The following is a 434627-nucleotide window of genomic DNA, read 5'->3' on the forward strand; positions in this document are numbered from 1 at the left end:
TTGCTCCAGTGGTCTGTCTGGAGATGTGGAAACGTGACTGGGTCACTCCTGGACCAAAATGTCATGCTGGTGAAGAAAATTGAAGGATCATGAATATTGGCTAGTAACATCTCTTCCACATCAAGCACACACTGGATCCCAGCTGCAAAACAAATACTGTGCATGCGTGAGACACACAGAAAGCTCCTGACAGTACTTACTGCTCTGGCCTGAGACGACTCGCGTCCCATGTTTTCTTCTTCTCCCCTGACTGCATGTTCCAGAAATTTACTGCAGCAGGCTCGCCGCCACTCTCGCACACAGAGATGGGTTGTGTTACTTTGTCGCTTAGCAACCATTTGGCAACAGTAGCCCTGCTGTGCTAAACTGGGGCTGGTTATAATTTCACAATTTGACATGTGACTTTGTGTTTGTCTGTAAGCTTATACAGTCTGGGTTTGTACAGGTGTTAATTATGTCAAATTATTCAGCATGTGCTGAGCTTGATGTATTCCAGATGAAAGCGTTTATCAGCATTGACATAATTACAAGTAATGACATCGGTTTAAAAATGTTGAATGCTGCTCAGTTATATGTTGTCAAATGTAATCAATTTCCTTTATATCAGACATTTTAGTCCATATGATAAAGATTAAAAAAAGAAATTCAAAAAGGAAGCTTAACAAAAAACATGAGAAGATCCTTGCATGTCAAACTATAGTTTATATCTAATAATTATCTGAGTGTTGGAAGTTAAATGCAACTTATTGTGCTTGACGGCACTAAATGTTCATTCCTAAATCATTAATCAGCGGTTCCATTCATTAAATACAATGCATGCATACAACTGTACAATTGTAATAATATCTGTGTTTGTGGTCATAACAGATGCTGTTGGGCGTCAATATTTTCTTAATGATGTTGTAGTCTTCCATTAATATAATTGTAGTGTGTAATTACCTCTGAATGTGAGAAATCAGGTCTCAATTTCATGATTTTTGTTTTGTGACCTCATGTTCATTATTAACTAGTACATAAAGACTGAACAAATAACTAAAATAATGCTATTCACAGCGCCTTTCAGTAAGAAATATATCTTTTATTCATTTATTACAGAAATAGACAATTAAAGACTTTGAGATACAGTAGCAGAGTATGAATTTAGCAGGATGACAGAATAATAAAAGAGGCAGAGAATTACAAAATAGGAAAAACAATCAGCATACGCTCCTCAGTCACAGTGTTATACATCCTAATCTATAGGAAAATGATCTGCAAAACAATATTTTAGAAGCCATTCTACCGGTTTACGGTGGTAGGTTTATTCTGAAAAAAGTCTCAATTTTCAAGAACAGGCCAGCTTGAATAATGCATCCATAAACATCCATTTCTGGATTTAAAGTGCTGAAAGCGAATCTTGGTTAAAACTGGTGATAACAAAGTAAGATGTTTTTTGAGGGGAGTAAATTCGATCATCTCAGGCATTTCCAATAAGAATATCACCAACATAAAGCTATCTTAACATCCTTCCTAATGTGACTATGTACTTTTTATCTTGTGTCTTTCATAAATTGTGATATTTGGGGCAAATGATCAATTATATCCACGTCGGAAACATTCTTGTAAGTTCCTTCTCATGCAAATGATCGAATAGGATTTTTTGGAAGGACTGAACTAATAACAGAACCTGTCAATGTGGCAGAATACAGTAGAGTCACATAATCAGACAGGCATCAAAAACTTGTATTCTCCAAATCTCTAGTGGTCTTCCAGGAATAAACATTGAAATGCTTCAATAACATTTTAGAGGACAAACAATATTATTTAATTGAAGATGATGTCATCTCATTATAGAAATCACCTCTTTACTTCTGCTGAGGAAGACATTTGCCAATGACCAAGTATAAAAGGCAGCAGATGAAACTCCTTGCTGGAAATGTAAGATCTCTGGGGAAGTCTTTGTAACAGCTGCTCTCTCACCCGAGAAGTAACTCCACATTTTATCTTATATTTTAAAGATTATTTGCCTTCTAATAGTGTGAAATACAATATTGTTGTCCATAAGTGCTGGTATCCATCCAGTTTCATGCCTCATTCCTCCTGGCCTTGGATCCTCTCCAGCAGATGCTGCTCTACTCGCTGGTTCATGCGACGAAGATCCTTCAACGCACTGGGATGATCTTCCAGCTCTTCATGGAGACACCGTGCTATTTCCAACCTCCTGTAGTCCTCAGGTCGTACCAGACGGCGGATAACCTGAAGAGCACGATCCTTGAGGCTGTAAACTGTAGAGAACAAGGAGAACAAGTGTTGAGAAAATGTTAAGCAGAGACTGCTTTCCTAATATAGCATTTAGGGCTGCACAATTAATTTAAATATTAGCAAAATTGTAACATGGCTAAGTGCAATAACCAAGCAGCTGCAATTTTCTTTCAAGGTAAAATGTGTAGTGCTGCAGAGATATCCTGGCCCACAAATGTTGTTCTCATGTTTGTTTGGTACAGACCCTAACAGATGTCACACCCAATGAAAATGGTAATGCAAAAATTATCATTCCCACTAATTGTGAATTAAACATAGCAATATCTGTATCTGTCAAAATAATTGCAATAAGATTTTTTTTTCCATATCGTGCAGGCCTGATAGCCTTTAACTTAATTTAAAAACAAACAAACAAACAAATTCATACAGGGGGAAATATCAGTTGCAAGCACACTAGAGGAAATCAAGTGCTCATGCAGACAGATGTCTTGCAACTTAAATCAGGATTTGTGTTTGTTTTCAATCACCACAAAACGCATCAACTGAATGGCACACTCTGGTTTACCATACACATTGCTCTGTCTGTTGGCTGTCTGTCAATCAATTTTTGATAATTTTTGAAAATCGCCCCAGAGGCACTTTCAGAGAAAACCTTTCGCAGTACGATATATGAATTATCTGTCCAACCCTTGTGTGTTTCTGGAAAATATCTCTCTCACTATCTCTTTTTATTAGTCATTTTGTGATGCTTTTCACTTATGTTTTATTGGCATGTGTCTCAGTAACAGAGATGTCAAAACCCTTCTTAATAAAGCCCACACTAAAATGTCTGTCAGCCTTTAAAAAAACACAAATAAGATTTATTCTTGAACTTACAAACAGCCTTAGTTTGCTCAGATGCGGTCTACATTGATATGGTCTCATCACACAGTGCATCATATATGTACCCTTGTTAGAGTATCTCTGAGTAGTACTGAATTACAGATGATGGATGTAGCTGGTATTTAAAGGCATTCGGCTAACCTTACCTGGTAAAGTGATAGTGGCAGATGTGGCATTTTCACCCTCTGCTGGTTTAGGAAGAAACAGTTCTTTGCCGTTCACCCTCAGCGGCTCATCGGTCTCTGCTTCTCTGAACATCCATGGGTGACCTTGGGAAACCATACAGAAAACATTATGAGAGTGTGAGTATTACACAGTGATAACAAATAGCAAATCAAAGCATCAAGACTTGACTAAATGTCTCAGGTCACACTTTTCGCTGGTTGGTACAATAACATGAATTGGTGACCAACTTTGAAGTTTCACAATGTTTTTGTCTGATGTGCTACGAGACTGCTGTCACGTCAAGTCTGAGCAGCAGCTCCTCTGTCGTCTCCTCTGAGTGGGAAACCTTTCAATGTCCACTTATAAAGAGCTGCAAAATATTATGGAGATAAAACAACGAGGACTATAAACATTTGGTGTGCTGTTTTTAGCAAACACCAACATAAATGGGGACATGAACTGATCCTAGATGACTTCTTTTTATGGGACACGTAACCCAAATCTGCGCAGAAGTAGTTTATGATATCAGAAAAGTTCTCTCACCGATGAAGGTGTAAATCAGCCGTCCCGTCCCTGGCTGTAGGTCGTCAAATGCCTGCGGTTCCCCTCGGAAGTCTATCCATAGTGGTCGCAGGACGCGAGGAGTGCGGTTACAAAACACCACCTTCACGGGTATCCGACTGTTCAGGGAGCGGACCAGGGGAAGAGACTGCTCTCCCTCTTGAGGCATTGGTTGTTTATTAGCGAACACGAAATTGCCAGCGCAGTTGTTTTAGCCGTTTAGCTAATGCAAGCTAGCAGCTAGCTGGTGAGCTATCCATGTATGTTGACAGCGGCCGACACACGGAGATCGTCTAATCAATATGTGTATCACTCAATAGATCTAAGTATATTAGACTGCGATTAGATTGTCAGGTTTTTTCCACAAACAACTATTTCAGTCACACTACAGCAGGTAGACGGTCTGTTGTTGCTTCTTCTCGATCTGTTTTGTGTTTACACTCCCTCTTCCGGTTGAGAAGTCCTGGGACGTCAAACTATTCTGCACTGTGATTGGTCGAGAGGCACGATGACGTCACGATCCCACAGAAGTGTTCTGGACGTGTTTGAGTCTGGATGCACTGGATATGACAGACATCTGTTCTTGTTGCTGGAGCTGGCCACTTAATATGAAACATTACATGTTTTCTATATCCGAATAACAAAAAAGCTGTTAAAACATACCTTTGTAAGCTGTACAAGATAATTATTTAAATCCTTTTTTATCCTTCAGGTGATATATATAAGATAATGTTTACCTTGTGTTTACCTGCGTTTGGCTGTTTGAATAAAGTTGATCCAAAAGGTGGGAATCCCTTGCAAGTATTTAATTAATTTTGACTGGCTGGATGACAGTGACAGTTTTCAGGTTTAGACTATATTTAAAGCCACATCACGTAGAAATTGGAGGTTTTAGAGTGTAACACCACTGTCGTAAATACAAATCGCAGGTCTGTAACAATTTGTCAGGCGCTTACTACTAACAAAACTCATTACATCATAACCATGTTATGTGTTGAAAACGTGTACCTTGATGTAAACATGTATGTAATGTGATCCTGCCCTCTCACTGAAGTTACATAGTGCAGATACAAGTGATAGCTGAGACAGAGACACCATTCATTACAGGACACTGAACCATCAACATGATTCTGAAGCTGATATTTTAAAATTAAAAAGTGACATAATGTTGCTATAATTCAAATAAATCTGAATCTGATTCTTTTTCACCACTGCCAATCAACATATTAAACGCAATTACGCATAAAATACTCTATTGTCATATTAAGCAACACTAATTAAGTTTATGATGAATGTCAAACTAAACGTGCATTAGCTTAAAAACAATCCTCTCGTCGTCTATTTATTAACTGTTCTGGAGCTTTCAGTCATATCACCTGTAGTCTGGTCTTTATTATTTTCACCTGTAGAATAGTAATAATAATAATAATAATAATAATAATAATAATAATAATATCTATTCGCTCGGTAATCACTGAATGAATCCAGGCTCCACCCAGTTTCTTCCTCATATATAAAACAAAGGGCCACAGCTGGAGAGACTTTCTCCAGTAAGAGCACCCTCCTGTCTGGAGATTATTCCCACAAAAAGTTGAGCTTCAACTCACCTTGAGGTAGGAAACGATATCTGTCACGCAATTCCTGACTGGCATCACTGTTTTATTAGCTGTTTTCTATAGGGTCCTTTTGGCAAATGCAACCTTTGTTTAGTTTTAATGTTGTTGTTGGGAAAATGTCAAGTTTCAGTAGCCTATGACCTGACTATGTACTCGTATTCCCCAACAGCCTGTTGTCGGCCGCTTGTAAAGTCTGAACTCCCTCACAATGAACGGCAGTGACCTTGTGGATGCGGAGGACGTGCCGAGAGATGAGATTCTGGCCAAGGTGGAGATCGCGCTGCTCAGTGTCATCTTCGTCAGCGCCGCCATCCTCAACACCGCCCTGCTGCTCGTCCTCTGGAGACAGCGCAAACAGATGTCCAGGATGCGCGTCTTCGTCTTCCACCTGTGCCTGGCGGATCTGGTGGTGGCTTTTTTCCAGGTGTGTCCGCAGCTCATGTGGGACATCACGGACAGATTCGTCGGACCGGACCTGGTGTGCCGTCTGGTGAAGTACCTGCAAGTCCTCGGCATGTTTTCATCGACATACATGATCGTGGTGATGACAGTTGACCGATACCAAGCTGTCTGCAACCCGATGGTCAAGTTCCAGCGGGCGCGCACAAGACTGAACATCCCGGTGTGCGTGGCGTGGGGGATCTCTCTGCTGGGCAGCCTGCCGCAGGTTTTTATCTTCTCACAGGTCGAGGTGGAGCCCGGTGTGTTTGACTGCTGGGCTAACTTCATCCAGCCGTGGGGGCTCCAGACATACATAACCTGGACCACGCTGGTCATTTTTGTTCTACCTGTTATTACAGTTGTTGTTTGTCAAGTGCGCATCTGTCGAGCCATCCAGATCAACCTGTACCAAAAGATTCAACAGCAGGGCAGCGTGAGTCTCCCTCTTCCATCCAGAGCCACCGGTGTGGCCGGCATGTCCAAGGCCAGGGTGAAGACGCTGAAGATGACGGTGGTTATAGTTCTGGCTTATATCATCTGCTGGGCTCCCTTCTTCACAGTCCAGCTGTGGTCCGCATGGGACACACATGCGCCAAAAGAAAGTAAGTCATTCAGTGTTTGTGGCTGGTGGTCAGTTTTATGTGTCTTTACGCGCTGCCCGAGCACGGTGCTTTTACGCACAGCATATTAAAAGGTGGTTTAAGGCAACTTCTTTGCAATCATATGACGCTTTGCACTGTCATTCCAGCTGCCACTTTCACCATCCTGATGTTGCTGGCAAGTCTGAACAGCTGCGCGAATCCCTGCATTTACCTTTTGTTCAGCGGGCAGTTTCCCAAGAGGCTGGTGACGTTCCTGTGCCAGCGGCGGTCCGACGGGAAGGATTCAATGCACGACGAGGCGACGCTGGTCAGCGCCTTGTACATGAGCTTCAGAAATGTCTCTGAGTCCAAGTGAGGGCGACGCGTTATTATCTGGAAACGGAAAACACCTGAGGTCGGTGCGCCTCGAGAAGCTGCCTCTCAGCTCTCTGCACTTCAACGACTGTTTCTTCTGAACAGGAGATATGGAGACAAGATGTACTGGATCTATCTGTGTGTCTGACATATGGAAAGATGTCATAGAGGCATTCAACAGAAGCAAACCTGAAATGGGTGGCCATGAGTGGGAGCTGGGCTCCAGGTGTTGTTGGGAAGCAAAGACACCAGTAAAGACTCTGTATACAACTGGTGTTCATCATGTCATCACATTGTTACGACTGTGACGGTTTCATTGTAAAAAAAATAAATAGATTGTAAAAGAAGCTGGAACACTTCAGACTGACTGACAAGAATTCAAGTTTATTGTTATTTTGTGTAATTTTGAACAACATACTTCTGTATGAACTTACACCACAGTCCTTTGACTCCTTTGAGTTGAGCTCAGAGGTGATAACATGTACTGTATCTTTAGCTCTGTTTTCCAAAGAGAAAGTTACCACAAAGAGTGAAAGTATAAGAACAAGAGTGAATACAAACACTGCAACAAGTGTCTGCTGCCTCCAAGAAAGCTGCTGTAACATTACTGCATTTAAATATTGTGAAATGTGATCTCTGTGGTGAAATATGTGTTAAAAGCACACGCTGAGTGACTGTATTCATCATTTCTTCTTGTTCAGGCTGTGACCGAAGAAGGGTGGAATAAAGTCATATTCTCACAACTGCTTTGCTTTTTCTTGTGAGTAAGTAGCTCTGAAAATCCACTAATCAAGAGCATAATTAGGATTATTTATATTTAAAGACTACCAGGTTAATGTTCACCACCCATTTAGATTAATTCTCATGTAAACAAGGATCACATGTCTACATTATAAATGCATTTTACCATTTGCAGTACAGCTGACAGATTGCAACGACAAGATATGAGCCAGACTCAGACCTGGCGTATGTCATACATGGTATGTGCATGGTGTGGAGGTCGACAAAGGGACTCAGGATGAAGGATTTTCACACTGAAGGAGCAGCATGCCAAATGCTGACGCACCCTGAAAAATATTACACATGTACACGGGACACCTACAGGGAAGGATGCATGAACACATACATTTCATTTCAGCTACACCCAGGTGAGTACAAGTCAGGACAAAAGGGTTTATATCAAGGTAAATGATTCCAGATGTAAATTGGTCATTGGTTATACTTTCCTTGTGCCATTGATTTTGGATAATTAGGAAATACATCATTGTACCAGGCCGGCTGCAGGTCATTCCTGGCTGTTACATGTGTGATTCTGGGGAATATGTGAGGCAGGTGAAGCCAACAGAGCAGTCACTATGGAAACCTTATTGTCAGCGTCGCTATGGCAGCTACATCAGTCTCAGTTTTGTCTGTGAATGTTATTTTGGCTCAATGCTTTGACTTTCAGACCAAAAGAGTATTTTTTGTGTGTTTGTTGGGGTTGTCACCTGTGTATGCCACCTGCTTAAGGATTTGTTTCCTATCAGAAATTTGCAATATAATTATTATCAATCAGATGCCAAATAATTAGCAGCATACTGGAATATGTTGTTCAGATATAGTTGAGGATTTCTTGTGGCATTCACTGGAAGTTTTTGCATCTTCTCCCTGGTGAAGAATCCTTTTGGTTCTCTCTCTAAAGACACATCAGAGCTTTGGTTTCTTTTAGAGAGGTAAAGATTGGGAAACGGGAAACTGAGTTGCTCAAGGACACTTCAGCAGAGGTTTGCCAATACAAGATGTTGAACCGATATCCTGCTGTTGGAAAGCAAGCCACTAACAAACTGCCTGCATTTGTTTCTCTGCCTACATCATTGTTAATCTGTCTGTTGTTGCAGTAAGGGGTTGCTGAAGCGACTGTAGCCAGAAGAGGAGCAAGAGTCGTATTGTAAATAAAGACGTCAAGGAAGCCTCTTTAACACCTTTGCCAGGGGACAAGATGAAAAATAGCCTTTTGGTTGATATACCAAAATATTTTGACTCGTCAACAGCTGTAATTTATAATATTTATGATGGCTGAATTCCATTTAGGCCAGCCAGGGCCCTTTTATTGTGCATGCTCACTCACTGACATGGCTAACTGGGACACTTAATGGAAGGGATCCATCGTTATATTTATTGCTCATATCTGTGCTTTTCTTGCTTTGACAAGTCAAAATGTCTTTCATGAAAAGGTTTTCTGGCATTTCCACTCAAACATCACCATGTGTTTTCATTAATTTGTGCTGTCCCTTCCTAAATACATGAACCAAACTAAATATGTTCCACTCTAGCGAAGCCTTAAGTGTAAGTAAAGTTTTGTACACTCTATATCCACTGAGAGCAGCACCATTCCTGATGATTTGAGTGATATGACATTGTTGGACATGAACCCCACAGGCGGTATATAGTTTAAAGGGTAACTCCGTCAACTTTACACATTACAGTGTGTTTACAGGTCTTGGTGAGCTCTACTGCATATGTGAAAAAGGAGAATTAAGTCTTTTGTGGTTCCAGAGGAAGTTGCATGTAATCTGATAAATTGCCTCCAGTGATGTCACTCAGTTGCTAAGTTGCATTGTGGGTAATGTAGGTGCCAGGTTTTGAAAAACCGTCAACTTGTCTAGCATCGCACTCATATTGCAGAATCAGACTTAACGCCTTTTTTATTCCTTGTTTCCTCTTCCTTCTGAAAATGAAAGTAGTGCCTACATTACCCACAATGCAACTTAGCTACCTCAACTTATCACTGGAGGCAATTTACCAGATTACATCACCACAAACAGCTTTATACTACTTTGTGTGAACACACTTTAATGTGTAAAATTGGTGAGTTTCTCTTTAATATAAGGAAGACCTCTGAATATAATGCAGCCCAGTACAACACCACAACTGAAAACAATGAAATCATAAAAGTTGTATTGGGTTAGACTATTGATGATATTTATCAGATTCCCCATGAAGATCGATAATGTCAGTCTGAGTTTAAAATAGCTCAATCTAATCAAGGCCCTTAATGAAGGATAACAATTCAGCCTCGTCTTCAATTATCTCCAATTACACTAAACCCCACCCTCATTACATAAACACATGGCTGAATAATGTTACTACATGTTCATGGTATGACAGCCCCTGGGTCAACTTCTAATGTAAAGAATTATTTTTCACTTTTTTCCCCCTGAAAGCAAACGCTTAATACACATTTGTGATTCCTGGAGTAAAACTTGTTAAAACAGCTGCAGGATCTAAGTGTCTGAAATGGTATTCATTGTATTACATTATATTATCTTTAGACATGTTTAGTTGTGGTTACATAAGCCCAGATAATTGTATCAACTCGGCATCAGGCATTATTTACAGCATACACCCCAGCTGTAATTAAGAATAATGAACACAACATGTTCTTGCATAATTTAAATACATGCATGCTCACATGGGTGTGTACATACAGCAACATCTTACATCTCACATAAATGATCATATTATAGTCTAGACAAAACATGCAGTATACGGTGGTGACAAAAAAAATTCCTCTAAAAGGTCCACTTACTCACTTGTTCGGGACATTATGACCACGCAATTCTAGTTTTATTTTATGTCATATTGCTATATTATACTGTTTTTTGTGTTATTTATATACTATGTTGTATATATTCTATTAAATGTTTTATTGCTGTACGAAATACCATGGCATACTATATCATTATCCCAAACTATGTATAACATTATTTACCATATTATATATTACTATACCATGATGTTACATTGACCTGCTATGTATTTAATATTATACTACTACATCTTTATATTAATAGAGAAAAAAATAGGTTCCATTAATTAATCATATATCATGATATGGTGTTTGCTGTTTACACTTGTTGACTTTGCTGCTATTAATCACGTCCATGTCACTTTATCTGTCCTTTGAATAGGTTCTTTTCATATTTTCTTCTTATTTACCTCATTCAATTAATTTGCCTTCTATACTTATCTTTACTTATTTCTCTCATTGTGCTTCTGCAACAACCGTATTTGTTCGCTGTAGAAAAATAAAGGTTCATCTTATCTTAAAAATTGCTCAATAATGCAATTTTGGTTGAAGCCTTGATCAAAATAATAGACGGATACCTTTCAACATGGAATAGTTCAATCAAGCACCATTTTGACAGAGCCTGTACCACAAACAACAGCACCAACACATTAAAACACAGATTCATAAAGCAACAAACTTTATTGAGAGAAGCGAAGGGGAACGGCGGCAACAACACAAGTCAACAGTTTTTTAAGATATCGAGTTGAAGTGGTGAGAACTGAGAAGTCACGTTGCACCTCCCAAACCTCGTCAACATCATCAGTAAAGATGCTCCTCTCTGGGGGTCCTACAAGTGGTTGACAGGGCTCCTCTCCCACTCATAGACACTCATTATTCTCTGTGCCTGCAGACAGATGATCCCTGTCCACGTGTATCTGCATTAATAAACTCCTTTCATGCAGACACATGAAAGCACAAACACAATGAAGGCGCATGTTGATTTTGTCTGAAAATACATTCTGAGAATACATCATACAGCCTTTTACCTGCTGATTAGAGCTCAGTTCAGCACTCCACGTCTCTGGCTTTGAACACACACACAAAGTTGGCTCACTCATGTCACTTTAAGGACCACTACATAAGTTTGAGACGTGCCCAAAAAGTCAAAGACAGACAGACAGACAGAGACACACAGAGACACACACACACACACACACACACACACACACACGTGTCTGAACAATCAAACTGAGACTGGGACATCCACGTGTTTATTTTACTCTGTGGTACACTGAATCTCATGGAAAAACCAACAAAGACCCTCTTTGGACTCAAGCCATTGATTTCTTCAGTCAAGCATCCATTTTATTGTTGGGAGGGTGAATGAAAGTATGACAGCCTGGTGAACACTGAATCACTGATATGACAGAGAATATTATCACAAGGGCTTTTAGATTTCACATGTTGTTCTCATGGTGAAAGCCTCTCCTCAATAAAGTAAAATGATATGATGCTAGAGAATGATAGGTAAAAGACTTAAAATGTGAATTTAAAAAAAATCCAGACACATTTCAGAGGAAACTCACATTTTCTGATTTTTCCAAAGCATGGACTGTATAAAAGACTGATGTAGTCACCGTGACGTCATAGGTTTCTGAGGAGCCATTACGAAGCTCAGTGTGGTAGTTTTGGCCATCGCCATCTTAGCAGCGCACAGCAAAATCCAAAAGCGGAAAAAGATGTGGCGTGGGCCAAATGATGCCTGGTTCCTGACAGCTAGCTTGTTCGCTAGTGGCTAGCTAACACTCAAAGTGGACACGCCCTTATGCATAACTTTATACCTTGATAAAAACGAGTGCGTTACATAAAGATTCATCCTATAACAGAGATCAAAAGCTTTTTTTTTTTTTTGTACCTGGCTGTAAACAGGTTTATGCCTGCAAGGTTTGTAGAGGTTTCTACAACAAAAAGCTGTATAAAGCCTTCTAGAAATATCCTAAAGTGATTTCACTCGAGTCAGTGTTTGGGGCTGAAGACTGCAAGAGTGTTGTTCAGATAAAAAAGGAGCTTAACAGACCTCTGTAGCACACTCATCATCTCTGCTTGAGGCTAGCAGCTCGAGGATAGATTCGCCGCCACCAGCATAACACACCTGCATCTCCGACTGAACTGGCAGTGGTGAAGTTGCATCGTGGGTAATACGAGCCATGTTTTGACATAGAAGTTGAATGCGTGGAAGAGAAAAGAAGATATTTTTGGTTCTGCTGCATCTATTTTTGTTCACTGGTGTTACAGAAGTGCATTAAGCGGAGTATCTTCGAAGGGACAACAAGAATATGAGAAAAATGAAAAGATGAATTCAACACTAACATTGCATTAAACCACAAAGTCAAGTAATTTTCTCAGGCTGAATTGTGCACCGATATGACAGCTTGCTTTGGCCATGAGAATAACATGTAAGAATTTTTCATTTGAAAGGCATGGCCCTTTCAAGAGTAGTGATGGCATTTAGGGAACTACGCTAATTTGCTTACATGCCAAAGATTGTGTGGAATGATTAAGATCAAGACTCCCACATCTGTATGGTAATGATATTACATCCAGCAGCCGGTTAGCTTAGCTTAGCATAAAGACAGGAAACAATATGATACACAGCTAGCCTGGCAAAAAAAAAACAAACAAAGAAGCATATTTCCCAAAATGCCAAGCTACTCCTTTAAGACATTATCAAAAACATTTGAAGAGACAGTTCACCCAACTAGACGAGAGGCTCATGCTCACTACAGCTATAATGTTAGCTAGCTTTCGTTAGCTAGCTTCTCGTCCATGAGTAGATGGTACAGTTGGTGGGTGTAGTTCAGCAGTAAGAAAACAGTTCCTTAATTTAACTGCTCACAACAAGGTCTGTGGATTATTTTTGAGTAATAGGGTCATGATTTCTGGGAAGAATGATTGATTGATTTTATGGTGAACTGTCCCTTTAATTACGCAGATCAGCATCATCACAATCTGGACAGTTTCTTTTTGCAGTCAAATACTTTGCTTCCTGATGAAAGGATTATTTCTAAACAACTCTTTGTGACATGAAGAGATATGAGAAATATCTGAGTCAGATTCACCAGTTATATTTAACAACAGATGCTATAACTGCCTCTTATTCACATTTACATTTATACAAACATGAGCCAGCACCTTGCAACAAAATCGCAAGAAGTAAAATCCTGAAAACTGCATGACTACAAATCAAAGAGAGTCCTAAAAAACTTCAACAAATAAATCTAAATCTCACCATCAATTTTCCATTTACAATCTGTCATTCACACTCGTGGATCACTGACTCATTAACCATAGCGAAAGACACTGAGCTGAGGGCGTAGGCACACCATTTTCTACACAACATGAACAAACTTAAAGAGGAGTAAATGCCCCTCTCGCTTTTGAGTTAATTAGCTTTGACCTTGAAAAAAACAACAGTCTAATTTCCACTTGTGCAACCAGAGATAACGCTTGTTTCCTGAAGCGTATCATCTGATTGGACAATGAGAAGGCGTTGATTACAAAACAGACAACGATTATATCGAGTATATTACACCTTATCGTTATTGTCGCCACAGCTTTTTGTTTATTACATAAAAAAACTGTAGTGATAATAAATAGCACAATGTCTCCACGCATGGATGAAAATGTTAAATTACTTTCCCATCTTCCTGCATACAAAAATACATCCAATTTAATTCCAGGATTCAAAATATCCCCTATAGTGACAGATCTACATGAGTGCACTGTCATTGAAACAGTTTCCTCCACTGAAACGCACGAAGGCTCTGAACGCTATGTGAATTGATATTAACTGGTTGGTTTCACAACAGATTAAATATTAACAGCTTGCTGACGATGTCTCTATCTCCACTGCATGCAGCCACACCCTCCATCATACAGAGGAAAAGAGCTGAAGTACGATTACACGTTAAGCTTTTGTGTTTGTGTGTTCACAGCTACCAAGAAATCAGCAGGACAAGGGTGCAGATCGGGGCGCTGCATGCTAGGATGTTACCTCATGTCAATCTGTTCAACCTATGTTTCTCTATTTCTCTCTCACTTTATCGCGATGCACCTCTCTCTGCTGCCTCCGCACTCCATTTTGTTGTAATTTGCTCTTAGAGTGCCATTCTAGGGCCGAGTGACCTTTTCCACTAATGTGATGGATTTGCTGCCAGGGGTGACAGGTGGTGTGTGATGCATTGACTCGCAGCCAGAGAGTGCCTACAGATCCAGGCTCGGGAGGCTCGCAGGGTTGTTTTTTTTTTTTCTTTAATTGGGGGGAAATGATGGTCCAACGTCACAGGCAGAAGAGACGAGAGCCCCCTCTCGCCTCCTCCCCCTCGCCCTGGGGGATACGGGGGAGCATAGCTGAACGTGTCAGACCCCAGAAACGAGGTGGAGACAAGTCCTTCTTGGTGGCTGTGAACTTCCAACCCATGTGAGACCCACAGGTTCGGCACTGAGCGATCGTCCAGGCGTACCTGAGAGCAAAAGAAGAGGACAACAGTCTCTCCTTCAGACGTGTTTATAGAAAAAAAAATGTTTTAAAAAATAATTTGTAAATTATACAAGTTCTGCCCTCCAAAAAATCACTTTGATAAAAATCTTAAAATGACATCTTCTCCTTCCTCTTCACTGACGATTGCAGAATCTATGAAAATTCAAATACTGTCCATTTCAAAAGTTTAACTAATGAAACTTAAGGCACACATGTGTAAGTTGCATATTGGGCCATGATTGGCTTCCAAACTAGTTGTGATGTCTGAAGCTGAGATGTAAGTTGAGCAGCAGATGAATGTAAAAAAAAGCTTATAGAGTCAAACTCTGCACATGGAGCTCAAACATTAATGTCGAGTAACAATATCCAAAACACATGTTTGAGTGGACTGGACTTCAAAGGGATAAAACACTTAACAATCTATCTTTTGAGTATCAAATGTGGTCTAAACAGTTTATAGCTTGATCCTAATGGATCCACAGCAGTTACAGTTAACTCAAAGGCAAGTCAGCGTTACAGCAAAAAAAAAAAAAAAAAGGCATCAACAGTTACACAGAAATGTCTCAACCATTTCAGAACGACGTGGAAAAAGTCTGTTTTAGTAATATTGTAGAAATAACTTTGAGTGTTTGAGACATATTGAAGAAACAAGTCCACAGAGGAGGAGTGGATTAGTCTGTAGGAACAATTTGACAAGTTTCTACAGGACATTTCGCTGTGATCCTGGTCCACCATTGCGACTGCTGTGAAATCAAAGGGCTATTTTAAAACCTACAGCTCGAATGCTTTGGTCTGACATTCAAAGAAACAAAAATCCATCACCAAAAGCCACATGAGAACACTTATTGGTTAGATGTGTCTGGAGCAGAAGTGAGAATGTAAACACAGGGAGAAGGTCATATCTGCCCAAATATTGAGAAGGCAACTTACTTTGTCGCTAATCCAGGACAGATCTCAGCTCATTCTCTGGCTAGCTGCCGTTAATTTCACTCATCTGCATCCCAGTATGCAAATGAACCACCTGGCTACTGGAGCTGTGGCGCTCAAACTTGTTGGGTCAGATCAAAGTCGCAAATGGCTCCAGAATATGTTGGAGGCCACTTCCTCAAAAAGGGGCTTGCCGTGGTTGTTTTGGCGCACAACCGAGTATGAATCGTACCAAGAGCGAAAACGAGCCACAGTCCAATACAAGCAGATTGACAGAGGTTCAAAAACACCCTAAGCAAACGTGAGGTGCTGTCCTCCGTGAAGGAGCAGGCTTCAAACTTTTCAGAGCTTCCTTTACAAGCCTGGAAGATTTATTACTTAAAACATTTTCAGTTAAGTATTCCTTAAAAACATGTCATTCAAATGTCAATATTAAAGCTGCAATGATTAGTTAATTGATCGGTGAACTGAAAAAAAAAAAATCTGCAGCTATTTTGAGTAATTTCAGTCATATTTTAAGCAAAAATGTTTCCTTGTCATGTATTATAGTACACAAGGAGTCTTTGGGTTTTGGACTGTCGGTTGGACAAAAGCAGCAATTCAAAGACGACACATTTGACTCTAGGAAATTGTGATGAGCATTGATTACAATTTTGTGACATTTTATCGACTTATGTTTATCTCAAAAGATGCAATTATGTAAGCACTGAAAGGCGCGGTGAGGGGTCTGAGTAAGTGCTGCATTATTCAATAGCCATAGGGAGGAGTGCAGGATAAAAGCTATAGCATAATTACCCTGGAAACCAGCTGTGCAGTGTGGATGGCCTGCCGACCAGGTTGAGGTTGTTGGCTTTGTAGACAGTCAGAGTTTCGTGGACGTAGCCGTGAGGGTTGACGTATGCAGCCATGGGGCCGTACAGGGACAGGCTGCAGGGAGAGAAGAGGCAGGTGGAACGTGTCATCAGCAGTGATTATGACATTAATAAACAGTTCAGCCAACAAAACATGACAATGGTTCTTTGAAAGAGACTAAAACAGGATGATTAGAGATGCCATCGCAGGCATAACGGAGCCAAACTGCCTAAATTGAACATTTAAATTCTGCAGCCTCACCTGAACCCAGCTGTAAGTCGTGACAACTAACTCATATTGTGCAACAAGTGTCACTGCTGTGTGTCAAGATGGATTTATGTATTAAAAAAGGGTATAATGTAAACTAAGTGTAAACTTTGATAACAGTTCAGTCATGAGCAATCTGCAGTGAAATCTTGAAGTAAAAAATGGTTTAAATCATCCAAACAACTTTTCATCAACGGCTTGAAACAAGTCCAGTGCTCTCTGCATATGTCAACCATGGAAATACAAAACAGAGCGTACAAAGCAAACAACAAACAACAATTTGCTGTACTCCTTCTGGGTGGATCACACAACTTAAGATGCATTAGCTACACACACAGTTTTGTTCGTCAAAGTAAGTGTGCTTTAAAAGTTTGCGTCACATTAAATCACATAATCACATGTTCCCTCAGATTATCTGGACGTCCTCAGATAAATCTGTTAATGCACTTTTTCCTATAATGTACGACGAGTCTGGACAGTTTCGTTGGTGTTAGGAGACTTGTTTGTCACTCTTGGATGAACACATTAACCATCACACATCACTGACTGTTTGAAAATTACCTACATAACAGTGTGTGACTGTGTGTGTCAGTGTGTGCACTGTCAGTGTGGAGCTGCAGAGCCAGGCCACTTATGTTCGTGATGTAACACCAGACTGTTTGAAACTTGCAGACAGACAGTCGAATCAGCATTGACTTTGACGTGTTCATAATGACAGTGATTACTGTGACTGAGGAAAATACTATAAGCGATTATAAATAAGAGCGGTTTTGTTCCTGGCAGAATACCACCATCAGACCGTTTTAATGTATTTTTTATTTTTTGCACCTTTAAACAAAAAGACACTGCAAAAACATACAAACATACAAATGAAACAAAATGACATGCAAAACCAGTTCTCACCTGAAGATCTCATTCTTTGTGGTTATTTCTGTGTCCTGGCACTGCTTACAGCACAGTGATGTGCACTGAAGAGGAGGAGGAGGAGGAGGAGGAGAGGAAATACATTGTTAAAAAGGATGTATACATGTCATATGTTCTCAATGAAAAGTGTTCTCCTTGAGGCTCATTCAGGATCCTATAATAATCCACCCTGTTTCCATCCTTCCATGCATCAAGTTCAGGTCTTCAGTGAGCAGTGAGACTCATTAAGGAGGGTTATTATGTTCAATCACACACGAGGACAAAGGAAGATAACAGGCAGGCACATTTAAGAAGCACTTTACTTTTCCTGTGACAGCTGCAGTTTCTGGTGACGCAACAGTAGTCCTGCACGCTAAAAGCTTTTGGGTTTGTGTGCGTGTGTTTTCAGCTTATTGTCTGACATCAGGTTAGAGCGACACTGGCCTTACTCCTCCATGAATATCTGTGACTTCTGTCATTTTAACATTCAAATGTGAATGAGGACAACCCTAACCCTTCATTTCAAATGTTCCTACTTTATATGTTATAGGGCTATACAAACGTGTCAGTCCATGTCAGAGTTCTCCCTTGCAGCAGTTCATTTTTTAAATACGGGCAAATGTAATATTTACACTTCTGCAGTGAGGTAAGCTGGGAAGACAGAGGACAGACCTCTTTGCTCTGTTTATATTATAATGTGGATGTTAGTGGAGAGGTGAGGCAGGCAAGATGAAGTTAGGCCTGCTTAAACACTCTACAACATTCAGTCCATATACTGCGCAGTCAGTGGATATAGTATAAGCATCTGACTGCTATAGAAAGTTAGTCTAAATATCCATTATCAGGAATGATAGATGTCTTGTTATTAAATATACCAAAAATACACAGATAAAATGTGACAAACAGCGAATGTATGCAGCGTGTTTACTACATATCTATTAAAGTTCATTGTCACCAGCGATTAAATCAAACTATCTTTACTCACACTAAATGATTTCTAAACACTTCTGACTGTGAAGGCCAAGTCTGGATTTTATCACACCATGAGGGAAATGGTGGCACTGACAGCAGGGACAAAGTGGGCCGGTAAGAGGAGGGTTAGTGGCGGCCATTCCTTACCCGGTCCATGATGTCCAGCTCACAGCGGAGTCTCTGGATGGCACTGCCGATCTTCAGCAGCTGGAGCCTCAGAGCGTCGTCTATGGGCAGACAGGCCGCCACTCTGTAGGAGAAGTCTGACAGAAACCAGACAGAAGGGAAAGAAAGCGATGAAAGGAAGGAAGGAAAGAAAGTACAAAGAACAGACAAACGTACGTGCGCATGGGTGTACGCGTCTGCAATCCATCTGTAATACACTGAACAGAGGCTGACCTACGGCATTTGTAGGCAGAGAGTCATCCTTCAGATTCTCGTCCCATTCATGGAGCTGTTTCTTCACTCTGTTCATGAGCGACTCCTGTGAGGTGTAACGCAGAAAAGAGACAGGTTGGTTTACATTTGCTCCAATGTGATGTTTATGTAAGGGGCAAATTCCAAGTACAGAGCTGTAGTACTCACAGAGTCGTAGAGTGCATAGACCCAGGGCGGCCACGGTGTCAGACTGGCACAGTGAAACTTCCTCTGTGATGAACAACAGATGCACCATTAATGAATTAAATCTACATGTAATGATGACTGTAGTTGTAGTACCCCAACAGCCACAGAGTTTCTCTTCCCTTCTCTCATTACTATTACTGACTGACAACATGGCCAAAAGTATGTAGACATCCAAAAGTTACACTCATACATGACAATGCACCAAGTTCCATTGTAAAAAGGGTCTTTTCCCAAGTCACAGAGACTCATTGATTCATTTCTAAATAGCATATCTGATGTTGTACTGTGTCTGGACATTTGAGCAATTTCAAATTTCCATTTCCCTTTGATGAACAATAAAGTTTTCCTGATTCTGTTTTCGTTCGCACAAGATGTTGCATGCAAGTGTTTGTGTGTCAGACCTGTTGGTAGTTATTCCACCAGCACTGGGCTTGCTTGCAGCTCTGAGTCGGGGGTTTGGAGGAGGCGTGCACGTGGAGCCTGGAGAGCGGTGTTAGCTGCACGGCGGAGAGGGGATCTGGAAGGATTCTTTCTGGGAGGATCTGTACTTTGGCTTGTCTGATCCTGAGGACAGAAATAACAGGAGACAATGACAGAGGTCGTGGAACAAAAGACAGGTGGGTAGGAAAATGTGAAGCAGATGAATAGCAGATTAAATAAATGGTGTGCTAGCTGAATGTCATAAGGTGTATGACAGGATGTTTGTAAGTCTGTGATGATCATTAAAAGGTGCTGTCTGTACATTTTCTCTGTCAGCAATAAGATATATTCCTTTAACATCTCAACAGAGACGAACTCGGTGACCTTCCTGCGTCACAAACAAACATTCACATCAAAACCATTTAAGCAATAACAAACGTAAATTTTACAGCTGTAACATCAGAGCATACACCAAAAATGGTATTACAGTTCAGTCCTGCCAAAAGACGATATTAAATGTTTAATTTCAATCAATCAATTATGCACAAACTGTTAACATAACGTGATGGCAGTGGCACTAGATTTGTAAGTGTTTGTTTCCGTGGCATGTTCAGTGACCCAAACTACCAGCTTGAAAATTCAGAAAATGTAAATATCACCTCAGATGGCACAACGGTGGATCCCATCTAAGTGAGTGATAACTTCAATTCTATGCTTTCTGGGTCATCTGCAGTACAACAAGAGGTCAACAGGATTATGGTAACCAATTTATGTGCATTATACAACACCAACTACAGAGGGAGGGACATGTGTCTTTATGAAGAGTCAGTTTTATGGACAGTAAACCTCCATGATTTCCTGAACGGTGGAGGATGTACGTAGATATGATCTGTAGAATGACCGCCACAGTTAAATAGGCAGCTTTTCTCCATAAATGCTTCCGCTGTTTATTGTTACCTAAAACAAGAAAAGGCACAAAGACTGGGCTATTTTAAATCATTGATTAACCTGCTGATTTTTTTCAAGATTAAGCAACAAGTTGTTTGGTCAATTAATGTCAATGTCCATCCCAGTTTATTAAAGTCCAAGGTGATGTCTTGAAATGTCTTGTTTTGTCTAGAGTTGTTTAAATGCTGATGCCAGTATCAGAAATGCCTCCGATACAGCCTGAAATGCTGGAATCGCTATCAGCGAGTACACGAGTCTATTCACCGATCAGATACCACATAATTTATTTATTAGAAACGGGACCCTGCTGCTTCCCAGGAACGCCCTGTACACCTGCTTTTTACTGCACAAGTCCTCATGTTTCCATTTACTGCAAGCCAGTTGTTTAACTTCAAGCACGTTCATAACAAAGCATCCATACAGTTATCTTCACCTACTGTTATTGGCCGAGACACAAAGTTCAGGTATTTGAATTGTTGCCGGAAAAAATTAACTGAATCGGAACATTTGTCATTCCAAGCTCGGGATAGACAGATTATCCATCTGGACGATTATCTGGGACGATATTCAGTATTTTTATGTTTTTCAGTATGAGCGTTTTTTGTGTCAGGTTGCCAATAAAATAAATTGATTTAAAAATGCACTTTGGCTCTGATGCAGTGTTCTCTCTGTGGTCTCACTCAATGTCCCGCTTACAACACTAACTGATTGGTTACACGTCACATGTAATAACCAATCAACACTGAATAATCTGAATCTGCACAGTAACTAATAACTCAAGCTTTCAAATAAATGTAGAGTCGTGGAAGTATACAGGAGCAGAAAACAGAAATACTCAATTAAAATGCATCAAAATTGCACTAGAGTTCAGTATTTGTATCGCTGAAACCAATTTTAACAGTAAGATTTTTATTTTTTACTGCAAATGTGTATCGCTTCCAAACATCGCTATCGGTCTCCTTGATTATTAATAATCTGTTGGTCGATTCCTTAAACTCAAAACTATTCAGTTTAATATGATATCAAACAAAGAAACGCAGGGGGAATCCTCATATTTAAGAGACTGAAAACAGCATTTTCTGCCATTTGTTAATAACATCCATAAGTCGACTAAGTGTTGCGGCTCTAGTGGTGATTAAAAGAAGAACGTAATCCTCTCAAGAATGAAACTAGAACACAGCCTTAACGAACTCTTTAAAGAACAAGTCATAACCAATAAAATCCTTTATAAAAAGTTTACAGTAGCAGCTCCTCTCCACAAACACAATTAATGGAGGCTGACTGACGTTTTCAGGTGACTTCTTGAATATTACAGTGACTAGAGATAGACTGCCATCTAGCTGTGAACTATGGGAGCACATATAAAACCCCACCCAGAGCATATTGTATAATCAGCCGCAATAAATGACTGGTCAAAAACTGATACGTGATGGGATGTTGTCTCCTTTGAGTAAATAGGCATCACATTACATATGTATGTAAAGAAGTGAGGCTTCAAAGTTTGATTAATTGTTTATGACAACTGAGAGCATCTGATGAAGTCTAAGATTTTCATTTTTTTCATGCTTCAGTAAAGAGCTAGGAAAATACAAATGAACGTAGAGGCTGATCTGCAGTCCTCGTCTAAAGTGCTGCTGGTTTTTTTATCCTATCAGGTGGTTACTAACAGATACTGTTTGAATTAGTCTTTGGCAAGATGATTACAATGAAAATATTGCAGGGCTCTGATTCCTGCAGACAACCACTAACTTACTCCAAGTGAGAACCACAGCACAATGTTTATGCCATTATTATTCCTAGAGTGCAGCTCCCGCTCAAACGTGTGGATGCATTTAGCTGTAACCTTTGGTTTAATGGTTTATGGGGCAATTCAACTCACCCGTCTGCTTGAGTTCTTATCTCATGGACCTTGAATCTCTGCCTCCCCACAGCTTTCACTTTGACAGTCTCAATGCCATATTCCTGCTCCTCTCTGTATGCGTATATCTCAGCTGTTGTCCCAAACTCTGCCTCCGGCTCTCCTGCATCACTGCGGGGACAGATATCAAACAAAACCAGTCAATTAAACTCCACAAATAATACATTATGTTCGAGCCATTTAGGATTTTCTATACTGTTTGTGGGACAAGACACAAGGATAAAAATAGAAGCAGAAGAGGCACAGAAATCCTGACATTTAATTTTTAAATGGGTCAAGCTCCAAAAATAGTTAATCCTGCATTTCCCATAATGCAACTTGATATAATCTTCTTATTAAACATTTTTTTTATATTATATATAGTAGTTTTTTACTGTTCCTATATTTGCCCTTGTATTTTGATTGTATTTGTACTTGAATGTACCCGCTGCTATGATAACTTTATTAATCCCCGAAGGGAAATTAGGTTATCTATCTATCTATTAAAAGACTGTTAATGCCCAGATCTCTAAATCTTTCTGTCATAAATTGGATATCACTGAGCTAAAGCTAAGATAAGCATCATAATATCATCAGGGTTATATTCTCAGACTCAAGAGTCACAGGAAACATTAAAAATAGTTGTTTTAGGCTAAAATTGTACTCCATGTGTGGAGTGCCCTTTTAACTGAGATGCAGAACCAAAGAGATGCCTTCTCCATGTATGAGCTCTGTCCAGTCTGCGGTGATTACCTGTGGATACAGAGTCATTTCTTACCTGTGTGCGAGCACAGCAAAGGTGCGGTCTCTCTGGATGACGCTCCTCATCATGCTGACCTCCTGCGGCCTGAACAGCTGCAGAGGCAGCGTCTGACCGGGCACCAGCATCACAGCCGTGTGTGGCAGCACAGGGATGGTCTGGCAGCTGTCGTCATCGTGGACCGTACGGCCATGAAACTCCTCCATGTCTGAACCCAGGTACTGTCAGTACAGGGGTCAGAGTCACAACAAGACCAGAAGAGCTGCAGGACACTGAGCATGCAGCTCTCTGACAACACTGGGAAGGTGAAGCTGTATGGTAGAAAACATGCACAGAGACATAATGTGAAGGAAGAAAGTTGTGGCATTACTCACAGCGTGTGATGTGGGCAGACTGGGGTCAAAGGTGATGACGTTGGGCTTCTCTGCGTCCTCACTGTCTCGGTCCTCCGTCTCCATGTCATCTTCCTCCTCCTCTTCCTCATTGTCTGTCATGGCACATCAAGCATTAAGGCACACAGTGAGGATAGTTAGCGCTTTTGGACACTCCTAATCAAACTACAGCTGCAACTTCATCATCTCAATAAGTTAGTAAGATGGTAAAGGTAAAAAAAAATTAAAGGAAAGTGAAAGCAGAGGTTGAGAAAATGTCCCAGTCAGGATGTGATCTCTGACAGTGGCCTGTTGTGAAGAAATGTTAGCTAGCTGTTAGCAGGGTGAAGAGAGAAACGCTGCTCTGGTGAAACAGCGAGCAGTGATTCAGTAGATTTAACTGTTACCTGGTAAAAGCTGTAGCTGGTTCCCCATGTTGTCGTTAATGTTGTCTTCACCTCCACCCCTCTCGTCAGCCATATCCTTGTGTTTACAATACTAACTCTTCTTCGACGGCGTCTTCACTGTGCAGCAGCAGCGCGGATCCCGAGCGCCCCCTGGCGACGACTCACGACTAGAAGTGAGTTCATAATAATCCTAAAGAGATGTCTCGGGTCCCCATTACTTTTTCTCTCATGCCCCACTTTAAGGGCCCCAATGTTTAGATTGTGTAATTTAAAACATATCCATAATATCTGAGCATGTTAAGTATAAGTTGTATGACAAAGTCACTGACACACCTGTTGGATTGTGGATCCTTTTGCTTTAAATTATTATTACTGTCAATAAAACTGCACCTTATGTTCCACTTACCTTTACTCCTCAATACCTCAGCATTTTATTTTATTTACCTCAGTATTTTATTTTATAACTACTTAAGCATTTTACTGTATATAGTACTTTGTTGTTTTTTGTATATAGTACTTTATTGTTTATTATTGTTTCTATATTTGCCCTTGTATTTTGATTGATTTGTACTTGAATGTACCCGCTGCTATGATAACCTAATTTCCCCCAGGGATTAATAAAGCTATCTATCTATCTATCTATCTATCTATCTATCTATCATAAGGTAATCAAAGGTGGAAAATATCTGAGTACATTTACTTACGTAAATACACAGATTCTCCTTCTTTTCCAAAAACCTGGTGCATATTGATGCATCAGTATTAACAATCTAAAAATATATTACAACATAGCAGTCAAATGGACCGTTTTATTGCAGAAGCAGTACGTTTACTGGGTAAATACATTTTTCTAATATAATTTTGTATGTAGTTAAACTCGTGTGATTGTGAATGCAGGGCTTTTATTTTTACATAAATGTATTGGTTCCACTTCTTTATAAGACATACCGTCAGTAACAGCTGCATGCTGTTGGTGTCCACCAGTGCTGGTGCTAAAATAGAATGTGCCCTAATTTACTCAGACAAGGTTAAAGCAGAAGTTTAAATTTGGTTTGGACTCCATAAATTGACATACTATTGATTTGAATTAATCACAAGGCACGGCAGGTTTGTTTGTATGGTATTTACAACAAAATTATTATTACAACAAAATGAGCAGTGCTGTTGCAAGTTAGCATGAAAATTCAATCAGCTGAAATAATTGCTTCATAGCTTAATTGGAAAATTAAGCAATGTAAACTGGAATTGACAAATGATGGTCAAGTTTAAGAAAACCTTCTGCTTCTACAACCAAAATTGAACATGTCCTTGTTTGAGCTTGAATGTGCTCGCTTTTGCCTCTTGATGACAAATTGTGGCCTTACACACATTCATGTTGGGAGTTGATGTTGATCTTTTCTCCACATACAGAGATGAGGTTTTGCTACTCTTTGGGGAATATGCTTAAACATCATCTTTGTGCCAGTGCACAAGATGAATCTGCTGTCAAAAAGTAGGGAAGCTGAAGTTCCTATGTCCCCTGAACAGCTTGTTAGGACTTGGTTATCCTGAGCAGATTTTACAGTATGTGCTTGTGACCTGCAATATCACATTACATGTTTGTCTCAGGTTAATAGTTTAACAATGTGCTGTCCAATTATGTGGTGTTGCCATCAGACAACTGAGTGATGAACTTGTTTTTCCCCTGGATGGTCATTTGAGGAGGAAAACAAGCCGTTTTGTCTCACTTTAAATTTTTCCATGTACTTATAATAGTGGGGATATCATCTTCCCTTTAGATCTAGTCTGATTTTGGGAGCAGGAGTCATAAATATTTGGCTGCAAATACACTAAGTGCAGAGTAATTTTATGCATCCATTTTATATAGAGTTCATAACTGGTTCTTACTCCTGTGCAGATTAAAACATTGCTGACACTCACAAATCCAGAGCTAAAGATATACAAAATTGAGTCAATAAAAAATAAAAAAACACCCACAGATTAATACTGCGTAATAAGTTGATAAATGTAATCAAGAGGCTCAAACTTGTGGTAAACTTTAACAGTGTTCATTTATTGTTCAATACACCATGTGACAGTTGTTGTGAACGTATGTTATATGGTCCATGAACGAAGCAGCTGTAGCTCTGATGTTGAGAGATCTGTCCAGCGTTGTTGCCATCATCCAATGAGACATTCACAGTTGGATCCATGAGATGTGCAGTCATCTGAACTCAGGTTTTGAGGCCTTTATCGCACTGATTGAGGCTCCACAATCCACTTCAGCCACCTGCAGTCATCTGGAGAAGCGCCGACGGGATCACAGCTGGCGTGGATGAGGGCTTACTTTGACCTCTGCCTCATCTTTCTCCTTTTACGCTTCAGCCTGTTCAAAAAAAAAAAAAAAAAAGTTAGGAAAACAGGATTTTTCTGCCCAATGTTCATTTATTAGGAAAGTGATGACTGAACCCTGAAATCATCCACTTTTAGTCGCTTGTTTCACATGTGGTATAGTTTTGCCTAGAGAGCACTCAACCTGCCTTTTCACTCACAGTTCAAGACTCTCTTCACATTTGACCTCCCAACTTGTCACCTTTAAATGTTACTATAATTTGGAGTTAGGACACTAGAGTTTGTCGTTATGCAGTCAAGCTGCGAGAACACACCACAAGCAACTGTAGTTTTGACAGATTCTCCTCAAGTGACTGTTTCATTTCACAGCCATGTTGGGAAAAAGTGAAGTGCTTTTCAAAATCATTCCATTCATAATACTGTAACTGGTGTTCACAAGATACTATTCAAATATTTAGCACATGGTACCTTAAGATGCAAAGGCCACATGGATATTTGAGAAATGGGGTCCTGTCCTGCCTACAGAACTAAGACTATTAACCAATTAAAAAAAACAAATTCCAAACTCTTAAAAATGGCATCAAAACCAAACATCTCTAGAATGCAGACACATGTTTAATGTACATAATGCTGCCGATACTGGCTATAAAACATGAATGCAACGTTTCAGTAAAACTGCCCTTATTGATTGTGGCAGAGATTTCAGTATGCAGAAAGATCAAGTGTGCTCAACCATGTTGCTGTACAGACTGTTTCTTTTGACCATGTATCAAAATCCTCAGATAGTATCTGACCGCTAGTATTTTGTACAGAGGAAAGTGGATTATTGTTGCTTACCTGCGCATACGCTTCTTCCTCCACTAGAAAAACAAGAGAGATTTATGAGTGTACAGTGACTGCAGTTCAGTATGCCATGTGTGCCCTCCCATTTATTGATCAAGTGACAGACCACATGCATATTATGGAGCAGAAATACTAGTAGGATATCACATTTAAAGCTACACTGGCATTGAAAACATCACTTATGTTGGTAACTACCAGAAGAGGGCTTTCTACCAAATCAGCCCGACTACCTTAGTTAGCAGGTTTCCCATTGCTAACATTAGCATGCACCAAAGCGGGCCTTATGCACCACTAGCATTTATACTACTCGTATACCTGATTTTGTTAATTTTGAATTTGCATTGTTAAAATTACTTGATAAACAGAAGACAGAAAAAACATTTTAAACCAACACGCATGTGAAGCAGCACAGGAGGCGTTGTTCAGATGTTAGCTAGCAGCATTGACCAGAACAGGAAGAGGATGTAAAACACTGAAATACTGACACTGGCTGATTAACTTACCTTGGCTCTCATCGTGTGGGGAAGAGTCTGTGAAAAAGGAAACAAATAAAATTATTAGTGACTGCGGATGATTTGTAAATCTTAAAGATTAGTTTGGATTCAGTTAGCAGAGAAGCGATGTTGCGTACCCCAAAGCGAGAAGAGCAACGAAAGAGGATGTGACGAAGAAAGAGGGCGCTACTTATACCCGCGTTTACGTCATTTTTAAGCGCCAACTGCGTTTGCTTAACTCACTGGGAATTGTAGTCTAAATGGTCAAATCTGTCTCAGTTTAATGTGATATCTACTTTTCCAACACGATATAACCTTCTAAGACTTGTAAGAATATATGAGTTGGTATAATGTCGGTCTGACTCACGCCAACAACATAAAAACGTGATATACCTCGAATGAATATGAATATAAACATGACAATAACTTGACTTGACTGAAGTATAGCCTACATTTAAGATTAAAACCAGATAAATTGGATAAAATAATATCTAGGATAATAACATTTCATTTTCATTAACATTATCTATGTATAACACTGTGACTGATGAGCGTATGCTTTTGTTTTTCCTATTTTATAATTCTCTGCCTCTTTTGTTATTCTGTCATCTGCTAAATTCATACTCTGCTACTGTATTTCAAAGTCTTTAATTGTCTATTTGTGTAATAAATAAATAAAAGATATATTTCTTACTGAAAGGTGCTGTGGATAGCATTATTTTAGTTATTTGTTCAGTCTTTATGTACTAGTTAATAATAAACATGAGGTCACAAAACAAAAATCATGAAATTGAGACCTGATTTCTCACATTCAGAGGTGATTACACACTACAATTATATTAATGGAAGACTACAACATCATAAGGAAAATATTGCCCCCCCCACAGCATCTGTTATGACCACAAACACAGATATTATTACAGTTGTACAGTTGTATGCATGCATTGTATTTAATGAATGGAATCGCTGATTAATGATTTAGGAATGAACATTAAGTGCTGTCAAGCGCAATAAGTTGCATTTAACTTCCAACACTCAGATAATTATTAGATATAAACTATAGTTTGACATGCAAGGATCTTCTCATGTTTTTTGTTAAGCTTCCTTTTTGAATTTCTTTTTTTAATCTTTATCATATGGACTAAAATGTCTGATATAAAGGAAATTGATTACATTTGACAACATATAACTGAGCAGCATTCAACATTTTTAAACCGATGTCATTACTTGTAATTATGTCAATGCGGATAAACAGTTTCATCTGGAATACATCAAGCTCAGCACACGCTGAATAGCTTGACATAATTAACACCTGTACAAACCCAGACTGTATAAGCTTACAGACAAACACAAAGTCACATGTCAAATTATAACCAGCCCCAGTTTAGTACAGCAGGGCTACTGTTGCCAAATGGTTGCTAAGCGACAAAGTAACACAACCCATCTCTGTGTGCGAGAGTGGCGGTGAGCCTGCTGCAGTAAATTTCTGGAACATGCAGTCAGGGGAGAAGAAGAAAACATGGGACGCGAGTCGTCTCAGGCCAGAGCAGTAAGTACTGTCAGGAGCTTTCTGTGTGTCTCACGCATGCACAGTATTTGTTTTGCAGCTGGGATCCAGTGTGTGCTTGATGTGGAAGAGATGTTACTAGCTAATATTCATGATCCTTCAATTTTCTTCACCAGCATGACATTTTGGTCCAGAAGTGACCCAGTCACGTTTCCACATCTCCAGACAGACCACTGGAGCAAAATGAAAACAATGGTGAAATGAAATCAAACAAAACCTTCTTCTGCTAACACAAATGATACAGAAACTAATGTGGCTTTATTGATTAATAACAAAACATAAACTAGTATTACTTTGATTTCTTGTGATACTAAACACAGTTAATCCCACCTAGGTTCCAGTTTATCTTGCATCACTTCCAGCAGTCTTGTTGAAGGACAGAGGTTTGTGGAAACAGTAAAATTGGGTTTTGTGCATACGTTACAACGGAAATGTGTCTCTAATTTGCCTTTATTACATGCTCCAGTATATGCATCACATGAAGGAAGGTTACCTCCTCTGACTCGGGATGAAACTGCAGTTAATGATCTCTTCATGGTGCACAGTAGGTCCAACAACAACAACAGGAGTTTTTTAACATGTCTTCATTTATTTCTGTCCTATATGTTTTACTAACCTGCTTTTCTTTAGGCGTACATCAACACACACCAAAAAGCTCACCTCAAAACATGCTCCAGTACAGGAATGTGTTCAATGACCGTGCCAGGAGAGGTTTCTGCTACTGGCTCCTTGAAAAGAAAGGCCCCACATGTAAGTAGTGATTAATGCTCTGACTGCAGCAAAATGTCACCTACACAACCAGCTTGGTGTAACATTCACACTCACATGTGGCTGAAAGGAGAGAGATCCATATTCTGAATGTCTTTCATTACTGCTCAGCCTATAAAGTTTTCAACACAACCCCACTGATACTCCATCCTGATGCTGATACTGACATAACTGAGTAAAACATTCACAAATCAATGTATATTGGCCCATACACACACATTTTTTCCACTCATCCCTCAAATGTGATTATAAAAACACTTGTGGGGGCTGGATAGTTTACACTTTAACAATAAACTTGGCCATTTTTAAAATGACAACTTCACTGGCAAAGCAATCAGACATTGGTCGGGCTCTAGTTTTCAAGCTTACATTCGACTGACTTTGGTACATTGTTGTGGGCAGCAGCTCAGACCTCCTGGCCTGTATGCATATGGTTTTATGTTGGTATATGATGAAGTAGATTGAGTGATTGGGGTCAGGATCAAAATCTGCTCAACCTGTTTATCTGAACAGATGATCAACATCTTCTGTAGTTAAAATGAATGAGTGCAAACACATCTTAATGTCTATCACAAGCAGCATTTTTAAGGACAACAACTGTATGTGTCTTTTAGACTAATCAATGTTACTTCACATTATGATTGGTTTCCACAATGGTCAGAAGACTGATGCATCTTCATTCCCTCCTTACAGGTAAAGGATACAGCTTTGGTGCCTACAAGACCTCTCTGGGATTACCAAAAGTCTAAAAGAAAAAAAGGATCCCCCGCCTCTGAAAGCATTTTATTTTATTCAGAGTATTTCTATGTTACCTGAGTGTGTCAACACTAGACTTGTAGTCAAGACCGCCTAAACCGAGACCAAGACAAGACCAAAACCAAGACCAAGACAGACCGAGTCAAGACCAAGACTAGTTCAGCTCAAGACCGAGACCGAGACCAAGACCAAAAAAAACCAACTATTTTTTTTGCCATTTTGCATGAGTTGTAGAACATAAGCACCATACTGGGTTCAGCTGCTTAGTATAAATGTGAGATTGTATTATTTCAACTACAGGCAAAATAATACAGAGACAGTGCATGTCTTGTGTGTGAACTCACTATAAATGTTTTCATCAATTGGCTGAAATCAAATATGTGTAGCAATTGCATGACCGCTATTTCTACACTATTTGAGGATTATTATTATTATTATTATCATTATTGCCTCCTCCTCCATGGATCCGTGACCGAGCTTTAGAGGGGGGGGGGGCGTGAGAGGACACCAACACCGTCTGTGTCACAAAATGCATGTGATTGGGTGATTGGTACCACTTGAAGGAGGTGTATAATAATATATATATATATATATATATATGTATATATAAACTGTGCCTGCCTGGATATAGGCATTATCCTAGACATTGCGAGGCCGAGAGACCCGAGACCAAAGACTGTCAAAGTCTAGTCAACACACTGAGGTTGTCAAGACAAACAACTTTCAGTACCTGAAGAGTGATTTTGCTGCTCAGTGTAAATGCTGTTACAGTATTAAACTTGGGATTAAAAACAATGTGGTGAACTCAATGATATGCATCAGATAATGAGTAAAATAAGTTATCATCCCTCGTATTGGACCTGAGGCTATTTATCCCACTAGATAAGTTATTCAGTGTATCCATCTTCAATAAAACACACAAACTCGTGGAGTTTGTGCGGTAGCTTGTCAGAGCTCACTCCCGCTTGGCTCCCACACTACTTCAGCCCGGTGTGTTGGACCCTTGCAGGAAGCCATCAATATTGGTCACACACGGACACACTGATGGAAACCAGCCGCCACACTGAGCCAGAATTCGGCGTGGGTCACCTCACCTTCGTGGCCCCAACTCGCTACACAATGAAACAGAACTCCAGAGCTATTTAAAGGCCTCCAGCGGACACTCGTCTCACTGATGGTGCCAAATTATTGTCATTGTTTTGCTAAATATTATGCCTGACACACTCTCCCAACAAAAACTGACTCGCCAGGCAGTTTTCACATTTGAAATGGCTTTACTTTTCAAATGATTGGCCTCCGTTTGGCCGAGATATAGCCTTGAAAGAATTGTCACAACCAATCCGGTGAATGCGCATCTTTTAAATTCAAAGTTTCATCTCGTTTACTCTTAAGCTCTGAATCTTCTTGACTTTATTTATGTCATTTTATCTCAAAAACACAACATGTCGTGATGATGATGTTTATTCATATCAATATAAATATTATCAGCCCATCAATCACTTATGTTCTGATTGGTGAGGCAGACTTTCACTTTTTAAAATCCTGGTTAGTAACTACAGTCTAAAAAAAATCAATTTCTGGTGATTCAACACATGCAATGGATTAGGGGTCAATCAATATGTTTGTGTGTGTGTGTGTGTGTGTGTGTGTGTGTGTGTGTGTGTGCATGTGTGTGCGCGCGCGCGCGCGCGTGCGTGTGTGTGTCTTGACTTGTATATTTCCATTTTCTGGTACTTTATCCTTCTACTCCACTGCATTTGGAGGCAAATATTGTTCTTTTCAATCACTACATTAATGTATTAACTTTGGTTACCAGTTACTTTTCGGATAACATGCTGAGTCAGAGCCAAATGAGTGCATGTTTCAATTAACGTATTTAATCGACAGTCAGACTTAAAAAAAAAAAAAAAACAACTGATTCCAGTAGTTAGAAAAATGCTGAATATGGCGTCTGACAATCGGCCAGGCCGATAATCGATAGTATACAGTATGTGCATACATGTACAGATACGTAGTATCATTTGCTTTTACTTGCAGTAGGCTACTTTTGATTCTTAAGTACATTTAATATCACATACTTTAGGACTTTTTCTCAAGTATTATTCATATAGATGACTTTCACTTTAACCAAAGTCATGTAGGAGTTTTGGATACTCTGTGTTTAAAACAGAACTTTTGTTCCGACCTACAATCAGCGGAGCCTTTCTACAATGTCAGCACGGACAAGCTCCATATGCCCTGTACAGCTTGTGCTTGGAGATGAACTGGTCCCTGTCTGGACTCGAACGCGCAACGTGCGGATCTACTGGCTTTGCGTATGCGCGCAAGTAGAAGTGAAATTGCCAGCTACTTTAACCCCTCGGCTATCGCAGATGACGCCCGCGTATTTCTGAAAAATCGGATAATATGTGGTGTGCCGTTGGTTTCTGTGTATCCATCGTCCGGCCACAGCGACGGACTTCATGATCAGCACAATACCAACAATATAGCGGTCTGATGAGCGTATCCATGTGCTCTCTAACACTGACTGAACTTCACTGTTTTCCTCCTGGTCAGCTTCAGAGTATTCATTGTACCGCACAGACAAGTTTCACTACCTGAAGAGTGATTTTGCCGCTCAGTGTAAATGTTGTTACAATATTCAACTTGGGACTAAAATGAACGTGGTGAACTCAATGATATGCTGAAGATAATGAGTAAAATAACTGATCATCCCTCGTATTGGACCTGAGGCTATTTATCCCACTAGATAAGTTATTCAGTGTATCCATCTTCAATAAAACACACAAACTCGTGGAGTTTGTGCGGTAGCTTGTCAGAGCTCACTCCCGCTTGGCTCCCACACTACTTCAGCCCGGTGTGTTGGACCCTTGCAGGGAGCCATCAATATTGGTCACACACGGACACACTGATGGAAACCAGCCGCCACACTGAGCCAGAATTCGGCGTGGGTCACCTCACCTTCGTGGCTCCAACTCGCTACACAATGATACAGAACTCCAGGGCTATTTAAAGGCCTCCAGCGGACACTCGTCTCACTGATGGTGCCAAATTATTGTCATTGTTTTGCTAAATATTATGCCTGACACACTCTCCCAACAAAAACTGACTCGCCAGGCAGTTTTCACATTTGAAATGGCTTTACTTTTCAAATGATTGGCCTCCGTTTGGCCGAGATATAGCCTTGAAAGAATTGTCACAACCAATCCGGTGAATGCGCATCTTTTAAATTCAAAGTTTCATCTCGTCTACTCTTAAGCTCTGAATCTTCTTGACTTTATTTATGTCATTATATGTCAAAAACACAACATGTGGTGATGATGATGTTTATTCATATTAATATGAATATTATCAGCCTATCAATCACTTATGTTCTGATTGGTGATGCGGACTTTAAGCTAAATGAAAGTCATTGAAACACTGTCTGTTTTAAGTGCGCAGGTGCGGACATTTACACAGCCGTGTGCGTTAGACTTTGGTGCCCCCTAGTGATAGCATCAAGAACACAATGAAGATGTTCATACAGGTAAAGGATACAGCTCTGGTGCCTACAGGAGCTCTGTGGGATTAGCAACAGTCTGAGAAAAAGCGTTACTGTTAAGGATCCCCCGCCTCTGAAAGCATTTGATTTCATGCAGAGTATTTCTATGTTACCTGAGTGTGTCAACACACTGAGGCTGTCAACACAAACAACTTTCAGTACCAGAAGAGTGATTTTGCTGTTCAGTGTAAATGCTGTTAATTTAAAGTATTAATCTTGTGACTAAAAAAATGTGGTGATCTCAATGATATGCTTAACCCTCCTGTGGTGTTCGGGTCAAATCTGACCGATTTACAACTTCATAATACCATAAAAATTTTATTTTTCCTCTGATTGCCTCAAGGCCTTATGATATCCTACACACTAGGCATTTTAACATATACAATTGTTGATCACCACTTTCATTGAATTTTGAGTGGTCTAATCAGCTTTGTAACACCTGTGGTGTTCCCGTCAAAAATGACCGGCACAGGAAATGAAAGGATTAATACTAGATTATGTTCATCCAATAGATGGAAAACATCCCCATGCACACCCACACAGACACACACACTCTCACACACACAGAGAGAGAGAGAGAGAGAGAGAGAGAGATGACTATTCATGTTGATTTTCTGATGTTCTGTGAATTTGGTCTCTGTTTTGATTATTATTATAATTTTCAGTGTCTATTATTTGGATATTCACTGCAGTTATTCATGTTCACCACTAGTTGGATACATTATTTACAGCATTTAAAGGTGTTAAATACAATTTGGTGATGATTATGTTTGAATGATGTTTTTTGTGTTAATCTAAGAGCAGTTAAACCAGACCGGTCAAATTTGACCGGGAACACCAAAGTAAGGGGGGAGAAACGAACATAATACAAGGGTTAAGATAATGAGTAAAGTAACTTATCTACTCTCATCCCTCTTTGACTTGAGTCTCTTCATCCCACTAGATAAGTTATTCAGTGTATCCATCTTCAATAAAACACACAAACTCGTGGAGTTTGTGCGGTAGCTTGTCAGAGCTCACTCCCGCTTGGCTCCCACACTACTTCAGCCCGGTGTGTTGGACCCGTGCAGGGAGCCATCAATATTGGTCACACACGGACACACTGATGGAAACCAGCCGCCACACTGAGCCAGAATTCGGCGTGGGTCACCTCACCTTCGTGGCTCCAACTCGCTACACAATGATACAGAACTCCAGGGCTATTTAAAGGCCTCCAGCGGACACTCGTCTCACTGATGGTGCCAAATTATTGTCATTCTTTTGCTAAATATTATGCCTGACACACTCTCCCAACAAAAACTCACTCGCCAGGCAGTTTTCACCTTTGAAATGGCTTTACTTTTCAAATGATTGGCCTCCGTTTGGCCGAGATATAGCCTTGAAAGAATTGTCACAACCAATCCGGTGAATGCGCATCTTTTAAATTCAAAGTTTCATCTCGTTTACTCTTAAGCTCTGAATCTTCTTGACTTTATTTATGTCATTTTATCTCAAAAACACAACATGTGGTGATGATGATGTTTATTCATATTAATATGAATATTATCAGCCTATCAATCACTAATGTTACCTGTTACCTGAGTGTGTCAACACACTGAGGCTGTCAACACAAACAACTTTCAGTACCTGAAGAGTGATTTTGTGGCTCAGTTTAAATGCTGTTAATTTAAAGTTTTAATCTTGTGACTAAAAAAATGTGGTGAACTGAATAATATGCTGAAGAAATGAGTAAAATAAGTTATCTACCTACAGTATGCTAAATAAAAAGGCAAACTGTATGAAGGTTTGATGTGGAGCTGTTACACTATCTGACCCTCCCTTCTGAGCAAGAAGGACTTGTTGGTATTGTTTTTTCCACAGGGAATGATGAGCATTGTTTCAAGTTGATTTGTAGATTATAAGAACATTTGAATGTAATGAGTACACCTTGTTTTAATGACTGTTCAGCATTAGATACACAGCCTTACGTCCGTCCTGCTATTGAAGTGTAAATTGCGCATAGTTTCTTGTGTAGTTACAGACTTCCTTTGAGTCTGTAAATCATATTTGATGTTCCTACAGGAACCTTGTATGATCTAGTAATCAGTCCAACAGCCACCGCACCACTAGTTACTCAAATCTCGTTGGATAATGAACTCGAACAATCTCACCTTAAGGTCCATTTAGATATACATTAGCTTATCTGGAGCTTTGTCCAAGATGTGCACAGAATGTGCATGAGGATCATGTCACATGGTCAAAAGCTCCAGTACAGTTTCTAAATTGACCTTGAGAAGCCTTAACCCTCTTATTGATCATAGAATTAGATTACTTAGCAGAACCTGAACCTAAAATGGATTTAAGCACAAAACCATCCTTTAATGAAGTGTTACAACAATATCTATCACGATCTGGTAAAGCCTCTGGAAAAATCAATCAAATTACCAGGCAAGATGACGGGTCTTGTTAAAAGCAGCAAATTAAATTCCCACAAAATAAAATTACTTCATTACATTAATTCAAAAGCTATGCCTCAAAATATCTCGTTGCCATAAAGAAGTTCTGGTCATTGATTTCCAATTTCTACCACCAGACTGACCATTTGGCCAGTGGACACCAAAGTTATTTGCACACCGTTTCCCACAATGGGCTAATCCCCCAACAGATAGAGAGCGTAACCTCTGATGGTCGATAAATGTATCCCTCAATCTGGCCAATCCTACTGATGCTGCATCTCCTTTAGCACCTTTGACTCCACCACAGTATCTGAACTTTAAATCTCAAAGTTTGAGTCATGATATTGCACTGAAAACATTTCCAATAATGAACTTGGATAAAAACCATCACAGAAAACGGACCGAAATGTATGAAAATGTTTTATTTCATTGGATGTAAAGTTTCATTGCCCACTGATGGAGCTACAAAGCAGGATTCCTCTTTTCTCAACACTGTCCCAGACCTCCAGATGAAACTCCTTACTGGTCCAACTACAGTGAAGAAGCCCATAAAACCTTCTCAAAGTTTTACCAGCTTCAGTTTTCATGCTTCACAAGACTAATGACATAGTAAAGCAAGTTACAGGTGTCGCTAATAGAAAAGTTTTCAAAATTGGAACATGTGTAATTAGCTTCTTTTCATAAAATTCAAAGGGAATGGCAGTAAATGTGGCAGTATTGTTCCCTAAAGGTCAAGCTGATCGCAACTGTGGTTTTTATGAGTGTGATGTATCTTCTGCTCAGGTTATTGCTTTAAAAAAATCTAGTGTGGTTGTGTCACTGTAGCCAAAAATGTGGTCAGATCTTGATGATCGAAGCGTAAACCTTCACTACGTCAACTCTGGTGCAAATACCATCTATTGCATTACAATTCCTGGCGTTTACCATCAATTGTGTTACATTTATTAGTCGGTCATTTTAATGAGCGCCACAAATTTGTAATTTAACCCTTTACCGCATGATGAAGTAAGAAATTAATGTTTTTAATGAAATGTTCTTAAAGGTCTCAGTTGTTTGATAATGCACTGGAGGATTTAACTGCGCGTCCCTGCTGATTCTCTCACACACAGAAGTGCTCGTAAACGTTACAATAAAATATCTGGATATTTCTCTTAACAGTTAATTTGCAGACATATAAACAAGTTTAGGTAACTTTGTTGGCTAAAGGAAACGTGACAGTTCAGTCGAACCATCTCAACGTATACCGAGATCAAAAGTATCATCCAGTGATCTTTCATCTGCAGCTGCATGTCAAAAATATAGACTGATCCACTTACATGATACCACTGCAAGCTTCCGCTGTAATTAAAGAACATTAAGTTGCAAATAATAAGAACTGAATTCTCAAACTAAAAAAAACAAAACGGCACCAGTTTGGCAACAAGTCTTTCCAAATGTTCTTTGTTTCCTCCTCAAGTTAGGGAAGAAAAAGCAACACTCATCCCATGGAACATTAAATTAATGCAGTAAAGGGTTAAAGCATCCTTGTTGGATCATTAAATATTCATTTAATTCCAAAGTTCTTCTCAATTCATCAGTTTAATCTGTGAAATCAGCTCTTATTAGGTGTTTAATGGGCAGAGAGTTTCGGGGAATTCGTCATGTTTTCTCTTGCGTCTCTTTGGGGTCTTGCATGTGTGAAAAGGCAGTATTTATTTATTTATTTATTTATTTATTTATTCTGCGGCTTCCGTTTCCTCAGTTGGCTGACCAGTGGCATTTTCTGCTGTCTTTGAGGCCTGTAAGATGTGAAAAGGAGAAGTACATAAGGATTACCAAATATGTCTTCTCTGTGACATAAAAGACAGGGAGGTGAGTGGTAGGAGCGTGACAGGTCAAAATCTAGTGTCAATGATATACACACACAATAATTTACCTTCTTTTTCTTTTTCTTCTGTGTTTTACGGCTTGCAGAGCTCTGTAGTAAAGTCTGGGGAAGAGAAGAAGAGTTTCAGTGCAAAGTGATTAAGGTGTTTGATACAGCCAGTTTCTCTATGATGAATGGGCTCTATGTAACTAATGTGAATCTTCACCTTTAGCTCTGGATCCTGAACTTCATGCTCTGACTTGTAGAGTTCTGGATCAAAAGGTCCGTTGGTGATTCTGTGAGGCCCGTTGGCCATCAGCAGCACTGTGAACTTAAACTGAGCTACAAACTCTCCTGAGAAGAAAAAGACAGAAAGGAGGGTGGTGGTAAATAAATAAGTAAAAGTGGCTAAAAAGACAAAAACATTACAAAAGGGAGAGCTAAACACTCACCCTCTTTCTCGTGCAGCACACTGAAGGGCTGTAGCAATTCATGCTTGGCACACTCCACCACACCGAGACGGGCTTTGGCCTCATCCTCGAACGCCCTGTTGACAGAGATGGATGGTGGTATGAAGTAAATGCTTCGGCCAAAGTATATTTATACTAAACCTGCTGTCATCAATTTTAAATGTCAGCATGTGCTGGATTATGTATTTTAATGGCTACATGTGTAGGGGTGTCATGATTTCGATTCTACGTCAAAATTTTATTGAAATAAGTCATCAATTTCAATCACTGAAATTAGAAGCAGGATTCTCCGAGTATTTTTTTACCCTCCACCTACTACTTGTGCGCATCCGAGGAAAGAAAATAAAAAGCAACAATTCAAAGGGGGCACAGCTATCTTATTGGTAACCTGCAGCTGCACCTCCAGACACACATCTTGTGTGCATGAAGACAATCAAATGACTGGTATCAGACAGCGTCAGGAGATGTTTGGTTTATGTTAATTTGTTTGGGAAGAGTTTACTTGGGACAGATTTGGGAGACCAAACTTTGTAACAAACTGAATTTCTATGTTCTGTTGTGTTTTGTTGAATTTATTTTTGGTAAATATTATGTGAACTCGCCTTAACCTTACCTGAAGAAACCACCAGGATAAGGTCAAGCTGTTGTTGTAAAATATACCTCCCTTTTTAAATAAGAAATGTAAAATGATGTTGGGGCAAAGAAACAATGATCTATTGATGTTTACAAACCCAGCGATATTCTATCGATGGCCGTCATTGCTGAACAGAAACATGTTTCAAATCCTGTCGTGACACCCCTAGTAATGTGTAGTGTTCATACCTAAGAGTAAAGGGCATGGCGTCAAAGCGTCGCTCCACCTCGCTGAAGAACGTACGGGAAGTTTTCATCTTCAAGCCGTACTGCTTACTGGGGTCCCTCTTGTAAATGGTGGTCCTCAGACCTCCATCTCTGGCCTAATTGGAAATGTCAGAGGGCAAAACCAAGTAAAATCAATCAATCCAAGTGTTTATTATCTACAGCTGAAGCACACAGTCAGCAGCTATGGGTAATGAAAAAAAGTTGAGACAAGATAGGACACTGACCTTCCCTTCGCCGGTGCTAACCAGGACGTCCACAGCATAGACTTCATGTACCTCGAACTCTGCCTTCTCATGGTCCTTCCTGTAAATGAATGTCAGCAGCGAGTGAAAAAGATGAGCGACACATTTTGAACTCAGTTCATTATAAGAAGTCAATAAAGCCACTCCAGAGAGTTGCAGCCCATCAGTTCATCGGGGTAATCCACAGATCTAACTGTAAATAGTTTTAAGATCTCAAGTATTCCACTCAAGACAATTTACTGTTTTTATCCCACGACCTGGTAATACATGCTAGCATTCTCAACCATTTACTGTGTATATATGGACACAAAATTAGAGAGACTCCAGTTTAACTGAAGTCTTTGTGAAACACCCACAGAAGGCTTTAGTTTTTCTTCCCTTCCTCCCTAAGTGTACCTTTGCTGGTCTGTCGGGTTCTGAATGATGGTCTTCTCTCCGTCTATGACATGCTGCTTTAGCTGATGAGACAGCATACCTTTGAAACACAGAGACAGGCATATTATTAACAGTAAAGAGGAGCACTTACATGAAAACATTGACTTGGATGTTATGAATCCTTAATAGACACCGTCTTCCTGTTAAATTAAGAATTTTGAAGAGATTGAAAAAGGACATTTAAGGACATCCAAATGTGAACACTCATGGTTGCCCTGGATGCCTTTTTCATAACACGGCACACTGAGAGGCACAACCTTTCAATGAGACACTCACCTTCGATTGGTGAGCATTTGAACGACTGAGCAATCTTGTTCCAGGCTTCTGTCACTTGAGTGTTCTGAGAGAAAGAAAAACGCCTTACTTTTACAAGCATTAACTAACTCATAAAGAATATAAAGAAAAAAACATGAACAGCTGAAATGCAATGTAAATACAGTTGTTGATTTTGGCATGTATGGCTAATAATGTGATCTTATTTTAATTTATTTTTTTACATGCTGGTTGCAGAGCAGAGGGACGAGAAGCACAGACTATTGGAGGATGTCCAGTGAATTATCGAAGAGATTATTATGACTGACATGAAGAAGCCTGAGAAAGTTGTTACACATACCTGATTACCAGGTTTAACAAGGCGAAGAGCTGCTTCTGCACACAGATGAGCCGCTTTGATGACATCAGCTTTCCGGCCTGTGATGGGGTTCTCCTGCAGAAACAAGACGCAGTGAGAAGAGGACTTACAAGTGTGCCTGTGTGAGAGGACGCAAAACTGGGACTAAAGTAGTGTTTGAAGAAATGCCCTCACCTTACTGGCTCCAACCGCAAAGCTGTGAGCAACATTGGCAATGAAGCCGTCAACATGAACCCCTAGATCTCTACACAAAACAAGAGGAAAAGAAGAGATGAGACTATGAAATAACAATGAAACAAATTAAACTAATCACGGGTCAAATTTATTGCAAGTTTAACTGCTTCCTGTCAAGATTACTAATGTTGAAATAGGAACCTATCAATCAAATCAAGTTAGGAAGGACAAAATGTCAACTATGCTCTACTTTGGAAGATGAGACGAACAAAGACTAAACAATAATCAATAAGGTCAGACAAAAATAAAAACAATTTAATCTGTTATGGCGATTAAATGGAAGACATAGTCCAAGGTGAATTTCTTTTGGCTGTACATCAGCTGGAATACAGTGAAGGACTTATTGTGAATTCTAGGGAGCAGCACTTTAGACTGTTAATAAATCGAACAGACATGCATAGCCAGAAGGTTTGGCTGGGAGTGTGTGAAAACTGGGAAACATACAAACCTTGTGCAAGTGCAACCACATCACCATGAGCGAAAACAAACATTGCAGTTCCACACAAAGCACAAAACATTACAGAGGACGAAGACACACGTGGCAACACAACAACTAAGATGAGCTGCCTCTTTCAAAGTACATTACATTAACAAAAATGTGATGAATTGGATTTAGTTGACGGATGACCACCAGAGCTTAAATCCAACGTATCACTTTGAAAATAGCAAAACCCCCTGTTCAAAAAATGTCCAACCTTACTTGTCGTTTGCCACACAGGACAGACATGAAGACAAAACCTCACTGATGAAGCAGACAGTCAACAGCAAAGAGAAAACCCTCACATACAAGCCAAGATATCACATGGAAAGAAGGGAGGACAACACACTGGGAGACTCAAGACACACACGAGGGGAGAACAGAGGGTGACATTATTGCAGAGCGTGGTGCCTACATTTTGACCAGATCCCCATCTTTAAGTGTGTAGTCAGGGTCACTCTTCAGGGGAGAGAAGTGGCAAACACAGTTATTGACTGAGACGCTGGTGGGAAAGGCAATGCCTAGAAGAGGGAAAAGAGAACCACCAAGTCTTCATTTGGAAATCATCGACAATTTTAGCAAGAACACTACACTCTCAAACTCTGCCACCGTAATACTCATTTAAACATCCCTGCTGCTATTAAAGCTAATCATGGATGTGTGGACTCAAACACACTACCAACATGACGGCATCTGCGCTCTTCTTGATGAATCCACCACAGTTCACCCAAACAGCAAGAGCCTAGCTAGCATCATCTTTGCCTCACCTTTCTTCATCTCCTTTTCCTTCTTGAAGACCTTTCCAGTCTCAGCCATGATGTAGGCATCCCCCGTCTCGCAGAGGCTCAGCACTGACACACCGGGCTTGGCAGTTTCCACGACCAGCCGCAGCGCCTCTGGAAGAGACAAACAGCCAATGATTAAGAGAAGCAGAAGCGGCACAAGTTAGAGCAGGTAGACGCACGTATGTAGTTTTGATACAGTTGATACAATGTCATTTAGGTGCACAAGCACATAATTTAGGTGCACCCAACAACTTAACAAATTATGTGAATTGTTGGTCCATTTAAATCACAGCAGACACACCTTTAACATATCAGGAGATAATTTTACAAATCAAGAGATTTACAATATTAGATTATTTTGGTATTAATATTATGATATAAGCTGATTTTACAAGTATTTAACTTGCTGGATTTGCCTAAAACACATATCATGGTCAGTTTTTTTTATTTAATTTAAACATTTTTTATCTAGTTCCTAAATTTGTCTTGAACACGTACTTTATTTTTCTATCAAACTACTTTATTCTATCATACAGATATTGTGGCAAAAAAGAGCCCGTGATAGAGGATATTATCAATATTCCCCACTCTTAGTGTCTAACAGATCATCTGTCATATACAGTTCAATCTTTCCGTATGACAAATAACCCAGGAATGAGTGACATGCAAGCTGTGGTCATCATATTATTCCTGGAGCAGACATATCATGTTACATGTCAATTAAAAATATAACTGAATATCAAAAGTTGAGGATAAACTAACACAAACTTGGCGATATGAGTCAGAGAATCGTGAACATGTAACTACCGTTACAGTGGCTTCCTATCTGTGGCTGCCTGCTTATCTTTCAGCTGTAAACGTCTGCTTAGCGTGTTTAGCTAGCCGACTGTCCAGGGCAACAGGCTGAGCCGTGTTAGCTGGCCAGTTAGCATCCCATGTTAGTTAAACGGACAGCGCTCTCTCCCTCAGGAAAGGCTAACGTCAACGTTATGGGCATCAGTGGCAGAGGAGCTAGCATTAGCTTAAACTGGACCAGCTGCACCTGCTAGCTTGCTAGCCACTTAGGATAGCATATGTATGCCTCGCATGTAAACCACATGGCTGCTGCTGCTGTGGGGAAGACTGGCTGCACGACGGGCCGACAACAGCAGGTCATCTCCTCCACTCCACAGCGGCCACTCGTTTAGATGTACTCACGGTTAGCGATGTCACCACCCATCTTGTACTTGGTGACAACCAGATCCTCGGCTATGGTCTGCTCCTGCTCATCGTCCGACATCTTGGCAGTGGAGTTTCAGTCGCTAGTCGGCCCTGCTGCAGCGACAGTTCCCCGCGGCTCGGCTCGGCTCGGCTCTGCTCTGACCGTTTTTGCTAAGCGCCGGCCTCTTGCCGCTCCCCCAAGCCCCTCCCACTCCACCGTGACGCTAATGACGTCACAGAGACCCCAACCCCGCCAAAATGCAGCCAGTGCAACAAACATGTGAGTGGATGTTTGACAGTTTCCATTTTGTGCTAAAGGACAGGCTCACATTGTTTCACAAGTCTGTCTAAAATCAACATTTTCACACATTATTTCCATTATAGTGGTCATTAAAGGAACAGTCTCCCCAAAAAGGAAAGCCATTATCTTCTCACCCCCATCTCGATGGAAAGCCGGGTGAAGTTTTGTAGTCCACTCAACATTTCTGGAGCTTCACAACAACTGAAGTAAATGGGGATTTGGGGACAAAAGCTTACATTGTGAAATGGCGCCTTTTGAGATTCACAACCGATTATGAAAGTCTAGAGCTGCATGATTACATTATTTTATCCTCATTTAAAGGATAACTACCGTTTTTTACAACCTGGACCTTATTTCTAGCAAAATATATGATCATTTACTCACCCAGATAACTTTGGTGTCATTTGGCGTCGTTCGGACGAAATTAGATCCAGTGTAGCGCCGCTATATCCATATAATGCGAGTGACGGGGCATCGACACACAGCCTCTATAACGCATTATCTGCCACGAAACTAGTTCATTTCACCAATATTTTGTTACGATATGCTAGTGCTATTCCCCTCTGAGTCCCGACTCGTCTATTGTCAACATCCGGGGTCTGTAGGTTGACCTACTACCTCTGACCTGGAAGATGTCGTCTCTGAGCTGCGCGCGCACCCGCGACAGCCGGCTTGTTTACCTGTAGCTGCTACTGCTAGTTTATAGTTGATAACAGACGAGCCCGGACTCAGAGGGGAATAGCACTAGCGTATCATGACAAAATATTGGTGAAATGAACTAGTTTCATGGCAGATAATGCGTTATATAGAGGCTGTGTGTCGATGCCCCGTCACTCGCATTATATGGATATATCGGCGCTACACCGGATCTAATTTCGTCCGAACGAAAAATGATCATATATTTTGCTAGAAATAAGGTCCAGGTTGTAAAAAACGGTAGTTATCCTTTAAGTTAGCCGGGTGCTAAACCTGAAGTTAGCCGGCTCAATCTGCATAGTGCACTGTACAACATGGAAGATCCGGGTATTTTCATACCCAGGAAGTCGAGCTGTTTTGGCTTCAAACACGGTGTCCAGATTTAATGTAACGTCCTGAAGACACAGCCTTGCAAACGTTCAGATTTTTTTTTGTCAACTTGCTGTAGTAAACATTCAGAATTAACTTTCTCAACTGAAGAAAATAACTTACATTTCACACTAAACACACACACACACACACACACACACATAAACAGCTGGTGCTTCAAAATCATTATTCAAAATATTTTTATTCAGTAGAAAATGTATATCATGTCATCATTAAAAGAGTTCTCAAAATCCAAATATTTGTTCTCAAAAGCAAGTTTTGTTCATTTCAAAATGTAAACAGAAAAATATATAGCTTGGTATCTGTTCATTTCTGTTAGTGTTAGTTTCAACACTCAGTGCTATTATTTCTGGAAATGCCCCGAATAACTCTCCAATATACCGAACATAATGTCAGCCTGTAACAGACAACAAAAGCTGTGAGAAAGTCACACATATTCCTTTTGAAGTTGTGTCATAGGCTACATTATAAACCTGGTTCATGGTTGCATTTCCTGTTCTGGGTCCTTCATGAATGTGTCTCAGAGGTGAGTTCATGAGATTTAAAATGTTCTTCATGTAGGCACTGCTTTTGGCTTCAGGAACATCCTGCTGTGCCAGTAGGCTGGATTGTCAAAAGATTTGTCACCAGCTGCAGGTTCACCGACCCCGACTCCAGCTCGCACTTTTACGTATGGTTCAAAGCCAGATCGATGTGCCTCTGAGCCCCCTGCTGCTCCTTCAACTCCCCTCTGCATGTTCTGGTACACCACTGCATCTCCAGGACGCAGGGTAGCAAAGCAGTCCATGTCCTCATACTCATACGCTTCGCCTTCGTCCCCTTCCTGTATCTTCATCTCCTTCCTGTCTTGAAGAGCTTGTCGCAGCTTCGGTTGTCTGTTTGTGTAATGATAGTTACTGTCCTCCACATACTCATCCTCCTCTTCCTCCTCATCCTCCACCTTCCTTGCTGATGTCAGAGGAGGAGAAGGAGGTTCATGTGCTGGAGGACTCTCATCTTTTTCATTACCCCTGATGTCCATGTATTCATACTGGACTTTGTTAGATCCCTGCTGCTCTGAATCCGAGTTGTGATTGCTCCTTGTGTGACCTCCCCTGACCTCCACAGACGGTGTGGTGTCACCGGAGCATGCCGTCGCTTGTGACGACACGGAGGAGGTGCGCTTCTTGTTCGGCTTCCGCCAGTGGCTGTTATGTCTGGGCGAGACAGGTGTTACACATGTCTGCTTGTTCATGTACTCATATTCTTCATCATCTGGGTCGTCCAACACGCCTGAAGAATGAGACTTGCGCATTCTGCCGTGAGTGGCTCGAGATGTGGGCAGAAGGGTATCTGAAAAAAAAAAGAAAAACTGATAAGGTGAGGTTTGCGTTGCCTGATGAAGATGTAATCTTAAAATTGTTGGCCACGTAAATTGAAATTATGATTTCAATAGACAACAAATATCCTATCACCTTTCTCTGGGCTGTCTCCAGGAAGCACGTATCCATTCTGGTCCTCTTCCTCTATCTCTGGTGATGGAGTCTCCGGTGGCCCACCAGACAAACTGTCCCTCTGCGACATGTAAGCGCTGTCCTCCCGATTACGTCGTCTTTTCAAGCTCCCAGCCAGAGAAAAGTCCTCGCTCATCTCCAGCTCCACGGCCGTGCCGCAGCCCTCCGAGCTCTCAGACACGGTGCGGGCTGAGTTTAGTCGAGAGCGGGACTGCCACATGGCCTGCACAAGACAACACGACCAGACCTGTATTAGTAACATGACAAGAGGGGGAATGTGCAGTAGGATGATGCTGGTGTTTTAGCTACCTGTCCTAGGTTGTCGACACCTGGGGTCATAGGCAGGTATCCAGCCACGTTTGGAGAAAGAACCACCTTTACAATTAAAGAAAGAAGTGAGATTTAGATCCAGGAGGTGACAGAAAAGGCCTTTCCAGGTATAAAATTGACAGAAAGTAGTGTTTCTTACTCTGTGAGTGTCTATTTTTGAGAGGCGACTGAGGCTCCTGGACTGAGACAGGTAGTGGGGGGCTGGAGTGATGCCATCTACCATGTCCTCCTCCTGGACCACCATGTCCATGTCTACGTCATCGAGGTCATCTGCACTCTTCTGGGCAAGTTCATCTGGACCTGTGTCCTGTTGGCTGCAGTCCGCCTGGTAGACAAAAGTGAGACATAGATTAACATATTGCATGTATGCTTTAACTCTACAATACAAAAGTCTCTGTCTTCAGTGGAAAGTAAGTGCTGCACAAAATGGGTGGCTACTGATGAAAAGCCTTTCTTACTTTGATCACCAGGTAGCGAGGCGGGTCTCTGGCCATTCTGGTAAATTCATTCGCCAGCTCTTTGAATGTTGGACGGACATTCTCGTCAATCATCCAGCCTAAAAATTCAAAACAACAGCCACGGTTAGCCAGTTCAACTGAATTGTTGAAACTAATGCTCAATAAGGAGAATCTGAAACTAACATGTACTTAAATATAAACATAACTACGAGTATACAGACATGCTAGCAGCTCTGTGAGGCCGCACAACATCACCACGCTAACGTCCTGAAGCTAGGGTAGGTCATTTTATTGAATTTATCGTTATGATTTTAGAAAATGTCCTCACATCCTTACAGCAAATCAAATCCTGTGACAATGAAAGAAAGCATCTGGTGTCTGTTCTGCCTGAATGAAATTACTGGACTGCCTGCCTGTCTACCTACGTACCTGCCTACCTGTGTGCATCGTTCAACTTTCAAAATCTGATTACTCTTACTGCCTTCTCCAACTTTACCAACCCCAGCTTTGTTTAGGGTGTTAGCATGCTAACATTTGCATATTGGCTCTAAAGTAAGTATTGGACACATTTAACGGCAATGCGTCTAATAGTTGTCATGATATTTCATACAAGTCAAAAATGTCACCCTCAAGGTGGCGCTAGAGGGTAAGTCAGGGGATCAAAGTCAGTAGGATTCATTATCTGAGCATTATAAATGTCTGTACAAAAGTTCATCACAATCCATTCGATGGTTGTTGAGATATTTCAGTCCGGTGGACAGACCAGCTGACACCAACATTGGCTTCCCTTCGCAACATGCTAGCACGGCTAAAAAGCATATATTTGTAATACTGCTGCTATGTTGTAGTTCTGACCAGATGTGAAAAAAGGATAGAAGACAGGCACTCACATTTGACCATGACCATATAGACATCAATAGTGCAAATTTGAGGCTGGGACAGACGCTCGCCCTTTTCCAGCAGATCAGGAACTTCCTGTGGACGCATCGAAGTGTACGGCTCTGCCCCGTAGGACATCATCTCCCATACTGTCACACCTAAATGAAGGTGAGTAGGTTAGTATGGCATGAAACAGCACCTCCACTACAGTTTTCATAAACACTCGATGTGAACCAAACCAGGACTTAAGACTCACCATAACTCCAGACATCGCTCTGATGTGTGTATCTGCGAAACAAGATGCTTTCTAAGGCCATCCACTTGATTGGTGCCTAAATACATAAACAGAAAATGTCTCAAAACTGGAGCACCTTCTCACAGTGTGCACAATAAATTCATGTCAAAAGCATTCTTGATGAACTTTGATCATTTTATTGAGTGTCCATGTGTCTATCGTATCTTTTCTGCCAGGTTACGGACCTTGACCTCATTGTAAAAGTATTTCTTGTCATCAGGGTAAAGCAGGTCTGCAATGCCGTAGTCTGAGATCTGAGCGGTGTAGTTATTCTTCAGGAGAACATTTCTGGCGGCCAGGTTCCTGTGGACCACCCTGTGCTCCTCCAGGTAATACATACCCTGATGAGAAAAGACAACAATGCTTTTAAGTGCTTTTACTATCCGTGGAATAGACCAAATCCTTTGTGAATGTATAAAAATATAGCCTACAAATGCACAAAAAAAAAAAAAAGGATGGTCCTTTACCTTTGCGATTTGGACACACCAGTTGAGCAGTCTCTGCGGACTGAGTTTGTTCTTGCAGTTCTTGACGTGCTCCAGCAGGCAGCCCTGACTGCTGAGCTGGGTGACGAGCTGCAGGCTGTCTCCGGGACAGATACCCAGGATCCTGACAACGTTTATGTGGTCCAAGCTTCCCATCGTCATCATGTGCTGCAGAGAACATTTAGGTTTGATCATTGAGGATTCAAAAAGAAAGAATAGTCCAACAAATGTCTATCATTTGAGGTACAAATATCCACATCTTGTTGGCTTGACAGTTGGCTCTGGAGAGTTTGAGGATTGCTTCATCATTGGTTCAACTGTTGTCAGCTTGGATTCACAGAAGTTAAAATGGATTCAGATGACAACCAGAGTGAGGAGCAAGAGCAAACACTGAAAATGCCCCTATACAAAGATCATGTGATCTGGTTTCAAACTATGCGCTCAAACCCAAACCACAGTGGTTTCGGCCTGACAGCTTCCTATGAACGACTACTGGCAGCTACAGGTGCTGTTTATTTGTTGCGACAAGTGAGAGAAGCAACTGAAATGTTGGTTCCTAAAGAGGCTGGCGTAGATAGATGTAGATGTAGAAGTAAAGTAGATGCTATAGCATCAGTTACATCAGAAAAGAACAATATTTCTTCATTGACAGAAAAGCAAAATACAGCAGTGAAGGCTTTTCACAGTGGAAAAGATGATTTATCAACCGAGTTTGATCAACGAACCAGCTATATATACGAATCGTATTGGTTAAAGTTAGCCCCTGATAGACGGTAATGGACCGATGATTCATCCAATCACATGCCGTGCCAGGTTAGCTTCAACAAGGATGCTACGGTGTGACAGGAAATTTGGGTATTTTTGATATGTTGTGAGGAAAATGAGTACTTGAAACATACTTGACATGCAGATCCACAGGAGTGATTATAGAGTTATTTTTAGATAAGCTTTGACATGTACATTTTGCAACTTCTGTGAATCCAAGATGACTCTGCAAAGAAGCAAACTAACAACCTTTCACAGCCACTTTCCAAGTGTACCATCATTGAGTATTTGTTGCACAAAAGTCCCATTTTCTTACATCTGTCAGCTCATTGAAGGTCTGCCGTCCACTGCGATCCTGAATCACCTTTATGGCCACGGGAAGCTTCACTGTATCGCCCTCAGGAATCCAAATGCCCTGAGAGGTAAGAAATAGAGACAGATTTATAATTTGCTAAATGCATGAATATCAAATGTGCAAGAGGAGGATTGTATAGACAGTCACTCCTACCTTATGGACAGATCCAAACACTCCATTACCCAGCGGCTTGATCTTACGCAGCTCTGTTGGCTTCAAGATCCGAACATGGACTTTAGTGCCTTTTTCTCCAGGATCCATAGGCTCAAAGCTCTGTGGGCACATAGATCATATGTCAAAACAAACTTAACTGAAGCACAACAGCATTATTAAAGACGTCAGACTCTCACTGACCTCTCCGCTCTCCATGTATCTCCTCATAGCTCGCTTGCGACGAATTGCGAGACCTCGGCGGTAGAGAATTGTCAGCACAAAAATAGAGAACGAAGCAAAGAGAAGGGCGATCACTCCCAGGACGATGGCTGTGGTCGCTTGGCTAATGGCAGATGAGAGGGGAGAAGAGATGTAACATTGTCAGTACTTGATACTAAAGCAAAATCTAAACTATTTAAAATATGCCAGATTGAGAGGAGCTACTTACCCAGAAATGTAGCGAGACGACCCAACGCAGTCACGAATTCCTGGACCATAGCACCTTAAAAAACGCAGACAGGAGGTTCATTTGATATAAACACAAACATAAATGTGAATACACACAGGGAGCTCTAATCATTCCTTACCCTTGGGTACAGTTGATATGGCACGGTTCACAGCTGCCATGCTTGTTGGGGTATTTAAAGATGACTTCCTCCCCTCCCATCAGACCCTCGGGACACGATGGGACGCAGTGTGGACCATCCTGCAGGCTGGCGCATGCTACACACTCATCTGCTCCCTTTAAAGGAGGAGGGACGCACAAACGCAAAGGAGACAGCACTTTACAAAGAAAGAAAAAGTTCAACACGGAGAATAATTACATCTACTGGAGTACCATTAGGGGGCAGCAGCACACCCAAAAAGGAAATCATACCGGGCCTTTGCAGGTCTCCTTCCCCGCCTGGACCTTACACTCAGAGTGGCACGGCATACACTCCCCTGCTTGAGTAGCAAACTCCCGCCTCTCCCTGCATTCAAGGCGAAAAGTTATTCACTTTCAACTTCTTTGAAAAGACTGCAGATAAGATTCAAACACTCAGCAAACATTACACACATTAAGGCAAACACTGATTAATTTTATTTGTATGATTAGTTGTTTTTTAAAGACTGACCCGGTTAAGAACATGCAGTCTGGCACGCAAGTTCCTCCCCTGCTGTATTTCTTACAGGACACACACTGGTTTGGCCCCGGACCCCAGCAGCCATCAGAGGAGCACAGGGGGTCGCACACGTGACCATCGTTAACTACAGACAACAACAAAACAAAAATTATGACACCATCTTCACACTGACAAGGAGCTGGTTAGAAATGATCCACCGTCACTCACCACACTGGCTTCTCGGTCTGTTGTCTTTGACGTCGATGTGTTTCTGGCGTCGCTGCGGACGGGAGCTGCTGCTCAAGATACGAGTCCAGTTGACAGTGTCGTGGTAGCAGAGCTTCTTGTTTCCTGTGATGTAGACGCCGCCGTCGTTTATTTTCCGCAGCGAGCGCAACCCCAGTGAGGTCAACGAGGGGATCTTCATCACCAGAAGAGAGTAGCCCCTGAAATAGCAGGCGGTCAATAAATGTGTGAGAAAGTGACAGTTGTCAATATTGTGATGTGATGACAGCACAGACGGAAGCAACGAAGGCTTGATAATCACAATTTTATGAGAACTTTGAAAACCATCTTTTTTATGTTTGAATTCCTTTAAGGGTAATTTCAGGTTTTGCATTTTCAAATTTCAAATATTCATTTTCAGATCTATAAATTCAATTGTAAAGTTTAGTCATCTGAACTTCTATTGGATCACATCAATGTCAGAACATGAATGGATCGATTTTATTCAGGCTGGATTATCATTGGTTGTTCAGGTTTGAATTTTAGGGTCTGAATTTCACCAATCCCATTGGAGATTTACTTGATTTACTTTTTTTTTTTTAGACTTTTTCAGACTAAAAGGAACACAAACCACATAAACATGTAACTTGTTTATAGATCAACTATTTAAATTACACAGTATAAACTCTGCTGTAATCAAAATTCAAATTTCAACATGATGTCATTAGTCACTGGTGATTACATTTCACAACCAGCAAATAAGTTTCTAATAGGACTGAAATCTTTACGGCCTTTCTTTGCTTCCATAAAATACAACCACATTCTTAGTTTCCAACATAATGCAGCCAAACACTTAAACACAACAAATCAACGTATTTAAAATCAATTTACATCAGCATGCAAGAAAACCAGTGATCTCATTAAAGATTTGTGCCCACCACCAGCTCAATCACACAATCCCAGTACTGAATATGCCCTGTAAGACTAACAATCTAAACCAAGAACAAGGATTTAAGCTGTTGTAGATGAAGGGCAGATGCATGCGGCCATGTGAAACATTTACTGTACCTTCTAGAGCTCACTCCTCTAAACGGGGTAAAACATAGATATAACAAGGGAAGAAAGAGATACAAGATACAAAAAGACAATCAGATCATGTCTGCAGCACACTGAAAGATACAACAACATGATAGTAACGTGACCTTTGTCAACTCGAGAAAGGAAAACAGTCTTAGAACAAAGGAGGGGAAACAACAACAACTCACTTGTAAAGAGTTCTGCCCTGAATTGTTTGAAGGTTGGAGAAGACTGACAGGTCGGACATGTTTCTAGGCCAGGACTGGATACTGAGGATGTCTGAAATGGGACACATTGTGTTTCAGAGGGTTTAACCAGATTGTAAACACCTGTGACGTGACATTAAAAACAAACACACACACACGCACCTGTAATCTCCCTCACAGTGTTGAAGATTTTGAGTTTCTCTGGATCGAGGGCTGGTACACCGTTGTACTCATCACTTCGAAGAGAGAAGGAAGAGGAACAAAATTAACAACTGTAGCTAAAAAGATGGAAGTACTTATTAACTCATTACAGGTCTCCATGGTGCAACTATTGTGGTCACACATGTACCCAAAAATCTGTCAAGTTCCTGGTATGTAGCAGTTTATTCTTATAATAACTGAGGTTGTCGACATTTCTTGTGCTGTGATTTAAATGAAAAACACATGTATCCTATTTGCACCTTTATTCCTATTTACAATCATTTGCATAATGTGTTAAGAAAATTAATTAAAATGGATTATTGGGTGTACTAGCACCAGTGCAACCAGTGTAAACAGTTAGTCTGGATTCCTGCTTAACTATTAAACCATTGAAAGAGTCTCTTGTTCACCCTTTGATCCCGGTCACCAGGAAGTGCAGACTGCCCTGGATCGTAGTGCAGTTTATGAAACTGTCGATGTTTCGAGCATCAACAGTCTGTCTGGTTGGGCTTCCTGTGCCGTGGCAAGCTGGATGGAAGATGAAGAAGAGGAGGAAGAAAAGGTTCAGGACAAATGAAGTCACTTAAACCACATTACTTTAATACATTTTAAAGGGAAACACTATACTTTTTACTCCAGTACATGTATTCAAAAGCTATAGTTACTTTTCAGATAAAGATTTTTAATATAAAACAAATGATCAACAAATAAATTCTGATCTTTTTCAAAGATTAAACTACCCGACAGTACAGCATGGAGCAGCATGAAGGATTTTTAAACCATAAAGTTAGCTTAGCCTGAGTTAGAGTTAGCATCTGTTGAATTTTCCTCAGTACCTTTTGGACAGAGGCCTCCGCAGGGTTCACATCTTTTCACTCCGTTTTTCTCCACCTCCATTTTATCAGATGGGCAGTTGCTCACACATGAGCTTCCATCAACCACAAAGTTTGCTGAGGAAAGAAACAAATAAGTGATTTTAACAACGCTAAACTGAAACTATGCATGCGCAGGTTAAGATACAAGTATCATTTTACAGCAGTTTAGCCACTGGAACATCAGGAGAAGGTTTGCATGACGTTTACAAATGTAAAAACTGCAGCTGTCTAAAAACAAAAGGTACAAAGCAGCGTGTGTGGGGACTCACTGGGGCACTGGGCCACACAGATGGAGCCATACTGGTACTTGGCATTGGGGTTGGGCTCCAGTTTGAATGTGTGCTTGTTGTAGATGAGGGTCTGAGGACACAGAGGCACGCAAGAGCCCGAGTTGTTGAAGTTCCTGCACGCCTGTAAAACATCATGTACAGCACAGTCAGTAACACAGCTGACAGATGTGTTTTGTCAGTTTGTATATTTGTGTCTATGACAGACATTTATCATGAGTGCAGGTGTTACTAATAAAAATTAACAATGGCTGTATTGTATTCAGATTTTGACAGTGTGGCAGTGTGGCAGTGTGGCGCAACACCAGCAAAAAACTGAAGCAACTAAAGGGAATTCAGCCAAAGTTAACTTTATTATTTCCACTTGTGTTTTTCCTTATGGGACATGTCAAAATGTCTCTTGTGATAAAAGGCCCTTTGAAGCTGCAGACTCACAAAGCAGTTTGTATCCAGAGGTCCAGTGCAGCCTCCAGCACACTCAATGTGGCAACACTCGCTCGGGCTTCGACCAAAGCACCGGCCGTTACACTGAGGGGCGCACACGGTCTTTGTCACTGAAAGAGAGACGGAGAGTGTGTTTGTTCATTTTAATTGGTACCACTTCATAGTTGTGTTTTCTTCCCTCCATGCCCTTTTCAGCTAAAAATGACACCGTGGTTATCTGTTATAAGAATGCATTTTTATTTTCAAGGACCAAACAATTCAAATAAGATTACTATAAATTATGTGACAAACATCAAATAAAATGAATATACAGGCATCAGGGGGAAAAAAACATTATTTTATGCTATGTTGCAGTGTGGGTTTGTAGATAAATGCTAACCCAAAAAAAAAAAAACCCACACTTGTAATAATGAGTTAAATGCATGCTTTTTGTTTTGTTTTGTTTCTTAGTTTTTTTTTTGTTCTTGACAGTAAATATTTCTGACTTCCTTGTGCCTGAAAAACGCACATGCCAAAAAGCCTGTTATCTTACTGTGACAGCGTCATATTTAAAGGGGTTTTAATATGGTGATTTCAGTGTTTGATTCTTATTTCTTCTGTTTTGATGTTTGAAAGTTTAAAGGGACAGTTCACTCCAAAATAAAACACATATTTATTTTACTTGTAGAGCTATTTCTCCACCTAGATTGTTCAACTGCAGAGTTTTTGAGATATCATATCAGCTCTCAACTAGATGGCACCTGGCTTGTGGTGCTCAAAGCACTACAAGTACATTCGAAGAAGAAGTAATGTCTTGTTCCAGAAATCATGACTTTTTCATACAAGAACTATAGTTCCTATAAGGATACAACCACCTTCCAGGTAACCACTTAGTCAGAGACTTTAATGATAAAATGCATGGGAAAATAAAGGGATGTTGATGTCACTCACATATCTGGCACAAGTCATTTCCTGGACCCCAACATGGGACGTCTCCGCAGGCTTCGTTGCAGGGCTCTAAAATAACATTTTATCATCAGTAGATGTATTTTAACATCTTAAAGCAAATTTAAGCAGACATTAAAGGTGAACAGGATTTTAAAAAAAGCTAGTTGATATCATCATTAGACTTTTGTTTTATAGTGGACTACTTACATGTAGTCAATTGTTTGTAGTATTTCAAGTTTTCTGATATTTTACGGTGAAATATGCAAATGAGGCATTAACTATTAAATATGCACTCATTTTCATACATTTTCAGAACAGACATCTGGACTCAAATAAACACCTGAATGTGTAACATGGACCTTTTCTTTCCACTCGTCTGAAAGAAGACATGAAATGGAAGAAAAATGACCCCAAATCTCAAGTGTCCCCTCTTTAAAGTAGAAAGTAATCGATGCTCATATGTGTAATAACCATCTTTTCCACTCACTTTCAGGCCCATTGCCCTCGATCATAATATCAGCTGATGCATCCTTCACAATGTCCAGCCAGTTCACCTGCTGGGCGTAGCTCAGGTACTTATTCTGGATGATCTTGACTCCTCCCTCCAGTATCTCTGTGGGCGGCACACAATCATTTAAACATGGAATGACAACTAGCAAAGCGAGTACGAGCAAGCCCCGTGACTCATCCCATTGAATTCTGCCATTCGCTGTTTACTACAGCACATACAACCTCAGTGTAATGTGCTGCGGCTCATGTTACACTGGCAGTTGAGCGGTTGAGCACATGAGACATTCCAGGGACTTCACATCACAGCGCCTACACACACCGCTGCCTTCTGACGACCGGTGCGCTGAAGGTGTGGCTGCACTGTGTGGGCGTGGGAGCTCCAACAGTAACCAAGTGTCACATCCAGCCTGACCTTATCCGCTCCACTCCAGCCTCCCACACTTAAACACACTAACTGAGTGACTTCCTGCGTACCTGTAAGGTGTGTCAGGCCCAGTTCTTGGAGGCCATGCTGCCCATCCTTCTGGTAGTTGACCATCACAGCCAAAGCGTAGCGGCCCTCGTACAGTGTGGTGCCTCTGATGACGCGCAGGTGGTCAAGAGGAAGGCGACTGAACTCGTTGACGGCGAACAGGATGTAGCCCGTCACCTCTCTGATGGACTGCAGGGTTGCAAAAATATGAGAAAGAGACGTTAAAGAAAAGGAAGTAAGATAAAGTGTAGCAGTAAAAAGTTTCCCTCTGAAGGACATTTCTACTGGCCATTTATGTGCAAACCTCATGTCCTATTAATCTAATTCAAAGACTATTTCAATTAAAGGTAAAGTCAGTAGGATTTGTTCGAGCTGTCCATAAACACAGCAGAAAGATAGCTGATTGTTGAGTCCTTTGGGAGTCGTTCCAACTTTGGTGTGTTCATGTTGCATCAAGTTGGACAAACGATGATGATGTTTTGCATTTTATTGCTCAGAGCGTTTAACCAACACAATGACTGATGTTTCTGGTATTTAAGTGACAGGAAAAAGCAAAGGAAATGGATAATTAGGCCATGAAATATATTTCACAAATATGCATGTCACCATCAACCCAATGTTTACTTTCGTCCGCCATATTTCAGTGTTTATGATGTCAATTCGCCAATTTGGTGCCAAAGTTTTCAATTTTCCCAATCAGAAATAAGTCTCTCTGATTATTCCAACAACATATGAACGCACTTTCAATCCCAGGACGTCAAACATGACATTTTGGGTTGGTAAAGCATCGATAATTCTCCTAAAATGCAATGAAACTAAAGTAACGAGCCTGTTCTGAAAATGTAAGGAGTAGAAAGTACAGATATTTGTGTTAAAATGTAGGGAGTAAAAGTAAAAAATTCTCAGAAAAAAAACACACTCAAGTAAAGTACAGATACCTGAAAAATTACAGTACAGTTACAAATACAGTAACGAAGTATTTGTACTGTGTATTTGCCACCTGAAGAAAACACACGTACTTTCTGCTTTTGTTAGCCGTAGTGATTGTTATCAGAGTCACAACTTGGCAGCAGAGGTTTGTTTGCTTGTGTTGTGAGTCACTAGGACTGGAGTGCAATGATTGAATTGGAAGGGGACAAAAATGAGCTCATTGTGAATATCAGACACACACATCATTCGCTATAGACCGTGATAAACAGTGTGTTTTGTGACTGGCATCAGGTTTATTCATGTCCTTGTCTGGACAGGTTACCACGCTGTTCTTCCCAGTGACACATACTGTGAAAGGAGTACTGTATCTGTGTTTCCAACCTCACCTGTAGGAAGGAGAAGTCTCTGGTGTGCTCCATCATGGTAATCTCAAGGTTGCCCATCACGATCTCACAGCCGGTGTACATGTCCTTCATCAGGTTGTACTGGATCTCTGAGTTTCCCGTCGTGCTCAGAACGTTCTGGGTGCCAGAACAAATGACCACTGGAAAAGTGAAGAATGAATTCTTGTTAATGAGTGTCTATAATGTCAATATGTTAAGATTAAATACAGGAGTGTATTGATGTGTATCAGTCCGCAGCTGAAAACAGTCCCCAACATATACTCTACTTATTCCCGTTTGAGTATGTCATAATCATAATAACAGCAGAAAAGAGAGGACTAAAGGCTGTAGAAGTTTTTAGGCAGAGGAGATGGCAGAGGTGGTGACAAAAAACTTTTATGGATATGAACGAAACCAGGTTACAAGATGACAAGTACTAGAGCTGCTGCGCTGGCAAATTTTCATGGGAGCTTTAGTTTCCTTTGTGCTCACAAAGTAATTGCTGTTCACAGGTTTCAATTTCTAATTGCAGCTGCTGTTGGGGAGATGGGCTGATTTGTCTTATACGGACAGTAAATCTTGGGGACAAGCTTTGTTTTTCCAGAAAAATACTAATGAAAGAAATGCTGAATAAGAGCTTGCACTGAGTTACAGAAGCTAGTGGAACAGAGGCTCTGCTAGACGTGATATCATGACTTCTACTCTCTTTGTGATTAAAGATTTAGTTCCTCAGTACAAAGCACTGGCCTTGTGGCTGAATACTGCAGACAGCTGGGGAAGTTGGGATTTGTATTCATTAAGAACAGTATAGAATAACAGGGACAGTTTCACTGTTTTATGTGTCACAAGTCAGTCATCATTAGTATATTAGTACTGGGTATAGTACCACAAAAGTCAAAAAGAAAAACATACACTAATGTTCACAACACAAGTTAAACTATGCTCATTCTATTAAATCATTCATGCAGAAACAGCGTAAGCCCTAATAAAGACTGTGTTATGCCACTTACTACAACCCACTGTGTTTCAATTGCACAATATCAATGAAGGTACTGTAACAGTGTGAAACAAGCTGAGGATTGTGTACAGGACATGTCCCTCTCTGAGACAAACATACGAGGCCTTGTTTATGGTGTGTGGGAGTTCAGCCATTCAGCGTCATTTGAAGGCTGCTTTGCTATTCAAATGTCAGACAGGAGAGAAGCAGCAGAGACAAAGTGACAGACAGAGAGGACAGAAAATGAAACACGACTGTTTGAAACAATGTAAGCGAGGAATCAATACAAAAATAAAAACACACGCTTATGTAATGTACACAATGTCACATACACATCACATACTTCTGATAAAGAATTGGTTTTACCAGTTTGGTATCTGCATCCATCTTTTGGGATATATTGAAAACGCAACTGTGAATTCTGTCTGTAGTGACCATAGCATTGAAAATCAACAGCATCATATAGTATGTCTCCAGATAATCCACAGAAAACTGTTTTCATCAGGGACTATTTCTTCTTTAATAATTAGGGCTCTGTATCTAGTTAGACGTGTGGCTACTGATTTTTTTAGATGTAATTTCCAATCCTTTCTGCAGGGCTTAGATGGCACTAGAGATAAAGGTGAAACTGTTTTGAGTTATTTGAGTGACTCAAACATCATGCCCAAGCATCATCATGACCCAGTCAACTCTGATTATTTACAATTGTGTTGACTTTGTTGCATTTGTATCTGAAGAATGTGTGTTAAACCACGCTCACACACAAACACATTCCATCCACGTAGAACAACAGGATCAACAAGGGCATAAAAAGGCTAATGATTATTAACCTCACAGGCACAGAAGTCCAAGTGTGTGTGTGTGCGTGCATGTGTGTATGTGTGAAAGACAACGTCCTCCGTCAATAAAGTCCCGATAAGAGTCACTTTATTGTGTTTCTGAGAACACCGGGTTCACAAGTACTGGCTCTGTCCCAAACACACATTTAATGGGTCAGTTAAAATCACAAAAACACATACCTCTCCTCTGTACGGTGTCTAACCATGCAGATAGATCCGGTTTTATCTGAGGATTTTTTTTATTTCAGGTTTGGAAAGTCCTGCCGCCAACGCGATGCAACAGAGGTGAATGGAATTTTGTTTACGCTACTCAAGGCTTTCTTTCCAGAAATAATGTGTCACTTCGAGCAGCGACGTCTGTGGATTATCAAGAACATGGTTTCTGGGAAGACGCGTTGCTTTTGATTTCTATTAATGTCTTGTTTTCAAATCGTTGAGCACAACAAACAATTCACTTACAAGGGTTACTGGAGAGGAAGCAGGATGCTCAGATGATCTAATATCTCAAAATCTGGACACATACTGACGTCAGCAGGGTTATCTGGACCTGAAGAGGCTAAATATTTTAAACAGAAACCCTGTGTTTCAAACTTGGGGCATGGAGTTTGAAAGATGAAGAGAAGAGGAAAAAAAGCCTGCTAGATATCCTCATTTAATCAGGACAAAAGCTGAAGTAGTGTGGGTTATGGGCCACGCTATTCCCTTTAATACATTATTTAGTGGTGGTTTTGTAAGTTTTTTTCACCACTTTGTTGTCATTATCTGTTCCTTTCAGCAATAAAAGTTATCCTACACCGTCAGAAAATACAATCTTAAAATAACGAGGCTGATATGAACATTTTTTTCTCTGCCTTGCTCCTCATTTTTACTGTCTTTATGGTAAAACATAAATGCAGCATATCAAAAGACTCTGCTGAGCTACATTATGATAAGTGAAGGATTCAGTGTTTTCAGGGCTTGACGCATACAGACACTCAAAGTTGGACCTCAGCCTCTGCTGTATCGATGTTGACCGTAACTTTTTATCTGTTCCTTGCAAACCCATCAACTTTATAGGAGTGTAATCACTGGATGTGACACAGCTCTGCAACTATGCATGCTGTAGGGTGGTTATATCTATATATTACTCTGCGTCAGGGTTATCAAATTAATTTTGTGTGACTAAGTCTCAATCAGATTGTTTCCAGAAACTTTTGCTCATTAAAAGCCATTCAGTTGACGTGATGTCGGTTTATGAGCTGCTCAAGGGTGAAGCTCTTTATCAACCCCACCTTAGTCAAGCCCTCAGAGCAGCTCGCTGCTATCAGTGGATGACTTGAGCTGTTGACTCTGTAACGTTGGATAGGCCTGTTGGGAAATACTCCTGAAGCGTCTGTGCACGTATGCTCAGGAACCTTCCATACGCTGCAGTACAGTATGCATACAGTACAAGCACAGCCCACGCTAGAAGAGGGCGAACCGGTGTGTTCACATGCAGCACAGTGTGTGAGAAAATGGTATGTCGGCCATACACACAATGTACAAGCTGCAGCTGAAAAATCTCAACAGGCTGAGTGGGTTTTCTCTGTCAAAGGAGGACTTTCAGTGTCGGCAGATGGATGATGGAGAGAAAAGGAATGGGGTGGAGGGTTTAGAGTCAACACACACACACGCACACACACACAAACACAAACACAATAGCCGTATTTTGTGAGAGTGCAAAACAAGTGTCGCAGTGCATCAAGATGTGTCTGCACTGACACAAACACTGCAGTATGTCCACTTATTCTATTACAAACTATCATATACTGCACATGAACTCAACGCAAAATGGTGTCATTGTCCTCGGCACTACATTGTAACCCAACACATGACGATAACATAACACGGATCAGGTTCAGCTGTTATTTTCATTCGTCTGTTACCAGGGTTTCAATACGGGAAAAGAAGAGAGGGAGAGAAAGAAAAGAAAGGAGGGAGGAGGAGATAAACAAGCTCAATAAAGCGGTTGAGACTATGACTGAGGTAAACAGAAACTTGGCACAGGATGGAAAGAGATTACTGCATACCTGGCAGGTGAGCGCGCACTGGCACAGGTGCGCATGCACAAACACAAAGATAGACACCTGAGCACTTGAACTATTTCATTTTGTGGTGCATTCACTGGCTCACAGCCACAGGTCGTGCACAAGTTGATTAGAAGATTGTTTTCTGCCAGTGTGCAGGACTGCTCCCTCAAACTGAACAGACTGAGCGTTGCTTTATATCACACATTGGCAACAGGAGCGACGACATAATTGCTTTTTGACTCATCTGTTATTTTGGATGTCACACCTGCAAACGTACAGAAGCAATTCAAAGAGGCAACACCTGATGTTGTTGTTGACATGAAAAGATCTGAAATCATTAAATTGGTAAATTTAAGGACATCATAAGAAATGTGAAGGAGGCATGTTGTTGTTTTTCTTGATGCCACTGTGTTTGGACACCTGTTCTCCTGATTTACTGTAGATTTTTGTATCTTGTTTTGTATGTTACATTTTATTATGTTGAGCTTTGTACAGCTGCACCTTGGCCACGTCTCTCTTGTACTGGGACCTCCTGACAAAATAAAGGTGAAATGAAAAAAATAAATAAAAATGCATTATTTTGTTGTGATGATGTTTGTGGAATAAAAACTCACGTTTTTTCTCTTGGCACACCAACTGCATTTGAAATTGAAAGTGCTATAAGTTGGAAATACCTGTGGTGTTTATTTGCAGTGTGGGGCATGTTGTGCTTCATGCACATATTATAAAATGTGAAAAGCATTTTCTCTTCATAATCAAACCTGTGCTACTTGCAGAAAAGTGCAGCGATAATCTAAAATGACACTTTGCTCTAAGGTTTGGCATAAAAAGACATTTGTTCTATTATAACTGAACAGTTAACTTCATTTATCACAGCCGATATGTTCATAAACACGTTAACATACAGGTTCACATTTCTACATCAACATAACAACAGCAACCTCTTTCATGGCTGCCTGGTTACTGCACAACAAGATCCTGTTCATCAGCTGGCTGATGAGTGAAAACGCTGCTTTGATATCAAAATATGCTTTTGAAATTCCTGAAAATGTCTTGCTTGCCTCTAGTTTGCATCAACGCTCGTCTCTTCAGAATAAAGACTCTACCTCTAGTGAAACATGACGAACACAGCAGGTTATTGTGCTTTGTTACCTGAGCATCAGCTGCCTGAAGATTGATGAGCTCATGTTCACATTGTTTTTCTCAAACTCAGAGCGCCACCTGATTCACCTGCCGCCAGGTGACAGCAACTAGACCTCCAGTCCAAAGTTCAGAGTCTCTCTGAGATTCAAATCACAACACTTCTCTCAAAGGTGGAGAGTAACTAAGTATATTTACTCAAGTGCTGGACTCAAGTACAAGTTTGAGGTTGTTCTTGAGGATGCTGCTTTATACCTCTAATCCACTATATTTCAAGGAAGTATTGACTTTTTTCACTTCACTACATCTCGAGTCACAACTCCTCAACTGAAACAATCCTTCGATCAATCGATCAGTTCGTCAACAGGAAATTAATCGGCAACTTTTTTGATCATCTGTCACTTTTAAAGCAAAAACTACAAAACATTACCAAGTTACAGCTTCTCACTTGTCTTATTTGACAGTAAACTTAATATATTTGAGTTTCAGCTTGAGCTCTGGGTGTTTTTTCAACTGTTTTATGACATTTCAAAGACCAAACAATGAATCTATTAGTCTGGAAAACAACTGGTAGATAACTGCATAATAAAATTAATAATTATTTGATGCTAGTTACTATAAAATCATAAATTTTTTCATACAAAACATGATCCGTTTCTAAAAATGTGATCGATGGTGTGATTAAACTACCCAGTAGGATAGAAAGCAGGTCAATTTGGCTTCACTTTAACCAGCTCCAACATTAAAATACTAATTACATGTAAACACATCAATTATAATCCTTTAATATAGCATGTAATGACACTGGTAGGGGAGTTAGTATTATCTTCTGCTAATACTTGTGTACTTTCATTATGTAAACCAGGATTTCTGCTTGCATTAGAGTATTTTAATATGTAATATTACTACTTTCATTCAACTACTATTTGAGAATACTTCCCCCACCACTGACTGTACAGACAAACTCGTATCAGAGGTAAAGTTTTGTCCATTGTAAAGCAGTCGTGGTTGTCAGTCAACAGGCGGTGAAAGGTTGGGCTCCTCTGTCGCAAAACCTTGAAACAATTGAGTCAAGCATGATAAAGCGCACAGAGTCGTGGGAGAGGTGCAGGTGACTCACTGCAAACAAGTTTTACGTGTGCGGAACAGGTTCTGGTGTCTGTGTTTGAGAGGCAGGACAGGTGTTTTCTGCATCAGGCTGTAGTACGCGGCTCTAATCCAGGTGTTAGCGGGGATTACTCAAAACTAGGGCCGACTGCACATGTCGATGAGTGTTGTGGGGAACAGAGAAGTTGATCGTGTGTGTGTGTGTGTGTGTGTGTGTGTGTGAGCTCACCTTCTTGTGTCTGCGCGCTGCAGAGCTGGAGAGCCCACGGCAGCAGGACGCACAGCACCTGCTGCACCCTCCTCATTAAAGCGACCATGCTCGCTCAAATGCCCAATTTCCCCGGTGACGTCTCAAACAAACACGGTGATCATATTCAGAAGAAGAAAGTGTGTCCTCTGCTCGTCACAAGTCGTCCTCGGTCGCTTCAGTCCGGGAGAGACCATTTAGAAGCAGGAGCGTTTCAGTTAATCCAGATCGTTTCTTATTCCGTCCCTTCGCTTTCCTCCCAGATGAGGAACTAGTCGTGGAAACCTGTTTGTGTTTTTTCTCTGTTTGGCATTTAACTGAGCCGCAACTTCCCAAGCCGCCCGCTCCGGTCTGTGTGAGAGGAATCACTACGGCTCAGTGATTGGAGCGCATCGCGCAGCCAATCAGAGCCCGGAGCGCCTGTTCCTCCGGCACTGATTTATCTGGGAGGGACCTGCCTGCAGCCAGACGACGACACAGAGCACCTGGTGGCTTATATGCAAAGTCTAGAAACCTCGAAAACACCTTGAAAGATGCATTAGCGCACAAAGATGATTTGCGCCATGAAAAACATGGATGGATGCATTCAGGGACACAGCAGTGTCCTCTTTTATCAAAGTCATCATCTTCAGAAAGGTTTTTCACTTGTTAGGTTTATGATCCATACCCCCATGTGTCAAACACAAATATGGATCATTATTTGAGTGCAGTGACAGAATGTAACTAAGTATATTTAGTACTGGACTTATAAATGAGAGGTATTCTTAGGAGTATTTCCATTATCTGCTACTTTTACTCCACTACATTATTTGATAACTCCAACCTACGTAATCTAATTGTTTGCTCCATAAAATGTCAAGAAATTGTGAAAAATATCAATCACAATTTCCGAGAGCCCAAAGTGACGTCCTCAAAATGCTTTTTTAATCATAAATGGCACAGAAAAGCAGCACATCATTACATTTAAGTAGCTGGAATTGTTGAGAATGACTGAAATTATCAAGAAATGATCAAAACCTTCACTGTAGCTGCTAAACTAAAAGTGCACACCTCTTGTTGAGTGAGTGCACAAATCACTGCTTTTCAAATTCTCAGATCTCAGAGCTCCAAAGAGTTGGATTATGCTGGACAAGCTGTTTATGTTTTTAGTTTTCGGTCCCCATCTACTTCTGTTGTTTAGCAGAATGCTGCAACACTGTTTTGTTGTGAAGCTCCAGAAATGTTTTGTGGACTACAAAACTTCACTATCGGTATGGGGGTGATAAAGACTGAATTTTCATGTTAGCTAAACTTGTCCTTTAAAGAGTAACATTTTGATCATTGAGGGCTAAAGACAACAAACGCTTGGTGTCACTTCATTTAAAGTTGAGATCTGGAGGGAAAGAAATAATAACTTTCAATATTGTTCAAAAGTGACAAAAGTACAGGGAGAATATTCTCATGTAAGCAAAGATAGAAAAAGAAAAACTGCAGGTTGCTGTGTGCACAGTGCAGTCCTGTCAAAATTGTGCTTAAAGCAGCAGTTCTCTGAACAGCCACCAGTCACTGAGTCCATTTACACAACAGAGCTTTCACAATAACAAGTCCAGAACCCGTTGACTTTATTTGAAAGTCTGACGGTCGAGACAGATGGAGACATGAAACAAAGGTCCTCAGTCACAAACTGGGACATTGTCATGACGTGGTATCTTGTGGATGATCTGAAACAGACATTTCTTATCAGGTGCACCTGTGTGATTGTTGTTTACTTCATGTGAATAAAGTAAGCGAGAGATAATCGGCTGCCTGACACACGAGTGTGACGCATCCAACCATTGTTCTCTAAAGCAACACGCTGCAGGAGTGGAAGTTTCCTCCTTATCTGGTATCTGTCTTATATTAATTAACATCAGAGTACGTGTCACTGTGACATTGATCAATCATTCACGTTAATATCTGATCTTGACACACTTCAGGTCTCCTCAGGCAGTTTTGTTCAGTTCTTATCAGCGTACTTTGCCTGAAGGGACCTGCGATGGACCTAAGCTTTCAGTGTGCCTGTTCAGGAAGTGGTCATTAGGAAACCTTTTCTCTCCATCATGGTTTCTTGATGTTTAAGTAACTTTATCATTACAGTCAGAGCAGGTGAGTCACTTCCTCTTTCCCCCCTCATAAAACTGAAAACGTGTCCTTTCATCAAAGAATGAAGGATTTTTACTCCCCTGAAGAAAAAAATCACATCCTGTCTAACTGTATCAATTAAAACCAACAATAAATAACCCTAAAACAAATCTGTTCCCATCCTCCTTCACTTCACTCACTCAGGGACATTATTGTTGTCGTACCAATCGGGCTTTGACCCCTCCACTCCTTTATGCTGCTGGCCTGGAAATGTAAGATTATTTTATTGCAGCATCATTCTGTTGCTTCATGATTTTACTGCTGCACTTAGGACTCGTGTGTACGAGCTGTGCATAACAGCATCAGCCAATTGTCTGACATGCCTGTTGAAGCCAAAGGTTTTCTTCAGACTAATATCTGGTTTGGTTAGAAAACCTTATCTGCTGTCATTTTCTCGGCTTGTCGCTTCAGCTTCATGCAAACATCGTCTGCCTTGAAGAGTGGCCGAGCCAGCTCAACTGCTCTGTGGAAACTGGCTCTGCCTGCACCTCCAGTCTGTCTGTCACATAAACACAAAAACACATGAACACAAACAAGCAAGTGTGTTGTTTGTCTATCTGGACAGGTTTAATTACATGGAGTTATACATCCGACTGTCTCCAGGTCACCAGAAAGTCAAATTCCTCTTCTCCAGAGTCATTTGTGATCTAAGAGGGCTGTTCAAAACAAATGGTTAATATTTCACCACCACCAGGAAGTGATTCTTAAAAGTATTGCTTGTCTTTCTGTCCTCTCAGAAAACAACCTGCTAGAGAACAGAAGACGTTCAGGGAAACATAGAAAGATTGTTACATCACACACTCCAATACACGTAATGAAATAAACTGCTCAATAATTATGTTTGAAGAAAAGTAAAGTATAACTAAAACCCATAGTTGCCCTTCTACGGCTGATACTGATACTCTGAAAGCTACAAAATGATAGAGTTAGCCATAACCATGATTTTGGAAAACTTTCTTGAAACTACAGCTTGATTTCTCAAAACTCTCTTGCAAAATGAAACACTGCACTCAAAAAGCAACTTCTCTCTTGTCAAAACTGATTATTTCCACCAAAACATCAGAGCATCATTTAAACACTGGTGTGACAGATTAAAATCACTTCTATCAAAATACATTTGGCTTCATGAGGCTGTGCCACATATTCAACTGTATAAAATGGTTTGAAATTTGAAACATAACATTCAGGGTTATTTCTATATACCGTATATATATTTCTGTCCCAAAAAAGGTTGCAGTACATGCAGTTTAAAGGCTGTTACAATACAGTGAATAAATCATATCAATATTGCATTGACTCATTGTATCAGGGTAGGATCAAGTGCACATATGTCTGTCCAATAAGCACAAGTTGGGCAACACTCACAATGCAGCTGCTAAAAGTCAGACTGTAAAGTTACGCTACAGTTGATACGTCAACTTTATTAGAGTTCGAACCAAAGTCTGACAGATTTCATTAGAAATATTGGATTGCCTTCCTCTTCCTCCTCCTCCCCTCGTTGTCTCTGGTTTCCATGTCACTCCATTTGTTCACCTGAAGCAGAACAGGAGTCGGCAGTCACATAACAGTATGTCCAACAGTTTCTCCTGATGTTGCATATAAAGCTGTTTTCCGAGATTATTCTCCTCACCAACAGAAATAAATATTGCTTCTTTTCATTCATGTATTTTCAACAACACATTGACTCTGAAAATGCTGGTATTTGCCTTCTAACCTTTGAGTTTTGCAGACATCAGCTTTACTTCATTGTTCCTGCACATGTAAAGATAAGAACTTCAAATTTTTCATTCAAATAGATGTATCAGTTTTAAGGACAGAACTGCTGTCCTTAAACTGCTGGTCAAGATCAACCAGTGAATATTTTACAGTCAAACATAAGAAATGTGCCATTTTCTGAAGCAGACTTCAGAGACATCATCAGTTCAAAATCATGTTTATAATGCAGCAGTGCTCACAAAATATGGAAAACTTATGAAGCATCAAGCTTATAAAACAATCTTTATATGTTGTTGAGCTGTTTTAAGAGGGTCTCGGATCTACAGGACCCCAAATATAACAAGTAGGATTAATCCACAAAGGTAAGTAGACACAGATCTTCATACTTAAAGATCTCATCGCTAAAGGCTGCCCTCTTCTGGTAGACACTTGTCACAGCAGGATCTTCTGTCCTGCTTCAGTCACTCGTCACTTGTAAATATGAAGTCCATCAGTAACACTCACTCTCAGCTGATGAGACGGGTCATACAGAAAATGGGTTTATTTGTAATACAGCAGGATTTTGTTTGTCGTCTTACATCACATACAGATGTCTCCTTGCACTCAGCATTGAAACATGGTCGTCACCGTTTTTAAATCTACATGTGTAACTATAACGGTACAGAATGAATCATCAGAAGTATTTTTATTATCTTTTTGTTCGCACATAATTATCATTGTTTCACAGACACAGTCTACATCGAAGTTTCTTTACACCCCAAAGAAAACCAAACAGAAATCTACCACCAAATATGAATCAAGTATACTGGCAAAGACAAAACAAAAGAAAAGGACAAAACCTTTGCCTAATCATCCTGAACTGTGGTGCAAAACCCGCCTATTGAGGGCATAGAGAAATAAATCTGTAAATCATTCTTTATAGATAAATATATGTGAGCTAAAATCAGAAACAAACGAGCTGAGAGGAAATCAATTTGAAGTCAGCACTGAATATAAGGCCACGAAACCCAAATGATCAAACTCATGATTTAACACACGATAGAGTCGGAGTATGGACAATGCATTCGTAACTTGGTGGAAGTGGATTTACAGTATGTTGCACTGTCACTGGTTTATGGCACAATTAACTCCTCTTATTGACAGAAGTCTGTGGATTCTGCTGGTATCAGTGGCGACGCTGTAACTCGTCTGCTGTTCACAAGTGAATGAATTGATCTGCTCACCCTGCTTTCTTTCCCATAATTACGCCGACACATCACTGAAATAAAGGAATATATGCGTGTGTCAAATAAATATCATTACAGCCATATATAGATTCATCAACAATATTCACATTCAGTAACACAACAACAGAATCATCCCCCCCGGATATGCACGTCTGAGACGAAGCGAGAGCAACCTGACGCAGTTTGAGTACTCACATGGAGGCAGACATGAAGCAGCATCTCTGCAGGTCATTCACCTATTTTACCACTTACACATCAAAAAGACCATAAAGCTGACTATGCTGTATTTAGTACGTGTTGACAACTACTTGCAGAAATCGGTCAGATTTCTGCGTCCTACTGTAAACAGCATCAGAACACGATGAGAGCAGTTAGAGAAAAAAAAACCCACAAACAGCGTCAACATCCATGCAGCTCAGAGGATGGAGAGAGTATGCAACAATGTCAGCATGCAGTTCAGGCAGTCGAGGACGTGTCGAGCGTTTTAAAATATTTAAAAAGGGCGGCTTTGACGCTCCGGGTCGCCACACAGGGAGTAGAAACACGCCACAGATATCAAAAGATTTCCAAAATGAGGCAGTAAAGAGGACGTGTGACAGAGGAAGCTCCAGTCCTGCTGTCTTTTATGTTGTTGAGTTGTTCACGATTAATACTGACTAGGCTGCTCGCACAGACACATACAGCACAGCACATGTAGGTACACACTTTATCTGAGTATCAGAGTGCCTCAGCATTGCTCACAAATTAAGAAGGGAGAACAAACCATTAATTGTTAAGCTGTGATTGTTCTCAAAAAATGGCTCTGTTACCCCCATAGGAAAGGAAAAGGAAAACAAACAAACAAACAAACAGGGAGTGCAACTGACACAGAACAGTTCTTCGCATGGACGACATACATCAACAAAAAAGTCACATTTGACTCATTGCTGACTGGGTGGAGTCACACATGACTTGGTACAGCACCTAGAGACTAACATACAGTACATTGCACCTAAGGACAAGAGGTGGACACAGGAAAAGCAAGTGTCTGCTGTGATTGCTTACGGTTAGTGTGCATTCTTGTGTGTGTGCGTGTGTGAGAGAGAGGTTAAATATGAAGTATGTGAGAATCTGTTTTCAATAAGCGTTGAGAACCTCAACAGAAAGCCTAAAAATCAACCCCCCCAACCCCATGATTTTGCTTTTCACTTATCAATCAAAACCCTTGATCCTAACACGCACCCACATTCCCCAAAAACAAATAATAACTTGGACGGTTGTGGTCGCTGGCTGCTTTTTCCAGTTTCCTTCTTATTTCTTGTTCTTGAGTTGATTGGCCAGCCAATCAAGACCCTCATAGAGGCCGTCGCCGCTGGTGGCGCAGGTGGCCTGGATGTACCAGTTACGGTGACGCAGGGAGTGTAAGCCCAGCTTGTCTGTGATCTCAGCAGCATTCATGGCGTTTGGTAAGTCCTGCGAACGGAGAGACAGAGAGTTCAGTGAGGAGACAGCAGGTCAAGGAATGGGGTACAAACACACATGGGTGAATAAAGGCATAATGAGCATTTTACTTACTTGACATTTTACTTTTCTAAAGGCCAGACAGCTGATGTCTTCGTCGTATTTGATCGTAAATTAAATTTCTCTGGATTTTTAGATTTTTTTACCTTGGTCTTGTCGTTTTATGACATTTTAATGCGGAATTGTTACATAGTATATCTTGAATTGATAATGAAAATAATAGTTGCAGCCTTAGTAATGTGCAGTTTTACAGAGGAAACTTAAATGGTGAATTTTAAAGAGTAGCTACACCTAGTAGCTGGTTAGCTTAGCTTAGCTTAGCTTAGCATAAAGACTGTTATCAGGAGGAAACTGCTAGCCCGGCTCCGTCCAAAAGTCACAAAATTTGAGGGACAGATATTAAAGTGGTATCAATCTTCTCATCTAACTCTCATTATGAAAAACAAATTAGCATGTTGTAATTTATAATAATATTTATAATAATAAATCATATAATGAAAGGCTGTACGCTGAAAGCTACATTTCTACATACGGTTTAGGAGTGTGCTATAGTCGCTACATTTTATTTAACTGGTTTTAACATTTAGCTCCTTATTTTGTTATCATCTAAACATTGTCAGCTCTACAGAAGATTCAGAGGCAACACTTTTGATAACTGATTAGCAGCCAAGACAGCGTTGGCTGGTAATGTTTTCACTTTCTGAGTCTGTGTGTGTCATCCTCACAAAATGTGATCCTGGAGACACCTTTTGTAGCAGGAACTACCAAAGAAGCGATTTTGAGTGTTTTGCCAGGTGTTATATGTCTGTCGTCTATTCCTGTGGACAGATATTTGTCAGCCTGATAGCATCCCAAGATACAGTCACGAATCTTTACAGGTGTGCAGATGAGATTAAAAAAAAGAAAGTGAGGGCCCTGAACTACGGAGGGAGGAAGTAGGAATGGAGTCACTGTCGCCCCACTTTTACGCCCCTTGCCCTCATTTGTTTTAAGTTAAAGATCCCTGTAACCGAGTTCCAATCGTTTTTGTCCATCTACTGCAGCTGGTTTTGTTTCCTGTCTGTCTGTGGACATCGTCTGAGATTTTTGTCGGCGCAATAGCGTCACAACCATGCAAAATACAGTCAGGAAACTTTACAGGTGCGTGAGTTTGAAGACAGACATAGTCTGAGCAAGATGGCGAGGAGTAGGGCCACGCATCCATAGTTAATTGCTTCAAGATGGCTGAAAAATTCTCAGGTTGAGTCTTCTCTAGTGTGAGGATTTCTCTATTTTATATAAATGTAAAGAACTTCAATATGTCCCCTTGGATTCTTGGAAACTGTAAAGGATGTTTTTCACTGCCTTCTGTAAAATTATGGTAATAATAATAGTCGCAGCTGCAGACAGAATGGCTCTACTGTCAGACTCAGACTACTGTATGTTACGTAGTTATAAAGGTGTTAATGAGGAAGGAGGAATTTCTGAGGTTTGGTATGATTTCTTTCATAACACTGGTGTGATTTGACCCAGATTATTGCATGTGTTTATCTTTTTTGGTGTCGTTGTCATGGTTTCTGTATTCTTGTTCCCTATTCAGCTGAGCCACTGTTCCTTTCAATTTCTCTTCCTCCTTTTCCACCTGCCTTTCCTCTTTTTCTCTTTTTATATCATAAACCCGTCAGCCATGAATTCTAAGGGATGTTGTTTATTTTTTCTTGATCCAAAACAGTTCAGCTCAGGCTTCCTTCTCTTTCTCTGCAGCGTCAAATTGTAAATGTAAATGAAACTACAATGAAAATGCAGTAAATGATTAACATGTATATGCAGAAATGTTATGGTTTCTTACCTGCTTGTTGGCAAACACAAGGAGGACCGCATCTCTCAGTTCGTCCTCAGCCAGCATCCTCATCAGCTCCTCTCGTGCTTCGTTCACGCGCTCTCTGTCATTACTGTCCACCACAAAGATTAGACCTGAAACAGTGAGAGGAATGAACTAAATACATTACATTTCAGAAGAAGAAAAGAGGCAAGTGTTACCCTTTGATTAGCTCTGCTCACCCTGTGTGTTTTGAAAGTAGTGTCTCCAGAGAGGGCGGATCTTGTCCTGCCCACCCACGTCCCACACAGTGAAGCTGATGTTCTTGTACTCCACCGTCTCAACGTTAAACCCTGAAAACAAGAGCAAGATGTAAAGCAAACACAGCAGGCATGACAGTACTTTACAACTTATGCTCTTTCGACTGTGCACATACCAATGGTTGGGATTGTGGTGACTATTTCCCCCAGTTTGAGCTTGTAGAGGATTGTTGTTTTTCCTGCAGCGTCGAGCCCCACCATCAAGATCCTCATCTCTTTCTTCCCTATGAGGCTCTTCAGCAAATTCCCGAAAATGTTCCCCATGGTTTAAATGGAGTCGTTAAACTTCAGCGTGTGGCTACAATCCTGATTTTGGATGGCTTTCTGTGAAGATTTTTAATCGTCCAGCAGGGATAGATTTGAAGGAGGGCTGAAAGGAAACAGAACAAATAACCATTTACTAACACGTTGTGCGTTGCTATAACACAAGGTAAACATCAAATGAAAGTTGCTGGTCTGAATTATTAATGTTGAAATAAACTAAACTCTGTAAGAACTTGGTCAAATAATGAAGAGAACGCTCCAGCTCACCTTTCTAAAAAAAGAAAAAACTACACTAACACTACTAAATGCACACCCCGAGACAGGTGCAAGCTATGCTAATGGCCCACAGTCATCGTCACAGAGAGGGTGAAGGAGATGGATGTCAGTGCCATGACTCCAGGCTGCAGCACAATCTGTTCAGACCCTTCTCGCTGTTTTTTTTTTCTCCTTCAAATGTTAGCCTTCAACAACGCCAAGCCCTCGGAGCACATGCAAAATGTCCTACATTACCGGGCATGGCTTAAAACACATTAAACTGAAATCCACCATAAAAGCCAGATGGCCTCAAACAGGGACAGAAGAACATGTTACCTGTGCAGTCTATATGGAAACAACTATCCTAAATATTGTAAGAGGCCAGAAATGTTTAAAGAGGAGGATAGGAGTGAAATACAATACTCTCTTAAACTATCTAATCTCAAAGGTCCCACTTACTAGCCCTCTGAGCTTTCTACCACTCAATACTATGACATCACTAACTTCATTATCCATTTAATTTCCCTTAATTTATTCATTTCATTTTCATCATTTGAAGTGCTGAACAGGTTGGAGATCACTCAGAGGTCTGGGACCAGGCTAGCATCCTGTAGTCCGTATAACAAATGTGTGTAGAAATGCACCTGCAAATAACACAATGTCCTCCAATGATGTCTTCTAAATGTACAAACACATCTTGGACATTGTGCTATATCGGGTTTATGCCAAGGGAAATGCCATAGTGACTGCACATGCTCTGAATTGTAAGGATGTATATTAACTGTATTGTAATGTGTCAAAGAGACAAGGTGGTTCAGTTTATACTATACATGTAAATCCTTAAACTGAGAGTGCATTTGACTTAATCGTCCTACAGCAGTGAGGGGTTCAGATAAGTACCAGCCTCACTAAAGTGGAAACAAGATAAAACACAGATACATGAAGTCTTCAGCAGGTGGACGTGGGGCTAACAGCAGCCCTGTCCATGGTGCTGAAGAGGATCACCACTCTGACACCAGCTCACATCCTCTCACAGATGGGTTCACACGTTTAAAATGTGACCTCTTAAGATGGTGATTAATGCGGGAGCAGGGCCACGATATTCCGGCCTGATCATGTAAATCCAGCTCCGGGTGACTCAGGCTGCGTTAGCCAGGATGCTACGGTCGGTAGGTAACGTAACGGCTATCCTGCCGTTATTAGCCGTGAACATCGGCCCCGCATTTATCTCCGCTGAAACTAGAGCTTCGCACTTATTTTCCGCCTTCAGCTCTTAAAATGTCAGCATCATCTGATGTATTATTATCCCATTTATCAGTCGAGTGTGGCTTTTCATCGCTGGGGCGATGAGGCGTAACGGTAGCTAGCGTATCTGCCGTGCCGATCCACCCCATTCATCCATCCGCTCCTCACCTCAGCGGGCGTCCGGCTGCCAGCGAGCCGGCCGCCGCCGCTTCAGCACGGGCAACACTGAGTTCACACTACCGCCACAGGACGGCCAGCAAACACTATATTATTTCACCAACTGCCTGGACCTACGTGTGTATTAAGGATGGTATTGCCAGTATCCTCACTTACCTTTGCTGAGTAGACCTCTACTAAATGTCTCACGGTATTTTCCGGGGGACAACGCAGCAGTACACGAGATCTCGCGAGAATAGAGGAAAAGAGGAGCAGAATTTGGTGGAAAAGGTTTGTGTGTAGATTTATGAACGATTTGGATCATTGTAAGACCTTATCTGACTTAGAAAAGCACAATATTTATACATATTGTATATCAAACAGTGTCGTAGTACAATAGACTCACACAGGTGAGTGACTTGGGTCTCCCTGTTGGCCCATGATTTAAATTAATGTCTGTGTCTGTCCATGCAAAACTCAAATACTACCCCTGACATTTATTCTGCATATTAGTTATGGACACATCTGTATAGAAGTATCACGTTTTGGGGATTAGGATGTGTTAACAGCTGTCTTTTGTTTTTGTATGTTTTTTTCCCCCTTTGCCTTTGGAGTGTGCACATACCCATGGTTCATCAACACATTTCACTCATTTTGGCAACTTTTCCCCCTCCTTCCTACATTTGATATAAAAATTGTACAGCAATATATGGAAAATTATATGTCAGTTTTAGACTCTCTTTTGAAAATTACATCTTAACAGACAAAATGAATCAAATACTCAATTAAAACAACTAACAATATATATATACAATATAATATAACAACTTACAATATAATATATACAATATAACGAGCTCAAGGGCATAGATAAGGTTCAGTAGTTTTCTTGTGGTTTTCTTTTTCATGCACAGTGGTTTGTAATGTAATGACAGAGCTCACTCACACAAAACACCAATAAGGGATGTGTCTTAATACATTTGCAATTTTTCTATCAAAATAAAAAATATCATAAAATGAAAATAATAATATTTTTTAGAGTTCTTATCCTCCATTTTGATTCAAAAAGTAAGAGTTAGAGAAGAGATCTTTGGGTGAAAAGAAAATATTCCCACTGTAAGTCTTAATTATGAGAATTTAGTTGACTCATTATCTCATAATTTCATAATTATATATCTAGTTACATACATATATATGTATATATATACATATATATATATTATCATGGCTAATTAAAAAAAATATCTTTAACTGGCAGAAATGGGCTTCCATATATTCCATAGTTTGCTGCAGATGTGTCATAGCAGAAAAACTGCAGGTGGAGCTAATGGTATAAGGGCTGCATTACATTTAGGTTGACCGGTTAGGTATGGTGCATGCTGGATTATTGACATTGCTCACTTGGACACATCATTAATGGTATACAGTTACACCTCTGTTTTTCCTGATGTGACCAGTCAATATGTCTGCTCTGAAAAGCATGTAGTGGAGCACATTATGTTTTCAAATACCAGACACCAAATGTCGGACAGTGTCACCACAGTCCCTCATTAAAACACTGTAAACCAGCTCAGGAGGTTTTTGATTTGTTGCATGTTAATTAGCATCAAGTTCAGCAATGATGTGTTAACTAGAAACGACAAGACTAAGAATTTTGAAGTTGCAATTAATTAAATGGCTACTGAGCGTGACATCCTGTTATATAAAGTTCCTGTTGTATGTGTGAAGATTTTGGGAAATGGTGAATTGGTCGTCAGTATTGCATAAGACCTTGTGCAATATTTTCATCCGCAGACAGGGAACAAAGAAAAGTTTCTAAAGTAAACGGATGCATATGATCAGTATAAAACATTGTGCATTTCTAATATCACTCATAAAGACAGATCGAATTACACTGACATGTTTTTAACAGTTATTACCACAGAAAATCTACCCACTGCTAGCCTTTGTGAGTGTAAAAGCATTGTGATGCAGCAGTTGAAGGTGGCATGGGGCCAAATCATTAAGATTGAATACTGTGGTTTACCAAAACATACCCTTGTATCTACTTCTGTGATCTGAGGGAGGAAGCAGGTTTTATCTTTGGTTTGCACACAAAGATGAGTCACTCAATTCTATTTCAGTGCTGCTCTGTGACAGTGTTTTAATGTACCGTTCTTGATCGTACATCTTTTTTAATACAGGCAGGGAATCTGTACTTCCTGTATTTTTTCAGACATTTAAGTTTTATATTGACCAAACATATTCATTGCTTTGCCCACTCATATATTTATCATTGAGCGACCTTAGTTTGTTTTAGTTAGCGCCACCTAACAAAGCTCTGACTCTTCTACATGAAAAACTATCCTTTGTCTAATACGTGAGCATTTGGCAATAATACTGCAATCTGTGCTAGTGATACTTTCATAATATTCCGCTGGCAATGAACACAAATGACTTGGGACAGTTGGTGATTTGGTTCCAGTTTTGCAGGTCATCTTTGCAGTAAAGTAAGAGGAAGTGGTGGGAGTCATTTGTGGATGACAACAGCAAAGTTGACGAGGAGAAAAGAGCTGAGTGCTCGGGCAAAACTACCTTTTTCCCTCTATGCATGGCCCTATAGAGGGTCATGCATAGAGGGCACTGCATCATGTTTTTTCCACTGGAAAGATGCCATAGAGGGCCCTGCATCATGTTTCCTTCACTGGAAAGGCTTAATAGAGGGCACTGCATCATGTTTTCTCCATTGGAAATGCTTCAGAGAGGGCACTGCATCATGTTTTCTTCACTGGAAAGGCTTCATAGAGGGCCCTGCATCATGTTTTCTTCACTGGAAAGGCTTCAGAGAGGGCACTGCATCATATTTTCTTCACTGGAAGTGCTTCAGAGAGGGCACTGCATCATGTTTTCTTCACTGGAAAGATGCCATAGAGGGCACTGCATCATGTTTTCTTCACTGGAAAGATGCCATAGAGGGCCCTGCATCGTGTTTTCTTCACTGGAAATGCTTCAGAGAGGGCACTGAATCATGTTTTCTTCACTGGAAAGGCTTCATAGAGGGCACTGCATCATGTTTTCTTCACTGGAAATGCTTCAAAGAGGGCACTACATCATGTTTTCTCCACTGGAAAGGCTTCAGAGAGGGCACTGCATCATGTTTTCTTCACTGGAAAGGCTTCACAGAGGGCACTACATCATGTTTTCTCCACTGGAAAGGCTTCAGAGAGGGCACTGCATCATGTTTTCTTCACTGGAAAGGCTTCATAGAGGGCCCTGCATCATGTTTTCTTCACTGGAAAGGCTTCACAGAGGGCACTACATCATGTTTTCTCCACTGGAAAGGCTTCAGAGAGGGCACTGCATCATGTTTTCTTCACTGGAAAGGCTTCAAAGAGGGCACTACATCATGTTTTCTCCACTGGAAAGGCTTCATAGAGGGCCCTGCATCATGTTTTCTCCACTGGAAAGGCTTCATAGAGGGCCCTGCATCATGTTTTCTCCACTGGAAAGGCTTCATAGAGGGCCCTGCATCATGTTTTCTTCACTGGAAATGCTTCAAAGAGGGCACTACATCATGTTTTCTCCACTGGAAAGGCTTCATAGAGGGCCCTGCATCATGTTTTCTTCACTGGAAAGGCTTCAAAGAGGGCACTACATCATGTTTTCTCCACTGGAAAGGCTTCAGAGAGGGCACTGCATCATGTTTTCTTCACTGGAAAGGCTTCAAAGAGGGCACTACATCATGTTTTCTTCACTGGAAAGGTTTCATAGAGGGCCCTGCATCATGTTTTCTCCACTGGAAAGGCTTCATAGAGGGCCCTGCATCATGTTTATTCCACTGGAAAGGCTTCACAGAGGGCCCTGCATCATGTTTTATCAAGGGCATGCAAGAGGACACTTTTTCAGGTTTTTTTTAAATTTTCCTTTTCCTCTGCCTGAGTTCATTAGTGATAACAACTATGCTTCATACCTGACATTTTATGACCCTGTTAAAGAGTCGGTAAGGGTTTCTGCATGACAAGATCGCTGACAGTGATCATACGTCACACTGAAGATAAAAATAAGTGATGAATGTGAGTCATAGGTGGAGAAAATCTGTGGTTTTGAGAGATCCCCTATTTTCACGTAACAAAATAAATGTAAAAGAATCATGTAGAATATGTTGTTGAACATACAATTAATCAACTTTGTATGTGACAGCACAATTTACACTTTATCAGCTATTCTTGTGAAGGTTTTCATTTACGTTTAAGATTTGACTTTAATTGGTTGATAAATTATGAACATCCAGATCCCCTGGATGATTTAAATGCCCCAAAACATGTTTTAATCATATTCTTACTCTGAGCAATGTTCATTTGGGAAAAATCGATGTCATGCGTTACACCAGAGTATAGCAACACTTGAATCCGCATCAAATGACAGCTGTGGTTGTTTGCTTGCTGCCTGACCACCGTCAATCAAATTGGATAAAATCACACCAGCACAGTCCTGATGAAGCCGATCAGCTGAGTGTTAAACTCTTGATAAATGACAATTAATTATGTTTTTTTTTATATAATAGTCAATGTAACAGAGAAATACTTTTTTAAACATCAAATAAATGTAATTGAGTTAAAAGTAGCCTCCAAAATGTTGTGAAGTGGAAGCACACACTAGCAGAAAATGGAAATACTCAAGTAAAGTTCAAGTAGATCAAAATAGATATCAATAATAAAATACAGTACTTGAGTGAATGCACTCAGTTACATTCCGTTACTTGATATATTAGCAAAACACTTACAGGGACTATTTTTCTGCAGCATGAGTACTTTTGCGTTGATACTTGAAATACATTTTGCTGATATACTATAAACATCTACATAGGGAAGGTTTTGACTGCAGGACTTTTACTTTTGGAGAATTGTCACATTGCATTATTAGTATCTTTACTTAAATAAAGAATCTGAATACTTTTTCCCAGTGAAGTGAACTTGTGTAGTATAATCAGCAAAATGTATTTAAAGTATCAAAGTAAAAGTACTCATTCTGCAGAAAAATATACCCTATCAGTGTTTACTATTATATCAAGTGATGGAATGCAATTGACTATATTTACTCAAGTACCACACTTTTGAAGTACTTGTATTATTACCATTTTCTGCTACTTTATACTTCCACTCCATTACATTTATTTATAACTTTTTAAAAATATACTTAATTGTAAGGATGCAAGATCTTACATCATTTACTTTAAATTAGATATGATGCTGTTCATATTTATAGCATTCTTTTGACTCATGGGCCTTGTATACAGTATACATTTAAATATATGTAAAGGTTAATTTTACTTGCACTTTTTATACTTACATACATTTATTTCCACAAAACTATTTATGATACTTAAAAGGGGCCCTATGTAGTTCTGGAGAAGAAATTCAAAATCAAAATTTTAATATTTACATTATTAATGAGGTAATGATACAAACTCAGAAATATTTATTTTACCATAACTGAATAAACAAGCTGTTCTCAGTGGAAAATAAGGTCCAGAAAACTGTTTAAAGCTAGAAGCATGGCAGGGTCCGCCACATATAAACAAAGTGAAACAGTATGAAATTGTGTTGCTCTTTAAGGCCAGTTTGTTTATTCAGTCATATTTCGAAGATCTTTTTTCTTCTGATTAAAATTTCTTTCCCAAACCTACATAGTGCACCTTTAATATCAGACGTTTGAAGACTGTGACTCAAACTTAATAGTAGCACAAATAATATTTTAACAATATCTTTACTCGAGTAGGACTTTTGGGTACTTCTTCCACCACTGGCAGTCTTTACCAGTGGCTTGGTGAGGGACCAGCAGTGACGTGGCGCCTGTGCAGCGGGCTCTAACAGGAGATGTCTGCTCGTCACAGCCTCCTCCATGTTCATGTCCACGGTCTCCTCCATGGAGCAGCGGCAGAGCCGGGCGGAGGCTGCGCAGCACCGCCCCCCAGCGCCTCTGCAGGGAGCCGCTTCCGCCTGTCGGCCGCGGCAGCCTGATGGGATGCTGGCGGAATGTTTGAGGCGGGCTCTTCAGGGAGACCCAGGTGTCGGGACAACGTCCACGGGCCGCTAGTCCTTATCGCCACAGTATTATAACACATCAGCATTAGTCGGTGCCGAGCCATTTTGGACACAAGTGGTCGACGCTGTGCAGCTCGGCCCTCTCTCTCCCCTCTGCGCGCAGCAGAAGATACACGGAAGTTGCTGGATGGCAGCTTTTTCCCACAAGTTCACAATGAAGACCAGCGTTTTTCTGCTGCTGCTCTCAGCAGCTTTCACCTGCGGACTCGCACAGGGAGAGGACCCTGCAGCGGAGGAGCTGCAGGTGGAGACCTTGGTGAGTGAGACACTCGGTTAAAACACCGCCATACAGCTGTGACACGGCAGCTGTGCCACAATAACAGCCTCCGGAAAAATAATGCAACACAGCCTAACAGTTCACTCTCCTGTCCCGAAGGTGAGACCAGAAACTTGCTCTGTACTTTCCAGAATGGGAGACACGCTGAAAATCCACTACACGGTAAGAAAACAGCTTCACTGTCTGCTCTGTGCTGAAACAGTCCCGTGTGTGCATTGTATAATGGTTTATATAGAGACGGGTCCAGCTGATGACGAACGCAGTTGTTGTCTATGTGGCACCGTCTGCACGAACCATGTGGACAATCACACACTGACTGAATATGGATCACACACAGCTGCTGGAAAGGGCTTTGTGGTTGAACATGAGGCAGATTGTGGTTTAGTGTCGGTCACTGAGGTGTATTTGGGGTTTTTATCTCGTGTGTGAGAAGATCGCCTCTGCTTTTACTACGGACTGATGGGGCGGTGCAACACGTCAGCAATAACAGCTGTGGGTTTCAGCTCCACTGTGTGGAGTAGTGCTGCAGCCTCGTGGTCTCCACTCATCACACTTGTGGAATAAATAAAAAAAAAAACATGCCCTTTTTTTTCCATCAGATGTTTGTGAAAAAGCTGAATTTGGCAAAGGGGAAAACAAAGACACCTTTCCCTGACTTTCTTCCTACTTTTCTCTCTTTTTACAAACAAATAAAATAATACATGTGGAGAAAAAAGCACAAAAAAAGATTATGAACAACATTGACTTATAAAGATATAGACCTAACTAGAGCCTGACCATGTTGAGACCTTGTTTGGGTGGATGATACATCAGCCGCTATAAGCACATATTTTTTGGAGTGATCTCTCAAATGTTGTTACCACACACTTGTTACAAAGATATGTAATGTAATATTTTGCATCAGTGAATTGAAACTATAAACTTGGATTTAAAAAGAAAATTGGTTTCATGATCAGGTACACTTACAGTTTCAAGTTTTACATAGCATTAGGTCAAGTACAGGAATAAATAACTGAAACAGCAACAAAAAATAGAGAGAGGAAATATAGATGTTAATAAAGTTATTCAGTGTTCTTGAACACAAAACAAAAAGGAAACAGAAAGAAGAAGAACAGCAACAACAACAGAGATAAAAAGGATTACAAACATAGACTTTGGCTCATGGTTACACATGCACCACATATTATATATGTACCATGCATACATCTATATACTCAAACGTGTGTTCATGCAAACACACATACATACATATACATTTACAAAAGCAGACTGGAAATTGGATTTAAAAAAAAAAAAAGGTTTCCACATCGGCGCACATTGGACAACATATATGCTGATATAACAGAGCTAAGAACCGGATTAATCTGAAAATCCAGGAGGTCGTATAATAACACTGTTGTTAATGTGTTTCCAAATCAAAATAATTTATACTGCTGCAAAATGAGAAGGCATTTTTTAACCCCATTCTTTAAGTGGACCTGCTCTTACTAATCCAAACAAAGTTAACATCTGCTAACAGTTGTTTAACTATACTGTATATTGATTTGTCTTACAGTATTTTATATTTCCAGACAAAATAATATGTTCATATTTTGATCGTGTGCTACAAAAGCAGAGGAAAGATATTTGACATTTCTGGCTGGAAATACAGTCGCAATTTGAGAAAGTTCACACCTGTTTCACCTGTAGCTGATAACATACTGAGTATTTGTCCTGCCATTGACGCTGGAACTAGATTTATTTCTAATAGATGATTTACCCTGAATGATGAAGATCTTTGTTGAACAAATGAGACAGGTGAGGCAGACTATTACTGCTGAATGAAAGATTGAATTTGCAGAAATAAGATAATCAAATTTTTTTTGAGCACCATGGCTTAAATCATGAAGCGAAAGGTATAACCTTGAAAGACCTTTCAGCATTAAAGACGTGGCAGAACTGCACTGTATGATCGCTCACAGCAACACGGTGTGCTGTCTGCTGCAGGTGTTGAATTTGTCAAAGTCAAGCACATTCATACTTCATACTTATGCCCAGTCCTTACTTTTACTTTTGTTTTTGAGGATCAGGATTTTTATTGTTTCCTTCACAGACCTCCAGATATGCAGTCCAACATGTTTTACAGATAGAAAACCACACACAACAAAAAAACAACAGCAGGATCAGAAAAAGTAAGACTACAATAAAGTTTAATTTAAAATACAACAAAAGAGACAATGACAATGAAAATCCAACCATACACACATGTAAACATTTAAAAGTGTATACCTGAAAGGAAACTATTTTCTCCACATTTACTTGATTTATAATTTTACAGAAATCATTGGAAAGTGCGAATGGTAAGCTTATTTGGATTCTCTCTGTGAGAGGAATGAAAAGATAGATCCCATCTCATGTCATAACCTCTGTCTGTTAAATAAGAAGCTGGAGCCAGCTGCTAGTTAGCTTAGCTTAGCACAAAGACTGGAAGCAGGGGAAAACAACTGGGTTATTTGTGTCCAAAAATTAGAAAGTAGGTAAATAATCGACTACCATCTAAAGCTCACTAATTGACCCTTGATCTTATTTGTTTAATCTGCGGAGCCATGACAGAAGTTTCCTCGTTCTTCCAGGTTTTGTGCTAAACTAAGCGAACCAAGCTTTACTGTAGAGACATGAGAATGTATTTTCATCTAACTATCTATTTTTTTTATTGATCAAAAATACCAATAAGTAGTTTGCCCACAATTTCTAAAGTAATACGTACATGTTGTATCTTCAAGTTTATGTCTGTATTACTGTACAAAAAACATCAAAACCACCTCTATGAAACGTGTATCAAATTACTCAAATATGAACAAATTAAGCTGTGAAATCTCTCAGTGGTTTCTCTTTTATGTCACCACCTCTTGGCTCACACTGTATGTTTGACCCTCCAGGGTAAACTGCTGGACGGAAAAGTTATCGACTCGTCTCTGTCCGTGGACCCTCTTGTCGTGGAGCTGGGGAAGAGGACAGTCATTGCCGGTAAATAAACAGTAAATCCTTTTGTGTTGCTCAGGCAGTGACAGTTTATTTACATTTGAGAAGACTGCAGCCTGTTATGTGAATGTGCTTTCTTTGTGCTGATTGACTTTCTCTGTGTGATTTTCTTATCAGGTCTGGAACAAAGCTTGGTTGGCGTGTGTGAAGGGTAAGTGAAAAGTAAAGGTCCATCGGGAAGAAAAGGCTCAGCAGTAGTTGTAATTTTCCGTGGCTGTGTGCAGACATGAATTCATTCAAAAACGAAATACCACAGTTAATAGATTGGTGATGGAATCTGAGAAATGCTTCCTCAATAAATGTGTCAGACAAATTTCTATTTCTCTCATTCAGGCAGAAAATCAAAGCCACTATTCCATCTCACCTTGCGTATGGAAAAAAAGGTTACCCTCCTACGATTCCAGGTACTGAACAAAGTTTGCAGTTCATCAAGCAACTTTACACAACTTCACAACTATGATCACATACATTAGCACAGTCTCACTGAGCATTTGTCTAAGCATAAGGCTGGTGTTGTCTACAGCTTCTTGTCTAAATCCAATGAAAAGACCAAAACCAAATACTGAGCTCTTTAAAGGACCAGTATGTAAGATTAAGAGGCATCTTAATCTTAAAGTCTGCAATTTCCCAAAACAGCAGGCAACTGCAATTTAGCAAACCCCTCTTAAACTGATGGTGTATGTGGGAATGACTTAAAATAAACTACAGTGCCCATGTTTATCATAATGAAGGTGCAGTAGTGTGGCTCACTGAGGTGTTTGTATATTTAATTCATTTTGGGATTAATTATTTTCATTTGTTGATTTCCTTCTTATACGTACGTTAGTGACCATTATGTAATATATATTTTATCTTATATTTCATATTTTCATGTATTTACATGTGCACATAATATAAATGGGTGAAACATTAAAGAAAAAAATCATTTCAACACCTGATGTGACAAAACATTGAACATGGACTTGGCGTCCTCCGTGGCAGACGTCTTCGTCTGCTTACAACAACATTAAGAGTCGAGGACAGAGGAAGAATTTCCTTGTTTCATTGTACAGGGAACTTGTTCTTTACTCTGCATATGATAATAAAGACCCTGACTTTGATCTGCCATAGGTGATGCTGCTCTTGAGTTCGAGGTGGAGGTGGTTTCTCTGATGCAGCAGACGCCGTGGCAGAAAATGGTCAACGACGTGTTCCCCCTTGTGTGTTTGGCGCTGGTGCCCACTCTGCTCGGCTTGGTGGGACTTTACCTCTACAAGAAGGCCAGCGTCGACAAGCCGAGCAAAAAGAAGGCAAAGGATAAGAAGAGCAAGAAGAAATAATGACAGAAGCACAGAACTATTTAAATAAATTTTTTTTATTCTATTTTGTCCTCTTTGTGTTTATTTAGTATGAATACATGCTTTTCATGTGAGGACACTGTGTAACTGTCCAAGGACACTTTAATGTTAGAACAGCCTGCAGAACATCTCACTGACATCTTTGGGTTTTTGTATGTGAATATATGAAATAGCAGCTTAATGCAAAGACCTGCTTGTTTATCACCATGTAAAGGGCAGATAATATAAAAAAGGCCCCACTGCGTAATAGTCTTATGGATGGAGAAACATGACTAAATGACGTGTTTTTCAAGACATATTCTTCAGAGATGATGGGAGCATCATCCTTGGAATTTTTTGAGGAAGACCAGCAGGCGACACTGAAAAAGCAACTGGTGAAATAATAAGCCGTAAAGATGGTTTTATAATATTACACCTGTGGATCTGCATCTACTGCAGCCCTTTCTTTGTGTTTGCCATTCTCTTGAGCTTTTCATGGTCACAGTCATCTGATGATCTCTCGTGGCTTTACTGCAACTCAACAGAGCCTTTTGGACCTGATGCCACAGGTGCCTGGATTTACAGTGCATGTTCTTACTAGTCTAGCCAAAGAGGAGAAGATTCAAGATTCAAAAAAAGCCTAACTCATTTGTAAAAATGAGACAATGATCAAATAAAACTTCTCATCTGGAGTCCTAAAAGTTTCCCTAGCCTGATGTCATTATGAGCATTCGAATGGACTGTTTAAAGTCACGTCCTCCAGTTAGATAACCTTTCTGATGTAGTGCCGTCAAGTGGTCTCAAAGATTGTGGATTAAAACACAGTATGGTGTTTGTAGATACAGGAAACTGCACCCACACATGCACCATAGTGCTGTCTAGCTGTTTGACTTGAAGCTGAGCTGTAACTGTGTGGAGGAACTATGTAGAGAGAATGATACTGGTGTTTTCTGAATGTTTGCTACAGGGCACATGGATGACCAACATTTTTGAAGGCATTTCATTAATGTTTATTGATTTTTGTCTACATCCATGGGAGCTTTTGATTCCCACAACCTATGAAAAACTTGAAATCTTAAAACTTGTCTGTTAGGTTATTCATTGCATTATGCATTATGTCTAATTTCTCATTTTAAGTTGCATTATTCTTGAGTGGAAATGCAGTTTAGACTGTGATAAGTATATACTTTAAACTCCATCACCCCAATTAACTTCATCTGAGTCAAGCCTGTAAATGAATTTTCTCACCTTGCAGATTAGATGAATGGCTGCCTACAAAGTGAGAATAATATTTTAAAACACTACAGTGTCCTTTGGGAAATGACTGGCTGTAATGTAATGATTACAAGAATTGAGATTTTCCTTCCTCAGTAAGCCAAGTATTTACAATACAATGCAAACCATGCATAAAACAAATCATCAGCCTTTTTCTAACCAAAGTGAAAAATATAGGGCCAATTAAACACAGTAAATTAATTAATCTTAATCACATTGCAGTCATAAAGTCAGTACTTAACTATTTAATAGACTTATTGTTTTAGCAGACAATACACACAATACTTGTTATCGTTTTATTTATCATGTTGAAGAACACAGGCGGGCTTGTTTTATTGTACGGCGTTGCTCGACGGCACTGCTTTTCTCACTCAGATTGCAGTAATGGATAACTCCGCTCACTCGGGTGGCGCTTGTACAAACCCTGAGTTCACTGATATCCCTCCGCGAATAAAACATTACTAATGTAATTTTCCCGAAGACATTTTGTCTAATGTGTTTTTATTTAAAACGCACACAAAACACATACTTATGTGAAATTAACTAAATGAATTTAGACATGGCCCAGCTTGTTTTTTTTATAAAACACATCTCGAGGGCGGAGCGGATGGCACTACTTCTCGCGGTACAACCTCTTCCGGTCCTCTTTCCAGCTTCCCGTGCAACATGGTGAGTGTGTTTCATCGGCGGCCGTGTGGCAAAAACAGAATAAACTGGTATTTTATTCGCAAAACACACATAATTGTTCCTTACTGGGTAGTTTAATGTCATAGCTGAACCACGCTGTCGTGAACGATCCTTAGATGTCACTCAATTTAATTAAAATATAGTCTGGGCCTAATGCTAGCTGTTAGCAGGCTAGCTGTTTTGTGCATGTGTTCCTGTGAACTGGTTTTGGATGAATGTCGCCGTTAATGTGCGGAGAAACAGCGAGGCAGCCTGGATCCGATATGTATCGTAGTTTAACACGAGGACTAATATAAAAACACTAAGACCAAAACTAATTTAATTGTGCATATATATTTTTAACCCTGTGTTGCAATGGCTGCCGGTATTAGACACCGCAGCCATCACACGCAGCCGATGATCCACTTTGTTTAAAAAGGGAGGGCTCAAAATACAAAGTTAGTGTGTGTTGTATCTAATGTGACAGCTAATGCATAGCCCCAATTAATACAGATCAGAAGTGTCTTAATCGACTCATTATGTTACGGTATTGCTGCCGAAGTGCTGAATGTCTTTAATATCCTAGAATGATTAAAGTGTCAAAACAGTTATCATTGTAATACAAGTTATTTCTGAGTCTGCAGGGTGGAAAACGTTTGATTAATAGTTATGTACAACATTGATGTGTCTTGCTCACTGGCCAGTATCATGCACTGATAAGTTAAAAATGTTTAGAAACCAGTATAGGGTATATGCCAAAATTTAGGTAAGGGCATCAAAATGACATTTTTAAATGCATTTTAAGGACACGCTTGCCTTTTATACCACTATTTATCAAAAGGAGTTCAGCTGACCTATTGTCAAATGACTGAACTTAAGCAGCTGTACAGTAATTTTTACTAAATGTCTGATTTTAATAAAGCAGTCGTTTGGTATATCTGATGTGTTACAAGGAATTTAGTTTCAATCTCCAACCCTAGTTGGCGGGCTGTAATTTGTACATCTTTCTGTTCGCCTCTGTTTTACAGACCAAGAAAAGGAGGAATAACGGTCGTGCCAAGAAGGGCCGTGGCCATGTCCAGCCCATTCGCTGCACCAACTGTGCCCGCTGCGTCCCCAAGGACAAGGCCATCAAGAAGTTTGTCATCAGGAACATAGTGGAGGCGGCTGCCGTGAGAGACATCACAGAGGCCAGTGTCTTTGACTGTAAGTGTGTTTGTCATGTTTTTGCATCATTCATCATCAGAAGCTGCCTTTTGTTTTTTGACCCTGGTGGCTTGTCCTCATCTGTGCCTGTCTTTACTCTGCAGCTTACATTCTGCCCAAGCTCTATGTGAAGCTGCACTACTGTGTCAGCTGTGCCATCCACAGTAAAGTGGTGAGGAACCGCTCCTGTGAGGCCAGGAAAGACCGCACCCCACCACCCAGATTCAGGCCCGCTGTGAGTACATCTTCCAGAACAATACCGTTTGTTGTCTGAGCTGTTGAATTGAGCTCTACAGCATCATAAATATTTCTTAAGCTTAGCAGGAAAGGACAGTTGTCGGTCTTTAAATTAGTCAATAAAGCAGGATGTTGGAAAGCCCCAGTGCAATGCAGCCTTTTATTTGTTACCCGTTTTTTCAAGTTAGTCCATGTTGAGAAATGCTATCAGATATTAATCTATTTGTTTTTCTACAGGCTGGTGCACCAAGAGCTCCTCCAAAACCCATGTAAAGCAGAATTTGAAGATGCTGTACACTTGAAGAATAAATTCAAAAGTCTTCACAAAACCTTGAATGCGTCGATCTCATGATTCTTCACTAACCATGTGTTGAGTGGTTTTAGGAAAGACAGGCCTGCAAGGTATTTTATTTGGAATAGACTTTCTTACAATAGACTTTCTTACAGTACAAAACTTACAGTAGTTGAAGATCAAATTACGCAAATGCATAATTACATATGATACATTTAAAAAGGCTCTGCAGTTATTTAAAGCGATATCAGACCATTTACAGGATTGGGGAGGTTAACAAACATGGTAAAACTGAAAGGAATAAACAGTGCAACAAGAGAAACACAAAATGCCACAAAAGTAGTGTACGTTTCTTTTCTGTCTTGAAAGTTGGAGTAGACATTGTATTTGGTTGTCCTTGTGGCAAAAACAGAGATGGCTGGAAGGTTTAGAAAACAGCATTGGTACCACATGCATCAGGTTTAGCACATTAGTCTAGTGTTGCACATACAGTATGAATAAAAAATCTACACCCAGATCTGTCAAACTTCTGAAATGGAAAGGGGGCAAATGTTTTTATTTGATGCAAAGCTTAATATCCAGGAAGTTTTACAAGTTTTGTTAGTTCTTTGGCTCCAAACAGTCTGTAACCAAAATCCTTTTGTGTCTTTTAATGAATCTATGGTCAACTGGTTATAAAAAGAGGTTCTGGTTCGGGTTTACTCTGTAGCTGTTGGTGACCCAAAAATTCAGAGATGATTAAAATGTGGAGCCATTAGCACTGTGCAGTATGTGCACCACAACATTAACAATTGGCAAACCAAGTTTTGCACATAAAATTTGAGAATTTTAACAGTTGAGAAAAAATGCAGTAGAAGACATTAAGCCAAAGGCACAATAGTAAAGTGTACTACACAGAAATCACACCTGGGCCACGCAAGGTGTTTCCTTAATTAAAATATACACATTAAAGTAAGATGTAATTGATCAAAGCATTTTTTTTACCGATGCAAACTGAGATGACAATTTCAGTGAATGTATATGACAACTTTGGTGTCGATTAATTTACATCAAAGTCACACAGTCAGTGTTTTGTAGATTAGGGTGCAGGGAACTTCATTTCAAGATTCTGTCCCAACATGACGTAACAGTCGCTATTCTTATGTTAAGGCAAGATAATCTGATTAATAAATGAAACTGCAACTTTGGAAGAGAAAAATTTAAACCTCATGTAATTGTTTGTGTTTCTATACTGGTGAGATGATCACCACAAACTGACTCTCTTTAAAATCTCATATAGAAGGCTTACCATCTACAAAAACAAGTGTAGATTCACTTCAAGAAGAAATTCTAGTAACAAAAGTAAATTGAGGTACGCATTTACAATATTTGTTTTGAATGATCTTTTCTGGATATTCCGTCAAAGTAAGTGGAGAAAGAAAAAACATTTTAACATCCACAGGTTTTACGGACACCAATGAAAAGAGAAATATTACCTCGCAGCTTCTTCCTAATTCATACTGTATGTACAAATATATTCATTCACTTCAATATTTTTGTCATTTTGCCACTATAACAGGGAAAAGTGCTTAACAGTAAGAAGTAGTGGTTCTTTGGCTCAGCCATGGGGGAACCATTATTTGGTGCTATACAGAACCACACTCATGGTGATCTACAAATAATATGAAAACCAAGTAATTTTTTTTTATTCCTCTTCATAAAAACAGTATTTTTAGAACACATCTAGACCACTACTGAAAAATGTAAGATTCAACGAAGGATTGAGTATATGACAGAACCAGGGAACCATTCACAACAACAAAATGACCATAAGTATCCATTCAAATAACTGAATGGCTCAGAGGTTCCTGTTTAGCCTGCAAAACACTTTGTTGATGATGAAAGAATCATAACATTTATGAAATAAAATCAAAATACCAGTTTGTTCAACAAAAGTGAAAATCTTGTTCAATAAGCAAATTTTCTGCACAACACAAAAGTTAATGTCAACTGACGACTTTGAAAACTCAGTCCGACTGTCTCAAACTTACCTTTATATATCTCAACTATGAATGTCCCATTTTTCAAAATAAATTAGGTACTGATTTTTGTGCCCAATTCTGTACTCTAGACTTTAGACTCTAGACTACTCTAACATTAGCTGGACAGTACATGTTATTGTGCTTAGTGTGTAAAGTCAAATATTAATTACTACTGTTTTAACATGTAAACAGACATAAACAGGAGCTGACGGTGTTGTATTAACCGACACATTTCTCTTCACAGCCAGTTCATTTCTGCACCATATCACCTAGACAGGTGAATTTATCACAACTAACAAAACACCTGTTTTACTCTGCTGTGACGCTGGTGACTTTGTGGACTGAAATGTGTTGAAAGAAAATTCAGATAAAACATCTTTTTTTGGGATTTTGGACGGTAGTAAACTGCCAATCCACACTGCACTCATTCATGTCACAGCAGCATGTGCCAAATGTCAGGCACCTTCAGTCTTTGATAAATTAGCAGAATTGGTTCTTTGCCAGTGAATTCATGAAAATCGATGCTCTCTTCAAGATTATGCAAAGCTATACACCAGAGACTTTACAGTGTCTGGGAAACAAACTATTTTGTAATTCATGATCTCTAAAAAAACACCAAGGATAATCTGAAGATATGACAGTTGGTAGTTCATGTTCCTCAGTCTGGTCAACAAGGTGTGATCAGGGTGAAGAAAGGCACAATACAATGAGATATAACAGCAAAATCACTTTTAAATATAGCATGAATAAATTAGTGTTGGTTTGCAGTTTAATGAAAGGGAAAATGTTAAAAGCTTGTAAAGACCCTAACCTCTTCAGTAATCTCTAAGATTGTGGCAGTGATACTCGTACTCCTTACATAGTGAGAAAAACATTCAATCATCAGTTTTTCTCACATTTTGACAGAAATGTGCAGGTCATTAATGTACTCCATAAAATAGTTTAATATAATCATAGTATTCTGGCAGGTATCAGTGCAACAAAAGCAGTCATAGGAAAGAAAAACAAAACATTTCATACGCTGCCCCACACGGCATTCACACAAAGGCCTTCATTTTCCACTTTACTTATTCAATATACTTCCAAGAAACACAGAGGCTCTCATGTTCTCCCTCTCTCTCTCTCACACTCACTCACACACACACACACACACACACACAAACACACACACACACACACACACGCTCAGATGTTTCCACCCAATCCCCCGTTAAAAACAAAAGTGCAGTTCTAATTGATGGACAACCCCTCTAACAAATCTCTTCGACCTGGACCTGGTGTCTGAGTTTGGCCTGCACATCAGTTCTCATAAAAAAGCGATCTATTTTTAACAGAATCAAGCCCACCTTGGAAAAACCTCAGCAGAACTTAAAGTTTGTACGGGAATCGTTTCATTAAATGAGTGTTTTTAGGAAAAGGCATTAAAACTTTTACTGATTACATTGTGGATGAGCCTATGAACTTCACATTAAGGTTTTTTTTAAAGTGCACAAGGAGGGAAAGTTTTCAGGTTATGGACCAGAGTCAGATTTGTCTACCACAATTTGTGCATCAGGTTTGAATCCTGAATTTTGGATCAAGGCACATCTGTGGATGAAAAAGTGCATTGGCTTTTCATCTACTTAAGAATACATTTTATTAAAAGTGCATTTTAAAATGGATTCTTCGTTCAAAGTGCATTGAAATATAAGGACGACTATCATTAATTTTAGGAACACACATTGTCATTCATGCTGGTACAAGTTAACTGTACCAGCACCTGTTTGAAATATAACTATCAGTCATCTGTGTCCCCTTTTTCTTGTGTGCAGACCAAACTCAGCCAGGTCCTCGTCTCAGCGTAAAAATTTCTCTAGGTAAAACAGGTTGTCCACCCTTCCTCCTCAGTCAAGGATGTGCTCTCCACGGACGATGTGTGAAGAAAATTCATAGCGGTCCTGGCTGCGGTGGCCACAGATGTTACACTCGAAAGGCTGGCGAAAACCATGGCAGCCCATGTGGATGGTAAACATGACGTGGTCCAGGAAAAGCACACGGCAGTGCTCGCAACGGAACGAGCGAACAGCTCGCCCCTCCCCGTCTACAACCCGAAAAGCCTCCCTGGATGTGGACGAGGGCGCTGTAGGTGAGCTAGGAGTTGGTGCGAGGACAGGAGGCGGGTGGGCTGAATGACTTCCATCCTCTCTTTCCACCTCCCTGTCTTTGGCATGGCTGGGACTACGTCTGTCCCGACTCCTGTGGTGTGCAGCGGGAGGAGGTGCCGGGTGATGGTTGGAGTGGAGAAGATGATGGCCGTTGTTACTGTGCAGGGTCGGCGTTGGAGCAGTGCTGTTGCACGGCTCATCTGGCATGCTCTCCGTGTCCGTGGAGTCCTGGCAACCATTGCTCGGCGAGGGTGCGTGACTTCGGCCAGCAGGCAGGTCTTCATGACCCTCTGCTGCCTCCCTCCCCCCTACACCTGCAGCTCCAGTCCCTGTACAATCCAGCCTCGGGCCTAGTGCGACAGTGTTGTGAATGGAGCTGTGGATGGGCCTGAGTTCTGACAAACATGATGGGTGAGTGGTAGGAAGGTGTAGAGGCCTCAGTGTGTCTGATACCCCTCCTCCTCCATTACCTGCTACACCGGCGTATTCTCCTCCCAGACCAGTAAAGTGCGGGGCTTCCAGGTCCCCTGCGTGCATCTCCCTGTCTTTATCCAATCCAGCGCTGAGCTCATAAGATGCATCTGCAAGGTTGAGGCGTATGTGCTTCTGTCCTGCAATAGAGATACATAATCTTATGATACTGTTCTTTGAAAGGTTGTGGAAGACGTCAAAACTGCATTTTTTCACCGCAAAGAAAATTAAATATGGGTAGGTGGCTTTCCCAGACAATGATCAGCCAGCCAAGTTTTTTGGATCTATCTGGATCCCATAATCAGGTTGGAAGTTATGATTTAATTTAAATTCATAATCAAGCTTTAATTTCATTTCCACCCTAAACTTTTACCTCCACACAGGGATGCAGGACAACAGAAAAAAAACAATCCAGGGTGTGGAGTAAATACTTTTAAAAAAAACACCTGAATTACAGTGGCTTTGTGTTTTTATAAGGTTTACGACTGTTCAGTTGTTAATTGATTAATTATACTGAGCTTGTATCCACTGTTGTATCGACCACAACAATAAGTTTAGATACATAAAATTGTGAAAGCCGAAGGTCACATCACTAGCACAAAAAGATCAGTACTGTTGTATGTGGTTTCTAATTGATGCAATTAATGCTGCTTCAGCTTCATCTACCTGTCCACACTGAGACCGAATGCTCACCTACAAATTTTTGTGGTGTGGATCTCTTGCGTTTGGTGATGCTGTTGGCGAGCCGATCGATAAATGCCATCTTGTCTGAGGTGGGCTGCAGTAGAGAGTCTGGTATAAACTCTAGCTCTCTCATCTCCTCTCCTGCACAGAGTACAAACAAATTGTGATGTTATTTTTAGGGGTTTCTTATTACCTAGACAGCATTTATCCCAAATGTTTAAGTCGAAGGCTGGTTTTCAGTAGAATCAAAACCAACGGTGTGAGAGAAACTAAATAAGGGGTTGTGTGCATTACCGTGTTAAGGAGGCAGACTTCATTTCTACATTAGTCGCTACCACAACAACATATTGTGATTTAGGCTGTCTTATCGGAGACAATGTAGTTTACTTCTGACGTGTCATCTCCATTACATACCTGTATTCTGTGCACTGGATGGCTGCTGTGACTCCAGACTCTGTAAGTAGCTGTGGCAGCGCTCACGGTGCTCCTCCAGGGTGCTCTGCTGCTTGTAACTTCGGCCACAATAACTGCACTTATATGGCTTCCCTACAGTTGGAGAGGAGACTGGGTACAAAGTGGAAAGATTGCATAATTATTGTCATTGTACACTATCATAAGAAAAATAACTCTCTTATCAGGCTTGAAACTGTCCCACCTGCATGAGTGCGAAGGTGGCCAGTGAGTGCATCTCGTCTTCGACAGGCGTAGCTGCAGAAGGGACATTTAAAGGGCTTCTCCCCTGAGTGCAGCTTGATGTGACGGAGCAGGTTACCCTTTTGAGTGAAGGAGGCGCCACACTGATTACACTGGAATGGTCGCTCACCTGTGGATGGATCAAACCTGTCAACTCGCCTTCTTTATCTGCATCTATTGTGTCTCGTTCATTGATACTCATGCAAAAATGAATAAAGCTTACAAGAACATTTGGTTCTCAGTGGCATGTACGATGATGTGTGGCCTTTTCTCTTTGGTATGATTATTAATATTTTCTAATTGTTTTGGGGTCCTATATTAGGACACATTGCATCGCATTATATTACATTAAATACGATTCACAAATGTGTGAAGAAAAATAATTGTATCACAGTTTCAATTACCAAAGATTTGCCAAACTCAAAATATGTTCTGTATGTAACTTAATCTCTGTAACAAAAAGGAAACTGAATTTATGTAATGACTAATCTGAACTACTGTTCAGTCACCTGTATGGCTGCGTTTGTGCACCATGAGGACATTAGGCCCAATGCAGATCATTCCACAGATGTCACACTTGAGCTTTCCATTTGGCATTCTGGTGGCTCCAGTCGGCATGATGTCAGGATTGGTGGGTTCCCTGTAGCCTCCAACAGCCTCAGACCCCTGCTCTGGACCTCCTTCCTCTACCCGCTCCCCTCTTTCATCTTCAGTACTGCGACCTGGGTCTTCATCACTGTACAGCTCCACTTTAATGGAGTTGGCTACAGAGGCACAAGATCAAACATAAAGACGCCCTTAAATAAGATAATCTGTGAACTAGTGTGTTGCCAAAGTAACATCAGAGTAAGCATAGGTTCACATATATTTACTTATGTGATGAGAATATGGCTACCTCAATAACTAAATCTCAAATTAAGAAAATTAGATGTTCTGGGTGTAACTGGAATAATAAAATAGTCAAAGAAAATTGTTAACCTTTGAGAAAATTTGACAAACCACAGTCAAATTAGATATTACTATGATATTTCAGTATGGCAACGGTGGTGCATATGCAGCGGCCCGAAGCTCCTTCAAACTTTGCTGCATTTTTGTTTTTAATCTGTTATTTTATCAGCTTTATCGCTGAAACACAGATTACCTTTGACAGAAATACATTCGTCAGCACTGAAAAAGTGGCAAGGATTTTGGATTAAGAGCAGCAGTATTTGAAACATTCACTGCCAACGGCATCTTTCAACCATCCAACAGGATCGACCGGAACGCCCCAAGGAGGAGAGGAAGAGAGTCGAGATGTGAGTCATACTAAACTTGGATTTTAGGCTGCTCTTGTTTAATGTCCGGTCAACGGGAAACGAAATGGACAAAACGGGACCCAGGCTGACCAAGGAACGGGAAAACAGAGACTGTGGTTCCCACATCTGTCTCCACCACAACAACCTGGATCAGGATGTTACACTTGACGGGCGGACTGTGATCCGAGCCGACAGAGTGCAGAACTACAACAGGACGAAGAGAGGTGGACTCTGTGTTTATGTCATTGATGCTTGGTGCTCAAACGCAGTCAAAGCTGACGAACAGCTATTCCTGATATCAAACTTTAAATGTGAAGATGCCAATCTTATCATCATCACTATCTTGTTGCTGCTATTTACATTCACCAGATGCAAAAAAAGAAAAATGTTAAAAATCACTAGAAAATTGTTTACTATTTATGTATATAAATATCTGTATCTGTTGGTTATACAACGCTGTGTTGTATAATTAAAAATAATTGAACTTGTTACCTTGATATGTCCCATTATATATTGAAAACTAGTCAAGAAGTCACTTGTGAGATAATAAGATTATGGGACTTAATTAACCACCCATTCCCTGGGATTCACTGACCGCTGAGGGAGCGACTAGGAGAGGTCTCCTTGCTGTTCGGGGTGCTCACAGTTGGGCCTCCAAGGGCCCCAGAAAACTCTCTTTCCATTGAAGAGTCTCCACTAGCTGCAACCAAACAGGAAATAAAGCAAGCTAAGTCATCTGAATGACATGCCAACCTTTGAGGGTAAATATATCTGTGATGAAATAAGAGCCCTACCTGATATATAAGACCGGCCATTGCAGTCATCAACATCCATAGTAGTTGAGGCTGAACACTGAAATGACAGTTATGTCAGAGGTTAAGATCAGGCTGAATTATCTTTCTCATGCGTTCATTCATAGCCCCACACTGCAACGCCATTTAATAAAGCAGGAAAGCATGCAGTAGTAACAGGTAGAGGCCTAATTGACTTTACATTATTAAATATAAAACCACTGGCATTGCATATGATATCACATTCAATGACTAAAAAAATAATAATTCAATAAATATACACAACAAAGCTAACGTGGATGTCAGCCAACTGTCCTTTACTTGTCGATGCAATATAAGTAAGTACATATAGTCTCAATTAACAGTAACACCAAAATAAATGTGGTGAAGATTAGCGAATGTCGCTTGGTTCATCGTACAAGAAAGAGGTTAACTAGCAGCTAAGTTAGCGCCAACTCAAACCTTAGCAGCCACAGATCAGCTGACTGGTTGACCCATGACAAGATCAATAAAGTAACGTTAGCTAACTGTTAAACTGTTCATGTTTAGCTAATCTAACGTTAGATTCATCTGAGACAAATAGGTCTGAAATACAGATCGCAACAGGGAAAGATTGCGTTTACTTTGACGTTTACATAACCGTGGCGTTGAGGTAACCTAAGTTTACTGATCGGCCTTGGTGGCTAACGTTAGCTTACTGCATGTGATGGACATTACCGTTAGCCTAGTTAGCTAAACTCAACACTACAGCGTTACAACACTTTGCCATCCTCGACAGCTTACTAAAAAGCATGGAGCAAAGTTATAGCTTAGTGATGCGGGCGAAGACACAAGGTAGATAACGCTGACTTGTGACATTAATTAGCTGACCAACGCTAAATTGAACATTCAAGTCTCTACGGCGTCTTGTTTGACGCTAGCATAACAAACCAACGTTAGCCTGAACTATCTTAGCTAACTAGCCTCAACGGCCAATGTTGCCTAAACGGTTGCTATGGCAGCCACCGCCTCCCCAATGCTATGGCTAGCCAGCTAGTGGTTAGCTAGCTAGCGCTCCCTGAAGCCTTGAAACTGCCTTTTACAACACAACGCAGCGCAGACAGTCAAATACAGACGTACGTTTAACGTTATACGGTTCTCCGAGTAACAGTTGCATTACCTGTCCCTGTCAGGGCCGTTTCAGTGAGGTTATTCCGTATTTTCATCTGCCTGTTTATGACGGCAGCATCTTCCGGCAGCGTTTACCTCCAGCTCCAAACAATTTCCGGTTACATCCCAAATGTAGCTGCATGTCAGCCACCAGCAGCGAGCAGCCTCACATGAACCAGGAATCTGCATGAAAACACAGGCAGGACAGTGTGAGTCTGTTTATCAGCCGTGTCACATAATAATATCTGTTTTTTTTTTTTTATTCCAGTGTCAATACAATAGCTGAGTTTATCTACCAAACAAAGCACAACACAATAATATATACAGTATTTTTAAATGCCTCAGACAGAATATGATCATATTTTTCAACCAACAGCCTTTTTTGTTATATGAATTAGCAAAACCTTTGAAATGCAGAATTACAGGAACTTTGCTGCAAAATTATTAGTTAAGTCAGGAAATATCTGATCAAAGATTAAGTAAACAAACTGTTTTAATACTAAAGTTGTATTGGGATTGGTCTTCATAAAGTATTTTAAGCTGTAAACAGTCACACTCACAAAAAGTCAGCACAATATAATAGTTAAGAAAAAATGATATTTACTGTTGCCTGTTAAAAGAATAGACTTGATTATGGTATGGGGGGTCAAGCTCAGATGATCAAGTGGAGTGCATTGGTGTGCAGAGAAGCATTTATTATCTTCATCCATATATTCTTTATTTAACAAATAATAATTAGGTAAATGTATGAACTAATTGTCATTGGAAATGTGTCCAACGTCCTTACCATCTGAGGCATTTAAGGGAACAGACTGTCTCCTTTGTTTTATTTAATGAGGCCATTTCATTGTGCAGTTCGTAATGTGCTGTGTGGTCATGTTTCAACATTTATTGTCTTATTCAATCACCCATTTTTTTGTCTTATGGTTTGGCTTAAAATACTGCACTCCTCATGGTTTCAAGTCTAGACTCATTTTGTTGAAGTATCTGATGTTAAGCATATGTGACCGAGAGCAAGACAGTAAGAGATGGGCACAAAGGATAACACATCCAAAGTGAGAAAATAAGTTCAGTTAATTGTTTTAGGGTGGCATCAGCATTTTCAAACATTGGAGGGTTATTGTAAAAAATGCCTACGACAGTAAGCTACGACATTTTCGTGATGATAAAGAACCTGAATTGTGTGCATGACAAGTGAGCTCAGAGATTTATGCAGGTTTTATTCACCTGATAAGAGAATAAGAAGACTTGGCTTCAGGATCTTTTTACCACATAGATATAAAATGTGTGTTTATCAGTCATGGGGAAAGATGGCAGCAGATGGGCACAACATCAGCAGACACTGAGCTGTTTAAAGGATAAATTCACCCAAAAATGGAAATCTAGTCATTATCTACTCACCCTCATACCAGTGGACAGTTGTGAAAGGTTTCGTAGTCAAGAAAACATTTCTGGAGCTTCACAGCAAAACAGCATTGCGGCATTCTCCTAAACAACTGAAGTAGATGGGGACTAAATAAAATAACAACTTACAAAAACATAAAATACAAGTTTCAGGAAGCCCCGAGATCCCATACTGTTTTGAAAATAAGTTATTTACATCTTTTTCCCCCCCCCTTCTCACACCTAAAGGGTGTAAATAAAGTCTCTTCGAATAAGTTGGGGTCTTCTGGAGAATTGGATCGAGCCAGACAATCTCCATGAACCATTTTATGTTTTATGTTCCCCCTCTACTTCATTTGTTGAGGAGATGCTACTACACAGTTTTGCTGAAATGTTTTGTGGACTACTACACCTGACTTTCCAATCGGCCTGTTGCTGAGTAGATATTATTATTATTATTATTATTATTATTATTATTATTATTAATCTTTATTGCAGACACAAAAAGCGGTATATATCATCAACAACAAACATGATAAAACAGATTAGTAAAAGAGAGAGAAAGAGACAGACAGACAGATAGAGAATGAGAAGAGATAATGACTGAAGTTTTATTTTTAGGTGAACGACTCCTTTAACTTCCTAAACACTAATCCCAAACGAAACAAGATGAACCTAACATCTGTGTAGGTTTTCAATCAGTAACACTTTATATTCGCAGGTCTCTGGTGATATATGGCTGTGCTGAAACAACAGAAACGTGTTATGATGGAGGACTGAGGAGTTTCACTGGTGTTTCTCTGGAAAAGTCCAAAGAGGAAGCCTGTCAGAAACGCGCCGGGACGCACAAAGAGTGACCTCTGCTGTACAAACCGACCAGAATGCACGTCCATGTCAGCCCTGACGTGCCCGCTGGTTTTACGACGGTGTGCTTACACAATGACAGTTTCCGTGAGTTTGACTTGCAAATCGTAATCGCGTTGAACGAGTGCTCTTTCGTTTCCAATTTCCGCTGAAACGGCTATTTCGTCATTTCAAACCCTCGATCGATATCGATTACTGTGCCGGATCCAGAAAGCGAGCAGTTTTTTGCGAGAAGTACAAGTTGTACTCGCTGTACTTAAACTGTGAACTTCCAGCTCGAGGCCCACCGGAGAGCTCGAGCGGCAGCAGCTCCGAAAAGTTTGTTGTTGTCACGTGACGCGAGACGAATGTGGCGATAAAAGTTTGTTTAGGTAGTAAAACTAGGTGGCGTACTACATTATCAGAACCCATTGGACCCCGTTTTCACCGCAATGCCTCAACCAAAACATCGAAAGATTGCTGTAATAGGTTACAGGTCTGTAGGTGAGTAAAGCACACGAGGTCGTGCACCGCAGCTAATGTTAGTTAGCTAGCTGGCTAGCATGCTAACGTCCTGGCTTTGTTTTCCTCTTGAATGTATCCGACTGACACCACTAACGCTAGATTACCTTTGTCCGTGTTTCTTTGTGTTACGTGTGTTTACTGAGTAGTTGAGGACTGAAACACCCAGAAACAACCGTTATCTCGGTGTGTAGCTTTAGCCATCTGTTAGGAGTTGTAACGTCTCCTGTGTACACAAAGTTAGCTCACCGGTGACATCCTGGTGTTGTGCCAAGTGTTGTGTCGAAACTTTTAGCCTAGCATGCTGAACGAAACAAGTATTTACTGTCCAGAGTTTAAGGAGATCAGTCTGTAAACGATCCACCGTGTTAATATCAGTCGTTTGTATCCTTAAATGCGCCTGTGTGGGCTTAATATGACCGCTCAGTTTCTCAGTTTCAGCATTAAACACAAGCTGGATAAGCTGTAAACGTTTTATTATACTTTATCATATCATTTATTGTGATAACAGCCATTACCAACAAAGGTATCCCGTTACATTTACTAAAGGCCACACATTTTAATATCTGTATAGTTAAAAAAATAAATAAAAAAAAGACCTCGTAAACCACACATCTGTAAGCAACACTGTAGTGTACAGGTTTATATGAAGAGCACATTTACTTCACATGTTAATTAATGTCACTTCTTTGGTCTTCATCATGTAGTTGGTCCTCTTGTATCACACAATCTGACAGATATCAACAAAATCATCGCTGTTAACATGTGTGACCCTGTTAGAGGAACCATCTTTAGTGCTGACTGTCAAAATAAATGTGTGATTTAGTGTAATGATTGAACCATCCACCATGGTGATACACCTGAAAGTCCTGATCATGTCACATAAATTGAACGGATTATGGAGTGCTATGTAGTCTACGACTGTGTAATGTAATATAGAGGATTGCTTGACGGATCAAGATAGGTTTAATGTTGTTAGTGGTAGTATAACAACCATGTTATGTTTCTTTGCCCAATGCAGGAAAATCATCTCTTACAATACAGTTTGTGGAAGGACAGTTTGTTGACTCCTATGACCCCACCATCGAAAACAGTATGTGCTGTTAGTCTGTTGTTTTTAAGATATTTCAGCATGAAAGTTGTAGTAAATTTGGCTGGATGTTAAAAACTGATCTGTTGTAAAACTAGTTTCTTCTCCTTCTCAGCATTTAACAAATTGGTCAGTGTGAATTGTCAAGACTTCAATCTTCAGCTGGTTGATACAGCTGGACAAGTAAGTTGTTCATCTGACACAAGCACTGAAGTCTTGGCTTTAATCAACACCAGTCGCAATATTTACCATTAGGCATTGCAGATATTATGACATGTACTTGGAGGTCAGATCGACAATTTGTCTACTTAACTGAATGTACAATTTTCTCTAGAAGCTTTAGTTTTGTATGTCTAACTCCATTTAATAACGTGTTTGGTAACAGTCCCACCCAATGAGATTATAATACCATTTCCTCTGTCTGTAGGATGAGTACTCAATTTTTCACCAATCCCACTCAATGGACATCCATGGCTATGTCCTTGTCTATTCAGTGACTTCCATGAAAAGGTGAGTGGATGATTGAGTTTAGACAACACTATATGTCTTGCAATTTGTGCTAGCATTGGTTTAAAAGATACAGAGTTAACGTTATGTGTACCAACAGTGTCATCTAGCGCCGTATAAGTAGGTTTATAATGTAATGTTCAGTTGCTTTTTTTCTAAAAGTACTTTGATGTCTCTCTCTGTTCAGTTTTGAAGTTGTGCAGGTTCTACATGACAAGCTGCTAGACATGGTCGGGAAGATTCAGTGAGTTTAGTTGAATCTTTACAATGAAATGCCTTCAAAATTGTCAAGTGTGTGTGTTCGTTTTTTTTTAAAACCAGGATATTTTCTTTTTAGGGTCCCAACTGTTCTTGTAGGGAACAAAAAAGATCTCCACATGGAAAGGTAATTACGATACTGCATGTTGCATATGTCAGACTTTTTGGTCTTCATCTGTGATGTCGACCTCTGAACATTAAAACACATCAGTGAGTCACGCTGTTGTTCTAGATTATATTTTTCTTCATTATGAACAACATTGAGCACTGCATTGTATTTATTTTGATCCTACATACACTTGTTAGCTGTCATACACACTCACTAGAGCACCGACTGTAGCTTAAAATAGTCTTCAACAAATGCAACATTTACTCCTGTTTCAATAACATTTGTTAAAAATTACGGTGCCCTGCTGTTTTGAGAAATTAGCCGTTTTCTTAAATAGAAGTACATTTGTTTGGCCCATTGAGTGTTGAATGTCTTAACTTCTGGGCTTTAAGAGCCACATAAGGCTGTCAGAAAATATTAAGAAAAGGAAAAAACATTGTTGGTTTTGGGTCTTTCATTGAATTTGCTGAAAACAGAAATAGCCTAATCCTTACAAAAAGTACTGCATACTTGTCTTTGTCTCTCTCTTACTTTCTGTCACCACCCACTCAGTCCTTAAAAAAAGTGCTCTAAGTCAGTGTTTACGTGCAATACAAAAGGAGTTCTCAGTTTTCAATGAGTGAAGTTTCCATTTAATTTTTCCCAGGGTTATCAAGGCCGAGGAGGGAAAGAAACTTGCTGATTCCTGGGGTGCCGCATTCATGGAGTCCTCAGCCAAGGAGAATGAGGTAACGATAGATGCCTCTTTTGACTGCCAACTCATGGGCGCAGTTCGAATATCATTTCTGACACAGATTCACACTCTGACGACAATATTCTTGAAATGCAGACTGCGGTGGAGGTTTTCAAGCGGATCATTTTGGAGATGGAGAAAGCAGATGGAAATGCACCCCCAGAGGAGAAGAAGTGCGCTGTGATGTAAAAGTGTATCCAGGACATCAGTAAGCTCATTTGCTGAAGACAGGAGGCACAACTTCACCAGCTTGCCAATCCCGACCTCACCGACACCAAGGCACTGCAGTGGATCTTTGTCTGCTCCATTGTGATACCAGATTGATTTACACAGCAAGGCAACTGCCCAGACAGTTGATAAACTATTCCACTAATTGTAACCACAGGGAGAAGTTTCTAAGAGCAAGGTTGATCTTTGTTTTAGACAAAGAAACGCCGCCAGTGAACACTTATTGAAATGTAATCTGACTGGGCAAATTCTTGACTTTGAGTTCAACTAAATGCTCAGAAAACAAGGTTTGCCAGGTATATTGGTCCCAATGAATTGTATCTAACTTCTTTACATGAAAATATTATGCTAATTACTACTTGTAAATCTGACATTTGAGACAACATTGGCTTATGTCTCATAGCTCGTTGAGTAGTTGAATTAATGCACAGTGAGGGCTCGTTAACCATCCTTTTAAGAACTGGTATTTAAGCAGGTATTCTTTTTTCGACAGTGATGGATAGTCACAGTACACATTGCTTTAAATGTGGTGTTAAAACGTCAGTATTTCCTCACAAATGGTGGGTTTCTTTGAACACCCTGGAATGAGATTTCACACAAGAAATTTCACTGTGGTTTAAATTCTTCTCGCTGTAATTTTTATCAACTCCTCTTCAGGTACCTTTCACCAATGAACTCTTGAACTATGTCTTGGCGATGGAGGAATCTTTTTGTATATCTAACAACTCACACTGTGCTAAGCAGATTAGTCCTCTTCCATTGTTTCTACAGTTTAATTTCTCCTTATTGACTGTAATAAAGATGTTCTCTTACAGACAACCCTCAGAGAAATTTAGTGTAGATATAAATAGATCTTTGGTATTTACCAATTATGGCCTTTTTATACAATATAAATAGAATCTTAGAAAGTGGTTTGACACTATTGGTTATATCTTGAGTGGTGCGGGTGTGCTCTCCCTTTAATATCCTTAGAAGAGTATAAATGCGGTATAATTGTGAACATTGTTGAGTTGCAATTTATTTAATTGCATTTTAACACGGTGTAAGACGTTAAATGACCGAAGGCCACAGAGTTAGCTTAGTAATTTTTGCGCTCCTGGTTTTGATTTGATGGTTCAGGCAGGCTTCATAAAACCAAGCCAATGGTAGATGCTTGAGATCCTTAATGACTTTTTTCTTAGATCCTGTAGCTTTGCAAAGACATGAAATAATGTGGATTTCCCCCGTAATCCTCATGTTGTATCTATAGTGGGTATTTGTAAATTTGTATCAAGTGCTTTGCTGAGTAAGTAGCTGATTGATAGGTGAGTGATGATGGTCTAAGAGTAGCTGGTGATGCTGTGTCTTGTGCCTTACAGTTCTTCAAACTCCCTCATCTGCTTACCTTCATGACTCAAGGTGCTCTTAAAGGGTTTTTTGTTTTTTTTCCTTCTGCTGACTTGATACCATGGTGCAGGCGGTGTTGTGCTCCTGAACACCAATACCCCCTTGTGGGTCAATGTTAATTCAGAAATCTTGCTGTAAACAGTTTTGTATATAAATAAATCTGTTACTCATTTGATGTCATTGTGCAGATCGGTTGCATTATTTGGGTAGCTAAAGGTTGACTTACAATATTAGACACTACTCAAAATTAATTGGGAGATCAAATTAAATGTGTCGCACTAAATAAAAAATAACTAATTTTGAGTAGTGTATATTACATTACATTACCGTAATTTCATTTAAACTTACCTGAGATTGTGGTGCGGTAACGCTACATGTAATACGGTAATGACTGTACAGCCATTCAAGTTGCTCGTTGCGAGTTGTAGCGGAAGACCTGTGTGCTTCTGGAGATCCTGCCATTTGTAAACCAACCCGGCTACAGGAGGGAGATACGGCGAATGGGATATGGAGTGTGTAAGTTACCTAGCCCATTTCAGCGTGCACAAATGGTTAGCTTCCTAAAAAAATCCTTTCCACTTAAGTTCGCCAACTAACGTGACTTTCCGAAGAATGCTAACGGTAGCAGCTAACTAGCTAAGTCTTGGTATAGCAGGCAAAGCTCACAGTAATTATAAACAACCGTCAGGAAGCACTTCAGTCTCGTGGGGAAGGTGACTAAGAAATGCCGCCCTTGTCTCAGTGCGCATTGATAACTGAAATAAGACGGCAAACCACATAATGTTACCATGGTAATTGACGTAAAAGCCGGAGCTGAAAAGGAAAGTCACCTCGACTGGCTGTTCAACGTCAACACACTGACGTCCGATTAGCTTAATGCTAATGCCTAGCTCACGTTACTCTTATCAGAGACTTTGTTATTAAGGCTTTGTTCAAAGGTGCGTTATTCCTTTTGCTCATAACGACATTGTCAGTTTGATAGCCAAGCTTTGTAAAATTGCAACATCAATGTCAAATGAATCCTGTATAACAAAAATAGATATTTCCATTACGTTCACTCAAGTAAACATTTGTGCTCTCTCTATTCGTACTTAATGCTAACGTTAGGCAAAGTAAGTTGATGAGTAACTAGCTGACTGCAACATAATTTTACTTGTTTTCTTCATCCCATAAAACCAGTCATGATCAATGAAGCAAAACATGCTTTGTCACATATGCCTGCCCTTGGTAAATAATACAGTACACCTATAAGTTGACAAGTACAGCTTTAAATCTGCCTTAAGCATGTACATACAGTTTACAGATGCCTCCATCAACCACTTAACTTTACAATAACCCAACCAGTCCCAATATTGTATATATATATATATAGTAGATATCTTTGTAGTACAATACACAGACATTGTAACATCAAAACATTTATATCTTAACCATTTTTTTTTTTTTCAATATTATTTTTTTATGTCTTCAACTACAATTCCTACATGTTGCACCTTTAACCTAAATATAACAGTTAGATTTATAACAACAGAGTTTACACGTTCACTTCATCTTTGAAGTTGCCTGGACAAACTGAATCTTAATTGCCTTTTATCTTTTTTCATTTCAGATTCCAGTAGCAATTGATGATCTTGAGGGCAAAAAAGACCCAGTCCTAGAGGGTAAAGAAATTCTTTAAATCTCATGAGACCAAAGTGAGAGACATTGACATTCAAAAACAGCCAACAGGTGTCCTCAAAAGTGTTTCCTCTCTCATTCCTTCAGATCCAGAGCACAATGTGTACACCAGGTTTATGAAGTCTCACCGGTGTTATGACCTTGTACCTACCAGCTCCAAATTGGTTGTGTTTGATACATCACTTCAGGTAAAATAAGAAACACTTTAAATCCTAATTTATTTATTTATTTATTTATTTTAATTTTTTGCTAATGAGCTAATGTAGACTGAAACTTTTGGTGTGATTGATTTTACAGGTCAAGAAGGCATTTTTTGCTCTTGTATCTAATGGGGTCAGAGCAGCGCCTCTGTGGGACAGTAAGAAGCAGTGCTTCGTTGGTAAGGGTCATTTTTATTCAGCACACTTTAACTCTTTTTAAGACAAAATTAATTCAGTCTTACTTTATGCTGCTCTGGCATCTCCACAGGTATGCTGACCATCACAGACTTTATTAACATCCTTCATCGCTACTACAAATCTCCGTTGGTAAGATGGTGGAAACCAAGTGGTTACTGTATTTTGTCATATTTCATGTATTACTAGTAAGTTGCTGAATGTGTCCTTGCTCTCTTTCCATTTGTATCAAGAGCTTGATTTCTTTCTTTGTTCACTGTCAGCCCTTCCTCTCCTTGTAATCTTTCAGGTCCAGATATATGAGTTGGAAGAGCACAAAATTGAAACATGGAGAGGTGAGAATGTTTATATCTAATGAATTGCTTGTGATTTACTGCGGTATTCTTGAAGGTCTTAAACAATTTTATCTGTTCTTGTTTATAACAGAGCTGTACCTTCAAGACTCTTTCAAGCCACTGGTTAGCATATCTCCCAATGCAAGGTGAGTCCTTTTAAATTAATGGTTGGTTTGCAGTCGGACTTCAAATTTCAGTTTCTTAAATACACAGATGTTGCACGCTGTGACATTCAGGAGGCATACTAGAGGGACATATCATGGTTTAGCCTGAGGCAGTAGCTCAGATGTCACTGATGAAGCACAAATACTTCATTACTACACTACTAACATTTCAGGAATCCTGTTTGAAACACTCCTCCACACTTTAGTCTTTAGACCAGAGTTTGCAAATCGAAGCTGACTTTACACCACCATCTGAGGATTAGCCATGGCTACAACAAGCTTTTCTGCAATTTTGTGATTGATATGAAGTTATCAAGATTTCATTTTCAAACCTAGTTTTGTCTGTTACAATATTTATAGTATGAATGCTACACTTAACTTATACTTTAAGTTTTTACATTTCTTGCTGAGATACCAACAGCTTACAAACTAACATTAGGAGTAACTATGTCTTGGTGATTTTTCCTTTCGCTTTCTTTATTTAGCTACGTCATCTCACAACAAGCCTTGTCCAAAATAACTTGATTAACGTGTTCCTGTCTTAACTCCTCTGTGTCTCAGTTTGTATGATGCTGTCTCATCTCTGCTGAAGAATAAGATCCACAGACTGCCTGTAATTGACCCGCTGACAGGGAACACGCTCTATATTCTCACACACAAGAGGATTCTCAAGTTCCTGAAACTTTTTGTAAGTCACTTTAGCTTCTCTCCTCGCTAACACTTCATTAAATACTTCAAATGATCTGCTATTGTTTTCTCAGTATTGGGAGTCTGATAATAACACTGCAGATGTCTAGTACAGAGTAAAGGAAACAGTATTTGTCAGAAGAATTTCACAAAGACACAAATTTCCCTACAGTTTAAGTCAGGCTTGCACAACTTCTTGTTTTTGTTTTCAGATATCAGAGATGCCAAAACCCTCGTTCTTGAAGCAAACCCTAGAAGAACTGAACATCGGAACATTCCAGAACATAGCAGTGGTCCGTGCAGACACACCGCTGTACACAGCGCTGGGTATTTTCGTTGAGCAGCGAGTGTCAGCACTCCCCGTTGTGGATGACAAAGGTATGTGGGCTGGTTGAAATGACATCCTTGTTGATTTTTCCATTATTGACCAAGCCTCTTGAGTTTGTTTATTCATGTGCTGATGTGCTGCCTCTTTCTTGCAGGTCGAGTGGTGGATATATACTCAAAATTTGATGTTATAGTAAGTTGATATCTGTCAGTGTCTTCTCACTGTATTTTTTTATTTATTTTTTTTACAACTCAATAGGAGTAACTAACGACGCCCACCCTTACTAGAGAGATAGATTTACCTGAATTTTGGTACATGAATCACATGGCTGTATTTCTTTGAAGGACATTTATGAGGAGTTTATTAGGAGTAAGCATTTTTAACTTGAACGCCTGTTTTAACACAGAACCTGGCAGCGGAGAAGACGTACAACAACCTGGATGTGACAGTGACCAAAGCCTTGCAGCATCGCTCTCAGTACTTTGAAGGAGTGCTGACCTGCAACAGACACGAGACCCTGGAGGCCATCATCAACAGACTGGTGGAGGCTGAGGTGAGACTTGGATTTCGTTGTCTTTGTGGCCTATAGCTTGTGATAAACACTGTCTGACATGATCCTCCACACTTTATAAATCTTGCTTTTTAAATCAAGCTCCTAAATCGAGGGACACATCAAACACGACCTGAAAATTAGCTGAGGATACCACCAGATTTCCTCTTTCAAGGAAACTCATTGATAACTTAATGAAGTCAAAATGATGTTTTTACCCTTCAGTGTGTCATCACTACACTATATAACTACAAAAGCTACGTTATCTTTTGTTATTGACACTACTGTGTGTGTGTGTGTGTGTGTGTGTGTGTGTGTGTGTGTGTGTGTAGCTACTCTGTCATGAATCAATTCTTCTGGCCTTGGTAGAAATAATGTTTTGCAGGGGTAAAAGTAACATTTATGGTGCTCCTGTGTCTTTTAGGTGCACAGGCTGGTTGTAGTGGATGAGCAGGAGGTGGTGAAGGGAATTGTCTCCCTGTCAGATATTCTCCAGGCGCTAGTGCTAACCGATGGAGATGAGGGTAAGTAAAGTTGTGTTTCTGTCATGGATTTTTGGACCGTACAAATAATTTAAGTATTTCAGTCGTTAAAGCAGTGTAATCATTCACATATTTTCCTAAATATGTTCACGATAAACCTGTAGTAAAGAAAAAATTTCTGTCCACAGGCACAGCTTGAGGAAGTAACTCAAACAAGGAAAGGCCACACAGTTTTAAGTGGAGGTCAGAGCAAAGGGAGAAAGAGAACATGGAGGGGAATTAAGACGGTATATCGAAGTGTCATCTATCTCCTGTCACCAGCTTTTCTATACTCGCACATGAAGACTTCTCCCTCTCTCTGCAAAAATATGAAATCATAGCAAAACAGCAATATAATAGCACAGAATATATGGAAGTAAATTGAGCCAAATTGTAAGCCACAGGAGAGATGTGAAAGCACAAGAGACCTCTGAAGAGGAGCTGCAGCCAGTTAGTACTGAGGACCATTAATTATGACTTTGATTGCAGATGTATTCCTGATAATATAAATCAATTATTCCGTTTCCAGCTAAAGGGAAACTGATTTATCTGTATTGCCTTTTGTTGGCATCATTTCATTTCTACAATAACAAATGTAAATCTAGATGCACATAAAGCCTCTATAAGGGTTATTGTGAATACTGTAACTGTCAGATCAACATTCAGTGTGTTGTTGTTTTGGCACGTTATGACATTTGACTGAGCTCTGTTCTTTGTACATTTCAGTAGAATGATGTTAACCAGCTTAAATGATCTTAATATTCATTTATTCAGCTAGTTTGATTACTTAAAAGCAGGTGGAGGGTTGATTTGTACGTCATCTTTTACCTTAAACTAGACTTTTTCAATTTTCAATACAGATAAATGGACAAGGTTATGGTTACTGAAGTATTTAACTGTATGTATGCTTCGTACATACAGTTTATGAAAACAAGCTACATGCTAGCTTTGTGTGAAGATTGTAAAAATTATTTAGCTTAATTTATCATTCAAACACTAGACAGCTTTAATTTGAAATGATTTCACAGACGTAAAGTGAGAGGCCGGGTCACGGTCTTACTAAATTTTCCAAAAGCCAGGAGTGGAGCCAAAAATAGCTCTGGATACATTTTAAACCACTTTTCAGTGAACTTAAAAAATGTATATATGTCAATTTGTCAATAATTAAATCAAGTTGCCACAGTGATCAGTGTGGGAAGAATCCAAGGGCTCAGGTTTGAATCTGTTATGTAGCCAGAGAGCTAAGTAGCAAACCTGGAAGAGCACTTCAGGCTAAGACAACCTCATTAAAGTCTAGAGCAGCGTCCAAGAATCTGCTGTTAGAGACAACCGTTAATTGTCACAAGCTCTGGATATTTATGGCTTTTATGTTTGCCATTTTGTCTGTGTTGTCATGTACAGCAAAATGTTTAATGGATTGTACATTTTAATTTGAAGACACAGTTTTTCTGCCTGTTCTGTTACCCACACTTTGGGTTTTGGCATTATTAACGTAAAAGGGATTTGCTTACTTCGTCAAAGCTTCATAATCACCAAAAAAAGTGGTCTAAATGGTCAAGTTAAAGTGGCAACAGACAACTTTTCCCCAAGTGGAACTATTGTTGGTGCCTGTGTTGCAACCTGATCGCGGTCTGTTTTTCTCAGAATTGCAACAACCAACAGCACAAGACAAAACGTGTGTTCATCCATGTAGTCTTTAATGGAGACGTGACAGAAGACAGGAATAGTGACAGGCTGCCAGCCTTCATTTTCCCGGGAGATTTCATCCCCTGTGGCAGACAGAATAGCATGGTGAAAGCGAGCTTTGCAGGCTGGTACATTAAAACAAAAAACTTGTCTATTGCCACTTTAACTATTCAAATTTTTGTGGTGTTCATGCTCTGATGTATATGTTTTTGGTGTGTTTTGTTAACGTCAGTTAGAGTCAGTCGTCTTACAGGTATATCAGACTGTTTCCATCATTGTGTTTCGGGGACTTTATCAAAATCACTAACTACCAGCATTTCCTTCCACTTTCATGAGATAGGTCAGGAACATACCACACTTCCTGTTTTGGTATGTATAAAATTGAGTGTGTACAACTGTATGTAAATGCACAGGTTTTGTACTAATCTGTATTGAGATTATAATTTAAAGGATGAGCAATAAAGGTTCTTTGAGTTTCTTTTAAATGGTGTAACTGTTCAATGCTTACATCTTGCATGTCACATTTAACCTTTGTCTAAAGATGTAACTGGGTAGCACTGATGATAAAGTGACTTACACTGCAACTTTAGCTTTAGCTAAATTCAATCTTTATTATCTTCGGCCAGCGACAAGCATACACTGACATCACCTGGTACGTTGCTATGGTGAACATGTAAGCAAACAGTTCCTTGTTTACATATCCAACAGACAAAAAGTAAAATCAGCATTCATTTAGAGTCTTTTTGTCCACCTGACGAATTTAAGTCCAATGCTCACTCTTCCTTTAGCTGTTTTTGATAAAACAGGAATAACAAATACAGAAAAAGAAACCAATACATACTGTATGATTTAAAACTATGACTGAGATCGAAAGCCACAAGTTTACTATATACCTTATATATCTTTAACACAGTATTTCCCAAAATATTTCAGAGGTCGTAAACCCATACTTGTCGTTTTTTTTCAGAGAGTCAAAGAGGTGTTGAAGTTCAACTCTCTTTAGCTGCAAAATGCTCCATTATGTTCACCGACTAGTTGCTTACTTTGCTGATCGGTGCAGGATAGGTAGACTGGCATAAACTGTTTTTTAGAGCAGAATGTTATGAGTGCAGTGAGAGTGAACGAAAACAGTAATACACACGATCTACAACTACGAAGTCATCTTTTGTTCATGTACAATACTTTTTTCACTCTTGAAACATTGAACATTGGGATTGGTTGAGGTGAAATAAAGTAAAAGAAACAGACACCACATAGGAAAACAATTGCATTTATTACTCTATATTAGAAGGTACATGATTGAAGTCCTGAAGGGGTTTTTACATGGATGCAGTTGTCTCTTTGCCATGATTAGACAGAGACCTGGACATTGTCACAACCTGTAGAGTAACACCTAATTTCTTTGACTCAAACCCATCCTATTCTTCCATAGGGACATTTGGAGCAAGGTATTAAAAACCTTAAATACACTATACATTTTGTACATTGTAAGGCAAATACAATTTGACAAACATACCCCTTTATTGTATAAATATGATTGACACTCAACCACCTATCAAACAGTAGAGCTCCCCAGTCTTTCCAGCCAAAAACAACAGCATCAAGTGCAGTTTATTCATTCTTACAAACATCCTGTAAGACTTAAAACAATACAGTGCAGTGAGCAGGTGATTTTAAAATAAGAGGAACTGGTCGAACACATTTGTGAAACAGCATTGAGATATTTCAGTAGTATTTAGTGTCAACATTTCTTCTCCCAAACAAAAGTCGAATTTCCAGTTATAAGGAGTGTACAGTGACTGACTATATAAACATTCTCGTTTTCAGTAGTGGGATCTTAAATAGACACTGGCAGCCATGACAAGACATGATTCCGAGTACAATTTGGTTATAATGCTGCGAGAGGTCAGTAGTAGTGCACATGTGGCCTTTCAGGCTTTCATAGGGACTCAGGGCATACAAATATAAATAACGAGAAAGTCTATACACAAACAGTACCTGTTGAATCAGCATACAGCTAGAGACAAATGTAGACAGTGATTTTTGACAATGTTAGCTAGAAGGAGACAATCCACACATTGAGGAGGTATTGTATGGAGAACAAAATGAGCCACCAGGGGAAACATCAATTAAAAATCAAACACTGCTCTGCAGTAACAGAGGGCTGCAGGAGAAAGTGAACATAAACAGTGTGTCTGACTCATAATGTTACTGCAAAGGTCAGAAAGTAGAAGTCTTAGATTTTCTTCCCACCAACCAAAAGGCCGGTATAAAAGATTCAACTATCTAAAACATGACCTAGGTATCAACATAAAATCTAATCTACCTGTCATATGTACACAAGTATCATCTTAAAAATGTATTCATTTATGTGCAGCAGTTGTACTTGGCCAGGGAGAGTGCACCCTGAGGGGAAAAAAAGATCAACGGACATGCTCGGACAATATAAAAAAATGAACATAAAAACAAACTATATGAAGATTCCTAGTGATTTGAAAAGGGATAAATATAAAACATTTCTGGCCCGTATTTAAGGTTCAGTGTAAAGAGTAGTGGCTGCTGCAAAGGACAAAGGTTTATCTGAATGTCGAGTGTACCAGCTTCTCTGAGGGACTAGAGGGTTGACTCACATGGCAGGTCATGGTTTGTTGGTTGAACAACAGACAGTGACAGTGCATTCATATTGGAATGCTTCCATTTCAATATAATACATGTTGCATGGAGGTACAGCTGTTTGTGTGCCCCAATATGCAGCCAGCCAGTGTGTCAGCTAAGAAGATCAAAGTCAAAACTCGTAGTGTTAAATGACTGGCAGCTGCTGCTCTGCAACACTTCATCCTAGCAAATTGGATTTTTGCTCAATAATTCCAAAATGGGTATTTTGCTTAAGATTGTTCTGAAGATAAAGATAAAACTTTGATTGGTGAGCAATAGGAAAACCTGAGGTTCACAACAGCTTATGGAAAGAGCCCCTGGCGAGTGGTCCAAAGGCTAGACCGTGTTTGGCAAGTTGCCTGAATGCTCCAGTGACTTTGAAGTCTCAAACACCTTGTTCAAAGTTAATGGGCTGCATTTACACAATCTGTCTGAACTGCTTTGTACATGCTTACATGGTGATAATCAGCAGACTACTAAAGCACACAGTTGTAGCAGAACAAGATGGATTATTCTCTTTGAAGGATTTCTGAGCCGTTTGTGATTTGCCTGTGTGCTGTAGGTGGCACAGAGAAAAAAACTCACAAACACCCATATACATTAACAACAAGATCTAGTCATTTAAATAACAGGATAAGTACAAAATAAGTTAAAAACACTCCCAACCTTACCAGCTTGCCCCCTATTCAAAGACAAAAAGAGCAAATATAATGCAACTGTGATCGAGGAGACTTTGTGGAAATATCAGCAACTGATTTTCAAAATGTTAACTGGTTAATTACATATCCTATTATAGATTGCATACAAGTAACACAGGAAATCCAAGGATCCTTGTTAGTACGGAGTGTAGAGAGGAACAGAAAGGTTCAGGGTGGGCAGCAGTAGCTGAGGACAAGACAGGAAAGACGTTCTTGGTAGTTTGGCTGGGTAAGCGAGGTAGGGTTTGTCAGAAATCAAGTGGCTTCAAAACTGGCAGGAGTGTCTATGGAGGAATATTTTACAGAGTGCGACTCTCCATCAGATTCTCTTACTTTGTGCATTCTTTGTAGAAGGCCCGGCCCCTCTCTTCTCAGTGTCCTACAGTCTGGAGTTAGGTCCTGCTCAAAGCTCTTTCTCAGTGCTCTGCTCACTTTAATGCTCAGACTTTAATGTCCTCCTGAATGCTGAGCTGGGACAGGGTCTTTTTAATGCGCAGGGCTGTCAAGCGGGCGGCTCCATTAGCATACCAGCACTCCCTCATGATTTTGCCCATAACCCGCAAGGCCTGGAACAGCAGGGGGAAGAATCAGGTTAGTATGAAAAATGACAGACACACATTAAGAGTTTTTCTGTATGAATGGGAACTTAAAGTTGTTTCTTGAAGAATTGTGACCAAGATATATAAACTTGTCCGTGCTCTCTGGTGGACAGACACTATAATGACGTCTACAAATTACACTAAACATATCTTTGGTATTGCTGTACACCAGTTTCTCATTGGCCAATGTATGCTCCGTTACCAATAAAGGTAAGAAAAGCTAATACTGGCTGATTTATTTGGCTTTAGTTGGAAATAAACCAACAGTTTAAGCAGATTAACTGAGAATGAGGGCACTTGCAACGTGCATCCCTCATGGCACAGGAAATATGTTACTGGAAGACAATCTAGAAACAGTGTGACGCTATTCCACAGTTTGAGTAGCAATTTTAGTCATTTTATAATAATTTCACCCTGAGGAAAGAACCTGATAACCTCTTGAACTCGTTTTAGTGATTCCACAGCGCTCCTCTCAGCAATTAACTTGATGTGAGCAATGTTATGATCATAGAAAGGAATGAACCATGTTGTAATAAACTGGAGTGACCCTGAATGATCCAGTAAAAAGTTTATTTTTATACCTCGTAGCTCTGCCACCAGTTAGGGATGTTGGGTCGTAGCTTTTGGTCGCACACTAGCTTCCTCATCTCCTCGATGGACGGGTCAGACGGTACCAGGTCATAGTAGGGCAGCTGGTACTCCTCATGGATACCTGGTGACACAGGACAGTGTTGATCTCAGGGGTTGATAAAAGAGAAACAAAGAACACAGGTTGAGGATCCAGAGTGAAAACTAAAGAGTCTGACCTCCACTATTACAGCGGCGTGCAATCTCCCAGTAGACCAGCCCCAAAGCATAGATATCAGCACATTTGAATGAGTCAAAGTGTCTCATGTTGATCGTCTCATCCAGAACCTCTGGAGCCATGTACCTGTGAGACGTAAAAACAATCCCAGTTTAGAGAAAGAATTAAAGGATAAAGGTGTCAGAGATATCCGTGAGAGAGGACGCTCTCCAGCTGCAGGTGTGTATGATGACACAGACCTCTTGGTGCCCACCCTTTGATTGGGCGCGATGTCGATGGTGTCTGTGGCAGAGTCGTGACGGACAGCCAGGCCCAGATCAGCGATGGCACAGGTGCAGTTCTTCTTCACGAGGATGTTCTTGGACTTCAGGTCTCTGTGGGCAATGCCTGGCTTTCCTATCCAAACATAAGGTATATGAGAAACACTTGTGAGTTGCTATCTCTAAATTTGTTATCAACATGGACATGCAGTCTCTTTTATGAAAAAAAAAACTAGAAACGTTTCCTTTTATGGGCATCAGCGTGGTTGATAAAAATAGAAAACACTTCCCAATTTGAGCGACAGAATGTCCTCAACTGCACTTAAATTTTCCATGAACGGCAGATATGAAGATGATTCACCAGTGAAGTGTTCTCAAAGACGGCCAGTAGATAACGGATATAAGTCTTCATTAGATGGTAATACATCTTTTAATTTTTCAGCAGTAAACACTGTCTGATGCTAGACTGCCTGCCTGTACATGACCATAACAACAGTTAAACAAGATGAAAACAGATGAGAAAAACAACTTCCCTTGACCACACCACAAAAACATCAGTTAATGATATTTAGAAGAGAAACCACACTGGTTTTTCAAATCTAAAATAAATTAAATAATGTCTCCAAGAACATATTTATTTATTTTTCTGCATAATCTTTTTTGTAACCATATTCTACATACGAAACTGTTTGGACATCTTCTGTTTAATGACTCAATTAAATTGCATCAGAGTCTTGCATTACATGGCAGAAATCAGTTGTCAACAGGAGAGAGCTTGTGTCAGTCTGTGGGTGGGGTAGGAAACATAAGCAATGTGTTTCAAAAGGGAAATCCATCCAACCACCAATGTAAGTGTTGATATAAATATTGCTCAATTTATTTCTCAATAAAATAATTTCTCAAATAATTTCTCAATTAGTTATTTCCAGACGGTACGCACATTTTTTTCATGTACAGGTGCTAAAAACTAAAGACTTTCTGTAGCCACTAAGAAGTGTGGAACTTTGTACATTAAACAATTCAATGACAACATTTTCATTTAGATGGAAATTTAGAAGACTTAAAAGGGATTTTCATACTGTTAGCTACAGCACAAACAGATTAGAGAGGAATGTTGGCAGCAGACTTGATCTATGTTGGCTGGTTTATTATTAAAGTGGTAGCATCACCAAATTGTAAATATTTATTAAACAGCTTAAGGCCAGGGGAAAAGAGGTATGCTTAAATACAAATGCAAATAATACAAACACTACCTTGAGTTCCAAGAATCTCCATGTGCAGATGTGCAAGGCCGCTGGCAGCGGACAGCGCTAGTTTGATCATTCCTTCAGTAGTGACAGAGTAGCGGTTCAGGTAGTCAAACAGAGAGCCGTGCTCATGGTAGTCTGACACCAACCACAGCTGGGTCCATGTGCCATTGTCTGGGCAAGACGCAGAAATACAGAAATAAGTGATTATAAGTTTACTCAAGAGTGATGAAGAAACACTGACCAAACACAGATAAATAACCTACATATAATTATTTGATTAGAAAAGAGAATATGCTGTGATTTGCACCTTTGTTGTCAGCAGCTATGAAGCCCAGGATGTTTTCATGGCGGAGCATGATGGTCTGATAGATTTCTGCCTCACGGAACCAGGAGCGCTCCTCCCTGGATGAGAAGATCTTCACTGCCACGTCACCGCCCCTCCAACGTCCTCGCCACACCTCCCCGAAACGCCCTTTACCAATGATCTCTTGGAGGACAATCGTCCTGGCCACCGTCCGCTGGACAAACAGAGGCAGACCTGCTCAGAGAGGATGAGAACGGAGAACAGTCATCAACAGGCTTCTGATACAAACCTGTGTGAACTACAACATGTAGTAGCAAAACGCCCTAGTGTGAATAGCACTGACCTTTCAGCTGAAATGGATTGACACTGTTATTCTCTATTTTTCTAATATATCACTTTATTAAATTGCTCAAAGATAACCTTTTATTTATTCATCTTTATTCATTTGTTCACTTCTCAACAAGAATTTCCACCACATAACAAAAGTACTGGCCTGCAGCTCCATTATCATATCACGTTGTGCACTAACCGGAGCCTGAACCAGACGTGGACAGATCATAAATGAGGTCCTGCAGGGTCCTGTCTTTGGCCAGGTAGAGGTGATCACAGGAGGGGTCCTCTACCTCCAGCCTTTGCCTGTGGCTGTAGGCCCTCTGATGGTACTGATACAGGAACACGCCCATCAGCAGCAGCAGACACAGCAGGAACAGCGGCCCTGCGATCACAGCGACGAGTTCCACCAGCCCCCATGTCCCACCTGGACCGTAGCCTCCCCCCAGTCCTGACTGAGTCGTAACTGAGGAGAGAACAATGTGTGGCAGTGAGTACACACTCAGGACTGACTCTATTCCATAACTATATATAATGAACTGCTTCTTGTCCTTAAGGGGTAACGGCATAAAGCTTTCAGCTTAGCAGAGAATTAGAAAAATGAGTCAGAATTAGACTCTTGCATTAACTTCTATTGATTATTTCTAGTTATTTAACAAAGAGATGCTCAATTCTCCACAGTGAAAGGCTTTTACTGTGAACAAGATGTACAAGAAGTGTCGAAATTACATTTACAGCATACTAATACCTTTAAAGGTCAGCTTATTCTCTTGTTTAACCACACTCAGATATTTCTGCAGTGCTTTAACAATGCTCTACTTGAGTTTTGGGTTTCTCCTCAACTCCACTCTTGAGACCTTGTATTTATTTGGCTTTAAAATCCTTATTGCTGATTGTAGCACAAATCATCCAGGCACTATAATCATTTCAAGATCACGAAACCTGCATGAGGGAGAGAAAACGTTGGTCTTTTATACCCATTTATCATAGCGTGCTGCAGAGTTCACAGTTTTGGTGAGGATATTCACACTCTCTCACCCCAATCAGAGAAATGTTGGTTTCAAGTATAAGTCTCTTTGTTTATACCAGGCTTTTAAGGTGCTGTTTTCTGGTTAAAAGCTTCATATAAACTTGAGCTTTTTGTTCATGCTGAGGATGGATTCAGTCCATAATTTCCTGGCACAGTTGTTCCACACTGATACTGTTCTCTTCACATATTTGTAGACTCTGTACAGAACACCAGAAAAAAAGCTTCTCAGTAACCATGAGTCATAAAAGTGTGTAGGAAACTGCTCACAAGTGCTGAGATGCATCAGATAACATCACAGACGATAGATGAATGCATGTTATAACTAGGCCGCATGTTCATTATCAGGAGTTAAGTTAATAAGGTGCAAAAGCTCCTTCGCAGAACCAGTAATTTACCAGTGTACACAGAACAAGTTATTGCATGTTCTTGCCTGGGTTTTGCTCAGTCAGTTTTGGATGACATACTTGCTCCAACTTGCACAATAGATAAACAGAGAAACACAAAAACAAACTTAAATGCCAAACTCGTGGTGATAGCATCAGTGCATGTAACTGATCATACTGTATATGCTGCGTTCTGACCTGAGGGTACTTGGAGGTCAATGCTGTTGCAGTAGTCCGTGTAGCAGCAGTGGATGTTCAGCAGGCCGTCTGCACCGCGGCAGTAGAACGGCTGTCCAGGGGGCTCAAGGTTGTCCCGTGTGATGCAGGTACGGATGTGCTGCTCTTGGCCATTGATGAAAGAAGTGGAGGCCATGCAGGCTCCATCGGTCTCGCACCGGGAGCCGGTCTTCTCACACGGGGGTGTGGTGCAGTTACACCACAGAGCTGCAGAGACGGAGGAGGCAGAACAAGCAACATGGTGTCAAATGCAACTTTTTCTGATGTTAAAAAAACTGAATTTTGGTCTTTGAGCACTGCAAATGGGCATAGCGTGTCCAGGGTCTGAATTTATTGGTACAAAACATGTAGCGCGTAGACTGACAAACATGAAACCTATAAACATACAGGCCAATAACTAGCAATACTTTGTCAGTGATGTTGTTGCTACTGTGGCTTTTTAAGCATGTGAGATCTCACATCTTGCTAGGCCGCTAGCTGATAAGGTAAGTAGAATTAAACGATAAGTGGTCAACTATTAAATTAATCAACAACTATTTTGATGATCAATTCATTGATTTCAGTAATTTTTTTAGGGAAAAAAAGCCAAAATGCTCTGGTTCCAGTGTCTTTAATGTGGATATTTTATGGTTTCTTCACTATTCTGTTACAGTACTCTGATTGTCTTTGGGCTGTGAACCAAACTTGCAACGATATCAGATTTTCACGGTACAATAACCATCTGAGAAAATATCACAGTATTATACAGTTATTATCATTATTATCAGTTGCAATGATGCTTAAAATAATTAAGTTATATGTTTTTTTTAGGTTGAACAAACATTTATTTTATTTTCATAAACTATCATATCCCTACAGACATAAAATTGATAATATACTTATATTTAATGACACTTAAGCAAATATTCACAGTACGATAACTGTCAAGTTTCATACCACGGTTTACCAATAAAACCGGTATATTGCTACAACACTATTGTAGACAAAACAAGACATTTGAGGATGTGAACTTTTTTGACATTCTATAAACCAAACAACTTATTAATTAATCAAGAAAACAATCAACAGATTAATCGACTCTAAACATAAAAGTTAGTTGCAGTCATTGAGATCAGAGAGTAAAATCTTACGTTTTAGTATTACTATTAGGAGAACTTTTTCAGATGAGTGATGTCTTGCCAAAATGAACTCAAGAGATGAGGACAGAGAAGGAGGATGGCATAAGCGAGGTCTGGTCAGGAAGAAGAGGAAGTGTTGGAGGTTGGGTTGGGTGGGGTGTGTGTGTGGGAGGCAGGGGCTTTTTAAGGATGGGTGGAGGGTTTATGTGAGGGCATGTAGGAGTAGAGATTAACTGATCAGCTGTGACTGTCATTTTACTAACAGGAGACTGAGACTTCCTCTGTGAAATTCAATTATGTTATTAAGACACGGACATGATGTGACATTCCAGTAATTTTGGAAGAGCCCCCAGTGGATTTGATGTAGGAAATGACCTTGCTGGAGAGCCTGTGTGCAGCTAGATGTGCTTGTTAGGAAGCCAGCACACACACAGCTGAACTTCAGTGCCATCTACGTCAAACAGGGGAAATTTAGAGTTAAGGCCTTACAAGATCTTTTGCGGTACTGACTCACATATTTCCAACACCTATTTGGCAGATGCTTGTGTGTCAGATACGAGAAACAAGACAACTGGAGAAAAAAATAAGGAAGATAAATGCTGACTAAACAGGAAATCAGACTGACATTTCAGAATTTCCATGCCTGTAAATGTCACTACTCTAATCCATATTGGGTTGATTGTTTTAAAACCACAAAGGAGTCCACAGAGAAGAAAAAATGATGTATTATTGGGATTGGAAATCTCATAACCACGCAGAGGCATACAGCCAAGTTGCTGACCACTTCAACCGTGATAAAAAGGCAGTAGTAAAAAGATGTTTTCTGAATCTTTACCTCCAAGCCTCAAACATTTCCTATAAAAATAAATAACAATTTAAAATGTTTCCTTACAAACTACAAAAACTTCATATCACCACTGGAATTCAGCTGCTTCAGCACTCGGTCACATCTGCTCCAACATTTCTATTGTAGACCAGAACAGGATTGAGATCTCATGTTCATGACTCATGTCTTACAACCCGAACAGTAACTTTATGGTCCATGTGTTTGAAGACGTTATAGGTAACAGTGGTTACATGTGTACAATAACCAGCGCTGGGTGGGGATGCAGAGGAATGTGCTGTATAGTTAAGATGTGTTGCTCGCACTATTTCACAGGTTGCAATGACAGAAGAAAAGAGAAGGGACAGTTTCCACATTTCTTAACATTGCTTTATTCTAGGGGTCATTGATATCAATATATCAATATATAAATTAACTACTGACAAATATGATGTGATATCAATGCATTGCCCAGCCCTACAAATAAGGATATTATAGCCTGCTCTACTCTGTCTCATATGTTATTAAACTGCTGCTGGATACATTATAATCTCTTAAACATACAATAATGCTACAAAAATAATATTTGTTACTGCTCAAGACACAACCTGGATTCAACAGGGTTCAATTCATGATAAACTGTGAAATAACCTGCCATCAGATAAAAGATATTAACATGTGAACTGTCTCTTCATAGCAACACTGAACAAAGAGTCTCATCTCCTTCTGTGTCCTGGATGCTGTAGATATAAGATTACTAATGTCTGCCTATAAGTAATGTGAGTACTTCCATCCTACATTACATGAACATTTGACCACTGGAGAAATACTGTCACACAGTATAATGTCTTGATGGCATCATTATCTAACCAGCCTCATGTCAAGGGTCTCTGGATAGCATTACTGTGGTGGAGAGAGGTACTTAAGGAAAACACAACGACAACAACCATGTCTTTGGTTTTGTAACTTAAATAACGATAAGTACAAAAACCTGTGCAGCTCCAGAGCTGTGTTTACAGACAAACCCTTCACTGCGCTGACAGTCCTTGTTGCCTTAACACACCTTTTAACTGCCGGTTAAAGACTGCCCTAACCTTGCTCAACAGCGACGGGAATACGGTGAGATATCGTGTTTTGTTACATTCACATGAAAGACATTTAAATAACACCCATGTCCATACGAGTGAAGGCTGACCTGGTTTCCAACCGCCGCTCGGTTAGGCTAGGCTAGGCTAGGCTAGCCAACCTAGCTAACGTTAGCTCGCTGCTAATCCCACATTCGCTCGGCTTGATGGTGGCAGTGGTGCTGGGCTTACGAACAAAACAAACAGTGAGTTACTCACCCTCACAGCTTCTGTACAGGACGGTCTGAACAACCACGACGGCTAACGAAATCCGTAAGTTAGCCATGATCAATAAAGTCCCGGTTCATCGCATTAACACGTCTAGTTAGCTAAGATGTGGTGAGGCGTGCTGATGACAGCTAACCAAGCTGTCAGTGCCCAGGGTACAGTTTACTAACATGGTCCACCAGCAGGCAGCAGCACACATACACAGGACACTGTGTGAGGATATCTATCTATCTATCTATCTATCTATCTATCTATCTGTGGTCGACATCATAAGGATATACTGTAGTCATTAAAATGGTCGATAGGGTACACATTAGGTCATAAAGGTCACTCACAAGTGGACTTTTGTCAATAACAAGTTCTTCCTAGATTTTCTTTCTCATGAGGCTCTTATTGTTTTTGTCCATGCATTTTTCTCTCATCACCTCCAGCTTCAAATACATGTCAGCTATATAAGCTGCTCAATAGCAGCTGAATGGTGGGAAGTGGTACAACTAAATACATGCGTTCAAATACTTTCCCATAAAACCAATTCTGAGGTACTTGTACTTTACTTGTGTTTTTTTTTTTGCATTTTATGCTACTTTAAACTTCTACTCCACTACATTTTGGAAGTCAATATTGTTATTTTTATTCCACTACGTGTATCTGACAACATTAGTTACTTATTACTTTGATATGAAAGTGTATTGCTGCCAGGCCAGAAAAAGGAAAATGGCTCAGTATCACGTTATATAACCTTAAAAGTTTATTGTTATAACAGTGATCTTCTTGTGATAACTTTCTATTGTCATAAGAAGAAACTTGTCTTGTTTCTGCTTCATGATAATGTGAAAGTATTTTGTAATGACATCTTTGCAGATTTAGATTATTAATATAAAATATAAATCAACTGATAAATGATGATCTATTATTATAGATTAAACAACTTGGAAGTATATAAAGTAGTTCAAATTAACCTTCACCAGTTGCAGCATTAGTGATGCTTAAACATTTGTGCATCACTAATTAAAAATCCAGTGATATTGCAAATACTTACGTGCTTTTACTCAAGTTTGTAAGGACTTATAAAAATAAGCTGAAAATCCAACCACCCATGGTGAACTTGTTAGCAGTTAACAGTTGCCGTTTTCACATCCAGCAGGTACGGAGGAACATCGGTATTCATTTGGAGTTAGCGTTTATCAGAGAAGTCATAAATCCAGTTTCTTTTTAGCTCTGGTTTCTCCACAACCGTCTGACAAAAACATCTGGCTCTTTAGCTGTCAAAACAGTTTCAAGCTGCGACCGGAAACAAGGTTGATGAGAGTGGAACTGTAAGCAGGAAAATCAAAACAATGAGATAAAATAGACTTAAAATCCTGATAGCTGCAGAGCCTGGTGGTAACTCCTCCTATATGAAAATACTGACGAGTGTAGCTTTAAACACAAATGACAGCACTGATTGCATTGAATCTTTCACCGTCCTATATTTATTTGTTAATTCAAGCAAGTTGAATCTATGCACTCATAGAGTTAATAGAAGCAGAAAATGTCATATGATGATTATGTTATTGGCAACATCAGAAAATGGCAATAAAACATAGAACTGAACTAAAGGATGAAACAGTTTCTCCAGTTTGATCCATGTTTGCTACATATTATACAGTATTTACAATTGTTGGTCAGCTATTTAAAAAAATAATGACAACAAATTTAACAAAACATAAAACATGACATAACAACGCAAATGAGCTATGATGTAGCTATATGTGTCTTTATTTACAACTTGCGTAGGAAATGAAAATGCAGGTCTGTATATTATATTTGCCTTTCTGTCTGAGTTTTGTGTGAATGATGAGGTAGATACCATAAATGTGTCAGCGCCTGTGAAACTGAATTATATTATATTATTGTACTATAATGTAAAGAAGGTCCTTTTAGTCTTTTTTATTTCTAAAATGTTGTAATATACAGTATTTGTGGAAAAATAAACTCTTTCCTATCCTAAATCAAAATACATGTAATATTTATATCTCAACTTTTAGAGGCTAAAAGCCTCAAACTCCCTCCCAAAGAGTCTTTGCAGTGCTTGTCGTAGGTCGTTTCTCATTTAGTTTTTTCAAAGAAAAAATGTCTTCTCTCTTCCTTATTCTCTCTTGAGGTCACATATTAAATATTTGCTGAATATTTCCATGAAAATTGGTTTGAAAGTTTGAGGTCCAGAGGTTAACATAGAGGTTAAGTCCTAGGTTTTGGCCTTCTTTTCATTTTTTCCTTTTCTTTTCTCCTTTTTCTCTCCCTCTTTCTTTTCCTTCTCCTTCGCAGCTCTCTTTTTCTCCCGCTTTTTCTCATCCTTGATCTCCTTGTACCTCCATATGGGTGGTTCCAGGAAGTGTTTATCCAGCTTCTTCTTCTTCTTTTCTTTCTTTGGTGTTGCCTCCAAAGGCCTGTTGACGCTGATCTTGGGGATGCATCCAGAGGGGAACACACTGTTCCTTCTCGCCATACTGCGGGAAATGAATGTAGAAGCAACTTTGGTGGAAGCCAGTGAGAGCATGCTGCCTCGCCGCTCGGTCTCGACACAGCACGCTGCAGTGATTGACTCTGCAGAGAGGATTGATGGAATGATGTGTGAGACTGAGCCATTGCTATGGCACACTGAGTTATCTTCTAACTCCTTATCTGAGTGTTTCTTCACCAGCTCTGGCACAGCCAGGCGCCTCTTTCCCACCTCAGGAGGGCTTGTAGGGCAGAGTGGACGGCATCCAGTTGAGATTAGGGGACTGTGGATACTGGTGGTCATGCGCACCATGTGGTCCAAGCACCCGTTGTCCTCCGGGTCACGAGGTAATCTGAATCCAAATGTGTTTTTGATCCGCTGGGTAATTTTTTCCCTGGCAGTTTTCTCACCCATGGCAGTGGCGACCCTCTCCTTGAGCTCAGGCCACTCAGGGATATAACTCTCACAGAACTGCTCAGCCTTTGGGCGCAACTTAAGGCGGCGGAGACGCTGCAGAGTCTCATAACGACCAGTTTTCAGTGCCCAGTCCCGAGCACATTTCCCTTTTGTGGAGTCCACTGCATTTATGTCAGCCCCTGGGAATAAAGATAGGAGAGCAAAGGAATTATGAGAGTGATGGTTCATTTTAATTTAATTATGAATAATGCATTCATCCTCCTTTTAGTGTTATTCAGATCTGCAGAGAGCTGAATGGTCTTTTTCACAGCTGAGATTTTGGCTTGCCATAGCAGAGGAAAAACACAGGTGTCTTTAACCTTTTTAATGATGGCTCTATTCCAATTCACAGATAAATGTCCCAGTATAACATAACAGTTAACAGACCTCAGTTTAATGCAGCCATCATTAATGAGTAATTACACCTGTGTTTTTTGCTCTAATGTGTCAAAATCTCTGCTCTAAAAAAGGCCAATTACTGGCAAAATAAAGCAGGGTAATCACTGTATGTGCTTCTTGTTTTTTCAGGTTTTGACTCTTTGTAGGAAAAGGACAGGTGTGTCTAATAACATTAACGATGGCTCAGTTCTGTACAAGTGTCCCAGTGTGATGCTGAGTCAGCATGCACAGTACCAGGATCCCGAAACTGAAGCACATAAATGAAATTCAGCCATCAATTTTATTATTTACACACTGTAACATGTCAAAATATCTTAAGTGAAAAAAGCCCATTGGTACAGATTTGTTGAAGTTTGGTGAAATGGCAGAAATTAGGGTTTTACAATGAATCAAATTTCTAAGGCTTCCAGCATTATACTATCTCACAGTCCGTTGACAATATCCAATAAAATATAGTGTCTAAATTCCATATAATTAACTTGGAAGAGCAAGAACAACCAGCTGGATGGGGTGTCATACTGTGAACAAGTCTTACTGTAATTATAATAACAATAATAATAATGATACTATAATATCAGCAACTAACATATGAAAATAGTTATCAATAGGTAAATAGGATGAATATGAACTTATCCTTTAAGTATAAGATAGATTTAAGCGGTGATAGTTGGACAAAACAAGCAAAATGAAGACATCGCCATGGGCTCTGAGAGTCTATGAAAGCCATTTTTTGGTATATCTTAACGTTTTATAGAGTAAAAGATTAATTGATTAATTGATAAAATAGATCAATTAATTAAAATAATCTAGTTGCAGCCAACTGCGGTGTCGAATAATACATGATAACTAGCAGAGAGTTTAGGGAACGTGTGCAGTCTATAGTTAGCACTGCAGGTGGCTAATCTACACGCAGCCTGCAGGACTAGTAAATCAGAGATTATTGTGTTAAGATGTGGTAAAGTCCTCAGAATGATCCCTTAAACCGGTCTGGCGTCACTCGCACGTTCACTCACAAAAATAGTTAGCTTGCTTTAAAGATGGACAGGTAAACCGTGGGGTCAACTATTCTCACCCTCAGTGCTGTAAGAGTCCTGGGTAATGAGCTAATGTCAGGGTCTCGCAAAAGACCTAATAATATCAAAGTACAGCAGCTCCTGTACGAGTGCAGCATGGTTGTTGTCGTTGTGTAGTGCAACAAGGTGGACTCACTGGTGGATGAAGAAGATACAAAGAATAGTGTTTGTAAAAAGTTGGTTCTTTGAATGCTTAATAAACATTATTTTATACATCCATGTTAATGTACTCGTATGCATTTTTGTACGTCATAAATACCACTTTGGGTATACTTATATGTACTTTTGTGTGATTATTGTTGTTTTCTATATATATTTAGTGTGTTGTTTCCTTTTTTAACTTAAGGGTTAGCAACTGTGAGTACCATGAACAGTGCTATATAAATAAAAGTTATTATTATTATTATTACTTTTTTATCAGTGAACAGCGTGTGATATATTGGTATGATCTCAGTAAGGTCCTAATATATAATTTTCCAGTAATACATCATGCAATTAATTTGATCAAAATGAATGACAAATTAAAATATGTTTTCAAGACTAATAAAAAATAAATAAAAAATTGAGCAAGATCATAAATTCTATCAAACTAACATAATAAATCATTTAACACATCAGTGAATTAGGTGCCAGAGAGTTCATAGCTCTGCTCCTGGTCTTACATACCAGCCATAACAAGGGCAGCCATGACGTCAGAGCGGCCCGTCATAGCAGCTTTGATGAGGGCTGTGAAACCTCGACAATCCCTTACTTCAGTGTCTATCCCGGGGTAGTAGTTTAGGAGGTACATTGTTGTGCTGACATGACCTGGAGATAAAAACACAGAGATCAGAGATCAGATCAGCAATGATTCAGAAAATGTGAAACTAGACCACAAACCATAACGGAAAAAGCTCAATTGTTTGTTTTGTACTTTTGTACCAGTTTATCATCTGAACTTGACTTTTGTTTTGCTTTTTGTGTGTAGGAACGACTTACCTGCTTGGGATGCAATCATCAGAGCGGTGTTGCCTTCATTGTCCTGGTGATTTATGTCTATAAAGGGACATTTGTGAAGCCCGTACACAATGTCAATGAAGCCTTTGCAGCAGGCCACCATCAAGCCGTTCTGTTGGCAATAATCAAAGGTAAGAATCATTGACAGTGGGAGAGTGATGTACAGTGGTTTTAACATTATGAATGAGACTCTCACCCAGCTGTTGATGTCCAGCTCCATAACCTCCTCTTGTGTGACCCCTCTCTCCAGAACCTTCAGCAGGGTGACGGGGTCATTACGGGCGCATGCTTCATACAGTGTTGATGCTGCATTCCCGTTTGTTCTCGCTGGCATATAATCTGGAAGCACCGAGTCATCAGAGAGGATGCTGTCTGAATCTGACTCGCTCCCCAACAGAGAGACGTCGTCCTCATTGGGGCCTGAGCCCAGGTGGGGGTCCTCTGCTGCAGTGGCCATCTTCCAACAGCAATACAGGTGAGACGGTACTGTATCGTTTGACTACATCTATAAGAATTAAAAAAAAAAAAAGATGAATTTTCCTCCCTTCAAAGCTCTCCGTAAATTAAAATCATCTCAGAATCACAGCATGTATATCTACGGCTTCAGATTGACCATATTAAGAGAGCTAAAGTTTGCTTATTGCTTGTCAGGATAACATGAGTCTGTCAGTCTGGGATTATGAGTGTGTGTTATCTGTGTGTCATGGAGTGGGTGTGGCTGTGTGAGCTCAGTGTGCCTTTACTGTTGAGTAACTGGATCAGCATCGAAAAGCTCTGCTGAACATACAAGAGAGCTAAATGAGGAACAACCCACCTCAGAATAACCTCATGTCACATGTGGCCCTGGTCGCCTCAAGTTTTGGCTTTATTACTGCTTTCTGAAGCCATTGTAGCTATTAAAACTAATGACTAATAACCTTTTTCTATCTTTAATGTAATGTGTATGTAATAATGCAAATGTTTACATTCACACTCGAGTGTCCCTGGCTCAAATCAAAGCAGTATAATTGTGATTTTGGAATATTTAAAGCGTCACTGACAGTTGATTTCCAGATCTTTTCACAGAACTCCTCTCAGCACTTTGAAAAATGTACAGACATCAGTTCCTTAAAAGTTGAAGGAAGAGGTTAACAAGCTCCAAACGCCTCCTTTTTTGACTCTGATGAAGACGCACCTGGTGTCGATACATTATCACTTGAACCAAGTTTGTTGCCTAAATCAACATACTCTAGTCCACTTAAGACTTTATTTCTGAAGTCATTTCCTGATATCAAATCTTTAATGTCACAGACCAACGAGAACCCACTGATCATGAAACCAAAGTACAGAAGTGACATTTCAAAGGCAGAACTGCAGCCTCAACCATCCTACAGCATTACATAATGTATGGCCTATCACTTTGATCAACTTACTGACACTGATTCATCAACATAAAGAATAAACACTTACCATAAAGGGTAATAATCAGCTGTAAATGTCGATGTACCCACGTGTCGGTGCCTGTGTGTCACACCTCTGTGACTTCTTGTAGGCAACTTCTGACTTCCTCCAATGTTCCTACCGTGTTTTCAGAGCAGCGAAGAGGTCACAGTTTCCTCCTGGGCCTGTTAATAGAGGTACTTTACCCATTTCCATCCCACATATTGTCATGATGACATACAACTAAGAGGAGGAGTCTCAGTGGAGTCTTCACTGAGATACCATGTGCTCAGCTCATCCCACTTACGGCAGCTTTATGGAGAGGATTACTGACTGCCTTGGCCATTTTCATCTTTTAGCACAACTCCAGTGTTATGCATACTACCTGGTACCTATACCATTGTGTTTCCTGAAGTTGTGTGCCATTTTTTTCCTCACTTTTTGTGCGGATATTTTTTGATATTTATTGATATTTTTTGTACAATAAGTAAATTCCCAACGCTTCACCCTTCTGAACTGTTACAAATACATTTGACCCACAATAAAATGACACAAAACAAAAGTCGAGAAACTTTATTGAAAAATAAATAAGAACATAAACAGAAGAAAACTTGGCGGAAGAATAACAATCACACGTGAACAACAACCATACCTTGCCTTCTGTCAGGTATAAATAAAAATGCATTAATGCAAAAAACTCTTATTAAAAAACACTGCAACCACATACAGTATGTTGTATTCTGTCCACAAATACATATTTAATCCGATTGTATATGTATAAAATGTTAACTGTAAGCTGCTAAAGCCAGACTTATCTAATTAATTCTTTAAGACTGGCTGACTGGCAGACAATCAGATCTCATCTGAGGTGACCAATGTGCTCTGAACAGATGGGACACAGTCCAGACTTAAGAGTTAAAACAGCAACATAACAAGTCATTTCACAGCGGAGGCTGAGTCATGATACTTCCCAGGTTTACCACAGGATGGGGATCTCTCACACACTTCACAGGCTCTGCTCTCAGTCTTCAGCCTTTATGATTTGATACTTGATAATAGAGTGAAACTAATAAGCAGTTATAGCTGTAACCTAAACATCAAGAAAATGCATCAACATGATTTAAATCTAAAATGCATCTGCACTCTATGAAGCGAGTTCCAAGTAGATTCAACTACATTTTTGCTTTCACTGCAGGACTTTCAGTGCTATTTTAAGAAACTAGAAGTTTTTCTGTAGCTATTTTGAGTCCTGCTTTGGGAAAGGTCACCCACGGACATTATTAGCCTATGGGCCTGCGGGACGTGGCTGGACGTGGTTGGACATGTCTGGACCGATTGACTCCTCTGTTGTCCAGAAGGGTCGGAGGACAGTTCACACGGCAATTGAACATCTGTCTTCGTCAGCCCAGAGGAGAAAAAAGACATGGTACAAAGCATAGATGGTCTGCTTTTGTCCTTCTGTTGGACATCAGGCAGGCTGTCTGAGATCTTTTTCTGAAGCCGCTTCGACGTGTTTTGTAGGTTTTGAATAAAAAAAAACCAAAGGATCAGGCATTGATGCCTAAATACAGGCAATTTAAAGACAATAAGAAGAAGGACGCCAGATTTGGACAACCTCAAGGGGATCGGAAGAGCAAGGGATGCAAAATGAAGACTTTGGCAAAAGTGCAAGTGAGGACTGAACAACTTCTGGGATACAGGGTTGATAAAGTGAGTGTCTTTGGTCCACAAGGCCAACATTGTTCAAGTGTGGGAATCAACTTGGGCTACTCTTCCTTATTATACATGAATACAAATGCTAATATTCTATGAGAAATGAGAAATAATTTTTGGTAACACTTCAGGGAACACATAATAACCATTAACTAGTTGCTATTAGCATGCATGTTAGTTGTATATTGGCTTTTTATTATTCATTATTAAAGCACGTAATAATGCCTTATTATGCATGACCTTATTCTACAACTTCCAGGCCATTATCTAAGAGTTTTCACTTAATAACCTTCTAATTAAAGCCCATTGATAGTAAGTAAGGACGTTGTTGTACATGAATTATATGCGTTGCTCAGTGTGGACCTTATAAGGTGGCAAGGTGGTTCCTAATAACACTTCATATATATGGTCTATTCTTATGTGGCAAAAGTAAAAAACAAAAAAAACATAAGTGTTAAAAGTAATGGGTTGATAAGTGTAAAAGACTGAATTATGCGGAATAAGGCATTTATAAGTGTTTTATAATGACTAATCAAGAATCAGTATGCTACTTAAATGCATGCTAATAAGCAAACCGAATGGTTAACATATGTTTCCTAATCTAAAGTGCTTATTTTTACAAAGCAGGTTGACACTTCTGTGTGCATTTATTTTTGTCTGATGATCTTTATCTTGCTTTCGTCAAATCTTTCCCTCTTTGAATATATTCCATTTAGAGCTGGAATAAATGATGTTGTTCTTTGTGGATAGAAAGTAAAACAATGCTGCTGCTCATCCTATAATCTGATTGTCATATAATATCTCTTAAAAATAGGGTTAATTTTGAGTCAGTCTTGGTTTAAAGGTATACTATGCAGATTTTCCCTATTTAACAACGTACATGTAGAATGTGGTTCTGTCTAGAGACCCTCCTCTCTGCCAGACTTTCATTAGTATATCGCTGTGTTTGGGACGATTATAGGTGTTACCTTGGGCAGTGGTGTGTAGCCCCCAGCCAATAACAACATGAGGTCGGATCTGTGACACTGTAGCGACTGTCTTTGTCTCTCTCCTCTTCTATTGCTCTGTCATTAAGAGCTCAGGTATGTGTGTCTGTTTGACTGAGTGGCTGATCTCCGCCCCCACACAGGCAGGGCAGAGAGGCAAACAATGGACAGGATGAAGCTTGCACTCAGTTACACAAAATCTGAAGGGTCATCGGAGGGGAATGGCCATGTCTGTCTGTGCTTTAGAACGTGTCCGCTGTGAAACAATCAGAAAATAAAGTTTTATTTTTTCTGACTCGCTGCTTTCTCCACACTAACGCCGCTCCTCGTTAGCTCCGTCAACCACCGCTTCTCTCTCTATCTCTGTCTCTGTCACGACACAGCAATGACAATTCCTGACTAGTGCGCCTTTAAGAACAACTAGCAATGTGTCATGAAAACAGATATTGACTTGCATTTATTCAGCTTATGTGCTGACAAAATGTTGCTGCTGTTTATGTGGCAGTGCTTTCTAACTTTGAGAATTTAGACACAGTGAGCCGCAGATCAGTGTGAGTGTTAGATGCCTAGTCCATCAAAATTTTACAAGCTGCAGGGCGAATACTGTCTCCGATATACTGTCTGAACTTTTTCACCTATCCTGCCCTCTTAATTTTGATAGACTTGTTTATGTGGCAGTAACCAGAGAAAAATCAAGCTCTTCTTTCTGGTTTTCAGTTTTTTTATAGATCAGTCATCAATAAGATGAAACTCATTCTTCAGATAGCATCAGACCTCTTTGGCCTAGGACTCGCTGTTGACCTGTTCTCTCCCGACCAGTTTAACCCTCTCAGGGAAATTCCTCAGATAAGATAAGAAACTGCTCGAGCTGAAGCAACAATAGGAAAGACAGAGGGGCAGAGAGAGAGGTGAAACAGAACAAAGAAGTGGTGTAATTAGCTCCTACCTACCCCAAAAAACATTAAAATACAAATACCACTACAAATAAATGCTTTTGTTTGATGTTTTTATTGAAACCTAAATCTTAATATATCTTAATCTCTTTATTATTCCTGTCTGTCTTGTGTTTAAGATTTCAGACAGCAGCCTGGAGAAACTGTTGTCAGATGAAAACGATCAGGACGTGCAGACACCGAGGCAGTTCAAGTGGGCAAGGAAGTCCAGTGTGGCTGCAGGATGCAAAGGTAACACAGAGGGTTTATCTGCTGCACTCATACTCTGGTTTCCTGCTGAGTGCACCTCTTCACTTAGCCGTTGAGGGGAGCCATGTGACAGAAAGGAGCAGTGTGTTCTCATCTGATTTCACTTTGCCCACAAAAAATCATGGATTTTAGATTTAAAATACTAAAAGCAACACCAAACATAAAAAGCACACATTACCTTATCCTGATGATTAAATATTGGCTCATTAGGCGTGTACACGCTCACATACACATGCATGCACACACAGTAATCCTACGTTGTAGGGGAGATCAGTGCCTTTCAGCTCACGGGGATCATCATGTCAGGAGAGTTTTTAAAAGCTTAACTCGATGGCCAAGAGAGCAAGAGCATTTTGATATTTTTATAGCCGTAATCTGTCCTCGCTGGATTGAGATTCCAGGGTTGTGTTGGTCGACCTGTGAGGCGAATGTGCGTTTATCTGTTTGTGTGTGTGTGGGACTGTGTAATAAACGTGGTTCACATAGAGACAGCAGCTGTATTAGACAGACTCTTCTCTTTCATTTCTCCTTCCTCCCTGACTTTGTCCAAGTTTGGGTTCGTATGAGTTAATGCATAAATCTCCTTGAATCACACCACCGGCTGCCACGAGCCTGGACAGCTGTGCTCGGAAGATCATCTAGTCATGAATGCTTAATCTTGGCTTTGAGATTAAATCGGTCTGCCTCCATCCTGCCAGCTCAGTTTGCTGTGTGTCGGTTATTTCCACATGCTGGTTTTTTCACGGCAGAGGAAATGCTTTAGTACCTGTGGTGACAAAGGAGAGCAGGCAACTGCCTCACTCATTAGAGAAGGAGGCTCTTTAGCAGTTTTAAAGGTGTATTATGTGGCTTTTTTACAGGCCTATAAACAGAGAGAGAGCCTGTGATACTGATTTCTTCATCTAACCAACCCTGTTTATCATCTGACGATTCCTAAGATTTACATTGTGACCTCTTGGGGGACCTGGTTTTCACTCTTTGTCTGCACTTCTGCAGCTGCTTGCGTGTTAGTGGGTCTTTGCTTGTGACAGTGTGCAAAGTGCATAAATGCATTTACATTCCCGTTAAATCTGTCATGTTTTATTTACAGTATGTAGCATGCTGTATGGTTGAAAACAGATGAGGGAACACATTTGTTTCAACGAGACTAAGAATCCACACACACACAGTGATGCTTCAAGCTAAATGATAAGATAAGATGTACCATACCATTGGGGAAATTCAAGTCATAGTATTGACCAATCATGATTGAGAGGGCTGTGTTGCGTGCAGGTAAACAGTCTGTGTGGAGTTTGCATGTTCTCCGCGTGCCTGCATGGGTTTCCTCTACATGCTTTGGTTTCCCCTGCCATCACAACGTGTACGTATATTGGTTTATTCTCTGGTCAGTGCCTGTGACTTAAGGCACTGGCTGAGATCTGGATTTGTTCCTTGAGTGTCGTACATTGGCTGTTGGCTGTCCTCTGGGATGGGCTAAATGCAGTGAACAAGGTTCACTACATTGTATAACTGTTATTTGATGAATAAAGACTCTTCGCAGAACGCATTAGCCAAAATGCAATCTCTGACCCAATTGTCTGATTCAGATATTTTTCATAGAGATTAGCCAAAATGACCAATTGAGGTGGAGGAAGTCTTGGCCCAGATATCTGTTATCCAGATATTTTGCAGCCTTCCCTGAAAGGCCTGCAACAATTGCTGTTGCCTCCAGAACCTAAATGATCATTAAACAACAGCCGAATATCTTTAGCTTGTATAATGTTTTCCATGTTTACAATATTAGTTTGGTGTGTTAGCATGCTAAAACTTGCTTTTTAACACTTAACACAATGATAGAGCAGAGGTTGATGGGAATGTTGTTAGTTTTGGAGGTATTTGTTCATTAACTCCACATATTTTAGTGCGTATTTTTGACATGATTCTGGGGCTCGGTGAAGAGTCAGGGGATCACCAAAGTTATTGCAATTCATCCTGACAGGGACATGAATGTTTGTACCAAATTTCATGACAATCCATCCAATAGTTGTTGAGACATTTCACTCAAAACCACAGATGCCAACCTTGTGGTGGCGCTACAGGAAAAGTCAGGAGCTCATAGAAGTCATTAGGATTCATCCTCTGGGAACCATGAATTATATAAAGTCACATAACACTGTATAAAATTAGATGCCAGTCCATCTCATGGAAGTTGAGATATTTCAGTCTGGACCAACGTGTGGATCAACCAAATGCCATCCACTGAAAAAATGACACAACACAGAATGCACAGTCGCTCTGTACAGTTGAAATTTATTGCTTATTTCATGGAAAAGTCCATGTTAGTCATTGCTCATGCAATGACAGTAAAGGTCCCACAGCCACAGAGTCAACACTGTGAGGGAAGCTGCTGAGGGAGGTGAGAAGAGAGAGGGGAGAGGGAGCAGAAGGGGAGGGGAGAGAAATGAGACGAGGTGGGATGGGGAAACAGATGCTAACACAGCAGTAGTGCAGCATGTTAGCCACCTCCCCCTCCCTCATCACAGACCCTCCCACTCCCTGCCCCTCTGCCTCTCTCTCTCACTTAGTTTTGGTCCCTCTCATAATCTTTGCCCACTATCTGACCACACAGAGAGGCTTGAGAGTGGAGGAGAGGACTGTCTCTGTGGGGTTTTCCACTGTTCATCTTCAAATCATGGGATAAAAGCAGCAGTTTTTTTAATCCCAGGGGTTCCTACTCAGATTGGACTATGACTGTGGAGCTCTCTGTACACTTTTCCTTCCATCTCCTCCGGGTATTATCGCAGGAATAGTGTGTGTGCATGTGCTTATGTGTGTTTCCGTCCAGCATGATGCCTGCCTCTGATAGTCTTGAGTCTAGCAGCAGGAGTGGATCATCATGAGAGGGGGTCACCACCAGCGAGGGTGTGGGTGTCAGCACCTGTTCAGAAAACTGCTCAGCAAATGTGGCTGCTGCTTTGTTCAAGTTAGAGGTACGTTGATGCTTTGCCCTTTAGCGGGACATTTACTGTAGTTGTTCTAAGGTTTTTCTGATGATATATTTATGTTAGGCCTCTTCTTTATATTCCTAAAATTGTTGGAAACATATATAAATGTTGTTTTTACACTGTTTTTTTGATGATAGGAGATGTACCTGGTCATAACTTTATGGTTTATCATAAATCAAAGCCAAATTCAGTTTCTTTAAGTTGTAGTAAATTCAGATTAACAGCATTTCTATTCATTCTATTATGTTTTTCATCCATTCACTGCCCAGTTTTATTGTGTGTGGTACCGACTCGTGAGGTTGCCAGAATACAAATAATGGTGCTGTTTGGACAAAATCTTTCTACTGTTTGTCCATCATGTTCACAGCATAATTCAAGAAAAAGTGTGAGAATAAAAGCAATTATTCACTTTTACAGGATAGACAGAGATCGCACAATACTTCCCTCTTTACGCCACCTTTGTTTATTTACACTGAACCAAAACAATGGCAACATAGTCCCGCCCCAGTGTATGATTTTGGATAGCATGCCAGCGTTGATGCCATGAGATATTATCGTCGGACCGCACCTTATGTGACAATGGCAATGGTATATAATTATAGTAGCAATCATCTACTATTTCTGTTATACTGCGGTTGATCTCGTCCTGTGCTCAGACGATAAGGAACTCCCGGACTTTGTTGTCTCCCCAGATTTGAAGACATTTTTGGTAACTGTTCTCTTTCCTTGAGTTAGCTGCTAACGGCTGCTAGTTGCTTTTAAAGTCTCCCAGTTGTGAGTCGTGCCACATACCACGTTGTCACAGTGTCCCACTAATGAGGAACAATATTGGCCCCACTTATAAGGAAAGATCTGAGGCACTCAAGAGGGTAATGATTAAAACGCCTTTATTAGTACATGACTAGTCTAATAAAAACATGCCAACGCGTTTCAGCCTAACAGGCCTTCGTCAGGGCGAGGGCAAAGTGAATATTGGCCCCACATTGTGCCTTTGTACCTTACACACATCCCCGCCTTGACCAGTTGTATATTGTTTGATATATGTGTCAGTTCAGCACAAAAAGGCAACTATACAACAACTATATGCATGTAAGCCACAATATTAATGCTAATTCTTTGTTCCTTGCTATATTGTGTTGATGACTCCCTGAGCAGCAGGTACTCCTTTAAACAGGAAGTCTGTCTGACTCCATGAAACACCAAGACAAACTTTTAGAAGTCAAGACGACAGAGTAGGTGCGTTGTATGTAGATTTTTCTACAACCATAACGAGGAAAACAGGGCAGTGACAGCTCCATTCATATTTTTGCAGTAAATCAGCAGATTGTGTTTAGAAGGATGTGCAGCAAGAGCAGATTCATGTTGCGAACTGACTAAAAACTGGATCTCTGAAGTGTCTCTGAATATGCTGCTGATCACTACATCATTGCAACACAAGAATCATGATCAACTGTCTTTAGATCCGATTAGATGAAAGCATTAGTTTATATTAATTAAAAGACACTTTTCCTTTTGTTCCTGCATGGAGTGAGGCACAGATTTCATATTAAATGCATTTTAACAGAAAGTGATTTTCTTAATCTGCACCCCTACAAAATTGCAACCCTGCTTCAGATCAAAGGCAGCTGTACGCACACACACACACACACTCAAACATGCACATACACAGACACACAAACACGTCCCATTACTGCCCCGACCCGTAAATCCTCTGTTGTTCCAGTTGCGCAGGGAGTGATTACAGAACAGCTCTACTCTGAGCTGCACTGCTCTGACAGGCCCTCCGAATAGATGTGTGAAATGTGAAATAGGAAAACAGCCGTGTGTTGAGATGCCTTGCTTTCCCACCTCTGGTCATGGAGCCTAATAGAACGTCTCTGACTCTTTTCTTGAGGATACACACCGCCTGTGTGATGTGATGTCAGCACTGCTGTTATACAAGGTGTTTTCTTCCTCTCTGACTCTAAAAATACCTTTTTTGTCTGCTTGCGAGTCTGTGGTTGAGTTTGTGTTTATAGAAAGCCTGGCAGTCACAGTCAGGATAGCAAAGGCTCCCTCTTTTTAATCTAATCTATTTGTTTTTCATTCAGTGGTTGCAGGAAAGATGCACTTTTGCCGGAGAGAGTATTTTTTTCCAGTGTTCTTGTGTGGTTTGGAGCTTTCTCCTCTGTTTTTGCAGCTTTCTGATTTCCTTCTACCTCCCCTGAAGACTTCCTTCTTATAACTCCATTCTGCGATCTCTATTTGAGTGTTTCATTTCATTTGGCTCCGTGTCCCACAGCTATTTATAAAGGCAGAGAAACACCTCCAGATAAAGAAACTTTCTTGGAAATCTACTTAAAAGTCCTGCCAACAATCTCACTGTCTCATTACATATACATCACTTTGGCTCAGAAGCTGCCATGACTAATAGTCCATTAGCCCACCAGTGTGTGTGAGGTCATCACTGCCAGTATGTGAAGAAGTAAACATGATGACTAACAAGCAGCAAGAGTGTTTAGTACCACAGAGCATCTACATATACAGCAGCCTTTCTGTAGGCTCAGTCATATTTCACTTTTTTGGTGGCTGTGTGTTTTGCTGGACCACAGAACTGCCTGATCCACATTTGAACTTGATTTGCATTAAAACACAGAATTAGACAGAAAACAGTAAATATAGACAATCAAATACAAATTATAATGATAGAGACATTTTAAAGAACTCTGAAAAGATAAAACAGAGACATAATTGCAAGATAGGCCAAGATGTGAGTGCACGGTGCTAAAGATTGGAGATTAAAGGTGCAAGGGGATTCTGGAGAAAAATGATAATGATGGGTTGTTGGTGTTCAGACTGACTTGTACACCAACCAAAGGGTCGGTATTTGATGACCTGGGACTGGGATGCAACAAATTATCTTTCTATAGAATGGCCTACTGCAGCTTTGAAGATGCTATATTCAATATTTTTTAACCTGGTGTCACGCCAAACTGTGTAATAGACCTAGCAGTACACCTTGTCACTGTCGCATTTTACACTTTCAAAATAAAGGCACCAAAACTATTTGCTTAATTTTAGGAAAGGATCATGGTTTAGCTTGAAATAATCACTCCCTTAAACCAGTGGACACTGACTATTGGTTTTACATGGGACTGAAATCCTGGTCGGCTGGGTGAAACGGGAAGACCCAGGTCGACGGATATACAAACTGTTGTTTTAATAAAGCATTGTCTTGTCACACCACTCATGCTAAAATAGCCACTTCTAATCGAGAACATGTCCAATAAAATGTTGCAAATGGCATTGGCGAAGAGGCAGAGGTGAAAAATAAGGACAAACTGCGCCAGAAGAGTGAAATAATGTCTACTACAGCGACTTTTTCAATTTTTTGTCTTTGCGCATAGTCACTTAGCTGATGAGCAAGTCAGAGTGATTTTTCATACTGATGGGCTCTGCTGCCGATTCCACCTGCTCAGTCGGCTGGCAAGGGCAGACTAGTGCTAGGGCCACAGATGTTTACAATGGCCTCTGCATTGGCCGACAACCAGCTGTTGGTCTGGTGTGTCAGGGCCCCAAAAAAAATCAATGCAGGTTTCAGCCACCTGTGAAAATGATGTGTTGAGGGCAAAACTCGTCACTATGCTTACTCTTTTTTGTTTTACTCACAAAACTCAGACCCTCACTGAGGGGAGACAGAGTGTTTTTCGGGCATCAAAAAGAACTACGAGGGGTGACCGCAGCGTACGAGTGAAAGCCCACATCAGCTGCTTGCTGTGTCATGGGAAAAGGAAGTGGTGGCGTGAGGAATAGTATCTGGGTCAGCTGTCAACATGCAGGATGTAATCGCATGTGATGTGAAGGGATATTAATCATAATCATTTTTGTCATAGTTTACTAGCAAACACAGTCGATCTAATAATGGCCCAGGTCACAGCGAGCAAAGAGAGCAAACCGCAGGCATGTAACAGATATATCTGTATATATATGGCAATATAGATGATGAAATGCATGTTTAAATGTCAGGTGAATCTCAGTTGAGTTAGCAGTATCAGCTAGCAGCAGGAATATTTCAAAGTAAATGACATGGAGGGCAGGGGACACGAGAGGTGCTTTTTCATTACAAGGCAGTGCAGCGCCAATGACTGACGAGTTAAAGCTTCTATCATGTAACATTTCATAGCTAAATGTTAAAAGTCCTCTCACATATTCAGAAATGAAACCAGTCATTAGGTTATTGAGTAGCAAAGAAGATGAGACATCAACTCGTGTGTGAATGTGTGCGCTTTTAATTCAATCTGTCTCCCTCTCAGATTAATAAACTGTGCATCAGCCTAATTTAGGAGTGAGTGGCTGCTGACGACATCAAAGTGGCTGATTTCTGGCTGTGGTAACAACAGCGCTGTGGAGTATTTGCTTTGGGAAGTGAGGCAGGCCATTTTTAGCCAAAAATGACCGGGTTCGATTGTAATAATGATGATTTCATCCATCAGCATGCACAGAATATGAAGCACCCGCAGTACTCATCTCCTATAAACAGACAAATTAAGGCCTGGCACGTTACATGTGTAAAGCTTTAGTCATGTCTGCACTTGGTGAAGTGTCATCATCCTGTTTGAAGCGGCGCTCCAACAGCATCTCAATAATTTCTGCTGCGGCTGACCATGACCATCTATGGGGTTTAGTGGGGGGAAGATATAGTTAACTATCTCGCAACCATCTGCTTCAAGAGAGAGCGCAAGAGAGTGATGTCATGTAAAGTAGGTCATGGCAACATCGCTCTCTCCCATCAGTCACAGGAGCACAAATACAGAATATACTCTTCCTCTCATATACTTCAAGTTAATCCTCAAGATGCTGTAAAACCATAGGTTTACTTTTGCTTGTGTTGATACTATGAAACCAAGTCTAAAGGTAACAGTTTTCATTCAAAAGTAGCATTCAAGTGGTTAATATCCAGTCACTGCATCCAACCAGATATGATATTAACTACCCATTATATCACGTCGCTTCACATCGTGCTGTCTGAAAATTAAAATTAGCTACTCAGAAAGAGAACAACCCTTTGTAATGTCTTTCTATCAAAGAAACGACCCAAACACACGACACAGAGGCAAGCAGGTGAAAAAAACAAAAGGTGAGCTTTATTAATGTAAGCTGGAATACAAAATAATCAAAAAGCAGACAACAAAAGGGTGGAGAACAAAACCAGGCTGAAGAGAGTCCAAGGAAAACTAAAGAGTTACACAGGGGCCGATTGAACAAAACACAGGTGTACACAGAGAAAAGGGCATTAAAAAGACAAAGACAGGAAGTGGAAAGTAGAACATGACACACAAAGAGAGGCAACATTAAACAGGAAATAACAAAACTATATGTACAACTCAGGATCATGACACACTTTTTAGAAAGAAGGACATCGCTGGACATAATTTTAACAATTTTGTACAAAAACTACATCTTTCCACAGCTGCATGTCGAGGACAGGTGCGTCAAAGGTGTGTCAGAAGTGAACTCCTGCACACTGTCATCATTCACAGCCTTTTTATTGGTTAGTATATTAATTGTATAAATAAAGCACATTTGAGAAAGTTGTTCGTTCAAGTGGAAAAGTAGGAACTTACAAAATAACATGGATGAACAAAATGCATTCAGGTCTTCCTTTTCCTTGCTCACTGTGAATGACTCCAGTTTACTGAGCTGCGTAGCTTTGTAATCATCAGTGGATGCGATTGATGTCGCTCCAGTAAAAGCATACAAAACTAAAATAGACTTAAAAGATACTTCAAAAACTGCACAAATAATCTACTCCATTCCAGTAACAAGAAGCTGTCGGTCTGTTATGCCACAGTGTAGTAGCATTTGCTGGCAGTGTTTCAGCAGCCAGGGCTTCAGCGCAGCAGACAGGATTATTGTCGGAGAGGCTGACTCTTTGCTAATGTTTTGGTCCCGGTTACTGGCATCCCTTCCCATCAGGGTAGGTGTGTTGTCTGAGATAATGGGGTTGCAGAAAGAATCAAACCCCGCCCAACCTGTATGCAGCGGTTATGTTGCACATAACACCACCTCCACAACTGACAAATTGTCTGTGAAAATTGGTGTACAAACTCTGTAAATTGAAGTTCACGTTGGACCTTCACTATTCACTATTTTCATGGACACAAGAAAACAATGTTTACTATAATGTGGATGTCCATAAGGCTTGTACAGTATGTGAGGATGCATTCACAGCACGCATGCTTGCAGACAGTGCTGACACTCCCTACAGACCTGATGGTGGTCCAGCTGTTGCTTTGTGTGAACATAACATATTACATAAGCGTCTCAAACAAACATGACAAGCTGAGTCGCTCGGCTCGGCAGCAGTTTGGACGTCACAATGGCCGTTACACACCATTAAGGGTCAGTTCTTAGGAACTGTTGATGTATTTGTAGAAAGACCTCAGTAAGGTGCACTTGTTGTATCACATCAGCAGATGGTGAGGTGATAGTTACTGAAGCGGTCCTGAACTGACCTCTGTAGATAAAAAGCAAGGAGACCAGATGGCTGTCTCTGCTCAGGGTGATCAAAGTATGTGCGTGTGTTTGTGGGTGTCTGTAGATGTTTCACCAACAGATTCTGTTGAATTTCCCCTGTTCTTACCTCATTTCAGTCATATAGCTGGAGCTGTCATATAGTTCAGGATACAGTCAGAAAGTAATTTTTGATAAAGCTGTTCTCATGTTACGGTTCATTATGGGGATGATGACATGCTTCCCCAGTGGTATGGATTTTGGGGACACTGCTTGCAGGACTGGAGAGGTGGTGGTTCTCATTTTTTGAAAGTGAGACCTCGTCACCTTTTCTTCATGGTAAGGATCTCAAGGTGTGGTCAGGTGGAGGAGAGTGTCCAGCTGGGGAACTCTGTGGAATCACTTCTTTAGGGAATTGCTTCTCTCCGTTCTCTCCATCTTAGGTTGGCTCGGTTCACCCTAATACCCCCCTTTCGAAAAGCAAACCAAGTGCTGGCTCTTGTCTGGTGTTAGTGCTGGTTTGGAGTTGGCTTAACCTGCGAATACTCTACCAATCGGTTTGCTTTTCCACGGGATTTGCCGATTTTCCCAGCATTGCAAGGAACAACTATGGTGGACTACATCGACTCTTTACAAGGGTTGCTGCTGGCTTTCCAACCATGACTGATCCAATGCATTTGTGCTTCTCATTGTGAATAATTTTAGTTTTGAGTAAAATGGATTGCCCTTATCTCTCTTTGGTACACACATTCATTTTGATCCCCTCAGGATCAATAGTAATAACTTTGGTGAACCTCTGAAACATTATAAAAAAAACCATGTAAGTATCTTCATTGTATTTTAGCATGCTGATATTAGCTTTTAGCTCAAGCACTGATGATTGTGGGCCTCACAGAGCTGCTAGAATGGCTGTAGACTCTTTTTTCCCCCAGTTAACAATTAATGTCTTGCAGCTGTAGCTAACGTTGTATTCTTTCTCTCCTTCTCCTCTCAATCAAATATTTGGCTTCTTTCATCTTCTAAATTCCACAATTTTCTGGATACATTTTTCTTTTTCCTACCTTCCTAAACAGGTTTATTATTGTTGATTCATTTTGAAGATAAGCAAACTGTCCTCTGGTTCAAACCTCCGCCAAGAACCACCTGACACACACATAACACACAGACACACAGACACACACACAAACCTCGACCCTCCTCCCTTCCCTGTTAATCATCCCATTACAGAAATGAGTTTGTGTTGTTCGCTGCATGAGAGAAGAAGCAGGCAATGAATTAGTTTAATTACAGTCTCATTTGAATCCAGCCTACTTTAGATGTCTAGATTGTTTTTTTTAGGAGACTGAACTGTTGTGTAACAGTCACTCAAGGTACCAGCATATTAACACGATAAATATACACCACATGTCTTTGAATAAAATCATTACAAATGTGGCCTTAAAAGATTTATGTTTTTGTGTTTTGGCTATTTAGGGAAGGTTTTGCTGCTCCCCGTGAAATAAGAGAGCAGAAATGGAGCAGGAAGAAAAACACATTATTTAGTATTTTACTGCCAATGTGTTGTCTTGTTTAATGGCGGTATCAGACAGTTTTGGCAAATGGCTGACCCAGATTTCCACTGGCTTCTTGAAAGCTTGTTATTATGATTACAGCTTACATAAATGTGCTGACAGGGAATAGTGGCTTCTGGGAAGAGTCCAAAACGACAAAATGGGGCTCCTGAAAGATTCCACTTTGCCACGATCAGCAGAACAGAGTGAAATGTTAATGTTAGGGTTGATTAAAACAGTGTGGTTGGGGATTAGGTACCAGTTTCCATAGTCAAGAGACTTAAAGCTGGAAACAAATTCCAGCTGTGGCATAAAGGGTGTCAGCTCCAGTGTTGGTGCAGCCTGAGCTGCAGGAAGAATGAGGGCAGTTCAGTGCAGACATGATGGGCTCAGTTATGACTAACTTAAATTCACATAATCCACTGAGGACCGGGAAAAAAAATCACTCTTTAAATGTTTCATTCAGTAACTTAATTACATTTTACAAGTAAAACCAGAGTCCCAGTTGTAGCTGAGATAAATGAGGGTTCGTGTTACCACAGTCGATATAAAGTTTTTAAAGGCACAATTCATGGTGTCTTAACTGTGTACCATTATGTTCCAGTTCAGATTGTATACTTATGTTTCAACAGAGAAAGTACATGTACTTCAGTGCAATAACGAGGTAGTAACACTTGAGTATTTCTATTTCATGTTTCAGTATAGTTCTACTACAATTCAGAGGGAAATATTGCACTACATTTATTTGACAAGTATAGAAAGGCAAAGTCAGGCCCCTTCCAGTGGACCACCACAGTACCTTATTGCAGAAAAAAATAGCATGATAGTGATAATCATTTGAAATAATTTTTTGATCCCATCTGAATTGTGCCATGAATTACACGTATGATGTTTATCAACTCAAGAAAGTCGCAGTTTGTCATAAAACTGTTGAACTATGACTGTGAAAGTATGTAGTTATGAAGACTTCACACTTCACCTGACAGTCGTGTTAGTTACGTCTTGTTTAACGCACACCAAAATCTATAAATGAAACCTTGAAAAGCCGGTCCTGTTTATTAGTCAGCTCACACAGCTGGCTAACTCTCCTGCCGTTGTCAATGTGTCCAGACTTGTTGTCATTTTCACCTTTCTTAATACTTTTTCTCTACCAAGCTGACGGCCATGTTGGTGTTCTGACGTAGGTTGAGCGAGATGTGTAGTTCAACGAGCGGTTTCACGAAAAATGTTATTATACTTTACTACTTTAATGAAAACTGTGACTTTCTTGACTTTCCAGAAGAGAAGGGACTTTGCCTCTCTAGTTACTTTGCAGATTAAGCTTAAAATCCTATAATAAGCATATAAAATATGAATAAGTTTAAAGAAGTCAAATGTGGCTGTCGGTTTATTGTTGATAAATTATAAACCTTTGGCTGTTTCTTCATATAACAGGATTTTAATTTGGCCATTTTGATTTTCAGTATTTTAATTATGGTGTTTTATGTTTGTCCAGAGCTCTGCTGTGTTTTTGCGCTCCATAACTCTGCCTCTGCAAATAATGTTTGTGTCAATGCATCAAAATGTTCAATTTTGTTTTATTTTAACTGCCTCTATACTCCGGCATTGTTTCTTATTCATTTAGCTAAGTAAAAGTGCTGCAAGTATAATGATGTAAATGGCGACCTTTAGTTTATGTCAGCACGTCTTTGGTTGAAATAAATTGTCTTTCTTTGATGTTGCATAACAAATGCATGGCGTCAAGCTGCAGTATATAATTTCCACTTAAATTAGTTCTCACAAGGAGTCCTTCCTCGTGAGAACAGATCTGTTCTTGTGTTTATAATGATTTAGGACCGGGAGGTACAGTAGCTGCAGCTACTAAAGTTACAGTTCGGGCTTAAAACAGGAAATTGAACGACATTTTTGTGCAGAAATCTGTCTTTAGCATCTGACCTGAGAGGATGTACCCCACAATTAGCTGCTGTACTTTAACCCAATCCTTTTCTCTCTCTCAGCAGCAGAGTCTTTCACTGTGGCGGGCAGTGACGGCAGTATCCCCCCATCAGCGGGCTCTGTGCCCCACCAGGCCTCAGGCAGCTCCAGCCCCTGCTCACACTCCTCGTCTGGAGGATCACGGCACCCTGTCAGCGCCCTCAAGAAATGGCTCACCAATCCTGTCCGCAAGTTGAGCTCTGATGGCAGAGGAGGAGTGGGAAAAGTCGAGAAGCAGATGTGCAGGTCAGACAGGAGGCAGCCACCATCGCTGCTTTCCCACAGTGAAACTCAGCCGAGGCCTCTGGAACCGCACGCCAACTACACCATCCTCCCCTCAGGAGACACGGTGAGACTTAAAGACAGACTTATACCTCCGACATGTATGAGCACATTTTATATTGTGGGTTGTAATGGTTGTTGTGTTTGTGTTGCATAGATGTGGAAAGATGGTCTGTTGAGTCCAACATCTCCTCCGGCACAGCTGTCCAGTCAGAACCATTTATGTGACCTCCTGCAAGGAAGAGACACACAGAGTCTGGTAATGTTTCTAATCTATTGTATAGACTGAATCACCGCTAATCACTGCTAACAGTCACCTTCAGGTAGACAACTGTGGAGATATGTGAAATCTGTTTACTTCCTTGTTCTCTCCAAGAATTATTGGCACTATTTTTGAAAAATCAGGGTAATATGTTTCCCTTATCTCAACATATTTTAGACACCACAGAAGAAAGTGCATTTCAGCCTCAATTTTCAAGAGGTCACAGTGATGTCACAGCCTCTGATCCAGCTTCTACAATGTCAGTGACAGTGAGGTCTCCCCTTAAAAATCACAGCATTTCAACTAGAGGCAAATATGGGCTGGCTATAGCTGGATTAAACGCTCAGAAAAACAGTTACAACAGAAGATTCATGTGCATGCACTGAAAATGTGGCAATCATATTACTTGGTACCACATATTATATATCATGTATAACCGCTGAGCCAATGGAACATTTGATGGCTGCATATAAACTGATTCAAGAAAAGGCTGAATAATCATTCAACTTATGGGCTAATTGAGCAATAAATACTTAAACAGGACTCTGGTTTCAGAGAAATGTTTCGTATTGTACCCAATCTGTGCAAGCTGTTTTCCTGATACTGTTGGAACCAGCTAGTCAAAATTAAGGGAAAAACTAAAATGAATGGAGAGCATCTTCTAAGGAGGTAGGGCAGATAAAAAGCCTAACAGGGTGACCAAATGCCTCTAGATGTTGGTTAGTTAATGACACATGAAGATATTTATGAAAACACAACATATCAGACTGACAAACTGATTGATAAGTCCTGGATTTCCACAGATGTCACCATTAATGTCTTCACTCATTAGCCTCTCATCACCAAACCTTTAGGTAATGCAGGTCTCATGAGTATAAATGATGTAAAAATCACTGAAGCACACTCACTTAAATATCAAGACGGCGTCCACTGAAACTGTGAATTATAAACATGCACGTCACTCCTCATCCTGTTCGGCTGTGTTAGCACACATCATTTGACTTCCACCAATTGTACTCAATGAATAGCTCAGATTTTCACATTTTGCTGCATATTTTGTGAGCATAGTCAAACACACACACACACACACACACACACACACACACACACACACACACTCTGGTAACCCTCTTTGAAAGGCCCTGTGGAGTGGAATCAATCCTGTGGGCTTTTCTGGACGGCATCTGGAAGTTATCAACTAGCTAAACAGTCTGTAACAGGCTGAAACAGGGTCAGGGTTGGAGGTGATGAGCGTACTATCACGACAACCAACCGGCCCGAACAATAAAGAGCTAATTAGTCAAGGGGAACAGCGTATGTGAATGTGAACGCTGCCGTTGGATGTCAGACTGGTAAAGAAGTGCTCTTGATCTCCTTTCTTGATTGGCGATCAGCTGATCTATCTCCTGGTTGTCTTTTCATTTCAGACATACTAAATGTGTAAAAAACCTCAACGCTCTCTTTTTGCGCTCACACACCTGTCAGCCCACACACCAAATCAGACAGCCAATAGCTATAACCGTAAAATTCAAAACGGTGTCACCACAGTTTATCATAATTAGGAGATGAAGCCAAGAGGCAAGATGAGAAACAGGCCTGTGGGTGTTGGACAGGACTCCTTTAGAGTCGAGTTACACAAGTTTTACATAAGAGATAAGAAGAATGTTTAAAGGGTTGAAATAATCCTTTTACCGTAATAAAGTATTTTATTGTTCTGCTTGATTAATGACTGTTCTCACTTTCAGCCTTACTCAGTCCAATGGCCCTCATGTGGGACAATATTAATCCACAGACACCTGCAGCTTAATGTTGATTTTGGTTCCTAACTTTTTTATTTTTGTTGGAGTTTCTGGCACAAAAACCAACACATAACCCTCTGTAAAATGTCAGTTTTACATGTCATTTTTTGTGGGGATTATACAAACAAGATGTATTGTGTTAATTATAGCTTCAGAGGTGTTCGTAGATGGATTTTGTTACTTTGTACAGAGCGATCGTAGCTGTTTCCCCTTTTCTTTATGCTAAGCTAAGCTAACTGGATGCTGGCTCCAGCTACAGTACATGTACATATCTGCCCAACAGACATGAGAGTGGTATCGATTTGCCTGTCTAACACCCGGCATAAAAGCAAAAAGGCATATTTCCCAAAAGGCGAACTATTCCTTTAACCTCCCCATGGATTTTAGAGGAGCTAATGGACTTGTAGCTGATGAGGAATGACTGTAACAGAGGAGGAAACATTTAGATCAACAAGCTACACTCAGCAGTTTAAATGGCTCAGATGTTTCTCATAGGCAGGATGTCTGCTGGGTGAGGACGCGAACAGTCGCCTCAAAGAGAGAAAATAAACAGAAAGTGCATATTTGACCTACAAACTGACTCCACAGAAGGATTATGATCTAGTGCACCGAGGCAGAGAACAAAATGTGGTGAGCCTACAGTATGTCAAGAGAATTACAGTCAAATTCACATTAGATTACACTGATTTTAGCTGAGGAGTGATGTTTCTTATATAACATCTCTCCATGCTGTGGTCAGTCACCTCGACCTTTATCATTTGACTTGACAAATTGTACGAATGTTGCTCATTATTCACCTTCATCCGTCTGGCCTGTACTGACTGCACTGTTCCAAATTTTTCTCCATGGTCTCCTTAGCAACAGGACACATTAAAAAGTGATTAGTACTCTCGGGTTACTTAGGATTTGAGGTTGGCAAAACTTTCCAAAAGGGATCATTAAAATTGGCCTACTGATGTGTTTCTCAGGATTAGGACCCTCTAAACTTTATCGTTTTCTACAGATGTGTGCTGGCTGGGTCAGGACGTGCTGTACACAAGGCTTAATGATTTAAGTTTGTGACGTTGATGCCCGGTGGTCTGACGTACGTCTCATCTAAATTTAATACTGATCCCTTATATGACCTACATTAGCAAACGAGACCATTAGTGAACAGATTGGCTACTTTTGTGTAGTTGTTATAATTATTCTTAATGCCTGGGTTGAATTCAGACTTATCCATGTTGAATAAGTCATACAATTAAAACTCTTTCTCATGGCTGATTGCTGAGGATGAATTAAGGAGTACAACACTAAAACAAAGTTTACTTTGCTTCAACATTGTCGTATTACAATTATTAATCTTACATAGCCACAAACAGACGCATTAACCTCATTGCTATGCATCCTGCAAACAGCTGTGTTTAAAAAGAAAGATAGTACTTAAAATATCTGTGCATCCTTTATTTTACTTGCAAACGACAGCCATATCAAGAACTTTACAACATGAGGTGTTGGTGCTCATACCACTTTTGTCCACAGGGGCCGCCAGAATCAACAAAATATTAAAGTTCCTTGTAGCAGCTTTAAAGGAGATATATTATGCTCATTTTCATGTTCAAATTTTATTTTATTTTTATTATTTTATTTTGAGTTACCACTAGAATAGGTTTGCATACTTTAATGCTCAAAAAACCAATGCAGAAGTGTTTTAGCTGGTCAAGGTTCAGTGGTTCCCGTTATCTTGTCCCTAAGGATCACAAGATAAATGTGACGGGTCTTGAGATAAATAATGACTGGCTGCATTTGTACAGCCCCACTGGGAGCAATTTGGAGTTCAGTGCCTAAGGACACTTTGACAACTGTCTTAAGACACCAACCCTGTGATTAGTGGACAACCCTCTTTCCCTCTGGAGCCACAGCTGCGATGATTAATAGGAGAGGAAAGAGGAAAAAAGTTTACTGCTACACATATTTGTATTTGGTTTGTGGACTTTTCTCTATTCTTTGCTTTTTATTGAGAAACACTTTTTCCGCTTTACTGCAAAATAAAAACCACCTGAGAAGTATAAAGGGCAGATGCCTCTTGGATAGAACTGCTAACACCTCATGAACATAATATTGTACCATTAGGTAACTATCAAATAAAAGTAGTGGAATGGAAATGGAAATACTTAAGTAAAGTACTTCAACATAATACTTCAGTGCAGTAGCTACTTGTGTTAATGTACTTTCCACTGAGTTTCACTGTCACACAACAGAATGATTCGCTGTCTGTATCCTCTTACATAGCATGTTACAGTGATGTTTACCAAAAGCTCTGCTGTCCTGTTTGTGTGTTTTAGAGTCAAAGATCCAGCATCAACACTCTCCAAGGGGAAGACAGCTGCACTGTGACTGATGACTCAGCCAGCCAGTGGTCTGCTACAGTGGACAGTGAAGAGGAACGAAACACTGCCTTAGAGAAGAGCATGTAGGTTCACCTCATTGAAGGAGTAGAGTGACATGTCGGAAAATATGGTTACATGCTTTCTTGTGCAGAGTTAGATGAGAAGATTGATAACACTTCCAAGTTTGTACGGTAAAGATGAAGCTACAGTCAGCAGATGGTTAGCTTAGCATAATGACTGGAAACAGGGGGGAACCGCTAGCCTGGTTCTGACTAAAGGTGACAGTGTCTGACTTCCAGCACCTGTAAAGCTTAAGATTAATATGTTATGTTTTGTTAAGCTAATTTCAAGCAACATCCTCCTGGGCTGAAAAATGAAGCCAACACAAAAGTGCCAAAAACAGTTCCTTGAGTGGCCACTTGAGGCTGACTACAACAATGAGTTAAACTCCATTGCCCCATATTTGAGCCCCATATTAAAATGCCCAACTTTACAGCAGAAATAAACATTTACATTTTACATTTTTTATTTTAATATTAGCTTTGAGTTAAGCAAAGTCAGGCACTGCTAAGATGGCTACGGCCTGAGCCACCACACTCAGCTTCACAATGGCTCTTCAGAAACCTATGCGTGACGTCACAGAGACTACGTCCATGTTTTGTACAGTCTATGCCAATCACTATAAAAAACATGACGAGTTGAGGAAGTCACTTTCTTTATACACGTCAGTTTTAGTACGGATTAAACAAATGCGATATAATGTATAATTTCGAGCTTTAGACATACTTATTGGCAGGTTTTGGTACCTTTGGATAGAGCTAGGCAAGCAATATCCACCAGTTTTCAGTCTTTATGCTAAAGTAAGCTAAGTTAAGATACAAAAAAATATAACACAACGTTCCACACAAGTACGATGAAAACAGCAAACGGTATGCTAAGCATAAAGCACGGTCAACGACCAGTGTGCTTCCAGGGCTGCAAGGCTTCCTCCAAAACCTTCTTACAAAAACAGGGCAGCATGCTGTGTCAGCCATCCAATCAGAAGCCAGGGCTGACTGCAGTGTTAACTGTTAACTAATAAAGCATGCTGTGTTGAAATTATGAAACTGTGTAACCTCAGCAATTAAAGTACACTGGAACATAAATTATTTCCAACTGTTTTCCTCATGGCTCTGACTGGTGGTGTCGATCTTCTCTTCTCACTCTCAGCAGAAAGGCAAATAAGTGTACTTCCTAAAATGTCTTATAACATGTATGTCAATTTCTGATTTTCATTATTCAAATTTCTCTCTCTCAGATATGTGCTGACAGAGCTGATAGAGACAGAACAGTTGTACGTGGAAGATCTTGGACTCATAGTGCAGGTGTGTCTCTCCTCCAGCCTTTAAATAATCCTCGCATGACATTTATTAGACATTACTGAGATTCCTTTATCGGCAGCATTTTGCAACATTAAACTGAAAGAGACATTTTTGTTTTCCATCTGGAAACCTCCTCTGATGTGATTAATGACATGTGTGTATGTGTGTGTGTGTGTGTGTGTGTGTGTAGGGCTACATGGCCACCATGGCCAATCAGGGAGTTCCGGACGACATGAAAGGGAAAGACAGGATTGTGTTCGGAAACATCCACCAGATCTATGACTGGCATAAGGAGTGAGTCAGAGATGTCTCTTCTGTCTTTTTCCCTCTAAGTTCCTCTGAATTTGAGCTATCTCTTGCAGTGCTACTTATTTTTTCTGAGCGTCTTGTGTTTCATGATGGTTCAGCTTGTGTCAGGCCCCCTGTGGCTGTTTCTTGCCTGTGTGTGTGTGTGTGTGTGTCTGACCTTCACTGCTTCGTGTCACACAGTTATTTCCTGGGAGAGCTGGAGAAATGTGTGGGTGATCCAGACGGCCTGGCTGAGCTCTTCATCAAACATGTGAGTCTACACATCAGTGAGTAACAAGTGTGGATGAGAAGTTTCTTTTTCCTTCCGTCTCTGCATGTTTTCAGTTTTGGCTGAAGGTTGCAGCCATCTCACAGATCAGAGCTCCGACTGCACGTAAAGCCTTGGCCCCCTGCCATCCAGATGTGTCTTCACGTCGCAGATCATTTGTCTGCAGGTGCAGCTGCGGAAGAAACGATCTTGTAATCATTCTGGTTTGACTGTAGATCCCTCGGAGCCGACAATCAGTGCTAAAGACGCCCCGCAGAGACCACGCTGTGTGTGAAAATGTGCTGGAATTACAGACCTGAGAGCTCTATGAGAAGTGTTGTTTTTCATTTGTAGTTGTTTAACACTTAACTTTGAATATTTTAATGTCAAAGTGAAAACAGATCTCTACAGATGGACTGAATGAAGTTCAAACATACACGTAGTGTGTACATTTTATCGGCAGTGTACATATCAGCATGGGGTCTATTTAGAACATAAAAATAAACGACTGCAGAAAATTCGGGAAAAAAATATTTATATTTGGTGGAGCTTCTCACCCAGTGTACTGTAGCATGTCAAATTAAACTATTCTTCCTCAGCCACTGGAACTATTTAATGAGGCACAGGTCCTGCACTGAAAACTCGAAAAAAACTCTTGTGATTAAATGGGAAGACAACAAAACTGAGAGGAAGCTGAGGGAGCAGAGCAGAACCGTGATTCTTTCTCTCACACAGATTATTTGGAATAATCTCTTATATTCTCACATTTCCAGGAGCGGCGTCTTCACATGTACGTGGTTTACTGTCAGAACAAACCCAAATCAGAGCACATTGTCTCTGAGTACATTGAGACCTACTTTGAGGTGAGTGAACCCTTATACTTTAGTTTTATTGTAGCTCTCCAGTGACTTTTTTCTTTTTACTTAGAAACACCTTTTTTGTCTCCTGACAGGATCTCCGGCAGCAGTTGGGTCACAGGCTGCAGCTCAACGATCTGCTCATCAAACCTGTTCAGAGAATCATGAAGTATCAGCTGCTGCTGAAGGTTCGCTGTTTCACGTGACTGTTGTCTGCATGCGAGGCCTTGTTACGTGTTTGTTTTTTATTTGACATTATTTTGATTACAACATGTAAAGTATGATTGATGTCTGCATGGAAGGAACTGAAAAGGCAAACTGCTTGAAAAGGTCTTTCCAGGCAACTGTCTTCACCAAAGTATGAGCTGGAAGACAAACTCCTAAGTTTTCTAATAAATCAAAAACAGCTTTGTCGACCTTTAATCTGTATGAAGCAGTGTGCGCTGACTGATTAAAACTGAAAACTAAATAAACCTCTCTCTGGTTGGCGACTCCAGGACTTCCTGAAGTACTACAGCAAAGCAGGACGGGACGTTGAGGAGCTGCGGGTAAGAGCAGATTTCAGAATATAAATACTCAGTCCAAAGTTTATTAGAAACAGGTGCTTTAATATTTTGTCCCAATGAGGGAAGGCTTACAGAAACACCTGTCTATACAATGTGACATAGTTCAATGGTACGACCAACTACATCCTCCAAAATGATCATAGAAATGAAACAACACTATGGGATTTAACTACATTAGTTTTAGCTTGGAGTACCTAAAAAACTGGCAGCTGAATGTAAACAGTAATATTCTGATTCTGTAAATCAAAAAATGTTCTCCATCCAATTTCCTCCATCAGAAAGCAGTGGAGGTGATGTGTTTTGTGCCAAAACGCTGTAACGATATGATGAATGTGGGCCGGCTCCAAGGTTTTGAGGTGAGATATACATTTTGTTCTATCTGTCGTCACAGATGAAACACATGTCAAGTGTAACTTACGGCCTATGACAATGTTTACATTGTGTTTCAGGGGAAAATCACAGCTCAGGGGAAGCTGCTCCAGCAGGACACCTTTTCTGTCAGCGAGCAGGAAGGCGGCCTCCTGTCCAGAGCCAAGGAGAGGCGGGTCTTCCTGTTTGAGCAGCTGGTCATGTTCAGTGAGCCAATTGATAAGAAGAAAGGCTTTTCGTTGCCAGGGTACACTTTTAAAAACAGCATCAAGGTGCGAGTGACTCTATGTTTGAAGACATCTCTCAAACATCTTTGGTTTAGTGTTTTTTTTTTACAAGTCTCTTGTCTGCTTCAGGTCAGCTGTTTGGGCGTGGAGGAACACTCTGAGGAAGATCCATTCTGTCTGGTCCTGACCTCCCGCGGGACTGACGGCAGCGTGACGCGCTTCATCATGCAGGCATCATCTCCGGAAATAAAGCAAGCTTGGCTCGATGACGTGGTTCAGATCTTAGAGACTCAGAGGAACTTCCTTAATGGTACCAGCGGCTCAGTGTTTCCTCAATTAAAACACACATTTAAGAGTTTGATTAATGTCACATGAATGACCTCCCCCTGTCCACTTTAGCTCTTCAGTCTCCAATAGAATACCAACGCAGGGAGAGCAACTCAAACAGCCTGGGCAGGAACATGAAGACTCAAACTGCGTCAGCACCCGGCCTGCGACCTCACTCCTCTGCATCCATGGAACGACGTCAGCAGCCTCGCCTGCTGCCTCACAACACCTCCCTGCCCTCTCTGCACCCGCCACAGCACTGCCCGGCCTTGAAGGTGGTGAGTGGACAGTACAGCCACGCTCCCTTACACATTTGTGTACATTCCTTCCTTCCTTCTCCAACATGGCCTTTTATTTGAGTCCTCTTTTTCTCTCAAGGTTTCTAATCCTTGTGCTGCGACACATCGAGCAGCTCACCCTACGCTCTCCTCCCACCAACAGCTCAGTTTGTCCACAGAGGTGAGACACGGCTGTGCGACGTTCAATGGCCTGCCACCCTGCAGCCAGCACAGCATGCAGGTACATCGGTTTTACTTTAGACAGCTGTGAAAAGTGAATTCAAATGACTTTTTAGAACTTCTCAATACTATAAGAGTACCACATACAAGTTTCATACTATTGTGGTAAGACAGGAAATACAGTTTCCTTCCAAATCGCATACTTTTTCTTTTTAGTTTCAGTACGCCCTACACTGCAGCTGCCCGTACAAAGTACGGACTGTTGCATGCAGTACACATATAAATGGGACGTACTACTTCATGATAACATTGCGTCTTGAAGCAAAAAGAAAAAGTAAGCAATATAGACAGCCAACGAGCTGTCATCTGTTTGTGCTCTTTCAGCGGCTTAGCTGATGTGGCATGTCTTCCACTGTGTAGACGCTGGTGGGTTAGAATAGCCAGAAAACAATGCTGGCTTTCTTACTGCAAAATGTAACTGCATGCAGGAGGACTTCCTGGTATTTTTGGCTTACTGCACTTGACATACTATGTGTTGGGACATACTAAATCTTTTTTCTGGCACACTAAATAGTATTGAAGTGTGGATACTGGAACGCAGCGTTTTTTCTTTCGTGTGGGTCAGAATAAAGACCTTTTAAAGAACAATTTAACAGCTTGGTGTGGTGACAGGTGCAACACAGCACACTGTGCCCACACATACAGGCAGGTAGCGAAATGCTGCTTTTCAGTCTGGTATCACAAGGGACATTAAGCAGTGATGGTAGAGGGTCCGTCAAACATTCCAGCGCGTCGCCGTAGTAGTGGAAAACAAATATCGCGAAGCAACATTTAACTCTTACAACGACTACTTCTGTCACTACCCTGTACTCCTGAGAACGGCAAACCAGACGTTCTCCCGTAGTAGACTGTTGTGCTACAACGTCAACGTCAGTTTAAACTGTCAGGACCTGCAGACAGAACGACACTTGAGTATTTTATCAGGTTTATCAGGTCAGGTTGGGAGCATCATACACTTTATAACTACCCTGTAGTGTGTTTATTGCTCACAGTTCAAATAAATTTGCCACTTTTCAGATTTGGTAGATCAGATGAACAGAGCTGTTGTCTCTCTGTCAGCAGCCCGTGGCCGTTTGTTGTGATGATCACTGACGATGAGGGGAAATGACGCTCTGGATGTCTTTGTCAGATATCCTGTTGTTGTTTCTGCGTAGATTTACAAACCTGCTCGACCTTATCTGCTGCCAATGTCATTCAGTCATCTAGTTTATGGAAAACTCACTGACCTGCTTTTTTATCTTATTCACTCAGACTTCCACATAGGGGGGAAATGATTTGATCACAGGGCTCTTATTAGACGAGCTTATCTGGCTCGTTTCCACCAAGTCGCTCTTGTCCTCTTTGTGTTTTTGGATCAGCAGTGTTTCCATCCTGCTTTTGGTGCAGGAGTTCAGACAGGCTTCCTAAAATCTTTATTTCTTTGGTGCTTATCGCTCAGAGCGAAGCCTTTGTCAGACTTTTCATAGTTAACATCTGGTTCTGATCAATATTACATTTTTATGTAACAGCTCCATAATTGTATTCCTGTAAAAGTAAAATCCAGTGACAATTCAGTCGAAGCATAAACTTGAAGTTTGAGTTTTTTCTCGTGGTGTATGTCAGCATTTGACATATTTGTAATTTATACATTTTTAAAGCTGCACTAAACAATATGTATATGTTAGCAACTGGTCAAATGACCAGGTGTAATGTGTAATGTGATAGGGGTTACCCACAAAGAATTAGAAACTCTTTTCTAATAGTTTTCTTCAGCTCTGTGGAGCTTTTTGGCATCTTTCACTTCATTGTTTTGGTTTTATAGTCCACAAATTTGCTGTTTTGGTTCACTATCATCACTCTAATCAGCAACAAGCAGCTAAATCAGTGGAATAGCCTCTAAAAAAAACGCTGTTCACCACATGCTTAGTATCAAACTGCAGACAGACACAATTAGCCACTAGCTGGTGAATGTAGTTTAGTATCAAGGAGCTAAAGAGCGAGATATTTGCCTCAGGCAATGGTGGAGACCAAAAACAGAGCTAGAATAGAGTGAACTTTTAACTTATTTTCATGTCAGAAGCTCCAAATGTATGATAATTTAGCTCCACATCTAATTTTTCAACCCTTTCTCCTGCTGTGCTCCAGATTAGTAATTTCTCCTGTTAATCTCTCAATTTAAAGATACAAATCAAATGGGACCGTCTTAGTTTCTCGTGGTATGTGTGTCGTTGTACCAGAGGCAGAGGTGAGCACGTGCAAAAGATCCTGCCTGATGTGTGTCACTCAAGCCCTCTGCTCTGCTCAGTTTGCCGCTGAAAATGAATGAAACAGGTGCCAAGAAGAAGAAATACGCCTCACTATAATATCATTTCACCTTCCTCTTCATTGACATTTCTTCCTTTGTCCATTTTGTCCGCCCTCTTGTTCTTTTTGGGGTGATGGCTCCTCACACAATCTTTCACAATGTGATTTTTAATTTTTTTTTATTTTAAATGTTACTTTTGATTGTTTTGACTACTTGTTGTATTGTTTTGCAGGTATGTCTTTTCCATTATGTTAGCTGTAATAACTTTGTGATAATGTGTGAACAGTTTGTTCAAATCAATTAATGCAGCTTTAGAAATATTTTAACAGACTGGAATTGCATACAATTCATAATTTAGTCAAGGTTATTAATGTTTGTATCTGGGTGAAGTGATTAGCTCCTGAATCCTTTTTCATTTTGATCTAAATGTCTATACAGTTTGACTAAATTTGACTTTAAATGTACAGTTTTGTGTTATTGACAACAACAAACTTTCTTTAATATTTAGGCCATCCAAACAATTTTCAAATGAGGCATCAGTGAACATTAACGCTCACTGCTGAGAGAAGTTGAATATTTATATAACTCTGGAAGGAGTAAGTTCCTCCCCACATTTAAACAAGTCGAGTACAAAAACCTTTAATTGGTTGCTTCTTCTCCCCTCAGGCTGCGACTGCCAGTGTCCAGGCGACCACAGTAAATGAGGGTGGGGGTCATTCAGCACATCCACCAGCCAGCCTGGATCAGCTGATGGAGAGCGAGCAGTAATGACCTGCGAGGACAAATGAACTCACTTTACCCTTCTGGAGGAGGAGTGCCTCGACTGAGTCTGAGCTCCGTGTCAGCATTGTTTGTGTCAGTCCTGTACAGGAGTCCTCGAGGTCTCAGTGTTTCCGTTTATCACGTATTGTCCTAAAATTCCTTCGAATATCACTGTGGTTGAGGCTAATCTGGATTTTGTATAATCATACTGGTTTGCTTGTTTATGTGTGTGTATACTCTGCACATACGCGTCAACAGATGGTGATAACAGATGAGATGAAATACGTGAAGATCTGGTTTTGAAGCACCTCGGACACTGTACTTTATTTTTTATATGTATAAATTTCTTACTTTTTCCATTGAAAATTCCTCGATTGATATTTTTGTAATGCATAATTTCATAAGGGACCAATTCCACTTTATTCCCCTGAGGACTCTGATTTCAAATCCCTTTACGCAGTCATACTGTGTCCTCAAATAACTGCAGTGACTGTCCATTTCCAGCCTCACTGTGGGATATGAATCCATGAGTTATGTTTGTCTGTGCGTTCCCTGCACGCTTTCCCTCTGGTGGGCTATTTTAACCCTGCCATTGTTAAAATGTTATCTGAACTAAACACATTTGCAAACTCACACAAAGAAGGCGCCCCAATCGAGCAGAAAGAGGAAAAAGGGAACAAAGATAAAACAGAGGTGCTCATCTGTCACTGTCATATTGAATGTAAATAATCTCATGTGGGATCTCATCAATAAAGCTCTTTGACTTGTGGTGTCCTGATTCGTCATCGTCATTTTTCTTAAAGAAAGCAACATTACACATTTCCTGACATGTTTCTCAGCATGAACAGATGAGACAACAGGACATAAAAAAGGCCCCCGTCCCTCCTCGATGGGTGAAAGACACTCAGACAGAGACAAAAAACACTTTGCATCTCTGTTGACATTGTCTTTGTGGCTGTGTTGTGTCTCTTTGCTGTCGTTTTACATCTCTTCATAATTATCTGCAACTGTTCACAGTTTTGCATCTTTTTTGTAGTAGTGTATAATTTTGCGTCTCTGGTCGTTTGTATGTTTTTTAGGGGTTTGCGTTTCCTTTTAATCATTTCATGTGTCTGTTTTCTGTGGTCGTCTCTTTGTCTTTGCGTAATCATGCAACATTTTGTGATCATGTGTCTTTGCAGTCGTCATGGCATATTTCTTGTTATTTAGTGTGTCTCTGTGGTCATTTTGTAAATCTTTGCACTGATTTTGTTCCTTTGTTGTTGCTTCACATGTCTTTTTAGTCATTTTGCTTTCCTCTGTAGTTGGTTGATTGACTTTCAAACAGAGAGTCTGGTCAAGGGGCACCTGAACCCCCGTGTCTGGTGTGCCTGTTCAGTAATCCATCCATGTTTGTAAATATGAACAGAAGTGTAGAAACATTGACTTTTGAGGATATGACTCCTACAGTTTCATTTTTAGCATGGAACAATTTCATAAGCCACAAAAATGTCTGCTGCAGTGAAAATTTAAACAACATTTTTGTTCGATTTTCCGTAAACATTATTCCACGATGCTTCAGTGAGAAGACTGTCCCCTGAAGATCCTTTGTCTCTAATGTCTTATGAGTCCATTTTCTAACCATAATCTCTGTCAGAAGCCCCCGCTAACGCCCACTGTACCTTATTATAATATACAAGCTATCTCATGGCTTTCTTTGCCACATTTGCCTTCATACAGGAGATTTTCTACTATGAAATGTGCATATTCATTTGCAGAAAACAATTCTGAGAGGGAATTTTTTTTAGCTAATGAAAAAAATGTTATTGAAAATTGTACTAAATCTGATCTTGGCACTAAAACTACTGCAGAACAAAACCTGTTGGTATACAGCGCCCTCTAGTGGGGAGATTGGGCAATCTCATGTTATTGTCCATGAATTGGTCAATCAGTTTGTATTTGTGTCCTTTCTTTCTTCCTTCCTTCCTTCCTACCACCCCAACATATAACAGCCTTTTTTAAGGAAATGAAAGAAAGGTGTTTCCACAGACATTTTAATATGTCAACATTTGAAATAAATTTAAAAAATGCTCATAATGCTGTGATCAGACGTCTCACACCAGTGTTTTTTGGGTGAAGCAGGCAAGTTAAATTTCAGTGCTAACACAATAAATATCACTGTATGAACAAAAAAACAACAAAACAAAGGTTTTCCGCTCAGCAATAGATCTGTCAACAGTTGCTAACATGAGACATGATTTCTGGACACACAACAACACAGGAGCCTTTTTTTATAAGCGTGTCACTGATGAAATTTGATTTTGACCCGTCTGAAGAAGCTATACAGAAAAAAAAGAAAATCCATGACAGACAGAAACATCACATTAAATAGTTTTAAAATATTCCTCTCGAGATTAAAAAAAAAGAAAAAAAGAAAAGTAGATAAATCTCTGGCACCTCTTTGCAAACAACGAATTACTTATTAGGAAACAATATTGTGAGACAAGGGCGCCACCTAGGCGCCACCTAAAGGCCATGGTATAAAAAAAACAGCATTGTCACTTCAGGCATGAGTAACAGAAACTCTCCAAGGGGGAGAGCAGAAAAACAGAATTTCAAGCCTTGGGGCTCCAGCATCTCACCTTGACTCATTGACTTTGTCTCACCGGACACCACTCAGCTTTCCTCTCACGCTCTGACTTATAATTGAATCCTCTCCCAATGTGCCCTCTTCCTCTCTTACCGTGGTAACATGCACTTTGGTTCATTCAACTTTTCTTTTAGGCAGCATGTAAAGATGCAATCACTTCAGTCTTGTTCATCAGCGTGCACTGGACAGAAACATCAGGAACAGTAGCAGACGATAACCAAGGCTGCTCCCAGATCAGGTAACACCAGGCGTGACTCCAGATGGATGGGACCAAAGCTCGCTCTTCCTCGGACATGATTTATCATTCAGGAATGACACAGAGGATTGTGGATAAAAGGAGGGGCAGCAAAACTATAACACAAAGAGATAAAAACATCCTAAAGCCAGCAGCCAAACCTTTGGCACGACCAGTCAGTCACGGAGCGTAGGTACCACGTGTGAGAAGGTTTTGAATTCGTTCTTCATGTGGCATCAGTAGAACGGATACCTATGCTCTGTGTCTACGGTATTGTCACTCTCTAGGAAGTGTCTCTTTGTCAGCCTTGTCTTCAGCGTCTCTAACGTCACTATTGCTTTTCCAAGCTCAGTCTTTTATTGGATAGTGCAAATTGAGGGAGGACAAATGTACCTCTACTCACATGAGAATGACAATGAAGTGACTCAGACTGTAGAGATGCTACCTGTTGGACTTTCCCAAAGCTCGGTCTCCGTGTTAGAGCAACTCGAGAATGCGTGGCCAGATAAGATTTGACAAACAAAATCCCTCAATAACTTTAAATGAATTATGCTGTGATTTAACTGGGTCTGTGTAAACAAGACAATATGTTTGTTACTACAGCTGTTTCCACTCCAGAAGAGACTTTTTAGCTCGCCGCAGAGCTCTGCACTGACTGAATTAACATGCTAAAACTGCCCTAATGGCACATTTTCTCTACAGTAAAGCCTGGAGACTCCTGTGAAGGTTTTCAAGAAAAGGCAAACCAAAGTGTTTGTCTGAAATCTTATCTGACGGGAGGCGGCGTGGGGGAGAACTTCTTTGGCAACTCAGGAAGAGCAGAGGAACCCTCAGGATGAAGAGGAGAGGAGCTAATTATGAGTCAAACACTGGAATCGGTTCTTGAAGTACAGGAGGCCGTTTTTCGTGTGAGTGGCGTCAGAGGAGGCCGGCGGGTAACGAAACTTGGCGTAAGTCTTGTCGCTCTCTGATTGGCTGACCCAGGGGAGTTTGATTTTGGTTGCGTGATTGACAATGACATCGTCACAAGAGCCTACGTGGAGAGATCCAAGGCCATCAATGAAAAACTCTGCAAAACAAACACAAACAGCACGATTCAGCCGAATACATCCAATAATTGAACTCAATTTAAGTCTAATTCTAATAGGATTTTGAGTCATTAAAAACTGAAAGCTTTCATTTTAATAATGGTGATAAACGTCCACAGTTATCAGATTTGTCATATATAAACAGCTACTGTACGAGAAGAGATGTGGGAAAATGGTCAGTAGGGGACTAAATTGAAATTAAATTCAATTTGAGTTAATGCATGCATTTAATCATAGCAGAGAGATATCAGATAACATCTGAGATGTTGCATGCGCTGATTAGAAATATTCACAGTTTAATTTCTTTGCAAAGATGATCTTATGATAGTATAATAATATAGTATATGATACAATCTAATTGACTAAAATGAGATATGAATCTTTTAAACATTCATTTCCTAAACTCTTCAGATTATGCTGTTACCTTTTTACTTCTGCTGTCTTCTCTAATCTAATGTTTTTTCTGATACCAAGTGTACATACCATTAGCGTTATCGATCAGAATCAGCCTAGACATTGTCTGATAAACATTTTTACATAACATAACTGGAAATCATAAAATTTTCCAGTGAAGGTTTTAGTGCATTCATGTTATTTTAGACAATAAAGGTCACTTTTAAACTGTATAATTTGCCTTCACTACATACATATCTTATACAACCTCCATCAGTTCACATGTATTCTCACTTGGTACAAAGCACGAGGATGAAACAGTTTAAAACACAAGCTGTATATAATCAGTATGTACAGTAGTGCTGAACTGGGACACAGCTTGGGCTTTTCTCACGTCCTGCTCTACTGCTGCTGCTGTATCTTCTCTGTGTTTGCCTTCTACAATATGGCAATAAATGCAAATAATGCTATAACATTTGTATATTACATTGCACCTAGTCATACCACTGGTCCGCTCTTTCCTGTGTCTTCGATATGAAAATACTTCTGTCTCTGTACTCACCCAGGTGAGCTACCCTGGCGAGGCGCGGGTCAAAGCCAACCTGTTGGACTTTGTCGGTGCGAGCCAGGAAGAAGTTGATGACCCCGTCAGTCACGACACAGTTGGGGAAGCCTTGGATGACGTGATGAAACCCTCTCCTCATGTGTAAACAGTCACCATCCTCCTCCCCGGGCTCGATGGATATGGTCTGTCTGTAGGTGGCAGTGTAACCTGTGGCCTCTCGCACTGCACCACCCACCTGGAAGACACACACATCAAACACTCAGCAAAAACACCACGCCAACGCCACATCTGTTGAAAACAGTGCATTCCTCCGTCTCTCACCAGATCCAGAGTGGTTCTCTCTAAAACATCCACAAGTTTCTCCAGCTTGGTGTTGGCTGTGAAGATGAAGTCATCATCCACCCACAGCACGTACTTTGTGGTCACCTGAGAGACGGCCAGGTTTCGTCCGGCAAACCAACCCTACGACACGCGACACAGAGCTTGAATACCAAAGAACATCAATGAGGGCGGCAGAGGTGTGAAATCAGAAGACTTTCCAAACCTTTCCAAAAGGCATGATGTAATGTTCGATGTAAGGCCCGGCGATGCTTTTGGGATTTTCACTGTCATCAGCGATCACTATGGTGACAGTGGGATAGTATCTCCTCACGCTGTCGATAAGATCTTGAAGCTTATCATAGCGCAGGAAAGTCTTCGTAGCTATGGTAACGAGGGCACTGACATTGTACTCTGCAGAGAAGGAAGATCAAACAACCAAGGAAAGTTCAGTGTTTAAATAATATGTAGGATTTTTGATTTATGGTTACAGACAGTATTGGTGGTGTTGTGTTTTACCTCCTTTGGATCCTGTGTTGTACAGTTTGGGTGTTACACCGTGACGAATCTTGATGCTGAAGATAGCTTGATGCCCCTCGGTCTCAAACTGCACTAAAAGACACAACAGAGACGACTTAATAAACCTGATTAGTGTAGGATAGGATCAAATAGGATGACTGTTCTGCAGTCTATGTTTTTGCACAATGGACAATAGATTAAATACTGAAATTAGCCCCTGCCATATGAGGGTAAGAGGTTGACAGATAATTCAACGAGGTAAATCTGGACTTTGGTCAGTGCCTGTCCTCAGGCTTTGTCCCCGTTAATCTCTACTGAAGCGAGACAAACAGGTTGTATTATTAATCTGCCTCCTGATTAGCTGTCTGGCTCTACACAGTGTCAAAATTCAGCAAATACTTCCTCTGCCTGGAAACCTATTTCTACTTTCAACACAACAGTTTTCAATAGCAGGTGTGATGACATTAAAAGAGAGAAAAGAGAGACTAAGACAAAAACGTATTGTGGTTGTTTTTGTTGTCGTTTTTTAAGTACAAAAAAAGAAAAACATGCTCATTAGCTTTCTGATGGAGAGTTAGATGACTGTTGAAGGAGACATATTATGCTCATTTTCAGGTTTGTAATTTTACTTTAGGTTACTACTGGAATAGGTTTACATGCTTTAAGGCTCAAATACATCAGTTTTCTCATACTGTCCACTGCAGCAGCACTGTATTCCCCCTCTGTTTGAAATACTCTGTTTTAGCTCCTGTCTCTTTAAGCCCCCCCCTTCCCAAATACTCAGTCTGCTCTGATTGGTCAGCTCACACATGCCTGACCCAGCACCACTAACACCAACAGAACAGCGGGCTAAATCAATTTTTTTGTGCCAAACCAGCTGCTGGGCATAAATTATGCAGGAGCAGTGTTTTTGTGGGAGGTAGGAGCTTCTGTTGGTGCAGACCTGGACCTTTTTCCAGATATTTTATATGCACGTGAATATTTATAAAACACTGAAGGAAGGAAAAAACTTAAAAAGGCATAATAGGTCTCTTTTAATATGCGGCTACAGCCAGCAGCTTGTCAGCTTAGCTTAGCATAAAGACTGGAAATGGGAAAAGTCCAGAGGAAACAAAATAAACCTGCAAAGCTTTTAACTGAACACGTGATAACTTGTTTGTTAAATCGGTCTGAAAACTGAATAGTGAAGACGACAATTCACTATTTTTTAGGGTTCATGTGTCTGACTATTTCCTGGCTGGGTGCAGTGACTTTCTGGTGTCTCTGCTGGTTGCTCAGAGCCACAAATAGTCACATAACTCCTGAGAAAACCTCAAATGGTTGTTCTCCCTCTTGACTTTCTGGTGGTTTTTGAAAAGATTGAACAAACAAGATAGAATATGCATTAAGAGGCTCAGGAAGGTGGATTTTGTTACCCTTGGACAGAGATAACTAGCTGTTTCCAGTCTTTACGCTAACATAAGCTAAGCTACTAAGATGCTGGCTTGTAGGTTCGTATTTACTGCATAGACATGAAAATGGTAACGATCAACTCTATTTCAACTCTCCTCCAGAAAACAAATACAAATGATTCCCAAACTGCCAAGCTTTAAATCACACACAGCACACAGCACTTGATTCTGTACATGAAAAAGCTCTGAAAATGGGACGCATACTTCAATTTACTCAAAAGCTTTTCTCTCCACGTCCCTCATACATTTTTAAAAAAGTAACAACAAAAAGAAATCAGATGACATTAAAAGAGATGTTTGTCTGAGGCCTCACCTGTGTCAGCCGTGCTCGGGTGGAACAGTGTGTTTGTGTAGGTGACAAACTGCAGCTGTCGGTTCAGGTTGAGCAGGAGGCTGCTCGACAGGGTCATGTGCATCTCGCCGTCACCTTTGATTTTCACCCCGTCTACCTCCGCTGCCACATTCAGCGTTCCCAGCGTGGCAGTGATGTTTATCTGCAGAGAGATGGAGAGAAACGTCAGTGGGATAAAAGGACAGTGGAAATCTGAATTATGTGAAAGTGAAGACAGACGTGTTGGAGTACGTACGGAGAAGTGGTCTCTTGGAAGGTCGTGTAAGGCCAAGCCTGAAAGGATGTGATGAAAATTAACAGATGCTGTTATCATGAGATCATAAGTTAATTATTAAAGACTAACAAACATTAAAGTAATATCTTAGTACCAGGTATTTTAAGTAATAAGAGGAAACAAACATGTGTTTTCTTGTGAAAACAGGTTGGCTATCTAGTTTTATCCAGATACAGAGCTCGTTTTCTTGAGATAACAAAATAATGAATATGTAATTTTGAGATAACAGCATTAAAAAATTATTGCAAGCATGGCTTTTCTCAGCTTCCGTACAGATCATTTAAATCCAGCGTGCTTTTTGTACATCTGGTAACATGTCAGCCAGCTCTGGGTCTGCGTTTAATAAATTAGCTTTGATTTATTTCGCTGCAGTAATGGCCACTGCTTTAATTAAATAATCTAATCTAATAAAGTAACACTGTGCTTCCACTTCGTCCATCTAATTTGACAAATAGGCACGAGTGTCCCACTGTGTCTGAAGTCATACCTGGGATGATGATTGTTTTCAGGGGTCGTATCTCCACGCCCTGTGTCGGATACTGTAAGGGACTGTTAGCCTCTGCAATGATGAGGACATCTGCAGGAGTCTGTGACCTGAGGGGAAAAACTCACATCAGGAAGATGTAGTCTTCTGTAGCCTTCACACAACAAACAACCACAAGCATAGACAGGAACAAGGAATGAAGAACAAATCCAGTGAGTATGTTTTGCTCCTTGTAAAACACAAGCTCACTGTCAAACACAGCAGCTATTCATATGACCTTGTCACCTTGTGATTTGGTTCTTGACAGGACAGAATATATTGTGGTACACTAATCTTCAGTGAGCAAGCACAGGGAGGAAAGAACATAAATAATATGACTTCTCCATTTTGATCACCTTGATTGCATTGCTGCTGTGCTCTGGATCAATTGAACACATTGAACTAGAACGTCACTCCGCCAAGGCTCAATAGTCCCCTTTAATACAATCAAACCTTATCCAATATCAAACTCGATAACCTTGTATCACTCTAAATTTTAAACCACCAATGACTACCAAACCAATATTTAAACAAATCTCATTGGCTACAAGATTTGAGAGGAGCCTCCATTTGGATAAACTTCTAAAACTATGTTGAAACTGTTGATGCCTTTCTGAATCCCCATCATCTCAGCTGCACATTGGTGGTATAGCTGCAGGTTTCTGTTCCTATTTGTTACTGCTGTGGCTGAAAAAACACTACTCTCCATAAAGACACATTTTAATCAGCTAGATATGGATTTTTATTAGGATTCACATCATGTTGTACTCACTCATAGATACCTACGTTTTTTTTTCATCAAGATCCATGCAATTTTCCCCAAGATATTAATAAAAATGTTGAAAAATAACCTATATAGCAATGTCAAAGATATTTCCTGGATTCATCTCTTCATCCAGAGCCGCACCAAAAATGAATGAGGTCTATTCTGGGCCGAGAGCCATCGTTTTTTCTTTCATGGAAAAGTTTCATGGAAATCCGATACGTAGACATGGTTGAAAACATAACCTCCTTGAGGGAGGTAATAGTGAATGCTACTAATACTAAGTACTCGGGACAGTTGATATGGGTGTGCCAGTGGCTTTCTCAATGACGGATAAATGACCCAGAGAGGACTGAAGCTTGATAATATCGTAATATTTGTAGAATAAATCAGGATATATATACTATATATATCTCGTTATTTTTGAAATCTTGCTCAAGCTCAAAAGCTTGTACAGGGCCGACAAAATCATATATCTCAATACATTTGACCAAATACCTAAACATCAACATTGAATGTTTGTACTTTCGCAGAATATTAACACGATGAGATATTTCATAAACAATCATCGGTAATGTCTTATAAGTTCATAAAATTATATCACTTCACTGTAGTGCTGCCTTTAAAGCCAGTAACCACATCAAAATATAACGATATCTAAAATCAAAGACAATACACAGTCTTATATCACGATAACGATTTAATTTAACCATATATTGTCCAGTTCTGATACTAAAAACTTAAATGTGATAAGCTGAATTACAGCTCATGCTTCATTAGTTTCTCAATAAGATGAAAATCCGTTATTCTGTTTTACCGAGGGGCTCACCTCTTCTGGAAACTCTTGTACTCTTTGGCCCGTCTCCTCTTCATCTCCTCCAGCTCGGAGGCCTCAAAGGCAGTGTGCAGCGGGTGAGCTGACACGCGCGGGAATAAGAGTTGGGCGAAGGGTAGGTTAACTCCTCCACTCTCACCCTCACATACACATCCATTACGCGCCAACAAGCTGGATGGGAGGAAATCAGTTTATAGCTGAGCTCTGCTGTGGTGAGATGGAGTAAGTTAAGTGGTTAAAAGGTGCTCATACCTTGCCACACTGTCCCTCACGCGAAAGGGGATGTTGCCTAATCGGTGGTCGGGTTCTAGCAGCCTCTCCTCCAGATGCCTCTCTGCTATTGGCCCCGTTCGCTGCCACACATCCACCGTGGTGTAAGCCCGAGTGGGCCATGAATGGAGGAGGGCCAGTACCAGCACCACAGACACCAGGATGGCGAGCAACACCGTCTTTCTCAGGGAGCGCATCCTAAAACCTGACACAGACAAATGTACGTGTTGAAAGACGTCCTGGTTGCTGTAATTAATCCTCCTGTCTGCACTTAACACAACTCCGATATAAATCCACAGTCTTTGCTCTGTGTAAAAATACACTTCAAAGTTCAGCTGAAGCTAATATGACAATGAAACGTTCTGTGTTACTGTCGCTCCTCCGCTGCTCAGCACATGGACACTGTCCGGGAATCAGAAAGAAGGAAATCCATCCTAAAAAGCCTGAATCCTTGGGAGGCGCTCCACTCTATGTGACTAACTTTAGGCTGGTGAAGCCCCACATTAGCCCTGGCTGAACTTTAGAATAAATTCTGCCACATTATCTAGGCAGACTAGAAAAGACCTTTCCAGTCAATCATCAACATTGCTACAGAGTTGCTGTGGATCATTCTTCAGGCGTCCCTTGGGAACATTTATGATGCAATGCTTCAACAAAGCGTTCATGAAATAAAGAGCTGTGCTCTATGTGGTGTCTGCACATCTACCACAACAGTCAGCAGCATGGCTTTCTCACACACACAGGCAGAGAAAAATAAATATTAAATTAAATATTCGTGCAGTTTGTAATTACCTTGCTGGGTTAGCAGAGCTGAGTTTCAGACAAGTTTGCTCAGTATGCGTAAAAACCAAAGTCAGCATTTAGCTTTTGAAACATCTGGATGTTGTTTATCGTCTCTCTCTTGAGGTCTTTCCTCTATCGTCTCTGCTAACTCTACTGAAAGCAGATGTCTTAGAAATTTGCCATCAGACAATGAGCTCTTTCTCCTACCTCGCAGCAGTGATGAACAAAAACTCTGTTTCCGGTCTGAATGTTCATGAGCAATTACTGTTTGTGACGTGATATGTGTGTGTGACTGTGTGGTAGGGGTGGGTTTTGGCTCTGAGATTCGTTCTACAGCACAGTAAGCGCCAAACCTCTCTCTTTCTTTCTTTTGCTCTAACACCACCATCTGTCCAAAATCTGAAAATGTTTCGGCCTCTAACTCTTGAACTTCCTCTTCAAATAAAAGACCTCATTTTCCCTTGCTCAGTGAGCCAGAAGGAGTTCAACATTTCATTTCATTTGGCCGCCATATTGAATTGTGCCAAAAACCTTCCTTGCTTTTTCAGCTACAAAAAAGATGCCAAAGGAGAGGGATGCCTTCATCGTGACCTAAAACCAAATCTCAGTTTGGTTTGCTGTGAGATTAAAACATAATGACTATGGGTATTCAGCATTAATCTGCATGCTTTCTCCAATCATGACCTCAGTTGCTGCATGCACACACAGGGGTTCCTGCACCAGAGTACATGCATGTACACATACATAAGAATTTCTTTTGCAAACACCTCAAGTAAATGTTCAAAAATGAAACAAATTAATCAATAAATTAACAAATCCCTCAACTTCTCTGCATGTATGTGAATTAAGTAAGAACATTTACCCAGCTGCCTCTATCCAGTCAGTGAAAGGGCATCCTCTGAAGGCACCTGCATCTCCAGAAACCGTGTAGACAGTCACAGAAATAAGTAAGCGCCTTCCCCATCTGGAAACAAACACAAAAAGAAAAAAAATGGATCATAGAATACACTGTAATAAAATCCCTATAACATCACAGGCTAGCTCCCGAAGAAAACTGTACACAAAACTGCACAATCGCATCATCACATAAAAACAAAGGTCAAGAGTCCATATGGTGCCACAGCAGCTGCCGGCCTGGTCGGATAGCCCCCAGGGGAAATCCTGCAGGGTATGGGGGTGACCAATTTAGTGTTATCCTGGTGAGCTGTAAAAAAAATCAATCAGAGCTGAGCAGGAAATCAGCTGTGCTGTTTTGAGCATGTATAGTAAATGGTCCCTCAAAGTGCTCCTTTAAAAGTGCTTCCTCTTGTTATATTAGTGATGTAGAGTAGGATCCCCCACAGAGTGCTGCTTCTTTCTCTTGTCTCACTATACTATGTGCCACAGCAGTCTAATGATCTCCTTTCAGCTGCAACAAATACAGGCAACATCAAACATATTTTAAATATAATTAGAGGTTTAAAACAGCTGATGTAAAGATAAAATACAGCTGTGTCAATCCCGAAGGAAATTCTTGTGCCAGGGAATGATCACAATTACATTAACATGAGAATAAGATGCAAAGATGCAATACACTAACCATAAATAACAGTGTAAAAGTGAGTAAATGCTGACATTAGTGCCGGATAAAATCACAGTAAAAATACAATACGATGAATTTAGGAAAAATAAGTAAAATACAATAAAAACTAAAACAGACAAGGTAGCATATACAATGATACTGAGAAAAAAATATAACATGATATGATAATATCTCCAGGAACAGACATTGGGTGTGTCCTGTTAAGCTTGCAGATTCAGCCCCACTAGCAGGTCCCACAGCTCTGCATATGGATGTAAATTGAGCACGATTTGATGATAATTAGCTGCGATGGAGTAACCATCCTCACCTAGAGGTGAGAGATGACCCCGGTCATGAGAATTAAAATGCGTGCTGTATTAATTGCGTTGCTGCTTTTAATTAACCTAAAAACGAGCCAATGGGGGGGTGAGGAGGGCTGTGGACATGCGACAGACATGGACACGGCTCTGTACGTGGGTCCCTCCCAAAGTGCGCCCGACAGATCTGTTGCCTCGTTCACATTCTGGATATTAAATTAACACATTTTTTTTAAAATTCTGCATCAGATTTCACTGCCGAGCAGAACACACATGTCACAGTAGTGCAATCATGTGTCCAGCAAACCGGCGACATGAATGACAGATAATGAGAGAGATAATACGATCACTCTCACGGGCCTATTAGCCTACCTTGTCATGGAAAAGACTGCAAGAAAAAAAATATATCAGCCTCATACAGCTGGATATGTGTCACGATTACATCCCTTACATGCTGAAACACGAATCCTATAAACAAATATATATTCGCCTTTAGACATTTAATCGACTTTGCACCAAAATCTTTCACGCCTGTCTTTTCCTCTCATGTTTCCTCCGGTAAAGAGGCCGTCAGATGTCCACCCAGACCTGGAAACACCGACAAAAATAACGCGCTAGAGACAGAGGTGCAGGCCTATTGTGGTTACAGTAAAAATCATATGAACAGAGAGCTCACCTCAGTTTCACACACGCACAGTGTAAGGATGGTTTCACCTCCCGCCTGCACGGAGGTCGCCTTTCCTAATGAATCTGTTCCTCAGTGGTCCTGCAAATGGGATTAGATGCGGAGAGACGGAGCAGCCAGGAGACAAATAAAGCAGTGGACGGACGCTCCCCCTGCAGCAGGAGCAGCAGCAGCAGCAGCAGCGCGGCAGAGCGCACCGCACCTCACCGCAACACCCAGCGGTCAATCAGCAGCATCATGGAGCTCCGACATGCGACAAATAACACATTTCATGCACTATAATTAAAATGCATGCATCCAACAGCTCAACCTGCTCACGAACATGACGGGGAAAAAATAATTTAAAAAAAAAAATGTGCACGTGCATGTGCGTGTATATGGCTGGGTGTGGGCGTCTGTGCACATATGTGCTTGGTGTGTGCGCTGTATGTGTGGTACAGTGTGTGGGAATGTGAGCGCATGCTTCACGGGAGGATGTTTTTTTGTGAGTCGACAGTCTGCTTCTATATTGGCTATTGTATGCATATAAAAAAAACAACTACCACGCAGTTGGAGTTCACATTTGAGCTCAGTCATTTATCTAATTTGGGCACCAGGTGAATTCATTTATATTTATAAAATTCTAAATAAGAAAACAGCCTGCTGTCATAAAATAAGATAAAAGATTTTATCCACATGATAATTTGGCGAAATTTGCCTGTGACACGCCTCGTCCGTCAGCCCGAGAGGTGCCCAGTTTTGGTACCAATGTGTGGGTTTAATTTATGTCAATTCAAACATTGACCACTGACATGTGCGCCGTTTAATAATGGTTTTTGGCGTAATGAAGGTAGAGGCCCCGCCCACTCACTCTGTAGCGGTGTTATAAACGAACACACCGAGGAGTTGGAACCCCCCAGTTGCCGAACGCAAAAAATTAGCCAATCACAGAGCAGCGCTTCTCACATGGACCAATCCGCTGCCACCATGTCAGACGTTTCTGTGTTTTGTTGCTGTCAGACAAATGGGGGTATGAGGAGAGAGTCAATCATGGCTGCTTCCTTGGTCCGGTGGCTAAAAAGATTGTATGTTTTCTTGTTGATATGTCCCCTCTCCGTCCCAGCGTTTTTGAATTTAGAGGAGCTGAATGAGATGAAATATGGGATTCAAATTCTTCCAGATCCCGTCATCTTGGGGCAGGTGAGTGAGGGTGTTTGGGGGAGCTAACGGGTAGCTAGCTGCTAGCTAGAAAGTAAGCTACTGTTAGCTAGCATGAAATATCTTATACTTATATCGCTATCGCGTGTAAAGGATAGCCTGTCTGTTAGCGAGGCGAGAAACTTAATTCAAAACGTACAATTTGCTCACAAGTCACATGAAGAAGTGTTAATGTAGATGTTATTTTCCAGTGACCTACGCAACAACCATCGTTGACAGCTGTCACAACAAAACCTCAGCTTCCTCACTCTCACCACGCCAGTTGTAACTTCTTTAGATCGTAAATGACTAACCATGAGTGCAGTCACAAATCCTAGTAGTTCACTAGCTTTAAACACTCAAGTGCTGTGCTTAAGCATGGTATAGTCACAATGTAAGATACTGCAGACTCCATGACAGTGTTTCTCCTTTAGACCAAGACAGAGGAGGTGATGATGGTGTCCAGTAAGTACAAGCAGCTGTATGAGTGTCGACTTCCAGCCCAGGCTGTCCGGTTTCATCAGGATCCTGCCTCTGAGCCCGACTCACAAGGGTACACCGGGCCTGACATCCCAGACCTACTCAGCCCAATGAACAATGCCCAGTGTCTAGTGAAGGTTAGTTGTCAGCTACTTATCCGTGTGATCCAATAGTCAGATTTTTATGCCACCGAGAAACTATTTAAAAGTTTTATCCATCTAACGTAGAGCTGGTCTTGATGCAGACTGTAACACACTGACTGCACACAACACTGCATACAACAACACATGCAAAAAGTACAGGAGTCAGATAATCTGATAATGTTAATTATTATTCACTGTTTTGTGAAAGCTGCATTAGTTAACATTGTGGTGTGAAGAAGGGGGACAGTGTGCACATCCATCCACAGCTTTATACATGTCTAGGAAAATTAGACTGATGTATACAGACAGAAAATAGGAGATCACATTGTATGGAAAAACACACCAAGGCAATATTCTGTGTACCAAAAGCACTTGGCTGTACTAAAACAGGCTGCCGGAGCAAGATGTGGATAATACACATTTATAAAACTTCTTTCAACTCTGCAGTGTGCATAAAAAGCACAAGACATATAGATGAATTGGAAATACAATTTAAACAGGGTTTTCAGGTCCATACACAAGGCAAACATTCCTATTATCCAGGTGTAGGGTGAACATTAGTGTTATTTTTTTCCGTTTTGTGCTTTCATTTTCCTCAAATATGTAAACCAATATTAGTTTGGATTTAGATTCAGACCATGAGTGGTCTATTAATACATTTGAAACATGTGTGGACCCTTATCTGTCACATCTGCAGCTATAGTAGACCCAGTCCTGATATACCTGAATGCAAGAGTCAAAGTCTGAACAGGGCCTTTCCAGTACAGTCACAGTCCTGCAACTCAAGACACTAGCTTCTTTGTGCTGCACATTGAAGTTTCAAAGCACATACTGTATATTCAAATGATATATTCTAAATATACAACATAAATAATTAATTTTCAGCTTTTCAACCATTTCACAGCCGTGTCAGTACAAAGTAATGGAAGAGAAATGCGTCCCTGTGTTGCTGCTTTATGTTTTTACTGGTTCAGTTTAGAGTTCTTACAACAGAGATCTTGTTAGCCAAAGATAAAGAAGATGAGAGTTCTTGGAATCATGGGAGTTTGTTGCTTGAGTGACCGGCAGGCTCTGCATACACAGCAAACCACCAAGCACAATCATTCTTGATAAATTTATCAAACAGGGCCTGATTTGTTTGTTCGATAAAATAAGCTCAAGTGAATTACCACTCAGTTCTTGGGAAGAGAGTCACAGATTAATTTCCCCTTGGCTGTTTTAGCCAAGGGGAAATGAAAAAACCTTCTTCCCCCTGAAAATATACGCATATTTTCCCCAGTGTCAACTTTTTGTGTCTTCCTCATCCTGTGGTGCAGTCAAACAAAGGTTGTGAGAGTGAGTTGCTGACATGACGTAAATTTGTCCCTTGACCCAGTGCCAAATGACATACTCATCTCTTCATAAGCAACTTGTGTCTGGATGGTTAAAACAAGGCTCTTTTGTTTCTTTAGCAGGAGGTTTTGGCTTTGAGGAATACTTAAAGAATCCCTCTATTCATTTTTGTCCCATAAATACTCATCTCAGTTAGTGATGGCTGTGTGGGAGGCTACAGTTCAAAGTTAAGTGAATATTTTGCCTGGACTGAAACGAAGCCCAGCAGAGAGAGATGTAATGTGTCAACATGCTGTATCCAGGGTTTCCACAGTGTTTTATAGTAGATGTGGGCCAACATGTCAGAAACAAAAATAAAACATTAAACTTAATGGAAAAAGAGCAAAAGGTGCTGTTTCACACAGGAAAATGCCACATGTACAGTATTTAAACATTATCATTCAGGGCAACATCTTCTAACTAAATCGTGGGAAATGCTGTAGTATCATTATACCAAGAGCAGCCTCTACTTTTTTCTGATATTATACTCACTTGAGTAGGAGCAAAGTATGACCCAAACACTGGTGTTTAACAGGAACATAATACTGTAGCTGTTTAGTATCCTCCAGATTAAAAAACCTGAAACTGTTAAATTAAACAGACCCCACCAGATGCTTATTTTGATCACAGGTTTGTTTTATGTGTGTGGAAACGACAGCTCATTGTAGTTCCATTTTTTTGTTATCCAGTGTTTAACTTTATTTGATATTCTTTTATTTTTTTCTTAGTATTTTGTACGTTTTCTTAACAGGCCTCTTAAGTTTTCCGTTTTGACTTATACTCTTAGTAATTCCTGCACCCCGACATATCAATTTTCTGTCATCCCAATCATCAACAAAAAAAGTGGACTTAATGAAAAAGATAATGAACCTACTGGGCTTAACTTGTTAAAAAACACAACAATATGCGTTCAAGTTGTTGTGTTTTTGTGGATGTCTAATTGGATGACCTATTATGTTGTTGACTTGAAGCATACATCGGCATACAATTCACTTAACGTAAATTGAAACATCTGCTGTGTGTGCTTCCTGCAGACGAAGGACTGGTGGACATATGAGTTCTGCCATGGTCAGCATATCAGACAGTACCACCTTGAAGGTAAGGGCGCACCTCCATGTTTTTCATTACACCCACTTTGACAAGCGAGCTGTCTTTGACTGACGTTGTTCTCTCCTCAGACACAGAAATCAAAGGCGACATTCTCTTTCTTGGTTATTATGAATCTGAATTTGATTGGAGCAATGAAACAGCAAAGGTAAAGTTGCCTCAGTTTTGTGGTTTTAGTTGTTTGTTTTCTTTTATTTTTCTTGATGGACTCAGATTCCTGGTGTAGATTCAAAACAAGAATGGGAATTGTATGATATTAGCTGAACCCTTGTGGTTGTATGTGGGTACTTGACAGTAAGCATTTTCACATTATTTGATGGATAAATCTCCATCTAATGTTACGCCTACATCAGAAATTATGTTAAATGTATTTCTGTTTTCCAAATGATTGAATTACTATCTTTAACAAAATACATTTATTTCACTTTATTGAATGTTTATTTGACTTATTTCATCTGTCACAGCAAACAAGAAAGAGCTGTCAGCTCATAAATCCCTCTGATAGTATCTGCTCTTATCTTGACAGTAGTGTGGGAAAACTTTCAATTACTTTTACCAAAATAAGGTACTTCAAATAACAAAATGTTATGCTAATAACGTGTAATTTACAAAATAAGGTCACTTAGGTGTCATAATCTTTCCCCTTCTATTTAAATATGAATGAAACAAAATCATAACTACGTTTACAAAGAATCATCAGGAAAGTTTGACACACAAATTTGATTTACAAACTGCCGGTGCAACTCAGTCCTGCTTTTCCTGAGTCCTAAGTGTGATTTAACAGCTTTCAGTAATGTTGACAATCTGTTTACAAACATCAGAGGCAACACGTTGTCCACAAGTATTGCAAATCAACATAATTAAAACGTCTTTACTTTTAATTTCCCAGGCCTCCAAGCAACACAGACTGAAGCGCTACCACAGTCAGACCTATGTAAACGGCTCAAAGTGTGACCTAAATGGAAATCCCAGAGAGACTGAAGTCCGGGTGAGACATTTAATTGCAGGATGTATTAGTATTCCACGCTGCCTCCTGTGGACTTGTCTGTTTTTTCTTGTTTAATTTTTTCGTTTCCATACAAAGATATGAAGTCAGTGGAAATGTGCATGTTGTCCTAAATGATTCTCCAAAACACACGCAGGCAATTTTACTCTTTATTTTTTCCAGTTTGTGTGTGAAGAAGGCTCGGGTGACTACATCGCCCGAGTGGATGAGCCTCAGTCGTGCCGCTACGTGCTGACAGTTCACACCAGTCGTACCTGCCAGCATCCATTCCTGCGGCCCCCGTCCACCGCCAAGCCCCAGGGTATCGTGTGCCAGCCAGCGCTAAGTGCCCAACAGTACATGGATTACGTCAAGGCTCAAGTCTGTGAGTTAACAAAAACGAAGGTCACTGTGATGCAGCATTTGGAGAAAGTCTTGCTTCATTACTTTAAGGTGGTTCCCGTGAAAGCATGATACTGAGGCAGGACATAGACTGTTTGTCATGCATTGTTGAATAGATGTTATGTGAAATGCTCCATCGTCTACTTGAGTCTACATGATCTTTCTTTTGCTCTTTCTTTTATTCTTTCTTTTTCTCTCCTTGCCTTCTTCCCTCTGTCTATTCTCAGCGGACACAAAGCGTAAAGTAGAGCAGATCTCAGAGGAGCTCAGGAGTCTTGATGAGATGTTGGCTGGTAATGAAGGGCCAGATGGAGCAGTGGAAGTAACAGCAGACGAGACATCGCCTGTGCCCAGTGATGACCTGAACCAGCCAGACAGAAAAGGTGCATTATTTTGACTCCAAAGAGACCAATGACCTTCAAAGTAAAGTGGAAACTGCTTATATAAATCTAAAAGCTTGGGAGAGAATCTTTCCTATACAAATGCTTTTTTTAAAAATTGCTTATAGTAATCAAGTAATCCTCTGCCATACACGGCAATATACTAATAACATTTTGAAAGCTACAGTAATTCTAATTTTCTTCTTTTACTCCAGTGATACTTTGCCTCGCGGTAACCCATCTGCTGGCTACCTGCGAGCACACTGAAGTCATAATGGGGGATAAAAAGGAAATTTTGACTACTCAAACAATGAGAGAGAGTCCTGGCTGCTAGTAGTGGAGATAGAAAGCGACTGTATGTGGGGAAAGCGCTTCGTCAAGTGGATTGATAATGCCGGCCACATAATAATTTAAATTGTACAATTATTTGAAAAGTATTAAAAACAGCTGTACTGTATTTTGAAACGGTCAGTAAAATGTGGTAATTAGTGAAGCTGTCCATTTCATGACTTCATAGTCATGTAATAAATATACAATTGTCATTTAGATGATAATCTGCATGAGAAGAAAATAAAAAAAAAAGTTGTTATAATCATCGGCTTGAGTGATCAATTTGACCCAGACAGATGTGATTACTGTAAGCAGTTTCCACTGTATTGTACTAATTTGTCAAGGCACTAAATAGAAATATCTATATTATTACCATCGAGCCACATATAACTTTTTTCTTGAAACAGATCCTGCTGATGTATCTGAGGATGCTGGGTCAGAAGAGGCAGAAGATTCTGACTTCTGGGAGGGAGTTACAAAGCCAGGGAGCTCAAAAACACCTTTTTCTGCTTCTCAACAGGAGAATCAGGTATGAAAATGTCTTTTATATGTCAGTTTTCCTCTAAATGATGTCTTTTGATTGTTGATGAATCAAAGACTCATTTTCCAGAGTTTGGCTTGTTTCAAACGAACAGGCTCTCTAACTTAAATGACACATAGTTGAACCGTTTTTTTCTTTGTAGCCCATTGTTGCATGCTGTATATTCACTAAGTGGATGCTTTCGCTTGGATGTTATATTTCTTTAAATGTCAAATCTTAGCCACTAGATGGCGTAGGTTAAACTTTCCCTCTAACCTGATGTTTGTTTCTTTGCACAGGCAGCAGATGAAGGCGATAACGCACTGACAGACAATGAAGTCATCGATGATGGTGATGAAGGTACTGTTAAACGGCACAGCTGATTTGATGTCCTGTTGCTTTTGAAAGCCTTAAACAAGATTAATAAAACCACAGAGTCTTTTATATCTGTGCTGTTATTTTTATTTGATTTGCAAACTGAACAGTTGTTTGTCCAAATGGATAATTTGATTATTTTTAATTATAATTAATAATTTTAATGAATAATTTATGTCCATTTATTAAACATTCCTTTGTGTGTTGTGTTCAGTGTTGTACAAGCAATTTCTCTCTTCTAATGAATGTCTTTCAGTTGAAAAATTCAACTTTAAAATCATCACTGACCCAGCAGACCTGATGAAATTTGTCCAGCACCTCAAAGAGAGTAACAGGAAGGTCAGTACTTACCACCATTACTGTGATACTTATTTGTTCGCCTCTTGTGAGTGTATTTCTTTTTCTTTGCCATGTATGGGTATTCCAATTCAATGGAGCATTTTTCATTTTTATTCTTAGAAAGCACAAGCCAAAAGTCAGGGAGAGAAACCAACCAGCGACAGGGTAACGGAGAAGCTCGGGGAAGAGGAGAAAGAAGAAGATGAACGCCTGCTGCAGGAGTTTGAGGATGAGATATCCGACCTCTCAGTGCCCTCGGACAAAATTGAAGAGATAAAGGAGGAAATGCAGAAGGAGTTTGACAACATCATAAATGAGGTTTCAGATTTTATCATTTTAACACAAAGATTGCTGTTTGTACTTTAGATCATTTATGTTAAAATGTTATTAGGCAGGTCTGACTCATAAATAATAATCACAAACGTAATTCGGTGCTTTGAACTGATTGGCTTCCCTCTGTGTTGTAGGCCCAGCAGGAATTAGAGACAGAAGGTCTGAAAGGGGAGTTTGATCGCACTCAGGCAACACAGACACTGGAGACAACGCTGGACAAGCTGCTCGATCATCTGGAGGAGAAGGACGTCCAGGACCCAGAGCAGCAAACAGTTCAAAGAGCTAGCGATCCAACCCGGGGCAGCCCCAGCCTGGCTCCGAAGCAGCCAGGTAGCCTGCCTCTCTGTGGTCACATGTCTGTACACTCTGTGTCTGCCTTCATCACTCTCATATTCCATCCATATGTGCAACCGATGTTGTACATCTTTCATCCCAGAATAGACGCACACGTGTAGTTAGTTTGAGCAAAAATCCAGAGAAGTAATGTAATCAGATTTTGACTTATTTTGGTTAGTCAGTGGCCTTTCCTCTGCTGCCAATGATGTAATTAAAACAAAACAGAACTGAAATCAATCACAGTAACTGAAAGTGAAATGTAATGCTTATAACAAAGTGTTTTGGCTCTCGCCTCCTCCATCCTGTGGCCCTGCTGATGGGTTTTGAGGTGAACTGTGTTGTTTGTCCCTCTTTTGTCTCGTCAACCCCAGACCAAGCGGCTGACGACCATGTTAAGATCAAAATTACTAAGTATAAGACGGGCAGCAGCCCTGATGGGGAGGTCAAAGTTCAGGAGATGGGCGAAGGAGACCCCCAGTGGCAGCACATAAAGGACGTGGTTAAAGAGCAGCTAGAGAAAGCAGGACTGAAGGCAGAAGGTACGAGGGGGGAATGCCCGAAACACTCAATGGCCTTTTCTCTCTTCCATCTGTTATCTTGAGCATATAGCAGTTCTGTGCTTCTCTTCTCATCTTTTTTAAAAAAACATGTAACTGTCAGATTGATTTTTTTCTACAAATCAGCTGTTTAAAGACACTTAATGGCAATAGTCCAAAGGAATTTGGACGTTTTTCAAGCTGCGAACAATTCAACACATATCCTTTTACTGAAGACTAAAAAACTGTTTGGCCACAATAAGCACCTGCACATTAGACCAGGGACCCATTCAATTACCTTTTTTTTCTTCAACAGAATTGAAAAATTAAAGATCATGGCAGCAAAACAGAAGTGTGACAGCACTTAGCTGAAGTTTATTTTAAAGACAAAAGGAAACAAAATGTGTATATCCATGTGTTTTTTCTTTTTCATCCACTGCTGTGTTTGTACCATTCTTCATCCTGATTTGTTGTGTTAACATTTTTTTTCTTTTTACTTTGAGCCACTTGGAAGTGTTTCATTGGCAAGCCTGCCTTTTCCCCTGTTTTTTTTTTGTTGTTTTTTTTACTTTTTAGGTAAAATTGAGGTGAAGATCTTGACGCGGAAAAACGCAGAGGAGGCAGGTGACCAGTGGCTGACTGAAGAGGATACAAAGTCCTTCAGAGAGCTTCTCATAAATCTCCTGGTAATTTAATGGGGATAGTGACCTTTTATTGGGTTCATTTGGATCCTTCTGGGTGTGAGTTGTACTTGTTACGACGTGTTTGCCAGCTGGTGTGTGCAGTAGAGTTTGCTTAGGGAACAGTGTAGAAACGCCTTAGTTTAACCTTTACGTACCTTCATGCAGAGAGCTAGATGAGAAGATTGAAACCACTCTTTTGTCTGTCAAATATAATTCAGGAAGTCAGGATCTCTTACAATGTAACTGAAACCCACTTACCTGTAGGTAACCACAAGAACACTTTTCGATTTGCTGTCTGCCTTTGCTAAGCTGTCTTGATAACATTTAATTTTTAAATGGTTAAATAGTATTAACAGTATAACACACATGGTTTTTTTTGGCATTCAGCATTTCAAAATGAGGATTGCAACCTGTGTAATTAGCTCTTTCTTTTGTAAACAATTGTGATATTTTTGTAATATTGCCAAAAAGTCAAATAGAAAGTATGTGGTTGTTTTTAAACACCTTCTTTTTTGTTCATCTTACAGACTGGAGGCACAGAAGAGGTTTACAAAGAGCAAAAGCGGCAGCAGGAGTTGGAGAACAACTATAGGTTTGTGTGGGGAGAGTCCCAGGAGGAGTCCCAGTCATCCAGCACCTCTGACTCAGACGATGTGGACATATGAGCTCATTCAGTACATTCAGTGCACATTTTGTGACAATGAACTCCTGTGGAGACCAGCAGGGAGGGGGACTCTGAAGCGCAGCGGCAAATTTAAAGAAGAGCCCACATGATTCAGTTACTGCTATTAAACCTGGCAGATAATATCAACTCACCTGGCTGCACATTTAGAAAATGTGTGTGTGTGTGTATTGAATAGGCAATATGTGTCTTTAGTAGGCATCAGTTATATGTTGCACGATGATACAGCAATGTCAGCTGTCCTTGTGCAGTTGAGCGAAGTTATGCATTTTCCCCTTTTTGATGGGATTCAGTTTTGATAGATGGCCAGAGAAGCCGAGCGATGTACAATATGTACCTTTTTAGAAATATTTGAGTGAATTTCACTGAATATTTGCATCTAGTTCTGAAGTCGTCAGCAGCACACTGTGTCCACAGTTAAACTATTACCTTTATTTGTCTTACAGAAGAAGTCCTTACCTTTTAGGTGACACAGCTGAAGGGGTATGCGCATGCCTCGACTAACTGGATGAGTGTTTGTGCAGGTGATTCAATTCACAGTTTACTGATAAGAATATGAAAAACAAAGGGCAAATACTCAATGGATCACATTTCAGTTCCCGGCCGCCTTTGAAACTTGACGCGCTGCATTTTTGTGATTCAACTTGTTAGTAAACACATCTGTAGATTACAGAAGTGTTTGTACACATGCTCTGGCACTTTATATTTTAAAAAAAGGATTTGTTAACTCATAATTTTAACATCGTTAAACCTTAAAACACAAAATGGGTTTCAATTGGGTTGTCGTGCTTTATAAGGGATTCAGAAGAAAAACACTTAAAAAAATGTAGGAGGATTAAGTGTGTGCATTGTTGTATTTCTGACAAGAACTTCCCTGTATTTAATTTAGCAAAGGTAAACAAGTAAAGTTTCTCAAAATCCACTTAAACTTTTATAAGGATCCTTCAGAGGTGTACTTACAAGGGCTGAATTTGTATAGTTTGTGAATAATTGTGGCTACCTGGAAATCTACATGTACATAATTGTTGCATAAAAATGTTTTTGATCTGAACTGTTGTACATTAGCACACGTTACGTGGGGCTTGAGTTGCCTGAGTAAATGTGTTAACATTTGTGACTGTGCAGTCTTGTATAAGAAGCATAATTTCACTGTTGGAAGTCACATGCAAATATTCTCAGACACACATTTGAAGACCGGTAAGACAGGTGTTGTTGTAGGTGTGACTTATTCAAAAGAATTTTTCTTCTAACTAGCTCAGGTAGTCTGGGATCACAAAGCTGGCTCATTTCTAACCACCTCTTTCACATGTATGCACTCACAGCTAGATGGGAAAACCCAGAGTTAACAGCTTTATGATACTGGTTATCCAGGATCACAAACGGTCAGACTATGTTGAAGTATGAGATAACATGAGCCAGCTCCATCATGACATCTGAAGGGGAAAAAATATACTGTTTTAAAACAATCACAGGTGTACCATAACACTGATGTTATTCTGCTGTGGTCATTTTGATCCTCACGCTTCAGCTGCACACATTTGTAAACTTGACAACTCACAGTAGAGGCAGAGAAGACAATTTATTACTATTTAAGCTACATTTATTACTGTATTCTTGAGTGGGGCTATAACACTGTATTAGGAACACCATGTTGGCTTCATAACCTGACAAAGGTCGATCTGTGCTGCCTTTTGAAATAAAACATACCGGAGGAGTCCTCTGGACATCATCCAGCCATTTATTTTTGCAATCTAATGTTAGACACTGATTTTATATTTCAGTTGGCTCCTGCATTAGATGAACATACTAGACTACAAGCCTTCATTTGCCTTCAAAGGCGAAAATCCTACATGTAATTTGCAATTTACATTATTATAATAATATACATGTACTATTCATGAACAGCTGCTGGCATACAGGCAGCTAAAATGGAGTGACAGCTGAAAGAGTGTTGTATATCGTGTGATCATTAAGTATCACAGTCTTAGTGCTGTCAGCCAGAACCCCTGCTTCTGGCTGTTGTAAAACAAGGACACAATCTATGACAGTAACTTTAATGTGATTTTTTTTTAATATGTCAACGTGGTATAGGTGATTTACTTGCGGCAATGTTTGATTTCGATCGACCGAATAATAGCACGCGTTGTGATTACATTACATTTTATTTTGAAAGCTGGGCGGAAGTAACCGATCAGATTCCAGGAATTTGAGCTTTATTGTCACGGCAAATGTTTTTTTAGTTTTTTTTCACCATTCTTATTCATATGTTGTATAAGTTGTTATTAAAATTAATCCTGTCATATCTGTGAAGCTAGAAGATTTGCTGTAAAAGACGAAAGCGTTGACCAATGCGAACACAGACGGACCCACAGTTTATGCTATTAAAACATGTGACGCAATGCGAGTGATATAGGTCACATGATACAGTATGAGGTTAAAGCATTATAAAAGTTTGTTAATCGGGTCACAGGTTCTGTTACAACACCTGTATTTTTTTCCCCCCGCCAGGTGGAAACGTGTCTGCTCAGCCAACACTGCGCTCTTGTCTTGAAATATATAACCGGAAGTAACTTTGTCTGGACGGAAGACAGCGGCAGTCAGATAAGTTGGATGTCAGAGGTGTAGTAGTTTATGCAGCGTTGTGGAGGAGTTTTATGATAGTGTTTTAGCCTGTTTGTTATTTTCTTTAGACTGCTGGTTTTACCCCAGTAAACAGTTTTCTTCGTTGGCTCGGTCGGTCAGCTAACGGAAGTAACTTTCCGTTAGCTGTGTTGACACGACGGGGAGGATCGCTAACTCAAGTAGCCGTGTCGATCAAATAACGGACCAGCCAGTTAACGCCAGCTGTCCTAACACACAGGCCAGGAGCTGATGACTAAAAACGACAATCATGATTAGTTGTTTTCTATCTCGGAGGTAATTTAGCTAACATTTCTGTTTGCGCCGTTGCTGTTTTGCCACGATAACCGTTAGCAACATTCTGGTGCGGCTAGCTGAGCTAAGTTATCGTTCAGAGGAAGAAGAGGAAAAAAACGACGTCGTGTTCAAAAGCGGCTCAGCCTTCGCTTTTCAAAGTTGAGGCTTCCTGTCATGATGAAGTAGCTGTGGGATAATACAGCTGCTATGGTGTCTGCAGTACAGCTGGTGAGTAGACCACACCTTAACGGGCGTGGACTTGATAAAAGCTCGCTGCTGGAGCCATCGTACTGAAACTTGAGTCCACTCTCTCTCATCTTTTATTCAGCACCTGCCGAGTTGAACGCCTGACAGTGAGACACCTGGTCCAGCATGAAGGCCCTTGGATCCAGATTCTCCTTCTATGCGGGTTTCGTGGTGGGAACCTTCACACTGTACGTGTTTCTGCGGCAGGTGTGGTTTGAGAGAAGTGTGTCAGTCCAGCATGCCGCCAACCTGGACAGTGTTCAGGACTACAAGCTACAGCTCGAGGAAGAGGCGAAGATATGGAAGAAAGAGAGGTCTGCTCTCTTCAACCTGAAGCACCCTCATCATAAAGGTGCCAAAACATGTCAATTTTATAGAGAGACATTCTTCAATAACATGTAGTTAGGTTAGTTGTGTATTTAAGGATTAAACCACACCATGTTTTCACACAAACTTGTTGAGTAACTAGATTAAGTTTCAGCTTCCTTGTATTTGTAGAAGAGGTTTGTTCCACTACCAGTATCAGGTTGACAGGTTATAGAAGACAATGTATTCGAGGGATAACATGTAAAAGTAGGAACGCCTGTTTCCAAAGTGGTCCCTGTTGTCAGAAAACAGGACAAATTAATGCCTTGATACTGTCTAAAGTGCTAACGGCAAAGACACAAGTGTAAGCACCGATCTGATACCACAGAATTTATTAGAAATTGGACCCCCCTGCAGCGTCCTGTACAGCTGTATTTCTTTCACAGCACAACATCCAAACAGGGTTCCTAATATACAGCTGATAAATAATAATAGAAGTTATGTATATATTTTTTAAAGCACTGGTATCAGTATCAATATACAAAGTTCAAGTATCAGAGTAGGTATTGGGAAGGGAAAAATGTAATCAAATTATAAAATATAGTTTTCTCTCACTTTCCATATCAAGTATTAAGACTGAGGCAACCCCACAAATTAGCTCACCAACTGCAGTACACAATAGGCAGTGATACTTTTTGGCCTATTATCAAATATGCCTTGATGGGGAATGACTTAACGCTTCAGTTAAGTTAGAGCTGGGACTTTCATCACCTAAGACGATATTTTATTCCTCTTTTGAATGTTGTTGTAGTGGAGTTCAGAAGCACTCCTGTTTGTGTTCTGAATGTATATTAGGAGTATTTATTAAGGAGAGACTAAAGTTTAAAAATGTGATGTTTTATGTTTCTATCCTCTTCCCAGGTGAGGATAGCCACATGGCTGATGAACTGTACAAAAAGGTGCGTATTCTTTGCTGGGTGATGACGGGACCCAACAACCTGGAGAAGAAGGCTCGACATGTGAAGTCCACGTGGAGTCGCCACTGTAATATTGTGATCTTCATGAGCTCAGTGGACGACCCTGACTTCCCCACGGTGGGCTTGGGTACAAAAGAAGGTCGGGACCAGCTGTACTGGAAAACGATCCGGGCCTTCCATTACGCCTACGAGCATCATGCCAATGAGGCTGATTGGTTCCTCAAAGCGGACGACGACACCTACGTAATCGTAGACAACCTGCGGTGGATTCTTGCGAACCACACGCCGGAGGAGCCGATTTACTTTGGGCGAAGATTCAAGCCCTACACCAAGCAGGGATATATGAGTGGTGGCGCCGGATATGTACTGAGCAAAGAGGCTCTGCGGCGGTTTGTAGAAGGATTTAAAAACAAAGTGTGCACTCACACCACCTCTGTAGAGGACCTTGCGATGGGGCAGTGCATGGAGAAAGTTGGGGTGCTGGCGGGGGACTCCAGAGACAGTGTGCAAAGGGAGACATTTCACCCATTTGTGCCCGAGCAGCACCTCACTACCAAGTTCCCCAAGAGCTTCTGGTATTGGAGCTACTGCTACTACCCCATCTCAGAGGCAAGTTGCAGCAAACGTTGTGGAATTTCTGGTTTGGCTTGTATGTAAGCAACATGAGCCAATTATTTGTCAGGTTTACTGAAAATAATTTCTAGAACGTATTACTTTGTACACATGGAAAACTTGATTCTCTGACTCAGTGTGTAACGTTGACTAACCAAATTCTCTGTTTTTCCTCAGGGTCCAAACTGCTGCTCGGACGTGTCGGTGTCTTTCCATTATGTAGGACCTACAGACATGTATTTATTGGAGTATTACACATATCACCTGCGTGCCTTTGGCTACAGATACCGTTACCAGCCCCCTACTCCAATAAGCTACGGTATTGAGAAGTCAAGTTCCCGGGAAAATGCAGAAGGAAAAAAAGAGCCCGCTCCTCAGGAGAAAGGGCAAGGAGAGGGGGACGATCCATCCAGGACTGACAAGAAAAAGGATGTAGATCCCCCTCCTGCAGCTGGGAAAGACCCTCCTGCTGCTGAAGCTGGCAAATAACAGTGAGACTGTGAGGGTGTGTGACAGGAACTGACCATTAGGTAGGAGGAATGTGTGATTTGAGTGTTTGCTTATTCGTTCAATTTATCTTGGCTCATATTTCTACAGAAGTAGAAAAATGGTCCTCTTTGATTTAAATGTCCCCACATAGAAGTGTGCTACCTGAGGATTCTCCAGCTGAATAAGTGTTACTAATGTTAACTGACTGCAAGACTGGTCTTAAGGCTAAGAGGTGATTCATGACTGACGCTTGTTTTTCAGGTTTGTTGGGTGGATTTTTATAACTGTGTGTCTTTTAAAAGTTGGGAACAGTGACATTAATTTAAAAAAGCACTTTTTAAATCCATATAAACCTAGTGTGGGAACAAGGTATTTTACAGAGCGAGTTAAACTTGATTCTACCAATGTTTTATTCTTTTCTTAACTGTTGCAAGCCCAACAAAATGACTTAATTTCACACATAGATAGCTATGTGCGTAAGAGGCCAATCAGACCCAACTATTACTATCCGTCTTGAGCGGATCAGACAGCTGTCAGATCCGTTTTGTTTTGTTTTTTCTTTTTGTGAAAGCCACCAAGATACACTACAGCTGGATTCAAGGGTCCACAATCATCAAACCATTTTAAATCTGCGCCTTACCTTGAATCAAAGACTTTCATCAAGTTTGCTGAATCCCGAACTTTATTCAGGCTGCATTCAAAAACACTTTTATTTTACAAGAAAGTGTAATGTCACACCCATGTTCCATTATGGAAACAACTATGGCTGCAATTAATGGTTATTTTTATTGTTGAATAATCCACTGATTATGTTCTTGACCACTCATCTGATCGTTACGTCTATGAAATGTCAGAAAAAACTGAAACTATTTCTTAGAGCCTAAGATGAAGTCTTCAGTAGCTTGTTTTTCTGACCAACAGTCCAAAAACTCAAATATGATCATTTTATTATATAATAAGGCAAAGAAAAGCAGCAAGTCCTCACAAGAGAGATGCTGCACCCACAAGATGTTTGGCATTTTTAATTTGAAAAGAAATTCATCTTGAAAAATCTTGCAGCCTTGATCAAGCGTTAGTGGATTGGAAAAAGGCAAACACATCATGGCTATACCCTTCTTAAAACATAACCTCTTAAACAAAAACCCAATATTAAGTTGATTTCGTAGGATTGTTTGAATACGTTCATATTAGAGCCCAACCAACACTCGACTTTTGGGGCCAGTATCAATATTAGGAGGTAAAAAATGATTGATACATTGGCTGATAAATGATACTGGTAATGCTCAGTCAAACACGTGTGACAAAGATATGTAAGGGGCAGGATACCTTACGGTTAAGCAACAAACTTTATTGTCCAAAATGACATCAGTGCACTGAAACAATAAACTCCACAGGAAATGTAATAATTATAAATAACCCCAAGCATTATATCGGTGGATTTTGAACAACATATATGCTGATACCAATATATCGGTTGGGCTCTAGTTCATATTTATTTATGGCTAATAGAGATACTTTAATGTGACCATGATGCTAAACTAAAAAGTCCAAATGACTCAATTTGTACAATCCAGTCAAAGATTTTGATGAGGGATGACACCAGGTTGAAAACAAAGCAGTCAATACTTCTGTACCTGTAGTATTGTTGCAATGATGCAGTGAATCTTGGCGCTCACTCTTCCCTATCATCTCTGTGTGTTAAGCGAACATGCAGGATGTTTATCCACTCTACGGTCTTTGTTCACTCAATCTGGATCCGTCTTTGTTGTCTGGGCACACCCATAGCCTGACAAGGAAGTTGTTTGTGTAAAACGATCTTGTCTAAAGTTAACCATCTATGGCACACACCTGTATTTCTTGGAACAGGCACTGGATACACACAGTTCCTCCTCATTGTTCCCCAGTCGACCCATTAGCTTGTGCCTTGTAAATTGAGATTGTATGAGCCATCAGCTGCACACATGACTTTGCACTGTGACACTACCATGATGAGAGAGATGCTTTCAGATGGAGAATAATTTATCGAATCCCTCCAATGTAATGAGTATGGCCTTTGGGACGACTTGTCCATGACGGCGTTTTTTTTGTTGTTGTTGTTTTTTTCTTTTATACAATGTTATGTACTTTTTAAATTCTGGGTGAGCCAGAGCTTTTCTTTAGTAATCGGTGCATTGTGTGTATTTAAAGTAATCATAAGTTCTCTTATTAGTTTGTAACCAAACAAAGAATTAATTTTGTGGGAAATACAGTAATTACCAAATATAGAAAATGGCTTCAGGAATCAAGCAGGATCAGTGTTGATTGAAACAGTTTATGTGACAATTGCATGCACTTTTTCAGTGTTATAAGTGCTGTTTTTTTCCTTGTTTAACCACTTAAACGTCTTACTCTCCTTAAAGTTTAAACATGTATGAGGTAATTAATTAATGCCTATCAAAATGCCTTTAAACGTTTACACTCATTTTCCTTCTGTACATGAGCACAGAGCATGTTCAGTTGATTTTTTTTTTTTTCTATTAAAAATGGAAATGTCCGGTTTAAACCAAAATCAGCATGTTTTACACAATGGTTTCTTTAATGACCTTGTTTGATTTCCAGTGGGGTAACATTCTTCCAACTTTTCAGTCGCAAAGGACTACCTATCAGTGGGTCATGTGGGTCCAAACACTTTGTTGATAACCACCACATCTGGTTTCTGATGCCAGAACACACCAAGTCCTCGACAATCTACTCCCAACACTCAAATTTTATCAAAGGGAAAGGTGTACAGTACTGTATTTATATTTCAAATGTATTTATGTTGGTATTGACTTCTTAATTGAGTTGATACACTTCAGTGTGTAAATGAGTTTGTGTGAGTGTGTGAGCACACGTGATCAGTGTGCAGGATCGTTTTCAGTGAATGGTACTTTAATCACTATAAATAAATGCATATTTTATTGTACATTTGTTTTGTTTTACATTTGTTTCCAATATATTACATTGATAAGTCAGCCTTTTCCAGCGACTGTAGAAGAGCATTCATGCATGATTAATATGTTTTTTTCCCCTCTCTATGGTTAAATAACTTTGACACATTGTCCTCTGTTGGTGCAGTAGCTCCAAGGATTTATTGTCGCTGTGAGAGACTGAATGTTTTACAGCCTGTGTTGCGGCTGTGGAGGCCATGACGTCGTCTCTACAGAAAGCTGAGAAGAGAGAATAGGGTTTGGTGAAGATTGAGCAGCAAATATTCTGTTCTTTTTTTAAAGCTGCTACAAGGAACAGTTTTGTTTTTTTTTTAATGTATATCTCATGACTGTGGGGAAGACGAAAAACAAAGGAAATTTTTGTGTTTGAGAGCCGTACCACCAGACCACCGAGCAGGCTCTCTCCTCAGTTTCATTCTTAGCACTCCAAATAACAATAGTTGAGAACTTACCCAACCGGCTGACAGACATCAACAGCTACAACGACTGTTCTTACCTCTGCCTTGCGTGATTGATGATTCGACCACTCCTTTTCTGTGAATGCTCTTCAACACACGAACAAGCCATTCCTGTCATGGAGAAAATAGGTTCTAACTTACCATAACAATAATGAATCTGTCAGTGACTTTTGTTTTCAGCACAAAGCACAACCCAACCCCTTTAAGATGACTCTCGTCAATTAGAAGACTATGCAGTCTGTCAACTAAACACCCCAAGGCTAATTTGAGATATGCGAACACTGGTGTATCATGTTCATCAGAGATGATTGTACACTCAGTCGACCCAATCGTCAACCAGACAGAAATGTGAATGGAATATGTGTATGAATATGTGTATTTCTTTGTTTTTATTTTGAATAACTGGTTATTATTGGCTTGACTATTACATTTTTATTTTTTCTTAACACACACAAAATGTTATTCCATGCTACTTTAGTCCCAGTCTGTATAACAGCTGACACTAAACATTTTTTAAGTTAACTGTAGACTTGGATTTGTACTGATGAGATTATTGCTTGAAAATATGTTAATAGCCTGTGGTGAAACTAGTTATACTTGTGTTTTAAAAGTAGTATAGAGTCTTTCGTGGCTCCAGAGGAAGCTGTACGTAATCTGATACATAGTCTCCAATGATGTCGCTCAGTGGCTTAGTTGCATTGTGGGTAATTGTAGGTGCCAGGTCCAAGTCAGCTGGTGTAGCAAGATGGAAGACTTTGCTGAGCAATAACAAACAACAAATTGGCCTCATTTCAAGACCAGACAGGAAAGAAAAAAAAATTAAACAGGTTTACGAGAGGCACCACAGCAATAATGACTGCTTGTGTGTTTCCACCTACAACCGTCATTCAGTGTTTTGACTCTAAAATGTCCTGCTTAGTACATATCTCGGTTACAATTGTACAATAACTCAATATAGGGGTTATGTATAACCTTAAATATCAGCCAATATTTGACTCATTTTTTTCAACACTCAAATATTGTTGTTGTCGTCCGCAAATGGTTGAATATTGTTTGGGCGGTAATGTCGTGAATCACAAATCTGCACGTTCTTACCTCAGTACATGAAAGTTAACTTAAAGGGAACCTCACAAGCTTCAAGTGTAACATCCATAGTGTGTTTCTGTCCAACACACAGCGACACCATACACTGTGAAATGGTGTAAAAAGAATCAATAGAGTAATGAGGTCGCTCACTTGTTTTACGTCCCAACAGAGCAGCTAGGATGTGATCTGTGTGTCCTGCGTATGATAAACAGAAAAGGTAAAAGATTGTCATAAAGTTATAGGTGAGGTCATTACAGAAAAACACTCAATACTTTTTTACTTTTTCTTGACATCGGGGAGTTTTTGTGGCCTGCGAATAGAGTTTGGGGTTAGTTGAGTTCCAGTGTCAGAGAGAGAGTGTACTGTAGGACGAGGTCCTTCCTGCAGAAAACCACTCACTGTTTGGTTGAGCAGCACTTCTCCTCCCCATCAGACTCACAAAACTGTCATAGTCGATGTCGCCAAATCTCTTCAGCTCTGCATCGCCACTAACACAGCACCTCGGCTTAGCCTGAAAGAGAAAACAGAAACATTTGTTAGCCTGCTGCAGTAACCCCAAGGATAACTGATTTGACTTTGCAAATTTCACTTTAATGTAGCTCATCCTACCTCTGCCAGCGAACTGTAGGTGTCCTCCTCACACCAGGACCTCGCAGGAAGTAAGACGAGGATGACTAAAGTGCCCAGAGAAGCAAGAGTGCAGCAGTTTGAAGTTTTCTCCATCACTGTGAAATGCGAATCAAAGCAGGCATAATAACCAGACTCCGAGTTAGTTTCTCATCCAAGCATGTCCAAACATATTCTAATGACCATTTTTTTCCTAACTTAATCATTACTGTGATATAAATGTTTAACAAAAATGGGCCTTTTTTAGATTTAGTAACATAATGAGATATTTTGGGTTGACGTGCATTTGTTGTTCAGGTGTGATGCCTTCTCAGACTTTTTCAGAGTTTGAAATGGTTTGTTTTCTCAGGGTCTTTTCAGCTGGTCAGCTCACAGATGTCTCCTCTCTCACACAGTGTAATTATCTAAGTACAAGTTTGAAACCTCCCAAAACTAAAGGAATGCCTCTCAATCCTTCTACTATCCTTCACGTTAACTGAGACCTGGAATTGAAACCAGATGTGGTGGTTATCAACAAATAGGCATTTTAAGTTTATCTGTCTGAAAGTTGAACTCTGCTATGAGAGAAAAAAAAACTGTTAATGTGATGTGAGAATACAGTATTTAGTTAAGTCTTCCTCTACTCGTGAGTACCCATTGATTTTAAATCTCAGCCACTGTATAGAGTGCAAACTCTGATTCATATCTGAAAATACTCTGCCCACTAATGTGTCGTGCGCACAGCTATTGTGAACTATATAATGAATACAGACTAAATGTATGCTAAGTGTTTTAAACAGCAATCCACTATCATTGCATCTATAACCGAAGCAGGATATTAAGTGCAGTAATCTGTACATTAATCAGTTTCTATGTGATTATTGTCATCCATTCAATCAGCAGAACAGCCTGCAACAATCACAGCCTCCTCTTCAACAAATGTTTCTCTGTTTGTCTTTGAATGCTCTTTAACTAACTGTCCTGAGAGAGATATAAATTACAGTACAGATAATGCAAAAATTGTTTACTTCAGAGCACTGCATCGAAGCTGTAGACGCCTGCTATGCCCTGCTGTTACAGAAACATACACAAAGGTTCCAGCACTTTCTGATCATTCCTTTTAAGCTTAAAGAAATATTGGCATGCCATATAATATAACATGTATCTGCTACATTCACAACTCAAGACTTAAGTTTTTTAACTACCGGTTGCAGCAGGATGTCCAGCCAACACTTCAGATGATGCAGATTCGCCTCAATTTATAATACTATTTACTATTATAATATCTAGACTTGTAAACTTGTTTTGATGGCTCTTTAAAATGGTAACACTTATTAATATGTGTACATAATACACATTTAAGTAATGCAGCATACCAACTTGATGATACCAGCTTCACATGTCTGTGAGAGAAAGTTGTTCTGCTTCCAGACAAGACAATCAGATGCATGGGGCGGAAATGCCCTTCACTATATTTTGGCTAATTTGGTGGCATATAAACTTGGGATAAACACAAATTCATAGTGATACTTAATTTCTTAATGACGAGTCAAAGAAATTCATAATACACAATACATTTATTAATCATGACGGGATAGCTGTGCATGTGTTTTGTACCCACGTTATAAATATAAAGTGCTACTGATTCCCTGATAACCTTCTAATAAGTTACATGGAAAGAACTAAGTGATTTGGCACTCATTAGGCGATATGAGATTATCAGATTAACAAAACACATTATTAAACACAAATGGAGAAATCTGTTTCCAAAAGAACCCCTCAGTATAATTATTTAAGCTTACATGATGCAGCTCCTTCAAGGGTATCCCTTTAAAAATCATCAACTCCGTCACTAAAACTTGACTAAAGAGTCTCAGGGCTTTAGTACCAAATCACACAGTTCTGTAGCCTGCAGGATACCAACAACAAATTATTAGGAAATAGTGGACCAGTAAAATAGTAATCACAGTGTTTACATGCTGACATGGGCAGATATGCTTCAGTCTCAAACTGTATAATATAAAGAAACTTGTCATTGGTGAATATTGATGCAGACATTAGCAGGTTATCTTTAGCAAGGTTAAACACTGAAACACAGCTAGGTTTTTGTGTGAGTGAAGATTAAAAACCAACCCTGACACCAACCTGTCACTCAGTTCACTCACTCTTCCAGTGAACCATGTAAATGCATACAATAGGAAATTATAGGCTGGTACAGTGCCTGCACTTCTTCTCTGAAACAGAGTAACCTTTCATAGAGGCGCGTCACAGTAATCCCTGCAAACAGATGCAAGTAACCAGAAAATCTTACCTGTAAGCAGTAATCTTGATCTGATCCAGTAAAAGCCAGGGATCTGTTCAGTCAACTGTGTCAACTCAAAATACGTCTTTCCTCTCAGCAGCCTCTCTACCCCAATTATTATAGTCCGTCAGCTCATGTGTAATCCAATTAGAGCTCCACCCGCCACCCAAACCCCCATCCTACCACTACACACACACACACACACACACACACACACACACACACACACACATAGTATGCAACATCTTCGTCATCAGTCTTTGTGGAATAAATGAAAGTGTTGGGATGACATTTTTGGATGCATTTATAGTAGGCTAATACAGGAATATAAAAAAAAATCATACTCTCTTTTCACCTGTGTTTACTTCATTAAATCAACATAAACATTGCTGATTGTTACTGTAAACAATAAGAAAACTTAAAGTACAGGGTTTGTGTGCGTCCCAGGAGGAATTGAAAGGACGTGGAAACAGTGTACGCCCTGCAGGCGGATATTGCTGTTCTGTGTTTGTGACGCTGTCATTGACTGGTGTGTGAGCGCAGAGAGCCAAATAACTCCCACACTCTCTAAATCAATGACCACTCAAAGGACAAGCGGAAGCCTTCTGACCGACCCGTTCCTCCCACAGACAAAAAGTCAAAAGTTTGATTACACCCACCTGGAAGTCATGAGGTCATATCTCCACAGCCAATAATCGACAGAATAAATGTTGGAATATTATGTTCCTGCAAACCACAACTATGTTGAAAAGTTACATTTCTTTTTCAATGTGATGTAATGACGACGCTGTACGTAACTTGGGCTTAGGTTAAGGCACAAAATCCAGTGAGGAAGTAAGGATTAGGAAAAGATCATGTTTTGGATTAAAATATGATGTTTTGATACCACAAAGACGGCTGCAAAATGTTCTGACGTCTGGCTAAAATGACCCAGTGATGCCAGTTGAAACAGGAAGTGATCTGGTCTTGAACAGTTGTCTCTCACTTGGCAGTCTAGCTGTCACTTCACCACCATCTCCATCAAACGTACACCAACACTAACATGTTTAAGTCTGACACTTGCCAACCACTACATACAGTGCTAACCCATACTATGTTCATGGCTGCATTGAAAGCATGTAGCATAGCAGAGGTGGTATTTTAATTTTTTGAACATGTGATTTTTTAACCACTTTCTTATGCCTCCGTCCCTGTGATAGCTGTGGCCACAGGCAGTATGTTTCTGGGTTATCGTCTCCATCTTGTGAACACAAAATCTCAACAACGGCTTGAAGATTTTTAAAAAAAATTTAACAAATGTGCACTCTGTCAGGAGGCTGAACTGTTTAGATTTGAGTAGTCAAAGGTCAAAGGTCAAGGTGTGTATGGCAAAAAACTTTACACAAATCAAGTCAATCACTGCGACATCATTATACTCAGCAACCTGACTGGCACGCGGAAGCATAAAACTGTGATGCGGTAATTAGTTTTTACGCGAGACTTTCATCCTTCAGTCTTTTCTTCCTCATTTACCAAATAAACTCTTCCTGTAATTGCCTTTAGAATACATTAGAAAAGCTGATTTTCCATGAGGAACGGAGGAGGAGGTTTGGCACACACATGAACTTACTTACTTGCATTCAAACAATAATGAGACTTAATTTTAGATTGCCTGATTGGCTTGAAGCTTTATGTTGCCTTCATCACCTCCAAAATTGACTACTGCAACAGCATCCTCTATGGCACACCATCCAAATTCCTAAATAAACTCCATCCGTCCAGAACTCTGCTGCTCGCCTGCTCACCCACGCCTACACCAGTGACCACATCACCCCCGTCCTCCAGAAACTCCACCGGCTCCCTGTCCAGACCTCACAACCTTCAAAATACTCACCAAAACTCACCTTTTTAAAACTGCTTTTAATGTATACCTTGTCTCTTTTTGTATTTTTATTGTGTTGTTTTTATTATTCTGCTTTTTAACCTGAAAAGTGTCTTTGTGTACCCTGAAAAGCGCTATATAAATATATTATATATTATATTTATATATTTATATATAAATAGATAAAATATATAAATGTATTATTATTATTATTATTATTGTATATGGATCACTGTTTTATGGTGCTGCAGAGTAGCAACAACTCCAAAGGACTGTTGGGGGCTTAGACTTGGTTTTATGGGTTAGGTTAGACTTGGGTTTAGGTTAGGGTTAGTGTAATGGTTGGGGTTGGCCATTGAGTTCTGATGGTAACGGTCAGGGTAAGGGGCTAGGGAATGCATTATGTCAATGAGGGTCCTCACAAGTAATGCATCATTGTGTGTGCGCTCATAGTTCTCCCAGGAGACTGCATCAGTTACACTTAATTAACACCCTGAAAGGTCAGCGGATCATTGGGTTTCTCACGTTGCACTTTCTGATCATCTGGAAGATCCATGTCTGAAAACTTGTTTGCATGCCTGAAAACTTGTTTTCCCCTGACAAACTGGTGGAAGAATCTCCATAATTGAGTTGTTTTTCCTGTCCAATACCGTCTCGTCAAACTCGAGCGGCAACAAGCAGGGGTTGAGATTATTAGTCATCTGTAGCAGTTCATCTACAAAGGGAGTCAGAGTTGACTTCATACAGTTATGAGTAATAGTAGTCTGAGAGATGACGAGATGAGATTTTATTGTTACAGCAGCAGAAGTACAAAACCGAAAAAGTTTTAAAGTAACCAAAAAATCTAATTAAATCAAACAAGAAATCACAATCTGCCATGAATTTAAGTGTCAGTTGAGGAAGCCTGAGATACTTAAATTCATGGCAGATTGTGATTTGTTAAGAGGAACTGTGGGATTTTACCAGCAGCTGTTGCGGAGCTTTTGATCATAATACATGACCTTCCTAAGGAAATTATTTCTTTATTTTAATCACTTTCAGAATTTGTTGGTCCATGAGCTTAAAGTTGAGATTGTAAACATATTTACTGTGTTAGCATAAATCCAAGTTGTACATGTAGGTAACATTCAGCTTCTTAAATGAGGAATAAGGCAGAATAAGGCAGATCACTTGACTACTGATCACAAGTGAATTTAGGCACCCAAATGCAGCACCAGTCTAGTCTTTAATTCAAGTTTCTAAATTCACTGATCAAAGCGGTCCGACAGTCTTTATGGCAAAGGGTTGCAGTGTTTTGCCCCTTCATCAAGTGGTGACGGAAAAGGTAATGAGAAAAACTACCCAACAGGTGTGATGGAACTTTGTTTAAGGCCCACATGAGGAAGGACGCAAAATTCAGATTTTGCTTAAAACAAAGACAACATTTTATAATCACCATCATTAATAAATGACAAATTTATAGTTTAGTTAACTTTAGTTAATCGTTATTCCACCATAAACAAACAATAAATGATTTATAAACCTTTTATTAAGCAACTGTTTATTGTAAAGTTGCATCTGATGTTTATAAACCTTTACAACTGCTTAATAGTATTTTATTGTTTATTAACAGTGAAATAACTATTAACTAAAGATAGATAAACTATATATATATATATATATATATATATATATATATATATATATATATATATATATATATATTGTTTTTATTATGATGGCTATTCTGAAATGCTCCCAAAAAAACACATTTTTGGATTTGTGCTGAAATAATTGTATTTGTTTTACACCAGTTTATGAATTTCAAAATATGTCACACACAGTTGTAGTCTGCTCCCTCTACTTGCCTACGGTCCACAGGATTCACATTTTCAGTATGTCCTCTACCATGTAGGAGTGTACTACACGACTGACATCTCCCTCAATCTGTGGTTAGCTCAGTTTCACCCACTTTTGTTTTATTGTTTTATAATATAAAAAGACTGACTTTCCAGCAATTACTGTTTTATTTGCAAAACAAAAAACAGTACAATTCCAATGAATTCACTAAAATTGACATCCTGGCATGAAAAAAGAAAATACAGCATACAGTACATGTTTGTACTTTGCTTTCACTCCCTCGTGAATGCTACAGTATACATTGTTGTGCTATTATGTCGGGTTAGAAAAGGAGAAACCCTCCAACTTTATTCCATTTCTGATACATTTTCCAAGCTAACTTTAATCTCAAGTTTGAATTTTCTTCTTTCTCTAGTTTTGCCAATTTGAAGCTCAGGTGTGTCTGGATTAAAAATATCACACCGATAAAACATTATAGTGAATAAGCCGATGTGTGTTCACATATTATACATGACAGAATCAGACATGATAATTGCACTGGGATTATCAGTTTGATCACATATTACGATGGTGACTCACATCCACCGAGCAAATACCCTGCAGACACAAACCCTGATGGTTAATCAAATCACATCTGTGTGTGGAGCAGTGTGTTAGTCAGCCTGCATCAGCATGTTCTGATGAGTTTTGATTGGACTCTGGAGGGTTTTTCATATCCATTAACTGGTGTAATTCCACTCAGGTCCCCACAGAAATGACTGTGTAAACAGCGCTACAATTTATGATTCACACAGTTGTTGCTAGTTGTTTGATTTTTCAGATAATTTGCGTGAAACCCAGAGGGCTGTTTCCTTATACAGATGAGGACACAGAGCATGTCAAGGGCTATATGACCCAGTAGCCCCACACACAAAACACAATATGTCGCTTTAGTTTCCACCTAATGATTTTATTATTGTTTTATTACACTTTATTACACTGTTTCTTTACAGTGGTTGAGGCCTTCTCGCCCTCTTTGATCACTTCCTAAGTCTCCAGCAGGGGACAGTGAAGGAGCAACATTTCCTGGTGAAAGTAGTAAATTCCTCCTCCCTTTCTCCTCTCTCATTTTCCCATCGAGTAACTTGGAAAGGAAAAGAGGAACGTGAATAAGGGAAGGACAGAGAAGTGACCGGATCAAAAGTGAGGACCTCCAGGTGCAACAAATGACAGAATTTGCTATGTGAGCATTGATTTAAAATAGATCACAAAAAGATGAGATCAGCAATACAATAAACTGATGTATTTCATTTTCACCGAGTAAGTTCCTCTTTTTTTGTTCAAAACTATGCAACAAAATAAGTGGTTATGAAACTGTGCAAATCTGCAATAACTTTTTTTTTTTTTTGGCCTCCTGGAAAAGCAGCATTTAGTTTTTATGCATCACATATCTGGAGCAAAATAGAAAACAAGAGGCCTGCTCCAACTCTCAATTCTTTTAAACCAGGACCTTTTATTATCAAAATTAAATTTGTGACTATTATTCATACCTTGCACTGCACTTAGGGTGGTCTTATTTCTCTCCCATTTTAGCCGTTGTATTCAATCCAAGCTTCTTTTTTTTTTATCTTCTGCCTAACCTTACTCTTTAAAAAGTATTTTTATATCACCAAGAGTATCTATTGAACCCTGCTTTTATGCCTTTTTGTGCCTTTTTATGTCTTGTGTACAGCACTTTGAATTGTTTCAAAGTAGCCCAAACAAGTACAAGAATGATGGCAGGACAAGATGATTTGGTGCCAGATGATTAAATGGGTGATGTGACTGCTTAAAGGAACAGTTCACCCAAAAAATTGAAATTCATTCATTATCTGCTCACCCCCATGCCGATGGAAAGACAGGTGAAGTTTTCGTAGTCCACAAAACATTTCTGGAGCTTCTCAGCAAAACAGTGTTGCTGCAATCTCCTAAACAACTAAAGTAGACAGGGACTTTTTTTAAAACTTAAAAAGCAATGAAAAAAATTATATAATGGCTCCATACAGCTCATCGGCATAATCCAAGTCTCAAAGGAAACCCAGAGATTCCAAATAGATTTGAGAAGACGTTATTTACAACATTTAAAAAGCTAAAATCACTGTAGCTGCTAAGCTAAAAGTGTTCGTGTCCACCTCGTCTGAGCTGGGTGTGTGAGCTATACTGTGTGTCGAGGGTTTAAATAACGTCTTTTCAAATCTATTTGGGATCTTGTGGCTTCCAGACACTTGGATTACGGACCGAACTGTGTGGAACCACTTGTTTCTTTTTTCAATGTTTATTAAATCCCCATCTACTTAAGTTGCTTAGGAGAACACTGTTTTGCTGTCAAGCTCCAGATTTTCTTTTTGAGACTTTGATACTTTGCAAATTTACTCGGCTTTCCATCGACATGGGGGTGAACTTATCCTTTAAATCCCCGTAGAGAGAGAAGAGAGAGAATTAGGTTTTTAACACTTAGAGCACAACAACAAAGTAGAGGGTGACTGCTCTTTGTTAAACACTGCTCTCCTAAAACTATGTATTCATTTACCTGGTCATACATATCACAATAAGAATTGATATCACACTAAACTCAATATAGCTATTTAAAGAGGCAAGACAAGAACAGTTTACAAAGCATAATGGAAAAACTCATAGATGATATAAGACTTTGGATAAATTTACTCTAACACAGGTTTTTGTGCCACTGTAGTGAATCTTCTTGTTTTTGGCTGCTGCGGTCCATTCGGTCTTGAATGAGCCTTTTCTGTTTACAAAGAAAGGGAAAAGCTCTGGAGTACTCTAACAGAATAAAGCCATTTTTGTGTGAGGGGACAAAGTGTGCGTGCGTGCGTGCGTGCGTGCGTGCGTGCGTGCGTGCGTGCGTGCGTGCGTGCAAGTGTAAGTGTAAGTGTAAGAGCAAAAGAAAGTGTAGAAAGAAAGTGAGAGGAAGGAAGTTATAGTAAAAGTGGGGAGAGGAATAAGATGAAAACTCTTTGAAATGAAATAAATAAAAGTGTTTTTTAGTATTGAACACTGGTGACAGAGCAAATACAACTAGGAACATAAAGAGGCATGCATGCTCGTTGGGACATTGTGTCGAGATGAGTCATGACCATCCTTTTTATGGCATATATGCCATGTTGAAAAATGCACTGTTGCTTAATGACAGTGTTTATTTTTTATGGGATACAAATTCAGCCTGCATATAAGAGTCATTCTGTATTCTCCTCATAAGGTCTGGATTAACAGAGACTTGCTGTGTATCGGTCATGATAGTGAGACTTAGAACTGATGTATCATTGCTATCTAATGACTATCCAGTAACCACGGATCTCCAGTTTTGGTGATTTTTTAATTATTCAACCCTGCGCCTGAATTTTCATATTTTCTTCTTATTTTGTTTTCAGGATGTTTTTGGACTTCAACCTCTGGGCAGTGGTGTGTAGCCCCCAGCCAATATGATACAAGGTCAGGACTCTACAAAGATGTAGCTCTGTAACTCTAGTAGCTCCTCTGTTCTCGGTCAGTCATAACGCACTGAAGGCCTGTGTGTCTGTTTGACTGAGGGCAGGGAAACCTACAAACACACACACACACGCAGAGCAGAGATGCAAAGCCTGCACTTTGGCTTATTTATTTAAACTATTAAGTATTCAAGAATCATACTCCTTGAGCAGAATATATGTTAAAAAATATATGATCATAAACCTAAAAAACGAGGGCTATCATTCTTGACTAATGAAAACTTGATTTGATCTGCTCTGATTGCGAAAAATCCCAATAGTTTGAGTAAATGGGTCCTCGGAGAATAAAATAAGTCCTTTTCTAAATGAAGTTCGTGCAGGAAAGCAATGAGTTAAGATGTAAAAATACATGGACAGCAAACAGGTTTAAACTGATTAAACTGCATCCATTATGGTGTTGTGTTTCGAATGTTTTTCTTATCCTACATTCGTGAATGAGATCCGTCTTCACCTCAGATAGCACCCTGTTCCCTCACTTGTCTTGGCTGTATAAGAGATAAATTTGCTCACGGCAAGAGGGAAGACTTCTTTCAAGTATCTGGGTCAAAAACAAAACCCACCGACTGAGAGAGAGGGAGCGGAGGGACGCGGGGGACGAGAGGATAGCAGGGCAGACAAACAAAAAACTGCTTTAGAGCACATGGACTTTCCCCACGTGAATCAATATTCAAGCCCTGATCTCCCTGTTGAGCAATGAGGCCAAAGAGAAGAGGGAGCTGAAAGACAGATGAGACAGAGGGAGGGCTGTGGGATGTCATGTGTAAAGAAGGAGATTCTCATTGGAGCCAAAGAGAAAGAGGATCGCTATGCATGTTTTGAGAAAGAAAAAGGGGGGAGAAGAGGGAAAACAAAAAAAGCATCCTACGCTCTGAAGCCATCTTTCTCGCACTGCTACGCTCTGGACTCCAGATCTGAATATTATTAAGGTAGGTGCTGCCACAGGATTTAAAATAATGCAATGAAATTATGAAGTTGTGGGTGGAACAGCATTTGTAAATTTAGTTGTAGTCAGTGCAGAAAAAAGAGGACATGCATTAATGTTTTAACTCAGTGTGAAGGCTCTGTGTTAGGATACATTGTTAACACTGTTTTGCGTTGCTAAAAAATGTTGAAAAGATTTTAAAACACCAGATTCTTTTTGCTTGTGTATAGTGTTTTTCCACTGCTGTATTTCTCTGCTGCCGTCCTCTAATGTGAGAATCGTGACAGTTAAATAGTTTTTCTGTTTTATCATGTTCTTCTTCAAGAATTATAATAAGTATAATTGACTTTTTTGCATTGAGATAGAATGATGGTTGTGCAGAGTTTGACTCTAGAAGGTATTTTTTAATGTTCCTTGCTGAAAATGTTAAGTTTCTCTGTGCTCATTTAAAAAATCTGATTGTGAGAGGGGGGCTGATCATGATTTGTGACATCACAAATAGTCTGGAAGTTTTTACATATACAGTATATATGTATATGTGTACATATATTCGGGAATGTTTAATGAATAGGTGTACAGAATAGAAAATACTTAATTGTCTCCTTTTTGTGGGCAAATGGCCGAACTTTGTCTTTTTTTTTTTATGTGCAAAAAAAGGTACATTTAAAACACAACATACCAATATGCAAACAGGACAAATTAAAACACAATCACATGAAAACAAGAGCTACAGAAGCAAGATTAAAAAGAGCACCAGGTACTTGATGCTCAGGACAGAATCAGAGAAAATAGATATAAAGTTGCACATTAGAGAATTTGTATGCATTCCTTAATACATGTGTGGTCATCTTCAAATCATACAATTTGGAAAAATAACTAACTAGTAATTTATATTTTAGATTTTAAATTGTCTGCACAACTGTCATATGCTGCGGCCAATCAATCTCTTGACAGCACGATTTACTACGTTTAGAATGAATTTAGATTAGATTAAGCAAATTCTTTGTTCCGTATGCACAATGGGAACTCATTTGTTATGTTCTTAGCTTGTTTTTCTCTATGCTCCTGTGTTTAGTGGCTTTGGGGGAATAAAAGCTGTAACAAGACCAGAATGATGTCCTCCAAGCTGAAGTGGCTGATTGTGATCCAGCTCCTGCTGAATGAACAGGCTCTGTGCAGGGTTCCACCTTCTCTGGCTCCAAGAAACACTGCGCTTCCTGGAAATGACTTCCATGGAGAAGTAGAGGAGACAGCCATACAGGATCATCAGTCTCTCCTGGGATCCCAACTGCAGCCTGGTCTTCCCTCTGTGGAAAAACCTGGTCCTGTATCGGTGGTTGCGCAAAAAGAGGAGAGAATCCAATCTGCCAAACGTGTAATATCAAACCTCAGAGCGAAGCTTCAGGGGCAGATTCAAGATCGTCTCCACATCCAGGGTAACGTCAGCTGTGAAGAGCTGCTGTCTGCCAGCACTGTGGATGACCCATCATCCTCCATGTTCCCCCAGGAGCTGCTGGGTCTCTCTTTAGTGCCTGTGTTGTTGGTAGCAGGCTGCCCACAGGAGGCGCAGACTCTGGTGCTCAAGCTGTACGACCTGCTGGGAATGGAAGATACGGAGGAGCTCCTGATGGAGGTGGAGGGTCTGATAGAGAGGAGGATGAGCAAGTCTGCATCTACACTTGCACCTGCATCAGCAGCATCGCCTTCAGTGCGGGATGAAGCAGGGCGCCACATAGAGGCTGTGATGTTTAACATCCAGCAGCTGGCCATGATGGGAGAAGGTATGTCAAAGCAGGAAGGGCACTGTGAGGGTTGGACCAGGGTGAATGCAACCACACTGGTAGGAAGAGCTGTCGACGGAGTCACAGGTGATCTAGAGGAGGCTGTGAACACCTGCGAAAGACTGGGAGTCCAGTGTGCTGGTGTGACCAGCAGTGGACTACTCAAACCTGGGAAGTATCAGGCAGTTTTTAGGAAAGGTAGTCGCATCCTGCCATCTGAGTCCACAGAGTATGAATGCTGGATCCGTCAGTGCAGTGCAGAGGAGGATGTTTCGATCCCTGCTGCTTCAGGTCGCAGGATGAAGCGAAGCCCCCAGAGGAGCTGTATCAACAAAAGCGAGGAGCGTGTGTACAACGTGGTGGAGTGGATCCCTGGGGTCAGCACCCTCTACAACCTCGGCACAGCTGTGTATTACGCCTCAGTCAACTGCTCTGAAACAGCCAAGGAGAGAGCCATCCTCAGCGCTGTTGACCTCAGCACGGATGCTCTAATGGTCGCCACGGGAGGGACTGCAGGGGTTGCAGGCTACGCTTTGGGTGCAGGGGTGAAGACCGGTGTGAAAGCTGGCGTCAGGTATCTGCTCAACTCCATGAAGGAGGAAGACGACGTGCTGGTGAACCAGTTTAGCTGGGAGGAGGGCGTCATCACCGTCCAGTAGACTGGAGGATCAAGAAATCAGCCTGTGAAGCTTCGGCAATAAAAATCGTTAAATTTAGAATATACATTTTTTTAAACAATGACCCGGGATAAATGTTTGTTAGCTGTCATGGTTGAAGAGTAACACATTGGTGTGTGACTGCGCAAGCAAACTTTATTTGACAAAATATAGAAAATAGTTATTCTCTATTGAAGATTGTGTCAATTAGTCAGTAAATTTAAAGGCCTAATTTGCAGGATTGATTTCCTGGCTCGATGGTAGAGAGAGAGAGAAACAAATAAACAAGCCAGCCCACAATTTCGCACAACCCTGCAGATTTTGTGTGAATGCAGCTTTAGAGCGGGCCTTGCCTCTCTGTTCTGTGTGTGTGTAGATTCCCCCACCCTCGGTCAAACAGACACACAGACCTGCAGCTCTTTATAAAACACTGAGGGCCACAGAGTTGCTAGAGAGTCAAAGATCTATAGAGTCCAAATGTTGCGCTGTCAGTGGCTGGGGGCTACACACCGCCGCCCAAAGGTTGAAGCCCAAACCACACTGAAAATTAAATTAGAAAAAAAATCTTAAAATTCAGGCAGAGGCCATCCAAAAACTTTTAGTGCGTGATATGTGGTGATAGAGATCACTTTGTATAAGTCCGGACTTTATTTTGTTGTTGATAAAATCCTGCATATTATGCCTTTAAGAAAAAAATGTTTATTTTTTTTTGAGAAAAGATCTAGCTTAAAATGTGATGAAAATTACAAATTCATTGTAAACTATCTCAATAATATAAAAAATAAGCTCACAAAGTAAGCTTTGAACCGTTTGCATTGTAGAAAACTAGCTCTTTTTGTGTATAATGAATTAAATAGTTGAACAATTTATCATATTAAGCAGCAACTTTTGAAGAACTGGTCTCAGGAAAGTAAACCTTCAATCCCTCAAGAATTATTATTTTTTGCCTTCCATCCAGTGTCTTTACTTCTGTTCACTGTCCTTCATTACTCTCATTGTTTGTCATGTCATGTCACATTCTCACCTCTGGTGTAATTGCAGGGACAATAGACGGAGAACTAAAGTTTGTTGTTTTGTGTATGATTTTCCTAAATGTCAATAAATTGTACTTTAAATCTGTGTGCATACAGTGATTGTCAATGTGGTAGTCAGTGTTGTATAAAAGTACCCAAAGGTTGTACTTGAAGTGAAGATAGCATGGTAAAATATCTGGAAAAACTGAAAAGCTATCTGGTTATAAATGTACTAAAGTATCAAAAGTACAAATAAAAGTAAATTACACACGTCATTCAATTTATTTATATACTGCATTATATGGGTCAACCAATTACCAGTTATTATCATATCCATTTCATTATTTTTCTGATTATCAGAAGTGTTTTTTATCTGATTCCTGATACATTAATTTAAAATTTTAAATCCACTTCTTTGGCGCTGATGCAGCATGCAATTTGCAAAGTAACCTGCAAAGAAATAGCTGCTTACTCAACCTCCTCTCCATGCAAAACAGTTCAACACATCAGTCACTCGTGGCCATGTGTTACAACAAACATTTGATGTGCTACAAAGGACAAATAATTAAAAGTGAACCACAATGATAAGTGTTGGTTACACTCTTTTAGATTATTACAATGAAGGCAAATTTATTTTACTCTTGTTTAAAGGCCCTAGCTGATCATCATAAAAAGAGCTGAGTAAATAGTGACAGTCAATAAAAGATCCCTCTCCTGATTCTGAGCACCGCCCTGTGAACTTTGCTCTTATATATACACCAAACAGCTAAAAAAGTCCACGATTCTTAATTTCTCAGTCTATTAGTCAGCCTGATGAATCCACAGTTAGTAGCTGCCTATATTATATACAGTATAACATACTTCATTAGTGCTCTAAATGTAGTGGAAAGAGATAAGGAACAAACTGGGTTCTGTTTAATCAGATAAGCCCAACAGAACACACAGCCTGCTTCCTGGTAAGGGAAAAAAATTATTTGATTTAATTAGAGGAGCGACACTAGTTTAAGATCTATTTAATAATGCTAGATAATAGGCCTGTTTGTCTGGAGGGAAAATAACCTTGGATTTAAATCTCTTTCTCAGGTTTTCCCAGCTATCCCCAGATATAACAATGTTTATTTATGCTGTTATCATATGCAGCTCAGGTCATAAGATGGTTGAGCAGGTGTGCTGAAAACAGATTAACACCTTCTGATGACTGCAGGCAGCTGGTTGAGGTAAAATTGTGTGTTGAAGCTCCAGCAGCACTGTGGCTATTTATTTCTATGCAGTGTATGCTGTGTAGCTTACACTATAAATGAACCCAACCAGGAGGGTTTGGATGATTTTCATAAGTCTGGACCAATCAATGCACATTGAACTTATCACTCTGTGTTTGTAGAGAAAGAATACCATATACAATCAGGTCTGTAGCTGAAGACTCTGAGGTCTTGTCCTCCTCATTATTTCTGAGATTGTAACAACGTGAGGAAAACCTATTTTTTCGGCCTTTCATGGCTATATTGATAGGACAACTTGAGAGATGACAGAGAGGAGGGATGACATGCAGCAAAGGGTCACAGGTCAGACTTGAACCCTGGGCCACTGCAGTGAGGATACAGCCTCTATATATGGGACTTGTGCTCTACCAACTGAGCTACTGGAGGACCCGGAGGTGAAAAGTTTACACACAAATTAAACTTTAGATTATGATATTTTGTACATTCATGATCACATTTATAGAGAATATTAAATTAATGAAGTGAATGGAATTAAAATAATTTTCAGCTTTGTACATAATTCATGGCTACAGCAAGCATTGTGTGGGGTGTTAGATCGTGGTCGGTGAATTTAAAATAAGCATCTCAGAATTTCTATGGCAAATCTGCATGGCAAATTTAATTTTGTGTCAAGTATGACATCTACTGGTGAGAGTGGGAACTGAAGGGATGAATAAAATAAATGCTACTGTTATTGTCACAAAACTATGTCAACAAAGAGCCAGTTGTGGACCACAAGATAGGTAAAGTAGGTTATAAGCAGTGTTGTATAAAGTACACAAAAGTCAAACTTGAGTAAAAATAAAGATGTTATGTTAAATATCACTTTAGTACAAGTGAAAGTCACCCATACAAATAGTACTTGAGTAAAAGTTTTAAAGTATCTGATTTTAAATGTACTTAAATATTAAAAGTACGAATAAAAGTCAAATATACATATATTTACTTCTATGTACAGTGGTCAAAAGTTTACATACACTTGAACATGTATATCATGGCAGTCTTTAGTTCAAATGATTTCAACAACTCTCATTTTTCTGTGATGGAATGACAGAAACACATAGGCCTACTACTTTATCACAAAAAACATTCATGAAGTTTGATTCGGTAATGAATTTATTATAGGTCTTCTGAAAATGTGACCAAATCTGTCAAAAATATACATACAACAACTTGAACGATCACTTTTTGGTGATAACAGAAAGTTGTGTGAATCACATTTTCTCTGTAGCATGGCCTCTTAACTTCTTCTGAGTGATTATGATTGAAAAACAGCTGGTGACTTTTCTGGGCCCATTTTAATAGGGCTTGTTTGAAAAACCCACTAGACTCAGCCACAAACACTACAATGTGAAAGTCTAAAGAGCTCAGCATTTACCTTTAAGAGTGCATTATTGATTTGAACAAGTCAGGAAAGTCACTTGGAGCCATTTCAAAGCAGTTACAGGTCCAAAGATCAGCTGCACAAACAACTGTTAGTAAGTATAAAGTGCATGGCACAGTTGTGTCACTGTCATGATCAGAAAGAAAATGCAAACTACCATCTGCTGCTGAGAGAAAATTGGTCTGGATGGTCAAGGGTCAACCAAAAACTACCAAAAGGCAAGTCTGCGATGAATTAGAAGCTGCTGGAAGACAGGTGACAGTGTCCACAGTCAAGTGTGTTTTGCATCAACATGATCTAAGAGGCTGCTGTGCAAGAAAAAAGCCCTTGCTCCAGACACAGCACATTAAAGCAATACAGGTGAGAGGAAATATATGTTTGTATGTATATTTTTGGTGAACTGCCTCTTTCAATTCCAGGAGGTCAGGTGCTCAAAGAGATGACCACCAGGTCCACAGGCAGGTAAACGGTGCAGCAGCCCTGGTGAGCAGCACATGGTAGGCCTGTCGAAACTGTCTGTTCATGACAGCATAGAGCACAGGGTTGATGCAGCTGTTGAGCCAGGTGAGGTTTCTAAAGAACATGTACAGAACCTGTGGGGCACGGTTATGTTTGTCGGCTATATTGATTAACAGGAAGGGGACAAAGCAGAACACAAAACCCAGGAAAACAGCTAAACACATGCGTGTCACATGCTTAATCTCGTTATCATCTCCTGAGGCTGTGCAGTGGGACAAGGAGGCTGCATTTGTGAGAGCAGGTGTGGGTGAAGGTGACATAGTGACGATATCGGGGGGAGACTTGGTTGCTGATTCGGCCGTGGCAGAGCTGTGAGTAGACTGAGAGGACTTTTCACAATTGATCTCATCTATAGTTGGGGCTAGTTCTGCCTGGCTGCTCATCTCACAGCTACATGTGTTGGCCATACTGCTCTCCACTCCACTGTCATTGGTGTCTTGTGCTGAAGAAGCTGGTTTCTTCCTGGAGGATCGGCGGCTGAACCTATAGCGGAGTAGAGCTTGTGATGCAATCAGGACATGTCTGTAGATGAGGAAGTAGAATGTGCCAACACATCCCAGACCGACAAAAAAGCAGAAAAAGAGTAGGATGGTGGAGTAGGGATGGTACCTCTTCATGTCGATACTACATAAGCACACCCTTGGCACAAACACGTATCCAGGCCATAGTGGGCCAAGGCTGGCCAGGCCTAGTGCCCATGCTGAGATGATGAGTAAAGAAAGACCAAGGTCAGAAAAGACACGGACAAACACAGCCCTCTTTGCGACCATGAGATATCTGCCCCCTGCTATCAGGCAGAGGGTGAAAATGGAGACGGAGTTGGAGAGGTTGATGACCAGGCCGACGATTCTGCACCACACCAGACCACTACGCCATCTGAGGTGTAGATAGGAGTCAACTAAGATGGGCTGCAGTATGGTGCAGTACAGGAGATCAGCTAGAGCCAGGTTGACGATGAGCACATTGAAGCGTGTCCTCAGATGTGGATCTATGACGAAGGCTAGAATGGTCATCAGGTTCCCCACTGTACCTATGATGGTCACAGCACATCCGCACAGCACAGCAAAGTAGTGGTAGCCATCGACTGAAGGACTGTAGCAGGAGAGGTCATCCTCTGTTTGGTTGGTGTGGTTCATCATCATTCTGTCAACTAATAAATAGGAATTCAAATTGGTCAACAAACTACAACAAACCACACTGAAGGAAACAACATAAGAAGCTGATATTTGAGTTCCATGAATCTTACTATTATATAATTATATTATATCCCTCTTCTTCATCTGAAAACAAACATCATAATTGAGAAAAATGGTCCTGGAGGAACAGCTTTGTCAATATCACCAGCTGGCCCACTTGCCCAATAAAGATGTTAAATAATAGGGATGTGCTTTTTTACTAGTCAAAATTAATAGTACTCAAAAAAACAAAACATGGTGACACATCTTAAACACCACTGTTAGTAGCAGTGTTGTCAAAAATATTGAATAAAATCAATATTGAATGTTTGAAACAGTTTCAATACTCATTTTACACAGTATTGCTACTAATACCAGCTGTGATCTCAAGTAATGTCTGAAAAGTTATTATCTGGGACTGTGCAGGTCATGTAATTGAAAACTTTTAATATCAAGTAGAGTCAACTTACATTTATATTCATTAAATATACATACAGTATATATGTATATATAACATGTATGTATATATAATAAATATTTATATGTATATGTATGTGTATATATATATATATATATATATATATATATATATATATATATATATATATATATATATATAATTGTGTGTTTTTACAAATAAAGAAAAAGTGATTACTCTATGTTTTTTTAACCAGTCCTGATGTGCAAATGGAGCACTCAGTTGTCATGCCTATGCCTTTAAAATAACTGTAGTGTAAGACTGTAGTCTGATCTGTTGTCTCTCTTTAAACTAAATGTACATGCTGCCATTAGCACATTTTGCTGCTCACAATTAGGATAACATTTGAATCGTTTAGTCTAAACTGCCCATCCCATGTACTAATACACCAGGGTGATGTTTTTAAATTGCTTGTTTTACCTGACAAACAGTTCAAGACACAAGTGATGGCAAACAGCATTCAGCCAATTGTCTTCTATCATTTTACTGTAATCACTTTGTCAAACAAACATGTTGAAACAAACAAAAATTTGCAGCGTTAAATTTCTCACCTTTAACTTGATCACTTCCTCCAGTTGTTGGTGAACTGTATACAGTGATCTCATCTGCTGATAGTCAGTCTTACTGTTAAAGTGTAATTTTAAGGACATCCTCTTTCTCTTAGTTGCTTCTACAGACACTGAATTTTTCATTTTCATGTCTTAATGCTTGTTTGCTCAGTGTCCTAACCTGTATGAATGCAGATACACTTAGTATAACTGTTATGCTCTTAAGTTGCTTATGACTATGCTGTACTGTATATACAAACACATAGTGAAATTTATTGTTGTCATATCTAATTACATTACAATGTTAGTCTTGAAAACTTGTATCTTTAAAACCCTTTTATACTGACCAAACAACCCACTAAAACCCGTTAACATCTGGCTTTTGTCTTCAATGTGAATGTGTACAATCAGCATTCATTCCCCGGTCAATTGACTCGCATTAGTCATGAGTATTTATAGCCTCTACCAGCGTCCTCATCTGGTCTGATGTGAACACAACTGGGTGAATGCGCTAATTTACTCTCCTTTTCAGGCACAATGCTATGATGTGTATTGAAATTAAAGTTAATCATTTTTTGAATAATCTACATTTACAATTTCAACACACTCAAATAACATTTCATACATTTGTAGACATTTTGTTTATTGCAGTTAACAAGAAGTTTACAGAAGTGCTTAACATATTGCTACAGTTTCTATTTCCTTATAACAGATTTAGTTTATAAATGTGAGGATGAAGCAAAATCTGAACTTTCCATTGTTTTGTTCGAAACAGCAACACATTTACAAAGTTTTCTCTTTTTATATTTTATGAGGTTTCCAAGTAAGTTTGTTGTCTATTATCACTCCCAAAGATTTAGCTTCATACACTCTGTCAATGAGAACATCAACTATAACTATTTTGATTTCATCATATTTTCTTCGATTAGCAAAAACCACGAATTTAGTTTTATTCCAATTCCAGGATGATTTATGTTCATCAAACTACCTCTTAAGTTTGACCATTTCACATACTTTACTTCTGTGAATGTCTTTAAATCCTGCCCAGAATAAAAAATTAACATAGCTCCAGTGGTAATTACTTCTTCACTGCAAATATGATAATGAATTAGTGATGAGCACATGTGACTAAAAGCTTTAAAACACAACGTGATAATTGACCCTTTTGCTGTAACACATACACTTGTCTGTCTGTTTGTTGTCTGTCCACATACACTTGTCTTTACACCTGTGTCTGTCACACAGGTGTAAATGTGTGAAAAAGTCAGTTAATTGAAAACTTTTAATATAGAATAGAGTCAACTTACATTTATATTAATTTAATATATACAGTGTATATGTATATATATATATATATATATATATATATATATATATGTGTGTGTGTGTGTGTGTGTGTGTGTGTGTATATACATACATATACAACATATACATATACATATACATATACAAACATGTTGAAACAAACAAAAATTTGCAGCGTTAAACTTCTCACCTTTTAACTTGATCACTTCCTCCAGTTGTTGGTGAAGCGTATACTTTGATCTCATCTGCTGATGGTCAGTCTTCCTGTTAAAGTGTAATTTTAAGGACATCCTCTTTCTCTTAGTTGCTTCTACAGACACTGAATTTTTCATTTTCATGTCTTTATACTTGTTTGCTCAGTGCCCTAACCTGTATGAATGCAGATACACTTAGTATAACTGTTATGTTCTTTAGTTGCTTGTTACAATACTGTACTGTATATCTCAAGTACTTGTTTAAAAGTCAGTCCTCTCTCAGGTAGCCAACGACGGCGTATTGTCGGGGAAAAAAATAGGCCTTAATAAAATAAGGAGCCGGGGGAGGGGGTGTATTGCACGAAAATAAAACCTAAGAATTTCCGTGATGACAAGTCGTAAATTTAAGGAAAACACTCTTGACATTCTTCGAGATAAAGTCATACATGTGCTGTATGTGCGATGAGGTTCAGCCAACTTTGCAAAAGCAGGCGATGTGGCTTTCTTGACAAAACCCCCCACACCATTCATCGTAAATTTTAACCTCAGTAAACATCCGAGTTTTCTCAGAATATTACCCCCTCCCCGGACTCTGTTGTCTTTATTTTTTTTGCCAAACCCGCAATGGCCCCACTGCGCCGCCCTACTCAGAAGACGGAACTGTTTATTTGGAAAAATGTAAATTAACTGATACAAATGAACACATCCAACAAAATTTTTATATAAATCTATTTCAATAATATGATAAAATATGATGATTTTCGTACACTTTACCTAGTATTACAATTGTGTAATATCCCACTGTACTTTTTACTTAATTATCTGACCGCTGCACTTTGTGAATAAGGAAACACATATAAATGTAATATAAATATAAAAACACCGGCATGCTTAATATCAAGTAAACCATAAAACATGTTGCGTTGTTATGAAAATGATAAAATCGTCATAGTTATTAAAGACACATGGCCTGTTTTGTTGTTTCCTGATTCGGAGGTGCGTGCGTCACATGTGTGTTTCATCACTCTCACAACCTTATTTCTCGGGAAATCCTCAGACAGGGCCATAAGTTTCTATTTTGTTCACCACGCCCCCACACGACTGATTGACGTGGAAGTGGACCAATAACGCGTGGTGTTTTGTGACCAGCTCGACCAATCAGCTGTTAGCGCTGAGCTCACTCGGAAACTGCGCGACCTGACTCGAACATTTCGGCTCTTTAACTGCATTAACGGCAGCTGTGTCAGAGCCAAAATGGCGTCCGTGATTCGCTTATGAAGAACGACGTGGGCGGGATTAGTAGGTACCCAATAAAAAACAGAGCCAAGTGAAGAAGAAGACGGAGAAAATAACATTCACACGCCTGTCGTCTGTTTGAAGCTGTTGTGTTTTCCTAACATCGACAACATCTTGCTAGTAACACCAGAAAACAGAGCTAGCAATAGCTATGCACTTGTTTTAACACCAGTTAGCTAGCTAATAAGAGATTTCTAAGTGGACTGGGACTGACTGCATAAAGAGAGGTGAGTAAATGTGTTGTTACTAATGGGTCGAGCCTTGTCTGCGGTGTTGACTGGCAGTCTCTCCGAGAGTTAGCTAACATACAAATACAATACGCTCCAGTAGCTTGTTAAAACATCATTTGCAACCGTAGCATGTTATAAAGTAAGTACAAGTAAGCGCAGGTCGTCTCTTTTGAGTTTGCACTTTGCTCCCTAAACTGTCGATTACAGACTGATGAACCAGTCAAATTTTAAGATTAAATGGCACCGTCTCTCAGTTCAGATTTGCACAAGTGCTCATACTGTGTACACGTGTCAAGTGTGGTTTGATGTGTGTGTGTTTATGTTGGTGATTTCCTGATCAACCTTAGGATGGCTCAGTGGGACAGACTGAGGCAGCTGTCTGATGTGTACAGGCAGGAGTTACATGAGCTCTATGACAGGGATGCTTTGCCTATGGATGTCCGGCACTACCTGTCAGTTTGGATGGAGAAGCAGGAGTGGTAAGGCAGCACTATCTTTTTGCTCCTTCTATTATCCATCCCACACTATGCCATTCAGTGATGCAGTTAATCAACCTGCTTGTAAAACACTGCTTGTATATTGTTTTGTTTTGTAGGCTACGAGCAGCACAGGACCCTGACAAGGCCATGGTGCTGTTCCAGGAACTGCTGGCAAATCTGGATATCCAACACAGCCGCTTCGTCCAGGAGGAGTCGTTCTTAATGCAGCACAACTTCAGACGCTATAAACAGAACTTTCAGGTTTGTGTTGATAGGATTTGTGGAAAACAAAAACATTGGCTGACATGTTTGTTTTAAATTGGAAACATCAATTGTGAATGTGAGGACAACAATGGTTCTGATCAGCGCTCTCAACATTGATGAGCAAGGCTATTGAGTACATATTTGCATGTAGCGTTCTTGGTGTTTTTTCTCCTACCCTGCCTATGCCTGCCTAATAATTATAAGTAAAACAGTGACTCTGACATCCATCTGACCTCTCTCCCCTGACAGAAGTACCAGGATGACCCGTGTACCTTGGCAAGGACAATCCTCTGGTTTTTAGAAAAAGAGAAAGAAGTCCTGCAGAGGGCTGATCTGGCTGAGCAGGTTGGGGCAACATTTCCTTAACTTATTGGCATGTGACATTTATTACATTGGAACACACCCTGCTGTTCATACAATAGTGTAATGAAAACAGCCTCCAAATGAGTTACACGCATTATGCAATGTAACATGGCAGCTCTGTTATTTTTATAAGCAAATATTTTATGATGTAGTCACTTAATACACTGCCATATCTTGGCTGTCTATACAATACAACTCAGTGGTCAGCCGTTAAGTTATATTGGCAGGTGGACTGTGTGTCTGCAGAGCAGTTACTTCATTCATAACTTGTATATATTTAATAAAAGTTTACAAAATAATATGTTCAAGGTGTTCATTGTATATTTTCATTATATATTTTGAACTGTTGTGTGTTGTTCAGAGAAATATATTTACATTTATTAAGAAGGATCCACATGTAATGAATACAAACTACAGGACTGTGGGCTAGAAAGACTTTCCACGAAGCAGTGATATTATTTTAACTGGCACTCTCACACTTATTATTTTATCTCCAATAGTATAACCCAGTATCACACCTCAAAACCCATTTTATCTCTTTTCCTGCTCCTCCTGTGCCTTTGCTTTGTTTCAGGTCCAGTGTTTGAATGTAGCGCAGGAGGCCATGGAGATAAGCAGCCAGCAGGACCTTGAACGTAAAATGTCTGGCCTCAGGAATGACTTGCAGGTGCAGATTATGTTGCCTCGTGCCATTATGTTGTGCTTTGAAGATGACAGAGATTACAGTTCATCATTGTTTTTTTGGCTCTTTACTTTTGGGATGTAGTGCATGGAACACACAATGTCATGTCTGGAGGAGCAGCAAGATGAGTTTGATTTTAAATTCCAAACCTACAAGATGGAAGGTAAGCTGATTGAAAAGGTCTGGTTATATTTGCATGCTTTGAAAATGTTCTCTGAGGATGAGTAATAAAGTGACATGAATCACAGCTGCACGTTCTCCTTCGTTTTGGTCTGTCTTATGTGGAAACCGTGACCCCGCTGTGGAAACTGTCATGCAGCTGTGGTAGACGAGGAGGTGAAGAAACAACAAATGAAATTTTTTCAGTTGCTAATCAACAGACTGGATGAATGTAGAAAGGTATGGAGTTATTAATATTTTTAGATAACACCTCCATCTTTTAAATTCTTTTCCTATTTTAGTCTTTAATTTCAATTTTTGTCTCAAACAATCAACTTCTTAGAGCACACTGTCAGACCTCCACAAGCTGCTGGACAAGACTGAGGACCTGATCAACTTGCTGGTGCAGAAGGAGCTGATGGAGTGGCAGAGGAGGCAGCAGAAAGCCTGCATTGGTGCTCCAGACAATATATGTCTTGATCAGCTAGAGACCTGGTATGTCCATCTTCACCTGCAACATCAGTCTTTGGTCTTTACTGTTTATTATTGTATCAGTAATTCCTCTGCAGATGAATTGTTTGGTTAGAAAGTTAACTCCTAGTCAGCACAGAAATCATGAAAATGTCTTCCAGCTGAAATTTTAGACTTCTTCCAGTCCCCCCACCACTATTAACGCCACAGTTGTCTTCGTTAGTTGGTGTTTTCACAATCTTTTTTCCATTTTGTAAGACCTGTGTTAACATAAACACTTGTCCTCTTGTTTTGTAGGTTCACATGTGTGGCAGTGTGTCTGTTCCAGGTGCGGGAGTTTCTTAGTAAGCTCGAGGAGCTGGTTGGAAAAGTGTCCTATGCCAACGACCCTGTGAAGGCCCTAAGACCTGCTCTGCAAAGGAGAGCAGATACGCTTTTAAAAGACTTGCTCAAGAGGTCTCTATTTTAGAAAGCATTTTCCTACTCTTTCTTGCTCTCTGAGAATTTCCTTGTGAAACTTTCTGACACTTCCATTTTACTGTGTTTTTTAAAGTTCCTTTGTGGTTGAGACTCAGCCATCTATGCCTCAAGGGAAAGGACCCCTGGTGCTCCGCACAAACGTCCAGTTCTCTGTCAAGACCAGGTCAGTGCCACTCCAGGCAATCATTACAATGCTGTGTATTTATTTGAATTTACTTTCATATATATATTAAACGTATTTTGCTACATACTGTTACCTTGAAAGTGTTCCTGTTTTTTTTAACATTATACTTATTAGTACCTTACTTTTCCCTGTTCTAAAATCTTCCACCTGACTTTCAGACTTCTTGTGAAGTTTCCTGAGCTGAACCACTCCATGAAAGTGAATGTGTCCATGGACAGGTGAGATTCCTTCTTTAGTTTCAGTTACTTTCACAACACACAATGCAAATGAGTAGCTGTAATGTCTTGACTTAAACAATAGAGGGTGGTGTTTTGTTGCCTGCCTGTGGTCACTGCTTTGTTTTTCTCCCCCTTGAAATTAGGGAGGCTCCTCAGATCAAAGGGTGAGTATTATTTTAGAAAACTTTAGCTTACATATCAAGTGGGATGTTCAAAAGAACTTAAATAAACTTTCACATTTTATGCAAATTTCGATTTTATTAATCTGAAATGTTTATAGATATCGGCGTTTTAATGTTCTGGGGAACAACACCAAGGCCTTGAACATGGCAGAGAGCCAGAGTGGAGGCATGGTGGCCGACTTCAGGCATCTGGTGAGTGATAATGACTTGAGAAGAGAAAAAATATGATGACTAAGAAAACTCTTCCCAACAATTAGATATAACGCCTTTCATACATTTCTGACAGCCAAATTATTCAGAGGATCAGTCCTGTCACATATGCTGATATTGTCACAAACACATAAAGAAGTCTCCAGCAGCTAAACTGAATTGATTATTAGATGATCTCAAATTTAATCTCAGGTGGTAATATTATTGTTTGACTTGTTTTGTGTACCATTTTTGTCTGTAGACTCTGAAGGAGCAGAAGTGTGGAGGTGGCGGCAAAGTAGCCAGTGATGTGAGTTGACTTTAGGAAACCTGAAGATAACATCTGTGCTTACAGTAATTCATAATTAAAGGTGATATGAACAACCAAATACTGATCTGTGTGTGTGTGTGTGTGTGTGTGTGTGTGTGTGTGTTGACAGATTTCTCTCAGCGTCACAGAGGAGCTGCACATCGTCTACTTCAACACTGTATTTGAGCAGAAAGGCTTGTCTGTTGAGTTACAGGTGCATTTCCATCTGCTTCTTTTCTTGTTATATGGCTATCTTAAATAAAGATGTCGCTAACCTGCAATGTGGTCAGCATAAAAATGTTATTATTGTTTTTATTGTTTTGATCATGGAATTATAATCTAAAGAAAAGTTGTTTCTCCCTGGCACCTAACCTAGGCCTGCTCCCTTCCGGTGGTCATCATCTCCAACTCCAGCCAGCAGCAGAGTGCCTGGGCTTCTGTCCTCTGGGTCAACATGATCAGTCAGGACACCAAGGTGCGAGATCTGTGTGACTAACACATGCCATGTAGCATTTTGCAGTTTATTATTGGAAATTATTGCTTGAAATTTATTTTGTTTACATGTGTTAATGTGATCTCTTCCTGCAGGATGTCCTGTTCTTTGCCAACAGTCCTGCAGCTGCTTGGCCGCAGTTTGGAGAGATGTTGAGCTGGCAGTTTCTCTCTGCGACTAAACGTGGTCTGAATGATGCTCAGCTGGAGATGATTGCACACAGACTATTTGGTATATCCTGCCATTTTCATTTAAAGATAAAAAAAACATTTTATTACAGATTATGTCAGTGAATGAGAGGTGCTTAATAATTTTTTTTTCTATCCCACCAGGAAAGAAGCAGAGCTATGACAACTGCAAAGTAGCTTGGTCAAAATTTAGCAAGGTAAGAATACAGAATCGTCAAAAATATTTATCAGCATGGCTCGAGTGATTAACTTTAACCCCAACAGCTAAACTCGAAATACCTCAACTTTGGTGATCCTCTGACTTCTCCCTCTGGTGTCACCATGCAGTACACAGTTTTAGTTTTGAGTAAAACGCTGCAGACATTCCTCACACCCCTCGAGATAAATTGTCAGTATTGTTCTGAGCCCCTGATTTTTCCTCTAGTGCAATCAACAGGTCAAAATGACAGGTTGTTCAATGTTTTGAGTTAATTTACATTTATTTATATTTATTTTTCATGTATTTTGTGCTCTACCTAGCATGGTAAAGTAAGATATCAAACATTGGAAGCATCACCTGCTAAATATGAGCATATTTACATCGCCATTTTGGGCATATCAACCACTACTGTTTTTAAAATAAATTCATTGTGACTAATTAGGATAAAAAAAAAACAAATCACACTGTACACGTCATCTTTTATCTATCTTACAATTTGGTTTTCTTTCCAGTGAACATCGCATGCCGCAAAGAGCCACTAGCATGGCTTCTTTCTGAAAGCCTACGTATTGATGACCCTTTTTCACCTATTTTGTCACAGGAAAATCCTCCTGACACTTTCTATGTGTGGTTTGATGGCATCCTCGAGATAGTGAAAACATACCTTGCAGACCTCTGGAGGGATGGGTATGTTTTCTCAACATTGTCTAACCTGGGCTCAATACAGAACAGTTCAACTTATGTCTTTAACTCCGAGTAATGGGAGAAGTGTGTTGTTTTATATGAGACTCTCTGTCTGCACTATAGCCGCATCATGGGGTTTGTGAGCAAAGGCAAAGAGAAGTCCCTCCTCAAGAAAAAACAGAGAGGCACGTTCTTGTTGCGCTTCAGTGAAAGTGTCATTGGAGGAATCACCTTCTCTTGGGTGGAAACCACCATAACTGGTGAGATTTGTTTTACTTCATAATGACTCAAATACATTCTTTAAAGTTTTTTGTAGACAGAAATACAATCAAGCCTCCTGTGTTTTATCTATGAATGATCATCCTTCGTCTATTGTAGGTGAACCAGACATTAAGACAGTCCAGCCCTTCACCAAAACTGACCTTTCCCAGATCCCCTTTGTTGAAATCATCAGAAATTTTCAGATCTTAGAGGCTGAAAATATCCCAGAAAACCCTCTTCTGTATCTGTATCCCAACACCCCTAAAGAGGAGGCTTTTGGAAGCTACTACTCTGAGAGGACAGGAGGTAAAGACACCAAATGATTCATTTTCCTTTCAAACAAAAAACACACCTCACATGTCATTTCCTGTTTTGGTTAATGTTATTATACCTGTGTTTTGCAGTAGTCATTTGTAAATTTGCACCAAATTGATAGTGTTGGAGAGGAATGTGACACTTAAAATCACATCTAAACTCTGTTTTTCAGATGACAGCCCTTACATAAAGTACATCAAAACCAAGCTGGTGTTTGTTTCAAAGGAGTAAGTATATTATCCCTGTTCTTTCGGATGATTTACAGCTTCTTGCTTATTTGAATAAAAAAACAAAACTGTTGTGTTCTAAATGTGCTATTTATACAAAAACAACAACCTAAACAGCAAACTAAAAATGCACATACTTCATGTAAGAAGCAGTGTACCCACGCCCTTTTTTCTGTCATGAGCAACTGGTTGTAATGACAATGTTTGTTATTGGTCATGTAGGAACACACTGGAGGCTAGGTCACCCATGTCCTGTGACATGGCACAGGGTGAAGGCCTGGAGCCAATGAATGGCCTGTATGGAGAGGCAGCTGGTGAGTCATGGCTCTCCTTGCTGTCCCATCCAGCTGAAAATCCCATCAAACAAGTTGCTCTCCCTTCGTCAAAAAGCTTTGTGTTGCCCTCTCTATTTTGGCCTTGTGGTGAAGGAAATCAATGTGGACGATGCTTTCTAGAAAGATGTCAGGCACAGCTGTGAAATTGTTGAACTTGTGACTTATATCCTGTGGGGCTGTTGGCTGCTTCTACTGAACATAAAATCTAACAGCTGTGGAGGTGATTGGTTTGAGAAGCATGTTACTAACACATTCATTTGATTTATAGCTTTTTCATTCTACCTTCTGATGCTTAAGCACTTTAACACATTGCTTGGTATAAGTATGACAATCAATTAAATTCCACTTTAAAATAAATAGAGCCATAGGTTGATTAATGATTAATCATGAAATCAAAGGAAATATGGATATATTATTATTGTTATTATCACTGCAATTGTGGTAGCGATAGCATTTTGTTTGACAATGATTAAATATACAATCAGTTGGAAATATATCTTTCGTTGCTTGGAAAGGCATGCGTGAGGACATTTCGGGAGCAAAATTTTTCACCTTTCACTCCGCTCTTGATGCATGTGCTTGACTGCATGCAGATCCTTGGAACACAAGGGTTAAAGCAAAAGTTATAAACTTTTGGGAAATAAACTTCTTCAGATGATCACAAAATCTACCTGCCCGCACCTCTAAAACTCACTAATTAACAAGTTTTATCTTGTCAACTAAATCCATTCAAAAACTGAAGTGTAAAAACAAAAATGTGCCTGCTCTCTATGGCTATGTGCTGGGCTGTTTCTTGGCCACAACCAGTCACTTCATGGAGCTTAGAATACAAAGTCGATAAGATGGTAATGAGTTTAGAAACGCTGGTTTGCGGCTTTATTACCATTTGACAGAGCCAGGCTAGCTGCTTCCTCCTGTTTCCAGTCTTCAAGCTAAGCTAAGCTAAGTGGCTGCTTGCTGTGGCCTCATGTTTGATACTTAAAGTGAATACTTTTAAGTATTTAGTTTACTTGAAAAGATGCAATGTGGACCAGCACAAGTACCAGTGCTGTTCTTAAGCCTGCAGTACAGTCCAATCGAGCTAATCTTTCGGTGCAGTCACAATTAAATAGTACTTTAATAGTTGGATGAGATGAAGGAAAAGTACCAACTCTGCATGCAATTCACGAGTATCATGCACAAAACCAAATCCTTTTGGTCTGTACGGTCCTACCTTTATGTTTTCTTTGGAATGCATTGCACATCACATTTTTGTCACTCTCATTTCCTCAGTGAAAGCAGTACCAGAAATAACAACCAGCAGTAAAAGCAGAAACACTAACTTTCTCTTGACTCTTTCTCTGCTCTCAGAACAAAACGGCACTCCTCATCCTCTGAACTCACCTCTGGAAATGTATCACCCTGATCCCATGCTGTCTGGCTCTCCTACAACCCCAGAGGAGGATTTACTGATGTATCTCAATAACCCCAACCTCTTTGATGACTCTGACATCTTGCAAAATGATCCGGGGCTGCCTGAACTGAGTCTTCAAGGATTTAATTGCCTGCCCCCACAAGCCTGTGGAAGCATTTTCCAGTGAGCCTCTGTAGTCTGTATTTTACCAAACCACTCTTTATCATTCATCATCAGCTTTTCTTTAGCCACTTACGTTACAACATCCATGTCACATAATTGAAGTGTACATAGCAAAACCAGAGTTAACATGATAGTTTGCTCTGAATGTTGTTTTACCTTGAGGTAATTTGCACCCCCTCTAAGAATAGCTCTTACAATCAGCATTTGAATGCCTGTGTGCACTTTGAAATCATCCACCTTTTTTAAAATCTGCTTTCATCATGTCCTACTATTGTCAAGAATGATTCATTGAGACTATTGAAGACACAAAAGAGGCACCAGGCACCTGCACTCGACCCCTCAACTATCATGCTTCAGAAACATTTTGGTATCCGGTTATGAGATCACATTAAAGGAATGTGTTGGCAAAGGTTTATATGAGATATTGTACATTGCAGACACTGCACTTAATTTATTGTTTTGATGTTTATTGTGAGTTCCTTTGTGGTTGTTTTTATGTACCTTCCTATGTTCCTTGATAAACTACTGACATATGGCACTGACCTCCTTTAAGTTAGTTATATGCTATGCTTTTATATTAACCTGCTCATTTAAACCAATAAAGGGGAGCTGACTGGTTGTGTGTTCTGTTTTTAAATAAAATGTTTTGTTTCTTATCACATTACCACAGTATATAACTATGATACAGATCCACAGCTTGTTCTAGGTGGCGCCATATTCATTAAAATCATATATTGAGAGCGAATACAATTATCTAGCTTAAATAAAATCAAATTCTGTGGATTTTAGATGATCTAATAACTCTTGGAGTAGTTTTGGTTTTATATAGACTACTGCGCATTATGATTGCGCTTTATTTATCATTTTCAACCGGCTGCAGGCAGATAGCTGTTTTCATTGCTAGCCTACCGCCCAGGCAGCATCAAGTTAGGCTAGCAACGTTAGCCGGCGGACGATGAACGTGGACGGCAAACAAACTGACAAAAACAAGTTTTTCTCGGGAGTTTTTGGAGACGCAACAAGAACTTAAAGGTCAGTAAATGCTCAATAATTTACGCCAGGTGGCCTGAAGCCATGTCAGATGTTGCCCTGGCCCATTTGGCCATGTCAGGTTTATTTAAAATAGGTACGTTTTGCTAATGTGTCAGTTAGGCTAAGCTAACCTAGCTAACAAGACGTTGATATGTGTTTCACTGGATCGTTATCGCCAGTGGCTAAAACTCGGTCAGAACAGTATTAACTACTTTATTTTTATGTAGCCTATATACCTCTTATTTCACTTAGCTTTTACTTTTGTTAGAGAACTCAGGGTGAATTAGTACATTTTAAGTTGTTTAGTTGTGCTGGCAGTGGCTCTGGTGGTGTCTGTCCTGTCTGTCAGTCCAACACTTTGGTCCATAGTCAAATATTACAACAGTGCTGATTAATTGTCATTAAACTGTGACAGAAGTTATGAAGAATACTAATTTTGAAATTTGGGAGTGTGTCATGACCTACATAAAAGTCGACATTTTTATTTCCACTTACCCACTAGTTACGTTCATGCCACACTACATTCAATGTCAAGCTCATTAAAATCATCTTGTATTGATCTACAATCACCTCTGGCTTGGTCGAAATCAATCCTCAAAAGAAATACAAGTAAAGACAAGTTTTTTTAAGTTACAAGCACAAACTTTTATACAATTGCACTCATTTGCTATTTTAGTGTCCGACTAGTTGTTGGGACTTCTCTACTTGCAATCAGAGGTATGAACTGTGATCACAGCCTGGTCAGGCACAGAGCACCGTGTAGAGGTGAGATACAGTCAGTTCAGTGCTATTGTTTACTATATTTTTGGGCAAATGTGTTTACCATGTGTGATGATGTTCAGCTGGCTTTAATGTGTTGTGTGTTTCTATTTTCCTGTCATTACGTATGGACATCTACAATCTTATTGGTTGCACACAAAAGGTCAAAGTGGAAACTGAAACACACCACTCAATATAGTGCTGCTGTGATGGTTGAGTGTGGTTGAAAACAGTGGCATGTGTAGGCAGGTGTGTGTTTCCATTTTTTACTCTGCCAACCACTTTGTTTTCTAGTGTATAATAACAAGTGTTACCTCCAGGGTTGGTCCTCAGTCACACCTTGTAATGGTTAGTGTTAATGTCAGAATTACTCCACTCACATGTCAACTAAAGGCCAGGTCACATGAACCTTTTTTGTCATTTGTCAGCATGTACAAAGCAGTAAAGATATGAGACAGAGGTTAGAGTCGGAAGTTCCTGAATTACTGAAAAAAGGCATGTTGTGATTGACACAGGAATATCCAGATTTTGTAACATTGGTGTTTTCTCATATGATGTAACAGCTAGAAAAGTGGGGATGTAAGGCTGAATTCTGAACACAGCTGTAGATTAATCAAAAATATAATTTATTACATATACATAACATAAACACATAATATAATCTTTTAAATACCGTTAAAGCAAACAACAGAATAAATCATGGATGTTGTAAAGCAAATGCAACAGTCTGAGATGTTCCCTTCTTTTGTTCTACTAAATCATACAGAAAAGCAACTTAAAACTTAATAGTAGCTTCACGTAAGCTGCACTACTGATTTAGGAAAATAATGTTATACTGGGGTAATATCAGGAGAAACAATCAAGTTCAGGATATTAGTGCTCGCCACCAGGTCCACAGGCCGGTGAACGGTGCAGCAGCCCTGGTGAGCAGCACATGGTAGGCCTGTCGAAACTGTCTGTTCATGACAGCATAGAGCACCGGGTTGATGCAGCTGTTGAGCCAGGTGAGGTTTGCACTGAACATGTGCAGAACCCGTGGGGCACGGTTATGTTTGTCGGCTATGTTGAGCAACAGGAAAGGGACAAAGCAGAACACGAAACACAGAAAAACAGTGAAGCACATGCGTGTGACACGCTTAAATTCGCCATCATCTCCTGTAGTTGCTGAGTGAGAGGAGGACACTGCACCTGTGGGAGCAGGTGTGGATAAAGGTGATGTACGGACGATATCAGGGGTAGTCTTGTTGGCTGCTGATGAATTTGGAGCCTTTTCACATGTGCTCTCATCCTTACTTTGGGTTAGATCAGCCTGGCTGCTCATCTCACAGCTACATGTGTTGGCCATACTGCTCTCGACACCGCTGTCATCTGTTCCTTGTGTTGAAGAAGCTGGTTTCTTCCTGGAGGATCGGCGGCTGAACCTATAGCGAAGTAGAGCTTTTGATGCAATCCGGACACGTCTGTAGATGAGGAGGTAGAATGCACCAACACATCCCAGACCGACAAAAAAGAAGAAAAACAGCAGGATGGTGCTGTAGGGGCGTCCCCTGGTTCGATGGAAGCTGCACGTGCACACCTGTGGCACAAATACATAAACAGGCCATAGTGGGCCAAAGCTGGCCAGGCCGATTGCCCATGTTGAGATGAGGAGTAAAATAAGACCACAGTCAGAAAAGACACGGTCAAACACAGCTCTCTTTGCGACCAGTAGATATCTGCCCCCTGCTATCAGGCAGAGGGTGATAATGGAGACAGAGTTGGAGAGGAAGAGGAGCAGGCCGAAGATGCTGCACCACAGCTGACCACTGCGCCATCTGAGGTGTAAATAGGAGTCAACTGAGATGGGCTGCAGTATGGTGCAGTACAGGAAATCAGCTAGAGCCAGGTTGACGATGAGCACATTGAAACGTGTCCTCAGATGAGGATCTATGATGAAAGCTAGAATGGTCATCAGGTTCCCCACTGTACCTATGATGGTCACAGCACATCCCCACAGCACAGCAAAGTAACGGTAGCCGACAACTGAAGGACTGTGGCAGGAGAAGAGGTCATCCTCTGTTTGGTTGGTGTGGTTCATCATTCTGTCGACTAATAAGAATCAGAATATAGGTCAACTTCTTTGTAATGTGCTCACGGAAAGTTAAAGTTAAACAGAAACCCATCCTCCCCACCCCTCGATCAAATGTGACCAGTGCCAAGGTGAAAAAGGAAGTCACTGGTGGTCTAGATAATTCACCACTTCCTTTTTAACAGAGACCTCACTCTGATAGAAACATTTGTTTGTAGTCCTCACCTATAATCATAGAGCTAGATGAACATTTATACATGTTCATGTAGTTAGATTGTTTTGTGTGGCTATATTATTGTTAGGACAGTTTTAAGTATAAGAACAACAGGTTTTCTGCAGTTTTAGGATGATCTAATGTAGTTTCAACTGTTGTGTATAAGTGCTGTGGCTCTGGTAACCTGAAGTACATTGCCTGGCACGCATATATAAGTCTTCTCCATTAACCCTTACAGATAAGTATAAATATGGAATGAACAAAATAACGACAGGTTTTGTTTACAGTATGATTTTAAAAGATTTGAGCTCTCTGTAAAAATAGTTAAAATGAACCCTCTCATCTAGTTATGCTCACATCACTGAGGTGAATTTTGCACATATGTTATGATTTTAAACTACAAACACATTGCATACAATAAAGATAGAATTTAACATTTATGAAACATATGATGATGTTCAAAACAACACAATTATCAATTTCTCACCATATGGCTGAAGGTTTCTGCCAGTCTTTCTAATTGTTGATGAGTATCTGTGTCACTTCTCTGCAGTGATCTGTCGCGCTGAGTGCCTGGTTTCCTGCTGGTATTGCATTTCATTTGCATGTTCAGTGTTGCTTTAGTACCGGTTAAGTGATGAAATAGTGTTCAGCTGGGTTTTTCCGTGTCATGTCTAAAATCAGGAAGAGAGATCTTGTGTATTTTTCCACAGGACATTTTTTTTATATTTAAAATGGAATAAACAAACATATTTTTCCACATTTGTTTTTTCCATCTGGTTATTCTAATATTCTATTAGTGAAATGAGTGTTTGGGTTTTAAGTTATGTCTGCATACTACAGGTCTCTTATCGTCAGAGACTGTAAGCCCGAACAGAAGATGACTTGACCTCTGTTGATCATTACTACCAACACTGCTTACATAGATCCAGTGTAATGATTTTATGTTATTTTACTTATGTGCAACAATATGAAAGCCTTATAGTTGACGACCTCACAAACTCTAAGAATAGAAATAAATCTGCATGTCATCGGTTTTCATACAATTAGTTCAGATGATAGACAAATTTGGGTCATTTGCATGCAGTATGTGAATGGTAATAATTTTCAAATGTATCATCAAAATGTTTTTATTTTTTTCATAAAACTACTTAATGCTTGTGAAACATTTATGTAAGTGGAACAAGTTTGTGTTAGTTGTCAAGTATTTCTGTATAGGCTGACGTCCCACAGGTTTTTATTCATCCTTCTGTAGCACAGCTCTGTTGTTTTAATCCTGGTGTTTCCACACTCATGCCATCAGATTATATTCATGATGTGGTTGGTAAAGTAAACACACGCACTTAATGCAAATACATGCTGCTTTAGTCATATAGTACATTGTCCTGCTGTGCTGTAAAATCTAATGTTCATTAACACACTGAAACCTTTCTTTTCAACTGCGCAGTGAAATGCAAATGAGAAAAGAGATTTAAATCATTTCCATATACACAAGTCTCTACAGAGGCATATGGTAGTTTTACTATTGTGCTTTGTCATAATCTTTTATACACAAATGCACGTTTGTTGTAGGTGTTCATTTGGGGAATAGTCAAGGGAGTGATCAGGGAAAGACTTAGAGCAGTTACAGTGTGTATTGCTTTTTCTCATTGTTTTTCTTGAATGATTTATTTCCACGCTTGCATTATTTTCCTTAGACACTGATAACTGCACTTATGATATTGAATTAGTGATGGGCACATGAGACTAAATGCTTTAAAACACTATGTGATAATTGAACCTTTTGCTGTTCCACATACACTTCCTGTGTCTGTCACACAGGAGTAAATATAGACCATTAAGTGCAGGCCCAAGTGTGAAAATGTCAGCAAATGCAGAACTACTGAAGTTGTTAGTGACTTAGTCCCTTTCGGACACAGACACATAGCTGAAGTGTTTGCAGCTTCTATGTCTAACCTAGTACACATTTTTTGTTCACGCTGATGCTTTGCTTATGTAAGGAACCATTGTAGGAATTAACATGAACAATATGGAAACAGAGATGTGGGCTTTTTAGGCAGATACAGAGTCATGTTTTGCAGAATGGAGGGGGATGGCAGACATATCTTTTGCCCATATCTCCTGAATCATCAACTTACACCAAAACAATCTAGATGGACCAATAGCAATCCAGTTGAGAGGAAAAATATTTGGATGTATATTCTTGGTGAGTTGTCTCTTTCAATTCCAGGAGGTCAGGTGCTCAAAAATGATGACCACCAGGTCCACAGGCAGGTGAACGGTGCAGCAGCCCTGGTGAGCAAAACAGCACCTTTAAATAATAGTTCAAGCATTCATACAATACATAAATTACTAGACATTTTCTTTTTATTGCAGTTGACAAGAAACGTTTGCAGAAGTGCTTAAAAAAATGCTACAGTTTCTGTTTCCTTAAAAAAGGTTTAGGATATATATGTGAGGATGAAGCAAAATCTGAACTTTCCATTGCTTTGTTCAAAACAGCAACATATTTACACAATTTTCTCTTTGTATATTTTATATGAAGTTTCCAAGTAAGTTTGTTGTCTGTTATCACTCCCAAAAACATAAACTGTAACAATTTTGATTTTATCATCTTTTTTTCGATTACCAAAAAACATAAATTTAGTTTGATTCCAATTCCAGGATGATTTATGTTCATCAAATCATCTCTTAAATTTGAACATTTCACATACTATACTACCTGTGATTGCCTTTAAATCCTGCCCAGAATAGAAAATGAACATAGCTCCAGTGGTAATTACTCCTTCACTGCAACTATGATAATGAATTAGTGATGGGCACATGAGACTAAATTCTTGAAAACACAACGTGATAATTGAACCTTTTGCTGTTCCACATACACTTCCTGTGTCTGTTGCACAGGAGTAAATAGACCATAAAGTGCAGGCCCAAGTGTGAAAATGTCAGCAAATGCAGAACTACTGAAGTTGTTAGTGACTTAGTCCCTTTCGGACACAGACACATAGCTGAAGTGTTTGCAGCTTCTATGTCTAACCTAGTACACATTTTTTGTTCACGCTGATGCTTTGCTTATGTAAGGAACCATTGTAGGAATTAACATGAACAATATGGAAACAGAGATGTGGGCTTTTTAGGCAGAGTCATGTTTTGCAGAATGGAGGGGGATGGCAGACATATCTATTGCCCATATCTCCTGAATCATCAACTTACACCAAAACAATCTAGATGGACCAATAGCAATCCAGTTGAGAGGAAAAATATTTGGATGTATATTCTTGGTGAGTTGTCTCTTTCAATTCCAGGAGGTCAGGTGCTCAAAGAGATGACCACCAGGTCCACAGGCAGGTGAACGGTGCAGCAGCCCTGGTGAGCAGCACATGGTAGGCCTGTCGAAACTGTCTGTTCATGACAGCATAGAGCACAGGGTTGATGCAGCTGTTGAGCCAGGTGAGGTTTCTACAAATCATGTACAGAAGCCATGGGGCACGGTCATGTTCGTCGGCTATGTTGATTAACAGGTAGGGGGCAAAGCAGAACACAAAACACAGGAAAACAGCTAAACACATGCGTGTCACATGCTTCATGTCCTTATCATCTCCTGAGGCTGTGCAGTGGGACGAGGAAGCTACATTTGTTGGAGCAGGTGTGGGTGAAGGGGATGTAGTGATGATATCAGGGGGAGACTTGGTTGCTGATTCGGCCGTGGCAGAGCTGTGAGTAGACTGAGAGGATTTTTCACAATTGATCTCATCTGTAGTTGGGGCTAGTTCTGCCTGGCTGCTCATCTCACAGCCACATGTGTTGGCCATATTTCCCTCCACTCCACTATCATTGGTGTCTTGTGCTAAAGAAGCTGGTTTCTTCCTGGAGGATCTGTGGCTGAACCTATAGCGGAGTAGAGCTTGTGATGCAATCAGGACATGTCTGTAGATGAGGAGGTAGAATGTGCCAACACATCCCAGACCGACAAAAAAGTAGAAAAAGAGTAGGATGGTGGGGTAGGGATGGTATGTTTTCCTGCTGACACTACATAAGCACACCTTTGGCACAAACATGTAACCAGGCCATAGTGGGCCAAGGCTGGCCAGGCCTAGTGCCCATGCTGAGATGATGAGTAAAGAAAGACCAAGGTCAGAGAAGACACGGTCAAACACAGCCCTCTTTGCGACCATGAGATATCTGCTGCCTGCTATCAGGCAGAGGGTGATAATGGAGACAGAGTTGGAGAGGAAGACGAGCAGGCCGACGATTCTGCAGCACAGCTGACCAGTGCGCCACCTGAGGTGTAGATAGGAGTCAACTAAGATGGGCTGCAGTATGGTGCAGTACAGGAGATCAGCTAGAGCCAGGTTGACGATGAGCACATTGAAGCGTGTCCTCAGATGAGGATCTATGGCGAAGGCTAGAATGGTCATCAGGTTGCCTGGTGTACCTATGATGGTCACAGCACATCCCCACAGCACAGCAAAGTAGCGGTAGCCGACGACTGAAGGACTGAAGCAGGAGAGGTCGTCCTCTGTTTGGTTGGTGTGGTTCATCATCATTCTGTCAACTAATAAATAGGAAGCAAATTGGTCAACAAACTACAACAAACCACAGTGTTTCCCCTGGGTTGACTGGTTTTGGGGGGGGGGAGCAGCAGGCCACACAGGCTGACCGTTAACAAACAGGAATCATTTTAATAACAATACTTTAGAACACTCTTTTACAATATGTTTCTCTTTTCTCTCCAACAATTACAACAATTTTTACAATATCTTTCTTTTTTGTACAAATTACAGGTACAATCTACTTTTGTTTATTTATCCATCTATCTGTGTTTTATTTGTTTCTCTTTTTTTTGCGTACTTACCAATATCAGTTTTGTACAGCCAGGAGGAATACTTCCTCTCTGACAGTCAAGTTGGGTCGAACCCCGTCAACCTATGGTGACTGGACTTGTGCTGCTTGTCGGGGGGAGGGGGTGAAGCAGGTGGGCTACTGCTCTGCTCTATGGATGTACTCTGCTCTGTGCTGAGTGCAGCGGCAGAGATACTCTCGCTATTACTAGCAGTAGAGCTAACGTTTGCCTCGCCAGAATCACTCTGAGTGCGCTTAAAAAACGTGGATATTTTCGCCTGTTTTTCAGGCAGTGGGGGTCGACGCGACACGTTGTCCTCTTCTCTCTGTGTCTGTCTGTAGGTGTGTGTTCATGTGCAATGTTGCCAGATCAGATTGACAGTTTCCAGCCCAATCACATCTTAGAACCCGCCCAATCCAATAAAAACCAGCCCAAAGCACGAAGTTGCCAGACACCCGTGTAAACCCGTAAAATCATAACACATGCAATGGAAAACACATCCAGAGCTTCATATCTGCAACAAATAACCACACATAAATGATAAATGACAAATAGGTTTTTGCAAATTGCAACCAACAAGAGCGCAGTAAATCAACCATAGGCTACACAAATTGCAAAATGAACCTCTGGCATCCTAGTGCCAGGCCCAGATTAGTAATAATGCCAGCTGCATGTAAAAAGGTGCACTTTTAAGCCGTGTAGGCCTAATAAATTTCATTATTTACATCACAAATGACCTGTATGAGGACTAGATGCAAAACAATTTAAAACAAAGCAAAATAATGCACATACAGAGTGCCTCTCCCTCCCTCTCTTTTTCTCCTTGCTCCCTCCCTCCCTCTCTCACCAAATGAAATGATGCCGATTGAAAAAAAAAAGATGCCGATTGAATACAACTCATGTCATTTATTTATTTAGGCTATTTATCTATTTAAAAGAGAGAGAGAGAGAGAGAGAGAGAGAGTGTGCTGTTTTCACAATATTAAAAACTCGCCAAATGTGGACAAAAGCAGCCCAAATTTTATTAACCTGCCCAATGTATTTTTTTCCCGCCTGACATAAACAAAAGTAGCCCAATTGGCAACACTGTTCATGTGTTTGTTTGTGTGTACGCCGGTGCGAAGCTCCGGCCATCGTAAAACAGAGAGTGGAGGAGAAGCGTAGATGCGCGACGATGAAGAAAATGAAATGAAATATCCTCGCTTAAATTAGATCAATAACATCATTATTTATTAAAAGAACACGGTCCAGACCTGTTCTATAGGAAAAGTGACCTGAAATGACTTCTGTTGTGATTTGTGATATAAATGAAATTAACTTGACTTTCAGGGGGGGCGCGGGGTCCCGTTTGGGGGGGCGGGGCAGCCCCCTATACAACGGTAGGGGAAACACTAAACCACACTGAAGGAAACAACATAAGAAGCTGATATTTGAGTTCCATGAATTTAACTATTATATAATTATATTATGTCCCTATTCATCTCAAAACAAACTTAAATCATAAATCATAAAACATAAATCATAAAACAACAAATCATAATGAAGAAAAATGGTCCTGGAGGAACAGCTTTGTCAATATTACCAGCTGGCCCACTTGTCCAATAAAGATATTAAATAATAGGAATGGGCTTTTTATTAGTCAAAATTAATAGTACTTAAAAAAACAAAACAAACCTAGAACATAAGAAGACAAGTAGAAAAGCATGTGATTACTAGCCGATTTTTAACCAGTCCTGATCCTGACCAGCAAATCGAGCACTGAGTTGTCATGCCTATGCCTTTAAAATAACTGTAGTGAAAGACTGTAGTCTGATCTGTTGTCTCTCTTTAAACTAAATAAATTGTACATGCTGCCATTAGCACATTTTGCTGCTCACAATTTAGACTGCATTTGAGTCGTTTAGTCTAAATTGCCCATCCCATGTACTAATACACCAGGGTGATGTTTTTAAATTGCCTGTTTTAGCTGACAAACAGTTCAAGCGACACAAGCGATGGCAAACAGCATTCAGCCATTTGTCTTCTATCATTTTACTGTAATCACTTTGTCAAACAAACATGTTGAATTAAACAAAAAGTTGCAGCGTTAAACTTCTCACCTTAAGGTCGATCACTGCCTCCAGTCGTTGGTGAAGTGTATACAGTGATCTCATCTGCTGACAGTCAGTCTTCCTGTTAAAGTGTAATTTTAAGTACATCCTCTTTCTCTTAGTTGCTTCTAAAGACACTGAATTTTTCATTTTCACGTCTTAATGCTTGTTTGCTCAGTGCCCTAACCTGTATAAATGCAGATAAGCTCAGTATAACTGTTATTTATTTTAAATTACGTATTACTATACTATACTGTATTGTATATACAAACACATGATTAGAAAAATTAAATGACTCAAATTGCGCACATTTGTACTCAAATTCACATTACTGAACTACTAGTCAGCATTCATTCCCCGGTCAATTGACTCGCATTAGTCATGGGTATTTGTTAGCCTCTACCACTGGCCTCATCTGGTCTGAACACAACCACTGGGTGAACACATTAATTTACTGTCCTTTTCAAGTGCGATACTATGATGTGTATTAAAGTTAAGGCTGTTGACTTGTTAATATCCTTCCATCTGTCTGTCAAGCAGCGCTTGAACATCGTTCAGTCAGTGTGAAGTCTGAAAGAAACTGACGTTAAAGATATTGAAAAAGCAAGTTGGGTCTGAGCCTCGTCAGCTGCCTGATCGGCATTGCGCATGTGCAACTCTCAACAGAGATGAGAAAGAAGCAAGACTTGTCACTCCACAGCAACTTCCGTTATCAGCTCTGAAAAAAACGTGTATTATTGATTAAGACTTATTGAAGTTTTTATGTCCTCTGGATGCAGTGTGATGAAGTGAAGGATTTGCCGGTTTCTACTGTTCCATTTCCGGCGCATTTTTGATGTCGATCGTGACACACCAGGGGAAAAAATTACAGAAAGGTGGACTCCTGGCAAAGTGAAAAAGTTCATCGCCTCTTTTTAGCTAGTTGTGAAAGTGAAAGTGGTATAAATAAACAAGTAAGTAATGCTGTGATCCCACCCTCTCACTGAAGTTATATAGTGCAGAAACAAGTGATATGGGAGGCGGAGTGGCTGAGACAGAGACAACACTCACCCTGTTACAAGACACTGTACCATTAACGTGATTTTTTAAGGTAAAAAAAGGTTACATAATCTTGCATTAATTTAACAATTAGAACGCCCAAACTTGTACCTTTTCTCATTTTTTAAATAATCGACATTTACGGTTCAACACACTTAAAGCTATAGTTGGTAATGTTGGAGAGCTAGCAAGATTTGAAAGTGGCACCTCCTCTAAGCTCCACCCCCTCCTCCCCCTCCCGTCAGTGCTCCGTCCAAAGCCACGCCCCCCCACAAACTTGAACGTACATCTGACAGTAGGGCTGTGTCCGAAATCACTCACTACTCCTTATATAGTGCACTACATAGTGAGTACGCCATTTTGTAGTGCTGTCCGAATGCCTAGTGGGAATTATTATACCCTATATAGTGGACTCAAAGTATCCCACAGTGCATCACGAAAAGTAGTGTACAACCGATGGTCACTAACCAAGCAATATTTACCATCATGCATTGCGCTGAGAGAAAAATGTTGGACGGACGCATGGAGGTCGCGGAGAGGGAGCTGATCTACAAATGTGAGTAAATTTAATAAAAAATATATATGGATGTGTTGAAGCCTGTGTTAACAGTTGCTTAGTAGTATTATGGCATAATTCGCAGCTAGCGACGCTCGCTAATGTTAGCTGACGCTAGCGACGCTCGCTAATGTTAGCTGACTGTTAGCTAACTGTTGCCCTCTTCCCTACAGAAATTTGTAATTGCCATTAGCAGCGGCGCTAAGTGAAAACTAACTTTGATGAGCTACATTTTTTCTAATTCGTTAGCAGTGAAACTAAGTTGGAGTGTCACATCAGCACTAGAGAAAATATCATATTTTAATTTCTTCAGGGACTGACGACGATGTGTCCAAACTTATCCGCCTGAGGAGAAAGAAGGACCACCTCTTCTTAGGCAAATTCTGCCTCGGCATCTGGATAGGAGTAGATGATGTCACATTATTGTGAAGGAACACCTTATATTGATGTGCATTCTTAATAAGGGTGAAAGTAGTTTTATCTTGTGACTAAATTACCGTCTATCAAAATTGAATGGATAGATTTGACTGTTATTTACTTGTTATTACATTTTGTAGAGCTGTGTTGAAAGAGATGGGCTTGGCCGGTGTGGTGAGTCCTGCCTGAGCGGCCAAGAAGTGGGAACATTTAAAAAAGACATACAAGGTTTGTATTAGGTGTATTCTATTACTATAGCCCTATATAGTGCAAGTGTATATGAATGATCATTGTTACTGTTGTTTGTTTGTTAGTGATTTCTTTTCTGTATTAGCATTTTTTAAAAATATGAACATTACATGAATTGTGCTCTACAAAAATGTGGTAAGCTTTAGAGTATAACCCACAAAGTACAACTAAATAACCCTGGAGTTACAGTGTAATTTTTTGTACCAGTAGAGTTTATACACATATGCAGGTACAGGAGCAAGAGATGTGAAGACCTGTAGTTATATTTTAAGTATGAGGTACTTATTTTATTATGATTACAGGATATGTATGACCTACTGAGTAAAAATGATCGATGATTCAGGGAAGATGGAGTGATGGCTCCTGCAATGCTTACTAAATCTGATTTTATTTTATTGCCTTTCCTCCTTACCCTATTACCAACACACAGGTTGACAAGATTTTTCCTTTATGATTGTGGGAATACTTAAAATTACTAAGTTTAATAGGAAACATAGGTCTAGGGGATAGTGTATTGTCATGAATAATGTCAGCCTCAATTAATACCAAACTTAACGTCTTGTTACCCTACATATATGTGTTGGTATGTGCTGTACTGGTACACTGTGAGAAAAGAAGATTACACTGTAAACTCTGGGGTCAAGTTTTAAATAGCAGGCTGTAAACTAAAGTGATAATAAAATGCTATACTTTACAATGTGTGCAGGAGCTAAGGAAACCACCGACAGGAAGTGGCACTGAATCAGGGGAGCCCACTGCTGGGACATGGAAGTGGTTCTCCCTCATAGATGAGGCGATAGGAGGCAGGCCATCTATTCAGCCTCAATGCCTCATTGCCTCAGCATGGGAAGAAAACTCTTCCGTGTCTGATTCAGTGTCCCCTGATTCAGTGCCACCTGACTCAGACAGTGACATGACAGAGCCAGGGAATGAGACAGGGTCAGAGGAGCCAAGGCCACCAAAAAGGCAACGGCGTGATGCCATTTTGGAGTTGCTGGAGAGGGAGGAAAAGAGGGCAGAGGAGGGAGTCAGGAGAGCTGAGGCCAGAGAGGAGAGGCTGTTAAATCTGTTAGAAAAGATTGTTAAAAAAATGTGAACTATATATATAGATATCAGTGCTGTCAAACGATTAAAATATTTAATCACAATTCATCGCGTTAATGTCATAGTTAACTCACAATTAATAGCAATTAATCGCACATTTGTATCTACTCTAAATGTCCCTTGATTTCTTTTTGTCCCATTATTTTTTCTCATTTTAATGCTCTTATCACCATGGAAAAGTGGATTGATTTGCTTCATGCAAATGTTTTTTTTAATTGAAAAACAACATTGGCAAACACGGCGATACAAAATAAAATTATAAAGTGCACATGTCAGGTAAACTAGGACTCAGCCTATAGTGCAGTTAAACCAGGCGATACAAAATAAAATTATAAAGTGCACATGTCAGGTTAACTAGGACTCAGCCTATAGTGCAGTTAAACCATGGCTTAATACTTTCTTTTTCTCAAGTTTGCTTTGCACACAGCAGTTTGAGGTAGTTGTGATTACTGAGGGACGTCCAATAATCACCAGTGAGCGCGACTGCTTTTGTCTTCTCCAATGCCTGCTGTACCTTAACCTTCTCTGTTTCGTGCAATTTCTGTACGTGGCTTGTAATGGTGGCTCTCGAAGGCAATTCGTAGGTCCAGTCGTTGGATGCTATGCGAATGATATCAGCTGGTCTAGCTGATACCATTCGCATAGCATCCATCTGCATCCATCTGATCCATCTCTTCCTCCACAACGTTAACAGGCCTAAATACAGTAGCCACCCATTTAGCTATGGCTGCAGTAAGTTTGTTCTTGGTTGTGGTATCCAAGTACTTCTGTCTGAAGTCATCCATTGTCGACTGGCTATGACGAGGGGGCGGAGAATTCGCATCAGCTGTGTGCTATGCCATCAAGTGGTATTTCAGACTGGATGTGCTACGATGATAGCTCAGTTCGCAACGACACAGATCACTTTGGTCTTATCAATGGAACCATTTGGCAACTGTTTAAAAGTAAACTTTCCATTCAGAATCTTATTGGCATCCATTTCGGCGTCTCGCGCTCGCCATCCACTCAAAACGTAACGTGCCTACTACTCTTTGGCTGGCTCGCAAGCCCAAACGGTGTGCCTGTTATTTTGCTTCCGGTCTAGCTAGATCCGGTGTGGTGTTGTAGTTTTTCTAATGTTACTAGTTGTTTCAACAGCGTGTGAAAAAAACTACACAGTTTGCTAGGCCAAAGAGAACGTTAATCTTGCGATAAAAAAAATGACTCCGTAAAATGGGTTTGCGTTAACGCCGTTAATAACACGCTTAACTGACAGCACTAATAGATATTGAAGAGACAGATCTTTGTTAATAAAATGTTCGATGTCCGATCCGCTTTCTCCTTCTCTGGCTCTAGACGCTCAGCAGACTATAGTGAAACTCTACAACTCACGACTACTAACGTTACTGTGAGGCCCAATACGTTAGCGGCAGCTGTCTGTTCCTATGATAAACACTGATTATTAAAGAGAAGATGCTGTAGGCTACTGTTTTTCAACGGTTTAATGACTTGAAACAAGGTTGCTGATAATATTGATAGGGAAATAGTCAGTGATAAAAGTAAGAAGTGTTTGTGTGTGTTTGTGTGTGTGTGTGTGTGTGTGAGAGAGAGAGAGAGAGAGTACAATTCCGTTACAGTTGCAGTATTAATCGTTGTAATGCAGCAGCCTAGTTTTGAATGACAGGGTCCCTGCTATCACATGTTGTTAAAATAGAACATTTACATAATATCAACTACAGGCTTCCCGAATGCTGTAGTAAATTAAGCATGATGAGTTGAGCATATGTCAGCATGTGGCCCCACTTTTAACTCTCTCTTTTTTTCAAACCCTTATTGCAGATGGATAGACTTAAGTTTAAAAGTGCAGTATGGAAGTGTTACACTCAACCAACACCAGGGAAGGCAGTCTGTAATACATGCGATGAAGGTGTCAGCATGGGAGCAACAACGGGGAAAAACAAAAATACTTTAAACCTGTGGTCCCATCTTAGGATTCATCACCCTGAGTTGTATGAAACAGCACAGAAGAAACAGGAATCTGAATCTCATCAGGATGAGGCAACTCAGCCAACAATAGAGGACATGTTTCAGAAACAAAGAAAGTGGACAAACTCAGATGACAGGTCGAAACTAATGGACAAACTAGTCCTAGAGACTCTGTCACTGACAACCAACCGTTCACGGTGGTGTCTGATGTTGGCTTTAAGCGCCTCATGGCTGCAGCAGAGCCACGATATGCACTGAAAAGTGATAAGTATTACCGAACTGAGAAGCTGCAAGAAGTTCACCACAATATTGTGGACAAGATCAAAGCCCTGATTCAACCAGAGAATGCTGGCTACTCTCTCTCCTTCACCACAGACTGCTGGTCTGGTGTGACAGAGTCTCTCATGAGCCTGACATGCCATTTCATCGACGCTGAATGGACAAGAAAGCAGGTCATCTTAAATACAAGAGCGATGCATGGGTTCCACACTGGGGAATACCCGAAAGAGACATTCCTCAATATGCTCGTCAAATAATGACGCTTTGGGATGGCGGCTGACCTGTCCTACAATCCCAAAGTGTCATTATTTGATGAGTTGGGAATGAGACTCAAAAATAAACTTTTCTTACAAACAGCACCTTTAAATAATAGTTCACGCATTCATACAATACATAAATTACTAGACATTTTCTTTTTATTGCAGTTAACAAGAAAAGTTTGCAGAAGTGCTTAAAAAAATGCTACAGTTTCTGTTTCCTTAAAAAAGGTTTAGGATATATATGTGAGGATGAAGCAAAATCTGAACTTTCTATTGCTTTGTTCAAAACAGCAACATATTTACACAATTTTCTCTTTGTATATTTTATATGAAGTTTCCAAGTAAGTTTGTTGTCTGTTATCACTCCCAAAAACATAAACTATAACAATTTTGATTTTATCATCTTTTTTTCGATTACCAAAAAACATAAATTTAGTTTGATTCCAATTCCAGGATGATTTATGTTCATCAAATCATCTCTTAAGTTTGAACATTTCACATACTGTACTACCTGTGATTGCCTTTAAATCCTGCCCAGAATAAAAAATGAACATAGCTCCAGTGGTAATTACTTCTTCACTGCAACTATGATAATGAATTAGTGATGGCACATGTGACTAAATGCTTTAAAACACAACGTGATAATTGAACCTTTTGCTGTTCCACATACACTTCCTGTGTCTGTTGCACAGGAGTAAATATAGACTGTTACGTACAGGCCCAAGTGTGAAAATGTCAGCAAATGCGGAACTACTGAAGATGTTAGTGATTTAATCCCATTAGATCACAAACAGAGAGGTAAAGTGTATGCAGCTTCTATGTTGAACCTATTAAGCATTTTTTGTTCACACTGATGCTTTGCTTATGTAATGAACCATTACAGAAATAAACATTAAAAAGATGAAAATAGAGACATAGGGTTTTGAGGCAGATTCAGAGTCATGTGTTGCAGATTGGAGGATGCTTGATAGAAACGTATTTATCAGTTCCTCTTCAAATGGAATCGAAAGCCTGATTATTGTCATATAGTAAGTGATAAAGAGATTCTCTTTAGAGCCTCCAGATGTGTTACAGTACATTTCAGGTACACGGGAGAATAACAAAGAAAGATATAACCCTGGCTGTTATTGGGGCCATGTTACTGTGTAGTTTACACCTCTTCACCTACTCATACTATGTAGTTAACCTACCATGTGCATCACGTGTATCAGCCAATGTGTATCAGCCAAGTGTAAAATTGGTATTTTTTGTATTCGTTGTGAAAACTTCCCTCACCTACCTCCATATACAGTAAGTTCAAACTATTCACATGAATTTTGACAGATACATTTTTTAAAATTCCTCACATTAAGCTTGATGACATTTTTGTGTGTGGTTGATAACTTGACATCTTACATCATTGATCATTTAAAGGCAAACCCTGTCAAGGTCCTTCTCCTTTTTCTCCATCCTTCCTAATCTCTACAATTTAAATTAATCACCCAGACGAACAAAGAAAGAGTTGACAATGGCTGAATGACAATGGCTTTTGCAAAAAATTAAAAATATTTTTTTTCTTCTTACCTGTAGTGCTATTTATCCATCTAGATTATTTAGGTGAGAGTTGTAGATATTTAAACTAGATGGCACTTAGCTTGTGGTGCTCAAAGTGCCAAAGAATACATTACCAATCTCTATAGATAGACTCGTACAGGTAAGAGGAAAAATATGTTATTTTTTGGTGAGCTGTCTCTTTCAATTTCAGGAAGTCAGGTGCTCAAAGAGATGACCACCAGGTCCACAGGCAGGTGAACGGTGCAGCAGCTCTGGTGAGCAGCACATGGTAGGCTTGTCGAAACTGTCTGTTCATGACAGCATAGAGCACAGGGTTGATGCAGCTGTTGAGCCAGGTGAGGTTTCCAAAGAACATGTACAGAACCTGTGGGGCACGGTTATGTTCGTCGGCTATGTTGATTAACAGGAAGGGGACAAAGCAGAACACAAAACCCAGGAAAACAGCTAAACACATGCGAGTCACATGCTTCATTTCCTTATCATCTCCTTTGGCTGTGCAGTGGGACGAGGAGGCTGCATTTGTTGGAGCAGGTGTGGGTGAAGGGAATGTAGTGACGATATCAGGGGGAGACTTGGTTGCTGATTTAGCCGTGGCAGAGCTGTGAGTAGACTGAGAGGACTTTTCACAATTGATCTCATCTATAGTTGGGGCTAGTTCTGCCTGGCTGCTCATCTCACAGCTACATGTGTTTGCCATACTGCTCTCCACTCCACTATCACTGGTGTCTTGTGCTGAAGAAGCTGGTTTCTTCCTGGGAGATCGGCGACTGAACCTATAGCGGAGTAAACCTTGTGATGCAATCCGGACATGTCTGTAGATGAGGAGGTAGAATGTGCCAACACATCCCAGACCGACAAAAAAGTAGAAAAAGAGCAGGATGATGGAGTAGGGATGGTACGTCGTCCGGGTGATGGTGCATACACAAAACTTTGACTCAAACACGTAACCATGCCATAGAGGGCCAGAGCTGGCCAGGCCTAGTGCCCATGCTGAGATGATGAGTAACGAAAGACCAAGGTCAGAAAAGACACGGTCAAACACAGCCCTCTTTGCAACCATGAGATATCTGCCTCCTGCTATCAGGCAGAGGGTGATAATGGAGACAGAGTTGAAGAGGAGGAGGAGCAGGCCCAAGATTCTGCAGCACAGCTGACCAGTGCGCCATCTGAGGTGTAGATAGGAGTCAACTAAGCTGGGCTGCACTATGGTGCAGTACAGGAGATCAGCTAGAGCCAGGTTGACGATGAGCACATTGAAGCGTGTCCTCAGATGAGGATCTATGGCGAAGGCTAGAATGGTCATCAGGTTGCCTGGTGTACCTATGATGGTCACAGCACATCCGCACAGCACAGCAAAGTAGTGGTAGCCATCGACTGAAGGACTGAAGCAGGAGAGGTCGTCCTCTGTTTGGTTGGTGTGGTTCATCATCATTCTGTCAACTAATAAATAGGAAGCAAATTGGTCAACAAACTACAACAAACCACACTGAAGGAAACAACATAAGAAGCTGATATTTGAGTTCCATGAATCTTACTATTATATAATTATATTATATCCCTCTTCTTCATCCGAAAACCAACATCATAATGGAGAAAAATGGTCCTGGAGGAACAGCTTTGTCAATATCACCAGCTGGCCCACTTGTCCCATAAAGATATTAAATAATAGGGATGTGCTTTTTTACTGCTCAAAATTAATAGTACTCAAAAAAACAAAAGACAGTGACACATCTTAAACACCACTGTTAGTAGTAGTGTTGTCATAAATATTGAAAAATAAAAATATAAAATAATAAAAAAATATCAATATTGAATGTTTGAAACAGTTTCAATAGTCATTTCACACAGTATTGCCACTGATACAAGCTGTGATCTCAAGTAATGTCTGACTAAAACAGTTGAATATTATCTGGGACTGTGCAGGTCATTTAATTGAAAACTTAATATAGAATAGAGTCAACTTACATTTATATTTATTTTTATACATACAGTATATATATATGTATATTGTATATATGTGTGTGTGTTTTACAAATAAAAAAACATGATTACTCTATACTTTTGACCAATCCTGATGTGCAAATGGAGCACTGAGTTGTCATGCCTATCCCTGTAAAATAACTAGTGAAAGACTGTAGTCTGATCTGTTGTCTCTCTTTAAACTAAATGTACATGCTGCCATAAGCACATTTTGCTGCTCACAATTAGGATAACATTTGAATCGTTTAGTCTAAACTGCCCATCCCATGTACTAATACACCAGGGTGATGTTTTTAAATTGCTTGTTTTACCTGACAAACAGTTCAAGACACAAGTGATGGCAAACAGCATTCAGCCGTTTGTCTTCTATCATTTTACTGTAATCACTTTGTCAAACAAACATGTTGAAACAAACAAACATTTAAAGTGTTACATTTCTCACCTTTAACTTGATCACTTCCTCCAGTTGTTGGTGAAGTGTATGCAGTGATCTCATCTGCTGACAGTCTGTCTTCCTCTTGAAGTCCTGAAATTACACTTTAAGGACATCCTCTTTCTCTTAGTTGCTTCTACAGACACTGAATTTTCATTTTCATGTCTTAATGCTTGTTTGCTCAGTGCCCTAACCTGTATGAATGCAGATACACTTAGTATAACTGTTATGTTCTTAAGCTTATTACTATGCTGTACTGTATATACAAACACAAAGTAATTTGAAATATTTGAAAAAATGATTGTACTCATAGTCACATTACTGAACTACTTGTACAACCAATTACATTTCTAATTTATTGTTGTCATATCTCAATACATTACAATGTTAGTCTTGAAAACTTGTATCTTTAAAACCCTTTTATACTGACCAAACAACCCACTTAAACCTGTTAACATCTGGCTTTTGTCTTCAATGTGAATGTGTACAATCAGCATTCATTCCCCGGTCAATTGACTCATATTAGTCATGAGTATTTATAGCCTCTACCAGCGGCCTCATCTTGTCTGATGTGAACACAACAACTGGGTGAACACGCTAATTTACTCTCCTTTTCAGGCGTGATGCTATGATGTGTATTGAAGTTGAGGCTGTTGGCTTGTTAATATCTTTCCATTTGTCTCTGTCAAGCAGCGCTTGAAAATCGTTAAGTCAGCGCGGAGTCTGAAAGAGACTGACGTTAAAGATGTTAAGAAAGTAACCACTGTGCGTGGCTTCTTCTATTCCAAGACTCTGTACCATCAATGATTTTTGAAGGTGTTGTTTAAAGGTAAAAACATTACATAATTTTGCTAATAGGAATGATAGGAATCAGAATATAGTTTAACTTCTTTGTAATGTACTCACAGAAAGTTAAAGTTTAACAGAAACCCAGTCCTCCCCACCTCTCGTTCAAGTGTGACCAGTGCCACAGGAGAAAAGGGAAGTCACAGGTGGTCTAGATAATTCACCACTTCCTTTTTAACAGAGACCTCACTCTGATAGAAACATTTGTTTGTAATCCTCAACTATAATCATAGAGCTAGACAAATAGTTATACACTTCTTGTGTCTGTCACACAGGAGTAAATGTGTGAAAATGTCAGCAAATGCAGAACTACTGAAGTTGTTAGTGATTTAATCCCATTAGGTCACAAACAGAGAGCTAAAGTGTACGCTGCTTCTATGTTGAATCTGTTAAGCCTGATGATTGTCATATAGTAAGTGATAAAGAGATTCTCTTTAGAGCCTCCAGATGTGTTACAGTACATTTCAGGTACACAGGAGGAATACAAAGAAAGGTATAACCCTGGCTGTTATTGGGGCCATGTTACTGTGTAGTTTACACCGCTTCACCTACTCATACTATGTAGTTAACTTACCATGTGCATCACAGTTTGGTTCCCTATTGCTTGTGATTATACACATCAGATGAGTGTGATCGAAGTTCAGTTTTTGCAGCTTAACTTAAATATGACCTGCATCTTTTGTATCATTAGTTATGTAGACATTACATGAGAGTTAATGTCTTAATATTGATGTGTATCAGCTAAGTGTAAAATTGGCATTTGCTGTATTCGTTGTGAAAACTTCCAGTTCAAACTATTCACATGAATTTTGACAGATACATTTTTTTAAATTCCTCAAATTAAGCTTGATGACATTTTTGTGTGTGGTTTATAACTTGACATCTTACATCACTGATCATTTAAAGGCAAACCCTGTCAAGTTCCTTCTCCTTTTTCTCCATCCTTCCTAATCTCTACAATTTAAATTAATCACCCAGACGAACAAAGAAAGAGTTGACAATGGCCGAATGCAAGTTGGATAACATTATTTCATTAGAACATCATACGGGGTCTAATTAAACAGATACAACACTTTGGTGACAATGGCTGAATGACAATAGCTTTTGCAAAAAAATCCAAAATATTTTTTTTCTTCTTACCTGTAGTGCTATTTATCCATCTAGATTATTTAGGTGAGAGTTGTAGATATTTAAACTAGATGGCACTTAGCTTGTGGTGCTCAAAGTGCCAAAGAATACATTACCAATCTTGATAGATAGACTCGTACTAAAGGTAAGAGGAAAAATATGTTATTTTTTGGTGAGCTGTCTCTTTCAATTCCAGGAGGTAAGGTGCTCAAAGAGATGACCACCAGGTCCACAGGCAGGTGAACGGTGCAGCAGCCCTGGTGAGCAGCACATGGTAGGCCTGTCGAAACTGTCTGTTCATGACAGCATAGAGCACAGGGTTGATGCAGCTGTTGAGCCAGGTGAGGTTTCTAAAGAACATGTACAGAACCCGTGGGGCACGGTTATGTTCGTCGGCTATGTTGATTAACAGGAAGGGGACAAAGCAGAACACAAAACCCAGGAAAACAGCTAAACACATGCGTGTCACATGCTTAATCTCGTTATCATCTCCTTTGGCTGTGCAGTGGGACGAGGAGGCTGCATTTGTTGGAGCAGGTGTGGGTGAAGAGGATGTAGTGACGATATCAGGGGGACACTTGGTTGCTGATTCGGTCATGGTAGAGCTGTGAGTAGACTGAGAGGACTTTTCACAATTGATCTCATCTGTAGTTGGGGCTAGTTCTGGCTGGCTGCTCATCTCACAGCTACATGTGTTTGCCATACTGCTCTCCACTCCACTGTCATTGGTGTCTTGTGTTGAAGAAGCTGGTTTCTTCTTGAAGGATCGGCGGGTGAACCTATAGCGGAGTAGAGCTTGTGATGCAATCTGGACACGTCTGTAGATGAGGAAGTAGAATGTGCCAACACATCCCAGACCGACTAAAAAGTAGAACAAGAGCAGGATGATGGTGTAGGGATGGTACGTCGTCCGGGTGATGGTGCAAACACACAACTTTGGCTCAAACACGTAACCATGCCATAGAGGGCCGAAGCTGGCCAGGCCTAGTGCCCATGCTGAGATGATGAGTAACGAAAGACCAAGGTCAGAGAAGACACGGTCAAACACAGCCCTCTTTGCAACCATGAGATATCTGCTGCCTGCTATCAGGCAGAGGGTGATAATGGAGACAGAGTTGGAGAGGAGGAGGAGCAGGCCGAAGATTCTGCAGCACAGCTGACCAGTGCGCCATCTGAGGTGTAGATGGGAGTCAACTGAGATGGGCTGCAGTATGGTGCAGTACAGGAGATCAGCTAGAGCCAGGTTGACAATGAGCACATTGAAGCGTGTCCTCAGATGAGGATCCCAGGCAAAGGCCAGAACGGTCATCAGGTTCCCCAGCGTACCTATGATGGTCACAGCACATCCGCACAGCACAGCAAAGTAGCGGTAGCCGACGACTGAAGGATTGTAGCAGGAGAGGAGATCGTCCTCTGTTTGGTTGGTGTGGTTCATCATCATTCTGTCAACTAGCAGGAATCAAATTGGTCAACAAACTACAACACTGAAGGAAACAACATAAACACATTTGAGTTCCCTGAGTGTAGTTCCCTATAACATAATTTTAATATGTTCCTCTTCAGCTGAAAACAAAAATAACAGAGAGAAATGGTCCTCGAGGAACAGCTTAGTCATCATCACCAACTGGTCCACTTGTCCAATAAAGATAATAAGTACTCACAAAAAAAAAAAAAAATGATTGCGGGAAATAGTTAGAGCTAGCAGCACATCTTAAACACCACTTTCAGTAGTATGGCTACCTTGACTACACTTTTTAAGTCGGCCCCTAATTTCGCTGTGCTTTCCTCAGAAATCCACTCCACTCTTGTAGTTGGTGTGTTCGCTAGCCTGTACTCCAGCTAAACAAACACCATCAGCTCGTGGAAGCCTTCTTCCTCCACTAAGCTTATTGGGAACATATATATGGTAACCATTTTCATGTTGAACTGGTTAATCTTGTCTGTCCTGGTGCATGCAAACACTGTAAGCAAATGAGGTGATGAGAGACTGCCTGTTATTTATGCGCAAATGGTTACTTATCAAAGTAGTTGTTCTACGGTACGCAATTTTAGCATTTGCAGTGCACATTCATTCAGTTTATTTTGTGAAAATACTTACCAATATCACTCTATGTGTAGGTTAGTATTCTGCCTGGTACATTCGATCAGGTGATGTCTGACTAAAAACACAGGGGTCAATTTATATTTATTAGTTTTATAAGCAGTATATATATATATATGTATGTATATATATATATATATATTTGTGTGTTTTTGTGATCACTCTAGATTGAAGCAATCCTGATGTTCAAATGGAGCACTCAGTCCTCATGCCTTTCACTATAAAATAACTATAATGAAAGACTAGCCTGATCTGTTGTCTCTCTTTAAACTAAATAAACTGTGCTGCCAGTAGCACATTTTGATGCTTACAATTCAGATTATATCTGGATCATTTAGTCTAAACTGCACATCCCATGTACTAATACACCAGGGTGTTGTCTTTAAATTGCCTGTTTTAGCTGACAAACAGTTCAAGACACAACATGGCAAACAGCATTCAGCCAATTGTCTTCTATTATTTTACTGTAATCACTTTGTCAAACAAACATGTTGAAGCAAACAAACATTTGCGGCGTTAAATTTCTCACCTTTAAGTTGATCACTTCCTTCAGTTGTTGGTGAAGCGTATACTGTGGTCTCATCTGCTGATAGTCAGTCTTCCCGTTAAATTGTGATTTTAAGGACATCCTCTTTCTCTTAGTTGCTTCTACAGACACTGAATTTTTCATTTTCATGTCTTAATGCTTGTTTGCTCAGTGTCCTAACCTATGCATGACGTGTAACCTGATTACATTAAAAATGATAGATGGCAAACAGCTCAATGCTGTTTGCCATGTATCATTTTTAATGTAATCACTTTTTCAAACGAAAGTGATAAAACAAACCAAAATATGCACTATTAAATTTCTCACCTTTAATTTGATGACTTCCTCCAGTCGTGAAGCGTATGCAGTGATCTCATCTGCTTATTGTGAGACTTCCTGTTACAGTGTAATTTTATGGGCATCCTCTCTGTCTAAGTTGCCTCTACAAACACTACAATTTTCATTTGCATGTCTAAGGCTGGATTGCACCAACAAGGATGAACTTTTAAGCCTGATTAAATCATGGTGAAGTTTAAATTCTGTTGCACCAAACTTTAAAACTTGCTAAAAAAGAAAAAAGATTCAATTTAAATTGCTCTTTCAACTTCATTTTTTTTTCTCTAAATCGAGATGAAATGTATTTCTGTTGCACTAAAACTTAAATTTAAACTGTGATCCAGTATTAACTTTAAACTTAGACTTCATAAGGTTTAACTTTTAACATGGCTGTCTTTTTTAAATGAACTGAGCAAAATAATCAAGTTACTGGAATACAATTAAGGGGCAGCCTCTAACCAAATGATTTTTATGATGCTGCTTAATTTTTTATCAAGGAACCATCTCAGTTAGATACTGAGCTGAACAGGACGACTGGATCAACTGTCAGACAGAGCAGTGAAAGAGATGCAGCTAGTTAACTAATAGGGCTTTTCCACATGTGCTACCTTGGCTTGACACAGTTTGACTCGGCACATCAGCCCAGCTGGGATTTACAACAGGGCTACCTGCTTCAAGGTGTGCCTTTAACTAAAGGGCACTTGTTTCACCCCCTTTTCTTGATGTCTTTTACCTGTCTCATTATCCCCACCTCCCTTGTCTGCGTGCTCCCTGTCTTCTCTGCCAGTTCATCTTCACCTTTTGTAGCAAGCATTCTGGCATTTCTCCCAGTGATAGCCTTGTTAGGCCAAGTCCACACATATACAGGTATTTTTAAAAACACATTTTTTTCCTCCTCCAGTTTAAAAATAAATTTCCATCCACACCAACGGTATTTAAAACAAAACTGTCCACGTGAAAAAATGCAAACGCAGGCTGTCAAGCGCACGCCAAAGGAATAGGTGGTGACATAACCTCTACTCAGTGGTGGACAGTAACGAAGTAAATTTACTTAAGTACTGTACTTAAGTACAGTTTTTGAGTATCTGTACTTTACTTGAGTATTATTTTGGGGGGATACTTTTACTTTCACTCCACTACATTTGAAGGACAAATATTGTACTTTTTACTCCACTACATTTCTATTGATGCTCTCGTTACTCGCTACTTTTGATCTTACGTCAGCTGATGATTTTTTTTTGCAAAATTCAGAGAAAATAAACTGTTTCTGCTGATTCGCGTATGGTTTGTCTTAGCCGTATTGCCGTACCTGTACTACGTCATGAGCACCCGTGGCCTTATCTCAAACCCATGTTTGAGATTTTTGTCACAAAAACTGATTCGTTTCAGTTTAAATGTTGGTTGTGCTTACCGCGGACCAATTATATCACAGACTACAAAGACTCGTCTTCCAACCGGAAAAAGCACGTCGCGGTATGTAAAGTAGCTACTAACGTTAGCTAGCTTAATGTTTGTGAAAGAGAGAGTGTGTGTGTGTGTGTGTGTGCGCGCACGCGCATGTGTGTGTGTGTGTGAGAGAGAGAGAGAGAGAGAGAGAGAGAGTGGGTGTGCACGCGTTAGTGAGGTGCGGCTGTCTTTGACGTGGGTTATCCGGCTCATTTTTGGCTGTGATGTATGATATAAGTAAAGTAAACTAGTCAATAAGTTGTTTATCTGTAAATGTCAATATCAGTTCTTGTAGTGCCTACATCTACATCTTTTTTATGTAGAGAAAGCATGGATGTCAGATGCAAAAATACACTGAACTGACCGCAGCTGTCTGCAATATATTTCACTTGTTGGTGAATGCAGCTGAGTCTGTGTTCTGAGGCTTCTTGCCTTTATTTGCTTATTTTTGAGCTATAAACTGTCTGTAGCAGAATCGCATCAGTGTATTGTATAATGACATTAAGCTACTTTCCTTTCCTGTATTTCCTGAGATATTTTTAAAATACTTTTACTTAAGTAATTTTTTAAACAAATACTTTAGTACTTTTACTTAAGTAATATTTTGACTAAGCTACTTTTACTTGTATTGGAGTAATATTTGACAAGGAGTATCTGTACTTTTACTCAAGTAGTGAAGTTGTGTACTCTGTCCACCTCTGCCTCTACTGTAAGGCCACGCTGGCCAATCAGAACCCTGCCAAACAAAGGAGACAAGCCAAAAAACCTGTCTACACAAAAACATTGAAAATGGCATTTCTGAATGTCTTCACCCTGGCTGTTTTCCAAAAGCTCTGTTTTCAGTGACCTGAAATGCCGTTTATGTGTGTATGGAAGGCCAAAACGGGTTGAAAACACTTAAGGAATACCCATGTACGTGTGCAGGGCCTCAGTGTTTTTGACCCTGTTTTTTGTACCTGACTTTTGCCTCTGCCTGATCCTTTTTTGTGCATTTTTGCTTTGCTTACTGATCTCCTGTATACTCAACATATTTTCAGTAGAGACTGTTTCTTTTTGGAAACATGAACTGTCTCAAGTTGTGCATTTGGGTCTACGTCTAGTGTGTCAGACCTTGTCAGTCTTGAGTAGAAGACATCAAAGAGCAGCAGGCTGGTCCATGGCTGTGACTAGCAGTCGGAGGAGTGGCTGTAAGCATGCTGCATTATCAAAGAATCTGAACTAACAAAGCTCCATTCGTTTGGTAAAATACACATTTAATTTCCTTTAAATTCTTCAGAGTAAAAGTCCTATGTCATTTTGTCATTTAAAAGCTTGCATTATGAAGTAGCAAAATAACGAAATGTTGGGTTTTCACCAGCAGTATCTTAACATGATGTAACACCAGCATGTTGTAACAGTTGAGCTAATGTTTTAGCAACTAGCAAACAATGTGAAGAGCTCTGCTTAATTTTAAATCTGGATTTAATCATTTTAAACCTAGTTTTACTAAACTGTGATTAGAACTAATCATAGATTAAATGGATCCTTGTTGGTACAACCCAGCCTTAGTCACTTATATATATACTGCATTGTATATCCAAACACAGATTGATTTGAAATATTTAAAACATTACTGACATTGTTTAAACTTTGTACTAACATTATCACATTACCAAACTACTCACACAACCATTACATTTATAGTTTGTAATATAACATAATTGTTGTCATATCCCATTACATTTGGAAAAAAAAATCACCAACCAACATTGCTTGCAACCATAAACTCAGTTTAATGATGTTGTATATATTTTGGTTTCAACAATTAGAAAGCCCCAACATGTACCTTTTCTCTCTCTTTTTTTTAAATGTTTCAGCACACTTCTCCTAAATAAGAACTCATACTGTACATTTGTAGACATTTCCTTCTTTGTACAATTAACAAGAAATGTTAGCAGGTGTTTTCTATTTGGTACAGTTTCTGTTTCCATAAAAAAAAAGGTTAGCTAGCTTTTCATCCATTAGTAGATGCAACTTTCCCTCTGCGCTGTGATCCCGAAAGAAAATAGTTTCTATATGAAACTGCCCACAACAAGGTCTGCAAATTACCTAGAGTAACCAGGTAATGATTTCTGAGTTTTCCAAATGATTTTTCTGGTGCTTTGAGTGCCACAAGCAAAGTGCTACTGTACCTAGTTTGTGAGAAGAGTGACATCTATACAGCCCATAACTTCAAAAATCGGCAACTCACAATGACATAATCTTGGTGGTTAAGTGGAAAAATGGAAAAATATGCACTTTTGATTTTAGCAGAACTGTCTCTTTAAGTTCCACAGGCAGGTGAACGGTGCAGCAGCTCTGGTGAGCAGCACGTGGTAGGCCTGTCTAAACTGTCTGTTCATGACAGCATAGAGCACAGGGTTGATGCAGCTGTTGAGCCAGGTGAGGTTTAGGCAGAACATGTGCAGAACCCGTGGGGCACGGTTACGTTGGTCAACTATGTTGATCAACAAGAAGGGTACAAAGCAGAACACAAAACCCAGGAAAACAGCTAAACACATGCGTGTAACATGCTTCATCTCGTTATCATCTCCTGAGGCTGTGCAGTGGGGCGAGGAGGCTGCATTTGTTGGAGCAGGTGTGGGTGAAGAGGATATTGTGATGATGTCAGGGGGAGACTTGGTTGCTGATTCGGTCATGGTAGAGCTGTGAGTAGACCGAGAGGACTTTTCACAATTGATCTCATCTGGAGTTGGGGCTAGTTCTGGCTGGCTGCTCATCTCACAGCTACATGTGTTGGCCATACTGCTCTCAACGCCACTGTCGTCTGTTCCTTGTGTTGAAGAAGCTGGTTTCTTCCTGGAGGACCGGCGGCTGAACCTATAGCGGAGTAGAGCTTGTGATGCAATCCGGACATGTCTGTAGATGAGGAGGTAGAATGTGCCAACACATCCTAGACCGACAAAAAAGTAGAAAATGAGCAGGATGTAAGGGTAGGGATAGTATGTTTTCCGCTCAATGGTGCAAACACACAACTTTGGGTCAAACTCGTAACCAGGCCATAGTGGGCCAAGGCTGGACAGGCCTAGTGCCCATGCTGACACAATGAGTAAAGAAAGACCAAGGTCAGAGTAGACACGGTCAAAAACAGCCCTCTTTGCTACCATAAGATATCTGCTGCCTGCTATCAGGCAGAGGGTGATAATGGAGACACAGTTGAAGAGGAAGAAGAGCAGGGTGAAGATGCTGCACCACACCAGACCAGTGCGCCATCTGAGGTGTAGATAGGAGTCAACTGAGATGGGCTGCAGTATGGTGCAGTACAGGAGATCAACTAGAGCCAGGTTAACGATGAGCACATTGAAGCGTGTCCTCAGATGAGGATCTATGACGAAGGCTAGAATGGTCATCAGGTTGCCTGGTGTACCTATGATGGTCACAGCACATCCCCACAGCACAGCAAAGTAACGGTAGCCGACGACTGAAGGACTGTGGCAGGAGAGGTCATCCTCTGTTTGGTTGGTGTGGTTCATCATCATTCTGTCGACTAATAAATAGGAATCAAATTGGTCAACAAACTACAACAAACCACACTGAAGGGAACAACATAAGAGATTATTTTACAGATATCCAAGTTCCCTAAATTATAGCGAAACGTCATTATAAACCAGAATCAAAACAGTCACAATCACTGCAGTGACATCTCCCTACGATATTTCAATTAAGTTTATTTTGGTCAGCATTAACAATTTTACAATACCTGCATGTTTGAATGAAGTGAAAAAATGTCATCCTTTACATTTACTTTCTATGTGCATTTAGTTTTGACCGTGATGTCTATGAAATCAGAAAGAACCTGTGCAGTTCTCAGCTGCTTCAAAAGTAGTGGAGAAAAGAAATTAATGCAAAATATACAAACCATTATGACTTAGATGTATCGTATGATTAATTAATGTTATTACTATAGTATTTTGGCCCTACATGAGTGCCTGTAGTTGGCATTGTGTTGCTCATCACCAGGTGATGAATGAAATAAACTTGAATACCTGTCAGAAAAAACATTAATTCATATTTTTTGTTTTTTACTAACGTAACTGGTCTCTAATAATGAGATGCAGCTCTTGATTAAATATGGTAGATAGCTCGTACATTAACGTAACTATATTACACAGTTCTTCTTTCCTTGAAATGTGGGGGATGTTCGTTTCTGTATTTCTCCATTATCTAATTTGGCTACTGTTGTAACTAATGACTAATATATAAAATCGTATTAATGTTAAGATCACCATCCATATACGTTAACTTCATCAGTAACTGGAGTATTGACAACAGTCTGACATCATCAGTCTAACTACTCATGCTGCTGTTACTGTCAGCGGGCAGCAGCAGATATTGAGTCACTACAACTTGCCACTGCAGAAAAGGCACACTCTATTAGATGGCAGAACACAGAGAAAAATCACCTGATTCGTCTGTACCTTTCATTGTCAATGAAAAAATATATAAATGAGGAGAAACTTGGAACAACATCAGCTTCATCATCATCACCAAACTGGTCCACTTGTCCAGTAAAAAAATTAAATAAAGTAAAGACTTCAGCCTTATCTGTTGTCTCTCAGCCAGATGTTTTCATTAGCATAATGCTGCTCACAATTTCGGTTACATCAGATTTTACAAATTGATTCATAGTTTAGTCTAGAATACCCACATCATGTCCTAACAGGCCACAGTGATGTCTTTGCTTGTTTAAGCTGACAGTTCAAAACCCAAACGATGGCAGACCAGCATCCAGCTTTTCATCCTCTGTCAATTTGAATTTAATCACTTTGGCCAACAAAAGTGTTCAAACAAACAAAAATGTACAGTGCTAAATTTCTCACCTTCTATTTGATGACTTCCACCAGTCGTTGATCTGTAGCATATGTCCTTATCTGCTGTAATCTTTGTTTGCCAATAGCCAGGCTTCCTGTTACCGTGTAATTTTCATGGGCATCCTCTTTTTTCTAAGTTGCCTCTACAGACACTGCAGCTTTCATTTTCATGTCTTAATGCTTGTTTGCTCAGCGCACCAACCTGTAAGACCTTAATCAGCTTCTGATCATGAGTAGTTTGAAAATGCACGTATACTTAAGTGTATGTTATGTGTTTAGTAACTTATTACTTATTGTTCTATTTGTCAAAACACAAAGTGATTTTAAATATTTTAAACATTCCTCACATTTCGCACACTTTGTTTTCACATCATCACATTACTAAACTACTCGTACAACCAGTTACATTTATAATTTATTGTTGTCATATCTCATTACATTTGAAAAAGAAAGAAAATAAAAATCACCAATCAACATTGCTTACAACCATAAAGTCAGTTTAATGATTTTATTTATAATTTTGTTTTAATTTTACAATTAGGAAGCCCCAACATGAACTTTTTCTCTCTTTTTTTTTGTTGATAATCTACATTTACAGTTTCAACACACTTCTCCAACATAACATTTCATACATTTGCGGACATTTTCATTTTATTGCAGTTAACAAGAAAGTTTAGCAGGAGTGCTTAAAGTATTGCTACAGTTTCCGTTTTCTAAATCTTCCCTTTAATGTTTCACAAGCTGTCATGACAGTTTCTAGTTCTCCCTGTCAACAGTAGTGGTCTACAACCACAGTGTACAACATGGAGAGTCATTTTTATTTTGCTCACTGTTTTTATCACATTGAAACTGATTTGGTTCTTGACGGCACAAGGTTGCAGACATCCACTTCACAGTGTGCTTCTTCCTGATTCGTCCTCTTTCTCTCGCCATCAGTAAGGGATGAACAGGATCATTCCATGTGTGGTGCGGATGGGACCAGGAGCGGGCCTCAGCAGGCTGAGGGGTGTTCCCTGTAGGAGGTGGTGATGGAGATGAGGGTGGGAGGTCGGGCCAGGAGGACATAGTGCCAGCTGATTGGAGGAGGCTGCAGCTGCCACCGCTGCAGCAACGCGGAGGACTGAGTTTAAGGAAGTTCCTCTAAGAAAGTCAAGGAAGAATAGTGACTTAGTCACAGAACATTAGCTTTTAAGCCAACATGGATGACTAGTCCAGTCTGTAGGATTTAGTGGCATGTAGTGGAGAGGCTGCAGAGGAGGGATTTAAAAGTTATTCTTGAATCAGTTTTCACACCATTGATGCATGTGTCCGATGCAGTGGTCATCTACGTACCTCCTTTAGAATAACATTTATTGAAAAGAAGCTGTTGTCATGATTTTTATTTGTTTAAGAAGTAAAAAGAGACATAAAGAAGTATATAACTTCCGTGCATGTATTAAATAGTTAACTTGCGGGTATGCACAGATGGCATGTATATGCATCTTTATAGGTAGTCTGTGTATATGTATGTACAGTATATACAGTATGTCTGTACATGACTTTACTAACTTATTTTACTTTCCTAATTGTTTTCTAATTTACTTCATTATCACTTTATGAGTAATAGTAGTAATAAAAGTACTTTTTTGTTTTTGATTTTTATTTCTTCCCTATAAAGCAAAGAAATATTTTCAGAATACCATTGTTTGGTTTTGTCCCTTGTGGGCTACTGCAGGCACTTGTTGGTGCAACATGGTGGACTTCGTGGAAGAGGAGCCGCTCCTTCTGCTCAATCTTAGGTGACAAAAACGCTACATTTATTAGTTTCTGGTGATTCTACACAAATTAAAACATATTTATTATATTATTTTATTGCCCAGAAAGTTTCAGCCAGATGCCCCTGTATCTGCCTAAATCCTCCTGGACTATTGTGAAACATATCAGGATGTGATGGGAGTATTACTGTTATTACATTAACTGAGTGCAAAAATATTTAACATAGCTTGTAAGAGGTTAGTTACAATCATCTGCACCCAGTCAAACCATGTAGTTTTTAACCTTACCATTAAGTGGCACTAACGCACCTGCTTCAGTTTTCAAACTTCAAATGCAGAATTTCTCCTAATGGGCCTTTTCCTCATGCCTCAGGATGTCTGAAGTTGCTTCTAAGAGTGCATAATGCTCAATGCTGTTGTTTGTTGAGCTCTTTTCTCTCTAGTGTGTGCATGAGTATCTGTGCACTCTGACAAAGCTGTGTTGAAGTTACCTTTTGTATATGCCTCCAGCTGTGACAGGAAATTATCAGCTACTTTGTACAGAGAGCAGTAGAGAAGCTCCTTGGCTTTCTCTCCCTCTGACTCTCCTGAACTTGGTGCTGGGGACGGGGTGTCAGGAAGAACAGCCACTGCTGGATCCACAGGGGGGTGCTGAGGGCCGTGGAGGAGGAGGGAGAGGATGGCAAGTTGGACTACATTATTTCATCAAAATATTATATGGGGACTATATGAACAGAAAGGCCAGTTTAATTTATCCATGTACCTGTTGGACTGTTTATCCATCAAAAATGTTTTGGTGTGATTTGAAGAGTTTGGGAGATATCAGACGTAGAGATGTCTGTCTCCAGTCGAATATAACAGAACTAGATGGCACTTGCCAAAAAAACAAAAAAAAAAAAACATTTGAAAACTCAACAGCAATGTCTCTTCAGAAATCAGACCCGGTTACTCAGCATATTTTAAAGATCTTGTTGTGAGCAGTTTCATGTAGGAACTATTTCTTTCTACTACACTACACCCAGGAATCATATAACCACGAAGAAAGAAAAGTGCATCTGCTGATGGACGAGAGACTTGAGTTGATGCGCTAAACTTGTGTGCTTGTGAAAGCGCTGATGTAAACATTAATAATGTCCTCCTCTGCTGAGCTGTTCCGTTAGCTAGCTTTTCATCCATTAGTAGATGCAACTTTCCCTCTGCACTGTGATCCTGTAAGAAAATAGTTTCTACATGAAACTGCCCACAACAAGGTCTGCAAATTATCTAGAGTAACCAGGTAATGATTTCTGAGTTTTCCAAATTATTTTTCTGGTGCTTTGAGTGCCACAAGCAAAGTGCTACTGTATCTAGTTTGTGAGAAGAGTGACATCTCTACAGCCCATAACTTCAAAAATCGGCAACTAACAATGACATAATCTTGGTGGTTAAGTGGAAAAATGGAAAAATAAGCATGATTTTAGCAGAACTGTCTCTTTAAGTTCCACAGGCAGGTGAACGGTACAGCAGCTCTGGTGAGCAGCACGTGGTAGGCCTGTCGAAACTGTCTGTTCATGACAGCATAGAGCACAGGGTTGATGCAGCTGTTGAGCCAGGTGAGGTTTAGGCAGAACATGTGCAGAACCCGTGGGGCACGGTTACGTTGGTCAACTATGTTGATCAACAAGTAGGGGACAAAGCAGAACACAAAACCCAGGAAAACAGCTAAACACATGCGTGTCACAAGCTTCATTTCCTTATCATCTCCAGAGGCTGTGCAGTGGGACGAGGAGGCTGCATTTGTTGGAGCATGTGTGGGCGAAGGGGATGTAGTGATGATATCAGGGGGAGACTTGGTTGCTGATTTGGCCTTGGCAGAGCTGTGAGGAGACTGAGAGGACTTTTCACAATTGATCTCATCTATAGTTGGGGCTAGTTCTGCCTGGCTGCTCATCTCACAGCTACATGCGTTGGCCATACTGCTCTCCACTCCACTATCATTGGTGTCTTTTGTTGAAGAAGCTGGTTTCTTCCTGGAGGATCGGCGGCTGAACCTATAGCGAAGTAGAGCTTGTGATGCAATCAGGACATGTCTGTAAATGAGGAGGTAGAATGTACCAACACATCCCAGACCGACAAAAAAGTAGAAAAAGAGCAGGATGTAAGGGTAGGGATAGTACGTCTTCCGGTGGATGGTGCAAACACACAACGTTGGGTCAAACTTGTGACCAGGCCATAGTGGGCCAAGGCTGGCCAGGCCTAGTGCCCACGCTAACATGATGAGCAAAGAAACACCAAGGTCAGAAAAGACACGGTCAAACACAGCCCTCTTTGTGACCATGAGATATCTGCTACCTGCTATCAGGCAGAGGGTGATTATGGAGACGGAGTTGAAGAGGAAGAAGAGCAGGCCCAAGATTCTGCACCACACCAGACCAGTGCGCCATTCGAGGTGTAGATAGGAGTCAACTGAGATGGGCTGCACTATGGTGCAGTACAGGAGATCAACTACAGCCAGGTTGACGATGAGCACATTGAAGCGTGTCCTCAGATGAGGATCTACGACGAAGGCTAGAATGGTCATCAGGTTGCCTGGTGTGCCTATGATGGTCACAGCACATCCCCACAGCACAGCAAAGTAACGGTAGCCGACGACTGAAGGACTGTGGCAGGAGAAGAGGTCGTCCTCTGTTTGGTTGGTTTGGTTCATCATTCTGTCGACTAACAGGAAGCGAATTGGTCAACAAACTACAACAAACCACACTGAAAGAAACAACATAAGAGATCATTTTACAGATATCCAGTTTCCCTAAATTATAGCAAAACGTCATTATGTACCAGAATCCAAAAAGTCACTACCACTGCAGTGGCACCTCACTACGATATTTCAGTTCAGTTTATTTTGTTCGGCATTAACAATTTTACAATACCTGCATGTTTGAATGAAGTGAAAAATATTCATCCTTTACATTTACTTTCTATGTGCATTTAGTTTTGACCATGATGTCTATGAAATCAGACAGAACCTGTGCAGTTCTCAGCTGCTTCAAAGTAGTGGAGAAAAGAAATTAATGCTAAATATACAAGCCATTATGACTTAGATGCATCTTGTGATTAATTGTTATTACTACAGTATTTTGGCCCTACATGAGTACCTGTAGTTGGCATTGTGTTGCTCATCACCAGGTGATCAATGAAATAAACTTGAATACCTGTCGGAAAAAACATTAATTAATATTTTTTGTTTTTTACTAACGTAACTGGTCTCTAATGATGAGATGCAGCTCTTGATTAAATATGATAGATAGCTCGTACATTAACGTAGCTATATTACACAGTTCTTCTTTCCTTGAAATGTGGGGGATGGTCATTTCTGTATTTCTCCATTATCTATTTTTGCTACTGTTGTAACTAATGACTTATATATACAATCGTATTAATGTTAGGATCACCATCCATATACGTTAACTTCATCAGTAACTGGAGTATTGACAACAGTCTAACATCATCAGTCTAACTACTCATGCTGCTGTTACTGTCAGCGGGCAGCAGCAGATGTTGAGTCACTACAACTTGCCACTGCAGAAATGGCAGACTCTATTAGATGGCAGAACACAGAGATCAATCACCTGATTCGTCTGTACCTTTCATTGTCAATGAAAAAATATATAAATGAGGAGAAACTTGGAACAACATCAGCTTCATCATCATCACCAAACTGGTCCACTTGTCCAGTAAAAAAATTAAATAAAGTAAAGACTTCCGCCTTATCTGTTGTCTCTCAGCCAGATGTTACCATTAGCATAATGTGCTCACAATTTCAATTACATCATATTTTACAAATTGATTCAAAGTTTAGTCTAGAATACCCATGTCATGTCCTAACAGGCCACAGTGATGTCTTTGCTTGTTTTAGCTGACAGTTCAAAACCCAAACGATGGCAGACCAGCATCCAGCTCTTCATCCTCTTGTCAGTTTGAATGTAATGACTTTGGCCAACAAAAGTGTTCAAACAAACAAAAATGTACAGTGTTAAATTTCTCACCTTTAAGTTGATGACTTCCACCAGTCGTTGATCTGTAGCATATGTCCTTATCTGCTGTAGTCTTTGTTTGCCAATAGCCAGGCTTCCTGTTACTGTGTAATTTTCATGGGCATCCTCTTTTTTCTAAGTTGCCTCTACAGACACTGCAGTTTTCATTTTCATGTCTTAATGCTTGTTTGCTCAGCGCACCAACCTGTAAGACTTTAATCAGCTTCTGATCATGAGTAGTTTGAAAATGCACGTATACTTTAGTGTATGTTATGTGTTTAGTAACTTATTACTTATTGTTCTGTATGTCAAAAATCACAGTGATTTTAAAATATTTTAAACATTACTCACGCGAAGGCTAGAATGGTCATCAGGTTCCCCACTCTACCTAAGATGGTCAAAGCACATCCCCACAGCACAGCAAAGTAGTGGTAGCCGACAACTGAAGGACTGTAGCAGCAGAGGAGGTCCTCTGTTTGTTTGGTTGGTTTGGTTCATCATCATTCTGTCGTGTAACAGGAATCAAATTGGTCAACAAACTACAACAAACCACACTGAAGTAAACAACACAAGAGATTATTTTACAGATATCGAAGTTTCCTAAATTATAGCAAAACGTCATTATATACCAGAATCAAGAAAGTCACTAATACTGCAGTGGCACCTCCCTACAATATTTCAGTTGAGTTTATTTTGGTCAGCATTAACAATTTTCCAATACCTGCGTGTTTGAATGAAGTGAAAAATCTTCAGCTTTTACATTTACTTTCTATGTGCATTTAGTTTTGACCATGCAGTATGACGCAGTACAAGAGATCAAGTCCAGTTGCCTTCGATACAGCACCTAGATTAACCATGACCTTGATGACTTAGAACCTTCATCAACAGTTTTGACCATGGTGTCTATGAAATCAAAAAGAACCTGCGCAGTTGTCAGCTGCTTCAAAAGTAGTGGAAAACTTTAAATTTGGAAAAAATATAAATGTGAAAAACACAAGCAATTACTTCATTAACAGTGCCCCATATCGGAGACTGTATTCATTCCCTGGGCATGTACAGGACTAAGATGTTAGCCAGAAGTTCATCAAAAGTATTATGATTTTAATGGATTAATTGATATTATTACGATAACAAAACACACAAATTAATCGCCGGATTCGTCTATGCCTTTCTTTGTCAATGAAACAACATATAAATGGGTAGAAACTTGGAACAACATCAACTTCATCATCATCACCAAACTGGTCCACTTGTCCAGTAAAAAAATTAAATAAAGTAAAGACTTCAGCCTTATCTGTTGTCTCTCAGCCAGATGTTTAATGATTTTATATATAATTTTGTTTTAATTTTACAATTAGGAAGCCCCAACATGAACTTTTTCTCATTTTTTTGATAATCTACATTTACAGTTTCAACACACTTCTCCAACATAACATTTCATACATTTGTGGACATTTTCATTTTATTGCAGTTAACAAGAAAGTTTAGCAGGAGTGCTTAAAGTATTGCTACAGTTTCCATTTTCTAAATCTTCCCTTTAATGTTTCACAAGCTGTCATGACAGTTTCTGGTTCTCCCTGTCAATGTAACAGTAGCTGCCACCGCTGCAGCAACGCAGAGGACTGAGTTTCAGGAAGTTGCTCTAAGAAAGTCAAGGAAGAATAGTGACTAATTCACAGAACATTAGCTTTTAAGCCAACATGGATGACCAGTCCAGTCTGTAGGATTTAGTGGCATGTAGTGGAGAGGCTGCAGAGGAGGGATTTAAAAGTTATTCTTGAATCAGTTTTCACACCATTGATGCATGTGTCCGATGCAGTGGTCATTTACGTACCTCCTTTAGAATAACATTTATTGAAAAGAAGCTGTTGTCATGATTTTTATTTGTTTAAGAAGTAAAAAGAGACATAAAGAAGTATATAACTTCCATGCATGTATTAAATAGTTAACTTGCGGGTATGCACAGATGGCATGTATATGCATCTTTATAGGTAGTCTGTGTATATGTATGTACAGTATATACAGTATGTCTGTACATGACTTTACTTACTTATTTGACTTTTCTAATTGTTTTCTAATTTACTTCATTATTATTTTATGAGTAATAGTTATAGAAGTATTTTTTGTTTTTGATTTTTATTTTCTTCCCTATAAAGCAACAAAATATTTTCAGACTGCCATTGTTTGGTTTTGTCCCTTGTGGGCTACTGCAGGCACTTGTTGGTGCAACATGGTGGACTTCGTGGAAGAGGAGCCGCTCCTTCTGCTCAATCTTAGGTGACAAAAACGCTACATTTATTAGTTTCTGGTGATTCTACACAAATTAAAACATATTTATTATATTATTTTATTGCCTAGAAAGTTTCAGCCAGATGCCGCTGTATCTGCCTAAATCCTCCTGGACTATTGTGAAACAAATCAGGATGAGATGGGAGTATTACTGTTATTACATTAACTGAATGCAACAGTATTTAACATAGCTGATAAGAGGTTAGGTTTTAATCATCTGCACCCAGTCAAACCATGTAGTTTTTAACCTTACCACTAAGTGGCACTAACGCACTTGCTTTAGTTTTCAAACTTCAAATGCAGAGCAAATGCAGAATTTCTTCTAATTGGCCTTTTCCTCATGCCTCAGGGTGTCTGAAGTTGCTTCTGAGAGTGCATAATGCTTAATGCTGTTGTTTGTTGTGCTCTTTTCTCTCTAGTGTGTGCATGAGTATCTGTGCACTCTGACAAAGCTGTGTTGAAGTTACCTTTTTTATATGCCTCCAGTTGTGGCAGGGAATTAACAGCTACTTTGCACAGAGAGCAGTAGAGAAGCTCCTTGGCTTTCTCTCCCTCTGACTCTCCTGAACTTGGTGCTGGGGACGGGGTGTCAGGAAGAGCAGCTGCTGCTGGATCCACAGGGGGGTGCTGAGGGCCGTGGAGGAGGAGGGAGAGGATGGCAAGTTGGACTACATTATTTCATCAAAATATTATATGGGGACTATGTGAATATAAAGACCAGTTTAATTTCTCCATGTACCTGTTGGACTGTTTATCCATCTAAATTGTTTTGGTGTGATTTGCAGAGTTTGGGAGATATCAGACGTAGAGATGTCTGTCTCCTCTCGAATATAACAGAACTAGATGGCACTTGCCAAAAAAACGAAAAAAACCAAACATTTGAAAACTCAACAGCAATGTCTCTTCAGAAATCAGACCCGGTTACTCAGCATATTTTAAAGACCTTGTTGTGAGCAGTTTCATGTAGGAACTATTTCTTTCTACTACACTACACCCAGGAATCATATAACCACAAAGAAAGAAAAGTGCATCTGCTGATGGACGAGAGACTTGAGTTGATGCGCTAAACTTGTGTGCTTGTGAAAGCGCTGATGTAAACATTAATAATGTCCTCCTCTGCTGAGCTGTTCCGTTAGCTAGCTTTTCATCCATTAGTAGGTGCAACTTTCCCTCTGCACTGTGATCCTGTAAGAAAATAGTTTCTACATGAAACTGCCCACAACAAGGTCTGCAAATTATCTTGAGTAACCAGGTAATGATTTCTGAGTGCTACTGTACCTAGTTTGCGAGAAGAGTGACATCTCTACAGCCCATAACTTCAAAAATCGGCAACTAACAATCATATAATCTTGGTGGATAATTGGAAAAGTGGAAAAATATGCACTTTTGATTTTAGCAGAACTGTCTCTTTAAGTTCCAGAGGCAGATGAACGGTGCAGCAGCTCTGGTGAGCAGCACGTGGTAGGCCTGTCGAAACTGTTGGTTCATGACAGCATAGAGCACAGGGTTGATGCAGCTGTTGAGCCAGGTGAGGTTTAGGCAGAACATGTGCAGAACCTGTGGGGCACGGTTACGTTGGTCAACTATGTTGATCAACAAGAAGGGTACAAAGCAGAACACAAAACCCAGGAAAACTGACGCAGGAAGTACATCCTCTGCTGGGCCTTTTTGATTATGGAGTCTACGTTGGGAGTCCACTTTAGGTCCTGGGAGATGGAAGATCCCAGAAACCTGAAGGTTTCCACAGCAGACACAGAATTATTGAAAATGGTGATGGGGGCAGTGTAGGGGGGCTACTCCTAATGTCCACGTTAATCCCCACAGTTTTGAGTGTGTTCAGCTCCAAACTGTTCTGACCACACCAGAGGGCCAGCTGTTCCACCTCCCGTCTGTAAGCAGACTCGTCATTGTCCCAGATGAGGCTGATGACCGTTGTGTCATCTGCAAACTTCAGGAGTTTGACAGATGAGTCTCTTGAGTTGCAGTCGTTGGTGTATAGGGAGAAGAGCAGTGGGGAGAGCACACATCCCTTGGGGGCGCCTGTGCTGATTGACCGGGTGCTGACCGGTGGATGTGATTTTCCCCAGCCTCACCTGCTGCCTCCTGTCTGTCAGGAAGTTTGTGATCCACTGACAGCTGGAGGCTGGGACGGTGAGCTGGGTGAGGTTGGAGTGGAAGATGTGTGGGATGATGGTGTTGAACGCAGAGCTGAAGTCCACAAACAGGATCCTAGCATATGTCCCTGGGGAGTCGAGGTGTTGCAGGATGTAGTGCAGTCACATGTTGATTGCATCATCCACTGACCTGTTTGCCCAGTATACAAACTGCAGGGGGCCTGTGATGTCCTTCAAGTGGCTCAACACCAGTCTCTCAAAGGACTTCATGACCACAGATGTCAGGGCCATGGGCCTGTAGTCATTTAGTCCTGAGATTGCTGGTTTCTTGGGGACCAGGATTATTGTGGAGCTTTTGAAGCAGAAGGGGACTTCACACAGCTCCAGTGATCTGTTGAAGATCTGGGTGAAGATGGGGGCCAGCTGATCAGCACAGACCTTCAGACAGGAGGGTGACATGCCGTCTGGACCTGGAGCTTTCCTGGTCTTCTCTTGCCTGAAGAGCTGACACACGTCCTCTTCACAGAGCCTGAGTGATGGTGGGGGGTCAGTAGGGAGGGGTGGGGGGGTTGCAGGAGGTGATGAGGGTTGTTTGATACTGGAGTGGGTGATGGGTGTGAATGTTGGCTTCTCAAACCTGCAGTAGAAGACATTCAGGTCGTCAGCCAGTTCACGGTTCACTGCAATGTGGGAGGATGGTCTCCTGTTGTTGGTGATCTCCTGTAGACCTCTCCACACTGACGCAGGCTTGCTAGCTTGAGAAACTGTTTTTCAGCTTCTCACTTGGTTGCTGATTTGGCCGTGGCAGAGCTGTGAGTAGACTGAGAGGACTTTTCACAAATGATCTCATCTATAGTTAGGGCTAGTTCTGCCTGGCTGCTCATCTCACAGCTACATGTGTTGGCCATACGGCTCCCCACTCCACTGTCATTGGTGTCTTTTGTTGAAGAAGCTGGTTTCTTCCTCGAGGATCGGCGGCTGAACCTATAGCGAAGTAGAGCTTGTGATGCAATCTGGACACGTCTGTAGATGAGGAAGTAGAACGTGCCAACACATCCCAGACCGACAAAAAAGTAGAAAAAGAGCAGGATGTAGGGGTAGGGATCGTACGTCTTCCGCTCAATGGTGCAAACACACAACATTGGTTCAAACACGTAACCATGCCATAGTGGGCCAAAGCTGGCCAGGCCTAGTGCCCGCGCTGACATGATGAGTAACGAAAGACCAAGGTCAGAAAAGACACGGTCAAACACAGCCGTATTTGCGACCATGAGATATCTGCTGCCTGCTATCAGGCAGAGGGTGATAATGGAGAGAGAGTTGAAGAGGAGGAGGAGCAGGCCCAAGATTCTGCAGCACAGCTGACCACTGCGCCATCTGAGGTGTAGATAGGAGTCAACTAAGCTGGGCTGCAGTATGGTGCAGTACAGGAGATCAGCTAGAGCCAGGTTGACGATAAGTGTTAAATTTCTCACCTTTAAGTTGATGACTTCCTCCAGTCGTTGGTGAAGTGTATACAGTGATCTCATCTGGTGATAGTCAGTCTTCCTGTTAGTGTAATTTTGAGTACATCCTCTTTCTCTTTCTTGCTTCTACAGACACTGAATTTTTCATTTTCATATCTTAATGCTTGTTTGCTCACTGCCCTAACCTGTATGAATGCAGATACACTTAGTATAACTGTTATGTTCTTAAGTTGCTTATTACTTTACTGTACTGTATATACAAACACATAGTGATTTGAGATATTTGAAAAAATGACTTTGTACTTATATTCACACTGAACTACTCGTACAACCAGTACGACCTCATCTTGTCTGATGTGAACACAACAACTGGGTGAACACGCTAATTTACTCTCCTTTTCAGGCGTGATGCTATGATGTGTATTGAAGTTGAGGCTGTTGGCTTGTTAATATCTTTCCATCTGTCTCTGTCAAGCAGCGCTTGAACATTGTTCAGTCAGCGCGGAGTCTGAAAGAGACTGACGTTAAAGATATTAAGAAAGTAACCACTGTGCGTGGCTTCTTCTATTACAAGACTCTGTACCATCAAAATGATTTTTGAAGGTGTTGTTTAAAGGTAAAAAATTACATAATTTTGCATTAATTCAACAATTGGAATGCCCCAACATGTATGTTTTCAAATTTTTTGAATAATCTACATTTACAGTTTCAACACACTTAAATAACATTTCATACATTTTTAGACATTTTCTTTTTATTGCAGTTAACAAGAAAAGTTTACAGAAGTGCTTAACATATTGCTACAGTTTCTATTTCCTTAAAATAGATTTAGTATATAAATGTGAGGATGAAGCAAAATCTGAACTTTCCATTGCTTTGTTCGAAACAGCAACACATTTACAGTTTTCTCTTTATATATTTTATATGAGGCTTCCAAGAAAGTTTGTTGTCTATCATCACTCCCAAAGATTTAGCTTCATACACTCTTTCAATGAGAACATCAACTATAACTATTTTGATTTTAATATATTTTCTTCGATTACCAAAGACCATGAATTTAGTTGTATTCCAATTCCAGGATGGTTTATGTTCATCAAACTTATCTCTCAAATTTGACCATTTCACATACTATACTACATGTGATTGTCTTTAAATCATGCCCAGAACAAAAAATAAACATAGCTCCAGTGGTAATTACTTCTTCACTGCAACTATGATAATGAATTAGTGATGGGCACATGTGACTAAATGCTTTAAAACACGACATGATAATTGACCCTTTTGCTGTTCCACATACACTTCCTGTGTCTGTCACACATGAGTAAATGTGTGAAAATGTCAGCAAAATCAGAAGCAGAGAGCTAAAGTGTATGCAGCTTCTATGTTGAACCTATTACGCATTTTTTGTTCACACTGATGCTTTGCTTATGTAATGAACCATTACAGAAATTAACATTAAAAACATGAAAGCAGAGACATAGGGTTTTCAGGCAGATTCAGAGTCATGTGTTGCAGATTGGACGATGCTTGATAGAAACGTATTTATCATTTCCTCTTCAAATGGAATCAAAAGTCTGATGATTGTCATATAGTAAGTGATAAAGAGATTCTCTTTAGAGCCTCCGGATGTGTTACAGTACATTTCAGGTACACAGGAGGAATACAAAGAAAGGTATAACCCTGGCTGTTATTGGGGCCATGTTACTGTGTAGTTTACACCTCTTCACCTACTCACACTATGTAGTTAACCTACCATGTGCATCACAGTTTGGTTCCTTATTGCTTGTGATTATACACATCAGATGAGTGTGATCGAAGTTCAGTTTTTGCAGCTTGACTTAAATATGACCTGCATCTTTTGTATCATTAGTTATGTAGACATTACATGAGAGTTAATGTCATAATATTAATGTGCATCAGCCAAGTGTAAAATTGGTATTTGCTGTATTCGTTGTGAAAACTTCCCTCTTACCTCCATATACAGTAAGTTCAAACTATTCACATGAATTTTGACAGATACATTTTTTAAAATTCCTCAAATTAAGCTTGATTAAATTTTTGTTTGTGGTTTATAACTTGATATCTTACATCACTGATCATTTAAAGGCAAACCCTGTCAAGTTCATTCTCCTTTTTCTCCATCCTTCCTAATCTCTACAATTTAAATTAATCACCCAGACGAACAAAGAAAGAGTTGACAATGGCTGAATGCAAGTTGGATAACATTATTTCATTAGAACATCATACAGGGTCTAATTAAACAGATACAACAAACACTTTGGTGACAATGGCTGAATGACAATGGCTTTTGCAAAAAAATCCAAAATATTTTTTTTGTCTTACCTGTAGTGCTATTTATCCATCTAGATTATTTAGTTGTGAGTTGCAGAGTTTTGATGATATCCGAACTAGATGGCACTTTAAAGAATACATTTCCAGTCTCGATAGATAGACTCGTACTACAGGTAAGAGAAAAAATATGTTATTTTTTGGTGAACTGTCTCTTTCAATTCCAGGAGGTCAGGTGCTCAAAGAGATGACCACCAGGTCCACAGGCAGGTGAACGGTGCAGCAGCCCTGGTGAGCAGCACATGGTAGGCCTGTCGAAACTGTCTGTTCATGACAGCATAGAGCACAGGGTTGATGCAGCTGTTGAGCGAGGTGAGGTTTCCAAAGAACATGTACAGAACCCGTGGGGCACGGTTATGTTCGTCGGCTATGTGTAATAACAGGAAGGGGACAAAGCAGAACACAAAACCCAGGAAAACAGCTAAACACATGCGTGTCACATGCTTCATTTCCTTATCATCTCCTGAGGCTGGGCAGTGGGACAAGGAGGCTGCATTTGTTGGAGCAGGTGTGGGTGAAGGTGGTGTTGTTATGATATCGGGGGGAGACTTGGTTGCTGATTCGGTCATGGTAGAGCTGTGAGTAGACTGAGAGGACTTTTCACAATTGATCTCATCTATAGTTGGGGCTAGTTCTGCCCGGCTGCTCATCTCACAGCTACATGTGTTGGCCATACTGCTCTCCACTCCACTGTCATTGGTGTCTTGTGTCGAAGAAGCTGGTTTCTTCCTGGAGGATCGGCGGCTGGACCTATAGCGGAGGAGAGCTTGTGATGCAATCCGCACATGTCTGTAGATGAGGAAGTAGAATGTGCCAACACATCCCAGGCCGACAAAAAAGTAGAACAAGAGCAGGATGATGGAGTAGGGATGGTACGTCTTCCGGGTGATGGTGCAAACACAAAACTTTGGCTCAAACACGTAACCATGCCATAGTGGGCAAAGACTGGCCAGGCCTAGTGCCCATGCTGAGATGATGAGTAACGAAAGACCAAGGTCAGAAAAGACACGGTCAAACACAGCCCTCTTTGCAACCATGAGATATCTGCTGCCTGCTATCAGGCAGAGAGTGATAATGGAGACACAGTTGGAGAGAAGGAGGAGCAGGCCGAAGATTCTGCAGCACAGCTGACCAGTGCGCCATCTGAGGTGTAGATGGGAGTCAACTGAGATGGGCTGCACTATGGTGCAGTACAGGAGATCAGCTAGAGCCAGGTTGACGATGAGCACATTGAAGCGTGTCCTCAGATGAGGATCTATGGCGAAGGCTAGAATGGTCATCAGGTTGCCTGGTGTACCTATGATGGTCACAGCACATCCCCACAGCACAGCAAAGTAGCGGTAGCCAACGACTGAAGGACTGTAGCAGGAGAGGTCGTCCTCTGGTTGGTTGGTGTGGTTCATCATCATTCTGTCAACTAATAAATAGGAAGCAAATTGGTCAACAAACTACAACAAACCACACTGAAGGAAACAACATAAGAAGCTGATATTTGAGTTCCATGAATCTTACTATTATATAATTATATTATATCCCTCTTCTTCATCTGAAAACCAACATCATAATGGAGAAAAATGGTCCTGGAGGAACAGCTTTGTCAATATCACCAACCAGCCCACTTGTACAATAAAGATGTTAAATAATAGGGATGGGATTTTTACTACTCAAAAATAATAGTACTCAAAAAAAACATAACACAGTGACACATCTTAAACACCACTGTTAGTAGTGATGTTGTCAAAAATATTGAAAAATATCAATATTTGATGTTTGAAACAGTTTCAATACTCATTTTACACAGCATTGCTACTGATACCAGCTGTGATCTCAAGTAATGAATAAAAAAACTAAAAAAGTTGAATATTATGTGGGACTGTGCAGGTCATTTAATCTGAAATCTTTTAATATAGAATAGCTTACATAATAACTTACATTTTTATTAATTTAATATACATACATTAATTTAATATACATACATTTATGTATATATGACATACATGTATATGTATATATATATATATATATATATATATATATATGTGTGTGTGTGTGTGTGTGTGTGTGTGTGTGTGTATGTTTTTACAAATAAAAAAAGTGATTACTCTATGTTACAACCAGTCCTGATGTGCAAATGGAGCACTCAGTTGTCATGCCTATGCCTTTAAAATAACTGTAGTGTAAGACTGTAGTCTGATCTGTTGTCTCTCTTTAAACTAAATGAATTGTACATGCTGCCATTAGCACATTTTGCTGCTCACAATTAGGATAACATTTGAATCGTTTAGTCTAAACTGCCCATCCCATGTACTAATACACCAGGGTGATGTTTTTAAATTGCCTGTTTTAGCTGACAAACAGTTCAAGACACAAGTGATGGCAAACAGCATTAAGCCATTTGTCTTCTATCATTTTACTGTAATCACTTTGTCAAACAAACATGTTGAAACAAACTAAATTTTAAAGTGTTAAATTTCTCACCTTTAAGTTGATGACTTCCTCCAGTCGTTGGTGAAGTGTATACAGTGATCTCATCTGTTGACAGTCAGTCTTCCTGTTAATGAATAATTTTAAGGACATCCTCTTTCTCTTAGTTGCTTCTACAGACACAGAATTTTTATGTCCTAATTTTTGTTTGCTCAGTGCCCTAACCTGTATAAATGCAGATACACTTAGTATAACTGTTATGTTCTTAAGCCGCTCATTACTATATTGTACTGTATATACAAACACATAGTAATTTGAGATATTTGAAAAAATGACACGCTTCGACACTTTGTACTCATATTGACATTACTGAACTACTCGTAGCAGAGGGGAAAAAACTGTCCATGTGGCGGGCGGTTTTGGTCCTGATGGACCGCAGCCTCTTGCCAGAGGGGAGAGTGTCAAAAAGTCTGTGACTGGGATGGGTTGGCCACAATCCTACCTGCACGCCTCAGGGCCCTGGAGCTGTGCAGGTCCTGAAGGGATGGAAGGTTGCAGCCAATCACCTTCTCCGCAGAGCGTATGATACGCTGCAGTCTGCTCTTGTCCTTAGCAGTGGCAGCAGCGTACCAGATGGTGATGGAGGAGGTGAGGATGGACTCGATGATGGCAGTGTAGAAGTGCACCATCATCATCTTTGGCAGGTTGAACTTCTTCAGCTGCCGCAGGAAGAACATCCTCTGTTGGGCTTTTTTGGTGAGGGATCTGATGTTCAGCTCCCATTTTAGGTCCTGGGTGATGATGGTGCCCAGGAAACAGCAGGACTCCACAGAGTTGACTGGGGAGCCACACAGGTTGACAGAGGCGGGTGGGGCTGGGTTCTTCCTGAAGTCCACTACTATCCCCACTGTCTTTAGAGCATTAAGCTCCGGGTTGTTCTGGCTGCACCAGTTCACCAGATGGTCAATTTCCCACCTGTAGGCGGACTCATCCCCGCCAGAGATGAGCCCAATGAGCGTGGTGTCGTCCACGAACTTCAGGAGCTTGACTGACTGGTGACTGGAGGTGCAACCGTTGGTGTACAGGGAGAAGAGCAGGGGAGAAAGAACGCAGCCTTGGGGGGATCCAGTGCTGATGGTCTGGGATTCAGAGACATGTTTCCCCAGTCCCCCCAGTCCTCCCCACCTCTCGTTCAAGTGTGACCAGTGCCACAGGAGAAAAGGAAAGTCACAGGTGGTCTAGATAATTCACCACTTCTTTTTTAACAGAGACCTCACTCTGATAGAAACATTTGTTTGTAGTCCTCAACTATAATTATAGAGCTAGACAAATAGTTATACACTTCTTGTGTCTGTCACACAGGAGTAAATGTGTGAAAATGTCAGCAAATGCAGAACTACTGAAGTTGTTAGTGATTTAATCCCATTAGGTCACAAACAGAGAGCTAAAGTGTACGCAGCTTCTATGTTGAACCTGTTAGGCCTGATGATTGTCATATAGTAAGTAATAAAGAGATTCTCTTTAGAGCCCCCAGATGTGTTACAGTACATTTCAGGTACACAGGAGGAATACAAAGAAAGGTATAACCCTGGCTGTTATTGGGGCCATGTTACTGTGTAGTTTACACCTCTTCACCTACTCACACTATGTAGTTAACCTACCATGTGCATCACAGTTTGGTTCCTTATTGCTTGTGATTATACACATCAGATGAGTGTGATCGAAGTTCAGTTTTTGCAGCTTGACGTAAATATGACCTGCATCTTTTGTATCATTAGTTATGTAAGACATTACATGAGAGTTAATGTCATTATATTATTGTGTATCAGCTAAGTGTAAAATTGGTATTTGTTGTATTTGTTGTGAAAACTTCCCTCACCTACCTCCATATACAGTAAGTTCAAACTATTCACATGAATTTTGACGGATACATTTTTCAAAATTCCTCAAATTAAGCTTGATGACATTTTTGTGTGTGGTTTATAACTTGACATCTTACATCACTGATCATTTAAAGGCAAACCCTGTCAAGTTCCTTTTCCTTTTTCTCCATCCTTCCTAATCTCTACCCTTTAAATTAATCACCCAGTCAAACAAAGAAAGAGTTGACAATGGCTGAATGCAAGTTGGATAACATTATTTCATTAGAACATCATATGTAGTCTAATTAAACAGATACACCACTTTAATATGTCAGTTCACCCAAAAAAATCTAAAATATTTTTTTTCTTCTCACCTCTAGTGCTATTTATCCATTTAGATTGTTTTGGCGTGAGTTGCACAGTTTTGGAGATATCTGCCGTCCCTCAAAAGTAATGGAACTAGATGGCACTTCACTTGGGTTGCTCAAAGTCCCAAAGAAAACATTTTAAAAACTCATTAGCAAGTCCTCTTTCCTGATATCATGAACCAGTTACGCAAGATAATCTACAGACCTTGTTGTTGTGCAGCATGATGTAGTAACTATTTTCTTTCTACCGAACTCAACCCGGCAACCATATCACCGTGCAGAAGAAAGCGTGCAGGTGAAAACTAGCTAGCTAACATTAGAACTCAGCCTAGGATATACATGGGCAAAATATAGCCTTGGGTCTGGTCTACATTCACTCTTGCTCACTCACCTCAAGTGACAAGTTACGAAAGTGGTTGTCAAGACAGAGGTATGGTTGATGTGCCATCAATGCTTCAAAAATGAGAAAAATTACTCAGAAAATTACTACATGAAACTACTCACTACAAGGTCCGTAGATTATCTTGAGTAGCCCGCTCATGGTTTCTGGAAAGAGACATTGCTGTTTGATTTTCTTTAATTGTATTGGAGAGGAGGCAGGTGAGGTTTGCACTGAACATGTGCAGAACCTGTGGGGCACGGTTATGTTTGTTGGCTATGTTGATCAACAGGTAGGGGACAAAGCAGAACACAAAACCCAGGAAAACAGCTAAACACATGCGTGTCACATGCTTCATTTCCTTATCATCTCCTGAGGCTGTGCAGTGGGACGAGGAGGCTGCATTTGTGGGAGCAGGTGTGGGTGAAGGGGATGTAGTGACAATATCAGGGGGAGACTTGGTTGCTGATTCGGCCGTGGCAGAGCTGTGAGTAGACTGAGAGGACTTTTCACAGTTGATCTCATCTATAGTTGAGGCTAGTTCTGCCTGGCTGCTCATCTCACAGCTACATGTGTTGGCCATACTGGTCTCCACTCCACTTTCATTGGTGTCTTGTGCTGAAGAAGCTGGTTTCTTCCTGGAGGATGGGCGGCTGAACCTGTAGCGGGGGAGAGCTTGTGATGTAATCTGGATATGTCTGTAGATGAGGAGGTAGAATGTACCAACACATCCCAGACCGACAAAAAAGTAGAACAAGAGCAGGATGGTACGTCTTCCGGTGGATGGCGCACATGCACAACTTTTGCATAAACATGTAACCATGCCATAGTGGGCCAAGGCTGGCCAGGCCTAGTGCCCATGCTGAGATGATGAGTAAAGAAAGACCAAGGTCAGAGAAGACACGGTCAAACACAGCCCTCTTTGCGACCATGAGATATCTGCTGCCTGCTATCAGGCAGAGGGTGATAATGAAGACAGAGTTGGAGAGGAAGAAGAGCAGGCTGAAGATTCTGCAGCACAGCTGACCAGTGCGCCATCTGAGGTGTAGATAGGAGTCAACTGAGATGGGCTGCAGTATGGTGCAGTACAGGAGATCAGCTAGAGCCAGGTTGACGATGAGCACATTGAAGCGTGTCCTCAGATGAGGATCTATGACAAAGGCTAGAATGGTCATCAGGTTCCCCACTGTACCTATGATGGTCACAGCACATCCCCACAGCACAGCAAAGTAGTGGTAGCCAACGACTAAAGGACTGTAGCAGGAAGAGATGTCGTCCTCTGTTTGGTTGGTGTGGTTCATCATCATTCTGTCAACTAATAAATAGGAAGCAAATTGGTCAACAAACTACAACAAACCACACAGAAGCTGATATTTGAGTTCCATGAATCTTACTATTATAGAATTATATTATATCCCTCTTCTTCATCTGAAAACAAACATCATAATGGAGAAAAATGGTCCTGGAGGAACAGCTTTGTCAATATCACCAACTGGCCCATTTGTCCAATAAAGATGTTTAATAATAGAGATGAGCTTTTTACTACTCAAAAGTGATAGTACTCAAAAAACAAAAACACAGTGACACATCTTAAACACCACTGTCAGTAGTAGTGTTGTCAAAAATATTGAAAAATGTCAATATTGAATGTTTGAAACAGTTTCAATACTCATTTTACACAGTATTGCTACTGATACCAGTTATGATCTCAAGAAATGAATAAAAAAACTAATAAAGTTGAATATTATGTGGGACTGTGCATTTAATTGAAAACGTTTAATATAGATTAAAATTGACTTAAATGTATATTAATTTAATGTACATACATATACATATATGTATATATAACATATGTATATGTATGTGTATATATATATGTAAATGTGTGTGTGCGTGTATGTGTGTGTTTTTACAAAAAAAGAAAAAGTGATTACTCTATGTTTTTAACCAGTCCTGATGTGCAAATGGAGCACTCAGTTGTCATGCCTGTGCCTTTAAAATAACTGTAGTGTAAGACCGTAGTCTGATCTGTTGTCTCTCTTTAAACTACATAAATTGTACATGCTCCATTAGCACATTTTGCTGCTCACAATTAGGATAACATTTGAATAGTTTAGTCTAAACTGCCCATCCCATGTACTAATACACCAGGGTGATGTTTTTAAATTGCTTGTTTTACCTGACAAACAGTTCAAGACACAAGTGATGGCAAACAGCATTGAGCCATTTGTCTTCTATCATTTTACTGTAATCACTTTGTCAAACAAACATGTTGAAACAAACAAACATTTAAAGTGTTACATTTCTCACCTTTAACTTGATCACTTCCTCCAGTTGTTGGTGAAGTGTATACAGTGATCTCATCTGCTGATAGTCAGTCTTACTGTTAAAGTGTAATTTTAAGGACATCCTCTTTCTCTTAGTTGCTCCTACAGTCACTGAATTTTTCATTTTCATGTCTTAATGCTTGTTTGCTCAGTGCCCTAACCTGTATGAATGCAGATACACTTAGTATAACTGTTATGTTCTTAAGTTGCTTATTACTATGCTGTACTGTATATACAAACAAATAGTGATTTGAAATATTTGAAAAAATGACTTTGTACTCATAGTCACATTACTGAACTACTTGTACAACCAATAACATTTCTAATTTATTGTTGTCATATCTCAATACATTACAATGTTAGTCTTGACAACTTGTATCTTTAAAACCCTTTTATACTGACCAAACAACCCACTAAAACCTGTTAACATCTGGCTTTTGTCTTCAATGTGAATGTACAATCAGCATTCATTCCCCGGTCAGTTGACTCGCATTAGTCATGAGTATTTGTAGGCTCTACCAGCGTCCTCATCTGGTCTGATGTGAACACAACAACGGGGTGAACACGCTAATTTACTCTCCTTTTTATGTGCAATGGTATGATGTGTACCATCAAAATGACTTTTGAAGGTGTTGTTTAAAGGTAAAAACATTACATAATTTTGCATTAATTCAACAATTCGAATGCCCCAACATGTACGTTTTCTAATTTTTTGAATAATCTACATTTACAGTTTCAACACACTTAAATAACATTTCATACATTTGTAGACATTTTCTTTTTATTGCAGTTAACAAGAAAAGTTTACAGAAGTGCTTAAAATATTGCTACAGTTTCTATTTCCTTAATGTGAGGATGAAGCAAAATCTGAACTTTCCATTGCTTTGTTCGAAACAGCAACACATTTACAGTTTTCTCTTTGTATATTTTATATGAGGTTTCCAAGTAAGTTTGTTGTCTATCATCACTCCCAAAGATTTAGCTTCATACACTCTTTCAATGAGAACATCAACTATAACTATATTGATTTCATCATATTTTCTACGATTACCAAAAACCATACATTTAGTTTTATCCCAATTCCAGGATGATTTATGTTCATCAAACTACCTCTTAAGTTTGACCATTTCACATACTTTTCTACCTGTGATTGTTTTTAAATCCTGCCCAGAACAAAAAATAAACATAGCTCCAGTGGTAATTACTTCTTCACTGCAACTATGATAATGAATTAGTGATGGGCACATGTGACTAAATGCTTTAAAACACAACATGATAATTGACCCTTTTGCTGTTCCACATACACTTCCTGTGTCTGTCGCACAGGTATAAATGTGTGAAAATGTCAGCAAAAGCAGAAGCAGAGAGCTAAAGTGTATGCAGCTTCTATGTTGAACCTATTAAGCATTTTTTGTTCACACTGATGCTTTGCTTATGTAATGAACCATTACAGAAATGAACATTAAAAACATGAAAGCAGAGACATAGGGTTTTGAGGCAGATTCAGAGTCATGTGTCGCAGATTGGAGGATATTTGATAGAAACATATTTATCAGTTCCTCTTCAAATGGAATCGAAAGCCTGATTATTGTCATAAAGTGGGTAAAGTGGAAGCATGTTAACCTCCCAATCTCACCACTGTGGGGCAGTGATGCATCACAGTTTGGTTCCTTATTGCTTATGATTACACACATCAGATGAGTGTGATCGAAGTTCAGTTTTTGCAGCTTTGCAGTGTTATTTATCCATCTAGATTATTTAGGTGTGTGTTGCAGATATCTAAACTAGATGGCACTTAGCTTGTGGTGCTCAAAGTGCCAAAGAATACATTACCAATCTCGACAGATAGACTCGTAGTACAGGTAAGAGGAAAAATATGTTACTTTTTGGTGAACTGTCTCTTTCAATTCCAGGAGGTCAGGTGCTCAAAGAGATGACCACCAGGTCCACAGGCAGATGAACGGTGCAGCAGCCCTGGTGAGCAGCACATGGTAGGCCTGTCTAAACTGTTTGTTCATGACAGCATAGAGCACAGGGTTGATGCAGCTGTTCAGCGAGGTGAGGTTTAGGCAGAACATGTACAGAAGCCGTGGGGCACGGAATTGATTGTCAGCTATGTGTAATAACAGGAAGGGGACAAAGCAGACCACAAAACCCAGGAAAACAGCTAAACACATGCGTGTCACATGCTTCATTTCCTTATCATCTCCTGAGGCTGGGCAGTGGGACAAGGAGGCTGCATTTGTTGGAGCAGGTGTGGGTGAAGGTGGTGTTGTTATGATATCTGGGGGAGACTCGGTTGCTGATTCGGCCGTGGCAGAGCTGTGAGTAGACTGACTGGACTTTTCACAATTAATCTCATCTGTAGTTGGGGCTAGTTCTGCCTGGCTGCTCATCTCACAGCTACATGTGTTGGTCATACTGCTCCCCACTACACTGTCATTGGTGTCTTTTGTTGAAGAAGCTGGTTTCTTCCTGGAGGATCGGCGGCTGAACCTATAGCGGAGGAGAGCTTGTGATGCTTTCCGGACATGTCTATAGATGAGGAAGTAGAATGTGCCAACACATCCCAGACCGACAAAAAAGTAGAAAAAGAGCAGGATGTAGGGGTAGGGTTCGTACGTCATCCGGTGGATGCTACATACACAATAATGTGGCTCAAAGTAGAAACCAGGCTGACCAGACCATAGTGGGCAAAGGCTGACCAGGCCTATTGCCCATGCTGAGATGATGAGTGAAGAAAGACCAAGGTCAGAGAAGACACGGTCAAACACAGCCCTCTTTGCGACCATGAGATATCTGCTGCCTGCTATCAGGCAGAGGGTGATAATGGAGACACAGTTGAAGAGGAAGAGGAGCAGGCTGAATATTCTGCAGCACAGCTGACCAGTGCGCCATCTGAGGTGTAGATAGGAATCAACTAAGCTTGGCTGCAGTATGGTGCAGTACAGGAGATCAGCTAGAGCCAGGTTGACGATGAGCACATTGAAGCGTGTCCTCAGTCGAGGATCTATGACGAAGGCTAGAATGGTCATCAGGTTCCCCACTGTACCTATGATGGTCACAGCACATCCCCACAGCACAGCAAAGTAGTGGTAGCCAACAACTGAAGGACTGTAGCAGGAGAGGAGGTCGTCCTCTATTTGGTTGTTGTGGTTCGTCATCATTCTGTCAACTAACAGGAATCAAATTGGTCAACAAACCACACTGAAGGAAACAACACAAGAGATTATTTTACAGATATCGATGTTTCCTAAATTATAGCAAAACATCATTATATACCAGAATCAAAAAAGTCACTAATACTGCAGTGGCACCTCCCTACAATATTTCAGTTGAGTTCATTTTGGTCAGCATTAACAATTTTCTAATACCTGCATGTTTGAATGAAGTTGAGCACATAGTCTCACTAATCTTAACTTTCTATGTGCATTTAGTTTTGACCATGCAGTATGGCGGAGTACAGGAGATCAAGTCCAGTTGCCTATGATACAGTAACTAGATTTACCATGACCTGGATGACTGAGAACCTTCATCAACAGTTCTGACCATGGTGTCTAGAACCAAGAAACCATGAAATCAAGAACCTGTGCAGTTGTCAGCTGCTTCAAAAGTAGTGGAAAACTTTAAATTTGGAAAAAAATATGAATTTGAAAAAAACAAGCAATTACTTCATTAACAGTGCCCCAGATTGTAGACTACATTCATTCCCTGGGCATGTACAGGACTAAGATGTTAGCCAGAATTCAAAAATATTATGATTTTTATTGATTAATTGATATTGTTACTAGAACAAAACACAAACTTTCATTGTCAATGAAACAACATATAAATGTGTAGAAACTTGGAACAACATCAGCTTCATCATCATCACCAAACTGGTCCACTTGTCCAGTAAAAAAAATAAATAAAGTAAAGACTTCAGCCTTATCTGTTGTCTCTCAGCCAGATGTTACCATTAGCATAATGTGCTCACAATTGATTCATAGTTTAGTCTAGAATACCCACGTCATGTCCTAACAGGCCACAGCGATGTCTTTGCTTGTTTTAGATGACAGTCCAAAACCCAAACGATGGCAGACCAGCATCCAGCTCTTCATCCTCTGTCATTTTGAATGTAATCACTTTGGCTAACAAAAGTGTTCAAACTAACAATAATGTACAGTGTTAAATTTCTCACCTTTAAGTTGATGACTTCCACAAGTCGTTGATCTGTAGCATATGTCCTTGTCTGCTGTAGTCTTTGTTTGCCAATAGCCAGGCTTCCTGTTACCGTGTAATTTTCATGGGCATCCCCTTTTTTCTAAGCTGCCTCTACAGACACTGCAGTTTTCATTTTCATGTCTTAATTTGTTTGCTTGTTTGCTCAGTGCCCCAACCTGTAAGAACATAATCAGCTTCTGATCATGAGTAGTTTGAAAATGCACGTATACTTTAGTGTATGTTATGTGTTTAGTAACTTATTATCAAACTTATTATCAACTTATCAAATTATCACATTACTAAACTACTCGTACAACCAGTTACATTTATAATTTATTGTTGTCATATCTCATTACATTTGAAAAATAAAATAAAAATCACCAATCAACATTGCTTACAACCATAAAGTCAGTTTAATGATTTTATATATAATTTTGTTTTAATTTAACAATTAGGAAGCCCCAACATGAACTTTTTCTCATTTTTTTAATAATCGACATTTGGGGCGGCTGTAGCTCAGTGGGTAGAGCAGCAGAAGGTTGCTGGTTCGTAAACCCGGCTCCCCTGGGCGGAACCGAGCCACAGGCTGAAGTATCCTCGAGCTAGGAATAAACACTGATAGCTGCATAGCGCACCAGTAATAATTACTTCTTCATAACATCTCCATCTTTGCCAAACCACAAATGTGGTTGATGTTCGCATGAGTAACTTTTAGAGAGAGTTTCAACTATTTTCCTGTTCCTCTTTGACTTCCTGTTTCCGTCCTGCAGAGGTAAATGTCGACCATATAGGCCAGCTGTGAAAGTGTAGACATACAGTACAGAGAAATGTTTGCCAGTAACTGCAGAAACAGTACATCAATTCTTGGTACCTTTTTGTCTTTATAGGCCACTAAAGTAGAACTTTACAGTGGTACAATCCACTATACTGTGACAGCTACAGCGTGTTGTTGGTGAAGTGTATACAGTGATCTCATCTGCTGACAGTCAGTCTTCCTGTTAAAGTGTAATTTTAAGGTAATCCTCTTTCTCTTAGTTGCTTCTACAGACACTGAATTTTCATTTTCATGTCTTAATGCTTGTTTGCTCAGTGCCCTAACCTGTATGAATGCAGATACACTTAGTATAACTGTTATGTTCTTAAACTTATTACTATGCTGTACTGTATATACAAACACATAGTAATTTGAAATATTTGAAAAAATGACTTTGTACTCATATTCACATTACTGAACCACTTGTACAACCAATAACATTTCTAATTTATTGTTGTCATTTCTCATTACATTACAATGTTAGTCTTGAAAACTTGCATCTTTAAAACCCTTTTATACTGACCAAACAACCCACTAGAACCTGTTAACATCTGGCTTTTGTCTTCAATGTGAATGTGTACAATCAGCATTCATTCCCCGGTCAGTTGACTCGCATTAGTCATGAGTATTTGTAGCCTCTACCAGCTTCTTCATCTGGTCTGATGTGAACACAACAACGGGGTGAACACGCTAATTTACTCTCCTTTTTATGTGCAATGGTATGATGTGTACCATCAAAATGACTTTTGAAGGTGTTGTTTAAAGGTAACAACATTACATAATTTTGCATTAATTCAACAATTCGAATGCCCCAACATGTACGTTTTCTCATTTTTTGAATAATCTACATTTACGGTTTCAGCACACTTAAATAACATTTCATACATTTGTAGACATTTTCTTTTTATTGCAGTTAACAAGAAAAGTTTACAGAAGTGCTTAAAATATTGCTACAGTTTCTATTTCCTTAATGTGAGGATGAAGCAAAATCTGAACTTTCCATTGCTTTGTTCGAAACAGCAACACATTTACAGTTTTCTCTTTGTATATTTTATATGAGGTTTCCAAGTAAGTTTGTTGTCTATCATCACTCCCAAAGATTTAGCTTCATACACTCTTTCAATGAGAACATCAACTTTAACTATTTTGATTTTAATATATTTTCTTCGATTACCAAAAACCATGAATTTAGTTTTATTCCAATTCCAGGATGATTTATGTTCATCAAACTTATCTCTCAAATTTGACCATTTCACATACTATACTACCTGTGATTGTCTTTAAATCCTGCCCAGAACAAAAAATAAACATAGCTCCAGTGGTAATTACTTCTTCACTGCAACTATGATAATGAATTAGCGATGGGCACATGTGACTAAATGCTTTGAAACACAACATGATAATTGACCCATTTGCTGTTCCACATACACTTCCTGTGTCTGTCACACAGGTATAAATGTGTGAAAATGTCAGCAAAAGCAGAAGCAGAGAGCTAAAGTGTATGCAGCTTCTATGTTGAACCTATTTAGCATTTTTTGTTCACACTGATGCTTTGCTTATGTAATGAACCGTTACAGAAATTAACATTAAAAACATGAAAACAGAGACATGGGGTTTTGAGGCAGATTCAGAGTCATGTGTTGCAGATTGGACGATGCTTGATAGAAACGTATTTATCAGTTCCCCTTCAAATGGAATCGAAAGTCTGATGATTGTCATATAGTAAGTGATAAAGAGATTCTCTTTAGAGCCTCCAGATGTGTTACAGTACATTTCAGGTTCACAGGAGGAATACAAAGAAAGGTATAACCCTGGCTGTTATTGGGGCCATGTTACTGTGTAGTTTACACCTCTTCACCTACTCATACTATGTAGTTAACTTACCATGTGCATCACAGTCTGGTTCCTTATTGCCTGTGATTATACACATCAGATGAGTGTGATTGAAGTTCAGTTTTTGCAGCTTGACTTAAATATGACCTGAATCTTTTGTATCATTAGTTATGTAGACATTACATGAGAGTTAATGTCATAATATTAATGTGCATCAGCTAAGTGTAAAATTGGTATTTGCTGTATTCGTTGTGAAAACTTCCCTCACCTACCTCCATATACAGTAAGCTCAAACTATTCACATGAATTTTGACGGATACATTTTTTAAAATTCTTGAAATTAAGCTTGATGACATTTTGTGTGTGGTTTATAACTTGACATCTTACATCACTGATCATTTAAAGACAAACCCTGTCAAGTTCCTTCTCCTTTTTCTCCATCCTTCCTAATCTCTACCCTTTAAATTAATCACCCAGTCAAACAAAGAAAGAGTTGACAATGGCTGAATGACAATGGCTTTTGCAAAACAATAATAAAAAAATGTTTTCTTCTTACCTATAGTGTTATTTATCCATCTAGATTATTTAGGTGTGTGTTGCAGATATCTAAACTAGATGGCACTTAGCTTGTGGTGCTCAAAGTGCCAAAGAATACATTACCAATCTCGATAGATAGACTCGTACAGGTAAGAGGAAAAATATGTTATTTTTTGGTGAGCTGTCTCTTTCAATTCCAGGAGGTAAGGTGCTCAAAGAGATGACCACCAGGTGCAGAGGCAGGTGAAGGGTGCAGCAGCCCTGGTGAGCAGCACGTGGTAGGCCTGTCTAAACTGTCTGTTCATGACAGCATAGAGCACAGGGTTGATGCAGCTGTTGAGCCAGGTGAGGTTTAGGCAGAACATGTGCAGAACCCATGGGGCACGGTTATGTTGGTCAACTATGTTGATCAACAGGTAGGGGACAAAGCAGAACACAAAACCCAGGAAAACAGCTAAACACATGCGTGTCACATGCTTCATTTCGTTATCATCTCCTGAGGCTGTGCAGTGAGACGAGGAGGCTGCATTTGTTGGAGCATGTGTGGGTGAAGGGGATGTAGTGACAATATCATTGGGAGACTTGGTTGCTGATTCGGCCGTGGCAGAGCTGTGAGTAGACTGAGAGGACTTTTCACAATTGATCTCATCTGTAGTTGGGGCTAGTTCTGGCTGGCTGCTCATCTCACAGCTACATGTGTTGGCCATACTGCTCTCCACTCCACTGTCATTGGTGTCTTTTGTTGAAGACGCTGGTTTCTTCTTGGAGGATCGGCGGCTGAACCTATAGCGGAGTAGAGTTTGTGATGCAATCAGGACACGTCTGTAGATGAGGAAGTAGAATGTGCCAACACATCCCAATCCGACAAAAAAGTAGAAAAAGAGCAGGATGTAGGGGTAGGGATAGTACGTCTTCCGCTCAATGGTGCAAACACAAACCTTCGGGTCAAACTCGTAACCAGGCCATAGTGGGCCAATGCTGGACAGGCCTAGTGCCCATGCTGACATAATGAGTAAAGAAAGACCAAGGTCAGAGTAGACACGGTCAAAAACAGCTCTCTTTGCGACCATGAGATATCTGCTGCCTGCTTTCAGGCAGAGGGTGATAATGGAGACACAGTTGAAGAGGAAGAAGAGCAGGGTGAAGATGCTGCACCACACCAGACCAGTGCGCCATCTGAGGTGTAGATAGGAGTCAACTGAAATGGGCTGCAGTATGGTGCAGTACAGGAGATCAACTAGAGCCAGGTTGACGATGAGCACATTGAAGCGTGTCCTCAGATGAGGATCTATGACGAAGGCTATAATGGTCATCAGGTTGCCTGGTGTACCTATGATGGTCACAGCACATCCCCACAGCACAGCAAAGTAGCGGTAGCTGACGACTGAAGGAATGTTGCAGGAGAGGTCGTCCTTTGTTTGGTTGGTGTGGTTCATCATCATTCTGTCGACTAATAAATAGGAAGCAAATTGGTCAACAAACTACAACAAACCACACTGAAGGAAACAACATAAGAGATTATTTTACAGATATACAGTTTCCCTAAATTATAGCAAAAAGGCCTTATGTACCAGAATCAAAAAAGTCGCAATCACTACAGTGGCATCTCACTACGATATTTCAGTTGAGTTTATTTTGGTCAGCATTAACAATGTTTTTACTACAGTATTTTGGCCCTACATGAGTGCCTGTAGTTGGCATTGTGTTGCTCATCACCAGGTGATCAATGAAATAAACTTGAATACCTATAGGATAAGCCATCAATTCATATTTTTTGTTTTTTACTAACGTAACTGGTCTCTAATGATGAGATGCAGCTCTTGTTTAAATATGGTAGATAGCTCGTTCATTAACGTTACTATATTACACAGTTCTTCTTTCCTTGAAATGTGGGGGATGGTCGTTTCTGTATTTCTCCATTATCTATTTTTGCTACTGTTGTAACTAATGACTAATATATAAAATCGTATTAATGTTAAGATCACCATCCATATACGTTAACTTCATCAGTAACTGGAGTATTGACAACAGTCTAACATCATCAGTCTAACTACTCATGCTGCTGTTACTGTCAGCGGGCAGCAGCAGATATTGAGTCACTACAACTTGCCACTGCAGAAATGGCAGACTCTATTAGATGGCAGAACACAGAGATCAATCACCTGATTCGTCTATACCTTTCATTGTCAATGAAAAAACATATAAATGAGTTGAAACTTGGAACAACATCAGCTTCATCATCATCACCAAACTGGTCCACTTGTCCAGTAAAAAAATTAAATAAATTAAAGACTTCAGCCTTATCTGTTGTCTCTCAGCCAGATGTTACCATTAGCATAATGCTGCTCACAATTTTGATTACATCAGATTTTATTTAATCAAGTTTAGTCTAGAATACCCACATCATGTCCTAACAGGCCACAGTGATGTCTTTGCTTGTTTTAGATGACAGTCCAAAACCCAAACGATGGCAGACCGACATCCAGCTCTTCATCCTCTGTCATTTTGAATGTAATGACTTTGGTCAACAAAAGTGTTCAAACAAACAAAAATATCCAGTGTAAAATTTCTCACCTTTAAGTTGATGACTTCCACCAGTTGTTTATCTGTAGCATATGTCCTTATCTGCTGTAATCTTTGTTTGCTAATAGCCAGGCTTCCTGTTACCGTGTAATTTAATGAACAACTTCCTTTTTCTAAGTTGCCTCTACAGACACTGCAGTTTTCATTTCCATGTCTTAATGCTTGTTTGCTCAGCGCACCAACCTGTAAGACTTTAATCAGCTTCTGATCATGAGTAGTTTGAAAATGCACGTATATTTTAGTGTATGTTATGTGTTTAGTAGTTATTGTATTGTCCATGCTGACATGATGAGCAAAGAAACACCAAGGTCAGAAAAGACACGGTCAAACACAGCCCTCTTTGCTACCATGAGATATCTGCCCCCTGCTATTAGGCAGAGGGTGATAATGGAGACACAGTTGAAGAGGAAGACGAGCAGGCTGAATATTCTGCAGCACAGCTGACCAGTGCGCCATCTGAGGTGTAGATAGGAGTCAACTAAGCTGGGCTGCAGTATGGTGCAGTACAGGAGATCAGCTAGAGCCAGATTTACGATGAGCACATTGAAGCGTGTCCTCAGATGAGGATCTATGACGAAGGCTAGAATGGTCATCAGGTTCCCCACTCTACCTATGATGGTCACAGCACATCCGCACAGCACAGCAAAGTAGTGGTAGCCAACAACTGAAGGACTGTAGCAGGAGAGGTCGTCCTCTGGTTGTTGTGGTTCGTCATCATTCTGTCAACTAACAGGAATCAAATTGGTCAACAAACCACACTGAAGGAAACAACACAAGAGATTATTTTACAGATATCGAAGTTTCCTAAATTATAGCAAAACGTCATTATATACCAGAATCAAAAAAGTCACTAATACTGCAGTGGCATCTCACTACAATATTTCAGTTGAGTTTATTTTGGTCAGCATTAACAATTTTCCAATAGCTGCATGTTTGAATGAAGTGAAAAATCTTCGGCTTTTACATTTACTTTCTATGTGCATTTAGTTTTGACCATGCAGTATGACGCAGTACAAGAGATCAAGTCCAGTGGCCTTCGATACAGCACCTAGATTAACCATGACCTTGATGACTTAGAACCTTCATCAACAGTTTTGACCATGGTGTCTATGAAATCAAAAAGAACCTGTGCAGTTGTCAGCTGCTTCAAAAGTAGTGGAAAACTTTAAATTTGGAAGAAATATAAATGTGAAAAACACAAGCAATTACTTCATTAACAGTGCCCCATATCGGAGACTGTATTCATTCCCTGGGCATGTACTGTACAGGACTAAGATGTTAGCCAGAAGTTCATCAGAAATATTATGATTTTAATGGATTAATTGATATTATTGCTAGAACAAAACACACAAATCAATCGCCTGATTCGTCTATGCCTTTCTTTGTCAATGAAACAACATATAAATGGGTAGGAACTTGGAACAACGTCAGCTTCATCATCATCACCAAACTGGTCCACTTGTCCAGTAAAAAAATTAAATGAAGTAAAGACTTCAGCCTTATCTGTTGTCTCTCAGCCAGATGTTACCATTAGCATAATGCTGCTCACAATTTCGATTACATCAGATTTTACAAATTGATTCATAGTTAAGTCTAGAATACCCACATCATGTCCTAACAGGCCACAGTGATGTCTTTGCTTGTTTTAACTGACAGTTCAAAACCCAAACGATGGCAGACCAGCATCCAGCTCTTCATCCTCTGTCATTTTGAATGTAATGACTTTGGCCAACAAAAGTGTTCAAACTAACAAAAATGTACAGTGTTAAATTTCTCACCTTCTATTTGATGACTTCCACCAGTCGTTGATCTGTAGCATATGTCCTTATCTGCTGTAATCTTTGTTTGCCAATAGCCAGGCTTCCTGTTACCGTGTAATTTTCATGGGCATCCACTTTTTTCTAAGTTGCCTCTACAGACACTGCAGTTTTCATTTTCATGTCTTAATGCTTGTTTGCTCAGCGCACCAACCTGTAAGACCTTAATCAGCTTCTGATCATGAGTAGTTTGAAAATGCACGTATACTTTAGTGTATGTTATGTGTTTAGTAACTTATTACTTATTGTTCTATTTGTCAAAACACATAGTGATTTTAAATATTTTAAACATTCCTCACATTTCGCACACTTTGTTTTCACATCATCACATTACTAAACTACTCGTACAACCAGTTACATTTATAATTTATTGTTGTCATATCTCATTACATTTGAAAAAGAAAGAAAATAAAAATCACCAATCAACATTGCTTACAACCATAAAGTCAGTTTAATGATTTTATATATAATTTTGTTTTAATTTTACAATTAGGAAGCCCCAACATGAACTTTTTCTCTTTTTTTTTTGTTGATAATCTACATTTACAGTTTCAACACACTTCTCCAACATAACATTTCATACATTTGTGGACATTTTCATTTTATTGCAGTTAACATGGATGACCAGTCCAGTCTGTAGGATTTATTGGCGTGTAGTGGAGAGGCTGCAGAGGAGGGATTTAAAAGTTATTCTTGGATCAGTTTTTACACCATTGATGCATGTGTCCGATGCAGTGGTCATTTACGTACCTCCTTTAGAATAACATTTATTGAAACAAAGCTGTTGTCATGATTTTTCATTTGTTTAAGAAGTAAAAAGAGACATAAAGAAGTATATAGTTTCAGTGCATGCATTAAATAGTTAACTTGCAGGTATGCACAGATGGCATGTATATGCATCTATATAGATAGTCTGTGTATATGTATGTACAGTATATACAGTATGTCTGTACATGACTTTAGTAACTTATTTTACTTTCCTAATTGTTTTCTAATTTACTTCATTATCATTTTATGAGTAATAGTAGTAATAGACGTACTTTTTTGTTTTTGATTTTTATTTTCTTCCCTATAAAGCAAAGAAATATTTTCAGAATACCATTGTTTGGTTTTGTCCCTTGTGGGCTACTGCAGGCACTTGTTAGTGCAACATGGTGGACTTCGTGGAAGAGGAGCCGCTCCCTCTGTAGATATAAAAGGCTCAATCTAAGGTGACAAAAACGCTACATTTGTTTGTTTCTGGTGATTCTACACAAATGAAAACATAGTTGTTATATTATTTTATTGCCCAGAAAGTTTCAGCCAGATGCCCCTGTATCTGCCTAAATCCTACTGGACTGGAAACATATCAGGATGTGATGGGAGTATTACTGTTATTACATTAACTGAGTGCAACAGTATTTAACATAGCTGATGAGGTTAGGTTTTAATCATCTACACCCAGTCAAACCATGTAGTTTTTAACCTTACCACTAAGTGGCACTAATGCACCTGCTTTAGTTTTCAAACTTCAAATGCAGAATTTCTCCTAATGGGCCTTTTCCTCATGCCTCAGGGTGTCTGAAGTTGCTTCTAAGAGTGCATAATGCTTAATGCTGTTGTTTGTTGTGCTCTTTTCTCTCTAGCGTGTGCATGAGTTTCTGTGCACTCTGACAAAGCTGTGTTGAAGTTACCTTTTTTATATGCCTCCAGTTGTGACAGGGAATTAACAGCTACTTTGCACAGAGAGCAGTAGAGAAGCTTCTTGGCTTTCTCTCCCTCTGACTCTCCTGAACTTGGTGCTGGGGACGGGGTGTCAGGAAGAGCAGCTGCTGCTGGATCCACAGGGGGGTGCTGAGGGCCGTGGAGGAGGAGGGAGAGGATGGCAAGTTGGACTACATTATTACATCAAAATATTATATGGGGACTATATGAGCAGAAAGACCAGTTTAATTTTTCCATGTACCTGTTGGGCTGTTTATCCATCTAAATTGTTTTGGTGTGATTTGAAGAGTTTTGGAGATATCAGACATAGAGATGTCTGTCTCCAGTCGAATATAACAGAACTAGATGGCACTTGCCAAAAAAACAAAAAAAACATTTGAAAACTCAACAGCAATGTCTCTTCAGAAATCAGACTCGGTTAGTCAGCATATTTTAAAGATCTTGTTGTGAGCAGTTTCATGTAGGAACTATTTCTTTCTACTACACTACACCCAGGAATCATATAACCACGAAGAAAGAAAAGTGCATCTGCTGATGGACGAGAGACTTGAGTTGATGCACTAAACTTGTGTGCTTGCTGTGAAAGCGCTGATGTAAACATTAATAATGTCCTCCTCTGCTGAGCTGTTCCGTTAGCTAGCTTTTCATCCATTAGTAGATGCAACTTTCCCTCTGCACTGTGATCCTGAAAGAAAATAGTTTCTACATGAAACTGCCCACAGCAAGGTCTGCAAATTATCTTGAGTAACCAGATAATGATTTCTGAGTTTTCCCAAATGATTTTTCTGGTGCTTTGAGTGCCACAAGCAAAGTGCTACTGTATCTAGTTTGTGAGAAGAGTGACATCTCTACAGCCCGTAACTTCAAAAATTGGGAACTCACAATGATATAATCTTGGTGGATAAGTGGAAAAATAAGCACTTTTGATTTTAGCAGAACTGTCTCTTTAAGTTCCAGAGGCAGGTAAACGGTGCAGCAGCTCTGGTGAGCAGCACGTGGTAGGCCTGTCGAAACTGTCTGTTCATGACAGCATAGAGCACAGGGTTGATGCAGCTGTTGAGCCAGGTGAGGTTTAGGCAGAACATGTGCAGCACCCGTGGGGCACGGTTACATTGGTCAACTATGTTGATTAACCAGTAGGGGACAAAGCAGACCACAAAACACAGGAAAACAGCTAAACACATGCGTGTCACATGCTTAATTTCCTTATCATCTCCTGAGGCTGTGCAGTCGGACGAGGAGGCTGCAATTGTGGGAGCAGGTGTGGGTGAAGGTGGTGTTGTGATGATATCAGGGGGAGACTTGGTTGCTGATTCGGTCATGGTAGAGCTGTGAGTAGACTGAGAGGACTTTTCACAATTGATCTCATCTGTAGTTGGGGCTAGTTCTGGCTGGCTGCTCATCTCACAGCTACATGTGTTGGCCATACTGCTCTCCACTCCACTGTCATTGGTGTCTTTTGTTGGAAATCCTGGTTTCTTCCTGGAGGACCGGCGGCTGAACCTATAGCGGAGTAGAGCTTGTGATGCAATCCGGACACGTCTGTAGATGAGGAGGTAGAATGTACCAACACATCCCAGACCGACAAAAAAGTAGAAAAAGAGCAGGATGTAAGGGTAGGGATAGTACGTCTTCCGGTGGATGCTGCAAACACACAACATTGGGTCAAACACGTAACCATGCCATAGTGGGCCAATGCTGGACAGGCCTAGTGCCCACGCTAACATGATGAGTAATGAAAGACCAAGGTCAGAAGAGACACGGTCAAACACAGCCCTCTTTGCTACCATAAGATATCTGCTGCCTGCTATCAGGCAGAGGGTGATAACGGAGACAGAGTTGGAGAGGAAGAGGAGCAGGCCGAAGATTCTGCAGCACAGCTGACCAGTGCGCCATCTGAGGTGTAGATAAGAGTCAACTAAGATGGGCTGCACTATGGTGCAGTACAGGAGATCAGCTAGAGCCAGGTTGACAATGAGCACATTGAAGCGTGTCCTCAGATGAGGATCTATGACGAAGGCTAGAATGGTCATCAGGTTGCCTGGTGTACCTATGATGGTCACAGCACATCCCCACAGCACAGCAAAGTAGCGGTAGCTGACGACTGAAGGAATGTTGCAGGAGAAGAGGTCGTCCTCTGTTTGGTTGGTGTGGTTCATCATTCTGTCGACTAACAGGAAGCAAATTGGTCAACAAACTACAACAAACCACACTGAAGGAAACAACATAAGAGATCATTTTACAGATATCCAGTTTCCCTAAATTATAGCAAAACGTCATTATGTACCAGAATCAAAAAAGTCGCAATCACTGCAGTGGCATCTCACTATGATATATCAGTTCAGTTTATTTTGTTCGGCATTAACAATTTCACATTACCTGCATGTTTGAATGAAGTGAAACATATTCATCCTTTAAATTCACCTTCTATGTGCATTTAGTTTTGGCCATGATGTCTATAAAATCAGAAAGAACCTGTGCAGTTCTCAGCTGCTTCAAAAGTAGTGGAGAAAAGAAATGAATGCTTAATATACAAGCCATTACGACTTAGATGACGCTTATGATTAAATAATGTTATCACTATAGTATTTTGGCCCTACATGAGTACCTGTAGTTGGCATTGTGTTGCTCATCACCAGGTGATCAATGAAATAAACTTGAATACCTGCCGGAAAAAACATTCATTCATATTTTTTGTTTTTTACTAACGTAACTGGTCTCTAATGATGAGATGCAGCTCTTGTTTAAATATGGTAGATAGCTCGTACATTAACGTTACTATATTACACAGTTCTTCTTTCCTTGAAATGTGGGGGATGGTCGTTTCTGTATTTCTCCATTATCTATTTTTGCTAATGTTGTAACTAATGACTAATATATAAAATCGTATTAATGTTAAGATCACCATCCATATACATTAACTTCATCAGTAACTGGAGTATTGACAACAGTCTAACATCATCAGTCTAACTACTCATGCTGCTGTTACTGTCAGCGGGCAGCAGCAGATATTGAGTCACTACAACTTGCCACTGCAGAAATGGCAGACTCTATTAGATGGCAGAACACAGAGATCAATCACCTGATTCGTCTGTACCTTTCATTGTCAACGAAAAAACATATAAATGAGTTGAAACTTGGAACAACATCAGCTTCATCATCATCACCAAACTGGTCCACTTGTCCAGTAAAAAAAATTAAATGAAGTAAAGACTTCAGCCTTATCTGTTGTCTCTCAGCCAGATGTTACCATTAGCATAATGCTGCTCACAATTTTGATTACATCAGATTTTACAAATTGATTCATACTGTAGTTTAGTCTAGAATACCCACATCATGTCCTAACAGGCCACAGCGATGTCTTTGCTTGTTTAAGCTGACAGTTCAAAACCCAAACGATGGCAGACCAGCATCCAGCTCTTCATCCTCTTGTCAGTTTGAATGTAATGACTTTGGCCAACAAAAGTGTTCAAACTAACAAAAATGTACAGTGTTAAATTTCTCACCTTCTATTTGATGACTTCCACCAGTCGTTGATCTGTAGCATATGTCCTTATCTGCTGTAATCTTTGTTTGCCAATAGCCAGGCTTCCTGTTACCGTGTAATTTTCATGGGCATCCTCTTTTTTCTAAGTTGCCTATACAGACACTGCAGTTTTCATTTCCATGTCTTAATGCTTGTTTGCTCAGCGCACCAACCTGTAAGACTTTAATCAGCTTCTGATCATGAGTAGTTTGAAAATGCACGTATACTTTAGTGTATGTTATGTGTTTAGTAACTTATTACTTATTGTTCTGTATGTCAAAACACATAGTGATCTTAAATATTTTAAACATTCCTCACATTTCGCACACCTTGTTTTCACATCATCACATTACTAAACTACTCGTACAACCAGTTACATTTATAATTTATTGTTGTCATATCTCATTACATTTGAAAAAGAAAAAGAAAATAAAAATCACCAATCAACATTGCTTACAACCATAAAGTCAGTTTAATGATTTTATATATAATTTTGTTTTAATTTAACAATTAGGAAGCCCCAACATGAACTTTTTCTCATTTTTTTAATAATCTACATTTACAGTTTCAACACACTTCTCCTAAATAACATTTCATACATTTGTAGACATTTTCTTTTTATTGCAGTTAACAAGAAAGTTTAGCAGGAGTGCTTAAAGTATTGCTACAGTTTCCATTTCCTAAAGCTTCCCTCTAATGTTTCACAAGCCATCATGGATAGTTCAGGGTCATGGAGCACACGAGGCAGAGCAGACAAACTAAATGTTTTTATCCCACTACAGGCCTATGATACTACCAAAAATGCTGTGTTAGTTTTTGCATACAACTACTCATCTGTGTGTGTGTGGTCCTTTTCTCTTCCTTCTATAACATAATGCTGGTGTCTTCTATCCAAATCTTTTCCACACTCCACGTATGGTGAAAATGTGGTCTGTGTAATTAAATGTGCATGTATTGCAAATACCTGCTATCAAAGTCATAAATCAACCATTGTCCTGCTGCGCTCACAGTGTTGAAACTTTTCCATTAAGACACTGAAACCTTTCAGTTTTGCACAGTGAGGTGCAGATGAGCAAAATGAGAGATGGTCACTTTAAATGTATTTAAGCCATTTACTTCAGTTAGACTGTTCACCACTGACTTTACTTAATGTGCTTTGTGGGACTTTTTGGTGCATGTTTGTTGTTAGTGGCCATTAAAGGAAATGCATGATCGTCACTAAAGAAACTATGTCAGCATGAGTATTCCCTCTTATTCTTTTTTAAACTTTACTCCAAACTTACTGCATTTACACAGACTGAGGAATAAACACTGATAGCTGCATAGTGCACCAGTAATAATTACTTCTTCATAACATCTCCATCTTTGCCAAACCACAAATGTGGTTGATGTTCGCGTGAGTGACTTTAAGATAGAGTTTCAACTATTTTCCTGTTCCTCTTTGACTTCCTGTTTCTGTCCCGCAGAGGTAAATGTCGACCATATAGGCCAGCTGTGAAAGTGTAGACATACAGTACAGAGAAATGTTTGCCAGTAACTGCAGAAACAGTTCAACAATTCTTGGTACCTTTTTGTCTTTATAGGCCACTAAAACAGAACTTTACAGTGGTACAATCTGCTATACTGTGACAGCTACAGCATGATACCAGCTAACATTAGAGGCAACTACTAAATCTAACCCAGCAGGCATGTTGTTGATAACATTAATGCTTTGGATATGTAATGAATCCTTGCAGAGGTGAACATTTAAAACATACTGTAAAAGAGGTAGGGTTTGAGTCAAATACAGTGGATCATATGTTAGACGACGATACATAGTCAGTTGCAGATAGGAGGACGCTCAAAGAAGGATGCTTGATAAATTCTTGTTCATAAGTTCCTCTTCAAACTGTCCTCAGAGTCTGCTTACTGATCGGCAGATAGTTGAGTGATGAAGGGAAACTAGGAAGGATTGAAACATACGTTCTCTCTGAAATGTCTGAGATTTGTCTCTGGTTCTCCCTGTCAATGTAACAGTAGTGGTCTACAACCACAGTGTGCACCATGAAGAGTCATTTTTATTTTGCTCACTGTTTTTATCACATTGAAACACCAGCTGGAGCCACACCAGCTGATTTGGCTCTTGACGGCACAAGGTTGCAGACATCCACTTCACAGTGTGCTTCTTCCTGACCTGTACTCTCTCTCTCTCTCTCGCTATCAGTAAGGGGTGAACAGGATCGGTCCGTGCGTGGTGCGGATGGGACCAGGAGCGGGCCTCAGCAGGCTGAGAGGTGTTCCCTGTAGGAGGTGGTGATGGGGATGATGGTGGGAGGTCGGGCAAGGAGGACGTAGTGCCAGCTGATTGGAGGAGGCTGCAGCTGCCATTGCTGCAGCAACAGCCAGAGGACTTGGTAAAAGTCCGGCCCCCAGAGTTTTAGGAAGTTCCTTTAAGAAGGTCGAGAAACAGTAGTGACTAATTGTGACACAACTTTAAGTATGAATGCAATGAAGAGTGTTGAAACCTGAAATGTTGATTTTTCTATGAGGAAGAGTTAAGAATTATGAGTGTGAGAACAAAAAGAGTCTCTACCATAAAGTCTGTGCGCTTCTTGTGCCGACTGAGAAGAGGATTAGGTTTCCCTGCGACTCCATCGCGATGTCTCCGGCTAGATATATGCTGAAACATGAAATGAGGAAGGACAGATTGGATTGGATATTGGGATTGCTTGGAAACAACTTCTTTGGGGGTCTTGGGATCTTTGTGTGGGTTTCTCACCTGTTTAAGTTGCAGCTCTGAGTTGACTCTGACGTTGCAGATCTCACAGTGGAAGGTGCGTTCCTGAGTGTTGGGGTCAGAGGACAGCTCCCCTCCTTGCTCTGGACTGGGTTTAGGACCCAGTCGCGGGTATGCTTTAATGGGTCCCAGTCCACTCCGAGCCTCCAGAATGGTTTTGTGTTTGGTACCTGGAAACAAAAAAAGGAAAAGGTAATCTACGGAGGTAACTGGGGGTATATGGACTATACTAAGGCCTGAATTTACTTTACAGTGAGATTATTTGCTCGACTGCTTTTTTTTGTTTCCAAGATCAAGGATGAACCTTGAACCTTAGCTTTCAGGCCAACATGGACGAGGAGTCTTTAAAAGTCCAGTGTGTAGGATTTAGTGGTATGTAGTGGTGAGGCTCCAACCAACTGAACACCCCTCAACTTACCCTCTCCTATGGTGGCCACTGAAAAGGTGCAGTTGTTTCGACATTGTTGATGCATGTGTCCGCTGCAGTGGACATTTACGGACTTCCTTTAACATAACCTTTATTGAAAATAGGACTGGGTGATATTAAATTAATATAACAATATTTTTAGGCCATATCGCGATACCTAATATATATCCCTCAGTGTTTTGAAAAGGACTTAATATGTGTGTGTTCCCTGCATGCATGGATTGTGATTTCACTGCATCCTTTTGGATTTTAATGCATCAGAGCAACATTGCTGCCTTGTAATTGTTAGAGTGTGGCCATGAGTATTAACATTATTTGCATTTGTCAGTATTACTCCACTCACATGTCAACTAAAGTCCAGATCACATGACTTTGACCTGCTCCATCAGCATGCACAAGGCAGTTAAGAGTTGAGGCAGAGGTTAGAGGTTAGAGATCCCTAATTACTGAAATAAGGCATGTTGTCCTTTCGGATTTACGGCAGGACGTGTACCTAGCAACATCACTGAGTGTCATATCACTACAACGATATATATAAAATATATTGCCCAGCCCTAATTGAAAATAATTCTTAATTCTTAAATAATCTTTTCTAATTTTTTTTTATGTGGTTTTGTCCATTCTGGGCTGCTGTAGAAACACGGTGATGCAACACTTCATGGCGGAGGAGCCGCTCCCTCTGTAGATATAAAGTCTCGATCTAAGGTAACAAAAATGCTACATTTGTTAGTTTCATGTGACTCAACACAAATGATGAACAAAACATAATGAAATTAATCAAATCAAATGAATATCATCACAGTTTCTGCCATGCCCCCTGTATCTGCCTAAATCCTACTGTACTATTGTGAAACATATCAGGATGTGATGGGAGTTTTACTGTTATTACATTAACTGAGTGCAACAGTATTTAACATAGCTGATGAGGTTAGGTTTTAATCATCTACACCCAGTCAAACCATGTAGTTTTTAACCTTACCACTAAGTGGCAGGTGTGACACACCTGCTTTAGTTTTCAAACCTCAAATGCAGAATTTCTCCTAATGGGTCTTTTCCAAATGCCTCAGGGTGTCTGAAGTTGCTTCTAAGAGTGCATAATGCTCAATGCTGATGTTTGTTGAGCTTATTTCTCTAGCGTGTGCATGGGTATCTGTGCACTCTGATAAAGCTGTGTTGAAGTTACCTTTGTTATGTGCCTCCAGTTGTGACAGGGAATTAACAGCTACTTTGCACAGAGAGCAGTAGAGAAGCTTCTTGGCTTTCTCTTCCTCTGACTCTCCTGAAGAAGGGCTAGGTGCTGGGGATGGGGTGTCAGGAAGAGCAGCTGCTGCTGGATCCACAGGGAGGATGCTGAGGGCCGCAGAAGGGGAGGGAGAGGATGGCAAATGTGTGCTGACAGAAGGCAAGAGAGGACACTCTGCATCTGCTGAGCTCAGGGTGGGTGTTGGAAGTTGGCTAGGGGTCAAAGGTGACTTGTTGGAGTTGGGACAGGATTGGATGTCATCTGTAAACAGCACAAAGTTTTCAGGTTAGTGAGTCATTGCTGGAAAGTCAACCATACAATTAACCCCTCAACCCTGATGATCGTGGTGTAAAAATGTGAGAATAATGATGCTGCATTTCCTGTACTAGTTCTGTGCTTAAAACTGCCTCTTTGAGGTCGAACATACAGCTGTGTCAGTCCATCTGGACCTGCCAGCAGGTCTGGTCACCCCTGTGTGGTGACACCTTAGCTAGACAAGACTTAGTGTATGACTACTGTACTTTTTATTTTTCATAGTTCAGCTTAATGTTAGACTGTGATGAAATCCTGAATCAACAAATGTTTACTTTTTTTTTCTTCTGTTGAAATCATATTAACACCACATTTCTTAGTAGATACCAACAGTCCTCTCTGGTGTTTCTATCATTTCACACAACAGCTGTGTTGTGCATCTGTGTCATTCTGTAACAGATTTCTGTGTGTGTGTGTGTGTGTTTGTGTGTGTGTGTGTGTGTGTGTGTGTGTGTGTGTGTGTGTGTGTGTGTGTGTGTGTGTGTGTGTGAGAGAGAGAGAGAGAGAGAGAGAGAGTAACATCATATGTCACAGGTGATGCTCACCCTGCTTATTAGGATCAGGCTCAGGGCTGGATGGCGAGGGGCCAGGTGGGGTGGGTGAAGCAGTAGGGGGAGGGTGCTGCTTGTCGCCATCTTGAAGACGAGCAGTCTTGGATGTCTCGATTCCCTTCACCCTCCGAGCATGGCGGTTCCCCTTATAGTGGGCCTCTGCCTGGCTCTGGCAGAAGAAAAACACATATCAAAGGTTTACGTTAAAAGTCATGGATTTCCGTTTTTTAACAGAACATTTCATTCAGTTCGCCGTGTCGGTAATTTTTATTTCCTTTTGTCTTCTAGACAGCCATATGAGCTGATGTCAGAGAGCCAGTAAGTGAACCTAGATCAGTGAAGTGAACCCACACCAAATCCTTCAAAAGGTAAATGTCTTGACATGGAATTGCCCTTGCTTTACTATTAAGAGTTGAGAGATTTGTGACCAGAAAGGGGCATTCTCAAATTCAATGACAGTCTTTTGCTGGCTAGCTTCTTAAATGTAAAGATTTGCTGTTATTCTTTGTCATTTATGATAGAAAATGAAGAGTCATTGTGTTTTGGACTGTTTGGTTTGACAAAAGAAGCAGTTTGACTTTGGGCTCCGGGAAATTGTAACACGCATTTTTCACATTTTTTATTTTTTGACAATTTACAGAAATAATGATTAATTTGGAAAATAATGAGATGATTTCATAATGAACAAAATCTGTATTTGCAGCCCGACAAAGCACCTACAGTAACTCCCATGATCTCCGTTTGAGCTATCAAGTGACCATCAGTTGAAGACTGTGGTTGTGCTGGGCAGCTTCCAGGTGAGGATGTCATACTGTAGCAGGAGCTAAACGACTGAGTGGCAGTTTATAACCAAGGGTGCTCCCTGCCTCAATACATTTAAAATGAAATGAACCCCCCACACACACATTTTTTGACCCCAAGTATACTACAATAACTACTCACAAACGCTGAAATATATTCTGGTACCCTGCATATTCGGTGCAATTGAGTAAATGGCTTGTTTAGCTGATGGTTTGCAGGTCTGATGTGCTGATTAGGCTGTTGGGGAAGATTAGCCTCGAGTATATTCTCGTCTTCCTTCACTACTGGTGTAATCACTGAACTGGCCTGCCGAGCTGATGATGATTATTGAGTGGTGGGATTATCTGAAATGGGCTGGAGGCCTGTGGGCGACCGGTGACAGTTGACAGTCAGCTACTGAGAGAAAAAAATGGAGCAAATCAAGAAGAGTTTGTGCCCATGAGTGTGAGTTTGCCTGCTTGTCCTTGTGTGATTGCCTAAGAGGATCAGTTTAAACTCAGGAAATGGGAAATATGAAGAGGAGTGGACATTTGTGTCAGTCATTTGTGTGGGTGTAGAGTTTAGGTTTCAGTTCATCAGAGTTTGGGTTAAGGTAACAGGAGATGAGTTACGTGCTGAAGTTATAATCCCTAAGATGTTCCTGAAATGAAACCCCATTTTTCAAGAGCATTGTACTGACAGCCATTGTTGATCAAAAAAAAAACAGTTGTATCTACACATGGTTACTATAATATGGTTATGGTTGGGGAGTGAGCTTGGATATGGCAATATACACAAATTTTTTGCAATGATCTCTCAAACGCTTGAAAAATATATGTAGTGGAGGCAGGATATCTTACAGTCTAACAATAATCTTTATTGTCTAAAATGTTCAGTAAATCGAAAAAGTAAAATCAACCTGTGCAACGTTTTCTGCACTGTGTTCTTTAAAACCAATAAGACAAGGCTAAAGACATTAACAAGCAGTTGGCATTTATATCACCTTTACATTTGTTTTTATGAGCTTTGCATATAAACATGACTTATGTTGGAGTGTATGTTAATGTTTTACTGCTTAATGAACTACAGGCTGTACCAACTATCTCAGGTGGTTTTTGAAACCCACTCATAATCAGCAATTAACTCCAAATTTGCCTTTCTATTTTCCCCTTGTGTGTCCTGTTCGTCAGCACAAATTTGCCAAAACAAAACAGGGAACAGTAGAAAGCAGCAGATCATATACTTCAGACTACATCCAGAAGACATGATACTGAATTGTTGCTAAAGAAGTGACATCTCACTTCCTTCTAGTTGCACATGCTGACTAGGCTGCGCCCACACAGAAGCCACAAACAACAGTTACTTTTTTTATATCTTTGACTTAAGTCTCTATTTAACACACTTAAGTTCAACATGTCATAGCATTGCGCCGGAAAAGTGGAATAAAATTAGTCTGTTCACATCACAGCCAGGCCGAGCCAGAGGCGATAAATACCTGTGACTACTGAAGGGTTAATTGACCCAGGAGTAAATCCTGATAATTTACATTCACGTAACACACAAAAGCCAGACGTTAGTGGGTATAAGTGGGTTTTTTGGCCAGTGTGATGGCCATGTGTGAAGGGATGTTATTTTGCTGAGTCTCATTCCTAGGTTGTCAAACTAACAAACTTTCTGCCTCGCTACAGATAGGACCCACTACCTTCTGCACTGGCACATAACATTGACACTGATCATATACAAGAGGTTCAGAAGCATCCAACATGTCGATAATTCCTTAAAATACTGGGCTGGAAAATCAGCGTTTACCCTTCGAGTCTAGATATACACATGCATGTCAGCTTCAAATAAAATCAAAGGAAAGTGAGTGAGATGTTAGGGCACAAATATAGTTCCTGTAAGCTCTCGCTAATACAATGATACAATATTGTGTGTGTGCCTGTACGTGCATGTGTATGCACAAGCAAGAGGCCTGCTGGGATTAGGTAGGTTGCATTATGTCAATAACGAAGCTAAGGGACCCACATGAGGCGCGTGACAGGTACATGTCAGGGGCTCTGCAGGGTGGGATGCTTCTCTGAGGCAAGTGGACCACTGGGACGTGTTCAGGATGCCTCTGTAAGCCCGAGGTATTAACTGCCAATGATAGTTACCCATATAGCCCTCATCCTGATTGGTGATGACAGAAAGGCAGATATAGCTCCGCCTGTGTAACCCAACTCCTCTGGCTGCTGCTACCCAAAGCCCTGCAATTAGACAAGGGGATGAAGCCCAACAACTCCACGAACAACTGACAGCAGAAATACTCAATGCTCCTTCCTCTCTTTGCAGTCCACACTTTGTGCTGCTGTCCTTCTTAGTTTCCTCTGCCTCTCTGCAACTCCCAATCCCTTGAGCTTTGATACTTCCACTCTCCCTGTGACCTTCGGTGTCACGTCTTAAGAAATCGATGAGGATGTGCCATCAATTCAGGCTCCAAAATCTTGACAGCCTCGGAGGTGGGGGTGGGATGCAGCAAAGACAATAGGATATAAAAGAGATTAAAGCATCTGATCTTCGCAGTGAAGAGGAAAGTGAATAATGATAAAATATAAATGACGTTTGGTATAGCAGGTGAAATGGACTGAGAGAAGCTACGAAAGCGCCTATGGAAAGGGGGATTAAGAGGAATGAAGAGGCAGAGATGGGATTTAAGGGGGAGAAAATGAGAGCAAGTGAATGTCCCTGAAATCCTTTTCCTCTCTAAGCAGGATGTGCTTTGATGTTTTATCTATAAAGCGACAAAGGCACAGAAAGCAGAGAGAGCGCGTCTAGCAGCCAGATCTACTGTACGGGGGTACTGGCAGCAGCGACAGGAAGAGGGGGTGGGAAGATGCTGGAGAGAGGTGGAGAGAAGGAGAGGGGGACAGATGATACAGTATATGCCACAGAGGGAGACGCAGAGACATGAAAACTGACAGGGAAAATGGTGAGCAAACTTAAACAGACAGGGGATGTGAATGGAACAAGGTTTGGTGTTGCCCTTAGAAGAACAGAGAGGAAGAAGGAGAGAGAGGGGTCCAGTGTGGTACTGCAGTGGTGACGATGGCTAATGCAGCACGGCGTGACGTCAGCCTTGCAGCAGAGCTGAGCTAAACACTGGCAGGCTAATCTGTCCTCTGTGGCCCGAAATGAATTGCAATGTTATAATTACAACACGTGTGGCTACAGCGGAGTAGCAGCGAAGAGCACCTGCGTCTGAATGGCCACTATCAATCAATCTGCCTCTTTCACTAAGTACTTGAGAGCTCCCACTCGACACCGGCCTGCCTCAGACGTAAACACTAAAGAAAACGTTGGTATTATTAATGCACTTTGGTGCTGTGTGAAAAATAATGAACGTTTGTCTGCGTTTTAACTGCAGCGCAGCCCAGACAGCGCAAGTAAGCCAAGTACTGAACTGTAAGCAGAGTATTCCTTCATTATTAAAGAATGTCCACCGTGCTTTAAGCTCCCAGTCTCTCGGGTTACTGTGGAAAATGCTGTAGAGCTGCAGCAGAGCAGATGCACACCGCGGCTTGCAAGTAAAACAGCAGGCAGCACTAACAGGTGGCTCGGTATCAGAGGTTTCAACGCATAGCACATGCGTGACACAAGTTAGAAACACGCACATACATTTTCTTACATGCAGTATGTAAATATGAACATGCTGTAGTAAATAAGAGCGATCCCCGCTCATGTTCTGTACCCCACGCTCATGTAGACCATGTGAGAACACGCAGGTCTGAGCAGGGGAGATATAATTAAGCGGCCCCTCACAGAGAGAACAGTTTCAGATGACTCCCTCCCTGACTGTGTCCTTTACACACCACTGCATTTAGAGTACAAGTATTTAGCGCTTCATCACTGGAATGCATTTATATTTTTAGCTAGGCTTCTGTGTCAGGTTTTTGTTTGATTTCTACTCATGTTTAGGTTAGAGGTTACACTGTAGGTCGTCAACACCAGGATTTTTCCATCCGTAAAAGCCTTTTTAATATCGATAAATACACGCTGCATGAAGATGTTTAGTTTAACTTTTTTAAACTTCTGATAGAATTAACGGTAGAAAATAGTGTGAGCTGTTTTCCTGTGGGATAATTGCAGAGGTCACATTTATCTTTCTGTAGATAATCGACAAAGGCAGCGTCATTAGAACAGTTGTGAACCATCTGAAGGCCACCAGGAACTGTAACCAACCATCAAAATATTTCCACTGCACACATGTACTCACAGACACATACACACCGTTAAAGGCCCAGCACTAGCCTCTTAACACATCAATCATGTCATCCCGTAGCCGGGTTTCAGATGTCCACATTATGAGTTATTTGCTTTTCACCTTCAGTTAAGACTACTGCCTCTTTAACGGAGACACTCAAATCATTCCTCTAGAGTTTCATCACTACTGGATGCTTTTATTTCAGTCCCTCTGCCTTATGCTGGCATAGCGCCGCCTGTCTCTGTCACCAGTGAAATGCAGAAAATGTGCTCAATCAGCTTTAAGGTATGGCTTTGAGGACAAGCTCCTGTTAGCTGTGGTCCCCCCCCCTCACACATCTCACATTGCTCCATTAAAACCTCATCAGAGACCATTAAAAAAACACTTGTTGTACTGAGAGGTTCGCTATCAACACCTGAAATATGTTTTCAACGGTTCAGCCAAACAAAATCTCTGTAGGCATTTAAAAGGAAAGGTTCAGCAAACTTCTTGAATCTTGCTCTCTTTCCATTTGCGTTTGTTATGCAACATTCCCTTTGCTCATATTGTGCACATAAAAAGTTAGACTGGACAGTCACTGATTAAGCAAGCAGGGTTTTTTCCTCGGTCTTCCTTCCCCCACTCTCCTTCCTGGACAGCTAAAATTGGAGCTGAGAAACTGTGAACCAAGTTCTCACCTGCACCAGCTGTACAGTCAATCAACAACTAACTTTGAGTCCAGCCTACTAACATTTTAGGTCATGATTTAACGTTATTAGAGTGCAGGTGCAGGGCAGACAGTAAGACTGTTTACTAAGCTCCACCCTCATAGTTACTGTGGTTATGCCTGTCAAGCTGTTTGTATTTATCAGGAACACATCCATTTTACAATGATAACAGTTAGGGATTACCTGCCTATGCCTAAAAGCATTACGTTGGCTCTGATGTGGCATTTTTTTCTCTGTCTGCAGTCAAAAATTTCGACACTGAGATTTAAATTTTTACAGCAAATGTATATTGGTTCCATATATCTGTTATAGGTCTCCTTGATTACTAACAATCAGTACTGTATCTGCCCTGGGGTCCATTCGGTCCAGTAACATTTGAAACATCTAGAAGATTAAATGATTTTATTCCATTCATGTCTGCAGGGAGCCAACAGGAAATAATGTCAATGGATGGCTCTATGGGCCTAAAAGCATGGACGCATGAGGAGGCCCATCTAGGCTTAAAATAAAGACACAACATTGTTTTTTTATTGCAGAGTAGAACTGGTTAGAACAATGATGAGAACCGACTTGTTAATTCATGCTAACATAACCAAGGTTGGCTGCTTTGTTTTTACGCTTAATGTTACAAGAATAAAGGCTTTGAGGATGAGGGCTTACTCATGTGATATGCAAACATTATCAAACTCTATCTTGGGTAAAGAGTTCATCTGGGGGTTGGAGGAGTCTAACTTTATCAAATACAGTAAAGAGCAGGACAGAGCTGCTAACATTGTCCTTAAATCTGATATTGTGGCGTCTGGGACCAGCTTTAATATAGTGGGGAAGCGCTACATAGTGGATGTGCTTGTTTTAAACGTAACCTGTAAACTAACAAACTTGTTAGTTAATGATGTGCTTGGTTACTACTGTCAGTAGTAGCAAGTTAGCCTGAAGTGCTAACATTTTTGCAGCCAACATTTGAGACACTATTTAATCATTTTCTTACACTTCTGCTTTTTGTAGTTTTTATTGTTGGTAAGGCTGTAGACACCAGCCTTAATACGCTTTAAATACCAAATATCACTCACATTACTTCCTCATACATATCAATTTGGTATTGTTTGAAATCCAAAGCTTGACTAGCTCAGCAGGATATTGTCTAAGCAAGCCCTTCATTTGGACCATTCAAGGTTTTTTACCTCCGAGTTGAAGCGTATTTGGCAGACGTTGCAAGAGATGATTGGTCGCTTTGTCTTCACCATAGGTGGGCCAAAGGTATGCGTCATCACAGCCTTCTGGACAGGGTCCATCTGAGGAGAGACAAGCCAGAGGTCACATCAAAGACTCAGCAACGCAGGAGGATTTGGAGGGCAGTGTTTCTGTGTTTCTCCTAATCCACTGGACGTGGATGAGAGAGAAAGGTTTTGAAGAAAAAGTGCAGGTGAATGACAGGCGGAGCTGCCGAAGGGGGAGAAAGCTGGGAGATAAAAAAAAAGAGTGGTGAAGAGTGAATTGAAGAGGGAGCAGTGATTGATGTGGACAGGAGGGTGTGTGTTTTCTCAGCAGCAGCTGGTGCCGCTGTCTGTGCCGGAGTTCTTGGGTGCCGTTCAAACGCTTTAATTCATGCTGGGGTTAGAAGAGCCTAATTACAGACCCCTATCTCCCAAAAATTGTACTATGTTTGTGCGCTACAAAACTGCTGCTTTTCAAAACATCATAACCTGAGTATTACACGAGACAGTAGCAAGGTTTTCTGTGAAGTACCTTGATAAGAGATCAAATGTATTTTAGATAAGATTCAGCTTTACGGTTGCTTTAGGGACATGACATCCTTGTAGGGAGAAAAGCAATCAAATTCTGCTGCAGGGAAATTGAATTCCACTTTTTAAATAGTCAGTGAGTGGTAAAAATACAGAAATACACTAAAAATGTAAAACAATGAACAATGAAATTATCCAAGTGAAATATGCACAAGCCTGGGATAACATAACAATATGCTGTCGGTACAGTAATTAAAAACAAAACAACTGAGGATTAGATTTCCAACATTTATGGGTTGACTTAAGTTTGAATACAGAGGTCTATTTCTGTCATTACAGAGGTGTAACTGCTGTCATTAGAAGCAGCTCAACACACATCCTATTTGGTGATTCACATAATATGACTAAAGCAATTAATCATAAGAATGGAGAAATATGTATATTGTAAAGACAGCAGCAATGAAAATGTTTAATAAGATGGAAAAAGTAAACAATAAACAAGTATATATATAAAAATAATGGGATAAAAGTCATTCTGAACTATCTTTAATTAAATGCCAGATTGAAAACAATGGGCTAAAAATACCAACGAAGCTTGTTATTATCAGATCAAGCAACAGATTTAAGCCACGTCATTCTCTTATGAAATGTTTACTGCCTCATTTTTAGTAACTCAAATGGACTCGTGTGAGCTCTGACCCATTGGCAGGGTTCAACAACCACAGCGCTGGGTGTTGCCCTCATTAAGCAGCCAAAAGCACACTGCGGTTTTACTCAGCCTCTCATCTCCTGCTCAGACTGTGAACGCACGCTGCCAAATGAGAGACTGTTTACACTCTCAAGCGCCAGGCACCAGGGGAAATGGTATAATTGGTCTGAAAACTTAAACCCTGTTTGAATGCATTGTTAGAAATATTTATAGACTTTAGCCTGCCTTTTTTTTTTTGCTTCCGGTCTCTGACTCGTGTCTCCAAATCACCTCTCTTGTTGTGTGCTCTTCATGTGGAGGCCCTGTAACACCTTGTTTGTTTACATCCGTACATTTGTCTCAGTGCCAACATTATGCATGGGTGAAGGTCTGACAGCCTTTGTGTTTAGAGTGCGTTGTGTATGTGTCATCGTTTGTGAGCCAACAAGGTTGACAAAAACCTCTCTCTCGCTGTCCTGTCCCTCTTTCGTTGGTGGTCTCTGCCTCCCGTCATATCCCGAGTTTTTTGCTGCCATTATTTGACCACCTGTTCTCGTCCCTACTGTTATAACCTCATTAACCTATTAGTCCACTTTCTGTCTCCTCTTTCACTCTCTCCTTCATCAAACAATGAAGCTTTTGTTACACCAGAATTTTACCCTGTGTGCCACATGTTTTTCTGAGGTTGGAGTTCATTCGCTGCTTTATTCTGAGATAGCACATTGTAAGATATCTGTTTATTCATTTGTTTCAGATTATAAAAGTTATAATCCTTAAGATTTCACTCTTGATTTGGTAGTAACAACAAATGCATTTTTTTTGTCCTACAGCAGGTAGTTGTGTTTGTAACGGCACGTTATTGACCACTGGTGGCAGAAAACACAAATTTAGAGGCTACTCTGTCAGGGATGCAACAGGGGAAGAGCAACTCTTTTATTTGTTTACAGCGCACTTAATCTGTGAGTTGAGAGGATTCATTGCTGTAGCTGTTTCATAAAAACGACAGTTAGCCTGGCTCCAGAAATCTAAATCCTGTGTTGTGCTCTTCGACAACAGAGCCAATGAGTGTAATGTGAAGTGGGGAGATACAGTGTAAAAGACTTTATAGAGATAACTTTATCGGGATAACTGTGACTCAAGAAAATCATGAATATCCTCACATGAATGAGAAAAAAAGCTGTCTAGCTTGCTGATTTACAGTCCTTTATTGGTTTCCTGATTTATTTTGAATTGCTTAAGACTGCCACCATGGCTGAAGGCATGGCTTGCACATTGTATCCTCCACAATAACAAGTTAAACAGATGTGTGTAAATACTACACATTCCAAACTAAATAAGGACAAGGAGATGAGGTTTCCACCATGATTACTTATTTAGCATTCGCTGGTTGATTGTTTTTCATAAAAAAAAGATGTATGTCCTGTCTGTGAGGCAATACTAATATTTGTTTTGGTAGTTTTTAATTTGAAAGTTTTAAGAATATTTTGATGATTATCGGGTTTACATCGCGAATCGCAGTTATGTACAGAATGCCTATCTTTGATACAATAAAAAACTGAAAGATTGCTAAACTTCAAAGTGATATATCTTTCCAAAACCAACTGACATGGAGTAATAACATGCACATTAAACTTTAGCGTTACAGAAAAATGATTTTCCTCGGGAGAGCAACAAATCAACAGAGTGGGAGAGGCTCATTTTCTCCCTCTGCACTCACCATGCCTCACTGTGCAGCTTATGTCTCAATACAGGCAGGTGAGACCCACAGTATACTCCTGAGGATCTTAAGTGTCTGGAAATTACTTGTAATCCTGTTGAGTCAGACCTGATATGAGCTCTCTAGATAACTCACAAAACTCCACACTGCACAAAAAGTTTCGACCCACACTGGAGCATTGCTGTGTTTCAAACCATAAACACACTAATTGAGTGTTTTTGTCAGCCCGTCCTTCTCATTGTGTCCTTTTTGTCTCTGCAGCCTCTGGAGACGAGCAGGCTGATCAGGCTTTGAATGAAGACTCCAGTCTTCTGTCCCTCTGTGACAGCAGCGTTATAGACTTTTTGAATTTTACTGTGCGGACAGAGAGTGATTTGGATTTAGGTGTTCTGGCATTAGTGGCCACACTCAATGTCCTCGCCGAAGCTGGATGAATCATTAACCTGCGGAAGGGTCATTTTGCCTGAGCGCATAAAAATGAGCTAGCCGATAATGTGTGTGTGCGTGGTGCACGTGCATCCGTGTTTGTGGCCACGCTGACCTTCACATGAAACCCAATCTGGAAATGAGAAGGAGCCACAGAAAATGCTGACTACAGAGAACACAGCCTGTGCCTCTTATACAATTGATTAGCTGTAACTCATTTTATTGCAATAAAACAGTCACCGGGGCATTTTCTCAATTATGCTGAAACTCACTCTGCTGAACAAAAAGTAAACAGCTGTCACCTTATCATTTTGGATTATACAGCATAAATCCTCAGCACTTCATCACTTGTCTTCACTCAGGAGGCAACGCTCCAAAACTTCCACTGAATACCTGCTCTGCCTTCTGTTAAGTGAAACGAGATGATAACAAATCCCAGACGCTGTCTGAGCACACGTGTATACATGCTTGTATGCAGGTAAGGCTGCAAGCACTCACTGTATTGAAGTTGTGGAAGAGGCCGATGCTGGCCGGGTGAGGCGACTCCAGGGGGAACTGGAGGAAGGGCTTCATGTCCAGTGGGGTAGGGATGACAGACGGGCTCCTGAGGAAGGCAGGGACCGGCCCCGGTCGGTTTACGCTTCCTGTGGAAGATGCACAAACAACAAAATCCTATAAATGATGTGTGTTCCACTTACAGCGAATAATGTAGAGAATAGGGATGAATGATCATATCGGCGCATCAGTAAAAGATTCAATGTTGGCATTAGCCTGAAATAAACATTTCTGCTGATATTTTAAATCCATAAAATGTAGCTTTAATTGTGTGCACGCACAGCACAGCAAGTATTTTTCTGTCCACATATGCCAGTGGGTCAACACAATAAGAATAATGAAAGTATAATGCTATGTTAATTCCAATACACAACAGACTTAACGTTCTCTGCAATTAGGCTGAAAAAACATATTAAATATATTGGTATCTGCATCAGCAATTGGCCAAAATTAGTTGAGAAATATAGATATTGGATATTGGCAAAAATGAAATCTGAAATCATTGCACAAGGTGTGTTTGTGACAAGATGATAACAAATACCACATTTAATGAAATATTTTCTTAAAGGCATATTTTGGTGTTTTGGGCTTCCGCTGGTAGCAGGTTATCTTAGCTTAGCTTAGCATCTTAGCTTAGCTTAGCATAGCACAACAAGGTCCACCTACCAGTACTTCTAAAGTTCACATATTAAAGATTCCATATGGTACAAAAAGATAAATCCATTTCTTTCTTTAACTAAAAATAGGTCCAGGTCATCAAAATGCTCAATTCATGGACCTCCATAAGATTATAATGTCACAACTGAGTCACCGGCCTCAGCTATGCCCCCAGTACAGCTGTGGTTTCACACGGTGGGTGGTGCCTGCTCTGGCCTGTCAGAACTGACCAATCAGAGACTGGGTTTTTAGAGGTGTGGGGCCTGAAAGAGACCAGAGCTAAAACTGCGTTCAAACAGGGTGAATAGAGATCCGACAGTATGAAAAAAATAATGTGTGTTTTTTAACAAAGCATGTAAACATTTCATAACAGACACCCAAAACAGAAAGTCTGAACATGAAAATGAGCATAATATGGGACCTTTATCTTGTCTTGTTTGTAGCTAACCAGCTGCTGGCTATATATATATATATATATAAATAATTACGACAAAGAGGTGAGAGTGGTGTTGACCTTCTCATCTAACTGTTGACAAGAAAGAAAAATGAGAGTGTGTCCAATTATTCCTTTCAAGCTAATCATCAAATCAGATCATGTTCCTTTCTTTAAATAAATCTAATACTCCCCTTTTTCAAAATATAAACCCTCATATTCTGCGTCATTTTTCCATATCCAGCCCCACTACCCACCCACACCTCTCCTCTCTCTTGCTCACTTTTCTCCTAGTAGTAGCTCAGCAGCGGTGAATGCCTGCACTTGAGGAGTGTTCTGTGATGGGCAGGAGGGCTAAGCTCCTTAAGCCTCGCAGCTGGGGTGCTGCAGATATCCGCCTTTTCTCCATTTCTCCCTCTGTCTCTCTCTCACCAAGCACAGTTTTCTATCCTCATTTCATGGTCCCTTATTCCGTCTGTCTGCCTCTGTATCCCCAGTCTGTACTTCTCCTCACTCCAGCACCAGTCCTTCTAGCTGTTTTGTTCATCCTCATCCTCTTTCTGTTTTGCTCTCTCCTTTCCACTTCTGCTTCCTGTAGTTATTCTTCTTCTTTAGCGTAACACCAGCAGGGCGCTTCAGGCCCAATCTAGCTATGCAGAAAGAATTTGTATAATCTTTTCTCCTGAGATTATATGCAATCATCATCCTCTATTGCCACTGCTTTGTGATGACTACTTAACCATTTTGTTACATTTGAAAAGAGAAATTGGTCACTTGTCAAAACGAGGGGAAGAAAAGGCTATTTTGGTAACGGCAGAGGAGGCTCCTTTCACTGACGGCAAGGGAGACGTAAAAACTGTGCTGTCAGGATCCGAAATAGACGCAGGGGAAAGTCTCTCCTTCTGGCATTCCCCTTCAGACCGTTTCAGGGTGGCTTTGGCAGCTGAAGCTCAGCTGCAGCCATTGTCATTTGTGTCTGGCTGCTTTAGCATACCGTGCATGAGAGGGAGGGAGTTAACGAAGGTAGGAAGGGGAATAAGATATAAAAGTGGAGGTCACGGTTTAGATGTCCTTCAGACATGCCATGAAATCCCATAGCTCACGTGGCGGCCATTATCACCTCTCCAAACCAGCCACAGCAAGATTTGTGCAGAGTGAAAAACCAGCGGTAATAACACACCTTAGTTCACACCAACATATGAACATGTAGGAATGAACGAACGCTCAACACCAGATATCCTGACGGGATGAGTGTAAGCAATAGCAGGATCAGATAGGACCAATCTATCTGGGACTATTTTTAAATGATCAGAGAAAGTTTGATTTTTTTTTTTATTCCTGTTTTTAAAAAATTAAAATATTAAAGGATAAGAATGGTATTACTGTATGTTTGTTGACTGAAGCTAACAACGTGTTAGTCCATCTTTTCATACTTTCTCCCAGTCTCTATATGGATCTCAAGCCCATTTGTTTCAGAAGGGTGAATAGCGTATTTGTTGGGGACTATTTTCAGCAGTGGATTAATACACATATGGTGAGCTAGTGAGTATTTATAGGACGCTGTATGTGGGGTTGACTCCAAAGTTTGCAACAGTGCTCTATGGCTCAGAGGAAAAAGATATATCAGGCTTTAGCCACACAGATATCGTTAAGACCAGTTAATTGATGGCTTTTTGTCTTCTCGTGGGATTTGTTTGAGAAAAAAAAAGATCACTAGACCGAAATTACCTATTACATTCTATGGATTCATTCTCGCTTCTAGTTTTTGTGTCAAACACAAAAAAAATGAAGTGGAAATCATCGAAGATGCAATTAAGCATGTGGTTAACAAAGCATGTTAAAAGACAATAACGTTTAAGCTTTATGGCCTGGCTTGGAGGGATCATCATTGTGTTTCCTCTTTGGTTAGTGAGGCACACTCTTGGCATGCTTCTGTTAAATCCGCAGCTCATTTTACGCCACATTACAATTTAAAGGTCAGAGCTTGTCTGCTGTTACTCATACATCTGCATTTACTGTGCAGACTTTCACAATACAGTGATGTGTGTAGCATTGGCACACATTGTGTTCAGGGTCATATTCTGCACCATCCCACAGCAGCTCAATGCAGTATGAGCGTAGCAGCATCCACTGACCTACCCTCCTCCTGAGTGATTTACAATGACATCAGATAAGTGAACGCCACGTCTCCCCAACAGCAACCACGCAGGGAGGGAGAGCATTGATTGGACACATTCTGAGGAGCGTTAAAGTGTTAAAGTGCTGCCAAACTCTATAAATCCAGGCCTCACCATCTATTGCTCCTTCTCTCCACTAAAATGAACCGACAGCGCTGTCTCACCCAGCCCCTCATCTGACTGCCTTTTTTTTCTAATGCAAATGTTTGGGCGAGAAAAAGATCAATGCCTGTGTAATAGCTTATTGAATTTTTGTGTAGATTGTGAGAGAGAGGTACTCGGACAGAAATGAAGAGACGCTGAGGGGGAAACAAAAAAAAAAAAAAAAAACAGACAACCAGAGACAGAATCCTATTGTCATAGTTGATTTCACAAACCTTGAGATGTGCGCACACACAGGCATGCACACACCAATATGCTGTGACTAAGGCTTCCCAAATTGGCAATTCATTTAGCCAATTTGGGTTTAATGATCACAGAGGTAATGTCAATGTCAGTGACGTTGCCGGAGCCTCTCTGTATTCCCTGCCCGCCTCCGTCTTTGTGCTCCATGATGGGACCAGGAGGGAAGCAGACGGGAGACTGGCTGACATGCAGTCTAGCAGATTGAAGTCTGATGAGAGGCAGAAGCACTGCAGGGTCCCACCAAAAAAATAGCAGAAAAATGAAATGCAGCCACCTTTGGTTCCGGGCCCCTCTGCTTAACACTCAAGAGGACCGGCTCAGCACACGATGCCAGCCGCCTCACATCTGCATCTAAATGGGCTGCTGTGCACAGAGGACTCTGAAATGAGCTTCTGTGGCAGATTAGCCAGCCTTCCCCTGACAAAAACCCCCTCGCTTTTCCTGCAGCAGAGAAGGACAACTCTGTGGTGGCTCTGTTAACCCGAAAACCTCTGGATCCACTGTTCTCTTGTTTGTCTTTTGCCTATGTTTTGTGTGTTGATCCAACATTCGGTGGCTGATGACATGTTGATGATTGCCATCTGTTCAAATTATTTGTTTTGTGGCAGGAATGCTGAGCTGCCACGTTTTGGCATCAGGCATCATAATAACCAGTTCTCTGCAAAATAAATACTTGAAATGATTTGTTACATCAGCTCTCTCCCATGTGGCGTACATGCACTGCAACCGTGTTAGAGGGTCCAACCTTTGAAGAAGCGCAGTGTTAACTTTGTCGTGATTGCAGGGGGGAGATGGCTCTGTCTTAGTGTCGCATACTGCTACTGTGAAGGACTGAGCATGAAATCCAATTTACTGCAGCTCAGCTTACCCTCAAGTCAAAGGCGGCTATTTCAACCTATAAGCAGGGGAAAGACGACAATACACACACATTCACACACGGGCCTTTGTAGTCTGAATGAACGATGCTCTGAAAAGGAGTCACTTCTCGGCTCAACACTGATTAATGTTGTGTTTGGCTGTGTGAGATCTGGACTGTGAGGAAAGGACACGGTGAGGAGGAGAGCTGAGTGCTGGTGAAGGAGAACACAGTTGATTTCAGGCTGCACTTTGTTTTAATGATAGATGCTCTGCGCCCCAGTGGCCAGGCTTAAATGCCACCTCCCAGAGAACTCTCAGAAGTCCTCTTTCACTGGAAATGTGTGTGTGTGTGTGTGTGCGTGTGTGTGTGTGTGTGTGTGTGTGTGTGTGTGTGTGTGTGTGTGTGTGTGTGTGTGTGTGTGTGTGTGTGTGTTTTAATGCAGTGCTCGCGAGATCAGCTACTGTAGTCCTCCTGCAGCTCCACTCTCTGATTTCATGCAGTATTTGTAGTTACTGAATACTTTTGTTTCCCCCTACAGATTTTGACCTGCTTTCATTAAAATTGAAATCATTATGTAATGATGGTAGCACATTGCTGTGTTTGGACTTTTCCCTGCTAAAAATTTCTCATGAAAAATTCTGTCTTGTCTTACCATAGTGCCGGATTACGAAACATCTTTAAGGAGTTAAAAAACTCCCTGATTGGGGAAGGAACTGGAGATGACGAGCAAAGAGGAGCTGGGTAGGAAATAACGGCAGCGGGGGCTGAGAGGATGGAGTCGATTGAGCGAGGAAAAGAGGTCTGGACGAGGAGGGGAGATGAGGTGGAAAGAGAGGGAAAGCATTGAGGAGGGGGAGGGAGCCGCATGTTTTGAGGTGAGTCCAAGGTGACCAGAGGAGGTAAAGAGCCATGTTAACCTGCAGGTTAATGTACAGACGGCAGAGAGCAGCAGCATGTGACATACTGTGCTGTACATGTGTAAAAAATCTCATGTAAAATCGGTCCAGTTGGTACAGCTGCTTGGAAGGGTTAACCTTTGGCTGTCACATGCAAAATGTCATGAACGCATGAACAATTTTGGGTTATTTTGCTGCCCTCCCTGCAGTTTTTTCTACGTGTCGTGTCTTGTTTTCAGCATTCACAAAAATCCTGAGACATGGAGAAAGTGGCCAATATGCTCCAATTTTTATGTGTATTTGCAGCTGTGTGCATTTTGTGCAGGATTTTAACGCATGCACTGTTCTGTGTTTGCATCATCAAACACAAGCTGATTTTCTTCAAATAATTACACAAACATTTAGCCATGGGGCAAGTCGGAACAAAAAGTGTGTTCAGGTAGAAGTAGAGTGCAACAAGACCAGGTTATTTTCTTCAAACATCTCACTTATTCCCCCCCTTGCCTCTGTACATTTATGAATTTGATTCATTAAGCTGCATGATTAGAATTTACTCAAGATGAAACATTTTGAGATGGTTCTCTCAAATGCCCCCAAATGACCTCTAGAGGCTGTAGTAATTATGACGGTAATTGACGCCCATTGAGCCATACGCGCCAGTGAAAATGATCCACCTATAGTCATTATTCACAACAATTTCAATGTCTGTATCCGAAGAATATGTCACACATGAAAAAATATAAACATCAGGTGAAAGGCATATTTTTCCCTGTGTCTCTCACTCTCTCTCTCTCTGCGAACGAGGGTCAAGAAAAATCAGGTCATCATCATTATTGACTGCCATCAAAGCCAAACTCACAATTAAATATTCGGACAGGCAGTCACGACGCCACAGCAGCAGTGTACCAAGGACTGTTGGTACTTTCACAAAATATTATCACAATTAGATTTTTAATAAATAATCATCTGTGGGTGTGGATTTTAATTTTAGTAAATTATATCATTTTATTGTAATTCTACCTTTAAAACACACAATCCTTCATCATCAGGATACAACGATATCCAAAATCTATGACTGTATTTAGTCTCATATCACGATAACGTTATAATAACAATATATATTACCCAGCTCTAATTTGCACCCACTTGCTTCTTTCCTTAATTTTGTACACAATCATGCCACATCTACATTTAGCTTTGCGTCCTGTCTGTAACCAAAGATTACTCTAGGCAAAAATATAAAGGTCAACACCTGGCTTGACAAACATTGAAATTTCCCTTTAAGCCGTGGAAGGACGGCAGATGGTAAAGGTTTATGTTAACGGTACATTTATGAATCCTAGTCATTTTCACATAATCCCTCCGTGCCTTAGAGTTTTGGGCAGTCGTGTGAATGTTAACCGGAGAGCTTTGTTTCATAAAGAGGCTCACGAACATCTGCCTATCTGTAGCTCCTCTCAGGCCTCAGCTCTTTTGGGAGGTGTTGGAACATCCCGAAGCCGGCTGCCAGCTTTCTCTTTCATTACACTGCAGTCATGATGTAGCACAGAAACCACGCAGAGCAGTGGTAAGAGCCATTTAGAGATCCTCCATGTCAACATGACCTGCAGCCCTGCCCCACATTATTATTCTGTTTGTCAAACCATTTACACACCTGCTGGGAGCTGGAAGAACACACTACTGCAGGTACAGACTGACGGAAACCTGAGCATGTAAAGTACACAAGCGAGCACGCAAACGCACAAAGGCACATGTGGGCGAACACACAACAATGGCATCAGACGCACAAAAGCCAGGTGCATCTCCTTATGATTTATACAATGGAGAACACGCAAAGGCAATGAATAACAATCTTCAACAAACAGAGAATGAAAATAGAACAAAAACAGGATGTATGCAGCTGAAATACATATGGCATATTGTTTTTTACCGCAGAGGCAGAAATTACAGGTTGTATTTTGGGAGCTGATTGGAGTCTGAAGGGCAGAGTGTGGTTTTATGCTATAGCTCGGTTGTGAAGCAGCACACAGTGGTAATGTAGGGTAAGAGGCTTGTGGCTCAGCTGTGGTCTGCATACCGTCAGGACAGTAAACAACAGAGACTCTATGGTCACCCTGTGTGCCCTTCTGCCATTTGATCCTCGGAACCAGCCAATGACAGACGTCAGTGTTTTGTTCGGCCTCCGACTTTTATAATTATGGTCAACAATTCCTCTGAACTAAATGACAAATATATCTTGCCTTCCCTCACCTATAACCATTTCCTGACACCCAGGACAACATAGTCTTCCAACACCGTCACATACAGTAGGGCTGCCACAAAAATGATTGATGTGATTGCTTGGTGATCAGTTTTCAGTACTGCAAAGGTGTGATTAGCTTCAGGCACAAAATCTAGGCCTGTTAATTGTCAGATCCGAATACAGATTATATTTAGCCATGTAAGCAGCATCACCCCAGGAATGTTGGTCAGTCAGAACACCACTTTGGTTCAGACTGAAATATCTGACCGACTATTGGATGGGTTGGGCACAAATGTTCTGCAAGCATGCATGGTCAGTTTTTTTTTTTTTCTCTCGATGGTTTTCCTTATCCGAATCGTGCGACAGAGGCTGTCGTAGTCAGGACAGATTGTCAAGCCCCTTGAGGCATTTTTTTGCTATAAAAATAAAATCAATATGACTTAACTTAATTTTATCAGCTACCCCTGAATAGATTGTTCTGAAATAGGGTTGCCCAGAGGAAAAGTCCTTGGAAAGTGTTTAGGAGGTGCCTGGAACCTTCTGTCTATCACAGACTAACTTCAACCACTCAGATCAACAAACCGAACAAACTTAAATGACATTATTTGCTCTTCTTTCAATGAAGACATACTCCCCAATTCTGACATACAGTAACTAATGCTATCGTAGCATCTACTCTAAACTCTTAAAGAGCTGCCTTGTTTTTTTTTGAACGAACAGTTTCTATCTTCACAGCAAAACCATGTCTCCAGTAGTTCATGAAAGGACGCTGATTGGTCCGAGTGGTTCGGCCAAGACTAATAGTAGACCACACGTTGGAGCCTAAATGTACCATGAACACACTCGTCTATCACACCTTGCATGACTTGCATACTGTAGGTAATTGAAAAGGAGTGGCCATGGACACATTTCCCATATCATCCCTCGTACACTTCAGCATGTTTAGTTGTCCACGGAGGAGCGCTTTGTGCTCTTACTGGTCATAGGACACATAATAGAAGTTGTCACACTTGATGTGAACTACAAACTCAATTCTTGCGACCAACGTTTTTGTTGAAACATCATTGGGCCTCCACTGTGACAAAACTACACCAGATAAAGCAAGAAACTGTCACGCTGTTCAACACTCATTTGGTTACTGAAAATCAGAGTCTCTTGGGTTGGAGCATTCTCAGCAGATATGGTTTAGTCCGATAAGATAAGGAAGGATGGTTGCCAGTTAAAAGAAGAAATACTTGGTAAAGATGGGAAAGAACGAAAAATATGCTTGACATGGACTGACATGGATAGTAAGTTGATAATGTCTCCACATTGCATGCTTTGTTTGGCCATCCATCAACCCCATGCGTCTACATAAAGGGCATTGCATTGCTAATAAAACGACACAATTTTTAAATTAGTTTTACATTTTCAAAGTTTTAAGTTTTAAATATTAGAGTCGTAGTTCACTTTGTCACTTGACATTCTTGTCAGATAAAGGTTCAAAATAAGTTGATTTATGCATTTGAAGTATACAGTAGATATACTGTGACTAAAGATGTTTGACCTGCTCTCCTTCGCTTACCAGTGCTGCTTTTGTTCTGTGCAATAGTTTCAGGCTTCACAGACGCCATGAAATATGTGTCAGTTTGTCAAACATGAAGAGTGACAGGCACATTTTTCTGTTTTGAATTTCAATACTTCTCATTCTTCACTGCCTTGCCTTGATTTAAAGGTCATGTTGTTTATCTAATACAACATGCACCTGTGATTCTTTTGGAGGCCTTTGATGAGTGAGGAGATTTGCACACACACACACACACACACACACACACACACACACACACACACACACGCATTTATGGATTACTTCATGCTGGTTGAGTGAACAGTGATGCAAGCCACAAATGTTTTTTCATAGTGCTGAGTGAGGTCTTTGCATCAGACCAGAAGAAGCCTTGGCCAATTTTTAAATAAATAAAGACCTTGAACCTCTGGTCTGAAATATTCATCATTAAAATCACACAAGAGTTACTAAACTGCGTCTACCACTGTTCTACACCGAGGGAGATGAGCCAGCTTAATGCCAGCTCTTTCATACTCCATTGCTGATCGTGTCGACATGTTTGAATGTTGCCTTTCATTAAAAGAAATACAGTATTTAGATGGTGGTGGCGGCGGATGGAAAGGCACTGAATGTTTTGGGGGATGGCGGGGAGAGGAGACTGCTGTGTTTGTCCCTCCATCTTCTCTTGTCAGCACCGTCGCTGTCATCGCCTTTCATGGAAACTATTTTGGTCTCTGGTTTTACATCTCTATCTTAGTGAAAGGAAACTAATACAGTATATAAAACCCCATCACCCCATGTTGTTGTGATCTTGTGTCAGTGTGTTTAATGTCTAATGCACACAGAGCTAAAGCTTCAGCTCCGGGGGAGGGATTACCAAGAGCTCAAACTCACACTCAGATCACAGGGAGACTCGAGCAGGGGGCAAGAGCAAGCAAACAAAAATAAAGTGGTTAAATATTTAGTCAACACACACATACGTGGAACAAGGTCATTGCAGTCAATCAAATTTAGGGCTAGAAGCAAACATTGATGTTGTTCAGAAGACAAGATAAAATGTTGAAACAGAAAATGTGTTAAATGGTCAAGTCTAATGTCTACTGAATATAACTGCGTCACATGAAAATCGGCATTTTAATCTTTAAAAAAAATCCACTACAGGACGTGCTTCTTATCAGGCTTATTATGCAACAGTCTCCTCTTTTAATAACAGTGAACAGAAGATAAAATAATTAAACTGAATACTCAAATTTCTTTTTTACAAAACACAATTTGCATATAAATACAGTATAAATAAATCATAGTCTCTGGCTACTCTCAAGTTAAGTGAAAGTTAATTTTGTTGCATCATTAATTATTTATTTATTATATATTTAGTAACTGGTTTGGTACAGAGCCTTGACCCTTTTAAGGGAAGGTTCGCTGTATAAGCATATGGCTTTTTGACCTCCTCTCTATTTTTTGTATGTCTTTGAATGCTATTTCGTGTATGTGCTAAAATGAAAGAAAATCCAGTCATGCGCATTTGTGCAAATGTCACTCTTGTCTGAGTAGATACTAGGTACGTTACAGATGTCTGTCTGTATAAAAACTGTTCGAATGACAGACTGCAGGGCAGTAGACTGGTTAATAAAGCCTGTTGTAGACCAAATGAGCTCAGAGGTGTCCGATTTCCTGATTCTGCTTCATAATGAAGCTTGCTGATGAGGAAACGGATTGCGATGAATGACTTGGAGACATCCTGTCAGTAGTGAGTGCACTTCGACAGTGAGAAACTGAGATGACTGAGCACATAATGTACAGAAGTTAGACTAAAAACAACCAGCGTGTTGACTGAGGGTCAGGTTAGAGTACTTAAAATGAAATATGACCCCTTCTGGACATGTTTCCACAGAATTTTGCCGTATTTCCTAAATTGTCTTAATAATTGAATGCGATGAGTTTTAGAGTGTTCCAGTAATTAGATCTTTCAGTGGTTTAAAAACAGAAGGATAAAAAGCCACTTAATCTTCTTTATCTCCATCTTTGGCTATTATCTATCAAACTAAAAAAGCTCAATCTGAATAACTGACGACTGCAGGATTCATAAACATACAGATTCATGAGAATTAAGTTATATTTGGAACGTCACATTAATAAGAGCGTACCATTCTACTAATCCTCATGACTAAATGTCATCAGATCATCTAAGATGCATCAGAGTTTGAGACAGTGACACATGCAGCCGAAACTTTGTGCCAGAGATGAATGATCGGAGGAGGAATGAGACCGTAAAAGACAAATCAATCGGATCAATAGGAGCAAAGAGAGAAAGGCTTTCTGATACCGTCTTACCCAAGATCATCCTGGATCCTTCCACTGTCAACTTCTCTGTCCACGTTATCTTCTCGCTCGACTCTTCACGCTCTCTCGATCTTCTACTGACGTGACTCAAGACTCAACGTGGAAAAGACGTCCAGCATCACAACCTTCACTTTGCATCCCTATGATGAGTCTCTTCTGCTCGCCTCGTCCACATGAGATGCTTCCCCTTCAGATCTCGACACACGTCTCATTCAGCCAGCTGTTGCCGGAGGAGGAGCACAGCAGCAGCCCTGACCGCAACACAACATGCACTCAGTCTGCTGCAAAGGAAGCCTGTAATTTATTCACTATTATATATTCTCTCCAGCAGGAGGGACACCAGAGAATACAGCTGAGATGGAGCCCTGCCTCACTGGAGGAACCTCTGCACCACAGCATGCCTCGCTCTCCCTCCCTCCCTCTCTCTCATATTTTGGGGTTGGGTATAACCTAAAGGCACCTTGCATTCCCGAGCTGTGATTGGCTGGAGGCTCTGCCAATGAGAGCAGCCGGTGCTGAGCGTTTTCTTGGGGTGTTTGAATCAGGAGGCAGAGTGATAATGCTGCTGTCAATTCTGCTCTCCCTTTCCCTCTGTCACCCTTTTCCTGCTGTTTACTATTGACGATTTTTTTTCTTGCCCGTTGTCTCACTCCATCCTCTTCCTCATGCTTCACACCGACACCATCAGAAACATGTCTTGAGTATGTTAACGTCTGCCTTCACAACATCATAGGCTACATATTTGCTCTATGTTTTTTAAATGCTGAGGCCGAGTTCACACTGTAGTTTCCGTTCCAGACAAACTGTGTGCACAGAACAAAAAGCAAAAAGACAGAGACTGGCAGCTCAAGAGCCTCGATGAAGCGTCAGAGGGAGGGGAGGAGAGATTGAGGTTAACACAAACTGACTGGGGATGAAAGGGTGAGGTGAGGAAATGTGGAAGACGTGTTGGAACAGCAGGATGCAGGAGGACGCTGACAGCTGTTTGACAGGCACAGAGTGCTGAATGAGCTCAAAAACCAAGCTCACTGCACGCACGTCTTCACCGACATTTGACAGAATAATGTATAAAAAGAGGAACGCTGTGCTAATGTGTATTCAAGATGTCATCAAACTCCCACAAGATGAGGCAGCACTGTCGCCGCATGACCTCCAGCTTTGTGCAAAATGAAGTGATCCATTTCTATGTAATGTAACAGTCATCAAAATAAAACATACAGTAAATCTACCTGTCTGTGTTCAAGCATGTGTGAACCCAGGATAAGGTGTGTGGGTGTGTGTGTGTGTGTGTGTATGTGTGTGTGTGTGTGTGTGTGTGCGTGTGTGTGTGTGTGTGTGTGTGTGTGTGTGTGTGTGTGTGTGTGTGTGTGTGTGTGTGTGAGATAAGGTTTCCTCATTAGTTGAGTCGGGCTGAATAATGCAAGTAGGTGTATTGTGATGGCCAATGGGCCAGGTGCTAATGTGGCTGTCTGAGGTTGAAGGGGCAGACACAGCATGACTTTAATGGATGTCACCATGGGAAACTGAAACCGGACCACTGGACTCGGGTAACACACCATCCTGCATGTGTGTGTGAATGTGTGTGTCTCTGAGGGGATGTATAGTAAGGCTTTAAATTGCTCATTTGTTAAAACGCTTTGCTAGTTCTCAGAGAAAGAACTGTCTGTTAGGGTTGAAAGAAGTAATTGCCTAGTTGAAAAAATACAGTACATGTAATTATGGCCTTGAAAGAATGAGCTCAAATATAGACAAAAGCAGACGACATGCAGGAGTCAGCAACTACGTCTGTCATTGTCCATCAAAATATCAGACAATGAGGACTAACTGTCCCTTTGAAACTTGCTTATAAAAGTAGAAATGAAAATTTTGCAGAGAGAATCTGTTTTAGAAATATGGACTTAGTCTTAGTCTATATGGACTTAGTCTTAGTCTTAGTAGAACTTTTCCGTAAAGTAATTTAACACAGTACGCTAATTCTGTGCCATGCTCTCTGGTGAGCAGCATAACTGTGTTCTGCTGGAGCAAAACACAGTAAGTACACAGCATATACAGTGGAGGTGGAATTGAAAGAGTTACATCCCTCTTGTCGAACAAAAATATACTTTAATTTTGCATTAAATTTGCGATTTTCTCTCAATTGATCAGTTGTTTTATCTATAAAATGTCAGAAAATGTGTGCTCCAAAACCCAAAATTACATCCTCAAATGCCTTGTTTTTTCCCACAACCCAAAGATATTTAGTCATAGAGCATAGAGGAGTAAAGTAACTATAAAATGTTTACATTTAGAGGATGCGTTCGCACAAACCGAAACCTTTCACCTTCTGCAGATGGAAGTCAGGTGAAGTTTTATAGTCCACAAAACATTTCTGAAGCTTCGCGGCAAAACAGTGTTACAGCATTCTCCTAAACAATTGAAGTAGATGGGGACTTGTTTTAAAATGTAAAAGACAACTGGAAAAAAATGGCTCCATACAGTCTGACCCATAAATGGACATTATTTACACACTTTTAAAGGCTGAAATCTTCATGGTAGCTGCTAAACTGAAAGCACTCCGTCTGAAGTGGGTGCACAAGCTCCACCGCAGCTTGAAGGTGTAAATTATGTCTTTTCAAAACAATTTTGAATCTCAGGGCTTCCAGAGATTTGGATCACAGCGGAACAGCTGTTTTTTACCCCATCCCCATCTACTTCAGTTGTTTAGGAGAATGGTGCAACACTGTTTTGCTGTGAAGCTCCAGAAATGTTTTGTGGATTACAAAACTTCACTCATCTTTCTTTTGGCATGGGAGTGAGTAGATAAAGACTGATTTTTCAGTTTGAGGTGAATTTATCCTTTAAGACATTAGAATCAGATTATTTTTACTTTTTTTTAAAAAGTCTCTCAAAGCGATCAATGCATCATCACAATTGGCAATTGACTAAATAGTTGACGATTAATCGTTGCATCTCTAGATGTAATGATTACAGTTTTCATCAAGGTTGTAAGTGTGTGTGTGTTTGTGTGCGTGTGTGAGTGCGTGTATGTGTGTGCATGTGGCGTGTGACCTCCACCTTCCTATCATTCTCTCATGCCGCCCCAGGAGGCCATAACTGTGTGACAGGCTTGTTGAGCTCTAATTTTAGCCGCGATCGTTAGTGAGTGAGTCCTGAGGAGTCTCGCCAACGTTTAATGAGGTCTTCATTTGATGTGTGACACTGATGAAACGGCCTTACGTGTGTTAAATCAGCCACTTACAGGTTAATGATGAAGATGAAAGAGGTGAAGAGGTGAAAGAAACAAACGAAAAAGTTTTCTAACATTACTTTTTACTGTTTTCTGTCCCGCATCAGCACACAATCAGTTCATTTGAAATACTTCTTGAGAAAACCGTAACAATATTGTAATTCAGTGTTGAGGTTTTTTAAATGGTTAAGCTGGTTCTGCTTTTGCTGCTTTGTGTTCAGAGAGTCCAGTTGCGGACTGTAGCTGGATCCAAACCAAACACACTAACTAAAAAGCAGTCAGCTGTGTTTGGCTGTAAATGTATTTGGTGTAACATGACAGGGCGTGTTTCTGAGTGGGGTCAGTGCAGGGCGGCTGTTCACTGCACCTCAGATGTTAAAATAGGTGTTGCTAGAATGGACACTGGGAACGGACTATACATAAATATACACACACAAATACACGCGTTGACTAAACACATGTCTGCGTGCAGCGAAGGTGCATTAGTAGTTCACAGGCACATGTGCTGTACATAACAGTGTGATTTGTTGGGGACTGGTGATCGTTAGTGTGCAGCTAAAACTGTTTTTTACGACATATTTTTTATGTGAGTATTTCCAAGTATCTATTGTCTAAGAACACACTTTTCGTATTGGTAATCGTCTCTTTGAGACACATGTATACATATTTTAGTACGTTGTATTTATGTATACACAAAGCAGGAAATATTTTTTTTTTAAAAAACAAGTTATAAAATAATTAAACTTAATTCAAAACTGCAATCGTAGGCCATATGAAAAATGTCTGTGAAAGTTTATACTTGACTTAGGAAACAGCAGTTAACTCAAGGTCCACTTACTGTCTTTTTCCAGAGTTCTCAACCACATCTGAGACAGGGGTTACAATCACCTCCAGATTCAACCACTTCTTATCATGTGACTGCAGCTCCATACTCGGATCACATGATAACAACTCTAGTAGCTCTGTCTACTGAAGAAGACCACGAGAGCAGCTTAAAGCTCCAGGAAAATCCAGGAAGTGGATTTTGAATTAAGATCATGTTTACAGGCAGCCATTTATCCATATTAATGTTTGATTAAAGTCACAGATGACTTGATCCTGACGTCTGACGAATTCCTTTTCGAATTTACTTCATTTGCTTGAGTTTTTTAAATTTCAAGATATGCAAATCGTGCCCCGCTTCTGTTATGACAGTTTAAGCGGACTCTGCTCAATAATTTAAGTCTTGCAATACGAGGAGTACCAGCACACTGGAATCGAAGATCTCCTTGTACCGCATTTTTATTGATTTTTTATGTTTCCCACTGTTTCCCATCTTACAAAACAGAAAACTTCCCTGCACTGTATCACACATTGCTCATTATTTCTCATGCGTCTGCCAAACTCTTCTCTCCTGCTGTGATTGCTGATGAAGGAATAATTTGGTCAGGAAGGTCCTGAAGTATCCTGACAGTGCCCTCTTTATTTAAGCCAAAGCTCGCTCTTTTTCTCTCTTTCCCCTGTCCTTCATTCCTTTCCTGCATCATACCCATGATGTGTGTGAAAGGTCGGTGGCCGGTCCAGGTCTGAGTGCAAAGTCTTGTCTGACACTGAGTCCTGACGTTTCATCAAAGAGAGAAGCTATCAAAGCCTCATGTAAGACTGTCACTCGATCTTTATTTCTGCTCTGAATATTGTAATAATGAGGAGATCCTGGCTTATCCGCCCCTCGGTTCATTTTAAGATGATCAAAGGAGGAATGCTCAGAGTTGTGGGTGGTTTGACATTGTTCAGTAGACGGCGATGATCTTACCTGAGCCCCACATTGGTCACCTCTGTTCTTCACGAGGAAATGAATCCAGATTCTTTGTCCAGTAGAGAGTCCAAAGGTCAGTGTGTCAGCCAGCATAAAGTAATGACAGACGTCCTCTTTGAGTGGAAGAGATAAAGGTAAGCTCACGTTACTGTGAAGAGATAAATAAAGTAGCACGGAGCGACGGACCTCGCACCAGTCAGCCGGAGAGTGGAGGGGGAAATGCTCGGCACAGGCAGCCACATACCCTCACTGTAGCTGCATCAAACAGCAGGCGGCTTGATGTTCAGCGTCTTCATCTTCCTCACAGTATCTTCCTCTCTCTCTTTATCCGGCTCTTTTCAGATTGCTTCAAATCCCTCTATGTGTTTCTCTGTAATTCTCTCTGTGTTTTCCCTTCATGCCGTCACCTCTTTCTCTGGGAGCGAAGGAAACAAGTGCACAAGATTCCAGAGGCTAATTCTGCTTCTTAGGACGGGGAACCTAATATGTGAGGACAACTGTGGAAGGAGGGAGATACAGGCAGAGAGAGCATGTGTGAGGGAAAGGAGGGGGAGGGCAGTGAGGAGGGGGACCCAGCGACGGATGGCAGATCAGAGGAAACGGGGATTGGAGTGTGTGTGTTGTTGATGAAGAAGAGGAGGATGGCAAGTCGTTGAAACTTAAGAGACATGAAGGAAAGGAAGAAAATGTTGACATGGGGAAGCAAAGGGAAATATGATTGGCAGATGAAACAGATGGCTTACAGACAGATATGTTGAGTCATTTTTTTTTTTTTAATTTCTTTGATTTGGAAAATGGGTTCCCACACAAATCACTCTGCCCGACAGGTTTCTGTCTCAGTCTGTGGCTCTAAAAATAAAAGACAACATGTGCATCACACAACTACTGGATTACGTGCACATTTGTGAGTTGACAGCCAGATTAAGGAAATAGTCCTATAATTTGCACTTCAGTGAATCTGAATTATGTGTCAATCTTTCTGCTGTGGCAGGTGTACAGTTTTCTTCTTACCATCTTTTGTCGTTTTGATTCTGTAAATGCTTCAGAAAGTCAAAATGTGAAGTTAATAACAAGTGGTCCTTTTAAACAAAGGTTTGAGGGAAAAAAACTTTTTTTGCATTGCAGTAAAGTGGATTCATGTTACAAATAAGTCTGCAAGTATGGAACTTGAGTTATTCAGGTGCTCTAAAAATCCAAGTCCACTGACGTTTATCAAGATATGATGGTATTTATGTATATACCCTGAAACAATTGCCAACTATACTATGCTGTGGTAGCTAACCCTTTGATTTCTCTGTTTAAGGCAATATAGACTGAATTACTTTGACATCTGTGACTTCTGTGACGTCGACAACTTCCGGGTAGACGACTGGTAGTTGATTTGCATTTCGAAGATATGTTAAGACTTGTTCATTTCTGTTGCCACTTTCAGGCGTAACTGTAACGTTTAAAAATATATAGTAAAGCACAATGCTACAACCAATCTGATGTTTATGTTGTGCTTATATGATGCACTGTGTTGCTTTGCCAGTTTTTTTTATATCTACCCAACGCAATGTCTGCTAGTTATGGGTAAAACTCAATCTCTAATTTTTTTTGTCCGTGGCCCAATGGGTAAATTGGGTCTTCAACCTAATGTTAATGAAAATGTTGTGATTATTGAGATGAAAGCTTCAAGCACGAATGTTAGATGAATGAGGTGTATTCACTTTGAAATAACATTATGAAAAACATAGGAAGTTACTGCAAACAAATATTGTGATTGGCTCCATAGAATTTGTGTTTGATTTTTGCAAAAGGTGATAAATACTTTGGTTTGTGAGATGATTCATTTGCTTAATCCTCCAGCACACAGACATTTCCATCTGGTTTATTATAGCTTTTTCACTAAAAATAGCTGCCTGAAGCTGGAAACACCGCTGATGAGAGCAGTGAGAGCCAATCAAAACAGTAAAGCCAGGCTGTAAAACCAAATCGATGGGCTGAAAGACACTAAAATTCTCCAGAACACAGTCATTTCATTAACCAGGCGATCAAACAGATTTTTACACTTAGGTTAATTTAGGAACACACTTCAATCAAGCGCTCTAATCTGGTTATAGTAATTGGAGTATATTGTGAATAAAGATGTGCTGATTGTCTCAGTCGCGCTGTATATTCCCAACCCTTTTTATCCACCTCAGCAGCTGTCTGAGGATGAGGGCCTCCTGGTGCAGTTTCCCACAGTGCAAAGCATCACACATCAGGAGGCAACCTTCGCAGCAGGTGGCCTTCTTTAAAATGCTGATCCACCGCAAAAGTCCAAAACACCCTCAGCCTCTCAGTCACCCGTTTCGCGGCTCAGTTTGTCATCCGATGAAACAACTCAAGTGAAGTGCTGGAATAGCTGGGATGATGAAATTAAATGTGGATGGCTGTGAGATGAACACGGTCGCACAAAATGAACTAACATGATCCAGTTGGACTCCTGCGTCCTAGCATGTCGATTCCACGCCGCTGCCAGTTAAGGTGTAAATTCAGATCGGATGTCATAAATGTGCTTGCAAGCGTCGTTTCAGACAGGGAGGAGAGTATTAGGTGGAGGAGCAGGAGGCGAGGCCTGAGGTGAGACTGACGCATGGCGCAATGTCGAGTAAATGTCAGTCTAATTCTGATATGCTAAAAGGCTCCACTGTGCCTCGTGCATTGCAACTCAACTACAGAATATGGTGGATAAATGTGGGGTTAAGTACAGGCTATCAAAGCTATATGGACAGTTTAATGACATTCAGAGTGTGAAGTGCTCTTGTGTAAATGAGATGAGGCTGTTTAGAAAAACCAAGTGTTTAATGTGAGCAGTAAAAAGCAGTAATGGCTCCGGCCTGTCAGGCTTGGCAGGATCCTGCTGTGACTTTTGAGGAAGAGATGCCTGTGTAAACTCATACTCTAGTTTAATTTGAGGCAGACACCTTCACTTTTATTTCATTTACATAATATGGAAACACACAAACACAACACCTTCTGGCAGCATGCCGTGTAGGGGTTAGGTTATGGGACAGTGGGGAAGGACATCAAACTGGAGCAGTAAGCACATTTCACCAGAGGGATACAGTTACACACACACAGACACCTCCTCCTCCCCCTCAGGGTCGCTCTTCTCTATCGAAACATTTCTCTCTCTGACTCTCTCTGCAATAAATTTTTTTACAAGACTGCTCATCATAACATCCAACAGAGTAATGCAGGACATTACATTCCTCTCTCTGATCTATGTGTGGCCCATCGATGTCTACGTACGTCTTCATTCTCATTGACACGTGGAGCTGTTTGGACTGACGTCACAACTCATTCAACCAGCAAATTGAACGACTGTTTTTTATGGTTCTCTGTTCACGTACTTTTTTTTGCAGAGGTTGGCTTTTGTCTCAGACAATTAATAGCTTATAAGTAATAGGACACCGTATATATATTGAAGCAGGGAATTTCTGTCCTCAGACGGAGGACAAGGCCAGCTGCTTCAGAAGATCATTAACTGGTTCAATGAGACATTCAAAATTACGGACATCCATTAAGAATATGGTCGACAAATTGGTGTGTGTAATAATTAAGATACAAGAAAAAAAAGAGCTGTTTTCCTGAATTGTTTATTAAAGATATTTATGTGTTATTATCGTACACGTTTTGTTGCTAAAAAGGGCTGGATCGTTGATTTTTTGGCCCTCAAAAAAACATATGTAAACATGCAAGCACTATCTTAATGTCGCTGATTGAGTGGAGCTGATTTTACCTTCTTTATATACTTCTAGGCAGGTTAATCTTTAACAATCATTTTGCTTCAGCACACAATCTTTTGTCTTGTGTAAAATCTTACTTTCCAAAGTGACTATAGCGGTCTGTCTATAGATGATTTGTGGAGTAAAAAGTACGATATTTCTTTCTAAAATGCAGTGATGTAGAAGTAAGTTGCAAAAAACGGAGATACTCAGGTGAAGTTCAAGTACCTGAAATGTATACTTGAATGCAGTACTTGATTAAATGCACTTCAAGCACTGTACTTGCCCATCTGTTTTATTCTCTTTACATTTGGTATTAGATAATGAATATTGAGCTGAACTGAACTGAACTGTCTCATGTTAAAGCAACATTATGTAACTATTAAAGAAATTCTGGAGAAAGATAGTTGATTGTTGAGTCGTCAAATACAAACGTTTTGGCTGAATGGTTCAGGTCCGATGCCAAAGATCCAATTTGGTATTAGATTTTGATTGTTATTTGATGATCTGGGCATGAGACTAGTATACCCCACCACTCACCCAATATTAACTTGGATCAACTCCAGCCCCCGCGGTCCTGGATAAGTGATGATGGATGATTGGATGGATGGAAAGAGGGTCAAAAGTCAACTGTCTTTCTGGAGAAAAGTTACACAACCTTGCTTGAATTGCCAATTGTGGTAAGACTAAAACGTTGCATTTTTGATCATCTTTGTACTGACAGAGTGCAGAAATGTAATAAGTGCTTATTATACAATTATACAATTAGTAAAATGTTGTGGTGATCCTGGATTCAACAATAATACCTATCCACATTAAACCATTAAACGCATCATTTGTCTCATTATCTTTAACGGCGTTATCACATGAAATCAAAGAGAATTTGATCAGACAACTACGTTTAACCAAAAATAGAGTTTCACTTCAGATTGTGCCAGTTGTGTCGTTTTCCTACAATGTTTTTGGCTCCTTTTTACCCCGGTGTGCCAGCGGTCCTGGAGAGCTCTGTCTGTTTTTGTTCTATTTTTCCGCCTCAAGGATAAAAGCACCGACCACATCCCTCTTCCTTATTAGCCCTTGCTCTTCGGTGCCGCCTTTGAAGATTTAATCAGTCAGATTTCCTTGATTAATCCTTTTTCATGTCCTTTCACGGTAAATAATTACAGAGTTTGATATGATCGCTGGCTGGATAGAGAGGACAGCATGCAGATTTCTGATAGAGCCGACTCCCCAGGTACCTTCATTAGCCTGATTATTCTGATCCAAACACTCTCCACCAACCAGTTTACATGTAAATAGGTTAATTCTATTCCCGCTTCTGACTCACTTCTGCCGGCACGCAGATGTGTTTAACAGACTAGATCTCACAGAATGTTTTCTGTTTTATTTAGTCTACACATTGTGCTGCACAATATTACGGTACAATATATAATTTTCACACTACAAGGACTGTTTCAGCAGACTGACAGATGACTGGATTTCAGTCCCTCATCAACTGCAGAGAAGCCAAACAGTGAAGATCATGTCTCTCTTTTCCCCTTACAGTATCTCCAGAAGGCCCCAGTCAGACTTCACAGTTACTGCAGGTTATCTAACGGTGACACCTAGTGGCCCAACGCTCATCTCTCAACCAACAAATGATTTCATGTCAGCAACAAACTTTCACCACCTGATGGCAGTGCAGCGCTGCTCTCCACATTTATAGAGCCAGCACTCACAAATATGTCTCATAACAGCAAAAACACTCCTCAAACTCAGAGCAGGATGCTACTTTTTCCTGACCTTTATTTGAATTAAGATTATTTTATTCATGCCTGAGTGAGCTGTTGGCACCATCAGATGCTTTGTTGTTGAGTGTACAATGGCTGCATGCTGTTGTGCAGCAGAGGAGATGAGGAGCTGCTGCCCCGACTGCCCCTCTCCTCTCAGGATTAGTGAGTTAATGCAACCATTCAGACACTGAGCTCTGATCAGCTGCTTAATACTGTTTTATCCCAAATAACACAACCATGCACTCACAATGAGTGCACTCACATACCACACACGAATAAATATACATATATAAATCCAACATATTCACTGTAATAGTCGACTTGCAGATAATGTTCTACCCCGACCAAGTTTAATACCGAGAAAGAAAATGGTCATGTTTTATTTTATAGGCTCATCATTTCTGTGGACATTTCCCAATCTGTTAAACAAGATAAAAGGAAAATAGAAATTTCCTTGAAAGAACTGTTACATTTAAACCCAAGTAATAATTCACTGCTTTTTTATTTACAATTTGAAAGTAAATTTATGTTGCGTTGTTTGCGTGATTATAGACAAAGCTCACATTTTTGTGTGCTCAGTTTACCTGTGCACTGACTAATACACATGCAATCAAATATGTGGATTTGAAGCAATTGAAATCTGTCTCCTTTCCTTTTTTTTGTACCAAATTCTCCCCATGAAACTGAAGGAAATGATTCTAGAAAATTGTAGACCTTTAAAAAAGAAAGACATTATCAAAATGTCCCTTTAACATTTAAAGGGATCTGCCTCATTAAGATTAAAAATCTTCTACACAAGTGTCCTGGTCGAAATAGCAGTCGCACATGAGACTTATAGCACCTCTGCTGCCAATATAGGCTCATCTGGATCACAGTCACAGTCAAGGGGGTCAAGGGGGTGAGGGTGAGTGCAGCCCCTCATTTATCTTGGGTGCAAAAGTGCCCTTTTCAGATGGAGAATCTTTTGTCCCCCTAAAACATTGGTCTATCAACTGTCTATAATCCATCATGTGGATAAATAAGGAATACCCACATATCCAGTGTCACATGTCCAGTCTGAGGATAGTCTGTGTCTTCAAAGAGCAGAGAGATGCCCTGTTTTGTTATTCATCCAGCCCCTTTAAAGTTAGTCCCTGGTTTCCCTGTTAGTCGTGCAGATGCACCACACACATACAGAGAGAGAGAGGCTTATACTAATCCTTGCGAAAACAAAGTGATATATTTCTCCCAGCGCAGGTCAAGCGTGGGATGTTCATCAGCATGTTTATCAGGATTATGAGCATTTCATCCATAATATAACCTCTAACATCATACTTACCAAACACTCGCTGTTCTCAGCTGAAAGAAGCTGTGAACATTGTGCAGAAATACACCGGGAGATGAGTTGGCCAGCCAAAAGATGGTACAACTGACTCTTTGCGACCGTTCCCACCAGTGGGCCCTGACCCGGTGTGACCCTGTGACCCCTCTAACTGACCTCTCAGTGGGTGGCCCTCACACTGAGCAGCCTGGACCATGAATCAACACAAGTGGCTGCTCTTAGATCAGATCTTTGTTATTTTATGTCTTTGTCTTCACCACTCTGATAGTACATTTGCAGGCTGATGTTTTTCTACTCAGTCAGTTGCTCTTTTTATTGTAATTTTCTCTTCTTCACCTGTTGGCAGTTAATGTTTTCCTTATCATTTTATTTGTCAGAGTCACTCCAGGCTCTCAATCTAAAAAAAGAAGAAAGTCAGGTATCTCCAACCCTATAAATCTTGATTTAGGTATTAAAAATGTGTATGTTCTTGAATGTCTGTGTGTGTATGTGAAAGGTCAAAGGTTTAAATAACAGACATGTGTTTATTACAGGGTTAAATTGTGATCTGAGCGAATGTCAGGACAAGATTATGCCATCCCAGTGTCAGTGAAGAAGAAAGTCTGCGTGGCCGGGCGGCCATGTTAATCATAAATCTTTATCTTACAATCCTGCCTCGCACATCCGCCCCTTTCATTAAATGACGGCCAAAGGATTAGTGCAGCTAAACCGCAGAGATCTGGGGAGAAAAATGAGAAACAAAGTAGGAGGTAAACAGGATGGTGATGCTGAATTGTTGATGTCGTATGAGACAAAAAGATGTAGAATATCTATCTATCTATCCATCTATCTATCTATCTATCTATCTATCTATCTATCTATCTGATAAAAAGTAAACACATAATCCAAGAGTGAAGTGATTTTTTTAATATTTTAATGACATCAAAATTTCCAAAAGAGACAAAAAAAATTGAAAAGAAAAAGGAAAAATACAATGTCAACAATGTTAACCTGAGAATTACATTTTTGCTTCTTCAGCTTGAGCCCTCACTCACATCCCTTTGATTTTTCTTCCAGTTTTCTAAAAATCAAAACATCTTCCTTCTGTAGACAAAAACTTCAGATCAGCTACATCAGCTACTAGCCAGGATATCTATGCTTCGAGTGCAAAACATGAAATACTGTAATTAGAAAAGTGAACACAAAAGAAATAAAAGAGATAAACTATCAGTCTACGTAGCAAACAAAGAGAAGCCTCGACCACAAATATATACAGAAGGAAAACCAGACACACATCAGAACAAAGTTCATATACACTGTATTAAATTAGAGAATAAATAGAAATACTTTTAATTTATGTAGAACATCTGACGTCATCAAAGCTAAATTAGAAGTGCTTACATCACAGTAACAGGACATCTGGTCAGCATGGCCAAAGCAACAGTTCCTGTTGCTAAATCATTTGGTAATCCGTTTTTCTAAGAACATGTATCGGTCAAGTATTTTCTAATTTTAACAATGTTCTGCAGTGCTAGTCTAAGTGCACCACACATGTAAACAAACCATTTTTAGTCTACAGTTCCTCTACTAGCAGACAGTCTCCTGGAAGTCCAGGAGACGTCAGCGTCAGTTCATTAAGACGATCAGTCAGGTTGTATCGACGGTTGAAGCAGAATCGAGCCTCCTGATTGGTCTTAGTCTCTGTAGACAGAGGCTATCTGTCGGGGGGGCATGTGCGGCGGATGGTAGGAGTCATACGGCCCCTCTAAGTGTACGTCATAGCCGGTCTGAGTCTGATACAGGCCCTGCTCCACAGGGGAGGGGGAGTAGTGGTGTGGGGGTGGGTAGTGGCCTGTAGGCTCCTGTTTGGGCACCAGGTTGCTGCTGATGCTCAGTGGTGGTGTAGGGGGACCATCGTACGGAGGCGTCCCCACACCGCCAGCATTGTACTCATTTGGGGAGTGATTCTCGTACACTCCCCCTTTCATCGCCCTCAGGTGAAGCAGGTGAGCGGAGTCAAAAGTGCCATACGGTGGACTCGGCAGGCCGGGAGAGGAGTAGCTCACCATGCCACCGAGAGGAGTGGGTGCAGCCCGGACTCTGTGTCTGTCCTCAGGCCTCATCCCAGCGCCAGCAGTTGGCCCCAGCTGCAAGCAGCCGGCCACCAGGTTGGAGGTGGGCTGTGAGAGGCCCTTACACAGCGTCTCCATGAAACCCCTGCTCTCCGTGGACATACCTCCCTCCAGGGCCTCGGACAGAGCGCAGATGTAGTTGCGGGCCAGCCGTAACGTCTCGATCTTGGACAGTTTCTGTGTCTTGGAGTGACAGGGCATGATGCTGCGCAGGTTCTCCAGTGCGTCGTTCAGGCCGTGCATACGCGAGCGCTCCCTGGCGTTGGCCTTCACACGCCTGGCACGGAATCGCTCCTGCCGGGCCTTGGTCATCCGCTTTTTCTTGGGCCCCCTTCGTTTGGACTCATTCTCGTCCTCCTGTCCCTCCTCCTCATCCTCCTCGTCTTCCTCTGCATCCTCACTCCCCATCTCCCGGTCCTGTTGGTTCATTCCACCTGCTCTGTAGTGATGCGATGAGACTGACGCATCTCCATCAGGTGAGCTTATGTCTCCATCCATCCACTGCAGAGGGCTGACCACCTCCTCTCCCTCGCCTTGTCTCACATACGGCTTGATCATCATAGTACTCTGGAAACAAGAGAACATTTTTGTCAAGCACATGTGCTGTGGGGCAGATTACTGTTACTGTACTACTATATTACTGCAAATACAATTACATTACATTACATTATTATAATCAGGGGCTGCCCAAACTTCTTGCCTTCGAGCACCACAATTAAAACTTAAGGGTGGGCCGGGGGGCAAAAGAAAAAACCCCGACTTTGGGCAGCACTGCTCTAAATGAATGGTTGTAAACTTCTATCCATAGACTGTGAGCATTTTCCAGGTTTTCATTGCAAACAAAGAAACTTTAAGCAAGATCAAGCACAGATTTTTAGGTATTTGTACTTCACTTATATGACTAAACTACTTATAGGAAAATAATTGTATAATAAAATAATAGCTGCGTGTAATTATACAGTAGGATTACGTTAACGACAGATTTAAGAATTGGTAGTTTCTCTTCCCTGGCTTGATATGAAAGTCTTGTTAATGATAATGAATTATTACAAGGCAAAGGATCAGCACTTTCTCTTCAGCTGTGGGGACATTGAGGTCAAGTCCTCTTTGTATTCGTTTAGGATTTTTAGCAACCTTCACATTCTATTATTAAAATGTGCATTTTGGTGGAAATTTTGACTGAATGTGTTTCGATTTGTTTACTTTTAGGCCATTAAGACGGCAATTACGCCTTCATGAAAGCAACAAAAGTGTACAGGTAATACAGTTTATCAGTAAACTGAATACAATTGGAAAAATACAGTCAGATTTTTCAGAGGAAGTAAAGGGGGGCATGAGGGGGACTCGTGACTCATTGGTATTTAAAAGAAATCTTGTCTGCGGCCCTGTAAAGGATGTAACCTGGAGCCAGTGAGTTAATGATCATAATTATAATAAAAACTACTTTGTACACCGTGACCGTCAGCAGTCCTCAAACCAATCTGACGGTTTCAGCACCGGACAGCTCCCTCCTGTCCGCAGCCACAGGTGTTGCTCATTGAAACAATAACGCGCAGGGATGAGAAAACCCGAACCAGAACTCCATGATAAGTGATGACTGTCTGGAGTTGTCATATGTGCATTATCTGTTTGTATTCCCCCTCTCTCCCCCTCACTCGGGGTAATCCCGGTCAACTCGTGAACTGGTAATGCCCCGGGCCGGCGAGATAAAGTCACCGACAGGACTTCAATCTGGGGCATGGAAGGATTTGCTCCGTGGATGAAGCGACGACCATCGGATTAAATGAAAGATCGACATCCTGAGATCAGTGGCTGTCGACTCAGATTGAATTGAAGTCAGACATTTACCAACGCAGAAAATATTAATGTCTGGCCACAAAGTGCGGGCTGCAGCGGATATTTGCTAAATGTCGACTTAAGCATGAAAAATAAACCTTTTATGTTTTTTCTCTATTAGATATTTTAATTTCTTGTTGATTATGGGTGTTTTAACCGGATTTAAAAAGCGGCAGGGTTGTGCCAAAATGCAAGTTTGTCAAAAACTGTAAAGTAAATAACAAATAAACTGAACTACAATGTAAAAAAAATAAGAATAAAAACCAAGAGTTGTTTGCCTGATTAGCGCAGATATGCGCAAAAATCAGACCTTGTACCTGCCTCAGGCTCCATAAATCACTGTTTAAACCCTGTCAGAGACATACCCGTGCTGATGTGTCCCGGGACCTCCTCAGGAAGTTTGGCAGATGATACGTCTCTCTTCAGTTCTGGTCTCTCAGTCCACTGTCACACTGTGGCCGTGTTCCGTGCCGTGCCGTCCCACAGAGTCTCAGCGTGGGTCACTCTGCGGGAGCTCTGGGTTTTAACCTCCACGTCAAAGCTCCTCCCCCTCCCGCGCGTGGCCGGCCCGTGGCTGTGTGTGTGTGTGTGTGTGTGTGTGTGTGTGTGTGTGTGATGTGTATAAGCTCAGTGAAACACTGCAGACAAACAGGAGAGGCCCACCGGCCTTTGTTGCTCTGCGAGGGCGGCCGCCAAATCCGCAGCACGTTTGCATTGAACGGAGGAGAGACGCGCTCAGTCGGCTGAGCCTAACTGTATGTGACAGCTTGAAGTTGCATGTGAGCAGGTGTTTGCTCCATCCCCTCTTCCAGCCATCCATCCCTCCGCACTGCGGAGACAGGCTGCTGAACAAGTTCAGTTCACCCAGGAGGCAGCTCTGACCAGACGGGGTAAGTTTGGTCACATGAGGTGTGCAGTTCCAGCATCAGCAGTCGTCTCTGGGACTCATTAATGGGCCCCTCTCTCTGCAGTGTGTAGGTCCTGGACTCAGCATCTTCAACCACCTCAACCCATACTGGATGTCCTGGCAGGGCTCGCTCACATCCTCACATCCACACTTATGCGCTGCTGCACTTTCAAATTGTTTTATTGTATTTGATTCCATGTATTCTTTTTTTATTATTATTATTTAATGGGTTTTTTTGTATTATTATTCAGTCTGTTTTTTGTTTTTTTCAACTGTATTCATTCTGTTATTTATTCATCTTTAGTTGAATCTTATCTTTAATATTATTAAGAAGTGAGTTTTCCATCTCATTTGGCATAATCTGTGGCATGCTATCCCTATTTTTATATAAAGCACTTGATGTATCTCTTGTATGAAAGGGCCTGTACAAATAAAGTTTATTATTATTATTATTATGTTCCATTAATTATGTGACATTTTCCACACCACAGTCTAAAATATCCTCCCTTACAAGTAGAAGTTCTGCATTCAAAAGTACTGTAAAGTACTCATTATGCTTATGCGCACTTTCATAATGTTATATTATTAGGGATTATTACTGATTATTACTGATTACTGATATCATAGATGCATTAACATGTAAGCAGCATTTAAAGGTGCACTAAAGCATTTTGGAGACAGATGGCTGAATGTCTGAGTCTCATTTCCGGGTTTTCACATACGAACACGTTTCATTCCCATGCAGACCACTTTGGTTTGGTGGTTCGCCAACCCAAAGTGTCAGTCATTGATGACCAAACCACAGAACGGCTTAAACAAATGGCAAACTAGTCAAACTGCTTCTGTGCTCAAGCCATTGCAATAGGTGTCTCCAGGTCCACATTTTGCCATGATGACACACAGACTCACAAGGTGACCAACCGATGTGTTTGTAGAGTGTTGGCTTTTTACTGTGACATTGTGCATAAACCTCAGTTGATGGTTTTAAAATGTGCAAAGTATTCTCATGTTTCAGAGCGGTTTAATGAAGACAACACTTTGAGGATGACCCGTCACGATAACATTGCTCTAAGAATGATAAGTGACTAAAGGGACACATGGAACTAAAGATATTTGTGTCTGAAACAGACTAATTTCTGCTTTTAGTAAGATCATCATGTCCTTCTTAGTTTACCTGGTAAATCACAACCAAAATCGTGTGACAGTGGGGCAGATTTGCCTATTAAATAAAAAAACAATAAACTTAATTCAAGTTGTAAATTGGACTATGCATGCTCAAAAGATCGTAATGCACACCCTCATTGTTTTATTTAAAGACAGTGGTCATTCAGATTACTAGAATGAAACCATTTTATTTTATTCCAGGTGAGAGTACCACAAATAAAAAGTCATAATCTGTCCCTGAATCACACAAATGTTCTGTGACAAAGAAGTGAACAACAACAGGATATCTTCTTCTGAGCGGGGAGCAGAGAGGCAGAGGACATGCAGGATGTAGAAACAGAGCACCACATGCTCCAGCAGAGATGCTCGAGGTAGGTTACAAGGTAATCTGCACACCCAAACTCTCATTCCCCGGTCACTCCCAGGCCGACCACCTTCCCCACTGCTCCTCCCCCCCTGGGTCTCTGCCTTTTTCTATTCCACACCTGCAGCCTGAAATGGGAATAGCAGAGCCGGGTCATCCCCAGAGTGGAAGTAGCAGGGGAATATGATAGCTGAGGCCTTGTGTCCCCAATGCGCTCACTCTGAACTGTTTATGATACTAAAACAAATTTGAATTTATGTTGTATCTTGTTTTTGAGGCATGCGTTGCATCTTAACTTGCTAAATACAACTTTTGTTATGACAAAACTGGCCTTTTTATATGTTCCTTTATCATTTTTATTTCCAGTTTGACCCACTTACTGTATATCATCCAGTCTTCATGTTCCACAAGTGGTGCTCAAGTGTAATGCTGTATGTATGCCATAATGTCCCCAGGTCCCTCAGTGCTGACCACACATGCCTGCAGATGGTCTTCTCCTAACACACATCTCTTATTTTAACAGTATGTGGCTCAGATGCTCATCTATCCTCCACTGGCTGCTCAGCTCACTCAGCATGTTCACATTGCTCAGAGGACACTGCCTCCCTCACCTTTTCTAGGTGTGTTTGTCGGATAGGAATTTAGTTTATCAGATAGGACGGATAAAACTTCACTCCAGTACACACACAAACATGACCCTGCTCTGAATCCCCAGAGTTTCTGCGTGTGACAGTGGGGGAAAGTGAGGTTTGTCCATCTGTCATACTGGAAGTCCTCAGAGAGATGCCAGCGCCACAGCATGAAGAGTGTGTGCATTTTAGCGTGTGTGTTCATGTTTAGGGAAGTAATAGTAATATAGGAAGGTCGCCTCAATCAATCATTTATAAAACAGACGTAAGTACAAAAACACGTATAAGTAGTTATACTTTAAACCTTACTTTAATGTGGAAATGTTTTTATCTCTAAGCAAAGTCAATGTGACGTAAGAGATTTTCCTGCTGGTGATGTCTTAGTATTGCAGTTTGGGATGCATATTGTCCAAGGCTGTGGTGAACTTTGCATGAGCTCTATGAAGATTGTACATCAGCGACACACTCCTGCGTGATTGGCTTTTTTATCAACCCACTATTTAGTCCACCTAAAATGATGTGTTGTCTGGCTTCAATCTCCTCTGCCAGTATTGTGGTCTCGCCTTCCAAAAAGTCTGATTTTCTGTTTCTCTCATTCCCGACTTAACCCTCATCTGTGCTGACATTATATGAGGGAAAATCACAACGCATGTGCCGTCAGTTAAAATTAATTTGAGGTTGATAGATCACGTGCATAAGTTTCAAACAAGACTCTTAGCACATGCTTAAGCAAAGTTTCACAGGCTCAAGATCTTCTACCGATCGATTGTAGGCAGACCGTAAAAAATGATCTTAAGACTAAGTTCAAGTATAATCGAAGATGAAGCCCCAGGACTTTATCTCTCACTCTGCCCGTCTGCGTCCACTTCAAAATTTATACCATTGGTAAGAGCAATGACAATACGGTGATCAAATTGTTCGGAAAGCACACAAAACCCTCCAGAGAATGAACGTTGCTCTGTATTTCATGGTCCCCAATCAACTTTAGAAATGGCCGGCATCTAAGCCAAACTTGAACCTCCCTCCAGCCCAGCACCGACCCTGGGGAGACAGGGGTGATGTTGACCATGTGTCCTTCTGCTAACCATCTCATTGATGGACCCCACTACTGGGTAAAATAGTCGCCCCCCCCCTGCCTGAACCCCTAAACCCCCTTAACCCTTCCCTAAACCCTCTGTTGGCCCCCTGTTGTGCGTGCTCATTGGCTGACCGCCTTCAGGCGTCCCTTTTCCACGGGTCCATTGTTCGGCCCCATAAGCAGCTTTGTTTCTGCATGTGCAGCTGGGCTAGCCCGCGCAGCCATTAGCCACAACACGCTAAAGGGAGAGCGGGATAATATAATTACAAAACAAAAGTCAGGTGGCTCACGAGATCTGCCAGGAGGAGCCCATTTGGGGGAGATGCGAGGACACGCTGGCGGGTGGCCAGCTATAATTCGATTATGAAGTTGTGTGAGCGACAAAAGAAACAATTGAATCTTTTTTTTCTTTTATTTGCCCCACTGTGATTTAATTTGATTCCACCGGAGCTTTAAAAAAGAGGGCAGCGTGAAAAGAGAGAAGATTTACTCTTCTAATTTCTAGAGTCACCAGCTCAGAAAATGTAATATGGTCTGACAAAATAGTGAGAGAAATTCTTCCCCGGGCCGACGTTATTGTCATGTTGCTGCGACACTTTGACTGCATGTGAGGCCCAAATCAAATGAACCACTGAAGGCCACAGTTTTGCTGCGAACTGACTGGTCTTGTGCGCTTGTTTTGCATGAATGCACAGAGACTGGCGGACAATGGGATCAGTGGCAGATCCATCTCCTGTAATACTTTCTTCAAACAGGGCTGCAAGTGTGTCCCCCTGTTCTGTCGGGAGACCAGAATTTATCCTGTTAGTCACCCTAGATGAGTGAAAGAGTAAAATCAACCCCCATCCCAGCTGGACACACACACACACACACACACACACACACACAAGGATGCACCCATTCACACAGGCACATACACATACACATACACACACACATATACACACTCTTAACCCCACACTGGGGAGCTTTATGGACAGCTGATAAGAACAGGTTTAGCTGGTGGCTACTGTTTGAAGCAGGTCAAGCAGAACATGATCTGTTAATGTCTTTTTGTTTCTATAGTTCATACTGCAAAAGGCTGCATTTTGTTTTTTTTTGTTTTGTTGTTTTATGAGACAATAAGCGATTGTGTCAGATGCACACATGCTCTCACTACTGAAGGGTTGGTGTCAGTATTGTGCACGCTCGGGGTGTGTAAACGCCTATTTTTTTGCCCCATTAGGCACAGTTTGATCGTGCCCCTGGGAGAACGCCACATTCTCTTGCTCTGTAAGACGGCTCGGAAAGGTTACACTGCAGATTAATCCGCTGTCTGGTTTACTGTTTAACAAGTGTATATGTGTGTGTCAGTATGAGAAGATATATTCAGCTTTTATTGATACATCTTGGGAATGACAGTGACATTTATATCACCTCTTTGAACTTTTAATCTGAATATCATTCTTTGAAGCATTCATGCGGCTCCTCCGTGAGTTGCTTTTTGATTGCAGATGGCAGTTTCAGTTCCTGGGGGTTGCAGGAAAGGCGGAGCCGATGAACTTCTTCCCATTACCATAGAAAGAATTATTCCAGGTGTAGGTTTGGATAATGAGCTCCTTCCCTCCAAGGCTCAGACGACACCTGTGGATGAGGGACAATAAAAGGTCAGCCCAATCACAGGAATAAAAATGTTGGCATTATATGTTTCTGTAACCCACAGATACATTAGAATTGTACATTTTATTCTTCAACATTTCTACAATACGTGTCATATCACGTAGTTTACACATATACGAGCTGACTTTCATGTCAGGAGGAGGAGGGGATAGTGGTGATTGTGACAGCTCGCCAACATGGCTGCCAAGCAAGACACCGCCCGAAACACGATACGTTGAGACAACATTAAACTGAAAGTCGATTTTAAAGACTGAGTTAAAAAGATCTAAATCAGAAAAGAAAACATCCGTGGGTATACTCACTGTTTTCCAGGGCGAGTGATGTAGCAGAGGCTGTACATGGCAAAGTCAAATTCAGGACTGCAGCCAATGATGGCAGAGCCGACCTGCTTGAAATATCCGGCCCACATGAACTGCATCCCCATGACATCAGGGTAGGAAGTCCACTGAGAGCAGGTGAAAGATACAAGTCAATGCTACACATGTCACAGAATAAATCAAAGTGCTGAGGTCAGAACTGTGGATGCTTACAGGCCCGTTGAAGCTGTGGCTGTAGTAGTTCAGCTGTCCACTTTTCTCCAGAAGATAAAACTGGACCCAGTTGTGGAAACCAGACACCTTTCCCCCCTTCACCTCTCCTATTACAGAAAGTTCATTAATAATCACAAACAAAAACATGTGTGGTGTTTGATAGAAATCTGCTCCGTCCTCACCTGCAAAGATGTGTTCAAAGCCACTGGAGTCCTTCTTGTTGCTGCTGCGGGAGTACAGGCCAAACCACATCATCTTCAGGTCCTGGAGGAACTCAGCCTCAGATGCATATACACCTTAACATACAGAATAACATACACTTTAAGATCTGGAGGTTTACAGACATGAAGCAAATATACTCCTTGACCTTGAACAAGGTACTGGGTTCAAGCTGTGGCCCACAGCTCACTCTCAGTAACTCCAAAGCAACATCGTTGTGCTTGCATCTGTCACAGCATTATGGAAACTGTAGTTTCAAACTTAGAGCATGATTATCCCCCAAACCGGATGAAGACAAAGAATAAGAAGAGGACAGACTAAAATCCATTAAAGGACAAGTTCACCCAAAAATGAAAATGCAGTCATCACCTACTCCATACAGCTTTTACTGCGTAATCCAAGTCTCCAGAAGCCCTGAGATCCCACATTAATTTGAAAAGATTTTTACACCCTCAATGTGCGGTCAACATTGTTTACCAACTCCACGGGCTTGCGCTAATGCTTTTAGCTTAGCAGATACAGTGAAGATTTCAGCTCAGAAAAGGGTGTAAATAACGTCTTCTCAAATTACTTTATAATCTCAGGGCTTCTGTAGACTTGGATTACGCTGGGCAAGCTGTTTGGAGCCATTTTAAGGTTGTTGTTTTTTTCAGTTGTCTTTTTACGCTTTCAAACAAGTCCCCATCCACTTCAGTTGTTTAGGAGAATGCTATTTTGTGGTTTACAAGACTTCTCCTGTTTTGGGGGGCCCACAGTCTTTGACATCCTCTCCACTAGAGAACTTGCATTGCATGTATGTTGCACATACAGTAGATGTATTTACCCTTGGTGTAGAGGAAAGCAAACAGCTCTCTGCCAAGCTCAGTGTTGGACATGGTCTCCCTGACAAAGGTTTCCTGCTCAGCCAGCTGCTGAGAAGTGAAGTCCTCATTCTGACCAGTCATCCTGTTGTAGTTGTCCAGCACAGCCAGGAGAGCAGCGAAGGTGGGCTTGGAGAACAGAGCCTGCTCATCCAAGAATCGGAACAAGCTAGAAGCACATAAACAAAACACCAAATGAAACAGAGAAAGGGGGTAAATACATCAAGATCAAGAAGGAAAGATGGAGCCACTCAGAGGGAGAGAGAGAGCAGGGCTAAGACTCACCGTCCAGGGGAGAGGTCTGACTGGGAGCTGGTCTGAGAGTCGTGCACCAGAGCCTGAGGGTCAATGACCAACTCTGAGGCTGAAGCCTTGTTTGAGTCCAGAGCAAAGAGCGTCTCAGAGATGGCCTTGATCTCAGCATCAGTGATCACACCGCTGTCGCCTCCTCCAGTGCCTGTAGATCATTACAAAGACACAAAAACACACAGATCATGTCTTTATTTATTTTAAGGATTTATGCATTTCTGGAGCACATGTGGTGTTACCAGTGAAGGAAAGTTGCTGTTAGTCATATATTTTTATTAGAATAAGTGTTAAATAGCTCTGTGTTCCAACAGTAATCACTGTTATAGAGTGTTTGTCGGTAACCCAAATTGTCTGGTATCCCTGCCCACTTTATCCAATCAGGACAGAGAACTCCATTAAGAGGAGAGCAGGATCCTCCTGTTTGCTGCCATGTCTGGCGATTACCGCTCCGTGTTGCTGTGGTGACGTAGAGAGGAGGGAGGGAATTGCTAACTGCAAAATGGACAGGAAGTTAGCTAAAACGAGGACAATGCTTACAGCAGCTTTAAGTACAGATCTGAGGTACTTTACTTCCATTTAATGCTACTTTATACGTCTACTCCATTTACTCCAACGTGCTTTTAAGATTAAGATTTTATGTAACAAACTCTATAATCCAGCAATTAAATACGATGTTAAATACTATTAGAAGCTATAACATATTCTTATTTATGTATTATTAAACAACACTAGAGTATACAGGCTGCAATATTAAAAAATGCTGTTTACATCAGTAATAACTATATAAAACACATGAGTACTTCTGCTGTTCATACTTCAAATACATTTTGTTCACACATACTCGTATTTTTACTCGAGTAAAATTTTGAAAGCCAGACTTTCACTTGTCATGGAGTATATTTATGTATATTGCAGTATTGCTGCGTTTACTTAAGTTAAAGGGTCTGAATTGTTCCTCCACCACTGGGTATCACTGTACAAGAATGCAGCAGGTCCAATTGAAGGAGGTGAAACTAAACCCTTTTTGTTGTAAAGCACAACAGCGACACCTGCTGGTCATTAACTGGAAGAAGCTTCCACTAAGACAGGCGGCCACACAAGCAGTGTACTCAGGTCGTTTATTTAGGTTAAAGTATTATCAGCAAATGTACCTTTGTTTAGTTGTGCAGGAAATCAGCCCCTGCCATTGATATATTATATTTTGAAACAAATTACATTATTAATACTAACGCATCAATGTGTAATTAGCCTTTTATTGTTGCTGCTTGACGTGGAGATACATTTATGCCACGGTATACCTTGACAAAGCAATCTATATAGTTCAGTGGTTTAGTCCAGTGGTTCTCCAAAGGGTCACAAGATAAATCTGAGGGGTCGTGCATCTCATAGACATCTAATAGAGAAACTTTGCTTTTTCAGTGTCGTGGGGCTCAATGTTTGACTGCTGACTGCATAGATTCAGTGTCCACCGTGTGAAAGTGTGCAGCTGTCATAAGTAGACTAGCTGTCTACTAGAAGCTAGCAGACTAACAGTGGTGATACACTGTGTGGCACATGAGATGGGGTCAGCTACAGGTGACACATGGTAGAGGTCTTACTGTCACAGAGGTCTGCGTAGTCGCTGCAGCAGTTGTTGTACTGGGGGCACTTGGAGTTGCAGTGGCACTCATTCTGATTGTTGTACTTCTCACCACATCTGCCTTTACAGGATCTGGCTCCCTCTGGAAGGGAAAAGAAAGACATTTGCGATACCACATGGGTACATTTAAGATTTTCTACAGATTTTATAAACTAGAGTCACTCACCTTTACATGTGTCAATGTAGTCAGAGCAGCAGTCCTTGTAGCGCTCACAGGACGGGTTACACTGACAGGAGAATCTGTTGTCTGTCCCATAACCACAGCGACCCACACATGAGTCCAGGGAGTCTGAGAATCAGCAGGACAGATCGAGGTCTTCATGACATTGCATTGAAAGGCTATTCATAACTATGTAACACGGTTACACATACACCTGTAATAATAGGTTGTGGTGATAATAAAGCAGAGGAGGTGTCTTACTGCTGTATCCCTGGTGGAACAGGGTCACCCAAAGTGCGAGGACAGCGATGACCTTCATCTTGGCTCCACTGCAGCCTGAGAACAATGTGAACTGACTGTTATCATGGTCTCCCTTTTATAGCAAGTTTAACCTGACCAATCCAAACGCAATGCTCACATTAACCCAGCCCATAAGTCAGGATGTCCAGTGCTTCGTGTTGATCACGTCTCTTGGACATCTTGTGCTGTCAAATGCAACATTTTAACTTCTTGATTGTAGTCTTTATCAATGGTTGGCATGTTGTAGAACGGGACCTCTTAATGATTTTTATGAGGTGTTACTAAATCTTCTGTCCGTCTCTTCTTTGTGAAACGGCCCACCTGCTTGGCACACTGGTGGTGCTATAATTTCTCAGAATTAGATCTTATCAAGCTGTAAGCTGCAATAATAACGGCCATCTTTTTAACAATTGTATTAATTCTCTTTTTATACTATTGATATAACATCTATTAATAAATACAATGACTGTAACTATAAGTGTCTCCTTGAGCCTGTTGCATTTTAAGGCTATATTGTCTGGTACAGAATGAAATGTATAAAAAGTACATTTCCACTGGATGACCCTTCCTTAATTCTCCAGCCAAAGTGACCAGATGCTGTGTTTCACAGGGTTTATCTCAGATAGCTCAGAGTACTCAGAATAGCTCACCTGTCTCAGTGTTCCTGATCATGTGCATGTCTGGTGTTCCCACTGCAAATATTACACAGCACGCATGCATATAGATCTTTTCTTTAAGTTATGCAGAGAGTATACAGTAAAATCTATTTATACAGTCATTCTAACAGAAAATGTTTAAACATTTCACAATCACCTCTGTGTTGCTTAACGTCGGAGAGAAATCAACAGCAGAAGAGAACAGTGGTGTCGGAGTTTATCTTGGGAATTGCTGCGTTTCTGTCAGTTCACTTTAAATCACTTTCTGTCCATAAACATAATTCCACTAGAGAATTGTTAACAGTGTAGTGAACTACATAGTTAAAGTAGTATTTTAAATTTCTTTATTTTACCTTGCTGGTAATATGAGTAGATTAAAAGTTGCATCGTAATTCAAGCAGTTAAATCAAACTACTTTTTTCCATTTTATGTTGTTAACTAATGAAGCTACCAATATTGTTGGGCCTGACAGTCCTTGCAGAATAATGGAATATTTTATTCTATTTTATTTTGTTTTGCCTTAATAGTATGCAATAAAGTGGCATTTTTTGCAGGCATGTGACTATTTGTATTATTTTTTTAATAATAATGGTAATAATAATAATAATAATAGTATCACGTTGCCAATTTGATTTTTTTTTTTTTACAAAGTTGTTTAAAGTGCTGACTTGAAAAAGGAGGTTGCACTTCAATAACTCTCAATGGAGTGCTCAACAATGAGAGCTGTTTAGGATATATACACTCACAATGACACCAGATGGATTTAATGATAACTTCAGCCAGAAATGCATAAATCATTTAAACATGCTTTTAAAGTTGGGACTCTTTTTTGACATTTAGTTAATAATATTAATAGTGAATCAGTGATTGCCAGAAACAGAGTTTTGTGAGGCTTCATATTGTCCATACTGGGGTTAAAATTATATAAGTTATGTGTGAATGGTCCCTGTATCTTGAACCATGGGATAGGAAAGGTGATTGGTTTTCTAAATAATTGGGTCAAACTTCCAGCTGTGTTCTAGCTCTCTATTACTGAATTGAACCTGTATATTTCAAAGGCTCTGAAGAAGACTCTCTGTTGAAATGTGTAAGTGTTTATTGTTATGTTGATGAAGGTTCTCAGTCATCCAGGTCATGGTAAATCTAGGCGCTGTATCGTAGGCAACTGGACTTGTTTCAGTTTCTTGAAGACGTTTCACCTCTCATCCAAGAGGCTTCTTCAGTTCTAACGAAGTGGAGAGGAAGGCTTTTTAAACTCTGAGTTTTGGAGTCATTAGGGCCACTTGTGGGAAATTAAATTACAATATCTCCCTCTGACGTAAAAGTAGCGGAAGGAAATTACTAATTTTAAAGCACCTCAAATTTTAACAATATAGTACTTGATTAAATTTGCTTAGTTAAATTCCACCAGTGCTTGTGGGATCAGTAATTACATGATGCATTTTGATAACCTAAGTCTTTATTTAGTCTTCTACTTTTTGATTAATTTTCATAATCATAAAAACTGATGTTTGAGGAGATAATCTGTGAGGCAAATTCTCCTTGTTCAGGTAGAGAGTTGCTACTTCTCTAGACTCGGTGTGCTGAATCAGATCTCTTTGATACATGCAGCATGGAGAGAAGACCCACAGTTTTCTCTGCAGCCTTCCAGATGACTTAAATACAACAGAACAGTGGTTACATGTTTTATCAAAGTTGTTAATCAGCCCTTCCCCAGACAATGACCCCCTGATGTTTGTGTTGTCCATGCCTTCTCCAGGAGTGTCATCCCATCTACCATCCTGTTAACACCTCAGGGGGAGAGGAATGCCCCTCATATGACTTCCTCACCTGTTCTTACCCTGACAACTCCCACACCTTAGTGAAGGGGAACTCCCCTCTGCTCACATCCTGATATGTTCTCGACCATACATTGATTCCTGAATCCAAAACTGTTTAATTCCAACAAATCATCATGAAATCATCATGAAATGACAGAATATATACATGTACCACCTCAGTCTCTAAAGAGAGGTCAGTTATCTGGATAAGGCTTCACAGACGCAGCTGTACTCCCGTCCTGTAGAGGGCGCTGAGCCGTGACAAGTGACTCTACATGTTTTTACCCTCCGCGGCTTCCTTACCCAGCGTGGATGTCAATGACATTCTGAGCTTTCATAAGTCAGTCCGCTTGTACCGGCTGTAAAGATGTCGTTAAGCTTTTTATTCAGAACTGTTACAAGAGATGTTGCAAAGGTGAGCATGCTGAGTTTTACATGTGTTCATATGTTTAATATTTTACCCAGAGCTTTAGCTGTTACGAGCTGGTTTGTCAGTTAGCTTCCCTACTACCAGCTAACGTTACTTGGCCAGTTTCAATGAGTTACTTTGCTAATTCCTTCTTATTTCATGTTGAATATATATCGCTTTGGCTTTATATATATGTAGAATATTGTATTCAAAATGGCATTTGTGTGTGCCTAAAGAGTGTATTACAGACAGAGTAAGCCTGTCCTCTGGGCTTTTTGAAGTTGTAATACACACTGTATGTCACAGCTCCTCCCCTCTGTCATCCTCAGGTCAGCATTTGCCAGCATGTACAGTCGTTACACACAGGTTGTCAGCTACTGGCAACCGAGAAAGCCCTCCTGATGAAACTGCGGAAAACCACTGGCTACACTTTCATTAACTGCAAGAAAGCCCTGGAGAAGTTTGATAATGACATAGCACAGGTAAACCCCTCTCTAAACAGCAATATGTGTAAACAGCTTTGGTGACTACTAACTGTGTGTTTATTTGATGATACTTTCTGAATTTTCAGGCAGAGAGCTGGCTACATGAGCAGGCCCAGAAGGAGGGCTGGAGCAAAGCAAACAAGCTGGAGGGTCGCAAAGCCAAAGAGGGTCTGATCGGCCTGTTTGTAGGAGACAAAACAGCAGTCATGGTGGAGGTAAGGCCTGTGGCGCAGGGATTAATTACCAGCATCATGGTTTCAGTACGTCCCTTCCCAGTTTGTTGAACATGATGACATTCAACAAGTTCATTTTACTTTCTTCGTCTCTGTCTGATGCAGGTTAACTGTGAGACAGATTTTGTCGCCCGCAATGAGAAGTTCCAGCAGCTGGTTAAGGACGTTGCATTCGCCACTTTGGCTCACCATCGGAGTAAAAGCCAAAGCCAGACAGGATATTTGAAGGTAAAGCTCCATACTGAGAGCGGGTTGTACTGGGGACAACTTCTGTTCAGTATACACATAAAGTTGCCTGCTGCAGTGATGTGTGGATATTATCTTGTCTTGACAACAGTTTTCTTTTCCAGTGCAGCCAACTTAATATGATATGCCTTATTGAATAAACATGTTTTGAGATGTGACAGTAGGGAAGAGGTCAACTGTAAATGATAAAAGTAATTATGGTTGACTTCCATGTAGCTGCATCAGTTTTAGCATCCTGGTATCATGAATGCTGGCTCACTGTCACGGCTAAGAACACAATAGAGTCATCGTTAATGACAGTAAAGTAACATCTGTGCTTTTCCAACCTGCTTTTGCCATCTGTGCCTTTTAATTATACAGTAGCAGGGGTAACCCCCACATTGCAGTGGACAGTCAACTACTAACCTCAGACTTTGTTGATCAGGCTGTAACACTTATTATTTTTGATTATCTTTTACATTATTAGAACTTGTTTTGTTTCCATCATCAGTGATTTGCATCTTTCTGCTCAGGCTGGGTTAGTCATCAGACGTGCACAAACTTAATGCATTCAACATTAATCTAAGCTGGACAAGTGAATGTGGTGAAAGTAGTCTGAACACATGCACTCTTAATGAAGGAAGGGTTCAAGTAAATCCATATTTACAGCATATGGCTAACACACAGGGGTGCTAATTGTGGTCATGCTAAACTGACGATGAAACCAAAGTGTATGATTTTGTGGAGATAAATTTAAATGTTACAAATTAGAGCTTTCCATTGTCTACTGTGTATGACATCGTGTTGAAGTGTGATTGGATAACAGCATGATGCTTTTTAGAAAACCTGAGACACTAGGTACTTTGACATTAATGGCTTTTCCACACTTTTTCAAGAGAGAGATCAGACTTCTGACATCTGTGAAATATAGCTTGGGACCTGTTTCCTTTGCTCTGCTTTGACTCTGCTAACACACTACATTTGTTTTCAGAGCGTCCTGGCAGGTGAAGAATTAAACAAACTGAGTGTGGCTGAAGGAGCTTCGCTAGCTGACCAGGTGGCTCTCACAATAGGTCAGTGGGAAAAGGTTTATTTTTTACCTTAAGTGACAACACCATTTATCTCTACAGAATACACATTTACAAAACAAATCAAGACAAATGAAAATACAAAAATCTAATAACTGTGTTAGAGGCAGACATTTATAATTATTTAAATATTTAATAGAAATATCATTTAAGTCTTCAGTTGAGTCATGACCTCACATGTACAATTTTCTTCTTTGTAAGCGCTCCAATATTTTATTAAAGTACTAGATGTAATGAAACAACACATCATTATGTCACAGGGGACTAAAACAGCTACAGTACCCCGAAGAAGTGGTAATTCCACACAATGTTATTTACTGTAAATTGACCCAAGTGATTATGCTACATATACACGGACATACTGTGTACATATTAAGACAACCTGTAGATCTGACTGATGACATCTGAAGACTGGATGTTACTCATTCTCAATCACTGTAATTTTAATAATGACAGTGTATCAGAAACACTGTGAAAACAATGTGAAAGGAGTAGCTCCTACTGATAAACCTACAGAGAACAATCCCCCAAATCAGCAGCTCCTCTTGGCTTTAAAGCGGGTTTCAGCTCATTGTTTAGCTCTCTGGCTCGTACCTTTTATTATTTTGATTCACCCTCACTGCTGTCCTTGCACTGTTTTCAGCTGCAGCAGGCCACTAAAACAGCTAAAAAGCTCTAAAGAGCTACTTTACACAACCTGCTCATCACCAGACAACAGTCAGACACTGTTGGAGACAAGCTGGTGGAGCACTTAGCTGCTAAAGAGTCAGATGTTTCCCTCAGAGACCAAAGACGGAGTTGAAACAGAGTAAGTATTTTGACTTACATTAATCAGGAACGAAGTTCAGCAGTATCACCTTAAAAGATGATATGCAAGTGTGTTTTTTTCTTTTTCTTTTTGTTTTTTCACTGCCTCTAGTGGTCATAAGGTTAATACACTTGATGGCAACGTCATCAAATACTGACATTGCCATGTGGCATCAAATTGTACAAAGTGATGTCACTTGACGGCACAAAAAGAAAGGAGAGCAAACAAAAATTAATCTTGTACCAGGAATAAACTGTAAACAGGTAACCGGGTAACCTAATACTTGAGAAAGGAGGGTTAAAAACTAATAATTCAGACCTACAAAAGATTTTTTTTACCATCTTTAAAATGAGGCATGTTTGACTAAAATCATGTAATTGTACCATTTATCGATAAATCTGTTTTTTTATTCCCAGGTCGCCTCGGTGAGAACATGTCAGTGAGGCGTGCAGTGACTGTGGGCGTCCCTGCTGAGTGGAACATCGGCTCGTATGTTCACGGTGGTGTGAGTGGCCAGACTGAGGTGGCCATGGGTCGGTACGGCGCCCTGGTTGTATTTCAAGGTGGAAAGGAGGGAGAACAGGAAGTTCTAGGACGTAAACTGGGGCAGCATATAGTGGGCGAGGCCCCGGTGTCGCTGGGCAACATGGATGACCTGCCCTGCGGTGAAAGTGAGACACGCCTGCTGCCTCAGACCTTCCTGGGAGACCCCAGCAGGACTGTGGCTCAGTTCCTCAGTGGTCAGCAGGCTCGAGTGTTGGACTTTGTCCGGTTTCATTGTGGCGAGGCAGACAGGGAAGAAGCAAAATGAGAGGAGAGAAATAATTTATCTAACTGGATTCGTCATGTGTCTTTATTTCATATGAAGATGAAAGGAAACTACCCATTTATTCTGGAACATAGAGACTATCACACAGTGTCATTATGAAATTGAAAGTTGTATATGTGGGCCTACCAGCACTGGTGCCAGATCAAATTACCAATCCAACAATAAAAAGTGTTTTGTTCATGAAATCTTTGCTTGTATTATTTTTTGTATATGCTACTCAGTACTTTGAATTATTACTGCTAGATTAAGTCTTTTGGACAGCTGTATTTTTTATTAAATCAGTTGGTTATTTTGAAATATTGTTTTGTACATATGAACATCCTCTTAATCAGGTAACCCACTGTAATATGCTAATCTATTGTCACAATTTTTCATTTTCTGTCATGTTTTCCTTTCAGTAAATGTATTTACATATGAGGTCTAATGGAGGAACATTGTCATGTCTATATGTGACTTGACTTTTGCCAACCTGATAACCATTCTCCCAAGACATTGTGCATAATGCAAGGGGGAAAATATATAAATATATAGTTTCAAACTATACCATAGATTGTGTTTGTTGAATAATTCAATTTAAATTACCTGAGTGTTAAGTAAATTACATGATTACTGTCGAGCCTACGAATTAAAACTATAATTATTATTATTTTTAGTAGAGGATATCCTTTTTAATGCTTTCACTACGATAATACTATAATTATTCATAATTAAATCACGAGACTAGAGGTGTGTGTGTGTGTGTGTGTGTGTGTCCTGAAGCTGCAGCTGCACCTCTGCAAACCTGCGATGCCTGCGTGAAATGGAGCCCTGTGATTGGCTGTTGCTATACAAGCTGCGGTGACATCATCAGTGATGTGCTGAAGCCGGAGCTAGTCTCCTGTTAGCCGAGTGAGGATACGAGACGCTCGTCTGTCTGTCATCAAACCAAACAGACATCATGGTAAGAAAAGATAAAGTTTAATCTGTTGATAGCGCTACTTTTGATTGATTTGTAATCAATAGCACTGCCTTGTTCTTCATCTGAAGACTGTGAACGCATCTTTAACCCAGTTCAGCTAGCTGCGTATCTCTGCTGGCCTGCTTCACTCCTTCTAGCTAGCTTCAGCCTTAAGCCTTTAGCCGCAATCCTTTTTCTGACTGTATGTTTGAGCTGCTGGAGGGTCAGGCTCACTAATGCCAAGCTGTTAACCGTCTGCTTCATCTAACTGTCCTTCCTCTGTGCATTTGAACCCTGCCTCAACCAGTCTGACTTCACAGAGGACCAGATCATGGGTGAGTGCACATCTGAACAGCAAAAGGGATTTCCCTTTTAATGTCAGCATCATATAATCGTCGTAATTTACCTGTTTGAAACAGCCTTATGATGGTTACTATGACCCTGTAGCTCGGATATTGTCTCTGCAAACAACTGGATCTCCTCAGGTAACTCAGCTGAGCTACACTAGACTTAACCTCTTCTAGCTGTGTGAGGCTCAGAGTTGCTGTGTTCAGTGCTTGCTGTGCCACATAAAGCTGTACTAACCTGCAGTAAACAACTAGTAAAGCATGTTGGTGTTTGTGCATGTTGATGCTGAGATGCTCCTCTTTAAATGTCAGGGTGTGGGCCCACACCTCACCTTCCTGGTTTACTTACAAGCGTGGCAAAAAACACTGAAACTATTCTTTTGTACCTCTCATTAAACAGCCACAGATTGTTAGAGCAGATACTGTACATGGATGAAAGACAGCAGCTACTATGTGGTGTTGCTTAACATGACAGAAGTCTTGTTGGATTTGGAAATAACTTGTGGTGTAAAGGAATTTGCTCCAACCACCCCCACCTACTGATGAAGACTGGATTAGCTGCAGGCGATGAGGGGTTTTGATGATAATGTGTTCAAGCAAAACACAGTAAAACTCATCTGATGTGTAGTTTTTATTGTTTTCATAGCTATTTTCTGTTTTAACTCTATTCAGCCTCAGTGTTTGCATTGTACAGCATCTTGTAACTCTTTACTTCTAAGGTGCTCTACAAATAAAGTTTATTTTTATCGTTAATATAAAGGATATGGGCCTGTGCATATAATCATGCAGATGCAGTTAATGGCTCTAGTCAATATCACCAATGCAACTGCACAAAGATGGTTTTGTTTGCTTTTGTCAGATGAGTATCAGCAGACAGGATACCTACTGTACCTATATGTCAGGCGCTGCTCCACCCATGAGACTAATTTGCATGCATCTTCTGTCAAAACAATTTATGCATCACTAGGGTCAGCTGTTCGACTACCAAAAATAATGTGTTCACTAAAATTACACATGAAGCTCTAGATGAAGCCATTCTGTTTTTTGCACAAAAGTTTTCTTTTGTATCCGAAGTTTTCTGAGCAGTTTGTAGTAAGCTAATTTTCTGTTCCACCTCTCTGTCTCCATGTTAGAGTTTAAGGAGGCTTTCCTTTTGTTTGACCGGACTGGTGAGGGGAAGATCACCTACAGCCAGTGTGGTGATGTCATGCGGGCCCTCGGACAGAACCCCGTCAATGCCGAGGTGCTCAAGGTCCTGGGAAACCCCAAGTTAGAAGGTAAGCCTCTGATAAAAGCTGTACAAGTCCTCTAAGATGTGGATCTTAAGTGTGTACTGTTTGTATTTTTTAAATTAATGCTAGTATTAGGATTTTAGAGTTCCTCTAATCTTTTTCTGAACCAGGTATTAATGCTTATTTGTGCAGTTGGTTGTAGGATAGAGAAAGGAATCAGCCCTGAACCATAGCATGATTTTTCAACAGGCATTTGAACCTGTACACAAAGTACATCTTATTCTACACTGTGTTATAGACTCATCATGAACTTCCAAATAAATGGGCATTCAGCCTAAAACTCTGATACTGTGAAAACCGCATTTGTTCTTCTATTATCTGTTAATCTGCTATTAATTCACCTGCAGAGATGAACTACAAGATGTTGGACTTCGAGCAGTTCCTGCCCATGCTGCAGGCCATTGCTAAGAACAAGGACCAGGGCTCCTTTGAAGATATCGTCGAGGGTCTGCGTGTCTTTGACAAAGAGGGAAACGGTACAGTGATGGGAGCTGAGCTACGTCATGTTCTCACTACACTAGGTAATCCACAAAAACCTGAGAAGCACAAAGATTTGTCATTAATGCTCATACAGTAATAACAGCTGACCAAGCTGCATCTTAAAACACTAACTCATTCTTCGTTGTGTTCCAGGTGAAAAAATGACAGAGGAGGAGGTGGAGACACTTTTAGCGGGACATGAAGATGCCAATGGCTGCATTAACTATGAAGGTAGAACTGCACACTATACAGAAAGACCTACTCAGACGCCTCAAAGCTAAACAACAAAACCAGTTGGAGTCACTGTGTCTTTGCATTACATGCAGACTGACCCGGTGTTCTTGTCTCACAGCCTTTATCCGCCGCATCATTTAGGGTATGCGCAAACCCCTGCAGCATAGCAATTAAAGTATCTTTCTTAGATTCAAAGGATGTTTGGTTGACTTCCAACAACAGCTGTGTAAGTCGGCTAGAGTCACATAATCATGCTAACAGTGACAGCCAAACAGAGGAAGAAAATATAACACCATAACCAGAGCAGTAAATGGATGCAGCTTGGTTAAGTTCATTCAAAAATGGAGCTCCTTCCAAAAAAAAAGTGTTGTCGTTCTCTTGTCTTTAATTTTCTGTCTCCCCTGCATGTCTCCTCCTTTGTGTGACTTCCTTCAGATTTAGTGCTGACGTTGTGTTCCTCCTCTTCTCTCTCTCAACAGAGCTCGTCCGGATGGTGATGAGCGGTTGAGGATCTCAGAAACACACTTCCAGCTTTAATTTTATTCCTAAATATTTTTGTATTGTTTGTCTCATCTTGCCCTTCCATCCATGTCACCCTACCTCCAACAAGTCTGTGTTTTCTTTTCCTTTAACATCTTTATTTTATTTCAAAAGTGCCTTTTCTGTCTAATGTGAAGAAACACTTTCATCTCATTTTCCAAACATCGTTCAGCCTCGCAGTGACAATTAGCAGTAACATTCCCCTCAATGATTACACCTGTTCATCTTTGTAAATCAGCTCATCAGTCTTGTTGTTTTTCTTCATTTGGATGGATATGATAACGTGACATGTTACATTTAACAGTATTGAATAAAAATCCTGCTTTCCAAAATGTCTTTCAGCCTGTGAGTCTCCTGCTTACATCAATATCTGAGTAAAACATGGAGAAATAGTAGAGAAATTGTATTAGTGGTTAAGTAATGTGAAAATTAAAATCACATTTTATTTGTAATAATAATGAACTATGTGAAATCCAATGCAGTTTCCTTTATATCAAAGGAAAATTGTGTTTAGATAATAAAACAGAAGACTTTACCTGTTGTGTTAAAATTGAATTTGAAATTAAATGTAAAGGGATTCTTTAAATGCAATGATTTCAATCAATAAAATCCTTTTTATGAATAGTTTCAAATAAATCTGAACTCAAGGTCCACTTACCTGCGTGTTCTGGAGCTTTTGATCAAAAAAAGACATCTTAAATGTTTAAACCTGCAATAGGAGGTAATAGCAGGTAGTGTGTGTTAGTGGTGCGATATATCTATAATTCCCATTTCTTTGGCTGACAAACAAGCAGTGATGTGAAATACAGTTACTTAAGTACTGTACTTACAGTGTTGAGGTACTTGTATCTGACTTGAGTATAATCATGTTCTACTACTTTATACTTCTACTTCACTACATTTTGGAGGCAAATTTTGTATTTTCTAATCACAACATATATTTGATAACTTTAGTTACTAGTTACATTGCAGAGGGCATGCTGCTTCAGAGTCAAAGTAGCACATTTTTATTAAAATAATTTGATTCATCAGCGATCCGATTTAAAAAAAAAAAAAAAAATGCTGAATATCCGAACCAGTTATTGGCCAGTCCAATAATGGGTCGACCAGTTAGTTAACAGTACATGTCAATATATGTATAATTGACTTTAACTTGATCGTTCAATACTTTAGTACATTTACTATCAGATACTTTAAGACTTTTACACAGGTAATCAAATATTGATATGGTTGTCTTTCACCTTTACCAAAGTCATCATTTAACACAATATCTTAACTTTAACTCAAGTATGACTTTTGGCTACTTGTTACAACACTGTGAACAAGTAGTTGAGTTTATTAATTGTACAGATTGACCTTCTTGTGTCTGGTTCTTATCTGTGTTCTCAGTCTGTGGAGTTAACGACAAAAAACAAACCACTCTACACAACAACTGCTCTTCACATCTTTATTTTTTCCCAACATTTTGTAATTAAAACCTGAACCTCTTTTGTTTTGCCTTTTTTTTTAATACAAACTGCCAGAGTAACTGTCTGCACTAACGTGATGATTTACTGAGGAAAAATTGAATTCTACCGTATAATAATAATCAATGCAATCGCTGCTACCTTCAGCATAGTGAAAAACATACAGAAACTGAACGGACACTTATTTCATATCACAAAATCCACACAATGTAGTTATAACACAGATAAAAGAAGTCCATTTAGGCTCACGACTGTGGTGAGGTCTGCAATACTGGCTTGACGGACATTAACTGTAAAGTTTCACCACCTGACTGGATTATATTTCATGATGCTTGACGTGACGTGCCGTGTGCAGGATGAAGCATGTTTTTTTTTTTTTTTTTAATTCTTCAAACTTTGTGACACACAGCGAATGGCACCCGAAATAAAACTGAACGGTAATGTGGTTTACAGATCTTAATGGCATGCGTTCACATACGCACATGCTCACAGTCACATCTGGGGCAGATCAGACCTGCCCGAATCATACACAACAGTGGAGAGGGTAAATATAGGCTACAAAGGTAATAATACAGTTACAATGTTGACATATAAAGAAAAAGAAGATGGAAAAACGGACAGTAAAAAATATAAAAATCGATAGGATAAAAAGTGAGGATATTGTTGCAGATATTAAGGACACAATTCTCCATTGTCAGCTGTTTAAGGTGCGAGCTCCCTTGTTTTCGACAGCTTTAACATTTCTTCCACGTGTAACTTGAAATGCACCGGCGACAAAACAAGCTGCTAAAAAATCCTCTTCGTTTCCCAACTGCAGTAAAACTCACCGAATACATGTGAGATAAACATGATTATAAAAAACATTTTGGTTTAGCAATAAACACAAATTATGAATAAAACACATACGTGGTCTACATTCCTCACAAAAAACTACCACCTGGATGCTTTGAGCTCATCCAGAAGCTCCTCGCCGACAAGTGCTGTTGAAAGGAGGGACATGATTAAGATATATTTAAAGAGAAGTCTTTTCATGCTGTCAGTACTTTCAAATATTATCATTACAGGGCAACAACTGTGTTTGTAACAGAAAATCCAGTTTACAGTACATTTTATCAAACTGCATCCGAACCGACTTATTGTAATTTCCATCTGGCTTCTGCTTTGAACCTTTTCTCTGGAGAGAGACGTTGGTTTTTAGACATGTGACCCTGTAACGTGACCGTTTCACCATGTTATACAGATAAATATTCCCAATCAAGTTTCCAAAACCTTCAGTATGAAAAAGCATTTAAGACAACAAAAGGATGATATAAGTGCTAAAGTTCAATTTCATGGATGCTTCAAGTCTTTCAATGAGACCGAGGGAAACATGTCAAAAGTGCATTTTACATATAATTCAATTAGTACCTACAGTACAAGGGGGAGAGATTATGAAGCACAAGACTTCACGAGCTGTGGCAAACTGTTGCAGAAAGAAAATAAATGCAACAATTTCCAAAACACTGAAAACACAAGATGAGTCTTTTCTCTTCTTCTCCTTGAGTGCCAGCATGTCTGTCGGACCCTCTAAGTTTACCAGACCTCTGGTGTTTAAGCTTCAGACTATGAAGTGAGATGTCGCCAGTCCGGTCGACCACACAGCGTGAACAGCTTCTGGTGGAAAGTACATTTTCTTCATAGGCAGATTCAATTTGATAAGGACTTGATTTAGATGTAATCTTTTTTTTTTCCTCACATCAATTGTCCCGTTAGAAAAAAACAAAAACAAAAACAAACAAACAAAAAGCTGAACGTGTAAAATGTGTTCTCTTCCTTCGGTTTATGACTTCTTCATTTCGGATGATACAGGCAGGATTCAAAGTGGTCAGAGTCATTCGGATTCTCGGGCAATTTAGTTTCCTCTCACTGTGGCGGCGGGACCGGAGCCGCGGAGTGGAGTGTTTCCACTGGAAGAGGGGCAGTGGGTTCTGTGAGGGGAGAGACAGGGAAGAGGAGAGAAAGTTGTAGTAATTGTGGCGGACATCTTTGATTTTAATCATGTGCAAATTTGTAAAGTAAAATTCCACCACATAGCACATGCCATATTTCACCAAACACAGAGGTTATGTGGTAATAATAGTCACTGTATTATCTTACATGGGACCTTCACACATACCCAAATCATATCTATTTAAAATATTTGATAGTGGCAGATTTGAGAGCTGAAAAATATGAAAAATGATTGATTAACTAACTAATCAGTTGATTGAGAAAAAAATGAAACAGCCATTTTTATAATCAATCATTCGATTAGGTCGTTTATCAAACAATAACTATCAAAAAATTGTTGCTGCTTTTGGCTGTGTTACGGCCCGAGAGCCGTCAGTGGTTGTGTGTGGGTGTGGCTGCTCTCTTCTGTGCTTCTGTGTCCTCCGGGTGCTGCCCTCCCCCGCTGGAGCAGGTGATTGTGCATGGCCGTCTCCAGTTACTAATCAGGGAAAAGATTTAGGCTGGGGCCAGTGATCATCCAGCAGCGTCCATGCTGTGTGTGTTTTCAAAAGACGAGAGCAGCATCGACAGACTGAAGTGTTTTTCTGTCAACCTTGATAGGACTGTGCTTTGGTTTCATCCCAGTATTTGCACTTGTTCTAAATTTGCCTGTTTTTTTCCCCTGCTTTTTTTCAATAATTCAAACTTAAAAAAGAAAAGAAAAGGAAATTAAAGGAAAATCCTGTCTTTGTCTTTACCTATTAAAGGTGCAACATGCTGTACTTTAATTTTAAACTCACCATGGAGTACAGGAGTAGTGCTGGAGCTGGAGCTGGAGTGGGCAGCTGAGGCCTGGCTCGGAGGGCAGGGGGGCGAGGTGTGAGCACCTTGAGGTGGTTGGGACTCAGGAGCCGGGGCAGAAGAGGCTGGAGGCGCGGGGCTGGGGGCCGGCTGTGGCGCTGGTGTGCTGGGAGCTGGCTGGGTCACGTTCTGGCCCTGGGGTGCCGGTGCCGCGGCGGCCTGGTTGGCATGAGGGCCCCCGGCCTGGCTGTGCTGCTGGTGCTGGATCTGCTGGAAGTGCTGCTGGCGGGCCCTCATCTCAGCGTACTTTAGCTGCTCCATGTGGAAGGACTGACGGTCTGCCAGCAGCTGTTGACGCTGGTACTCCAACTACACACAGACAGAAAAAAAATAAAGTTTTTGTACTGTAATTACATTGACTGCTTTGTTGCCATACTACATGTCCCAGAATCCCTCACTCACAGCCTCCCGCTCTCTGTCCATGATGGTTTCCAGTTCTTCAAAGTGTCGCAGTTTGATCTCCAACTTCTTCATCTGGGTCTCCACCAGCAGAGCCACAAGAGATTTGATCTTCCTCTCCTCCACTGCAGCCAGGTGCTACAAAGAAAGTGAAGAAGAGGAACTTTAGATCAGAAAACATATGAAAAAAAAAAAAGTTGATGAAGGATACAGCGAGATCGATTAACTTTTACCTTGGCTTTGACAGCAGCAGCAGCGAGCGCAGACGCAGCAGCAGTGGCCAGGTTCCCCTCTCCAACATCGCGCTCCACCTTCGCTTTCCTTTCTATTTCACTCTCTGCTTCTCTTTGTCCGTCCTCCGTGCTTTCTTTTCCATCCTTCTCCTTCTCCCCATCACCTAGAGGACAAAAAGAGAAAAATATCATTTTTGTCCACTTTTGGTAAGAACTTCTAGATCTACTGTGTGTGACTGAGATGCAATTTCGTACCCATTTCTGAATCTGTTTTGTCAGCCTCCCTCTCTCCCTCTTGTTCTCGCCCTCTTTCTTCTTCCTTCTTCCCGTTCTCCGCCTGCTTCTCCTCTTCCTCCATCGCTCCATCTTTGCTGTCCTGTGTGGGAAAGTAAACACAGCACGATGAGCTTCTCTGCAGTTCATCAGCAGAACTCACAAGTAAAGAAACACGATATCATAACAGCCAGGCATCATACCTTGGTCTCCCTCTTCTCTTCATTTGATTGGCTGTCACTCTTACTTTCATCGCTGCTTTCATCTACAGAGAAGACATATCAGAACCTTTTATTTGCTTATTGTGTCTCATTATTTTTTGTCTTTTTCTAGCTCTCTCTGCAAAGATATTTCCTCTCACGCATTTTTTGTATGCTGTACGAGTCTGCGTCCATCCTACCGGGTCTTTCTCCCTCTTCCAGGCCGGTGCCGGCAATGCCGCTGCCCTCCAGGCCATACAGCGGGTCTTGTCGGCCACTGACCCTCGCTGCCTCCTCCACCCGCCGCACATGAGCCTCGACAAGTGCCGCAGGAACCTCCTCTTTCATACGAGAAAACTCCTCTGAGAAGGGGAGACACACATTGAGGATATCAGTCTAAATGACCGGTAAAAAATGCTGAGGATTTTTTTCGATGTCTGTGCAGTGGATTCAAAATAAGCTTCTTCTCACCCAGAGCAGACTTGGCTGCAGCTGAGGCCACACGTGGGTCGACGACAGAGGCGAGGAAGGCCACCGTGCTCATGACAGGGTTTCCGGCTTGGCTGAAAGGTATGGGCTGGTAGGCCAGCGGTCCCAGGGTCGAGGAGTTGTCCTCTAAGTAAGGGTCTTCGATGGGCAGTCGCAGGAAGTGCAGGATGCACTCATCCTGCGTGCGGCTGCCGACGTGTTCTGAAACTTTGTTCCAGTCGTCCTTGTACATCTCCAAGCCCTGAGGGAAATGAGAGCAGCTTTTAGCTCCACACAAAAGAATAATCAGCATCATCGCAAAGTTCATTTGAACGGTAATTTGTACCTCAAGTAGTAGTAGTGTTTCTTGCTCTGTCCAGTCCCTCATTGAGCTTGCCGTACTCTTGCTCTGTGCACAAACATCACTTTGTTAATATTTTAGGACATTGTAAATCACCACAACAGAATCATTCTGTCTTGCATCTTCTCACGTGTACCTTTGTAGAGCCGGTCTTCTTGCTGTACATGTCAGTGCGCAGGCCAAAGTTTTGCAGATCTGCTGGTTTATCCTTCACTTTGTCTGGGAAGGACATCATCTGCTGGGTGGCAGGGGTCTGCAGGTACACGATGACATAGGGACACATGTAAAAAAAACAGAATGTGTGTTTGTGTCTGTTTGTTTGCGTGTGTTAGTGTGCAAGTGGACCTGGGACGTCTTGGGCTGCAGGGGCACCAGGCTGGAGGGAGTGTCTGCCAGCACGTGGAAGTGAGAGGTGGGCGGGGGACCCATGGGTGTGGGCCGGCTCTCAGAGTCCACCTGGTAGTTGATCAGACCCCACTGCTCCAGGAAGGCGTGGACTCTGCAGCAGAGGAAGCAAAGAGTATAAACCTGCAGTCACGTGCCCATTTTCACGTTTGGGAAGTCAACTTTGGTGTGTTCCTGAGATTTTAAGTCAAAATGTGGAAACAATATGGCCGCTATAAATAACGTGTTATATTTTATTGAGTGTTTAAATAAAATTACATGCATTACATTGTACAAGACTTCACCAAAAAATCACTTAAATATTACCTGACCCGACTTTTTATCAGGGTTAATGATAATAAATCAACTTTTTCAACTAATCTACGTCACTCTACACAGACAATAACTTATTATATTATATTACTGTATTACGAATTTCACATGTAATATGCAACACGTGAATTAATAAAAGGTTTCTAACCATTAACCAAACATTTACTTTTGTCCGCTATGTTTTTGCATATCTGAAAGTTGTGCACCGAGACTTTTGTGTACTTTCCGTACTTCCAAGTAGTTCACGTGAATTTTCCCAGTCAGGAAATGATTTTTCCCATTATTCTGACACCACATGAATCCACAATAACTCAGCACTGTTGTCACCAAACCAAAATTTCTAACTTTTATATAATATCTTTAAAAATATTGATATATTAAATATTGAGTATTTATTCAATACTTCATAGAAACATTTATATTAAAGATGTAACATTTTATCAAAAGACAAATGTAACCATGTAACTTTGTACAGTAACTGTGTACTGTGAGCACAAAAGCATCTAACTTAATTTTCTCCTGGAGGAGGCGCGGCTATGTGTGCACTACAGCAGTGCTTGTGTTAACCTGCCATCAGAGAGACGAGCACAGCTGATACTGGCAGAAAGTGAGTATTGATTTCAAATATTCAGAAACGACATTTTTTGATGAATCTATATTTTTGACAACACTATCACTGACTGACTGCAGTTTGAACAAAACAAGTGTAGCTGGAGGCAGTTAAAACTCCAGTTTGACTGGAAATAGTCACATTCGTTCTCCACCTACCTCATGATTGCACACACGTCTCCTGCCAGGTTCCTGCGGCAGGCGGTGGAGGTCAGGTACTCCTGAGGGTTCAGTCGGTAGGTGTCAATCATGAAGTTCCTGTACGCCAGGTAACTGGAAGGAGGAGGTGCACAGAGATATTCTTCAACCACAACTTACTACTGATGTACTATATTTGATTCAATCTTCCAATATGTATTTATTAAGACTTCTTCAAGACAACTTTTGACCAAATTTCAGAATGATTTTTGGACAAATCATCTTTTTCTTGATCAAGACCGCAGGCGAGTATACAGTAGTAGTTATGTGGTCGTATGTAGGGTTTGATTTGATGTAGAAGTAAAGTTATAATCTACATTTTGCCAACATGAGTGCAAGTATGAATTAGAAATATTAATGCAGTAAGCATTTGATTGTGTTGTGCACTGATCACTTACATCTCAGGGGTTTTGGATTTGTTCTTCCCATTGAAGAACTCCGGCAGGGCTCTGCGCTCGATGGCATGAACACTGAGGGGAAACAATTATGACAGATGACGACTCACAGCTGAAAAACATCTGAATGACTCACTTTTGACTCACTCTCTCTTTCTGCTTTTCATTTCAACCAAAACTGACAACAGCTGTTTTTTCTCACTTGCATCGCTCACATCTCTGAAATCAGATCACTGCCCGTTTCTTTTGTTCTCACCTGTTGTAGTCGAACCAGGCAGCGTAGCTCGGTATAATAATGTGATGAGTTTGCTCAGTCACGTTGTCCTCGTGAAGGTCCGAGCCTTTCACCGGTTCACCCTTCACACTCGGGGAGCCTTCCTCCTCCTCCTGTTTTCACACAAACATGCACTCAAGATGATTTATAGGTGTACTGTCCTAACTGAGACATATTTTTTTGCACTTTTACAAACTACCTTACCTTGCCTGTTGTTTCCATGGACTCATCCTCTTGCTCGTCTGGTCAAATAACAAAAAAAATGTGAGTGAGGAAAATACTGAGCACAAAATGAACTCTCAACAGGTTAACACTCAAAATGAACAAATGACTCATTAACAACACTTTTCCTGATCCGTGATAAAGCTGTAAACTGATGCTTTATAACCTTCAGCTTTTCCACTGTTTTACATGTGTGAGCACTGCACATAAAGGAGGTGATTTCTTTTCACAAGTGGCTACAAAAACGTCCTTCTCACCCAGATCTGTTCCTCCTTTGACTGGAGTCGAATCAGAGTCCTTCTTGGTGTTATCTGCAAAATGAAAATATAATGACAACAACTATTGTAACATCTTAAATAATGATCAACTGAGGTAAATTTGAATGGTAATCTAAAGTTGGAGTTGGTTGTTTGGTTATTTTTATTTATATTTGAACATAAGAGTAATTGCGTACTTGTCTTCGCTGGATTTCCCTCTTCAGATGCTGGAACAGGCGACGCTTCATCCAAGTCCTTACTCAGATCCTCCTGCTCCTCCTCCCTCTGGCCTCGTTTAGACTTGGTGTACGGGGTCGTTGGCCTGTCCACACACACACACAAAGGACATTATTTCACTTTACTGTATAATGTCTCTGATATAACAAACACCTAAAGCAACGCATCATTTGTCATTTGTTTACAGCTGATGAGATCACAGACCCCTTTTTGGTGTTCTTCTTCTTGCTCTCCTGAGGCGGAGGGGTGGGAGAAGGCGACGGCGAGCGCTTCCTCTTTTTGGCGCTGCCGGGCTTCTTGTCCCTCCGCTCGTCAGGCGTGGTCACCTCATCTGTCAGGGTCTTGGCGGAGATCCTCTTCCTCTTGGGGCAGCCCTCGCCCACCTCATAGTCCTCCTCGTTCATCCACTCGTTATACTGGTCCAGGTCTAAGATCCACTTGGCATGGACCTGTGAACAAAGGCCATACAGTATATATTATATTATATATATTATTATAAACTACATCTTCTCAAGTCTTTGGGTTACATTTTAACTTCCTACCCACAGCAGAATTTACAGTATGTAGCTTAGAACATGAGTTTTTCTGGATCCTGTGATGGTTTTGTGGCTGAAAAATCAAATTCGGACATTAATGACTGAATTATACTGAAAATAAATCAACTTGTGTTCAGTGGAAGTTTTTGATGATTACATTTTGTGCATATGTCAGATGATGAACACGGTATTTCTGTTTGGTACAAGTGCGCTACAGGAGCCTGTCTTCACTGGATGAAATTATGGTGTCATTTTGAAGTTGTGGTCCGAGGGAGACTCTTCCACTGTGAGTAAACAGAGTGACAGGATTGTTCATAAAAAAACAGCCCAGTGTGCTGATTAGAGTGTGTACGCAGCTCGAAATGTTCGAACGCTTCACCGCTCTTACTATCATGTCCTGGTGAGCGCCGACTGCCTTAGCGAGTGACACTCTGAATGCACAATAAGAGCTTCTGACGCTGCTTTGAATTTGTGAGCTCTGTTGCCCCAAGTGCCGATTCGCCACGGCACTTTATTCCTGAATATTTTGCACGGAAAGAAAAATCTGAGCAGTCATGTTGCCAAACTAGGATGCTATCAGCTCTGTGTAACAGTCCCGACAGGTTTGTATAATGAAGAAAAAGGCTGAGATACATTTAATTAGCTTCCATCGTTACAGCCATATTGCAAAGAAAAGCTAAAGGTTTTCTTGATTCCTTCATTTTCATTGTTAAACTCATTCATTTCTAATTTATCTTGAATTTTTTTTTGAAAATCTTGCATATAAGATGAAGCGTTAGACATCTGTAACTTTCCATCTAATGTAATGATGCATCATGCACCCATAAAAAAACGGATATATGATTATTTAATAAATCTCTCGTCTGAAGTGTTTTTTAGGCCCAATAAATGATCGTGTAACGTGATTTCATGAAACCGTGTTATTTCCTGAGATGGTAATATTGAAAATCTAATTCGGTGTCAACCTCAGACAAGCAACAACAGAGCATGAGAATAAATGTCATACCTTCCTGGGCTTTTCTGGGCTCGGAGGATCCTCCACAGCGGCCTCAATCTCACTGGCTGGGATCCAGGTATCATAACTAAAATGATGAGAGGAGCAGGGTCAAAGGTCGAGGCAGAGGAAAGATTACAAACTTGGGTTTGTTATTGTGGAGTTACACTTCCACAATAAGATGAAGCAACAGTTTTCAGTTGAACGGTGGTCATGTCTCTGTAAACTCAGCACCCACCTGTCAGGAAAATATCCCCAGTGGAGCAGCACTTGCTTATCTCTCTTCATCACGGGACGCACCCACTCCTCTGGACCAAAAATCAGAAAAATACATCAGCACACAGCGAGGACTCACAATAAAAAACAACGAACTGTGTGCTTAACCACCACATCTGAAGCCTCACCTTCCTCCAGGCTGGTGGGAATAGGAACGACGACATGTGAGCTGGCGGCTTTGTCCTCAGTTACTGAGCCCTGCAAAAGAGAAAGTCCAATTGAAAATCTAACATCTTCAGTTCATCGGGGACAACACAAGGACTTTTTTACTCATGTGGGCAAGTGCTCTGTCTGTCAAACTGACACTTTGAACCAAACAAAAAACACACCTGATGTCTTTTGATGATGTCTTTCAGTTTCCCGAGCAGTTTTGGCTCAATGTCAGGGCTCAGGTAGATGACGGGTCTCGTCAGGCAGTTGTTCTGAAATAAAGAAATGCAGCAGATATACAAATGACACATTCACATCAGTTCAAACAGGCAGGACAATATAAATATATTTCTTAATTAATGCTCTGTGCTGTTGAGCTCTTCAGATTAAGAGAGCTGGATGGTCTTGTAGTTAAACTGCAGGACTGATTAAGTAGGATTATTGGTCAAGTCACATGACTGGGTGCCCTTCATTATTTCGAACCTTAAAGCTCAAACAGCCTGATTTTCAGACGCTCTTCAAAAATTAATCTGAGTTTTTTTCTTTGCAATCATTTAGCTCTGGTGCCTGCAGCAGGGAAACAAACACAACTTCGTCCACTGACTCCTCACAGTTGATCTCTTAAAAACAAGGATGTAATTATAGGAAAATTGTGGGTATGATGCAAAAAAAATAACTAAACACTGCTATTACGCCTAAGAAAATGAGAACTCTGACTGTCAGGGTCATGCGTGTGACAAACACATATAAAGAAAAGCTCTGAGGCAAACTCACCTGCACTAGGGACTTCTCGATCGTCATGAACATCTCCACATTTCGGTCCATCCTCGACGGATTCTGGAAGTCAAACCTGCGCCTACCAGGAAATTAGACTGGAGTTACACATGAAACAGCAGCATAGCCAAAAAACAACGGAGCACTGAAAACGTGCGACACGATTTTCAGTGTATAAAGTATTTAAACCAGCTAGAAAGAAAGTCCTACCATCCTTGGTCACTCTTGAACTTGTAGGCAGCAGCCAGGATGTGGCAGAGAGCCCCTCCTGACTTGAAGTCCAGAAAACACTTCATCTGCAGGCACAAAATCAAACCGTTTCAAACTGGGGGCAGAGTCATGTGCATGTGTGTGATGACAGAGATATAAGGGAGACGTACCGGCAGCTTGGTGAGAGGAGGGTTGCTGACATGTCGACCGAACACCTCCTCCTGGAACTGGAGCAGCTGGACCACCAGGCTGGACAGGGACTTGTTGGTGGGGGGCTCAGCCTGGATGTACTGAGAGGACAACAACACAGAGAGGCAGTCAGAGAGAGGACACTTCAGAGTGTACTACAGTGGGCTGAGAGGTGATCTGCGTGCTCACTAATGCTAAAAACCTGGAGGGTGCTTTATTATTCAGGGTTATTGTGGTTTGTAACATCTGAAATGGGGACTGATTTTCGTTCTTTCCTCATTATTATAGGCGTGTTACAGAAATAATGCAGTCATTTCGTTGTCTCAGTGTGTGTGGACGCCAGCACGGCGCTCAGAGTGCTTCCAGACGGGCCATGTCTCCAGTCAGCGCGGCGCGCCACAGAGCCAACATCTGGATCTGAGCTGCATTACCGTTAGCCGATTAGCTAACTAGCTAGCTAGCTGGCTGGCCGGCTAAAGTCACCCCCTTTTCCCAAAAAAACCCCTTCCCAGGTCTGATTGTGTGCTGCTTTCGGATCGGTTTAGCTACAATAACGTTTAGGGATGCCGCCAGTCGTGTCTGTGTCTGATGCAGCTGTGGGCTCAGCATCCTTTTGTATCCCGGCTCGAGTGAATCAAACAGCTGGACGTTCAGCAGCACCCTCCCTCCTCTCTTTGTCACTGCCTCTGCCCAATAGGTAAGTGCCCGCATTTCAGGGTGAAAAATGTGAGCTCGGTATGTTAAGGTACAAAACATGCGGTCGGTACCTTTTTGTAATTCTTCCCCAGCCAGACGCGGACATTATCAAACTGAGAAACGGTATCAGACGCTTCGAAATATTTTACATTCGGGCCGCCGTCTTTCTTCCGTACCGCCATCTTTGCCTGCAGACAACTAGTCGACGCCGCCTGCCGCCCAGCGGCCACAGGCTGGTACTGCAGCTGCTCCACGACACAGGGGCCGTAATAACGACACGCGTACAGCAGGTGGCGCAGTTGTGTAGAGAATAAATCTAGAAATATTTCTTCATAATGTGAGACGCGTGAATGTTCAGCTTTATTTCAAATCTATTTAAATGGAACTGTTTTATTTAAAATCTGCGGTGAGAGCTGTGAAAGGCAGCTGCATCCTCTGATTGATGTTGTTTTTCATTCATGTCTTTAGTGTGTTTTACTTTAAAATTATATACAGTGTCTTTAATGTCCTGAAAAGCGCTATATAAACAAAATGCATTATAATAATAATAATAATAATGAATAATAATAATAAATAAATAATTTATTTATACAACCCAAAGTCACCATCACATTGCCTCAGTGGGCTTTCCAATCTGTACAGTGAACAACATCCTTTGTCCTTCGACCCTTTAAGAAACGTCATGAAGAGCCACAGAGGAGGGATCTTCTCCCAGAACATACAGACATGCAACACAGAGCAACAAAATCACAGAGTATACAGAGACAGAAAATATCTGATACACAGAATATATAACATTTATGTGAAGAATGTGGATTATTTACTTGGAAGCAAAACCAACAGTACCTCTTTGTAAAAATACTTTATTACCAGTAAAAGTCCTGCATTCAAACATTTTGAATGCAGAAGTCTCAGGAACGAAATGTACCTCAAGTATCAAGAGTAGAAGTACTCATCATGGCTCCTGTCAGTGACGTATTATTGGCTCATCTTTATTGATCTGAGCTAAGCGGTGCATGAATGTTGTAATCGGTTGAGGTGGTCCTTTGTGCACTGTTGGGCAGTGTAATCTAAAGCATCGTATCCTATTTGATAAAATGATTACGTGTTTCATATGTAAAATCTAACATGAACTAGCACATCCTTTCTCGTTAAAAAACATTAAAGTTCACTAAGGGAAGAGAAGATGCAGCTCTTGGTTGTGATTATCAACTCTTCTTCTTGCTCGCTAGAGGTTTAACACCAAATAATTCTTCTTGCATGTAATAAACTCACGTTTATCACAGCCGTTGTCCTTTAATTTTCGTTGGGAGTGAGGAAATTGGCAAGGGTTGTTTAGTCCTCAGTCTTTATCACTGCCCTGTGTGCACTTGAAGAGAACAAGGGACAACATATGACAGTCATGTTTTCCCAACTCACCCTGTTCAGTGTTTATTACTGCGGACATCAGATCTTGTTACATACAATCCTTTAAGACAGACTGGATGGTTTACTTGTTTACTACATGTTCTGAGGGCACAATGCAGCTTTCTGTGAGCACAATCCTCAGGAGCCAAACAGACATAATACTGATCACACTAGTGGCGTCATAAAACAGAGAACCATTGAAAGAGACCTACATACAATGTTTACGGTCTATTGTTTGGTTAGTCAGTCTGCATCTACAAAAAGAGAAATCATTTTCAGAATCAACAGGTAGTTCAACACACCTCGAAGCCCTGCCACTGCATAGTTTAACTGGCGATTGAAAAAGAAGTGCTTGCATTAGAAAATGAAGTCTGTCACCTTCTGCTTCCTCGCTGAGTGATTCAGAGGTTGATTAATTGTCACCGCCTTCAAAGACTACACGAGGAGGTGAAATTCAACTCACCAAAACAAAGCAGTTACTTGTAAATCTTGTAAAAGAGAAAGAGATTTTAATTTAAATTTTTATAACAGCAGTCAATTACCTCCTTACTAATAAAGTGACCCCCTAGGGCAGGACCTGAGCAACTGTACTGATGAGACACAGAAGAGGAAGTGAGTCAGGATGCACAAGTGAATGAAATACGATTCATATCATCAGAATAAGTTTAAAGGACCATTCAGAGGCTGTGAGAGCTCAAATTGTATTTACTTAAAATGTAGTTTTAATAATATATTTAATAATAATTGTTTTCACAATTTTTCATACTATTATTTTGGATCTTCCACCATTTCCTGCTACTTATTTTATCTGTTTTGAGTCACGGTGTGACAGCAATAATTCCAACTTAAAGGTTCACTATGTAGTTTTGGAAAAGGCATTCAAACTCAGAAAGGTACAATTTACAATATTAATAAGGTAACATTGTTTGTAAAATAGTACAACATTGTTTTGTTCTTAAGGACAGTTTTTTTATTTAGATATTAAATTCAATCAGTGAAGATTTTCCTTCTGATTGAAAAGCTACATACTGCACCTTTAACCTCTGGATTTAAGTGTCATTGCTGTTGTGTTTTAGGCTAAATTAAACAAATTTTCCATCTTCAGCCTGGTGATAAATACAAGAAATGTGTGTGGAAAACATGTTTTTAGTGTCCATTTAAAGGGTTTTTTAGGGTATGGGTGATCTTCACATGTGCATGTTACTGTTGGAGGGAGTGGTTTTTAATCTGGGAATTTTGGGACCCCTTCAAAGGGTCACAACGTGTTTTTAACTGTATAGTTGTTTTAAGCTCAGGCCTCCAAAAATATTAGAAAAGAACAAGGATGAATTGCACACAGCTCATTATCACAACATGTCACAAGTGCTTCATTTTTAAATTTGATTTCTGCTTGTGAAGCACTTGTTTTACTATAAATGTCGATAAAAAACTAATATGTACAATATGTGTGTGTGTCAGTATACAGTATGTACATACTACTGCAACAGATTAAGGAAATGAGAGAAAAGGGCCACGATTGCATGCTTTCACACAGGCTTTAATATTATATGAACATGCCCAGAAAGAGGATTAATCATGTTTAATTGTATATAACATTACAGACCCCACTGAGTAAATTTATGTTAAATATATGTGAAGAAAATGTATAAAAAAGAAAAATAATTCATTAAAACTGCCTCTATCCTGTAAGATTATATTCCATAAGATATATTCAGTTATATTTTTTCATCTAAACTCCCATAATGATCCAGAAAAATACGTTAAATAAACTCAAAAGTAAGTCCTAAAGTCCTGAAGTCCTAAAAAAAACAAAAAACAGGAACTTCAGCAGACATGAGAGAACAGAAATAACTAAAGACTGCCAGACTGTTTTCATGTCTCTGACCTTTTTACTGGGTTAGTCAGAGGCTCAAATTAACCTTCATTAACAGAGAATACGTGTGTGTGTGTGTGTGTGTGTGTGTGTGTGTGTGTGTGTGTCTGAATCTTACATGACCCAGGCTAATTTGTGAAAGTCCAGAGACAACATTGAAGAGAGTAGTGCTCCTTGAACTGGTATTCCTCAGACTGTCTGTGTGTTTGTATTTGCTCATGTGCGTGTGTGTGCATATCTGTGTCACGGCCTGACGCAGTGTGTGTGTGTGGTGCACCCGTCTGTGCTGAAGGAGAGAGAGTGAAGCCTATTGATTATTTTAATCCTCCTATTTGTGAGTCTGTGATCCTCTCGGCTCAGCCTTCCACAGGGGGATTGCTAATGGGGCTGAACGCTTCCCTCCTCAGCCGCTCTCTCCCTGTCCAATTAACTTAACGCTGGAATCCGCGAGGAGGGAGCACTGGGTCTCAGAGGCAGAGGGAGGGGGGACGGACACTGCGGAGATACAACCCCCCAAGTCTAACATCTCCCAAACGTCTTGTATGTAAGACCCTCCTCATCCAGAATAGTATTACCTCTCACCTTTAATTAAAGATCCATCTCCTTGTTTTATTCCGGCGAGGTGAGAACTCAGCCTGAGATTCATTTTCACGGGGTGGCTTTGCACAGCAGGTACAGAAACAAGTCCTGTAATGGAAACACTCCCTTCAAACAGGTTGCCGTAGGTGTAATTCAGTCTGGTCTCAGACATTTCTACTGTTATTTGTCCAATTATGTTCGGCCTTCTCTTGAAGTGACAATTCGGATTTTCAGTCTATTTTCTGTGTTCACTTTTTTGTTCGCAGTATACTCCACATAAGTGTAGTTGCCCACAAAATATACAAAAATTACAGAAAGGAAAAGTCCAGAGTGCTCGAGCAGTTCTGCTCTTAGGTAGGGACGAGAAAAATCCAAGGAGCTCTTCTGGCAAAAAGGTTAAAAAGCCTTTATTTTAGATGGCTATTTATACTGAAATTCTTGAAAAAATTGACAGTGCATATTGAAATATTAGCTGGCTAGCAGCACAAATGGCCTCGCCATCTAAATGAAGGCTTTATAAACATTTTGCCATAAGAGTGCCTATGATTTTTCACTTTTTTGATACAAAATTAACCCAATATTTTAAACATGTACCTAAATCAATCAAAAGACAACACATGATTTGTAGCTATATGAACACCATCAAACAGAAACAAACCCCAAAAGTGTAAATAAAAGCTGTAACGGTCCAAATTGAGAAGAATAAAGGAAACACAACAGGAAGTTTTAACATATTTGGCCATATTGCACGATTTATCTAAAGATGAACTAAAACTAAAGATTGTGTATTGAGATGTTAAGTTGTCATAAAAATTTATATCTATAGACAAAAAAAACTGACCATCATAGTTCATCGCCCATATTGTATAACCAAAAAAAGAAGAATGTGCACGCAACGAGAGGAAGTCCAGATGAAAATCAATTTAAAATGAGAGAGACAACTATTGACAAAACTTTTGAGACAGTCCCTGATGTCAGCTTGTTAGTTAAGTCACGCAGCTTCAACATTGGATCATGAGGTAAGAACTGATTATTACTGCGATATTATCTGTGTATTCATGTTAATTTACATCCCTGAGAGGCACCATCTGTTAAGATGCAGCGCTCAGACACAATCAATACCTCAATTGTTGAACAAATCAAATGTTTGGCTAAAGACCAGCGCAGCAAATGTGAATCCAGTTGGCAGGAGGCTTTCATACAAGATAACACACTACATTTGGAAACTATAATGCAGGTCTCGTTTGTCAAGAACGATCATATAATTGTGACTGACAGTGTGAAATGTATAATCCCTGCATCACCTCCATTACTTACTTTGGCGTATAATGTAATATTGGGCTTTTATTTCTACTTGAGCTGATTTAATTATTGCTCTCAGTTTGACTAAAAGTACACAAATCTACCTCAAATTATACAAAATATCTATATTTTTCCAGCATGGCCTTGAAGTGCTGGAATAAGTGTGAGATCTCTCTGGACTATGTGTTAAATATGCTAATCTATAAGCATGTTATATGATTTGGAAATGAATTAATAACTGTAATAGCTTTGTTAAATAGCATAAAACAACTGTTTTTCCATAAAAACCATTTTTAGATTGGGTTTTCAGGTTTGTTCTTTCTTTTATTTTCCTTTTAGTCCCCTTTTTTGCTTCATTGTGTTTATTATGCTCAGTTTACAGAGTTCATGTAAATATCAACAAAAATAACATTAAAAAAATAATAATGTCCACAAAGTCAGATAATTTACCACATTATTCTTTATCAATGGAGGAAATAACAAAGGTATGTCAGGTAGGTGATTGTTGGCTCTTGTCTGAAGTGCTGGAATACATTTGTCAGCTGTTCTTCTGATAAAATCTTCAGATCTTTGTAATCATAAACAGTGATCACTCATCACAACAGATGCCAACGCCTGAATGCTGAGTTCTTGGTTTTCCTGCAGAAAGAGAATAAAGAACGCAGAAAGCACTGGTGTTACTCTGACTCAGTGACAGAAAAATAATCCCGAATTTTCTTCTTCTTCTTTTTTTTTTTATTGTGTTTCGCTGTTTTCAAGGGCAGAGAAAAATCTATGTTGATTTCGTACATAACAAATACACACAACTCAGCTTGCAAAGTACAATGACAACAATGAATCCACACTGCTCGTGAACAAAGGTAACAGTGCCGGAGAACACACACAGGAGGACGCAGCGTGGCACAGAGTTTATGTAAAGCCACTCAGAATGGATGCGTGTGTACAAAACACAACGTCAGGACGGTTTTTCACTCACAGCACAAGAATGATGAGTTCATCGGTAAAGTTCACAGCCAAATCTCATCAGGGTACAGTCATGCTATCTGGATCTGCGCCACAAGTCTTTGCTACACATTTTCTCAAGTGTATTATTGGACCAATTTGAAGCTCTCTTCTTCCCCAGATGTGCTCAAAGGATTATATTGTACCCGTCTATATCATGAAAAAAATAGAAATATTTAATATAATAATTTGGTTACATAAACATTTTGTTTTTTTTCTGGATGCAAATTTTAATTCACACAGTGACATGCTTCTGTTGTTCATTCCCACAGGTGTTTCCCACCACACACAATGAACCTCAGTCTCCACTTTAGGGGCTTTTATTTACAACAGTAAGTTACATCCAGTTAGATAGAAAGATGTCCTCAGTTGGCAACTGCATCATCAAGTGAGTGACAACATTTGCACGGACCGCCCATGTTGAAATACAGATTGCAGTTTTTTACCACACGGACCAGCATCTTCATATAGTCTGGACTCAACAAGACAAACGTCATGCATAAAAAATAAAAATGAAAAAGAGAGTGTAAGGCACAGAAAACCATAGGTATGGCATATGGCAGTAAAACATCGACAACAGTCACCAGCATTTCAAAAACATCTTCACATAAGAACTTTAGTGGTAAAATTAAAGGAATAGTTTGATCCTTTGTGAAATACACTTAGCAGGTAAATGCCATTTTTTTTTAAAAATGTGTTTAAACCCGCTTAAAAGAAGTGATTGACATCTTTCCCATTGCCAGACGAGTTTGCCTTTGTGCTTTTTTTTTTACTTGTGTGTGTCACGTGTGTTGAGCAGCAGATCACAAACCACATCGCACTGCATCCAGAAGACGTTAAACTTGTGTTCAAAGTCTTAATCAATAACATTCTGAATTAAACACATAATCTTTTTCCAGAGCTGATAACTGAGGAGTGAGACAGCTAATTTCTTTCTCATCTGTGTTGAGAGTTGCATGTGCGCAGTATCGATCAGGCAGCTGTCAAAGATCGGGTACCGACAAGGAAGCCAGTAACAAAATTATGGTGGTTACTTTTTTAAATATATTTTACTACCAATAGGCTTTGTTGTAATCACAGCCTATTGGAGCTGGAGTCATTTGACGTGGGAGTAGAGACGAGGCCGATTGTACCCATTACCATTAAAAACAAAAGCCAGATTTTTATGGGTGTTTATTGTCCAGTGTGAAAGGGGTATTGCAGAGCATTAGATGAGAAGGTCGATACCACTCTCATGTCTGAAGGGTAAACGAGATGCAACAGCCAGAAGCCAGTTAGCTGGCTTCTGGCTACGATGAGCGTTTGGTCATACAACCCTGTGTTGTAGAATGATAAATAACTTGTATCTATTTTAGTCCTACAGCAAACTATAGATGCCAGGTGTGAGTGTGACTGAACAGCAGAGGCTGGAGAAGAAGCCTCATTAGCGGGACATGATGAGGCTCAGTCCTAAGCTCTGGCTCAGGCAAAATCTCAAAGCTAAACCTCAGTATCAATATACTGTGTGTGTTAAGGGACTGTTACCAACAACTTGACAGCCTCCTCCCTTAACAGGAGTCGGAGGCCGTGCAAGTCAAACTAACAGCAACGTGACGCTCTGACGGCTCAACACAAACACACACATATGCTTGCACATGGGCATAAACGCAGACATACAACACACTGGATTATGTTACACGGTGTCGGCTGTATTATCAGCGCCGATCAATATATTCATGACTTTTTTCTCGTTTGGAAATCCATCTCACAGTGAAGGCGAGAGGCTGCAGCCAAGTACACACACACTTCGATTTCCAGTCTACGTTCAGAGATCATTTCAGTCGATTTCAGACCGACCGGTGGCTGAAATGGTCATCTTGTCTCAGTGTAACAACTGATAGGAAATGCATGTGTGCACACCTGTGTGTGTATGCGTCTGTAACAGATGTTAATCGTGTGTTGTAGCCATGCTCACACATACTATACATGGCACAGAGTGATGATTACACAAGTGTGTGTATCAGAAGTAAGTGTTAACTGGTAATATATACAAGACTATATTCATTTTTACACAAATTCTCTTCCAACTCTATTTGTTAACTGTGATCATGTTATTACATGTGTTGTGTACTGAAGAGCATTGAAATGACAAATTACATCATGGCAGCACGGTGTGTTAGATGCAGAATGGAGAGGAAACTTTTTTTTGCTTGATTACAGAGAGAGAGTATATAAATGTGAGTATACTGTCAGTCAGGGTAGATGAGGAAGCCAGAGAAGGTGCTGTATTTGTTGGTGTTTCCGCCATGAACTTTGCCCCCGTCCAGCTGTACGCACACCTCGTCTCCCACGTCCAGGTGGAGGATGACGCTGTTGGAGGCGTAGTCGTAGTTCTGATCTGCATCTTGAGCAATTGCACTGGCCCTCACCTGAGAAAGAGACAAAAGATGTTAACAGGCTCCAGGGATAGAGAAAAAGTAGAATATTGAGTTTTGTGGTGTGTGTTTAGGGAGCGCAGTGGCCAGGACAAAATGTTAGCAGTAGATATTTCTGATGCATTCAAATGTGTACGTGTCATAGGTTATGTACCATATTGACATTTCCACAAAATGTGTCATATCACATTCACATTACATACTTTTGACCTGACTTTCATATCTAGAGGTGTGTAGTGGAGATGCAGGCGACAAGGCTGCCAAGGCGGTGACCACAGAGACTATGTTCCTACCTTATAGGTTGTGCTGATATTAAATATCTTTAAATCTCAACATTTTCATATGACAAGGACTTGGTGCTTCTACCCAAAGTTTAGACTTAATGGGGTAAAAACTCCTTCAACAGTGCAGGGCATGATGGGAAAATTAAGCGCTCAGCTGACATAATGAAACTGTTTTAGGCTTAGCAGCTTTTTTAAGGTGCAATTTGACATTCAGCTAAAACTTCTGCACATCTTACAAAAATGCGAAATGGAGAAGGAGGTTGGATAGAGGAGGAATGTGGAGCTTTTAAATTTAGGGTGGTTACGTGTTTTTATCAAACCGGACACTCATTTTAAGAACTGAAAATATTTTTTTCACTTTTCACTCAACTGAACTTAAAAAAGGTGTTTTTGTTTGTAATGACTCGTCAAAGCAGGAAACCTTCCTAAAACTTTGACATTGTTTCAGGACTTTCATGTCAATAAAGCTTTGAATTGAAGAATTAAAACACTTAGTCAAATACATAATTATACAAAAACCTTTTAATTGCAGGTTTTTCAGATTGCTTATCTGTGAGCATGTCTAGATGTATGAAGATGATTTTTATTCATAATTTATTAGTCTCATCCATGTATCTCCCAAGCCTCAGCTCCCACAATCCTCTCTGCTCTTACTTGAATCGCAAGTCCTAACGCACTAATCATCACCTGCAATGGAGCACGTTCACCACAGCCGTCTAAATGTTAATGACCAGGTTGAAGAAACACATGTGAAGTTTCTATTTCATATGGATTGATATGAATTGATACAAAAATATGGATTTCTATATTTTTAATATGAAGAAAGCAGGTATTATGCATGAAATGCAACACATAAATGGTAAAATTACAAAATTATCAGGTTGGTTAATCAAAATAATCAAGCAATTTATTAGAAATCCATCTTTTACATTAGAGGCTCATAATAGCTGTATCTTTACCATCTTATCAAAGTATCCCACCCACAACCAGTCTCTGAATATATCGGGTGCCATTTTATTTCCTGTTTCATTCTGTGATCTCGGTGTAAAGTCATCAGTACAGATGCCTTCCTGTCCACTGGTTAGATAGATGAGATGTGCAGTGATCTTTGGCCTCAAACCTCCATCTGAGCACAACCTTTCTGAGCCGCTATCAATTTTTCCAGAGGATTGGTACGCTCACACCTGATCCACCTGTTGCAGATAAGACTCTGCTGGGGATTGCGGGGATGGCATCATGGAGGACATCAGTTCATTTGTCACGTCATTACAGCAAACGCAATGAATGCGAAGACTTACGCATACTGACTGCTGATATACGGACATTTTTTTGTTACAGCTGAACCACGACAGTTGTTCATCAATACCATTAGATACTAACACTTTCTGCTGTTAAGCTGTGTATATGGTGAGTGTTACACTTGTATATAACACATAAAAGACTGTTAGTTAAATCACAAAAAACCTTCTAGTGCTTTTGGACCCTGTTTACATACGTATTTCTTTTATACATTTTAGACATTATCCCGTTTTTATTGCTATTTATATCCTGTTTATACTTATTGCTATTGCACAAATTATTGCTCTTTGTTGTCTTTATACTTACTTTCTATTACATTCTGGGTTTTTATTTGTGTGTACTCATGTTTATTTATTTACAGTACATATATACCTTATTCCTGCTGTTTTATACCTATTCCCTTTTTTACCTTACTGTTTACATTTACTGCTATTTTACTGTGTTTATAATTCTTTATATATATACACCATATTACTTATTTGCTATTTCTGTAGTTGAGTCTCTCAGCCAAAGAATTTCACGTTAGTGTACTTGTACAACCGGGGTCACAAAAAACATCTTGAATATTGAATCACCATGCTGGCATACTTTTCACCTCCTTAATTGGCATGGCAAACTTTTTGTTGGCAAACGGTTTCCAATTTACACATCCCATAGATAACAAGCAACATAAGCATTAATTCATGTTTGTGCCCATCTCCTGAGAAAAATACCCCTCTCTTTAGCTGCTACAGTAAATGCTCCACTATGTTCACCAGCTAGTCGCTTCCTTTTTTTGGAGCTTTTTAGTAATGGCAACAGCTGCTTGCTAAAACAAACAAAAAGAAGACAATGCAGATGAAAACAGTCAGAATGAGCCAAAGTTGTGTGCACAAAAAAAGGTAACAAGTAACATCCTTCAGATGACACAGCAATTGTAAAAACATTGATCATATTACATTTGCGTTTTCAAAGAAACATGAAGAAACGTGTGTTCTGAAGAAATAGATATGACTACTTCTTTTTGGCAATATATACATATATATATATGAAATCATAATATAATATTACATGCAAAAGCCTTGACAGTCTATAGCCGCCTAATTACCAAACAATTTAATAAGCAACCCTATGAGACACTTCCAACAGAGCTTGACATTATGAGCGTCACAAAACTGGCATTAATGTCTGCCATATTCCAACTCAACACACTGAAGATATCTGGTGTGACGATCACAGAACCTGGAGCCTGACACAGTTTCAACGTGTAATATTGTCTAATGAGTCATCCTTCACTCTCTAATGTACTCGTGGACAGATTTATGTTAGAAGAAACCCAGAGGATCTTTGATTAAACATGATGCCTGGTCTGTAATTGTCCTGCCGGTAATTTAAGACAAAGTCATTACATCTGACAATGACTGTACATGTTTACATAACAGCTGATGCCCCCATATTCCAGGATCATAATCCTCCCATACATGCTGCTATTAAGAGGCGGTTTCATTAAGAGCTGGATGAAGCCTCACACAGGTGATATTATGTCATCTTTCTTCCTTAGACTTTAGACTTATCTTTTCTTCCAGAGAATAACAATCCCACTCCGATATTCAGCATTTTAAGATAATCAGAATCAATGCTTTTTAAAAAAAATCTGATTGCAGATAAAATGAATTCTAATAGGTAAGTATGTGATCAGTACCACATTTGCCTCTAAAATGTAGTGGGGTGGAAGTATAAAGTAGCAGAAAATGGAAATACTCAAATTAAAATAATACCTAATACAATTGTACTCAAATACAGTACTTAAGTGAAACTACTTAGTTACATTTTATCACTCTAAACATTATATTTAATATACTCTTCAATCGTTTTGTGACTATAAATGTAGTGTCATGAAAGTAAATGTACTTAGTTGCATTCCACCACTGGCATGACTGACATTTAAATGACCAAAGCAGTGTGTGCATCAAGAACTACAAAAAAATAAAATTATAAACATAAACAGAAGAATTGTGATGTTTGTGTTTCCATTATTTTGTCTGCTCACATTCTAAGTTTGAAGACCAAGTAAGTTATTATTAAGTTTTTGCATCCAGTAAGCAAATCTGCTTATAATAAATTGCACCATCATTGGGTAAGTAACCGACTATTCAAGCAGACGATCCATTTAATGGTGGAAATTAAGTACACAAGCGCATACATATTAATGAATGCAAATCTGCTACCCTCACTCCATCCTTGTCTCCGGCTCTGGGTCTGACTGAGGATATGGTCCATCATCTCCACCCGTCATCAGGCTTCTCTGACTCTCTTGTGATCACTAAGACAAATCAAACAAGACTAAACTACCCATTTCTCCTCATCCTCCAATAATGAGTTTTTTCTCCCTCCTATTTCATCAATTTAACTCAGTATATTTCTCCATACAAGCATGTCTTCCATGTAGAGAAGGTGAACATTTTTATTCCCCTCCTTCAGACAGAAATGAATCAATACATTTCCTTTGTTTTAATTCTACTCACATCACTCCATTAATTGTTGTCTCTCCCTCCACACCTCACGCCCCTTCCATCATCCCTCTCCCATTCGCCACCCCATCGCTATCTCTTCATTCTGGACCCATCTATCCATCTTTTTGTGTCCTTACACTCCAATGAGATGCAGGTCACGCACACATTTTCTCTCCCCTGCCATGGCAGTGTTGGCGGGAGCAACGACTAAGTGTGTCCCTGTCCGGTCTAAATCGGATTGATTAACGGCGCGCTGCTGTGGCAGGTCTCCTGAGGACCCCCTCCTCCACACGACCCCCTCTGCCTCCTGTCCCTACCCCCCTCGCAGTATCCCTCCCTACCTCCAGATGCATCAGGGCAGGCTATACACGGCTGCAGGCTACGGTAATTGGTAGTCGGACAGCCATGGCAGCTCCACCGCCTAATAGGTCCAACTCCTCAATAACTCCATACAATCACAATAAATGGGGGCACAGGATAGGCTACAGTGGTCAAATGGGCCCATGAAATACTAGCAGGAGGTCAGGATAAGATCCCCCTCACACACACACATTCACACACTCCATCCCGATGACAAGAGTGGCTCTCTCTCCTCTTTGTTTTTTATGAATCTCAAGTGAATACCTGAGGAAAAAACACATGGCATATGAGACATTTTGCTATCTTATACTGTTAGACTGCTTTGCTCTGAAGGGACTGAACAGCTCCCATGAGGAGACCTAATAGGTTCTAGGAAAAATATAACAGTAAAGAGATTCTGACATCTTGTACATCCAACATCTGTCTACATGGTTGAATGGCAAGATTCCCCTGACACTATTTTCAACTGAGTTAAAGGCTGACAGGCTGCTGTAACTTGCTATAAATTCAGTATAAGATTGCAATTAAAACTGGTTTTCCTCTATACATGTGCATGGGTAACTTTATTACAACCCCTCCTATTAAAATATTTGATTAAAATAAATGCAGCACATTAAAAAAAGGCTCTTGGGTGCTGCCTTTACCTGCGTCACCCTTGTTTAAGGGTCATAACAAAGGTTGCAGCAGTGATATTCACACCACCTCATTGAAATGGCCTTTAAAACATGAACATCAGCTAATTATATTTGCCAGCCAAAAGGACAAATAGTTATTTATGGCTTTAAATGGTTGACTTCCTTATAAGACACGTTGGTTTACTTAGCTTGGACTCAGACAGTGGAGATGCTGACATTTAATGCATTGTGTTTATGATTAATTCATGGTCACGTTCTCCTCCTGTATATACAGTAACCCAGTGGACAAGTTAGCTATCATATACATTTTATGCACATATTTTTAAGAGTGTGACATTTAAAAGTTATCACATCGGACAGGATTATCACCACAGTGGAATTTAAGTTAATCATGAATTAATAGTTGCTCTCAGTGAAACAAACATTAAGAGGGAAACTGTTTATATTAAATATTTCTTAACATCCAAAAAAAATGTAAATACAGACGTAGTGTTTTCTAAAATGTTATGTATTCTTAAATGTTGTGCTTTCTATAACATTGTTGTAAAGAGAAATGTTTATGTTTAAAATGTCGTGTTTTGTGAAATGTTGTTTTCCAAAATGTGTTGTGTGTTTCTAAAATTGAGAAATGTTATCTTCTATGAAACGTCAAATTGTGTAAAATTTTGCTGTTTTCAGAAATGTGTTTCTTAAATTTCGTGTTTTCTAAATGTTGTTGTATTGAGAAATGTCCTTTTATGAAACATGTTTTAGAAAATGTTCTTTTGAGAAATGGTGTATTTTGTGAAATGTTGTATTTTATAAAATGTAGTTGTGTTTTCTGAAAATGTTGGGTTTTCTAAAAATGTTGTTTTGAGCAATGTTTTTTGTGAAATGTTGTTTTCTTAAATGTTTCTAAAATGTGTTACTTTACCAAACCTACCTACTTAAATAGAATTTTGAATGATAGTTTTTTTTTACTTGTAATTGATCATTTTTGTGTTGGTATTTTCTTTAAAAGCATCTGAACACTTCCTCCGCAACTGTGGATTGTATTATAATGTCTTGGACCGAGCCTGAGCTGGTGACATCGCAGAGCTTTGTGACACAGAAACCAGCACTGATGAATCTGCGGGTTCGGCTGTCAGCAACAATCACAGTGAAACGTTGTTGTCTTAAAGTGGGCAGGAGGCGCTGGGGCTTTGGGAGTGAAAACAAGAGGGAAAGGCAAATCAGGATTATTGTCAACAGCGGCAGAGATTGATAGCGACAAGGGAGTGAATTTCTGTCTGTTGGCCCAGCGCTGTTCTGACTTGATCTGCTGCTGTTTGGGAGAAGGGAGACCCGCGGGACAATAGAGAAGATTACACTGCCTCCACTTTTCATTAGGGGGGCAACATTAAATGGGGAGAGCGAGACAGAGAGAGAGAGAGGAAATTTACAGCACAGAAAATAATTCACTGACATTGCTAAATGCTCAATAAAATCTACATCTTCTGCTGTGTGCCACTGATTTGTGTGACACATTTAAGAGCTGACATACTGTATTTCAAATTTATTTAGCCAAAGATCTTCCATCTTTTTCTATACATATCGACCCAATATCAAAGTTCTTGTTCATAATGTTTATGTCGGAGCCATGTCTCAGATAAAAATGATGGAAGGAGGGAATGGGGTGAGGAGAAGGGAAGACAAATTTGGATGAGGACACACAGACGGGCGAGCAGCTGCATGCACTTTTAACAGTCTAAGCACAGGATTCGGGTAAAAAGAAGCCAAAGTTGAGAGGGGCTTTGAGTGATGGCGAGGGAGCCTGTTGGATAACAAACTGATCAAGCATGCCTGCTTCAGAGAAGGCGGGGGGCTGGGGGTATAAATGAGGTTGGGGAGGTGGGCTGTCCATGTAGTGTGTTATTTTTTCAGTTTTGTTTTGTTTCGCAGTGGTGCCTTGATCCTCTGGTAATAAAACTGACAGGATTCATTCACTGTGATGTACAGACCTCTCAGAGCGGAGCGAGGTGATTGAGACAGGGTCTCTTAAACTTACCTGAGGGACCTCTAAGGGTGAACTGGGAGAGAGAAGAAGAAGGGCAATTGAAATGGCCCTTTTTGTAAAAGTGTTCTCTCTGCCTCCATTCATGTGTACCAGACTGAGGTATCCTGTTTCTATTATGCGGGTCGACATGTAACCCTTCTCCTGCACTGCAGTCTCACACACTAATTGGCATGCTAGATGTTAATATTTTGCCATGACACTCAAGACCCAAGGTGTCAAGATGTTGATTAGAAAGTCTCTAATTGGCTCTAGACTGAAGCCTTTGAGGGGAGAGGAGAGGCTCTAATTGGATATAAATGGGGTCTGTGGACGGTCTACCTGCAGAGCATCAACTTGAGCAAAGCCTCAGCTCTAAAGTTAAACTGCACTATTCCGTTATAAAATGTTGTTTACTGACTTGTATAAACATCTGTGTGTGTTTTATACCTGTACACACAATCAGAGTGAGGGCACACAGCACTCATTCATCATTTTAAACCTGTGCACGGGTCAGAAGTTAAAATCCCTCTAATTCTGATGTACCTCTTAAAAATGATAATAATCCAGTGTACATATTACCAGAGTTCATGCCGGCTCTGCTACTATCAAACGCTGCTGAAACACTGCTGTTTATGAAAAGGACAAAATCCTGCTTCCTTGATGAGGAGAAATAATGATATAATGGGGAGGCAAGAGGAAAGCACAACAAAGGCATGACAAAGCACAGCAACAACCAGCCGAGTCGTTTTTGTCAACAGGATATAATGGCCTCAGCCATTATAACAGAAATGTATAGTCAAATAATGGCTGTGTGCATGAACAGGCGTATAAATGTGTGTGGACTCAGAGAAAAAGGGCAAGAAGAGAAAACAAGGGCAAGCTGCAGGGTATATGAGAGGATTCTTTCTGTTCGCGCCACAAGAAAAGCTGTCTGCAAGGGTAGACTTTTATCCTCTATCACAAAATGTTCCCTATTATAATGTTATAATGTCTGACACTAAACCAGTGCATCACACAGAAAATTACTTGATGATTATAAATTATTCCACCAACACACACACACACACACACCATGGCTCCCAACGTGCCAAAATAGAATAAATCTGAAACTGTCTAATAACGCACCACATGAGGTTCATATTGACACCTTGTCTGACATACTGTAATTAGCAGCTTCCACCTCTCACAGTAGCCACATCACACCTACCTACTGAAGACGAGCTGTTTCCTTCTTCTAAGTGAGTCCAAGCTTGTCATCACCACAACTTATTAGTGGAATATTTAAATCATCTAATTAGCTCACAGGTCTTATTAGTTATTTTTTATGTAAATACAAAAGTACATGAAAACAATGATGTGTAGAGTGTTTGCACAACATAATCATTGCTGCCTGATGCTTGAGAGCCAAAAAGACACAATTTTTCTGCTTGATCCCTTATTCATAGGAATCTAACACCTTTACATTCATTTTATTTTGATCACCCGCAGCAATTTCATGTAGCTCATTAAACTCTGTCACTTATATTTTCTATAAAGATGACTTAAATACTTTTACACACAATACACTGTGCAGCATGTAGCCAAAGAGGCAAATATTCAACATTGGAAAGAAAAATAACTGAATCGTTAAAAACAATGGATTTCATGTTGTCCGTTGTATGAGGGTAGAACAGAAACATAGGAAGTAATGCAGTGTTTGTAATGCCGACTGTTACAGTAGTATTCATAAAGTCGTTGCACCATGATTGACTCTCCTCTTGGATAGAAAACATGCTGTTTTTTTTAAAGGAGGATTTGATATTGAGTTGTAAAGTTGTATGCAGAAAAAGTTTTTTTGCATTTTGAAATGTAGAAATGGTATTTACTTTAAAGGACAACTATTATGCTTTTTCATTTTTGTTCTTTACGTCAGTGTTTTATAGGTGCATGTAAAAGACCTTGAAAGTTAAAAAGGTCAAAGTCCGCACCAACAGAAGCTCCTCTCTCCCACAGAAAACACTGCTCCTGAAACAATTCGTCAGCAGTCCCGCCTTTAATTCTGTGACTCTGTGACATCACACTACGTCACCGTGTCACACATTTGTATAATTTATGCCTTGCAGCGAGTTTGGCATGTAAAGTTGATTAAGCACAGCTGCTCTGTTGTTAGTGGTGCTGGCTCAGGCGTGTGTGAGCCGAGCAATCAGAGCAGACTTGGCATTCAGGAGGGGCCTTTAAAGAGACAGGAGGTAAAACAGAGTGTTTCAGGCAGAGGGGGAAAACAGAGCTGCAGCACTGGACAGTGTGAGAAAACCAACATGTTTTTGGGTGCTAAAGCTATAAAACCTGTTCTAGTAGTAACCCAAAATAAAATTCTGAACCTGGAAATGAGCATAATATGTCTCCTTTAATAAACTAAATGTGGTTTTAAACAGAAAATTACCTATTTGGCTCGTGGTGTGACTAACTATACATGTAAAATTATTCAAAATTCAATGGTAAAAGTGAATCATTTATGTAATGGCCCCTGTTTAGAGTGTTTTAGGACAGTGTGTTATGAGTAAATGTTTGCTTTCTGAGTGAGAACTGTTGCCTGTTTTATGGCCGAGATAGCTTATTTTGAAACAAGTGATGAGATACTGTATGTAGTGAGTTTGGAAACTGTTTGACCGACATGCATGTTGGTAATGCAGATGAAGAGTTTTGAGAAAGTGGTATCAGTATTGACCGATGCTTGTAAAGCAATAAAAACAAAACTATAATAAGACAAAAATCCACTCACTACAATGAATAACAACACTCGCACCTAGACATCTATTATTCTAACCCAAGACATCTTTAATGTACCATTAATCCAAAACTTAATTGTCCACTTAAATTCATTCATTCATCCGTCTTTTCTTGCAACACCCTGAATGCTTAAGACTGAGCCACATGTTGGACGTTTTGATGGCTTTAATAAGGCTCAGGTTTGTCCACCAGTTTCATCCTCCAGTAGGTCAGATGCGACCTAATGCCATGGCCAGATAATGAGGTTACCATGTGCCAATAGCATATGAGATACCGCAATACTACCATCACACAGATGTCATCAAAACTATAGAGCGTATGTGTGTGTCTGTGTGTGGGTAAGGCTAGACCGACCAACTGACCAAACCAGTTGGACCAGCTATAAATATTCATACTCCCACTCCATGCTCATCACAGTAAAGGGCAAAGTACATATTGGTGGTGAATTATATATCCATTGAAAAGGTCATCTACCTCAACACCAATCTTTTGATGAGTTATGAGACACAAGGAGTGAAGAGGATTCAGCTCTGCAAACTTGGTGTAAACCAGCAGGTCAGCGAGACATTTCATTAACCAACAGAAGACGATCGGCTGGTGACATGAGTCTGATTGGTTTCATATATGTCAGTCAAATGTCTAGTTACATAACTTTATCTCTTCTCCTCAACTCCTCTCTCTCATGTGGCCTACTCTCTCGTCCTCCTCTGTCTGTTCTCCTGTGAATATCCATCCATCTCTCTTTCTCTGTCAGCCCTACTGTCTGTGTCCTGCCTGATCCCTCCGCAGGATGTGTCTTATTCTCAGCTCCCATTGACAAGACATTGATCAGCACCATGCATATCAGTCTGACAATTGTTGTTTACACACACACGTACACACACAACATCCACCACCAATGCTGCGAAACACATACACAACAGGCTTTGCGGGAATCATTTGACATTTTAAGGAAATGCGCTTATTCCCTTTCAATGTGCTCGCTCTCATGTCTGTATGGTAAACATGAAGGTGTAGTCAGCACCTTGTTAGCTTAGCATAACACTATGACACATTACTACCCTAAAATGGCGTATTTTCATCATCAGCTTTGGGTTTTTGTACAAATTATAGAAACAGGATCTAATGTGTTGATTAGCAGTTTCTTTGACATTTTATTGTGTCTGTTTGTTCGCTGTCTGAGCGGGAGTTTGTTGAAGGGTTTTTATCAATTTGCCTCTCTGCAGCGGCTGCTGGCAGATGTGTTAACATGGTGTAGGGGCCGGAGGTGTGAGGATGCAGTTAGAAGGCAGCAAACGAAGAGAGAGCAATGGGCTTTTTTTTGCTTATTCCACTGTGCCTCATTTACATGTTGTGGCTTCTTCACTGGTTTTCTCAAATTACCCAGACTATAATTGGAAATCACCTGATTTTGTTTGTGAATGTGTGAGACCTGCAACCTCTCTGTGAGGATGGGACAATGATAAAATATAAACCACATTAACCTAATAATCAGTGTTCTAAAAAGTACTTACATACTTAAAATAAATGTAAAGATATTGTGTTAAAATATTACTTTGGTAAAAGTGAATGCCAAACAAATAGTACTTGAGTAAAAGTCTTTAAGTATGATGATATTAAATGTATTTAAGTATCAAAAGTACAAATAAAAGTAAAGCTAGACATATATTTACATGTATGTATGTACTGTGTAGTATGGGTCGACCAATTATAGGATTTTTCTGATTGTCAGAATCAGTGTTTTGGTTTTCTCTTTTACCTGACTGTAGATAAAATGAATCAAGTCTAAAAAAAATGCACTACTTCAGCTCTCATGCAGCATGTAATCTGCAAAGGTTACCAAATAAATGTAGTGGAGTAAAAAGTTCTATATTTGGCCCCAAAATTAAGGGGAGTGGAAGTATAGAGGAGCAGAAAATGTGCAAGTTCCTCAAAATGTTACTTAAGTAGAGTGCTTGAGTGAATGTACTTAGTTACATTCCATTTCGGTTAATGTAATTAAAAACCAGATTATCATTTTCTGTTTGTACATGTGTTAAATACAGAATATGTGACTTCTTCTTGTGCTTCGAGGAGCTGTGTAATTAGTAATGTAATTACTTTTGCTGTTGAGGACTTGATTAAGTGATAAATGATTAAGAAATTGCTTTGAAATAACCAATTCACATCTTTCAAGTAACTTTCCCAACATAATTCATTAGAAAGTTTTTCAGGTGCTGGTAGGTGAATTTTGTACATTTTGAACAAAGCAAGGCTAGCTGTTTCCCTCTGTTTCCAGTCTTTATGCTAAGCTAAGCTAACTGACTTCTGGCCCCTGCTACATATTCACCATACAGACGTAAGAGTGGTATCAAACTTCTCATCTAACTCTCCGCAAGAAAGTAATTAAGTGCATTTCAAGTGTCAAACTATACCATTAACTATACCATGAGCACACACATTTCTATTTTTTATGCACAAGGTTTCTCTCCTTGAGTCCAGGCTACACATGACACGACATAGAAATGACAGCGGTATCAATCCTCTCATCTAACATTTGGCAAGAAAGTGAATAAGAGAAGGAACTATTTCCCAAAATGTCAAACAAATCCTTTAATGCATGCTCTCACGCAATGGACAAATTCAAATATAAGTGAACAAAATATCCATTCAGAAAGACTTTCACTGTAATAATTATAATGTTCTACTGAGTGTCTGCCAAGTGACAAACTTTTTCAGTTTTATCCTCAAGGTTTTTGTCATTGACCTCGCTGGTGCACTCTGCTACAAGAGCACTTGTCTATTAACAGGAGAAAAAAAACAGTGGGAGCAATGAAACTGTGAGGGCAAGATCAGCACTGAATTGGGTTAAATAATTTAGATGATGGAAAAGATAATTAATGGGGAAGGAGTCAATAGCCAGTGTGGACGATTATAGTGTGTGTGTGTGTGTGTGTGTGTGTGTGTGTGTGTGTGTGTGTGTGTGCGTGCGTGCGTGCGTGCGTGCGTGCGTGCGTGCGCGCGTGCGTGCGTGCGTGTGTGTGTGTGTGTGTAAAAGAGGGGCACAGGTGGAGGGGAGAAGATCTCATCTAAAGGCTATGAAAGATTTAACAGCAGGAGGAGACAGGAATGACAATGTCTGTGAAGGCACGCAACAAACCAAGTCCCCCAATTATATCTGGCATTTAACTGTCTGTCCTCTTTACACTTTATGCACATCCCCTCAAATCAGTGAAATAGGGAATAACTATTTTTACGGACTTGATCAGTCACAAAAAAGATCTACAATATAATGATGCCTGTATTCAGGAAGTCTATAAAACCAAAGCTGTATGAAAAAAAGCTCACTCGATACTGAGCAGTGCAAGTGTGAACTTGGGTCACAAATAAGTGATTAGTTTTTGGTCCAGAAACAGGAATTTATAAAGAAATGTACAACATTTAAATCAAAGGGATTGTGAACTTTTTCACAGTTTTTTCATGAACTATTTCACTTACGTATTTTAGTTAAAAAATGTGGCACATCCAAAAGCAGATTAAACATGTTAATCACTAATATGGTGGGTTGTGTGGCCTTGGTAGAGGTATGCTTTCATCTTTTAGACCAATATCCCAAATATTCTCTGTTTCCAGCTTCTCAATATAAGGATTTGCCATTTTCCCCTGAACTGTATCACTGTGAATTTGATATCTTTAGGTAGCAGACTAAACAGGCAATTATGATATTTCACCTTGTGCTCTGGGAGAGTGTGATGTTTTTACACATTTTTAAGTTTAAGTTCTTAAGTATTTCACAAACTTAAAGATAAATCAAGAAGAAAAAGGAGCCAATGTTTCATAATCTCCATTGCCTTTTGTGATGGATAATAAGGGATATGTGCTAGGGTGCACACAAGAGGCTACAATGTAAAAATCAAAAAGATGCCCTTAGTAATGGCAAGTCAATGTTCAAAGGTTAAAAAAAAAAATAATTTGTGCAGGTGTGGTGCAGCCGTAAAGCTCCAGTTTGATTCCCACACAGGAACTAGTGCACTCTCGTAGCCTATTGGTTAAGACTTTTACCAGAATGGTGGCACAGTGGTGAACACTGCTGCCTCACAGCATGAAGGTCATGGGTTTGTATCCCTGCTGGGACAGAGCCTTTCTGCGTGGAGTTTGCATGTTCTCCCCAAGCTTTCAAGGTGTTTCCTGTGGGTGCTCCCACACCATCGATGTATATGAGGTTAATTATCCGTGCTGTGCCCTTGACCGTATCATAGCTCTGGAGTTGGTCTTCAGGTGCCCCGTGTTGGCTGCTCACTGCTCCTCTGGGACGAGTTGACTACAAAAACAAGTTTCACTAAATTGTACAATGTATGTGATGAATAAAGACGATTCTTCTTCTTCTTCTTCTTCTTCTTCTTCTTCTCAACTGCAATGTCCGATGTCTGATTCAAGCTGGAAACTTTTATTGCTCCATTGGTTTCCTGTCTATCTCTACATCGTCAACTAACAAAGAAAAAAAATCTGAGCAAGCTCATATAATGAGAAGCAAATTGAAACTGGGCATTTTTCACACTGGATTAATGAAGGAGGTTTCAGTGCAAACTGTTGAGCTGTCCCCTGTTGAGGTCTTATTAGACCACTTACTGTAGCCTATTTACAGTCCTTTAAGATGCAGATTCAGTAAAGCATATCAGTGAACAGCAGCCTGGTGAGGTGATAGTCTGCTCTAGTCTGTCAGCTCATGTACCATGTAAATTATGTGTAGATAAACCACAACTGTACCATCAGACACCCAGCCTGGTTTGACTGGGCTTGTAACAATGCAAAGCATGTTTTTTTCTTCTTCCTCTCTGGTAATCCCCAGGACATCACTCTTCTGTTCTGCAGCACACATGTCAGAATCAGGGCTCCTCACCAGAGTGAGGGCTTAGTACTTCAAGCTTGTCATGGATCTCCAGATGGAAGCATTCAAGGCTTTTTCCAGACATTTGTACTTGTTTATTTATTAGAGTTAAGTCAGAGTTCCTCAGAGGACAGTAGCCAGCTGTTGCATTTTGGCTTTGTTCCACTGAGACATGGAGGATTGTTATCCTCTTGATCGCTTGGCTGTCACTTTCTCTCTCTCTCTCTCTCTCTCTCTCTCTCTCTCTCTTTCCCTTTTGTTTGCAAGTTGTACAATTAATTACAGTTTTCCATATAAAGCAGTCCCACCTCTGTTTCTACTATTATCCTGCCTCCATTTCTTCTAAATCAACAACTGAAAAAACACTTTGTGATGAAACTGCATTACTGAAGCGAGGGCTCCATACAAAAGTTGAGATTCGGCTCTGAGTAAACAGCATTTTGATTCATTTGGTATTTTTGTGGAACCGTTGCATCAGACTTTTCTTTGTCTAAAACTTCATCACGGTGTTCTCAATGCTCGGTTGTTAAGAAACTATTTTCTTAGTGGTCGTCAAACTATGACACAAGACTAGCAACACCTGTGCAATACAACAGAGTCTAATTCAATAGGCCTGCAATAAATACTACCTCTGTGATACTTTTAAAGATCAGAATTGTTGACCCTGTCACAGAGAGGTGTTGCTTACGACATTTCTTTAGGGGGTCTATTAATTTAAAGACTGTCTCACCAAGAAGAACAACAGCATCAGTCAGCAAACGCCCAAAAGCGACATGTTTATGTTCAAGTGACAAAGCCCTCTGGCATCCATCAGAAACAGGGTTCTCTGAGCATCTTAAAGCAAAATGCAGCTGAATCAGGTGCTTCTCAGCTCGAGGATAGCAAACGTTCAAAGGAAAAAAGGGGACTGGAGCACACTGATACGTTTAGAGCCTTTAATTTTGCGACGTTTAACGCTACTGTGTCTTAATCAGAGTGGACAAAGACATGAGGCAAACGATTATAGTCAACCTAGATCAGGTGTCCAGTTCTCATTAGATGACTGGTTGAACTCTAGGATCTGTAGGAGGTATCTTGTCTGTTGGTAGAAAAGGGTGTGACGGTAGTCGTTTTTCCTCTGCATGACTCGACACTGCAGCTTTTTTTCCTTTATTCACTGTGGATAGTACCTGGTACCTGGTACTTTATTTGGTTTTACCTCAGACGAGCTGAGACGATGCCAAAGAGACGATGTAAGAACACTGCAGACTACTGATTGGTCCGATTCTTACCTGATCCCTGAGATGACAATCAGCTAAAAATCCTGCCTGTGTTGAGCGTGTACTATCTGCAGTGAAGCACGAAGTAGAGAAAAGTACATGGTACGAAAAGCGAGTTGAGATGTGTTGAGACAATCTACATCTGCCCCACAAAGCCTGCAGGGGGAGGAAGTCGTGATGGATGGATGGCTCAACACTGGGCTTTGACATGGGAGTCTGATGATCCTATAGCTATTAACACTAAACATTGGTTTCTTGTAACCTTAACCATGTTCCCTAAGTTGTTATTACTGTAACTATGACGATGAAGGCCCCCACTTAACTATGTTGTTTTGTCTCTAAACCTAACCAAACCTTGGGAAACTTTTGTAGTTCTGAAGGGCAGTTACAAACTTAGTATTTTGTCATTAAATTTGACCAGATAATTGATGTTTCACTAGCTTGCATTATAAAAGTGTTTCTGTTTTGGTGTCCTGTACAAGAGATTTTCAACAATTGTCAGATCACAGTATCAGAGTGACACACACACCGAACACCCACACTGACACACTCACCTGTCCGTTCTTCTTGAGGTCGGCCCACATGCTCGTCCCATCACCTCCTCTCATCAGGACATGGTAGGTGAAGTAGTAGATGCCAGGCAGAGGGCAGGTGAACTTGCCGGTACTCGGCTCGTAGTAGTTCCCTACGTTGGTCACCACATCGTCAAACTTCAGTATTTCACTCCCTTCGTGTTGCTTCCGGAGGCCTGCGTAGAAGGCGATTTTGGGACTGTAGAAGGATGAGCCATATCCACCAGGTCCAGGCCCTGGTGGACCAGGTGGGCCGGGCTTGCCAGGCTCTCCAGGGGGCCCTTTGGGACCTGGAGGACCAGGAAGTCCGGGGCTCCCTCTATAACCCTGTTTGCCCCTGCCTTTTGGGAAGTCTGGGGGCTGAGGGGAGACGGCTGTCAGCTCTCCCTGTGGGGGGGTGAAAGTGTCACACACCATCTTGCAGCTCCCAAGCATCTCGTAATGCGTGCCCCCTCCTCCGGACCCTCCCCCCTTGGTGGTGTGGACCAATAGGGGAATGGCCACCAGCAGGACCAGAACCATGGCCACGCCGACGCCAGCCCCGATGACACGTTTCTTGCGGCTGAGCCGGGAGGCGGCCAGTGTGAGGAAGTCCTCCTCCCCCTTAGCTGGAATGGTTGTGCCGGCCAGGCTGAACTCTGGGTAGAAATTAACTAGTGGATTGAAAGGGTGTAGGAAGGAAATGTGATCGGGTGGGGCAGAGGAAAGAAATAGGGGGCTATTCTATAAGCGGGGCCAGCAAGTCTAAGAGAGGAAAAAATCAGAAGTCGGGGGGAGAATGACAAATAGATTTTTCCATTTCTTGGTGTTCAGTACGTTTGTTTTGTATCCTTTGTTTGCTTGAATCTAAAGATAAAACCTCATTTTGCAAGCCAAAAATAACATATATATTCTATATCTCAGTTGAGTCGGCAATTTTACTTTTTTTTATCCCGCTTTGTGGTTGTGGAGGCTCCAGTAAAAAGCTTTCAGTTGCTCAGGCAGAGAGCTGTCAGGTGGGGTCTACAGTATTCCCACTGGAGTTCATCTCACCCACCACATATGGGGAAGGGCGCTTTACTTGTCTGTCCAGGGATGAGAGGAGAAGAACGAGGAAACTGCTAAATTTCTGCTCTCTTCTTCCTTCCTCCCTGCTTGATGGGCTCACACCTCTTTCTCTTTCTCCTTATCAGCGTTGTTTGGTTTAGATTTATCTCGGCAGTCTGCTCCTCCTTTTCAAAGTACAGATGTGTTGCAGGTCATAAAAAGGCTAAGTGAACTGAACGTGGAAACCCGTGTTTTAAAGGCAGCTCGGATGAAGAGGGAACATTTTATCACAGCGATCTGGAAGGAAAAGAAGACACACATATATAAATAAATAAGCAATCAAGGACTCATAAAACCAAAACCCTTTGCTATAACACCTGTGGACTCTTAACCTTAAATATAGAAGAAATATAACGGATAAAACATTAATGTAATTAATAAATATTTGAATTTGCATTCAGCAATTTAAATAATAATATGTTATAGGCTAAAGAAAATGGCTTACTATAGGTAAAAAATGTATGATTATTGATAAAAGTAAAGACATGAAACATCATTAATATAACAATCAGACGAGCTGGGTTCACAGCTGCATGTTGATATAATCGCAGTGTAGGCCCATACGTTCATTATGCTACAAACAGCACAAAGATACTCTAATTAATAGGCTACAAATTCCCTTTTTAATTAAAATAGTGACCTGAATTTTAAACACTGGTCCGGATTTAATCAGAGCAAGATGAGAGACTGAATCACCAAACTTTTGACACGCTACAAAAAAAAAAAAAACACATCAGCTCACCTGTTTGTTTGTTTTTCTCTTCTTCTTCTTCTTCTTCTTCTTCTTCTTCTTCTCAGGGGTTTTCACGCTGCGGGTTCAGGTGGACACGCCGCAGGAAAACTGGTCCAGGACCGGGATGAAATCCTTCCCAAAGACTGACTGACTGAAGCGCTTTCTTCACCGTGGCATCGGGTGAAGTTGCGCTGCGGTGCAGAAACTCAAAGTCGCACACACACAAACACACACACATACGCACACACGCACACACACACACACAAACACACACTAATATTTAAACTTGCAGCATTTCATCCAGGACTCCTGCTGCATGGTGGACAGACCGCGCCGTCCGAAGATGCTCGAGGCGGCGCTCACAGGCAGTCCGAGCAGACACGGAGGAATTAAAACAACAAGAGTGAGAATAGTACAAAGACAAAGTGGCTCCTCCTAATAAAATTACATATTCTGACGAGTTACTTTGACAGACTTCCGGCGTGCAGAAATCCCGCTGCAGAAAGCGACTTTATTTGCGGAGCAACAGTTCACTCACTTGTTGTATTTTCCGTCCTGCTTCTCTCTCCTCAGCATCTGCCTGCCGCTGCTCCCCCCGCCCTCACACACACACACACACACACGCACACACACACGCACACACACACACACACACACACACACACACACACACACACACACACTGATTCACCGTCCCATCCTGCATGTGACCTTTTCACAAATCAAATGACTACATCTGTTATAGAAGTATAATAGTTCAATCATAGGGTGTCCATTTCCCTTCAAATATTGGAGATTTATTGGCACCACACAACCAGAAAATAATATTATTCTTACAGCATCTTTATTTGAAGCTACAGCACATGTCAGTTACTCTGATATATGCTCCAGACAGCAGATCATACAGTATGTAATCTGTTGACATGTGCATAGATTTTTTTTTTAAGATATGAGTGAGATCTACTTGTGGAGCTGTATTTGCCAGAACAGCAGGTGTGAGGAGACAGGAGTGTGAGTAAAGCGTGGGTTATCCAGATGTGAGACTGACACACATCAGGCAGGATGGCGGAGTGAGAAGGATAAGGTGAAAGGAGGATAGGGGTGTTCTCGGCTTGTTGTCAATGTGTGCGTTTCTGTAGCTTTCAGACCTCGTTAGAGATGAAAGATGTATCGCTGCTGACAACCCCCCTCCTCCTCCTTCATCTCCTCCTGGTCTCTTATTTTTTTTTTCTTTCTCCTTTCTCTCTCTCTGGCTTTACATTTATAGATTTGATTAATTCTCAAATTGGACATTGTTTTTGTTATTTCTAATGGCTGTTATAGAGCAGAGGCTCCTCTGAAATATTAGATCTTTTCAGGTGTTTCTTTCCCTGACACTAGAAACACATCTGTCCTCAAATGTGTTTTATAGAAAATATGTTGTTCTTGGGGGCATTTACACAAGAAAAAGGCGAGTGAACCATTTAGCTCTCTAAGGCAAACATGTACTTGTATGTACTGTCAGTTCTGCCTCTTATTTATTCATCTCCCAACTTTACTGAGCAGGAGAGAGTAGCAGATATTGAATATGGATCAATAGATCACTCCCCAGAATGCATACTGTCAGCCAACTGAGCCCTCAGGCAGATGCCAAGCCTCTAGTTACATTTGCATTTGGAGATAGAAAATAACTACTGCTTGTCGGAAAGTGGGAAACCGTGTGGTCTCTACATTTTACGAAATTGGCAGATCTGGAGCAGAGAAGCTAAAGAATTTTCTGCATTTGTGAACATGTGCTTTTACAGCATACTATCAGCTTTCATCCACTTCTGTGTGTGCATGCCTGGTAGTGCTTCTTTATGTGACTTTATGGCATGCATGTGAGTGCCCACATGCATACATATGTGCACACATACACATATAATTTACATGTGGGCTCCGACACACTGGTGTCACACTCCGAGGCTCCCTGCATTTAAATTATTATTGCCAAGAAGGGAGGACAATTTAGAGAGAATGAGGTTTTTAAAGCCCCATGAAATATTAACTAAGCCGATGAATATATAAGCTGTGAAGCGATTATATCTGTCTCCGACCCTGTTTCCTCATGATATATGATATCTATATGTTCTTGTCTGCATTGTATCATCCTCGCCTGTGTTTAATTAAAGCTATGGTTCGCATGAACAAACAGTTTGATCTTTGCTTTTGGTTTGTACAATACTCAGTCTCTTCTGTGACAAAATATAACCTCATTATTACCCTGTAATGTGGCACATCTCCTCTCGTGTTCTTGACTCTGATATCTCTTTTCTGACCTTCAGGTGTCTGAGTTGCAGAGGTGTGATTGATAAGAAGGCTATACAGGAACAACAGACTGGAAGCTCTGCAGACCTGATGGTTACTGCGTTAAGACTTGGCTGTTGCTAACTCACAGGTCCACTGACTCAACCCCGTCAATAAGCCAGAGCAAGAGAAAAACTGAACTCAGCTGGGCACACGGTAGCTGCTTGTAAAATAGGATGATTTTTCTAGGTGAGTAAAGCTTATATATAATGTATAACAATTTGTCATTAAAATCACAAGCGTGGCCATGAAGCCGAGTCAAGTCAATTCTATTTATACAGCCCAAAATATCAAATTTCCAAAATAAAAACAAAATCAAACCCCTTCATGTGGGAATAAAAACACTCACTTAAACAGAAAAAAGAAGAAACCTTGGAAAAAGCAACAGAGGAGAGATCCCTCGGGCAGTCAGTGTTGTAAAAAGTATCCAAAAGTCATACTTGAGTAAAAATAAAGATACTGTGTTAAAATATGACTTTGGTAAAAGTGGACGTCACTCATTTGAATAGTACTTGAGCAAAAGTCTTCAAGTATCTGATATTAAAGCTGCTGTAAGCTGCATGACTCCTTTCTTTTTTTCAAGGCCGCTCTCTTTGCCTCTTTCTTCTCGTCAAGCGTTTTTCTTTGCTTGGCCTGTTTGATAGTATAAATCGTCACCAGGAGCGCTGGAATTGGTAGCTTTCCCTGCCGGTGTAGGTACAAACCAGGAGGATCCTGCTCTCTGTCCGGTCCCAGAGCAGACAGGACCGCCTCTTTCTGGAGTTCTCTGTCCTGATTGGGTAACGTGGGCAGGGATACCATAACATTTCTTTCTCTTTTACTGCATGAGCCGGGGTAAGAGAGACATGGGTACCTGACCAACACTCTATAACAGTGATAACTGTTGGAATATAGAGCTATTTAATACAAATTTTAATAAGAAAATAATGCTTACAGCAGCTTTAAATGTACATACTGCTGTAATAAATTAATTTAGAAAAACTCTACGTTGGCTCTAATGCAGCATGAATTCTGCAAAGTACAAGTAGCTAAAGTTATCAAACAAATGTAATGGAGTGAAAAGTACAATGTTTGCCTCTAAAATGTAGTGGTGTGGAAGTATAAAGGAGCAGAAAATGCACAGAAATAAAAATAAAATATCAAAATCACTATGCTGGGTAAATATAGTGCTGTTTGAAGAAAAGGGAAGTATTTAGACCACAAGCATCTGAACCACAAACACCTGAGGCCACACTGAGGCAAGACCATGTGATGTTTGATTAAGTAATAGACAGAACAATTCACTATGCCTCCAAAAGCAGCGTATAATTAATATATGTGATGCCAGTTTATCATATATCTATATATATTTGACTCAAACCATATATCTTGCTCTATGTGCTGACATGAATATGACCTAATGACACTTTCCACTGTGCTGCGTTGATGGTTTCACAACCTGCTGTCTGGCTTAGACGACAATCACAAGATACGTCTGAAGCTGCCAGACCTCAGTCGCAGTTCCTCTTTTTATCTTCACTTCTGTTTTATCTGTCTTATGGACAACAGTGCCTTATAATCACCGAGCTCTGATCTTTCAGCTGAAACCTGAATATTCTGTTAACTTACTCCTTAATAAATAACCACAAAGACAGTTTCTGTCAGGATCTATGTTTATGTCTCACCAGTGTTCATTTCCACCGTAAAGTAAATCAATGGAATGTGTATAGTGAAACTTTTCACATAATAAAACATGGACCTTGACGAAAAAAACAGGTGCATATAGGTGGCTGGTGTCTAAGAGTGAGTACATTTTGATGTGGATAAAGAGGACTGTTGCGTCGAGGTGGAGGTTAGCACTCTACTAAGTGCCATTCTTGTGTTAAATTTGGCAAAAAATCTGGCCAGAGCTTTTAACTGCATCTCACAGTCTTCCTTAGCAAATGGAGTTTCTGTTTTCTTTACAACCCTCATATGATTATTTGGTGGCCTTATAACAGGTTGGTGCATGATTGTGATCATTAAATTATGGTTATTTATCACATTATTATAAACATGATGATGCATAATCATTTTTTCCCCCCCGTCATTTGCTTTGTTGTTGTCCAGGTGAAAAAGTGGAAATCAACTTAATATTAATCCTTAAAATCATATTGTGTCATGTGAGATACCCTTTACATAGTTTTAGGTGAAATTGTCTTCAGTGACATAATGAAGCTCCTGCGGCCGGCAGGAGTCACATGTCCTCCCAACACTGCAGGATGAACTCAGGTCTCTGCAGGCCAACAGGCCACTGTGTTACACTGGATTCATGGTCATTAAAAACAGGTTCTGCGTGTTGGAATGAGTCATTCCAGCTCATACGCTCTGGTCGTTCGGACAGCATCATGATGACATAGGTACAGCTGGACGGGGGTGATTTACCAGCAGGACATTCACTCTCCCTGTTTAGGACAATCAGTAAAACCAATCAGTGTGTGAGCAGAGAGACAGCATGTGATCATAGAGGTTACCATGGTTTTAACAAGCTCATTCAAGGTGGAGGTGCTGTCAATACAGAGAGTCACAACTACAAGCCAAGTAAGTGGCTGGGGAAAAGGGCTTAACCTGACCTACAATCTCACAGGTCAGAAGGACGGGGAATGGAGAGGCGCAGCAGGGGTAATGGAAATGTAGGGGTCATAGCATCACATTGGAAGTGCATACAGTAACACCGGATTGTTTAGTGTGTGAATATCGACCCAGTGGAAAATGGAATTTAATTTTTTCTTCATGGGATGGTGAGACTGTCATCACCAGAACACGTGTCTTCAAACCTGTTTTTTTATATTATGTTTCCCTGACAAGGACCTCTTGTGGCAATGCAAACTCCATCTTATGATAAAGACTTAGTGGAGTTTCTTAATCAAACATTGTTTAAATATGTGACATATTTAATGCTGCTGTGGGTGGCACCTGACCCAGGATGCAGTTATGCTTCCCACTGCCTACAAAATAGTGAAAGGGGAACTTGTCTTTCACGTGGGGAGGCGGGCCCCCAGCATTAAAATGGCTGCTAGCTTGTTCAGGTTTGTACTGTTAGCGAACAGGTTAGGTTGGGAGTAGGTTGCTAGCTTGGAGAATGTTGTTTTTTCATGTTGCAACAGAGATTGTGAAAACAGTAACAGGCAGGTATTAGAAGGAAGAGGGGAATGTGCCGGAAACAGATGCCCAATGAAAGGTTTTATACCAACAGTTGACATCTGTTATGTCAGAACACAATTTATGTTGTTTTGTGCCAAACATCATTTTGTTCTGTAATCTTGGAGGCAAGGGACAATCACATGAAGGAACCTAGAAACTAAAATAATGATCGTCATCCTCTCTGGTAAACTTTAAACTTCATGAATTAACACTGCATCACTTTTTAATTGTTGCCTGGATTCTCACCTTGTTCATGAATTTGCATGTGCCATGTGGGACTGTTTTTGAGGAGGGTGGAGAGGATGGTAAAGTGTGTGACTTTAATTCAGGAGAACACTGTTTGAGTCCCACTTCTACTGAGGAAGGTGTTAAATGACATTTGGATGAATAGCTGGATGCCTTTACATTTTCTTCAATTAAATAAATACAGATGGATTAAGATGGATATCATTGTATTTGGAAGCAGGAAAAAAGAAGTTGATGAATCCAGAGCTATAAAGATGAAAACCCAAGTTAGAAATCATTTTGTTTTAATAGACACATACTCCAAGTTTCAACAGCCACATCAAGGCAGTAACTAAATCAGCATCTCATCATCTCAAATATATAGCAAGAATTAAAAGTCTAAGACTTGTCCAGACAAGATTTAGAGAAACTACTTTCTGTCTTAATTCCAGCATGGTAGTCTATTCTAACGGTCTTCTGTCTGGTCTTCCTGAAAGTTCACGTGCTAGCCCAGTTTTACAAACTTTTTTCCCTCGCCCTCTAAAAGTCTCTGAAGTAATGAACTTTTTTGAACGACTCTGGTTCCAGAAGTTAATTTCCCATTCATTCACTCCATTGGCATTTCAGAATATCCTCATTTAAAGTTACAAGGCTGGAACCAAGCCAATCGACTACAAGATTATTCGTGATTATAAAACATTTGATTCAGAGCGAAAAAAAAAGGTAAAGGTACATAACTATGGTCAAAATTATTTTACGAAAGACTCATCTCAAAAACAATTGCTAAAGTGTTTGTTCGGACTCACAAACGCTATGACCTGACTAGCAAGGATCTTCACTCATTTGGACACTTTTCCACATTTCTAAAAAAATCAAGATGTCAGAAAGAGAAATCATCATTGTTCTGTGCTAAACACAACATAAATATCCAGTCATGGTAGTAGTAACTCACCAGCCAACATGACTTTTGTGGGTGGCATAAACATTTTCAGAAATCAATCATATGAATTATTTTTTGTAAAATGTCATACGCATTGAGAAAGGCACTGACAGATAATGTCCTGCCTATGTGGGCGTGGATCAGAAAATGCTCCTATGGGTTATTTCAAGACTGAAAGGTCATTCTTGAGCTTAGTTGACAAATCAAGCTTTAGTAGTTGCTGTAAAGCTTGTTCTGTGAACAACCTTTTTGTTATTTAATTATGATGAGTTTATGGAAAATCCTCACCTCCTTCTTCACCTCCTGAAAATGCCAATTTAGTGTCATGAGTTCAGTTTAAGGTTAAGAGCAGAGTTATGATTGGGTTTTGGTCACAGGGTTAAGTTTCAGGATAGTTTAGGCTTGGGGATTGAATGCTCCTGTGGACAATCCCTGTGTAGGAAGGAAAACGTGTGTGTGTGTGTGTGTGTGTGTGCATGTATCCCCCTCCTCTCGTACATCTACCTCTGTCTGCGTGCAGATCTGATTATGGTCCTTGATTGCGAGTGACAGTGTGCAGATTGAGTTGCACAGCCTCTCTAATTCTCTCTATTAATGAGTTGCGCTCCACACTGCTGCCCCGGACCCCATCTATTAATCACAATTTGTCATCTGTCTTGTGCTCTCCACACACGCCCTCCCCTTTCCTCCTCTCCCACTTCCTCCCCTCCAAACCAAACTATCCCTCCTCTACCTGTCCCTTACCTCCCAGCTGCTGATTCAATCTCATCCCTTTATCTCCTCCTGACTTACTTCTCCAAAGATTCTCCGCACAACACTCGTCTCTCAATTTGCTGTCGTTCTGTGTGTTGTTCTGTGCCCTGCACCTGTTCCCTTTCCTGACGGTTTTACTTGCATCTCCATCTTCAGCTCTTGCGCTCCTTTTTTTCCCCCCTCTTGCTCTCCTTCCACGGCACGGTCAGCATACTGAGTGGGTTTTCCCCCTGAAATCCACATTTTAATTCTGCCAGCACTCCAAGGTTAAGTAAGCCCTCTCACATCGGTAAATAATGATTTATCACTCCAATTCATATCCGCATTGGTACTCTGTAATTAGATATTTTGCCACAGACATATGGCTGTTTGACAAAATAAAAAAATACTTAAAAACAGCGAAATTAAATGTCAGCTATTAACTTCCCTCCTCTTCAGCTCCACCTCAGTTATGGTATAAGATGTCAAAAGTTTGTGCTTTTAATGGTGCCAGATTTGAAAGCATGACTAACACAGAGTGTGAAAACTAGCAGCTGCAACACAGTTTCAGTGACATGTTAGGAAGTTGAATGAAGTTCTGAGAAGCAGAATAAGAGTACCATGTATACAGTTCATTACTCACAGATCAAAATCAGCTACTGAATCCCTACAGAGCAACTGTGTCAGAAATCCTCCACCCCACAATGAACATTAATTAAAACCCTTGTCTGTCCCAACAACATGCTGGCCGTGCCAGGGAATCTTTGTTCTGAATCTCTACCCTAGGGAGACCGAGACCACACGGGGTGAACGAGACACACACACACACACACAAGTCTGGAACAGATGTGAGGCAACATTGTAAATGTCATGTGAAAGTAAGACTAGTACATTTTCATACAAACAGAGGTCAGTTTATAGCTTTCTGCTGACAACTTCAATAATCAACTTGTTTTATGTTTGGTAAGTAAGCAAAGATTGAATTTTCTGGAAAGAGAACATCCAATTATTTCTCACATGCTCTTACATCACTTAAAACCAAAACCAATTTGGCCACGTAATTACATCAAATGATGCACACTGACCCAAAAAGACTTTTTCCCATAAGCTTAAATTGTAAAAGAAGCCGTTGTAAAATGCTAGATACATGTTTCTGAGCGTCACAACCCCAATTTGATTTTTTTTATTCCCATTCAAGTAGCGAAAGGCTAAACATGCTAAGCGGAAGTAGTGCAGAAAAACTGGGTAATTTTAAACCCAGGAGGTTGAACTTTAAACAGCTTTTATAGGAATATATGAGGCTTCAAAGTCCAAAATCCAAAAAGAAACACCAAAAGGCAGGCAAAGGAAAGTCCATAGAAGCAAAAGGCAGATATTTAAACCTGCGGAAAAAAAACATTGATCAACAAGTGCAAAAACTAACCAAACCAGTACAAACCAGGGAGGCACAAGGAACACGAGCACCAACACGGGTAAGACACGAGGAGTGCAAAGGACCAGGTAACAAGTGTGACACAGACGAACCGACAAACAGTGAAGAGAAAACACAGGCTTAAATACACAGAAATGATTATTGAAAGAACACAGGTGAGTACGAGAAAGGGCGGGAAAACAAACAAAGACAGGAAGTGAAAAGTCAAACCATGATACTGTACTTTATAGTGCCTAAATTGGTACAAAAGATAAGATGATTTCAATAATATCTGATTGAACTTTATCATTATTATTGTAATGTAGCAATTAGTTTGCTTAAAGTTTTTACAGTAACATTCATTAGCGAGTGTTACGAATGCTAACATGCTAAATTAAGATTGTGGACATGTTAAACAAAACACTGGCTAAACATCAGCATGTTAATATCGTTAAGCATGTTTCTATGTTAGCATTAGCATTCAGCTCAAAGCACTGGTTTCACAGTGCTTGCATGGCTGAAGACTCTTCGTCTGATTTATGTGCAACATTTACAGGTCACATTGGTGTGCAGCACATTGACTTCCCACGTCATTTTAGATAAGCAAACTGCACACCCAACCTTGCGTTGTAGTACACCCAGCTACAATTCATAGATGTAGATATGAGATGTCCAGAGGTGATACAGTGGAATTTAATCTGATATTCATTTGCAAGAGCCTGTCAGGTGATGCAGTCTTCTGTCACATAAGATAGTGGCTGTGAAAACAGTCAACAGTTCATTTAAACCCACCAAATTGCCCGTACACTGACCCACAGCCTCTCATTCTCAAAACTTTTTTTTTTTTAAAATTGTGTCGTGAATAATTTAACAGCGGTGGTCCCTTCGCTGTTCAGAGGTCACGGCCTCTCTAAATGATGACAGGAGATGGATCTGGCAACTCTGCAGGATGTCTCCAAGCACGTCTTATTCCCTTGGACTGAGTGACAGAACTGAGCTGGTGTGGGACACTTGTCTTTCTCTGTATTGTAGATATCTAACAGTTCTCACTTTCACAGTTTACAAATACTTCTTTCCATGGACCGTGAATTTAGCACAAATAAAATCAGTCCAGAGGAGTGCAGTTCAACACGGAGCAGGATGCAGGGGGGGAAAAAAGAAAAAGAAATGGAACACAGCAACCCGTGACGAAGGACAGAAAGACAGCCGGGGTGGAAGAGAGAGCGAGGGATCATCCAGTAGGGATGACAGGGGCAACAGAGAGAGGAGAGAAAAGGAGGGAGAGATAGTGAAGCGAGACATCGATGACCTTCTTTTAGCTCTTAAACCATGCTGTTCATGCCATCGCATCACTCAGAGACAAGAACACCTCCTATACCCTGCTGCTGCGACATGAACATGACAGGGGCTGTCTGATATACTGGACAATGCTCTCTAATACACGCACACATACACACTCACACACACACAATTTTTCTTTGGAGGCTTTGTGTGATTACATCTGCAGTAAAACATCTGATTTTGATGTATTCCTAATCGGATTTACCTCATTAGAACAGGTTTATGTATGCTGAAACATACGGCATGAACCATATTGGGGGTTATCCCGCCTCAGCATTTTCAACACAGACACAGAGGGACATGCTCCTGATCACATAATCAGCAGGAAAAATAAATACATATACAGGAGTTTAATCTATTGAATAGCTTGTTTTATTTTGATATTGCTTCAGTGATGTTAAAAATGTATTTTGAAATAGATACAGTCATGTGTAACCTTTCAGTCCATGAATCAACCCCATATCCTTGTATTGTCTTTGTGATTTTTTATCTTTATTTAAAATGTTATGTTGTCCTGAGAAAGAGAGCTTGATAGTCCTTTCAACCACTGTCTGAGAACTGACCTGCATTAGCTTCACTTTTCAGACCCCAAAGCTCCATGCACTTATTATACTGTACAGAAAATATATTTAAAAGTTTTTTATAGTAAGCCAAGGTCAAGGGGATTATCATTAGCTGACATGGCTATTTTTTTGGATTGCATGTTACATCCACTGGATGGGAGCCATGATGTCACTATATCAGAGTTTAGAGTAACAACAGTGGCTCTGACCTGCTGCTTATTTGGTTTGAGGACATTTACGCTCCAGCAACTTCAGCCTACACATTCGCCCATATCAGTGGATGGCCCTAGAGATGGGCAGGTGATACCGAAGCTTCGAAGGTAGTTTCACTCCTGTGAAGCACACTGTTTCAATGCATTGTGCCGGAGCTTGTATGGAATGAAGAATATCACATGACTGATGGCGCCTGGAGCTTTGGAAAGCACTTCATTTTCAGCTTTCAGACTTTTATCTTTGCCTGATGAAGGTCTAGTATCTGATGAAGGTCTTGTACAGAAACATTGCAAATAAATGTATTTTTGCTGAATGTAAGTTAGACAGTGTGCAGGAGTTTGGTGGCAGATTTTGGTGTACTCGTCCCCTAGATGTGCGAAGTATTCTGTATATGTAAACATATTGAACGGTCAGCTTGGGACTAAGTTCTCAACCAAATTACAGACGTGATGTCAACATGCAAACACACTCAAGTACATGGTGGGTATGTTTTTTTGTCTACAGATAAGAATCCACATTACATACTGAGGCAAACTAGCCATCCATCTTCCTCCATTTGCCCTAAGTGTGCAATTTAACTGAACTGTTAACTGAAAAGCTATCCATCTCATAATGTGTCTCTCACACTGATCTATCCATCTGTGTCCTTAACCTGAAGCCTCTACCTGTCTTTGCTGCAGGGTAAACAAGTGCTCCAGACACAATTACAGTAACAAATCTCCTCCCTGCACTATTTCTATTTTCCTCCCACACAGTCTCAACCGTTCTCTCTCTTTTCAAGCTTTACCTCCAGCACTCACTCTCTTCCTCTTGCTCTCTCCACAAACCACACGTGTAGTGGCCTCATTTGTTTTTATCTTGTGGTTGACGACATTTCATTTATCCTGTGCTTGAGTGGGTTGCTAAACCAAAACTTTGGCCACAGTTGTGCAGGAAATGATCATAGCTGGAGCTATAGTTATTCAGAGTTTCTTGCAAAAGGAGCTTTGTTCTTTTCACTCTCAGCTTAATTGGGCTTCCTCATGTTGGAACTTTAGGGATGAATGGCTCCTGTGAGTTCATGACTGGTTATTGATCTTTTCAGTGATTAGCTGACAAGGGCAATGACTCATCAGACGTTATAACTGTTTAATGGTGCATTTTACTGTAGATAATGTTTCGCTGAGGCATGTTTAACCCGTATTGAAAAAAGCTGGATAAACATATGTCAATTCCTCATCCTTTAATGCCCATTGGGTCTAAGAGAAAGGAAAGCTACCTCAAGACTCCCAATGAGGGGGCGAAGGAGAGCAAGAGATTAACCACAGCAGGCCAGTGGGCAGTAAGTACATGTCATCATGCCATGTCTCGACAAGAAATCAGCTTCTCTTCCAACTGTAACTCTAAAATCCAATGTACAATGTCAGAGAAAAAGGTGTCATTGCTCCTGTATTATCGCTCTCTCTCCTCCTAAACATCAGATTATGTCTCTTTTACTATTTTCAGTGTGCTGTGCAGAATTTCCCAGACTCTGTCATCCCTCATTTCTCCACTAATCACTTTCCTTGAGTTTTCTGCCCCAGTACATAACCTGATTAGTAACCGGCTTATACATCTGCCCTCTCATTATCCCGAGCATATACTTGTAGTAGTGAGGCAGCTTTAGATTTCTTTCTTAATTAAGTCTACATTGCTATTTTGCCACATTCTTGTCTGGTTTGTTTGGAACCTGTATCTGTCGATTATGGAAGACATTGTTTTGTTAAGAAGCAGGGAGGAGAATAAAAAGAAATGTAAGAGGGTTTTTTTAATCATTTTTGTGATTCTTGTCATTTATACCCACTAAACAGGACTAATGAATATTCCTCAGGTATTTTTCACATTAAATTGCTGTTTGCCTCTGCATTGCTCAAAGTTAGAATTTGTAACATAGCAAAATGTCTAAAAACAAACAGACCTTGGTTGTATATCCTGTTGAGCTGTGTACTACGTATGTCAGTGAAACATTACGTCATCCATGAACATTTTGTTCCTGAGTCACGTCAGATAGATTTTCCTCAACAATTGTTTAATTATGAGCTCAAATTTTCACTGCATGTCACTCATAAAGTTTGAACTTGGAGTCATTAGTGTTTATTCCCGTTACTCGCGTTAGTTATCATTCACCCAGATGACCAGATTACTTTATTGCGCATTAGCTGCAACCCTGGTAGAGCATTAGCCCCACATAAAAAGGCTGAGACCTCAGACCTGTAGCCCTTCATTGTTGGGCTAAAAGCCAAAAAAATTATCTTTGAATAAACAAAACCAGTGAGTGTGTGTCTGTGTCCTCTTTGTAACTTAACATTCATGAAGTAAAGTACATTTCCCCTCCAGCTCCAGTCTACAGTCAACATTACCATCAACTGAGGACACCTCTGCAGATCACTGTTGTGGTCAGACTGATAAATGGGAGTGAAGCTAATTCCGCTTTTTAAACCCAAAAAATTAAAAAAAAGTAATCTCTGAGCTCTCCTCCAATCTGTAAACGGCTCCGGATCAGAGCAGAATCTGATATGAGTCCAGGCGTTTACTCCTCCAGAAGGTCTGGCTCTGAGCAGCTGAGCAACAGCTCTGCATTTCCCGCCCACCTCTCCTCACACAACACTCGGCAAACGTCTTTTGGTTTGTTCGGATTGAGACCCTGAATGACATGACTTACATATTATTTGTTTAAATAAACTAGCTATAATTGATTTTGCGGCCACTTAGGGGCAGCAGAAACAAGTTTTGAGCACAATATTGACTTATAAACAACTTTTAAGCTGCTAAACTTCACCTCCAGCAGTTGTTCAGCAACATTATCATTAACTTGAGCTGTGTTTCTGGCCACTCTAAGTCCAGATTTTACTCTCTTTTGGCACTGTTTTTGGTTTCTATCAACTCCTGCATCATTGTACCATGTTTGTTTGGCTGGACCACAGCAAAGCATGGCCAGCCTTAAGTCTGGCCCTGACTTACTTAGTGATGAAGTTTTGGCTGCTGTTCTTTCAAAATAAATAGGCACAGACAGTCCGCAATTATGTCCCTAAGAGTACATTGACCACACACGGTCCAGCCATATACCATGTTTCTACCTAGTCTTGTTCTTTAATTCCCAACCCCCTGACTTCTTGGTCACTGCTGTACCTTACCATGCCTTCGAATAAAGCCTATATTTTCTCTGAAGACCTTTATCTTTTTGTGGGCCGAAGCAAAGTTTATCTAAGGAGTGGACAGGCGGTTGAATGATGTCTTGAAAAAGCAGTGACAAGACAGCCATGGATTTTAAGAATATATCGGAGCTGCTTAGCTGGTGACTTATTATTTGCTGCATTCACAGCCACCACAGTAAATCTCACCAGACCAAACTTACTCCCTCTCTCTTTTTCCGTTCATCTATCTTTTTCAGAGGCAGTCTTACAACATTTCTCTTTGCCTCTCATGTCTCTCTTCGTCTTCCTCTGTTTTTGCCTAATAACGACCGTGCATCACAATGGCCTCATTTCAGGAAATTGCCACAGTCATTATCTCTTTAACCTCTCTCTCTGCGTTTGTCAGATTTTGAAATGTATCGCAGCATTGCAAAACATTAATTGTTTGCTCTTCATCAACAGGCTAGCTAGATGCTCACAGGCTGAAATTCAGCTCTGTCTTTGCTCAGTGTGAGTGAAATGTGGCACTGGGCACCGTAGGATCTGAATAATTCATGCCTGCTCTGGCTCCGTCCGTGTGTTTTAAATACTGACTATAGACCAGGAAGCTATGAATCATTCATCAGAGGCGATTAAAGTCTGCTGTTAATTAACCCTTATCCTTTCACAGTAGTATGGAGGGGGTCAGTGACTGGTCCCTGCCCTGACCTCTCAGACCACCTGCTCACTCTTTCAGTCTCCAACACTGAATTCAACTATCTGTCTTGCTGGAGTGCGAGTGTGTGGTTGTCTTTTCTTGGATAGGAAAAGTTGAAACTACTGAGATACAAGGAGTTTTTCTCATTTTGGATCACCAGAAAAGGTTTTTTTTTTTGTATAAATGATATGACTTCAAACAGTATACTGTATACTTCAATAAAAAAGACTCTTTGGAACACGTTTTGAGTGTACTGAGTATGTTAAATGCTGAATGTGTGTATGTGTGTGTGTGTCTGTGTGTGAGCGTGTGAGTGTGTGTGTAATTGCCGTGACGAGACAAGATGTTGAGAACTCAGCGGTGCATGTCGTCAGAGCGCTTGAATGCTCCACGGATGGCCCACAGAGAGGAGGAATGAAGGAGAGACAGACGGGGGTAGAAGGATGAGAGGAGAAGAGAAGGAGAGACGGATAAATGAATAAACAATGTTTATTGTTAAAAAAAACAAAAACAAAGAACTTCACAGAGATACGAGAAGGAGCAGCCGTTATACTGTTTGTGTGATTTTTTTAATAAGGTGAGGCATTTTATTTTTAAGGACGGAGGTCAGATTAGTGTCATTTCACCCAGTTCAAAATGTTCAATATAAACTATGTCTGTGGGTGTGTGTATTTGTGTAATGTGTCTATGCAGGTATTAAAATCCACATTCAGATTCAGATGGATCCACTGGCCTGTGAATGTGGAAAGAGCATTTCTTTTTTCCACCTCCCTCAGTTTCTGATTTCTGAATATATAATATTCCCTATTGAAATGTACCAGTGAAAGGCAAGATTGTGTCAAGAAGACCTGAGACAATAAGCAGAGAAAGTTTCTAAGATTCAAGAAAGCAACGTTTTTGTTTTAAACATTATTCTTAAGTAAATAATGATTGGACAGTGTAATAGCTGTAGAAAAGCGACTTGTAGATTGGTTCCCTGTAAAAACAAACGTCATATTGCAGCACAAAGGAAGTGCAGCCAAAACCGGTATAGGCATTGTTTTCCCCGGCCACTATCCCAGAACCACTCGATGGAGAGCGCTGGTGTTGTCTCTAACTCTGTTCCCCCACTGATATGTGTTTACCGATACCACCAGGACTTTAGAGTGCTCATTCCTTCTACAAAATCAGTAGGTAACAAAACCTGCCTATTTATTAATACAAACAGGTGTTTTACTCTCGCTTTTACAGTTTCCAGGCTGCTAGCGGTAGCCATGTTGCTAACATCTTTGCCAAGTAAGTGAGGGGGAAGGGAGAGTTGGAGACTTGGAGACTTGGAGACCTTTTGAAGGGAGAGCCAGTCGAAGAGATTACAATTCATTCTGCGGGGAACATGAAAAATCAGGGTTTACTCTCTGAAAAAGCTTCTGAGTGTTAATACAGAGTCCGGGATATTGGGAATGTCTGAGCTAGTGTCAACAAACCCTTGGCAAAACGGCTGCAAAGCCACCATCACCAGCACGTACATCTACGTGAAATCAATAATAAACACTACAAAATGTTCTTTACAAATCACTGGAAACCATTTTTGAAGAATCTGTGAACATTATAAACTGGAATACAAATTGGTCTTCCCATTCTGCCCACATTAAATGAATGTAGCAGTCATGTATACAATACCTAGCAGGGAATAAAATAGTGAAGCACACAGAAACTCAGGATTATCTGCAGAAGAGTCTTCAGGATAAAAGCCACTAGGTCTCTTATATTGTCTAAGCACACTGTCAAAATGTATCTTGTCATCAGACTGACATTTGAAACAAGTTTGTACAACTAACTGCATGTCATTTTTCCCCCATCAGACTGCTGTAATATGATGTTCCTCCCCTCGTCTTACCCCTTTTTCCTCACCAGACACTCCCTTCTCCTCATTTTGCAGAGGACTCATCTTTGAGAAAGAAAGGAGGGAGTGATGTCGGAAGAGGGAGGCGGGAAGGAGATGAGGCCTCTGTGGACCTCCTTGATTTCTGTCAAGTGAGCAGCATTTTAATTCCATGTGCCAAGGCCAGCAGACTGCAGAAGGACAAGCATACGCTAGTATTTTAAATGTGCACATTCCTTCTGTACAGAGTTTAAAAGCTAAATACACTGCCAAACTCTACCTCCTCTCTCACCAGAGCTGTTAACCTGTAGCCTGTCCCGACTTTCTAACTCTATTCACCACAACGTCCTCTTTGCAAAGGCAAACACTTGGTAGGTTGGCGATTCTATGGACGGTATATCGTTGACAGGGCCTGGGACTGATGGAGCATGTGTGTGTGTATGTGTGGTGGTGGTGGTGGTGGAGGGGGAGTGACAGGCAGTGACGGTGGGTACACAGCGTAACCTTTAGAGTGGAGCCACAGGAGCATGACGGCCAGACTCCAAGGTAACAGAGAGACAGCGAGAGGTGTGCAGGGTTGTTGAGAGGAGAAGGAGAAAGTCGACAGGTAGGGGAGATAGAAACTTCAATGTATTTGTGTCATCTGCTCTTCTGTCTGTTTGCTTTGCCACGTCCCACTGCAAAACTGTTAGCGGCCAAGAAAAGAAGTTCGACATTTTAGAAAAAGTTCTCTCTGAGAGTTAGATGATGCACGTCTCATGTCTACGTGTTAAAGATAGGTTTGGATTTTGTTCAAGCCTGTCTTAATACAATACTATCTCTCCTTGAGAGAGCTATAGGTGGCTGTACTCAAACTTCTTCTCCATAAAGACCATGAAGTGATCCCTTCCTAATATAACTAAATGTTGGGACAAAATCAAGTTCAAAGTAATTAAGGTATTTTCTAAAGTTGCTGTCTTTTTAGTATAAAAATCTCCTTGTGATTCGATGGACGGTGTTTTCCTTGAACTGTGGTACATTCTCTGGTTGTAACAGAAACATTTACTGAGCACATGTTTTTGAATGATTCTCTGTACAGACACAATGATACTAAACCTCCCAACTTCTGTATGACAACAAGACTTCAGTAATAGTTACACTTGTTACTGCCTGATTTGAGAACCCTGCCCAATCTCAGTGGCACATGCATGAGCGTGTTGCTATCTTGAAGAGCTACTGAAGGTAAAGCAATGCCAAATGGACACATGCAGAACTACAGTAAAACCAGCAATTTGCTGAGTTTTGTTATGCTTATGATTGAGATTTAGGTTGAAATGTCATTGCCTTTTGAAGTGTAGCATTTCTTCAATGTTCATATTGCTGTTATAGTGTATTGTCCAAAAAGTTTAACAAATTGTACATTAATGTTTTGACAATATTGCCAATAAATATTTGAATGGATTTGATTTGGGGGGGGGAAAGGCTATGCTACAACAGCCTACTTCACAACAGCATTCAAAATAATCATTAGCAATTTAAGTTCTGCCTTTTTTTTTCCAAGGGGTGTTGCCCTACCTTGCTGTCCAAGACAGTAGATGAGCTGGTACATGGTCTACTCAGATTGGGCAGTGACAACAGAACTTAAAAATTTAACATGTAAAAATGTTGCATTAAAATGTCTATTCTTTGTTATATTTCTGTTGCGTTGTGTACTTACATTAACACAAACGTTGCTACTTCCGATTTAGGGAAGTCAACGAATGAGACTAAACTTAACATGAATAAAACTTCAAAACTACCTTGTATGTCAACATGTCTGACTGAGTGACGTCAGATAGACTTGGTGTATTAACCACCAGGTTTATTTGCTAACATTAGAAAACAATGGCACACAATAAGAAGAGTATCTGTGTTTATATTCAAGCGAACTCTCACTGTTTGACACTCACCAGACTGCGATTCTCTCTCTTATTTACAGTCTCCTCTCTGTGACAGTATGTTCATGAAGTAAAGTACATTTCCCATCCAGCTCCAGTCAGCAGTCAACATTACAGTAACGTGACATAAACAAGCACAACAGATGTCTCCTCAGCAGATGGCTGCTGCAGTCAGGCTGATAAACAGGAGCGAGGATAAATCCACTTTTTAATCCCAAAAGTTAAAGAGTAATGTCTGAGCTGTCCTCCCGTAAGTAAACAGCTCCGGATCAGAGCAGAAACTGATGTGACTGTTTATTCCTCAGGTCTGGCTTAGCCCTCGACACTGTAGCCGGCTCTGCAAATGTCTTTTGTTTTGTCTGATAGGGAGCTCCCTAGTGGCAGGAACATATTGTACACTTAACTCCCTGTTAAACCGCAGATTTTTGCATGGGCTAAACAAACAACTTAAGACGTGTGATTTCCTCAGCTTTGGAGTTGTTTTGAACTTTATAAAGAATGCTAGCCCTATCCCCCTGCTTACAGTTCAGCTTTATGTTTGCTAGGCTAACCACGTCCCGACTCCAGCTTCGCACATAGTGCACAGACATGAGATTAATATCAATCTAATCCTCTCATTCCATGAAACTGCTAGCATGAAAATAGTAGTCAAAATGTGCATATACATATATATATATATATATATATATATATATATATACTAAGAGCAAAGGAAAGAAAGAGAACGTGTTTGCGTACCTACTCATCAGCATGATGTACTCTGTTAAAGACTGCGAGTGTTAAAGATCTGAGTGAATTTCTCCTATTCCACCATGATTTAATTACACAGAGACTTAATCATTCCTCTTGTCCGGCGGCGCCGTCACTAATTAATACACACCCTGCACACATGGACATGTACATACGAGTACACACCCTCTACATATGTAATGACATGGTGCCTATTTACACTTTACGCGCACTCACGTGCACACACTGACACGGCTGAGTGTCTCCCTGCTACATTTTTCTCATTAGGATCTCTGTCCCGTCAGTGGAGACTTGGTGAATAATTTATAGATATTGGAGAGACGACTGTTGGCAGAGGATGTGTGCGTCCAGCCGAAGTCCCTGGTGTGAGCTTTTAAGCGTCTATAAGTCACAGGGGTCTTTCTGCCAATGCTGTCCACCAGCTAAGATCTCCTATTCATTCACACTGACAGGCCACATGCACACATTGCGTGTACATGTTGGCTCACACATTGAGGCATACAGTACACATGCATGTTCGCATAGAATTAACACACAATCACAAGCATGTATATTCATTAACATTTTTGTAATGAACTTGTTTCCTATGGAAATGACAAAAAATGTCACATGTGAAATTTGTCTTTTTACATGTAATATGTTAACCAGACATTTTTTCCCTTTCACTTTCTTCACATGTGAATGAAATTTTAATATGTAAAAATGTGTGACACAAGCAATTAGCTTGAATTTCCATTTTACGTGCAATTGTTGGAAGGGACATGGTGCAAAAAAAATTGAAGGTTGAAATAAAAATGTACCTGCTTTTGCAAGATCTCGCAAATCCAGCTCAATTCGTCATGGTTGACGCTAGAATGGATGAGAAGGGGAAGATATAACAAACAGCCAGCGTTGGTGCTAATACAGGAGATTGTGACCTAAAGTTTCCCCATCAAACACACTGACCTCTTCTGCTGTCGCAGTCCCTCCTGACCGGCCTGCTATTGCTCTTCTTTAGTTATACTTCTGAGTGTTCCTGGGGAAGAGAGAGTGAACAGGTCTGGTCTCTGCGAGCAGCCCCGTGGTAAACCCCACTTTGCAGAAACTAAGTAATGTAACCAAGACATAGCTGCAAGCCACAGAAATATTGTGTTTATAGGGAAAAGTACAGCTGGCAAGCCGCTGTTTGAGCACTACCGCTGGCCGTTTCGGTCACTATTTTCACACAAACTAACATTTTAACATGTGACAATAAAATGAGCTCAGATATGGTTGTATATTTTAAGAAGTAATTTGCATTTTTCACATTTGAATTTCACATATTTCGACATGTTGAAAACGTGTTGAAAATGTGTTGAAACAATTTTGACATTTCTTTCTATCCAAAAAATTGTGGAACACCATTCACATCTGTCTTCATGAAGACATACAGGCAAAGTAACGCATTCAGCATGCTCAAATTAATTAGAAAAAACAAATGTTTAAATACATTCACATACAGTACACATTCATATGCACCTACGCCACAAATGCACACATATAGACACACACACACACACTGCCTGGACCTGGGCCTGTGACTATGACAAGCCCTGCTGTCTGCCTCGGTCCTCTCCCAGGCTTTGGAAGAGGATGGGGAGGAATGCTAAAGAAACCAGGAGAAGCCAAGCATACAGTTCCACAGTGGGGGTAGAGGGAGGCGGAGGCTTGAAGTGAGGGAGGAGGGTGTTGGATACTGCTCACTACCCCACACAGCTCTCTTTCTCTCTTTCCTCTCCTCTCCTAGCATCCTCTCAGTCTGCAGAGACCCCGTGTGTGTCAGCCAAGCAGTGGAGCATCCCTTCTGTCTATTTTACCTATTTCTGTTGTTCCTCCTGCTGTCTCTCCCTCATCCCCCTTTTCCTGTTTTCTCTTTTTCTTACTTTATGTTTTATTTCATCTCTCTTAAGCATGTTTTTGTTAAGGGTAGTGCAGAAGACCTACAGTGCAAAGAAAAGTCTACAGCACGAGTCGAGGCAGAAATGAAGATATACGAGATTGTCGTAACAAGAACAAGTGGTGACGGATGTGCCAGATTCCAGGAGATTGCACATGTGTGTTTACCATCTCTTTTTATAAAAAATATTGAAAAACTTTTATTCAAGACCATAATCGATTGGGTTATTGTTTTAAAATCATCATCGGGCTAACTTAAGAACGAAAGAGGAAAATTGTCAAAAAAAAAAAGGTTGGTCCTAGAGAAGCATCACTTGTCAGAGTGTGTGTGTGTGTGTCGATTTGTTTCCTGTTAAACTTCTCCACAGCAGGTGTCAGCTGAAGAAGGATGCTTGGAGGCGGAGACATGGAATAAGAAGGCAATTACTGTTGTGGAGCGTTTTGTTTTGTTTGTGGAAGCAGCATTGTGTGGCCTGGTGCTAATGAGGCCTGGCGAGCTTGTTAATAATGAATCTGGAAAAGGTGACGGAGGGACTGTGTGCGTGTGTGTGTGTGTGTGTGTGTCTTTGGTGGGGTCATCTCACCGGAGGGTGTTGACATTCTCTCTGATAGGCCTCCAGGCTGAATATGGTATCACAGCACTGTTTGATATTGATCCAGACACGCACACAAACACACACACTTTTCTCTGTATTTGTATCTGTATCAACCTTGTAGCTTTTTTTTATAAGTTCATATCAGTTTTGCTCATAATTATCTTTGTGTCATTTTTTTTAAAGAGCAATATGTTGCTATATGGCGCTAATGTCCTTGAACTTTTACCTGATTTAGTGGAATTCCTGTTGACAACCCCTTTGACTCCTGAACTGTGTTGATTAGACAACGATCATTAATAGCAAGTACTTTCAGTTAGTGTAGTGGGTGTGATCACCATTTTATGGCAATGGAAAATAGCTACAGCTCCAGATTTGAAAGTTTGAGTTAGTGCAATTGTAGAGAAAACATCCCCGTAAGTGTTTGCTCATATGCTCAGTTGGTTTAAAGGAAGTTCATACCTGTTTAACATCAGCAGGTTAGCAGTCGACTTCATTGATTATTTAAATCTCTTGACACACCGACAGGACCAGCCAGAATCTACTGTTAATTAATGTTCACAGACAGTCCAGGTTCATAAAATAGCTATCCACCTGATAATTCCAGCTCTCCATCAGAGCTGTCTAAATGCAGGCTATTTATTTCAGAAGCTGAAAGTGTCATTCTGTTGCCTCTGGAGAGTTTCCTCTGTCCTGTCAAGTTTATAACTACAGCTATTAGTTTTGCTGCTTAAATGCTGCCACAGTATTTGCTGCAGTGAACATGGAAACATTTAAAATACTGAAAGTAGACTCTAATCATTCAAGTATATCGTTAAAGTAAAACACTCTCTATGAAAGGGCTTCATTTGTGCCGGATCCTGCCTTCCTGTCGAAGTAAGACAATTCTTGAGTCGCTTGTTTGCCTATTTTGGATGCATTATTTTTGTTTTTATTTACATGTTTAAAAGAGAGAAAAAGAGAAAGCCAGCATGCGTGTGTGTTTTGTGCACGTCACATGAGTTATGCTGACATGCTGTGAAATGCATTTGTGCGTCTTAAATGTTGCCATATGCGCTGCAAACCCTAAACAGCTGTTTCTACACGCCTCCCCTGTTGTTTTTCAGTGGTTATTGTGATCGTTAAATTTAAATAAAGAATTCTGTTTGTGATGACGATTTAGTTATGAGCATAAAAACGGCCAACGATCTTTGGTCAAATATTTGCTGTCCCTATCCACCGCCTATGACCACACTGTAGTTGAGTTCATGTGAAACACCTCTTGCCTTGTTCGTTGCTGTTAGTCTGATAGCCCTTCTGTGTCTCTACTCTATCACTTTTGTGATGTAAATTGATTCTTCCTACACACTGCTCTGCCTACGTTCAGCCACAGTGCTGCTAGCATTGCTGTGGACTTTTACCTGTAACTGACCTCTAATTGTGTCCTCTGTTAGCAGCTTGTCAGTGTTGTTCGCCAACCCCGGGTTAGTGAGAAGAGACGAGGGATTTGGGCTGGATCTGAGATGAGAGCTGACCACTGTGATAACAACACTCACCTGTACTGTAACAGTCACCTCTGCCTGTGGGTGGTGGCTTTGTGTGTGTGTGTGTGTGTGTGTGTGTGTGTGTGTGTGTGTGTGTGTGTGTGTGTTGGCTGGGTGGGTGTGTCTGTGTTGACTGCTAGAGGAGGGAGAGAGAGAGAATTATTACTCCCCTCACTTTGGTGTCCAAACGAAGCCCCTCAGATTCCTCCAGACTAACACCTCCCTGAGGAGAGAGGATCAGACAGTCTGCAAGAGGAATGAATCCGTGTGTGTGTGTGTTTGTGTGTATCCATGTGGCCAGCAGCCATGTTGGAGGGTTTGGTTAGCATGGACCAAAAAAGGACCAAAGACCCCCCCTCTCCGCCATTACATTTCCTCACCTCTTTGCACTCCAGCTCCTCTTTGTCACTCCTCATCTTCATTATGAATACAGCCTGATCCTTCCATTTCTCCTTTTAGTCTTTCAGTGTACCTCCTGACTGTTAATAGCCCCCGTCAACACTACTGGTCTTTTCTCTGACAGTCTGCTTTTTCCCCCTCTTACCTTTAAAAGGTGAATACTTTCAGCATCCTGCTTTTGTCTATGTAGCTGTCTGTTTTTGACACTTTCTCTCGCTGCTTTATAAACCCTTTCTCATCTCTTGTTTCTCTTTCTCTATCCTCCGCAGAGACGGTGACCAAAATACACAGTCTTATTTTAAAAAGCACACTTGTATGCCTCCCTCCAGCCATTTAGCTTCGTCTCGTCTCATGTCTCCTTTCATTTCTCGCCCTTTCTTTTACTCGTTTGTATCCAGCTGGCAAGAGTGGAGACGTGAGGTGAATTCTCCTCCCAACTTGTTACTTAATGTATTTGTCTCTTCCTGTCCTCCCTTATCTCCATCGTCTGCATCAAACTAATTGACAGACAGATATTTCAGAGACATTTAAGTCTGAATTTTCTCCCGCCATGCTCCTCATTCATGCATCTCTATAGCTGTGACTGTCTGCTGTCAAACAAGGTGGTCTCTTGTCGAACAACTTACATGTAGTTAGCCAGGGGGCTTCTCATTCTCTCTCCCTCTCTCTCCATCTGTCTATCTGTGTGTTTCTCTGTCTCTCTTGTCCTCTGACTAGCCTGTCCCTCCAGGGTGGGGCAGAGGAGAACCCAGTGGACCACGGCAGACCTTGTCTATTTCCATCGTCCCTCTCTGACGACACAGACGGCCCCCTGGTACCATGACTGACCCCCTCAGTCAGCTCTCATCAGCAGCATTGACAGCTGTCAATCAAGTGTCTGGGCTGTGTTGTGACAGGGAAAAGTACTGATGGACAGTCGCTATGTTTGTGTTTTAATATGTTTAGCATCTTAAATATCATCTGTTCAAACTTAAATTTGATTTTTTTAAAAAGAGTAATGCTCGGGCTCATTACTGGGGCTTTGGGGATTCAGGGTCTTTGAAAATTCTATAAAGAAAAATCGAATGATTCATTATTTAATTACTCACACATGCAGAATAAAAACAAACTGATCCACTTAGCTGAATTAGGCCTGTTTGTTTAACATCCTAATGGCCGAGCGGTCATTAAAGTCAGTCAGGTGAGATTCAGCTCAGTAGCTCGCTTCATTTACACATGCCTCCTGTGTTGTTTTATCGAGTGAGCCAAACATTTCCAGACGTTTGAACGTTTTGTAGCTGGTTGCAAAAGAGCAGAGCAGCGAGGATTTCTCAGCTCGCCTCTCTTTGTTGTGTGGGAGCAGACACGTCCATTGTTTATCTGCATTATTATTCTCCATCGCCACCAAACCACTAATGACATAGCATTCAGATCAAACCCCGCTATTTATGGAAGCCAGGTTGGAACTCAAGCCATATTCTGCAACTGTGTGTACAAAGTAATGGCTGAACTGTGTGACCCTGTCGTGTAAGGCAGGAATACAATATATCTCTCCACTGGAGCATCTTGGCTTTAAAACAAGTATTTTGCATTTAAATTCAGCTTTAAAACTACTCTTAACAAGACCGGTGTGACTGTCTGTAAATTCCACCTGTAAAAGATGCTATGCTGGTAAAATGCATCAGTTGAAATAAGTATTGAGATATTTTACTTAAAGCAACATTATGTCACTTTTTGACCTTAAAATAGCAGCTTCAAAATCATGTTGATGATCTTGTAATAGCGTGAATGGTGTCTCTAGCCCCATTCATACTCTGCCTCGCTGTCTGTGTGAAAGTCACAGTTGCAGGGAGGGGGGACAGTTTCGCTGCGGCTCTGATCCACCTCCGGAGGTAGTATCAGAGCCGCAGCAGAGGCGAGACGGCGTCTGTGTGAATGGAAAAGCCAGAGGCGTGGAACAGGGGTGTGTCGGTCTGATGGTGTTCACAGTCTGACAGTCTCACAGTCTCACACAGTCTCACAGTCTTAACTCATCAAGTAAAAGAGAAATGTAGAGCAAAAGACATAACTTTGTCACTTTCCACGATTTATGGTGAGTCAGGATCTCACTCACAACACGTTATAACTGCATCCATATGATTATAAACAGTCGGCGGATACGTGTTTAGATTAACAGTTGGAAACCGGAGGAAGCACGTTGAAAAAAATACATGGATGTCAGCGTCATGATGTGTCACGCCTCTTTTGGTTCTGCTGCTAGGTTCAGTGTGAGCAAAAAAAGGCGGCATGAAGGCGAGCCTTCGTTGCAGCGGTAATGCGGGGTCTCTGTGTGAAAAGGGCTTTTGTCTCAGCCACTCCGCACCCGTCACTTGTTTCTGCACTATGTAACTTAGGTGAGAGGATCACAGCGTTACATACATGTTTACTTCAACATACAAATTTTCAACACATAACATTGTTATGACGTAGTGACTTTTGTTTGTAGTTAGCACCTACATTACATCTGACAAATTGTTACAGACCTGGGATTTGTATTTACGACAGAAACTATGGCGGGCACCAGATCGCACAAATTGCCAATTTCTACGTAAAGTTGCTTTAAGTTAAAGTATGTCAGAATTTTGAGAAAATAGTTTCAACATAAAAATACTAAAAAAGCAACATGGCTTCTTACAGACGGCTGCATTTATCATAAAAATAATTTTGGAAACATTTTTAATTATGATGTAATGCAACTATGACAGTGCTAATTTGGCAAACTGATTATATGTTTTCCTTTTATTTACTGTCATCTAATAAGTAACAAATTACAATACATGAATCCTGTGGAACTAAAAGTACTCCCATTGAATTGTATTAGCAAAGAAGGGTCATAAAAATGTAAATACTCAAGTATACTCAAGTATCCTCGAACTTCAGGTGAAGTACTTACATCCCACCACTAGAAAAAAAACCTCCCTTTACATGCCTTTAGCCTACTCGCTCAGTGAGCTCTAAGTGGAAGCTTCTTTCATAGCATGTGACATTAAATATGATGTAATCAGTTGCTATGGTAATACACCTGTCCATGTGCTACACAGCAGAGGACTGTAAAATAATGTTGTAAAAATGTGCTTATAAATTAAAGGTGCACTACATAGTTTTAGAAAGGAAATTCAATACTACAATATTAACAAGGTAATGATACAAACTCTTAGCTTACCTATCATATTTATTTGATAAATATATTTCCATATCTGGATTAAAAAAAAGGCTCTCCTCAGAGGGAAACTAGGTCCCCAGAACGCTGTTTGAAGTTAGAAAAGGTGACTACTCAAAAGGATCCTGCACATATAAACAAAGTAAAACAATATGAAATTGTGTTGTCCTCTAAGGACAGCTTGTTTATTCAGTTTATTCAGACGTGAAAATCAATCAAGAATTTTCTCTTCCCCAAAACTACAAAGAAAACCTTTAAATCTTGAAAAGGTGTAAGTCACTACGACACAGCTGTCACCCTCAAGCTACTGTCCACACACTCATCATATCAAACCTGTAGCATTATTGCGGTCCAAGAAGCATATATGTAATGTGAAAGTTCCCAGTTAGAGTCCCTCCCCTCTTTTGAGAGCTCCAGTGGAGGGTGCACTTGAACCAAAGCACCGAAACCCAGCAGCAGAAACACAAAGCTCATACTGGGAACCACCCAGGTGTGAATAAATCTGAAGGGAAGTGCAGAAGTGTGCATAACTTTCAGTTGGTTTAAGTCTGCTTCAGTTATTTGCACAAATATAAAACACAAAAAACATAATCCATTAATAGAAAAGATTATGCTGGTGAGATTTAAAATAAGTTAATAACAAACGATTTCCAATATCATCATGTAGCATCATGTAGCGTTTCTGTTTCCTCGAAACCAAGCAATAGTCTTGGTTCACTTCAGCTTGCTTAACAATTTATCATTATGTGTAATGAAAATCTTATTATCTGAAGGCAGTTAAATTAAGATTGTGATTTATATGACTGCAAATTAACATATCAGTAAGCCTTATAGGAAATGTCTCATTAATTAGTCATCTCTTAATTGGCCCTGAATGCCATTAGCGCGCTGTGTGTGTGTGTGTTAACCATGCGTTCATTAATAACATTACCATGCGACCTGGATCTGCATGGCCGAGCTAAGATTAGTTTAACTGTTGTTGCCTCTTCAGCTGTTGCACGACACTGTGTGTGTTTGCATGTGTGTGTGGGGGCTGTACGGTCCATGTGTGAGAATGGTACGACACCCATGCCCATGCTGATGCACAGGCTGGTTCTGCTTTTGATCAATGGCGCCTGGCATTGGAGCGGGGGGGGGGGGAGCTCGAGGTGAGTTGGAAGGGGGGTAAGAGGGGAGATGGGGGGGGTCTGAACCTCCCACTGGTGCTGATGAAGACGAATGAGCTAACAAGACATGACGGAATTGCTTTTGCAAAGAGGGGGGCTGCATGCTGTATCGTGATATTGTGTCGAGGGCGGCCAAAGGAGCAGGTTGATTTATTGTTCCAGCAGGAGATAGCCACCGTTTTACCTCCCCTCCCTCCCTACTTATTCACCGAGACCCTTCGGTCTTTAATTACAGCCCCCAGCCTCCTCCATTCTCTCCTCCATGTCCTTATTAGAAGAGTCATACCACACATCATACATCCATGCTGGCAGAGGACAACAGTATATGTGAGACATCGCCCGCGGTGGGGAGGATTGGTGCCTAAAATGTCACAGCCATGTTGATTTTGCATTCCATTACCACCTTATGGTCAGGAAAACAGGGAAGAAATACATAAATTGGGAAGAGTAATGAAGCCAGGGAACTGAAGGTCAAAGAAGGAACTAAAGGGAAAAAAACAAGGAATGGATGAAATCGAGGAGAGGAGGAAAATGGGCCGATTAAGATATGTACATAATGGTAAAGAGGGATAGGGGGTGACAAATGGAGAAATAGAGCAATCCTCAGAGAGAGGAGGAGGGGTAAAGACATGTTAAATGGTGTGGGAGGCCTGAGGGTAAGGTGGAGCCCAGTGGTCCAACCTGAAGAATTCATAAAAGGCCTGTGGAAGAAAGAGGGGAAAAGCAAAACAATGAGAAAATGCAGAGTTGGCATGAGATAAAGGGAAAAGTTGGGGGATTATCGATGAGAAAAAGCTGGACCAAGCAGCTCTTATTGCCTCGTTGGCCAATTACAGATGAGTCTGTTTGCTCTAAAATGAATATGGATAATCTGAGTACATAACACAAGACTCCCCACTACCAATAAGTGGACAAATAGCTGTGCAGGTCTACATTAGTGATTCTCTGCAGCGAAAAAGGGCGAGAGAAGGGGGGAGAGGTGTAAAGTAGGGGGGGGCCGGCTCACGCCACACAATTTATCACCGCGTTGCCATTCTCTCTCTGAAATATCAGCCTATTAAAACATTCATTGAGATGATTAAACTGCAATAAAATCTAACAAAATTTGCACTGACACTTTCAGTGCATGATTTATTAGGCCAGGACTTTGCATGTGCTTCTCCAACACCGATAAACAACCGGGAGGAGAAAGATCAGATGCTGCTGCCACCTGTTGGCTGACTGAGTTCAGACAGGGTTTTCTACCAGTAGTATGACTTCTTGCTCCACCTTTAAATTACTTTTTAACATACTACTTTGAATCCCATCCAAGCAATGGCAAGTACAGACTTGTTTTTAAACTATGCAATTCTTGTTCTTGTAATATTACTATTTCTTTGATATTTTAATTTGAGACCATCAGCCAAAACTAGATTTTTATACTGTGTTTCAAGTAGTTGCTAAACTCTTTCACAGACCCATGGTCCAATTTTATCAGTTTGTTTAAAATTAATTGGCTATTGTTACAGATCAACATAGACAGAACTAAATAAAGTGACAAATTCAAGCTGGTTTTCTCGAGATATACATTTTACAGTCACTGACAGTAAGAAATACAGTAAATATACATATTTAGGAGACTGGAACCACTATGTTTGTTCTTGGTTTAAAGGGGCACTGTGTAGTTTTGAAAAAGATATACAACGTAAAAGGAAAATATTCAGAAATATTCATTATTTTCCATAACTAAATAAACAAGGAGCGGAGAATAAAGTCCCCAGAACACTGTTTGAAGCTAGAAAGGTGGAAGAGTCCGGCAAATATAAACAAAGTAAACAGTATGACATTGTGTTGTACTTTAAGGTCAGTTTGTTTATTCAGTTTATTCAGTTGTAAAAACAAAGAGAGTTTGTTTATTTAGTTTGTTTAAGCATGAATATCAATCAATTAAGATTTAAAAAAAAAAAAAAAAGACAATTCATCAACTATCACTCATTAATCTTTCAGTCTAATGATTAATCAATTAATCTAAGAGTTCAGCTCGATGACAAAGATCTGGATATAGACTGAATTTGGGTACCAGGTGAGATCCAGTCTTTCCGCTGGTGTCAAAGTGACCAAGATACTCAGTATCTACAGTATGTGACTCTATCAGGTTTGCAATATGTGGAATAAAACATAAACTCTTTAAAATAATATTATCTTTATTGATCAATAACTGTTGCAACAGATAAAATGATCTTTATTGATCAATAACTGTTGCAACATATTGTTTAAAGTGAAAGACACAAAAAAGAAAGTGTAAAGAAAGACAAAAGTGTAGACGAAGGCATTAAAAAAAGTTTGTAAAGTAATGTTAAATATGCAGCTTGATATTTCTAAATGTCAGAGCATTTTTTATGCAAATTTGAAAAACAAGTGTGTAATCATTGAGAATTGTGTTACCATACTACATCTATCCTCTTTTACTCCATGAGCACAATCTAATTACTGTATACTTCCATGTTCGGAGGCAGTGAAGGTTAAGATTGTAACAACATCCAGTCCACAATTCACTGCATTAGCTGAGGCTGGAAGTGTTTTGTGTTGAACTGCTGTCGTATTGATCCATATGGTTTATTACAGGCTGTGCGAGTGTTAATACTGTCCGGGAAGACAGGAGGGGGGATTACCTGGAAATGGTGCTATTGATCGGGGTTTGCCTCAGGAGAGGGCTGCATGTCGCTCAACACACCGGGGGCGCAGTGCTGGAAAGATGCTGCACAAAGAGGCTGCAAACGAACACCTCCTGAGACTGTGTGTTTATGACAAGCTGCCTTTTGTCCACAGTGATGTATCTGATTTTAGATCGTCGTTTTGGTGCTGGTGGGGAAGTGTGGTGTCAAAAAAGAAGGAGTAAAGTCACGACCTTCACAAATGACATGAGCTGATGAATCACGTTGATAGCAAATCATTTAATTGTTTTTATCAACATGTATGTGCTTTTTTGGCCGTATATGTGTGTGCAGGAGGACTGAGGAGACTTTTGGTCGCTTCTCACTTTTTTCAAAGGCCGATTTGAGGATTAGACTTTGGTTTAGGTCATTTTAAATGCACAGTATGTAACTTATGATGATAGGGGTTTCTCAACAAAAAACAGAAGGTGTGAGTAGAGTGGGATTATGGGAGTTGTTGTCTCCCATACTACCATTTCTGATTAAAATCTACCGAGACGAGGCACAAATGTTCAATGACGGGGGTAATTTAAAGTTAAATTCACAATATGTTTAGTCAACTTTCTTCCTTTTGCCTCTCTCCAGCATGTTATAGCAACAGGCAGCCAACAAAACATAACAAAATATACAACCAAGGTAGTCATTTTCAGACATTTAGACAAAAATGTTACATATTATGTCTTCATGGCTAAGGGTTGGGTTCGGCCATACTGTTATGATGGTTAAAATTAGAGGCTCTGGCATGCATTATGCTAATGAGGGTCCTCACAAATAGATGTACTGTAAGTGTGTGTATGTGCATGATGTGTGTGTCTCTGTGTGTCTCTGTGTGTCTCTGTGCTCACCACTCAACCTGCTATGGCATGAAAGTCAGTCCAGTGTCACGGCCACATTGCTGCGTAGCTCGCTGTCTGCTGAGTGGCTGCAACGTCAGTCAGCTGTGAAAAAAAACAAAAAAACAACAGTGACTCAATATTCCCTCACACCACAGCTTCACTGTCATGTATAGGAACATGCAGTAATGGAGTTCACCTAATATTTCAACACAATAAGTTTATTGAATGTAACTTTTGGTGTCTACATTACGTCGTGCAATACGTACCTGTTCATACCTGTTGTACAAACATTCACAGGATGTCTTGTGACTGTGGTGTACGTGGGAGTAATACAGACCATTCACTGTGAATTTTACCTGATCTATATTTATAGATATATATTTGTATTTATACATATGTACTGAGAAAAAATTAAAGTAAATGCTCGCCAAGTGTAAACTGTCTAGTAGCCTTACACGTTTAGTTTTTGAGAAGAGAACAGGAGGAGGTGTTTTCAACTGTAGAGCTGTCTGTTATGCGGTTGCATTATATTTCACATAAGATAATATCTAATTGGAAATTCACTCACACTTTCACTTACAGCAGCAGAGAGACAGAAGAGGACGACTGAAGAAGATATATATTGCTGTATATACATTACAATGTTTTTGACTGTTGTCCACACATCTACACATTCTCTCTCTACTACTAACTACTGTATAGTAAATGCATAATATCCAATGTACACAAGTAACAATACCAAACTATGAGGAGTATATAATGGAAACGAAAGAAAATAATTTGATATACTGTAAAACACTATAATACTGAAGACAATCTGAAGATACATCTGTCATGTAGTCAACACGCCCCTCATTATATACTGTGATTATTACAGACACTGGTGGGTTGTATCAGAGTACCCGCCATGCTTTAGAAGTGAGGGTCGTTCACAATGAAGTAGTGATATCAAAGCTATTAATACAGATCAGATGCAGAATGGTTTCCCAGGAAGAGAGGATGTGGTACCCGGGCGTCCTCTCAGCCCTGTGGCTCCTCTCTGTCACACTGCTGGCATGCCTGCTGCTCTGGCTTAGAAAGAAAACACAAGGTACGCACACAGTGTGGATATTTGTTTGTTTGTGATTCTGTTCTGTTGTTTCTCTCTGGGCTTGTTTATATTGGACGGCTACTGTTATAGAGGCCATTCCATGAATTGCATTTGCCTGAGCGCTGCTCGTGGAAACTTTGGACATGTCATTTTTTGAATTTGTTACAAACACACAAGCATGTCGATAGGTGACATGTTTTAACATGTTCAGCTAAAGGGATGACTGTGCACTTTTACAGTAATGGCGGTAGAAAAGGGGAGGGGTTCCTGTGTGTTTTATAGATAGCAGCACTGTGTCTGCATTCAGACCTCGTGTATCTATTTAAGGATAACTCCAGTGAGCTGTCTGCAACAGACAGCAGTCCCCGTTCTCACTGGTGTCCCATTGACAGTTTTTCATATTTAATCAGGCATTACTATCATTAATTGACTCCTATGTTGTTCTTTTTTTAAAATCTTGTTTATAATGAGCTTTAGATGCTGTAGGGCTCTCATACTGTGTTATACTTGGTTTATTTTAACATGACATTGTATAAAGAGACAGAAAATAATTGTTTCCACATAGTTGGTACTTAAATTAAATCACCTTTATTGGAGCCTAAGTGTCAAAAAACCCTACAGACATGCACACAACCCCATACCCATATCTAGGTGTAGTATTGTGTACTCTGATTACTCATCTGATTCATAATTCCAGACATGAATTACAGACTAAGAAGATATATTGTGTCTGCTTGTGGAAGAGGAGTCAATCAAAAGGGACGGTTTGAATTTTCCTCCATACAGAAATTATTTCATCTAGGAAATTACAAATAAGTACAAAATAACCTGATTCTGCTTCATCTTCCTCTAACTTGTCATGTGCATTGTTTGCACACCCAGCGGTCGTGTTTATGTGCGCTGGTTTCTTCTACTTGTGAGAAGTATGACATCAGTCTTCAGTGAACTGGACCTATCTGAAGATAGAAGAGACTTTTTCTTTTAATAAAAGACGTTATGCGAGATGTATTTATGTGCTTTTCCCCCAGTATGTATTCTTCAATAATCAGCTGCAGCTCACAGCAAAAGACAAGATAAGAAGACCAGTGGGAGTCAACTAACCTGCAATGTACAGATAGACGTTGTTACATGGCTATCACAAATGCTTTAGAAAGCAAAATAGAGAGGAGAGAAGATGCTGAGGAATAATGCTCGAGCGTGTTGTCTTTTGTAGAAAAGGTCTATCATGTGAGTGAGTTGCTGCCTTGTACTTTGTAGTGAGTATTTTAATATTTTTCTTTGGCTGGATCACATTGTGTGTAATGTGTTTTGATTCTCCCTCCTCAGGTGGTGATGACCTCTCAGCATCTGAATGTGAAAGCAAGACGTCCCTGAGCTCTGATCCAGCGGGAGATGCTGGTAAGCTTGGCTGTGTTAGAGGGCTATCACTATCACTTTGATCTGAGTGTCCATGATAGGGCACAGCGTAGTCCATTACCTGCCCCTCTCCATGCACAATGAAATCAATTATGGTGCCAAAAAGGATATGTCTATTTGCTGCTGTACAGACTTGGTTTGTACCTGCAGTTTCTCTGGCAGCAGAGAGTGATTTTAGTCAATAGGCATATGGTAGCGCCACTGAAACACAATCTGACGCGGATCAACAAAAAACAAACAGAGGGGTGACAAATTATAGGGAAAGCCAACATGAAGCGTCTTAGTAAGGGGTTGGGCCACCACATGTTGGGCTTCAAAGCACCTTGGTATTTATTCAACATGTCTCTGAAACTGTACCAACTTCAATTTCCCATTCGCCTTAAACTGTGTGAAGATCTGGTTATTGTGAAGGCCATAGCACATGACTCAACATTTTCATACCCATCAAACCATTCACTGACCCCTTGTGCCCTATGGATGGGGCATTTTCATCCTGGAGGAGACCACTCCCATCAGGCTGGAAATGTTTCATCATTGGATAAAGTCAGAACAACTTTGTATTGATTTGTAGTGACCCTTTTCCTCTAAGAGGACAAGTGGACCCAAACCATGCCAGCTAACTCTAACCCTAACCCCCCACACCATAACAGAACCATCGTTTGTTGTGTTTCTCAACTCATTTAGTCACATTTTCCCTTCAATTTGTCACTCGTCTGTACTTTAATGTAAAAAATAAGAAGCAAATTAAACTAAATTAAGCATAGGTAGAAGAGAAAGTAAGAGAAAATGAATTACAAAGGCATTTGCCTCCTTGACTTTGACACATCTAATTCACTGGTGCTGTCAGTTGATTTTAATATATTCTTTTAATTGAAATAAAAATGGCACATCTTAAA

The 434627-nt window shown here is 40.4% G+C and overlaps 41 protein-coding genes, 4 long non-coding RNA genes and 1 pseudogene across 62 annotated transcripts in view; 16 read left to right on the forward strand and 30 right to left on the reverse strand.

Moving 5' to 3' along the window:
- Window positions 1-309, reverse strand: part of LOC311254221 (uncharacterized protein) — a 1976-nt gene extending 1667 nt beyond the window's left edge. Inside the window, exons 1-2 of one of the 2 annotated variants that reach the window (XM_084347861.1) lie at window positions 201-309; window positions 1-66 (exon numbers count right to left, since the gene is read on the reverse strand). The exon at window positions 1-66 is cut by the window's left edge and continues 13 nt beyond it. In XM_084347861.1, coding sequence (XP_084203987.1) covers window positions 1-66; window positions 201-256 — 122 coding nt within the window. In that variant the 5' untranslated portion in view covers window positions 257-309. The remainder of the gene's footprint in view (window positions 67-200) is intronic. The other variant, XR_014622222.1, reaches the window with a different exon arrangement.
- A 748-nt stretch (window positions 310-1057) lies between these two features.
- vhl (von Hippel-Lindau tumor suppressor) lies at window positions 1058-4306 on the reverse strand. Its single transcript, XM_084348304.1, has 3 exons — window positions 3832-4306; window positions 3270-3392; window positions 1058-2264 (listed from the first exon to the last, which is right to left on the reverse strand). The coding sequence occupies exons 1-3, from the start codon at window positions 4016-4018 to the stop codon at window positions 2071-2073; spliced, it is 504 nt and encodes a 167-aa protein (XP_084204430.1). The 5' UTR covers window positions 4019-4306; the 3' UTR covers window positions 1058-2070.
- A 1367-nt stretch (window positions 4307-5673) lies between these two features.
- On the forward strand, window positions 5674-7085 carry LOC311255038 (vasopressin V2 receptor-like; the record flags this gene model as incomplete). The annotated part of the gene is made up of 2 exons (XM_084349168.1): window positions 5674-6508; window positions 6655-7085. The coding sequence occupies 2 exons, from the start codon at window positions 5674-5676 to the stop codon at window positions 6861-6863; spliced, it is 1044 nt and encodes a 347-aa protein (XP_084205294.1). The 3' UTR covers window positions 6864-7085.
- A 4582-nt stretch (window positions 7086-11667) lies between these two features.
- On the reverse strand, window positions 11668-24409 carry crbn (cereblon). The gene is made up of 11 exons (XM_084348549.1): window positions 24301-24409; window positions 23897-24009; window positions 23541-23743; window positions 22745-22894; window positions 19899-20061; window positions 19459-19521; window positions 19273-19357; window positions 19021-19136; window positions 17902-17966; window positions 16675-16806; window positions 11668-14935 (listed from the first exon to the last, which is right to left on the reverse strand). The coding sequence occupies exons 1-11, from the start codon at window positions 24371-24373 to the stop codon at window positions 14752-14754; spliced, it is 1347 nt and encodes a 448-aa protein (XP_084204675.1). The 5' UTR covers window positions 24374-24409; the 3' UTR covers window positions 11668-14751.
- Window positions 24410-26332: 1923 nt separating this feature from the next.
- On the reverse strand, window positions 26333-28169 carry LOC311254504. Its single transcript, XR_014622258.1, has 4 exons — window positions 28106-28169; window positions 27978-28004; window positions 27469-27491; window positions 26333-26665 (listed from the first exon to the last, which is right to left on the reverse strand). It is a non-coding gene; the product is annotated as an uncharacterized lncRNA (long non-coding RNA).
- A 1247-nt stretch (window positions 28170-29416) lies between these two features.
- Window positions 29417-41486, forward strand: LOC311254276 (uncharacterized protein). Of its 2 annotated transcripts, none has more exons than XR_014622227.1 (6): window positions 29417-29517; window positions 29652-29730; window positions 29870-29918; window positions 30002-30079; window positions 30166-30285; window positions 41400-41486. XR_014622227.1 is itself a non-coding variant. In XM_084347960.1 (6 exons), exons 1-6 carry the CDS (start codon window positions 29462-29464, stop codon window positions 31050-31052), a joined length of 438 nt encoding a protein of 145 aa, XP_084204086.1. In that variant the 5' UTR covers window positions 29417-29461; the 3' UTR covers window positions 31053-31524. The 2 variants fall into 2 exon arrangements, 1 of the variants encoding a protein (XP_084204086.1); XM_084347960.1 differs by lacking the exon at window positions 41400-41486 and adding an exon at window positions 30997-31524.
- On the reverse strand, window positions 37443-44412 carry pa2g4a (proliferation-associated 2G4, a). The gene is made up of 13 exons (XM_084347959.1): window positions 44215-44412; window positions 43000-43128; window positions 42648-42753; window positions 41695-41764; window positions 41503-41595; window positions 41166-41229; window positions 40851-40929; window positions 40437-40515; window positions 40174-40307; window positions 39334-39428; window positions 39108-39235; window positions 38951-39004; window positions 37443-38813 (listed from the first exon to the last, which is right to left on the reverse strand). Exons 1-13 carry the CDS (start codon window positions 44294-44296, stop codon window positions 38751-38753), a joined length of 1176 nt encoding a protein of 391 aa, XP_084204085.1. The 5' UTR covers window positions 44297-44412; the 3' UTR covers window positions 37443-38750.
- Window positions 44413-45812: 1400 nt separating this feature from the next.
- erbb3a (erb-b2 receptor tyrosine kinase 3a) lies at window positions 45813-65162 on the reverse strand. 2 transcript variants are annotated; one of them, XM_084349132.1, is made up of 29 exons: window positions 64818-65162; window positions 58461-58618; window positions 57147-57333; window positions 56650-56775; window positions 56166-56231; window positions 55227-55345; window positions 54774-54915; window positions 54466-54579; window positions 54040-54157; window positions 53591-53664; window positions 53411-53501; window positions 53214-53231; window positions 52149-52366; window positions 51933-52065; window positions 51695-51788; window positions 51405-51559; window positions 51266-51319; window positions 51019-51160; window positions 50818-50937; window positions 50626-50724; window positions 49527-49712; window positions 49245-49400; window positions 49021-49096; window positions 48776-48922; window positions 47886-47983; window positions 47567-47752; window positions 47407-47472; window positions 47059-47320; window positions 45813-46936 (listed from the first exon to the last, which is right to left on the reverse strand). In XM_084349132.1, exons 1-29 carry the CDS (start codon window positions 64903-64905, stop codon window positions 46158-46160), a joined length of 4272 nt encoding a protein of 1423 aa, XP_084205258.1. In that variant the 5' UTR covers window positions 64906-65162; the 3' UTR covers window positions 45813-46157. The 2 variants fall into 2 exon arrangements, with proteins under 2 accessions (XP_084205258.1, XP_084205259.1); XM_084349133.1 differs by lacking the exon at window positions 53214-53231.
- Window positions 65163-69234: 4072 nt separating this feature from the next.
- LOC311254573 (ADP-ribosylation factor 3) lies at window positions 69235-75743 on the reverse strand. Its single transcript, XM_084348418.1, has 5 exons — window positions 75653-75743; window positions 73672-73925; window positions 73478-73588; window positions 73266-73390; window positions 69235-71389 (listed from the first exon to the last, which is right to left on the reverse strand). The coding sequence occupies exons 2-5, from the start codon at window positions 73817-73819 to the stop codon at window positions 71228-71230; spliced, it is 546 nt and encodes a 181-aa protein (XP_084204544.1). The 5' UTR covers window positions 73820-73925; window positions 75653-75743; the 3' UTR covers window positions 69235-71227.
- Window positions 75744-81384: 5641 nt separating this feature from the next.
- fkbp11 (FKBP prolyl isomerase 11) lies at window positions 81385-86218 on the forward strand. Its single transcript, XM_084348241.1, has 6 exons — window positions 81385-81814; window positions 81935-81997; window positions 84754-84841; window positions 84974-85007; window positions 85190-85260; window positions 85967-86218. Exons 1-6 carry the CDS (start codon window positions 81686-81688, stop codon window positions 86173-86175), a joined length of 594 nt encoding a protein of 197 aa, XP_084204367.1. The 5' UTR covers window positions 81385-81685; the 3' UTR covers window positions 86176-86218.
- Window positions 86219-88015: 1797 nt separating this feature from the next.
- On the forward strand, window positions 88016-89892 carry LOC311254466 (small ribosomal subunit protein eS26). The gene is made up of 4 exons (XM_084348242.1): window positions 88016-88116; window positions 89142-89319; window positions 89424-89554; window positions 89794-89892. Exons 1-4 carry the CDS (start codon window positions 88114-88116, stop codon window positions 89827-89829), a joined length of 348 nt encoding a protein of 115 aa, XP_084204368.1. The 5' UTR covers window positions 88016-88113; the 3' UTR covers window positions 89830-89892.
- Window positions 89893-92793: 2901 nt separating this feature from the next.
- On the reverse strand, window positions 92794-99193 carry LOC311254461 (zinc finger protein Eos-like). Of its 3 annotated transcripts, XM_084348233.1 has the most exons (9): window positions 99107-99193; window positions 97951-98008; window positions 97752-97856; window positions 96371-96625; window positions 95824-95991; window positions 95583-95732; window positions 95178-95309; window positions 94484-94624; window positions 92794-94363 (listed from the first exon to the last, which is right to left on the reverse strand). In XM_084348233.1, the coding sequence occupies exons 2-9, from the start codon at window positions 97988-97990 to the stop codon at window positions 93753-93755; spliced, it is 1602 nt and encodes a 533-aa protein (XP_084204359.1). In that variant the 5' UTR covers window positions 97991-98008; window positions 99107-99193; the 3' UTR covers window positions 92794-93752. The 3 variants fall into 3 exon arrangements, with proteins under 3 accessions (XP_084204359.1, XP_084204358.1, XP_084204360.1); XM_084348232.1 differs by having other exon boundaries at window positions 92794-94624; XM_084348234.1 differs by lacking the exon at window positions 95178-95309 and having other exon boundaries at window positions 92794-94624.
- Window positions 97110-106330, forward strand: LOC311254463 (GTP-binding protein Rheb-like). Of its 4 annotated transcripts, XM_084348237.1 has the most exons (9): window positions 99222-99305; window positions 101201-101430; window positions 102866-102937; window positions 103050-103117; window positions 103362-103444; window positions 103629-103685; window positions 103779-103826; window positions 104455-104536; window positions 104638-106330. In XM_084348237.1, exons 2-9 carry the CDS (start codon window positions 101361-101363, stop codon window positions 104728-104730), a joined length of 573 nt encoding a protein of 190 aa, XP_084204363.1. In that variant the 5' UTR covers window positions 99222-99305; window positions 101201-101360; the 3' UTR covers window positions 104731-106330. The 4 variants fall into 4 exon arrangements, with proteins under 4 accessions (XP_084204362.1, XP_084204363.1, XP_084204364.1 ...); XM_084348236.1 differs by lacking the exons at window positions 99222-99305; window positions 101201-101430 and adding an exon at window positions 97110-97380; XM_084348238.1 differs by lacking the exon at window positions 99222-99305 and having other exon boundaries at window positions 101003-101430.
- A 184-nt stretch (window positions 106331-106514) lies between these two features.
- Window positions 106515-112528, forward strand: prkag1 (protein kinase, AMP-activated, gamma 1 non-catalytic subunit). Its single transcript, XM_084348235.1, has 13 exons — window positions 106515-106671; window positions 107765-107816; window positions 107920-108020; window positions 108130-108211; window positions 108301-108359; window positions 108517-108562; window positions 108654-108708; window positions 109288-109414; window positions 109626-109791; window positions 109896-109933; window positions 110148-110294; window positions 110716-110815; window positions 110962-112528. The coding sequence occupies exons 1-13, from the start codon at window positions 106663-106665 to the stop codon at window positions 110970-110972; spliced, it is 993 nt and encodes a 330-aa protein (XP_084204361.1). The 5' UTR covers window positions 106515-106662; the 3' UTR covers window positions 110973-112528.
- A 1224-nt stretch (window positions 112529-113752) lies between these two features.
- LOC311254364 (activin receptor type-1B-like) lies at window positions 113753-124506 on the reverse strand. Its single transcript, XM_084348089.1, has 9 exons — window positions 124334-124506; window positions 121011-121256; window positions 119599-119865; window positions 119073-119303; window positions 118769-118936; window positions 117495-117651; window positions 117257-117381; window positions 117032-117162; window positions 113753-116417 (listed from the first exon to the last, which is right to left on the reverse strand). Exons 1-9 carry the CDS (start codon window positions 124398-124400, stop codon window positions 116292-116294), a joined length of 1518 nt encoding a protein of 505 aa, XP_084204215.1. The 5' UTR covers window positions 124401-124506; the 3' UTR covers window positions 113753-116291.
- A 2063-nt stretch (window positions 124507-126569) lies between these two features.
- Window positions 126570-130218, reverse strand: ankrd33ab (ankyrin repeat domain 33Ab; the record flags this gene model as incomplete). The annotated part of the gene is made up of 4 exons (XM_084348857.1): window positions 129945-130218; window positions 129731-129860; window positions 129419-129559; window positions 126570-127420 (listed from the first exon to the last, which is right to left on the reverse strand). The coding sequence occupies exons 1-4, from the start codon at window positions 130203-130205 to the stop codon at window positions 126570-126572; spliced, it is 1383 nt and encodes a 460-aa protein (XP_084204983.1). The 5' UTR covers window positions 130206-130218.
- arhgef25b (Rho guanine nucleotide exchange factor (GEF) 25b) lies at window positions 130142-161385 on the forward strand. Of its 5 annotated transcripts, XM_084348087.1 has the most exons (18): window positions 130142-130223; window positions 134939-135050; window positions 137893-138037; window positions 148092-148417; window positions 148508-148609; window positions 152736-152863; window positions 154078-154144; window positions 154332-154435; window positions 154631-154700; window positions 155471-155560; window positions 155650-155742; window positions 156052-156102; window positions 156399-156476; window positions 156570-156761; window positions 156846-157026; window positions 157116-157321; window positions 157422-157562; window positions 160512-161385. In XM_084348087.1, the coding sequence occupies exons 3-18, from the start codon at window positions 137944-137946 to the stop codon at window positions 160611-160613; spliced, it is 2025 nt and encodes a 674-aa protein (XP_084204213.1). In that variant the 5' UTR covers window positions 130142-130223; window positions 134939-135050; window positions 137893-137943; the 3' UTR covers window positions 160614-161385. The 5 variants fall into 5 exon arrangements, with proteins under 5 accessions (XP_084204213.1, XP_084204210.1, XP_084204211.1 ...); XM_084348084.1 differs by lacking the exons at window positions 130142-130223; window positions 137893-138037 and adding an exon at window positions 132598-132877; XM_084348085.1 differs by lacking the exons at window positions 130142-130223; window positions 137893-138037 and adding an exon at window positions 132598-132877 and having other exon boundaries at window positions 148095-148417.
- A 1238-nt stretch (window positions 161386-162623) lies between these two features.
- Window positions 162624-174601, reverse strand: b4galnt1b (beta-1,4-N-acetyl-galactosaminyl transferase 1b). The gene is made up of 12 exons (XM_084347813.1): window positions 174160-174601; window positions 172468-172569; window positions 170805-171027; window positions 170547-170723; window positions 168919-169025; window positions 168393-168430; window positions 168119-168299; window positions 166355-166447; window positions 166062-166249; window positions 165839-165979; window positions 165515-165752; window positions 162624-164540 (listed from the first exon to the last, which is right to left on the reverse strand). Exons 3-12 carry the CDS (start codon window positions 171017-171019, stop codon window positions 164323-164325), a joined length of 1596 nt encoding a protein of 531 aa, XP_084203939.1. The 5' UTR covers window positions 171020-171027; window positions 172468-172569; window positions 174160-174601; the 3' UTR covers window positions 162624-164322.
- A 550-nt stretch (window positions 174602-175151) lies between these two features.
- os9 (OS9 endoplasmic reticulum lectin) lies at window positions 175152-185459 on the forward strand. Of its 2 annotated transcripts, XM_084349264.1 has the most exons (15): window positions 175153-175347; window positions 175779-175961; window positions 178373-178436; window positions 178517-178593; window positions 179335-179433; window positions 179614-179815; window positions 180060-180215; window positions 180950-181071; window positions 181362-181422; window positions 181694-181776; window positions 181897-182094; window positions 182244-182439; window positions 182817-182984; window positions 183558-183667; window positions 184192-185459. In XM_084349264.1, the coding sequence occupies exons 1-15, from the start codon at window positions 175180-175182 to the stop codon at window positions 184327-184329; spliced, it is 2025 nt and encodes a 674-aa protein (XP_084205390.1). In that variant the 5' UTR covers window positions 175153-175179; the 3' UTR covers window positions 184330-185459. The 2 variants fall into 2 exon arrangements, with proteins under 2 accessions (XP_084205391.1, XP_084205390.1); XM_084349265.1 differs by lacking the exon at window positions 182817-182984 and having other exon boundaries at window positions 175152-175347.
- Window positions 185460-186787: 1328 nt separating this feature from the next.
- On the forward strand, window positions 186788-192836 carry c1galt1lb (core 1 synthase, glycoprotein-N-acetylgalactosamine 3-beta-galactosyltransferase 1, like b). Its single transcript, XM_084348181.1, has 4 exons — window positions 186788-187490; window positions 187591-187860; window positions 188736-189400; window positions 189581-192836. The coding sequence occupies exons 2-4, from the start codon at window positions 187635-187637 to the stop codon at window positions 189890-189892; spliced, it is 1203 nt and encodes a 400-aa protein (XP_084204307.1). The 5' UTR covers window positions 186788-187490; window positions 187591-187634; the 3' UTR covers window positions 189893-192836.
- A 58-nt stretch (window positions 192837-192894) lies between these two features.
- Window positions 192895-197404, reverse strand: tac3b (tachykinin precursor 3b). The gene is made up of 6 exons (XM_084348182.1): window positions 197323-197404; window positions 195015-195130; window positions 194805-194916; window positions 194556-194600; window positions 193358-193430; window positions 192895-193080 (listed from the first exon to the last, which is right to left on the reverse strand). Exons 2-6 carry the CDS (start codon window positions 195126-195128, stop codon window positions 193071-193073), a joined length of 354 nt encoding a protein of 117 aa, XP_084204308.1. The 5' UTR covers window positions 195129-195130; window positions 197323-197404; the 3' UTR covers window positions 192895-193070.
- Window positions 197405-205208: 7804 nt separating this feature from the next.
- On the forward strand, window positions 205209-209015 carry apof (apolipoprotein F). Its single transcript, XM_084348000.1, has 2 exons — window positions 205209-205463; window positions 206535-209015. Exon 2 carries the CDS (start codon window positions 206571-206573, stop codon window positions 207897-207899), a length of 1329 nt encoding a protein of 442 aa, XP_084204126.1. The 5' UTR covers window positions 205209-205463; window positions 206535-206570; the 3' UTR covers window positions 207900-209015.
- A 2968-nt stretch (window positions 209016-211983) lies between these two features.
- On the reverse strand, window positions 211984-213213 carry LOC311254858 (G-protein coupled receptor 84-like; the record flags this gene model as incomplete). Its single annotated transcript, XM_084348858.1, has 1 exon — window positions 211984-213213. One exon carries the CDS (start codon window positions 213211-213213, stop codon window positions 211984-211986), a length of 1230 nt encoding a protein of 409 aa, XP_084204984.1.
- A 3876-nt stretch (window positions 213214-217089) lies between these two features.
- On the forward strand, window positions 217090-226174 carry stat2 (signal transducer and activator of transcription 2). Its single transcript, XM_084348083.1, has 24 exons — window positions 217090-217294; window positions 217645-217776; window positions 217893-218037; window positions 218290-218385; window positions 218978-219070; window positions 219170-219248; window positions 219405-219484; window positions 219588-219739; window positions 220013-220171; window positions 220269-220358; window positions 220538-220597; window positions 220741-220761; window positions 220878-220971; window positions 221231-221278; window positions 221409-221492; window positions 221655-221753; window positions 221867-222002; window positions 222104-222156; window positions 222760-222845; window positions 222966-223102; window positions 223221-223409; window positions 223591-223645; window positions 223868-223959; window positions 225331-226174. Exons 2-24 carry the CDS (start codon window positions 217646-217648, stop codon window positions 225558-225560), a joined length of 2409 nt encoding a protein of 802 aa, XP_084204209.1. The 5' UTR covers window positions 217090-217294; window position 217645; the 3' UTR covers window positions 225561-226174.
- Window positions 226175-226309: 135 nt separating this feature from the next.
- Window positions 226310-233024, forward strand: LOC311254382. The gene is made up of 3 exons (XR_014622246.1): window positions 226310-226588; window positions 231860-231924; window positions 232935-233024. It is a non-coding gene; the product is annotated as an uncharacterized lncRNA (long non-coding RNA).
- Window positions 227985-230233, reverse strand: gpr84 (G protein-coupled receptor 84). Its single transcript, XM_084348099.1, has 2 exons — window positions 230117-230233; window positions 227985-229435 (listed from the first exon to the last, which is right to left on the reverse strand). The coding sequence occupies exon 2, from the start codon at window positions 229425-229427 to the stop codon at window positions 228213-228215; it is 1215 nt and encodes a 404-aa protein (XP_084204225.1). The 5' UTR covers window positions 229428-229435; window positions 230117-230233; the 3' UTR covers window positions 227985-228212.
- Window positions 232017-238702, reverse strand: LOC311254371 (G-protein coupled receptor 84-like). Its single transcript, XM_084348097.1, has 2 exons — window positions 236572-238702; window positions 232017-234184 (listed from the first exon to the last, which is right to left on the reverse strand). The coding sequence occupies exon 2, from the start codon at window positions 234174-234176 to the stop codon at window positions 232947-232949; it is 1230 nt and encodes a 409-aa protein (XP_084204223.1). The 5' UTR covers window positions 234177-234184; window positions 236572-238702; the 3' UTR covers window positions 232017-232946.
- A 12-nt stretch (window positions 238703-238714) lies between these two features.
- Window positions 238715-242986, forward strand: LOC311254383. The gene is made up of 2 exons (XR_014622247.1): window positions 238715-238801; window positions 241745-242986. It is a non-coding gene; the product is annotated as an uncharacterized lncRNA (long non-coding RNA).
- Window positions 242987-244186: 1200 nt separating this feature from the next.
- LOC311254859 (G-protein coupled receptor 84-like) lies at window positions 244187-245496 on the reverse strand (the record flags this gene model as incomplete). Its single annotated transcript, XM_084348859.1, has 1 exon — window positions 244187-245496. The coding sequence occupies exon 1, from the start codon at window positions 245414-245416 to the stop codon at window positions 244187-244189; it is 1230 nt and encodes a 409-aa protein (XP_084204985.1). The 5' UTR covers window positions 245417-245496.
- A 3030-nt stretch (window positions 245497-248526) lies between these two features.
- LOC311254370 (G-protein coupled receptor 84-like) lies at window positions 248527-249812 on the reverse strand (the record flags this gene model as incomplete). Its single annotated transcript, XM_084348096.1, has 1 exon — window positions 248527-249812. The coding sequence occupies one exon, from the start codon at window positions 249810-249812 to the stop codon at window positions 248580-248582; it is 1233 nt and encodes a 410-aa protein (XP_084204222.1). The 3' UTR covers window positions 248527-248579.
- Window positions 249813-255065: 5253 nt separating this feature from the next.
- Window positions 255066-256326, reverse strand: LOC311254860 (G-protein coupled receptor 84-like; the record flags this gene model as incomplete). Its single annotated transcript, XM_084348860.1, has 1 exon — window positions 255066-256326. The coding sequence occupies exon 1, from the start codon at window positions 256296-256298 to the stop codon at window positions 255066-255068; it is 1233 nt and encodes a 410-aa protein (XP_084204986.1). The 5' UTR covers window positions 256299-256326.
- A 4253-nt stretch (window positions 256327-260579) lies between these two features.
- LOC311254368 (G-protein coupled receptor 84-like) lies at window positions 260580-262250 on the reverse strand. Its single transcript, XM_084348094.1, has one exon. The coding sequence runs from the start codon at window positions 262071-262073 to the stop codon at window positions 260841-260843; it is 1233 nt and encodes a 410-aa protein (XP_084204220.1). The 5' UTR covers window positions 262074-262250; the 3' UTR covers window positions 260580-260840.
- A 6279-nt stretch (window positions 262251-268529) lies between these two features.
- LOC311254377 (G-protein coupled receptor 84-like) lies at window positions 268530-269616 on the reverse strand. Its single transcript, XM_084348103.1, has one exon. It carries the CDS (start codon window positions 269324-269326, stop codon window positions 268577-268579), a length of 750 nt encoding a protein of 249 aa, XP_084204229.1. The 5' UTR covers window positions 269327-269616; the 3' UTR covers window positions 268530-268576.
- A 133-nt stretch (window positions 269617-269749) lies between these two features.
- LOC311254372 (G-protein coupled receptor 84-like) lies at window positions 269750-273203 on the reverse strand. Its single transcript, XM_084348098.1, has one exon. It carries the CDS (start codon window positions 273019-273021, stop codon window positions 271792-271794), a length of 1230 nt encoding a protein of 409 aa, XP_084204224.1. The 5' UTR covers window positions 273022-273203; the 3' UTR covers window positions 269750-271791.
- A 996-nt stretch (window positions 273204-274199) lies between these two features.
- LOC311254861 (G-protein coupled receptor 84-like) lies at window positions 274200-277949 on the reverse strand (annotated as a pseudogene). Its single transcript has 3 exons — window positions 276771-277949; window positions 274760-275095; window positions 274200-274209 (listed from the first exon to the last, which is right to left on the reverse strand). The product of its transcript is annotated as a G-protein coupled receptor 84-like (transcript).
- A 2936-nt stretch (window positions 277950-280885) lies between these two features.
- Window positions 280886-282284, reverse strand: LOC311254366 (G-protein coupled receptor 84-like). Its single transcript, XM_084348092.1, has one exon. The coding sequence runs from the start codon at window positions 282137-282139 to the stop codon at window positions 280898-280900; it is 1242 nt and encodes a 413-aa protein (XP_084204218.1). The 5' UTR covers window positions 282140-282284; the 3' UTR covers window positions 280886-280897.
- Window positions 282285-286571: 4287 nt separating this feature from the next.
- On the reverse strand, window positions 286572-287801 carry LOC311254862 (G-protein coupled receptor 84-like; the record flags this gene model as incomplete). The annotated part of the gene is made up of 1 exon (XM_084348861.1): window positions 286572-287801. The coding sequence occupies one exon, from the start codon at window positions 287799-287801 to the stop codon at window positions 286572-286574; it is 1230 nt and encodes a 409-aa protein (XP_084204987.1).
- A 5157-nt stretch (window positions 287802-292958) lies between these two features.
- LOC311254367 (G-protein coupled receptor 84-like) lies at window positions 292959-295126 on the reverse strand. The gene has a single exon (XM_084348093.1). It carries the CDS (start codon window positions 294623-294625, stop codon window positions 293393-293395), a length of 1233 nt encoding a protein of 410 aa, XP_084204219.1. The 5' UTR covers window positions 294626-295126; the 3' UTR covers window positions 292959-293392.
- Window positions 295127-296387: 1261 nt separating this feature from the next.
- Window positions 296388-329266, reverse strand: LOC311254365 (zinc finger protein 385A-like). 2 transcript variants are annotated; one of them, XM_084348090.1, is made up of 8 exons: window positions 328730-329266; window positions 312097-312242; window positions 308207-308317; window positions 301293-301467; window positions 300376-300696; window positions 298748-298935; window positions 298562-298648; window positions 296388-298416 (listed from the first exon to the last, which is right to left on the reverse strand). In XM_084348090.1, the coding sequence occupies exons 1-8, from the start codon at window positions 328740-328742 to the stop codon at window positions 298189-298191; spliced, it is 1269 nt and encodes a 422-aa protein (XP_084204216.1). In that variant the 5' UTR covers window positions 328743-329266; the 3' UTR covers window positions 296388-298188. The 2 variants fall into 2 exon arrangements, with proteins under 2 accessions (XP_084204216.1, XP_084204217.1); XM_084348091.1 differs by lacking the exon at window positions 328730-329266 and adding an exon at window positions 323703-324899.
- On the forward strand, window positions 301408-318909 carry LOC311254381. 2 transcript variants are annotated; one of them, XR_014622244.1, is made up of 5 exons: window positions 301408-301494; window positions 301587-301666; window positions 302002-302095; window positions 308272-308448; window positions 317342-318909. It is a non-coding gene; the product is annotated as an uncharacterized lncRNA (long non-coding RNA). The 2 variants fall into 2 exon arrangements; XR_014622245.1 differs by lacking the exon at window positions 317342-318909 and having other exon boundaries at window positions 308272-308925.
- A 7213-nt stretch (window positions 329267-336479) lies between the features above and the next one.
- Window positions 336480-339976, reverse strand: LOC311254375 (neurogenic differentiation factor 4-like). The gene is made up of 2 exons (XM_084348101.1): window positions 339890-339976; window positions 336480-338255 (listed from the first exon to the last, which is right to left on the reverse strand). Exon 2 carries the CDS (start codon window positions 338247-338249, stop codon window positions 337251-337253), a length of 999 nt encoding a protein of 332 aa, XP_084204227.1. The 5' UTR covers window positions 338250-338255; window positions 339890-339976; the 3' UTR covers window positions 336480-337250.
- Window positions 339977-345071: 5095 nt separating this feature from the next.
- On the reverse strand, window positions 345072-349366 carry endou (endonuclease, polyU-specific). The gene is made up of 9 exons (XM_084348100.1): window positions 349304-349366; window positions 349049-349171; window positions 348842-348964; window positions 347220-347391; window positions 346898-347103; window positions 346038-346151; window positions 345856-345962; window positions 345628-345770; window positions 345072-345289 (listed from the first exon to the last, which is right to left on the reverse strand). The coding sequence occupies exons 1-9, from the start codon at window positions 349359-349361 to the stop codon at window positions 345169-345171; spliced, it is 1167 nt and encodes a 388-aa protein (XP_084204226.1). The 5' UTR covers window positions 349362-349366; the 3' UTR covers window positions 345072-345168.
- Window positions 349367-352111: 2745 nt separating this feature from the next.
- On the forward strand, window positions 352112-356080 carry tsfm (Ts translation elongation factor, mitochondrial). Its single transcript, XM_084348102.1, has 6 exons — window positions 352112-352233; window positions 352557-352709; window positions 352799-352927; window positions 353051-353173; window positions 354162-354243; window positions 355483-356080. The coding sequence occupies exons 1-6, from the start codon at window positions 352186-352188 to the stop codon at window positions 355875-355877; spliced, it is 930 nt and encodes a 309-aa protein (XP_084204228.1). The 5' UTR covers window positions 352112-352185; the 3' UTR covers window positions 355878-356080.
- Window positions 356081-356736: 656 nt separating this feature from the next.
- On the forward strand, window positions 356737-360061 carry myl6 (myosin, light chain 6, alkali, smooth muscle and non-muscle). Its single transcript, XM_084348105.1, has 6 exons — window positions 356737-356835; window positions 357140-357167; window positions 358313-358456; window positions 358819-358992; window positions 359105-359182; window positions 359665-360061. Exons 1-6 carry the CDS (start codon window positions 356833-356835, stop codon window positions 359691-359693), a joined length of 456 nt encoding a protein of 151 aa, XP_084204231.1. The 5' UTR covers window positions 356737-356832; the 3' UTR covers window positions 359694-360061.
- Window positions 360062-361158: 1097 nt separating this feature from the next.
- On the reverse strand, window positions 361159-372881 carry smarcc2 (SWI/SNF related BAF chromatin remodeling complex subunit C2). Of its 2 annotated transcripts, none has more exons than XM_084348079.1 (26): window positions 372760-372881; window positions 371974-372093; window positions 371804-371889; window positions 371594-371675; window positions 370999-371091; window positions 370798-370867; window positions 370632-370701; window positions 370406-370481; window positions 369068-369312; window positions 368824-368948; window positions 368627-368680; window positions 368352-368389; window positions 368130-368260; window positions 367877-367948; window positions 367440-367553; window positions 366300-366453; window positions 366091-366207; window positions 365940-366002; window positions 365597-365855; window positions 365326-365487; window positions 365129-365190; window positions 364908-365028; window positions 364653-364816; window positions 364423-364557; window positions 363960-364329; window positions 361159-363158 (listed from the first exon to the last, which is right to left on the reverse strand). In XM_084348079.1, the coding sequence occupies exons 1-26, from the start codon at window positions 372868-372870 to the stop codon at window positions 363094-363096; spliced, it is 3159 nt and encodes a 1052-aa protein (XP_084204205.1). In that variant the 5' UTR covers window positions 372871-372881; the 3' UTR covers window positions 361159-363093. The 2 variants fall into 2 exon arrangements, with proteins under 2 accessions (XP_084204205.1, XP_084204204.1); XM_084348078.1 differs by having other exon boundaries at window positions 365287-365487.
- A 5410-nt stretch (window positions 372882-378291) lies between these two features.
- c1ql4b (complement component 1, q subcomponent-like 4b) lies at window positions 378292-398438 on the reverse strand. Its single transcript, XM_084348104.1, has 2 exons — window positions 397799-398438; window positions 378292-381259 (listed from the first exon to the last, which is right to left on the reverse strand). Exons 1-2 carry the CDS (start codon window positions 398336-398338, stop codon window positions 381080-381082), a joined length of 720 nt encoding a protein of 239 aa, XP_084204230.1. The 5' UTR covers window positions 398339-398438; the 3' UTR covers window positions 378292-381079.
- Window positions 398439-434627: the final 36189 nt, after the last annotated feature.

The sequence above is a fragment of the Pagrus pagrus genome, assembly GCF_965226575.1.
Source record: "Pagrus pagrus genome assembly, chromosome: 3".
Classification (NCBI taxonomy): domain Eukaryota; kingdom Metazoa; phylum Chordata; class Actinopteri; order Spariformes; family Sparidae; genus Pagrus; species Pagrus pagrus.

Bases quoted from the DNA above. Each gene is read 5' to 3' on its own strand.
- vhl (XM_084348304.1), bottom strand. From the start codon at position 4,018: ATGCCTCAAGAGGGAGAGCAGTCTCTTCCCCTGGTCCGCTCCCTGAAC. The intron at 3,393-3,831 runs GTGAGAGAACTT...TGGTTTCCCAAG, and splicing joins GCTGATTTACACCTTCATCG to GTCACCCATGGATGTTCAGA. The intron at 2,265-3,269 runs GTAAGGTTAGCC...TGTTCTCTACAG, and splicing joins TGCCACTATCACTTTACCAG to TTTACAGCCTCAAGGATCGT.
- crbn (XM_084348549.1), bottom strand. From the start codon at position 24,373: ATGGCTGACGAGAGGGGTGGAGGTGAAGACAACATTAACGACAACATG. The intron at 19,522-19,898 runs GTCTGACACACA...TGTTCATCACAG, and splicing joins GGTGGAATAACTACCAACAG to AGGAAGTTTCACTGTGCCAG. The intron at 14,936-16,674 runs GTAATTATGCTA...TTTTGCTCTCAG, and splicing joins CTGCACAGCTGGTTTCCAGG to GTACGCCTGGACGATCGCTC.
- LOC311254276 (XM_084347960.1), top strand. From the start codon at position 29,462: ATGCAGTCAGGGGAGAAGAAGAAAACATGGGACGCGAGTCGTCTCAGG. The intron at 29,518-29,651 runs GTAAGTACTGTC...TTTCTTCACCAG, and splicing joins AGTCGTCTCAGGCCAGAGCA to CATGACATTTTGGTCCAGAA. The intron at 30,080-30,165 runs GTAGGTCCAACA...GCTTTTCTTTAG, and splicing joins TGATCTCTTCATGGTGCACA to GCGTACATCAACACACACCA.
- pa2g4a (XM_084347959.1), bottom strand. From the start codon at position 44,296: ATGTCGGACGATGAGCAGGAGCAGACCATAGCCGAGGATCTGGTTGTC. The intron at 41,596-41,694 runs GTGAGGGCATTT...TTGTTTCTGCAG, and splicing joins TTGCGGTTGGAGCCAGTAAG to GAGAACCCCATCACAGGCCG. The intron at 39,005-39,107 runs GTGAAGATTCAC...TCTCTTCCCCAG, and splicing joins TTCAGGATCCAGAGCTAAAG to ACTTTACTACAGAGCTCTGC.
- erbb3a (XM_084349132.1), bottom strand. From the start codon at position 64,905: ATGGTCGCTTTAATGAGGAGGGTGCAGCAGGTGCTGTGCGTCCTGCTG. The intron at 58,619-64,817 runs GTGAGCTCACAC...TCACTTTTCCAG, and splicing joins CAGCGCGCAGACACAAGAAG to TGGTCATTTGTTCTGGCACC. The intron at 51,789-51,932 runs GTCAGTCTTTAA...CCTTGAATGCAG, and splicing joins GACTGCATGTTCTTAACCGG to GGAGAGGCGGGAGTTTGCTA.
- LOC311254573 (XM_084348418.1), bottom strand. From the start codon at position 73,819: ATGGGGAACATTTTCGGGAATTTGCTGAAGAGCCTCATAGGGAAGAAA. The intron at 73,391-73,477 runs GTGAGCAGAGCT...TCACTGTTTCAG, and splicing joins CTACTTTCAAAACACACAGG to GTCTAATCTTTGTGGTGGAC. The intron at 71,390-73,265 runs GTAAGAAACCAT...CTCCGTTCGCAG, and splicing joins TTGTGTTTGCCAACAAGCAG to GACTTACCAAACGCCATGAA.
- fkbp11 (XM_084348241.1), top strand. From the start codon at position 81,686: ATGGCAGCTTTTTCCCACAAGTTCACAATGAAGACCAGCGTTTTTCTG. The intron at 81,998-84,753 runs GTAAGAAAACAG...TTGACCCTCCAG, and splicing joins CGCTGAAAATCCACTACACG to GGTAAACTGCTGGACGGAAA. The intron at 84,842-84,973 runs GTAAATAAACAG...TTTTCTTATCAG, and splicing joins GAAGAGGACAGTCATTGCCG to GTCTGGAACAAAGCTTGGTT.
- LOC311254466 (XM_084348242.1), top strand. The intron at 89,320-89,423 runs GTAAGTGTGTTT...TTTACTCTGCAG, and splicing joins AGAGGCCAGTGTCTTTGACT to CTTACATTCTGCCCAAGCTC. The intron at 89,555-89,793 runs GTGAGTACATCT...GTTTTTCTACAG, and splicing joins CACCCAGATTCAGGCCCGCT to GCTGGTGCACCAAGAGCTCC.
- LOC311254463 (XM_084348236.1), top strand. From the start codon at position 97,221: ATGGACAAAACGGGACCCAGGCTGACCAAGGAACGGGAAAACAGAGAC. The intron at 103,118-103,361 runs GTAAGTTGTTCA...CTCTGTCTGTAG, and splicing joins TGGTTGATACAGCTGGACAA to GATGAGTACTCAATTTTTCA. The intron at 104,537-104,637 runs GTAACGATAGAT...CTTGAAATGCAG, and splicing joins CCTCAGCCAAGGAGAATGAG to ACTGCGGTGGAGGTTTTCAA.
- LOC311254461 (XM_084348232.1), bottom strand. From the start codon at position 97,990: ATGGATGTTGATGACTGCAATGGCCGGTCTTATATATCAG. The intron at 96,626-97,751 runs GTCAGTGAATCC...GTGCCTCTGTAG, and splicing joins TCCTAGTCGCTCCCTCAGCG to CCAACTCCATTAAAGTGGAG. The intron at 95,733-95,823 runs GTGGGACAGTTT...CTTTGTACCCAG, and splicing joins CCACCTTCGCACTCATGCAG to TCTCCTCTCCAACTGTAGGG.
- prkag1 (XM_084348235.1), top strand. The intron at 108,212-108,300 runs GTAAGGGTCATT...GCATCTCCACAG, and splicing joins TAAGAAGCAGTGCTTCGTTG to GTATGCTGACCATCACAGAC. The intron at 108,360-108,516 runs GTAAGATGGTGG...GTAATCTTTCAG, and splicing joins GCTACTACAAATCTCCGTTG to GTCCAGATATATGAGTTGGA.
- LOC311254364 (XM_084348089.1), bottom strand. From the start codon at position 124,400: ATGGCTAACTTACGGATTTCGTTAGCCGTCGTGGTTGTTCAGACCGTC. The intron at 119,304-119,598 runs GTTAGTGCACAA...CTCTCTGAGCAG, and splicing joins CACGTCTGGTTCAGGCTCCG to GTCTGCCTCTGTTTGTCCAG. The intron at 116,418-117,031 runs GTATAAAAATAA...CTGCTGTTCCAG, and splicing joins ACTGGTGGCAGAGCTACGAG to GCCTTGCGGGTTATGGGCAA.
- arhgef25b (XM_084348084.1), top strand. From the start codon at position 132,725: ATGCCTAAATACAGGCAATTTAAAGACAATAAGAAGAAGGACGCCAGA. The intron at 132,878-134,938 runs GTGAGTGTCTTT...CTTGTGTTTAAG, and splicing joins TGGGATACAGGGTTGATAAA to ATTTCAGACAGCAGCCTGGA. The intron at 148,418-148,507 runs GTGAGACTTAAA...TGTGTTGCATAG, and splicing joins TCCTCCCCTCAGGAGACACG to ATGTGGAAAGATGGTCTGTT.
- b4galnt1b (XM_084347813.1), bottom strand. From the start codon at position 171,019: ATGCGCTCCCTGAGAAAGACGGTGTTGCTCGCCATCCTGGTGTCTGTG. The intron at 169,026-170,546 runs GTGAGCCCCTCG...TTTTCCCCTCAG, and splicing joins TACAAGAGTTTCCAGAAGAG to GTCACAGACTCCTGCAGATG. The intron at 166,250-166,354 runs GTAAAACACAAC...CCTTCTCTGCAG, and splicing joins CAACACAGGATCCAAAGGAG to AGTACAATGTCAGTGCCCTC.
- os9 (XM_084349264.1), top strand. From the start codon at position 175,180: ATGAGGAGAGAGTCAATCATGGCTGCTTCCTTGGTCCGGTGGCTAAAA. The intron at 178,594-179,334 runs GTAAAGTTGCCT...TTAATTTCCCAG, and splicing joins GGAGCAATGAAACAGCAAAG to GCCTCCAAGCAACACAGACT. The intron at 181,072-181,361 runs GTATGAAAATGT...TTCTTTGCACAG, and splicing joins CTTCTCAACAGGAGAATCAG to GCAGCAGATGAAGGCGATAA.
- c1galt1lb (XM_084348181.1), top strand. From the start codon at position 187,635: ATGAAGGCCCTTGGATCCAGATTCTCCTTCTATGCGGGTTTCGTGGTG. The intron at 187,861-188,735 runs GTGCCAAAACAT...TCCTCTTCCCAG, and splicing joins GAAGCACCCTCATCATAAAG to GTGAGGATAGCCACATGGCT. The intron at 189,401-189,580 runs GCAAGTTGCAGC...GTTTTTCCTCAG, and splicing joins GCTACTACCCCATCTCAGAG to GGTCCAAACTGCTGCTCGGA.
- tac3b (XM_084348182.1), bottom strand. From the start codon at position 195,128: ATGGAGAAAACTTCAAACTGCTGCACTCTTGCTTCTCTGGGCACTTTA. The intron at 194,601-194,804 runs GTGAGTGGTTTT...TATCATACGCAG, and splicing joins AAGTGCTGCTCAACCAAACA to GACACACAGATCACATCCTA. The intron at 193,431-194,555 runs GTGAGCGACCTC...TCTCCATGACAG, and splicing joins TCTGTTGGGACGTAAAACAA to GAATGGCTTGTTCGTGTGTT.
- apof (XM_084348000.1), top strand. From the start codon at position 206,571: ATGATGTCCTCCAAGCTGAAGTGGCTGATTGTGATCCAGCTCCTGCTG.
- stat2 (XM_084348083.1), top strand. From the start codon at position 217,646: ATGGCTCAGTGGGACAGACTGAGGCAGCTGTCTGATGTGTACAGGCAG. The intron at 220,762-220,877 runs GTGAGTATTATT...AAATGTTTATAG, and splicing joins GAGGCTCCTCAGATCAAAGG to ATATCGGCGTTTTAATGTTC. The intron at 222,846-222,965 runs GTATGTTTTCTC...TCTGCACTATAG, and splicing joins GCAGACCTCTGGAGGGATGG to CCGCATCATGGGGTTTGTGA.
- gpr84 (XM_084348099.1), bottom strand. From the start codon at position 229,427: ATGATGAACCACACCAACCAAACAGAGGATGACCTCTTCTCCTGCCAC.
- LOC311254371 (XM_084348097.1), bottom strand. From the start codon at position 234,176: ATGATGATGAACCACACCAACCAAACAGAGGACGACCTCTCCTGCTTC.
- LOC311254368 (XM_084348094.1), bottom strand. From the start codon at position 262,073: ATGATGAACCAAACCAACCAAACAGAGGACGACCTCTTCTCCTGCCAC.
- LOC311254377 (XM_084348103.1), bottom strand. From the start codon at position 269,326: ATGAGATCACTGTATACACTTCACCAACGACTGGAGGAAGTCATCAAC.
- LOC311254372 (XM_084348098.1), bottom strand. From the start codon at position 273,021: ATGATGATGAACCACACCAACCAACCAGAGGACGACCTCTCCTGCTAC.
- LOC311254366 (XM_084348092.1), bottom strand. From the start codon at position 282,139: ATGATGACGAACCACAACAACCAAATAGAGGACGACCTCCTCTCCTGC.
- LOC311254367 (XM_084348093.1), bottom strand. From the start codon at position 294,625: ATGATGAACCACACCAACCAAACAGAGGACGACCTCTTCTCCTGCAAC.
- LOC311254365 (XM_084348090.1), bottom strand. The intron at 308,318-312,096 runs GTGAGTGCTTGC...GTCTCTCCTCAG, and splicing joins TCTTCCACAACTTCAATACA to ATGGACCCTGTCCAGAAGGC. The intron at 300,697-301,292 runs GTGAGCATCACC...TGCTGTTTACAG, and splicing joins GCCTGATCCTAATAAGCAGG to ATGACATCCAATCCTGTCCC.
- LOC311254375 (XM_084348101.1), bottom strand. From the start codon at position 338,249: ATGATGATCAAGCCGTATGTGAGACAAGGCGAGGGAGAGGAGGTGGTC.
- endou (XM_084348100.1), bottom strand. From the start codon at position 349,361: ATGAAGGTCATCGCTGTCCTCGCACTTTGGGTGACCCTGTTCCACCAG. The intron at 349,172-349,303 runs GTAAGACACCTC...GCTGATTCTCAG, and splicing joins GTTCCACCAGGGATACAGCA to ACTCCCTGGACTCATGTGTG. The intron at 346,152-346,897 runs GTAAATACATCT...CTGTATGTTAAG, and splicing joins TGCTTTCCTCTACACCAAGG to GTGTATATGCATCTGAGGCT.
- tsfm (XM_084348102.1), top strand. From the start codon at position 352,186: ATGTCGTTAAGCTTTTTATTCAGAACTGTTACAAGAGATGTTGCAAAG. The intron at 352,710-352,798 runs GTAAACCCCTCT...CTGAATTTTCAG, and splicing joins TTGATAATGACATAGCACAG to GCAGAGAGCTGGCTACATGA. The intron at 352,928-353,050 runs GTAAGGCCTGTG...TGTCTGATGCAG, and splicing joins AAACAGCAGTCATGGTGGAG to GTTAACTGTGAGACAGATTT.
- myl6 (XM_084348105.1), top strand. The intron at 357,168-358,312 runs GTGAGTGCACAT...TCTCCATGTTAG, and splicing joins CACAGAGGACCAGATCATGG to AGTTTAAGGAGGCTTTCCTT. The intron at 359,183-359,664 runs GTAGAACTGCAC...CTCTCTCAACAG, and splicing joins TGGCTGCATTAACTATGAAG to AGCTCGTCCGGATGGTGATG.
- smarcc2 (XM_084348078.1), bottom strand. From the start codon at position 372,870: ATGGCGGTACGGAAGAAAGACGGCGGCCCGAATGTAAAATATTTCGAA. The intron at 370,702-370,797 runs GTGAGGCTTCAG...TTTTTGGTCCAG, and splicing joins TCCCACCAGCCTGGAGGAAG to AGGAGTGGGTGCGTCCCGTG. The intron at 366,208-366,299 runs GTCCACTTGCAC...GTGTACCTGCAG, and splicing joins TGCAGCCCAAGACGTCCCAG to ACCCCTGCCACCCAGCAGAT.
- c1ql4b (XM_084348104.1), bottom strand. From the start codon at position 398,338: ATGGTTCTGGTCCTGCTGGTGGCCATTCCCCTATTGGTCCACACCACC. The intron at 381,260-397,798 runs GTGAGTGTGTCA...TCTCTTTCTCAG, and splicing joins ACCTCAAGAAGAACGGACAG to GTGAGGGCCAGTGCAATTGC.